Source organism: Urocitellus parryii, chromosome 5 (genome assembly GCF_045843805.1).
Source record: "Urocitellus parryii isolate mUroPar1 chromosome 5, mUroPar1.hap1, whole genome shotgun sequence".
Classification (NCBI taxonomy): Eukaryota; Metazoa; Chordata; class Mammalia; order Rodentia; family Sciuridae; genus Urocitellus; species Urocitellus parryii.
Window position 1 is genome coordinate 23388512 of NC_135535.1, and position 523799 is coordinate 23912310.

The 523799-nt window shown below is 36.8% G+C and overlaps 2 protein-coding genes across 4 annotated transcripts; both read right to left on the reverse strand.

The window, feature by feature from the left end:
- Positions 1-76968: 76968 nt before the first annotated feature.
- On the reverse strand, positions 76969-130197 carry Nedd1 (NEDD1 gamma-tubulin ring complex targeting factor). Of its 3 annotated transcripts, none has more exons than XM_026397827.2 (15): positions 130138-130197; positions 127762-127905; positions 124990-125084; positions 120067-120183; positions 114210-114350; positions 96837-97066; positions 95358-95559; positions 94806-95001; positions 91834-91962; positions 88996-89043; positions 87930-88132; positions 86899-87055; positions 85853-86009; positions 78654-78720; positions 76969-78240 (listed from the first exon to the last, which is right to left on the reverse strand). In XM_026397827.2, exons 2-15 carry the CDS (start codon positions 127895-127897, stop codon positions 78136-78138), a joined length of 1983 nt encoding a protein of 660 aa, XP_026253612.1. In that variant the 5' UTR covers positions 127898-127905; positions 130138-130197; the 3' UTR covers positions 76969-78135. The 3 variants fall into 3 exon arrangements, with proteins under 3 accessions (XP_026253612.1, XP_077654459.1, XP_026253617.1); XM_077798333.1 differs by lacking the exon at positions 130138-130197 and adding an exon at positions 129728-129831; XM_026397832.2 differs by lacking the exons at positions 124990-125084; positions 127762-127905; positions 130138-130197 and adding an exon at positions 125198-125223.
- Positions 130198-152228: 22031 nt separating this feature from the next.
- On the reverse strand, positions 152229-463519 carry Cfap54 (cilia and flagella associated protein 54). The gene is made up of 69 exons (XM_077799225.1): positions 463191-463519; positions 456429-456534; positions 454170-454313; positions 452302-452473; positions 448334-448392; positions 441798-441941; positions 439929-440042; positions 439705-439806; positions 435279-435477; positions 432277-432458; positions 432024-432189; positions 431009-431094; positions 429341-429475; positions 428143-428293; positions 419140-419216; positions 413542-413670; positions 413046-413172; positions 410940-411026; positions 410730-410851; positions 401413-401589; positions 397282-397374; positions 396860-397045; positions 387714-387850; positions 384457-384604; positions 382532-382687; positions 379660-379782; positions 370800-370928; positions 369019-369133; positions 367241-367330; positions 366503-366629; positions 361436-361550; positions 360982-361082; positions 356381-356611; positions 354130-354272; positions 351648-351823; positions 349884-350111; positions 342518-342741; positions 342278-342413; positions 338072-338180; positions 330097-330249; positions 328200-328394; positions 325281-325368; positions 324782-324991; positions 321753-321819; positions 318975-319157; positions 316124-316210; positions 303195-303317; positions 298889-298942; positions 290171-290387; positions 279627-279706; positions 277734-277903; positions 264302-264407; positions 262262-262406; positions 261119-261276; positions 260770-260949; positions 260537-260663; positions 252385-252540; positions 250576-250681; positions 249586-249679; positions 244572-244670; positions 243750-243891; positions 221417-221590; positions 218903-219126; positions 213812-213982; positions 208927-209033; positions 205423-205564; positions 195962-196036; positions 163613-163746; positions 152229-152314 (listed from the first exon to the last, which is right to left on the reverse strand). Exons 1-68 carry the CDS (start codon positions 463517-463519, stop codon positions 163627-163629), a joined length of 9528 nt encoding a protein of 3175 aa, XP_077655351.1. The 3' UTR covers positions 152229-152314; positions 163613-163626.
- Between the last annotated feature and the right edge of the window lie 60280 nt (positions 463520-523799).

Here is a 523799-nt window from a genome sequence, read left to right on the forward strand (position 1 = left end):
TTTGTGGTCTTCTGTGCTTGCCTGCTCGAGTTTCTCTAGGGCAGTAGATCCCAATGCTAAGGGAAGATGAGAACCACCTGCAGAAGCTAATCCATCCCAGCTACTAATGATAAGAGATTAAGAGCTTGGAACCCTCAGGATGCAACTTACAGCACAGCCACACACAAAAATCACCTCGGGAGCCCACGTGACTTCCAGCTTCACTGGAGGCTAATAACTTTTCAAGACTTCAGAAAGCTAATTATTGGCCATTCTGCTCCCAAGAAAATGAAAGACAGCCTGGTGTAGTAAAAAGAAGAGGGGCTTGGAAATCAGAAAACTCATTTAGCTTCCTGACACTGCACAAATAAATAAATTAACGATCCTTCCTGGGCTTCGCTTTGCAAGTCTACAAAATGAGAATATTTATAACTCCTGGCTTATAGGTTTATGGTATAATTGGAGAATACCTTGTCAGGGATAATTACTGTTCACTGTGTTTACTGCATGCCAGGCTCTCTGCTGAAGCCTCCTGTACCATCATCACACTGAATCTTAGGTGTTAAGTGTTGTATCCATGGTGGACCCATTAACTGACATGCTCAAGTTCCCACGCTGGGAGAATCCAGATTTTCAGCCTCGATCCATCCAATTCCAACTTTTTAACTCCATTACTAGATATGTGTCCTTTCTGAGCCTGAATTTCCTCCTGTGTAAACTCCCCACAGTAGTACTAAGTATGACATTGCAGAACATTTCGCACACGGTCTAGAACTTACTCAGAGGTCTTCATACCTCTTACCCTACTACCACCACTGCCTTCCATGAAGCCTTCTTTTGTTGTTTAATGTTTTTAATATTTATTCCTTACTTGTAGTTGGACACAATACCTTTATTTATTTATTTTTATGTGGTGCTGAGATCGAACCCAGGCCCCCGCATTTGCTAGGCAAGCGCTATAGCGCTAAGCCACAACCCCAGCCCTATTGTTTAAATTTCCTATCTTATGAAGGTCATCACCATCTATCCAGTTGTCCAAGACACACTCCAGACAGAGTGACTTTCTAACAAAAATGATTGCTGAGGTTTCCTACCCAAAGCTCTTGATGGTTACCTATGCCCTTCAAAGTCAAGTCTAAACTCCTTAGCAGGAGTTTAGGTGAGGTGAGGCCCAGCCCTATGTAGCCTGATTTGCTCTTTCCAGCATCTCTAGGCCCACCTCTCGACATACTGACAGACACAAAAACTACAGAAAGAAAGAGAAAAGAAAAACTTGTCTTGTATAAGAAACATTCTTTTTTTTTTTTTCTTTTTCTTCTTGCAGTACCTGGGATTGAACCCAGGGGCACCCTACCACTGGACTACATCCCCAGCTCTTATTATCTGTCATTTTGAGACAAGGTCTTTCTGAGGTACTGAGGCTGGCCTTGAACTTACCATCCTCCTGCCTCAACTTTCCAAGACATTAGGATTACAGCATGTGCTACCAGCCCCACTAAGAGCCATTCTGTTGATATAAAGATAATGATTACTGTTATTCTCCATGTATTAATTTCTCTATCTACATTACCTTCTTAGCCCTCACAGCCCAAGCTATATCCTTTCAGGACCTCAAAAGACAAATGTCTTTCATATGTCCCTTACTTGATCACAGGCCCAAAGAGGTCACAGAATTTACAAAAGAATCCCTCCCAATCCTGGTTCCACACTAACTGATTTCAGCAAAGAAGCCAATCCCCAACTCCTAAAGCATTTATTCTCTCAAAGCTACAGGTCCAGGACTAAAAAAACCTCAGCCACACCTGAGGGAAGCAGGTGGGTCTTAGCCTTGGTGGCATGTCAGCCAGTGCATGCCAGGTAAACGTGGCTTAGAACCTTCACCTCTGTTTAGGAGAAACTGCCCATCAGTTTTGTAGGCAAGCTCTTCATTGATCATATCTGATTTAAAAAAAAACTGCACTAGACAAATTGTGTCCTCTCTCAAAGGAAACAGCACTGATTTCCTGCAAAGCTGAGAAATTCTCTTGGGGGCTGGGGTGGTGGCTCCGTGGTACAGTGCTCGCCTGGCATTTGTGAGGCACTGGGTTCAAACCTCAGCACCACATAAAAATAAAGGTCTATCAACAACTAAAAATAAAATAAAATAAAAAAGAAATTCTCTTCCCATCCAGTATATTCAACACCATCTAAAACTCCTTGTCCTCTTCAGCTCTGTGCTCCTCAATGGGCTCTGCCTGGTGACACAGTCTCCACTTCCTCTTCAACTCCCCAGAACAAATATCATAATCCTGGGACTCGGGACTGCTCTGAAATCATGAGGAGCTGCCTTTAGGGGAGCTGGTGCCTCAATTGCACACTTGTTTCAACTATAGAATCACCCTCTACAGGTTCTGAACTGAACCTTCTGAGGTTTGAGCCCCTGGCAGCCTGGTGACAACCAATACCTTTGCCACAGGCTCTCCAAGACAGTCTTTCCTAAGGTTTTGAATATTCCAAACAAAGAAGCGGCTCTGCATGCAGCATTGTGCGTAGTAGGAAGATCTGCTTTTGGAGTTTTACTTTCCTGTACCGTTTCTTTATCCCACTCAGGAAGGCCACATAGAATTCATAACAAGTTTAATTTATTAAGATGGCCTTTTCATCCCTAATACATGTAAGGCTAGTTTTTTTCTGCTGATACTGAATGTATCTTTTCCTTGTACCATCCCTTTAGTTTCTGGACAAGGCATCTGTTTCTCTAACATGCTCTTCTAAAAAGTCTTGTTCCCTATGGTGACAGAGATCTATGAAGCCTGTGAGCTCTGAGTCTGCCAATACACTGCTTTATTTAAACAAATCCTCTTCTTCTTAGTTTCCCTTCATTGAATAATACTAACCAGGATGTAAGTTCCCATTAGACCAACACCTAAACCAGACAGACTCTATCTATGAACATCCAAGCTGGCTTCCCATTAGTGTTTCTTCTCTCATGCCATCCTTACAGCTGACCCTGTATATTTCTTAGGAATATGAAATACTACCACCAAGTGATGATCTGAATGTATGTGTCCTTCCAAAATTAATATGTTGGGACTTAAACTCCAGTGTGATAGTATTAAAAGGTGGGGTCTTCAGGAAGTGATCAAATATTGAGGGCAAAGTCCTCACAAATGGGACCAGCAACCTTACAAAAGGACAGACAAGCCTCTTTCACCCTCTACCTCCTGCTATGTAAAGGAGCTGCATTTATCACCACCAGAGGAGGCAGCAACAAGGCACCATCTTGGAAACAGAAGCTGGACCCTCACCAAAATCAAACTCTGCCTGTGCCTTGATCTTAAATGTCTCAACCACTCTGGATCTGTGAGAAATATATTTCTGTTCTTATACACTACCCAGCCCCAGGTATTTTGTTATGGCAGTACAAACAAAGACATACCATATCACCTTAAAATTCATTCAGTATTCCCTTGAGTATTTTACACACATTTTCTTTGTCTCTCCTCAACTTTGTCTAGATTATCTGGAACCAATTGGTATAACTATCAACATTCTTGGGGGAGAAGAGAGTGAGTCAGATGATGAGTCAGATGATGTCACTCTGCTCAAAACCATTCACTGGCACCCCATTTCACTCAGAGTAAAAGTCAAAGTCCTTGCAATGACCTTGAAGGGCCTACACAGTCATCATTAGACTATGTAACTTTTAAAAAAGGACCACTTAATATTTTTCTGGATACTCTTTTGTTGGTTGCAGTTATTCCAGTTAACGCTAAGATTTGATTTCTTTTCTCCTGATTCCCCTTGAGCCCCAGCCACCTTTGTGGATATAATAGCAACTAAAACAACTCTAGACTTTATCTTTCCAGTTCTTCAGGTTAAACTATTTATTGTCATCCCTGACTTTCTTTCTTTCACATCTGACAACCAACCTGTCAAAATATATCCAGAAGCTGACCAGCCTCCACTGCCACCGTTCAATCCAAGCCACCTGCAGCTCTCTGCTGAGATTCTGCCACAGTCTCCAGACTCCCTGCTTCCTCTTTAATCAGAGTTTATTCCCAGATCAACAACTGGAAATACTCTGTTAAAACATGAGTCAGATGATGTCACTCTGCTCAAAACCATTCACTGGCACCCCATTTCACTCAGAATAAAAGTCAAAGTCCTTGCGATGACCTTGAAGGGCCTACACAGTATGGCCCCTAGTACCTCTCAGGTTATCTGCTCTTGACTTTTCTGCTCCCACTTCACAGGCTTCCTTGCTCCCCAAACCCATCACTCTCCTGTCTCAGCTGTTTGCTTTGACCGTTCCTTCTACTCATGATGCTCTTCCCTTTAAACCATGTAGCTCCGTCCCTCAATTCCTTCAAGTCTTATTCAAATATCACCTTCTCTCTCAGGTCTGCCTTGACCACCACCACCCCTCTCCTCCCAGAAACTCCTTTAACCTTGATATCTTTTATTCTCTACAGCACTCATCATTTTATAACACATTATATAATTTATTTTTAAATTATTTTTATTGTCTGATTTTCCTATTAAAACTTAAAAAACCACAGAGATAGAAATGTTTTCACTTTTTCTGTTTATACTATATTTCAATTACCCAAAATCAGGGCCTCATGCATAGGATGCATTCAAACATTTAATGAATGATTATTGAACAAATGCCTCCTTTTTTAGTACTTCCTTGAGGAGGAGGCCCATAAGAATAAAATTTGTTCTGACACTGATCAGCCTATCCCTAGCCTTGCATATATTATTGTGGTTCGTCCAAGAATAGCTCCGCTTTTCATTTAAGGGCTCTCTCTGTCCCTCCAGATAATCAGTCTAATTTCTTGGTTTTCATTCCTCTGCTGTCCCTATTCTGCTAGCAAGACTGAAGTATGTTTTCCAGACCATTCTAGGTCCTGCCTGGCTTCCTAAGCAAACCTGGCTTCTACAGATAGAGCTCTCCAGAGCTCTCCAGATACAAGGCTCTCAACTAGCTTTCTTGGCCCTTCAATCAGACTTTTTTTCTATTGAATTGTTTTTCTACTACAACACAAGAATCTGGCATATTCACTATACATTATAGGTAGTAGTGGTTTCTCTTCCTCCTCTTTCTCTCCTCCTCCTCCTCTTCTTTCTTCTTCTCCTCCTCCTCCTTCTTCCCTTCCTCCCTCCTCCACTCCCTCCCTCTCTCCCTCCCCCCGTTCTCATAAAATTTAAACCTCTTCATGGGTAAAGCCACCGTTTAAGTTCTGGAAGTCAAAATCTGTGGCCAGTGCTTATATAGTTTACAATCCAGAGTAAAACTCAGACCAAGTACTAGATATAATCCTTACAGGCTCATGGTCAAAGAAAATAACATCTAAGAAGTTAACACCTCTATGGCATGTCCTCTTGGCCTGAGTATCGTTAATCAAGGGTCAGTAATCTAGAGCAGTCCATCGTTTCTACCTGGAACAAATCATTAAAAGTCAATGCTTGAAAGGCAAAGGGAACTTGGTCACCTCTCAACCATTTGATGACGTCTCTGAAGATCTGGCTCAGAGACAGGACACATCCATACCAGAAAGGGGAAGAGATTGAGCCAGATGTAGCCAGGACCTCTCCCAAACTCTCCTCACCTTCTGTGGGGAGGAGTGAATAAGGTAGAAGCCAAGGCCAGGTGGAATATATGATAAATGTTCCTATACTGTAGGAGATGTCAGGAACGTTGAGTCAGTATTTTCATCTCTACCACATGAACAGACCAAGTTGGCTGCCTTAGATCATACTCCTGAGGCCTTAACATCACCATACTTCTCTGTATTCTTCTTTTGTTCTTCATACATACAGTATTTTTTAGTGTTCTCATTTTACACTAAACCACTACTAACACTGGGGCAGAGACCTTGTCCATTTGAGTGGCCAGAGCCTAATTCCAGAGTCTAGGACCATGCCTGACTCATATGGGCCACTTTATTAATATCTGTGAAATGAACAATTCAGCTCCAAACCATTTTATGCCAAATAAAGAAAATTGTGCTTATCTGACATATCCAGAGCTTGAGGCTGCCATACACAGTTTCATTGTAATTTTATTATTTGGAAGCTTAAATTAGCCCAATACTTATGGTGAGACCCCCTTCATTCTCTCTCTCTGAAGAGAGAGAGACATGGGCTGTGAGTCGGCAGGTGTTATAGTTAATAAAAGAAATCACTGAGTCCAATGAGGCATCTGAGTGTTTCTCTTCCTGATAATTGTATTGTTTCAGAATATTCCTAACTAACCATCAAAGATTCATTCACGCAAGGAAAAACTATATTTACAATTATCCCAAATACGCCTCCTGCAGTGCTCCAACTATTTCCCCAAAATAAAAGCTCTGTTCCTTTCTCCCATGAAGCGTGCACGCTCTTGAATCATAAAAACAGATTCCATCGCTGCTCAGCATTTGACTAATGGTTTCAGATTTCCAAACTGTGCTGTGGGATAAACTGTATACTTTAGTATGAGGTTTAAAGGGAACGTTTCCCAAGGAGCTTATGGGACAAAGTACACACAGTTGGACAATCAGATGAAGCTTCCAGGGAGTCATTTGATAAGTTGAATAAAGCTCACTGTAGAAAAATATAAGGGTCAAACTTTGATAAAAATGGCATGCACATTTCAGGCTTCTTCGCATCTCAGTCATGTCTTAGAAGACAGTCCCCTGCCTTCTAAGTATAGAATATATGAGTTCTGAAATGCTCTCTGCTGATACCTTCTCCTGGCCTATTGAATAAGTTCTTACAAATGGAGACTTTCCCAGGCCCAGCATGGCTCCTCCAGCTGCCATCCCCCTCCTTCCTTCCCTACCTGAATTCCTCCAGTCAGTGCACTCCTCTCCCCTTCTCCATGTGCACTGTTTGTGGATTTCCATGACCTGCCAAGAGCTACCATCTTCTCCTGGCATCTAATGAAAGGTACCAACCAATGTCCGAAGTCCTTGAAATCTCTGAATTTGACCACAAGGCAGAAACTCCTTGCCTCTCCTCCTCTATGGCTCCTCCATGGCTCCTCTTACCTTACCACATTCCCTTTAGTGACTCCAATCCCTCCCTAACCACCTCCATCCTTCTGTCTCCCAACTCTAACACGGCCAGTTGTGACACTTCCACTTGGAAATGGGCATCTCCAGCTGAACAGGAGCCAAAATGAACTCATGGTCATCCACCAACCTGTTCTTTTTCCTGAACCCCCAAATGGAAAGCCAAGAGCCTGACCTCCCTGTCTGAAATATCAGATCCAACTCTTCTCCTTCTGTTCAAATCCATGTTCTCTTCCTTATCCCTGCTGTCTGTATCCTAATCCGGGCCCTATTCTTCCATTCTGAAGTGTTGCAACAGCCTTTTAGCCGATTGCTTCTTCTCTCTAGCCTTGACAATGCTGCCAACAAAGTTATTAAAGATCTAAATCGGATTATGTCACCTTTGCTTAAAAATTCTTCTTTGACTCCCCAGCATCTACAGAATAAAAGCCAAGGACATTCGAAGGGCACTTACAGTCCATTCTGATTTGATCTCGATTCACCTTTCACCATTACTTGCCACCTATCCCCACCTCTGAATCTATATTTCAGCAATTTATAGCTGCTTATAGTTCCCTAAGCACACATAACCAGGAAGAATTTGCTTCATGGTACACTTGAGAAACATCACATTTCTTTATTTTTCTAGTTCAAATTAAAACTGCCTCAGTCTTTCTTTGCCAGAGTTGGTGGGAAATCTAGTCCCAGGGATTAGAGTTGTAGCCTTGGTTTACCGAGTTCTGTGAGAATCTCAGGACTCAGCCCAAGAAGAAGTCCTGTCCCCAGTCTGTAAACCTGTGACTGTCCCTGCTTATTTATATCATGCCTCTGTAATGCTTTCCATGGGGCTGGGGGTGGCAATAATAAGGGCATCTCTGTGCTGGCCGCTGTTCTCAGCAAGCTGCATCTATTAGTTTATATATTCTTCCAAGCAACTTTATGAGGCAGGGGCTAGAGGGGCAACAGGATATTGCCTCCCCATGCCACTTGGGCAAACAGATTATCTTGAGCCATAGCCAGTTGAGAAGAAGCAGATATTAGAAGAACTCTCTGCCCTCCCCCATTTGCCTAAAAGCAGGACATACATTCACAAAAGTGTCTCCTCTCATCACTCTCAGGAGGACAACAGTTAATCACCAGTTGGAGATGGCTTGTTGGCCTGGAGATGACACCTGAGGAAGCTACGTATCAAGCCTGCCTCACTGGCCTTTATCTACCCTTAGTTCCCACCTACTCTCCTACCCACCTTTTACTTTGTCTTGTCACTTCTCTAAAAATAGAATGTTCTATATTGAAGACGCCTGAGTTCCAAACCACCTCTTTGATTTACTTATTTCTGGGTACTCCCAGGAGTTCCATGTATAATGCACATGAGAATAAATTTGTTTTTCTCTTGTTAATCTGTTCTTTACACAGGGGCCCCAGCTAAGAACTTAGAAGGGTAAAAGGGAAATTATGTTTCCTCATCTATGTACTATTCTTTCCAGCCCCATTTTGAAGGTGGGGAAGCCAAGGCACAGAGGTTAAGTAACCTGGCCGGGGTGAGCAGCAAAGAGGGGCTTGACCTGCCAGCATCCCCAGCACTTCACAGTTTTTCATGGTGTGACTCTTTGTTGACTGATGGACTGGCCACAGAGGAACTCGGCCATTGCTCCTGAGACCACCAGTCTGATTGACACCTGCCGCAGTCCAGCTGCAGCAAAATAACCGGGGGTGGGGGGGGGGGGACGACGAACAACTTGTGTACATTGATACAGCAGGAGTGGGAGCCGTTTATTGTAGGACAGGAGGGGTATATATACATTACACACAGCTTATCTTAATTAACATAAACTAGATACAGCAGTCAACCAATAAGAAATCTCCACACTTAATGGCTCGCTGGCGCCACCTCACAAACCACTCCCCCTGGCAAAATGCCAGGCGCCATCCTGACTTGTTTACAGACTCCAACAGACACCTACATACAAGCATCCAAGTACCTCTTCCCTACCATGTGCTACCATCATATCCTGTGGCTAAGGAAATCCCCAAATCCCTGTCTCTTTCTCAAACTCTAAGAAGCCACTCACTCCTTTTGAGTCATTTCCCTTTATATTTCTAAGTATGAAGGCTGCACTCCCTCCCCTGGGAAAAACTCCCCTGGCTCCAAGGCATCTGGCTCCCTAGCTCTCTCTTCCCCCTTGGCCTCATGTCCCTTAACACACGGGCAAGGTCATATTTGAGGGACTTTACATTTGGCTCTTTGCTTAGCCTGAAACTCTTCCCTAAGACAGACCTTATATGATCAAGCCTGCTGTGCTCACTTAGGGCAAAAAGTAGGAAGTAGAGGATTCCTGCACCATGAAGAAACAGAAATGAACAACTCAGTAGCTTACACTGTTCTACAAATCCTGCTGTTCCCCCTACTCAGGATGGAAAGTCTATGAAGCTGCTGCTATTATTTATTATTATTATTATTATTATTATTATTATTATTATTATTATTATTATTTTAAATATGGCTCCTTAAAGAAGCTTCCTTCCTGCTTCCCATTCCTCTTCCGGGACTGAATCTCTACCTTGAACATCTTCTACTGATGAGCTTCCCACCACACACTGTAATGTCCTTAAGTAGGTTTTATTGTTGTCCTTCCTATAAGATTGAGGTCTGCAGAATTAGAAACTGGGTCTGACAAAACTCTACATCCCCAGTCCCCAGCAGCCACCTAGAAAAAAATGTTTGAAGACCCTAAATTGTTGGATAATCGAAGTGAACTGACCCAAGGTCTACACTCTACCCATCCTTATCTGACAACCTCTCCACCTTCACCAGCACCCCCTGGCTCCAAGCCACTGTCATTCTCTTCCTGGATTAGTAAAATGTCCTCCATGCCATCCACAGTGCTTCCAAATTTGTCACCTTACAGTTTGTTTTCAACCCAATAGCCGGGCTAATCCTCTTAAAACATAAAACAGATAACATCACTGAAAACCTTCCAATGGTTCCTTGCCTCCAATTGAAAGCCTTGCAATGGCCTGTGGGCTCCCTGTGATAGGCCCTCTCCCTCATCCCTACGGATCACCCAGCTGCCTTAACTTCTGTTGTTCTTTAAACACACCAGACATATATCCCCACCCCAGGGTTTGCACTTCCTGTTTCCTCAGCTTGGAACAATTTCCCCATATACCCTTGCAGCTCACTCAATCACCTCCTCCTTTGTTCAAGTAAGATCTCACAGAGACCTTCCCTATCATCCTATGTTAAATGCCTGGCTTTATTTTCCTTCATAGAATTTTTCACATCCTGTATAATACAATATACAGAATATGTGTATATGTGATAACACAGCATAATTTACTCACAGATCCTATTTCTTGCCTATCTTTTCTACTCAAAATGCAAGCTCTTTGAGGACCTGGCATAGTAGACACTCAGTAAGTCTGTGTTAAGAGACTGATTCTTAGAACAAAGGACATGATGTCTAGTCTCATCTCTGCTTCTAACAGAACAAGTCATGTATTATTAGATGCTTCAACTCTGAAATAAGGTTGGGCTAGAAGATTCCTTAATCAGAAATTTATAATAGAATAAGAAAGAAAAATCTAACATTTTTTTTCCACCTACTTTTGGCTTTTATGCTCTTTAAGGAAAAAGTAGTCATCCAATCATAATCTCAAAACATCTATTGATCCTTATACATAAGAATTAGCCTCTAAAAGAAATCCAATCCTTTCCTCTAATAGTAGCCTATAAGGAGACACACACACAAACATGAAAACATAACCCCCCACACATATGCACACTAAATTATGAAAGTATCACAAATATTTGTCACCAGAATTCCTATCCAAAGACTTTGGAATCTTTCTCAAGTTTCTGCAAACATCTATTCAACCTGAAATGTATCCAAAGAATTGTGCCCCATCCAGAGGCCTCGGGGTTGAATTCCCTTCCCAGCTTGGACTCTTGGGGTGTGTTTAGTCCCAGGTGCCTCTGAGAGGTTGCATGTGTCCTGTTCCCACACTTGCTAAGCTCCTGCACCAAGCTCTAGGCTGATTCTCACAGGCTCTAGCTGGCCAATGACAAAACTCCTCCAATTATGCAAATTTCCAGCTGGGGACAGCAATGTCTGTCCTTTAGAGACTCAGCTAGACCCTTGGTGAGATATAATAATGAATAAGACATTCTCCTTGCCTTCCAGGTGCTTACAGGCTAATGATACCTATAGAACTAATTAACTTCTAAGGGAAAAGGAGAACTCTCCAGTTGTCCCAGTTTTGCTCACATTCAAGTTAGACAAAGTCACACCAATTGCTTGTTGGTCTCTGTAAACGAATACCAAGGAGAATCCACTGCCAAATCAATACATTTTAATTGGAAGTGTTTATGAAACCCAGGAGAGTTCCCTAAATGTATTAATTGCTTCCCAAGGAAATATAAAATTCACAATTACGAAAGCCACAAAAATTAATACAATGACAGCTCTAAAGGATTGCTTTGTAAACTGTTGCTAAATGCATGAAAATAAACCAATTGACCTTTTAAAAGGTTTTTAAAAAACCCCCACAAAACTCTGAATGATCAGTATCCAAGAATTGTTTGCCTTGAGACTAACTTACTTAGGGTAGCATTGCAACTTATTTAAAAGAGATTTTATCAACTGTATCATTAATTTTAGAAAAGTTATTTCAACAAAAAAAGTGACTAAAAGGTTAGATGTGAATTATCCTCCCCTTCCTCCTACACCCACAGTGTATTAGTAAAGGTAGAAAAAATTCTCTATTAGTTTTAAATTTAGACTTTAAAAAGTTGGAGGTGAAAATAGCAATTATCTGTATCCTACAATTCTTTTTTTTCATTTAAAGTTTCTACTGAATTGCATCAGACAATAGACAGAAGAGCTGGTCTTCTGGTAAAATACCACACACACAGCTTTCAAAATTTGAAATCTCCTGTGGAATGAGTCTGCATTCAATAAACATTTCTGAGCAACTTCCATGTGGCTTTTGCAGTGTTAGACATTAAGAAACAAAGACAGAAAGACCCAGAACCAAGCCTCAGGGAGTACACAGGCTTAGGAGAACAGGGGTATTTGCTTTATCAATGTCAGGTACACTGGGAAGTGAGAGCCCAAGAAAAGGGACACTCAAGTGTCTGTCCACTAAGGATGAAGCAGCACAGCTGAATATAAAAGTGGATTAGACTTTATCAGGCAGTGAAGATGGGCTCACACACTCCAACAGAGGGACCATCATCAGTGAGAGGTACAAAGACCTGAAAAGGTGTGTCAGGGTCAGAAAATAGCGAGTAGCAGACTCTTTGATATGGGAATCAGTGGGACATGGAGCTGTATAAGTAAGCAGAGACCAGACAAAATTAATGATCAATGATTGAGCACATATTATGTTCCAGGCACAGCAATAGGTATTTTACATGGATTATTTGATCTCTCCAAATACTGTGAAGTGAGTACTATTATTATCCCAATTTCACAATTAAGGAGAATAAGGCTCAAAGAGGCTTTTATTAACTCAAGATCTGACAACTGGGCAATGGCTTTGAAACCATCATTGTTGAGGGCTCCTAAGCTTAATCACCTTTCAAACGATGAAGAATCTTGTACACTAAACATAGGAGTTGAGGAAGATCATTTAAGCACTGGGAAGCCACTGATAGATACCAAGCACAGGAGTGACATTGTTGGGTAAGTAAAAGGACAGCTCTGAGGGTCTGGAATAGAGATTTTTCAGTTTTGCAGGTTGTGGGAGCAGGAGGTGACTGGTAGGAAGAGGGAAGGGCACAAAGGTCAGTGTCCCAGTAGTGATGAGATGCATTGCTTAGGAAAAGAGAAAACAGAGGCCTGACTTGGGCTGTAGGAGTGGAGATGGAGTGAAAGAGGCAGATACACAAGATATTCAGGAGGTAGACTAAGAGAAGACTGGGCAATACTGATGGGCACTGGGTACAGAGCAGGTGCAGGGCAGTAAAAGGAATTCAATATTAGGAAGGAAATGTCTTTCCCACTCCTGATGTTTCCTTATATACACAAAAAGACATCAATTAATATAAAACTTTTCTCTGCCTTTTTACTTCAACCCTCCTGGAACTATAGCATTTTTTCCCCTCAGGTTGAGTTTGATAGAGAAAAAGGCATACCTTCTTCCTCTCTCAGGGGCAAGTTACCCTTAAGAAGGGTACATGTCCATGGAGCAAGGAATATAATAATTTGAGAAAATAATCTGAACAACCACAGACAACGAGTGCATGACCAGGAACATCTAGAAAGAAGACAAAAAGAGGCAACTGAAGGAGCATGAGTCACAAGTGTTGGGTGGTGCCCATGGTGGTGTGGGGTCATTTGGGGGTATACAGAAGCTTAGATGGTCCATGTGGCCAGTTCTGACAGCAGTTGTCCTGGACAAGAGGCCATGTATGGTTGCCTCACGGATGATCTTGGCCTGTGGTGGCTCCATCCATAGCATGTACAGACAGACCCTACTAAGGGTCCCAGCCCCATCAAAGCAGAGGGCCAGGTGATGAAGGGGTAATCCAGAAAGTGGGATGGTTAAAAAAAAAAAAAAAGACTTTGCTACTTTTAAGTGTTAAACAGCTGAGTTCCATGTAGATGGAAAAGCCCAGGAGAGTTTAGGTTTAAATTGTTAGTGTCTTATACGTAGGCAGTAAAAAAAAAAAGGGGGGGGTGGGGAAGAAAGAGGTTTCAAATGCATGGGATAAGAAAAACAAAACAAACTCTAATAAGACACAATGATAGTAGTTATCTCTATTACCAATTTTTATTCTTTGTCAGCAGGCACTAATACCTCAAGTAGCATTATTAAAGGGAGAAGACAGGTCATTGCGGTGTGTTCCCCCAGGCATGAGAAGTTCCCAGAGCCCAACCTCATGCTGGGATACTTCTCCCACAGAAATGATGCTTTGGGTCACAGGTTGTTTCAGACAACTGGCATCAGCTCTCCTATCCTCTCCTCTCCTCCCCTCCCCTCCCATCTCCTCCTCCTTGTCCACCACCTCCTCCCTCCTTCCTCCTCCCTCTTCCCTCCTCCTCCTCCTTCCAGATGCCACTGTGCCTTCGACAACTGTAAATACCATATCCAGGGAACACAATTTTGCCAGGGCTAGGAAACAACAGCCCAAACACTGGGATTTGCTTGTTTTCTAATCAGTGGTTTTGAATGTCCTTTTAATTCTTTAGATTCTTTACAAGATTTGCTTGTGGGGATTTGGAATTCTATCAGGACAACTTTCAAAGGATAGAAAGACTTCCTAATTCTGCCTAGATTCTACCTGGGCTGTGGTTCTTAGAAAATCCCCAAATATATCTAGAATCAAGAACAATTCTAAGACTGCTCAAAATAACAAATTGAGGAGAATGGATTATTGATTTAACTTTCCTTGAACTTCTAAGTCACCATAGCAAGATAATACAGTTTGGGACTTGAATTCTTTTGGATTTTATTGTCTGGAGATTTTCATTTCTCCCTAAACCATTTATAGGGAATGATCTTCAGTTTGGACACATCTTCAGTCTGTTGGAATCTGGGTTTTGAAGTATCATGATGCTGTCATTTAACTTCATTGCAGGACCTGGGCAACATGCCACCATAGTGCAATGGAAAAAGAGAGCAAGGGTCAATAGTTGGCTTTGGGAACCAAATGGCCTTGGAGCTACTTTAGTTGAGACTTGTCCAATCATTTTAGAGCCTTCTTAGTAAAGTTTTCACTGCCTACCTCTAGCTCCATGATGATCTTCAAAGAAGCAATGGAAGAAGGAGGTAGGAGCACGCCAGTCCACAGCTGCTCCTCCCTCCCCTGCACCTGAGACTGGCTCCAGTTAACAACGCTAGTGTTCTCACTCCAGAGGCATCTCTTTAGTGAAGGCCATCCATTACAATAACAAACTTGGTCTTGTTTTATCTCTTTATCCTTTGGCCTGAATACCACCTGAGAAAACAAGACTCTGAACCTTCTGGAGCATCAGTGTGTTTTAAAAGATCTTCACGTGACTCTAATGTATAGGTGGGGCTAAAAACCAATGAACTCTGTGACCTCTAAAGTACCTTCCAACTTAAAAAAAATAATAATAATACTGTGATCCTACCAACAGCTAGAGGAAATGACTTTGAGGCCCTTGGGACATCCTTTCTAGCAGCCCTGAGACTCAAATGCCTAGTGTGCAATCAACCTTCTAATGGGAAAAAAATACATAAGCTTCATGTGTTGGTCCCAAAGCTTGCCTCTTAGGGCTCCCCCACCGGGTCACTGCCACACAATCAATGGTGGAACTGTTCTTTACTGTAACTTGAGAGGGAAATAATCAGGAACATCCCAGCTACACCACAGCCTAATCACAATGACTGATATTTCTAGGGCTGTGTTCATCAAGCCTTTGTGTAGACAGACTCTTAAGGTCAGACTGATTCTAGAATGATTCTGCCTCCACAGTTGGAATCTTTTATAAACTGAAATTCTCCATTCAGCCTTCCCTCTTACCTAAGTGCAAAATCCCTCCTAATGGTAGCATCTGTTGTCTGCAGCAAACAGAGTTGATTACAGATGCTCTGAAAGGAATTTAAGTCCTTCCTCATGCTCCTGCAGAGGTGATGGTGTGATGGGAAGCAGTAACTCTTCTGATTAGGGAAAAAAAAAATCTTTGGCTAAATAGTGAATGCAATAATAAGATAAAAAGATATATTATTATATAAAATATTAATATTTGTTGGATTTTTATCTCTTTCTTCAGTGCTAAATACAGCCAATAACCATACATGTACTGTCTCTTACAGCTACCGAGCAGGTGTGCAGGTAACTGGTTACCAGGCAACGTACTGGCTGGGGATTAGAGCACACACTTGCATGGCCGTAACTCTGAATAATGCAGACCTTGTTAAGTGATACATTTTTCATTTTCTTAGTATCACATCAAGTTTTATACCACCTTTTTTTTCTCATTTAATCCGGGGAACATATTCCTATTAAGAACCTTGAAGAAATCTTACCATCGGATATTTCTTTTTTATTAAAAACAATGAAAAGAACAGATTCATTATATCTTATTCATCAAACTTGTTATTGACCTAAACATCTGTTCATTGTTTTGTTGTCGTGTTTAGAAAGAATAATTATCCAGCAGACCTTATAAGAAATGAATTCCAACATGCGGATGAACTTTACTAATGACTTGCTTTTATAGTTCCTCAAGGAAAAAGTTACCTATTCTCATAATCCTGTGTATTCTTTCAAAATGAAAAGGTCTTTGGTGGTTATTTTAGATCTTAGAGGGTTTTTTAAAACTACCTCTCAAAAGTCTTCTGATCCTTAATAAATATGATCAAAATCCATTTTAAAAGCTTAGAGCTCCTTAGTCCCCGAGTTTAGAAATTGTCTCTGTTCTTTTCCCTTATTTTCCTAATTTAAATCTTATCCTGCATTAAGAATGCTAAGCAGCAACTAGGAGACCTTTTGTGTATAGGAAAGTTCTCTGGTACTTATGATAGCATAAGTTTCCCCTTTTGTTTTAATGTGTGTGTGTGTGTGTGTGTGTGTGTGTGTGTCTGTGTGTGTCTGTGTGTCTGTGTTGAAGTGGGGGAGGAAAAGACTGACTAATCCAAAAGGACCCCTGATTCCCCATTTCTTTGGAAATGTTAAACAAGTAGATCTGCTTAGATTGCCTTTCTTTATATTCCACAGTAAAGCTCAGCATTTTGAAACCTATTTTGTGATTGTTAAATGATTTGCCTCCTGTAGAGAAGGTACTTGCAAATAGAAATGGTATATAAAATGATTTCAGTACAAGGAAACAAAGTAAATGTTCTCATCCTTAATTTTAAGCTTACCTATCCTTGATTTTTTTTAATTACAAAAATTAGCAAGTATGTTTTTCTGAATCTAAGAAAAAAAATGAAATTTTGTCTTAACCATAAATCTAGAGAAAAAAACATTCTCCCCCAGCACGTGGTACTGAGGTCTCAGTTACAAATACAGAGAAAGACCATGTTTCCCGCAGCCTTTGGGGTTCACGCAAGGCTGCAGACAATTGCCTGCCTCAGAGAATGGAGCAGTGGGGACTTGCTTCCGACCTGGTGGCTTATTGAAGCTCACACTGGCAATTTTATAAACTCTCCAACAGCTTGGTGTAACCGTGTCTATTATTTATGATTCCACATCTTCAAATTCATCTATGGTATACTTAACTCGAGCAGAACACTAAAAAATGGTAAAGTAGGCAACTTCAAACTTCTTAGGGACAGAGCTATGAAAGCTATTTCTGCTCCTCCTAGCTGCTCCTTTTCCTATAAAGGAAACACAATGTTTTCCATGCTGGGGTCGGATGAGGAGCCCATGTGTAATTTCTTGGAGTGAAATGGAAATTTCATTTATTTGGATATAAAATTTACAAGTTTGATACAGTGCTGACATCTAAAACAAATATCTGAACTCAGAACCTCTCAAAGACAGCAAAGTGAAATAACTGCATTGGTTTTTCAAGATGCTGCTGTAGGAGACATCGGCCACTATATTGGCACTTTCTCCACCACTGCTGCCCCTACCCACCCCACCACCCACCCTACCCCCATCTACCCTGCTGTTTCCTAACAGGGTTCTTGTCACTTTGTCTTGAAAAGGTCAGCAGAGTTAATTTAAATAAACTAAAGGTAATTATTTAGTTCAAATTCTACTCTAAGATTTTCCTGTTACAATGAAAAATATATTTTTGTCTACCTAGTTTTACTGTCTCTGACATTTCCAACAACATATCTATGTACAGTCTTCTTATAACTTAAGCTAATTTATCTCAAAATGGTAATGTCCTCAACAGTATCACTGCAACACAAATCATACTAAGAAGATACTCAACCTAAGAAAGTAGAACTTCTTGGGCTGGGGTTGTGGCTCAGCAGAAGAGTGCTCGCCTAGCATGTGTGAGGCCCCTGGGTTCCATCCTCAGCATCACATAAAAATAAAAGGTATTGTGTCCAAATACAACAAAAAAATAAATGTTTAAAAATAAATAAAAGAAAGAATTTCTTATCACAAAAATTTGTTTTGAGTCAAAACACAGATTTACACACATACATTCCTGCCTCCCTTTCAAAAGTATGTGCTCATAGAATCATTTAGTAATCATTCAATACAGACATAATGCAATATAGGTAGAAGTTTTAAACTAAAATTTTCTAAAGGCATCAATTGTCCATCTAGTATGGCTTGACTGGTAATACTCTTTAATCCAACAAGTATTTTTCTAAAACTGCCTAAAGTTGTCTCCATTTCTGAGTCAGGAAATAAAGCAAAAAGGGAAAAAAGATAGCCTATAAACCTGTTTACTGGGCTGGGGTTGTGGCTCAGAGGTAAAGCGTTTACCTAGCACGCGTGAGGCAGTGGGTTCGATCCTCAGCACCACATAAAGTAAAATAAAGACATTGTGTCCATCTAAAAAAAATTATATATATCTTATATTTACTTTTGTAATCTTTCCTATAGAAAACAACTTGTACTTCTGGGTTAAATCTTAGACTTATAAATTAGCAAATATTGCCTGGCCTGATTTTGCTATTAAAATGGGCTATCTACAATTGTTTTTTCCCCTTACAATGAGAAGACATTGGAATTTTAAATTTGTAAAATGTAAAAGAAGTCATAAACTGATATTTTACATCAATTTTTAAACAAATGAAAAAAACACAATGTTAGAATCAAAATGAATTAATAGCATCACTCTGTCAGTCTATTTGATCATATGAATTCCAGATTCTCCTCTTCCTGTGCCCCTGGAGCTGCCTGAAAGCCACAGTCACATTAGTTTCTTTGCTCTGTTCAGCAAAAATTAAAAAAAAAAAATGCCCAGTTTTGTCTTCAAATCTAAATTTATTCATAGAACCCTCCAATTCTAAACGTTGTGATCAACTTTTTTCTCCCCCCAAATGTAAATGCAATCTAAACATCATTCTCTGAGTGGACACCTAAATAATTACCTTTTCAGTTTATTGCATTTTCTTCTGTTGCTTGAATCTTTTCAGAAATAGGGTAGGCCAAAAATCATTACTGAGAGAAAATTTATTAGAACGTCTACCATGCCCACATTTAAAATGTCAGCTTCGTGATTCATTACTTCTTGTCAATTTGCCTATGCAACTGAATGGAGTAATTAACAAAGTCTGAATAATATTTTCCAGGGGTCTTTATGGGGTGGGAGTTTGGGGGCCAAGAGAGAAATGGGCCTGTGGTTGAGCCAGGTCAGGACTTAAGGGGAGATACCTTAACCAGCCCACAGAGTTGAACCTCTGATTTAGACAGGAATGCCCCCCAACACCCTCACCCCAAACAGGCCAGGAAGGGCTGGGTACTGACTTCCTCTTTGACTACTGAGGGAGAACAGGTTCCCTGAGAAACAGGTAAAGGGTGTCAGCATCCCTAATTGTATCCTTTGCCATCTACTACTAATAAATTCTCTGGTCTATTAGAATGTGTCCTTTCCATTACCAGCTAGAAGTTAGTTTCATATGTGGATAATTATGGATATGGATAAAGGCAATCAATGTTTATCAAGCAACATTCTTGTATCTGGTACTTTCTAAGCATTTTCTTATTCAACCTCCTTCACATCCATGAATGGTTGTATTCTTACCTACCTATTATACATGAGACATATAGAACTCAAAAAGGCCAAGAGATACCCTTTTGCAAGGAAACACAGTTGTGAAAAACTGGCTTGGGGATTCACATTTAGGTCATATTTCAAAGCCCCTGTTCTCTGTACATTGTCTTGGAGACTGGTAAGATCTAGATTTCCTCCCAAGCAGAGGAAATTTAATTTGGCATTGAATAGCGTCATCCGACTCTTACCTCTGAAAATAGTTTTGGCAGCTCCTCAAGTAACTGATTTGTATTTTGTTGCCTAACATTTATTTCTGTTTGATAACATTTCCAATATTTAAGCACACTGAAAATTTTGTTGATCTGCTGACATTTAAATTAGTTTTTGCATGCCTTTCCTTCCGACAATTTTAGGTCATTGAATTTCAGAACAGAGTCATGATTATAAAAAATAGCTTTCTCCAGATGTAAAAAGACTATTATACACAATTAAAAGGCCAGGGATTAAAGTTTGGAAACTATATATTTCTCAAGGTGGGTCCAACAGACTCCTGAATCAGGATCATCTTGGAAATTTGTTAAAGGCAGAATTTTGAACCCCATCCCAGAGTTATTGATCTTGGGTAAGAGACCATGTTCTCTATATTTTGAATATAAAAATTCACCACCATAGACAAAGCATTTGAAAGAAGTTATATTGTAAAGATCCAAACTGTGGAAGTTTTCATACCCCAAGAGTTTCAAAGAGTTACTGAGGTCTTAGATTTGAAGTGGACCTATATGAAATTAACTAGATTTCTCTGCACAAATATACCAATCATCTCATGGGAAAGAATAGCTTCATGTATGTCATTATTGACATGGCTAAGCAGATTAAGTCATCCATATCTTTATAACAACTGGCAAACTAACACATGCACAAAACTTCAGAGGGACCCCAGACCTAAGGCAACTGGTGCATATCTTCTTCCTCCTTTCTTCCTGCTCTACCCTTATCCCTATACCACTATATGTTATATGGCTGCTTTCCTCTCCCATATCTTCATGTTTCCTAATGATTATCCTCAAAACCTAATATGCTAGCATAATTTTGCCTTTATATATATGTAACATGTAAAGTTGTTCAGGCCCCTGTCAACTCTGCACCTACTTCTCTTCCCACATTTCTCTCATCTCACTTTGCAACAATGCTCAACTGTAATTGCCTGAGCACATAATCCTGACTCAGTACATCCTTCCTTGTGGCAAATTGACCTTCAACTCAGCATCTTCCTTGCCTGATGGAACTCAACTTATCTTCCAAGGATAATGCTGGAAGCCTCCCCTAATGCAGTCCTTCTGTGGGTAAAGTAAGGTGTTCTCATTACTGATCACCATCAGGATCATCCAAGGAACTTTTGATATAAATACAGCCCCTCCAGCTCTCACATGGTTAATGTTTGTGTGGTATATCTTTTTACATGCTTCTACTTCTAACTTCTTTGAATCTTAGAAACTAAAGTATGTTTCTTCAAGACAGCATACAGTTGAGTCTTGCTATTCATCCATTTAATCATATTTTTACTCCGCTCACATTTAATGGAATTATTGTCATGGGTAAATTATAATAATTGAGAGCTTTTATTAATATAGGTAGAATTAATCCCAGATAATGTGATTAATATATTTGCTTTTTGATTTTATACTTTTAAATTTTTGCTAAAAATATAAATACAGTTGAATTTATTTATTTTTAATATCCTTTACCCTTTTTTGATCCTATTTCTTCATTTACTGCCTTTTTCTGTATTAAATGTTTTTTGGTATACCACTATAATTCTCCTGTCAGATTTTTAGATACATTTTATGCTTTTTCTTAGGGTGTCCTATGGTTTACAGTATGCATCCCTAACCACAATATACTTCAGGTTAATACTGACATAATTTCAGTAACATATCAACTTAGCTTCAATACAGTTTCATTTCCTCCCCACTTTTTTGTGTGATTATTGTAAAATATATATCATTTCCTCCCCACTTTTTTGTGCGATTATTGTAAAATATATATCTGTACTGGATTCTAGCCTCTAGGTTAGATACTAACAAAGCTAAATTATAACATATCAGATCCTCAGTCAAAGAAGACAAAATGTAGAGGTCAGATATTGTCTTTCAATGCTTTTTGTGAAGAACAGCTATTTATTGGTCTAATATAGGAAAGTGTGGGTGGAAGTGAGTGATCAGTAGTAAGACAACAGTAGAGAAAGAAAACAGCGAGAAAAACTGATTCCAATCCCCGCCACCCCCCCCCCCAAAAAAACACTTTTATGACTTTATTCCTCTGAGTTCCAATTCCTTTCTAAAAAACCAAACATAAAGGATAAGGTAAGGGCATACAGAAACATTAGATACTGTGTTAAGTGTAAAAATGTACCAGGGGGCTGTGCTCCGTGGTACACTCCCTTAATTTCAGCAACTGAGGAGGATGAGGCAGAATGACTGCAAGTTCAAGGTCAGCCTAGGCAACTTAATAAAAATTTTCTACAAAAATGAAAAATAAAAAAAGAGTGGGGATGCAACCCAGTGGTAGAGCACACCTATCTACCTATGTGTAAGGCCCTTAGTTCGATTTCAACTAAAGGACCATAAGAAAGTCAAATGAAGACGATAACTGTGAGGATGAAGATGAGAGATGAGAAGAGGGTATCTTGCATCTTAGTGATGGAAAACAATAATGAAATGAAGGTGTAGGGAATAGTGATGAAGCTTTGGTGGGTAAAACTAGATACTATAATAAATAAACATGATATCTTGAGAGAGAAAAAAATTCCCTTTTATCTTAGGTAAATTTGAGTTGGATTTTCTTTAACTTACTATTGAGAGCTTTTATTAATATAGGTAGAAAATATGAGCTATTCTCAGGAAGCAGTCAAATTTGTATGGAATTGGGAAACACGGGGGAGGGTGTTAAGTGATAAGGCTGAGAACTCTAGATCCTAGTATTCTTTTAAATTTAGGTTAAGTATTCCGAGTTTAATAAAATTCTACTACTAAAACACAGAGAGGAAAAGTACTTTGCTGAGGTCACAAAGCTAGATAATAGTAAAACTAGGATTCAAGGCCATAGTTCTGTTCTAACGCTGCACTGTCTAATAATGGTAGCTAGTAGCCACATGTGGCTGTCAACATGTGAATTAATTTAAATGTAATTTAAAATTCAGTTCCTGAGCTAACATAAACATATTTCAAATAGTCAATGATTCTATGTATCTAGTGGGTAGAGTGTTGGACAGGGCAGATACAAAGTATTTCATTACCAAAGAAGATCCTATTGGACCACCCTTTCCTAGAGGATTTTTCTTTGTTGTGTGTGTGAAGGAGACAAAAAAGAAGCCTAGATTATAATTCGTATGAGTTATTGAACAGTATTTGGGCTAGAATCTCCACTTAGAAACCTGGTTTCCAATTTGTATGTATACAGAAAACAAACCAAAACACCTAATCCACAATCATTAGATTATGTTTCAAGTAGTAGACTTTCTCAGTGTTTCAGTAGTAGAATTGTTTTCTGTATACATACAAACTGAAAACCAAGTTTCTAAGTGGAGATTCTAGCCCAAATGCTGTTCAATAACTCATACGAATCATAATCTAGGCTTTTTTTGTGTGTCTTTCTCACCTCCACAACAGGGTATAAATAAAAAGAAACTTGATTAGAATCATAAGAAGAAAATTAATCAGAACTCTAAAAGATTTTCTTAAAATGCTTCTACTTCTAACAAACGCTGAATGTTTTCTCTGATATAAGGAGGTTGACTCATATTGGGGTAGGGAGGAAGAGCATGGGAGAAATAGATCAATTCTAGATAGGGAAGAGGGGTGAGAGGGAAAGGAGGTACAGGGGATTAGCAAGGATGGTGGAATGTGATGGACATCATTATCCAAAGTACATGTATAAAGACTTGAATTCGGTGTCAACATACTTTATATAGAGAGATACAAAAATTGTGGTACATATGTGTATTAAGAATTGTAATGCAAAAAAAATGCTTCCATTTCTGACAATACTAGGATGATTTTATGACTTCCAAATGTAAAAGAATGAGTGATAACAAAGGCTTTCTTTTTCTTCTGACCCTCTTCTCGGTAAGGGTGACCTGCACTTTGCTCTGTGCCTCTTGCCTTCTAATTCTGCTCTAAAGGTGAATCAATCCTTCCCTAAAATCTCCACTTTGGGAATTTCCAAAGAAACTGTACTGGGTCTCATTTTACTCTCGAGGCAATAAGATTATTTTTATGCAAATGCAGCAATGCACAAAACAAAGAACCTCCCATTACCATGCATTACATACAAAGAGAAATAAAATGAAATGCACACTAAGTACATACATGCCAAAGAGTAACTTTCACAAGACCTACTCATTTGTTAACAAGAATCTCCTGCTAACCATTTTTAATCTATTTAGATTTCCGGAATAACAATGTACTCTGACTCTGATCTTTACCCAGTTCAACAAAGTTACCTTTGCCCTCTCCAGAGCTTATGTGGCATGCTTCCATAGACAACCCTTAAACCTACATGTAAATTGATGCCCAATATTTAAAAAGAGAAGTACTATGCTCATTCTGCCTCCATCTCTAGAAGAAAGGATCAGAAAGACTTACACAGTGCTAAACTCCATTGCAAAAGATTTTTATACAATAATTCAGTTTTATTCAGCTCCAAGTCTTACCAAGATCAGATTCTCAAATAATTGGTTGTAAGGTGATGTAGGACATACCGAGTTCAGCTTTATTCCCTGCACTCCTGCCCTACAACCTGGGTAATCGAGGCAGATAACTGTACATGTTATCAAACCCCAGGTAAACAGATGTAGTTGGTAGGTTCCAAGATTTCTTTTATGTTCTCTTCCCCCTCCACACCAATACTGGTTTTGAAAGATCATAAAACCAAGCTGTCTCAATTGATTTATTGATTGCATAGTTGGTTTAATTACTGTTTTAGTCCAAAGTGAGATGCATGGTGAATTTCTGGTGTGAGGGAAGGACAAGGTATCACAGAGAGAATATGATTGCATATCACTGTTCTCGCCTTCCTCCCTCCATAAACATCTCAGGGTCATGGAAGGACCTTCTGACCTACAGAAGAGCCACTCCAGAATTCCTTTACTGTGACAGTTAATGAGCCTCCTCTCCAGAGGACAAACACAGCTGGCTGTTCCAGACTAAAGAAGATGTTCTTACCCTGATACAAAGGCAGAATAGCCCAGCTGTCATGAAAACTGGCCCCATGGAAAAGAATTCTCCACCAAAAAACCTATGATGCCCAACAACCTTCCAGCCCATAACAGGGAGGCCCACTAGTGGTACCTGGTCCCCTTCCAGGGCCAGGGTCCAGGCTCAATTCAAAAACAAAGTTCTTAAAGCTTATCTTTGCCATTCACCCATCCCCACTTCTTTGTGTGTGGCAGCCACCTATTCGCTCTAGATACCCAGGAACCTCATTCTGATGACATTTCTCCATGCTTCTCTTTGCAATAAAAAAAAAAAAAGTATCCGTCTTGCTTCTCTTTCCATCTAGGACCTGAATGACAGGTTCATTCACGGAGCCAGGACACTGATGGCTGGTAATTGTTCCATGTAGTCTCTCTTCCTAAATACCTGTCTATTCTTTTAAAAGAGCCTCTAATACCTCCACCAAAGAAATAAATAAAATAGAAATTCCAGATGGCCTGGCATGATTTGTTTGACAAGGGAGGAGGAAGAATGTCTATTCATGTCTCTCAAATCTTCCTTTATATACTCTACTATATAAGGGAATGGAACATCACTGTTTGGGGGTTTTTTCCCCCTATGCACCAACATCAAACTTACCTACTGTTGAGATTCTATGAGACTAAGGGCCTAGAGGAAGGCAAAGTGTAGAGACTAATCAGAAGCTCAAACAAAACAGTGGTGACTGCTGACATGCTATTGGCCCATATGTGCCCCACTAACTTCAGTTAAAGAATATAACTTTTAATCAGACTTTCTTAGAAATTGTCACACAGCAAAAATATCCCTCTTAACTACACAAAGGCAGAAGAACCTGTCAATGGGGTGTCGCAGGGAATTAAATGAGATGGTACCTGTTAAGGTAGCAAGCCTAAGGCCTGGCACATAGCAGCAAGCCCCCAAGTGCCCTTCATTCATCTGTATCCCCAACTTCATGATTTGTTTCTTATCTCAATCCCTTTTTATGTGAATCTGGATACTCATAAAAGATCGTGCTTTTCTCTTCTCCATAACCACTCACTCTCTCACTTGCACTATTTGGCCTGCCTCTTAAGACCAGCCCAGTCCCAGGGTTCTTCTCACAATGACCATGGCAACAGATGTGGGCATCCTCCTGTGAACTCACATTGGCCAACAAGAACCTCCAAGAGCAAACTGAGTCCTGCAAGCTGGTCTACCTGAAGCTTCCAGCTCAGTTGCTAGAGCAGGCTAAACAGATGAAACTGTCATATGACATTTGAGACTGCATATTTTTAGTGTGTTTATTTTTTTAAAAACATTTTTGCATTATAGAGTCTAAGTAACAATAACTAAAGTCAATGAGTGCTAATAATAAATTGGGCATGGTTCTAAGTACTATATATATATGAAAGGTAGGTAGGTAGGTAGATAGATAGATAGATAAGGTGCTATTATTCCCATTTTACAGAGAAGGAACTTGAGGCACAGAAAAGTTAGGCCATTTTTACAGATGATGCAGTATTACACTGCATAATTATTAAGAGCCATAATCATTAATCAATTCAATAGAAATCTGCAAAACATTGTTCTAAACATAAGGTTGAGTGTGCTGGGCTAGTGTGAGATCCTTAAGAGCATGGTATTTATTTTCATGGTAGACAGTCCATAAATGGGTGCTGATTGATTGACTAAATGAACAAGAAAGGCTTTTCAGAAGATTCAGGTCAACTGTAGAAAATCCAAGTAAAGACCACTCGTGGCAAGTAGAGATGATCTTCTAGCTCATATGTTCAAAGGCTAGATTTAACGTAATTATAGATAGGAACCAATAAGATCAAAGTATGAAGTCCAGGGTTTTCATTGAGGGTAATGATGGATTTAGATGGAGACAACAGGGCCTTCAAAGCTAGAAAGTGTGGTTAACACCATAGGCCACAGAAAAACCCCACAAATCCTTGAACAAGGGAATAATTTGAGAAAAGCATCATTTTAGAAAGACGAGTCTGGCTGGGTAAAAACCTGGAGGAGAGCACAGCAACCCAGGTGTGAGGTCAGGAGGGGACGAGCCTCAGTTTGCCAAATGACTGAGCTGGAAGGAAGAGGTACAGAAGCCAAAGCACAAAGAGAAATAACAATCCAACAATTACTAGGTGTCTTTATGTGCCTGGAACCGGCAAACGGTTAAAGAGAACAAATGAGACATATCCTTGGTGACTAATGACCAAGATGAAAAGAAAGTTGAGACAGCCCTGCCAAGATGGCACCCAGGCATTAGACAAGGGGACTGAGGAACAGAGGGAGAGATTCCAGTTCTAAACATGTAAATTGATGGAGCTACCACTCACATTTTTCTTCCTTCCCTTCAGAAGTATTTATGTCTCTGATGAGATTTTAAGCTTCTCCAGAAAAGGAGTCATATCGTTTCATATTTTCCAATATAGCTAGGACACGCTGGAACTAAACCAGCCAATGAATATCTATGATCAATTAAGTAAATATCATTACACTCAACAGAAACCTCTTGTTAAAATTATTACCATAACACCGTCTCCCTCTCTTCCCTCATTATCATTTTGTAGCGCTCCCCCTTTCCTCCATGCCTTCACAGTACCTCTCTACTCCTGGCGAGATGCTTCCTGCTGCTCCAGCCATCTGGCTCACTGTTGGTGAGCCTCGGAGACTCTACCGGTTCGGAAACATCACTTTTGTTATACTTTGGAAAAATTAACATAAAGAAAGAAGTGTATACTAAAGCTGGAAAGAGACTGAGGAAACACTGTGATAAATGTCAGGAGGGTATGTACGTTATTGGATCAGCGCCTGGGAGGGCTAAGAGCTCATATTCCATTGCTGACATGCCTGGATTGTTCTATCTATAAACGGACAATATTCAGGTATGATAAACCCTCACAAAGAAGCTATCACAGTATCGGACCAATGGAAAAAAACAAGATGGTTAGGAAGCAACTCCCCAGCACATCGTTTCCTAGGTGGCAAATAAACTACCAGAAAGACAGGTGCTATTAAAGCCATGCACTCCCCACTTGATAACAATATATAGACATGGATGGATAATACACAGAAAATGTATATTCCTCAGAACATTGCTGTCTACTGAAATGATCCCAGAAACAAAAGAAATGAGGACTAAAAAGCCCCTAAAGATGGGTTTAAGTTCTTTAACAAAATTCTGATGGACACTATCTACCTAGATCCTTGTGTTAAGGACTTGGGCTGTTCTGGACTTGTTAGGAATCAGCACTGTAACTGATAGCTGGGATCTAGCACAGGGAAGGGAAAGGTGACAATGGTAGGGGTGTAGGGGTGTGTGTGTGTATGTGTCTCCAAACTCCACCTTCTTAATCAGCATGAAGAGTTTCTAAAGGACTGAATGAGATTCAACTGCAATGCTTCTAGAGAATTCCAGTGAGTTAAATCTACACACATTTCCTGAGTCACTACTAGGTGCAGGGTACAATATTACAAAGGGAAGCCATGTGTGGAAGAAAAAGAATACCGAAGAAAAAAGAAAGAAAGAAAACAATCGAAAGACCTGTAAGTCTACTACAAGATAGCTCTATAACCTTGGACAGGACATTTCACCCTCTCACATGCTCTAGAGAGAAGGGATGTCCTTTCTCATACAAAATTCAATGTTTTGTTGTGTGGGTCTTTTAAAACTTTGTAATAGATATTATCTTGACCACAGAGGAAAAAGGTATAATCACATTAAAACACTTGGGTCATTTGGAGGTGATCTTCCTTGAAGAAGAAAGTGGGAGACATCTTGGTTTCAACCTGCCATCTACATATTGACATTCCTAGATCTTAGTTTTTGTCTCTTTATCTTTCTTATACAACATGCCATATTCATCCTCTTTCCTGCATGGCAGCCTCCAGAAATAGAAGTAATGTTGGCAGCAGTTAGAGATGATCCACTACTAGGTAGGGGCTAGGGGTGCTGACAGAGAAAGGGACACACATTCCCCTCTCAGATTTCCAATTTCATAGGTGAGAGTGATGGAGAGGAGAAAGAACTTGAGGAGGAAAGACTTTCAGCCAGCTTCTGAGGTGTCTGGGGAGCTAAATACAGCTGTCCACCTCCATATGTAAGTCTGAAGCTTGGGAAAAAAATCTGGGCCAGAGATACGATTCAGGAGTCATTGGTATATTGATGATAATTGATATAATGAGAATGGATTAGAGCAACCAGGCGAGAGGGTGCACAGAATGAGAAAAATACTTTGCTTAAGATGAAAAGAATGTCCAAATTTAACTGGTAAGCAGCAGGGGTCCCCTAAAGCAAACTAAGAAGGAATTGTCTGTAAAGTGTCATGACAACCGAGAGAGTAAGGTGTCCAGGAAGCCGACAGGACAGAGAGCTTGATGAGGGAGTGACAAGTGGCAGAAGGATCCAGAAAGGAGTGAGAAAGAAAAGCCCGATGCATTTGGTGATTAAAAGACATAGGGGCTCTCAGTGAGAACAACTCCAGCAGAATGGAGGAAGTGCATGCGCAGTGAAGTGGAGAAAATAGTATTTTATTGGGAGGGAGGGAGGCTGTGCGTTAGAGGGCGAGACAGGGAAGGGAAAGCTGAAGGCAGGTGTGATAAATTCTACATACTTGCTCTTTTCTATTGCCTGAAAATGGACAAAGGTGGGCTCCTTTTTTTTTTTTTTTATTTACTGGCATGAGTCTATCAAAGGTCGATTTCAACTGACTCACAGCTGGGAGAATTGACAGATCACACTAAGAAGAAAATAACTTGGTCTCTCAGACAGGGGGGGCCCTCTAAGCCCCATTCCCCTGGTCTGTGGTGTTACATCTGTCAGGTTTTAAAACAGTCATTCAGCCTCTTTGTTGATCCATTTCCTTAGCCGTGGAATGGGAAAATAATTCCCTTTTAATTGGATCCTGAAGTGCTCAGGGCCTTTCAGGCTGCCCAGGATTCCGCCGTGTTTAGAGACAATATACAAGCTCAGAAGTTTCCCAGCACTTTGCCCTAAGACTGAGAAAGCCACTTCTGTCTTCACATATAATCCACAACCCAAATGCTTAAGATATAAATTTCTTTTTGTGAGTTTATTGGGCTTCAGACGCGGAGCCGTCTCCCCGTGTCCTCCACAGGCAACTTCAAGTGGACAAGGGAGGACACGATCCAGAGAGTCCAGCTCTCGGCTCAGCCTTGGCTTCAGTCTGTTCATTTGTTCGAGCAGAAAAACTTTCTAAAACTAAATTCCTATGGCATAGGAGAAGGCCTCCAGTTTATTAGATCTGTGCAGGTTCATTGGAATTCTGTTGCTTTCCTCTTAAATTTCAGCCTCTACCAATTTGGCGTCCCCCAGGAGCTGTTGTAGGCAGCCATACATCCTCTCTTGTAAATAAGCCCCAACTGTCTGCTGGAAAATTCCACTTGCCTATGCAGCCATCTTGCACCTACCACCAAAGACATCAACCTCCCCCCGACACTGGCTCCTGCCCAGACTCTATTTCTGTCAGATGACATCATTCTCCCTATCACTCTGGCTGCAGTGTTTAGCACCACCTCTGTGCCCTCACTCTCCTTGGTCTCTTGTATCTGTTCCCCAAGTCAGAAAATTTTTCCATTGAAATGCTTGGCCCATCTGTGTCACCTAGCTTCCAGTTTCTGCACGCTTCCCAAGTGCCAGCAACCATGCTGAGAGCTTTACCAACTCACCTCGCCTACTCCTCATCATGACCCTTGGAAGAGGTGGATGGAATTTCTCCTCGTTCTGCCCAAGAGAAAAACTGTGCTTCAGATGACTAAATGGACTGTTGTGGACTCAATATTTATGGCCCCCACACATTCACATATTGAAACCCTAGCACCCAGTGTGACTATATTTGGAAATGGGTCTGTGAGGAGGTGATGAGGTTAAATGAGGTCATCAGGGTGTAGCCCTTGTCCAATAAGGTCGGTGCCCTTGTAACAAGAAATAGAGATGCCAGAGCTCATTTGCTCTACTATGTGAGAACACGGAAGGAAGGTGGCCCTCTGTAAGCATGAAGAGGGTCCTTACCAGGAAGATCAACTGGCACCTTCATCTTGGACTTAATCCAGCCCCCAAATTGTGAGGAAATCTATTTCTATTGTTTAAACCCAGACAATGGTGTTTCGTTATGGCAGCCCAAGCGGACTAAGACCAGGACTGCGTCCAACCTACTACCATGGGACACAGTTAGGATCCAAACCCAGGACAACTTCTCTCCAGAAAGCATGTCCTGAGCTACTGTACAGCACAGGCTTCCAGGCCAGCTCTTCCACCCAGGACCCGTGGCCTTGCAGGGGAAGCTCCATAACAGCTCCTCAGTGACCCCCTTGCTTCACGTCTTCCGTGGCCTCCTCCAGTTAACCTGTGCATGTCAGATTTATTTTTCTTAAATAGCACTCAGGTCCGAGCAGTCCTCTGATCAAAGCTCTCCATGGCTCCCTGCTGGCTATAAGATCAGGTTCAATCTCTCTAACGAGGCATCCAACTTCTTTTGAGTCTGTCTCTGGCCTTTTTATCCAGTCCCAACCCCCCTCACTGCCTATCCCTAAGGCATGCACTTCTGCTTATCAAAGTGTCGTATGTTATTTGTTGTGAGTTCCAGTGAGTGAAGGGCTATGTCAGTTTCATAGCTGTAGGACCAGTGTCTGGCACATAATAAGTGCTCAGTCAATAGTTGTTGAATGACTGAATGAACTGGCACATGTCTCTCACCTGGCTTGAATGTACTGTCAATCCATCCTTCCATCTGCAGCAATCAGGACTAAGCCCAGATCCACCTCAACTCCAGTGGCTTTTCCTCTACAGCCAACTTACCCCCCATGATCTTGCCCTCTCCAAGCCTCTCCTCAAGAACTTTCTATCTCTATAACTCACTTGACACATGTTATCTACCTGCATGAAACAACATGGTTACCCATGCTCAGGAATGTTCATCTCTGCATGGTCTGCAATAGCAAAACCATCAGTAACCACCTCTGGCAGAGGCTGCCCAATGGCTCTCCAAGTCTCCTCAATCCTTTCTTATTATACAAACTCTCATCTTTAGCTGGGCCTGTTGCTACCCAGGCAAAACAACAACAAAAGAAACACTTGTCTTATCCTACTTTGCAGCTAATTATGGCCTTCGGTCTAAACTTTGGTCAATGGAATGAAGTAGAAGGAAAACTGTGTGTACAATCTCTGGGAGGTGTCCTGAGAGGCATTGCTTTTCCTCTCCATTCTCAGTCCCACTGCCTGGAATTCAGATGTGATACTGTAACTCTAGCAACCATGATGGATCACAAGGATGAGGACACGACAGGGTAGTGAGCTGGAAAGAGCCTGGGTATTTGCCAGTGTCATGACACTGCCATTGAATCCTTGTGCTGCCTGCTTCTGGACCCCTCTTTCGAGAGAGAGGAATGTACCCCATTCTTGTTTGAAATCATTGCTATTTAGGCTTCTCCACTAACACAGCCAAGCTGGCACACACTGTGTGCAAATGCCCACCAATAAAGAAATCTGGGGGGGTGGAATGTTGATATGAAGATAAACGAACCAGCTCTATCTGCTCACCTACCTCTCTATTTGAGATAAAATGCATTATGATATTTTTAAGTAAAATGGGATCATGTATTACATGTATAATAATAAATGACAAAAAATTTTAATCATAATAATTGCTAATTTTTTTCTGTCCTATATAGCACTTGCCTCAAAAATCTTTCCAACTTATTGGGGTAGAGATAAAAACTTTCATTTGTGTATGTATCCACCACCCTCCCTAGACTATAACAGGTGCTAATATTTGATTGGCTAAAATTATGGAACTTTGTCAAACCCTGGCTATGTAGAGAAAACCATTGGTCAATGCAGGAGAAGGGGTGTGGACTTAAGAAAGTTGTTAAGGATAAGTGATGTCATTTTTTTATGTGTTACATTTTTAAAGTTTGCTCACTTTTTTATTATCAGACCTAATATAGGAGATTTTATATTCAATTAAATATTAACACCATCAACTTGTCTTCTATCCCCTATCCACCCTCCATCAAATTTAATTTACTATTAAGCTTAAAAAATAAGCTTAAAAAATAAGCATTTTTGAACTTTTAAAATGTGGGTGATAAAGATCAACATCAAGAGAAACAGAAGAAAGCAAAACACAGATATCAAAAGGAGTAAAATGGCACTTCTTTATAATACATGGTTCCAGAGACAAAATTAATATTCACGACACCTTTCCCAGGTTCAAACTTACTCCTACCCTATGTATTTAGAAGTTATGTTCCAGAAGACAAGATTCTTTTCATCAGCTGTGAAAATCCATCCTAAGTTCAAGGTCTTCACTAGAATGCTTTGTCTGGGGCTCATCTAGAGGTGTTACAGCATAGCATAGGAGTTTATTAGAAAGACCAGCTCTTGTTTATTTCATAATTATGCACTTGACATTTGGAAACTCCAGCTTGTTACTAATCGCTTAATTAGGCACCCCAAAGTTCATAAAAAATCATAGGTTTAACTTCAACTTAAAAGAGCCTTTAGCACCCTTTGCTCTAAAATTCGATCTCATCCCCTTTACGTGCAATTACAGCCCCAACAATGATTGCTAAAGATAATCGACCTCATTTAAAGGCAAGAAATCTAAACATGCAATGGCCCAACTTTTTTTTTTTTTAAATCTGTGTATCCACAGAAAGGAGGTGTGGAACAGATAAATCAATAATGGGGTGGAGGAACTTAATCATTGACTTTACTTTTAGCAAATCATTAAATAAAGCTTGCATTAATGGAGATTTACATAACTAGTCTGAATGGTGGGTGACCTTCAGGAAAACTGCTACTAAGACAAAGCTTTTGCATATTCCTTTAAGAGATGCTTGACAAGGGAATGATTCTCAGTAATATACCTTTATTATTGTAAGTTTCACTGAGATCACCAGGAATTTTTCTGAACTGTACATATATCTTAGCTAGAACCAACAGTAAATTTGATGAATTTGGGGAGTTTACAAACACACATATACACAACACCCAAAACAATTATGTCCGAGTGCAAACCAGAAAACATTATTTTCTCGTGAGCAGTCAATAATATTCAGAGAAAAATGAGGATGATTTTAATCGTGAAAGCACTTTTGATAACAAAGGCTACCATATAAAGATGGAATATTACTCCACATTAATATTTCCCAGAAATGAGTTTAAAACTCTGGTTTATCAATGTGCATCACCAAAAAGAGAGAATTCTGTGGTCAAAAGAACATGAAATAAAATGCCAACTACCTGCTCTCAAAGACCTTCAGGTTAGCATGTAACATGTTATAATCATATTAAAGGTTCTAAAAAAGGTCCCAAAATAAGGCAACCTTTGTAAATATAACCAGATTCTTTTTCCCCAAACTTATATTACCATTCCATTTTGAGAAATCATGCTCCAAATTAAGAGTCTAAGGAGGGATTTTTCACTTGGCATTATAGTTTTCAACTGAATGCATTTTATTATGAAGTTCTTCTACTGAATATTTGCTGTGGTTAAAGCACCCTAGGGAATAAGAGGTGAGTGAAGGAGGATCTTTGATCTCTAGAAGCTTACACTGGAATAGAAAATCTAACATGCAAACCCCAAGCTAAAATATATCATGGCAAGTGGTATGTGTAGGCCACAGGTGCCATAGTCAGGTTAAACAGGGAAGGTTTCAGAGCTGTGACATTTCAAACTGAATCTTAATGAATTGAATTTCATCTGGGAAGAAGTGGAGTTTGGAAATACAAGACACAATGATGAGGGGGCAGAAAAACTTGAGATGTACAGAGGGATGATGAATCCACTAATTGGCTTGGGCAGAGCTTTCAGGCAAGGGGCCTTTAGGCTAAACGCTGGAAAGTTTATCCGCAGTTTCAAAGCAGAGGACAGGTTATGAGGGTGCTGGGATTCAAGACTATGAAAGGTGGACTCTATGAGGCAGGCCGTGTATAGCACAGAAGGAATTGAGGGGTAACATGATTAAAGCTCTGCGGAACGGTTTGCCATGCAGCTCTTGGTAGAGACATGAAGTCGCCCCGGAGGGCTTTCATCCTATGCTGGATCACAGTAATATATAATTTAAGATCTTAAGCAAATTCATGTTTTGAAGGTTCATAAAGTGCACATTTTATCAGAAATGTTCACACCCAAGCAACCAAGAAACTAGAAAATTATGGTTTTGGAATAACAGAGAGGGTGATAAAATCTCCACTGCCTTTCATAAATCCAATGTGACGGCCACACAAATGAGTAACCATGAAATATCACCTTGGGCATTCCCACGCCCACCTGGGGTGGTGACCATGGAACGGTCCTGCTAAACCGAAGAGACCCGTTTCACCATGTTTCCTTGTATTGGTTACAGTAGGCTACCTCTCTCCCCACAAAGACACATGCTCTTAATAAGCTACATGGAGCAAGTATCACATGCAAGGAACCTGTGTGCCAACAACCCAGCACTGCTGAATACTTAAAGACCAAATAGAAAACCTGCAGCTTGATTTTTTAATCGTAGGGATTGCTGGCTTCAGAGAATGGTTTTGCTGCCATAATTGCTTTCACCTCTATCAGAGGAGTTTAGGTGACTAGCACAGAATTACGCTCCATGGGAGGTACAAAAGGTTGAACTGAGACATGGAGAACTTTTCAAATAATTATAATGAAATATAGGTAGTCTGTGTCCACAGGATGGCTCTCCTCCTACATGGGCTATTTTATTGGGAAATAAAATTATTTTAGCTTCGAAAAACTCTATGAAGTTTCAAAATATGGATCACAGAATCAAAGTCCTAATTAATTAAACTGGATGGTATAAACAGAGATGTTAATTTACCTAAGTAACTGAAGATCACTAAGATCACTTTTTTCCTCTTCATCCTTTCTGCTTAAAATCTTCCTGAAAAGAAGTTAATCCATATTCCTGCCTAATTGAGTGGATCATCTTTTTCCATGATTCCCAAAGAGACACACCAATGCTGGACCAACTATATCTGAGTCAGTGGCAAGCTCCTGAGAAATGCAGCCTGCTGCTGCCCCCACCTTCATGCTGCTTCTGATTCTATTTGGGTCTAAGTGAGGTTTCGGAGGTTTTTTTTCTTTTTTCTTAAGTCATCCATTTAATGTCTATGCATCTTAATCCAGGTCTTGGAAACCATTTATCCAGATGATAATTGTATGTTTCTTGTTGGAATCAAAACTCAGTCAGGACGAGGTAGATACCAAACCTCATTTCTTTTTCTTCCTGGGCACAGAGTTGTACTGCATGTCCTAGCCTCCAGGCGAGGGCCTCTGGCTGGGTCCTGGCCTTGGAAGGTGTACTTTGAAAGCTGTGTGCATTCAATTCTGGCCCCACCACCTTCCCAGGGAATCTTCCAGGTTGGCTGCTTTCCTTTGACCCTCAGGTTCCTGTGACTCAGGGAAAAACAGTGAGATCTAGAGGAACCCTGGGAACTAGGGAATCTTCCAGGTTGGCTGCTTTCCTTTGACCCTCAGGTTCCTGTGACTCAGGGAAAAACAGTGAGATCTAGAGGAACCCTGAGTGTGTGGAGCAGAACAAAAACCACCTGTGACCCCCACGGGATTGTGAGGTGCACAAAAATAAATTTATTGTGTTGAGGTCCTGAGATGCAAGGGATGATTTGTCAGCCATGCCCTCCCCCTGCGTCATACAACCCCCTTAACGTTTTAGTGAACTTTGCAACTGATTAAGCATAAAAAAAATCATAAAGAGATATATGCATATTTTAACATCTAACTACAAGGCACAGGACCATAGGCCATAGTTAACCTTTAAAAGAAATCCTGATATGAGCTTATTTTTCCGTGGCTTTCTCTTCCTCTAAAAGTAAAGTGGGGGTTGGGGAGAATCTGGCTAATTGAGAGCTTCAGGTGATAAGATTTCAATTTAATAAGCTTTTGTAACAGTAACAAATAAAAATGAAATACAGCAACTAATAAACCTGAATTTTCAAAGTCCAAATGGATACGATATAAAAGGCTGTGAAAATTTAAGACTTAATAGAATCACACAACCCAAAGAGTATTCAAAAGGTCATGATATTTATTTACTTTTGAAAAAATCTGTAGGAAGAAATTCTACCACTGAGCTCATCATTGTCATTACTTTGGAGGCGGTTTTACAGTATAATGTTAAGAGGGCAAGGTTAGGAGTCAGACAGAGCTGGTCTGAATCCCAACCCTTCTGCTTCCCAGCTGAGAAATCCTAAAATAAACTCTACAGCTGCACCTTCCTCATCTGCACCATGGTGATGAGGCTGCCAACTTCACTTGGGCTGTTCTGAGATTTCAGTGGACTCTAAGGCAATATGTAGCACATTGAAAATATCTGATATATGCTCAGATTGATTTTAACATAGAAGTTAGTTGCATCAGGACTTCCTTTTTAGGATAACCAGTTACTGACTACATATATAAGGAATATCTTGAGAACTTAGAGGCCATAACTAGCTCATTTATTCCCCCAAAAGATAAGCACGCTGGTGTTGGCTACACTTGAGATTCTGTATAGGTTTAACCTTGTCCTTGCAAAGCAACTAGCAAGCATTCTAATGTCTATGCATCTTAATCCTTTTTCTGCCCGTCATGAAGATGCCTGATCTTGAGTAAGGGTCACTGGTGTTCAAAGCCCTCCCTGTTCATGGGTGTTGAGCTAGGCTAACTGTCATGGTCCAATCTGAGCAAGCTTGAGCCTTGGTGCCCTTCAGATCATCACCCCATCTCCAAAATGCCTCTTGGACAAGAGCAGAGGTCACCTGTCAGGTGCATTGCCGGACCCTCCCTGGCTGGCTGGAGACAGTGGTGGGAGCCTTGCCACCTCTTCTGATAAGTCTCTGAGGAGATACAATGCCTTCCCCAGTTTTCTAAGTTTTAGTCTGAAAATTGAATTCAGGAACTTGTCAACTCTGACAGCTGAGCTTTAAAATTCAGTTCAAAGACAATCTGCTTGTACTTTATAAAAATCCATCTTCTGACTTCAGAGCAGTAGGATTTTTCAAAATCTTCACTAGGTAGGGAATGAAAAACTTTAGTTTTTCTTCTTTCCAATTAAATTTGGGGGGAAAATCATTGCAATTTTTTTTTTCCTCTTCCTATACCAGTTCTTCTCCCCTAAACTGCCTCTTTCAGCAAACGGAACTTAGTCCCACTTTTCAAAATGCAAGGCTGAGACTCATGTGGAATGAGGCCCCTTCTCATCAGTAAACAGTGAGGACGAAAATAGATTCAGAGGGGACTAATCACAAACCAACACTGTTCAAGTGACAGGATCCATGACATGGGAGATCTTAAAAATAATAATAAGCAGAGCCTATGAAAGAAATCACTCCATTCCCCAATGTTCCAAGAGTCTCCCCGGCACAGAGCCCTCGTCGTCGGAGGTTATATTGAGAGGTAAAATTACCAGGACTCAAAGGGATAGGTCAAAACCCTAAACATGGCAGGAAACCAAAGGTAAAACCACGATCCAGTGACAGATGGCAAAGGCCTGTCAATGCCGGGGAAATTACACGGTGAAGTTCGTTTCTGACATTTCATTCACACAAGAATAACAGGACCCTGAAGTTAAACAATGACATTCCGAAAGGAAACACCTCAGCGAATGACACTTCTTGCATAGTTCAGCCTCAGGGGCATACACCCAAACCAGAATCTCATATTGCTCAGGTATGGGGGGGCGGGGGGTGGGCAGTAAGGGAAGAAGGCAATGGGGGGAGACAGCAGAGCAGGGGAGAGGAAGGGGGCTGATGGCTAAGCAGAGGGAGGAGGGGGGAGAAGGGTGACAGTTCATTTCTGCTTCTTCCCGAAGGACTTGAGCCTTCACTTCATAGATTTTTTTTAAGTGACATTTGAAAGGTGCTGCAATCATCCATTCATTTGGGTTCTGTTTGGCCTTTAAATGTAATATTTCAACTGAGAGTTCAAGCTGGGGTGCGGAGGAGGGGGGCGATGAGACGTTTTCATGAAAAATAGCCATGCCAGATGCTTCCTATTGTCAAGAAGACCCTGTTGAAGGCAGGAAGCACTAAAATGAGCCACTCACCATTCAAGCGCAGGAGCACAAGCCCAACGCTGGCCTGCTCCATTCTTCCGAGCAGGAAGATATCAAAGGGAAGCAATACCGTGATTCCAAAAAAACCCAGTGTATTGTGTGTGTATGGTGGTGGGGGGAGGGTGTTTCCATTGTACCAACCCTGGAAATGAAAGAAAATGTGTAATGATTGAGAACTCAAGAAAAACAGAGCCATATTAAATTCCTAAGGCAAGCTCTTAAGTTTTACTTGCTAATTTCTGTCACTTTGCCTTCATTTCATGATCGTTAACTATTATTATTAAATTTAATCTCAGGGCTGTCACCGAGGTTGGTGGAAAATGGCTTCAACGATGCATTTTAATTATCACTGATATACTTTATTAGGAATCAAATCCTAAACTATAAAAGGAATCACAGCATAACAAAACACGGACGTACACACATCCCCTTACACCATCAAAAACTTCACTTTTCTTTTCTTTTGCTTTAGATAGTATGCAAAACTGCTTCCAATTCCAGGCAACACTGAATGGTCCAGCTCCCCCGCACCCAGCACACACAAAACTATTTCAAAAAGGTGATTAAAAACAATATCTTATTTTCCAACCCTCCTTCCCACTTAAAAAACATCAAGCTGAAGAGACTGAGTTTCCCCCTGTGAATCTCAGAAACACAAAACAGGATGTTTAATTTGTTTAAGTTTCCACAGCAATTTACCGGAGACAAAAATAAAATACCATGGCATTTTGCTGGCATCTTCAAAATAAAAGAAAAAAGAAATCTTCTCTTGGAAGCACAATGAACCTCATGAGATCTCAGACACGAATCGGCTATTTGTATGCTCACATATTTTTATGATTTTGTTCACTGAAGAACAGTTTAACATATTCCAACCCATGCACTTGGTGCAAGAGGAGCTTCCAACAAAACAGGTCTTTTTATGAGCAGCCCCCAAGGTCTCCAGCAGCTTGACAGACTCAAGCAACCACCCACGGTTCCCATTCCAGCCTCAGCAATCAAAAGACTCTGTTCACTGGATCGTTTTAGTTTGAGAAAAGTTTCTCCTGTTTAATGGAGTAGAGACCAACCTCAGCGACAGCACTGAGATTAAAAATCTTTAAAGGAAACTTCTATGCCTGTGCTGCTCTCTATACTTTCATTATTTTTAAATGAAGCTTGAAATAAGAAGAATGTGTTTTTTTTTAAAAAAAAAAAAAGACAAGAAATTATTTATCCACAGTCCCTGGTTTAGAGATTTGTGCGTCACAGTCCAAGGAGGTCAAAGGCAGGCATGGTTTAAAGGATGATAGTCACTTTTTTTTTTCACCTTAAACTTCAAAGTGTGCACTTGATCTGTTACCATTGATGACCTCTCATGCTAGAGAAGTTTTCATTTTCCTGGTTTTGAGGGAGAGCTCAGGCAATCTGTTGGTTTATCAATTCTCTTTTGCAATGGTAGCTTGGCTATGGTCCATGGAGGTCAGGACAAGAAACCTCAAACATATAGAGTTTTCTTTACAGTTTCTTACTCTACCCTGACGGTCCACCAGCAGCTAGATACTTAATAAGCATAAATGGGATTTATAAGGCACTACATATCAATAAACTGCCATTGACACAAGGTGTTGATAAACTGTCAACTATTCCCCACTGGAGTTCTTTGCAAGTAACAAAAAATTACTCTAACTCAAAGAGCAAAAGACTTTATCAAAAGGGAATAGCAGAGCTCACAGACTGATAAAAAAAAAAGACTGGAGATCCTGATAAAGAAAATGGTGGGAACCAAGAAAGGTTTGAGGAGGTCTAGTTAGCAGAAACAACTGGAAACTTGTAAACAGGCATTGCTACTGGAATAATGCATTGCAGTCATTTTTTTTTTTTAAGTTTGAAGTTTCAGACTCCAAAGAAAAAGTCTTTTTGGCTTAGATCAGGGTTTCTCAACCTCAGCATTACTGACTGACAATTTGGGCCAGATAATGGGGATGACAGGTGCTGCTGTCCTGTGCACTGTAGGGTGTTCGGCAGCACCTCTGACCTCTACGCATTAGGTGCCAGCAGCATTCCTGCTAGTCAAGTCAAAATGTGTCTAGATGTTTCCAAATGTCTCCTAGTAGGCAAAAATCACTCCCTAGTGAGCAGCACTGGCTTAGATTTGAACATAAAACAGCAAACTCATGGCTTAGGAAAGGCCAGGTGACTTGAGACTCAATCCTATAAGACAAAGAGAAGGTACCTAAGTTTCCAGAAAGGAAACTGGGTTTCTCTTTCCAAAAGATATGCTATGCATTTCAACATTAGTAAGCAGAAAAAACAAAGATTAAGTTTTGCAGTTCATGTATTCAGGGAACAAGGTTTTTAGAAAATGGAATTTAAGAAATTTTTGAAAACAGACTGTAGAAAAAGCAATCCATCAATATGCCATACTAGTCCTTCATAAAGCTCTGATGATGGGCATTAGTGTGCTGGAAAAGCACAGTCCTGATAAGGTAGTATTTTTCTATTTTTATTCAAATTCCCCATGTTTCCTTCTCTGCTTTTAAATCCTGTCAGATCTTTTTCCAACTCTGGGTATCTATAGACTCATGGTAATTGACATGGCTAATTTAAGGGAAACTGATTCCAAATCCCAAAGAACACCCATTGCATCTCTCTATTAATTAGTCATCTAACTCTGTTGGTTCCAACATGGTGCTAATGAGACCAAAGACATGAATCCAATCCTCATGCCATATGGGCTCGTTCAACAGCCAGCCTGGAGCCTCACTCCAGCCAGCCAACTGATAAATGTATATGGCTACTGGTGGGGAGGGGTGCAGAAGACTACAGATGTGTCCAGATGAGTCCAGATCTACCTCCCCCGGTACACTCTCCCAGGAAAGGGGCCGTTCTTGTATTCCCAAAGTGTCCAGAGCACAGACATAGAATGCATCTTTCCCCTTCCCCTCTCCAGCTCATACCTGCTCTCTTTACTTCCCTTCTCTTCTGCTCATTAACATTTCTTAAAAAGTGGAGTGCAGAAATTCATCTTCAATCTACACTGACGTTAAATTTCCTGATCCTACCATCAGTAGCAAGACTGGGCCTGTCTCTTCTTCCATTATTATTTCTGACAGCCCCACAGAAATCACTTAATATTCATTTTAGCCTCCTTTTTCAGACAGTCTTAAAAATCAATTTCAAAATTTTTCTTCTTGATCCTGTCATTTAGCACTGAAATGGCCCAAACTGATTACTTGGGACATTAATGTTTCTCCCTTCTCCCTCCAGGATGTCAGCTTCATTTTGTGAATCTGTTCTGGTCTGATTTAAGCTGGCTTTCATTTCAGGGTTGTTGTTTTTCACGGAGAAACATGATTTTTTTTTAAGCTATATTTGTAGAACAACTTTCAATTATCCTTTAAAAAAAAAACACAGCAGTAAAGAATAGGCAAAATAATTTGGCTAAGAGAAAAGTCAGATTTAATGGGCGCACAAAAGAAAAAAGAAAGGACTTAAAATTGCAATTCCTCTAAAATCTTCAAGAGTGCCACTTCAAAGCCTCTACTTCATAAACAGTAAATTAGTAACAGTAACATCGTCTTATTTATTATTAATAAAAAGCAGAAGCTAAAATAGTCCTTCATTGATAAGACACAGAAAGCTACAAGGAAGCCAAGAACAGGAAGAAAAAAGGTCTGAAAGGGAAGAAAAGGGACCGGCAGCTTTACATAAAGAAGAAATCCAGTCCTTTGTCTCTGCTGCTATTCTCTGAACGGTCTAGAGAGTTCCGTTCATGGTTATTGAGGCTGCCCTTCTTCCTTGCTACTGTTTTGCTTTATCAGGCTGTTTTTAATTCTCCCAAGTAGCATTATTAGAGAACTGGAGAAGTTGAAAACCACCAGGAGGACCAAGGAGGGCAGGGACTGAAGTAAATGAAAGGTCCCCAGATCACCATGCACCACAATGGTACAGTTCTGGCTTTCAGGTTCTAATGGCATTTCCTGCTCAGCCTGTGTTGTCTCTTCTTAGTGGGCAGAGGGTGGTTTTAAAAGTAAATAGACTGCTACAGACTGGACATTGAAAGAGCACTCTGGACTACCAGAACACTCTTCTAGCTTGATAACTGCCACTGATTTTTGCCCTAAGAATCACTCCGCTACATTTACAATTGCTCCAGCTCGTCGTTTATATTATCACAGTGTCCTGATGGGCCTCTCTCATGGTGACTGGCTTACCTGAAAAAGAAAATATCTGCTAAAACCATGAGGGGAACAAAAGCCATCAGGGTGAACTGTGAGACTGAAAACAATGAGATTTTTTTCTTATAGGATCAAAGAGTCAAAAACCATTCTTTCTGGGACTGTGGAACATCAAACATTGGGACTTAAAAGTGTCACCTTAGGACTTAACAAACACTAGAATGTGCACCCAGACCCAAACCACTTTCCAAGGCTGAAGATAAAGTGTCTAAACCCATCCACATCACAGCAAATGCAATCAAACATATTCTGAGAAGGCACGGTGTGGTCTAGGGATAGCACCCCCTCTATCTTTTCTGCCTGCCAAATGTGTGGCCTTTCTGGGGGAGCAAATGTCCTTCCAGTGCCACCAGGAGGCCCCTTACCACGCAACCCAATGGTACAGTTCTGGCTTTCAGGTTCTAATGGCATCAAGTCAGTCTACAACTACAGTGGACTCCAAACATCACATGTAACCAAGAGGAGCTATTGTTGACTGTGACTATGATTTGGACATTTATTGAATATCAATAATGCATTGCACTCCATCTGCAACACAGAATTGGATGCTGCTCCTGACAGGATTGATTCGTTAGTCTATGTAGATATACAGGCAACCAGGGGACGCCTTGACAAGAAGTTGGGGAAAACAGGAACTTTTTAGATTACTCATCTTTTTAATAAATGAATCATCTATAGAGACTGTGCTGTAGCTGTATGACAGGTCCTGAGGTAAGTCAGACAGTGAGAACTTATTCTCCAATAAGTTCTGCCAGACTTCAGGTAAAGCTGATAGAAGAACATCCTGACTTTTTGAAATTAGGTTGATATTCACTTTACCCAAGTTCCATTTATTTTTACTAAGGAATTAACTTCTCAATTCTTGCAAGTAGCATTGCTCTTTGAATGCATTTCTAATTGGATTGGAATTATAAACATTGTAAACCAGATTCAACAACCAAAGACAGAATATCTGAACCTCCCAGTGTCCTTAGTATAACAAACAGCACGCCTAAGTAATATGACCCTGGACTGGGATGACACACCCTTTATCTAATGATGCAAGGATTTCAACTTATTGGTCTTCATCTCACATTTCCTTAGGATGCATCAGCATTTGTAAGGCCATCTTTGATTCTACTAAAATAAGCAAAATAGTAGCTCACTGCAAAAATCACATGGCATTTTCATTGGCAGACAACTTTAGAGGTCACCTAATAAAGCCTTCCTGCATAGTCGGACACATCCCTGATGGCCTGTGCTTAAGCACATCCATTGATCAGAGATGACCGAGTCTCAAAGTTCTTGCATGTCCCTCCTTGCATACCAACTTCAGTGGTACAGAATCTCCTATTAAACTATTAACAAATGATATATGAATGGAGGCAAGAGTAAAAAGGAGAGCATATTCCAGCCATCTCTGTTCTACTGAAGCATTTGATTTCCAGACCCTCCCATTTCAGATATTCTCTGACTCTGCCCTCATTTGAATTCTTTCCATGACACACTATTCCCAGGTTTAGTCTCTATTTGAAAAGAATGATAGCACCAAAAATCCAAATATTTATGATAAATTCCATGTAAATCACCTATCAGATGACAACCACACATCCATTCACCTAAATCAGGGCATTTCATGAGCCTCATGGAGGAAAGTACTTCGAATTTCATGAATGTCTTAAAATTTCAAGAGTCTGCCATTCTCTAACTGGTCAACAATTCCAAAGGAGAACAACTCACTAACCACTATATGTGGAAGGTCATTTTGGTTTCATACATGGCTAGTTACTATAATGGCATAAAGAAAAAATATCTCAGACGTGGTTCTTTGCCATCAAAGATCTTCTATTGTCTCAATGGAGAGACAAGACTAATACACAGGCCAACAAATAAGCTAACCTCTAATTTTTTGAATCAAAATAGAAGAGGGTTAAATTTGTGGATTTGATACTTCAGTTCCATACCCATTAGCCCTGAATGGCTTATCTGGGGTTCAACTTGACTTCAGGGATATTCAAGCCCTCTCCTGATTCTTCCACATGTTTATCAACACCATTTCCTAAGCATGGTTTCTTACAGAACACTCCGTACTAATACTAATACTAATACTAATTTACAATTTCAATTTAGAAATGTTCCATTTTGGTGGCTGCTGTATCTCTTTTCCACTTCATAAGATGCAAACTTGAAAGTTCAACACTTCTAACACCTATCCTATATTATCAGAATTTTCCAGGCCAACATAGAAATAAGACTCCCAAACCTAAAATACTTTTTTGCCCCTTTTTCCCAAATAGATGTTAAGCAGTTTTAAATACTTAAGAACAGTCCCTTTCACACATTGTTGCCAGTTTCTTTGTTTGTAATGTTAACAACAAAAACAACAACAAAAAGTAACAGGAAAAGAATAGCCCAAAGTGAGCAGCAAGCAAAAGCTTACAAGAAAATACAGAAAAGAAATATATGTAAATCGCTTGCTGGAATCCTTATTTCTTCCTCTGCTTAAATTTCAGCCTTACACTATTCAATTTCACACTAAACACAGCAGAGATAGCTGAGACAAAGGAGGGAGAGAGTGAATCATTTAATGTACATTCTAGAAGAAAATAATGCCATTCTTTTCTGTGCAAATTCATGTCAACTTTCCCTCCTCTGCAGATAAATAAAAGCATTTTTAGATAAATAGTCACCATAAATTTTGATGTTGCAAATATAAATCCCTCCAATGTTTTGTGTAGCTTCAGGAGTAAAAAGCTTCCAAGGCATTTATTCCGAACATAATACCATACTCTATAAGAATATATTGAGAACTAAACCCAAAATAATATTTTATGGAAGATACGGCACATTTTACTTTTTTAGGAGACCCAAGACCTTGAATGCAATCTCTTGGGAATACAAAGTCAAGCATATAAACTTTTTAAAATGTGTTTTAAAAATTAAAGGGTGCTTCTTGACCATGTTTGTAGTTATTTTAAAAATTAAAATGTATTTATATATAATGCTAAATACTTGTGAGAATGTACTACCATAACATCTAAAGGAACATTAAAATAATTTATATAAAAATATTTAAGTTCCCATCCCAGGAATCACAATCACAGACTACAGAGCCCCTTACTCAAGAGCTTGGGCAAACTGAAGGAATTTAAAAAAAAAAAAAAAAAAAAATTTTTTTTTTTGAGACAGCTGTGCCCTCTGGAGGTAGCACTTGGGAATTAAGTAAATCTCCCCTAAACCAATAACAATGACTTTCCTAAGGAATTGAACGCACACTTGGAAATGCAAAGAGGACTTAGAAGTTTTCAGTCATGTTTCTTTGTGTGGAATCACTTTTCAATGAATACTAATTTGCAATTTCAATTTAGAAGTGTTCAAATGGGTGTGAAACATTTTGGTAGAAGGGATTAAACATTTGTGTTCAATACCTGGAATACAATGATTAGGAACACCTGAATGTTATGAGAGGGAATGGTGGTTCCCAAATATCCTTCAGACCCATAAGGAAGGGCAGGGTGGGTGACCTTGCTTCTTCCTATTACACTTCCCAGTGCTCTCCAAGAGAACAGAGCCAGCCAGCCAGCCGGCCTAGCAAATGCATTTGCCCTGTCGTTTTGGAAAAATTCATCACTTCTCCTTTATTTTTCTGACTTTCTATGCTTGATTCCTACTAAATGGAGATAAATTTCCCCATCAAGAGAAGATATTATTCCAGCGGGAAAACTGTAAGATGAGCATGTCTTTGTCGCAGTTTTAGAGACAGAAATGAATTAAGTTGGCCTGTGTGGAAGGAAGGAAGGAAGGAAGGAAGGAAGGAAGGAAGGAAGGAAGGAAGGAAGGAAGGAAGGAAGGAGGGAGGGAGGGAAGGAGGGAGGGAAGGAAAGGGGGAGGGAAGGAGGGAGGGAAGGAAGGAAAGAAGGGAGGGAAGGAGGGAGGGAAGGAAGGAAAGAAGGGAGGGGGGAGGGAAGCAAAGAAGGGAGGGAAGGAAGGAGGGAGGGAGGGAAGGAAGGAAGGAAGGAAGAGAGGGAAGGAAGGAAAGAAGGGAAGGGGGAAGGAAGAGGGAAGGAAGGAAAGAAGGGAGGGGGAGGGAAGGAAGGGAGGGGGAGGGAAGGAAGGGAGGGGGAGGGAAGGAAGGAAGGGAGGGAAGGAAGGAAGGAGGGAAGGAAGGAAGGAAGGAAGGAAGGAGAAAGAAAGGAAGGAAGGAAGGAAATAATTATGGGAGGAGGAGCAGAAAAAAAAAAAAAAATCAATCCCCAAACTTGGTCCTTAGTTGATATTAAAACCCAGCAAAGCTGCCACTTAGAGAGAATGAAAACATTCTAATTGCCTTTGCCCTGGTTGTGAGGGAATGTTGTTTGTGTCTTTTTAGAACAAAGTGAGTAAGAAACTAAAGAATTAAGTACTGGGAGAGTGAGAGGAAGGAGTGTAATTATCACGGGTCAGAATGACTCCAAGTATCAATGGGATGTGAGCTTGCGCAGATAGGGCCAGTGCTCCCTGCAGTGCCAGGGGAGACCAGCACAAAGAAGGTTCTCAAAGAAGGCAGCAAAGGCTTTCTCCATGAGTTTGGGCCACACCGGCATCTCAAGGTCTGGCCGCCCTAAGGCAACTCCACTCCCCAACCCCATTTCCTCCCTCCTTCCCCGATGGAAGTGGCCCGGTGTCATTAGAACCTAGAACCTTGACCTTGCCGGCCCCCCACTGCTTCTCCTGTCCCCTGGGGCCTTCTCCCAAAATGTGACCCTACCTCCGCTCCTTAAAGAGGCCGAGAGGCCTCCCTCCAAAAAAGAAGGCTCTCCTGCATCTCTGAAACTCACAGGTGACATCCAAGTCCCACTGAAGTAAGTGCTCAGCTCCCCGTTACGTGAAAGCAAACCCTTAAGGACAGGCGTGTGGTCAGGACGCTGGCAGGAACCTGGGGCTTCGGCTGCTCCTCCTGCAGGCCTCCTCCCTGGGAATTCAACCACAGGGGCGTCCGCTCCTGGGCCGTTGCGCCTCCACGCCGGCACCGATAGAGGGCGCCCGCGGCGAGCTTCGCCACCCTCAACCACGCACCTCCTTGGGCCTGGGACCAACCAGCTGGAGGAGCCATCAGCCTGATCCACTTCCGCATGTGGCACAAGCCAGGTAAAAGGCAGTGAGATCTAATGGATAGTTATCTCTCTTCCTTCCTAGAGGATGAGTTACCTACCTTGAGCCTAGGGTGCCTCATTTAAGGACATCCAGGTTGTAGTTGTCAGTTATGACCATGCATCCTTTCATTTATCTGTTCACTCACTGACAATAAATATTTCCTGCTGTGTTGGGAGTGCTATGGAGGGAGGCACTAGGGGTCTCCTGACAAAGCAGATCCAGCTGCTGCCCTTTTGGATGCGCCTTCGAATGGGACTCACCTGGTAGCTAGCTTTAAGGAGGCCCTGCGTGCTAGCCCAACTCCTAGCCCATGCTCAGCCTTTGGGAAATGCTGGTGCTTTTTAATCATTAAGTGCCAGTATGTCCATCAACTTTATCCTCTTTCTGCAAGGCAAGGGACTGTTTCATTCCTGGGTCCTCTAGAGCTGGGTATGGCCTTCTTTATATTAATAGTTCAACAAGAGTTCAATAAATGAAGGATTGAATTGAATAAATGCATGCCCTGAATCTCTAGGGGAGGATGGCATTGATAAAGGGGGAAGAACCCTACCACAGGTGAGGCAAATAACACTAGGGCTAGTTGACTGCCTTCTGGTAACCTCAAAGGTAATTTCTAGTAACCTCAAGGTAACCTTTCTTCTGGAAAAAGCTTTCATATTTGAGGGGCTGCCCACTTTTCAAAGAAAATGAAGCCTCTTCTGGCTAAAAAGCCCAGACCTACCCTCAGTTGAAAGTTTCCAGTGGCACTCTGAATGTCAACTGTCCCCTACCTCTTCTGAAGGTATATTTAGGGGAGCCCAGTGGTATCAGTGTCTAAAAAACTTTCCCTGGGGGTTCTCTCTCAAGAGAGCTAAACAGAGATGATTATTCACACTCGTGACTTGTAAAAACAGTCTTGGACAAATGAGAATGCTCAGCTTACTTTTAGGGACTTTAAGGTTTCAGCTCCTCAGAAAGCATCTGAACTAGGCAATCTGCTTCTCCATTCTACCTAGCACAGCTGAGGCTGGTTTTTTTTTTTTTTTGTTTTTTGTTTTTTTTTTTTTGTCTTTTTTGTTTTGTTTTGTTTTTTCCTTTTAAATGAATTTTAGAAGGATACATTAATCTTGCACTCCTATGTAACAAATCACCACAAGTTTACCAGCTGTCAGCATCACACCTGTATTATCTATCTCACCGTGTCTGTGCATGGGGCATCCATCAGGTTTCTGAGCCCTTTGCTCCAGATCTCACAAAGCAGTGCTAAAGTTGGCTGGTGGCATCATCTGGAGGCTGCACTTCAGAACTTTCTCAAATTACTGGCAGAATTCATTTCCTTGTGTTTGTATGACTGAGGACCTATTGTCTTCTAGCTGTTGACTGAGGACCTTTCTCAGCTCCTAAAGGCCACTCTCTGATCCTTTCAGCAGACCCTCTGACACTCCAATCTTTTTTAAAATGCAGCCCAACTTTTAATTAATTCAAAGCCCACTGGTTAGGAACCTAGTCATGGAAATGATCCCATCATGTTCATAGCATGCCATAGTCAGTTTGGGCTACTATTAAAAAAAAAAATACCACATTCTGGGTGACTTAAAAGAAAGTATTTTTCTCATGGTTTCGGAGGCTGGAAAGTTAGAAGATCAAACTAGCAGCCAGTTTCATTCCTGGTTTGCAGAGGAACACCTTTTTGCCATATTCTCACGGGGTAGAGGAAAAGATCATCTCTCTCGTGCCTTATCTTATAAGGATGCTAACCCCATTCATGAGGGCTCCATCCTCCTGAACTATTCACCTCCCAAAAGTTCTACCTCCCAACACATCACATTACAGACTGGAGCTTCAATATGTAATCAAGCATTAACCCATAGCAATGGGACATGTATATAAAGGGGTGAGACTCTTGCAGATCAACTTAGAATTCTGCCTAAGTCAAGAAAATATAAAGCTGTTGGAGAGTGCTCATTTATAGACATAAGGTTTCTGTTTAATATCTACAAAGGCCACAATGTCTCCGGAACCAAAAAGGACCCTTTTTCCTGATTTTGAGGCCTTAGTCTTCTCCAAACTTCTCATTTCCCTCTTTACCAATACAGAAATGGGAGAAAGAGCCATAACTGGAACTCAAAAGGATAAAAGGCATTGATTAAGGGCCAGAAGGAAGAAAGCCCACTGACCACCCCATGGTGCCTCTGGCAGGGCATGAAGCAGCAATTAAAGTGGAGGGGTCAGTAAGGAACACCTGGGTCAGGGCCCAGGTTTGCCACTTACCTGCAACCCTCATCAGGGTCTAGCTTCTGAATGTCCACTTCTGCATTAATAATCCCCAGGGTTGTTGCAAGCATTGGGTCTTACAATATGTAATACCTAACAGCACCTGTATGGCAAGAGTAAAATAACGGGGGAAAAACAAAACCCACCCAGAAAGCAGTTTAGAGAAGTTATTGTTTCACATGGTATCTACTGGGTCCCCGGCACCATGCAGGGAACTTTGGGGTGTACAGATGCCCATAAAGCATGACCTTGAGACTTACACCATTGAGCTGGAAAGACAAAGCCACTCACCCAGTGAAGACTTTCACAGAGGGATGGATTGTGAGCACAGAGTTCTCTTTCTCAGGAAGGTCTTTCCACCCAGAGCCTATGGGCACGTGGCCTCACAAGGTGTTCCTGGTGAGCTTGGGGGCCCTACTTTGCCTTGGTAGCTCATCTTTTCAGGTCCAGAACCCTCATGGTGACTAGATCTAAGGTACCAGAAGTATAGCACCAGGAGGAACTTGTCTGCAGGAGCCTCAATGAGTGACTCACAGCAGGCCATATATGCTCCTCTCGGAGTCAGGGGATGGCTCCATTCACATGGGCTGGGTAAGAGGAAAGGTCTGATGGGACTACCCCAGAGGGCCTGGTGGGACCAGCGATGGCCACCAGAGCTGTTTTCCTCCTACTGCTGCTGTAACAGACTGCCACAAAGCTAGCAGCTGAAAGCAACACAGATTTGTTGTTGTACAATTCTAAAGGATAGCAGTCTAAGTCAGTTTCACTGGGCTAGAATCAAGGTGTCCACAGTCCACCTACCTTCTGTGAGCTCATTCTTTGCTTTCTCCAGCATCTAAAGGCTGTCTGCCTGGCCCTGCTTCACTCTAACTCTACTTCCTTCAGCTCATCTTCTCTTACTTTTACATTCCCGCCTCCCTCTCAAAGACCCTTGTGGTTACATTGGGTTCACCTGGATAATCTAAAACACTCCTCCCACCTCCAGATCCTTAATCACATCTACAAAGTCCCTTTTGCAAGTATGATAACATAGTCACTGGTTTCAGGGATTAGACCTGGACATTCCAGGGACCCATTATTATGCTTATTACAGGTGACTCCTTCCCAGAGTTGGATACTTGTGAGCAAATTCCCTCTCCACAAAGGTTCAGAAAACAAAACAAAACACCTCTAACCATTGCCCAGATCACATTCAACACATTTTCATAGATATAATTTTGTTGAAGTTTTTATAAGAAAAAGGTGCCGGGCTCCAAACATCAGGAAAGAATAGCTGATGGTTAAAGTCTGCTTCCTAATGCCACTGATTGGGCACCGTTTAACAAGATTTGAAAACAGCACCTGTATTCTAACATTCTTCACTTCAGTGTTTGCAAACAACTGTGATCATCGCTAACACCTATGTTCCCCTACCCTGCTTTCTAACTATTCTCTAAATTGACTTGATACTGCATTTTTTTGACAGTTCAGTGACAGACACAAATTATTTCACTGTTACCATGGTAACCAAGGCATCTCAAAACAAGAAAAAAAAATTAAGATTAAAGTGAAAGGAGAAAGGAATAGTCCAAATTGGCATTAATGAGCCATTGTCCAGGTGAAATCGGTGCTAATTGTCCAGGCTTTGGGGGGTGCTTTAGTAGGGACCCTCAGTCAATCAGTCACCAGGGAAAGCCACCCAAGTGAGAATGCTGTCTCTTGCAAGAAGTTCAAAGTTTACAGAGCCTTCTACTCTCCCTTACTTATGCATCTCTTATTTGGATCGTCTCCTTTGTTTTTCATCTCCTCCTGCTTTTCCCCTTCTGAACACATTAGTTACTATGGAAACATTGGTGTGAATGTCAGAAGGCTCAGCTCGGAAATGCTTCATAAAGTCAATTTATAGAATGGTCTGACATTTATCTCATGTTTGGGAAATTTTTAAAGAATTTGTGATATTCATGACCACGGACAGGGGTGGGTGGTAAACACTGTGCTATATATGGATTTTAAAATTTGTTTTATATACACTGAGAAAACATCAGGTTTTGTCTTTTAGAGAGAGAGAATAGCAACAAAAACAGGAGTCTGGTTTGGGATTTGAAATTGGATTCATTTCCCCTCAGTTCAGGGAGGATATCCACCTTTTCAGTTTGTAGAGCTGACTAGAATCTCTTGTGTCAAAATAAATGCTTTTTGGAAAAATTATGGCTGGCTTATTCTTTCTAACTTTAACCTGACAATAAGACAAATGATATTACCCATAATAGTAGACACAGGGTAACAGGAAACAGAAATGTTAATGTCCATGCTGTAAAAATTCTTTTTTTACCAAGATGAATTTCAGAGTTATGAGTTACCCTGTGGAATAAAAATAATAGCTAATGATTCTACCACATCTATTATATGTCAGGCCCCCTTCTAAGGACATTATAGGTAGGGATTAATGTGATTCTCATGAGTGACTGGTGAGGTAAGGGCTTTCATTAAAAATTATTACACATGAGTAAACTGAGGCACAGAGTGGTCACGTAACTCATCCAAGTAAGAGGCAAAAGCAAGATTGAAACCAAAGAACTTCAGGTCCTGATCCTATGCTCCTAACCACCACGCACAATTCCTTCTCTGTGAAAGAGAAAAATCATACTAACCACATATCCAGAACCAGAGTTTTAAGTTCTCAGTTCTGAACTAAAAAGACAATGTAGGCATGGACTTTATTGCCTCTCCGAAGATATTACCCCAAACCTTAAGGCTTGTGCCACTGGGGTTGAAGATATGTGGATTCCTAATGATTACAGTGCAATGATGAGTACAGTTTAGAGTTAAATTGGGTTTTCAACTTGCAAGCTGCTATGTATTTATTTTGTACAAGAGAGTAAAAAAAATTTCCTATATTATCAGCAGGAAAGCTAGAAAGAGATGAAAAGATCTTGAAATTAACTCCACCGTACACCATCAGAACTTTACACAGAACACCCAAGGTCAGTCTGGGAAGCAGCATTTACTCTTTGCCACCCAGTGTTTGCCCATCTCCTCTGGCTGCAGCTCCCAGTTTTTGTATGAAAGCTAGACCTGCTCAGCTCATGTGCTTGACATGCTTGATCCCAGGATCAATCAGGTGGGCCAGAGCCAATCAGCACATTCCGTCCCCCATGACCTCTGTGATTGGCTTAAAGACAGCATGTGACCCAGTCAGAGCCAATGAAACTCCACAAGATGTTAGCTGGGAATGCTCTCACGGGAAGAGGATAGAAAACCTGACTGTGGAATGAGCTGTCTTAGTCATCCTCACCACCACACGGAGGTGGTCTAGAACTCACAGCTGCTACAAGGTACAGAGAGAGACTGAAACCTTGGCAACAAAAAGTATGTAAAAGATTAAGGGAAACCCGCTACATGGCATCACTGGAGCCCTGGACACAAGTGTTGTAAAATCTGTCAACCATTTCAGTTATTGACTCCATAAGTCACTACCGCCACAGTGACAAGGACTCCTCCTTCTCCTCCTCCTCCTCCTCCTCCTCCTCCTCCTCCTCCTCCCCCTCCCCCTCCCCCTCCTCCTCCTCCTCCCCCAGCACCCTAATGCTTCCACTTCTCCTCCTCATTTAAAAACATGCAAGCTGGCTTATAATAAACAGAAAAAGGTCCAATGGACACAACATGAAGCGATAAATGTATTTTAAGAACAGACACCACATCTTCCTCACCTTCTTGGTAAACTAGCAAATATGCCCTTAGTTAAGATTTTGAAATTAATAAACCTCTAAAATCCCAAAATCTCTTTGTAACTCATATGGTAGTAAAACAGATATGAACTGCATGGACATGAGTCTAACCATAGTGTTTACTTTTACCACTTGCTGTCAATATTTTGATGTTTTGTTCTAGAACATGTTTATGATTATAGGATGCTACACAGACCCTGTGAAAAGTGTCCAGCTGTGTAAGGTATACCAATTCCTAACATTATTAAATCAAAAAATTATAAATTCTGAAGCTTCAAAGGTTTTAGATAAAAGACTATGGACTTCTAGTCACATTATAAATTGAATGAATAAAATGATTGAATAAATAAGTACTTAATCTCTCAATAGGATGGATCCTGAGTTAGCTAATGACACTGTTTGAACCACAAGATGAAAGTATCCATCATACCAAAATTATATTGAAAGTAAAATTATGTTCACATGCCAGACAAGAGACATACATCAAATCAGACATCCGTTTGATAAACACCCAGAGTGAACAAATTCTAAAGTTCAGGACAAAAGCAAAAGAAATCAAGAATATCAAAGAAGAACTTTGAGAACAGAGGCTCTGGGAGAAGAAATCCTGCTGCCTGACTCTATGTCAAGCTACAACACACTACTGACTGCAGAACTCTAAAGCCTGAAACACTTAAGATGCTGAGTGCATGTGGCTATGACATTGACTGAGCCTTGAAATCCATGCTCCATGTCCATGAGGAGCTTATTCTGAGTTCTCATTACATACGTGTGTGTGTGTGTGTGTGTGTATTTCTGAGTTTTCATTATATATATATATATATATATATATATATATATATATATATATACTTTTAAAAAAAATTTCTTGTGTAACCAAGAAAACTGTCATTCTATGCAATGTTTGATGAAAGAATACTGGAAACTAATTAGACCTTATCCCAAAGTAGCAAACTTTTGAGTCATGACTCATCTATTTTCTTCTATCCCTTGCCTAAAACAGTAGCTAGTACACCATATGTAATTTCACATGTGCTTTATGAATAAGTGAAATAAATGCTACGTTCTGACACTTCTGCCATCTGACAACACTGATAAGTTGCCAATGGGACAACTGACGGGGGTGGGGGGGGGACTAAAGAAAGAAGAAACCCCTAGTGGTGAGGACCCACCAATGCAGAAAGAGCCTCCAGGAGCCCATCATGAGTTGTGGAAAAATCAAATTTAGGTCACTAATCCTCGATATGCCTTCTATCCCTATGATCACATGATTTTTCTGCATGCAAAGAAGAGAAAAGCTAAAAGGGTACAGATAGAAGTGTGTGTAAATTACTTAAAACACTGGCTAGTAGAGCATCAAGTAATTCCTAAAATTTGAAGAAGACTCTCCTGCAATTTGAAAGAGGGACACACACATGTGTGTGTGCACATGTCATATATATGATGGAGGGGTATCTCTTTCATATATATTAAAAAATCTGAGAAATATTGAGTCCTTGTCTCCCTATTAAGAAAATCTCCAATGCCCAAAGGCACCCAGCTGTAAGAACCCAGCTGGCTTTAAGGTCTCCTCTCTCCCTAGCCAAACCCAACATATTGACAAAATTTTCAATTTTTTCCCCACGACATTACTCAAATCCAACCTATCTTTTCCATGTTCATAGTTCTGGGGTCGGGATTGTGGATCAGCAGTAGAGCGCTCGCCTCACACGTGCAAGACCCTGGGTTCAATCCTCAGCACCACATAAACATAAATAGGTGAAATAAAGCTATTGTGTCCAACTAAAATAAAAAATAAATATTTTTTAAAAAATAGTTCTTAACTGCTCCCCCACTCCAGTTTCTTCTTCAATCTTCCTTGCACACAATGGCCAGATTAATTTTCCTAAAGAAAAGCACTGATCCCATCGCTCTGCCTGAAAGCCTTCAATAGTCCCCCTTTCCCTTCAACAGCATTTCACTCACTTCAGTGAAATGATACGGCATTTTCCTATCGTCTCTCTTACCTCTTAAGCCATCCCTTTTCAGCTTTGAAACTGAAGCACTGTCTTCTGCCTGTCCTTTAAAATGTTGGAATTCCTTCAACTTCCGTCATAGCCCCTCTTCTTTCTCTGTGCCATCTTTTTAGATGACCCCATTACAAAGCCTTCATTAACCACCAACCTGCTCTATGTCTCTCTGGACTTCTACCATGGATATTCCATGTTTTAGTCAGATTTTTTTTGCTGCCATGACTAAAAGACCCAACCAGCTCAGACCCAACTAGCATAATGGTAGCAGAGAAGGAAGAGTTAGGGGCTCACGGTTTCAGAGGTCTCAGTTCATGTGTGTCTGGCTCCATTCCTTGGGGCTGAAGATGAGGCCGGACATCATGGTAGAAGAGCGTGGTAAAGGGAAGCTGCTCACATGATGATCAGGAAGCAGAGAGAAAGAGAGACTCCACTCTCCATATACAAAATATATGCCCCAGAGCCATGCCCCCACTGAACAACTTCCTCTAGCCACAACTCACCTGCCTCCAGCTAGCTACCACTGAGTTAGTCCCACCAGGGATTAATTCACTAACTAGGGTAAGGCTATAACCCAATTATCTCTTGCATTGTCTCACACGTGAGCTTTTGGGGGTTACCACATCTAAACCATAACATTTCATATGAATGGGAGCTTATAATAAACAATCATTTGTGTCAGTTTTCACTTAGCATGATGTTTCTAAGGTCCCTCTGTGTTGGATGCATTTCATTCCCTTTTATGACTGGATGATACTCCATTGTACGGATACACCACATTTTACTTATTCATTCATCCGTTGACAAACACTTGGATTGTTTTCACCTTTGATCTACTGTGAATGCTGCTGTGAATATTGGTGTCCAAGTTTTTGCTTCAAAACCTGTTTCTAATAATGGGAAGTATATACCTATGAGACAAATTGCTAGGTATTTAAAAGTATTTCTATGTTTAAGTGATTGAGGAACTGTCACATTATTGTCCGCAGAGGACATAAAAATAACCATTTTACATTTCCACCAGCAATATGAGGATTCCAGTTTCTTTGTGTCCTTGTCAACACTTGTTCTCTTCTGCTTTTTGAATTCTGGCCATCTTGGTATATGTGAAGTGGTAGCTCAGTGTGTCTTGATGTGCACAGCTTAATGACCAAGGATATTGAGCACCTTTGTGTATGCTTGATAGCCAACCATATGTCTTCTATTGAAAAGCATCTTTTTCAATCCATTGCCCATTTTCAAATTGTCTTTTTGTTGTTGAGTTGACAGGGTTTTTTATATATTCTGGGCACTTAGGCTCTTTTCAGATATATTTGTAAGTACTTTCTCCTATTCTGTGGATTGTCCTTTCACGCTTCTGTTCTATAGACAAGTTTTTAACTTTGACAAAGTCCAAATTCTCTATTTTTTTTTTTTGATGTTGCTTATGCTTTTAGTGTTATATACAAGAAACCATCGATAACCCTAAGGTCATGAAGATTCACTCTGATGTTTTCTTCAAAGAGTTTTAAAGATTTAGTTCTTAAATTTATTTTTTTTTAATTTTTAATATTTATTTTTTATTTCTCGGTGGACACAACATCCTTGTTGGTATGTGGTGCTGAGGTTCGAACCCGGGCCGCACGCATGCCAGGCGAGCGCACTACCGCCTGAGCCACATCCCCAGCCCTTAAATTTTTTGATTTAAGTTCTTATTTTAAATGAGTTAATTTTTGTTTGTGATGTGAGACAAATGCCCAACTTTATTTGCATTTGCATTTCTACTTGTTACATCACCAAAGACCATCAAATGGTCTTGAGATGCTTGTCCCAAATCAGCTTACCAGAGATGTATGGGAAACCTCACTATGTCTTAGACTTTTCCTGTGAACTTGAGACCCTCTTTGCATCCAGTGGGCTGTTCAACCTCTCCACATCAACACTACCTAAGCAGATCTCATGGTCTCTAACTGTTCCAAATGTGTTCAGACCACGTTGTTCTGAGCATGACCATTTATCTAGCTATGGAAGAAAGACTCATCTCCCCTCTTCTACTCTCCACATCCAACTCCTGTCAACTAGATCTCCATAAAAAATATCTTGGATTTAATTCCCCCAAGCTCCTCTGCCATTCCTAGATCAAGTTACTTTAGTCTATTCCCACACTATTAAATAATTCTCCTAAATCAAGTCCCTCTGTCCATCCTTGCAGTCATTTATCTATTCTTCAATGACCTCTTTAAAAAAAAAACAAATAAAATCATTTCTCTTTCTCTCCCTTCCTTAAGCCCACTTTTCATAGAATTCTTCAATGTCCTCCCATTACTAGAGGATGAAGACCAAACTCACAATAATGTTGTACACAGCTCTACAGAGACAAATCCTGACCTTCACTCTAGATTGACCGTATACCACTCTTCACCCTTCATCAGGGTAACTACTCAACTTTCAATCATTCTTTAAGTCAATCTTCAAGTGATTTCTGCTAGATAAAATTTCCTTGCTAATTATTTTACATCACAGACTACACTTCTTTACTGAACTCTTCACAATTTCAAAGTATATCTGTGGGATTATATATGTCTGTTGCCCTCTAGATTCAAATATCAAAATCTTTAAATTTTACCCTAACGTATCCTAGATTCTCTATAATGTCACCTTTCTAGTCTTTTTTTTTTTTTTTTTTTTTGGTACTGGGATTGAAGCCAGGAGTGCTTTACCACTGAGCCACATCCCCAACCCTTTTTATTTCTTATTTTGAGGCAGGGTCTCCTTAAGTTTATAAAAGTTGCTGAGGCTGGCCTCAAACTTGTGATCCTCTGAGTAGCTGGAATTATACGAATGTACCCCATACCCAGATCCCTTTCTATTCTCATCCACAACTATTTTCCTTCACATTCCCATCCTTGTCCCTGATAAAACCCCCTGCACATTTCTCTTTGTAGTCTGTTGACATTGTTTACCTGTTTCCTCTTACTCTGTTTTTCTATAATTATTGTGCTAACACTCTAGCCCATTCTCATTCTTCCTTCATCATTTAGATTTAGTTTATAGAGGTCCGACTATACGGGGAGGACAGGTCTGGAGCTACAGAACACAGTAAACCTTGATTCCAAATATAAAGGAAGTATGAAAATAAGTCTATAAACAAATAGCTACAAGCACAGATCAAAGTTGATATGAAAATGACTCGAGATCTGAGAACAGAGAAGCCCAGTAATGTCAGCAGAGCTCTAAAAAAGATGTGTCCTTTTAGAAGGGCTTGGAAGATGAGTAAGAATGGGAATGGGGCTGGGCATGGTGGCACATGCCTGTAATCCCAGCAACGTGGAAGGCTGAGGCAGGAGGATCACAAGTTCAAAGCCAGCCTCAGCAACTCAGCGAGACCCTGTCTCTAAATAAAATATTAAAACAAGGGCTGGGGATGTGGCTCAGTGGTTAAGCACCCCTGGGTTCAACCCCCAGTACCAAAAAGAAAAAAGAATGGGAAAGGGGAGATTTACAGGCATAATGTAAGTCACAATGAAATATTGTCCCTGAACATGTTACAGAAGAGCAAGTGGTCCCAAGCCAAGTGTCTGGCACACAGACGTGGGCAGCAGGTGAGACTGAAAGGAGGGATGTCCCAACAGCCTATATCATTATCTCTTGGATACAACTGTCCTTCTCCCTCACACTGGAAGGAAGAATATAATTTCCCAATAACATACTAATGTACTGTAAGACAAAACAATGGAAACATAGCATAAAACTCTGTGGTGGATAGATCCTAGGGTGTCCTATGAATCCTGCACCCTGGTGTTCCTGCCTACCCTTGAGTTCGGGTAGAACCTATATCAATGTGACAAAAGTGAACTGATTTTGCTGATGTTATTAAGGTTTTAAATAAGTTGACTTTGACTAATTAAAATAGAGAGTATGCAGAGGGAAACTGACTTAAACAGAAAAATAAGGCAAGGACCCTCCCTGAAGCAAGAAACTCTCCTCACATGGTTGATGACATAACCTCGATCACAATGCAATCACAGAAGAATTCTGCCAACTTCCTGATCTACCTTGGAAATTAACTCTTCCCCCGTCAAACCTCCAGATGAGAATGCATCCCAGAACAATACCTGGATCACAACCCTGGGAGATCCTGAGCAGGGGATTCAGCTGTGCCATCCTATACTATTGAGCTAAAGAAACCATGATGCTAAACGTGAATGGATACTGCTAAGTTTTTGGTAATTGGTTATGTAGCCACAGGAAATGAATCTAGTGTTGACACTAGACGAGATATTTTTTACTGTTTTCCTTGCTGGCATGTCTTTTTTATGTATTTGCTCAAATGGCTTAAATATCTAACCCTTTAGATGCTTAACTGACAAAATACACCAGTTAGTACAAAATGGAAATGTTTCTAGCCAATTCACCAATAATGCAAAGTGACAGTAGAATGTTCCAACTTGACGCGTTCGTCTTCACAGAAGGATGTGTAACTTTTTGTGGGTTTTTGTTGTTGTTGTGGTTCAGATTCTTATTCTTAGCAGTTTCTTTAGCTCATAATGAACAAGTTGCTCTCAGATGAAGGGGGAAAAAAAACAGATGCAGAAACATATCAGCTTTGAGGATCAAAACACAGCCATAAAGAAACACATTTATTGCACAACATGTACTCACACATTAAACTGTCAACAGCCTGTTTGTGGCATACTGTGTTCCTCACTTCTGCTGTTGGAGTCTCTACCTTTGAATAAGTTTGTAATAGGGAGTTGATGATCTGGCATCAAATAAGTCGCTATTATAACCAATATGAATTTATATATAATAAAATAAAAGAATTGAGAGCTTTCATGATAATTGAAAGTAAAACCATTATGCTTCAAGTCCTATTCTTCATCTTGATAAAAAATAAATTTGTAAGTAGCATAAGTACATATATAACTTTTATAACACTTTTTTCATATAATATGCTAGACCTGATAAATATATATCATATAGTATAAGATTTTTTTTTAGTTGTAGACGAACACAATACTTTTTTTTTTTATATCATTTATTTATGTGGTGCTGAGATTAGAACCAAGTGCCTCACTCATGCTAGGCAAGCGCTCTACCACTGAGTCATAGCCCCAGTATAAGATAGTTTTTAGGAGCTCCATGCCTGTAATCCCAGCATCTCAGAAGTCCGAGGCAGGAGGATTGCAAGTTCAAAGCCAGCCTCAGCAACAGCGAGGCCCTAAGCAACTCACTGAGACTCTATCTCCAAATAAAATACAAAATAGGGCTGGAGATGTGGCTCAGTGGCCGAGTGCCCCTGAGTTCAATCTCTGGTTAAAAAAAAAAAAAGAAGAAGAAGAAGCTCCTATACAAAATCTAGCAAAGATATTAGAAACTTACATTGATTATGAAAAACGAAATAAAACACTAGAGAAAAGCTTGCAATAGCACATGAAAAAGGTAACCATCTCTGGCCAAAATAAAAAGATGGGTCAGTATTCAAAAATAAATTATGACAATTCACACCTATGGGTTACTAAAGGAGAGAAAAACTCAACAGACACTGGGAGCTGATATTCCTGTACATGTCATTAACTCTCATACATGCTGAAAACTGGGGTTAATGGGATAATTATTAAATGTCAGTCTTCTCAAGTCAGTAGCCCACCTAATGTTTAACGGGTAATTTCTAGATGCATTCCTGTTTAAATCCATTCTCTTTTACCAATCGTTTTACTGTCTTTTGCTCCAATCTTCTGCTGGTTCACTCAGCATATGGAGCTGAACAGAATCCCACGAGTGAGTTCTTCCATGCAATCCTAATGCTTTCAGCACAGAGGAGCTGACTCCTGTTCACTGAGTGACTAAAAATGAACACAAGGGATTGGCAGTGAGCCTCATCAGAGGAAACACCTCTTTTGAAGCACAGGCTGGAAAGGAATCTTTGGCAGACATTGCCCAAACCAGGGAATGGTGCCTTAGAATATAACCTACCACTAATCCGGGGAGAACCTCCCCCCAAAGTGGACCTTCCAGATCCAGGATATCCCACACACCCACCAGAATCATCTCATACCCACAATCAGAGGACAAATTTAAAAGGCTGGGCCTTTTAATGCACAGAATGAATGTCAGCCACATTTACCTTATAAAGCTGAAGAGGGTGATTGGCTGCATGTAAGAGTCTGGGTACCTTCTTGCAAGGAGGGTGAGGACAGAAGACTGTCATTCTCCTCATTCTATAACGAACAAGCAAACATCCCTCTGTTTACAGGATGAAGTCTGAACTCTTACCCCAGCTCATAACCCCTCCTTGATCCCTCCCCCCCTCATCAAGCCTCTCTGCATAGACTTCTTCATATGGCTCCGGTCCTAGCATTTACCCACTCATACACGGAGATGACTTCATTCTTTGTCAAAGTCAATAATTTTGTTATTTAAAGAGAGCTCAATAACTATAGCAATATTTAGACATCTAGATATTCTTCAGTTTCATTTGGCAAATAAAAGTATAGTGTGATGCTCATTTTTAAAATGAGAAAATGTTTTCTCATTTCACTAGTACTCAAATAATAGAGTAGGTATCTTTTGACATAAGATGTACTTCAAATAAATTTTGAAAAGTTCAATTTTGTCTGAATGCAAAAGGAAGCATAATTGATGTTTGACATGTTAATTTTAAGTGAGCTGATTGTCAGATTTCACTTGAATAAGGCCCACAATATCTGCATCGAGGATATGCTAACTATCTTCAACCATTATTGTCATTTTTCTATGTTCATAAATTAATTCTACTATTATAAAAGCTATTTCTTGACATGTGTGAAGGAGAAAGGATCACAGTTAATCAAATTTCAAGTTTATTTTGAATGCCACATATACCACATAGGGCTTAGTAATCTGTAACAGTCCTCACATGTGTTCATAGTGCCTCAATAATTGTTAGATTCACATGAGATGATATTGAACCTCTCCAGAGGTCAAAGCTTCATACAATACACTGCATATATCTAGAGACTCCAGAGATAGCCTGAGATAAGTGGTGGGGAGACAGGCCTGGAGAGACAAATCATCCTAATTCTGTACACATTGTAATACTGGGAAGAAAGGAATTTTGCTGATGCATAGAAGAGAAGCATGTTTGTCTTTACATCAAGGAAGAATGTCACACACAAAAAGGTGGCCTGTAAGAAGTGTTTATAGAATTTGATGGCTGGATGAAAACAGTGAAGGTGATGCCCAGAGCTGTGGAAAGGCACAGCAAACTCCAGAACATCAAGTGCAGGGTGTGTGGGATAGGAAATAAGTCTGCAAGGAAGGGTCAGAACACTGTGCTAAGGATCATGGCTGCTTCCTGTGGACAATGAGATTTTCCTTTTGGTAAAGACACAACTCATAGAGGTGTATACAATGGACAAGAACGAATAGAGGGTGAGAGGAAGCTAGCTAGGAGGGTCTTTCAAAAATCTCAGTAAAGCCTATTGAAGCTCGAAACCACAGCAGCTCAGAGAGAAGTGAGTCAAATTTTCGTGTGGCTGCACAATAAACTACCAAAAAAAAAATGTCAATGGCATGTAATGGTGAGACTGTCAGAGACCCCCATGAAAAGCAGCACCCCTTGAGATTAAGACAGGAAAGACTCTGAGGAGCAAGGAGACAGGCAGGCAGCCCCTGCAAAGGCCAACGCACCCCTGGGACCTTAACTTGAAGCTTAATAGCCATTAAACGCAGGGCCACAAACTTCCCCTGCCTCCCACCCTCACTCATGGCTCCATAGATGTTAAGAGCAGGACATGTGCCTTCCCTCCCTCTCACTTGCTCACTCTCAGTCTCATTGGCCTCAGGTGCATCTCCATCCAGGATCTCCTGGCCATGACTCTCCAAGGACAGACGACATAAAGGACAAAACTGTTGAGGAGTCACAAAACAGAAAATTCACAAACCCTTTACTTGTTGTTCACCTGATATGTGTTTTCTTCTACCCCCCCACCTCCCGCGGCCATCTATGTGTTCTTTCAACAGCAACAGCAGCTCATCCTCATCCCAGAGTGAAGATGTCTGTGCAGGAAACAGTGTCAATATGACAGATCTGACATTGGGCACCAGACATTTGACACTTTAACCTTCCCCAAGGTGAAAGTGCTCTGCCCAAAAAAACACCTTTCAGAATGCATCTAAAGCCAAGGAACATTCATAACCTCTAACTCACCCCTCTACCACCCTGACAAGTGAATAAAAGTTAGCTCCCTTCTTTGTTCAAGAGCCAGCTTGACACCGTCTTGGTTAGTGCTGTGTCTCCCTCTTGCTCAAGCAAAAAAGTCCCAATAAAGAGTCTTGCTCCTGTCACAGTTGTGCCTTTATCTGATTCTGGTTCTTCTGATGGGGATCATGAGAGCCCGCAGAGCCTTAACCTTATTCTCAGTTGAGCTGCATTAGGTTGGGTTTGACTGAGCACTTTGGCAGAGACACCTCTACCTCACATATTTCTCAATTTCTCATCTTCCTCTTGGGACTATCAGCTATCCCAGGGAGGATGTGTATGTGTATATGTGTGTGTGTGTGTGTGTGTGTGTGTTTAATGTCCATGTCAAAAGCACAAAGACAACTGTAAAAGACAAGATCTCTTAAACCTTAGACTTAGAACTGTAATGCCATCATTTTTGCTCTAGTGCCTAAAGCAAGCCACATCATCAAACCCAAAGTCATCAGACAAAAAAACAGACTCTGCCTCTTTAGTGGTAGAAGCTGCAAAGTCAACTGGCAAAGGAAAGATTGTAGACAATAATGCAATATATCACGTAGTCTGCCCTTGGGGTACAGTTATTCACATTCCTTCCATATGCACTATGGATGTGCCATCCCATCCAAGAATATACCAAAGCCACATCCATTCACAGCCTTACACTCAAAGTTCAGGGTCTTGTGAGCCTTATTAGGTACAGAGGTTTCTCATTGTAATGAGAAAAATGACTGCTCTTTGTTCACAGAACAATGAACAAAAACATGTACTTGCTGGTGCCCCCCCTACACACACACGGCTTACATAGAATGGTGTAGTAGGGAGAGGAAGATTGCAATAAAAATTCTCATTTAAGAATAGGAGGTTCGCAGCAGACATTGGCCCATAGCAGTTCTGAAATCCCACTGGCAAATGATGAATGAAGATTTCCTGGTTGGGCCTGAGTTCTGCTCATGCAGAGCACCTGCCCAGCCCATTCTTCTCCCTGCTTTTGACTCTTTCCTTTGAGATAGTCTTCATTTTTTCATCCTCCTCCTAAATTATTTTTAAATGGCCTTGGAAAATATGATATACTTGGCACCCAAGCAGCTTTTTCAGCCTGCTTCCTGCCTTAGAAAGTTGTGGGAAGACAGTTTTTGTTTTCATTTTCAAAAAGCCTCAATCTCTTATAGTCTCAGATGGCAGTGATTCTGCTCATTCAATTCTCTAAAACACTTTTGTGTATTTGATTCCACTGTATTTCACATACCAAAAGCCAAACATCAAACCTACAATTCTGTTCTAGAGTTAATGACTGGTAATAAGGGTATATTAGACTAATAATTACCAGTCATTAACTCTAGATCAGCTTCCAAGATGTCCTTTTAACCAATTGAGAATATCTGCTATAGGTTTTGTTTTTTTTTTGGTCTCAGGTATCTTTTATACTATTAAAAATCATTGAGGACTTCAAAAAGCTTACCTTAAAAAATTCTTGAAAGCCCAAGAATACACAAGTGCACATGTCATTAGATACCAGGTCAATGGTATAGTCATGTCAGTAACTTCTTAAAACTCCACTCTAGATTCATGAGAAAATAAGAGTGAAACAATGTCTTAGTACTATTACAAAAATAATTTGGTCTCACAGGCCCCCAAAGGATCATGGAAGTTCTCAGAGCTCACCAAGGTATATTTTGGGAATAATCAGTCTTATCTCTCTCCTTTCAGACATTCTAGCAATAGTTTCATAAGTAATTCCTTGATATTTACACAAATAACATAAATCTTAACATACTATCTCCTTATTTCTCTGTAATCTTTAAGGGTTTCATGCATCTAAGACAAGTATATTACACTTGACAACACATGAAGTAATTCTTTCTTTTTTGTACTGGGCATAGAAGCCAGGGGCACTTTAATACTTATCAACCCTAGTCTTTTCCTTTTTTGTCTTTTTTTTTTTTCAAACACAGATTCTCAGTAAATTTCAGAGGCTGCACTGGAACTTGTAATCCTCCTAACTCAGCCTACTGACCAGCTGGGATTACAGGCATGCACCACCATGCCCAGCCATAAAATAATTCTTTACTGGGAATATTTTATGATGCCATAGGATCCATGGATTTTTCAACATTAATTTTAGAGTAATTCTCTAAACATATATCCTGTCTCAGAAATAAACAGTGGCTAACTACAGTAACAACTTATTTGGAATTCTGTGACCTACAACTGCAAAACAATACATCTGAACATCAAGTAAGAAGCATACATCTGAAAAGAGTTTCAGGGACAAAAATTGCATGACTCACCAAGTAGTATGATTCTGACAGTACCCCCGGGATTTAACTGGAACCTCCATTCATTCTGCATTTCAGCCTTTCCCAGTGGTAGGGTTTGGACACAATGTGAATAAGTTAATTGCAGTTGTGTAATAAGAGTGGCATTTAGTAGAATTTCCAATAGAATCCTCAGTCCCGTCTGAGACTAGTTGCCCAGTCTCCTTGTCTTCTGAGCACTTAGCAGAATTGCCCACAATGCCCTATTTATAGCATTCCAGCTGTTTATATCTTCTCCTCCAAACTCTTCCAACCTTGGCCCATAATCCAGTTCCAAAGTCACCTCCATATTTTCGGGCATTAACAACCTGCTCCAGTACCAATTTTGTCTTAGTTCATTTTCTGTTGCTAGTAACACCGTATCACAGAGTGCATCAATTATAAAGAAAAGAGGTGTATTCAGCTCATAGTTCCGGAGGTTCCAGGACCCAAATTATTTCTGGCAGAGTCCCAAGGTAGCACAAGACATCGCAAGGTAAGATACTGGGAACACATGGGTACGTATGTCTCTGGTTGTTTCAGTCAGCTTTTTCACTGCTCTGACAAAAGTAACTGACAAGAACAATTAGAGAAGGAAATGTTTACTTGGAGCTCATAGTTTCAGAGGTCTCAGGCCATAGATAGCCAGCTCCATTCCTTGGGGCATGAGGTAAGGCTGAACATCATTGAGGAAAAATGTGGTGAAAGAAAGTGGCTCAGGACATGATGGTCAGAAAGGAGAGGGAGAGGGAGGGAGAAGGAAGAGAAGGAGGAGAGGGAGGGGGAGGGGGAGGGGGAGGGGGGAGGGGGAGGGGGAGGGAGAGAGAGAACACAGAGACAGACTCCCCTCTCAACAGACAAAATATATAATCCAAAGGCAGGCCCCCAATGACCCACATCCACCAGCCATACCCCACCTGCTTTCAATTATCACTCAGTTAATCCCTATCAGGAATTTAATGCACTGATTGGGTTAAGGCATTCATAACCCAATCATTTCACCTCTAAACCTTCTTGCATTGTTTCACTCAAGAGATTTTGGGGGCCACATCACATCTAAATCATAAAACCAGTCTCTTTTTATAAAACCACCAATATTTAATCATATGGACTCCACCCTGGGAATTTCATCTAATCCTAATACCCTCCAAAGGACCCATCTCTAAACAACATAAATTTCCATACTCTTAGTACTTCACATTGGAAATTAAACTCCAACACGAGTTTCAGAGGAGACAAACATTCAAACCATAGTGTCTTGTCCAGGGGAAGATAATAGCATCAAGAGACTCAATTTATTTCTATAACATTTCATAAAAATATTGAGAAGGTATGTTCCATATACATATACATATATATACATATATATGCGTCTGTGTGTGTGCATCTGTGTGTGTGTGTGTGTGTGTGTGTGTGTACATGTACAGAGAATAGGGAGAGGCAAAAGGGATGAAATTATTTAATTTTTAAAAAGGAAAGAACAAAGGAATCAAGAATAGATAAGAATTTCTGGTTTTGAAAAGGTCTAAATGACTTGTGGTAGACCAATGTTCATCTGAGAATAGAGAAATCAAATAAAAACATTGCTTGTTTATTGATCCATAACCAGGGAGGATTAGAGGATATGTGATTCCGGAGAAGAGAATCATGAAGAACTACTGATCTACAAGATTCTTTTTCCCTAGGAAATTTTCTAGTTATGATCACAGAAAGTTTTACCTAAATAACAAAAGAAATTGGAGCTTTTAGCATTTCTTAGCAACAGACAAAATTAAAGACTTAAGGAACCTCATATAAATCTCTGGTTTTTCCTCAGGACAGTATTTGGACTTTGAAGCTAAAGAGTTTTTTGCAGTTGATGCTGAGACAACAAACTCTAGCATGGCATTTAGGACCAACAGGTAGAGGGGACTCAGAGAACACACTAAGCTCCCACTGATGTCCTTGGATAGCTACAGAGAAAACAGTGGACCAGAGGCAGAAGGAGCCTCAGCAAAACCACAATCCAGACTTGACTCACCTTATTCCCTGGTTAGATTGAGGTGATAGATCTGCACTCTTTCTGCCTACATCTGCAGGTGAATCTACTCTGGGGAAAGAGCTTTATGAGCCTGTAATTTTATTATGCCTACTAAACTTTGTTTCTAGTAGAAGCTTAACCTTGATACCCAGATTTAACAAGTATATTCTAAAAAAGGAAAATTAACGGCCAATCTTTCTCATGAATAATCCAAAAGACTCGCAAAAAAAAAAAAAATGAGGCCTATTAAGGGTTCGAGAATGATTTAACATTTAACAATCAACATGAATCACTACATTCACAGATTTTAAAAAAGAAAACTGTATCTCAATAGATGCCTCAAGAGCAATTGATAAAACTCAGCAACCATTCATAATTAAAAAAAAAACTCTTAGTAAACTATAAATAGAAGAGAACTGAATAGCCAGTGTTTTTCTTCTATCAATTATTTAGAGGTGTGTCAAAGTCTCCCATACAATTTTGAACTTTGTTCTTTCTTAACATCTGTAATATTTGCTTTATATAATCCATGCTATGTTGTTAGATGCATGAAATATTAGAATTTTTATGTCTTCCTGGTGAGTGGAGCCTTTGCTTTAGTCAGTTTTTTGTTCTGGGGACCAAATACTTGACAAGAACATCTTAGGGGAGGAAGAGTTTATTTGGGGCTCACAGTTTCAAAGATCTCATTCCATAGATGCCAACTGTACAGCTCTGGACTCAAAGTGAGACAGCATATCATGGCAGAAGGGCCCAGTGGGGAAAAGCTTTTCAGTTCACGTCAGGGTCAACCGGGAGAGGAGGGGAGGGGAGGGGAGAGGAGGGGAGGGGAGGGGAGAGGAGGGGAGGGGAGAGGAGGGGAGGGGAGAGGAGGGGAGAGTAGGGGAGAGGAGGGGAGGGGAGAGGAGGGGAAGGGAGAGGAGGGGAGAGGAGGGGAGGGGAGGGGAGGGGAGAGGAGGGGAGAGGAGGGGAAGGGAGAGGAGGGGAGAGGAGGGGAGGGGAGAGGAGGGGAGGGGAGAGGAGGGGAGGGGAGAGGAGTGGGGAAGAGGAGGGGAGGAGAAGGGAAAGAAAGGAGATCAGAAGATCAGAGAAGATGTACCCTTCTAGGACATACCCCACCGTCCTATAGTAACCACCCAGAGAGACTACTCAACCGGGGATGAACTTATTATGGTTCTCATAATCTAAGCATTTTACTCCTGAATATTCATTTCTGCATTAACACAGGAGCTTCCAGGGGACATCTCACATTCCAACCACAACATTCCACCCCTGGTCCCTTAAAACTCATGTCTACCTCACAATGAAAATTGCATTTAGCTCATCTTCAAAAGCCCCATAGTCTAAGTTCAAGTCCAAGTTCAAAGTTTCCTCTGAGACCCAAGGCAAACTTTTGGCTGTGAACCTCTGTAAAAATAAAATGCAAGCTCTCTATATCCAATATGCAGTGGCTTAGAGTAAACATTCCCTTCCAAAAGGAGGAATGGGGCATAGGAAGAAGGGATGGGACCAAAGCAAGGTGGAAACCCAGTTGGGTAAACAAATCCCAGCCTCTGCACATAGCACAGGACACAGGACTGTAAGGGGTTATTCCAAAGGACTTGGGCAGCCCTGCCCCTTTGCTTTTGCCAGGTGCAGTGTGTATGAGCTCTCTCCTTTTGTCAGCAGTTTTTTCTCAGTGGACAGTCCACATTACTGGTAACTCTTAATTCCTGGGGTCTCAATTCCAGTCTTGGTTCACCTTCATATCTTCACACATCACTTTCTCAGGGACTGAAACTCTGCTCAACTTTGCCTGGACTCTCAGTGGAAGTGTCCATGACTCTCAACTCCAGCATTGTGCATTCCTGCAGAACCAGCACCACGTGGATGATGCCAGCTCACATAGTACCTGGGCCTTCTGGTATCATAGCTGCAGAAACTTCTGAGTGCCTGAGTGGCTCAACATAGTGAAACAACTTCCTAGGGTCCCAGTGCAAGCAGGGGACCCCATGATTTCTTCTCAATGGAATTTTCCCTTTAACATCCTTGAGCCTACAATAATTGTGGTCTTGCAAATTCCTGAGATGACCTCAAGGCATCTTTCCTATTATCTCTATGCAAAGCCCCTTTAGAGGCTGTAATCCCTCTCAAAAAAAAAGGGGGGGGGGCTTTCATAGTCCCTGTTTAACATGTACTTTTCTGTCCAAACTACAGGTTTTCAAATCCTTTAGCTCTTTCTTCTGGTCCCTGTTATCACAATAAATCTACCTAAAAGCTGCCTGCAATATGCATGCCATTGATGGAATGCTGTGCTGTCTTGAAACTTCCACCAGCATGTTAATTAGTCCATCATTTTTAAATTCAGCCTCACACCCAAAAAATCTTAAGTCATGGATAACCTATATTGAGTATATTTTGTACAGGGGTCAAACTTCCTACTTTGGCATGTGAACACTCAGTTTCCCTGTAAAAATAAGCTATTTAGATAATTGATCAAAGTATACAATTAATAATAGCATAGTTAACTTCTTATGGCTTTTATAGGCACTATTTTTTCTTAAGTTGTTAGATGAAACCATGCTTCAAGATCACAAGAAGGTCTAGCAGATAATGATTTATATATATATATATATATATATATATATATATATATATATAGAGAGAGAGAGAGAGAGAGAGAGAGAGAGCTAAAAAATGGTAAAGATCATAATTTGCTGAATACCATAACTAAATAAGTATAAGACCTCTTATCATCCTTTAATCAATATCATTATCTACAATGCTTGACATACAACAAATAAGAAAAATAGATTTGAGTAAAGCACTAGTTTTTCGCTTTTATTTCCCTGGCAATTTTGCCAAACCATACCTACATTTTACCTTTTGAAGAAATATTTAATGCTAGCAAAGTAAAACTCTATTTGATGGTTTCACTTTTCTTAGTAGAGATTGTTATTTATCAAAAAATTTGCACATTTATAAATGTTAACTATAGGAAAACTTATTAGCTCCCTATAGAACTTTGTGATTTTCTACATTCAAAACATTCAGTTTGGGCTGGAGATGTGACTCAGCGGTAGCGCGCTCGCCTGGCATGCGTGCGGCCCGGGTTCGATCCTCAGCACCACATACCAACAAAGATGTTGTGTCCGCCGAGAACTAAAAAATAAATATTAAAAATTCTCTCTCTCTCTCTCCTCTCACTCTCTTTAAAAAAAAAAAAAAAAAAAAACAACAAAAAAAAACATTCAGTTTATCAATAAATGTTTATTTATAAATGTATACTAGATTAGTGAAAAGCAATTTGAGATGGCTAAAAACTGATTAACCATAGAAATTATTAGATAAAAATTCTAAAATAAAATTTTAAATGAGTACAGATCTCAAACATAAAATCTATTCAAACTTTTAGAAACCAGGAAAAAAACTTTTTCATGATGATTAATCATATTTCTAGATCATAACCCACTGCTTTTTAAATTTACTCTAAAACAAAAGATTTGGGAATGTTTAATAAATGTGTTTACACATTCCATCTTCTTAGGTTTTCTGATGAATGATGATTAAAAGTGGACATGATCTGAACATAATCCTTATAGATTCAATGTTAATGACTCTCCTCTCACACACTAACAGTTATGAATTAAGCACATTGAGTGCTGAGTTGAAACCCAAATTATTCTTTCATTATATCTATATTTTGAAAAAGTATTAAGCATATTAAAGGTAGGAAAATCATTTCAACACTCTAATAATGTCATATTAAAAGTGGTCCATTTAGCCAGGCATGGTGATGGCTCGAGAGGCTGAGGCAGGAGAATTGCAAGTTCAAAGGCAGCCTAAGCAATTTAGCGAGACCCTGTCTCAAAATAAAAAATAAAAAGGGCTGGAGATGTAGCTCAGTGGTTAAGTGCAATCCCTGTAATCCCTGGTACAAAAACAAAAAAAGAAAAAGAAAAAAAAGAAGAGGTCCCTTTAGCAGTACAAAAGAAAAGAAAAAAGAAGCAGGTGTGGTATAGCATGCCTGTAACCCAAGTGACTTGGGAGGCTGAGAGACAGGAGGATCACAAGTTTGAGATAAGCCTCAACAACTTAGCAAGATCCTATCTAAAAAAGAAAGAAAGAAATTTTTTTGAAAAGCTGGGGATGTACCTTTTAAGAGCAATTGCCAGTATCAAAATCAACCAACCAACCAGATTGAGGTATAATTGACATAAACCACACACAATTAAAATATATAATTTGGAAAATATTGGCATGGACACTAGCATCATCATAATCAGTTTATGAATGTAGTCATCACCCACAAGTCTTCTTACCCTTTTCCCATTGTTTTCTAGGCAAACACTAACTGCTTTCTGTCACCATAGTTAAGTTAGCATTTTCTAGGATTGTACATAACTGGAACCACATGGTACTGGTTTATGCTACTCCATATAATTATTTTTTGATTCATCTGTGTTGCTGTACATATTATAGTTTATTCCCTTTATATAGCTGGATGGTATTCTATTTTAATACAATTTGTTTATCCGTTCCTCTGTTGACAAAATTTCAGTTATTTCAAGATGTTGGCTATTATAACTGGAACTGTTATGCCCATTCATGTACAAGTCTCATGTGTATACTTTCATTTTTCTTAAATATTTGGAGCAAAGGGTTAGGGTCTATGACAGTCATATGTTCAATGGTATAAGAAACAGTCAAAATGTTACTTAAAATGATTGTCCTATTTTATATTCAATTCCTGGAGTATTCCAGTTGCTCCATATCCACACCAACACATGATATAGTCAGTTTTTAAAGTTTTAACTACTTTAATAAGAGTGTAGTAGTATCTCATTGTGGAGTAGTCTGTATTTCCCTAAAGACAATGATTACAAGTATGTTTTCAAGCAAATATTTGCAGCCTTCGTAGCTTCTTCAGAGAAGTATCCATCTAAATCATTTAACCATTTCGAAGAGTTTTCTTATTCTTTTAAGATTCCTTTACACATTCTGGATAGAAGATCTTTTTAGATATGATTAAGCAACATTTTCTTAGTGCTCTGCCTTTTAATTTTTTTAAGAGTACCTTTTGAAGATCATATCTTAATTTGCTTAAGTTCAATTTACCCAAAGTCACAAACATTTTGTTTTATATTTTGTTCTGTGATTCATTTTGAGTTAATTTTTGTACATAATGCAAAGTATGAATCAGGATTTTTCAGTTTTGCATATGTCTTCATATATACCCACAAAATCTTTTGAAAAAGTCTTTCCTTTCTCTAGTGAATTACCTTTACATGTTTGTTCAAAATCAGTTGATTATATATAGGTGTATTTCTGGATTTTTACTATGCTAGATTAATGTATGTCACTGTATTCATGGTTTTTCATTGTCTTGATTAGCTATGGCTTGACAACAAACTTCAAAATTATGAAATGTAACCCCTCTATTGTGTTTTTAAAATTTTTCCGAGGTGGGGTGGTTATTCTAGGCTAATATTTCCAAAATTTAGAAGCAGCTTAACAAATTCTGCTACAAAAAAGTTCTGCTAAAATTCTTAATGTGATTCGGCTAAATACATACCAATGTGGAAAGAAGTCATTTAACAACATTGAGCCTTCCAATCCATTCACACGTATGTCTATTTGGTTTACTTTCAGCTGTTTTTGCAGAATTTAAAGTACAAGTCTTATCCTTTATCAAATTTATACTTGTGTCTCATTTTTATGTTCCTGAAAATGGCATTTTTTATGCATTTCTGCACTGATTGTTCCTAGCGTATAGAAATGCAATTGATTTTTGAATACGAATTTGTAGTCTATAGCATCATTAAATTTAGATTTTTTTTCTACATAAGATTTTCTAGAGTTAATATGTCATCTGTGAATAAACATTTTTTACTTCTTCCTTTGTAATCTGGATGCCTTTCATTTAATTTTCTTACCTACTCGTCCTGGCCAGAAACTCCACACCAATGTTTAACAGGAGACATTACATATCCTTACTTTGTCCCAGACCTTAGGCAAAAGCATTCCATTTTTTCACCAGACGTTTTTAGCCCAGCTGCTGATTTTTCATGGATGTCCCTTGTTAGATTGAAGACAAATGTATTTACTCCTAATTTGCAGTTTTTAATTAGGAATAAATTTTGGGTTTTGTCAAATGCTCTCTCTGAGACTATTATGTTTTCTCCAGGATACTTGAATACAGTGAATTATAATTTTCTAGAGCTGGCCCACATTTGTATCCTTGGTTATATGTATTATCTTTTTTACCCATCAGAAGATTCAAACTACTAAAATTGAGGTAGAACCTCTGCATCTGTGTTCATGGTAAGTATTGGTATGTAATTTTGTCATGCTGCTGCCTTATTTAGATATCAGGGTAATGCTGGTCTTGATGAGATAGAAATTATCCCTTTCTAATTCCTACAAGCATTTGTTGAGAACTGAGATGCTTTCTTTAAATATTTGAAAGAACTGCTGGGGATATAGCTCAGTTGGTAGAGTGCTTGCCTCACATGCACAAGGCCATGGGCTCAATCCCCAACACCCCACACACACACACAAAAAAAAAACAAAAAAACAAAAAAACTGCTCTAGTTGATTCTCTGAAATTTTGGCATCTTGTCTTCATTTGATTCAATATATTAACATTTCCTCTTTTTATATTTAAATTTTCATATTTAAACTGGGTTTTATTCACTATGTAGCTGGATTTTTTTAAACAGATTCAATCTGATTAAGAGTAAATAACAATTCACATTTAAAGTAACTATGGATATGGCTATTTAAATCTATCATCTTAGTATTTATTTTCCATTTTTTTCATCTATTTTTTGTTTCCCTTTTCTCTCCTTTTGGATTTTTTTTATGGCCACATTTTATCATCTTTGTTGGTTTATTTATTTTTTGTGGTTGCTTTAGGATTTACATCCTTATCACAGTCTACTTCAGGTAATATTTTTCTGCTTCAGTTAGTGGAAGAAACTTAGGAGTACTGTACTTTCTTTCTCATCCTCCCAACTTTGATGATCATGGTACAAGTTAACTTTACATACGTGAAACACAATATCTGATGTTTTTATTTTTTACTTAATCTATTATCTTTGAAATAAAATTTAAAACAAGGAAAAAGATTATTTGTTCACATATTTACTATTTTTTGGTGTTCTTCATTCCTTTGTGTAGCTGAAGATTTCTATGCGGTGTCATTTTCCAACTAAAGGCATTCTTTCATATTTCCTGTAGTTCATTCTGCTTGTGAAAAACCTCCCATCTTTTCTATGTCTTTTCATTTTTGGTTTTGAAAGCATTCTCTCTAAATATAGAATTCTAAATTGAAATTTTTCTTTTGGTACTTTAAAGATGACACTTCAGCTGGGCGCGGTGGCACACGCCTGTAATCCCAGTGGCTCAGGAGGCTGGGGCAGGAGGATCACAAGTTCAAAGCCAGCCTGGGCAAAAGCAAGGTGCTAAGCAACCCAGTGAGACCCTGTCTCTAAATAGAATACATAATAGGATTGGGGATATGGCTCAGTGCCTCCCAAGTTCAATCCTGGTACCAAAAAAAAAAAAAAAAAAAAGAAAAAGATGATGCTCCACTGTGACAGTCTGATTATCTTTGTTCTTTTGTGTCTTCAGCTTCTTTTAGGAATTTTCCCCTTATTGCTCGTTTTAAAGAATTTTTGGTATAGTTTTTTTTTTTTTCTTGTGTTTGTAGTTCACTGAACTTTTGTGGTCTCATTGTTAGCCCCACTCGGATCACTGTCTGGTAAAATTGCCTAATGTCCAATATCTGATAATTATTTTAGACATTTTGTCTTTTTTATTTTAATTTCCATTGGAAAGGTAAATCTAATCCCTATTATACCATTCTGGTCAGAGGCAAAAGTCCAATTTCAGATTTTCTTTTTTTTTTTTAAATAAAAAATTTTATTTTTTGTACTTAGCTTTTAAATCCATGACAAAAATGTTTCATCTATACACATAAAGTTACTAAAATTGTTTTATTTATTCCACCTTTCAATATACATTATGTGTACCTATATAAAAAGACAATAGGAAAATATTACAGATTTAAATACTACATGTAAGCAAAACACACTAATGTTTATGTCTTCTAAACCTGTTTTCTGGTGACATATAAGGAAACTTGTTACAAGTCATAATGCATTCATAATCTGCCAGGAAAAGATAACATTAACACACCTATATGTGTTGATACAATGTATTTGCTGAGCCATACTGGGAAAAAGTAATATTCCTGTTTTCATTTTTGGAAGTAATTATTAGCATATTTACACTTATTTCCCATTATTTTGGAAAACAATAAAGTTAGTAAGCTAAACTAGATTTTTAAAAAATTTTAGTATGTATCTTTATCTTAGAAGTCAAAATGTAGTAGTAGAGCTATATTCAAGGTATACAGTGTAACTCTTTGGGCAAGAGATAAGAACATGAACAAGTAGCCCTCCTCATCTTACACCTAAAATGGAGATCAGGGCAGGTAGATGCAAATGTCCAACTACTGCCAAAGGGGTGTGAATTCTTTTCACAATGAACCTTTATAAATAATTTTATGATAAAGCAAATAATATAAAAATATTATTCATATCACAGAAAGAATTAGAGAAAGTTAATGATACAAACTGCAGAACAAAATAATTCACACTTCTCTCTTGGGAGGAAAAGATGGCAATGATATTGTAATATTTAGTATTTAATATGAAATTTTCACTAGTTTAGTAATGGTGATTAAAACTTTTATAATTTTGCATATTAATAATTCATGAGAAAATCGGCACATATATGGTTCTTGTTGAGTCTCATACACCCTTAAAACTTTTCTCATAGGCAATGTTAAAAAATATCAACCAGAAGTACAAAGTTATCAGAAGTACTAACATAAATGCAAAAGATAAAATGCATCTGTACAATTCAAAATTTCAAAAAATTACCACATTTACAAGTAATAAATAATAGTCATACTTGATGTCATTAACAAAATAATTACTAGCCAACTGTGTTTTATTAGTCAATGGCATTTTCTCCATAAAAATAGAAGGTATATCAAACTTCTAAAACTACCCCAAAAAATCTGGAAGGCAATTTGTCAATCAAAAATATGTTTAAAAAAGGTAATTAAAAACATAACCTATTTTTATGCACAATTTTCTATGAAAAAGGGCACTTAGTGTATAGCTAAAGTTTTCAGAATAAAGATCCTGTTGACTTTCCTATTACACAAATGATATATTGTACAGTTTAAATATAAAAATATAAATATTTGTGACAGAAAACATGAAACAGTGGTTGGTGTAAAATTCCAACACCCTTTAACTTGAAAAATTTTTTTCTTCCCCTAGAGACCAAGAAAACAATACTGATTCTATGAAGTTCTGTGTTGCCAGAAACTCCTCAAATTATTAAACATTAACATATTCAGTGAAATTTTAAAAGTGAGCCCGTAGTCTTTTGTTTTCTTCTCGAAGTCTTTCAATTTCAGCCACTAAACCTTCATTCACTGAGTATCTTTCCAGCAAAGAGTGCATTTCATTCTAGAAAAAGGGGAAACGCTGTTTAGATTACTGGTGTTCCACAATTACTTGACAAGATATGTTTTATATACTTTCAGCTATCATTTCTCTCATATTCAATTAACTAGCTGAATGATTTTTTTTTACTTAATCACAAAGATCACTGGTGAAATTAATATGTTTAATAGATTTCTACTCACACATTTGGGAGGGTTTTTGCTTCTTAAAAGAAAAAAGAAAGTGCTGAAAAAGTGGCCTTAACTACCTACCACAGGTTAAAAAGGAGGTGAGCAGTTAAAATATTATTAAATATCTGAAACTCCCTATTTATTTATCTTAGCAACAAGATATGGCAAATAAGTAAAAATACACTGCTTTTTTTTTTAGCTCCACATAACTCTCAATTCATTTAAAACACAGTTTGCCATACATACCAGCTGCATATGAAACTGTTTTATCATCTCCACTTGCAAATTCACAATGTCCCTATGGCATGCTTCTCTAGGGAAGAATGTAAAATACATTAGAATTATAAGAGTTTAACCAATTCTAGTTCATTTAAGAAACTTGCTAAACTTTTTCATTGTCTCAAATTATTGAATGTTAATAATTATTTACAATAATAAAAATACTAATGCACCTAGCATTTATTTAACATATACTAGGCACTATTTCTTAAATTTCATAAGAACTTGTTTAATCTTCACAATGAGGAGAAATGACTTCTTCCACTTCACTAACAAAGTAAGTGAGCTAAAGACCAGTTATAACCTGTTCAAAAATCATACAACTAGCAAATAGTAGAGCAGGATGTAAACCCAGGCTGCCTACCTCTAGATCTCATACTGCACTACATTCCTTGATATGTATATAATCATTAAGGAAAGACACAGATTTATAGTTCAAGAAATACAGAAAACTCACTAGACTACAAATCATATAATAATCAATGAATGTGCTACTAAAAATTTTTAGTAGAAAGGGGCTATTCTGATGGACGTAACATGATTAACTCTGTAAGATGCAATTAATTCTTGTCTCCAAAAGAAAATCAGCAAGTATAATGGTAAAAGAAACACTCAGTCACCCACCATACAACTTAAAGCTAGAATATTATCAAATCATAGAAATATACTGGGTGCTCCTATCTGATGATATCACTTAACACTTAACAGAAATCCCAAGACAGAAGTTGTTATATTCCTGAATTTTGTTGTTCAAAGAAAGACTTTTCTTAAAAACTCCAATACTGGCTGGGCATGGTGGTGTATGCCTTTAATTTCAGTGGTTCTGGAGGCTAAGGTAGGAAGAGTGCAAATTCAAAGCCAGTCTCAGCAACTTAGCATTGTCCTAAACAACTTATTGAGACCCTGTCTCAAAATTAAAAATAAAAGAAGGCTTGAGATGTGGCTCAGTGGTTAAATGCCCTAGGTTCAATCCCTGGTACCAAAACAAAACAAAACACCATCCAATAATGAATAAGCTGAGAAAGAAATCAGAAAAACTATCCCATTCACAATAATCTCAACAACAACAAAAAGAATATTGGGAATAAACTAACTAAATCTAAACAATGAGGTGAAAGACCTCTACAATGAAAACTATAGAACACTGAAGAAAGAAGACTGGGGATGACCTTTGACCTTAGAAGATAGAAAGATCTCCCATGTTTTTGGATAATCAGAATTAATATTGTCAGGTCTGGGGATGTGGCTCAAGTGGTAGCATGCTTGCCTGGCATGCGTGCGGCCCGGGTTCGATCCTCAGCACCACATACAAACAAAGATGTTGTGTCCACCGAGAACTAAAAAAAAATAAATACTAAAAAATTCTCTCTCTCCCTCTCTTTAAAAAAAAAAAGAATTAATATTGTCAAAATGGTCACACTACCAAAGGGATTATACATATTCATTGCAATCCCTATCAAAATATCAATGACATTCTTCCCATAACTAGAAAAAATTGTAATTAAATTCATTTGGGAGTTTAGAATATAAGACTCAGAAGAGCTAAAGCAGTCCTGAGCAAGAATTATGCTGGAGGCATCACAATACCTGATCTCAAATTATACTACAGAGTTACAGTACTCTATAATACTGTAGCAAAAATCATATGCTCTTGGCATCAAACAGATACAAAGACCAAAGTAACAGAAGTCACAGAGACAAACAGATCCAGTCATTCAATATTTAATAAAGGTGCCAAAAGCATACATTGAAGAAAAGACAATCTTTTTACCAAATGGTACTGGGAAAACTGGATGTTCATATTTTGAATGGAATTAGATCCCTATTTCACCCTGCACAAAAAACAACCCAAAGGGGATCAAAGACCTAGGAATTAGACCAGAAATTTTGCAACTGCTAGAAGAAAACATAGGCTCAACACTACAACATATGGACACAGGCAATGACTTCTTCAAAAAGATCTCTAACACTCAAGAAATAAAGAATCAATAAGTGGGATGGCATCAAATTAAAAAGCTCTGCAAGGCAAAGGAAATAATTAAAAGCATGAAGAAAGAACCTACAGATCTTTGTCAGTTACTCCTCCAACAAGGGATTAATATCTAGAATATATCAAGAACCCCCCCTCAAAAAAAATCAACAAATGGGCAAAAGAACTAAACACATTTTTCAAAAGAAAAATTAGAAATAGCCAACAAATTTATGAAAAAATGTTCAACATGCCTAGCAATAAGGGAAATGCAAATCAAAACTACACTGAGATTTCATCTTACTCCAGTCAGAATGGCAATCATCAAAAATACAAATAATAATAAATCTGGCAAGGATGTGGGGAAAAGGTAAACTCACATATTGTGGTGGACTGCAAATCAGTACAACCGATCTGGAAAGCAATATGAAGATTCCTTTAAAAACTAGGAATGGAACCACCATCCGATCCAGCTATCCCACTACCTAGGTATTTATCCAAAGGAACTAAAATCAGCATATTATAGGGATACATCCACATCAATGTTTGTAGCAGCACAATTCATGATAGCCAAGCAGCCCAGGTGCCCTTCAACAGATGAATGGGTAAAGAAAATGTAGTGTTTATATACACAGTGGAGTTTTACTCAGCCATAAAGAAGAATGAGATCATAGAATATGCTGAGAAATAGATGGAACTGAAGAATGACAAGTGAAACACGGCAGATGTAAGATACGATCTGTAGTTAATGTTTTCAAAGTGATTGTTTTTGAGTATTAACAAAAAGGATACAATAATCTCTGCAGTCTTGAGAAGCTTACATTTAAGAAATATTGTTTTCTAAGTCCTCAGTATCTGTAAATCACTGATTTATACTGGTTATGCCCATTTTCCTGTCAAATGATACTTGAATTGTTTTCAAGTTTTTATTATTATTGTATTATTATAATCATGTGTACACCTCTCAATCCACATGCACCCGTATACACAGATGACATGTAACGGTATAAAGCTACGTGTATACTTGATCAGTGTTACAAAATCATGCAATTTGTTTTTCAAAGTGGCAGTATCAATGGATATGTTCATTATCAGTGTAACAGAATTCCTCTTGCTCTGTATCTTCACCAAGACTTGCAATATCTGAACTTTCACAATATTTTCGCATTTAATGGATGTGAAATGGTATCTCATTGCATTTTCTGTTTACTAATTGTGGGTTTAAACATTTTTCCTCATGTTTATGTCTTCTTATTTTTCATTTTTAAGAGTTCTACATATAATCTGATGCTTTTTTTGGTGATATGAGTATTCCAGATGCTAATCCCTCTGCTTTATTAGTGATATCTCCTAATTAGAGTTGTTATTTATACACTCAAATTTACTCAATTCTGCAAATTTTATAGGTAGTGCATTTCCTTATTTTTAATAATTTTCCTACTCTGAAGTTTTAAGATCTCTTAGAATATTTAAAATTTTGATTTTTACAATTCAACTTTTATTCTATACAGAATTGATTTTTAATTAGCAAAGGTATTCTTATACAACCAAATATTACAATCTATAGAATATTCCATGTTTTGGACACAGACCTGCAATGTTAATAATGTCATTTATCAAGTTTCCATAATCACATAGGTTTCTTTCTAACTATTTGCTTCTTGTGACCAATTTGTCCATGCTGTGCCAGTGTTATACTATTATCTTAATTTTATTTAATAACTAAGCTTATCCATCCATCAAATCAGTCCCCTCCAACTTTATTCTTCTTTGGGATAGTAGTCTTGGATCTTTTTTACTTCCATATATATACAATTTTGGAATCATTTCATCATCTCCCAAATAACCTAGCTGGGATTCTGACTGGGACTGCATTCCATCTATAGATCAAGTTAGATGAAATGTCATCTTCATAAAATCTTTCCATTTATTTGTAAATGCTTTGTAATTCACTTTAAAAATTCTTTTTAGTCAAAAAATCTTCACTATTTTTGTTTAGATTTATTCCCAAGTACCTTAAATTTTCTGTTGCAATTATATGGCATTTAAAATAATTTATATTTTCTGCTTTCAGTTACGATGAAAGTTGTATTAAAAACTAAAGATATCAGTTATGGTAGAATGCTTGCCTAGCAAGTACCTTATCAATCGATAAATTCATCATTGGTATCAGAGAACCATCAGCATAGCCAGGGCTTAAAGAGCCACATTCTTGCAAAGAAGGGAAGTCTACTAGGTAAGACCCACATTTACCTCTGCTTTTGTCTCTGGAATATGTGCTGATTCCACAATGTGGAAAAAGGCTGAGTGGCAGCATTCTTCTGAAGCTTGAGACAGTGTCACCAGTGTTGGAGTGTTAGAGTTTGGGACTACCAAGAAAGCCAATGTTAAAAAGTCCAAGAATCTGAAGAGGAGAAGCCTGCAGAAATTTCCCCTTTGGATATCTATCTACTGCCTCCTAAACAATGCCTGTACTGGGTTATGTGTCAGTAAACCAAACATAAAATAACAGCTGAAATGCAGAGAAGGAACTTTGGAAGCCTTGTGATGCTGGTGAAATAGGTTAAAGTTTAAGACCCACCTGAAAAGACAGGGTGAATACTCAGCAGATGTCCTGGAGGGGCAAAGACTAGAAATAAAGGCAAACTAGAATAAAGGAGTTCTCAAAAAAACTTAAAAAGTAGCTACAACAAGATCAAGGTGACCAGCTTGCCAAAACAAACTTAAATCTTTTTGAAAGACAACAAAGCAGCTGAACAGACTTCCACTTATATGTAAACTCTCAATTCTAATTATGAGAAGAAGCCTGATAACCTATAAAATCATACATTCTTAAATTGACCAAAGTTTAGAATAAAAAATATAAAAAAACTAATAGCAAAGAAATGATAAGGATACAAAGACCCAGCACCATTTTCAGCATCAATACAACAGTGGCTGGAGAAAGCTGCCTACAAAAGGGTAAAGAGAACCAGCTGAAATTTTTATACATTTTTAAAAAACAGGTGAAGCCTGGTATGGCAGTTTAGAATTCCAAGGAATCACAACTAAAAAGCCTGCATTTATTCGCTCACGTTCCCCTACATGCATTCACTGAGTGCTTGCGTAAAAAATTAGGGATAGGCAAGCAGCAGAGCTGAAAGACTCCCTAAGTTACAGATGTAAAGCACTTGCAAAGTCTTAGGGTGGAAGAGAATTGAGCATAACCCCTCTGAAGCACTCCAGGTCCTCATGGAGAATACCACAGCAGCCCACTACAGACCAGAGACACTGACTGAGAGTGAGTCCCTCAATACTGTTCCATCTGTGCTCTCAATAACTGGTGTAGCTGAATACACCTACTGAAGACTGAAAGCAGAACAGTTAACTGAAATCCTGAGCCACTCTGGGTACTAAGCCAGGATCAGACCAGAAGTGAAAGAAAAATCAACCCTTAGCAACACAGGGAGTTGGCAGGCTATAAAGCACAGATAATTCAGTCATCCCAGGGCTCAGATCCCCAGGCCTGCTGAAGGAATAGTCCTGAGCCCACTGCCCTCGAATCATACAAAACCATTGGTGAACCAACACTAAAATGCTTGTTGAATGAACAGATAATAAATAACATTACTTTCATGCTTAAAAACTTTGATGATCCCCCCTCTATTCCTACATGTTAAGGCTTTCATAACTACCTTTTCGGCCGCATCTCGTCATAGTACCGTCTCTCTGCAAGTATTCCTAAAATTTACAATTGTTTCTGTGCTCATACTGTTCCCACACACTTGAGTATAAAATAAAATCTCTTCAGTCATTCTTTTCTAAATTTGCCCCAGCAAATTGCTCCTTTTCTGTGTTTCCAACATCATTTTGTTCAGACAGTTCTGCTATTATGCCATAAATATTTATGTATTCCTGAAAAACCTCACAATCTTTAAAACTGTGTATTGAAAAGAATAGGACTTAGGAAAAAAGAATTGAGGTCCACCACTCAAAACTTATGCAACTTTGTCACAAAGCACTAACAAAAACAAATCTTAATAAAAATACTAGGACAGTTTTAAAAACATGGTCTAATAGATAAATATTGAATAAGACACTTTACCTTAAAAAAGTGATGGTTACTTAATGGAAGAGGATAGAATGCAGAAGGATTGGGGCTGTCAAGTTATAGAGGCAAGGACAAATGCTACCCCCTCAATCCCCACAATGGGGAATAACCACAAAATAAGTGCTTCTAACACAGACCATACAGCCACACCAAGTTAAGAGAAAGCCAGAGGAGATGGACATTGACAGGGGCTTCATTAAGCTGTTTTACATGTAATTTACTTTGGCTGCTATTATAACAATGAAATTTCCCAATTGTTTTGTCAACTCTGCCCGATTTACCAATCACAAAAGAACTAATTCACATAAAACACCTATCATAGAAGGATGTACTGTATCTATCCCAAATAAACTACAAGTTCTTTTTGGGTACAGAGTTCATTTTTGTATCTGGTACATAAACGAGGTATACTGTAAATGCCCAAATAATTTTTCTTTAAAATATACTTTTCTAATATTAAAAAATACATTTTAAAAATATTTTAAACATAAAAAAGAAATATTCACAAACAAAAACTGCACATCTCCAATATTCTTACTCATGATAATCCCAAGTAACTATAGACTAGAAGGGGAATGAGAAAGAAACCCCACAAATTCTAATAATTGAAAATGGCTTCCAAAAATACTGAAATAAGTAAAAGGAAGCAAAATTCTAAACCACATTCAAAGGATGAGATAGGCAAGAATAAGGAAATTTTTCTATATTACATATGTTATATTATTACATTCTGATGCATTCTATATAAAAATATTTAGAATTATTTTAAAAATAAAACACTTAACAGGTGATCTATAAGTAATGATATAAGAACTACACATGAGTTTACAAGAATCTGTTCACAATCTGAAGATTAAAAAAATCCAGAATGGCAGTCTGCGTGCTAGACTTCCCTGTCAAGCTGTCTAGGTAAATGGGCCTGTTCCTGGTTGATAGTCAATAAATGCAGTACAACTAGATCAACAAAACCTATCACGTTTTCTATAGTTTTATGTTCACAATAATTTAGATAAAATGTAGTAACCATTACTTATAGTTCTGGTTTTACACTAATAAAAATAAACAAACAAATGCAAGGTTTAGATAGAGTAATTTCTCAATTATTACCTAAAGTCATCCAATGTTTCCTGTATCATATTCTGAATGAAACGGATTTGAACAGATGTCAATGGTGCATTTGGTCGATTGTTTCCGATAGTATCAACTATTTTCTCTGAGAGTGAACTGGCAACTCCAGCAGTGACAGAGGATGCTATCTTTGGATCTAAAATAAAGAATGGAGAAAATATGAATAGTCAATTTGGACTAAGAGACATCAAACATTTCTAAATAAGATTTGGCATGAGAGAACTTGAAAAACTGGCAAAGAACAGTGTTCCTCTGATATTTAGAAAAATTCACTGTCTAGAATACAATTTTTAAAAATTTTATATGCCATTATTTCTAATAGTCATTTATCTATCTATAAACTGCCAACTGTCTAATGTAATAACATGACAAAGGAATTAATCTTGAAGAATCTCTGAACCATTTCTTCTAATAAAAGACGAACGAGACAAGCTATACCACAAACCAGATAAACCAAGATTATCAAAAACAAACAGAAGGAGGGTAGGAGTAAAGTAGTGCTATAGGCAAAGTCTTGGCATTTCAGCTAATGCAATACACCCACAGAAACCTTAAAGTAAAATACAGATAGTTATATAAAGAGTTGCTCCTATATGAAGAGTTCTTTTATACAGAATATTCTTAGAGGTGAACTTCAACTCTTTAAATTGCAATCAAGTTTTATGAGTCTGTGGCTTAAATTCTAAGAGAAAGATTTAAATATGAAGAAGAAAAACTACAATTTAGGTAGTTAACCATCCCTTTTCAAAGGGTCCTAAATTATAATTCTATCTGTACCATATTTAATAAAATCCTTACATATTAGATTGAAAATGAAATTCACACAAAAAGGGGAGGAAATCAATATTGCTGAACTTAATCATTCATATACATATGTCATTGTTTTCCAGACACTAGACAAGCCAATAAACTTTAAAGTCCTTGAATTTTTTTTAGTCTATGATCACTCTATCCTTTTTAAGTTAAATATTTGGAGGATTTTTCAATTTAACATTTTCAAACATTATGAAGTTTTATGTACTTACTTGGAGTTGAAGATCCATTAACTGGTGGTTCATATATGAACTGAGCTTCAAATTCTTTCTCTGGCTTTTCAAATTTCTCAAGATTTCTTGTTTGGTTAGACGATGGAGAATTATTTAGATTTCCAGTTTCAGTACCAGAAGAGATCAACTTTGCAAACTTTATATTTAAAACAAAATAATTTTTAATATACTTAATTTCTTGTTTTACCCATATTACTAATGAATTTTTTACCTATTTCTCCTACCACTCCCTCCCCCTTTTAACAGAAGATAGGGTTGGGGAAATGAAGGAAGAATACAAAGAGAAAAAATATTCTGGGACTAGCGGCAAAATAAATTAATTTTACAGATCAAAAACAATCTCTGCAATAACATCATAAGAAAAAAAACTAATTTACTAAGCATCTTCTGAACATAAAATGAAAATCATTGGCCAAAATTAAAAAAAAAAAATCCCCAAACTCTTATGAGACAGCCACACAAAAATATTAAAAAACAAATCAAAAGACGTATTTATTCCATAATTATCTTTTAATATTATTCTAAAAAATAAATGTGAAAACAAATAAACACATACTATACACCTAACTGACTTGGCCTTCCTATAACAGATTTTGAATGCTTACATAAGAAATTAATTCTATATTGGATACTGTATTTTTCGTAAAATGTAATAATGATTAATTTCATTCTTAGCACCATCAAATTTGCTCTAAAACTTGGAGCAAACGTCTTAACCACCAACTTGATGTCTTATGCTGCAATGGAAATATATTATTAAATTCAGGTAACAAGTGTTCTTACATAGACAGTACAGCAAATATTTACCTTAAGAAAAAATAGTATACATTTATATCTGCTGTTACCTTCAACACAGCCAAAGACAGATTTCAAAAATATTCTTTAGTTGTTAAAAAGCAAATATTATTCTACCTAGTAAGTGCACAGCACTCTCAATAATTAGGATATATCCTGGCAGCCACTCACTTTCTAGTAACAAAGTGACTTCAGTATCATTTTCAGGCACATACCTGTTTGAAGGAATCTTTAGGATCCTGTTTTCCTAGAAATGCTTTCTTAGACTCAGCTATCAGATCATGATTTTCATTTTCTTCTTTCCCCGGAGATCCCATAAAGACATTAAGAGGACTAGAATTCAATGCTGAAGTATTTAAAGTTACTGGATTTTTTCTTGGAGGAAACACTGAGTTCAGTTGTGGTAGAAAGTCAAAGCCTGAAGAAAAGGAGAACAAAAATGGTACATGATATCCTTTATCTTGGATACTTAAAATAAAGACTTAATAGAGTCAGAATAACATAGCCAAACACATAGGAACTTGAGTCAGAAGACTAGTTTCTCAGCTATTCCCCTTAACTGATGTATACTCTTAGGCACAAATTTAAAAATCTTAAACTTACTTCCTGATGTGTAAATGTGAAAGATGATCTCTCTCTCTCTCTCTCTTAAGAGTAGTGAGGCTTAAAAAATATTACATGTGAAAATACCTTGAAAACACAAGGAATGTTTTATTAGTTTTTGATAAATGAAGAGGGTTAATTTGGTATGTATCTGTGGCATGTATCTTAGTAGGCAGCCTCTAAGATGTGTCTTTTGACACCCATGCCCTTATGTATTCCTCTTTCTTTGAATATGAGTTAGACCTGTGAATTTTCTTCTAACAAAGAGAATATGGCAAAAATACTAGGATGCCACTTCCAAGATAAGGTTACAAATACTGTGACTTCTATCTTGGGTGCCTTCTCTCACTCTTTCACTCACCTATTCTGAGGAAAATAGCTGTTCTGTGGTCAGCTTTCCCAGAGAGATGCTTAACTGTCAATAATGTCTCTAGCCAAAAGCCATATGAATGAGCTTGAAAGCAGATTTTTGCCCAGTTGAGTTTTGAATTGAATACAGCTCTGGCTGATACCCTAATTGAAGCATCAAGAGAGATCTGAAGGCAAAATCATCTGTCAATCCACAGAAGTAATGTTTGTTCTGTTAAGCCTCAAAATGTTGGGGTGACTTGTTACACAGCAACAGATAATCCAATAGCATTTTAAATTTTCATGAAAATACTTCTAAATAGTTCTTACCATCTCCTTTGCCTACAGACTCATCAACTCCCTTGTTAACTTCACCATCTACAATAAAATAAAAAAGAATCAAATTTTAAAGTAGTGAAAAATAAGCCATAGCAACTTAAGACTTCCAATTCTTTCCCCAAGGAGTTCAGAGACTATCAATCTTAAGAAGGAGTGAATGAGGTTAAAGATTAAAGCTAGTACTTATTTAAACTTCCCTTTTCATTCTTCTAGCTTCTTGCATAGTACCAAATATGAAAATATAATTTTACGATATAGAATAATTTAATGAAACAGGAAAGAGCAGAATAAGCCCTGAAGTTGGTTATAGATATCTATGATCCCATTTGCCTATTTCTTTCACAGCTTTGTGACTTCAGGCAAGCTTACAATGCAATTAAACTCAATGGGATAACGCCTTGATCATCTTGTTTGGGGGCTCAACTGAAATAACACAAATATTGTGCAAGTACTACAATGTTATAAAAAACAAGGTTTTATTTTTATTTTAATGCAGAATGTGTGAGATTATTTCAATGCTATATTATTCATCGATTAAAAAAACACTCAATTTTAACAGATAAATAGAAAAATGGACAAGTCACTAAAAAATTCACCAGAAATTCAAATGACTATTATATTAGTGTTTCAGACTCAGTAACTGTATATAATATGCCCGCTACACACAATCTTATAAATTAATTTCCTCTTAAAAGAGAAATACTTTTATTTACAAGATGAAGAAATCAAGACAAAAACAGATTAAGTCTTTTCCTTAGAGAGCTGCATCCTTGAGATTAAAAGAAAAATCCCTCAACAATGAAAACTGTCAGCACTATATTTAGTAACCATGTTTTTCCATATTAATAACATAAAACTCTAAAAGAATTGAGGACATATGCCTCAAATTTTCATCACATTTTTAAAAAACAATAAAAAGTAATTAAAGGAAAAATTAACTTAATCATTTCTCTTAAAACTCATTTAAAAAATTTAATTTATAACTCTTGCAAAAAGCCCTTCCTACATTCTTCAATGCAAAAGGTGCTCTAAGCAGGTTTCAGAAGCCAAGTTACCCATCTCAGTGCTGATCCTAGAAAGCTTTCTCAATTCTAGCCACTCTTTCCTTAGTTTTTGGTGCTGGAGCTTGAACTCAGGGGCACTCAACCAATTAGCCATATCCCTTCAGTTGCTTAGCACTTTTGCTGAGGCTGTCTTTTTTTTTCTTTTGCTAAGGCTCCGAGATCCTCCTGCCCCAGCCAACCGAGCCACTGGGATTAGAGGAGTGCGCCACCTCACCAACTTCCTTCCCTTCTTTACTCTTTTTAACTATGTATTTTGATTTTCTCTTTATACTAAAAGGATCCTTCCTTTTTCATTAGGTGAAAGATAGGAGATTCTGACCCAGAAATTTAAGTGGATATTTTCTGACTAGGGTAAGGCAGAATAACCAATAATTCTATACAAATACACATGTTTATTCCTTCTGACTATGTAAACTTGGGAAAGACAACTTTAAAGTAAAAATGAAGTTGTAAAAATCCTAAGTGGATGTACCTCAAGAACCTAATACTGGGGTGGGCATTGTAACTCTGTGGTAGAACTCTTGCCTCACACCTGTGAGGCACTGGGCTCAATCCTCAGAATCACATTAAAAAAATAAATAAATAAAGATATCGTGTCCATCTACAACTAAAAAAACAAAAACCTGATATTTTGATTCTCTCTAGGCTTTCACTTCTATAAATAAAACTGTAAACCCACAAATCTTTGTAGGCTTCTCTGAATATTTTCTAAGGTAAATTTGTAGAAATGGAATTAGTAGGCCAAAAAATATGATTAATTTAACTCTTCCAAATTACCCTCTATTTACCCATATTATTGATTACTTTACTATAAATAGTAAGATGTTCCCACATTAGCATCTAAAGTACAGCACCTACAAATACATCAAAAGATGAACATTAGCACCTAAAAAGTACAGCTAAATACTGTCTTAGTTCCCACCTATCAAGCCAGCAAAGACTTAATGGTAATATTTTTAATATATATTATGTATACACACAAGCACAAAATATGGTACTTTCATACATAGCATAAATGAGGAGGTATTCTATCATATGGCCATATACTCTGTGAAAACATTTAACAAATATCAATTAAACACTAACAATCTAGGGCTAGGGTTGTAGCTCAGTGGTTGAGCACTCGCCTAGCATGTGCATGAGACCCTGGGTTTGATCCTCAGCACCACATAAAAATAAATAAATAAATAAAGTTCAATGTAGTTAAACTTCCTATTAAAAAAAAAAGAAAAAGAAACCCACTAACAATCCTAAATTTTTTAAACCAGGAAGATATATTTTGCATACCAAAACATCCAAAATTTTAGGGAGACATTTTGAAGTAGATACAAGTAAAAGACTGCCTATAAAGGTAAAACTTCCTTTAAGAAATTATTTTGGTTGGCTAGGGGTATACAGCTCAGTTGTATAGCACTGGTCTAGCATTCATAAAGCCCTGAGGTTTGATCCCCAGCACCACAGTAAAGAAAGAAATTTTTGTGGAAATTAAAATAAAATTTTAATTTGAGAACTATTTGCATAGTTACCATGTGAAAATTGCCAATAACTACTTTAGAATTATATTATCTGCAATATCAAAAAATATATTTTTATATATGATAGAGTATATATATAAAATATCAGAAAAATGTTGCCCAGGACAAGAGAAAATAAGCCAATTGGTCTTAATTAACTTGAGTATACAAAAACTATTACCCACATTTTAGGAGGAGAATGTAATGACCACCAGCAATAGAACGTGATCCACCCATCTGAATACACTTACCATCTCTGATAGGTGAGAACATGTCCCCTAAACTACTTTTCCCAGTATCATCAAAGCTGGAGAAATCTTGACTTTTTCCACTGTCAGTTTCCTTAGATAAAATATCTGTATTTATGCTTCGAGGAAAACCTTAGATGAATTAGATTAAAAAAAGTTGTCATTAAGTCTAATTAAACATTATCATAAGCCAAGTTGAAAAAATTATCAATATTACCCATTTTTTAGAAATTTACAACTGTGAGCATCCGTGAAAAAAAGTAGAATATGACAATAATTAAGCCAATCAGCACTTTCATGAATGAAGGGCTCCTCAAAAGCAAAAAGCTTATCTGTTCATACAGCAACACTTTATTTTAGCCATTTTAATAGAAAATGTCTGAAATAATTTATACACTTGGCTGCCCTCTGAACACAGCTTACTTTTGTTATGAACTCTTGGGTTCATCTACAAATGATGGAGGCAAAAAGTCTGGCAGGTGTGTAGTACAATGCCTAACAAACAAGATTCATTACACAACACTAAAGAGGTTGCAGCAGTTTATTTTCTCTGGCAGTATATAATGCAGGGACTTTGTAAGAGGAACTCTGTAGGATCAGTAGCTTCTTGCTCATTTCTGGGTTAAGGAATGAGTTCTTGAGATTTGAGAAGTTGGATGAAAATCTGGGAATGGTAGCACATTACTGTGCTATATTTTAAAGTGTTTTATTTAGCATCTCAGTCTCAAATGAAAACTGTAAACCCTAGGATAAAAACAAAGAATGGACTATTGTACATCCAAAAATGTCCATGTCTTGCTAATAGAATAAATTTTTCTAATAACTGCTAAAAAGCTGAAACATAACCAAATCATTTGAATATCACAACCACTGAAAAGTGTTTACCATAAGAGTTAAACTGTTATAAAGAGACATTTTCTCTCCTCCTTTCTAGGTCTAACTCCAGCCTGTAATAATATGCAAGCTTTAACATGCACAAATTAAATATTTTAAAAAAACAAGTTTGGTATCATATAAAAACAGTGCTAAAGCCTTAATTTTGACTTCTTAAACAAATGTTTTGTACTAAAAATGAGCACCAGAAACAAGTCTTCAGAGATTCTTTTTAATATCTAAATCAGGACAACTTTAGTAGAAGCAACAATAATTACACAAAGCATAAAATAATGAGAGTGATGGTGATGATCATGAAGATAACAGTATCAGCAATACCACCATCCGCTGTCTGCCTTGTGCCAGATACTTGTGATACATTTCTTCATTATTATCTCAATATATGGAGGGAACAAATAAAAGTCTGGCAGGTTAAGAAAGAGGTCTAAAGCTGTCCAGATAGGAAGTAATAGATCTGAGATTTAAGTCTAATTATTCTCAATGCTTCCCAGGGGGAAAAAATGTGTTTTTTTTGTGTGTGTATATAAAGATGTGTGTATGCGTGTGTGTGTGTGCATAAGTGTTTGAAGGAAAGAATGAGGAGGCCAATGTAACAAAACTTACAAAGTGTTGAATTTGCTAAAGAGTAAAAGCTCAGGAGTTATTTGAGTAATTTTAAAAACTTTCTGTAAATTAGCAATTATTTCAAAATAAAGTTAATAAATAAAAATCTTTAACTGTGGGGAGAGAGCAAACAATCATTTTGCCAGAAATTTTGTGTATTTGCCTACCATTATCATTCATCAGTGACCCAACAGACCCGTCTTTCATTTCCTAATTAATGTTGTCATCCTTAAATAAGAGACTCCTTATTAAAAACTAGATACATAACAGTGAGACTTGAGTTTAGAGTAAATGAGAGAACTTATTTTTAAAAAATATGAATCAAATTAATATGTTTCTAAAGAATTTTTTAACTTATTGGCAATTTTCATAATACAGTTAATTCTAACAAATTGGCTGACATTACTCAAAGTCATATTTCAAAAAGAACTTATTCTTTTAGGTAAATAGCAATGGTATTTGTCTCCAAGAGTCCTTAAATAAGCACCAAATTATTTTCTATACATAGTGACTATTCTACAAGGATGATATAGATATTCACAGGAAATTGATAGTAAATATACTTATTATTTTTTAAAAAAACTATTCCATACTATCAAGGTCAACAAATTAAAGTTTTGCTGCTACTTGGAAATATTAAAACTCCTACCCAGAAGATACCAAAAAATGATTTTTGTCAAACTACCTATCTTGAAAACTTAAAAATATATGAATAAATTGTGCATATTTCAAAACTAGTTTGCCATTAAGACTTTTAAAAGTACTGCAAATTGATGATATAGCCTAATACATTGAAAACAAAAAGATTTTCAGCAATATGGTCTATACTGGGAATAAGGGATGTTTTCTATTTTAAGAATGATGAAGCTTATTATAATATCTTCCCAAAGTCTACAGGAACTTTTGTATCAGAACCATCTCATCAATGATTATCAGAATAGAAGAAATCATTGATAAATAAAAAAATAAATGAATATGTTGCAATTTAACAAACTGCTAATGTATTGCTTAATATGTGCCAGGTACTATTGAGCACCTAAAAACATTAATTACAGCACCTTACTTTTCATTCTGAAATATAAAATAAAAGGAGTCATTAACAGCTTTTTTTAAACTATTCAGTCAAATTATAATGAACATCAAAGTTTCATATTCTCTATTGAAAACACAATGGAAAGTCACCCAGTGTTTGGTAACACTGAAGATGAATGATTTCTAAGTTGGCATCATTCCATTTTTTAAGATAATCACTATTTCCTACAATAGAAGTTTAAATGAATAGAATAAGTGCCTTTCATGAATTAAAAAAAAAAACACACTTATATCCAAAGTTAAAATTTTCATTTTTTCAATGACATCTACTGATAATTTTACCTAAATGCTCAAATGAATTTTGAGATAAACATTCTTAAAGAAAATGCTAATTAAATATATTTGGGGAAGAAAAAAACACCAAATTCTACATACATAACATTTACCTGCTTTGTCCTGAACAGCAACTGTTGCTTTCCCCACAGCTGTTGTCATGGGTTGCGGGAGAACTGTGGCAATGGAAGTGGCAGTTGCTTCTCTGACAATTCCAGAATTCTGAATTCCTCCACCAAAGGTGCTCACATTAATGGCTCGTTTATTCGCTGCTGTGACCTTATTTGAACAGCTTTTATTTAAACTTGACTAAAATGTAATGAAACATTTAAAGGGTCAGGTTACTAATATTTTCTACTATACGTTAATTAATATTTTATATTCTCTATTAGGTTAAAAACATTTTCTTCCCTTACATATCTTAAGCTTGGTGTTGGAGCTGAGTTTTCTTCTAAACCAATAAAAATACTTTTAAAATACTTTTAAAGAGGAGAAAATTAAGTACCCGCAAATTTTTAAAATTAAGTATCAGAGGGCTTTATGCTAAAGTTATTTAAAATACCGTCATATAATTATGAACCAATATACTGCATTTAATTGAAAAAAATTTACATATTTTGAGCTAGAATTTTTTAGTAAAATAAAAAATGCTGAAAATATCTCACCTTAGTAAGAGCAGTAGAGTACTGAAATGCTATACACTGCACAGATGTCTTGTGAGCACTGATGGTTTTAACTGGTGATTTCAACATCCTTAAATCATATTGATATATTTTCCCACGGGAAGATCCAATAGCCAAAGTGGCTCCATCTGGCATAAAATCGACTGCAGTCAGAGGAGTGTCGGCTACCAAAGTTTTCACTACCCTTTAGAAAAGGGAACAAAGTATATGCAGATATGTGTATGTGATATAAATGTTTACTAACCAAGTTAGAATTGGGTAAATAGCATACACATCCCAAACACTTGTTTAAAGTAGAATTTTAGAATCTGTCTTGAGACATTTCTAATAAAATGACATGTAAGTAACTGCTGAATGTTACATCCTATTTTTCTATTCACTTTCAATAAGTACAATCTACATCAACCAGAATGTAGAAAACAGCACCCTGAGTAATTATTATCTTGGAAGTGAATGTGACACAATTCCTATGTGCTACTTCACAAAAAGGGTTTCTAGCCTCAGGGTTGATGAAGGTCTAAGTAACCACTTTCCATTTACTGAACTGCTTAGGTCTCAAGAGGACCATGACCTTTCACAGGGAAGCAGCTGCTACTTTGTTCTCAGTTGTACACTTCTTGACCAAAAAGCTAAAAGGAACAGAGTCCATGTAGCTTGATCCTGAAGAAGCTAACACAGAAATATGGATTTTGATCTGCTGAAGCTGATCTCTTTGCCTGTGTGTCTAGTGTGAGAAGAATGGCTTGCTAACTCTTCTGAGAGTGAAAAAAGTAACAGTAAAAACTCTAGCATCCTAACAAGGCCCGACAGTGGGAACTTCCCATCAGGTATCTTGAATATAGCTCTAGCACTCTTGTAGCTGTTTTTTGTTTACGTAACTGATCCAGCACACCTATAACTGAAGAAAGAAGCAAAATGGGCCCAGATGTTTAGAAGATCATCTAGGGGGCCATAATCCTCCAGGGATATTTGACAATATTTGGAGAAAGTTTAGGCTGTCATGACTCTGGCAATGATAATAGGATTTAATAGGTAGAGGCCAGGGATACTGCAAAATATCCTACAATAATTGAAACAGCCCCCCACAACACAGAATTATCCAGTCCACAATGTCAATAGTTTAGGAAACTTTGATCTAGAAAATAAATTAATTTTAAAGCAAATTAATCATAATGCTTTAAAAATATGTATTTACAAAAAGAATAGTAAGTATGCTAAAGTAAAGACATGAAAATATTAAGATGTTATCCCTCAATATTTATATTTCAAAAATACCCTAAGTAATATCCATACCCCTATCAATTTTTTCTGCATGAAAAGAAAAAGAGCTTGATTTTACTAGCTATACATATTAAGTGTAAAAACATTAGATCCCCTGGACATTAGCCAGCAGTCTATGTTTGTTAATAAAATAACTTTTTTTTTTTAAACTAAAGTAAGATATGAGCACATCACACTTACTTCTTACTTGAAGTGTCATAGAGGATGATTCTTTTATCCAAGCCTATGGTTACAAACAGCAATTCATTGACAGGAGAAAAACAGATGCCTGAAGCTGGAGCTTTATGTGTACTATCAAAGTTATGATATGAACTCTGACTATTCACATCCCAGAGAGTTACTACTCCATTATCTGAAACACTGCCCAGTAGAGATTTCTTGAACAAGGAGTACTTCAAGTGCCGAACAGACTATAAAAATAAAAGAATAAGTTTTACATAATGGTAAGCGTTCATAAGAACATTTTATATAAGCTATAAATAATAGTCAACTACACATTTCACATGGGGTTTATGACTTCTCTAGTTTCAAGACTGACATATTTATACCACAACAATCACACTATTATTTTGGGGATGTAAAATGAACCCGAAACACGCAAATATTCTATTAATTGAATATCTGTCATGATTTTATCTCATATAGAGATTGCCTACATTAATCCATTAGGGTTAGAACATTCACCATAAATATTGGATTTGATCAGAGACAAATCATGAACAAGTATAAAGGAACACTGGGAGAGAATAAGCAATAATATTTCACATTTGTTTTCTATATATACTTTAGGTATCGGGGTATGTTTGAGTATGTGATAAACTGTCAACTTAACACCTGAAGCATAATAAGACATTAAACCCTAAAGGAGGAACTGGCAATGCTACAGACCTGAGATAAATTATATCCACTCTTTCAAAAGTATCAGCCTAAGAGCAATGCTGGCCATTTTCTAAACACTAATCCCTGAGGCAGTGAAAACATTCTCCATTTCCAGTTTTTAATGCACCAAAATAAATAAAGATACAGGATGGGTAAACAGGTCTTACATTACAACAGACTGAATTTACCTATTTTTCCAAAAAATGACACTCAAACTAATGATAATGCATCATAAGAATTAAGTACTTGACATTTAAGCTACTTTCCCCTGCAAATTTATAATCTATGTAATTCTACGATGTTTTTTTAAAAATAACAGGCATTTACCTTCCATAACAAAAAATGTTTAGGAATAACATAAAACAAACTCTAACTAAGGAAACAAAGTATTTTCTATCAAACATCTAGGGTAAGATAACTATTATGTTCACCCATTACATTTGGCTCTTTTTTACATATAGCTAAAGTACAAAAAGAAAGTATTGGTTTAAATATTTTTCATTTTTGTTGAGAAAAAGCATATACACTTGAATAGACAAATCCTTCCTCTGGTCTACATTCAAGAATAAACCACATGAATTTTGATTACATAAGACAGAATTCTTTAGTGGATTACAATTAATGGTTTAGACTCATGTGCCAACCTATCAAAACATAAGGCAAACATTAATTTTCAAGGATTTCCACAGCACTTTGAGTTCATATACTTATGATCCTCCACATGACCTAAATTTAGATGAAATGCACAAGCAGAAGTGAAAGAAAGAGAATTAACACCATAAAAACATAGATCTGGTGGATTCTCAAAATTTATAAAGTTCAAACTGATACTAGGATTTACCTAAAACCTTCTTAAAATATGGTTATCCAGAATCTGTCTGAGTATATCAGGGAACAAGGAGTTTACCACTTTATATAATAAAACATAAATAGTTAAAACATATTTCTTGACTCACAAAAGCTAAATTATATATATTGTTTCAAGTTCTTAAGATCAACATGGCAACTTATTAAGAAAAAAAGGCTACAGATAATCATAAATGTTATTCTCAGATAAACCTGGCTTTAGGTAGAGGTTCAGCCAAACTAGCCATAGGTAAATACTTAAATTCTCCAAACATCAATATTCTCATTTATAAAATATAAAAGACTTTTGTTTGCCTGTCAAGACTCTTTTGAGGATTAAATGGCATTTCTGCAGATTCAGATGGACAGTAGCTTTTACCACGTCTCATAGGTTCATAATACTTTGTTCACTGTTGCTCATATACCCATCATTTGATCAATTTTTAGACTTTTCTTTTTTCTTTCCTTATGGTGCCAGGAATCAAACCCAGGGCTTTGGGCTTATTAAGCAAGTAGAAAGCACAAACTCTGGGCTATGTCCCTAACCCTCCTGGGTTTCTTTCTTTTCCTTCCTTCTTTCTTTTCTTCCTTCCCTGCCCCCCCTTTCCTTCCTTCCTATCTTCTCTTTTCTCTCTCTGTTTTTAAAATTTTGAGACAGGTTCTGGTTAAGTAGTCAGCCCAGGCTGGCCTCAAAACTGCAATCCTCCTGCTTCAGTCTTCTGAGTACACCATTACACCCAGCTCCTACAAAGATTTTTTTAAAAAGATTCATAAGTAAGCACACCAACTTCTATAGATGTCTATTCTTTGATCCTGTATTAATATTAATAGGATAGCATTTCTGAACTTTCTACATCTATTATATCATCAGTCTTAACTTGTTAAGCACTTATTTTAAGATTATAACTATTTTAAGAAAAAAAAGTTCTACAAAAAAATCAACTGATATCAATAATATAATGCTGGACACTTAAGTTACCTCCATTTCCAAGTACCTGACTACTACAGTTTCTTAAAAAAAAAAAAAAAAAAAAAACAGCTAATTTGCAAAATAATTTGCATCTCATTGTTGTTCTTGCTTTAAAAGGTCCTGGTTGAAAAACAATATGACCATTTGACTCTCTCCTTTTGTGAACTGCCCATTAATACACTTTGCCTATTTTTACTGGGTTAAGATTTTTTAAAAGTACTAACTTACAAATCTTAGTATAAGGCCATAAACACTCTTAGAGGTTATAAATATTTTTCCCATTTCCTTTTAGTTTTACTGATGTTTGTTTCTTGCTTTCTATCATAGGTTTTAAATTTTTACATATTTAAATTTTCTGGACTTATCTCCCCTTATGACTTAGAAACAGAAAAGAAAATACATTCATGATATTTTCTTATTGTCTTAGTGTGTAGTATATATATTGCATGTGGACATATACATACACACATAAATATACATATGTAGTATCCCTTTTGACTCCTTCCCCTCCCCTTTCCTTGATTCCCAGGTCTTCTTTCAAAAGCACTAGCTGATAACCTCTTATCACCTGAGCTACTACATGTTTAACCCACTTCCACTCTCCATGGTTTCCTAGCAATCCTTCTTAGTATTGTAGCAACACCATCTTCAAAATGGAAATCTGAACAGATTTCTCTTCTGCTTCGAGAAAGATCTTAATTGGAGAATTCTGGGAAATAGTGATTATAATAGTGGCATTTCTTTAAACTCTTTTTAAATTCCACTATTCATATGTATGTGTGCAGAAAAGCAGACATGAGACTTCTTTAGCAAGTTCTGCTTTCAAGGTTGGTCCTTGGCTGGCATCTGGGAACTTGAATTTTGGGAGGTTCCCATTATACCTGATAGGAGTGGTTCGCTATGCCTAAATTATTTGTGCAAAAGATGACGTGTATGGATGAATACCTGCTTTCCTTCCAGGAGTCTGGAATTTTGGCATATATGAGTAGCCAGAGAGGCTGCATTAGAGGAAGGCTGCCAACCCAGAGGAACTCTGCCCTAAGGTACTGTCTGTTCTTTGGACCCACTCATCTACTCACAATGCATTTATTCTCTCATTAAGTGCCTATGGTCCCCACTTCTCTCATTTAAAGAAGGGTATATAAGCTTCTAAATAACCAGCTTCCAATAAAAACTTACTTGCAAGCTTTTCCTACATTTCATACAATGTCACAATTTTATGCTGGAAAAATTAAGCACATTATCTCTGTTGATGCTTAGAAAATGTTGAGGCTTGACACGCTCAGCACTTTGAACTAGAGAATCAGCCTCCGGATTCTCTGACCTCCCAACACCTACTCCAAACCCCTCCTACAAATCACTGGATCCTCTTTCTGGAATTACAGGGAATGGCTTTCTCTAAGTTCCCTTGCCTAAGGAGTTCATCCAGAAGGAATAAAATCATCCTGGAAATCTCATTAATCAGGGAAAATTATTCACAGAAGAAACTAAAGGTCATCACTATATATACTGGACAGACTTTCCATCCCTTCTGCGGATGTCATCTGAGAGACTGCCTTTGTTCACAGCACAATTTTCAACTTTCCATAACTCGTCTTAACCCCTTCCAAACCCAGAGGAACTCTGCCCTAGGAACTGTCTGTTCTTTGGACCCACTCCTCTCCCCACAATGCATTTATTCTCTCAGAAAGCCCTATGGTCCCCACTTCTCTCATTTAAAGAAGGGTATATAAGCTTCTAAATCTACTCAGTTATTGGGTACTCAGTTTTCATTCTTACCTCTCCTGTTATCGGATGTTTATTTCAGCAAATTCAATCTACTGAACCTTCAAAGGGCAGAAAGTGAAGCTACCTAGTGAGTTAACTTGTCCTCTGCAAATTGTCCTTTGTAAACTTGAGTTTTGTTTTCTTTCCCTAGCTTTTTAAATTCTAAATAAGACATTAAGAGCTTTTATTCCAGAAAAAGGAAACAAGGGAAACATTATCATAAGGCCTTCTCATCAATAATCTTTCTGCAGATATACACAAGCCAAAACATCTGATAACTGTCAGATAATATCAGAAAATAGACCACTGTAGGATTAGTGAATATTTTGGTGCCACCCATCTGTGGCTGAAGAAACACTTCCTTAAATTTCCTACATAAGCCCTTCACTTGCAGGTATGGTCCCTGGACAATGGTGATAGTACAGCCATCTTCCAATCAACCAGGCAGATTGTGGTAATAAGGTTCTTTCTATACCTCTGCTTTGCCCCTCAGCTACTTGGACTAACTGAGCTTTCATTGGGCCACCACCGACGAAGGTTTTGTGTGACAACATTCCCTCCACCCCTACATGTTGTTGGGGAGATGATTCTCGGAAGCTCACACTTAGTTTCCCGTGGACTTCCCCCATGTGCATTTTCTCTTTACTGATTTTGCTCTATATCCTTTCATTATAATAAATCATAGTTGTGTGATTATACACTGAGTCTTGTGAATTCTTCTACTGGGGTCTTAAAGGACCCCCACCCCCATACAGAATGTAAGGGGTATGTGCATGTGTCTGTGCTTAACAGACAGATAATAAAGTAGATAGAACTAAAATTCCATGTATATTTACAATAAAACTAGACAGTCATACATCTACATTAATTCCCCCCAAAACATGCTGGCAGGTCAATTAACAGCCATGAGGAGTCCTTCATGGTAGTGTCTATATTAAAAAAAAAAAAAAAAAAAACAGAGGGAAATAATGTGAAGTTTGAAACAGATCTGAAAACAAAGCCATACAGTATTTACAGAAAAGCGTGGTGGCAAATTTCAACTCTAACCAGTAATACCCATTATATTACCAGGTCTTTTCAGGTCTATGAAAGTTCTGAAGGGCTACAGCAGTTTAGACCTTGTGAATCCCCAAAATTATCAGCCAAAGTGCCTCCCTGTCACTGAGGAGACTGCTGGGAGCAGAAGTAAACCTGGGCAAGCTGAAGCAACAGAAAAAAAACAAAAGTTCACATTCAGTTGGAGAAATAGAACAAACCAGGGAACCCCAGAAAGCAAGCTAACACTTTTTTTTTTTTAAGAAACCTAGCTTAAAGGGAGCTCTGTGAAATTACATACCCTGAACCCCATCTCTGTCTAGAAGTTCAAGGAAACTAATTTCAGAGATACACTCCACATATAATTACTGTGAGAACAAAGAAAACAAGAAGACATTCTCAACTGATAGCCAAAAGGACAACAAAATGACACAAGACCCTTTAAAACATAAGTTAGCTAGAAAACTAAAAAATGAGATATAAGAACTTGAAAAAGAATTAAAATTTTTAAAATTCTCTTTAAAAATGAAGGCTAATTTAGAAGAAATACAAGAATGAACAAACATAACAGAGAATATCTAGAAGTAAAAAGAAATTTTTAAAAATCAAAAAGAATTTAGGAAAAAAAGACAACTGAAAATAAGCAAAGATATCCAACAACAACAATATGACAAAGATAGGGAAAAACAACAAATACAAAAGCTATAACTGAAGAAAATTTTCCTAAAATTCAAAAAAAGATATGAAACTACACATACTATATACGTAAGAATAGCAGCACAGAATGACCAGCTCCAGCACACGTTATAGTAAAATTAGTGGACTTCAAAGTGGGGGGACTCATATAGAGGAAAAAAAGTGATTTATAAAGAAAAAAATAAATTATTAAACATTTGAGATCAAATATAAGAGAATAACACACTTAAGCTCCCCTTGGAAAGAAAACGAAATACACTGAAAGAATTAGAACCTTGAAAGAAAGTCTGAAGCAGAAGAGATGTACTTATGGAAACAATATTAATATGGTGTCTGTTCTGATTATAAAAATTTGGAAAATATCTAAAGTAACAGAGGAATGTTTACGTAAACTGTTATACTAAACAATAAGATATCTATAATCATTAAAAATTGGTTGTGAAGACTAATATGAGCATTCACTAATGAGAAAAAGGCAGAAACAGGATTAGACAAAGAGAATGACTATAGAAGAAAACAAATAACTTCCCACTAAAAAAAAGTCTGGAAGACACAAATGGAATAAAATCAGTCATTAAGAGAAAAACATAGCCAGGCACTGTGGTGTACACTTATAATCCCAGTAACATGGAAGGCCAACAAGTTTGAGGCCAGCCTCAGTAACTTAGCAAAGCCCTAATTGACCACATGTCAATTATAAATTGTTCAAGAACATAATATATAGGCCAGGCAAGTACATACAAATACTAAAGAAATACAGCAATAAAATAAAGAACATGCTATGCAAACACTTCTATCCCAATGTAAATTACACTCATGTTTCCATATAAAACTTAAAGAGGACCGATATTAGATATAAAGCTTTGTAGTGAAATATTTTGAGTATAAACAATTCAGGTATAAACATATCAATTAACCAAATAAATCAAATTAGAATTTTTCTTTTCTTTTTGGCACTGCTGGGGATCAAACCCATGGTCTTGCATATATGCTCTCCCACGTTATATGCCCAGCCCTAAATTTACTCTGATAAAATAATAATTATTTTAAAAATTTAATTAGTACTTATTTGCATTTAATAGACTCTGTACTCAAATGGGTTATCTATACATAAAAAAGCAAAAAATACACTTGAAAAGTAAATGGATTTAACATATATTGTAATACATTTAAAATCTCACAGAATCTCATCCTGTTATATGTAAAGTTTTTTTTTTTTTTTAAATCCAAAGAATCAATAAAGTAGATCTACCTTTTTAACTGCTTTGGAAAATGCAACAATTTGAGAAAGACAACACAGGTTAACCTTTTTTCAAGCCTAAGCTGCTGAACTTGCCAAACACTGACACGCAATTATGGTCTAAGCAGTCAGTCAGCCCCATCATTTCTGTAAGGAGCAACAAGGTTCATTTTACCTTGCAGAAAGACACTGCATTCCACATAAAACTAATAGCTTCAATTCGGCCCAGACATTTCAAAGTAGAATTCTACATATATTCAGGCAATCTTCTTTCTGATATAAAATTCAGTCTGATGTAGATTCAGTGAAACTACAAGGACTTGTCATTTTTACCAAGAAACCAATCTGATAATTATCAAAGATTTCAAATCCTTGATTGTTCAAAGAAACAAAAGTATGTAAAATTTCAATTTAATCACAGAAATGTCCTACTATTTTTTTTAACAACTCAGATCCTATCTATAATAAAACTGAGCAATATAGAAGTTGGGCTCAGTAACAGTAATTTGAATTTTAAAAAGTCAATTTTTTACAAACTTTAAATTTTTATAAATACTTTTTAAATTTAAGAAACTGAAAAAGTTATTGGGATAGAGGAAGGTATAGAGTTCCAAACCAAAGGAATGAACAATCTATTGAATGAAATAATATCAGAAAATTTTCCAAATATGAAGAATGAATTGGAAAACCAAATTCAAGAGGCTTACAAGGACGCCAAATGTACAAAATCATAATAGATTTCCACACTGAGGCACGTAATAGTGAAAATGCCTAACATACATAAGGAGAGAATATTAAAAGCCAAAAGAGAAAGGAATCAGATTACATTGGAGGAAAACAATCAGATTATGTGCAGATTTTTCAAACCACACCCTGAAAGCTAGAAGATTGTGGAACAACATATATCAAGCTCTGAAAGAAAATGAATGCCAACCAAGAATCTTGTATCCAGCAAAATTAAACTTTAAATTCGATGATGAAATAAAAATCTTCCATGATAAACAAAAATTAAAAGAATTTACAGCTAGAAAACCTGCACTACAATCCTTGAGAAAATATTCCATGAAGAGGAAATGAAAAACAACAATGAAAATCAGCAGAAGGGAGGTATTACACTAAAGAAAAACTAATCAAAGGAGATACCAAGTTCAAGTTAAATAACAAAAATGGCTGGGAATACAAATCATGTCTCAATAATAACCCTGAATGTTAATGCCTAAACTCACCAAAAGACACAGGCTAGCAGATTGGATCAAAAAAAAAAAAAGATCCAACATATGCTGCCTCCAGGAGACTTATCTCATCTTGTAGGAAGACTTCCACAGACTGAAGGTGAAAGGTTGGGAAAAATCATACCACTCACACGGTCTGTGGAAGCAAGCAGGGGTTTCCATCCTCGTTATCAAATAAAGTAGACTTCAAGCTAAAGTTAATTAAAAGGGATAAAAGAAGGACATTTCATATTGCTCAAGGAAACCATACACAAATAAGACATAACAATTATAAATATAATATGCCCCAAACAATGGAGCAGCTATGTTCATCAAACAAATTCTTCTCAAGTTCAAGAGTGAAATTGACCACAACACAATAATTTTGTGTAACTTTAACACACCTCTTTCAGCACTGGATAGATCTTCCAAATAAAAGCTGAACAAAGAAACTATAGAACTCAATAATACAATCAATAACTTAAGACTTAACTGACATAATTCTATATTATATTATAGAATATTTCATCCTTCAACAAGCAAATATACTTTCTTCTCAGCAGCACATGGATCCTTCTATAAAACAGACCATATATTATGCCACAAAGAGACTCTTAACAAATAAAAAAAGTAAAAAAACCACCCTGCCTTCTATCCCATCATAATGGAATGAAATTAGAAACTAGAAATCAATGACAAAATTAAAAATAAAAACTACTTCAACACCTGGAGACTAAATAATAAGATATTAAAAGAACAATGGGTTGCAAAAGACATCAAGGAGGAGATTAAAAAATTCTTAGAGGTAAATGAGAACACTGATACAACATATCAAAATCTCTGGGACACTATGAAGGCAGTTCTAAGAGGAAAGTACATTGCATGGAGTTCATTCTAAAAAGAAGAAAAAGTCAACAAATAAATGACCTAACATTACATCTCAAAACCTTAGAAAAAGAAGAACAAATCAACACCAAAAGCACTAGAAGATAGAAAATAGTTAAAATCAGAGTTGTAATCAATGAAATTGAAACAACAGCAAAAAAAAAAAAAAAAAAAAAATTGAAAAAATTAACAAAACAAAATGTTAGTTCTTTGAAAAAAATAAATAAAATTAGGGGCTGGGGTTGTGGCTCAGCGATAGAGTGCTCGCCTAGCATGTGCGAGGCCCTGGGTTCGATCCTTAGCACCACATAAAAATAAATAAATAAAGGATTGTGTCCAACTAAAAAAAAAAAAAAAAAAAAGTTGAAAAAAAATAATAAAATTATCAAACCCTTAGCCATGCTAACAAAGAGAAGGAGAGAGAAAACTCAAATTAGTAAGATACGTGATAAAAAGGTAATATCACAACAAACACTACAGAAATACAGAAGATATTTAGAAATTATTTTGAAAACTTGTACTCCAATAAAATAGGAAATATTAAAGGCATCGACAAATTTCTAGAGTCATATGATTTGCCCAAATTCAATCAGGATGATATACACAGTTTAAACAGATCAATTTCAAGCAACAAAACAGAAGACACCATCAGAAGCCTACCAACCAAGAAAATCCCAGGACCAGATGGATACACAGCCGAGTTCTACAAGACCTTTAAAGAAGAACACCAATATTCTTCAAACGATTTCAGGAAATAGAAAAAAAGGCAGCAATTCCAAACTCATTCTATGAGGCCAATATTACGCTGATTCCAAAACCAGGCAAAGATACATTAAAAAAAAAACAAAAAAAAACCCTTCAGACCAATATCTCTAATGAACATAAATGTAAACACCTCAATAAAATTCTGGCAAATTGAACACAAAAACATATCAAAAAGACGGTGCCACCAGGATCAAGTGGGGTTCATCCAAGGTTGGTTCAACATACGGAAATCAATAAATGTAATTCATCACATCAATAGACTTAAAGATAAGAATCATATAATCATCTCGATAGATGCAGGAAAAGTATTCAATAAAATATAGCACCCCTTTATGTTCAAAACACTAGAAAAACTAGGGATAACGGAGCTGAATCAAGAAAACACTGTAGGTATTATTTCTGGTTACTTTTTATTACCTTTTACATTTAAATGAAATAAATAAAATAAGGTATTGTGTCTACCTATATCTAAAAAAATTTTTTTTTAAATCTGCTGTTCCCGACTTCTTCCCCAAAAGGTCAGGTTCCCTTGGAACTCTACTATTTACTATTTTCATAACATTTGTATTATCTGGTTAACTGTCCATTACTAATTGCTACTACTAAAATGCAAACTATGTCATATTCAAAGTCATATCCCCAGTATTTAGTCAGTACTTACAACATAATCAGCAAAGTGTTAAATTGTAAAATTCTACAGGGAAAAAAGCCATGTGTATGTTTTTTTTAATTTAATAATTTCATTTAAATGTAAAAGGTAATAAAAAGTAACAAGAAATAATACCTATAGTGTTTTCTTGATTCATTCTAAAAGGTAAAAATAAGAATAAAAGCAGCAAAAGATAAACAGAAGTTTCATCTAGTATATATAGGCTACAGAAATGGAAGATTGTGAATAATTTGATTGAATGACTTAAAAATGTCCAAAATAAGTAGTAAATTTTGCCCACATAAGCCAAGAACAATAAACACCACTTTAGTAAGAGAAAAGATAATTCTGCAAAGAAACTTTGCAATTCAAATCATGCTTTGTAGTGAAATGTGAATATTTCTTCCTGAATTTGGCAATGAAACAAGAACATCCACTATTACAAAGTCTATTCAACACTGTATTGGAAATTCTAGTCAATGCAATAAAGAAAAAGAAACAACATGTGTAAAGATAGGGAAGTAAGAAAATAACTGCTATTTACAGAAAGCATGCGAGTATAAAAACTGCAAAGTGTAAAAAAAAAATTACAAATTCTTCAAAAATAATCAAAACTGCCAAACTATTAAGTGAATTTAGCAGGATTCCTAGATAAAAGAGCAATATACGAATACTTACTAAAATTCTGTATCTCAGCCACAAAGAAGTGGCAAATAAAATTTAATAGTAAAAACAATTATACTGTACCATCAAAAAATCAAATAAATCTACCAAAACATCTCTAAGACTTCCTTCAGTGAAAACAAAACACTACTTAGAAAAATTAAGGAAGGTTTATATAAATGCCAAGTTAAACCATATTTATATTATGATCAAGAATTTTAAGATAGCTCTTCCTAAATTAGTCCACAGATCCAATATAATCCCAATCAAAATTCAAACACTTTTTTTTTATAGAAACAGACATGCTGAATCTAAAATTCAGATAGAAACGCAAAGGACCCAGAAATAGTCAAGCAAATTTAGAAGTATCAAGACATACCATAGAGCTACAATATCCAAAACAATGAGATTCTAGATTCATATAAGTCAGTCAACTAGATCAATAGAACAAATAGTGTCTAGAAACTAACATCTAATTACCAGTTTTGTAAGAAGGCATTACTGTAATTCATTGGCAATGGGTCAGTCTTTGCAATGAATAGTTCTATTGCAATTAGATATCTACAGGAAAAACAGAACCCTATTTTACACCATACACTATTTGAAACGGATAACAGACATAAATGAGAAAGCTAAAACAATAAAGCTTCTATGAGAAAACAAAGGACAGTGTCTTGATTTATTTTGTGCTGCTGTGACAGAATATCAGAGATCAGGTAATTTATAAAGCAAAGAAATTTATTATTCACAGTTCTAGAAGCTAGGAAGTTTAAGGACAAGGGCCTTCTTGCTGTATCATCCTATAGGGCCTTCTTACTGTATCATCCTATAGTAGAAGATGAAAGGGAAAGAGAATTTGTACAAGGAGTATGCAGAAAGGGAGAACAAAAAGGAAAGGGGGCCAAACTTACTCTTTTAATAGAAAGTTACTCTCCTAATAATGGCCTAAATCCATTCATAAGCCCAGAGTCTTCATGACTTAATCCCCTCTTAAAGGTCCCACCTCTCAACATTGTTAAAATAGTATCTTCCAAAGGTGGGGAAGGTAAGATTCTTCAAGAGGACACAAAAAAACAGCAACCATAAAAGACAAGAATAACAAACTAGACCCAATTAAATTTAAGAACGTCTGTCCATGGCGGGGTGTGTGCGTGTGTGTGTAGATATTATAAGAGTAAAAAGATAAACCACAGCTGGAAGAAAGAAATTAAAAAGAAAGACGTGAAAAGACAGACAACCCTTGTTCATAAGCAGGAAGAATTAATATTAAAATGGCCATATTACCTAAAGTGATCTACTGAGTCAATGCAATTCCCATCAAAATTCTGATGACATTCTACACGGAACTAGAAAATAACAATACTAAAATTCATAAGGAAGAACAAAAGACCTAGAATAGCTAAAACAATTCAGAGCAAAATGAACAATTCTGGAGGTATCACAGTACCTGATTTCAAATTATACTGCACAGCCATAGTAACAAAAACAGCATGGTACTGGCATGAACACACATAGATCAACAGAACAGAACAGAGGACGCAAAGACAAACCCACAAAGCAATAGTCATCTACTTCTTAACAAAGACACCAAAAAACACATTGGGGAAGACAGCCTTTTAGACAAATGGTGCTAGGAAAACTGGATATCCATATGTAGAAGAATGAAACTAGATCCCCATCTCCTACTCTATACAAAAGTGAACTCAAAATGTATGAAATACCTATGTGTAAGACCAGAAACTTTACAAGTGTTGGAAGTGAAATGTAGGATCAACACTTCAAAATAAAATTATAGGCAACAACTTCCTGAATATAACTCCTGTAGCTCAAGAAATAAGATGAAGAATCAGTAAATGGGATGCCATCAACTGAAAAAGCTTCTGCCCAGCCAAGGAAACAACAGAGTGAAGAGACAGCCCACAGAATGGCAGAAAAACTTTGCTAGCTACTCTTCCAACAAATGATTCATGTACAGAATATATAAAGAACTAAAAAAGCTCAACAGCAAAAAAACAAATAACCCATTTAATAAATGGACAAATGAACTAAACACTTGGCAAAAGAACGAGTAGAAATGGCCAATAATTACATGAAAAAGTTCAACTTCTTTGGCCATCAGAGAAATGTAAATCAAAACTACATAGAGGGGCTGGGGTTGTAGCTCAGTGGTAGAGCACTTACCTAGCAGGTGTCAGGCACTGGGTTCGAGCCTCAAACCACATTAAATAAATAAATAAATAAACAAATAAATAGATTGTGTCCATCTACAACTAAAAAAATTATTTTTCTTAAAAACTACATTGAGATTCCACTTCACTCCAGTCAGAATGACAAGCATAAATAACAATAAATGCAGTCAAGAATGGGTGGGGGGCGGTGGCTAGAGTTGTAACTCAGTGGTAAACTGTTCACTAGCATGTGTGAGGCACTGGGTTCAATCCTCAGCATCACATACTAATATAATAAAGGCACTGTGTCCACCTACAGCTAAAAAATAATAATAATTAAAAAAAGAATATAGGAACTCTTCTACATTTTGCTGAGAATGTAAATTAATATAGCCACTTTGGAAATTGGTATGGAGGTTTCTAAAAAACTAAACACTGAACCATGATCTACCTATACCACTCCTCAATATTTATGCAAAAGAATTGAAGTCAGCTTACTCTAGAAATACAGACATACTCGTGCTTATCACAACACAATTCACAATAGCCAAATTATAGAACCAGCCTAGGTATCTGCTGCTAAAAGGATAATGAAAATGTAGTATATGCACACAATGGAACTTTATCAAGCCATCAAGAAAACTGAAATTATGTCATCTGCAGGAAAAGGGATCCGTCTACAGAGGATCATGTTAACTGAAATAAGCCAGATTGAGAAGACAAATAAGTACAGTATGTCTTCTCTCATGTGGAAGCAAGAAGGGGGGGGAAAAAAAAGAAAAAAATGGATGTCATGAGAGTAAAATGGAGACCACGGGGGTCAAGGAAGAAGATAAGTGGGAAAGAGGAGAGGAGGGTAAGGGGAGATACTAGGGAGTGAAACTGATCAGATTATTTATATGCCTATATAAATATGCCACAATAAAACTCATCACTCTGTATAATTAATATGAGCCAATTAAATTAAGAAAATAGGATATGACTAAAGTACATCCAAAAATTGACAATCTGGAATAAGTACAAAATTATAAATGCATAAAACTCAAATAATCCAATGCAAAAGTAAACAAGTCTTCAACAGTCAGTTCACAAAGGAATATATATGAAAATGAGTTCAACGTAGAGAAATGCAAATCAAAGCCACATTATATACCACACACAACCATCAAAGTGGCAAAATTTAAGGTATACAACACAAACTATTAACAAAATTGTGGAATAACTAAATCTCATATGCACTGCTAGTAGAAGCGTAAAATGGCACAAGGTCTTCCTAAAACTTTTGGATAATTTTACATAAAATAAAATTATATGCCTACTCTACAACCAAGCAATTCTACTTCTGGGTATTTACCTATGAGAAACAAAGACATATGTCTAAACCAAGACTTGTACAAGAATATCAACAGTAACTTTCTGATAATAGTTAAAACTGGAAGCAACTGACACACCCATCTACTATGCACTGCATAAATAAATGAAGGCCCATTCAAACAGTATTAAAAGAGTGTGAACTACTAATTCATGCAACAAAGCAAACATGATTAAAAGAAACTAGGCACATGATTTATGAAACATGACTGGAAAACATAAGAGTCTTTGGTATGCTGCAAATAGTCTGTATCTTGATTTTGTTAGTATTTTTTTTGTTAGTATTTATACAGCTTTAAGTAAACATAAAAATTCATCAAGCTGTACACTCAAGATATACATACTTTATTACATGTATGTTATTTCTCAAATAAAAAAGCTAAAATCTTTCACATAAAAACAAGCCTCGTATCTTTAGGAATATTCCTCTATGTTTTGTTTTAATAAGAAAACTATACCAACACACAATAAAAACTAAACTATAAGAATAGACATAGTAGTACCTGATCTAATTTGATGCTACTAAAAAGCCAGTCCAAATTTCATAAATCTGCCATGCTTCTAATACAAAAAAGCAAAAAATTACTGTATTTCCTATGACATTTGATCACTGTATATTAATTTTTTCACAATAATTTCAAAATTTTTAAACTTAGACTTTGTTTTCATTATCAAAATACATACAAAACAACCACAAAAACAAAACACAATTTTTATGACAATACTAACATTATAAGAAACATGTCTGTAAAAAAAAATATCACATCCTCATCCATAAAATGAAGGAAATGAGATTATCTCCAAAAACTTATTTTTTAGTTCAGATATTTTCAATTAAACACTCTGATTAGTTTCCCTAAATCCTTCCAAAACAAAAGCCAAATCTTGTGTCTGGCATTCAAATCTTAACAACAATATTCATCTTTTCCCATACCAGTCCTATATTAAAGTCTATGTACTTTCCTTTCTCCTTGTTGTTATTTTCTCTATTATCAAACATCCTTTCCCAAAGTTCTATATCAGCCTACTACATCTCTTCCATCTCTAAATGAATTCATACATTCACATATTATATCCAGCATCTTTTTCATGTAATACATGAAGCTGGACAACAAAATAAAAACAGAGATACAAGCCATGGTTCCAACCATAATGTGGACATGTGAAAAGTTTATCTAGCCTAAATCAGCATCAAAAACCTGCCAAAAGGACAGATTATAATGCCTTAGCAAAAACAAAAATTAACCCAGCTTAATTTAACCCCTTTAATTTTCCTAATTTTATTCCCAGATAGCTTTCTCTCACCTGTTGTGAATCCAAGATTATTATAAACATGGTATTATGAGGTATTGATATATATCTCCTTCATTCCTAATAGAAACTTGAAAAATCTTTTTTCTGTACAATTTAAATATCCAATAAGTTTTCCTTAAACACTTAATATTATTCAAATAATGTTTAATAAACTGTTTTCCAAGAGTGACTAGCTCTCATAAATTTTGATTCTTTAACACATTTAAGAAAAAAGAAACTAAAACTCCATTGCCCTCTGCCTAAACACAACTATCCCATACCTACTGTTACAGTTTGGATGTGAAATGTCCCCTGAAGTGGCAATGCAGGCATATTCCAAGGTGAAATGATCAAATTTTGAGAGCTGTAACCTAACCACTGAACAGATTACTGGGTGGTGACTAGGCAAAGGGGGCATGGCTGGTGGAAGTAGGCTGGACCTTGGGAATTATATTTTGTCACTGGTTCATCCACTTGCTCTTGTGCACTCAACTCTCATTCTTTCTCTGCTTCCTGGCAGCCATGAGCTGAACCACTTTCCTCTACTATTTCCTTCAGCCACAATGTTCAACCTAACCTCAGGCCCACAGCAATATAGTCAACTGACTACAAACTGAGATCTCTCAAACCATAAGCCAAAATAATCTTTTCCTCCTCTAAGTAGTTGTTCTCAGATATTTTAGTCACAGCAACAAAAAACTGACTAATTCATCTATGCTATTTATGAACATAAGTATCTGTCTTGGAGCCGACAGCCTGAAGTATGCAATACTCTTATATAAGACATATATGCCATCAAAGATTAAAATCCATATTTAGGCTTAACCTACTAACGGCTAGTTGTATTTTATTAAATACAGTTATATTCTAGAAGTATGCAACTATTTAATTGCATAATCAAATTTGGGTAAGTACCCTAATCTATTATGTATTAAATAATTTTAACATTTTAAACATCACCATCAAAAACTATCTAGAAATGTTTTAAGCAAGCTAAATACAAATTTAAGACATATAAAAATGTTTTAAACATAAATTCATCATCTTATGTAAAATAATTTTAAAACCTATGTTATCAACTTCATTTTGAATAAACCCATATTGCCATACTATACCTGGTTACTACCATGGCCAAAAGGAGTACTAGATATATTAGTGGTTACACTATGCAAAATAATTTCACCACTAAGAGATCCAGAAGCAATGTAGCAATCATTCCAATTGTATGTTACACAAGTTACTTCATCTTTATGATCCTGAAATAGAGAAATCCAAGTAAGCGTAATGTTCTATACCATCCAACAGCCCATTTTCATAGTTTCATTACATTTGTCATGTTATCTTAATATTTTCCTGAAATAAGTTTAAAAAAAATTCAGATATGTAAGGAACTATAAATCAACACCAAGTCTTCCCAGGAAACAATATTTACCTTTCATAATATATTAATGGTCTAAGAACTCTGAAACAAGAGACAGTATAGAAGGGTAATTTTTAAATGCCTACCTTAAAGAATCATTCTCACTTACAAATAGTATTTATTCCAAGTTGACTATTAATTAGTATTACCAACTGAGAAGATGAAACATTTATATTAACATGTAAATGACACAGCAAATGCTGAGTGGTAGAGGCAAAGTGTCCAAAAAAAAAAAAAAAAAAAAGAAAGAAATGGGCTATTACTCTGAACTAGTTGACAGAAGATATAAAACTTGAGTTCAAATTTAAAGGGCTGGGAATATACAACAGTGGTAGAAAATCCCTGGATTAAATTCCCATCCCCTACCCTTGCCACATACACACAGAAGAATATAAAGGATAAGAGGCAAGTCAGGGGAATAGGAAAGAAACCAGACATTGAAAATGAAGAGAGGAAAAACAAATGAGCAATGAGCAAAGCACATTCTGAGAGATCACACAGCAGCTGCTTAAATTTGTTGAGTACCTACCCATGCTGGGAACTTTATGTGCTACTATTTAATCTTTAGGAAATCCCAAAAGGCAAGGTCATTTTACCCATTTATAGATAAAGTACATGAGGCAAACAAAGGTTAATAAATCCATGCAAGCTCATATAACAGCTAAATGACAGGACCAGGATTCAATTCCAGGTCAAACTCCAAAGCCTATCTTCTTCCCACTATGAGACTCCCTCTCAAATCCAAATGGCAATCCACTTTGATGAAATAAAGTGTAGGGTTTTAAACAAACTAAGTTCATAAGGACTACTTCCCAATAGCAAATTAAAGATGTTTAATAGGAAAATGAAAAAAAAAATCAACATTTACAGAATAATCTTAAACAGTTTTATGCCATAAGATAAACTGAATGTGGTACCTAATAATTAATGTCCTATTAAGAGTAGTTACACATCCCACATATATTACAAATTTATTACTTACATTACATATATTACATATTTTCAAATGATCCTTCAAGTATTTTCAGAAATTTACATTTTATTACCTTTCTAAATCAAAGAAACAATTGTCTGTGGGGGAAAGAAATGTCTGACAAGAAGAAAAAAAGGAATTACCACATTTTGTGCACTGTTCCCAATTGGGAAATTAAGAACATGGGAGTCCAATACAATTTCTATGACTTTGTCAAGGGGCAGTATCTTCCTAATTTCAGCAATGAAAAATAAGTCTTTCAGTAAACATTTACTCAGCATTACCCAAGTGCCAGAAATTGTTATACCAACAGGAATAAGTGAGGGATCCAAAGGCCAAAGATAAGATTTCCCACTATCACCACTTGCCATTCAAATACTACTTAATGAATGAGGGAACAAATCACTCTAGGAATTTCAAACAATAAGAAAAATGTATCTGGAGTAAATGGGAAATGATATAAAAGAAGATATAAAACTTGAGTTCAAACTTAAAGATTAAGAGTCTAGTGTCATGGTGCACACTTAAAATATCGGCTATTCAGGAGAATCATAAGCTCAAGGCCAGTCTAAAATGAGTTAGCCATTGCTAACTGTTCAGCAAAGGAAAAGTTCTTTAACTTCTCTCAGTTTGTCCATCTGTACACAGGAAAACACTACTTGCTTTGCAGTATTTGTTGGGTTTTTTTGTTTTTGTTTTTTGATACCAGGGATTGAACCCAGGGATACTTAACCACTGAGCCACATCCCCAGGCCTTTCTGTTTTTTGTTTTGAAATAGGGTCTTGCTAAGTTGCTGAGGCTGGCTCTTAACTCATGATCCTCATGTCCTGACCTCCTCGATCACTGGGATTAGTGGCCTTCTGGGCTATTAGGGTTACAGGTGCATGCCACTGCACAGAGCAGTATTTATTTTTTCTTGAAATTTTTATTGGCACATTATAGTTGTATATGTTGATGGGATTTGTTATTACATATTAATACAAACACATAAAAACATAATTTGGTCAGTATCAACCCCCAGCACTTCCCTCCTACCTCTGGGCTTCCAACCCCTTGGTCCCTTTCCACTACTGATGTCCCTTTGATTTTTAGGAGATCTACCCCACCTTTTTTCCTTTTTCCTCTCTAGCTTCCCCATGAGAGAAAACATGTAATCCTTGACCTTCTGGGTTTGACTTATTTCACTTATTATGATGGTCTCTAATTCCATCCATTTTCCTGCAACTGCTATAATTGCATTTTTTCTTTATAGCTGAATAAAACATATATAAAACATCTGTTGATGGACACCTGGGCTGGTTCTATAGTTTGGCTATTATGAATTGTGCTCCTAGAAACACAGATATGCACTATAGTAACATGACTTTAATTCTTCAGGAAAAATACTGAGAAGTAGTATAGCTGGGGCATATGGTGGTTCCATGCCTAGACTTTGAGAAACCTCCATACTGATTTCCACAGTGGTTGTAAAATTTACAGTCCCGCCAATAGTGTAAATGGATTCCTTTTTCTCCACATCCTCTCTAGCATATATTATTGTTTGCATTCTTGATAACTGATATTCTGACTGGTATGAGATGAACCTCAGTGTAATTCTGATTTCCATTTCCCTAATTGCTAATGATATTGAATATTTTTTCATGTATTTGTTGGCCATTTATATTTCTTCTTTTGAGAAGTGTATGTTTAATTAATTTGCCCATTAATTGGGTCATTTGATTTTTTTGGTGTAAAGTTTTTTGATCTCTTTATGTTCTAGATATTAATAATCTGTTAGAAGAGTAGCTAGAAAAGATATCCTCCCATTCAGTGTGTTATTTATCCACATTCCAAATCGTTTCCTTTGCAGAAGCCTTTTAATTTGACGCTATCTCATTTATTAACTTTTGGCATTATTTCCTGAGTTTTAGGGGTCTTACTGAGAAAATTGTTGACTGTGCCTAAAAACTGGAGCATGGACTTTATGTTTTCTTCTGGGAGTTGCATAGTTTCTGGTCAAATTCTGAGGTCTTTTTTTTTTTTTAAGAGAAAAAGAATTTTTTAATATTTATTTTAGTTATTGGCGGACACAACATCTTTGTATGTGGTGCTGAGGATCGAACACAGGCCGCACGCATGCCAGGCGAGCGCGCTACCGCTTGAGCCACATCCCCAGCCCCAAATTCTGAGGTCTTTGATCCACTTTGCGTTGATTTTTGTTCAGGGTGAGAGATAAGAAGGTAGCTTCATTCCAAATATGGATAATCAGTTGTCTTGGCACTATTTGTTAAAAAGGCTATCTTTCCTTCAATGGTTTTGGCACCTTTGTCAAGAATCAGATGACTCAGTGCGGGTTTGTCTCTGTGTCTTCTATTCTGTACCACTGGTCTGTGTGTCTGTTTTTTTTTTTTTTTTAATATTTATTTTTTAGGTGTAGATGGACACAACTTAATGCCTTTATTTTTATGTGTTCCTGAGAATCAAACCCGGGTCCTGCCCATGCTAGGCAAGTGCTCTAGTACTGAGCCACAATTCCAGTCCGTGTGTGCCTTCCATGCAGCTGTTGTTATTATTAGCTTTGTAGTATAATCTGAAGTCAGGTATTGTGATGCCTCCAGCATATTTTTTTTGGCTTAAAATTCTTTTTTGCTATTCTGGGTCTTTTAGTATTCCAAATAAATTTTGGGACTGTTTTTTCTAGTTCTGTGAAGACTGTCACTGGAATTTTGATGTGGATTGCATTGAATCTCTGAGTCACAACCCCAGCCCACTAAATGATTTTTGTCCTTAATTCTGTTGGTGTGATGAATTACATTTATTGATTCACATATATTAAACTCTTCTTGCATCTCTGGAATAAAACTAATTTGTTCGTGGTGTACAATCTTCTTAATGAGTTGTTGAAAACAATTTGCTAATATTTTATTAAGTATTTGCATCTAAGTTCATCAGAGATATCAGTCTGTAGTTTTTTTCCTTGACGTGTCCTTATTTGGTTTGGGCATGAGTGTGATATTGGCTTCATAGAATAAATCTGGTAGTGTTTTGTTCCTCTCTCAGAATAATTTGAGGAGTGCTGGCATTTGTTCTTCTTTAAAGGTTTGGTAGAATTCAGCTGAGAATCCATCTGGTCCTGGTCTTTTCTTTGTTGGAAGGCTTTTTATTACTGCACATATCTCATTACAAATTATTGGTTTTCTATGTCCTCTTGATTCAGTTTTGGCATATCATATTTGTCTAGAAATGTATCCATTTCTTCTAGGTTTTCCAATTTATTCGAGTGTAAGTTTTCAAAATAGGCCCTAATGATATGCTGGATTTCTAAGATGTCTGTGGTGATTTCTTCTTTTCATCTCTAATTTTATTAATTTGGTTTTTCTCCCATTTTCTTTTGGTTAGTTTGGCTAAGAGATTATCAATCTTGTTTTTCTTTTCAAAGAACCAACTTCAAATGACAGTATTTAAATAGCAGTAAGAGAATTAGATTTCAACTTAGCTAAGAGAAAACCATTCTTCAATATTATCACTTTTCTGGTAAGAATTAAGTCAATGACATTAAATCATAAAAAAAAAAGAAAAAAAAAAGGACTGGTAGTTGCTACAAAATAACCTGAAGGTAGAGGGATGAGAGTTGGTGAAGATAAGGATGAAACACTTTTTTTTTTTTTGGTACAGGGGATTTAATGGGATAACCACTGAGCCACATCCCCAGTTCTATTTTGTATTTAATTTAGAGACGGTCTCATTGAATTGCTTAGTGCCTCGCTTTTGCTGAGGCTGGCTTTGAACTTGCAATCCTCCTGCCTCAACCTCCTGAGCTGCTGATTATAAGGTATGCACCATTGAGCCCAGCTTAAAATGAAATACTCTTGAGCAAGAGTTGATGTCAGATGACAAGTATATGATTGACGGGTTAAAGGAAGTTCCTCCTGTGTGAGTACGCATATACATTAAATTTTTTCACATTAAAACTTTATTAAAAGTAAAAATTAAAAGTAACTTTAAAGATCAACTTCTAAAAAGCAAAAGACAAAACGAGTAAATATTATTACAAAAGTCATCATAATCATACTTTATTAAGAATACTTTTATTTTCTGAAACTGCAAAAATATAATAATTTTAAATAGATTTAAATAATTTTAAATGTTCAGATATTTAATAAGTATTTCATTATCAGCAACCTAATATACCACAAAACTAAAAAGCTAAATCCTCAACTCTGATGACTAAAATGATTGCCGTCATTCCAGAACCAGTTTTATCTTTCCAAAGTGCCTAAAAAAAAATCCCCAATAACAACAAACCATGTTTCAGGGGGAAAAAAGCTAAACAAAAAAAAGCAAACAAAGAAGTAGTTGAAACAAAAAAAAAAGCAAACAAAGAAGTAGTTGAAACAAATGCTAGCAATGTGCCCTAATATACATGGAGGCAAAAAGGACAAGGTTTTTTGGTTAACCAGCACTTTTACTTCCCCTGACAAAACTCACTTCAATTCTCAAGCATCTTAATTTTATCCTCAAGATTAAAAGTTTGGATAATTACTCTAAAACACATTGGGTGATACCCTTTCTGTAAAGATTTAAAAGAAAATTGCTTACCTTGAGAGACCGATGAACTCTTTTTGATTTTAAATCCCAAATATTAACGGTGCCATTTAAGCCTCCGCTTACCAAATACATAGATGTGGAATTTAAATCAACACATGTCTGATTTTGCTGTTTAAAAAAAAAAAAAAAGTTAATTTAACAGACCCCACAACTACCAAGTCTTATCCAGCACTTAGTAAGCATTCCATGGTAATAGTTACACTAAGAGTTTTCCTCTCATCATCTTTTATATGGATCCAACAGCTTGCAAGAATTTCTAGAAAACATCAAGGAAATTATATTAGCTGTCTCTTCCACTGAAAAGTGACAGCAGGGAAAGCTTAGGAAACAAGAAATCTGGGCCTCCCATCAGATTGCCCTTAATATTTTCTTTTAATAAAACCTATTGTCTTAGGGGCTGGAGTTGTGGCTCAAGTGGCAGATCACTCATGTAGCACAAGAAGGGCCCTGGGTTTGATCCTCAGCACCACATAAGAAAAATAAATTTAAAAATAAAGGCATTGTGTTTAACTACAACTAAAAATAAAAAAAAAAAATTAAAAAAATATTAAAAAAAAAAAACCACCCTATTCTCTCATCTCCACAGAGTATCCGAAATTAGAATCAATTCCCAGATTGGAAAATGGTAAAGAGTGAAGTTTTTAAAGAATTTTCTAGTTTACAATAGAAACAAATTACAAATGGAGAGGTTTTTTTTTTTCTGTTTTTTGGTTTTTTTAAAACAGGTCAATATACAAGCCCTAAATCTCCTAGCAAATCTCATCATACGGAGCCCAATTTTTAATCCTGTCATCAAAATCTGACCTCAGGGGCTGGAGATGTAGCTCAGTGGTAGAGTACTTGCCTAGCATGCTTGAGGACCTAGATTAAGTTCCCAGTATGGTAATAAAATAAAATAAAATAAAATAAACTGACTTTACATTCTTCCTCATCTCTGTAAGGATGCCATCCATTCCGTTTCTCAGGATAAAAATCCTGAACAATCCTTGATTCCTTGTTCTTTCTCCCTTCAATCCATTAATAGGTTCTATAAACTCCAAACAACTTTATTTATAGCTACTACTAGCACTAATCCAAAAATTGCCAAACGAAAACAGCAACATCCTATTTTCACTAGTTCTACTCCTGCTTCCATATATACCAAACTCCATAAAGCAGAGTGAACTTTAAAAAATACAAATCAAAGCATGCCTCTCTACTTGTTTAAAAATCTTCAATGGCTTCCAATCACACCTAGAATAAATTCCAAACCCATTAACCTAGCTTTCAGAGCCCTATTCATATGCTAGACAAGCACTCTACTTGTCTACTTCATCACCTACCATTTTCTTCCTTATCTACTAATTCTCCAGTCATATCAACTTTTATTTATTAAATTCACAACAATTCTGTATTTGCCTCAAGTCTTCATACTGCTACTCTCCTTGCCTAGAAAGCTAAGTTCACTGAACCTTGTCTGGATGGCTTTTTCTAGTCAAAAGATTTCAACTTAAGTGCTACCTTTTCAGGAAGCCTCCCTTAGCCACCTGGTATAAATTACTATCCCAATATCTTACATTAGTTCTTTGCAAAACATCTCACTAATACCTGGGTGTCCTTTGCTTGTAATTTATTGCCTATCTTCTACCATAATGCCAGGTTTTTTAGAGATCATCTCCACTTATAAAGTAAATGGCTAAGAAATACAGAGGTTACCAAGTTCTTCTCACAGTGAAAATCTATAAATATTCCTATCTAGTAGGTGCCATCAGTAACTGTGCTAATGCAATACAGCAAAATGATACATGTATGTTCCTATTTCACCTACAGAGGCACTATGTAGTTATATCAATTGTCCATATCTTCAGTTGGGTGCCATGAAAAAAAACAAAGAAATGAAATCCAAAAGAGGTATTTCACGACTTAAGTTCAAAGCTGAGTTATATAGGTTTAGGCAACTCACCTCATGTCGATGAGCCTATGTTTCATCTGAGAAATGGCAGGTAAGAACTACATCTACTATTTGTACCTTGACAGTCTATATATCCCAAGAACATCTTCTGCACAAGAGATTCTTAACAGGGTACAGAAAGTCTAGTTCCCGCACTCTAGTTAGACTAGCCAAAGTTTCTCCTAGTTTTTGACCAAGAATATCAACTAACATAACAGTGTAGCAGGATGCACATTACATTAGTGTTTTAGTACAGTTGCTATAATTCTCTTATAGGTACCATTCTAGGTATTGACTTTGGTCTAAAGAAACTAATAAAATTTAGAATCGGGTTGTCACTGCAAACCAGGACAATTTGCTAAGAATTACCAAAATAAACTTTAAATAGACAAAGGAGTTGGGGTTGTAGCTCAGGGGTAGAGTGCTTGTCTAGCATATGTTAGGCACTGGGTTTGATACTCAGCACCATATAAAAATAAATGTATCCATCAACAACTAAAAAATATTTTTAAAAAAGAAAATAGACAAAGATGATGTCCAGCAAAGACTGATATGTTAGAATGCCAAATTACACTTATTCTTAAGGGTTCAGAATAAAACCTACACTTATAGTTGGCTTACCCTGTTAATAGATTATCTTTTTATGTTAATATATTATTAATGTAATAAATAAACTTAAATAACTTAAAATAATTAATAGAAAATGTGTGGTTATTACAGGAATCCTGTAACCCCAAGACATAAGCCAACAACAGGCATAATTTTTAAAAAAATCTAAAAATTACAGCTGGTCAAATTTATAGATTACTTAGTAGCTTATAATACCCATTATAATTTTTTTCTTTTTCTCTTTTTTTTTCTATCCCCTTCCTATCCCCCTCCCCTCCCCTCCCACCTTTCTCTACCCCATCTACTGTTACCCATTATAATTTTATTAACAACATTCTGTCAACTTTAAAGAAGTAAAACGTGCACACACACGCGCGCGCGCAAAAAAAAAAATTTAGAAGTTCTACTCTAAAGGCAATTTTGAAATAAGTAGAATGGAATGTTATTCTCTCTAGCAGAAAAGATTTAAGATTTCAAATACCATGAGCAACAGGACTTGGATCCCACAAAAAACCAAGTTATCAACACATGAATACTTTACATGAAACTCATAAGAAAGACTATAGAATCGATGTTTGGAAAGTATTTTATAAGTAAATTAAGTAGATTCAAAATTAGAACTATAATGATTTCACTTTTACCTACTTGCATTATGTGATTTCTTAAACATGGGAAAGGTAACTAAGAATTACAGCAACTAATTTAAAATATTCACAAAATCCTTAGAACTGAGCCACACTTGTGCATATCATCTGTTGAGTTTATGCTTAGGAAGAAAAAATAGATTCACTGATTCTAAGGCATAATACATAAAAGAGTGAAAGAGTGTGAGAGTGTGAGAGTGTGTGTGTGTGTGTGTGTGTGTAAATAAAACAGAGGAAAATGTTTCAGCATTGACACTGACACTGATTCAATAAATGCTTACTGACCACCTCTGACAAAATCCAAAGATCCAAAGATGGTTTCTACCTACTCTTGAAGACTGCAGTCTACTGACTGACCAGGGACATTCTTGCCTCAATTTTACTTAATGTATTATGTCTCATCATCCTTACAGAGGACACCTGTAAAAGCTTAAATTGAGCAATTTTATAGGTATCTTATAAAATTTCATAGGTTCTTAATAGGGATCTATATATAGGACAATGAGACATAAATTAATTCTATTTGAATAGGCACAGTACCTCAAACTCCATTTCTACCCTTAGTAGACATTAGCTCTGCCCAAGCCTCCAACTGTGCATTGGAAGTGAGGTTCAGGCCAGTCCTATTAGATACCTGTAAGAGAGGATTGATAAAATTCTAATGTTCTATAGCACAGTAGGGTAACTAAGTTGAACACAATTGATAATTGTATATTTCAAAGTAGCTAGTACAGAATTTTTAATGTTACCAGCACAAAGAAATAATACATTTTCTGAGGTGATGAATATGCCAACCTAATTGATGCTTGTCAATGCATATTGCATATATGAACTGAAATATCAATTTATGCCATAAATACTTCCAGCTACAATGTGCTGATTAAAAACTTACTAAAAACTTTTTTTAAAAACTTATTAAAAATCTTGTCCTCTTTAAGTTGGCAGAGTTTTTATTCTTTTGTTCTGATGTTTTCATTCTAAGTAGGCTACCTTACCTATCTCAGTATATAAAATTATGATCATTTATAATGTTTTAGGGTCTACTACAAAAACTTTGAAACTTAAAAAAAAGTTACCAACTACTTTTTTTCAGACTTTACATTGTTTTAAAAAGAAACAGTTTTCAAGGAAAATGAGGAAGCCAATATTATTCTGAATCAGGGGGATTAACATAAAACAGGATAAAGAAACAATATGCAGTGAGTGCTCCATTTCATGTGCTATGGGACTAAAGTTCATTTTGACAAAGCCATCAGTTCAAGGAGATTGAGAGAAGCTCAGGCAGCCCCTCCCCCACCTAGTCAACTAAATCTGGCAGAGGGCTACCATCAGATGGGAGTCTTTAGCTGATGATCCTGAACCCAAGGTCAGTAAGAGTAGTTATATCATAAGGGTTCACATGGTCAGGACAACTTAGTGACTTAGGTGTGACATAGTCCTAAATCAAGCTTGAACAAAATCCTACCTACAGAGAAAAAAAACAGAGAAAGCAAGTATTAATTAATACAATCCAAGTCCTCAATTGCTCCTGTGGGATCCAGTATTATTTTATCTTAAACACATGTAAGCACATGTACTTCACCTTTAAGTGTTACTGTATTTAGTTTAGATTAAAAATAATGCTTTAAACTACTTTCATCTTAAGTTGCAAGTGCCACAGTAAATAAGCAACTGCTACACAAGTAGAACTATGATTCTAAACAAAGAGTTAAAAAACAAACAAAAACTTACCCCTTCGGCAAGCTCCAAAAGCGGAACAGGCTTACATTTGCAACTTGAAACAACTATTTTGTCACCACTGGAAGATGCTGTTACAAGAAAGTTATCTAAATGAAGAGTTATGGAGCAAACAATCCATGATCATCCATGGCACTAGATTATTATTTCAGAATGCAATCACACAAGCAAACACTAAGATAAGCACATAAATACAGCTTACACAGTAGCTTTCAAAATCAGCTCAAGTTACTAATTACAAATTCTCTTTACTACTCCTGCAAGAAAGAACTACCCCTTCTGGCTCTGCTATCACTTGAAAGCTATTTAACCCATGTGAAATTCTACTCCATTTTCGGGGTAGGCCAGAAGGACTAATTTTATCCTTCAAAAATGAGAGCATGACAAAGGCAGCATCAGCAAATAGCAAGTCAGCCTTTCTATCTATAAAAACTGCTCAAGATGCTTATTTATTAAACCAGTGTCTGGTAAGAATTTAAGCCAGAAAGTAAGTACCCTCGCAACTCTCCTAATTTTACAAAAAAAAAATGAATACTAATATTTTCTCAGAACTGGAATTCTTTTGATAGAATATTTCAGTCTGAAATATATTCAGAATGAATAGTACACTAACTGGCAAATATAAGTGAGTGTGGTTCAATAGCAACTATTAATGTAATGGAAGAATTTTAACTATTTTAAATTAAATATAATCTAAATTATTTTAATTTAAAATTATATTTATTTTACATAAATGGGTAGTAATAAGTAAACACAAAAAAGTAACTAAAATTTTTGAATATACTAATACAATCAAGAATAAAATTCAGACTTTTAGAGTCGTAACACATTTTAATATCAGCAGTTTAAATTTATGCTCTTTAACAAATAAAGTCTATGCAGAGAATCAAGGGAGAATGGCTAACTAGGCATTCAATCCTAACTGTACTACTTTTGGATAAGCTGCATAACATTCAGATTTTTTCTAGACCATATATTATAATATCATTCAAACAAAATCATTTCTACATAGGTACTACAACACTGAGAAAAATAAATCATTTCCCTTTCCCTGGCTTCTTCCTCTGTTTATTACTAATTTTGTCCTTAGAATATAAAAAAGAACTGAAAGAAGATACTGTGAAAGGGTAAGCTATATACTTTTCAAAGTTCTCTTATATTTTTAGAAGTCATGAGAAAATGAGGAATATTATTAAAGAACCAAAAGAGAAAACTAACCTCCCTGGCACCTTGCACTAATCCCATTTTTGGAATCTATGTTATGGGGACTCAAAAGTTGCTGAGTTCAACTATTCTTTATTCTTCAATAACCAACCTCCATGGAAGGAATCAAAATCTCATTAGGAAGACAAATAAATATATGAAGGCTTTCAGTGCAGATTCATGCACACAAGAAAACTATACTGAAATAAAACCAGTTTCCAAGCCAACCAACACAACCTCATAGCCACATCAATTTGTTGATATGTCATTTAGAAACATATCAGCAAATGCCAGCTCCCAGTAAAATTCCCTAGAACAAAAAGTAATAAATCTTATTAAAAATTACTTCTTTTCTCTTACACAATAACAGAAAAAAATAAGCTCTGAAAATAATGAAAATCTAAAAAGAGGGCAACCACTTCATTTACTTGCCTCTCTCTTCAAAACGTTTTCCCTACTATACATTGGAGAGTCCTTCAAAAACTAGTTACTTTACTATGAGTTTGATTAATAGAGCACCAAAGTAAATTTTACTACTGTAATGCAAAAATCAAGAAATGATGAAGAGGTACATTTAAATAGCTAAGAAAATTTGTCATATTTGTTATGTACTTGTAAGAACAAGCCTTAAACATAAAAAAATTCTAATATTTTTGTTCAAGGATAAGTCATATTTTAAAGTTTTAATATTTTTCTTTCATTAAGAAGTAAACATTAATACTTTGGTATTAATAAGATCATAAACAATTTGTTGTTTAAGAAACAGTGTAAACATCACAAAAAAAAAATAGTTCCTAGCATACCAATTCTATATTTTCATAAAAGGGTGTTAAGAATTAACAGCAGTGATTCTGAACTGGGGGTGATTCTGGCAATTCTGGAGACATTTTTGGTTGTCACCATTGTGGCTTTTGGCATGTAGTGGGTAGTTAGCAGGAAAGCTTCTAAACACCCTGCAATGTATAGAAAGTCCCCATGACAAATGTATAAGGCAGCCCAAAATGTCAATAGCGAGAGGTTGAGAAACATTAGTTTACGGGTGTAATTCCTTCATTCATTTTATCCACATTTAGGAGCTCACCAAGAAAAGAAGTCAAGCTATACAATTTTACTACTTCTGTTTGGGAAACGTTACTTTCATCATAGAAAGGGAGAGAAATACAAGTAGAATATCAGTAAGATGATGATACTCAACAATTTATTTCCTCCTCATTTTGTTTCTGTCTTCAAATTCTGTCATTAATTTCCAAATCAGATTCAAATAGTCAAATGCAGATGCAAAAACTCATTCCAAACTGCTGATAACACAATTAATTCTATGTTCTATTATCTAGATACTAATATTTTTTGAATGAGTAGGCTGCAACTCAACCTTTAAAAAAATAAAATCAACAGACAAAATCAAAATACATTTATATATAATTTTTAAAAACTACTATATTTTAGTCAATGGTAGCCATACTAAATATATTTTTCATTATGTGTAATATGCCAAAGTTTCATTGTTACTTATTGTTAAGCCCAATAAGGTGGTTACTTAAAAAAAAAAAAAAAAAAGGATACTATTGCTGCTCCAACACAATGAACTGATTCCATGTGGTGATGTGTGTGGGTTGAATTTATCCACCAGTGTCATGGATGATGCATCCCATATTTTAATATCATCTCCTGATGAAGCAAATCTGAGGTTTTCTTGCATGACTGCGCCTACAAAAAGTTTACAACATTATATTTAAACAGGATGGGGAGGAAAAAACCTGTTGAAATGAAACATCTAATCAAAAATGAACTGCTGTTTGTCCTTTTTTACTCTAGAGCACTTACCACAAAGTAGAAGCAGTGACCTTTCTAAAATATATATCACATACTCTTGATTGACCCTTCCAATTGTTCCCCAATAGCAATTACAATAAAATCCAACCTTCTTACCCTACCTTACATGACCTGGTTACTGGGTAACTCTCCTACCTCTCTTCCCCAAGGGCCACCAGACTCTGAACACAATGGCCTCCTGTCTCATACAACAAGACAAGGTCATTCTCACCTCAGTGTCTTTTCACTTGCTGCCCCATGGTCTTCTTCTCATCATTTAGGTCTCAGCTCAAGTGTCTCTGCTTCAGAAAGGTCTTCCCTGACCACTGTGGCTAAAGTGGTCCTTTAACACTTATCTTTCTTTACTCTGTATTCCATTGCCCAATTTCATTTCTTTTTCATGGCATTTACTACTATCTGAAATTCTTATTTGTTCTCATAATAAGGTCTGCCTTCCTATATCAGAATCTTGAAACATTCCTGGCATACAGTAGGTACTCAATACATAAGTGTTAAAAGCAACATCCTAATATTTTTTTAAAAATGTACCATAAACCTGTGTACTTGCAAGTCTGAATCCTGACATCCCAAGTTTTCCAAATAACTAAAATTTGTAATACCATCAAAAGAGATGCCACTTTATCCCTATACCAATTCTTGATCTATGATACCTTCACTTTTCTCATTTATTTACAGTATGCACTATTTAGAGGCACTACATAATTCTAACAAGGTGCTCTCACAACCAAAGGCAGTCTAGGATTCAGAGGCAAGGAAGTTGATCCAGGCAGATACTTTAAAGAACAGCAAGTACTATGAATGATGGGTAAGAAAAAAATATGCTCAAAAGTACATGTGAAAGAAAAAGAGCATAGAAGTACACTCCCAACACCTTACTGGTACCAAGGTGAACAAGTATTGCATAGCAATAGTCATATCATACGGGTCCCAAAGTCATCAGGAAAGCATCACATTTAGGTCTAATATACTCCAGTTCAAAGGACAAGTTAAAGGCAAAAATGAATTACAGGAATCTTTCAGTCTCAAAGACCAAAAAAAAATTAATATTTATTAAAAAGCTAACACTTTTAACACCAGAAAGATCCTCACATGTTTTGTTATGCTCTTTTCATCAAATAAACAGTGCTACTAAGAGTCACTGAAGTCACCTGTTGAAATGTACACATACAGTGTTTCGATTTGGTGTTTTAAACATATGTAACTTCTGCCCTGTTGGTTTCCTACTCAAGTAACAATGAGATGCTGGAAAGGTGATCTCTAAGCCTAGAAACACTCCTGAAAGATGTAGCCAGCTACCATAACCCTACCCAGTGCCCGATAGGCAATGTGGTGTAGTGGGTAGATTACTGAAGTCAAAGTTCAGAAAAAGATGGGTTTAAAGTGCTGCCCTAACTTAGGTGATGGTAACCTTGACAATCCTTAAATTTTTTCTTCTCTAAGTGGGAAACGGGACCATCTGCCTACCTATCACCCATTTCTGGGATCTGAGCACATTAAAGGGAGAAGCGCTACATCAGCTCTTCAAAGGGAGTCGCGTCCAAAGAGATCTGCCAGGGCACCAGGCATAAACCGGACACCAGGCCGGCCCAGTTTAGGGATGGCAGCTGCTCGCAACAAGTCAACAACACTCAGCTGAATAAAACTTCTCCAACTTTCCTCCACCAGGACGCACTCTACTTGCCAGAGCACGGCTCACCTGGGGTTATTGGTAAAACGCACTCCAGTGCCCGCCAAAAGAACCATAGGGAGGTTTACAAAACGGGAGACAGACTTGTGGGGAAGAGGCAAAACTTTCCGGAGGCTGCGCACCCCCTTCAGCCGCCGTCAAACTACCCTAGCGGGACCCGCTACTTCTCGGGACCAGGCGGAGCAGTCGGGGGCGGAGGTGCGTGACCCCGACCCGAGAATCCCGGGCCACTTCCCCGCCCGCCGGGCCCCGGCCGGGTAACCGCCTGGAGCGCAGGGCCGGCCGGAGCGCGCGGAACCCAAGCGTCCCTGGCGCCCCAACTCTGAAGTGGTTGAAAGGCGGCCGGGCGACAGGAAAGCGGTCGGACGTGACCCGCGTGATCGGGCTACCAGCTGACTCCGGGACCTCTGGGACCTCACCTCTCCGCAGCGGAACAACGGGGAGCCCAGGCGCAACCCGTTCAGCACTCGGCTTCCGGCTCCCGCCTGGACTTGTTAAACTTCGGCGGCCGGAAGTCCCGCCCCGGATTACGTCACGGGGTGAGGCACCGCCCCAAGCGGCGCTCCCGTGTGCAGGGCAAGACCTGGGCAGGGGCTCAGGCTGGAGCTGGTGCTGGGGGTCTACAATACAAGCCATCCCAGCCACGGGGCGGAAATTTGGGCCCGGGGCAACAACTTCCACGCCCCAGAGACAGCCGGCAAAATGCTTCATTTGTTCTCTGACTGCCAACTGTGTGCCAGGCACTGTGTTAGATAAATCTGGGAATAGATACAGTGATGGGTTTAGCCTGGGGTGGACAAGAGTACAATGAAGATTCTGGTCCCTGGCCTGGTGAAGCTCACAGTAATCCAGTACAGAATTACAATTATTAGTGAATAATTACAGACTTTAAAGGGAAAACTGTGACAGTTGATACAAAGGAAAGATACCAGATTATGAGACCTCATGATAAGGAAAATTAATATGGATGTAGGCTTATGAAAGATTCTATAAAGAGGGAACTATGTGGAACAGATAATACCACATAAATTTTGCTAAGAAGTAACCAAAAACCTAGGAGTCTGAGCTCGCCAACTTCAAAACCCAGGGTCTTTCACAACTTGCTGTGAGGTCAGGAATATCAAACACCATCTGGTTGGAGATTCTTTTGAAGGGAATGCCTCTCAGCATGGACGAGAGGGTTGCTGAGCTGAATTTTCAAATGCCCCTTTAGCTCTACTGACAATTTTTGCTGAGAGTACTTATAGGGCATTTCTTCCTCAAAGTGTCACTCTTTGATCACAACTACACACGGGATGGACATTGTTTGTAGACTAGGTACATAAGCCCCAGTTATTTGCATCCATATTGCAAGTAACTATAAACATTCCTTAAAAGTCCATTCTCCCACCCCCAGGAGAAATTGGAGTCCTGATAACGTTCTGGAGGCTGATGAGGAGGGACAAAGGATAAAGATAGCAAGCAGTGACTACCTTAATTGTATAAACTGCAATTCTTGAGATTATTAAATCTAATGTTGGCCGGGATGGGCACAAAATGTTGGGAACTGAGACAGTAGAATAATGGAGCTAGAGCAGGGGGAATTGGGGACAAATGGATAAAAAAAAAAAAAAAAAAAAAAAAACTCTGAAAATTGAAACCAGCAGGAAAATTGAGACTAGGCTATATGAAAAAGATGTCTGATATGATAAAATATAATAATGGATTATATATAGTTATTGGGCACTTTGCTAGGCACTATATAAGTATAGGTATGTATATAAAGTATAGATGTATGTATATTCAAATGTATAATTTCATCTTTCTAAAAGCACATGAAGTATGTACTATTATGGACATATGATGAAACAGATGTTAGGTAAACTTGCCCAAGATTACACAGTTAGTAAGTAATAGAGGCAGAAATTAAGCCCAGGACCCCCTAAGATTAAGAATACAAGGATGCCTATAAAGACTGTACTCCAAACCATTACACTATGTAGTCAAAAGTCAAAACAGGATGAAGGACATAGTAATAACTGCCACTCCTCCCTTCTTTCTGGTGCTATAGTCTCATCATACCTTAAATTAGTCGTAGAAAAGTCCCATTGTTCTTGTCACCATTTCTGTGTCCATTTGTTTTCTATTTATGTTCAACATTATTATGATCAGAGAACATGCTTTCTGAGATTTATACTTTTAAACTCTATTGAGACTATGTGGTTTTCAAATACATATTCTATGTGTATTTGAAAAGAATGTTTATCTTGTAAAGTTGGGAATACAGTGTTCTATGAATGTCAGTTAACAATATTCCTTGTGTAGTATAGAATACAAGCAATAGAAACCAAATGTTGGAAATCTTGGCAATATATAAATCACATAAACATATATCTTCCCAAATAGACATCAAGACATGAACAATTCCTAGAGATAAAGAGGAATATTTCATAATAATAAAATGGTAAATAACACAAGAAGCTATATCAGTTGTAAATGTGTGATCAACAACAGAATTTGGAAGTATATGAGGAATAAAATATCAGAACTAAAGGGGAAAATGTATATCCATAATCATTATTGGAAACATTAACAGAATTCTCTCAGTATTTGATAGAAAATCCCAGATAAGGAAAAAAATCATAAAGATGTGGACGATTTGGACACTACCAACTGTTGTAATTGACACAGAACACTGTACTCCCAACTATTACAAAATAAATTTTTTTCAAATATATATGGAATGTTTATGAAGATAAACTATATAATATCAATAGATTTTAAAAGAGTAAATATCACCAAGCATGTTTTCTGATCATAAAAGAATTGAACATATATAGAAATAAACAGAGTATCTGGAAAAGTTTTGAACATCTGAAAATTAAGCAACTTTACTTCTAAACAGCCCTGGGTCAAGAAGTAATCAAATCACACCACACACACACACAAAATGCAACATATAAATATTTATGTAGACAAAGATATAAAAAGAAAAAATATAGAAAAAGTTACAACAGTGCTTAAGAGAGAAATAATAAGCTTAAATGTTTTTATTGTGGAACAAAAGCAAGTTCTAAAATCAGTGATCTGTGCTGTGCTGTGCTGGGTGGTAAGGAATCCAGAAAAAGAAGAGCAAATTAAACACCGTAAAGATTTTTTTACTGTACAAAACAATGAAATTGAAAACAAATAAATAATAGAGAAATACTGATGAAACTGAATGCTGATTTTTTGAAATGATTAATAAAATCAATAAGCCTCTACCTAGGTGTATCCAGAAGAGAAAAATAAATTAGCAATATCCTGATTAAGACAGAGATCATCAATTCAGATCCAAAGAACATCATAAAAGATGATAAGGGAATACTCTGAACAACTCTATGTTGATAAATTTGGTGACTTAAATTAAATGGTCAAATACCTTGAAAGATACATATATTAAACCTGACAACAGAAGAGAAGGATATGTATATAAATTGAATTCATAATTAATAAAACTCAACCACAAAGAAAACCTTAGGATTAGACGCCTTCACTGTTGAATTCTGCCAAACCATAAGGAAGAAGTAACGCCAATCCAATGTAAATTTTGTCAGAAAAAAGGAGGAAGTGTTTCCTAAACACATTTTTTTTAAGACAGTATTACTCTGATAGTAAACCTAAACAAATATATTACAAGAAACAACTGTAGACACCTATCCCTAAAACATAAGACAAAACTCTGTTTTTTTTTTGTGTGTGTGTGTGTGTGTGTATTCAAATTGAATCCAGTACTATGTAAGAAGGACTACAACTCATGGCCAAGTAAGATTTATTCCAGAAATGCTGAGTAGATTTCACATTAAAAAATCAGTTAACTTAATTCACCATATTAAAACAATAAATGAAACAACATAAATAATTATATCAATGGATGAAACAAAAGTATTTCAGAAATGTGACATGCATCCATGATTAAAAATTCTCAGCAAACTAGGGAAAAGAGGAAGGAAACATCCTCAACTGGTCAAGGTCATCTATGAAAAGTCCATGGATAGCACCTTCATGGTGAAAACTGGGTTGTTTTCCTCCTAAGATTAAGAATACAAGGATGCCTAGAGTCACCACAGTATTTGACACTCTCCTGGAGGTCTTTGGTAGTGCAATAAGGCAAAAAAAAAAAAAAAATGAATAAAAAAACATACAGAATGGAGAGGAAGAAGTAAAACTCTGTTGACATACCATATGATTGTGTGCTGGAAAAATCACAAGGAATCCAGAAAGAAAACTCTTACAGCTAATAAATGAAATTAACAAGGTCTCCACAAAGTCAATACCCAAAAATAGAATAGTATTTTTATATGTAGTAACAATACACAATTGAAAAATTTCGGTTCCATTTCCAATAGCATCAAAGTTATGTGTGACTATTTCTAACTACACATAAATTTGAGAAAAATGTGTGTAATAAGTATACATTTAAAAAAACAGTACTGAGAGAAGTTAAAGACTAAGTAAATGGAAAGCTATGTCATAGTCATGATTGATTGTTGTTAGAATGTCCATTATTTTTCAAATTAAATCTGTACATTCTACTGAATCTCCCCCAAATTCCAGCAGACATAAAATAACAAAGCTAGTTCAAAATTTTATATTTTAATGTGAATCTCCTAACCAAACCAATATTTAATAAACAACAAAATCAGAGGACCTATATCTCGTATCAATCCAAATTCAATCCAAACTAACCCACAGTGACAGAAAGCAGAAGAGCTTTCTTGCTGAGTGCCTAGGTGTTATGGAAAGGATGGACTACAAAGGAGTCAAGGAAACAATGATAGTGATGCGAATGTGATTGATATTGGCAAAGGAAAATCTCAGTCTAACAGGTGAGCATTGGGCCTAAAGAGCAACTAGTCCATGTAGCAGATCCAAGGATTCCACAGAGATACAGTCAAGATAAACACACACACACACACACACACACACACACACACCTTGAATGTTTAATTATATTGAAAAGAGGTTTACAAAACTGGGGGAGAGAAGGGTAGGGCTTAATTCATGACTGAATCCATAGAAACCAGTCAAATAACCAAACAACAACTAAGCAAAAACCAACACCAGAGAAACAAAAAGTCCTGTGAATAGGAAAAAAAATGGTAATGGAAATCATAATTTACTACATACTTATTATGGTTTGGATATGTGGTGTCCCGCAAAGTTCATGTGTAAAACAATCAAGAAAGTTTAGAGGTGAGATGATCAGGTTATGAGAGCCTTAGCCTTATCACTAGATTAATCCATAGACATGGATTAACTGGGTGGTAACTGTAGACAAGTAGGGTATGCCTGGAGGAGGTGAGTCACTGGGAGCATGGCTTTGAGGCTTACCTTTTGTCCCTAAAGAGTAGAGTTTTCTGCTTCCTACTGCCTGTCCTGAGGGGCTTTTCTCTGCCATGTCCTTCTGTCATGATGTGCTGCCTCACCTTGGGCCCAGAGAGATGGAGTCAGCCAATCATGAACTGAACCTCTGAAACTATAAGCCCCAAATAAACTTTTCCTTTGCTAATCATTCTCATCAGGTCTTTTGGTCACTGGACAAAAAGACTAACTAAAACAATGTGTCTCTTTAAATAATATTCATCTAGTCATAAAAATGTACACATAAAATATTAATTTAATCAAAATTATGATACAGTTATCCTGGGTTGACAGGGAGATAAGAAGTGTGCATGTGTGTGAGTTGGATGGAGGAGGGTTCTGAAAGAACTGACTCCACGCCTTCTTTAGGAGTAAAGCCTAAAATTGGAGGGAAAAAAAATAGCTTGTCATCAGAGAGATGAAGATAAATACCAAAGGACATTACAGAGAAGTACATAAAACTACAGGGCTTAAAAATATACCAGTGTTTTTTTAAAAGCAGTCAATCACTCCTACACACCCACACCCACTTACCACTCCCCCACAGGCACATTTTTCCTATGCTCTGTCATGTTGTCATCATTGTTCTATCAACACACATTTGTAAAACTTCTAAGGTGCTGGTAGATGGGTACCGCAGTCACCAAGATGAACAACTATTTTAAATTCTTCTGGAGATCTCAGGCAGTGCCATAAAACAAGAAGAAAATAAAAATCATACAGAATGGAAAGGAAGAAGGAAGACTTTATTTGCAGATCATGTGATATGTATGCTGGGAAATCAAAAGGAATCCAGAAATGACATGTATTCAAGAAATACAGTAGCCACCCCACACACGTTCTACCCACCCCTTACCTGCAAGAGATACATTTCAAGATACCTTGTTAAGGTTTAGACATGAGGTATTCCACAAAAGCTCATTGTGAAACAATGCAGGAATGCCCAGAGGTAAAACGATTAGATAATGAGAGCTGTAATTATGGATTAATCCCTTTAGTGGATTTATAATTAGAAAAGACTAATGTATTTTATGGCAGCTATAAGCAGGTAGGGTGTGGCTGGAGGAAGTAGGTCACTGGGAGTGAGCCCTTGGAGATTATATATTTTATTCCTGGCTCCATATGCATGCTCTCTCTCTTTCTCTCTCTCTCTGCTTCCTGAGTGCTGTGAGCTGAGTAGCCTTCCTCCACCACACCCTTCGAGAATGATTTTCTGCCTTACATTGAGCTCAGAGCAATGGAGTTGTCCAACCATGACCTGAGCCTCAAAACTTCGAGCCCAAAATAAACATTTCCACCTCCAAGTTATTCTTGTTGAGTATTTGATCAAATTGACAAGAAGTGGACTAACACACCCCCAGTGGATGTCTGAAACTGTACATAGTATCAACCATTTAGTCTGGTTTTCTCTATACTTTTGTACATAAAATAAAACTGAATTTATAAATTAAGCACCATAAAAGATTAATAACAATAATAAAATAGAACAGATGTAACAACATACTATAATAAGTTATATGAATGTCTTTTCCTCTCTCAGAATATTTTCTTGTATTATACTCACCCATCTTGATAACGTGAAATGATCCTTAAACACCTTAAGAATGGCTTCTCTTTGGCATATTCACATCGCTAGCCTCACAACTCTTACACACGGAGACAATTATTAAGTAAAATAAGAATTGCTTGAACAGAAATACTGTGATACTATAACATCCAGTCTGGTAACTGAGACAACTATTAAGAGACTAACCAGTGGGTGGCATATACAGTGTGGATACACTGAACAAAGGGATGATTCATGCCCCAGGTCAGGATGGAGCAGTACAAAACAAGATTTCATCATGCTATTCAAAATCACACAAAATTTGAAATATATTCATTTCTAGAATTTTCCACTTAATATTTTCAGACCACAGCTGACCACAGGTAACTGAAAGTGTGGGAAATGAAAACACAGATAAAAGGATCTTCTGTGAAAATTTACAGGTACGGTCAGAGGTCCTATTAAGTGGACATGTGCATTCCTTTCCTCTTTCCCTCTTTCCTATACAGCTTCTACCGACCATAATTTAGGCAGCCTGCTGTTCCCCATGGTTCTTCCTTGCATGATTCTTCCCGTGTCTCCCTCTGGCATTTCATCCGGGTTTGTGCTGAAATATCCCCTCTTCAAAGATAATTTTCCCTGGACTACCTGTCTAAAATGTCCATTGTATTCCATCGCACTGTCTTTTCTTTACCTTCAAAGCACATGCCTGCTTGACATTCTACATTCATTTGCCAGTTGTATTTGCTTAGTTTCTTCACTGAAACGAAAGTGACACAAAAACAGGTTTTCTGTTCCATTTGTTTTCCACTGTATCCCCAGTGCTTAGAACAGTGCCTATTATAGAGTGGACTCAATACCTATTTGTTGAATGAGCAAACACATGAGTGAATGTCTCCAGTCCAGATCTCTCATCTGAATGCATCTTCTCTATCTTCCAAACATCCTCCCTTCCATAGCTCCTCAAGGTATTCCAAGTACTCAAATCAGATATTTGCAGGTCAGTTATTTAATTTCCCACCTCCTTCCCCCATACAACCAATCACTGGACCCCATCAATTCTATTGCAGATTATTTCCCAATCAGTCCACTTCTCCAGTTGCTATTGTTGTTATTTTGATTTGGATCATCCTCTATGTTTCATTGGATTGTTGAAACAACTTCCTCCTAATTTTCTTTACAAGTTTCAGGCTTTCATTCCTGTTATTATCCTCAAAACTCCTAACAATATTTGTCACAAAAATGAAAGTCTGATCACATGACTGACCTTCTTAAAGCCTTTGCCTTCAGAATAAAGTCCAATTCCCTTGCATGGCCCTGACGCTCATCACCACCACCTTGTGCTGACTTTTCCAAATCTTCTCTGGACACTACTGGGCTAGCCTTCCTGATTATAGATTCCATACACCATGCTGTCTAGAATTGCCTTTCCATTGTCTCTCCTTACATCTTCCCCTGCCTCTTTACCTGGCTCTGTCCAATTGATCAGAGGGTAAGGACCTGAGAAAATTCCCTTCCCTCCTGAGTGCTGCCACAGCATCCTAGGTCCATCCTGATGGATTTGAAATTACGAGTCTGCCTACTCACTGGCCTCTTGCACTGGACTTCAGGTTACAGGAACATAGAGCCTGCCTATGAAAAATAAGGCTTTGTGTCCCTCATTCCCAGCATGGTGTCTGACACAAGCGAGATATTTAATGAATGCTTGATGAATGAATGAATGCATGCATGAGTCTGTTTTTTAGAATCTGTTTTTAGAATTTAGCTGTAAAGTGGAAAATGGATTGCCAGTGGGGAGTCTAAAAACATGCAGACTGGTTAAGAGCTAATTGACATATTCCAGACAAGATGAAGAGGGGCTGGACTAAGGCAGAGGCAATGGGAATGGAAATAAGGAGTCAGAATCAAGAGACTTTTGTTCCAAAAAACAAAAGAGATTTTATGAGCAAATGCAATTGATTGAGCACTGTGTATTTTCTGAAGGATGGCTGTAGTGTTTTAAATTTAGACAAAGGGCTAGAAAGCCAGACATACCCCGTAAGAAGCAATCAATCAACAAACTTCATGAAAGTGAGAGGAGGTGATAGAAGTAGACAAAGCGGTTAGGGAGGCACACAGAGTTTCTGATATAGAAATAAAAAAAGAGTTTTAACTGCCAAAGATCAAGAGACTGACAGGAGAGTGAAGATTTCAGCACAGAGGACATAATAATAACTGGAAAACTTTGCTTTAGTCTCTAATGTAGTAATAAAAATTGAAGACAGTCTATAAATATTATACTGACTAAGCAGTTATGTATTATGCAAACTGTCTTCCATTTTGATAAAAAGATAGAAAAATAAACAAGCAAATTTCTATGATTTATTGGGGGGAAATAACTGACTTCCAGGGAAGGTCACAGGATCCATGCAGGTTCATTCTATTTGCATTTTCTATCTCTAAAGCCATAACATGATAGTGACCCCTAAGATGTCCCTGAAACATGTAAAGATACCATTATGACATCTGAACTATCAGAAGGAATGAACAACTATTTCCTAGAAGCTTACTATGTGTGGGTCACCATGGTTTATATACATCTGTCCACTTCCAGAAAAGAAAAAAGAAACAAGTTATTATAGCCTCCTAACTTACCCTGGGAAATTCTTTTTGAAGGCTATTTTCTTTTCAAATAATCAAAACTGTAAGAAGCTTTCTTTTCCTGAATAGATTATGAGTATATGTTGTAAAACATTTAATCAGTACAAAAAGGTCAAATTAAAAATAAATCTTTGCCCATCCCTGTTAGTGACTCACAATTTCCTCTCTCTAGGACAGTAGCTAAGCATAATTTCTTGTGCCTCCTTCCAGGAATATTCTGTATATAAGTACAATTTTACATAATGCATTCAAAGTCTGCTCCTTATACATTGAACACAAACATTCACTTACTCTGCATCTGTTCTCTGCTCTATTTTTTCGCTGAACAATATATAGTCAAGTGTTCCTCATCTTAGTACACATTGGCCTCATTCCCCCTTTTGTCCACATAATATTCTGCTCTGTAGACAAACATGGTTTATTTTGCAAAGGTGAATATTAAAAATTATTTTCCAGATATTCTTTATAGCTAAATCACACATGTAAGTAGAACTATATATACTAACACTGTTCAATAGTGACATAATATGAACAACAAATGTATTTTAAATGTTCTAGCAGCCACATTAAAAAAGTAAAAGAAACAAGTGAAAATAATTTTAAAATATATTTAACCTTTTATGTCCAAAATATTACCATATCAACAAGTACTCAATACAAAATAGTTAATAATGAGATAATTACTGTTCTTATTACTCATCTTTTTAACCAAGCTTTACTCCAAATGATTACTTGGGTTGTTTTAAAAATTCAAATTTATCCTTAAAAGATGTGGGTTTTTACCCTTTCAAACTCTGAGGCAATTTCAAAAGAGAAGTTTTAAGAATGTTTCATTCAGTAGCATCTCCACTGGGACAACTGCACAGCTTCCCAACGTGAACACCCTGGAAAATGTTCTGTTTTTATTTATTTTTGTAATAAGTTATCTTTATAAGCTTATCTCACACCCAAAACAAAGCTAAATTGCCATTAAGGAAAAGAAAATCTATCTTAATGTGCTGCTTTTAGGGATACCTCTTAATTCACATATTTGATTAATAAAGGCAGGCTACCAATGCAGTATCTGGAAAGGTTAGGGCCTGTTGATGCCACAGTTCCTCCTGTTCAGTAAAGAAAGACTTGGGTTCATTCTCCCTTTGGGAGCATGGGTGCAAGTTTTCCTGACCCTAGCTATCTTGACTTTCAGGTATCCTAGAATGAATAACCAGAGCCATTTTGAGATCAATTCTGTTCCTGGTTACAGTCTTCTTGCTCTTTGCTTGACCTCTAAATCTCTATTGTCCTGATTGTTATACCTTCAGCCTTCTGGATTTTCATGGTAATGCCTTTCTTCCTATGGAAAAAAAATCATTAAAATCCATGGCTTTATCATTGTAATGTTTTGAGCAACCAATAAAAAAATCTATGGCTTTAATAATATTTCTACTCTATTGGCTCTAAATCAGACATCCCATGGGCACCTCAAATCCAAAAGGGTTACAGTAAACACTGTTTTTAACACTAAATCTGCTCTTCCTACTACACCTTACTGTATTCTGTATAGTAACCAGTTGATCCAGCACCCATCCAAAAGACCGAACCAGAATCCTAATAATTATTGTCAGGGGCTTCCTCTCCTAGTCCATCCATTAGATAAAACCATATAGGTTTTACTTCCCAAGTATCCTTCAAATGAATTCCTACCTTCTGCCCTAACATAACTTCCCTTAGTTCAGACTATCATTTATTCTAGTCTGGGATTTCAGTGTTCTCTCCCAGTGAATCTTCTTTCCTCCATGTTTGTCCCATTCTGTGCTCCATATTATTGTGTTTTAGTTAACTTTTGCTTCTCTGTGACCAAAATACTCGACAAGAACAACTTCGTGGAGAAAAAGTTTATCTGGTGATCATGGCATCAGAGGTCTTAGTCCATAGATGGCTGGCTCCATTGCTCTGGGGCCAAGTGAGGTAGAACAATCATGGCAGAAGGATGTGGCAGAGGAGAGCGGCTAACCTCTTGGTGGCCAGGAAGCAGAGCCAGAAAAAGAAGGGCTATAGGAAAGAAGCAACTTTCCAGGTCACACCCCCAGTGACCCACCCAATTCAGCCCTGTTCCACCTGCCTACAGTGATCACCCAGTGGGTCCATTCAAACTAAGATGGACTGATTAGGTTACAGTTCTCACAATCCAATCATTTCACCTCCGAACATTCCTGTATTAACACTGAAGTTCTGGGACAACACCTCATATCTAAACCATAACATTGCCAGACAGATCTATAAAAATGAAATGTCACCATGTCACTCCTCTTCTGAACATGCTTCACTGGCCCCTCATCATTTTTTAGGATAAAGTTTCATACACTCATTCATTCAGTTGCTAAATCTTAAACACTTACCATGTCCCAAGCTGTGGTTGCTATAGTTGTGGAAAATAGGATAAAAGCATGGTTTCTAAAAAGCTTAAAAGAGCTACTAGCTTTATTTATTTGAAAATAGGTTTCAAGTTCTTTGAAAAAAGTCATGAAACAAGAGAGACTTTATTGAAATTTGCAGTGCAAAGACTATGATTCACTCTTTCTCATTCTACAGAAAAACAACCTCAAATAGATGACCTAAGAAGTCCCAACCTGAATTCTTTGTCTACTGCAGATCCTCTCTTGCTTTTTGCTCTTTTTTTTTTAACTGTGATGAAGCTTTTCAAAAGATTAAAGGAAGATTCCACCCCCAAAATGACTTTTTGCATTTCTTATAGCTTCTGAATGCTATTAGCATTCAAGGAGACTTAAACCCCATATCTCTGTACGTATGCAATGGAGAAAGCTTTGTTTGCCTGTATCCATAGAGGTAGACCTTTGGGTCAGACAGCTGTCCTGTGTTTTTTGAACACAGAGTGAGAGATGCTCTATATCCCTTATTTTCTAATAACTTGCCACAGCTCTGATGCAACACTCTGAGGTTATGGTGTTCAGCTGGTTTGGTGCATACTTCCTGTAATAAAGGGTGCATTTGAATAAAAACAGCTGATCTCATTTTAATCTTGAGAAAAGCTTGGAAACTACATTAGAAGGGACAATCGTTCACTTGATGGATTTTTTTTCTCTTTAACTTCCACAGAACTAGACAAACCTTTTTTTAAAATTTATTTTTTAGTTGTAGGTGAAAACAATATCTTTATTTTATTTTTATGTGGTGATGAGGATCAAACCCAATGCCTCATGCATTCTAGGCAAGCACTCTACCTCCGAGTCACAACCCCTGCCCTAGATGTACCTTTTATGAAGGAAAAAAAAAATGCTTTCTGGCTGTTAATTTGATGGCTGGAATTTTTTGCTCTGGTTCACCTGGACTTTCATCACCAATTTCAGCTTATGGACATAGGAGAGTTATCTCAGAGAAACCATTTTTGAAGACTGAGTAATAATGGTCTGAGGGTATCTCATGATGTTAAGGTATGTTATCAAGCAGATTGCAAAACAGGGAGAAAAGTGTTTGATATTATTCCCTTCCTTGCCAAAGTAAAGACCAGGAAAGTGCTTCTCAGGTGTTAGTAAAATTCTGTTTTTAATCTGAATGCTGGTAACCAGAAAGATTCGATTTCAATAAATTCATTAAGCTGTACACTTTGGATTTATGAAATTTTCTGTTTGTGTGTTAAACTTCACTAAGTTTAAAAAATAACTGCAATATCCCCTTCCCACCTGGATGATAAACAGATGGGTGTGCATACCCAAATGTATACACATAAATATACACAAGATTTCCATTCAGTCAAAGGGTTTATTTTCTAAAAACTCTTTTTCTGTTAGACTTTAAATTCAGTTTGTTTTTTATTAAACTCCAAATTTCTTGCTGATAGGTCAAATGTCTTATTTAGCTTGTACACTCTATTGGAGCTAACACATAAAAGATACTTCATAAATATATATTGAATGAATGAATATAAGAAATTATAAAAGATGATTCAAAACAGGACTAAGTTAAATTAGTATTCTCTACATTGTAAAATAGAATTATGTTCATAACTATCTTAGCCATTTTGGCCAGATTCTAGAGGCAGTTTGACTTCCATGATTCTAATAAGTATTAAAAATAATGTTTGGCCAGACCAGCCTACTCTTCCGAATTATTAGAAAAATGTTAGGAAGAGTAAAGTCTCTATTACCTATTGATTGTTTTTAATGGGTGGAGTAACTGCAGTACTCTAGGGTAACATGGTCATCTTCATCTAATTTTTTGCTGCTAAAACTGTATCCCACAGCTTGAGTAATTTATAAAGCAAAGAGGCTTATTTAGCTCATGGTTCTGGAGACTTGGCAGTCCAAGTATCTGCATGGCATCTGCTGAGAGTGTTCTTGGTGCTTCATAACATCACAAGGCATCACATGGCAAGAGACCCAGAGGGAGTTTGCTTAAAAAAAAAAAATCATTCCTATGATATCCCAAGGTTCTAACAGGGGTTCACTTGGTGCTTTGACTATATGCCTTGAGGCTTTGAAACTTACATGTTTTTTTCTTTTTCCCAAACTTCTTCTCCCTGATCTTCTTTTCCCTAATCTTTCTCCTCCCTCATCTTCTCCTTCCTAATCTCTCTTCCCTAATCTCATTTTCTATGAATCAATTCTATTAAAGCCCCCTGTTTCTGCTGATGGGCAGAATCGCGGCCTTTGGGACAGGAATCCCCAGTGTTTCTACTTTGCTAGCAAAGCAATAAACCTCCTTTTCCCTTTTTTATTGGATTGGCATTGGGGACAAGGACCAGGGAAGACTCTAATGACTCAATCATCTCCCAAAGGACACACCTCCTAATACCATTAACATATGACCTTGGAAAATCTTTAAATTATAGCTGAGCTTGTAAGAAAGAATAAGAAATCCCCAATCAAAAGAAAAGAGCATATGAGCTAGTACTGCAACTTCACTGGGTGAAGCTTTTGGTTTTGTTAACCTAAGGGCACAGATTTTAAGGCCTGGAGGCCTGGGGCTGCATAGGGTTACAAGTTGGGAGTTATGAGGTCCTTACATAAAGCTTAGACCTTTGAAAGACTGTGGTGGGCAGAACAATGGCTTCCTAAGGATATCCACATCCTCATGCCTGAAACCTGTTACTGTGTTACTACATGGACAAGCAGAAAACAAGGTTGCAGCTGAAATTACAGTTGCCAATCAGCTGACCAAAGAATAAGATGGTCATAGGTCATTCCTGTGGTCCCATGTCTTATGTAGGAGACCCTCCTAAAATGGAAGAGGAAGGCAGAAGGGGTCAGAGTCGGGAGATGTGAGAGAGACTTCACCCACCACTGCTGGTTTTGAAGGTGGGCTACCAGTAAAGGAATATGGGAATTAGGAAATTTTAAGAAATGGTCTCTCCACTAGAGCCTCCTAAAGAAACCAGGCCTGTAGGTATCTTGATTTTAGCCCAATGGGACATGTTTCAGACTTCTGACCCAGAGAACTAAGATAATATTGTTGTGTTGCTTCGCTTTTTCTTTTCTCTTTGGGTTGGTCTCTCTCCCTCCTTCCTCCTTCCTTTCCTGCCTCCCTGCTTGCTTCCTGGCTTCTTTCTTCCTTCACTTCCCTTCCTTTTCCCTTTCCACTTCCCTTTCTTTCTCTCAAACTAGTGTTGCTTCGATCGCCAGTAGTTTCTGGAAATTTATTACAACAGCAATAGAAAACTAATATAGACTTAATCCTTCATAGAACATTAGACTGAAAGAAAACTGCTCATTAGCACAGGTTAAAAAGAAGGACTCTTTTCTAGTTGCCCTGGGGCTCTAGGTAAAAAGTCTCCCCTGAGAATTTGTTACCAAGGCTCTGCCCTTTATCATTTGCAGGGGCTGGTTCTACCAAACTGAGGAATTACCAAAATAATTGCTCCCAGGGAGAGGTTCCTGGCAAATGTAAAATCCCCTCTGGAAAGACCTAACCTCAACCTAGGCCACAAAATTCTGATATAACAATGCTCAAAATGACAATCCAAGTAAACACACACACACACACACACACACACACACACACACACAGAGAGAGAGAGAGAGAGAGAGAGAGAGACGTGGGGGAAGGGGAGAGAATATGAATGAATCCAGCATAAATTGGATTGATCAGACATAACATAAATAAGCAGGATCAGTACCCCAATCATGCCTGAAAGTACTACAATATTACAGAGAAAGGAAAATACACATGCTTGAAATGAATAGCAACATAAAATAATCAGTATCATAAAATAAGATGTTGTGAGAGAAGAACAGGAGCTTTCATAAGAACCAAGTAGAAATTAAATATAACCTTTGAAATTTAAAATTCCATGGGTGGTTTAAACAGCTGTATTGACAGAGTCAAAATGAAAATTATCAAACAAAAAGATAAACCTGAAGACTCTTTACAGAATGTATCCTGGAGGAGGAGAAAGGATGGAAAAGATTAAGAAATGGAATAAATGAGAAGATCTAAAACAGGTTTGGTAAGAGGCCCCGAAGAAGGGAATAAGTAAGAGAGAAGCTGGAGTTAGGAAATTTATGGTACATGTCCTAGATCCATTTTCATCAGGGACCATGAAGAAAGCAAAATGATGTTCTTTCAACTCCCATTTGTAGCATGATTAAAGTAAATAAATGCACCATACATTGAATAATCATTGTCATATATTGCATAGTATATATTTATTCCCTGTCAAAGCATAATTTTTAAAAGTAAAAAGCATGAGACTTTAAAAATATAAAATAAATATGGGTCAAAGGATTTATTTAACTTATTAATTAAAGAAGGAACCTGCAAGATGCTCAGATTTCTTGAAAGAAAGTGTTCAAATAAGATAGGTAGGTTAGACATACAACTGATTGGCATCCTATAAGACAATAAATGAACACTTTTGAGTCATGGTCTTGTCATTTACATTATTTGGGGCAATATTTGTTATTATTTGTTATATTATTATAGAACAAGACCATTTTGATATCAGTTTTTTTTTCAAGATAACCTCTATTCTTAAAGAGATGGAAGGCTTCCTAATCAATAGTAAACTGAATGTCAAGCAAAGGTTGTTAGAGAATTAGACCATGCCCCTGTGATAACCATTTTTATGTGTCAACTTGACTAGGCCATGGTAAATCACCAGTCTAGATATTGGTGTGAAAGTATTTGTTAGATGATTTGAAGTAGACTTTGAGTAAAGCAGTTTACCCTCCATGATAAGGTGTGCTTTTTCCAATCATTGAAGATCTTTAAGAGAAAAAAAAAAATGAGGTCCCCATAGGAAGAGCCAATTTTGCCTCCACACTGCTCAAAAGTTTGAGCTGTAATATTCTTCTCTTCCTTAGGTCCCCAGACAGCCAACACATGCATCCTGCTCATTCTATTTCTCTAGAGAACCTCGACTAACATTCCCCCCACCCACTTAGGCAAGATAGACAATGCCCACTAATAACTGAAAGGAATCCATCAATAAACCCAGTAATCCATTTGCCTATTTCCAAGTTTTGGATAATTTTTCTATATACTCTATAAAGTTAGAAAGGCTTCCAATAAATTCCATTTAAATATTAATACCTGTCAATGCACAGAAATTAAAACAATTTAAAGATCTCATTTGACTTTAATTTTTATTCTAGAATCAGACAATACTTCATTCCATAAAATAGGATTACTATTCAGATAGGATGAACAGAAGAGCTTGGTTTTGTAGACTGAAAGTGGGTAAAAGAAAAGAAGAAACAAAGAACAAAAAGTAGTTTGGTCATTTCAAAGTGACTTTTCTTATAAGGAAGGGACAGGGAGCCAGCTCTAGGTCACTTCTTTTGTAAAAGAAAGAAATCAGAGTGAACTTCCTTATTATGCTGACTGAAACTAGCCTACATGGGAAATTTGGCTATTATCTCTCATTTCTCTGATTTGGTAACTTTAGCCCAAATGATTCCATTTTGATTTTTAGTCTACTCTGATAGGGTCTAGGATAATAGCTTAGTCTAAAAAAAAAAAAGTCCCTGTAACTGTATAATTTCATTTCTCTCCTTTTTTTCTTTCTTGTTGTACTACGGATTGAACTCAGGGCCTCACACGTTAGGCAAGTGTTCTGCCACTGAGCTAGAGCTACATCTCCAGAATCATCCTATAATTTTTACTCAACACATCAAAATTAGCCCTTCGTTGTGGCCTTTCCTATAGTAACTTTAAAGAGCATTAGTATACTTGTGTTGTAATAAGAAACAATTGGACTATTTAATTAAAAGGCCAATTTTAATAATGGCATTTTAATATAATATATTGATGATATATGATAAACTACTTTCATTCTATCACAAAATGAATGTACCACACCCTAGTGAACATGTGCAAAGATTGTTCCATTGTTTCTGCTCACTTTCAATCCAGCTCCCTACTGCAGACAGAGTGGTCTGAATTGCATGTCTGTCTTTGTCATTCCTTGGCTTCAAATTCTTCTGTGGTTTTACCCCCTTCCTTACAGAGGCCAACTGCATACTTAGTGAAAAGATGCACCTGTCTAGCCTCTTCTTTCACAAACCCTACACCACCACTCCAGGCTCGTTCCCCAATGGAGCCATGTCTTGAGAACTCCAGTGCAATGGACTGAGTGATTAGGTCTGCCTAAGGTGCTTATGTTGAGGTCCTAACCCCCAAGATTATGGTACTAGGAAGCAGGGCTCTGAGAAGGTGACTCGATATTGAGGATAAAGCCACACGATTGGAAAGAGTATCCTTAAAAAAAGAGACTCCAGAGAATACTAAGTCCTTTCCACACAGCTAAAACCAGGAAAGAGGCCTTTGCCAGATGTTGATTTGCAAGTGCCTTGATCTTGGACTTCCCAACCTCCAGAACTGTGAACAATAAATTTCTGTTATTTATAAGACATCCAGTTTATGGCATTTTGTTACAGCAGCTGGAACAGACTAAGATTAAAAGCTAAATTCCAATTTTTGCCTTAGGTCTCCAAGTATACAATTCTTTAAATCTAGAATATTATCCTCCATGCTTCCCAGGCAATTTCTTATTTCTCTATCTAGTATTAGTTTAAAAGTTGTCTTAGCTCAGGTTTCCTAGACAACAAAGCCTAAGGCAAGAAATCAGTGATGATTCTTTATGGAAGGGGCAGGCATATATAATCCAAGGGCAAGCAAGTGTGAAAAAAAAATATAAAACTGAATGAAGCAAGAAAGAATTTCAAATGTATTACCACACTGCCCTCAGCCTCATGATGTGCCTCAAAGAAGCACAAGTTTTCTCAGAAAATGTTGGGTATTAAGGACTTCTCAGGGTGACAGTACAGGTAATCAGTGTTTCAGAACAGGAGAAATAGAAGAGTGGAATCCAATTGTTCTGATGCCACCTAGCTTTTGTTTCCCATTGGTTGGTGAGTGCCAGGGAGTGTGGCAGAAGTCAGTGTGAGAGCATCTAAGGGATCCACATTTTGGAAGCTGCCACTCAGAGAACACAGGCAAGTTATAAGGACATGAGTTACAGGAGATTTCTACCCTTATTATCTCACCAATTTTCCTTCTGAGCTCCACAAATACAAGCCAGAGTGTTTTAGTTTGCTTTTTCATTGCTGTGACTAAAGGAGCCCACCAGAACAACTGTAAAGGAGGAAAAGTTTATTAGAGGGCTCACAGTGTCAGAGGTCTTAGTACAGAGAAGGCCCGCTCCATTCCTCAGGGCTCCAGATGAGGCAGAACATCATGGTGGAAGAGTGGGGCAGAGGGAAGCAGCCCACGTGATGATCAGAAAGCAGAGAGATACTCCACTCTGCAGATACAAAATATATACCCTACAGCCACGCCCCCACCCAGTGAACTACTTCCTCCAGCCCTCCCCCTCCAGTTACCACTCAGTTAATCCCATCAGGGACCAATTCACTGATTAGGTTAAGGCTGTAACCTAATTATTACTCCTCTGAACCTTCTTGCATTGTCTGATGAGAGCTTTTGGGGGACACCACATATAAACCACCACACAGAGAAATTCAGATGTGGCACGATGAAATAAGAACTGAGAAAACGGGCTTTGTCCTTTTCCTCACTGCAGGGTACAGGCTTCTTTGGAAGAGAGGGAGAGAAAAATCTTTTGAGTTGGATGCAATTTCTAAATTCTGATTTATTCTAGATTGGGTTTTAGAATACTTGAAAGTGAATCTCAACTCCCCAAATGGGACTTGTTCATATATTGAGAGGAACTGGAAAACAATATGAGGATCCTGGTAAGAAAATACCCACAGAAAGAAAGGGAGATTCAACACAGCTTGTCCAAAGGGAGCAGCTTGAGTGAATTGCCAGGATATAAACTACATCTTTTGGAGTATTCAAGGGACAAGGGAATAATGAGAAAAATAATTTAAACAAATGAAACATCTGTACAAATTCTATCCCTGTTGTCAGAATATAAATTTTTGTTTCATCAAAAAAAAAAAAATTTAGGGGCTGGGGTTATGGCTCAGCGGTAGAGCACTTGTCTCGCACATGCAAAGCCCTGGGTTCGATCCTCAGCACCATATATAAATAAATAAAATAAAGTTATTTAAAAAAAAAATTTAAAAATTATATATGTGGCTATTCCTGTTTTCTGCAAGAATTTTTTGGAATTGAATTTTTCAAAGTTGTATTTCTATAAGGTAATTTGGAATTTCAACCTTTCTCTTCTACCAGTCTCTGGAATCATTCAGCTGAAACAAAAGACTCAGATGGGATAACAGAGAAGCTGCTCCCCTCCACTTGCCTTCCTACCTCCCTAGACAGGCACTGGTTCTGTAGAATTCACAGGTATTTTAAAAATGTAACTGAAAGCAGCATCTCTAAATGGTCTGAAGTTTGTATGGCATAAACCAAACTCAAATTTAAAACCGTCCTGCCACAAAGTAACAGCTAAGCAAGCTAAAATTAAAAAAAAATGTTTTAATATGCAATAGTGGGTGAGCTACATGCTCAGTGAAGAGTAAACATGGATGTAATTTCATCCAGAAGAGCAGGATTCCTGTCACCTTCCCTTCCCCACCAGAGCATGCAGGTTGGTTTCTGCTGACACATGCCCTACGTCACTCTGACATCCTGGGACTGGAAGGTTTTTAGCATTTTTATATTCAGAGCTCCTGTGTTCTGAATCAGTTCAGGTTATGCATCATCTTTTCTCAGTCTCTTCTCTGACTCACCCTAGATGTGGACACTTTTTCTTGATTTCCCCCGCTTATGTCTGTCAATCAGGAGAGACAAGTGTATGGCAGAGGAAGGGTCTTATGTCTGTTGCTTCTCACCCTCTTCCCCTCTGTGTTCTTCCTTTTCCCATGTCTCCTTTTCATGGTCTCTCCAAGAAATTGATTTCCCTTTTCTGTGACTGCAAAACAGTTTGGGCCACTGTCTCCTGCTTGCTCATGGCTTCCATTTACCTATACTTCATGTATTCTGTCAACAGTGGACCATATTCTCCAACTCTCCAGTACAAAAAACTGTCAGCAGCTTTGGAGTTTCAACCTTTCTCTCCTACCAGCCTCATGAAATCATTCAGCTGAAACAAAAGACTCAGAGGTGGGATAATAGAGACGCTGCTCCCCTCCACCTGCCTTCCTAGCTCCCTAGACAGGTTGGTGGTGGGGCACAACATGTCCCATCATGCTTGGGGTGGGTCTCTAGGCAACCTCAAAGTGGGAAACAAACATTACACGTCTTTTTCTACTAAACTACCTCCCCCCACACAAACTTTTGAAAGCAGGTGCTGCTAAGGTTGATTCTGATTTTAAGTAACACCTTTTTGTCCTCTTCATTCCTCATCTGTCACATGAACTATGCCAGAACACATTTAATAAAGAGCTCTATTTTAATCATTAATTATGTTACCAATATACCAGTTGTATTGTATCCTAATGTAATTCACACTTGTGGATTTCAAAGAGCTTCCCCAGATTTAATTAATCTTAAGCTCTGCTAATGAAAAGCCTTGCTTCTACCCGGCACGAGTTTGGGTTTCTAATCTGTTCCTTAAGGTCACCTCATTTTTCTTGAAAATGTACATTTATAATTTAACACTGCAGATCGTTCACATTCCCTATTAAGCAATTATTTTGATTACTTCATTATCTTTCATTTTTCCCCTAGACTATTTAGGTTGGCTTCTGCCTACCACGAGCCAAGTGTAATTCCGACATTCTCTCCCGCTCCCTTTATTAGCATGATCTGCATTAGCAAGGGATTCATTTTCATTCCGAAGACTGAAAACAATTTCATTATCTGATAAAAATTATCTTCTCATACACTATAAGAAGCAATTCTCCTCATTTATGGTCTCATTAGGCATTTCATCTACCCAATACATCTTCTCAATACTTCTTTCCGGAAGTAATTGTCTTGTGACTCAACTATGGATATTTTGAACTAGGGAGTCTCCTTTTCACCTTCTTTTCCTCCTTCACTTTTTTTCTTTTCCTAATGTAAAAACTTCAATGTCTCCTCTGTGAACCTCGATATTTCCCTCTCTTCCTAAAACACTTCTTAGGCTTCATTCTAACATCTACACTGTTGTATTGTGAATTGTAAGTTTACATTTTCTGTTGCCCTTCCTGTTCTATGAGCATCTTAAGGGCTGGGCAGACATTTGGATCTTTTTGTCTTCAGAGCCTAGAATAATGTCGAGTACACAGCAATGCTTAAAAAATATGTACTGAGCAAATGAAGGACTAAATGCTCATATTTATCAGAATGTAGTTTTAATTTAGTCAAATGTTTATTCTTTTCAAAACACAGGAGAGAATCAGGAAGTTGAAGCAATTCACTAAAGAAAATAGATTAGTTGGACAAAATAAAAGCAAACTAAAGAAACTTACAAAAGCGTAAATAATAGCAAAAACTCAAAACAATATCTGGAGTATCTGCATACATCATAAGTAATCAGATGGGGTAAGATCCAAGTCTGAATGGGAACTTTCTGTGGAAGCAGTATATTGAATCATAACCATTTCTTCTCACCACATTTCCAAAGGCTCATAGATACTATTGAAAAATTCTTCAATCTGATGTCACACTTTTGATTGATTTCTCAGTTTTATTCATCCCTAGAGGAGGAAAAAAGAATAATAAGACTACTTCCTCATCTCACCACACACAGGTTAGAAATGTAAGCAACAGTGAAACACCATCTTGTAGCATTGGGTCAATTCCATGGGAATGACAATATGTCTCTGCCTGTTGTTGGGAGCTGGACCCATTTTAAGGAAGCCAGAATTCCTGGAAGGTTAGGATTGTGTCAAGTTCAAAATGCTACTATACCTTGAAATGTCAAGTAGGCAGGCAGCCAAAGGAATCTGGTGATAGGGGTGCAGTCTGGGTTAGAGATAAAACTTTGAGGATTTTGGCACATAAGTGGCACTGGATGGGGTTGTCTTGAGAGTGTGGAGAAGGGAAAAGAGAAAATATGCCAGGAAGGAGAGAGTTTTGTTTTTCTTTTTTTAACTCTGGTCAGATAATCTTTTAAATCAGGGATCAGCAAACTATGGCTTGTGGGTCAAATCTGGCTCACCACCTGATTCTGTTCAGACCTTGAGCTAAGAATGGCTTTACAATTTTTAAATGCTTTGCAGGAAATTCCAAAGAGTAGTATTTCATGACACATAAATTTTAAAATATGCAAATGGATGAAGTCTTCCCAGAACACAGTCATGTTTTTTGTTTGTTTGTTTGTTTACATATTGCCCATGGTTGTTTTCACACTATAATGAAATGAGCAATGCAGATGCAAAGCCCAAAGTATTTTCTATTTGGTCTTCTACAGAAAAAGTTTGCTAATCATGATGCTGTATAAAAATGTGAATCCTAGGACTGCTGTGCCCATTGTTGCTACCGTGAAGGGACCCTGCTTTGAAGGTGAAATGTCATAGGAAGAGGGTTGCTGAGAGGCTTGTGGAGATATGACTCTGAACCTAGGCAGTGAATTAAACCTGAAGTCCACCTTACCTCTGGATTTTTTTTTTAGTTATTTCAGTATATAAATTCCCTTCATTGTATAAGACAGAGTTAGGTTTTCTATCATCCCAAACCCAAAGATCTTAACTAATACAAAATCCTGGTATTATATCAGTCTTTTTCACCCATAATATACGGTCTTAGACTCAGATCTATTCCATAGCCTATGACAGTTCCAAAGCATACCAACATTTCTACAAATCCCCAAAGATGACATTCTCATTGTCCTTGCCCCACAAATACCATGTCAGTGATGCATACTGTCTATTTTTAACCCATTCTACTTCATCACTAGCTTCCCAAACATAAACACACACTTTAGAACTATCTTTTTATGTGTTTAGTAATATTTCTTAGGGTTCAAAGGATCACTGGAAGGGGCCATTTCATCCACTGTACAATCCCTTATCATCTCCTGGATATTCAATAGCCACTGTTTTCTTCTCTCTTTATTCTTTTATTCTTCTATTTCCAGGGCAAATGGATTCTTCTCTTTGCAGGATGAGTAACCGTCTTGGTTTGCCTGAAACTGCCCCAGTTTTTGGAATCCTGGTTTTCGCACTGTTAAGTTACATTTTCAAAGAAATGTCTCAGTTCTGAACAAACTGGGAACACTGGCAACCCTATCTCCTTATCTCAAATAATTTTACCTACTTCTGTGAACTATCAAAAATATCCCATATCTGTGGCTCAAGAGACCACCTGCTCCAATACACTTACCAAAGCATCGTCCCAATCAAGACAAAGATCTCCTTAAAGGGAATTACTGGACAGAAATTTAGAAAATAATATTTTACCATTAGACCAACACACTTAAGATTATCTTGTCTTAATGAATTAATGCTTTCGTCATTACAGAATGTCTCATTTCATTTCTGGAAGTATTCATGTTTTAAAATACACCTCCTCCTTTTATTTTCAAGATGTCAGTGTCTTCTATTTAAAATACATAACATCTCTGTTTTTAGTTAGAAGTTTTGGTACATTTATACCTAATATAATCAGTGATATGGTTGAATGTAAGCTGAGTATAAGTCATCTAGACTAACTTAGTTTTTCTTTCAGCACTTTTAAGAAAGTAATGATTTAGCTGGGGTTGTGGCTAAACAGTAGATCGCTCACCTAGCACTTGTGAGGCCCTGGGTTCACAATCCTCAGCATCACATAAAATTAAATAAATAAAGGTATTGTACCAACTACAAGTAAAAAAATAAATAAATGTATTTTTTTTAATTTAATGATCAATATTCAGCCTTAAACAATTATTTTAGTTCTGATTTTATAATTATTTGCACTGTTTTTTGGTCCAGAGTTCAAAATTGTTATTGGCACATGGTAGTTCTATAAAAGTCATTCTGTTACTACCAGGAGACAACTCTTACCATTACTAATTTAAAAACAAAACAAAACCCTCTGCTTTTACTAGGTAGAAATGACTTTCCCTGGAAGGCATATGTAATAATATAAGAATTTAATGATCAGAAGTGGTAAGTGCTACCGAGTTTCCAGTGTGTGCCAGCCATTGTTCTAGGCACTTTATCTGAACCAAAGTTACAAACAAGAAAACTGAAGTTTAGAAAAGAAACTTGCCCAAGTTCATGTGGGTGGCATGTCAGAGCTGGCTCTCTTAAACATCATGCTACTCTGCTATTCAAGTTTAGACTGGTTGTTTCATGAGGGAGAAAATTTACAGGGGATTTAAACTGGTGATAGAGAAACAAACTGAATAATTTCTCTGGTCTCTTTAAATTTATGAATCTATTACTCTATAAAAATTATAATCCCAAATTGGCTAAAAGTATTATTATGTCAAAAAATTATTTTTCCCTCAATCAGAAATCCAAAAACATGTACCAGTTTTTCCAATTATGCCCAACTCCTGCAGAATCATCTCTTCCTTCTGCTTTGAATTTGACTTCTGGCACCTCAAGCAGAACTCTGTGGTTACACGGGTTGCAGCAACACTAGTTGTATATTGTGTTCTTTCTGAATGCAGTGTCAGGACTGATCAACCAACTTACTTTGAGCAGTTCAAAGTATCAGCCTTTGAAGTCTTGACAAATAGCTGTTTGGTGTGTTTTTGCACGCTACCCCAAACATATCTGAAAAGTATTTTTGACCAGTGAAATTGCTCTAAGTAAAAGGCCACTGGGAAGTATTTTCCTTCATATAAAAATAAAACTGCTTTTAAGATCAATACAAAACATTTTTTTCCTTGACATCCTTCCTTTGCTACATGCCTCCCTGATTATTTTAAAATAATTAATCAGGAATGGATATTGTTTCACAAAGTTAAAACAAAGAACAAATCCTTGAAAAATTAGTCTGCAATTCTTGAAATGATCTGTGAGATGTGTTGCATTTCCCTGTAGGCTGTGCTAAAGATACAGTTTATTGACAGTGTGTTCTCATAAGGATTCAGAGGAAAACCTTTTTTGGAGGGGACGGATTAGCATCAGAATTAGGAATATCATTGCATCTTCTAAGTACGTCCCCAGTTTCTCCCTTGCACCACCGTCGATCTTATACATTAGATTTACTTGTCAACATGTGCTATAGGAGAGCAGACAGCCACTCTTAATGAGTGCAAACATGCAATGGCATCTTTAGAAAAATAAAATAAATAAAATAAAATCAAGGCAACTCTTGGCCCATATTACTTTCCTACCATTATTTGTTTTCTTTGCCTAATTTTCTTATCTGCTTTCACTTAATCCTTTCCTTGCATTGAATACATACTTCTAAGCTAAACTTTGACTCTCTTTTTGAGTATGTCTGATTATAAAAAGCTAAATGGTCCAGATTTGACTACCACAATGTTGAAAATAAGAACCATTGAACTATAAACAAAAACCATGAAGTAAATAAGAATCTTAAATTCAGAAAATATGTAAAAAGGGTCAATATCGTTGCTATCAAGGGATCTTGGAAATCAATTAGAAAAAGATGATCATACAAGTAAAAATTTGAGCACAGGTCCTGAAAAGGAATTAAAATAGGAAAAAAAACTGCAATGGCCCAGTAAAAAATTTGAAAATTGTTCAATTTTAGTAGTCGTCAAAAAAAAAGGCAAAACTAAATTTAATGAGAAAGTTCTGTACAAAATGGGAAGAAAAAGTTTTTTATTTCCTTGAAATCTGCCTATTTTGTTGCCTCACCTCAAGGAGGGGACAGATATATGATAAACATGATAAGAAAAAAGCATGAGTGTGTCGTGGAGGCACCAGAAGATATGATGAAGACAGGCTCTAAGCAGAGGAGATGCCTGGGCTGAGTGTGGAATGTGAGCTTTTTAAAAAAAATTAATTAATGAATAAAAATTATATTAATAAAAATTATACCATGTATGACATGGTGTTTTGAAACATGTATACATGGTGGAATGGCAAATTTAAGCTAATTAATATATGTATTATCTCACATTCTTTGTTTTTGTGGTGAGAACACTTAAAATCTACTCAGCAATTTTCAAAACGACAATACATTGTGATTAACTGTGGTCACCATAGTGCTAGAACACAATATTTCTCTTGAACTAATTCTTCCAATCAAACTGAAATTTTGTATACTTTCACCAACCTATCTCCTACCACCTCCCTTCCCTGATCCTGGTACCAACAGTCTACTCACTTCTACGTGTTCAACTTTTTTAGATTCCACATACAAGTGAGACTGTATGATGTCTGTCTTTCTATGTCTGGCTTATTTCACTTAACAATATCCTCCACCTCTACCCACATTGTCAGATGTGATAGAAGTTTCTGCTTTTTAAGGGCTGAATAGCATTCCATTGTTGATATGTACCTCACTGTTCTTTCTTTATTCATCAGTTGGTGGACACTTTAGTGGATTCTACATCCTGGTTGTCATGAACAATGATGCAATGAACATGGGAGTGCAGCTGTCTCTTCAACATACTGATTTCATATGCCCAGGATTGGGAATGGCATGCAAGTTCTCAAAGGAAGGGGCTGGCTGAGCACCATTCCTCATGTGTGAAATCCCTGGCACAGAGTGGGCATTTGGAAAATATTTTTTAAATAAAAAGAGAGAGAGAAGGAACATTTTCACCAAGAAGCAAAAACAGAGTAATGAATAAAATCTATTAAGTGAACAAAGTGTATCAAATGAACAAATGTAGGCTTGAATGAATGAGCTTCGTTTGTCAGGGAGACACTAATGTATCTATGAAAGAGAGATTAAATGACCGGCCTCCAAAGGACGAAATGGAGATTTGATTTTTTTCCCCCTTCTATGGATCATTACCATATACTTTATTACTAGGAAAAAGAATTCTGGACAATTCCTTTGGATCTAATTACATCCTGATTATTCTAACTGCATTTCATCCAAACCTCCAGGTCTAAACACTCCCAACTGGAGCATTTTCCTAGCCAATAAGTTTCTATGATACACTCAGGGAATGTGGATAGTTGCTTCAAATCTTGAGTCTGAACATTGTTTGAACACTGTTTGTTTTTTTTTTTTTCCTGGATAATGGGGAAGATAATTAGACACGCTATTGAAAATATATTTAAATGTTAACATCGGTGGACTTCTGGGTAAATTTTCTACTTTGTACCTTTCTATACTTTACAAATTCTCTACATTAATTCTGAATCACTGTTATAATGACCAGAAATCAGTCCAAGAAATTCTTGTGAATCTTGTGGGAGAGAATTAAATTAGGAAAGTTATGAAACTACTTAGAAATCTCTCAATTACTTAGAAATATACTGAGTTTTCACATCATGGACAATTTAAAGGGAGGGGGTTCAAGGTTGTTTGGACTTGGGCAGAATCTGGTTTTAGATTTGTTCCACTCTAAGCTGTTGAACACAAAATGTATAAATGTTACCTAAAATATCAAACAGGGGCAAGTGCAATTCACTTGCAATTACGTTTTGTATTGTTTCCAAAGTTCTAGTTGAAAACGTACTTCTTGTAATGAAATTCCTATGCCTCTTAACCCAGTTTTTTAACTAATTAATTTAATCATGAAGAAAACTGCTGTCACTAAAGCCTTCCTTTTAATCATGCCTGTGTTTATGACAAAAAAATATCTGTTGCCATGGAAATTTTAGTGTCAAAGTTGCAACTCTATAAATCTCCACTGAAGCAGAAAGCAAAAATAGAAAATGAATATTTGATAAAGAGAAACTTACTAATGTAATTTTTAAAATGTTAAAATTATAGATGGTAGGTGGATTTTACACGTGAACCTCATCTTACATAACAGGCAGTCTTGTAAAACAATCTGCATGTGTATAATTTTGGAAGATCAAATAATTTATTAAGTATAATGAGAAAAGTTATAATTGATAGGAATTCCGCAAGGAATCTGCCTTAATTTAATTAAACATTTAGTATGGCTGTACTATCTTATATTAAAAATTAATATATGCATAGATTGAGTTTTCTAAAATTGGGCATATGTATATAGTCTGATATCAGTTTCAAAATGATTATTAGTTGTCATTATAAACCCAAATAATGGAACCAGATGTGAACCATTCAGATGCAGTCATATAATGAGAACTGAATCATATTTCTCATTTAAGAGATGTTTACTGATTTGTGAGCCAATAACTGTACACAGTCAACAAAATGAGGAAGACATTTGTTTTTAATTTATGAAATATACCATGTATGCAAAAAAAGTAGACAAAATACAAAAAATTAAAAAAAAAAACCAACACACCCAGCTTAGGAAAGAGAAATTTTCAAACACAAGTGAAACTTCTTAGGCATTCTTCCTAGAGCTTGTTTCCCTTCTTCATCCAACAGGTGATCACAACCTGAACTTGGTGTCAGACATTAACTTGTGTTTAAAATACGTTTTGAGGATATATGCACACATTCATAAATATTATATTGTGTTATTCTGCCTGCTTGAAACTTTATATAAAGGCTATCTTCCTATGTATTCTTTGGCAACCCTTAATTTTGTTCTCTTGCTCAACCTGCCTTTGAAGATAATCCAGATTGATACACATCTCTTTAATTTATTTGCAGAGGCTTAGTATTCTATCACTCATTCATTTGTAACTTCAGGATAGTATTTTCCTGTATGACTATGACTGTGGCTAATTTATTTATTCTCCATCTGAGGGATATTTAGTAGGTTTTTAAATTTTATTTTTGCTATTATACTCAATGCATCAGTGACATTTTTACACACAAGGGGGTCCACAACAAGCATTTCAAACCTGAGAAAATGGCAGAGTAATTATGCAGCAGACTTTTGGGCTCACTGTTTACTCTCTAAACCATAGTTAGGGACTTTTTTCAAACTTATGCACACAGATAATATTAATAAATATATGAACAACATCTGTATATATTACAGATTGAAACTATCCTTGAGGGCATTATGTATTTTTCACTTAAGTTCCCAGCCTTTATGAACACTCTTAAATTAGACAAAATGATGTACTGGGCCTCAATCTGAACTAGTCAAAGGAATGTAGGGCAGACTCATATTTATGACACCCTTGAGCTAAGGGTAGAAAGCTGTGCTATGAAAATTAGAACAATAAGAAACTATGCCAAAGGGCACCGTTAGAGGTCAAATGAGTGGGGCATCCGGAAGTACTCTAGGAACTCAGGGGGAGGACATCCTCCTGCCCAGTCACTCAGAGTAACATGGAGGGATTTGCAATGCTATTGTCTGGAAGAAGAAAGGAAGGACAAGCAAACCAGAGGCAGAAACCAAGTTTCTTGTAAAGTGAACCATTTTATTCCAAAAATGTTCCATTTTTCTCCCCTGCAATTCAGTGAAGGAGAACAAGTCAGCTGGGCTGGGGAATGTGTAAAGCTCCCCGCATGAAGTGAACCGAGACCACTGCATTTAAGCCTCTGAATAGCTGGCAGGTGGTCAATTTCTAAAGCAATTGCTTGGAGATTGATAAGGAGCAAGATGTGGGAAGCACTTGGGTTTTATTACCTATCACTTAGCCACACTCTTCCCAGTCTTCTCTGCATCCCTCCTCCTTTTTTTTTTTTTTTTTTTTGCTTTTCTTTCCTTCCCTTTTCAGTTTGTCTTCTGTTATTCTCTGCTATAATTAAAACAAATAGAAAACACTGCAGGTGTGAACATGCTATAAAGCACTTGCAGATACTGTATATTGCATTTTTAAAAAGCAGCTGCAAACTTATTTGGTCTTAAAGAAAAAAGAAACCCCCCGAAAGACATTTTCATCTGGTAGATTTTGAATTTTCCTTTTGTTTGTACTTGAGCCCAGTTCATCATTTCCACAGCACCTTGCACAGAAAGTTCCAGCTTTAACTAGTGAGTGTTGCTCCTATTTTAGAAGAGACGGGGACTTTGTAGAATGATGTTAAAATGGGAAAACTGTGACTTCAGGGTCTGTTGCAGTTTTAGGCAGTATTTTTCTGAGACAAAAACAACACCCAATAATAACAGCATCTATGAATAACTGACACTGGTGAAAAAGTAAAAAATACACTGAAATGTTATATTATCTGCAATAGTTGGAAGGGACCTGCCTTTCCCCGAGGAAAACCGTATATTGGCTTAGATAGCATTGCTTCCCTCTACACCATCGTGTTTCTTGAGGCATCCGTTCAGGTCTGCAAGTCATTTTATAAAGTCTCTTTCTAGGGCAGGATAATAGGTGTTTCATTTTTAACTTGAGGCTCAGCTATGTCTTACTCTCCCTTGACTTACAAGTTTTCCAGAGCCATGGAATGGCTTAGCAATGAAGAACTCAGATTCTCCAGTCAAGATTTAAATCCTGGCTCCATCTTTAACTGACCATGATCACTGGGCTTTATGCTTCTGTTTTCCCCATCTGTAACATGGCCTCACTAATACTCTGTGCATCATGGTCACAATTCTTGGGAAAATACAGGGAGATAATGCATATGAGGTACTTACTAATACAGTGCTTTGCATGGTAACTGCTCCAGAAAGAGTGGGCAAAAGTGGTAGTGGTAATGATGGTGGAGCTATTTGCCATACCTTTACCTCCTTTTTTTAGACTCCATGTTGCCATATGGCCTAGGTCATTTTCTTCCATCCATCCATCCATCCATTCATTGAACAAGTATTATACTATATCATAGATCTCTATGAAGTGTCAGGCATTATTCTAGGCCTCTAGAAAATAGTACATGCATCCTAATAGTTACAATAAAGAAAAATGTGCCAGTCAGGATAGAATCCTGTAAACCCAGTGACTTAGGAAGCTGAGAAAGGAGGATTGCCACATTTAAGGCCAGGTCCAGCAACTTAGCAAGACCCTCAGCAACTTAATGAGACCTTGTCTTAATGCAAAATAAAAATAAACAATTTGGGAATATAGCTCAATGGAAATATGTTCCTGGATTAAATTCCCAGGACCACAAAAATTAATAAATAAGTATATAAAATTAAAATAACAAAAAATGTAAAGCATTCAACTAGTCAAGACTTAATAGTGATGAATAATGGAAGATGAGCATATATACCCTTGGGATGCTAACATTAGGTTGAAATTAATGGCCTTGGGTTTTAGTCATGTTATATTTCTACATGTGTATATTAAATTTATAGGTAATCTACAGCACCTTTCTTGCCCTTGGTGGCCAAATTTTGCATAAAAAATTTAACTCCATCTATTGAGAAATGCAGACCTTCAAAGTGTTCTCTAACCCAGCAGAGATCTCTCTCTCTCTCTCTCTCTCTCTCTCTCTCTCTCTCTCTCTCTTTCTCTCCATGTTGACCCTCCATGGAGGCCATTCCTTTCACTCAACCCCTTCTATAAATGTCAACTAGTGCCATGTACTTGTCTTTCCTCTCCTTAGTCAACTGTAATGGCACCCCATCAACCACTGATTCAGCCCCAAGTCTCCATTCAAGACCATCCTTAGAGTTCATCTCATTTTCCATGCTAACTGCATACACTGGCTAGGTAGTAGGCTAGAACTCTGCACATGCACCAAGTGCATTTCCACGTGTATACCTCTGCCCTCCTACAGTGCCCAATTCTAGAAAATTTCTATAGCAATTTTTCAACTACCCAAATTCTTCTGATCCTTAAATGTCTTGCCAAAAAGACTTATGTAGTTCTGTAGGACAATTCTAGTTTGGTTGCTTACATATATTGAAATTCTGTGGATGTCTATATTTAAAAAATTAGGGGCCAACTTAAGATTGATCCTTTTTTTTTACTTTTTATAATGTTTCATAAAAGGAAGGCATTTTTAAGGATTGGGGATATAGCTCAGAGGTTAAGCATCACTGAGTTCAATTTCTAGTACCAAATAAAGTAAAATAAACAAAAAAAATTTTAAAAGAAAAAAAATAAAGGTCCTTTTAACACCATTAGGAAGTAAGAAATTCATAATCTGAGAATAAAGAACAATATACTATTATATTATATTTATATTTAGAAAAATAGATTTACTTACTTTATTTACTTAGCCATGAGTAATCATTTATGGGCCAGCAACTGGACAGCATTCATGTTTAGCATTGTTAGATGCTAGACAGTCAGAAGTGCTCAGTCCTCCTCTACTTTGGCAGGGAAACGGCACTCCCAGGACTCTGACATTGCTACATTAGACACTATACTAAGCATCTCATTGCACCAAATCACTTACTTTGATACATACAATAGCCCTATGAGAAGGACGTTAATGTCCCCATTCTATAGATGAGAAAACAAAAGCCTAAGAGTTTAAATTAATTCTTTAAAGTAGCAAAGCTAGCTAGCAAATGGTGAAGTTACTTATTATCCAAACCCAGGTCTATGTGATTGCAGAGTCAGAGCACTAAGATGTGATCTCTCCGAAGTATAAAATATGGAAGGTCTAACTGGCTTCAGAGTTCTTTCCAAACCCAATAGACAAACTTCCAGAGTTGAATTGACCACCTGTTGGGGTTAATACATGGTTTCTCAACACTGGCACCACTGACATCTTGGGATGGGTAATTCTTGGTTATTGGAGGATGTTTAGCAGCACCCATATCCTCTACCCACTAGAGGCCAATACCATTCTTCCTCCAGTTATAACAACCCAGAACGTCTCCAGATACTGTCAAATGTCTTCGATGCAGAAAACTGCTCTCAGTTGAGAATTATTGGTTTAATCCGATCTTGTTGGATGGACATGTCTAAAGACAACCTCACATAAACTACCACAAACATTAGAATAGTTATGTCATGCACAAACATATTTTCTTTGGCTATCTCTGTAAGATAGTTTGAATAAATACTGGCATTGTCATTTAATTCAAATGCTATGTAAAGCATTCCTCAACACTATAGTTTATAAAAAAACCCTCTAGCTTATATAAGAAAATAATCTTGATAGTTGTAAGATAACAGTTCCAGAAACTTATTTCAAACTAAGAAAAATACTAATAAGATTCTTTCTAAAGTTACCCTGGAAAGGAAGGTCATGAAATAATCGACACTATCCAGTTGAAAAGGCTTCCTCCTGATATGATACAGCCATTAGCAAGATCGAAAAGTCTCTCAAGATTGAATATAGAAGGCAGCGAGATATCAAATGGTACCTGAAAAAAAAAAATAAAAGTGTTGTGAAGTACACTGTTTCAAACTGTTCACTGTATTCTCGAAATATCCAGATATACGTTTCACATAACAATTTTATATGAAAGTTAGCTACCTTTGTTGGTTAAAGTAAGGCACAAAGCTTCATACCTCTATAGTGCTGAAATCTCACAAAGTCATTCTATATCCTATTAGGATTTATAGATTAGCCTTCAAATTATCAGGTCCTTCCAAAAATGTAGACTGTTTATATAGTCTTGCTCATAGTTCCAAGCATAGGACTCTTGGCCCTGGTTCTTATTGAAATGCTTTCCCTCCTAACAGACTGGCTGTTGACACATCTCCCTCCCTCATTTTGAGCATAAGTCACACCACACTCAAGGGAGAAATACCAGTAAATTATATCTGGAGATCACTCTATCTGAAAGAGGCACTGAGTTGCCATGACTGAAAGTAACTACAGCCAAACTCATCCTAAGCAGGTTGAAAAACAAGAGAATAAAGACTGCTTCTCTTGTCATAGTGTTGGTTATTTGACTGGGGGAAGGACAGGGAAGAGAAGACAAAACTGATGGAAAGGAAATGAATGTTTACAAAGATCCACTTTGTACCAATATGTTTGTATCATGAATGAGTAAATGCTATATAGAATGGCCACAACGGGTTAGAGCTGTGGGCTTAAGTCACAGTAAGAAATTAGAGGACAAGTTTTACTAATTTCCTGTCTACTTATTAAATAAACCATTCATTCCTTTTATTCTCAAAGAAGCACAATGAACTTAAAAAAAAGTGGAGGCTGGTTTTTGTTAACTTTTTCTTCACTTAAAACAAATGTATCCCAATGATTTCTAGAACTTGAAACAATAAAGAGGCATTAAAAAGCTTAATATCATCTCCCCCTTCCTTTATCAATTCTGATATATAATCATTTTTTTCCTATGGCTTTTGTGTTTCTTTTTTAAACGGGATGACCACCTTTCCATTATTTTCTTCTTCATTAATGATATATAAGAGAACTCCCTTCTTAATTGATTCAGGGAACTACATGGAAGTTAAGAGTGCGCCTTCTAGAGTAAGACTGCCTGGTTCAAATTCAGACTTCATACACACCAGCTCTGCGAGGGGGTCAAGTATTTGATCTGCCTGAATCTTAATTTCATCATCCATGAAATAGAAATGATAATATTACTATACCATATTGTTTTTACAAGGATTGAATGAGTTCATACAAATAAATGGCACCTAGCATACTACAATGACTACTTGAGAAAAACGACATAATACTATTATTACTGAATCCATCCTTCTTTATGGGTATGCAACAGTTGGGCTGGCCAGCTCCTGATTTGTTCCATCATTCTCTGCAGAGCTCACTTCTGCTTTTTTGTACATGCTTGCCTATTTATAGATAGATAATCCCTGGATATAGTGGTTTTTTATTTCTGTATTACTGAGTCTCTGAAATTGTTTTGTTTAGTCAAGGGGTGTTTATCTTTTACATTTTAACATTTCTTTCTAGAATTACTTTCCAAATAAGTTATGGCAATTAACACTTCAACCAGAAATATGTGAGAATTTCCTCAAACCCAAGGTAGCATGTTATGGAATGTCAGAAACCCTCATTTTTGTTGTCACTTTTGCTATTTCATTATAATTTTTATTCAGTGAAAAGGGAACAATTTTGGGAATTAATTCTAATTGCTTTATTAATGCATTGGAACTACATATAGTAACCATGCTTATTTTGGTTGTATCTCATTGCTATTTAATTGCTCTGAACATTTGATCTATTTTATGTGATGAAAAATCTCATATCCAATTTAATAACATTGAGTAGATGGCTTCCAAAGAAGTGAACAAGGAAAAAAAATTGGTATTAAAAATATTTATATTTTCTTTAGAACGCTCTTTTGTTGCAGAACCCTTTCCATTAAGTAGAAATGGTTTTAAAAAAACAAGGTGGCCAAGTTAGTTTTATTTAATATTAGAGTTATCTTTATGACATAATTTATTTACTAGATACAAATAGAGCATTTTGGCTTTTGACCCTTTCATTGAACCTCTGTACACAGGTCACCATTGGTCAAAGCAGAAAGATTAACTGGTGAGTTTACTTATGGAAGCCACAGGCCAAAGTTTCACATTAGAAAGATAAAAGCAGTTGTCACCCAGAAGGCACTGATCCCTGTGTGTCCTCAGGAGAATACAAATTATTATAAAAATGTTAGGAGCCACCCTACCTTTCTAGACACCTAAGTGTTTTAAGCCCTTTGGAAGGTAAGTCTAGTACTTCATGTACTTATGCCTATGCTAGAACATAGTATTCTATATTTTTGTATTGATACACACAATTTTAAGGTAAATTTCTGATTGAAATAAATATATATGTGTGTGTGCATATGTATATATGCACACACACACACACACACATATATATATATATATATATATATATATATATATATATATTTCAAAATGAACATATTTATGAAACCATCACACAGATCAAGAAATAGTGAGACTTACCAGGTTACTGGGTATGCATGTGTTTACCCTTAAGACAACTGGACCATAGTTTTCAAACTCACACTCTCTATCAGCAATGTATGAAAGCTCTGCTTATTCCATATTTTTACAAACTTTGATAATTTCAGTTTAATATTTTGGCCATTCTGGTGTTTCGTATGCATTAAGAAACTCATTATGGTCAGGGAGTGGTGGCACACACCTGTAATCCCAGAAGCTCAGGAGGCTGAGTCAGGAGGATCGTAAGTTCAAAGCTAGCTTCAGCAACACCTAGGCACTAAGCAACTCAGTGAGACTCTGTCTCTAAATAAAATACAAATAGAGCTGGGGATGTGGCTCAGTGGTCGCGTGCTCCTGAGTTCAAGACCCAATATAACAAAACAAAACAAAACAGAAAAAGAAACTCATTATGTTTTAATGTCATGTCCTTGACAACTAATAACACCTTATTTATGGTATAGGTCTCTCCATGAAGTTCATATTTTTTATGGATACATATGGGAATTCTTAATATATTCTAGGAACTAATCCTTTATTCTCTCTCTCTCTCTCTCTCTCTCTCCCACACACACACACACACACACACACACACACACATGCTCCTACACTGTGGCTCACCATTTCACTTAAAGATAGTTTAAATACAGTCCAATTTATAGTCTTTATTCTAGGAATGGTAATTTTTTATGTGGGTCCTAATTATGAAATCCTTGCCATGACCAGGGTCATGAAGATAAAATCCTTTATGATATTCTCTGGAAGATTTATTGTTTTATCTTCTGCATGTGCTCCTATGATCAATTTGGAATTGATTTTGAATGCTCTATAAGGTTAAGGACTGAGGTGTGTTACTTTTCTATATAGATATTCACCTGACCCAGACTCATTTATTGAAAATGTTTTTCCTTCTGCACTGTATGGAAAAATCACTGTATATGTATGGGTTTCTTTCTGGACTCTCATTCTATTTATGTGTTTGTAGAATAGAGATTCTCTCTTTTTAGCCGCTGAACTCTATTCTGTTTATCTATACTTACTCCAGTTTCATTCTGTGTTCTTGCGGTTCTTTAATAAGACATAATAGCCAAAAGTTTAAGTCTGTCAGCTTTGTTCTTGTTCTAATGGTCTTTAAATTCTTTGTACACTTATGTAAATTACTGATACTTCTATAATTGATAGCTTTTTAAATTTCACTTCTAGTTGTGCTTATTCTAAATAGAAATAAAAATATATTTGTATTGATTGTACATATAGCAACTTCCTTGAATTTATTTATTCTAAGAGTTTATCTGAAACTTCTTTGAGTTTTTTGTGTCTATGAATAATGACAGTTTTATTTCTTCCTTTCTCACACCTGTACCTTAAAAAAGAAAGAAAGAAAGAAAACACCTGTACCTTTTTTGAAATTCCTCCATTTGTCTGGCTAAGAACTTCCATTAGAAGTAATGATAGATATCATTTACATATAATTAACTAACTTTTCAAACCAGGGGAAAGAGGAATGTTTATTTAATGAGTGGTATTGTAAAATTGCTACTATGGCTGCATCCTTACCTTTATTTATATCCTATATTATTTTTGTTACATTTACCTAGATTTTAAATAATTTTGCCACTATCACAAATGAAGTTTAAAAAGATTTTTTTTCATTTTAAATTATTTTCACTAGAATTAGGAAATCACCTAACCATGGTTAGGGCAGCGCTTGGTAAAATCAACATTTTATCAAATACTAAAATAAAAAAAAAATCACTATCCTCAAAATCATTAAGGCCAGTTTTTTACATGTTAACTTAGGTGAAAACACTGAATTTGTCTCACAGCCGAAGCACATCAATGTTATCAATATTAAAAGAAACTGAATGTTCATTTAAAGTGAGTCCACATAAATTTTACCAAGAGAACATACCCACCAGACCTGGAGACTGAATGACTTGCCCAAGATTCTTTAGCCAGTGAAGGTCAAGGTCAGGATCCATGCCAAGCACATCGACTCCTTAGAACACATTCTTCACCACTCTGCCGCACTGCCTCTCCCCCAGTACCCATCCCTCTCAGGTTCCTCCTGCCTTGTCTGTCCAGCATGGGCAAGTCCAAGACTCTTGCTCCATCCAGCCTCTCTCCCACTCCTAACCAATCCTTCTTCCTATGGGCTCAGCGTGTACCCTGGACACTCACATTTCCAGCTTCTGCTTTTGGAAATTTAAGGAAGGTTTAGGATTTTCTTCCATAGGAAATTTCTCAAATAAATTTAAGTTTCAGGTAAAATTATGAAACTTTCTTGCATTTAATAAAGAAAATATTGGCAATTACATAAATGTAGGCTTCTGTGCTTTGTTTTATTTTGTTTTTTTTATAATTAGTCTTGAATCCAGATTGTCCAGCAGAAGGTACCAAGGAATCCTGATTTCTTTTCTAAGGTTAGAAAAGTCTCCATGGAGGAAAAGGCACAGCACCTTTTGGCAAGTAACTATAAGTTCCTTTAACTAGGTTATACTTTAAGGAGCAATATTAAATAAATGATGATTTTGCCCTCTCAAGACCAAAATAGTAAAAAAAAGGGAAAGTGGGGTGGGGTGGGGTGGGGGAACCCATTGAAAAAGGGTTCATAGGGATTTTGAAAGCCATCAGCAAGAGCTAAAGGTTATTTGCCAATTCTATATTTTATATGAGTTTTTTCATGAAAACTAGATTCTATTGTCATAAAGATTTTATAACTTGTGTTCTGTTATTCCAATATTTTACCTCAATCTAAAGGAAAATTATATTGTCTTCAAAATATTTATGATTCTTCTCAACCCAGTGAGTTTTTATTAAGCACCTATTCTAAAACTTCTTCCTACTCCTTCCTACTCCTCTCAGGAGTGTCAGTTGCTTTTTTATTGATTTTTTTAAGTGGTAAATAACAACAACAACAACAACAAAAGTGGAGAGGGAGAACAAACTTCCACAAATCATTTAGGTTTGCTTATTCTTATACTGTGACTGGGAAGCAGGAGTTTGAACAACTCTTGAGTTTTGTGATATGGATGGATTTAACTCAGTCACCTTTTGAAAATCTTAAATCATAGAGCAAGAGACATGGGGAAAATTTTAATACCCTCAGGGTAAGAAACCAAATAGTATTTCCATCCAGCACTCTTACATATAAGTTTCTCTATCATGTTTTCTATCTCTTCTTAATATATCGCCTTTTCTGAAGCTAATGATTTATTGAATTTCTTCCCTAGACTGGGGAAAAACACACATTTCAAAGGAGAAAGGATAATATGATACTAGATTACTTAAGAACCAATATCATGAATGACTGGTGACCCATCTAATAGAAGTTTCACATGAGGGAGAACTAGATATATTTGGTTTCACTGTACTTTACACAATTATGAACATCCCTATGCCAGCAATAATCGATATTATTTCCCCCCTCTAACAGAAACAGCACTCAAAGCTTAGGAGGGTGAAAGGGCTTTTATACAACTCTACCAGACCACAGGAAATTTCACACTTTTCTGAGAATAAAATTATCTTTTCATCACTCTAATTTTGTGCTACTAAAACTTTAAATATGACAGAAAATATTTTTTTATATGAGATCAAGCAGTCATACTGGTGAGATGTAGAAATCTTTTAATATTAAATTTTAAAGAAATAATATTACTATAAAAAGCATTTTACAGAGAACAAGAAAATTGGAAATTAAAGACAAGATGTAGTGGAGGAAGCATTTGTGTAGGGAATTGGTTCAGGTGGCACATTGTCTAGTAGGAAAATAGACCCTTCTTAAATCAATAGGAAAATAGACCCTTCTTAAATGATCACTGTCACTAGCATTACCACCCTCACTTGACCATGACTGAGCTCTGCTGTGCATGGTGTTTCCTTTTAATAAAGGACAGAGTTCACCCTTTAATAAAGGACAATTTTTGCTCAAATGCATCATCTCATATGTGCAAAAAAACAGATAAACTCCAAACATATCAGCAACAGGAGGGCCCCTGTCTTTCTTCTCACCTTAACCTGAATGTTTCCAACAATAGCCTGTTTACTGAAATACATGAAGAGCACCTCCACGAGCCAAGTGTGCTGTGGGAGACCTATGGTCAGTGCAATGTATGCTCAGAAATCAATTTTACATTTTGTTCACTACTTAGAGTTGTGGTATAATAAAAGTTAATATTTGTCCTCATCCCTGAGTTCCTGGCACAGAGCTCCTAAAACACTTGGAATTTGCTGTCTTTTATATGCTAAGGATAGGAGAAGCAATTAAGTTCAATCAAAGCTAATGATGTAATCAATCATGCTTACATAAGGAAACCCCATAAAATCTCTGTTCTGGGTGTTGACAGGGTAGCAAAGGCCTGGAGGCTCTGGAAGGGTGACATACTCTGAGGGCGACTGGCAGGCCCTCACCCTTGCCCTATGCATCCCTTCCATCTGGTGTTCCCAAGTTATAGCCCTTATAGCAAAGTCATAATCATAAATAAAAGTGGTGTTTTTTTTGTTTGGTTTTTTTTTTTTTTTTTTTTTAGTTTTGTGAGTTGTTAAGGAAGGATCCGAGTTTGTATTTGACTGAGAGACACCTTGTTTGTTACATCTATTTGCATCAGGCACCTGAAGTGAAGGCAGTCTTGTGGAAATGAGCCCTTAACTTGATATTCCATTATATTCGGGGTAGTAAATGTCAATAAAATATTTGATAAAATATTTGGAGACCCAGTTGGTGTTGGAAAATCATAGAACTGTTTAGTATTAGGAAAACCCAAATGGCAGCCATACCTAGTATTGTTCTAGCTCAGCTAGAGAATGTCTCAGGGTCCTTGACCTTTTCTTCCTAGGCAACCATTTTGCACACATCATCATTCCCACCCCATCCACACCCAGTTAAAGCTCTCTACTTAATGCAAAGTGGTAGAGTTGATATAGGTATATAATTTTTCATAGAGAACTATTTAAGGATACAGAAGAGACTCTAATAGTGAAAGTTCAGGCTGTACATATCCTGGCTTATTCTGAGTGCTCAGGACTGAGGCCCAGAATAAGGCACCTTTGAAGTCTGACACAGCAATGTGTAGAAAGAACAGCTGCTTTCTCTCACTGGGAAGGCATTTTCCAAAGAGATGGAATTAGATGTAAGTTCAAGGCTTTTATAATCAAGGGTTATAAGGAAGAGTTAAAGGAAAAGTTTCCTTGGATAGAGAATTTAACAGAAACGCTTGTATCTGATATCTTGTCAAACTGAACGTCTATTCCTCATTCTTTGTGGAGATATATATTCTAATACAGTATTTAAATGTGATTGTATTCCATTTTTACATTATTACCTTTATTTTTCAGAGAATGACTTTAAAGCTTTGCATTTCGTGAGCAGCTTCGGGCTTGTCAACGGTTGACAGACACTTCTGTACTCTGGAAAAATAGTTTTTCCTGAGACAGGAAGAACTACGTTCATTGAGAACTGGATACAGGCTGGTGTCTTTGTTTTTTTAAGGGTTTTTTTTTTGTTTTTTCATTTGTAAATTAACTGTTATGGGGAGGTCAAAAGAAAAATGGGATTGAACTATAGGTCACACTGTATTAAGTATTTTTAGACTTGAGTGGGTGATATGTATATGTGATGTTTTCCTCTTACTTTTGCTTTAAAAATTAAACGTTAAGCCAGAAAGTATGTTTCAGAGTTACTTTAGATTTCTTTAATTCAAATATTTAAGGATTAATTGTGTGCTCGTACGTATTCATCACTAGTCTTCAGTTTTTAATTTTTTCAGTCCTTGTTGTAGTTTAGTTTCCTGATACTATAGTTTGGATCTTAAGTTCCTCCCACCCCCATGTGGTAAAGGCTTGGTCTTCAGAGAGATGCTACTGGGAGGTGGTGGAGCCTACAGGAGGTGGGTCCAGTAGGATGTTTTAGGTCATTGGGGGTGTGCCCTCAGAGAGTATTCCAGAGCCTCTTCCTCTTTTTTTTTTTTCTCCCTGACTCACAATGAGGTGTGTGGTTTTGCTCTACTGTAACTCCCAATATGTTGTGTTGCATCTTCACAGGTCCAGAAGTAAGGTGGTCAAAAAAATCATGGACTAGAACCTCCAAAACTGTGAACCCAAATAACCTTTTCACTTCATAAGTTTGTTTTCTGGTGTATTTGTTATAGTGATGGAAAGCTGACAAACCACACCTGGGAAGCAGATTCTAAGATGGAAATGAGTTTTCAAGAAGTTGATTAGGATTAGGGAATACCTCTGGGATTGATACCTGTGGAAAAGGAAAGGAAGCAAGATTAGGCTGAAGGAGAAGATGCACAGAAAGGCAATCACAGCAAAGGGTTCAGCTCAACCTTGCAGGGAGCTCTGAAGCTGGGATGGCCCTTCAGAGTTATCTTTAAATGTGGTGGTTGCGGGAGTCGTTCTTGTACCCCCATTTCAACCAGTAATTGGATGCAGTCTTTCCTGTAGGAAGAAGTCATAAACTTTAGATGAAAGAAATTCCTGGAGAGAGTTGAGAGCTTGAGGGCTATCAGCCAGCACATTCCCAGAGCTGGGAAAATAAGTTCTTCAGTCTTGAAAAGGAGGTGCAGATGGCTCAGTGTGGAGGCCACAGGGTTTTTAATTCAGTGGATAACTATAAGAACATTAAGTGGAGTGCCTGCAAGCTAGGCGAACCTGCAACCCATGGGCGGGTCAGGTCCAGCAACCTGCCGAGTGAGAGAACAGCTACTCGCGCCTGCAGGGAACGCGGACAGGACCCACAAGTAGGACAGGGCCGGCGGCTTGCTGAAGGGCAGGCCCGTCCCCTCCCCCAGTGTCTGCAAGGTAGGCGGGGCTGTGACCACTGGCAGATCGGGCCGAGCGGCCTGCTGAGGGGTGGAACCGGCCCCTCCCCCAGTGCCTGCAAGCTAAGTGAACCTTCGACCCATCAGGAGGTCAGGCCCAGCAACCTTCGGAGTGACAGAGGTGCCCCTCGTGCCTGCTGGGTAGGCGGACCTTTGACCGACCAGCAGAGCAGACCTAGGGCCTGCCAGCGTGGGAGACGGATCACACAAATTGGAGGAGGATCACAGCCACTACCTGCCCTGCAAGGTGATCTTTCAACCATACAAGAGCAATATAAATAAATAGAGGGAAAATTTCAAAAACACAACAGTTTCACCAAGCAGAAAGAAACGCCAGCAGCATGAAAAGACAAGGAAAGAAAGGACCACAGGCAATGCAGGTCAACTCAACTTTAGAAGAGGTAATAGGTGCAACAGATGGAATGTCAGATAGAGAGCTCAGGACATACATGCTTCAGATGATCTGGAGTCTCAAGGAAGACATGAGACAGCAAAATCAGATAATGAAAGACCACATTGACAAACAAATCCAGGAAGTAAAAGATCAATTTCACAGGGAGATAGAGGTAATAAAAAACAAACAAATAGAAATCCTAGAAATGCAGGAAACAATAAACCAACTTAAAAACTCAATTGAGAATACTACCAGCAGAGTAGATCACCTAGAAGAGAGAACATCAGACAATGAAGACAAAGTATTTCAACTGGAAAAGAACATAGACAGCTCAGCAAGTCTGCTAAGAAACCATGAGCAGAACATCCAAGAATTATGGGACAATATCAAAAGACCAAATTTAAGAGTCATTGGGATAAGGAAGGCACAGAGCTCCATACCAAAGGAATAAACAGTCTATTCAGTGAAATAATATGAGAAAACTTCCCAGACTTGAAGAATGAGACAGAATCCCAAATCCTAGAAGCCTACAGGACGCCGAATGTGCAAAATCATAAGAGATCCACACCTAGACACATTATAATGAAGATGTCCAACATACAGAATAAGGAGAGAATTTTAAAAGCTACAAGGGAAAGGAAGCAGATTACATTTAGGGGTAAACCAATCAGGATAACAGCTGATCTCTCAACACAGACTCTGAAAGCTAGAAGATCCTGGAATAACATATTTCAAACACTGAAAGAAAATGGGTTCCAACCAAGAATCGTGTATCCAGCGAAATTAAGCTTCAGGATAGAAGATGAAATTAAAACCTTCCACGATAAACAAAAGTTAAAAGAATTTGCAGCTAGAAAACCATCTCTTCAAAAAATCCTTGGCAAAACATTACAGGAAGAGGAAATGGAAAATAACATTGAAAACCAACAATGGGAGGTAGGACAGTAAAGGGGGGAAAGTAGTCAAAGAGGATAACAAATCAGGTTTAGTAACATCAATAAACAAATATGGATAGAAGAACAAACCATATCTCAATAATAACCCTAAATGTTAATGGCTTAAACTCACCAATTAAGAGACACAGGCTAGTAGAATGGATCATAAAACAAGACCCAACAATATGCTGCCTACAGGAGACGCATTTGATAGGAAAAGATATTCATAGACTGAAGGTGAAAGGTTGGGAAAAATCATACCACTCATATGGACTGCGGAAACAAGCAGGAGTGTCCATACTCATATCCAATAAAATAGATTTCAAGCCAAAGTTAATCAAAAGGGATAAAGAAGGACACTTCATACTGCTCAACGGAACCATACACCAACAAGACATAACAATCATAAATATATATGCCCCAAATAATGGTGCAGCTGTGTTCATCAAGCAAACTCTTCTCAAGTTCAAGAGTCTAATAGACCACCATACAATAATCATGGGAGACTTCAACTCACCTCTCTCACCACTCGACAGATCTACCAAACAAAAGTTAAATAAGGAAACTATAGAACTCAACAACACAATCAACAACCTAGACTTAATTGACATATATAGACTATACCACCCAACATCAAGTAGTTACACTTTTTTCTCAGCAGCACATGGAACCTTCTCAAAAATAGACCATATATTATGTCACAGGACAACTCTTAGACAATATAAAGGGGTAGAGATAATACCATGCATCTTATCTGATCATAATGGAATGAAACTGAAAATCAATGATAAAAGAAGGAAGGAAAAATCAAGCATCACTTGGAGAATGAACAATAGATTGCTGAATGATCAATGGGTTTTAGAAGACATAAAGGAGGAAATTAAAAACTTCCTAGAGTCAAATGAAAACACAGATACAACATATCGGAATCTATGGGACACATTGAAAGCAGTTCTAAGAGGAAAATTCATTACTTGGAATTCATTCCTCAAAAAAAGAAAAAACCAACAAATAAATGATCTCATACTTCATCTCAAAATCCTAGAAAAAGAAGAGCAAAACAATAGCAAAAGAAGTAGAAGGCAAGAAATAATTAAAATTAGAGCTGAAATTAATGAAATTGAAACAAAAGAAACAATTGAAAAAATTGACAAAACTAAAAGTTGGTTCTTTGAAAAAATAAATAAAATTGACAGACCCTTAGCCATGCTATCGAAGAGAAGAAGAGAGAGAACTCAAATTACCAGCCTACGGGATGAAAGAGGCAATATCACAACAGACACTTCAGAAATACAGAAGATAATCAGAAATTATTTTGAATCCTTATACTCCAATAAAATAGAAGATAGTGAAGGCATAGATAAATTCCTGAAGTCTTATGATCTGCCCAGATTGAGTCAGGAGGATATAGACAACCTAAACAGACCAATAACAATAGAGGAAATAGAAGAAACCATCAAAAGATTACCAACTAAGAAAAGCCCAGGACCAGATGGGTATACAGCAGAGTTTTACAAAACCTTTAAAGAGGAACTAACACCAATACTTTTCAAGCTATTTCAAGAAATAGAAAAAGAGGGAGAACTTCCAAATTCATTCTACGAAGCCAACATCACCCTGATTCCGAAACCAGACAAAGACACTTCAAAGAAGGAAAACTACAGACCAATATCTCTAATGAACCTTGACGCAAAAATCCTCAATAAAATTCTGGCAAATCGGATTCAAATACATATCAAAAAAATTATACACCATGATCAAGTAGGATTCATCCATGGGATGCAAGGCTGGTTCAATATACAGAAATCAATTAATGTTATTCACCACATCAATAGACTTAAAAATAAGAACCATATGATCATCTCGATAGATGCAGAAAAAGCATTCGACAAAGTACAGCATCCCTTTATGTTCAAAACTCTAGAAAAATTAGGGATAACTGGATCATACCTCAACATTGTAAAAGCAATCTATGATAAGCCACAGGCCAGCATCATTCTGAATGGAGAAAAATTGAAGGCATTCCCTCTAAGATCTGGTACAAGACAGGGATGCCCTCTCTCACCACTTCTGTTCAACATAGTCCTCGAAACACTGGCCAGAGCAATTAGACAGAAGAAAGAAATTAAAGGCATAAAAATAGGAAAAGAAGAACTTAAATTATCACTATTTGCAGATGATATGATTCTATACCTAGCAGACCCAAAAGTGTCTACAAAGAAGCTATTAGTGCTAATAAATGAATTCAGCAAAGTGGCAGGATATAAGATCAACATGCATAAATCAAAGGCATTCCTGTATATCAGTGACAAACCCTCTGAAACGGAAATGAGGACAACTACTCCATTCACAATATCCCCCCCAAAAATAAAATACTTGGGAATCAACCTAACAAAAGAGGTGAAAGATTTATACAATGAAAATTACAGAACCTTAAAGAAAGATATAGAAGAAGACCTCAGAAGATGGAAAAATATACCCTGCTCATGGATAGGCAGAACTAACATCATCAAAATGGCGATATTACCAAAAGTTCTCTATGAGTTCAATGCAATGCCAATCAAAATCCCAACAGCATTTCTTGTAGAAATAGATAAAAGAATCATGAAATTCATATGGAATAATAAAAGACCCAGAATAGCAAAAACAATACTAAGCAGGAAGTGTGAATCAGGCGGTATAGCGATACCAGACTTCAAACTATACTACAGAGCAATAGTAACAAAAACAGCATGGTACTGGTACCAAAACAGGAGGGTGGACCAATGGTACAGAATAGAGGACACAGTAACCAATCCACAAAACTACAACTATCTTATATTTGATAAAGGGGCTAAAAGCATGCAATGGAGGAAGGATAGCATCTTCAACAAATGGTGCTGGGAAAACTGGAAATTCATCTGCATCAAAATGAATCTGAATCCCTATCTCTCGCCATGCACAAAAGTTAACTCAAAATGGATCAAGGAGCTTGATATTAAATCAGAGACACGGCATCTGATAGAAGAAAAAGTTGGCTATGATCTACATACTGTGGGGTCGGGCTCCAAATTCCTCAATAGGACACCCATAGCGCAAGAGTTAACAACTAGAATCAACAAATGGGACTTACTCAAACTAAAAAGTTTTTTCTCAGCAAAAGAAACAATAAGAGAGATAAACAGGGAGCCTACATCCTGGGAACAAATCTTTACTCCACACACTTCAGATAGAGCCCTAATAACCAGAATATATAAAGAACTAAAAAAATTAGACAATAAGATAACAAATAACCCAATCAATAAATGGGCAAAGGACCTGAACAGACACTTCTCAGAGGAGGACATACAATCAATCAATAAGTACATGAAAAAATGCTCACCATCTCTAGCAGTCAGAGAAATGCAAATCAAAACCACCCTAAGATACCATCTCACTCCAGTAAGATTGGCAGCCATTAGGAAGTCAAACAACAATAAGTGCTGGAGAGGATGCGGGGAAAAGGGCACTCTTGTTCATTGCTGGTGGGACTGCAAATTGGTGCAGCCAATTTGGAAAGCAGTATGGAGATTTCTTGGAAAGCTGGGAATGGAACCACCATTTGACCCAGCTATTCCCCTTCTCGGTCTATTCCCTAAAGACCTAATAAGAGCATGCTACAGGGACACTGCTACATCGATGTTCATAGCAGCACAATTCACGATAGCAAGATTGTGGAATCAGCCTAGATGCCCTTCAATAGATGAATGGATAAAAAAAATGTGGCATTTATACACAATGGAGTATTACTCTGCATTAAAAAATGACAAAATCAGAGAATTTGGAGGGAAATGGATGGCATTAGAGCAGATTATGCTAAGTGAAGCTAGTCAATCTTTAAAAAACAAATACCAAATGACTCCTTTGATATAAGGGGAGTAAACAAGGACAGGGTAGGGACGAAGAGCTTGAGAGGAAGATTTACATTAACAGGGTTGAGAGGTGGGAGGGAAAGGAAGTGAGAAGGGAAATCGCATGGTAATGGAAGGCGATCCTCAGGGTTATACAAAATGACATATAAGAGGAAAGGAGGGGTAAGACAAGATAATACAAATGGAAGAAATGATTTACAGTAGAAGGGGTAGAGAGAGAAAAGGGGAGGGGAGGGGAGGGGAGGGGAGGGGGGATAGTAGAGAATAGGACAGACAGCAGAATACATCAGACACTAGAAAGGCAATATGTCAATCAATGGAAGGGTAACTGATGTGGTACAGCAATCTGTATACGGGGTAAAATTGGGAGTTCATAACCCACTTGAATCAAACTGTGAAATATGATGTATTAAGAACTATGTAATGTTTTGAATGACCAACAATTAAAAAAAAAAGAACATTAATTGGCAATATGGCAGCATGTGGCCAAAAGAGATTAAAGTAATAATCTAATTTTTATGCCAAATTTCTAGATGCCTCCCTACAAGGTTTTAGTAAAACAAACCTAATATGTTTTCAGTATCATTTCTATTAATCACCATATTTGAGTGCCCTTAGCAACATCCCCTTGCCCCCAGAGTGTGAGGAGATTTAGAGATTAAAGGAGAGTAGGAAGGAAATTCAGAAATAATGTCTCCTAGCAAGTATTTATCTTCCTATAAACTTAAATTTGGAAAAATTCAATAATTTCATATTTATTCTAACTTTACTTGAGAATTTCCTGCAGACTCTCTAGAACCCTCTGTAAAATTTCCAAAAGCAGAAGATGGAAAAGTGTGGTTGTCCAGGGTGCTGAACCTAATGGAAGTCGGGTGGGAGTTGGGAGAGAGGCTGCTTGGAGCAGGGGATTTTATGGGGAGCCTTGGACCTGCCAGTGATTGACAGACAAGGTAGGAAGGTATCTCAGAGAGTAGCTGGGTGCTAGGGGAGAAGCCGAGCCACAGAGTGGTTAGGAACATGTTCTGAGGAGCCAGTGTGCCTGGGCATGGATCCTGATCCTGACACTGACTAGCTGAGAGACAGACCTTGGGCAAAAGTCACTTAAGGTCTTCAGGCCTTAATTTCTAACATGCAAATATGGACAATAATCAATCTATGTTAACTACAACAGGAATCTGAAGTTACAGGCTTAACTTTCCTATTGCTGCTGTAACAAATTTTACCACAAACTTAGTAGTTTACAAAAACATAAATTCATGTCTTATAGTCCTGGAAGTTAAAAATCTGAAGTTGATTTAATTAGGTTAAACTCCAACGGGAGTGGCTGCCTGTATTTCTTTCTCATAGCCCCTTTCTCCATCTTAAAAGCTCATCATTCCAATCTCTGATTCCATTAGCTCATCCTCTTCTCTGCTTATCTTTTCAAATCTCCTCCTGAATCCCTCTTAGAAGGCCTTTTGATTCCATTTAGAGATCATCTGGATAATCCAGGATAATCCCCGCATCACAATATTCTTAATTTAATCACATCTGCATAGTGCCTTTGGTCATGCAAGGTAACAGGACTCCCCGGGAAGGCTATTTACTCAACCTATCATAATGTGTGAGTGAGATGCTTAGTCAAAGCCAATATCATATACTATCAGTTCAACAGAGGTTTTTGTAATTGAAGTTATTGTATTATTTCTATTTAAAAATTCATGGCATTTCTTCAAAGGCCTACTGTGCCACAAATTAGTAGAAGTCACTGAAATATATACTTGTTCTTCTGCAATGCTCCCTATCACATAATTGCATGTTAGGTTGACCAGCAGGATGTAAGCAGGATGGCTCTTAGAAACAGTCACCTGAATTCACTGTCTGAACTGGGACACACTTCAGAGTGAAAGGAGAGTATGTGAACCATTATTCTAAATCCACACATGTAAATTGTGACTGTGCCAACATATGAGGAAATAGGGTCACCCTACACAGAAATGTGTGGTGAAATCCTGCAGCCCTCTCTTCTGCATGGGTTTTCTTATGCAGCGCAGGTAGCACAGTTTTGAGTTGAAGGAAAGATGCCAAATCCTCATTAGACTGTGCATGAGAAAGAAAGAAATCTATACTGCCACTGAGATTTGGGGCTTGTTTTTTTTAGTGACCACAGCCTGCTCTGTCCTGACTAATGCTCTTGAATTCTGGCAACCTTGGTCTCACTGTATTTCTGAATAAGGGGAAATTCTATCAGAGTCTAACTGCACTTAAAGGTCAGGGCTTGCTCAGCAGCAAAGTTAGAGGAAGAAATGCTGTAGCTGGGTACCCTGTGGCTGGGTTCCTTCCTGCAGGGGCTCTGTGGCTCTGCCTGTGGGCTTTTGACCTGGGACACAAAAATGAAAATTCCAGAGTTCTAACAATACTTGGCATTTCTTGATGATTTTTTATGAGAGAGCTCACTGGGCTTAACTTCTAGCAACTAGGAACTGGAGGTTCTATTTTAGAGCAAAGGCTTTATAAAGAACTGAAGTTTGCGTTTTGTTCCGGGGACTTTGTTGCCTAGAATCAAAGCATGCTGGGCTTTGTCAGCTAGCAGCTCCCACTGCAGCAGCAAACCCGAGGGCAGACCTTATGTGCACAGTGTGGAAAGAAAACTTGCTCACGCTGACTTCTTTATTCCCGTCAGTACACACCACAAGCAGCTGCAAACCCCTTTTATAAGGCAGCCAGCACTGGCAATTTCTCCTAGAAAAGTCTCAGAGTGCAGTTCTCAGAGGCATGTCACACACGTTTATTCATTTCACTTTTTTTTTTTTTTTTAGCATTTCTCACTTGAACAATTAGCCTCTGTCAGTTGATAAAGGGATGTGAAGAAGAAAAGGGCAAGAAAAAGGGGAGGGAAGGAGCCAAGAGGAAGAAGGGAAGGGTAGCGGGCAGGAAGACTAGCAGAGTCACTGAGCACTGCATCAAGCACTTTTCTGTTGTGAAAAGGATATGCCTGTTTTCAGTTTTCATCGTGAGTTTTTTTGTTGTTCATCAAAAAACAGTTTAATGGCTCTTTATGAATTGTGCTGAATTGTTTAAAAAGTCCAATCCCCAAAAGGTTACATCCTGCATGATTCCTTTTATATAATATTCTTCAAATGACGGAAGTACAGAGATGGAAAACAGGCAGTTGCTAGGGGTTAAGGAGGAGGTGGGTGAGTGTGGCTAACAAAGGGCAACAGGGACCCTTGGGGTGGTGAACAAGTTTGTTATCCTGACGGTATCACTGTGAAGATACTGTGTGGTGTTGTACCATAGTTCTGCAAGATGTCGCCATTGGAGAAAAACGGGTAAAGGGTACACTGGATCTCTCTGTTTTCTCTCTCTCCCTCCTTCCTTTGCTATTCCCTCTTCCACTCGCTACATCTCCAGCCCTCCCTGGATTATTTTTATAACTGCATTGTGAATCTACTGTTAATGTAAAAAGCATGGTTGAAAAACAACACTAAAGATACATCTGTTAAATGGCCATTTACTCTTTGAAAAAATTAGCAAATACTTAAGAATGCTAAAGCCACTAATGAAGGGAGTTACTAATGTTCAAGTGAACAAATGATTCATTTCACTCTATTTTAAGGCTGGAAAAAATAAAGATGACCATGGTGTATGGAATGCCTACCATAGGCCTTGTGCTATACCAAATGTGTTAAATATGGTTTCTAATGTAGTCCCATATGGGAGTAGTTGTCACCAATTTACAGATAAGGAATGGAAGCCTAGAGAAATAGAGTAACTTGCTCATAGTCTCATAACCAACAGGTGATAGAACCAAAAATGAAACTAGGTTTTTATCCACTAGATACATTGCGTCCCAGACCTTTCTTAGCATCTAATTGACCTGAAGTCTTTTAGGATTCCTAACTTGTCCATAAGGGCAGAATTAGAACTAGAACTAGAAGTTGTGCCAGGTGTCTTGCCACCACACTATGCTGCCATGTGTGGTTGAGGAAAGACCTTGATGGCATTACCACCTATGATACAGGCAGAATAACTGCAAAAATCTCAAAATAATTAGTGTCCAAAGTAAAAAAGGTAAATGATATGAATTTACACCTGCTTCTGCTTTGTGTGTCTACTTAAATGTAAACAACATTTGTCAAGAGAATTCCCAAAGGTTTTCCAATTGATTTAGCTCTATGAGGGAAAAATCAAATGCTCTCCTAAAATGATAATATAATTTCACTGTTAAGGTTTGTTTTTTTTTAATCAAGGCAAATAATTTAGAAAACTGAATGAAAGACATGAAACTGAACATTTAACCCACGTCTTAACAAAATAGAGAAGAATGAACAGATTTGCTAATGATACCCCTTGTCTCTCACCTCCTTCTGAGTTCTACAAAGTGACTAACCTCCAGGAAACTCCCTTCTAGATGGCTGTGCAGTTGTATCCAAAATGACACCCGGCTTGGTTAATCAAGGAGTGCACACACTTCTCATTACTTTTATAGCAAAAACATAATATCAGGATATCTTGTTTTAAATTTCATCCAAGCATCATTATACCCCCAAACTGCACATCGGATGAAAGTGGGGCTGGTACTTCAAGCACAGATAATACAAAGGCTCTCAGCTGCTTGATGAACGAGAGTATATTTCACCCTGACACTGTTGCCGGCAAATCTCTGAGAGATGAGCATTTTGGAAATGCTATAAACAGCTTAGCCTTTTCTTAGCATTTTGAAGAGCACATTAATAGCCTGGCCTTTTCTTAAGGGCTTTCTTTTTCCCTTAGCCAAATTTGACAGTTAGAAGTGAACAGTGAGTGGATGGCATCAAAGTCGGGGCTGTGTTTTAGAAGCAGTGTGGAACTGATGTCATCTGGCATTGTCTTCAAAAGAATATAAGAATATTAAGTGGATGGCTCATGAACTTACATACAAAGGATACTCTTCACTTGAGAACGGAATGATAATGTCTCCCAGAAGAAAGATATAATTCTAGATGCCCATAAAATCTATTCAGACAGCTCTTAGTTGGTACAAAAAGAAAAAAAAAAGGAAAAGAAAATGTACAACTCTTAACTAAAAGAAGTTACATTAATATGTATTTTTAAATACTTAGTAAATACCCGCTATGGAATACATGGAAACTTGTGCTCTGTGCTGTAAGTAACAGTTTAGAGGGTATCAGCAAAAAGAGACCAGAAGGCATGCAGTAAGAAAATAAAACTAGCCAAAGGAAGTTAAATAGCTTAGCACGACCCTCTAGGATTTAGCATCCTTAGAAAACAGAAGGAAGCTGTCCTACATAAATAGGGGCATGTTCAACCCCATACCACAGCCAGAAAGACTTCATAGGTTATTTCAGAGTATCCTTTGAGAATCCACCTAGTTTATTCCCACCCTGTGAGCATAAACGTACTCAGCAACTCCATGACTATTACCTAATATATTTAGGAAAGATTGCTAACTAATTTAAAAAATAGCTTAAGTAGATCCCTTTGGAGAAGCCCCTGCTCAGAGGAGGAATAGGCCCAGAAATTGGGACTCACTGGATGCTGTCGCAGACTGAATTTTCCTCAAATGATTGCAACAGCAGCTCCTAGCCCACATTCCTTTCTTACAATTTGACTTTGATACTTTCCACCCCAAAGGAGAGAGTCTATGTCCTATCTTGAATCTGGGTGGATCTGAGACAAGTAGGGAAGTTGTTATGGAATTTTTGATGCTAAGGTATAAAAAATGACGGAAATTTGCTGGTTCTCTTCGGAGGCTCAATCTTGACAACTCAGCCACCGTGTTGTGAAGAGGCCCAACTAACCACAGAGAGAGGTCTCATGTCCTGTTCTGGCCCACAGCCACACTGTGGTCCCAGCACCCAACTGACAGCCAACATCAAGTACCATCCAAATGAGCTTTCAGTGATGCCAGCCACTAGCCATTCAATTATCCCAATCTTCAAGTCTTCCTAACCAATGCCCCAGATACCATGCAGCAGAGACAAGCTGCCCTACTATGCTCTTCCCAACATGTGACCCACAGAATCTTAGAGCCTGACAAAACTATAGTCATTTTATGCCAATAAGTTTGGGGTGCTTTATTACGCAAGGTTAGCAATTGGAACTGATGACCATGGGAACACGTGATTAGAAGTGATGTGTATAGCCATACCTAGCACTTGAATTACTCCAGCCTTCTGTGACTGTACCCGGAGGCTTCACTGTAGGCATTTATATTCTTCCACTATAGCCGCATACTAGGGGAACAAGTCTATTTACAGGATTTCCTTTCAAGTGAACTCAAGCAGCTTTAGATGATAGTAATGGTAACTATATTGCTTAGTCTGTGTCAGGCACCGTTCTCAGAATTTTACATGAGTTAATTCACTTAATCCACATAATGACCCCATGTGAGAGTGGTCAGAATTCAAAATGGAGTCACTTGTGTCAAACTCAACAAAATAAATAAGACCAAGAAGGTTGTGAGGGAGGGAATCTCATGCACATACGCCTGACAACAAGAATTATCACAAAAGCCTCTGACAGAACCATAACCTGGCACAAAGGCTACCACAGCCTTACACAGTAAATATATCTTCGAGGAAAGTTGTCCAGCAATGGCCTGGTCACCCTTGGGCCAACACTACCTTTGTTAATGATCCTTGGAACCAAGCATTTTTGTTTAAAAACAAATGATTTTGCCTTTAAAAATCCCCTGTTGCCGTAAACTCCTTGATAGGCCCATTCATACTCTCAGTGAAATGTTCATTACTGAATAAATTTATTGATCCTCTGAGAATTTCTGTTTGTTATTTAGTCAACATCTATGAAATGAAATATTTTTATTCCCATTCTACAGTAGGGAAACTCAAGTATTTGGGTTAAACAACTTGCCTAAGGTTATACAACTCAAAACACAGCAGAGCTGGGCTGAGATTTGGAGCCAGGCAACGTGTCCCTCTGCCTATCCATCAATGACCACATCTACAACATCATAAACCCTGACTCTAACTCTCCCTCGGGAACCCATTATAAATCTAGTCCCCCACCTGCGTGGCCAAGAGGCCCCATACTGAAAAGTCTGGGCAGGGCTGGCTTCAGGATAATGATAGTGGTCAAAAAGAGGCTCTGGAGTTGGCCACTTTTGACTGTGACAGGTACAGTTCTGTGACTTTGGGCAGGTCTTTTAAACACTCTGACCTCGTTCACCCTCCATCTTCATGCAAAATGATCATCCATTTTAACAACACAAGCCTTCTCAGTATGTAAGCAATAGTCCAAATCCTCGTTCTGGATCGTCAGCTCCTCCAGGCAAGAACTCTGTCTTTGCCATCACCAATTCCTCCATTGAGTCCAACCCAGAGCCTGGCACTCAGTTGCAGCTTGTGTAAATGGAGCTAGGAGTTTTTTGTTTGATTTTTAAACATTTCACTTTATTTTTCTCTGCATCCAGGGCTTCTAGGATTTATTCCATTCTCTCCATCCAAGTAATCAAAACCAAAAATTCAAAAAGTGCTCCTTGAGAAAAATCACAACCACTGAGCTAACTGCCAGGGGTGAGATTTTTACTTTTTGTTCCTTTTGTCAAGAGTCTTTCTAATAAGAGGAAAATACTTCCATGAATGTCCTTGGTCATGTTTGTATTTTCCCAAGGGTACTCTTATCATTTTGCAATCATTTTTCCAAGCAATTAGAACTTTTAACCATGGGTCACTAGCTTAATTTCAAAGAGGGAATCAGTGAATCCCTCTAAAAACATACCAAAGCTCATCACCTTCAGAGCTGTGGCGAGGCTGCCAGGGGAACCCAGGAGTGGTGCTCGGTTCTCAGGCCTCTTTCCCCACCGTGGACTGTAATTGCTTTTGTGGTTGTCTGTGTCCTGCACTAAACCACAGCTCTCTTGAAGGCAGAGACTGGCTTTTACTTTTTTTTTTTTTTATTGGTCGTTCATAACATTACATAGTTCTTAATACATCATATTACACAGTTTGATTCAAGTGGATTATGAACTCCCGCTTTTACCCCGTATACAGATTGCTGTATCACATCAGTTTCCCTTCCATTGATTGACATATTGCCTTTCTAGTGTCTGATGTATTCTGCTGTCTGTCCTATTCTCTACTATCCCCCCTCCCCTCCCCTCCCCTCCCCTTTTCTCTCTCTACCCCATCTACTGTAAATCATTTCTTCCATTTGTATTAACTTGTCTTACTCCTCCTTTCCTCTTATATGATATTTTGTATAACCCTGAGGATCGCCTTCCATTTCCATGCAATTTCCCTTCTCACTCCCTTTCCCTCCCACCTCTCATCCCTGTTTAATGTAAATCTTCTTCTCAAGCTCTTCGTCCCTACCCTGTCCTTGTTTACTCCCCTTATATCAAAGGAGTCATTTGGTATTTGTTTTTTAAAGATTGACTAGCTTCACTTAGCATAATCTGCTCTAATGCCATCCATTTCCCTCCAAATTCTATGATTTTGTCATTTTTTAATGCAGAATAATACTCCATAGTATATAAATGCCACATTTTTTTTATCCATTCATCTATTGAAGGGCATCTAGGCTGGTTCCACAGTCTTGCTATCGTGAATTGAGCTGCTATGAACATCGATGTAGCAGTGTCCCTGTAGCATGCTCTTGTTAGGGCTTTAGGGAATAGACCGAGAAGGGGAATAGCTGGGTCAAATGGTGGTTCCATTCCCAGCTTTCCAAGAAATCTCCATACTGCTTTCCAGATTGGCTGCACCAATTTGCAGTCCCACCAGCAATGAACAAGAGTGCCTTTTTCCCCGCATCCTCTCCAGCACTTATTGTTGTTTGACTTCCTAATGGCTGCCAGTCTTACTGGAGTGAGATGGTATCTTAGGGTAGTTTTGATTTGCATTTCTCTGACTGCTAGCGATGGTGAGCATTTTTTCATGTACTTGTTGATTGATTGTATGTCCTCCTCTGAGAAGTGTCTGTTCAGGTCCTTGGCCCATTTATTGATTGGGTTATTTGTTATCTTATTTATGTTCAAAACTCTAGAAAAATTAGGGATAACTGGATCATACCTCAACATTGTAAAAGCAATCTATGATAAGCCACAGGCCAGCATCATTCTGAATGGAGAAAAATTGAAGGCATTCCCTCTAAGATCTGGTACAAGACAGGGATGCCCTCTCTCACCACTTCTGTTCAACATAGTCCTCGAAACACTAGCCAGAGCAATTAGGCAGACGAAAGAAATTAAAGGCATAAAAATAGGAAAAGAAGAACTTAAATTATCACTATTTGCAGATGATATGATTCTATACCTAGCAGATCCAAAAGGGTCTACAAAGATGCTATTAGAGCTAATAAATGAATTCAGCAAAGTGGCAGGATATAAGATCAACACGCATAAATCTAAGGCATTCCTGTATATCAGCGACAAATCCTCTGAAACGGAAATGAGGACAACTACTCCATTCACAATATCCCCCCAAAAAATAAAATACTTGGGAATCAACCTAACAAAAGAGGTGAAAGACTTATACAATGAAAATTACAGAACCCTAAAGAAAGACATAGAAGAAGACCTTAGAAGATGGAAAAATATACCCTGCTCATGGATAGGCAGAACTAACATCATCAAAATGGCGATATTACCAAAAGTCCTATATAAGTTCAATGCAATGCCAATCAAAATCCCAACAGCATATCTTGTAGAAATTGATAAAACAATCATGAAATTCATATGGAATAATAAAAGACCCAGAATAGCAAAAACAATACTAAGCAGGAAGTGTGAATCAGGTGGTATAGCGATACCAGACTTCAAACTATACTACAGAGCAATAGTAACAAAAACAGCATGGTACTGGTACCAAAACAGGAGGGTGGACCAATGGTACAGAATAGAGGACACAGTAACCAATCCACAAAACTACAACTATCTTATTTTTGATAAAGGGGCTAAAAGCATGCAATGGAGGAAGGATAGCATCTTTAACAAATGGTGCTGGGAAAACTGGAAATCCATTTGCACCAAAATGAATCTGAATCCCTTTCTCTCGCCAAGCACAAAAGTTAACTCAAAATGGATCAAGGAGCTTGATATTAAATCAGAGACACGGCATTTGATAGAAGAAAAAGTTGGTTATGATCTACACGCTGTGGGATCGGGCTCCAAATTCCTCAATAGGACACCCAAAGCGCTAGAATTAACAAATAGAATCAACAAATGGGACTTACTCAAACTAAAAAGTTTTTTCTCAGCAAAAGAAACAATAAGAGAGATAAACAGGGAGCCTACATCCTGGGAACAAATCTTTACTCCACACACTTCAGATAGAGCCCTAATAACCAGAATATACAAAGAACTCAAAAAATGGCTTTTACTTTTGCCAAAGCCTCACACAGTGACTGGTCCAGAGGAGGCACTTCACAAATGTTTACTGTACCAATGACTAAAACTGATGGCCCCAAAGTCACTGATAATGGCAGAACTAGAGCAGCAATCCAGGGCTATCTCTGGAAGATGTATCATGAGCTATTCATTCATTTAATATTTTTTTGAACACCTGCTGGGAACCAGACTTGGGAAAAAGCATTGAGAATAAAAATACAATATGACTCAATCTTATGTAAGATCCAATCAGTACTAGTAGAGGAGAGAAGAGTGGAAGTACATCGCCATAACACATTTTGATCAACTACTATTGAGTGCATAGAATATAAGCCAAGGGCTTAAAAGAAAAGTAATGAAAAAGTGGTGATCTGAGTTAGGTTAATACAAGTTAAGATGCACTATCGTCCATTTTTTTTTTTTTTTTTTTTTTTTTTTTTTTTTTTAGTGAGAGAGGAGAGAGAGAGAGAGAGAGAGAGAGAATTTTTAATATTTATTTTTTAGTTCTCGGCAGACACAACATCTTTGTTGGTATGTGGTGCTGAGGATCGAACCCGGGCCGCACGCATGCCAGGCAAGCGCGCTACCGCTGAGCCACATCTCCAGCCCCGCACTATCGTCCATTTCTATGTGATACCCAGCATAATATAAGGGGCTGGTGTGGTGAGGCAACTGCTTCAGCTAACATGCAGGACTGATAAGAGGTCAGAAGAGATAATAAGGTATAGGTAGTGATGTGATGGAATCCATACATTAGCCGTAAAGATGCAAATAACTTAATAAACTGAGGGATGTTAATATAGTGGAATGGTAATTTACTCACTAGCAAATGATCGATGTCAACAACTTATCATAAAAATATAAAAAATGATATTTAAATAAACAATAGGGATGGGGATGTGGCTCAATAACAGAACAGTTAGTTATCCAGCCATGTGAGGTCCTGGGTTTGACTCACAGCACCATAAATAAACAAACAAACAATAAATCATGAGCACACTAAATTCAGCCATGTAAAAAGGAATGTACATTAGTAAAGCACATACTAACATGCACTTCACTAGAATTTAACTATCATTATGGATTTTTAGGTTAAATTTACATATTTTAAAGAAACATTGCACAAACTAATTTATGTTCAATAGGAGCTACAGAAATAATGGCAGACATCAGGCTGAGATGCTTTCTGAGACTTGAGGCATTTCTATTTATTATGAGACAAATTCATAGCTATTATAATCCACCACAGTCTCCTGCATGCCATTGACTGTCTCACTAGAACTCTGACTTTCCAGGTACCTCTGTTTCCTTCTTGCATTTGCCTAATAAAATAATTTGCTTCTATTGGCATTTTTCATTCCTATATCAAAAAGACAAGTGCTGCTTGAGAAAAATCACAAGCCAAGAAGGCTAGTATCGTCACAAACATGACTTTTAAATCTCAATGTGGCCCTCAATCTTCTATTTGTCCTGGGACAGCTTCCTTACCCATGGCCCTGGATGATGATGATATTCAAGATTTCACCTTTCTCTCAGACAACTGTGCTCTCCAGCTTCCTGTCCCACTCTACTTAGTTGGGAAAATTAAAACCACTGGCTGAACTTCCCCAACTTCTCCTCTTCTTATGCAATTACCTGTATCCCTCTCCACCTTGAGATGCCACCTAAAGGCCTACAGGAGGAAGTTTTGTTTTGTTTTGTTTTTGCTTCAAGTGTCCCCTCACTTGTGCTATACAAATCTGTCTGTTCCCTGGCCCCTCCTTATGGCTCTGCTTCACCCTTGGTCCCTACAGGCATCCTTTATGCCCCCTAATTCTTTTCCCAACCACCCCTGCTCTTCAGTTCTGTGGCTCATTCTGGCAATTTCCCTATATTCCTCATTTTCTTTTCCCATGCTCTCAACTCTTCTTAAAGATCAGTCTACTCTAGCGACCTTTTCTTTCTCATCTCACTTTCTCACATCTCACTCCTCAATTCCCAGGAGCACCTGCTTCCACTATTCTATTTCAGGCGTTGCCTTGTCACTCTTTTTTTTTGTACTGGGGATTGAACCCAAGGGTGCTCTACCACTGAGCCACATCCCCAGCTCCTTTTATTTTTCATTTAGAGATAGGGTCTCTCTGAGTTGCTTAGAGACTCAAGAAGTTGCTAAGACTGGCTTTGAACTCTCAATCCTCCTGCCTCAGCCTTCCAAGCCCCTGGGATTACAGGCTTGCACCACCACACCTAGCTGCTTCCACTAGTCTAGTAAGTCATTCCCTGGATGGGTGTTAGTTAAAAATGCAGATCTGGAGATGGGGGCAAAGAGCACTGGAAGAGTACTAGCCTCACATGCACAAGATCCTGAGTTTGAGCCCCAGTTACACACACACACACACACACACACACACACACACACAATAACAGTGTGGGTCCTGAATTTAGGTGGACCTGGATTTGACTCCTGCCTCTTCCACTTATAAGTTCTAAGACCTGAGCATGCTACTTAATTTTCCTGTTCATCAATTTCTCATCTCAACAGTAGGAATAGTGATGGTAACCCACTTCAAAGGGTTCTTATGATATTAAGTGATATAATGTATACAAACACTTAATGATGTCTGCACATGCCATGTGCTCAATAAATATTTATTATTATTATTACTATTAGTAGTAGCATTTGCATTTCAATCACTATTATCACACTGTTAGATACTATTCTAGGTCAAGCTAAAAATCCTAAACTAAAAAAATAAACAAAAACAAAAACAAAAAAACCCACAACCACTAAACTTGGTATAACCAAGAAGAACTATTTTTCAGTTTCTGTATATAATCTCTTTGATCTCTTGATCTAAGATAACCTTTTCCATCTTTAAAGCAGGATCTACTCCTAGGAACCTACCTCTTCTCCATTCTAGTCTATTCAAATCATATACACTCATACATTAATCATTAATCTGTTCAATTTATAATACTTTTACACATGTATGTGTGAAATTGATAAGGCAAATTGATTTGTATCATGTGTACTAATGAAAATACTTAATTTAGCTGGCAATAGGAACTTTAATCTGTGTTTCCTTTGCAGCTACAAAAGTATCTATACCAATGTACTATAGGCAGCAGATAGTCAATAATTATGATGGACAGGTAGTTGTTTAAAGGACTTAATCACAGTAAGAAGAGAGAATATATTTAGCATCATGTTTGAATCCTACCTGACATCTTGGGAAATGCAATAATTCAAACCTACGCAGGCAATTAAAGGAATGCTTTTTATTGCTGCTTGACCAGAAATCATACCTAATGGTCTCTGATACACTGTGATTAATTACTAAGATGGTTAGTATGGGACATTCATTCCCTTCCTTCATGTCCCTGCTATTCTCAGTCTCTTTATGTCACAAGCCATGCATAGCAATATTTATTTTAATTAGGAAGAGGTAATACAAGCAAAGGTAATTTGTAATAGGTATGTTCAGTAAGGAACCAAATTGCACAGCAAGATCTCATACTGGTGACAAAAAGACCTCCACTAAAGCATGTAATTTTGCCTAACAATTTATTTCTTGGGACAAATTCATAAATGCCCAAGTCCTGTCCCAGCACTATTAGGTAAATCTTGCTCTCAGAAGAAATACAGGAGGAGGTTCAAGTGATAGGTACCCTTTCTTGGATCCTTCACCACTGAGATCCCATGTTGGGATCTTGACCTAATCCCTAAGATAGAATAATAATTTTACATTATGGGAAAAGAAAATTATTTCCGTTTTTTATTCTACCTTTAATGTTTTTCAAAACGAATTTGGCTACTAAAAATCTGATTGAAATTAGTCCACAAGGATGAAGCACACAGGGAAGGTAGAGTCATGGTGGAGATGATGATGATAATGACAGTGATGCTTAAATACTTCCTAAACATTTCATTGTAAGCCCTATGACAAAATATTTAACTATATTATCCAACTTAGTCCCCACAATTGTGAGAGCTTCATATTATGACCTATGAAAAACACCCTGAAGCTTAGAGAAATTAAATAATTTGCCCAAGGTCATACCACAAATGACACTCAAGTCTGGGTTTTCAACCCAAGTGTCAGAAACCAAATCCACTGACATCAGTCATCATAAATCTTATGATTAACAATTTTTTGTGACCTATTGCTAACCATGGGTTGTCTAAAATTAGATTTAGGCTTGGTTTTACTACGTCTGACAGAGTAAGTCTAAATATTTCCATAATAAAAATTAAGCTCCCCATCTAAAAAATGGGAAAGGGCCATGAATAGTCAATTGAATTTTCTAAAAGCAAAGATCAAATTACAGATATTTAAAACTCAAAGAAATTCAATTTGATTCAAGAAACAGTAACAGTGAGGTTGGTATACATGGTACCGTGAGAGTTCAGGGATGGAGGGAGCAGTGTCACTGTCCCCACAAGCTAAAAGTCTAACAATAAAAAAGGGCAGAGATTGTTGATAGCTCTTACTTCAAAGTCCCTTTGAGAAGGAGACATGTTCAGGAGAACACCCTATCTAAGCTGTGGCTCCATTCCCTGATACTCTCTATCAGAGAGGCCTACAAACTTTATAAAATCCCAGAAAAGAAATAATTTAGGCTTTGTAGACCACACACTCTGTTATGGTTTAGATATGAGATGTCCCCTGAAAGCTCACGTGTGAAACAATGCAGGAATGGTCAGAGGTGAAATGATCAGATTATAGAAGCTAAACCTCATCACTGGATTAATCCACTTGTTGGATTAATCATCTGAAAGGACTCCTGTACTGGGTGGCAACTATAGGCAAGTAGGGGTGGCTGGAGGAAGTAGGCCTTTGGAATTTATATTTTGTCCCTTGGTGCCTCTCCTGTCTCTCGACTCTCTAGCTGCCATGACCTGAGTGGCTTCCCTCCACCACAACATTCTGCCATGATGTTTTGCCTCACCTCAGACTCCAGAGTGGAGTCAGCCGACCATGGAATGGGACCTCAGAAATTGTGAGCCCAAATTAAATTTTTCCTCCTCTAAGCTCTTCGTGTCAGGCATTTTGGTCAGGGTGATGAAAAGCTGATTAATACGTGGTGGTCTCTACCCATCTCTGCTGTTATACTAAAAACCTAGCTATGTACCACAAGTGAAAAAACAGGCAAGACTATTCCAATAAAGCACCATTTTAAAAAACAAACAGTGGCCCAGATGCAGTTCACAGGCTATAATTTGCCAGTCCCTCCTCTTGTATATTGCTTTATTTTATTTTTTTCCTTTTAAGCACTTGACAAAATTTGAAACTTTCTTGCTTATTAATTGCTAAGCATTTCCCTCCACAAAAATGGCAATTCCTTGAGAGCAGGACTCTTATTGCTTATCACAGCTGGCTTTCCAGTGCATAGGAGGGATTTCCTGGCATGCAGACTGTTCACTCTAAATATTTGTTACATAAGTTAATGAGCAAATACCACTTCACAAAGAAAAGATACAGATTTACAATGAACATGTAAAATGTATTTGGCCTTATTAAAAATAAGAATAAAATAATGACATGCTACTTTTCACTTTTCAGAATTAATAACTGTATAGAGAAGGAGAAGAGGGAGGTAAGGTCTAGTGTAAATAAACGTGTTTGTAAACTGGTCCTCTCATCTACTACAGAGAGCAGAGAAAATTGGTGCAACATTTCTGGAGGGCCATTTGCAATCATATATATATATATATATATATATATATATATATATATATATACACTAATTCATAATTCAAAAAGGACAAAGGATTGAATAGATATTTCCCCAGAAAAGACATACAAATGACTAAAAATCATATTTAAAGCTTCTCAACATCATTAGTCCCTAAAGAAATGCAAAACAAAATCACAACAAGATACCACTTCACACCCATTAGGATAGTTTTTATTAAAATAAAAGAAAAGAAAAGAACAATACTTGATGAGAATATGGAGAAATTGGAATTCTTGTGCATTGTTAATAGAAGTATAAAATTATATAGCTGCTATGGGAAACAGTTTGGGTGTTCCTCAAAAAATTAATACCATGGGGATCCAGCTACTTCACTTCTAGGAATATACCCTAAATAATTAAAAACTAGAACTCCAATAAATACTTGCATAACCATGTTCATAAAAAACTTATTTACAATAGCCAAAATGTGAAAACAACCCAAATATCCATTAATGGATGAACTGATAAACAAATGTTGTATATAGACATAGAGGAATATTATTTAGCCTTTAAAAATGTATAGGGTTAGGAAGGACAGCAGAATGAAAAAGACATTATTACCTTATGTACATACATGACTGCATGATCAATGTGATTATACAACACGTACAATCAGAAAAATGAGAAATTATACTCCATATATGTATGACAAAAAAATAAAGAATGAGGGTTGGAGTGGTGGCTTAGTGGTAGAGCACTTGTCTAGCATGTGTGAGGTACTGGGTTTGATTCTCAGCACCACATATAAATAAATACAATAAAGGTCCATTGACAACTAAATAACATTTAAAAAAATAATGATAATTTTTTTAAAAAAGCAATAAAATACTGATACATGTTACAACATGGGTAACTTTGAAACATTATGCCTCACAAAGTAAGCCAGATATAAAATAAATATATTATATGACTCCATTTATATGCAGTACCTAGAGTAGACAAATTCAGAGAGATGGAAAGTAGAATAGGGGTTATCAGGAGCTGGGAGGGGTTATCAGGAGCTGGTCAAAATTATTTTTATAGGTATATTTTATAATAAATATGTATACATACTTTTTACTCTAAAATTCAATTCCTAAAAATGACCTCTGAGGATATAACATAGAATGGAACAAATATGTATGTATTAGAATCCCCAAATCTCTTTATTCATCAATAATAGTGCCTGACACAACAAATATATAATAGAGACTATTACAAAGGCTTTTTTTCCCACATAAATATACCTCCATGGCATTATTATTCAAGGAACAAAAGCAAGTTACAGAAAGCATGATCTCATTGATAGAAAAATTCTAAAGTTCATCTCTGAAGGGAGAACATTCTAGATATTTCCAAAGTGCTAATAGGGATTATGATCCAAATGGCAGATTTCAAGTGATTTTAAAATGATCTACTACATAATTTTCTGTACTAACTGAACTTTTTTTCCACAAAGAATATTCTTAACCAAAGTAATATGCTATTGTGAACTCATTTTTTCACATTAATTAAGGAAGGTGAGACCCTTGGTACTTGCAATTAGATGTTTTTTGTGTTGTCATTTCCATAGCAATAATACTACTTGTAAATAACCAGATACAATTTGAAAGATACATACCTCAGTTAATGGTGTTGGCTCTCTGTCACTCAAAAACAGAGCTGATATTTCAGAGCAGCATTCAATAATCATGTTCTAGAAACAAGAAGAAGGCAATATAGTGAGGTTGGTATTACTGGTCAAATACTGCACATTTAATGATAAACGATTAGTTTCCTTTGTCTTGTTTTGCATCTCTGGACCCTAGTTCCCAAGATGAGAAAAAGAGGATCAGAATCACCATTTCTTAAATCATCTGGGTTATTTGAAAGGATACAGGATGGTCACAAAATATAAGATCTGCAATTAATCGTGAACAATACATTATTTTAGGATTCTTTCTCTGTAATTCACAGTTAAGATTCATGTCACAGAGTAATAACAAGCAAATAATTCACACCAAACTAAGATTTTAGAAAATCACTTTTCTTCTGAGAAGAGAGTCCTGGACTCAATCCCTAGGAGGGATTTAAGCAGAAAAGAATAACTGGGAGTGGGAAAGAAATAGGAAAAGAAAATGGAAGAGCATGCCTACACTGCCTGTTGAGGACACTGCCATGGCCCCACTGAATGTATATACCAGGCAGCCAGTGGGCCAGATGTGGCATGGTTTGTCTAGAGGAGGAAACAGATGACAGAGAGAACTTTGTTGCCTGAGGGCCCCAGTGCAGCCTTGGCTCCTGAGTCTCCAGCTCCATTTTCTGTGAGGCCCCCTGTGCCCTGTTTCCAGTCGCTGGCTCTGCACAGGCTTACTTATTGCATGCTGACAAGTTTGTGCCTCCTCCCTCATTTATTTTGCTTGAGCTAGTGTTGTTTTCTTTATGTACAACTAAAGGAGCGGTGGCTACAAATTGTCAGAGATAAGCCATGCCAACCTCACAATGTTGCTAGCATCCAGCCTGACAGAAGCAACAAGTTATTTTTTATGATAGAATTAATATATGCATGTACTAGCATCCAGAATATCACAATGATAAAAGTATTTTCCTGTTTAAATTATAACTGAGCAATGCTGGTTAAAACCTTAAAATAAAGAACCAAACAACAACAGACCTTACAGCCCAAAACCAGGTTATGGGCAAGCTTTAGTAAATGAATACATATGGAAAAGATCCAATTTTAAAATTACAAAACTATAATTCCACTTTAACAACTATTCAAGATATTATAGTAGGTCAGTGGGACACAAAGATGAAGAAAGACAGCCCACTCATATAAAATTTACAATTATTAAAAAAAATAGATTTATACATATCGAAGTTAAATATCAAGTCAAATATGATCAGATCATATCAGTTGTGACATGTTATAGACAGAAAGGTAGGATACTATTGCATACTAAGCAATTCTTAGTATGAGGAATGAGGAAGGCTTCCTGGAAGAGGTTTGTATGAACTAAAAGAGTAGGAGGCTCTCCTGTGGGATCCATGGTCCCCCAGCGGGAGAGAGCCATGATGCAAAGAGCTTTGAGGTAGCACAGGAATCAGAAATGGTCCTTTCTAGTGTGGCATGGTGGCACATACCTGGAATCCCAATGGCTCAGGACAGTGAGGCAGGATGTTTGCAAGTTCAAAACAAATCAGTGAGGCCCTAAGCAACTTAGTGAGATCCTGTCTCAAAAAAACCAAAACAAAAAAAATGAGCTGAGAATGTGGCTCAGTGGTTAAGCAACACTGGGTTTAATCCCTGATAACAAAAAAAAAAAAAAAAAAGGAAGAAATGTTCCTTTCTGTAGACCTGTACAGGAAGCAAAGCAGTAAGCTTGGTGACAAATAACTGGAGAGGTCAGTTTATAACAGGTCACATAGGAGTGAGGAAAGGAAGTGGACCGAGGGAATAGTGAAAGAGATTGACTTATAAATGTAATTCAGACTACAGTTTAAAGGTGAACTGGCCAAAAGAAGACAAGGGAAAGAGAAATCAGCTATAAGGCTGCTCAGTCTGTCTGGGAAGCAAGTGATGTTCACCCAGGATTGTGAGTGAAAAGAGGCCTGGTTTGTGGGGCTAAAAGATGGAGGGCAGGCAGGAGGCCCAGCCCTGATCAGGTACATCAGGATGTGGAGCCTTCTGGGCTCCCAGTCCACTTTACCAGACAGAGGGGAAGTACATCCACTCCTATGTGCCTCCAATTTTTCTGTATTTTTATGTCTCTAATTGAGTTCTTAGGACTGGTTAAAGTGTGTTTTCTCTATATATAAAAATTTCAATAACATCCATGATGGGTTATTGTCATGATTTTTGTCAAGAGCCTATCAAGCAAAATGACACTGTCTATATCATTAATCATTATTTCACATAACAGATGAAGATAGCAGTATTACCTGATAAATGCCTTCCACTGCCTGTCTCAACATTTATCAAACAGAAATTTTGTCTCCACAACATTCTATTACTCTGGCATCATTTGAAGTAAACCACATACACATACTGTAAAATTGGCTGATCTGAGGTTGGGCTGTGAGTACCTCCCATGACCTCACTACCGCAGAAGTGAAGACAGGAAAAGCACAGAATGCAATCCTAACCAGAAAGTGGCTGGAGGCGTGCTGAGGTTGGTGGGGGAGCAGGGAGGGTGCAGACGGACCTTTGCTCAGTCCTCAATACTGTGAGACTGTGGATGTGGAGTGTCCCCCACAAGCTCATGTGGTAAGGACTGCCCACCACAGTGGTGCTGTTGGGAATGGTGGAAACTTGAAGAGACGGGTCCCAGTTGGAGGAAACAGGTCACTGGGGAGTGCTTTTGAAGGGGTTTATTTTTCCCCATGCCCCTTGCATGGTCAAAATATGCTCTTTCTCTCTTCCTATTTCTTTCTCTCTCTCTGCTTCCCATGAGGTAAGCACATTTGCTCCCCATGCACTTCTGACCATGTTTCCTCACCACGAATTCACAGCAATGGGGTTAAGCAACTATGGACTGATATCTCTGACACTGTTTAGCCAAAATAAATCTTTCCACCTTTTAGGTTTATTTATGTCAGGCATGGGGGATGTCCTTCTGAATGACTTGGACATATTAAATCCAGTTCTTGGGATGAGCTGAAATCCTCATAATTTTTTACATGTAATAGGAAAGAAACTTCCCACTTTTTTTTTTCAAGCTTTCAAACTCTGGCTTCCCTCATTACTCCTTCATATACCAATATGGCTGTTTTAGCAAATTGTAGGGGTAGATAGTGGGATGCCCTTCCAGGTGAGATGCTGCCCCTGCCTCCTCCTAACCCCCAGACCTCAGCTTGACTTTCCACAGTTCTTTTCTAGAGAACAAAGTTCCTTCACTATTCACTCAACATCTGTGGACTGCCTCCAACATGCCATGGAGTGGTAACAAGATATTAACCAGACACAAAGAGAGTTTTAAGGAGCTCTTGGTCTAGTGAGAGGAACAGGGGAGACAGACTCCTCCAGCACTATGTGGTGTGGGCAGAGAGGAAGCAGCACTTATTCCATGGATCTCCCCAGGCCCACCTACCACTACATTCCCCCTACTCTTCTTCCACAATAGATATCATACTGTCTCCTGAATATAAGATTCCGCTCTGTGACTTCATAACTAATCTCTTGCTCTATTCTCAGTCTGGAATGAGTTTCTCTACAGGTATCCAACTAGAAGTTTCACAAATAACTACTGAAGAAGCACTAGGTATCTATGATACAAAGATCAATAAGATATCTAAGCAAAAGGAATTCACAGTCAAGAGAGAAGAAGAGCTGTATAAATGGCTAATTACTAAAGCAATACAGCAAGGACATAGGATATTTTGGGATAAGAGGAAAAGTGACTTTCTTTTCAGTCTATAGGAGTTATTATAGAATGCCATTTGAGCTATTTAATAGTACATTATCTTGCTTAGCTTTCTCTACACACACACACACATGCACACACACACAATCTATGTAAATAAGATTTTAAAAATAATAAATTGGAATAGTTTTCATCAACAGCCATACCAGTGAAAAAGAAGGATTACAGAAACCTTGCCCTTCTGTATAGTATAGAACCTGCATCATGGAGAAGTCAGTCAGAAAGTTGGACTACATAATAAAGACCTAAGTGAGAGCAGGAAGAAGATAAGAAACAAAATGCTGCACACTAGCTGGAGGAAGAGTGTTAGGAGTTTAAGCCAGTGTTAGGGTTGCTGTGGATGTCGGGAGATACCAGAGCCGGTGCTACAGTTTGGATAGGGCATCACTATGTCCCCCAGAGGTTCATGTGATTCAAGGCTGGATCCCCAGAGTGGCAGCCCTGGGAGATGTTGTGGACCTCTAAGAGGTAGGGTCTAGTAATAGGTCCTTAGGTCATGAGGGGGAGCATGATCTCAGTAATAGTTCTCTGTAACCCCTAGAATTCTCTTGAGAGGGACGTTATAAAAGGATCAAGCCTAGCCCATCTAGCTCTCCCTCTACTTCCCAGTTCAAGATGTGATCTTCGGTTGTTGTTATACCATCTGCCATCTACACTGGGCCCCTCACCAGAGTCAGAGTCTGAACTTTGAATCACTAAAATAGTGAGCTTAATAAACCTCTTTTCTTCCTAGGTAGCATATGTCAGTAATTTCATTACAGTTGCAAATGCTAGCTAAAACAGCTGAGAAAAAACTGAAAGTAGTTTTGCTATGTGTTATTAAAAATTCACCCTAGCTTTTTCACTGTTGTGACTAAAAGACCTGACAAGAACAATTTTAGAAGAGGAGAAGTTTATTTGGGGGCTCAGAGTTTCAGAGGTTGTAGTCCACAAATAGCCAGCTTGATTCTTCAGGGCCTGCAGCAAGGCAGAACATCACGGTGTAAGGGTATGATGAAGGGAAGCAGCTCAAGCCATCACACCAGGAAGGAGACAGAAGAGAGCTCAGCTCTCCAAATATGTACCCCAGAGGCACACCCCCAAAGACCTACCTCCTCCAGCCATACCCTACCTGCCTTCAGTTATTACTTAGTTAATCCCTATAGGGGATTAATTCACCAATTGGGTTAAGGCTTTCATAATCCAATCATTCCATATGAAAATCTTGTATTGTCTCACACATGAGGTTTTGAGGGATACCTAATATCTAAACTATAATACCCCTAAATGTTCTTATGAGAAATTCTGAAAGATATAGAACGTTTCCAGTGATTTTCAACATCACACTTCAAATGTCACTTTGCTGAGAAGGCTAGCAGGTGGTTGGAATCATTATGAATGACCACTGGGTACTATATATGGCCACATTCATACAATGTTTAAGCTTCTCCATTTGTATTCATTCCTGAATGTCTTCACATCCCCAGGCCTAGAACACTTTTTCACATAATGGTTTCTCAGAAAGAATTTGATAATTGAAGCCCATGTTCAATTATATTTTTCTATATGCTTTTATAGGACTTTGATTTTTCAAATATGACTATATACTAATTTTAATTGCCTTGTACCATCCAAGTATACCTTAAATATTTGCCAAATTAATCATAGGTGATCTGGAAAACTTGTATTCAGCTTCCTATATCAGTATACTATCGTTCCAAATAAGGATTTGCATCTTTCATATACTTTTAAAAGTCTGGTATGCTCTGAACATGCCCTTGAGCTCTCTAAAAGATTAAAATAACTCAGTCATTCTGAGCCAATGTTGTTCATTTCAGAAGGGTACACAGGTTTTCAAGCAAGAAGTGATTGGAAGACCTGTTCTGTAGCTCTCGCTCCTAATTTTAACTTAAATTAATATCTATATTCTAAAGTTCTTGGCTTATTTTAGAAAAGAAAAAAGGAGGGAGTGAGAAAGAATGTGATTTACTATCCCACATATCGTCCAAAGGCACATTTTTGGACTCTTATAGTCCATAACCCACCAACAATATATATTGTAATAGAAATAAATATATCAGATTATAGCAGTTATGAAATCCTATCCAATTCCAGACCAGAAACAATCTCGTCAAGTGTTCTAGTTAACTTCTAATTAGCTCCAAGTGAAGGTTGTCATGACAATGAATGACCAAATTTAGTCAATGAGATTTATTTGCTATAACCCAGAATCTAGCTTCCCTCCCCCCTCCCCCGCCCCCGTGCTGGTTAGTATTATGGGAAAAAAGGAAAAAGAAAAAGTTTAGTTTACTTCCATTTCTCAACTTTCAAATGCTGTGAGCTAATTTGCTTATCAATTCACCCAAACAAATATTAGTATTTCTTCCATCTGGTGATGTTCTTTCATACAGAGATAAGAACAGGGACACATGTAAAATGCCCTATTTTAAAGATAAGGTAACACTTTCAAGGTGCATAAAACAAATTTAAAAATTAAGAAGCGAGCATCAAATTTGAAAGAAATTTGTTCTACTCCAGGGTTGATGTACTGGCACTTACCATTCAGACCTGGAAATGAAAGCAAGCCACAAATCTTCACCAAGTCAAGGCAGGTCCTCTGGAGTCCTGCTTGTGCTTACATTCAAACACCACTCTCTCCTTGTCCCTATTTATTCCTGATTTGTTTATATTCACAGACAACCTCCTGACTTAGATACTTGGCTCTTTGTTATGAATTCAATACCTACATCATGGACATTCTGGTGACTCTCATTCCACCCAAAGAACTCATCTTTCCACTTCACAGCAGTATTTGAGCACAAAGATTATGTATTTTAGAGATGAAGGGAAATTATTCCTGGAAAGGATAACTGAATGGACCTTAGATAGTAAAATTGAGTGGTACAGTACATTCTAGAATCTCTACTCTTATGGATGCTCATTCTCCTGTCTCAGTCAATCTAAGTTGAAAAGACAAATGAGTTTGGGTTAAAACTGTAAAGGAGTGGATTTAGTGACATTTTCAGCAGAGAATATTCTAGACTATGGCTCAAAGATAGCAATCTGATAGGTTTTTTCTGTTACTGAAAAACTGATTATTAGTGTTCTAGAAAAGAATTGTTTAAATTAAAAGTTGAATTCTTGAAAATAGATATGAAACACAACATACACTTTATTTAAAAAAAAAACTACATGTACAAAATCTCTTGAGTTTGAGATAGTCTGATCTATTGGAGGACTTATTTTAGGGACTCAGGATAGTATATCAGTAAGCATCTTAATTCATATTGCAACATCTGAGGACACTGAAAAAGATATACAACCAAAATTCTAAGACATCTGTTCTATGATAAATGTAGGCACAGAGCACAGAAGACACAAATGCTGGGAGCTGGCATTTTGTAAAGGCTAACTATACTTGCCTGATAGATTCTCTTACATCTGGACTGGGTGCCTTTGTAATAATGAAAATCATATTCATTCACTCTGTTGGTAAATTAAGACTGAAAATGCCAGCAAGAATACTCTGAAAATTGAGAAAGTTGCCAACTTTTATGCCTTCGCATAATAAAAGTACATGGATAGATACATAAGAAAACAAAGAGCCACATCAAGAATATTTTTTAAGAATTAAAAATGTTTTGTTACTGGTAACCAATGAAATATTAACCTAACCAAAAATTACTTAAGAAAAGTTGTACAAGACCCAAAATAAAGGGAAAATCCTAAAATCTTTCAGATTAAAAAAAAAAAAAAAAGAGGGATGAGACCCAAATTGTTGGGTACTCAACCAGGAAAGCAGCAAAGAGAGGTTCAGAATCAAAGTCACAGCTGGCACTGAGAGCAGCCAGCCTTCAACTGGACAGAGAGGATGGAAGGTTCCAGGAGGAAAATGGGATCAGGACATCATATGATCAGTATGAACCCCTGAGAAAAATTTATGGATAAACACAAGAAAACTCATGTAAATGAAATATAAAAGCCAAGTCAAGAAAGGAAAAGAAAACACAGCATGCTAATCTGACTCAGCTGTGAACATTATTACAGGATCATAATCAACACTAATATCAACTAAATTTTGTGATTTGACTATATTAAGATGGGAAGGGAAAAGGAAATTTGGGAGAACATAATTAGCTAAATCTGTATATAACAGAAAATCAATAGATGATATCCAAAAACTTGACACCTGAAGAACCGTTTTTGTGTTTGTCATTAGTGCTACTCAGCAGTATTTCCGACTGTCAGACTTCCATGCTGGTAGAGGGATTGTTGGTTTCACATGTGACTTACTTGGCAAACAAAATGTTAGTGGAAGCGACATGACGGAAACTCAGAGCCAATATGACTTGCCCCCTTTCTTCCCTCCTGCCTCGGTGACTGCGATGTTGCACATGATGGTATGTCGCCAGCCTCGATGCTGACATGTGGAGACATGGAGCAGGCAACTCACTGCTCATAAGTGACACTGCATATTATTTATAGATTTGGAAACAAATAAAAGAGACAGCTTAAAGAGCTAAAAATTGTCTTTGCAGAGCAGGATGGTGAAGCAAGGAGAAGATGGATAGGAGATCACTCCTTTTTGTTTTAGGTCCTTTAGATCTATTTTGTCTTCTTAAAAAAAAGTCTACATTCACTACAAAGTATATATCTTGAGAAATTAAATTAATATGCAAATAGAAATTTAAAGAACCAATGATTAGATTACAATATGTGTTCTCTACCCTTACTCCCTAGAGAATAAAGGATTTCCATCCCACTCTGAAAGAAGAAGGAATACTTCAATTGCTTTGGGGCCATTACTAATTTTCCTCAGGAGACAGGAATGATTTAACTGATGGGTGAGTCACCAACAGAGCATGGTAGACTCAACCTCTTCTGGGCAATCTTTCTTTATGTATGTGGGAGCACGCTACCTGCAGGAATATTATTTTCTGTTCCCACGTGCAGTAAGCTTGGTAGGGAGCTGAGGGGGGAGGGGAAGACCGTGTGGTTACACGTATGTGCTAGGTGACTGTGCATAGGTGGGCAAGTCTGGATAATTTGGTAGTAAAATATTGATAAGCTCATTTGACCACAGATTGAAAGACACGTTTGTTAATCAGCTTTATCAGTAATGACATTGATATTTTGAATCTCCATATATCCATATCTTGTGCCCCATTTCAGAACTCAAGAGGGGGAGAGAAGAAATGATCCCCTCCTCCGGAACAAACACTGGTCAGCACAGAAAACACTCAGATTATCAAGGGATTAATCACCCCTCTACCACTTCTTTGGTGAAAAAAAAAAAACATGTGCATAAAAAATGTCTGAAAGCATATATGCTTCTCTGTACTTTCTAGTTCTTATTCACACACTTGGGGATATAAATATTTAAATAACAGAATGAAAAAAGCTAGAAAGCATTGTCTCTTGGGATTCATAGTCATATCTAAACAGTCTCTGGATGGGCTTCTTTCATTCGCTATCAATATTCTTGTAATCAGTATGCTTAGAAGAGCTCTGAAGGAAACAGTGGCAAAAAGTTGGGTCACATCTGGTACTAGCAGTAAAGAAAACAGAGGGCAGAAGAATCTCAAGTTCAAGTTTAGTTACATAGTTCTGTTCTGACAAATTAAAATATAACTTAAATAATTATGCATAATGACACCCATCCTGCAACAAAAATGCTTCTTTCTATGGTTTAATAACTTACTTCTATATCTTTACCAATTGGTTTCTCTTCTGTTTCATCCATTTTATATATATCCTCATTTGCAGTATTTTCAGGAGTTGCTGGCAATGATAGTTCAGCTATTTGTGCAAGATTAGAAAGTTTCTCATGAACTGAAATAACCCTAAAAATGACAAACATATGAGTATTTTATTTGAAAAGAAAGGCATTTTTAATTTTTGAACCAATAAAATGTATAAAGAAGGCCCTTATTTATTTAACAGCTAGATTTCTAACATCCCCAGACATTATTCCATCACTCCTTCATTCAAGCAACATGAGCAGAGACACTCCCTAACTCTCACAATGTTCATGGTCTACCTACGTACTCAGGTTGATACATATTACAAAACATCAAGGGCACAATGAGAAAAAGGTACACACCCAAATTATTCCTAAAGGTGAAAAAAAGAGAATAAATATCTACATGGGCAATAAACAAAAGATTTATTCCTAAATAAATCTTAATGCCAGGCTATGTTAGGTTAGCTGACCTGAAGGTATAACAGTAATGACAAGTTGGCAATGACTTGAAAAGGCCAATGGATGAGCTCACAACTCTTCAGAGTACTGTACACATCTGTGTGTGTGTGTGTGTGTGTGTGTGTGTGTGTGTGTGCGCACACAGAATGTGGGTGGGGGAGAGGGAAGAAAAATCAAGAAAGAAGGAAAAGCAAGAACCAAAGAGGAGGTAGAGAACACAGTGGCGGTGATGATGAATATGGAAAACTCCAGGGGCCCTGGACCAGTGAATAGAGGATGCTCTGAGAGCAAAGGTGGACAGAGGAGGGGAGGCTGAAGGAAGTAGGCTTGCAGCTTAATAAGGCAAACAGTGACCTGCGTGGCCCCCGGCGTCCTCTACACCACAGACACAGCAAGAATGTGCATGCATTTGTGATCTGAAGATGAAGACAAATTACTATGGAAACCAATAATCCAGAAAGCAAGAGTACACACAAGAATGTCAATTCTCCAGTCTCCACAGCACTCTCATCTGCAGGAAGGTGTAATAATACTTGATTACCCTAATGATGGTTCTCAACAATAAAAAAGAGTTTTTAAAGTAACTTTAATTATCTATGAAGATTTTCATTTATACAGAATGTTTTATAAACTTTTCTATTAGAAAGGCAAGAATTAAAATATAACACTGTTGTTAAAAGTTTGTTTGAAAAATTTTCCCATTAAAAAAAGGGTCATCTCCAATAATTCTGGAAACGCTGCCTGATACACTGGAAAGGGAACAGAACTAGGACTTCTGGGACTTGGTGAGTTCCACTTGGTTCCATCACACACCAGCCACAGGACCTCAAGTAGGTCACTTAACCTCTCCGACCCTAAGAGTCCATCTACTGCAAAATGAAAATAATAAAATCTACTTTATCTAACTCTTAGGGCTTTTGTGAGGAGAAAATAAGTAACTATGTATTCTTAACCATAAAAAAAACACATAAAGGAAAAATAATACTCTAAAACACCATTCTTCATTCTAATACCTAGAGAAAGAATTCTTATTTCTCTTCCAAAAATAGCATAAGTCTGGGTGTAGCTCAATGGTAGAGTGCTTGCCTGTCAAGCTGGATTGTTTCAGCTCTGAAAAAAAAAATGTTTGAGCCAAACTTCCTAATTTTGTTGCTTAGCTATACTGAAGGTCAGGACCCAGCAGGAAGTAGAAAGATGGATGGCAGGAAGATAAAGGCAGAGACAGTGCACAGAGAACTTGTTCTTGGTCACAACAGCATAATCATCACTGAGAACTACACAGCAACCTTTATGTGAGTTTATTGAAAACACTATTTTTTCTTTGTTGTTGTAAGAAAAACACCACCAATTTTAAAATACTTTTTCTTTATGAGAACTTAAATAGGAGATGGGAAGATGGGCAACAAAACAAGAATATTCTTTGGCCCATTTGTTTTGAGCCTAATTTACTGCTACTTTGCCTGACAAAGGATGGATAAGTCCTATCTTGACCCTCATCAGAACAGAAGGAATACTAGCCTCAGAGAGAGAGGAACAGTCTATTTTCAGAGTTCCAGCAAAGGACAGGTGAGATGAAAGATCATCAGGCACCATCCTGTGTGATGGCCTCAGTGACAGAGGTTTGTACCTATTTTGGCAACCCTACTATTGACCACAAACACACTGAAATTAAGGATATTTTAGAACAAATAAAAAGCCACCTATGAGTTTGATGACTTTCTCCTCTACAGAAATTGTATTTTTATCTGAAAAAAAAAAATCTTACAATGTTCTTGGATTTGTAAGAAGTGCAAAATTTCCTAATTTTGATGCTTAGTAATGCTGGTATTTGACCTGTGCCTAGGTTTTCTGCCATTCTGGAAGAAACAAAGAAAGAAAGGAAAAAATATTTTAAAATTGGTGGTGTTTTTCTCACAACAACAAAGAAAAAAATAGTGTTTTCAATAAACTCACATAAAGGGAGGGAGGGAGGGAAGGAGGAAGGAAGGAAGGAAGGAAGGAAGGAAGGAAGGAAGGAAGGAAGGAAGGAAGGAAGGAAGGAAGGAAATTGAAAGCCTGCCAGTCTTAAAACAACTCTTGTTTTATTCTCTTTCATGGGGAGACCAAGAGGTTCTTCAAAATGAAAACCATGGAGCAGGAACAGGACTCCAGGGAGAGACAGAGAAGCAGCAGTTCTCTGTTCAGCAAGCTCTGGCTTAATGCCTGGCTAGGCACAGAGCTGACCCTGGCAGGCATGGGTACTAGTGTTCTCAGCTTCCCAAAACATGATCATCCTTCATCTGGCTTGAGCCTATCAATAGTGCAAAAGCTAGGCAGAGCAGATAGTATCACTCCCAGCTTGCACTGGAGGAACAGGGGCTGAGGTCACCGAACTTTGAATAACAGAGTTAAAAATAAACTAGCTAAGTAATGAAAACCTTTTTAAGAATTAAGAAACAAAAATGTATTAAAATGGAATAGAAGAAGAGAGAAAGCAAGCACAAAAAATATCAGAGATCATTCCTATTTGATGAAGAAGAATCCATGTGGCTGAAGCATAGATTTTGAACAATATAAAATGGTACTGAGTTTAGAGGGAAATGTGAGATCAGGGAGCTGGTGGGGCTGTAACACAGTTATTTTCTAAACACATCAAAGTTATAGGCAAAATACAGCACAGACAATGTCCTTGTGCTTGGCCATCTCTGAAGTGTCATGAACTGTCGTTCCCCCAAATGCCCAAGGTGTTGTTATTATTAGTTTTGTTTCCATTTTTCTGGTGAGAAAACTGAGGCACAGAGAGGTTAGGTAAGTTGTTTAGGATTGTGCTGGCAGTAAGGGGTACAACTGGCATTTGAACAAACCACTGAAATATAGTACTCCTCAACATAAAAGATTCTCCCAAAAATTTCTTGTGAAAGGTCTTCAATGCTTCGCATTGTACATTACTGAAACAGCCTATACTTAAAGAGAAATATCAGCAAAGAGGATTCAGAGAATTGAACATGATCTGGGTTTACTTGCCTGTTCAGTGGAATCCAGAAAGAGTCAACAAATATGTTGCCACAACTGGAAAGTTTAATATCTGAACTCTTCAAGAGCTTTGTGTTGTATGCACACAATAATAAAACCTGTAAGAAAAATAATATGATACAATGACATCAAAAGCAACATCAGGGGCTGGGGTTGTGGCTTAGCAATAGAGTCCCACCTAGCACATGTGAGGCGCTGGGTTCGATTGTCAGCACCACTTAAAAGTAAATAAATAAAATAAAGGTATTATGTACAACTACAGCTAAAAAAATATTTTTAAAAAGTAACATCAAAGTTATACTTTGCCTCAATAAATTCAGCATCAGCCCTCAAAGTAATGTCACATCACTTTAAAAAGTTTTTCTTTAGAAAAGCAAAAAGAGGATTTTTCCCCAAAATTTAGTTCAGAGAAATGATATGAACAAGAACTGTACACAGGTCATAGATGAAAAAGAATACTATTTGGAATAGTAAATTATTTTTGAAAAGTGACATTTCATACTGTAAGTTTAAATTTCAGCATTTGAAGGCCCGCTGTAGTAATACTACACCAGAACCTGGTGGATCTCCATTTGATTTCTTCTTACTCCTCAGTGTGGACCTATGATGTTCCCCTCCTCTCCTCTCCATTCATTCAACCCACTCACAACTTTCCAGGACCCACCTCTAAGATGAGACTTCTCTTAATTACTCGCATTCTAGTAATTTCTCTGTTGTTTGCATTCTGATAATTTTTAGAGTAAGGCCCATACAATATGGCATGGAGTCATAGAATTTGAGATTCACAGAACCATAGAGATGATCTGGCCAAATTCCCTCATTTTAGATATAATAAAGTTAAAGCCCAAGCCTGGATATCAAAACTGACTAATTAAGCACAATGTTATTTATCTCTGCTTCCTTGAAAAAACAAACTAAAATAAGAGTAAAGGGAATTTTTTTAAGCACCAAGGACAGAAAGAAGAAGAGAGGAGGCGAAACAGACAATGTTAGCAGCATTCTGATGGAAGAAAACACTTGGAAAACTCAGCAGAGAGGAAAAGCTGTGTCTTAAGTGACTTGAGGAATTGCCAACAGGAAGCATGACCTAAAACTGAAAAGGCTCCTGGACTGGAGGTGTAGGCACCTTAGAAGGCAGGAGTGGGTAGGACTGCAAACAGGAGCATTGGACAAATGCTTCCCCGCCCTTCTCAGAGCCCACAGAGCCAGGAGATCCCCCATCCCCTTGCCACCTCTCTCTTGGATGAAATTCTTCCATTTTGCTCTCTGCTGATATTAAGTCATGAGGATCTATGCTCAGGGACATTGGGGCAGGGGTTAGGTGCTGGAGTGAAAATATTGGAATTAATGTATTCCGAATGCACGATATCCCCTTACTCCATCACAGCCTCTTCCCAGAATGTAGGTAACAAAGCAGGTGTCCAAGAAAATTCTCTGTGGGGGAAATTGACCAGTTAAAGAGAAAAGACCCACAGATGCTGACATTTCTGCAAACTTAAGTGAAACTGCTGGCTCCATCTGCAGATATCCTCCAATGAGGCCCATAAATCAGGAAGCCTGACCCCAGACGCTCCTCAGTGCCTCACTTCAAACACCTACAGTCAGTCAAGAGTTCAGAGCAGGAAATGAAAGGCAGATGCCAAAACCAACAGAGGAAAGGAACTGGAAGGATCAGATACAACACAGAGAGCAGAAGAAAGCTTCAATGGAACCGTAATTAGTACCTGCAGGGAAAAGGACAGACCTGCGTCCATGAAGTAGGAACACATGCTATTAAAATAGAACCACTGGAAAACAAGTAAGCACTTTAAAAATTAAAAAATTAACATAACAACTAAATAATCAGTAAAATATTTGAAACATAAACTTGAACCTCATCTCCTCCAAAGTGAAACCTAAATTTGAAATCATAGATAATAGGGGAGAAAAGATTAGCAAACTAAATACTTGGTCCAATAGGTTCAATAGTCAAGAAGACACAGAGACATCAGAGGCAAGGAAATCGTCAAAGAAAAAAATCTCTATGAACTGAAGTACACTACTTTCCAGATTGAAAAGGGCATCCTAAAAATCCAGCAGAATGGATTGAAGACCTAAGTCAAAGCACACTGTGGAATCCCAATACACAGGGAATAGAAGAAAGAGCCGGGAACTTCCAGCATCACATATGAAGACCTAGGATCTCACTGCTGGGCACATTTCTAAAGGAAATAAAATCAGTATGTCAAAGAGATATCTACTCTCTAATACTTACCACAGCAATGTTCACAATAGCCGAGATATGGACACAACCAAGTGTCCATCAAACAGGTGAATGGGTAAAGAAATATATTCATAAGAGAATACAATTCAGCAATAAAAAAACAAAGAATAAAATTCTGTCATTGGTGATAATGTGGATGAACCTGGAGGACAATGTTAAGTGAAACAGGGGGGACAGAGAAAGACAAGGGCTTAATGATGTCATGGGCTTCACAGAGTGAAGATTCCAGAACATAGTACACTCTGTTCAAGTTCTCACTAGTATTATCATCTTGTGAGCCTCATGAGCTTCAACCAGTTATTCAACACCAAACACTACACTGAGGTCCTAAAACGATGAGTAGATGAATGCACAAATACACCCATATTTATATCATCCAATAAATTTCATTCAGTATTCTTCCCAAAATAGGATTTGGTGTCTGAGAAGATCTAGTTCCTCTAAGCCAACATTTTTCAATTTTTTTTCCTGAATTTTATGACAGCAACTATCTTCCATTATGAACAATTCATACATACTTTCTGTTAAGCAAGGGAAAATGTATCCAAACTAAGAGATGGGAACACAGAATATTCTGCATCTTTTCTTGTGGCTTGCAAAAATCACTGTTTAAACTAGAATTTGTTGGAACCTGGCTTCTCATCTATGTTTGACCCCAGTTTGTGCGCTCTTGCTAATTTTCAAACTTGATTATTGAGGGCAAACCTTGCTTATCTAATTATATGCAGATGTAGTCTTTACATTTGACTCTTCCACATTGTTTCTGAAAGCAGCATGCGGACGTCATAGCCCATCCTGCCCTTGCCTGAGATGTACATTGCCGTGGCACGCAACAAATTCATTCCCGGTCACTGCAGGTGAATTTGGGTTGGCATGAAATAACTACACCGAGACAGAGAAAATACCTTTTTCTTGGGATTCTTTAGAGACGGCCCCTCTGCTCCAGCTCCCACAAGGGAGGCAGAAAAAAAGAGAGGGAGGATGTCCTGAAGCCCCTTTTAATTGAGGGGAAGACACTGGAGAAAGTTCCACCCCAATGAGGGGGGTCAGGTTTCAGGAGGTTGAGTCATGATGTCTTATGATCAGCAGATTGACTGACATCTTGGAAGGCCACACCCATCTCAGGTGCTGAGAGGATCATCAGCAGAGGGAGTGAAAAGGACACAGACGTCACCAGCGCAAACAGAGAGGCAACCTCAGCCCGTCCACTCGCGTACTCATGCTCCCGTGGCTGGCGCACCACAGTCCGTGATGTTTTTCTGACCTTATGAAATGGACTTCATGCCCTATTTCTTATTCTTTTAAACTTGTTGCTTAGGTAAACATTCTGTTTCTCAACTAGGTAACCCTTCTTTTTCCTGGCTTTTTTGATAGCAAGTAAATAAATTCTGACTTACGATGAAATTTTATTTTTAAAACATAGATTATGAAGCAAAATATTCAGAATACAATATTTTTTACCTACCGTATGTGAGGCATTCTGATATGTTTTTCCTTGTGTTTCATTTTCTTTATGCTACTCATGAGCCAGTATATTGATTCCTTGAGCTATTAGTCTTTTTGGAACCACAATTTGGAAACTGCTTTAGTAAATTTATCTAAAAGATATTATAGATTCATTGTTCATTATTTTTAAAACATATATGGAATATCTGTCCAGGACAGGCCTCTGTGGGGTGGGAAGGACAGCACACACTGTTCTCCATATCCACTTCTGCATTCACAGGTTGAAAGTATTTAGGGAAAAAAAAATTGTATCCAAACTGAATTTCACAGATTTCATCTTTTCTTGTCATTATTCCCTAAACAACACAGTATAATAACTATTTTTATATCATTTACATTGTATTAGGTATTATAAGTAAACTAGAGGTGATCTAAAATACAGGGAAGAACATAAATAGGTTATATGCCAATGCAACAAAATTTCATGAGAGACTTGCGCATCTGTGGATTTTGATATCCTTAGAGAATCCTAGAACCAATCCCCAGAAGATACTGAGGGATAACTGAATTTTAAAAATTAGGAAATAACTTCAAATAAATCTGGGAAATGATACTTTAAAGTTTCTCTTTTCATCTGTATAAAAAGAAATATATAATTGGCTGAGAGTTAGTAGCAGGTTTCCAGCCTAAGGAAGCAGGATGAAGGGGCCAGTGTGAGAAGAGAGAGAGGCCCAGGAGGCCTTAGGATTTGACAGAGGTCATATGAGTCAGGAGCTGCAGGAGCTACCAGAGGCACAGCTAGAGGGGACAACACTGGTGCTCTGGGAAGTGCAATAGAAGACCAATACGGATGGAGAAAAGCAAATAAAAATGCTGAACAGGGGAAAAGTATATGGCAAACATCTTATGGGAAAAAGCCTGAGGCTCTTCTTAGAAAAAGTAGCAATCAAAGGAATTCTATAGTGGAAGGTTCCCCTGCAAAAGGCTATATTGACCAACTGTTCCATTTTTAAAAGCTTGACCCATTTTCAAGAATCTCCTAGAATCTTAACCACTATTCAATTGCCAATAGTTCAGGGACTGACACTTGCTGCTGTTTAAGTTGAAATGGTCTGGTTAAACTTTATATCTAAGCAGAAGACTTAGCTTTGTCATTATATTACATACCATAGGTTCTCCTTCCTTTGGAGGTCTTTCCAGGGGAGGAATGTACCACTGAAAGCAAAGTTCTTTGTTTACAGTTGGAACTACCATTTCTGATGACGTAACGTCCACAGAAGATGTACTGGAAAGAAGTTTTGAAGAAAAGATAGACTGCAGGGAACTGTCATGATATATCTAGGGAACAACAACGACAACAACAAAATTCATGTTAGTTTAACTGCTTATAGTGAATTCATTCAATATTTAAAGAAAATTAATTGATCGTATTGGAAAATTCTGAGAATTTTCTCATCTTGTTTTACAAAGGTAATCTTTAAACTATCTCTAGATCACTATAGATTCTGCTATAATAAAAATATGCTTTAAAACCCAGCAGACTTGACAAATTTCTTCCACTTAGTGAATTTTGAGAGGAATGATCTGGAGGGGAAAATACCCATGCCACCTTCTCAAGTTCATCACTGTTTCTAAGAAACATCTTCTATATTGTCTTTGGTTTATTCATTGGTGAATACACTGAGAGTGTGGCTATAATTTATTATCTATTTTCCAGTCACAGTGCCATATACAAAACAAGACACAATTTTTGCTCTGAAAGGTGAAAACTCATGGCCCTCATTCCCTCTTTCAATGAATGTAGCTGATTTATAAGTTCAAGTCTTTGGTGAATCTGGGCCCAAATTCTTTTATAGAAATTGGTCATTAAGTCAAGAGTCTTCAAGAAATCTCAGTGTGTAGAATGCAAATTCATAAATTATTTAATTGTCCAAGGCAGCTAAGAAAACAAAGCATGGTGGCTGTGTATCAACAAAAAGACAGGCTAGCCAGAGAGATAATAACAGTGCTAACAGTATCTTCAGTATAAAAAGGACCAACAATGGAGGGAAAACCATTTTCAAGATCGACTTCATGTCATTCCCAGGATCACAGCACAGTAGCTGAGAAGCAATGCCTCCGTTGCCCTATTTCTGACATCAAAGGTTTGAGGACTGAGTGGAACATGTCAGTGCCAGAAACAAATGCTTGGTGTTTCTATAAGGTTTTGTCCTTCCCATTATTTCTTAACCTATTCAGGATACAATGCAAGTCCTCAAAATAAAATAAAAAGAGAAAGACAGTGACCTTTCAAGTTGCCTACTGATAAAAGAAAAAAGATGTTTTGACTGCAAGGTAATATTAAGTGTGAAAACTTTTCAAAAATGTCTACAGGCTATCATAAAAGCTATGATACTTTAAAGCATAACCAACATTAAAAAATAAGCAAGATTGTGAGGGTTAAATAGACCCTCAAAGTTGCATAATTAAGACTAATGCCATGTCAGACAATTCACAAAAACAAAACAAAAGAAACAAACAAACAAAACAGGTAAATAATTCAAAAAAATAATTTCTCCCATTTTCCCATAACTGAGTAACTCTCAGAGATTCTGACAATGATTTGAGCAAATAATTCATATTTCATCACTAGCTAAGTATAAAAGAATAAGAACCAAATACCTTTACTTTGATATATGCAGTATCTTGTACCATGATGGGCTAATAACAGGAAATTGTAATAGAAGTCAATATCAAAACAGGTATATAGGTTTCCATTATCTTTAAAGTACTGTAATATCTTATATAATTAATGTGATTGATTATATAAGCCAATTGAAGACTTATACACTAAGTACTTTTTATATGCTTTCTCTGTTCTTTGAAAAGAATGAAAGGACGGACCTACCTAGTGAACCCTAGGTTGCCACAGTCCTATAAACTACGAACTGCTTTGCACTAGTCATATATTTGACCTTGTACAGACTGTTGCTGGCACACATAGCATTAGCATAAGTAGCTCAGTATCATGTACAGTTCTAAACAGGTCTTTTTAGTGGAATTTTCAATGAAATTGGCTTGGCTTTGTTTTCCCCTCACAAAGCTCCAATAGACATCACGACATGGAGATTCACACAACTGATGAGCACAACACATAGCAATGATTGTTTGGGAAAAGGCATCTACTTCTTGCAAGAAAAGCAGGTTGAAGTATCAAATTGTGGGAAGAGTTTGATTGAAATAGCCTCGTGAGTGATTAAAGCCTCAAAAATGTTATTATAAAAATCAGCCAAGCTTGGCATTCATATAAAAAAAAATCCAAAAAGGCTTTATGCTCGTTAGCTGTCTACCCTAGTGAAACAAACACATGATTAGGTACCTCGCACCTGTCAGGCAAGTGACAGTGATCTCTAGAGCTGATTATCCTGGGAGAGTGTTACACTAATTATATCAAAAAAGAGCAAACAGGGTGAACACTCTTTGATAACACTGTTGCCATTAGAAATGTCTCATGTATTTACAAGATATTCAAAGTCGTACCTTTGGAGCATCATCCTTGGGAACCGGGTAATAGTAAGTTGCCCTTAATGCTAAAATACCTTGCAGAGCTCCTTTCAGAGCACATATGAAGAAGTCACACATATTAGTTTCCAAAGTTTTCTTCAATAACCACAAGAACAGATCCATTAAAACTACTTTCATAGCCTTCCCTATTCTCTGTCCCCTACTTTAAAACAACAGAGGTGTCTGGGAAATATCGCAGCAATCCTCAAAGAGAACCTCAGTTCCCGGGGAAGGGGATGTGGGTTCAGAATGGGAATCTGGTGTTACATAGATGGAAACAATTTCATCCCACATCCACTGATTCCTTCCTTTTGGGTGGGGTGGGGGTAGAGACATCAACATTAGATTCCCAGCCTGTCTACTTCCTCACTCACTCCTCTCCCTAGGGGATATTTATTTGATTGGTAATTTAGGAAAAGTGAATCTTTACTGGGAGTGAACACTCTCTGTTCCTTCATACAACAGATTTTTGAGGGGCCTGTGTCCACACGAAATGGCCTATAATCACCCAATAATATATGACTGGATGGATAAATCTTCCTACTTTGGTATTCATTACTTGGAAGTAATGAATTCACCAGTAGTATATAAACTTCATCCTATAATGTCAACTTCATGACCATAAGGTAGGTATTTTTAAGTCTTGATCCATCTTATTCTTTTCTCTTATTTGTCAAATGATTTAGAATCTGGGCAAGAAGGTGGGTGCTGAGTATCAAGCATGGCACAAAAGTCTAGAATCCAGGAAGGACAGGAAAGTCCTTTGGAAAATCTTCCCATGTGATCCCAAGACATTGCTCTGGGGACAACTCCATAATCCCTTGGGAATCACTTCTTTAACTGAATTCTTAAAAATTCCTTAAAGAGTTTTACCACAACTTTCTTCAACTCACAACTTATTAACTAAATCATCTGACTCTCTTGAGTAGAAGGGCAGGAATGACCAAAAGAATGATTTTTAAAACTTTTTATTATTATCTACCCAAAACGTAAGGTTGCTATATTGTAGTAGAATAAAATGAACGAAGGCTCTCACTCTGGAATGAGCCAAATTTTTCAGATCACTGCTCCGGGACAGTTTGCATCAGAAACATAGACATGTCTGGTATAGGAAAGTCTATAATTGTAAACATAAAGAGTTAGGTGGGGGCTGGGGTTCTGGCTCAGTGGTATAGCACTTGCCTAACATGTATGAGGCACTGGGTTTGATTCTCAGCACCACATATAAATAAACAGATAAAATAAAGGTCCATGGACAACTAAAAGCATGTTTTTGGTTTTTTTTTTTTTTAAAGAGCTAGATGGTGAAAGTTGAAGTAGAAAGAGTTCGAAATAAAGAAGAATTTTTCTGGTTTTGAAAGTATTCTGCAAAAGTAAATCAATTTGTTCATTTTACAAATATGTAATAGAAATGTCATGTCCACTTGGGTTTTTCTGCTTGAATCTCAAACTGAGTCTACAAAGCAGAACTTTGTAGAACTTTGCTGGTCATCCTGCCTCCCTCAGAGCTACTGATGGTGTCGTCATGTTCCAGTGAGCAGAAGTTCTAATGGCAGAATAATTTCTGCCAGTCCATCTTATTTGCTTTCCATATCCAAAGGCTCATCAAATTGTTGTGGAGGTGGTTTCCAACTTTACTGAAACAATTGTCTTTTATAGCTATCTTTTCCTTTCCATTGTGATCACAAGCTTCATTTCTCTATCATCTCTTTCTTAGATGAGTCCTTTTCCTCTATTCTTTGCCTCCTATATACTAACATGTTTTAATTTTCACATTCTTTCTGACACTTTTTTCCTAAAAAAAAAAAAGCATCTCTGAAATAACTTAATTTTTTTTGGTCTAATTTTATGTCTTTCTCTTCTCCCATATCAAGACTATGTACAGGGACTATGTCTTCTCCATCCTTTGTTTATATCAACTACGATTTGCTCTGGTGTATTGTATTATGTTTGTTGAATACTAAATTTTAGGCACATATTCCTATTTTTAAACACAACCCTTTACTTTTTTAGCCTCTGATATTCCAGCAATTTTGATTGCTTATTCAAATATTCAAATCACTATTATTTAAGACCCTAGGTGTGTCAATTAAAAAAACTTCACTCATATTCCCCTTTTTATATCTTTTCAACAGGTTGGTTGTTTTTGTTTTGCTTTTGTGGTACTGGGGATTGAACCCAGGGTCTCATGCATACTAGTCAGGTGATCTACCACCGAGCTAATTTAATAACTTTCCAAAGGTAAAAAAATCTTCTTTTACCTTATTTAAAATTTCTACCTCTATTTTCTATTTGCATTCACAACTGTAAAAAGTACACACCCTGAATTTTTATTATATATTTAAAACAAAGGTACAGAAATGAAGTATAAATTAGAAACTTTGACTAGAGAGGGGTGATATTGAAATTTGTGTCACTTCTTGGCAAAATGGCTGCCTGAGAGATGTTTTGTGCAGGAATGTAGAAAAGTCTGAGAGAAATTCAAGGTTTATGAAAACAAGAAGACAGAACATTTGAAATGTGAACTGTCCTGAAAATCTAGCCTGTATGTTTCACCTACCTAAATAGTAAAAGAAAAATGAGCATTCCCTAAAACTCTGAGGGAAATGGAGATCTCTGTGCCAATACAGGGGTTCATGCACTTCCTTCAGACTTGTGAGGACGAATTCTAAGAAGTTTTAAATACCGTAGAGATTTAATGTTTTAACAACTTACCTTGGCTATTGTGTCATATAGGACTCTCTCTGCAAGATGTGGTTTTTCCAATCCTAGAAAAAGTTCTTTTGGGAATTCATCAATACAAGACGACGAATATAGCTGTAAGTGCTTTTTAAGAAAAAAATGCATTTCTTTTTCACGTAAAATCAGTTCGGAGTTGTAAAGGGATGTGAGAAGCGTATCATCTGGCAAGGAAATTCCAGATACTGGCTTTGCAGATGCTTAAGGAAGAAAAATACTTGAATTAGACTCCCGCTAGGTAACAGAATGTCTTGATGTTGCTGGTTTGTGTGCTAACCACTGCTCTGTATATCTCTGACAGTCAGGGACCATCAAGGTGACAAAAAGGCAGATAGATGCCTTCCCAAGGCCCTAACTCTTAGTCTATTACCCATTGAAAGTATTATATGGGTTTCCCCTACCCTACCCATTCTCCCAAGCAATCTATTGACCACAGAGACAAGGTGCCTCATAAAAGCCAGGGTGCCTTTGCCACAATGTCTCCAAGAATAGATTAGATGTGAGAATGAAACTGTTGGGAGCCCCCCAAAAGGACAGAGGTCAAGCAACCTCCTGGGCCCTTTACCTGCTATTGATTGAAAGTGCCCTATAGGATTTCATTCGCCCACACACTTTGCTCCCTCAGCAGCTGCAACAGCCTCAAACCAGTATGTTTGCACAAGAAAAAGAACATCTTCTGACACTGCACCCATAACCAGTGGAGAAACTCCCAGGATATGGCCCACCCTGCAACCCCACACAAGAATGAAAGCTTGCCCCATTTCTTATGTCCAGGGACCAGCCTGGTAGTGCTGTTCCCTTTCTCCTCCAGGTGAACCCCCACCCCAGTTAAAGCCTGGGCCGCTTGTTCCACTCACTTGGCTTGGTTTCATTTCTATTATCACCAAATCAGAAACTCTCCTCTCAGGCATCATCCCCACGCCAGCGAGGCACTGCCAATCATCTTCCTGATTTTAGAGCTAATCCACTAATGGAGTTACTTTTTTTGTCAAAGGCAGGAAAGAAAATTTCAGAGGCACATGGGATATCACTTCCAGTGTTGAGTAATAATAATAGTACCATGTATTCTGTCTACCTGTCTTTTGGGGGATTCCCCCCAAACAGACCCCAAAGCAAGATTTTAGGTTCAGGTGATTTATTTGAAAAGTGATCTCAAGGAGCATAAGTGGAGGAATGGGCAAACTGGGTCAGGGGGAACCATGAGCTAATAAAGGTGAGTAAATGAATGGGCTACAGCTATGGGCAACGAGGATTCGATCCTCCTGAGACCTCTTGAAAAACCAAGGAGATTTAGTCCCAGTAAGAGACAGAAGCCCAACTGTTTGTCTAGCCATTCCCGACCTCATTAGTTGAAAGTTATCCTAGGTATGTGGACTGCCTGACACCTCCAAGCTGTCCTGGAGTTTCCAAGAAAACCCAGTGCAGAAGCAGTGAGGGTGTTTGACATGGGACATGTCCACAGGTGAATCAGAGGCTAGCTAGGTTGCTGCAGGGCAGGGTGTCACCAGAGCTGGCTGTACTGCCTGGTGTCCACCTCCTTCCTCTCTGTACTTCCACTGCTCTAGGCCCCATCATGATGAAATTTTTAGCCCTGACACCTTTCTGAGCACTTGCTTATCCCACTGCTAACTCCTGATACCTGAGTCGGTCACTCTGTAATTCAGCCTATTTTCCCTGCTGACTTCCCCACTGCTGGACCTTAGAGTGGGTCAAACTGTCTTTTCTGTTTGTGCTCAGCAACACTGTGTCACTGACGCCATAGGCACAGATAATCCATGATAATGTACATTCTTACAAAACCACAAGAGGGACTGATAGGAAGCAGACTTTACCAGTCTTTCTAGATATTCTGTAAACAGTCATTTAAAAAAGAAAACTCAACAAGAACAGCAACGCTCCACAGGGTTAAATAGCCCATCTTAAGCTATGCATTTCTTCTCTTTTTCATACTGGATACTGGAATACTGGTTTCTCTAAAGGCAAACTTTTATCCTATTTATTTCATAAGTTGTCACATTGTGATCACTGTTTCCAAACCATCTTGAGCCATGGACCAACCACTCTAGCATTCTTGGAAAGCATCAGGATGTTTCTATATCATAGTGAAATAAAATATATAAAATTTCTAAGGAAACCAATTACATTGAAATACTTTCTACCGAAAGGCCCATGAATTCCAGATTAAGTACCCCTGAAATTTTTATCTTCTGACAAGAGATTACTCGTGCCAGGTAGCCAGGCATGGTGATACATGCTTATAATCTCAGCTACTCAGGAGGGGAGGCTGAGGTGGGAGGATCTCAAGTTCAATGCAGTCCTGACAGGAAGGAAGGAAGGAAGGAAGGAAGGAAGGAAGGAAGGAAGGAAGGGAGGGAGGGAGGGAGGGAGGAAGGGAGGAAGGGAGGAGGAATTTCATAGTTCTAAATAACAAATAGGACCTAAATAGGAACCAGAAAGGAATATGTTCTTTTTTAACACATTGAAACCTACCTAGCAATTTGTTCATGTTATTGATTCTTTGTAGATGTATATAGTAGCGCAGGAGAAGGACCCATGTAATTTCTACTTTGGTCTGAATCTTTGTTCTAGCATCTGTGTTGTCAGAGATGTCATTATTTTGGTGCAAAACTGCACAGCAATTCTGGAAGGCAACTTCATAGTTATCTGAAAGTAAAAAAAAATTTTTAAAATAATACAATGTTATACTTTTCTTGAAAACAACCATATGCAGAAAAAAATGCAGAACTTATAAGGGAAGGACTGACACATGAGCATATGTTCAATGAAGAAACTTTTGTGTCTCAAAGATTTCACATACAATGTTAACTGACAAATCACAGACTGAGAAAAGATAATAAGAACACATATGAATTATTTGTCTCTATATCAAAATATCTAAGAAAAATGTTCAGTAATCAAATTTCAATAGGCTAGTCTCTCTCTCTCTCTCTCTCTCTCTCTCATACACACACACACACACACACACACACACACACACATTTAACAAGTAATTCATAGAAAAATAAACCCAAATGACAAAATAATTTAGCCTCACTAAAAATCAAGGTCATGCAAATTAGGATGAAATGCCATTTCACATAGACATTAAAATATGAAAATAATAATATTAGTTATAATTTGAAGAAACTAGAATATTCAGATACAATTATGATTGCAGCCTTTGGGGAAAACAATTTGGTAGGCTCTCATAAAACTTAAAACACATATATGTACAAAGTCTTGCTCAAATATTGCCGCAGCCCAGCTGGCTGGGCAAAATAGCTGGGGGGGGTGACGAGCAACTTGTGTAGATTGATACAGCAGGAGTAGGAGCCGTTTATTGTAGGACAGGAGGGGTATATATACATTCCACACAGCTTATCTTAATTAACATAAACTAGATACAGCAGTCAACCAATAAGGAATTTCCAACTTAATGGCTCACTGGCGTTACTTCACAAACCACTCCCTCTGGCAAAATGCCAGGCGCCATCCTGACTTGTTTACAGACCCTAACAGAAGATGTTTATGGGAGTTTTATAGTTTCAAACAACTCAAGTCAATTCATTTGATTTCATTTATGAGGAGGAATGAATCAGATCTATAAGGAAGAAAATAGAAGAGTAGAGTCTCATTTCAAATCCCAGCAGTATTTCTCAGCAAAATATGAACTTGAATCTCTCTGTGCTTTGGTCCTCTCTGAGCTTTTGATTTTTCTGAGTCTATTCTTTAAAATGGGCATGTTGCAAGTGGTTATAGAGAGAATTTGAAGACATACAATGAGTTAAAAAAAACAGGTCCCAGAGACATTTAAAATATGATACCATTTACTGAATTTTTTCCCTCTCTTGCTCTGTAAATATGTATAGCTCACAGTTGTCCTTTACCATTTAAATGTGGATATTATGTATCCTATAATGTATTGTTAATTTTATCTTTTGGGGACTTTTTTGGGAGAGAAATTGCATGCATTTATCTTTTTCCATTAAAATTTATTCAGGATCATGAATATAGCTATAATTCATTGACAATTTTTCATTACCATATATTATTCCTTTAAATGAATATATTGTAATTTATTTATCTATTCTAATGTTGATGTACATAGGGGTTCTTTCTGAATTTTTTTTTGTTTTTGTCTTTGTTATTATGAACAAGGCTGCTATGAATATGTGAGTACATATTATCTAAGTACACAAATTACCTTAAAGTGGAAGTAATGAGGTAGTTCTTTTTCAGGTGTTTTTTTAATCAATCTTGGCTTTTGCTTTTCTATATAAAGTTTAGTATAAGATTGTTAAATTACACAAAATAAAACTTGATGAATTGTTACTGCAACTACATTTTTTAAAAATATTTTTTAGTTGTAGATGGACACAATACCTTTATTTTATTTATTTATTTTTATGTGGTGCTGAGGAGGGTACCCAGTGCCTCACATGTGCCAGGGAAGGGCTCTACCACTGAGCTACAACCCCAGCTCCAAAACTAAATTGTTTATAAATCATTTTTAGAAAACGTACTTGGCATGTTACCAATATTGAGTGTTCTTATATACCTTTGTTTTCTGAATTTTTTTCAACAAAATTTTGTAATTTTTTGTTGTATAACTTTTGTTAGATTTATCTTTTGATGTTTTACATATTTTATAGTGAATATAATATCTTTTTTAAATGTATTGCCTGTTTAAAATTTATAGAAATAAAATTTTACACCGATTGATTCTTACTGTCTGTAGTTTTGGGGAATTAGCTGTGTCAATATGTCATAGCTAATGACAGATTTTTTTCTTGCCTATTACTTATTTTGTAAAATTTCTTTTCCCTTTAATACTGTGCAAGGCAGGAATTCCAGAACAATTTTGAACCAAAGTGGTGATAATATTTTTTGCTCCTGCTTTTAAAGGGGACAGTGTTCGCATTTGAATATTGAGTATAAATGCAGTAGGTTTTTTCCTCATTTATAACTTTTTCAAATTAAGTAAATTTACTTTAATTCCTAGTTTTAGACTCATGAATGATTGAATTTTATTAAATTTTTGTGCATTTATTTGAGAGGATGAATATTTTTCTCTTCTAATCAGTTAATGTAGTGATTTAGTTTAATAGATCTTCTAATACTAAATCATATTTGCATTTCTGAAAGTAATCCAATTTGACATGTTGTATCTTTTAATGAGCTGCTTATTTTCACCATACATTTACATTATCAAAACTGAAATTCCTGCGAGGTGCGGTGGCACATGCCTGTAATCCCAGCAGTTTGGGAGGCTGAGGCAGGAAGATCGAGAGTTCAAAGCCAACCCCAGCAAAAGCAAGGTGCTAGGCAACTCAGTGAGACCCTGTCTCTAAATAAAATACAAAATAGGACTGGGTATGTGATATTTCCTGCACAACCACTCTTTTGACTTCAAAATTTTTATACTTACAGCACCAAATTTAGTACCCCTATTTTTATATATCAACATTGTTCTAAAAGCTCTCTTTCTAGTTCCACCAAATATAAATAATCTCTTGATGTCATACTTTGTGATCTAAAAGTATCTACTCCCTTCCTTTTCCTTGCTAGCCTGTTTTCAAAGTTGATAACATTGAAGATCTGTTCTGTCTCCATAAAGAATCCTTCCTTATTTTACCTCTAAGTTGAAAATCAATAAATACTTAAAATTATTATAACTTCATAAGGATTGTTGACTTCCTTAAGACAAAATTTCTTTCACGAAGGGTAAATGCTGCAATCTTGTGACCCACAAAGGATGAATTTCTTAGCATAAAGATCAAATCGATTGTTTTTACTCATACCAGTCTCAAAATCATGTCATATTCTAATTCACTTCATGTTTGGGCCATGGATTCTTAAAGAACATTCTCCATTATAATTTCTGGATGTCTTTTTTACTCCCTTGTGGAGGAAAGTAATATTGTATTCTTTACCATATTCTTAATATGATAATATCTAGCTTTTTAGTTATTTTTTCTGCTGCCTCAAATCCATCCATGCTGCTTCAAGACATTCCTGACCTCACAAACTTGCCAACCTACTTTGTGCAGATGTATTTCCAGTTTGCTGCACAGTTGGAAGCCCTGAGGTCCTGCCTTTCCTTCCCTCCCGCCCTCCTTCCTGTTGCTTCCTTTCTTCATGTGCAACTTTGTACACTGGGGGTGCATTCTCAAGTATGTGCACCCATAAATGTGCACCAAAAGTAAACGATTTGCATTCTTACAAAACCCTCATACTTGACTCAAGATTTAGTTAAATATATGATTTCACTAGAAACTCATCTTCCCCTAAAACTTCAAGGACCTTGCTCTCCTGCTTTCTAGCACCAATCATTGATGGCAAGAAGCCTGATGCCAACAAATGCTCATTCCTTTCCAGTGGACCTGAATTTCCTCCCTCTGGAATATATTCCATCAACTCTTCTTATTATTTGTGGTGATTTAATATTTCATTTGGAGTCCAGGTCTAGGTTCTTTCTTATTTATGCTGCTTTGAAAATGGTAAGACCTTTCAACTTGAAGAATCATTTCTCCCTTTAGTCTTGGCAAGGACTGTGATGACTGCTTCCTAACTTCTCCCGTGCCTATATCATGAATGCCTATTAATTAAATGTTGAAACGTCTTTTTATTGAGTTTCTCTCAGTCTCTTCCCCTCCCCTCCCCAGTCCCCCACTTCTCTGATCCTATGTTAAGTGGGCACTTGATTTATGATGGACATAACCTTTAGTGATGTAAAGAAAGGAGTTCATTTCAATATAGGGTTTTGGGTTTAAAAAAAATACCTTGGAGAGTTTCTGAGCTACATACTAAAATATGCACACCCCATGACCAGGAATCCCACTCCTTGGCATGTACATAAAAATGCACACATCTGTGTTTCCCGTGTCCTGTACGAGTATGTTCATAGAGGCATTATTCATTACAGCCCCAAATGTGCAGCAATATTAGGATGGATAATAAGCTGTATATTACATCCACAAAGAGGATAATCTTACAAACAAAACACCGAACAAAAATAGCCAAACAATAGAATATGGACTGTACTATTTCATTTTTACAAAATTCATAAATTGGCCAAACTAATCTGCCTGTCAGAAATCAGAAGAAAGCGAGGTTGCTAGAGGCCAGAGAGGGGCATGGTATAGACCTCCTGGATGTTGGTCTTGTTCTATTTATGGATCCAGGGTTGGTTTGACGGGCATTTCCTTGGAAATTGTTCATGAAATTTTTATCTGCATGATTTGTGTTCCTTTCTGTATTTATATTAAAAGAGTGAAACATTTATTTTTAAAAAAAAAACCACTAGTTTGTGGTGACTTCTAGTTTGAAAATGTTCATGTAATAATGGCAAAACCTCTTTTCCTCCTGGAAATCACTCCTAAACAACAAAGAAAATAAGTAACAAAAACAGAAATTCTACTTTCAGTAAAATCAGGGAAGAGCTAAAATCCTAAACCACAAAATGTTTGGAGCCATGCCCAAAGTCGTTGTCCTCGAGAGTAAAAAGGAGGAGGCGGATGACAAAAGAGAGGTGTTCATCTCAGAAAGAAACAGCAGAGTATACTTGATGATGACCTGCACATTTTTTAATATTATTATGCAGCCAACAAGCTGGAATCAACTGCTCACAGTTTAAAGAAAAAGGAAATAAACATTATAAATGTAACATATGTAATAATCCAAAAAAATTATTTGTTACAGCTTTTCAAATAATGGAAAAGCCAGTGGAGTATCATGTAGAGTAAGTTAGAGAAATTCCCTCAGCTAGAGAAATTCCCTCAAAAACCTAGATACTAATAAAACATTGTACCCGTGGTGTTGCCAAATGTTCATCCTGAGGTCTAAGACCTATGTGTTCTGGGTGCAGTAATCACCACCAGGTCAAAATCCAAAGAACTCACAGCACTTTCCAATAATAAAAACACCTGGATTAAAGATGTTGTTGCAGACTCAGGACTCAGTTCATAATTTGTCTGCAGAATTATACTTTGCCTTACAAATGGCTCAAATTTACAGATGTGGCTGGACTTAAAAGTTTTTCTCATATATGTCTAAAGTATTAGCACCAACTATCCCAAGAGGACCTCCTTTCATGTGAATGATCCACGATAATGCAAAAAAAAAAATACTCAACATGCTGAAGAGTTTTTCTGAATTTAGTGGTTTACCCTGGAACAATTGTGCTGCCATTTGCACTGAGGGCAAAGGCAGACATTAGTCATACTAGTAACTTGGCAGGAACCTCGGGAGGTGGTAGCGCCTAATTGTACTAGTGATCTTGGCATTCTTCATGTCAAATGAATAAATTAATTAAAATGCTAGTTTCACTTAAGAATACTACTGATGAAGCAGTGAAAGTTATTAACTATCCACACTGCTGATGTTGTTTGTGATAAATGGGACGTGCATACAAAGCACTTCTGTGGCATACTGAAATATAAAGGCTGTCTCCAGGAAAAGCACTTAGTGACTGCTGGAGGTGAAATCTGAATGCGTTCCTTCTTTCCCTCACAAAATGCCATTTTGACTTGAAAGAATAACTGACAAGACAAACTAAGTGCTTTAAGACTTAGGTGGGGGGCAAACATTTTCTCAAAAATGAAAGAAGCAAGCATGACTTGAAGGAAAATAATGAACGATGTTTGCTACCAATGATAAAATTCAAGTTTTCAAGTGGAAAGTTTGAATTTTGGAAAACTTATATTTACTACCATGAATTTTCCAGTACTTAGACTTTTCTGATTGGAATGATGGTGATATTCAATTTTTTTTGAGTTTTAAATATTGCCCAAGGAAATGTACTGACATTTAGAAGTTCCACATAACTCAAGGAACCAAAAATTTCCAAATGTCTAATATATAATGTTACAAAATAATGTATGAGTAAAAGAGTTACTCAAACTTCAAAGATAGACTAAAGTATTTTTTTACAAAAACTTCACTAATATGGTTTCAGAGTCTACACTTGCGTTTAAGAAACTAACTCTGATGGAGATCTAATATGGTCTCCAAAAAGAATATCCATCATCATGTAAAGAGGCTTTTGAAATGCTTCTCATTTCTAACTACATACTGTGTGCAGCTGGATTTTCTTTACTTATTTCAGCCAAAATTATATGGCAACAGAGTGACTACAGAAGTAGGTATAGGAGTTCAACTACCTTTTATTTAGCGAGACATTACAGAGATTTGTAATGTGCTAACTTATAATAGGTTTATTATGATTTATTTTAACTTAATTAACTTTATTTTTCAGTTTTAATTTCTAATATGACATTATCTTTTCCACAGTAATAGATCTGTCTAAAATTTTCACCATTACTTAGGTAAATTATGTTTTCTAGAAAGTTATAAATTTTATAGCTTTTCTAATTTACTTGCTTAGAGTTGTGCAAGAATCCCTAATATTTTAATGTGTCAATATCAGGGACTACTTTATTAATATTTATCATTTGTGAGGGGTTTTTGCTATAATTAATTTTTCTCAAAGAGGTGACAAATATTTTAATATTTTCCCCCATTACAACTTTTGAGTTTTGTTTCCTAATGTCCCTCTCTTCAAAGAAACATATAAAACATACATACTTACATATAACATATATACATACATTGTAAAATTATACAAAATAATAACATCAAGTATTCCATTTCTCCCATATTAATAAATTAAAATTGATTGAAATCACCTGTTATGAGAAAAATACTGTTGAGTTTTATAACAAAAGAAAATCCAACTTTATATTCTATAAAATAAACATGTAAACTAAAATTATTTAGAACAGTTGAAAATAAAAGGATGGGAGTATGTATGATAGAAAAATGTAAACCAAAAGAAAGAAGTATTTATGAACCTAGTTATCAAAGTAAAATTCTACCCCCAAAGTAAAACAAAGATAGGACATTTATAATGCTACCGGGTGCAATTGACAATAAAGATATAATTTTCAGGATGCACCTCACGCAATAGAGTATCAACAGTAAGAAAACAAAAACTAAAGCTATAGGAGAAGCCAGAGAATTATATTCATAGTAGAAGAACTTTACTTTCTCCAGAGAGTGTCAAACTATATAACCCATGGGTTAAATCTAGACCATGCATGTTCTTGTAAGACCCATGAGCTAAGAATAGTTTACATATTTTTTAATGGTTGAAAAATATGTAAATAAGTAATACTATTTTGTGATACATGAAATTCATATGCCAGTGTCCACAAGTAAAGTCTTAATGGAATGCAGCTACACTCATTCATTATGTTTTATCTAGGGCTCCTCTCAGGCTACACAGAGCTGATCACTTGCAACAGAGAACAAAACGCTAAAATATTTACCACATGATCCTTTATGGAAAACAGCTTCTGATTCAAACCATGTTCATGAAAGACCAAGTGAAGAATATTATTTAAGGATAATCAAATAAATATGGTTACATAAATAACTTTTGTACATTAAAATAACATCTAATAGAAATGTAATAAAAAATTGACACCACTAATAAAAAGATAAAATATCTAAAAACAAACCTAACATGAAAATATAAGATCTATTTCAAGAAAATGTTAAAATACTACTGAAAATTTGAATTAAAAAATATAAAGGATACATAATACTTTGTTAAGATAATTCAATAAAATAAAATATAAGCTATTTATAGGTTAATATCTAAATGTAATACAACTCTACAACTCCAATAAAAATATAAGAAGATTTTTTTTTAATTTATTTTTTTAATGTTGGTTGTTCAAAACATTACATAGTTCTTGATGTATCATATTTCACATTTTGATTCAAGCGGGTTATGAGCTCCCATTTTACCCCGTATACAGCTTGCAGAATCACATCAGTTACACTTCATTGCTTTACATATTGATAAACTCATGTCTGTTGTATTCTGCTGCTTTTCCTATCCTCTACTATCCCCCCTCCCCTCCCCTCCCCTCCCCTCTTCTCTCTCTACCCCCACTACTGTAATTCATTCCTCCCCCTTGTACTGTTTTTCCCTTTCCCCTCACTTCCTCTTGTATGTAATTTTGTATAACCCTGAGGGTCTCCTTCCATTTCCATGCAATTTCCCTTCTCTCTCCCTTTCCCTCCCACCTCTCATCCTTGTTTAATGTTGGTCTTCTTCTCCTGCTCTTCTTCCCTAGTCTGTTCTTAGTTACTCTCCTTATATCAAAGGAGACATTTGGCATTTGTTTTTTAGGGCTTGGCTAGCTTCGCTTAGCATAATCTGCTCTAATGCCATCCATTTCCCACCAAATTCTATGATTTTGTCATTTTTTACTGCAGAGTAATACTCCATTGTGTATAAATGCCACATTTTTTTTATCCATTCATCTATTGAAGGGCATCTAGGTTGATTCCACAGTCTTGCTATTGTGAATTGTGCTGCAATGAACATCGATGTAGCAGTGTCCCTGTAGCATGCTCTTTTTAGGTCTTTAGGGAATAGACCGAGAAGGGGAACGGCTGGGTCAAATGGTGGTTCCATTCCCAGCTTTCCAAGAAATCTCTATACTGCTTTCCAAATTGGCTGCACCAATATGCAGTCCCACCAACAATGTACAAGTGTACCCTTTTCCCCACAACCTCGCCAGCACTTATTGTTGTTCGACTTCATAATGGCTGCCAATCTTACTGGAGTGAGATGATATCTTAGGGTGGTTTTGATTTGCATTTCTCTGACTGCTAGAGATGGTGAGCATTTTTTCATGTATTTATTGATTGATTGTATGTCCTCCTCTGAGAAGTGTCTATTCAAGTCCTTGGCCCATTTGTTGATTGGGTTATTTGTTATCTTATTGTCTAATTTTCTGAGTTCTTTATATATTCTGGATATTAGGGCTCTATCTGAAGTGTGAGGAGTAAAGATTTGTTCCCATGATGTAGGCTCCCTATTTACCTCTCTTATTGTTTCTTTTGCTGAGAAAAAACTTTTTAGTTTGAGTAAGTCCCATTTGTTGATTCTAGATGTTAACTATTGTGCTATGGGTGTCCTATTGAGGAATTTGGAGCCCGACCCCACAGCATGTAGGTCGTAGCCAACTTTTTCTTCTATCAGATGCCGTGTCTCTGATTTGATATCAAGCTCCTTGATCCATTTTGAGTTAACTTTTGTGCTTGGCGAGAGAAAGGGATTCAGATTCATTTTGTTGCATATGGATTTCCAGTTTTCCCAGCACCATTTGTTGAAGATGCTATCCTTCCTCCATTGCATGCTTTTAGCCCCTTTATCAAATATAAGATAGTTGTAACTTTGTGGATTAGTCTCTGTGTCCTCTATTCTGTACCATTGGTCCACCCGCCTGTTTTGGTACCAGTACCATGCTGTTTTTGTTACTATTGCTCTGTAGTATAGTTTGAGATCTGGAATCGCTATACCACCTGATTCACACTTCCTGCTTAGTATTGTTTTTGCTATTCTGGGTCTTTTATTCTTCCATATGAATTTCATGATTGCTTTCTCCATTTCTACAAGAAATGATGTTGGGATTTTGATTGGCATTGCATTAAACCTATAGAGAACTTTTGGTAATATCGCCATTTTGATGATGTTAGTTCTGCCTATCCATGAACAGGGTATGTTTTTCCATCTTCTAAGGTCTTCTTCAATTTCTCTTTTTAGGGTTCTGTAGTTTTCATTGTATAAGTCTTTCACCTCTTTTGTTAGGTTGATTCCCAAGTATTTTATTCTTTTTGAGGATATTGTGAACGGCGTGGTTGTCCTCGTTTCCATTTCAGAGGACTTGTCGCTGATATACAGGAATGCCTTTGATTTATGCATGTTGATTTTATAACCTGCCACTTTGCTGAATTCATTTATTATCTCTAATAGTTTCTTTGTAGACCCTTTTGGGTCTGCTAGGTATAGAATCATGTCATCTGCAAATAGTGATAATTTAAGTTCTTCTTTTCCTATTTTTATGCCTTTAATTTCTTTCGTCTGTCTAATTGCTCTGGCCAGTGTTTCGAGAACTATGTTGAACAGAAGTGGTGAAAGAGGGCATCCCTGTCTTGTTCCAGATCTTAGAGGGAATGCCTTCAATTTTTCTCCATTCAGAATGATGCTAGCCTGAGGCTTAGCATAAATTGCTTTTACAATGTTGAGGTATATTCCTGTTATCCCTAGTTTTTCAAGAGTTTTGAACATAAAGGGATGCTGTACTTTGTCGAATGCTTTTTCCGCATCTATCGAGATGATCATATGGTTCTTATTTTTAAGTCTATTGATGTGGTGAATAACATTTATTGATTTCCTTATATTGAACCAACCTTGCATACCAGGGATGAATCCTACTTGATCATGGTGCACAATTTTTTTGATATGTTTTTGTATCCGATTCGCCAGAATTTTATTGAGGAGTTTTGCATCTAGGTTCATTAGAGATATTGGTCTGTAGTTTTCTTTCTTTGAAGTGTCTTTGTCTGGTTTCGGAATCAGGGTGATTTTAGCCTCGTAGAATGAATTTGGTAGTTCTCCCTCTTTTTCTATTTCCTGAAATAGCTTGAAAAGTATTGGTATTAGTTCCTCTTTAAAGGTTTTGTAAAACTCTGCTGTATACCCGTCCGGTCCTGGGCTTTTCTTAGATGGTAATCTTTTGATGGTTTCTTCTATTTCCTCAATTGATATTGGTCTGTTTAGGTTGTCTATATCCTCCTGACTCAATCTGGGCAGATTATATGACTTAAGAAATTTATCGATGCCTTCACTATCTTCTATTTTATTGGAGTATAAGGATTCAAAATAATTTCTGATTATCTTCTGTATTTCTGAAGTGTCTGTTGTGATATTGCCTCTTTCATCCCGTATGCTAGTAATTTGAGTTCTCTCTCTTCTTCTCTTCGTTAGCATGGCTAAGGGTCTGTCAATTTTATTTATTTTTTCAAAGAACCAACTTTTAGTTTTGTCAATTTTTTCAATTGTTTCTTTTGTTTCAATTTCATTAATTTCAGCTCTGATTTTAATTATTTCTTGTCTTCTACTTCTTTTGCTGTTGTTTTGCTCTTCTTTTTCTAGGATTTTGAGATGAAGTATGAGATCATTTATTTGTTGGTTTTTTCTTTTTTTAGGAATGCACTCCAAGCAATGAATTTTCCTCTTAGAACTGCTTTCAATGTGTCCCATAGATTCCGATATGTTGTGTCTGTGTTTTCATTTAACTCTTAAGAATTTTTTAATTTCCTCCTTGATGTCTTCTAAAACCCATTGATCATTCAGTAACCTATTGTTCATTCTCCAAGTGATGCATGATTTTTCCTTCCTTCTTTTATCGTTGATTTTCAGTTTCATTCCATTGTGATCAGATAAGATGCATGGTATTATCTCTACTCCTTTATATTGACTAAGAGTTTCCCTGTGACATAATATATGATCTATTTTTGAGAAGGATCCATGTGCTGCTGAGAAAAAAGTGTAGCTGCTTGATGTTGGGTGGTATATTCTATATGTGTCAATTAAGTCTAGGTTGTTAATTGTATTATTGAGTTCTATAGTTTCCTTATTCAGCTTTTGTTTGGAAGATCTGTCCAGTGGTGAGAGAGGTGTGTTAAAGTCTCCCATGATTATTGTATGGTGGTCTATTAGATTCTTGAACTTGAGAAGAGTTTGCTTGATGAACATAGCAGCCCCGTTGTTTGGGGCTTATATATTTATGATTGTTATGTCTTGTTGGTGTATGGTTCCCTTGAGCAGTATGTAGTGTCCCTCTTTATCCCTTTTGATTAACTTTGGCTTGAAATCTATTTTATTTGATATGAGTATGGACACTCCTGCTTGTTTCCGCAGTCCATATGAGTGATATGATTTTTCCCAACCTTTCACCTTCAGTCTATGTATATCTTTTTCTATCAAATGCGTCTCCTGCAGGCAGCATATTGTTGGGTCTTGTTTTGTGATCCATTCTACTAGCCTGTGTCTCTTAATTGGTGAGTTTAAGCCATTAACATTTAGGGTTATTATTGAGATATGGTTTGTTCTTCCAGCCATAGTTTGTTTATTAATGCTATTAAACCTGATTTGTTTTCCTCTTTGATTATTTTCCCCCCTTTACTGTCCTACCTCCCACTGTTGGTTTTCATTGTTGTTTTCCATTTCCTCTTCCTGTAGTGTTTTGCCAAGGATTTTTTGAAGAGATGGTTTTCTAGCTGCAAATTCTTTTAACTTTTGTTTGTCGTGGAATGTTTTAATTTCATCTTCCATCCTGAAGCTTAATTTCGCGGGATACCCGATTCTTGGTTGGAACCCATTTTCTTTTAGCGTTTGAAATATGTTATTCCAGGATCTTCTAGCTTTTAGAGTCTGTGTTGAGAGATCAGCTGTTATCCTGATTGGTTTACCCCTAAATGTAATCTGCTTCCTTTCCCTTGTAGCTTTTAAAATTCTCTCCTTATTCTGTATGTTTGACATCTTCATTATAATGTGTCTAGGTGTGGATCTCTTATGATTTTGCACGTTCGGCGTCCTGTAGGCTTCTAAGATTTGGGGTTCTGTCTCATTCTTCAAGTCTGGGAAGTTTTCTCGTATTATTTCACTGAACAGATTGTTTATTCCTTTGGTTTGGAGCTCTGTGCCTTCCTGTATCCCAATGACTCTTAAGTTTGGTCTTTTGATATTATCCCATAGTTCTTGAATGTTCTGCTCATAGTTTCTTAGTAGACTTGCTGAGCTATCTATGTTCTTTTCAAGTTGAAATACTCTGTCTTCATTGTCTGATGTTCTATCTTCTAAGTGATCCACTCTGCTGGTAGTATTCTCAATTGAGTTTTTAAGTTGGTTTATTGTTTCCTGCATTTCTAGGATTTCTATTTGTTTGTTTTTTATTACCTCTATCTCCCTGTGAAATTGATCTTTTACTTCCTGGATTTGTTTGTCAATGTGATCTTTCATTGTCTGATTTTGCTGTCTCATGTCTTCCTTGAGACTCCAGATCATCTGAAGCATGTATGTCCTGAGCTCTCTATCTGACATTCCATCTGTTGCAGCTATTACCTCTTCTAAAGTTGAGTTGACCTGCATTGCCTGTGGTCCTTTCTTTCCTTGTCATTTCATACTGCTGGCGTTTCTTTCTGCTTGGTGAAATTGTTGTGTCTTTGATATTTTCCCTCTATTTATTTATATTGCTCTTGTATAGTTGAAAAATCACCCTTGCAGGGCAGGTAGTGGCTGTGATCCTCCCTCCAATTAGTGTGATCCGTCTACCATGCTGGCAGGCCCTAGGTCTGCTCTGCTGGACGGTCAAAGGTCCGCCTACCCAGCAGGCGCCAGGGGCACCTGTGTCACTCTGTAGGTTGCTGGGCCTAACCTCCCGATGGGTTGCAGGTTCGCCTAGCTTGCAGGCACTGGGGGAGGGGCCGGTTCTGCCCCTCAGCAGGCTTTGGGCCCGCTCTGCTGGTGTTCACAGTCCCGCCTACCTTGCAGACACTGGGGGAGGGGACGGGCCTGGCCCTCAGCCGGCCGCTGGACCTGTCCTAGTGGGTCCGGTCCGAGTTCCCCGCAGGCGCGTGTAGCTGCTCTGTCACTTGGCTGGTTGCTGGGCCTGACCCGCCCGCCCGTGGCTTGCAGGTTCTCCTAGCTTGCAGGCACTGGGGGAGGGGCCGGTTCCGCCCCTCAGCAGGCTTTGGGCCCGCTCTGCTGGTGTTCACAGTCCCGCCTACCTTGCAGACACTGGGGGAGGGGACGGGCCTGGCCCTCAGCCGTCTGCCGGACCTGTCCTAGTGGGTCCAGTCCGCGTTCCCCGCAGGCGCGTGTAGCTGCTCTGTTACTAGGCTGGTTGCTGGGCCTGACCCGCCCGCCCGTCAAGAAGATTTTTTTTAAATAAACAAGTTGCTTCCAGACTTTTTAAAAAGAGCCATAAAAGCCAATTTTGGAAAAAAGAATAGGGTGGGGATTTACCCTAATCCATATTAAATTTATTCTTATAAGACCGTAATAATTGAAAGAATATAGTATTAAAGCTTGAACAGATTAATAGGAACTAAAAGAAAAGTACAGAAATAGGGTATTCACCTGGGAATACTAATTTAGTATCCATTTGACACACTTTTCGTATTCCAAATAGACTTCCATAAATTATTGAAAAAATCTGAGTAGGAAGGACCTTTCAACTGACAATCCAGAAGCTATCAAAGAACACATTAATAATTTTCTGTTATGTAGAAAGAAAAAGTTTCTTCATAGGACAGAAGTATCACTAAAAAGATTAAATAACAACTGATAAATTAGAAAAATTCATGTGAAAATAACATCAAGTTAACATGTTGAGTTCCATAATAAAGGGCCTCTACAAAAAAGAAGAGAAAAATCTCAAGATGGGCAAAAATTATGAGCAGAGTTCACAGAAAGGATACTCAATCTTCATCCTAGTAAGAGATGCATAATTAAAACTAAACCTTTTTTTCTCCCATCATGTAAAAAAATGTTTTAAAAGTGTCCACAATGTGCTTGTGTCAGCAAGGGTGTTGGGAAATAAAACACCTCCTATTAATTGGTGACAGAAGTACAAACTGGCATACTATTATTAGAAAACTTTTGGTAAAATTTGTGAAATTGACCTATAAAATGACCCTTTGACCTAGAGATTTCACTTATGGAAATTGACCAGTAGATACACCAGTCTATATACACAATGATATGTATAAATGTAATATATATATATATATATATATATATATATATATATATTATATATACATGTGATATATATGTAATAGATGTATATGCAATAATAGAGGAATGAAAACTAAATATCAAAAGAAAACTAATTAATTATGCTATGACTATATCAAGGAATGTTATACAACCAAAAAATCTATGTATTGATAAGAAAAAAATACCAAGATATATTCATATTAAGTTAAAGGAAAAAAGGAAAGAGAAGCAATATTGTATACAGTTATACTGCTATTTGTACTTTAAAGGAAAAAAAATATAACAATGTATTCATGTATATACCAGATTGATTTACTCAACATCTCATCTCCAAGTACTTTCCTAAACTGAAGATATCATTTTTAAAAAATCACATTTCCAAGATTTGATGACTACAGTGCGTTCAGAAAAGACTTGAACTTGGAACTGGGTTAAATGATGAGACAAGAATGGATGCATCTCTGGTGGGTATGGATTTCGGCAGAGGTGATATGATTCTTGAGCCTACAGCTACAGCAGGAGCTTCCTATGTTGTAGGCAAATTCCTGACTCTACAACTTCCTTTATAAAACAAAACAGCAGCTCCTTTGGTGACTTAGTCACTTCTGGACTCTTAGCTAAGAATGTTTCTTTAGCTTTCCCAGTGACTCTGAAAGTCCTTTAATCAGTCTCTGTTTGAATGAACTGGAGTGGATCTGACCTCTACATGGGAACTCTGACAGTTCAGATGAGCATGAAATAATGGTGACGGGGAACACAAGGAACTGATTGTGGAAGGCAGATGAGGTCCCGTAAAGATGTTTGCTTCCTGTCCCCAGAACCTGTTACTATGTTAGGTTATAGGACAAAGGAGAATTAAAATTGCCAAATTAAATTAAGGCTGCCTATCAATTGTCATTGAGATGGGGATATTATCCTGGGTTATCTAGGTGGGCCCAGTGTCATCACAGGGATCTTCTATGTGGAAGCTGGAGGCAGAAGAGTAAGAATGTCAGAGAGATTTGGAGATTCTACTTGTCTGGCTTGAAAGATGGAGGAAAAGAGAGAGAGAGAGAGAGAGAGAGAGAGAGAGAGAGAGAGAGAGATTGATTGAGATTTCAGGTGGCCTTTAGGAGCCAAAAAATGCAAGGAAATAGGTTCTAGCCTACAGCCTGCCAGGAAAGTAGCCCTGTACATACTTCTACTAGCCCATTGAGGCTCATTTTGGACATATGACCTCCAAAATTATAATAAATTTCAGTCATTTTAAGGCATGAATTTGTTGTGGATTGTCACCACAGGTACAGGAGACTGACACAGGTAATACTGCTTCTGGGGAGAACTGAGTCAGGTACAGAGAAGGTGGAGAGAAGCCTCTCCACACCCTTTATCTCTTTTGTGTTTTGATTCTTGAGAATAAATGTCATCTGTTCTTTAATGCTCCAGAGAAAACTTAAGACCAATTCACTTTGAGTTCCTTATACAAAAGGTGCTTTTTCTACTGAATTATTTCAATTATTTTCTTTTTCTTTATGGACCCAAAGTATCACCAGAATTTCTCCAGATACAATCTGAGCAATAATCATCTTCAGAAGAACTGGGTATGGTAGAGGGGAAGTCCCTGTTGACCTGAGGAGTATACAGTAGTTTCCCGTCTGCCTCAGCCAGAGTTCCCTGGGTCTCCCCAGTTCTGAGCTGGTATTTCTGCTGATTTCCCTACACCATTCAAGTGGTATAAATTTTGGCCTTTTAACCTAAAGTGGGTTTCCAATTTCTTCCAAGTGGCTTCTTTTCATCCTTGATAGTAAACATTTGACATGACCCCTACGTCTACTCAGGCTAATAGGCAAGGTATTTCTATGCAGTTAGCTGAGTTCTGACTGCCCCCCTTTGTAGGGCCTTTTTTCCAGGACTCTTCCATGGACAGGTATTAAAGTCTCAGCCCTCACTGTCAGTCCTAATTCTAATTCTTCTTCATTGAGGGCTTTAGGTTCAGCACCTACTTACAAATCCACCATTTTACTTTGTAAACTTGGAATTTCCCTATTCTGGCTTTAGGCTCAGCTACAAATTAAAACAATTTCTCTTCCCTTTTATCTAGCATGGCTGTTATGTTTTGGTTGGAATGAGCAGAAGCATCTTCTATGTCATTTCAGTCGAATCCACCCAACAGGCTGACAAGAAGCATCAATTCTTCTCTTTGATTTCCTTGCATTTTCTAATCACACCCAACATAATGATCAATGTCACAGTCTTCAGAATTGGATAGACAAGGGTTTGTATTGGCAATTAAATATCGTTCAAGTTACATAACTTCTCTGAGCCCCTTGTCTCATTTATAGATGTGCATAATGACACTCTTAGAGGATTTCCCTAAAGAATAAGTGAAATCAAGCAAGAAATCACCCTCAAAGAGCACTAGATGCTATTCATCCCAGTACCTCTTGCATTCTGGCTTTCTACTGTTGTGTCAGTCATTGACTGCTGAGGCCCTACTAAGGGGTCAAAAACCCTGATATGTTTCTTTTTATTCCCCAAAGGAAAAATCTTCCTCTCCATCTTCAGGATAGCATTCCATTGCCCTCACTTGAAATTATTTTCTCACAAGTGCCATTGTTGTTTCTTGTTTTGTATGGGTGACTCTGCCTGGAATGAAGAAAAGTTGCTTCATACTTAGTTCAAGGAAATTGCTAAGAATGTGCATGCATTCTTTTCCTTGGTCATTGCACTATCTCTTCTTGGATTTAAGGGATGGATGTGGATATCTCTGAGTGGAATTTCTAGGACTTTTGCAGACATTGGATTGAGAAGCTCTGTTTTGATGAGGCTGGATCTAATCAGAACTGAATAGTTTCACCTATGATACTCTGAACTGATATAGTATACACACATACACCCACACATACACACATGCTATTAACATCACAACTGCTAGCACAGGTGATTTTCCTTCATCCCCACATAAAAGTGATGTAATTATTTGGGATTTAATTAATTTATCACTCTAGTTGCCTGTTACTATGGGGAACTGTATCTTAGGGGAATAGAAAAATGGGAGGTATCAGAGGCATTGAGCCCATGTCTCTGAACCAGGGGCAAGTGGTAAAGGAGAAATAAATCATAATTTTTAAGGTTAGATTTGCTCTATTTCAAGAGACAAAACACATATTAAGGGTCAATAGTGATTCTCAGTTCCACTCCATATATCTGTTTGTATTCTGACAATAGGTTCGCCAACATTAATTTTTAGCATGACATGCATTTATATTTTTCTGTGAATTGTGTGTATTTAGTTGCAAGAGGTTGCATCTGAGACCTCCAATCCAAAATGCAGAATTTAATAATTTTTATCCCAGATGAATTTTTTAGTAAGGCCACAAGAAAACCAAGACAAAAGAATTGTTTATACTTGAATATAACTGCAAAGTAGGCATCTGATAAATTTTTTTTTGCAATGAATCTAAATATGGTCTCATACTTCCAGAGATCATTTCACAGTCTCTGTTTTTCTAAGACAATGTAAAGAATACTTGAAAATTGGACCAGTGAATCACTGGATTCTTTTATTGTTCTACAGATTACTTTCAGGTTCTGGCTAGATGATATACAGTCCATTCTCCACATATGACTAGTCTATTGTGTCATCATGCTTCTGGTCATGAATTTCTCTGCTGAAAATGTTTGCTTCCCTTCCTGTTGTAGTTTAGATATGTGGTGTCCCCCAAAAGCTCATGTGTGAGAGAATGCAAGAAATTTCAGAGATGAAATGATTAGGTTGTGAGAGCCTTAACTTAATCAGTGCATTTTTCAACTGGTAGGGATTAACTGGGTGGTAACTGTAGGCAGGTAGACTGTGGATGAAGAAGGGGGGTCACTGAGGGTAAGCCTTTAGGGTTTATGTTTTGTCTATGGTTTAGAGGGGTCTATCCTTCCTGCCTGTCATGTTCTGAGCTTCTTTTCTCCACTACACCTTTCTGCCATGATATTCTGCTGCAGCTCAGCACAGAGCAAAGGAGTAGGCCACCTATGGGCTGAGACCTCCAAAACCGGGAGCCCAAAATAAACTATTCCTCCTCTAAAATTTTTTCTAGTCAGGTCTTTTGGTCATAGCAATGAAAAAGCTGACTAAACACCTCATTTCTGGTACTTCATGTCAATTTACATCTGCCCCACAATCCACTTCTCCTAGAAAACTATGTTTCTAAGGAACTCTCTTCATGCCATCCGGCCTGTGTCCAATCTCCTCAAAGGCATATGTTAATTCTGCCTTCACTAAGATGGTCCTCTTGAGAGATGAATTTATGTGACTTCAATGTGTACTCATGTTCTAATTGTCCATGACCAGAAGCTCATGGAAGGCAAGACCCTGCCTCCTTGATGTGTTTTCTGACTCCTTCCCTCTTGACCAAAGCATCTAGTACAGGACTGGGGTTATATATAGCTTAGTGGGACAGTATGTGGGTAGTAAGCATGAGTCCCTGATTTCACTCCCCAGGATCAAAAAAGACAAAGAAAAAAGCAAGCAAGAAAAAAAAAGAAAGAAAGAAATATCTGATCCAGTAGATGCAGTACTTTGTAAAGAGTAACAATGAATTTGTTCACCACCTCATGTATAGATCAATGCTAATATTGTTTAAAGCTAAGATTGGTGAGAAGGTTTATTCTGGATGATAATTTATGTTAATGCCAAGAAAATTAAACAAGTTTTGTTTGTTGTTGTTAAGAGATTCTCCCCGCTGGCAATTCATTATGATATGAACTCCACTGACATCTGTGTATCTGTGGCCATCAGGTGGGAATTCAGAACCTCCATCCAACCCAAACACTGAAGAGAGGAAAGCCATCAACATGCATTAATTATCAGCCTGCCAGGAAAAGACTGGAGGGCAAAATTATTATTCTTTAGGCAAGGCAAAATGCAAAATAGATTTGACTTTAACATTTCATAATTTCATAGTTTAAATAGTAAAGTAGTGGTAATGGTACAAAATGGAAATGGGGGAAAATATGGAATATGCTAGGAAAGCCACTAAAATGGAACAAGAAAGCATAATTTCTAGTATTAAACTGAGATGAAGATTACTCAGCTGAATCAGCTACCATCATTTGGTTTAAAGGATGCCATTCTCCGTGGTGTGCCCATAGATGACATCGTTAATTGATCATGGCAGCACCTTTTTCCTGACTTTCCATGCAGAGGTTCAGAATTCTGCTCAGGCAGCCACTAGTCATAGACTAAACTCATCATGTTTGGTGGTTAGATCATCATTCAGTAACCATTCACACCCTTCTCCTTGCTCTACAAGCAGAGTATATTTCCCTCCCTCTTTCATATCGGACTTGACCACATGACTTACTATACCAATAGGAAAGGATAGGAATAGAGGTCAATGTTCCTGAGTGATTTGGCTCGTGGCTCTTTGGCCCTGGCATGTGCCATGAGAAGAGCATGCTCCAGGCGGCCACTGTCTCTTTAGCTTGGGCCTCACAACAACTGTACATGAAGTCCACCTGAGCCCGACTGCAGGCTGCAGCAGAACATTTGAGTATACGAATCAATTCTTCTTGTTGACAGTCACTGAGTTTAGGATCCATCTTAGATGAGACTTATTTTTTTATCTCTGTCCTAAAAACTGGTAGAGCAGAAGAAAATGACTAGAATACAGTAGATACATCTTCCAGGATTAATAAAGAGCTGTTATGAAGAATAAATAGCTATGGAGGAAGCTTAGAGGCATTGTCTTAAAAGTTTAGTTTAAAAATTGCCCCGTCTCCCAATAAGGCTGCAAGAAATTAAAAGATTTGACAGAACAAGGATTCCAATTGAGATCTCTTGATTATGAATACTGTATTCTTTTTGTAACAAAACAATAAATGTGTGATTATGAGAGATGCACCGGGAACCTGGGAGAGATGAGCTTCCAGGCAGTGTCAAGCAAAAAAGGTCATGACCAGTTCCTCCTGGTTGCAGGGCGGCTCTGCACCAGATCAATGGCTTTATCTCTAGAGAACCCAAGTGTGGGGACTCTAAGGAAGAGCGAGCACTCCATGTGAAGTTAGATGATGGCCCAGAAACCTGATGAAATAAAATGCTACCAGGCATAAAGGAAACACAAATATAAAAACGAAGCCTTACTATAAAAAGTCTATCTGATGGTTTGACCTCAGGCAATTCCTAGGTTGAAAAACAGTCCTAGTCCCCTGTTCTTCAGAGAAGAGTTTAGGAAGGGGGAAATTTCAGATGTTAACTCTTCAGTGGAGGTTGACCCTTTGGCCAAGTAAACTGTCACTTACAGATGTGGTTTCAGAAGGTTTGGAAGGCCACTGCCACCCCCTCAGGTTAAAGGGAAAAATCTTCATCTCCTTTGGCTCAATGCTCAGCTCATGCCAAACAAAATCAGGTATTAATGTTACAGAAAAGTCCATCTCAAAGCTAGACTTTAGCACCTTAGTTCTTAGCACTTATTCAAGTGCTTAGCACACAAGAAGCCCTTAATGAATATTTTTTGAAGGAGTGAGTGGACAAACATGTAAATGAATGATATATATTTATGTTATTGCTGATCTAACTTAGAGATATATATTAGAGTTTACAAAATAACAAGGAAGTCAAAAAGAAGCAAAAATAAAAATAGTAGTTAGGTCAAGTTTAAATTCTGCTAACCTCTCATTCACTAATTCACTTAACAACTATTAACACTGGATGCCCGCTCTGTGCAAGCAACTGTATAATTTGTTGTAGATGGTAACTAAACATCAGGAAGCTGATGATAATTAATGAATGAAGGAGATCAAACACATCCTTGAATGTATACGTAAATGTGAAATATCTAAGGAAAAGAATAATGAGTCACGTGAGAGTGAGAGTGAACATGCATTTTAGATAGAGGATCGGGGAAGGCCCTTCAAGCAAACATTCCCCAAAGGTCCCCCTTGACATGTGAACTGTAAAATAAGCAAATATTAAGAAATACCACTTTTTCACAGAGCCATCCAAGTTGAGTGACTTGTGCACAGGTGCAATGAACAAATCGCCCTCTCTTTTGGCAGCTGGCCCTAGGACCCCTACCCATCCCGGGAGGCTCCTCAAACCATGATCCTTATAAGCTAAAAGCCAACAAAACACAATTAAGTTTTCAGAACTTGTTTACATATTACATATATCAGGTTTTTATAAAATATGTAGACATTCAAACATACCAAGCAAATAATCTGTGTATGAAGACAAAATGTCCACAGTGGCAAACTCTGGGATATTTGGCAATACCATTTGATTGACTTCGTCAGTTCTAGCATTCTTCTTTCCAATAAGTAGGTTAATTGCTAGCACAGCTTCACTGACCTACAATTAATACATAAATTAGAATTCACAAAGATAAGTTTTCTGATTCATATATCATCCAATAGGTAAATGCTATGGATTGAATGTGTCCCCCTAAGTTCATGTGCATTGGAAACTAGATCCCCAATGTGGCGGTATTAGGAGGTAGGACGTTTAGGAGGAGATTAGGCCATGAGAGCTCTGCCCTCATGAATGGATCAATGCAGCAATCATCTGAGTGGGTTGTCCTCTCTCTCTGGCTTTTCTGCCTTCCACCATGGGATGATGTAGCAAGAAAGCCCTTGAAAGATGCTGGTCCCTTAATCTTGGACTTCCCTGCCTTCAGAACTATGAGTCAGTAAATTTCTGTTTATTGTAAATTAACAGTCAAATAAACAATTTAATTAATGTATAAGTACTTTATACAATCTACCTCACCTGCCTACGGAATATATTTGCCAACATGACAGTATGCATATATGTGTATGCACCAATATTTTCATTAAAGAAAAATTACAACATAGATTAAAAACACTATACACTATAGAGTATTTCTAATCTTTCCAAATAAGCATAATTGACACAAATCCCAAAGAATGTGAAAATTTCTTTTCTCTTAGATACATTGTGCTGCCTTAATAGCAAATAGGAGAATAACAATATGATGGTAATAAGAAAAATTAAATAAGAATCACACCAACCTGTGCCGCAGCCCTTATTGCAATCCAGACCAGTGAATTGTATATTTCTATTATATCTATTGTTGATTCCTTAATAGAACTATGCCTTCTGAAAAGAAGCTAAAAACATTAAAAATGTTTTATGAAATATAAATACATCATAAAGTTTCTTGATAAATCTCATCATCTAAAGATGACATTTTGGTTGAATTAACTATATAACCATTAAAAATAATAATGTATCTATAAAAGATATTAAAATCTATTAAGGAAAGAAAAAAAATTACAAAATTGCACACACACACATATTCCCTGTACATATAAGCTGAGAAAATTATTAACAATGATTATTCCAACTTTTAAGTTTGATTAAATTAATTTTACAATTTTTCTAATTTTTTTATAATGAACTTGCATTGTTTGTGTAATATACAAATAAAAATTTCACTTTAAGTAAAATCAAATGATGTTTTAATAGAGGGTCTGTAGATTGAGGTACACTGTGGGTAAATGTGCCAGAAATGGGAATGTTACTCATAAGTTTTTGATAAGTATGTGCTATAATTTTCTAACCAGGAAAATGTTAAAAGGGCACTATTATAAAGTTCCATAGACTATCAAAAAAGAAGCAATGAATGGGAACATTTTTTACTATGGGTATATATCTATATAACTGTCTATACACACATACACCCTCTTTCAGGTTCATACACACACACACACAAACACATATATTTAAAAAAAAAAAAAAAGGCAATGGCTACTATGGCTCTAAGCAGTGAGCACAAGGTGTTAATGGGGCTATGTAATCAAGTGTTGGGCTTAGAGGAGGAAGGTAGCACACAGATCTTCCTGTGGGAGATCAAGCAATACAGCCCTGTTCCAAGATAAGCAGACCCTAAACACTAGCTGAGTGGAACTACTTACACTCTGGGGTAGCAACTGCCAGCTTACTGGCTATATAAACTTGAACAATTTGCCTACTTAATTCTGGAAACAAGACTAATAGGCATGAAACAAAGAATACAGAATAACACTAAATAACTATAATGTGAGGACAATTAGGGACCCAGGCAATTTGAAAAGGAACAAAAAAAAAAAAAAGGCCCTTCTTACTTGAGAGGAAAGCTTCAATAAGGAGGTTGGGCTTGAGCTAAGGCTGGAAAAACTGGACTGGGAAAGAATGTGGTGGGCATTTTTTAGATGGATAGGGGTCAGCTCACATAAATATGACAGAAAAAGGGAAAAAAACAAGTAGTTTGGAAAGGAAGTAAAGTGTCTTTGCAGAAGACATGTTCTTATTTATAGAAAATTCTAGTACACACACATAACAATAGAATCAAGGTCACAAGATATGAAATGCAACAATACACACAAGACAACTATATTTCTATATTCTATACACTAGCTATAAACAATCTGAAAATGAAAATCCTAAAAAGTCCATTCATAATAGAAGTAAACTTAATAAACATGTATAAGACTTTGTGCTAAAAAGTAAAACCCATGTTCAGAGAAATTAAATAAGTTCTAAATAAATGAAGAGACAATTCATATTCATGAATTAGAAGAGTTAATAGACTCAACACAAAAGAAAACAAAGAAAGATCCTAAAGATCCTATTTGTTTTGTTGTTTTGCAGAAATCGATAAGCAGATCCTAAAATGTGTATGAAAATGCACAGGACTCAAATTAACTAAGACAATTTTGAAAAGGAAAAACATAATTAGTTGGAGGACATGCACTCTCCAATTTAAAAACTTACTAAAAGCTACAGTAACAAAGGCAGTGAATAACCCCATAAAGGTAGATCAATGCAACTTTAAGGTAGACTTAGAGATCTTAGATGTGCCGCCAAAAGCACAATCAGCTAAAGAAAAATAAAGATAAATCTAACCTCATTAAAACTAAAAACTTTTATGTCTCCAAAAGCACTATTAGCTATATGAAAATACAAGCCACCATCTGGGAGAAAATATTTTGCAAATCATGTATTGATAAAAGACTTTTATCTAGAAAAAAGATACGCCCTTGACAACTCAATGATAAAAAAGACAAATGACCCAAATGTAAAAAATGGGCAAAGGATCTGAAATAGACGCTTCTCCAAAGAAGACAGCAAATTGACAATAAGCACATAAAAGGATCTCAGCATCATTAGCCATAGGGACAAAACCATAGAGATACCACCTCATACCCACCAGGATGGCACCATCACAAAGGTGAATAAAAAGTGTTACCAGGGGTATAGAGAAATGGAAGCCCTTATACTCTGCTGGTAGGAATGCCAAATGGGGCAGTCACTTTGGAAAATGATCTGAAAGATCATGAAATGGCTAAATCTATAGCTTCCATCTGATCCAACAATTCCACTCTTAGATATATACCAAGAGAACAGAAAGAGTATCTCCATGCTGAAAGGTGAAGATAAAGTCAAAGCAACATTAAGCCTAACAGACAAAAAATAAATAAATAAAACAATTCAAGTGTCCACCAACTGTCAAATTGATACGAAAACAGTCTCTCTATATAATAGAATACTATTGACAGTAAAAAGGAATAAACTTGTTACAAGCTATACATGGGTGAACCTCAAAAACATTACATGAGGTGAAAGAAGCAGGCACAAAACACAATACCTTGTAGGATTCCATTTATAGTAAATGTCTGTGAAAGGCAAATAGTTTTGTGGTTGTATGGGGCTGGGGTAGGAGAAGGATTGACTGCAAATGGGCACAAGGGATCATTTTGGGGATGGTGGAGATGTTCTAAAACTGGATGGGGATAACAGCTGTGCAACCCTGTAAACTGGAGTCCTAAAATAGGTTAGTTTCATGGATGGAAATTGTATGTCAATTAAGTCTTTTTTAAAAGTATGCATGCTGATCTCTCTGAACTATTTTTCTCCCACTTAACTACTTGGAAAATTCCACTCATTCTTCAAAAATTCATCTCATCTTGGAAGCCTTCTCCAGCATTCCCCCAAAGCAGAATTACATTGCCCGACTTTGCCACCTTGACATATTGTGTTTACAGTCCTTATCACATTGCAGTACAATTTTGCCTCTTCCTTGCCAGATTCTGTGCTCCTTGGGGAAAGACAGCAATGTGCCTGACATATGAAGACCTCAATAAGTGTTTGGTTGACAAATGAATAAATGAATATTGCAGAACTAGTAAATTCAACCTAACAGATAATTATTAAACACATACTATGTAAAAAATACTTTTAGAAAGAATGTAGATGTTTGGCTGAAATTATATAACAAGAGATAATAGTTTCATTTCTTGAGTGTTTATTGTGTGCAAGGCAATTAACCTTGTTTATTCTCCTGACCTCTCTAAGAGGCACATGCCATCCATCATCTCTATTTCAGAGGTGAAGAAACCAGGAATGGAAAGGCCCCAATCACATGGGGGGTATGTCAGGAAGCTAGGGTTCAGACCCCAAACTGCATGATATGGACAATTCACAAAAGTGAAAAAACAATGTTTCTTAAGGATTCATAGTGTTGTCTTTATTTGGACAAATTTCAAATGCTTTATTTCAATGGTCTTGTATGTCTGAATGAAATGTTTCTATTTGTTTTTGGCTGTCTTCTGTGCTTCATGAGACTTGCTAAAATGTTTATTCTGTGTCAAGATATATAGAAAATAATAATAATATTATATGGAATCACTACTCTTTTCATTCAAATCCTAACTTATTTATGCTCTTAATTTTAAGAACTTCTCTAGTATGGGCTAAAAAATGTGGTATGTTATTATCATACCATCATATTAATTTGTATTGCCACTTGCTATGGAAACAAAATATTTATTCTCTTACTGGAAATAAACATGTTTATCATACCACAAAAGTAACTTTTTCTAGTATGTAATTATTTTAATTTAAAAAAATAGGTGCCATCCACATAAGGCAACTACCATATAAATAATTCAACTGAGAGTCTACCTGCCTAAAGGTTTTAAATCATGTTTATGCTGTCCCCAAAATTAGAGACTTGATACCAACATTTTCTGCAAAGATCTCTTTGGGGAGTCAAGTGATTATTAAGTAAGGATGATCCTCTATTGAAATTTAAAAAGTAAAATGACTGAGCTCATACACCTCAAAGCTGCCTGGGTTGACTCCTTCCTCTAGGATCTCCCTCAGTCTAGACCCTTAATACTCAAGTGTAGCCCAAGACCACCAGCATCAGTATTACCTGGGAGTTTGTTAGAAACACCAAACCTCAGGCCTCATCTCTGACTTCCTGAATCAGAATCTGCATTTTCCTAAGACTTTCAAAGATGTTTCCATACCTTAGTTTGCGAGAATACTGCTTTAGGTGACACATTCCTTGGCAATTCTTTGCAGGGCTCCCTCCTTATCCATCCAATCCCACCTGGGACATCACATCTTCTGGCCACATTTATTTACAACCCCACAAACCCAAGTTATTTTCTAACCCTAAATTTCACTCCCTAAGTCACTCTCCCTGTCCCTCTTCCTCCCTTGGTCCCTCCCAGCCTCCTCCCTCTGACTGTCTTCCTTCACTGGCTCTGTCTGTTTCATGAGTGGCAAGCTGCATGAGGGAGGGACTGGACTCATCTAGAGCACTGTTTTGTCACCTTCCTCTAGAACAGTCCTGGGGCCACAGTAGGTGCTCATAGGTACTTGACGAGTGAATGAACGAATGACTCTAGAGGTTAGCTGCTTATAGGCTGTGTTGGTAGTGAAAACCTTACTTGTCTGTTTCGTTAGCCAATATATCATCTCCTGCAATATTCTGATCCGTACTAATGACTGGCTGCTTTAGAGTATCTACATGTATAACATTTTCACAAGCAAAAACATCTAAATTAAATCAATTTCCAGAACCCTACATAAAATGTCCAAAGAGACATATAAATACAAATGTGACTATAAAGTAATGAATTAATTTCTCTAAGTCACACAGGAAAATGCCTCATTATTTCAACAGCACAGTGTTACTAAAATAGCAAGACAAAAGGCAATTAACTTATGATTTCTAAAACAATTGACTATTACCTTGAGTGCTAATGGTGTTGCTGAACTCTTTCTCTTTGGCTTCTTCAGATACAAATACCATAAGGCCAGTTCGAGGTAGGAATCTCTTATCAATCTAAAATGATATAACACTGTACTTATTAAATATCTTTACCACTGATAATCTCTTTTCATCAATTTGCTACCATTTTCTGTGCTCATTAAAGGTATATATTGGCAAAAATAGCATCCGTCTCAAACTCACACCCTCTTTTCATAGATTTGGCCACAGATACTAGAATCTTTGTCTCTGATATTGAAAGCCTTAGAAGAGAGCTGGGCATTCTAGCTTGAACAGTGCTGGCAACACTCCATGCTATGACTGCTCTGAAGCCCAGCATCAAGACCTTTCTGGAATATTCCAGCACACAAGGTACTAAAGAAGGGATGGTCAGGATAAGATTACCTGCCTTGAAAACCAGCCCTGCACCTTACACTAATTAAAATTAAAAGCAATGGTGAAGTATGGATTAGGTCTGTCAGTGGGGCTACAGAGATCAATGCTATTCTAGGAATGGTGGCTAACCTCAATCTTGTGATGATTTTTATACAGGATTAAGTTGACCAGTCCTAATGTTGATGATCAGAGTGGATATCCACACAATCCCTTCAAGATACAGTATCATCTGAGGGAGGATCTTCTGGCTGGAAATCAATAGTCCAGAGGAAACCCCTTTTACTCCCACAATCCCAAGGCTGACAGGAGATTTGTGTAGAAATGATTAAATAGTTCGCTGGGCCATTATGACAATGGGCACCATCTACTGTTAATGTTGATGAGGCCTTGGGTCAAAGCCAAGGGCAAAATGCTTGAAAATCATGTCAGTAAACCTGAAGGACAGATGGATCCCACTGTACTAGCCCTGCCATGAAGAGGCCAATCATTCATTCCCATTTTGAATATCAAATGTCCTACTGGAACATGGAGCTCAAACCAATACAAACATTGCTACAACAAAGCTAGGTTTTTACCCTGAGTTTTGATCATTTTTCAAGCTGAGTTGTATAGCTTCATATAAACTCTCAAGTTGCAAAGTTGGAGATTTCTCTTCCATCATTATTTGACGTTCTATTTTGCCTAGAAGAAGAAAAAGATAAACAATAATATTTTTCCACCTTTTCTATCATTTTGAACTTAAAGACAAACATTTCATGATAGAAATTCACAAAACTGGATATGCTGTTCTCTTGTCTATCTGTCGTTTGTTGCTGAATGATAAGCCAGTGGTGGAAGACCTGTTGCTTCTTTCTCTAAGAGTCTCAGGCTTCTAGAATCTTCAGTCAGCAATACCGATTCAAGGTGCCTTTGGCTTCTTCAACACGACTGGCCTTACCATGTTATTTTTCTGTTTCCTTGCTTAGTTTTCTCACTTCTCCTATAGCTCATGTTTCCATTCTCTCTCTGCTTTCCCCTTTTCCCTATTTCAAAAATATCATAGAAAACAGAAGTAAAAAGCTGCATTCTGATACACGGTAGCATTATGCACAACAGCCAACACACAGGATAAACCTGAGTCCTCACTGAATGGATGAAGGGGTAGAGAAAGTGTGGTGTATATACACAATGGAATGCTATTCACCATCAGACAAGAAGGAAATTCTGTCATATGCAACCATACAAGTGATCCTGGGACATTGTGCATGGTGACCATAATTAATAAGACTGTATCATATATATGAAAATTGAAGAAAGCAAATCTTTAAATGCTATCACAACAACAACAGCAAAAAATAAGTATATGAGGTGATGAATATGTAAATGAGTTGATTTAATCATTCCATCATGTGTACATATATCAAAACACCTCCAAAATATACATAATATTTTTGCCAATCAAAAATGAATTTAATTTTTTTCCAAGTAATCACAAGCTTAATGGAAAAAAAATCCTAAAAATTCAAATGCTTGAAAATCCTCTATGATTCTAGTACCCACCCCCATTGCCCTCATGGTGATCCCCGTCATTCAAATGTAGGCCCTAAGTGAGCACCTCTGTAGCAAAGAGGGCAGGACAGGGAGATCTTGTAGTCACTATTGGCAAGAGTCACACTTTTCATGGGGAAAAGGCACAGAGCTGGCCAGCACTGAGTTCACATCTGGGCACTATCATTTAGTAGCTGCTAACTTTGGGAAATTTACTTAACCAGACTATACCTTGTTTTCCTCATTTGTCAACCAGGATTAGACATGCCTAACTCATAGAGGTTGTAAGAATTAGCAATGTAAGATGTGAAACATTGACAATACTACTAGATGGTTGGCATCTAGTAGATGATCAGTAAATTATAGCAACCATCACCCTTTGTTTTTCTCCTTAAGAGGCCCCAATAAAATTATATGCATTTTACATAAATTGATATTGTATATAAGTTGTAAGTATAGGTATGTGATAGCTATTTAATTTCAATTCTCTTACTTATGGAAATTAATACAAAATGTTTAGCTGGGTAATAAAATAATATAGGAAAAATATTTTCCAAGAATCATTTAAGTAATATTATCTATAGCCACATAGTTGATACTGATATTTCGTAGTCAAACATGAAACTGTATAAGAAGGGTCAATTAAAATTATACAAGAAACCAAACAGAAATTCTTTCTTTCTAGAAATAAACAAGTAGTGCTCTTTTATCTAAAACTGAGTTTGGCAGGGGTGTCAAGTTGCTTTTGACATTACCAAGGCCTTGGTAAAAAAATGTAAAGTTTATAGTCAAGAATGCTGTTGTTAAGAAAAATATTTTACAAACTTTATATAGTTCTGACCCCAAATATGTCTTACCTTTCTGAAAGAGGATTTCAGCTTCTACTTCATTTTCCTCCATAGCCGTTATCTTACAGAGCCTCAGTGCAACATCAAAAAGATGAAGGGCAGGTAACCACTTTGAGGAGTCCTTCTTTTTATTACTGTTATATACCTGTTTGGCTAGAGTATGTCCTAAAAGGAAAACAAGTGGGTGGGGGCAAAACAATAAAATACACAGTGGTCATAGCAAGCCTCCACTTTACCATTCTTCTCTCACAGTCATGGGGTATTTGTTAACAACTCTGGTGGTCTTCATGGTTTTTAGGATCCAAGACATAGTTTAAGGAAAAAGAATACCCAATATTTCAATGAATGGCCATAATTACACCTTACTTAAATTTCCAACTTATTATTGTTTTTCCCCAACTTATTATCTTGTTTTTAAAATGAGAGATGATATCTCAAGTCTCTTTTAGTTCTAAAATTTCATGATGCTCTATAAAACAACTTTTATATTTCTGAGATGAGGTCATTATTAGAGAAACATCTGGGAGTTTTATGTTGCTCCCATCAAAATTTGCATACATTGCTAGATATTGGTTTTCTATTAAGTACTACAGTGGTTGCTTGCTATTCTATGCCATATATGTATGTATGTATGTATGTATGTATTGTCATCCCAACAAGTGTCCCTGCTACACTTATATGGGACCATCATCACTTAACATAATAAAGGGTTGGTGGAAGGAACAAACATTTCTTTAACCTATGTGGCCTCAAAATCAGACAGACATTAATGCACCAAATATTTTCTGTATTTTTAAGCACTGGATAAAAATGATCAAAATGAATAATAGATTAAGGTTAATTAACTGCTTTCCACATGCCAGGTACCATCTCATGTACTTAGCCTGTATTATCCCTATGATCCTTGCAGCTCTGAGTAGGGACCATCATCATACTAACTTAACAGAGGGCACAGCAGTGGTTCAAAAATACTTAACTTGCCCACAGTCACGTGGCTAGTAAAGAGCAGAGCCATAATTGTGTGTGGCAAGGAAAATACAAGGTTCTGTGGTGGCAGGTTAGGGAGCCCTGGCTTACTGGGGAAAGTTGTCCAGGCTGATGACTGATGAGCACCCTGCTTTTGGTAATTTTAGAGTAGAAAGTGGCTGGGGAAAAGAGTAGAAGAAAACGGGGTGGGGGTACTACTTTGGAGAATAGTTGAATAAATACAAGAAAGGAGCATGAACAGAAGGGCAGCATAGGATGCACAGTACAGATGCTTGATTCCAGCTGAAGTGCTGGGTCCTGGCCAGTCACTGGAGCTACCATGTCATTTGAGGCTTTGAACCTCCATGCTTCTGGGTCTTAAGTGTCTTTCTCAGAAACAGTGAGGTAACAGAACTAGAAAATACCTGCGATCCTGTTGGGTTTGGAAATTTTTTCGATTCCAAGAAGCCAAAAAGTTCTTTTTCAAAAAAAGAATAGTACTTTTTGTAAATTTTTAGTTCAAGGAATATGCTATATTGATGGCAAGATGGAAGAAAAATTCCTTTTTCCTTACACCCCCTAAAGAGAAGTTACTAAGCCCTTACTCTGGACCAGGCAGGATGGTGCAGAGTATTGATATACAACGATACTTCATTCTCTTTTAGAGAACCAGTTGCCATCTCTGCCTTCAAAGAGCCTATTATTTAGTTATTTAGAAATTATTGATTTTCTCTCTCCTTACCAGCTAAATAATAGGTTCTTTGAAGGCAGAGATGGCAACTGGTTCCCAATTACATCACCACTCCCCAGTATTATTCTTGCACATAAGTGGTCCTCAGCAAATGGTGGTGGATTGAAACAATGAAATTTAAGTGACTTTTATTTGCTACTTAAACAAGTAATCCACTTTTTCATCTCAAAGAAAGCTCAAGTTAAGGTAATTAATGGGAAAATAATCTTAAATAATCATGATGCTTATTCTTGTTTTCTAAAAATAAACTCAAAATGTTATTTTCCATTTTCAGAAAGAAAAAAAAATTTAAGTGGCTTTATTCTTGTGATGCAATCTATATTATAAAGAATAACTGTCAAGAAAGCAAGTCTCAGATGATTTTGTGCCTCATAATATTGAAGTGTTCCTTTTTCCAGTAAACATCAACTCTGTGAAAAAGAAGTTGTGAAACTAACATTGTTTTGACAGAAAGTCTGCTTTTGGTTTTGTTTTTAAAGTCTGTATTTAATATAATATACCAGAAAGCAAGCTGTTCAGCTTCAAATGAATCTAAAAAGCAGCAACAGTATTGTCATTGAGTGGTGACACATCTTCAAGATTAGTAAGTCAGAAAAGTAGAAAATACATTTGATTTTACACAATCTGTACTTAAAGCTCATGTGGAAATCAAATTTCCTGATAATATAACAAATTTGCAGATTAGAAAGGCATAAAAATAGGTCTCATTGGATCTTTGAACTGGAAGGAATTTGAGAGTCCAACTAAATCAAGCTAGCTTCATAAATGAAGACTTTTAATAAAATAAAGTAATTTGCATTAGATAATTAAATTCATATCTGATAATCATCATAATAATGATCAATATTGATCATGAAAGGGAGAGAGTGGGAAGGTTCTGAACAGATGATTGCGTGAGTGTACCCTTACTGGCCTCCCTTTCACTATCTAATCCAACCATCCCTTGACCTCTCCTGACCAAGCAGCTGCTGGGGCAGGAGGCAGATGGGTCCTAGAAGGCGATGGCGAGAACAGGCAGAGTTGGTGCCCAATTTTGTGCATTCTGTACTAGACAAATGCTGTGAAACAGAGGCACAAATCAGAGACAGCATCCTGGAGAGAGCTTGAGACAATGTCTGAGAGATCCAGAGAAGGCCAGCTCTGAATGGCTGCCTTCTTGGCTTTCCCAGGAACTCTGAGGGACCTAAGTGCTCCCCACTCCTGAGCATCCTCCTGGTGCCTCAGGAGGGAATTACACTCTGGAGGCTGGTAGAGGAAGAACTAGCTATTTTGATGGCGATCTGCAGCATTACCCCTGCTGAAGTTAATCCACTAGCTGGACCTTGACCACAATTAAGTAGACAAAATAAGACATCCAAGCAAAAAAGATAACCAGCAGCCAGCAAGAGGAAGAACAAATATAACCACCAGAAAAGCATTAGAGAATAGAAAGATTCAGTCAGTGAAATAAAATTGATTGTAAATAGGATGAAAAGTTAAAGCAAGAAAAAAAATACAGCATTTGTAGAGATATAAAGGTATCAGATGATTTTGAAAAGACAGTCATTGATGACATCTCAGTTAATGATACAGAAGATCAGATAGAAATTTAAGTGACTTTTATTTGCTACTTACAACAAGTAATCCACTTTTTCATCTCATAAGAAAACTCAAGTTAATTTATGGGAAAATAATCTTAAATAATCATGATGCTTATATCATGATGGTATAAGTAGCTCATATCATGATGGTATAAATAAACAGAAATTCTGCAAGATGATAGACTTGGAAGACAGATCTAAACTCGACATACAAATATTAATATTCAACACTCAGTAGTGCCTACTATGGTCTAGGTACTGGGGTAGGCATCTTTCTTATTTAGTCACCTATGCAATAGAGCCATTATTGTTCCCTGCTATGATCTGAATGTTTGTGTTCCCCATTCATATGTTGAAACCTAATTCCCACAATGATGGTATTAAGAAGTCAGGACTTCAGCAGGTAGTTAAGTTGTAAAAATGGAACCCTCGTGAAAGGAATTAATGCCCTTATAAAAAGGGGCTTCAGGAAAGCTGTTTGCCCCTTTTACAATGTAAGGACCAATAAAAGGCACCATTTATAAAGCAGAGAAAGCCCTCATCAGCTCCCAATTCTTAATCTTAGATTTCTAGCCTTCAGAATGGTGAGCAATAAATTTCTCTTATTTATAAATTTCCCAGTCTAGGGTATTTTGTTATAACAACTTTAATTGACCAAGACATTCCCTATTTTAAAAATAAGAAGACTAAGGAGAAGAAATCACATGCTGGAGATTTTTACCTAAGCAGGCTGGCTCCAGCTCTCAATAGTAGCTGAAGAAGAAACTTTGAACAGAGAACTTGCCTATGCAGTGATTAAGCAAGAAGAAAATTTCCCAGAGCTTGAAAGAGACTTTCCTGCAGATTGAAAGGGCTCACTGTGCTCTAGGGCAGAGAAGGAAGATCCATATACTCAGACATGTGCTGGTAAATTTCCAGAACTATGAGAAAGGGAAAATCTTACAAGTTTTTTGACAGAAAGAGCAAATTTCTTACCAAACGAAAAGAAAAATTAGACTGACATTGAAGTTCTCATTTGCAACATTTGAAGCTAGAAATGGTGGAATAACATCCATCAAATCTTAGAGAAAAGGCCATACCCCAAGATTCTGACACTGAGCTGAGACAGCACATCATTCACCTGTCAGAGCACAGAAGAGCCTTTGCCGAGAACCAGAATTCAGAGAGTATAGCAGCTGGTTATCCCATTGGGGGAAAGAATTAGAGAATAGAAAGATTCAATGAACAATCCATGAAGCAGGACACAGGCTGGAAGAGAAGATGAATGAAGACGAGGTGGAAGGGAGAAGCAGCAGCACTTGCCCAACGGTCGGATGACTAACATGGATATTATTATTAAAAAGAAAGAGTTCAAAGGGAAAAAAATAAAGTTATTGGCATCAAAAGGCACTAAACCATCTCAGTAAAATCTAGGAGTTGTAGAGAGTGGGAAAGAAGGAGAAAATTTTCTATCGATCTTCTCTAGAAGGTGAGATTAAAGTAGGGACATAGCATTCACCCTAAGATCCCACCAAGATGGGGATGGGCCTGGAGGGAAGCAGGTCAGAGTCCCCAGAGGCTGGAGGCAGCCAGAGCTGGGTAAGATAGAAGGGACCCACAGGCTTGAGTCTGAGGACTGGGAAAAGAAAAGTACAAAAGAGGTCTAAAGTAATAATAGAAAGAAAGGAAATGATGAAAACCACTTGATCAAACTGACAGATAAGGAAACTGCAGTCAAGTAAGTAGAAAAGATAAATTAAAACGTAAAGAATAATAACAACAGTAATATCTTTTACTGCATGACTGCTCTATGCCAGGCACTGTTTAATACTTTATCTCATTTACTTCAAATATGTAGGGTAAATGGCCTTGTTCCCACTTCACAGATAAGACACTGGTGTCCAAGAGCTTAAATAAGTTGTAAGATCAGACAACTAAGGAGTAATGACAAAATCCAAGCTAAGCCCTCCAGATTCCAAACCCTCATCTAGCCAGCTTGCTCTGCACTCTCCACCTGTGCTTTTCTGTTTCTGTTAACCTTCATTTTGCATCACTCTTCACTAATTTATTTTCTTTAAATATTTGAAAAGGCTCTAATATTCTACTATGTGTGAAAAATGGTGCTAGATGCTAAAGGCTTGATTTTTATTAGGTTTTTATCTTCACCAATGAATACTTCCTGGACAATCTTTTTCTGTCACAAAAGTTATATGTGTTCCTTGTGGAAGATTTAAAGAGGAGAGTTAAGCAAAAAGAAGAAAATAAACATTATCTATAATCACACTAGCCAATGAAAGGTTTATTGGTGTAAATCTTTTTTGTCATTGTTTTCCTGTGGTATCATGACATGAAATGCATTTTGTACTTTTGTTTTTGTACATTTTTTCAATGTAGTAAACATCTTTCCATCGTATAAAAATTTCTGCAAATTCTTTATTAGTGATTGCACAGTAGTCCCCTAGAGGAAATAAGTCCAAAAGCACCATTATTGATCGATTAGTTGTTTGATTGATTGATTTCAGGCACTGTGCTATCAGGAGGACAAAACAAAACTGTCGCCTTAAGAAGTCTTGTTATAGTTTGAATATGAGGTGTCCCCTAAAGTTCCTGTGTTAATGTGGGAATATTCAGAGGTGAATGATTAGATTTTGAGAGCTGTAATATAATCAGTTCTTCCTAGTTTGAACTGTTTGGGTGGTAACTATAGGCAGTTGGAGCATGGCTGGGGGAAGTGGGTCACAGGGGACATGTCCTAGAAGGGTTCATCTGCCCAGCCACCCCTTCCCTTTTCATCTCTCCTCTCTCTGCTCCCTGGCTACCATGAGCTGAGTAGCTTTCTTCCACCATGCCCTTCTGTCATGATGCTCTGCCTCACCTTGGGTCCAGAGCCATGGAACCTGGCTGACCGGGGAATGAACTTTGGAAAGCTAGAATAAATTAATAATCCTAAAATAAACTTTTCCTCTTCTAAGTTGTTCTTATCAGGTACTTTGGTCACAGTGATGAAAGGCTAACACAAGTTTACAATAAAATGGAGTCTTCAAGCAAGGACACTGGCCTCAATAACCAATCTGATGAGTGCTACAATAAGAATAGCCAATTAGCAGGGAAGTGAGACCCATAACCCAGTCTTGAGGGTCAGGAAAAGATTTCCAGAGGATGCAATGCTTAGAGGAGTTCTGAAGGATAAACAGAGTTAAATGAAATGTATCTACATGTGTGCAAGAGCCACAGAAGGACATGAGAGTGGAGTTTCTGGGGAAGACTGTTCCAAATGGAGACAATAGCTAGTGCAAAGGTCTAAAGCAAGCATACGCCTGGAGTGGTGCGGTGCGACTAGAGTGTTGAAGAGGTGAACAGGTAGCCCAGGACCACATCATAAGGAGTCCTTGAAACAAAAATAAATGGAGAGTGTTTATTTAAAGGGAGAAACTATGTAAACAGAACTTACAAAGGTAATGAAGGGATCAGAGAGGGAGGAGAAAAACTGGCCCAGGGCAGTGCCTAATGGTTAGGATAGCAGTTTCAGGAAGTTGTGAGCCATGTCAGCAGGCAGTATCAAATGCTCCTCCGTCCATAGGGGCAAGGTCAGAAAATCACACCTTGGAGTTATGACTGATTTAACTCTCTGTGGCCTCATCAAGTGTGGGTTTTCTGGTCTGGATCGAGAATGGAGTGAGATAAAGAGCGAATGGGAGGTGAGGAAAGGGGAAGGAGGAAACAGAATTCATTCTTGAGGAGTCCAGCTGGCAGTGGATGTTGGAGGGAGAGAGAGACTTAGGGTAGATTTGTAACCGTTACTGTACTTGTTGTTGTTTTCTTTTTTAAATTAATGTAAGAGTAGAACATATTTACAAATCTATAGTGTGAGAAAAGGACACAGTGAGTAAGGACAGTGGAAGACGTAAGAGAGGGTTAAAAATGCTGGAGCAGGACCCCGGGAAGGATAGAGGAGCTGGGGAGCTGAGCAAAGTCAAGAGGTTTTGAGAAGAGGGAAGCTGCTCCCCTGGCACAGGAGTGAGGCAGAAGGAGGTGGCAGCTATGACCACACCGAGCGGAGTGTCTCCCAACAGGCTCAGCATGCAGATAACTGGAAACCATACCACCCACCTGGCATTTAGAATACTGTTATCAGCAAATCTACTATCTGAGGTGCCAGCTAATGTATTATGAAGAGACATAGATGCTGTGCCTTCAAGACACCTTATTATTATCATTATTTTAATAAAAATAAGAAGACTTTTGACAATTCCCAAATTTATAAGGCATAAGTTCATTTCCTAAAATTTTACAAACAAGTTATCAGAGCTCAGAGAAGAGGAATATCACCTTCGTTAATATATTTGTTAAAGCTGTTTTCTTAGTTCATTGACATTTGTTAAGCATTTTTAAAGATAGAGCTACTTAAAAGCATCCTAAAAGACATAATGCATTTTACATATTACATATTTACATATTTTACACTAACAAAAATAGTGTTATTGAAGAAATGTGTTTTGTATTTTCTGTTTGTATGATTTTTCAAAATAAATATTCTGAAATACATAGTAATTCTAAAGTAGACTACATGGGTATAATTTCAATCCAAATGATTGATTAACTAGATAAAATGCAATAGTCCAAAGCAATTAGTTAGGCATGTTATAATTACTGTAATCACCTTCATACTCTAATCATATATAAAGATTAAATACATCACTGAGTCTGACATGTGGTAAGTGATCAAAATTGTTAAATAAATGAAGCCAGAGTGTTCATAAACACTACTCCTTTTAAATGCACTCATATGATAGCTTACCTGAAAATAACTTGAAATGTTATATCTGTTACACACAATACTCACAAACATTCAGATTTAAACATGTATATATTTAAATGTTCTTACCAATTCTCATTTTTATTTTGGCCAGTAACATAACATGAGGAAGATAGATATTTTTCAAAGGTTGTAATAGATTTTTATATTCAGTGTTTGATAAATGCAAGTCAATTGTTTCCCCAAAAGTTAGCATCTATGAAAGAAATATTATAATGAACAATTAGTTAATGTAGTTTGGAATAAGAAAAAAAGACAAAAGGTAAACTTCTACATCTTGTGGGACACACAAACATTCTCACCTGTTCAATAATAATGTTGTGAGCCTGGGTCAAAAATTGTAACTTGTCTGATTTTGAATAGGGAGATTCCTTGAATTTCTCAGCTTTTGTTAAGTCATCCAGTAGAACAAGGCTTTTCGCCAGAGTTAACAAAGATCGAGGAGAAAGAAATTCTTTTCCTTCAAGCAAATGTATTATATCCTATTAAAATAAAAATATTCCATTTGCTAGTACTTTTTCTAATTCACCTAAACAGAACTGGCCCTGTTGCTTGGTATGCATTCAGTACCTAATGGAATTTAAAATTCTCTCCTTTTATTCTAACTGGAATCCTTCCTAAATATAAATATGCACAAGGTTTTCTTCTTACCTGAAGGTCTGTGATGATGTCTGCCTTTAAATGCTTTTCTTGCAGGCCAAGGATTACAGCTTGCATCAAGAATTCAGCCTGTAGTTCTAAGTCCTCTGCACTTTTTGCTTCCACGTATAATTCACGGATGAGGCTCAAACAATCTGTCAAATCGTTCTCTAAGATAAATAAGTGTGGCTATTTAAAATGCAGTGAGAAAATAAGAAAGCATATATGTATAACATCTGCAATGCTCATCACAGTAATATTGCATAAGGTCAAAGAACAAGAGGATATTAAGATGGAAAACAGACTCTACAGGAAATGCAGAAAAAAAATTGGTGTAATTTGGGGCAAAGTACTTTAGGATATTCCAGTTCTATGAAGTAACAATAATATTACATGAAATAACTTAAACTTGAGAGAGAGACATGAGTGAATAGAGAGGTATACAAATAGATAATTATTACTCACTGCAAGTACTACCATTTATATGTGCCAGGCTATATTATCTAAGATTAAATTTAGCCCATTTAATTCTGACACTCGTATGAAGTGGATATAATTATCTTCATTTTACAGAGCAGGACACTGAGGCACACAAAGACTGAAAGAGTTGGCTGAGAAAGACTTGGTGAGGAAGTGGTAGATCTAGCATCTGAACCCAAATTTGATGGCTCCTAGACTGGTGTTCCTCACCCCTGTACTTAGCCACTTTCCAAGATGACAAATCTCTCTGCTGTTTTGCACTGTGGTAATATATATGCCATAATATTGGAAAATATTATTTTAAATTAATACCAGATTTTTAAATTCTGGAAAGAGATCAAGCTAGAAAGTTAGAAAATGCTATATATATCAGCAAGGTGGCACATGCCTTTAATCCCAGCAACTCCGGAGGCTGAGGCAGGAGGATCAAAAGTACCAGGCCAGGCTCCACAATTCAGCAAGGCCCTCAGCAAAATTTAGCAAGATGCTTACTCAAAATAAAAAGTACTAGGGATGTGGTTCAGTGGTTAAGTGACCCTGGGTTCAATCCCTGGTACAAAAAAAAAAAAAAAAGTGAATGTTATAGCAAAAGATATCCCAATATATTACTGCTCCTTCATCTGTATAAAATTACATTTTGTGGAAACATTGATTAAGAAAATAGTACATTAGTACCTTTCACAATTCCAATGCCTCGAATTTGTGAGACAAAAGCAGTCACCAGTGCTAAGCGGCACCTCAACCACAGATGAATGTTGAAATATTCTCGAGCATTCAGGGAAACAGGGTCCAAAAACTCATCATCTTTATTTTCTGAGGTCTAAACAATATTAAAATAATGGTTATCTTCTCATTTCATAAAGATGAAGTTCTAACCTAAGGCCAAATGTAAGCTAAGCATCCAATATCATTTCATAGTATTCAGTTTTTAAATTTAGAAATTATTTTGTATATCTATAAAATATAAAAATTATATTGTCAGCAGTTTCTATGTCATCAAAAGTTTTTTAAACACCATTTTAAGGGCTGAAAAATAATAAATAAACATTCCCTAATATTTATTGAGCACTTATTATGTGTCAGGCATTGTGCTACATGCTTTATACACAATATCTTATTTAATTTTTCTAACAGCCAAAGAGGGGTTATTGCTATTTCTGTTTTACAGTTGGGAGAACGGAGAGCTAGAAAGGTTAACTAACTTGCTTAACCTAGGTGGGACTCAATGCTGGTAGGACTCAACTCACTGTGTGTTTTCCTGGGTTTCAAATCCAGTCTTAACCGTCTGTGTTGCATTGCTTTGTGTGGCTCTCATTCCAAGAATGTATTATAACTGATTTACCATCTGTGTTATTATACTTTAAAAGAGGTGATGGGTGCCCATAGCTACTGGGAAGGAAGCGCAGAGGAAGCTTGTTTTGGGGGAAGTCAATCATAGACTATCAGGGAAATTTAACCCCCCAGTCCTTTGTTCTAGAATTTCCTGCCAGGGATCGTGTCCAACCAATTGGCACTACTGGCTATCGGGAAGCTGCTAATGGGACTTGAAGGGGGCTAGAATATGGACAGTCAGGTGGGATGTACAGGAAAAGAAAGGTGAGTTATTCCTGAGAACAAGAGTAAGCGGTGAACAGAGGCCACGCAGGCAGGATGGTGATTAGAATGGGCCAAGTACTCAAAAAATCTAGTATTTAGAAGAGAAATACAGAAAACAATGTTCATCAATAAAACTTAATCTTTAAGTGCTTTTATTTCATGTTCCTAATGAAAAGCCAATTCTCCTTCAACTTAATCAAGGTTTTTCAATCTTGATGCTTTGATATTTGAAGCCAGATAATTGCTGGGGTGGCAGGGGGCTCTCCTGTACATTATAGGATATTTAAGCAGCATGTCTGGCCTCTACCCAACTGATGCCCATAGCACCCCCCCTCTAGTTGTGACAACCAAAATGTCTCCATGCATTGCCAACTCTCCCCTGGGATGTAAAATCACCTCCAGTTGATAACCATTGTTCTAAGACAATTTTTAGAATTAGATTGCTTTTTAATATGGTTAGTGCTTTTAATATAGCTAGAAATGAGTCTTTATTTAGTATAATTAGCTTTGCTAATTTGTAATGATGCTGCATATTAGCTATTTTATTAGTAATTCTTGAAATAATGTGCAAGAATTCCATGTAATGAATCTTAATATTTTAATCCTAATCAACCCTATATTGTTAAATTATATGCTCTTATCAAAGTCTAATCATAGAATTTATGCACAGTTCTCAAATACATTGGAAATCTAAAATATGGAGTACGCTATGAGGAATCCAAAGGAAGAAAAAGTACAGGTATTTTACTGGTCATGCCCAGATAATAAACTCAAAAGCAGAACAGACAGTAAGTCTCGTAAGACAACTTTATGTGTAGTAAGAGCATATCTAAACATTACAACGATCTATCTTGATGGAACTTTAGAGACTATTATATCCAATTCCATCCCTTCGTAAATAAAACTACAAAAATTCTCAAATTTTAAGAGATTTTCTCAAGGTATTCCTGTGAATAAGTACAATAAATGGGACCTAAACTCAGGTATTTTTATTCTGAATTCAGTGTTCTTTTTGTACTTTACTCCTTGGCTTCACCCAAATAATTAGACAATCTCCTAGCATGCCAATAGTCATTATGCAGTAAGTATTATAAGGAGAAGTGTAATATTCATACATACAGAAGTGCCTGGAGAAAGGGGCTTCTCTGCATCATCTTTCGTTACATTCTTTTTAAAAAGTTTTGAATCTTGCAGAAGTTTAAGTGTGGAATATACTATTGCAGCACTAAAACACAGAATATATTTTAAATGTTATTAGAATAATTGTAGCATTTTTATGTTATTTCTTAAGTTTAGTTTCACACACACAAAAAAAACCCTTCCCACACCCCCACCCACCCTCAAAAGGGGATCAGATATTCCTTGTACATGCCCTTTTAGCACCTTGGTTTGCTTTATGTGGTGTTTTTATCACACAATTTAATCCTCTGGACATATCTCTACAGCTCATTTGTTTCATTTCCTTTAGAAACTTGTCATCTAATACAGTGACTGGGATATAACAGAAACTAAAAATAGGGTTTTTTGTTTTGGTTTTGTGTTTTGGTAGGGAGTTACTGGGGATTGAACTCAGGGACACTCAACCACTGAGCCACATTCCCAGCCAAAATATTGTATTTTATTTAGAGACAGGGTCTCACTGAAATGTTTAGTGCCTCACTGCTGCTGAGGCTAGCTTTGGCCTCATGATCCTCCTGCCTCAGCCTTCCAAGCCACTGGGATCATAGGCATGCACCACCATGCCTGTCTAAAAATAGGTTTTTGTCCCCACATTTCTTATTGGTGCACTGCACTTGTACATAATGGTGGGATTTGTTGTTATATATTCATACTACAAACAGTTTTTAAAATAAAAATGAGTAAATAGAAGAATGTATGAATGCATGCTTTTAAGATCTAAAACAAAATTTATTGACATTTTTTAAAATGAACAAAATATATTTTATATGCATTAGAATGTGGTTCTCCAGATTTACTCAATTCTATATAGTTGGAAACTCTTAAACTAAAGTATTGCTTGATCAATGTTTAGCAGTGCCAGAAATTAAATGTACTAAACTAACAGATGCCAAGAGAGAGGGATTTTTACTTCCTATTGCTCCATACATACATAAACCATTGCATCCTCCTCCCCTGTATAAACCTATACTTCACATCACATTTTTTTTCAAAATATCTTACATATTAAGCTGCCTTCTTTTAAAAATCTATTCCAAAACAAAACTCAAAATACAGAACAACAGGGAGATCCAACATGGCGGCGGGCGTGGAGAGATCAAGTCTCTGACCTCTTCGGCTGCGCGGGCATAGGGAGTCGTAAACTGTCTAAATGTTGTTTTCTCAGGATCACTAGGCAATGCTGAGCTGACGTGGATCTGGGGCAAACAGTTTGGGCCTCTCAGAACACACACCGAGCCCGGATCGGCTGCATTCAAGCTCCGGTTCGCCTACTTCTCTTGACTCAGCACTAACGATCCAGCTGAAATAACTGGTCGGCCCTTTCTGAACTTACGGAGGTAAAAGCCAACCGAGCCTTCATAGGCAGTGGCCACAGGATTGAAACGGGGCTTTGGAGAGACAGTGAGGATCCACCCGTTGCATTGGTCACCTGGCAAAGGGAACGAACGGTCACCATTTGCATGGGATACCACCATGGCAGAGAACTGACGTCACCAGCAGAGGAGATAACTTCACTGAAACCAGCGGTGACAGGTGTGTAATCCCCTAGCCATTCCTCTCCACACAGCGGGGAAACCTTAAGGGCCCCTCCCAGCTCTCCCATGAGCGAGATAGCCAGACCGAGGGAAGCAGGAGTGGCGCGGGACTCCCGGCTGCCGCTCCTACCAGTGCTGACAACTGAGGTCTCTTGCACCAGCTACTGGGGGCGTGGCTAGTGGAGGGCAAGCAAATTCGCTGGGGGTTCTCAGCCCCAAGTTCTACAAACTTAGGGTCTAAGGGAGGCAAACAGGGAGAGTGTGCCCAGGTGTTCATGAAAACAGGGCTCCCAGGAGCAGCAGACCTGGCGTGTAGCCAGTATTGTGGTGAGCGTCACAGGTGAGTGGGGCCTGGCTTGAGGAAACACAAGAGAAGGCCCCAGACATTCAGGATTGGAGACCCGCCAACTCTGGGAGGAAGAGCTGCTGCACAGTGATTGGTTCCCACCTATTGAGAGGAGAAGCTTGGCCCAATGGGCACAGCTCCACCTACTGGAAGAGAAGTTAATCGAACTCTATGACTGCATTTATTATTATTATTATTTTTTAATTTGTGGTTTTTTTCTTTCATTTTCATTTTTTTGTTGTTGTTGTTCTTTAACTTTTTTAATGTTTTCAATTTTTTAAATTTTTTATTTTATTATTATTATTATTTTTGAAAATTTTTTAATTTTCATTTTTTATCATTATTTTTTTAAAAAAATTTTCTCTTTCTTTTCTATTTTTTTTCTCTTTTGTCTTTTCATTTCTTTTCAATTTTCTTATTCCCCCTTCATCGAATTCTATCTGCTTACTCTCATTCTCTTTAATGACTTCTTCCCTTCCCTTCTAATACCTTTTCTCCCAAGCATCAAATAAATTTATAGGAGTAAACAGTAACTCAGCAGTCAAACAGAACAAGAAGTAACATGAGCAGCATGAAAAAGCAAGGAAGAAAAGGAGTACAAACAATGCAGGACAGCCTAAATATTCAGGAGGACCTAGAGCCATCAGAAAAATAAATGGTCATATAAGGAACTCAAGGAATACCTTAGACAGATGGAATGGAACCTTAAAGAGGATACGAGACAGCAAATTCAAACAGTGAAAGAATACATTGAAAATGAATTACATAAACAGATAGAAGAAGTTAAGCATCTTTATCAGCAGATAGAGATTATAAAAAAATCAAACAATAATTCTAGAAATGAAAGAAACTATAAACCAAATTAAAAACTCAAATGAGAGTATCACTAACAGAGTGGAGCAAGTAGAAGCCAGAATGTCAGATAATGAAGGCAAAATATTTCATCTTGAAAAGAGTCTAGCCAACTCAGAAAGGCTGGTTAAAAATTACGAGAAAAACATCCAAGAGATATGGGATAACATAAAAAAACAAATTTAAGAGTCATCGGGATAGAGGAAGGAACAGAGATTCAAACCAAGGGAATGAGTAACCTGCTGAATGAAATAATTACAGAAAACTTTCCAGAAATAAAAAAGGAAACGAATATACAAATTGTAGATGCATACAGGACACCGAGCACACAAAATCACAGTAGACCAAAGCCAAGACACATTGTTATGAAGATATCCAATACACAAAACAAAGACAAAATATTAAAAGCTACAAGAGAAAGGAGGCAGATTACATTCAGGGGTAAACCAATAAGGCTAACAACAGATTTTTCATCACAGACGCTGAAAGCAAGAAGATCCTGGAACAACGTATTTCAAACACTGAAAGACAATGGATGCCAACCAAGAATTCTGTATCCAGCAAAATTAAGCTTCAGGTATGACAACGAAATAAAAATCTTTCATGATAAACAAAAGCTAAAAGAATTTGCAGCCAGAAAACCAGCATTCCAAAGCGTCTTGAGCAAAACACTACACGAGGAAGAAATGAAAAACAATAACCAAAACCATCAGTGGGAAGTGCCTTGGTAAAGACAGAGGACGGGGGGAAAGCTAATCAAGGAGAAACAAACTAAATTAGAAAAAAAAAAGATAAATAATCAAACATGGCAGGAAGTACAAACCATATATCAATAGTAAATCTAAACATTAATGGCTTAAACTCTCCAATAAAGCGACATAGGCTGGTAACATGGATTAAAAAAAACAAATCCAACAATATGCTGCCTCTAGGAGACACAACTGATTGGAAAAGACATACACAGGCTCAAGGTGAAAGGTTGGGAAAATATATACCACGCACACGGTCCTCGTAGGCAAGCAGGGTTGGCCATCCTCATATCGAATAAAATCGACTTCAAGACTAAGTTAATCAAAAGGGATAAGGAAGGACATTATATACTGTTAAAAGGAACTATTCACCAACAAGACATAACAATTATCAATATTTATGCACCAAATAATGGTTCTGCGAAGTTCATAAAACAAATTCTCCTCAAGTTCAAGAATCAAATAGACCACAACACAATAATTATGGGTGACTTCAACACACATCTCTCACCATTGGACAGATCCTCCAAACAAAAGTTGAATAAAGAAACTGTAGAACTCAATATCACAGTCAATAACCTAGACTTAACTGACATATATAGAATATATCAACCATCATCAAGTGGATATACTTTTTTCTCAGCAGCACATGGATCCTTCTCAAAAATAGACCATATATTATGCCATAGGGCAACCCTCAGTAAATATAAAGGGGTGGAGATAATACCATGCATTTTATCTGATCATAATGGAATGAAACTGGAAATCAATGATAAAAGAAGGAAGGAAAAATCCTACATCACATGGAAAATGAACAGTATGTTACTGAATGATCAATGGGTTACAGAAGACATAAAGGAGGAAATCAAAAAATTCTTAGAGATAAATGAAAATACAGACACAACATATCGGAATCTATGGGACACAATGAAAGCAGTTTTAAGAGGGAAATTCATCGCCTGGAGGTCATTCCTCAAAAAAAGGAAAAACCAACAAATAAATGAGCTCACACTTCATCTCAAAGCCCTAGAAAAGGAAGAGCAAAACAACAGCAAATGTAGCAGAAGGCAATAAAAAATTAAAATCAGAGTGGAAATCAACGAAATTGAAACAAAAGAAACTATTGAAAAAATTAACAAAATTAAAAGTTGGTTCTTTGAAAAAATAAATAAGATTGACAGACCCTTAGCCATGCTAACGAAGAGAAGAAGAGAGAGAACTCAAATTACTAACATACGGGATGAAAAAGGCAATATCACAACAGATGCTACAGAAATACAGAAGACAATTAGAAATTATTTTGAAAACCTATATTCCAATAAAACAGAAGATAGTGAAGACATCGATAAATTTCTTAAGTCATATGATTTGCCCAGACTGAGTCAGGAGGATACACACAATTTGAACAGACCAATATCAATGGATGAAATAGAAGAAGCAATCAAAAGACTACCAACCAAGAAAAGCCCAGGACCGGATGGGTATACAGCGGAGTTTTACAAAACCTTTAAAGAAGAATTAATACCAATACTTTTCAAGTTATTTCAGGAAATAGAAAAAGAGGCAGCTCTGCCAAATTCATTCTATGAGGACAACATCACCCTGATTCTGAAACCAGACAAAGACACTTCAAAGAAAGAAAACTACAGACCAATATCTCTAATGAACCTAGATGCAAAACTCCTCAATAAAATTCTGGTGAATCGGATACAAAGGCACATCAAAAAAAAAATTGTCCACCATGATCAAGTAGGATTCATCCCTGGGATGCAAGGATGGTTCAATATACGGAAATCAATAAATGTTATTCACCACATCAATAGACTCAAAGATAAGAACCATATGATCATCTCGATAGACGCAGAAAAAGCATTCGACAAAGTACAGCATCCCTTTATGTTCAAGACATTAGAAAAAACTAGGGATAACAGGAACATTGTAAAAGCAATTTATGCTAAGCCTCAGGCTAGCATCATTCTGAATGGAGAAAAATTGAAGGCATTCCCTCTAAAATCTGGAACAAGACAGGGATGCCCTCTTTCACCACTTCTGTTCAACATAGTTCTCGAAACACTGGCCAGAGCAATTAGACAGACGAAAGAAATTAAAGGCATAAAAATAGGAAAAGAAGAACTTAAATTATCACTATTTGCAGATGACATGATTCTATACCTAGCAGACCCAAAAGGGTCTACAAAGAAACTATTAGAGATAATAAATGAATTCAGAAAAGTGGCAGGTTATAAAATCAACACGCATAAATCAAAGGCATTCCTGTATATCAGCAACAAATCCTCTGAAATGGAAACGAGGACAACCACGCCGTTCACAATATCCTCAAAAAGAATAAAATACTTGGGAATCAACCTAACAAAAGAGGTGAAAGACTTATACAATGAAAACTACAGAACCCTAAAAAGAGAAATTGAAGAAGACCTTAGAAGATGGAAAAACATACCCTGTTCATGGATAGGCAGAACTAACATCATCAAAATGGTGATATTATCAAAAGTTCTCTATAGGTTTAATGCAATGCCAATCAAAATCCCAACGTCATTTCTTGTAGAAATGGAGAAAGCAATCATGAAATTCATATGGAAGAATAAAAGACCCAGAATAGCAAAAACAATACTAAGCAGGAAGTGTGAATCAGGTGGTATAGCGATTCCAGATCTCAAACTATACTACAGAGCAATAGTAACAAAAACAGCATGGTACTGGTACCAAAACAGGCGGGTGGACCAATGGTACAGAATAGAGGACACAGAGACTAATCCACAAAGTTACAACTATCTTATATTTGATAAAGGGGCTAAAAGCATGCAATGGAGGAAGGATAGCATCTTCAACAAATGGTGTTGGGAAAACTGGAAATCCATATGCAACAAAATGAAACTGAATCCCCTCCTCTCACCATGCACAAAAGTTAACTCAAAATGGATCAAGGAGCTTGATATCAAATCAGAGACTCTGCGTCTGATAGAAGAAAAAGTTGGCTCTGATCTACATATTGTGGGGTCGGGCTCCAAATTCCTTAATAGGACACCCATAGCTCAAGAGTTAATAACAAGAATCAACAAATGGGACTTACTTAAACTAAAACGTTTTTCTCAGCAAGAGAAAGAATAAGAGAGGTAAATAGGGAGCCTACATCCTGGGAACAAATTTTTACTCCTCACACTTCAGATAGAGCCCTAATACCCAGAGTATAAAAGAACTCAAAACATTAGACAATAAGATAACAAATAACCCAATCAACAAATGGGCCAAGGACCTGAACAGACACTTCTCAGAGGAGGATATACAATCAATCAACAAGTACATGAAAAAATGCTCACCATCTCTAGCAGTCAGAGAAATGCAAATCAAAACCACCCTAAGATACCATCTCACTCCAGTAAGATTGGCAGCCATTATGAAGTCAAACAACAACAAGTGCTGGCGAGGATGTGGGGAAAAGGGTACTCTTGTACACTGCTGGTTGGACTGCAAATTGGTGTGGCTAATTTGGAAAGCAGTATGGAGATTCCTGGGAAAGCTGGGAATGGAACCACCATTTGACCCAGCTATTGCCCTTCTTGGACTATTCCCTGAAGACCTTAAAAGAGCGTACTACAGGGATACTGCCACATCGATGTTCATAGCAGCACAATTCACAATTGCTAGATTGTGGAACCAACCCAGATGCCCTTCAATAGATGAATGGATAAAAAAAATGTGGCATTTATACACCATGGAGTATTACGCAGCACTAAAAAATGACAAAATGATGGAATTTACAGGGAAATGGATGGCACTAGAGCAGATTATGCTTAGTGAAGCTAGCCAATCCCTAAAAAACAAATATCAAATGTCTTCTTTGATATAATGAGAGCAACTAATAACAGAGCAGGAAGAAAACAGAGACATGAGGTGGGAGGGAAAGGGAGAGAAAAGGGAAATTGCATGGAAATGGAGGGAGACCCTCATTGTTATACAAAATTACATATAAAAGGTTGTGAGGGGAATGGGAAAATAAACAAGGAGAGAAATGAATTACAGTAGATGGGGTAGAGAGAGAAGATGGGAGGGGAGGGGAGGGAGGATAGTAGAGGATAGGAAAGGTAGCAGAATACAACAGTCACTAATAGGGCATTATGTAAAAATGTGGATGTGTAACTGATGTGATTCTGCAATCTGTATTTGGGGTAAAAATGGGAGTTCATAACCCACTTGAATCTAATGTATAAAATACAATATGTCAAGAGCTTTGTAATGTTTTGAACAACCAATAAAAAAAGAAAAAAAAAAGAAAATGCAAAACAAGGGCAGAATTGTGATATGCCACAACATGGATGAACCTCAGACTTACTATGCTGACTGAAAGAAACAAAAAGGTCCCATATTAGATGATTCCATTTATATTAAATTCCATAATAGGAAAATATAGAGACAGAAGGAAGTTGGGTAGCACCAGAAGCTGGGGGAAGGAAGAATATGAATAACTGCTCATGGGCATGGATTTCCTTTTGGGGCAACAAAAATTTTTTCAAAACTAGATAGAGATGGAAGTACACTAGTTAGGGAAGGAGTATGTGGTACTGAATTGTTTGCTTTAAAATGGTTAATTATGTTATGCGATTTCAATCCCATAAAGCCATAAAGTGAAAAGCAGTGGTGAGTAGGGTGCTTTACCAACAGTAACATTTACAATAAACTTATTATCACATTGTTGCAGGTCAGGTGAATGAAGTACTTGCAATCATGTATGTGGAACCCACCATATATCAGAGACCACAAATCAGAAAGAATGCTTACTTAATAAATTATACTTGCATAATTGATAAAAAATACAGAACAACATGTGTGGTTGGAGAAGCTCATTGCAGTATTATTTGTAACAGAAAAAAATTGGGCAAATCCCCACAGTGACTCTGTTCATGGGGGCTTGGGTGTGTGTCGTCAGGCCTGTGCCCGCCTCCCCTACAAGAACAGTAACTGGAAGACGCAGCACACCAGCTGGGGGCAGGGTGCTTTACCTGGAGTTGACCAGGGCATCGCGAACCTCAAGGTCAGCAGAGTCAAGCTGTCCTTCCTCCATGCTCTTTACCTCTTCTCTTTTACCAGGAAGAGGTGATTTCGTATCACAGGGGACTAAAGAGGAGCAGACACTTTCTCCTCTATTCATAGTTTGCTGCCATCCCTCTTATCTCTGCGGCTCTGCCCAGATCTCTCTGTCTTTCCACATTGTTCTATCTTGAGACTCTACCCATCCCAGAGAAAGGCAAATCAAGTCCACATCCCAGAGTCACACTGAAGAGTGAAGCAAACTCTTCTGATGCCTGTTCTGATGAATGAGGAGTGTCAGCCCCATCAGCCTGGGGAGGACCTGCCTTTCTGGAGGGATGTCATATGGGTTTCATTTCCTTCCTTGTCTCTAGTGCCTGTCAGCCTAGCTTGTATCACGTAGTTTTTACATTTACTCATTTGAATCAATAGATTGCTTGATTTTAAAAAATTGGGTAAAAATCCAAATGGACAAAATATTCATGATTCCCTACTTGGTATCCCCAATTTGGATTTTTAGCAGACAGTCACATTTAACAGGTGTTATGAGGTAAATTCAGTCCCTCCAAAAAAGCATGCTGATATTCTGATTCTTAGTACCTCAAAATGTATTTTGATCTTCAAAGTGTAAGGTGAATAATTTAGTACTTACTATTTCATTACCTATTTCTTCCATATCTGTATAGTTACTATAATCTGATATCTTACCCCTAGATCATTATTATCACCTTTGTATTCTCTCAGCTTTGAGGGCAATCAGTTTTGACCCTTGCACTTAGCAAACATCATCTAGACTGAGCACAAATTCATTTGCAATGCCCATCACTAGTCATTTTTACAGAACAAATTCCTGAGCTCTTAATCATGAGATGTATCTCTTTTATTGGCTGCAGTACTTCTTTAAGTCCCCATACAGTCTCAGGGCACCGACCCAGGATTTTGCACAGTGAACCCTTCTGTCTTCATGGATCCTCATGTTTTACAATGGAATATGAAAGAAGAAACTATCAGGAAATATTTTCCTAGTGGTATCTATAGATGGAAATCTGTACTTTAAAGATTTGTTTATTGTTTTATCTTTACTTTGTAAGAGAATGAATATCCTTCCATGTGTTTATATACTAGTTATAATTTCTCTTTTGGATGAAGGATTTTATAGTAGTTGATCATTTAGAAACAGTGTTTTTTATCAATCTATCACCAACTATATTTAAAAATGATATGAACTATTTGACATATTTACTGCAGGTACAGATTTATTTTGCTATGTACTGCAGTTGTAAACTTTTTTGTCAAATTAATAAAAATTAAAATATGTTACAAATCAAATCAGTTGACACCTTATAGTCAGCTCTAGCTTTAGAAAGGATATATATCCTTCTAGAGATTCAATTGTTTCATTACATTTTTCTGCTTCTAACAAAACAAAAACCTAACTAAAAATTCCTCTTGGATAAACCAACTTTTTAAGACCTTGTCACTGAACATGCAGAGTTCAAATCTACCTTTGCCATGTATTAGCTCTGTGATGCTGGGCACTCCCATTATCAATCCTTTCATCTACAAAACAGGAATGATGATAACAGAAATGCATACCCTTTAAATCCAATGACTGTAAGGGTTAAATCATTTCATTATTTTTCATTTGCTAAAAATATGTATTAAATATTTTAATATTAAAAATATTAAATATTTTTTAATATATTTCTTCCTGTGCCAGGGACACAGGATAGAAATCTAGGGTCAGTGAATATAGCAATAAATAATACAGATGCAATTCCCTGTCCCTGTGGAGCTGACAGTCTACTGAAAGCAGAGCGTGCTCAGTAAATAGGAGCACTGGACAAACGGACTTGCGCATGGTGGGTGCTACCATGATCATCAGGCCAGGGGTGGAGGGAGGAGATTAAACTGATTTTTCTTTGTAAATTGTTAACCAGCATAACTTAGCTGTCTAGGAACTATCAAATTTTAAACTCCCAGGATTTTGGTAAATCATTAAAATGGCTTGCAATATTTGTAGAATATTCTCTAAGGTATTGTGATGGTATCATTTTATTTAAAAGGTATCCTTTTATTTAAAATAAAACTAAACAAGCCAGAAAATAACAACCAACATAACTCAGATTCTGTGCATATACAGATAAGAAGTTGCCTCTCTTCTTACTCTGCTAAGGCTACACGTATTTCTAAAGCACCTGTACTGGGTAGCTTCACAGGCTAGCACATCATGGCTACTAGCAGCCTCTGGATGAAGCAAATTGTGCCTATTCCATTCTTCTGATTCTGAAACCCAAATTCTGATTTCAAGACAAATGAGGAATAAGATTTATCATCTTGCTAACCCAAAAACTTGAATAAAATATAGGGTTTACCAGTCGGTTGCAATCTATTTGGTACGATGTAGTTGTTACCTTAGTCTGTTTTCTGTTTTTATAATGGAATACACAAGACTGGGTAACTTACAAAGAGTACAGGTGTTATTAGCGCATAGTTCTGGAGGCTGGGAAGACCAAGGGCATGGCTCCGTCATCCGATGAGGACCTTCTTGCTGCATTGTAACAGCAGTGGTCATCACATGGTGAGAAAGAGCAAGCTTGCTCTCTCTGGTCTCTCTATTTTCATTAAAGCATTAACGCCCTCATTAGGGCTCCATCTAATCCCAAATAGTTCCAAAAGGCCCTACCTCCAAATACTGTTATATATTCCTTTGGGGATGAAGTTTCCAAACATAAATTCTGGGGGATAAACATTCAAACTACAGCAGTTGCTTGGTTTGGAAATATTTTACTTTCTCCTCTCCTGCTAGACAGAAAGTACAGAAGGACTGTCCCCTACCAACAATCTAAAATCCCAAAGGGAGGAAGCTTCATTCTGACAAAACTGCAAGGGTCAAGTTATTTTCCATTCAGACAATAAATTAAATACAAAAATAGGAAGAAACACTTAGTAATAAAAAATGGGATTTTGAAAGTGAGAGAAGTAGAAATACGGTGTGAATAACTTTGATCTCATATATTTCTTATTAACATTCATGACAAAAACGGTCAGTTTGTTCTCATAAAATCCATGCAGCTCACTCTACCTGTCACCCCAGGGAATATGCCTTTCTATTTCCTTGACACATAATTTTATTAGAAGTATCAGAAAATGTCAAGCTAACCATCATTTGGAAAAGGGACTGTCCAAGACTCTCAGCAGTGCCCAAACAGAAGCTTGTGGGGGGTAAAGTTCACGCAAGAAAAACTCATTCATCTTGACAGTAGGCTTCCCCCAAATGACAACTCTGCTCTAAAAAGGCAATAACATCCAAGTTTTTGCAGGTTTTGTCCCAAGGGCCAGGTTCATATATTTAAAAGAGGAGTGATTCTGATATACTAGCATATTATTTGCATACGTCTATGTGGTTTTCAAATTAAAGTTCTATTATGACAATCCTTTCTGTGGATATTTTGTAACTTTTAGTTTCTCATTTCTTTATTATTCCCCAAACCCCCACCAGCAACAACAACAACAGCAAAAACTCAGACCTTCCAAACTAAAGGGGCGAATTATACACAGAGAGCTTCTGGAAGAATAAAGGTAAATGACAAAAAATACTTACTAGGGCTTCTGTTGCTCTGAGATAATTTTGTAGAAAATCATATATTAAATCTACCTTCTTCCTCCAAACTTCAGTGGGGAAAATTGTTATTATTTTATTCTATAATAGCTAACGCCTATTTTGCCATCAATAAACTACCATTGTACCCTTAAAGATTGCTGTAAATGTGATAATACTGTAAACCAGCTTGCCTCAAGCTTTATCTCAGCATCCCTTTAAACCCGTAAAAATTCCTAAGAACCCCTAAAGAGTGCCATGAACATTCACTATATCAGAAATTAAACTGACAAATTTTTAACTTCTTTAATATTTAATTCACTTTCAAATAAAAATAATGAGCCTTTTGCATATTAACAATAATGAGCCTTTTGCATATTAACATAAGTAATAAATTGTAATACAAAGCAACTATTTTCCCCCCAAAAAAATTAGTGTTCTCTTTAATGTTTAGATGAACAAGAGACAATCTACATTTATATCCCATTATACAACTGGTCAGTGACATGCTGTTTTAAGTATATAAAGAAGATGAGGCCTAACGTAAATAGTTGTTAGAAATGGAAGGAGAATGGAAGCCCCTTCAAATAACTGTCAATATTTCCCTTTGATACTATACCAAAATGTGTCAAATGACAGTTTTGTAAAAATTTGTTGCTATATAGAATCTAATACCGTATATCAATGAACTTTTCCTTCATTACATTAAAATATATTGGTCTATCTTGATAACTGGAATTTTGTATCATTGTGTACTGGTCCTTTGGAAAATATCAGCTCCCTGAGTTATGGAGACACACAAATGTATAAATATTTCAATACACTATTAAAAATTAGTTTTGTTAATGTTATTACTAATCTTATCAGAGAAATAAACACTGGTAAACTATAAACTTCATAATGGCAAACATAAATTGTCCAAAATTCTCATTTTCCTATAAATTTCAAATGTTATCATGGGTAACAAACACTATAAGTTCTGCTCATTTTGCTCATTCTTAAGAAAATGTCTGCCAAATACCCAAGTCTAAATAAGCACAGTCTGTGCATTGTTTTTTCAAACAAGATGGTATTCCATGAAAAGAGCATCTTCTTCAATTCTCAACTCAACCATGTGCCCTACCTTAAGACCACCATCAGTTTTGTTACACAGCAGAAATGCCTACGTGGCATCCTGGTTTTCTAGAGGAGGAAACAGCTTTTCAAATGTGTGCCTTTTCTATGTATGAGGAGACTGACTCACCTGTATGCTGCCCGGTGTCTCTGCAGGGCAATTGCTGCCAGATGAAGACGGGCTTCCACCACAATCTCCAACTCAGCAGCACAACAATGAGACAGGTCCTTGTGGCCTGGATGCTCCACCTCGGACACAAGGAAGTTTAGCCTCTCTTCAGCTTCCATCAGTAAAACCGTCTAAAGAATAAACACCACACAATCACATGTTCAGAAATAATGTCTCATTCTTATCAAATATTTTATGTGTGAAAAGCAACAATGAATGGAAAACTAAACGGAAATCTGTACATAATCATCAGATAAGAGAACTCAATAAAAAGGAAAAAGACAACAGAAATTTAAAAAGTAAGAGCAAGAGGAAGGACAATAGCTATCCTTTACTGTATGGATAGCCAATGCTCATTATTAACAACGATTCTAGAAAGTTCTGAAAAGTTTTCCATAAACACTGATTAATAAAAACTAAACTATTGCTCTCAGGGAAAATAGAGAAATGAACTCCTAGAAGCCTCTGGGCATAACCCTTTCATCAACTGCTCAATATCTTACGTTGTTTACATGTGTATTCATAGTTAAGGACACATTTAATATATACATATAGTTGATTCATTAACCAGGGACTCACAACAAATATCACTATAATTCAGGTCTAGTTGACATGCATATTTTCTCTGTAAGGCACTGCATAGCTTTCTTGCACTTAGAAACATTAGACAGCACTTCAACATTATGCTTGAAGGATATTTTAAATAGTAAAATTATCAATCCCCCCAAAAAAACCATGAAAAACATGATTCAATTAAGCATACCTAATGCAAAAATCTGAAATCTAAAATACTCTGAAATCCAAAACTTTTTGAGCACTGACATGACACAGGAAATATTTTACTTTTTGGAGCATTTCAGATTTTGGATTTTCAGATCAGGGATGTCCAACTAGTGAAGTCTAAAGTGTAGAAAAGGACATTTATTGATAGTATGAGAACTGAAAAGATAAGTCAGAGAATCACCCTGTTCAACTCAGTTGGGCAACTCTAATTTTTCTATGCTCTGGGTATGTCCACAGATAATTTTAAAAAGTGCCAAGAGTACTGATTTGGGGAATATACAAAAATTTACCAGATAGACAATGTAACAACAGGACAAATTGTATTCCAACTTCAACTGTGATAATGTGAAGACAATGAGATTTTACAGTAGATAATCAGTAGTTAAATATCACTCTGACATGGCAGAAAATTTTTTTAATAATCAATTTTTTAAGCAACAGGTCTCTAAAACCTTGTTTGTACCAAACAGTAAATATCATATATAATAATATATAACAATACTAGGGTAATACATATATAATATAAGGACAATTTACTAACATGATTAAGAACATAGGACAAAAAAATCGATAGGTCCTACTCTCAGATCTGTATTTGATTATTTGCATAACATTAGTGAATTTCATAAACTAAGTCTCAGTTTTCTCATGATTCATCACAGAATAGTTAAAAAATTAAGACCTATAACATGGAGTTGTGAAAATTAAATAATCATGAAAAATGCCTGTTATATAGTAAGTATTGAATAAATGGTAGCTGCTGCTTCTGCTACTATTGTCATCATTACGATGAGGAAATGAGAAACAGGGCATGGAATACTCACATCCCATCAAACAATAAATCAGATTTTCTGTATCATCTTAATTAGGTTGCACAGCAAAGCCTGAAACCTCTGGGCATATACTTTTCTCTTGAGGAGTACATACTGTCCTAGCCCCCACCTATCCTTATGCAAGAAAAGATACCTGATCTCCCAAGGGCAAACACCACCCCGAGAGTGGGCCTGTTCAAGCCCAAATGTATGCATTTGATAACTGCTTCCCTATGATTTGAAAAAAAATCAGACTTACCTTTAGCATGTTAAGAGTGAACTCATCTTTAAATTTTGTAAGCTGATACAATGAGCCTCCATCATCCTTTATATATAGCTCTACAAAGACATGATATTTTGGAAATACTAAGGAAATATGTGGTTACTTTAAATATTAATTGCAGTTTTTAAAGTCCATCATTCCTGAGAAACTATCTATAGATTTAATATAAAAATAATCACAGTAATCATTAGATTTTGTTTATTGTGACAATTAACATTGTAGATGTTATAACAGGAACTATTTGGTTTAATGCTGTATATTATTCGTATTGGTTGTTTTTATTATTTATCTTCCCCTAAATCGCCAGGTTCTGGAAACCTTCAAGGACACAGGGTAAAAATTCTACTGACCAAGATCCATACTGTTAGATTGGTAGACACAGAACATAAAAAAGCAAGGGAAAAAAATCACCCCAAACAAACCAAGATACATCAATAACAAAATCCATCAACACCACAATGTAAGAAATATCAGAGAAGGAGTTTAGAATGTACATAGTTCAACTTATCTGCAAGGTAAAGGATGATATAAGAAGTGAAATCACAGAGAAAATACAGGAGGGGAAAGGTCATTCTAATAAAGAATAGAGATTCTGGAAAAAGTCAAGTAGAAATCCTGGAAATGAAAGAATCAATAAACCAAATTAAAAATTCAATGAAAAGTATCACCAAGAGAATAGACCACTTGGAATACAGAGTTTCAAGCAAAGAAGACAAAATATATAATCTTGAAAATAAAATTTATCATGGAGAAAAGATGTTGAACAAATATCCCATCTTTTTTTGAAATATTAACAGGGATTTGAATTTTCTAGTACTGGAATTGATTTTAAAGGTAGGTATTTCATGCTGTGGCTATTTGGCTCCCTGCAGATTTCCTTATATTCCTCTGTTTACCATGAAAAAGATAGGGAGACACAGCTATGGAGAAATTATTTCTAAGCTAATCACTGTTTTTCAATAAAATAACAGTTGGGCTCCAAAGTACTGTAATGAAGTTTCAGAATACTGAATTACTGTGAAATAAATTTTTAAGAATTATAAAAAAAGAGAGACCTTGAACAGACATCCAAGAAATACAGGATAACCAGAAAAGACCAAATTTAAGATTTATCAGAATAGATGAAGGCTCAGAGACACAAACCAAAGGAATGCACAATCTTTTCTTCAAGAAATAATATAAGCAAATTTCCAAAACAAAAGAATGAAATGAAAAACTAAATACAGGAAGTTTACAGGACCCCAAATATACAAAATTACAACAGACCTACACCAAGGCACATTATTATGAAAATGCCTAACAAAAAATAGAATAAGGATAGAATTTTAAAAGCTACTAGAGAAAAATGACAGGTTACATTTAGAGGGAAACCAATCCAGATCTCATCTGGTTTCTTAACACAAATCCTCAAAGCTAGGAGATCTGGGAATAATATATCCCAATCTCTGAAAGAAAATTAATGCTGACCAAGAATACTATACCCAGAAAATTAAGCTTTAAAATTTACAATGAAATAAAAACCTTCCATGATAAATCAAAGTGGAAAGAATGTACAACTAGAAAGCATGTACTACAAATCATTCTCAATAAATGTTTGACAAGAAGAAATAAAAAATAAAAGTGAAAGCCAGCAAAGGAAGAACTATAATAGAATAGACAATCAAAGGAGAAACTAACTCAAATTGAAAACAAGAAGTAAATCAAAATGATAGGGAATAAAAATCATTTCTTAATAATGACATTGAATATAAATGGCCTAAATTCATTAATCAAAAGACATAGACTGGTGGGCTGCGGATATAACCCAGTTGGTAGAGTGCTTGCCTTGCATGCACAAGGCCCTGCCATCAATTCCCAGCACCATTTAAAAAAAAAAAAGACATAGACTGGCAGATTGGATTAAAAAACAAAAGTCAACACTATGGGTGTTCCCAAAAAACTCACTTTATAGGAAAAGAATTCCACAGACTAAAGGTAAAAGGATGGAGAAAAAAAGTATCATTCACATGAATCTCATAAACATGCAGGGGTTTCTATCCTCATCAGATAAAGAACAATTCAAGCCAAAGTTAATCAGAAGGGACCAAGAAGTACATTCAATGTTGTTTATGGGAATTATACATCTAAAAGACATATCAATAATTAATATTTATGCACCAAACAATGGAGCATCTACATACATCAAACAAACCCTTCTCAATTTCAAAAATCAAATAGACTGCAACCCAATAATACTGGGTGATTTAACATGACTCTATCACCACTGGATAAATCATCCAAACAAAAATTTAAAAAAGAAGCTATAGAACTAAATTGTACTATTAAAAATTTAGATTTAACATACATAGATAATATTTCATCCATCTTGACTAAATACACTTTCTTCTCAGCAGCACACAGACCTTTGACTAAAATAGACCATATCTTAGGCCACATGGCAATTCTTAGTAAATACAAAAAAAAATAGAGAAAATATTTTGCATTCTATCAGATTGTAATGGAAATTAGGATAAATGGCTGGGGTTGTGGCTCAGTGGTAGAGTACTTGCCGAGCATGCATGGGCACTGGGTTCAGTCCTCAGCACCACATAAATGTAAAATAAAAAGAAAGATCTTGTGTCCACCTAAAACTAAAAAAAAATTTAAAAAAGAAAAGAAATCAGGATAAAATAAAAAATAGAAGCCACTCTAATACCTGGAGACTAAATAATATGTTTTTTAATGATTAATGGATAGTAGAAGAACTCGGTGGTAAAATAAAAAAAAATACTTAGGGGTAAATGAGAATAGCAATACAACATATTAAAATCTCTGGGACATTATGAAGGCAGTACTAAGAGGAAAGTTCATTGCATGGAGTTCTTTCCTTAAAAGAAGAAAAAGTCAACAAATAAATGACCTAACATTATATCTCAAAGCCCTAGAGAAAGAAGATCAATGCTAACAGCAATAGAAGACAAGAAGTAATTAAAATCAGAGCTGAAATTAACGAAATTAAAACAACAACAACAAAAAAAAACAGTCAAAGAACTTATGAAACAAAAAGTTGGTTCTTTGAAAATAAATAAAATTGATAAATAGCCAAGCTAATGAAGAGGGAGAGAAAATTCATATTACTAAATCTGGTGATGAAAAAGAAAAATATCACAATGGATACTACTGAAATACAGATATAATCAGAAACTATTTTGAAAATTTATACTTTAATAAAATAAAAAATCTTAAAGACATCAACAAATTTCTAGATACATATGTCCTACCCAAATTAAATCAGAAAGACATAGAAAAATTAAACATATCATTTTCAAGCAATGAAACAGAAGACACCATCAAAAGGCTACCAATAGAGAAAAGCGCAGGACCAAACAGAATCTCAGCTGAGTTCTACCAGACATTCAAACAACTACTAACACCAATCCTCCTCACATTAGTCCATGAAATAAAAAAGGAGGGAACTCTTCTAAATTCAATGAAGCTAGTATCACCCAGATACCAAAAGCAGACAAAGATATATAAAAGAAAGAAAACTTCAGATCAATATCCCTAATGAATATATATATTCATAGTAAAAATACTGTCAAAAACATACAAAAACATATTAAAAAGATAGTGCACCATGATCAAGTGGGGTCCATCCTAGGAATGCAAGATTGTTTCAACAGAGAAATCAATAAATATAATTCATCACATCAATAAAGACAAGAATGGCATGATTACGTCAACAGATGCACAAAAAGCATTTGACAAAATACAGCACCCATTCATGTTCAAACACTAGAAAAACTACCTCAACATTGTAAAAGCTATATATGCTAAATCCAAGACCAACATCATTTTAAATGAAGAAAATTTGAAAGCATTCCCTCTAAAAGCTACAAGAAGACAGGGTGCCCTGTTTCACCACTTCTATTCAACATAGTCCTTGAACGTCTAGCCAGAACAATTATACAGAAAAAAGAAATTAAAGGGATACAAATAGGAAAAGAAGAACTCAAACTCTCCCTATTTGCAATGACATGATTCTATATTTAGAAGACCAAAAAAAAAAATTCAACCAGAATTTCTAGAACTAATAAATAAATTCAGCTAAGTAGCATGATATAAAATTAATACCGTAAATCAATGGCATTCCTATACATTAGTTATGAATTAGCTGAAAGAGATATTATGAAAACTTTCCCATTCACAATACCCTCAAAAAATAAAATAAAATACTTGGGAGTCAATATAACAAAAAAAGTAAAAGACCTCTAAAATTAAAACTACAGAACACTAAAGAAAGAAATTAAAGAAGACCTTAGAAGATGGAAAGATCTCCTATGTTATCAGATAGAATTAATATTTTCAAAATAGCCATACTACCAAAAGCATTATACAGGTTTAATGCAATTCCTATTAAAATTCCCATGATGTGCTTCACAGAAATAGAAAAAGCAGGGCTTGGGTTGTAGCTCAGTGGTAGACTGCTTGCCTAGTATGTGTGAGGCACTGGGTTCAATCCTCAGCACCACATAAAAATAAATAAAAATATTGTGTCCATCTACAACTAAAAATATTAAAAAAGAAATAGAGAGAGCAATCATGAAATTCATTTGGAAAAATAAGAGGCCCAGAATAGTCAAAGAAATCCTTAGTGAAAAACTTGTGAGGCATCACAATAATAGACCTTAAATTATTCTACTGAGCTATAGTAACAAAAATGGCATGGTATTGACACTAAAACAGACAAGAAAAGCAATGATGCAGAATAGAAGACACAGAAACAAATTCACATAAATACAGCTATCTCACATTAGATGAAGACACCATAAACATATATTGGAGAAAAAATAGACTCTTCAACAAATGGTGCTGGGGAAACTGGAAATCCATATATAGCAAAATGAAATTAAAATGCTCTCTGTCACCCTGCAGAAAACTCAAATTGTATCAAAGACCTAGGCATTAGACAAGAGATCCTGCACCTATTAGAAGAAAAGAGATCCAACTCTCCCTCATGTCAGCTTAGGAACCAAATTCCTCAACAAGACACCTAAAGCACAAGAAATAAAATCAGGAATCAATAAATGGATGCTATCAAACTAAAAAACTTCTTCACAGCAAAGAAAACAAACAATTTGCAATAGCTAAGCTATGGGAGCAACCTAGGTGGCCTTCAACAGTTGAATGGATAAAGAAAATGTGGTATATATACACAATGGAATATTACTCAGCCATAAAGAAGAATGAAATCATTGCATTTGCTGGTAAGTGGATGGAAATGGAGACTATCATGCTAAGTGAAACAAGTCAATCCCCCCAAATCAAAGTCTATGTGGATGCTAACACACAATAAGGGGGTGGAGGAAAGTATAGAAGTCCACTGAATTAGACAAAGGGGAATGAAGGGAAGGGAGGAGGGATGGGAATAGAAACAGTAGAATGAATGGGACATAACCTTCCTATGTTTGTATATGAATATACAACCAGTGTAGCTCCACATCATGTACAACCACAAAAATGGGAAATTATATTCCAGGCCTGTATGTCAAAATACACTCTACTGTCATGCATATATACAAAAATAATAAAAACAACTGGGACTCTTCTGGAAGACCCTAATAAAACTTTCATCCCAGGGTGATTGTATGCATGGCCAAGGCAGCACACCCTCAGAGCACTATCAGAGGTTTAACAGTGTGGGAGGAAATAACACTTCACTAAAATAATCTAGTCAGTCACTAAATAAAAAAGTACATAAAACAGCAAGCCCTAAGGAGAGGGGGAGAGGATACCTGGAATTGATACAATATATTATATATATAATGTCCAGTTTCCAACAAAAAGTATAAAATAAAAAAGGTAAAGAACAGGAAAATATGATCCATACACCAATAAAAGCAAGCAACTGAAACTTTTTGACAGAGCCAACCAGATATTGGATTTAGTAGACTGAGACTTCAATGTAGCAAAGAACTAGAAGAAACCATGGAAGGCATGATGATAATGTTGCATCCAATAAAAACATCGATAAGGAGAAATTTTTAAAAAACCTAATTGGAAATGACAGAGTTAAAATGTATTGAAAAACTAAATTGAAATCAAAATTGAATTGAAACTGAAAAAGCAAAAGGGGTTCAACAGTAAATTTGGCTGACAAAAGAGACAATGAGTAAATTTGATCAATAACAGAAAAAGAATGAAGAAAAATGAACACAATGAAATGTGAAATGCGGGACGTTATTAATACATCAAATATGCATAATGTAAGTACCAAGAGAGAGGAGGAAGAAAGGAAGGGGGGATATTTAAAGAAAAAATAATGAAAAATGCATCAAGTTTATTTAAAAAAAAACATTAACTTATATATCCAGGATGCTAAACAAACTTCAAGTAGGATAAACACAAAAGGAGCCACAAATAGACCATCCTAGTAAACATTCTCAAAGCCAAAGAAAAGAAGAAAATCTTACAGAAGTAAAATATAAAAATGTCTTGTCACTTTTGAACAAACTCCAATAAGATTAACTGTTAACTTCTCATCAGAAATAATGAAATCAAGAAGACGGTGGAATGACATATTCAAAGTACCCCCAAAAATCTCTCAAACAAGAACCCATACCCAGAAAAGTTATCTTTCAAAAATGAAGGCAAAATGAACTCCCCAAGTAAAAATAAACTGAGAGAATATTTGCTAACACACTACCTTAGACAAAAGACAAAATGTAGTTTTTCAGAGTAATAGCAAGAAAACATAGATGATAATTCAAATCCATGTGAAAAAGCAAAGGACACTAATAATGGTAATTACATTATGAAAAACAGCCCAAGTATATATTTCTTCTTCTCTATACTGAATTAACTCATTTGTATAAAATGATATGTATATAATGTATTGTTAAATATATATAATTTATTTACCAATAATAGCACAGAACAAGTGGATGGGAGCAAAGGTGGACTGGACTAAGGAAATATTCCAGAGGGTAACCTGAACTCAGAGGAGCAAATGAAGAGGACCAGAAATGATTGTGAGAATTAATTTGACAAAAATTATAAGCATATATTTGCTCTGCTATCTTCTTCAGCTTCCTTAAAAGTCATAAAATTATATAAAGTGTTAATTGTAAAAATATATTGTTGAGGGCTGGGGATGTGGCTCAAGCGGTCGCCTGGCATGCATGTGGCCCGGGTTCGATCCTCAGCACCACATACAAACAAAGATGTTGTATCTGCCGATAACTAAAGAATAAATATTAAAAAAATTCTCTCTCTCTCTCTCTCTCTCTCTCTCTTAAAAAAATATATATAGTTGATTCTGAAAACACAGACTGAAAGTGAATAAATGATAAAAGATATGCCATGCAAGTGGTAACCAAAGGAGAAGAGAAGTGGCAATGCTTATATTAGATGAAACATACTTTAAATAAAAAATTCCCACAGGAGACAAGGTCATTATGAAATAATAAAGTGTCAATGCATCAAGAGGATACAACAATTTTAAAACATGTGCACCTAACTTTGAAGTACTTAAATACATACAGCAGATATTATTGGAATTAAAGGGAGAAATAGAAGCAATACAATAAATAAGGAGACCTCAATATCCAACTTCCAAAAATGGACGGATCATCCAGGTAGAAAATCAATAAGAAAACAATATACTTAAATGACATCGTAAACCAAATGGGTCTAATAGACACGTACAGAACATTGTATTCAACAGTTAAAAGAATACATGTTCTTTTTTAAGTGCACAAAAACATTCACCATGATAAAGAATACATTAGGACACAAAACAAGTCTTAAGAAATTAAAGAGGACTGAAATTATATCAACTACCTTTTCCAATCACAACAGTATGAAATTAGAAATAAATAACAGAAGAAGATATGGAAAATTTCCAAACATGTAGAAACTAAAGAACACTCCTGAACAACCAATGAGTCAAATAAGAAACCAAAAGGAAAAATATCTTGAAACAAATAGGAATGTAAATACAACATAACAAAACATATAGAATGCAGCAAAAGCAGTTTATAAGAGGAAGGTTTATAGTAATAAAAACCTATGTTAAGAAAAACAAAAGAGCATAAATACAACTAATGTTATACTTTAAGAAAGTAGAAAAAGAAGAACAAACTAAGCTGAAGGTTAGTGGAAGAAAGGGAATACTTTACAGAGATTAGAGCAGAAATAAATAAAATAGGGACTAGAAGAACATAGAACAATAAAACTAAGAGACCATTTTATAAAAAGATAAAATCAATAGGTCTTTAGTTAGGCTAAGAAAAGAAGACTCAAACTTACAAATAAAAAAGGAATACATTATAATCAATACCCTGGAACTACAAAGAATTATAAGAAATTATTATTAACAAATTGATAACACAGAATAAAATGGATGAGTTCCTAGAAATATGAAGCTTACCAAAGCTGAATCATTAAGAAATAGGAAATCTGAATAAATTAATAATGAGTAAGGACATTAAATCGGTAATAATAATAAAAACTCATGGAAGAAAAGTTCAGGGACTGATATTTTACTGGTGAATTTTACCAAACATTGAAAAAAGAGTTAATGCAAATCCTTCTCAAAGTCTTCCAAAGATGGAAGAGGAGGGAACACTTCCAAACTCCTCATACAAGACAAGAATTACCCTGATAGCAAAGGCCGACAAGGATACTACCAGACAAGAAAACTACAGGCTAACATAATATCCCTGATGCAAATATTCTCAGCAAAATACTAGCAGACCAAATTCAAAAGCACATTAAAATCGTCATTTATCATGACCAAGTAGGATTTATACCTTGCATTCAAGGATGGTTTGACATACATACATCAATAAATGTGATATACTACATTAATGAAATGAAAGATAAAAACCATATGAGCATTTCAACTGATGCAGAGAAAGCACTTGATGAAATTCAACATCTTTCATGATAAAAACTCTCAACAAACTAGGTATAGAAGAAATGTCTCTCAACATGATAAAGACTGTATGTGTCAAGCCCACAGCTAACATCATATTCAGTGGTAAAAATGGAAGATTTCTAAGATACAGGCAAAACAAGGATGCCCACTTTACTACTTCTACTCAACACAGTACTGGAAGTCACAGCCAGTACAATCACGTAAGAAAAAGAAGAAGGAAAAAAAAAAAGACACCCACCAATACCCAGTTGAAAAGGAACAAGTAAATGTAAAATGTAGAAGACATGATCTTATATACAGAAAACCCTAAAGATACACACATACACACACACAAAAAAAAAACCTGATAGAACTAACACATGAATTCAGTAAAGTTTCAGAATTCAAAATATCAATATACAAAATCAATCACATGTCTATATGCTAACAGCTTTCTAAAAAAAAATCAGTACCATTTTCAATAGCTTCAAAAATAAAATAAAATACTTAGGAATAAATTTAAATAAGGAAATTAAAGATTTGTACACTAAAAACTATAAAATATTAATGAAAGAAGTTGAAGAAGACACAAATGGAAAGATACTACATATTCACAGATTGGAGGAACTAATATTGTTAAGATGTCCATATTACCCTAAGTGATCTGAAGATTCAATGTAATCTTATCACAATTGCAATGACATTATTCACAGAAAAAAATAACCTTAAAATTTATATGGAACCACAAAAGACCCCAAATAGTCAAAGTAATCATGAGCAAAAAGAAAAAACTTTTTTTTTTACTTTTGAAGTCTATAAAAGGAATTAAATCACAAGTAGGATTTATTCCAAGAATGCAAGCTTGGTTAAACATACAAGATCAATTAATGTAACATACCATATCAATAAAATTTAAAAAAACAAGTAAATAATCACCTCAGCAGATAGAGATAAATCACTTAATAAAATATGATGCTCTTATGATAAAATCATTCAACAAAATAAAAGTAAAAGTTCCTCAGCCAAATAAAGAATATCTATTTTAAAAATCCATAGTTATCATAATACTGAATGGTAGAAAAGATCCATTTTTAAAATGGCCCCTAATACAATTGAAAAATGACCCATAAATCCTATTCATGGATATCTACCACAAATAAATATACACTGTGTCCTATGGATATGCAGCAATGCAGCATTATTCCTAGAAACAAAATACAAGAGCATCAATAGGGCAATGGTTGAATAAATCATGTGACATTCAAAGACAAGAATACTACACATTCACTACAGTGGACCAAAGCCAAAGCAATTGTCTCTGAGAGGCTTCAGTGGAGGTTTTTCTCCATGTGGAATGCAAGATGCAGAAAACCGTATATAAAATATTCTATAAATAAATGATAAAATCTGTTATGTACATGCTTATTTATATAAAAGTATTGATATATATGAATGGAAATAACATATGCACATACCTAGAAATATGTACATTATATGAGCTTAGGGTAAAATATGAAAGAATATATTCTAGATTATTCATATGGATTAGTCGGGGTGGAGTAGGGTGTTGTTGGGGAAAGGAAGAAAAAGAGAAATAACAATAAATAAAACAAATGATTACCTTTCAAGTTAGAGAGAGTTGGTTTGTTCCTCTCAAAGCTACCATGGTTAGCTCCCTGGTAGAAAGCTTTCAGTGAATTTTCTGGTACAGAATTTATTGTTGCAGCCACACTTATGAAAAAGTGTGCCTTAACCATATAAAATTTATTTAGAAGATGCTGTTGGCCAATCATAACCAGAACTACAGGCGAGCCTCTATTTATTAATTCGTCAAGTGCCTAAAAAATGGAAAAAGTAGGCAGGAGTAAGTCAGTAAAATTCTAAAAGTTATTATTCGTTTCCTTCCCCAATTGCATTCTCCATTTTGTGCTGGAGGAAAGAATATAGGAAAAGATAGGAGATTCCATAAGTGGCAGTTATTATGGTTAAGATTTTCAATATTTGAAACATTTGTATTATTTTTACTGGTGCATGATAATTATATGTAATAGTCGGATTGTGTCATATTCATACATGTACGTAATATAATTTGATCAGTTTTGTTCCATAGTACATCTCCCTGCTCTCATCTCCCTAACAGTTTCTCTTAAATTTTCACGAGATCCCCTTTTTCTCTTTAGCTTCCACATATTAGAGAAAACATATAATCCTTTACTTTCTGAGTCTGGCTTATTTTATATAACATTATGCTCTCAATTCCATCCATTTTCCTATAAATGACATAATTTTGCTCTTCTGTAGGCTGAATAAATTTCCATCATGTACACATGTCACATTTTCTTTAACCATTCATCCGTGGATAGGCACCCCAGCTGGTTCCATAACTTGGCTATTGTTAATTACACTCATCAGTATATAGGTATCTCTGTAGTATGCTGAGGTCAATTCTTTTGTATAAATACTGAGGAATGATATAGGTGGGTTATATGGTGGTTTCATTCTTCGTTTTTTCAGAAACCTCCATATTGATTTCCATAGTGGTTGTACTAATTTTAATTCCTATTAAGAGTATATAAAAGTTCCTTTTTCCCGTATCCTCACCAGCATTTATTGTCATTAGCACTCTTGATAACTACCATTCTAACTGGAATGAAATGAAGTCTCAGTGTAGCTTTGATTTGTACTTTCTCAATGGCTAAATATGTTGAACATTTTCTTCATAAAACTGAAAGCTGTTTGTACTACTTCTTTTGAGAAATGTCTGCTTAGTTCATTTGACCATTTATTGATTGAATTATTTGGGAGTTTTTGTTAGTTTAATTGTTTTGTGTTATTTTGGTTTTTGGTGTTAAGTTTTTTAAGTTCTTCCTATATTCTGAATATTAATCCTCTGTCAGAAGACTAGCTGGCAAAGATTTTTTTCCCATTCTGCAGGCTCTCTCTTCATGCAATGGTCTCCTTCGCTGTGCAGCTTTTTAACTTGATTCCATCCCATTTATTTATTCTTGTTATTATTTCCTGAGATTTAAGAGTCCTGTTGAATTTTTCCTGCACATTTATGTTGGAGTGTTTCCCTGGGATTTTCTTCTAGCAGTTGAAAAGTTTCCAGTTTTATTTCTAGGTCTTTGTGTTCACTTTTGTGCAGGATGAGAGACAGAAATCCAGTTTCAGTCTTTCACATATGGATATCCAGTTTTTCCAGCACTAACTGTTAAAAAAGCTATCTTTTGTCCAATTTATGTTTTTGGTGTCTTTGTCAAGGATCAGATCACTGTACCTGAGGGCATTTGTCTCTGTGTCTCTGTTCTGTTCCATAGGTTCATACATTTGTTTTTATGCCAGTACCATGCTGTCTTTGTTTCTATGACTCTGGAGTGTAATTTGAAATCAGATATTGCAAAGCCTCCTGCATTGCTCTTATTGCTCAGATTTGTTTTGGTTATTCTGTCTTTTGTTTTTCCACATGAATTTTAGGACTGCTTCTAGTTCTGTGAAGAATTTTATTAGTATATTCATTGCTTTGAATTTGCAGGTCACTTTGGTAATACAGCCATATTAATTCTGCCTATCCATGAACATGGGAGGTCTTTCCATCTTCTAGTGTCTTCTATTTCCCTTTTCTGCAATTTCACTATAGAGATCTTTTACCTCTTGGGTTAGATTTATTGTACGTATTTTATCTTAGTATTTTTGAGCTATTGTTAAATAAAATTGTTTTTCTGATTTCCATTTTTTAAATTTTTTTCTGATTTCTTTCTCAGTGGATTTATTATTAATATATAAAAAGGTATTGATTTTGTATGCTGACTTTTGTATAATGCTACTTTGCTGAATTTATCAGTTCTATAAGTCTTACAGTACAGTTTTTGGAATCTTCTAAATATAAAATCCTATCATTTGAAAACAGTGATAATTTGATTTCTTTCTTTCCTATTTGTATCCCTTTTATTTCCTTCCCTTGTTTAATTTCTCTGACTAAAATTTCAAGTGCTATGTTAAATAGAAGTAGTGAGAATGGACATCTTATTTGGTTCCTAATTGGAGAAGAAATTCTTTCAGTATTTTGTCATTCAATATGATAATTGGCTTTGTGTTTGTTGTATATAGTTTTTGTGATATTGAGGTAAGTCTTTCTGTCCTCACATTCTTCAAGGTTATCATCATGAATGGGTGCTGAATTTTGCCAAAGGCCTTTTCTGCATCTATTGAAATGGTCATGTGGTTTTTATTCTTGATTCAATTTATGTGGTGTATTACAATTATTGATTTGTGCATGTTGAGCTATCCTTGAATCCCTGGAGAAAAATCAACTTGATAATAGTGTATAATATGTAATACATTGTTGAATTTGTTTTATTAGGGATTTCTACATCTTCATCAAGGGTAGTGGTCTGTAGTACCCCTCCTCCCCTTGATATGTCTATACCTGGTTTAGGTATTGGGATGATACTGGCTCCAAAGAATGAGTTAGAAATATTCTCTATATTTCATGGAATATTTTGAGAAGTATTGGCATTAGTTCTTTAAAAGTCTGTAGTTGTGAATCTATCTAATTCTGGTTTTTCTTTGTTTAAAGGCTTTTAATTACTGCTTTAATCTCATTGCTTGATATTGGTCTATCTTAGTTTTCTATATCCTCTTGGTTCAATTTTGGTAGGTCATAGGTTTGTTTAGAAAGGTATAAATTTTTTTGAGAATTTTCCAATATTGGAATATAAGTTTTCAAAATAGTGAGCTATTGGATATGTGGTGTCTGTTGTGATCTCCTTTTGTCTCTAAGTTTATTAACTTGACTCTTCTCTCTCTTTTGGTTAGTTTGGCTAAGGTTTTATTGATCTTGTTTATCCATTCAAAAAACTGTTTCACTGACAGTTTGCAGGGTTTTAAATTCTCTATTTCATTAATTTTGGCTCTAATCTTTATGGCTTCTTCTACTTATTTTGGGATTTGTTTGTTCTTGTTTTCCCAAGACTTTAAGATACATCATTAGGGTATCTATTCGGTATCTTTCTGAGTTTTTAATGAAGGCACTCACATCTTAGAACCACCTTCACTGCAACACAGAGATTCCCATATACTGTATATCTATTCTAATTTTATCCTAAGAATTTTTTAATTTTTCCTCTATTTCTCCTATGACCCACTCTTCATTCAAAAGTGTATTGTTCAATCTCCATGGATTTATATAGTTTTTATTGCTTTTTATTTCTAATTTCATTTCACTGAGATCTGATAAGATGTAAGAAATTATATCAATTTTTTTGTATTTTCTTTTTTTATTAGTTGCTCAAACAATACAATGATCTTGACATATCATACATTTGATTCAAATAGGGTATGAATTCTCATTTTTCCACATGTACAGACTTCAGGATCACATTGGTTATACATCCATGTGTATATATACAGCAATCCTAGTGTCAGTTGTATTACAATGTTTTTTTTGTATTTTCTAAGAATTGTTTTGTGGCTTAAAAAATAAAAAGATCTATTTTGAATAAGGTTTCATGAACAGCTGAAAAGAAAGTGTATTCAGCTTCTGTTAGATGAAATATTCTGTAGACATCTATTAAGTTCATAGTAAGTTGTAAATCTGTAGATGTACTATCTTTGCTGATTTTATATTTGGATGACCTATCAACTATATGTTGCCTAAAAGAAACACATGTCACAGGCAAAGACATCTGCTGGCAGCAAGTGAGAGAGATGTACTGAAATCACCCAATATTGTTTCATTGGGACCCAACTAAGCCTTTATGTCAAATAGTATTTATTTTCTGTAATTATGTACACCAACATTTGGGGCAAAAACATTTATTATCATTATATTTTCCCATTGGATTGTTCCCTTTACTAGTAAGCAATAACCTTCTTTGTGGCTAATTTGGGCTTGAAGTCTTTTTTGTTGTTGTTGTTGGATATAAAAGTAACTATTCCTATTTGCTTTTTGAGTTCCATTTCCATGGAATATCATTTTCCACTCTTTTACTTGCCGCCTGCAGATGTCTTTGCCTATGATATGTTTCTTTTAGGCAACATATAGTTGAGTCTTCTTTTTTAATCCAATATCCCCACCTATGTCTTTTAATTATAGAATTGAGACAATTTACATTTGTCATAATTATAAAGAGGTGTTTATTACTTCTTGCCATTTTTATTTATTCCTAATAAATAATCCTAATTCTCATTTGCTTATCTACTCTTCTAATGAGATCTATTCTTTCATAAGCACTCTGTCATTTCCCACCAATTTCTGATCTCTGTCTCATGGGCTAGCCCTGACATATAATAGGGGTGAACTTAATCCTTGGAGTGAGAGAAAGGATACCTCATCGAAATAGATAAACTGCACAAAAGTCATCATCTATGCACAAAGACCATTCTGTTTTAGTGTAAGTAAATTAAAGACTCTTGGACAGAAATGAATGAATAGACAAGCAGTCTCCCTTCCCAGCTTAGAATCCATGGTCAATCATACTCCTCCTTGTATATACCATTAACCCTTGCCCCTCTCCCTCACGCACAACACACCTGCCTGGTAATCATAGGCACAACCCTGAAATCAAACTTTAAGTCATCTTAGGGTCTGCGATTGAAGAAGACCTGAGAAGATCACACAAACTCACAAGTGGCCCTACTTTAAGTACTCATCCCAAACCTCAGTGCTGCCTAGTAATCACTCTAAATTTTGCCAGTCTACTCATTGTCCTTATCTCCCATACAATCATTTCAATGCCTTTCTCTCCTCCAAATTCTAATCCTTTCTTCCTTCTCCTTCTCCCAGCTAATGATCTTTGCCTTCTCCATTAAAATGAGAAAACTGAAGTGGAGTAGATCATCCAAACCCCATTGCTCCAACTATTTCACCTACCTAAGCATCTACTCGTCAGAGTTCCACTTTCCTTCCCTCTGCCTAAAGCTTTTGCTCCCACTTAGACGGTCAGACCTGTCCCCATTGACCCTCTCAGTCATTCTCTTCTGTATCCCTCATTCACTCCTGCATCACAAATGTTTCCGGCACAGACATTCCTATCAGCACATAGCCATGCTATTGTCTCCTTCGCCAAAAAAAACAAAACCCTTTATAACCTACTTTCCTTCTCAAGTTACTCCCCTAATTCCCTGCTACTCTTCACGGAAATCCTCTTAAGAATTGTCAATATTCTACATGACTGGTGTAACTCCACATCATGCACAACCACAAGAATGGGAAGTTACACTCCATGTGTGTATAGCATGTCAAAATACATTATACCGTCATGTATGACTAAAATGAACAAATACATTTTTTTAAAAAAGGAATTGACAATATTCTAATTTCTATCATTTAATTTGCTTTTAAACTCACTCCATCTCTACATTCAAACCCTTTGGTCAAGATTACCAATGCCTACATTTGGCTAAATCCAATGTTCAATTCTAGTCCTCATATATATGCTATTTCTAATCTGTTATTTTATGTGCACATTAAACTGTAATATCATCATCTGTAAGTTGCATTCTAATTTCAAAGATGTTAAATGTGAAAAAAAATCACATTTAAGACTGAGTGATTTATGATACTTAATTTTATACTATTTATCATCTCCCTCCTTCTCAAGTGCTTTTTTCTCTTACATTTTGGGCTACTACACTCCTTTTACTTCCCTCATATCCTACTAGCCACTACTTTTCATTCTTCTTTGGTGGTTCCTTCTCTTATCCTGTACCTCTTAATACTGTAATCTCTCAGAACTCAGTCCTCACTCTCCCCTTAGATGATCTTAATCAGGCACCTGGTTTTATTTCATCTAAAGGCTGATGAAATCATGAGCTCTTTACTCTAGGTCCAATCTCCCTTCTGGAATCAAAATTCACAATATAAACAACCAACAACTCCTCCACTTAGATGTCTAAGACGTATCTCAAACTCCTATGTCTAAAACTATATTCCTACTCTCCCCTCCTAACCATCCCCTACACACAAGCTTCACAAGGACTGAGGATGGGTCTATTTTGATGACTGGTGAGTTTAAACTATTTTCAGAATCAGAACAGTACCTGCCACACAGTGGGATCAACAGATAAACCGAAGCTGTCCACACCTCTGCTCAAAGCCCTTCCAGTGGCTTTCCATTTTTCTTATATAAGACTAAGTTACAATGTCCCTATAAGGCCTTTCTTAATTTTACCTCTCTGACTTTATGTCCTATGGCTCCCCACCACAGCTGTAGACACTGGGCTCAAGGTATCTCTCACCAAGATAGACAGGGCCTTTGCACTTGCTATTCCCTCTTTCTAGATTGTTCTTTCTCTGGATTGCATATGACTTACCCCTTTACCTGTTTGGGGAATGCTCACACAAGTCACCTTAGTGAAGACTAAACTGATAACCCCATTTAAAATTAAAATATTCACTCTACCCCATGCTCCCAACCCCTTTCACCTACTTCTGGGTTTATTTTTCCCAAGCAAGGTTCTCCTACTTGCAAAATATATACTTTACTTGTTTATAATGTTTACTTATATGTTATGTTTATTCCTATTCCTGTGTGTTACTATAAGCTCCAGGAGGACTGAGATTTGTCTGGAGTGCTGACTGATACATTTGATTGACATCATTAATCTGTGCCTTGCATACAACAGGCTCTTCATAGATATTTTTGGAGTTAATATAAAAGGAGCTACCTATTCTAAAAAAGAGGGAAACTATTTGCCTTATGTAAGTATAGTAATTAATATTGCTTGGGAAAGTTTGAAGCAACCGTGGCAGTGGGGATGTTTGTTGTTATTGTTCATTCTCTTTTCTGAATCTTTTCAAAAGAGTTGAAATTGATGCATTCAGAAAAGCAGCACATGGAACAGCCACTGAGCCTGTCTTTCTGCCAAGCTGTTGCATTAGGAAAATGGTTGACCCTTTCTTTCTAAAGGAGAAATTTCAGATGGACTAGGGGTGAGGAGAGAGGACATTCTCTTCTCTTTTCCTATCATAGCAAGCAGTGATTTAATGAGCCTTGACAATTACACACAAACACTTGAGGATCAAAGGAAGATTAATTAGTAATGCTATTTAACACCCCTTTCTCTCCCTCTATGCAGAAAATACAAAGTGTAATCTGAAGAGTCTTAAGTGGGCCAACAGTACTGTTTTAATTAATTAGCTATTAGAAATCGGGTTTCCATTATACTGTCAGTCTCTTTTTGTATAAAAAGAAACGATCAGACAGACATTCTTTTTATACCAAAAACTGCTCCTAGAGGCACTGTTTTTAGGATAGTCTGGCATTTATGATTGAAAAGTCATAAATACTCTTAAACCCCCCAAGGTCTTGGAGCACTAAAATAAGTTAAGAATATGTATTTACATCTTCCTAATATCAGTTCTTTCATTTCAGGCAACTTCCTTATAAATTAAAATTAAATTTTAAGCAAAAATATTGAATCATACAAAGCATAATTAAAAGTAGACTTTGTGTAATAAACAATAATAGGAAAAAATTAAGTTTACATTTAATAAAAGGTAGACCTATTTCTATTAAAATTATGGAAGAGGAAAAAATAATTTTGAGGAAGTATCTCTCAAGTTATTTAATTTTAAAAAACCACCTTATTTAAAATAGGATACTGTTTCATAGGATTTAAATAATAAATAAACCTATATGTAATCCCTGTCCATGTTAACTGTAGACTCCTTCCCCATCTCTAATATCTTGTAATCATAGTTGTGATACAGCACTCTGTCCCAGCATTTTCTAGGGCACAGACTACCAATATCCCTAGAATTTTTTAAATGATTATTTGAAGATATTTAAATGCTACTAGGATATCAAATGCTTAAAATTCCAATCATTCAATTATTGACTACCCTAAATGTATTTAGATGGGCAGTCTCATTTTCTTCATGTGGAAAAATATTGGAAAAATCAGAGGAGCAACTTAATGAAAATGCCAAATGAAAACTATGCCAAACCATTGGCTGACAGACTAGGAACTGGCAACAAACTGGGCCATTTCAAAATAGAACCCTTTTCTTACAATCAGAGTTACCTGGTAGGTAACCAAATAAATATTAAAGTTAGAGATAATTACCATGGCTAGATGAGCAAATTCAATACACATCTTTATGAAAAACAGGAGCAGTAACAGTTATCTGCTAGAACAGTTTGATCCAATCCTACCTCTGGCTTCTGGATGTTGAGATACAACTCCACTATTAGAAATAGGAAAGCATATTATATACAAGATTTCCCAAACCAAAGATTATACTTACTGGATAGTTGAAATGACTCAAAAATTATCAGCACTAAAAAAAATTATCCATGCTACATAGCCAATGTTTAGAAAACATTATTATCCTTACCTGTATGTTTTCTTTGTTGGTAAGAGGTTTTCCTGAATCAAATGACTGAAACAACTGTCAAAAAAGCAAAATATTAACAGTAGGAACCAGATTATTTGAATATTCTTTTCAATGAAACTATTAATGTGTACCATTTTTATTGTAAAAGTAATATATGCTCTATTCATAAAAGATTAATATAAAAAATAAAGTAAAAATCATACATAAGTCAATTTCCTTTGTGAGGTCAGTGTTAATATTTTTGTCTTCTCTACCAATTTATTTTTAATAAATTTTTTAAAATTATATATGGATTTGAATTTCATTTTCACTAAGTATTACATCATAATTTATTCTGATACCATTATTTATAACTTCGGTCTGATAGGAAATACTTGCCTATGAATGTAGCCCTGATAACCTCTTGCCCACTGTTAGACACCTAAGGGGGCTGCTTCCCACCATCTCTCCACAAATCAGCCTTAGCTTAAATAACACTGGTGAGTGACCATTTTGTCTGTATTTCTGACTATTGCCTCTGTATACATTCCTGAAAGCAGGATTTCTGGGTCAAAATATAGGAATATATTGGAAAACAGAAATGGGCTGGCCCAATTTACGTTCCCTCACATATTGTGTAGAAATTCAAAATTCTAACAGCATTGAGGATTATCACTTAACACTGTCTTTCCCAGCTTGAGGTAAAACTGTAAGACTATTCAGAATGACTATTTTTGTGGTACTTTTGCTTGTTTTGTGAATAATTTATTAATACATTTAGCTATAAATTTAATGGTGCATCAAGGAAGTGATTCATTTGCCAGAAGAGATTGTTGTATCCTGGAGTAGAATAAGGCCCTCTTGGAATAGAAAGCCCTTTGTAAAAGATGTCCATTAAGAGAAGCCAATACTGACATCCTTGCATATCAGCTCGGTCACCAGGAAGTCACCAAAAGCTTCCATAAAGGGTCTGCCTCCACATGGTTGGTGTACTACCTCTTTGCCTGAGGTAATTCTATGGTCATAAGAATGTTCAAGAGAGGCTAGTGGTACAGGGTAGAACCCTTATCATTGAGGAATAAGAGACTTGTTCTATCCCAGTTGCCCATGGCAGGGACCTTCTTTTCAATGCTCTCTGGAAGTAACTTTCCCACCTCTCTGGTGTAACTTTCCCATTCACTCACCATACACCCTGGAATTGCCTCCCAATACATTATTTGCTTCCAAATCTCTGTCTCACAATCTGCTTTTGAGAGACTCCCAAACCAATACATCATATATAGCTTTCATTGGAGGAAAATATTAGTGTTTTTAAAAATCCTTTTTTTTTTGAAGATACATTTTGCTGCCTAGAATACATTGAAAAGTTAGTAACTGAATGTGGTGATGGTGATATCTCTGGTGATATAAATTGAAAAGAGTTCATAGTGGGACCTTAGATTTGGTGATAAGAGCAGAATCTCAATATAAATATAATGTTAAAATATAGAATTTTTAAAGGACTATGAAAAGTCCAATAGTAATCCATAAATTTTTTTTCAGTTACTTCCTTTACAAGTGAAACTTAATTCATTAATCCCTTCTTTAAATAACTGGCCTGCAGCCTAATAACATTGGCACCTATTTTAATTATAAACCCTGAAAGCATTTCCTCTTTTAATTACACTTTTTAAATTCCCAATTGAAGCTGGAAAGCTGCAAATTAACTTTGAGAATACAAAATTTGAAGTCAGAATCTATTGGGAGATAATTCGCCCACACAGTTATCTTATGAAGCTTGTGGATAAAAATGAAGTCTGGAATTTACATGTAAAAATTAGTTCCAGACTTTTTGATTGTTTATTTGGGTGAAAACTGTGGCCATTGAAAATTCTCATTTCTCATTATTCTACCCAATTGGTTTCTTTCCTTCTCATCTTCTAAATGTGGATGACCTAAAGTTCAGTTTTCTCTTTTCTAGATTTCTCTGTCTGCCTGGGATCCTAGCTGATTGCACCTAGTTCTATGGTTTTAAATCTCTATGTTAATGCTTCCATTAACATCCCTGCAACCCCAACCTCTCCCCTGGATTACAGTCTCTGCCTCTATATATGCTACATCACAACCTGGTTATCTACTATGGATCTCATATTTACCATGTTCAATTCCTGCCAGGAGCAGCATTCCCCTTCTCGGTATATGAAAACTTCTTCCTACCAGTTGTTCAAGTTGAACATTCTGCAGTAACTTTGACTTAAGTCTCTTACATCCCAAATCTAAACCTTCATCAGCAAATGCTGTCAGCTCTATCTTCACAATACACCCAGAACAGAACCACTGCTCACTCCCTCCACCACTATTACTCCAAATATTATCATATCTCAACCAAATTGCTTGCATCAGCCTTCTCATTGGTTTCCCTATTTATACCTTGCTTTCTCACAGTTTATTTCACAAAAAGCAAACAAAGTAGTTCATTTATATTTAATTCCTATCATGTCATGTCTCTGCTCAAAACCCTTGTCAGTCTCGGTTTCCCATGGGGTAGAGAGTAAATTCCAGTCCTGACTGAGCTTCAGGAGGTTTTACATAACCTGGCTCCTGGGTTCTACCCTCCTCTTCTCTTTCCTGAATTCTCATTTGGCCTTGTTGTTTTCCCTCAACCACATCTTGCAAGCATCCTTCTCAGAGCCTTTGCCTTTATAGTTCCTCCCACTTGGGAGGCTGTTCCCACAGATCTTTCCATGTTCACTTTCCTCAAAACCTGGTTATTAGAGACCGGCCTGAATAAAACAGCAACCTGAGCTGCCCTGGTTACTAGTTCCCCTCAGTTCAGCTGGATTGACCCTCATACCTCCACCTGACTTATACTTATGTGCTAAATATGTTTATTATTTGTCTCCCCCCTGGACTATGAGATCCATTTGTTCTTTACTGCTCCATCCCCAGTCTAGAAAAATACCTATATTCAGTAAGCACTTGAGAAACATTACACGTGAGTTAAAATATAATTTTAATAGCAAAATACAAACCATTTGTATTAGGGAAAGACTGTTGATTAAGATTCAAACAAGAAAATACTACTAACTTAATCCAGGCAAGAAGATGAATTCATTTATACAACAAAAAATGAAGGAAATAACCAACTAACTCCTCTCCTGATGGATAGGAAGGTAGTAGATAAACAAACAGGTAGACAAACACATACATATCCACACACATACATACCATGTATGCCATATAACACATAGATATTCCTTATATGTATAGATATAGATATATAGATGTTTATTTATTTACTTATTTTTTGCAGTGCTGGGGATTGAACCCATGGCTTCATGCATGCCAGGCAAGTGCTCTAACACTAAGTTACACCCCGTCCCTATAATAATAAATTACAATGTTGTAGCAGTCACATGGAATAAAAAGAAGTACATTTTAGGGGAATATGCCGATGTAATAGACACAATATGCAAAATATAATGTCAGCTTATGCAACTGATTTCCAAGTCTTACAGATAATTCCCCCAGGTTCTTTTAGGTCCTCTAAATTCAAATCACACCAGAATGTATTATGTCTGTCAGTCTCACTCCTCACACATATGGTTTCCCTCAGGCAAAGGGACTTTCTACCCTGCCTCTCACCCATTTCCTTTATTCTTGGCTCACATGGATCCAAGCATCTGCCTACAGCATCTGATTCCCAGATCACCATGAAGACCAAAGCAGAGGAAAATAATAACTCAATCTGATTTAATTTCTGCTTTCATCATGAACTCTAGTACTTGTTTTCAAGAATTCTCCAGTTATCTAGTTTATAAATACAAATCAAGTGATCCAGGTAAAACTGTCTCCTAAAACCAAACATTCTAGGCAAAATGGAGAAGAATGTTCATTCCCCACAGAACTCAGAAGAAATCTGAACAAAATATTCTCAATTCTTTGATGTGATGTTTATCAACCAAAAAGGTCCAAACAAGTTATAAGGAGAGATTATTTTGAGTAAGAATATTAACCAGAAATTATAGGATTAGGCTAAAAGACCTAAAATGTGTTGGCTGATGTGTCTAAAGAAATGGCTTATAATAACTATAATAAAAAGCAATATTCACTGTCCCTGTGCCAGAGTTCCATTGCAAAAATTTACTACAGAACCTTGCTGTATCCCTCATGACACTGTGCTATTCCAGACAGATGAAAACTCATAAAATCTGATATTAGCTGTAACCAGATTTAACAAAGCAGTGTGGAGTACTGGAGACATGTAAATACACTGTTGTTGGAATATTTCCTAGATTTTAGAATTATAACCTTCGAAGACAAAGAACAGTTCAAATTAGTAAGTTACCTTAATTTTTCCAGTAGCTTTTAAACCAGAAGGCACTGGGCAAGGCATATTTTTCCCATAAAATATCAGGGTTAACTCATAAAAGGCCTCAGAAAAGAAGTGCAAATCTGTTAGGACTTCTATCTGTAAAGAAAAAAAGAAGATTTTAAGTTAAATAGTTTGTTTCACTTACAAAATAAAAACTTTAGAGAAAAATAACCAACTCTGAGATCCAAAATTTCTGCTTAGTGACAGTAAAGTATTATGAATTAATGTTTACTAGCTAGGGAGTGGATGGATCTTCACATGTCTGTACATATGCCATTTTACATGTGCGATGAACCCACAAGCTAACGAACAGGAACAGGAAGGTGTTGGAAACAGTGGGCAGTTATCAGAGGTTGCTTACTTCATCAGAGGCAAACACACAGAAATAATATAGCCATGGAAAAGTCTTAAAAGTAATTCTGTTCCCATGGTAAATTGTGGCTTAAAAGAAAAACAAAGCTAAAACTCTCCTGATGTTTTCTGGAGAAAGTAAAAAAAAACCAGGAGACTAACTCCACAACATATCAATATAGAGACAACTACTAATTTTCTTATCCATAATTAATAGCTTAACATTAATTGATCACTATGCATGTTACATGGCTTATTTTGAATATAAACCAGCAGGACTACTGGGAAATGATATAAAGAAAAGATCAAATTCAAATTCATGTGTTCATTCAACATGTTTATAGGGCACTTCTTAAACAGTAAGCACTCTTGGAGGTTCCACACCTTTGGATGCACATTTAGGTAAAGGTAGGTGATACATGAAGACACAATATGAGGAAGCATGGAGTCTGACAAAGCGCTACTTTTGAGACTAGGATCAGGAAGAACAACTGTGAGAGGGAGCCATTCAAGAGAAGAGATGGTAATGACATAAGCCACAAAGTCTTATGAGAATTTGCCAAGAGGGTCCTGAGAATAAAGGTCATGTGATGGGAGCAGTTTTGTATCCTAGAGTGTTCCAAGAACAGCCTGTGTGGCTGGAACTCAGCAATTGAGGGGAAGAGGGTGGGAAGGTGGGTATGACAGTAGATATGACAGTCATATAGAACCTGTAGGTCCCAGGAGGAACTCTCTTTCCTATGGGGTAAGAAGTTAGTAGAGGCTTTGGAACACAGCCTTAACCTGACTGGTATTTTGAAAACATCCAGAGACTTTGGAGAGAATAGAGAATGAAAGGATAAAATGTGCTCACAGGGAATAAAATGCAAAGTTGGAAAAAGATAAACACACACACACACACAATTTATGTTATGTATATGCATATATATATATATTTCTATTATATATTTTAAATATAAAGCGAAAAAAATAAATTTATCCTTAGCATTTCAATCTATCTTACTCTCTGTTTTCCTTTCACTACTAGTTTAGGAATCTCAAGAGTATATAATAGGAAATAGGTAAGTTAGGGGAAAATTGGTTATACAAATAAAGCCTGAAAGGCCAGGAGAACATTAATGGGAAAGAGGAAGTTGCTTGTTTATTGAGTTCTAACTGTGTCATCTTTCCTAAGACACCTTAATCTCTAACCTCCCCAGAGCCACCTAGCACCAAAGTAGACATTCAGAGAGACATGGAAACCCTTTCAGGTTTCTAGATGGCCATTTTTTCTCATTATTCCTATAAGAAAACCCTTCCCAGGATCTGTGTGTGGGTTAGTCTCCTCTGGTCTTGACTCTAAGAGTCTGTGCATGGACATCTGTCAAGGCTATCTCTGGTTGCAGTTTATCATACCAATCTGACTGTTTAGAAAAGCAATGCTGTTAAAAATAGACATAATATTTCCAGAAGTGACCAATGCCATGAACACAAACAAGCCAGAATAGACAAAAAGAACTGGCTATATAAATCAACCCTTCACTCACACAAATACAGAACTCTCAGTACCCTTCCTAGGAATGTTTAATATGTGCAGAAGAATAAATCTATGATGAGGTCGACAGATCCAGAGTGAAGCCAGACCAGTTGATCGTCAAGAAGTTTTACAGCTTCCCCTGAAAGAGACTAGTACACACAGAAACTGAACAGAATGATGGATTACTGGGTACATTGTCAGAAAGCATCATTGTTTGCTGTTTCCTGATTGACTTCTCTTTCTTACCACTCACTGACCGCAGTTTGCTTCAGAAAGGTCCAACAAACTTTGCTCAGACAGGCTCTTATTTCTTTCTCTGTGAGATCTATCAGTAGTTGCTCTTTTATATTGCATCTGTTATTGCAGCTGTCAAACCCCTAATTCAGTTTTTCAATCCTAATAAGCCAGTAAGATCTACTTCTGTCTCATCCTCCTCCCAACACTGTCACCAGATACAAGGATGATGTCATTCTCCTGATCAAAATTCTAGAATCCCCCATCCAACCCAAAGCTGCAGAAGACAGTCCACAGTTCTTCACTGATTTTTATTTTTTATTTTGTTTTTAAAAATTTGGTTTTTAGTTGTAGTTGAACACAATACCTTTATTTACTTTTAGGTGGTGCTGATATCGAACCCAGGGCCTTGCATGTGCTAGGCAAGCACTGAGCCACAACCCCAGCCCACAACCCCACAACCCCACCCCACAACCCCAGCCCCCTTCACTGACTACTCCTGAATGAAAACAGCTGCCACATGCTAACAAACTGCAGTGGTTTGAATGTGATCTCCAATTGTTCATGTAGTAAAACTTAAGTCTCTGAATTCATATATTGATGATATTTGGGGTGAGGCCATTAGGAGGTGATTAAGATTACATGATATCATGAGGATGGGGTCCTCGTAATTTTATTAGTTGCTTATAAGGAGAGGAAGGGAGATCTGAATCTATGCCTGCTGATCTCTCACCACATGATACATTCTGCCATGTTAAAATGCAGCAAGAAGGCCCTCAACAGATGCAGCCCCTGGATCCTGGTCTTCCCAGCCTTCAGAACTCTGAAAAATAGATGTATTTTCTTCATAAATTACCCAATCTCAGATCTACTGTTGAAGCAACAGAAAAAAAAAAAAAGACTAAGACAATAAACAAAAGTCATCTAACCAAAAAGTCTGTTCTGAATTCTGACTTTCAGGGCCCCCCGGGTCTCCTCCTGATGCTATTAACGGCCACTGCAACCCCACCATGCTGCCTTCCTCTTAACCACAGACCAGAATATACCTGTTACCTAATTCTGACTCCACATTTCCCCCATTTCTCTCACTGCACAACCTCCCCATTATGTCTTCACAGTCTGGAATTCAAGCCGGGTCCCTGGTTTTCTCCATACCGTGGCGCTCTGGTGTTTCTCATATTACCTTCTGCAACCTCCTTGGTCAGAACCTCCACTTCAGCGTGACTGAACCATCGCTGCCCCCTAAGTAAGTCCATACTTTTTCACCTCTGTATCTTTCACACTGTTTTCTGCTGAGAACATTCCCTTCCTCCTCTCTCCCACTCAGTTGTAGGCTTTCCAAGTCTAAATTCTTATCTTCTTATTGAAATCTCAAGGCTAAAAGCCATTTTTCCCTCTTTAAAACTCTTGGAGACAAAGCTCAATAAGTTAATTTGCAAATGATAAAGTGACAAGTACATATATATGTGACTTGTGTATATGTCCCATCTCTCTTCCCGGTTCTCAAAGCAAGGAAGGACCATAAGTGACGTTTCTTGGACTCAAGTTACTCACATGGTGCTTTTAAATAGGAAGTACTCAGTAAAGGTTGTTTTAGAATTAAATCAATGAACATTTATTAAGTATTTTCTAGGTTAGCTCCACTAACACTAAATAGAATGTACACAGCAGATATTTTATAGATGTCTGCAAATTTTAAATTCAATCCAATAATTAATGACTGAATATCAAGAAAGTGAATTTATTTCTCAAGTTAGTGTAGGAAATTAAAAAATAAATAAGATACAGCCATAGCCTTAAGAACTTTGCAATCTTAAAGAGACTACTGTTGAGAGACTGGGAAAGTTATATGCAGTTTTAAGAAATGTGTTTTTGAAATTCAAAAGCAAGAGAGTTCATAAGAATCAATAACTCAGAGAAGGTGATCCAGAAATTTTCACGGTCAACAATGAATTATTTATTCTTGAGGTTAAAATATATCAGTAGCACCAAAAGTCCTCTTAGGAATTGCTTTATTTATAATTGGAGGACAATAGACTTTTCTCAGAGGCCCAAAGGGTCTGAATGAGAGAGTAGTCCAGGGGGAAAGCTAAGCTTTCCTCATTAAAAAACAGGAGGGATGCAGGAAAAAAAATGAAGGGTACTTCCAAAAAAGGAAGAAGAGGTGTGCTGGAATATAGTGCTGGAGGCCACTCACTCCTAATTGCAAGAGCTGATTATGTGTCTTCAGTGACGCCTTGTGGGTAATTTGAAGACAGCCATAGTGGGTGCATTCACAAAATGGAAGAAAACTGAAAAATACAAATCAGCTTTAAAAAAGAGCTCACATGAATCATTTCCCAGCATACACCTGATTATGCCACAGGAAGAGAGGCAAAAGCATAAAATGATGGCCAAGAAGTATTTTAAGCTCAAGAATGCCAAATATTCTATTTTAAATTATTTGTACTTCAATTTTCCTGTTTTCCCAAAATTCAATAAAGTGCACAAAAGAAACAAAGGTCCTAGGTAAATATGTTATGTGTGTTTATGCATGAGTACAACAGTATGTGTGTACGTGTGTGTGTGTGTGTGTGTGTAGAAAAATGAATGGGGTTGAATTCCATTTAAGAGTTAAGGAGAGATCCAAGATGGCGGAATAGAGGAGGTCCTGTTTCTGGCTGCTCTGTGGAATTAACCAAGAAAACAGTCAGGTGGCATCTCAACAAAGTCTCACCTAGACGGAATACAACATCTCAGAGCGAGCGACAGGACCCCTATACAGCGGATTTTCACAGAAACCACCAGAGCTGCCACCACCTGCACAGAAATCAGAGCTTCTTATTCCAGTAAGACTCCGGACTCCAGACCCAAAGCCTGCAGTTCTAGCGCACACATGGCTCTCAAGCAATGGAGCAGAACCACCTAATCAGCTGTGCTCCACTCCCATGCAGGTCACATGGCTGCAATCTGGCCCCAGCACAAGGCCATCCCAGCTCCCCACACCTCACCAGACACCCCTGCGCTGCAAGCAGACTGACTCCATCTTGGAAAACCTTTCTCACCATGTTTTGTTGGGCGTGGCTATCGGCACAGACCATTTGAACAGGTACCTGGTTTCCACCTTCCTCCCCCCCGCCCCCACCCAGCTGAGATTACTGGGCACAGTGACCACCCAGCACAAAACCGCTCTCAGCTGAAAGGGAACAGTGTGACCAGGGCACCGCCCACCTGGCGCAAGTGAAGGGCCAGAGGTCCCGCAGTTGGGTCCTGATAAGCAAAACAGGGGAGGGGTCTAAAAACCTGAAGCAAATTAGAGAGGCCAGGATTGATCGGGAAAGCTCCAGGCAGGAGAGCGGGCTCAAGTCTTCTCACCCTGGTTACCTACACCACCTGGTTACCTACACAATACGTAGGTCAGAGACTCCAGCTTAAAACAACTCCACCTACTGGAAGAGAAGAGAAGAAGGAAGGAAACGGAATTCTAAGAGGTTTTTTTGTTGTTCCCTCCCGCCCCAGTATTATCCTTCTTCTTTCTCTTCTACCCTTCTATCCTCTGGTTCTCACAGCTTCAATATATGTGAAACCAAGAACTTCACATGAAATAGAACTTTGAGAACTGAGTCACCTGAATAATATGATATAGAGAATTGCATAAGGCCTCCCCTTTTTAAAAATGTTTTTATTCTTTTTTTTCTTTCTTCTCTCTTTTTTCTCTTTCTTTCTTTATTTCCTTCCCTTTTTCTCTTCTTCTCTTTCGTCTTCTTTCACTCTCCAAATTTTACTATTTTAACATCCTATAATTTTCTAAATACATATGTGTGTTTTGTTTTTTTTGTACTCTACTGTCCTCCCATGTACTTGTCTACCCTAAATTACTTCCTCTCTATTCCCCTGCTACTAACACTCTTCATTAGAGTTCTCCTTCAAATTTCCTAGGTTATATTAACCCCATACCCTCACATCTTTCCCTCTTACCATAGCATCCTATGCCCGACCCCCAGTTCACTGTCCACCACCAGAAACTGTGCACCTTTTATAAAACTACTGATTATATTTTAAATAATAATTGAATCCAACATTTCTGGACATTGAGATTAACTATAAATGTCTTAATATCAATAATTTGTTCATAGGTGATATACTGTTGATATTAAGCTCTGTTAACATTGTCCTTCCCCACAAAGGAGGGATCTTGGAACCATACAAGAGCAATACAAATCTATAGGGTAAAAATAATAATACTCCAGTCCAACAGAGCTGAAAAGAAAGAAATGTGAGAAACATGAAGAGATAAGGGAAGAAAGTACCACATACAATTCAAGACAACACATCATTAGAAGAATTGACAGCTATTGCAGAAAGAATGACAGGGAAAGATTTCAGGATATACATGATTAAAATGCTTTGGGATCTCAAAGAAGACATTAGAAAATACATACAGGCAGTGAAAGATCACTTTGAAAATGAGTTACATAAACAAATACAAGAAGGAAAAGATCACCTCAACAGGGAGAGAGAGGTTATACAAAAAACAAACAAACACACACACACACACACACAGAGAGAAACCCTTGAAATGAAAGAAATAATAAACCAAAAAATCAAATGAGAGCATCACCAACAGAGTAGACCACTTAGAAGATAGGACATCAGACAATGAAGATAAAGTATATCATCTTGAAAAGAATGTAGATAGCACAGTGAAAATGATAAGAAACCATGAGCAGAACATCCAAGAAATATGGGATAGCATAACAAGACCAAATATAAGAGTTATTAGGAGAGAGGAAGGCACAGACGTCCAAACCAAGGAGTGAGCAATCTTTTCAATGAAACAATATCAGAAAACTTTCCAGACATGAATAATGAAACAGAAATCCAAATCCAAGAAGCCTATAGGATTCCAAATGTGCAAAATCACAACAGATCCACACCAAGATACATTATAATGAAAATGCCCAACATGCAGAAAAAGGAGAAAATTTTAAAAGCCACAAGAGAAAGGAATCAGATTACATATAGGGGTAAATCAATTAGGACAATCGCAGATTTTTCAACACAGACCCTGAAAGCTAGAAGATCCTGGAACAACATATTTCAAGCTCTGAAAGATAATGGGTGCCAACCAAGAATCTTGTATCCAGCAAAATTAAGCTTCAAATTTGAAGATGAAATAAAAATCTTCCATGATAAACAAAACTTAAAAGAATTTATAGCTAGAAAACCAGCACTACAAAACATCCTTGGCAAAATAGGTCATGAAGAGGAAACGAAAAATAATTAAAATCAGCAAAGGAAATAGTACACTAAAGGAAAAAACTAATCAAAGAAGAAAACCAAATCAAGTTAAATAACAAAAATAAATAAATATGTCTGGAAACACAAACCATTTTCAATAGAAACCCTAAACGTTAATGGCTTAAATTCACCAATCAAAAGTCATAGGCTAGCAGATTGAATTGAAAAAAAAAAAAAGATTCAACAATATGTTGCCTATAGGAGACTCATCTGTTAGGAAAAGATATACACAGACTGAAGGTGAAAGGTTGGGAAAAATCATACCACTCACATGGACTATGGAAACAAGCAGGGGTTTCCATACTCATATCAAATAAAGTAGACTTCAAGTCAAAGTTAATTAAAAGGGATAAGGATGGACATTACATACTGCTCAAGGGAACCATATACCAACAAGACATAACAATCATAAATACATATGCCCCAAACAATTGTGCAGCTAAGTTCATCAAACAAACTCTTCTCAAGTTCAAGAGTCAAATTGACCACAACACAATTATTATAGGTGACTTTAACACATTTCTCCCACCACTGGATAGATCTTCCAAACAAAAAAAAAAAAGTTGAATAAAGAAACTATAGAGCTCAATAACACAATTAATAACTTAGACTTAAGTGACATATATAGAATATTTCAACCAGCATCAAGCAGATACACTTTCTTCTCAGCAGCACATGGATCCTTCTCTAAAATAGACAATATACTATGCCACAAAGCAACTCTTAGCAAATACAAAAAAGTAGAGATACTATCATGTATTTTATCAGATCATAATGGGATGAAATTGGAAATCAACAACAAAATAAAAAATAAAAATTTCTGCATCAAATGGAGACTGAACAATATGCTACTGGATGAACAATGGGTTACAGAAGACATCAAGGAGGAGAGTAGAAAATTCTTAAAGGTAAATGAGAACACAAACACAACATATCGAAATCTTTGGGACACTATGAAAGCAGTACTAAGAAAAATTCATTGCATGGAGTTCATTCCTTAAAAGAAAAAAAAAAGTCAACTAATAAATGACCTTACATTACATCTCAAAGCCCTAGTAAAAGAAATCAGCAGCAAAAGCAGTAGAAGGTAAGAAATAATTAAAATTAGAGCAGAAATCAATGAAATCAAAACAAAAGAAATAATTGAAAAAAATTGACAAAACTAAAAGTTAGTAACTTTGAAAAAATAAATAAAATTGACAGACCCTCAACCATGCTAAAGAAGAGAATGAGAGAGAGTACTCAAATTACTAGCATATGAGATGAAAAAGACAATATCACAACAGACACTACAGAAATACAGAGGATAATTAGAAATTATTTTGAAAACTTATACTCCAATAAAATAGAAGACATTGAAGGCATCAACAAATTTCTTCAGTCATACAATCTGCCCAGGTTGAGTCAGGATGAATACACAGCCAAGTTCTACAAGACCTTTAAGAAGGACTAATACCAATACTCTTCAATTTATTTCAGGAAATAGAAAAAGAGTGAGCACTTCCAAACTCATACTATAAGGCCAATATCACCCTGATTCCAAAACCAGACAAAGATATTTCAAAGAAAGAAAACTTCAGACCAATATGTCTAATGAACATAGATGCAAAAATTCTCAATAAAATTCTGGCAAATCAAATATAAAAACATATCAAAAAGATTATGTACCATGATCAAGTGGATTCATCCCAGGGATGCAAAGTTGGTTCAACATACGAAAATCAATAAATGTAATTCATCACATCAACAGAATTAAAGATAAGAATCAATTGATCATCTCGATAGATGCAGAAAAAGCATTTGACAAAATACAGCACCTCTTTATGTTCAAAACACTAGAAAAACTAGGGATAACAGGAAAATATCTCAACATTGTAAAGGCTATCTATGCTAAGCCTCAGGCCAACATCATTCTTAATGGAGAAAAACTGAAGGCATTCCCTCTAAAATCTGGAACAAGACAGGGATGCCCTCTTTCACCACTTCTATTCAATATAGTTCTTGAAACACTGGCCAGAGCAATTAGACAGAAATTAAAAGGAATATGTATAGGAAAAGAAGAAATTAAATTAGCTCTATTTGCTGATGATATGATTCTATACCTAGAAGACCCAAAAAACTCCACCAGAAAAGTTCTAGAACTAGTGCATGAATTCAGCAAAGTAGCAGGATATAAAATCAACACTCATAAATCAAAGGCATTTCTGTTTATCAGTGACAAAGCCTCTGAGAAGGAAATGAGGAAAACTATCCCATTCACAATATCCTCAAAAAAATAAGATACTTGGGAATCAACTTAACAAAAGAGGTGAACAATCTATACAATGAAAACTACAGAACCCTAAAGAAAGAAGTCAAACAAGACCCTGGAAGATGGAAGGATCTACCTTGCTCTTGGATAGGCAGAATTAATATTATCAAAATGACCATACTACCAAATTTTTGTACTATACAGATTTAATGCAATTCTAATCAAAATCCCAATGGCATTCCTCATAGAAATAGAAAAAGCAATCATGAAATTCATCTGGAAAAATAAGAGACCCAGAATAGCTAAAGCAATCCTAAGCAGGAAGAGAGAAACAGGTGGTATTGCTATACCAGACTTCAAACTATACTACAGAGCAACAGTAACAAAAACAGCATGGTATTGGCACCAAAACAGGCCGGTAGACCAATGGTACAGAATAGAGGACACAGAGACCAACCCACAAAATTATAATTATCTTATATTAGACAAAGGTGCCAAAAACATGCCCTGGAGAAAAGATAGCATGTTCAACAAATGGTGCTGGGAAAACTGGAAATCCATATGTAACAAAATGAAATTAAACCATATCTCTCACCATGAGCAAAACTTAACTCAAAATGGATCAAGGACCTAGGAATTAAACCAGAGACTCTGCATCTAATAGAAGAAAAAGTAGGCCCTAATCTTTTTTTAAAAAAAGAAATATTTATTTTTTTAGGTGTAGATGAACACAACACAATGCCTTTATTTATTTATTTATTTATTTTTATGTGGTGCTGAGGATTGAACCCGGCTCACACCTGTGCTAGGCGAGCGCTCTACCGCTAAGCCACAATCCCAGACCGGCCCTATTCTTCATCATGTGGGATTAGGCCCTAACTTCCTTAATAAGACTCCTATAACACAAAAATTAAAACCAGGAATCAATAAATGGGATGGAATCAAACTAAAACGTTTTTTTCTCAGCAAAAGAAACAATCTGTGAGGTGAACAGAGAGCCTAAATTCTGAGAGCAAATCTTTATCCCTCACAAATCAGATAGAGCATTTATCTCTAGGATATATAAAGTACTCACCAAAATATAAACACCAAAATATAAATAACCCAATTAATAAATGAGCCAAGGACATGAACAGACACTTCTCAGAAGAGGATATACAATCAGTCAAAAAATTTATGAAAAAATGTTCATCATCTCTAGCAATCAGAGAAATTCAAATCAAAACTACTCTAAGATTTCATCTCACTCCAGTCAGAATGGCAGCTATTATGAAGACAAACAACAATAAGTGTTGGCAACGATGTGGAGGAAAAGGTACAGTCATACACTGCTGGTGGGACTGCAAATTGGTGCAGTCAATTTGGAAAGCAGTATGGAGATTCCTTGGAAATCTGGAATGGAACCACCTTTTGACCCAGCTATCCCTCTCCTTGTACTATGCCCAAAGGACTTAAAATCAGCATACTACAGGGACATAGCCACATCAATGTTTATAGCAGCACAATTCACAATAGCTAAACTGTGGAATCAACCTAGATGCCCTTCAGTGGATGAATGGATTAAAAAATGTGACATATATACACAATGGAATTTTACTCACCATTAAAAAAGAACAAAACCATGGCATTTTCAGGTAAATGGATGGTGTTGGGGAAGATAATACTAAGTGAAGTCAGCCAATCCCTAAAAAACAAATGATGAATGTTTTCTCTGATAGAAGGAGGTTGACTCATATTGGGGTAGGGAGGGAGAGCACTGGAGGAATAGATGAATTCTAGACAGGGAAGAGGGGTGGGAGGGAAGGGGAGGGGGCAGGGGATTAGTAAGGATGGTGGAATGTGATGGACATCATTACACAAAGTACATGGATGAAGACTTGAATTGGGTGTCATCATACTTTATATACAAACAGAGATTTTAAAAATGTGGTATATATGTGTATTAAGAATTGTAATGCAAAAAAAAAAGAATAGAGTTAGATTAGGTAGAGGGAAGTGAAAGGAGGGGAAGGCAGGGGATGTGGGGATAAGAAAGATAGTAGAATGAAACAGACATTATTACTGTATGTATGTATGTGACTGTATGACCAAAATGATTCTAAAATATGCATATGCTGCAGTCTGGCTGGGCACAAAATCACGAGCCACTCACAGCTTTGTAGATTCAAACAGCAATTCTTTATTCCCAAACTCACACCGGCCCTCTACAAACACGTTCTGGGAAAAATCCACGTACTCCACCAGGCTCCAATCAGCAGGATACGCCCTATTCCCGGCAGGGTACACCTTAAACCTGGAACCGCCCTAAACCCAAGGAGTGGGATACTCCCTAAAACCTGATCCACCCTAAACCCGGATCCCCCCTGGTCCTTGAGCAAGGTCACCTTACTCAAGCATACATGCAATGTCACTGCAAATGACCTGAGTTTAAGACAAGCCCATTTCCACAATGGAGAGTCCTTCCTCTAAGCAACATGGGGTAGGCTGACAAGAAAATTTCAATGCGTCATTCCTACTTGGCAATGGCTCTCAGCATGCATACTCAGAAAAAATGAGAAATTATATCCCACCTATGTATGACATATCAAAGTATATAAGTGCATTCTACTGTCATGTATAACTAATTAAAACAAATATAAAATTAATTTTAAAAATTTTAAAAATTAGAGTTGAGGAGGTAAAGAACAGGGAGCAAATCTGTTGGATGTTCAGTGATCCACATGCAAAACGAACAACCAAAGTGGAAGCTTTCAGGAAAGTGGGTACAGAGAATGAGATGTCTGAGGTTCCCTTCCACATGGGGTTCAAGCTGACAGCACATGAATCTCAAAGGCAGAGAAACTTCACTGACTTCTGGGTTATAGAATTAATTCTCTGGTCTTATTAAGTCAATTGCCTGTGCACTGAAAAATCCTAATATACCACAATATACATAAAGATCCTTAGGAATAAATTAACAGAAACCAGAACACTGGCTTGTTTGCTCTGAACCAGGAAGCCAATCTTGCAGTAGTGGTGATTTGCAAATTCCTGGTGTTAGTTGAGTATTGTTTCTAGAAGTAGCTGTTCCTCACTCCACTGTGGCCCAAGCATAAAATGATCAAAACCTTTTTAACTGGCTATTTCTTATACTTGATTACAATGATGTGTAAGTTATTTTTATAAATATACCACAAAATTATTATCAGCTTATTATGATGAGTATTAGAGTCAAATTAATGCATAACAGTACTCATAATAGTTACAGGATATCAAATGTTGATGACATACCTTGAGGAGTCTCGCTTCTAGATTTCTGACAATGTCTTGGCAAATTCCAGAAACAAAATATTGGTACAATGCAAGGAGAGGCAGAACCTGCCAGGGGAAAAACACCCAGTTTCAAATATATTTCATCAAGTTAGTAACCTAGTAATCAAATTTATCCAAACATTTAGCTAGGCATGGTGGTGCACACCTCTAATCCCAGCAATTTGGGAGGGTGAAACAGGAGAATGGCAAGTTGGAGTCAGTCTCACCAGTTTAGCAAGACCCTGTCTCAAATAAAAAATAAAACAAGCTGTGGATGTGACTCAGTGTAGTGCAACCCTGGGTTCAATCTCCAGGATCACAAAAATAAAAATTAGCTGAATATTAAATATAGGATATGTTATTACAAAGTATTCATTGAGTTTCCATGCTAGCAAACTAAATCATTTGGCATAAGTAAAGAAATCTGGCTAGCAAATGCCTTATTAATTTCAGGGACTTATAGTTCCTTGTAGATGCCATTTGGTATCCCAAAATGAGGCTTCATGTCTCTTTAAGCATGGAAAAATTAAAATCCAATTAATTATTTTCCTTGAAAAAACTAACATAAACGAAGCCTGTGGAAAATTTCTACCAAATGAGCTATCAAATAAATGTAAAATTTAAAGCAAAAGAACTCACATTCATGTCCCCTAACTAGTTCTTACTTATTCATATCAGTGTCAGCCACTTTGTGTTTTCAATTAGTAATTTTTTCATTGGTAAAAACAAGTTTAAAACATGTCCATTATGTGCTAGGTACTATTGAGTGAGAAAAAAATCTAACAAGTTCCAGCCTTTACATAGCATGTATTCTACTGATTAAAACCCAGCCTTCCTCTTCACATAATATTTTAAGTTTTCTAGAATCAAATCAAAAGCTCAATTGTTTTTGAGGTCTCATGGCTCTAAGTGAAGGCTAATAAACAATCGACACTTCAATTAACTCAACCACTATCCATCCAGAGATAAGACAGTTTTGCTTGGCCATTGGAACAGCCCCTGGTCTCAGTTCAAATCTGAAGTTCTGTTCCTGTAGCTGTAGCCTGACCGGCCAAAGGGAGATGAAATAAGAATTGAGAGCCCCATTGTTTAGTAAAGTTATTTCCCATCTTCTGCAGCTCTGGGTCCCACAGCAAATGTTATATTTGAAAGAAGTCTCCTTAGCCACTTGGCTGCTTCTGGAGAAGGTCAATAAGTAGAAACAGTTACTTTTTATAAATTTAGCTGAGGAACCTCTAATGGTAGGTCAATTGGTGACTGCTAACAGCAACAACTATTTTAGAAATTTTTTTAATATTTATTTTTTAATTATAGGTAGACACAACACCTTTATTTTATTTTTATATAGGATATGTTATTACAAAGTATTCATTGAGTTTCCATGCTAGCAAACTAAACCATTTGGCATAAGTAAAGAAATCTGGCTAGCAGTGTCTCACACATGCTAGGCAAGCACTCAACTTTGAGCTACAACCCCAGCCCTTAGCAACAACTTTTTAAAAAGGACAAGAACTAGTCTTAAATGACTTCAAACATAATGCAATCTATTTTTCTACAATTATGCATTACAAACATAACACAGAACCTTTTTCTACAATTAATGTTGCACAAAACATTAAGACCTTGTGATTACCTTTGAGATTTAGGGTTTTTTTTTTTTTTTTTTACTTTAGTGAGAAATAAAACACACAATTTTATTACTGAAAGTTGCTCAATTATTCAGGGGAAAAAAACATTCTCAATTTCTTAAGCTTTATAGGGGGAAAACAAGTCTCATTTATCTTCCAATGCAGTGATATGTATTATATATGAATGAGTAGGCAGCTAAAGGTTACCCAGGGGATAAGATCATTTTCTGAATCTAGAAATGAATCCCTTTACCAGGAAGAGAAGCACCATTTTATTATTATTTTTAATAGATATTTTCATCCCAAATCTGCCCAGCATTAAAAGCATTGATAAATTGAAGAGATGCTTTTAACACCTCTTCATTTTAATACCTGGTTTTATAATTTAACAACACATTTCAGGGGCAATAAATATTTTTAATATAAAGAGGGAGTTGAATTTAAAAGAATAATATGCCAAGAGAATAGAAAATAATACATGAAAAACAGTATGAAAGTTATGAAATAAAGGAAAATAGTAAATGGAGAAGGAAAAGATGTCAAGAAGCAAACATAGGGGGAAAGAGAGACAAAAATAAAAGTATAAGAGGAAGAGAGAAAAGAGCTTAAAAAAAGAAAATAGATATGAGGACCAATAAAACACACCAAATTGTTTTTAAATGCAACCAACTTTATCTTTTATACTGTGATTTCTTTCCCCAGGAGAGGAGAGCTATATTTGGATTTTGGGGTTTCCTAGGACATTAGGAATTTTCTACTTTTTATCTCACCATTATAGTGGATTGTTCTCTTTGATGTACCCTTGACAGAGAAAAGACATGAGACACAAGAAACGTATTTCAATATGGAAGTACACTCATAGTTTGGGTATTGATAAGAACTAAACAACTTAATGCTGTAAGTTACTAGTGCACTACACTCCTATGTTTGATGTATCTACCAATGACACAGTCTAGTCAATTTCACCATGTCTTAAGAATAAAAGAAGTGAAGTAATAGAATAAAAAGGGAACAAAATACAATGCAAACAATGTTAAAGAAAGACTGTTAATTAATATATTTTATTTGTAAGTATAGATAAGAATCCTAAATATAAAAGTTAAGTAAGAATTTAAGAGCACTAGCGAAACTTGAAAAGTAGAAAGTAAGTGGGGAAATATGCCAAAGTGAATTAAAAGTTGTTGGTTTCACAAATTACTCACCATTAGATTTTGCTTAGCATAGTGCAGTTCACGTATGATGTAATACAAGCTTGCAACTACAGAGCAGATATCAGCCCTGTGTCTATCGGAGAAGAGTTCAATGCCTGGGAGAAGCTGAGTGATTTCATACTGAGCATAACAACGTTCAGCTTTAGGATGTGGAAGTGTGGTTCGAAGCAAACCCTGAAAATGATATACAGTAAAATAAAAAGCTATAAATTGCACTTGCAATGATGAAACCAAAAAATAAGTACATGCTATCACGTCCTAAAGTGCTTAGCACATGTCTAACATACTATACTCCATAATAAACAGTAATTATATTATTATAATTATTAATATTACTGTAATATTAATTATTATTGCTTTTTTATTAGTTATTCAAAACATTACATAGTTCTTGACATATCATATTTCATACATTTGATTCAAGTGGGTTATGAACTCCCATTTTTTCCCCGGTATACAGATTGCAGAATCACATCGGTTACACATCCACGTTTTTACATACTGCCATACTAGTGTCTGTTGTATTCTGCTGTCTTTCCTATCCTCTACTATCCTATTATTGCTTTTATCAGGCAAGATGGGCTTTTAAAATTCCATCGTAGTTGTATATTTATTATTTTCAAAGAAATTACCATTACGTAAAGTATTTAGTGAGAGTCAATTTGTGTTGGACTTTTCTAATAATTTTTTTATAAACATTATTTCACTTAATGCTCATCTAACCCACTCTTAGAAGGAAGAATCGCCATCTCAGAAGTTATATAATTGTGGTATAATCAGTCACCTTATCTGAGGTCACACAGCTAATGATTGCAGAAAAGAGATTTAAAGTCATGTCTGTATAACCCAAAAATCTATATCAGGATTATAAATTGAGAAAATAACAACTTGAAGTCTAAATTAAGGACAGGTAATTCCAAACTTTCAACTGCAATAAATATAAAGATAATCTGGTTAATGTGACACTATCTCTTGGTAACTTACATGATCAACATTGTACTAGATTCTGGGAAAATAAGATGAATACTTTTGTGGTTTAGATGTGAAGTGTCCCCCAAAAGTTGATCTGTGAAACATGCAAGAAGTTCAGAGAGGAAATGATTGGGTTACAAGAGCCTTAACCCAATCAGTGAATTAACACTTGATGGGATTAAGTGAGTGGTGACTGAAGGCAAGTGGGTGTGGCTGAAAGAAGTGGGGCACTGGAGAAGGGGTGTCTTTGGGGTAAGTATTTTGTATTTGGCAAGTGGAGTATCTCTCTGCTTCCTGATCATCATGTGAGTTGCTTCCCTCTACATTTTTAAGCCATTGATATCCTGCCTTACCATGAGATATGGAACCTGCAGTCTATGGACTCTTAACTAAAATTATAAAATACAATGCTAGCTTTATATACAAATTTTCCATTCACAGACATAATAGATTACATCATTATTTTTAAAACTTTGATATTTTATTATTTACATGTACTAGAATATAAAAATATTAATCTCATTTGGTTTTCTGCAGTGATGAAGTGAATATTGTTGTAACTACAGATCTCTGAAACTGTGAGCCCCCAAATAAACTTCTCCTCCTCTACAATTGTGCTGGTCATGTCTTTTAGTCATAGCAGCAAACAAAGTTGACTAAAACAAATACCTAAAACCCAATTTTACATTTAGAAGTATTTCTTTGATTATCTTAACTAATTCTCTTTTTGATGATGAATGCACTATAAATTTTTAAAAGAATTTTAATCAGATTGCTTATTAAGATCCTATTCAAAAATACTAGGTAGTTGTTGAAATTTTTAATTTCACAAATTTGCTTTAAAAATCTTAAAAAGAATGAGCAGACTTTTAAAATTAATCCCACCAGCTGCTTTTTATTTTTAGGTATAGCATTACTAATGTAGCAATATTTAATGTCCAAGTTAAACAAAAAACTGAACATTTTTTAAAATCACATATTTGCTAAAACATAAGGAGCATTATCTTCAAAAACAAGGAATATGAGAAAGTAAAACTGAGATATAAGGAGTCTGGGTTAGATCATCATTATTCCCTTCCCACTCTTGCCTTCTTCCCTCTTCCCTTTGAAGCACAGCAGAAGGTATTTGGAATATGAAAAAATTGCAAAGCCTGTCCTTATATTCAAAGGAGCTTTTCCCAAAGAACTTATCTATCCAGATTTCAGATGAAGCCTCCTCTGATACACATAACAAGGGTTATCTGTCCATCTGCCAAAGTAAACAGAACCTTTAGCAGACTGCAAAGGCCCCTGGCTGCATCCCTGAATCTCAGAATGTCTTGTATTTCAGATAAAAGCTCCTTTCTTCTTCAGTGAAGTCAAACCAAAATCCTGAGACACACAAGCACTCCTCTTCTAGTCTTCAACTTATTACTTGCTTTTTAGATGACATATTTTACATGGTGCAACCCAACAAAACTTAATTTAAAGTTGAGGTAACTTAAGGCAACCATTTGAAGTCAAACAGACTGGCTTCACATGGGCCAACTAGTAACTTGATCTTACCAACAACAGGAGACGCAGTTTCCCTATCTGTAAAACTCCTTCTGTTAAAGGAGAAAAATGGTGAATGTTCAAGGGGAATGTGCCACCAGAGGAGATGGGCTTAGCCAGCAAAGGAGAAATGGGCTTGTGACATTTAATCACAGTTCATGCTATTTTCCTACCTGTGAGCTTTACGAAATTTAATAACAAAAACACTTCTTTTTTTTTTCTAGAATAGTCATGCTATTGTAAAAAACACACATCAAGTGTTACCTGAAAGAGTAATGCAGAAAAAATGCAGCAGCTGATTCTCTTGTTAACGTTCAGGGTTATAATAAATCTAAGTGAGAATAAGAAAAACCAATTAGTAGACAATTTTCCAAAATATTTTGATATAAATATATGTCTTTAGACATATATCTAGGACACAGAAAATAAAAGAAAAAATAAACATAAAGAAATATGAAGAAGAAATGGAAAATTAGCCATAATCTTACCCCCTAAACATGATTTCTGGTAACAGTTTGGTTAGTTTCCTTCTAGATTTTTCTATACATGGCTATATAAAGGGAAACATAAATACTTGCATATTAAGACTAAAATTGTAAAATATAATGCTAGCTTTATATACAAATTTTCCATTCACAGACATAATAGATTACATCATTATTTTTAAAACTTTGATATTTTATTATTTACATGTACTAGAATATAAAAATATTAATCTCATTTAGTTTTCTCCAGTGATGAAGTGAATATTGTTGTAGCTACATTTTTGAGCATGTATCCTTCTAATTCCGCTGGATAAATTCTTCAGAGTGGAATTTGGGGGTAGAAAATGAAGTAACAATTAAGATTTTTAATGAGTATAGTTAAATAACCATAATTAGTTATAACCATAATGAATATGACTGTTAAACCCCAAATATTGCAACAACATATATTCTCACTAGCCATTTATTATAGAGCCTCTCACACTCAGCCCCTCTGCCAAAAATTAAGATAATATTTCCATTTACTATTGTCCCTTTTGATGCCCCTACGAACATTGTGAGTTTCCTTTACATGGGTCTTGAAATATGCATTTGCAGCTGTAAACCGTGTTGCCTGCTCCTGAATCTTACTTAGAAAAAACCCATCAGCCTCATTGTATTAATAACGTTGTTCCTCTGACCTCGGCTTCTCTGTGTAGATATTTGATTTTGCGGTGAGAAGAGTTCAGTTCAGTTCACTCAGAGTCTGGGAGAAGAGCTCAAGGACCCCTGCCCTTCCCTGTGGACTCAGGTTTTTGGAAGCCAGACCTCCAGCTGGGTAAACAGGAAACAGCTTTCTTTTGGGTTGAAATCACTAGGTGATAACTTCAGACACAGAGCTGAGGTGCCTCTGGCAAGAAAGCCAGAGCTGTTCATTTCCAAGTTGTGACCTTCCTCCCTTGGCTTTTCTAGTCCCAACCACCAACCTCTACTGTCATAAGTGGTGTGTGTGTGTGTGTCTGTCTAAGGATAAATTCCTTTTCAGGAGCACAAAAAAAAAAAATCAAACTTGATTGAAGTTTAAAAGATCTTTCATGGGTAATGCCTTTAAAGTGGCAATTTCTTATTTCCCCTGCCTAAAGATACTACTCTTTTGAAAATAGGAAAAAAACTAACTTGGAGAAGTTATTGTTTCAGTTTGCTCAGAGGCTCAAAATAGAATGCAGGTTTTTGGCCACCACGCCCTCTAGGTGAGCGAAAGAAAAAACTGGAGAGGTATACTTCTACTGTTTCTTTAATTTTTACATTTCTCTCATTATCCAAATATTCAAGGTATTTGTGTGTGGTAACTATTCAGCATTGTGATCATCGACATTCACATACATTATTCATGACATCCTGAACAATGGGCCTTAATAAAATCCATGTCTTATGCTCTAGAACCTGTGAATGTGTCACTTTACGTGGCAGAAAAGACTTTGCAGATGTGATTGAATTAAGGACCTTGAGATGGCACAACCATCCTGGATTTTATTCAGGTAGATCAGAGTCAGAGAAGGAGATGTAGGGTGTGGAAGTGGAGGTCCTAGAGAGCCAAAAGGCAAGAGGGTGAGAGCAAAAGAGAAAGATGGAGGGCGGCTGGTCTTAAGGATAGATGGGGCTTTGGCTGTGGAATGCAGAAGAACCCAAAGCTGGAAAAGGCCAGGAAACAGATTGTTCCCTGGAGCCTCCAGAGGAAGCACATCCCCCACTGATGCCTTGATTTTAATACTTCTGAACTTCATAACTGTAAGATAATAAATTTGGGTACATGCTGGGGGTGTAGCTCAGCAGTAGCGCTAGCCCAGCTTGTGTGAGGCCCTGGGTTCCACCCCAGCACAGCAAAACAACAAAACCATTTTGTTTTAAGTCACTAAGTTTGTAGCAATTTGTCACAGCAGGGATAGGAAACTAATCCTACTGCATTATGGGCTAAACTGTATCCCCTCACAATTTGTGTATAGACATCTTAACCCCTCAGTAACCTCAGAATGTAATTGTACTTGGAGATAGGGTCTCCAAAAAGGTACTTGAGTTAAAAAGAGGCATATGAATGGACCTTGACCTAATATGATTGGCGTCTGCATAAGAAAAAGAGATTAGGACACAGACCAGTACAGAGGAGAGGCCATAGGAGGACACGGTGAGAAAATGGCCCTTTACAAGCGAAGGAAAGAGGCCTCAGAGGAAACCAATCAGCCAAAATCTTGATCTCAGATGTCCAGACTCCAGAACTCTGAGATGATACATTTCTGGTGCTTATGCCCAGTCTGTGATACTTTGTTATGGCAAGCCAAGCACACTGTTAGCATGTGTCATGTAATTTTCACCATCACCATTTATAGATGAGGACACTGAGGCTGAGAAAGAATGAGTGACATGCTAAGGGTTTCAATAATACTCTTGACCCTTCCCACATTAGCCAACCTCCATCATTATTCTTGCCTCCATGCCAACTATTCCTTCTCTCACTTCTTCAACAGGTAGTCAATGAATGCCAGACACATGGGATACCTCCATGAATAAAGCAAAGACCTAGCTATGCTGATGTGGTGCTCCTACATTAGAGCTGGGAGGTGTGGGGGTGGAAGTGGAGGTCCTAGAGAGCTAAAAAGCAAGAGGGTGAGAGAAAAAGAGAAAGATGGAGAAGATGGTAAAAAACAATAAACATCACCAATGAGTAATCCGTATCACCCTGCATGGTGGGGATATAACTTTCCAAGAAGATAGCACGTGTGGGTATTACACAAAGGGTAGTTAGGATGTGGGTCATTCCATCCTCATACTCACTGAGCTATCTTTGCGGATATGACTGCACCTTGAAGACACCCCCAAATGCCAACTTTTGATAGAAATTCCTCACTGTAGTCTTTGAAGGTCTGAGGTGAACAACTGTTGGGGGCACTGGTGGAGGAGGGAACAAATTCTTTCCATGTATGTAGCACATCTGGTTTTCTGAATATATCATCAAGAGCTTGACACCAACACTTAAAAGCAGCCCTAGAACAACAACAAAAAAGCATCAAGTGGTATGTTTTCTGAGACTGGTCTTCAAGCCCACTTTCCAAAAAGAAAAGTAAATAGGGTGGAAAAATATTCAATGAAGACATTAGAAAATAAATCTATACCATCCATTGCTCATAACGGTTTCTCTCAAGTAGCATTTGATACTATAAAATGAAGCATGGTACAACTAAAATTTATGAAAGACAATATTTTTTCCTAATTATTAAAATATTTTGCAAACAAAAAAAGTTAGCCCTTGTCCTATTAACTCCTAAAAATCTACCTTTTCTTTTCTGCAAAGATGAGAAGATTTCCAAGTGTATGCAGTGCCTGAACTTTAAGACTTCTTTGATTGCTGGCATGGAGAACATCTGTATTTTTAATCAAGTAAAAGAACAAATGTCAGTTGCAAGAGAAATATTTCCTTTTTATTTGCAAGAATATTTTAAACTGAATTACTCCTTAACCGTGTAGATTGCAGAAAGAAAGCTTCAAGTTAATAGTGCCTTCAAATGTCACACTATATTTATATACCCAGAGAGAGCAAACCATGTTTTATTTGAACACATAGGAACAGGAGGTTGGGATGAAGTCAGACAGAGAAAGGCACAGATACTTGGGGATGATGGGGATGACTGGAGCACATTTTTCTTGAGAAGGTAAACTGGGAGCCTGAGGACAGAGGTCGGGTCTGATTCTGGAGGCCTCTGATGGCCAGGTGCTGAATTGTGGAGGTTGCCCTATAGCAACTGGGGAGGCCCAAAGAGTTTGCTTTGAGCAAAGATGTGACAAGATCATAGCAAAGCAGAATTTTTTCTTTTACCTAAATCCAGAAAATATATCTTCAATATCATGCAAATTTGTTTGTTTTTTAATAAATGCGTGCATTCAGGAAGCTAGGAGGCCAACCAACATGGCAGTGGTTCCTCATGAGGCAGTACTTACTGTCTTGGAGGGCATTTTAAAAATTAAAGGAAGGGTTTTGTTAGTTGTCACATTGGTGCATTTTCTGGTATTTTATAGGTAAGGACCAGAGATTCTGAATGGCCTATAATACACAGAAACTTCATTGCAGTAAAAAAAAAAAAAAAAAAAAAAAAGTGCAAAATATATTTAAAATTAACTTGGTCTGATATCTAACCTAATTTTACACATAAAAGAGTATTTTTGCATGATTTTAAACATCCTCAATTTTCCAGAAATACAACCAATGTAGAACTTTGTTTTGTTCAGAATGTTATCAAGACTTATTTGCCATTTTAGAAAATCATATCACCTAACTTAATAATGCTAATAATACTTAAGTCACCAATACAACACACCTGTGTCAGTTTATCCGTAGCTGTCATATCATGGTGATTGCACATAGAGGACAGAAGCATCTGACCACCTCTTCACACCTTCTAATGCCTGAGCATTTATATGCTAACACAGGAGTTCTTTTATTATAAAGTGATTTTGTTTAATTTATCCTTTACTTTATGAGGCAGGAGGCAAGATATAAAAATAGGTATAAAGGAGACTAATGGGGTAGAGAAAAGCAACTGTCACTTGAAACCTAAAAATCTTCAAGAGCACCACACCTATAATCACAGCTACTCAGAAGGCTGAGGTAGAAGGATCACAAATTAAGGACAGCCTCAGCAACTTTACAAGTCCCTGTCTCAAAATTAAAAATCTCGGGAGACACTCAGTAGTACAGCACTTCTGGGTTCAATCCCCAGTACCATAAAATAAAAAAATAAATAAAATCAGTAGCTCCTTGAATACCCTCACCCCAAACCTATTTTCCTCAAAGCCTGAAATCTTGCAAATCTAGATGATTAATGCCTACATACATTGGTAGCTTACACAATATACTTTTCTTTAGACTAAATAAAACTAAGAGAAAATATTGTTAGATACTTGGGATATGGGCACATTTGACACATTATCTGCTGACTGGATGACATCAAACATAGAGATCCTAAAGAGAATCAGACCTCTGTGACCCACCCTGTGCTCCAGGAGTAAGAGAATAGAGCTCATCAGGCTAAAGTTATCCCCATGCACTTCTCATGATCAATATTTACAAAGTTCACTTTAAAAGAAGTGTCCAACACTCTGACTTGAGCCCTGGTCATTTTCAGAGGACATCTCATATGGTCTCATTACACCCTTGAGCATTAAACATTGAACTATGGTTATTCCCCTTCAGAATCAATTTATTTCTCTACCCAAAACTTCATCTGTCTAATCCCCTTTCATTCATGTTGTTGATATTCTGTCAAACCTTGTATCAAAATACTACAGGTGTTATGAACTACAGATATACTAAATAGTTAATAATCAGAATCAGGGAGAGTTTATTAAAATGGCTTTTAAAACAGATTTAAAAAGAAGATCCCAAGACCCCAGATTCATGTCTTACTTTCCATACCTACACTCTTTCCTTTGAGAGTGTGTCCTGCTCTGTTGATGCATGCCTGAATCAGCATTGCTCTCATGAATAAATCTTTGTTTGTGTCTTTTTTATACATCCTGAAATTCCTTTCTGCAGCCTAAGTCAAGAACCTGCAAGGGTACAGTTGAGGTCCTCTTTCTCCTTTCTGGGAGACTACTATAACCCCTAACTGGTGATACTTAAAGCCCCATAAAGATTTTGTTGTTGTTTTGTTTGATTGGGTTTGTTGTTGTTGTTGTTGTTGTTATTGTTGTTGTTAGAAATGTATATGTAGGAAGAATGTGATAAATATAAATTTTACTTCAGTAAAATATAAGGGGAAAGAGAATCATAAAACATCAACTGATGTTTTGTCCAAAAAGGGCAAATTGGGTCTACAATATAGGTTGAGAATATATTACTGAATTTGTAGAAAAGCCAAAAAAGGAAAATAAACTCATCTGAGACCAAGAAAAAGCATATATAAGGGCCCCTTCCCCACAAGGTGTTCACAGTTGCTATTAAAGAGGGATGGGCAGAAGGATGGCTTAGAATCTCACAAGGATGACAACCAGGCTGGGGAAGTAGGTCACAAGAGGAGACTGAAAGTGTCTTCTGTATTCAGACTGTTGTGTCACAGCCTATGATAGTGTGATAAATCGACTCTATGTTCAAGATCTTTCGCGCTACTTCCAAGGGTAATGTCTCAGGACCAGATGCAATCTCCCTATTAATTCAGAAGGCCATATAGAAAATGCATACACAATGGGTTAGCCTTACCAATACTTTGGTGATAAGAAGAAATTACCAATCCCAGCTGTGAATAGGGAAGTTTGCTTTTCTCCACTGAACTAAAAACTCTGAAGTGCTCCTGAGAAAGATTAGGAGGTGTTGACATGTGCATCTCTTCTGTTCCCAGACAAAATTCCACCTTCCCAGGCATGAGTTTTAAATTGTTGATTCCTGTTCTATCTCCTAAATTTGTGAAAACAAAATTTAAAATGGTGAAAGGAAGGAAACAGATGGGGAGGGAAAGGGTAGAAGAAACTGAAAGGGAAGAAAAGATTTTGCATACACATGGGAATTATTCGAAGTTTGAGGGACACTTTTTCCCTAAACTTGGTATCCAGGATCATCTTTTAAAGACACCCCGGTGTGGGAGGATGGGCTCTATACCCTTGTTATTTCATAAAGAGAACTACAAAGGGCCAGTCAACCAGAAAGTTAATGTTGAGATCATGCTTTGGGGAATTGGGGGAAGTTATACAGTATGAGTTCGCCTTTTTTTTAACAGCTTCAGACAGTAAGATGTTCATTTGCCCCTGGGGCAGAAACCTTTGAGATAGAGTCAACTCTTGCATAGTTCTGGCCTAAGAAAGAAAAAAAAAAATGGGGGGAAAAAACCCTCTCTCTTTTTAAGATCAGAAAACACACAGGGAAAAGCAGAGGAAAAAAAAAATATGTCAGGGAAATAGTCAAAGTAGCAGAGAGAGAAGCTAATATGGATTTTGAAGTCCACAGCCTGAAGACTGGGGATAAACTACTGAGAATATTTTAGTACCAGGTGAGATTCAGGGTGAATTAACAGAATCATTTTTAGGAATGAATTTCCTTTTTCACTCTATGCCTTACCCATTGTTAATGTATAGAGTAACTGAAAGGAGGTAAAGGAAATCTGGAGGGCTAGTTGAACATAATGTGAGTCTGCAGACAATACCTCCAAAAATTTTTAAATACTTTTAAAAGGAATGCTCTTGGGAGGTTAAGGGCTGGCCAAAAATATAATAAGCAAATCAGTAAAAATAAATAAATAAATAGATAGATAGATAAAACTCTGTTCGTGGTTGTAAAAACAACTGACCAAATTTCTAAAAGGTAAGTTCAGTGGAAATTAGCATCTTATTTAAGGGGTGTAAATTAAATCTATTTTAATTGCTTCAGAATATAATTACTGTGAGTTTATTCTCATTACTTGGATAAATTTGAGCAGCAAAGGGCATAAATATAAGACAAAGTTTTAAAGTCTTAAAATAACCTAAGTACAGATAGTTCAGGATTTTTTTTTCTCAGTCTAAATTTTACACTGTTCTTTGAGTTTACCACTTACCCACTCAAAGCCCTGCCTTGATTGAATTCACAAATTGATAAATGTTGATAAGGAAGAAAATGAGTAAACGTAATATAACCAATAATAGTGAATATCTGGTTCTAAGCTAAAAGAAAACTCTAAGATGAAAATTTATGGGATTAGTAAGAGGTCTTAATGGCGCTTATTTTAAAATGCACCCATTTCTTTGAAATGGGTGAAGTGGTCCTTGGTAAAAGGTTCTAGTTAACTCAGTATGCCTTACCCATCCACTAATGGAAGCAGAACATGAGCACAGTCCTAGACCTGCAAAGGCAACTGTGAGGACAACAATGTACAGCATCAGACAATTAATGAATATTATTTCCACATGTTTTCCAGGGAGTTGGCTAGTTTCTCAGAAAGCATAAAAGCAGGTGAGTGAGAAATTGTCATAGTGCGAATGAAGTGTAGAAGGAAAGGATCTTACCAGATCCTTTAGACAAGGGGAAGACAGGGAAAGGCAGCCAGGGTTGGGATGTCAGTGGGGAAGGGGTCTGCAGGATGGTGGCCCTACACAAACAGATCCAGGGACATGAAACCACCAATTACCTTGTGTCTGCGCCAGAAATAATGAAAGTAACTTTCTGCTGTGTCGGATTGATCTGTTATGGTATTTGGATTTTTCCAGGGTCTCTCTAAAGCATCTCAAAGTGTCTGTCACATCCACGGGCACACAGATGATCTGTTTGGCTCTGTTATACTCTGGAAGGAAAAAGAAGGGGACGCTGGGGATGAAACACGGCACAGAGCCAACTAGAAGCAAAGAAGGCTCTGATTTCTTGGTCCCAACCTGAAGCTGCTAAATTCAAAGTCCCCAGATCAGCAACATTCAGGTCATTTTTTTTTTCTCTTGGTATCTTTGAAAGTTCTTTTTTTAAAAAGAAACTTAGGAAAGTTCTGATTCTTATGAAATGCAAATAACTTTAGATCTTGTCAATTTCCTTATGAAGCCTCCTACTTTTTCTTTCGCTGATCATAAAAAATGAAATAATCTACTCCTTTTTTAGCAAACTTCTTCAAAGCAAAGGTACCTTGGGAAAGAGACTAAAGGAGGAAACAAAGAATCCTAGAGACAGGCAACTGCTCTCTGAAGGGAAGGGAAAGACAGGTTCCTAAGACTTGAGGGTGCAAAGGAAAAGGTGCATGGGGGCGGTGGGTGGGTCCGGAACCAACCAGCAGCCTTGAAAAGTTCCAGGAAGAGGAGATGGTGGGTTGCTGAGAGGTTTCTGGGGAGCGAGGGGTGATCCTGGGAATTAGACTCCAGGTTTGCAGCATACACCAAGAAGAAGGAGAGAAAGGAATTGCCAGTTTCAGAATTAGAATAACAAAGAACACGTGGAAGGTGTCCAAGTGGAAGGTGTCCAAATGGAAGGTCTCTTAGGCCAAAGAAAGAGGTCTGTTTTTCTGTTTTTCAAATTGTAAGCAATCACAAGATTGGATTTTTGTCTTTTTTCCTTAGAGAAAGAAGATTTAAAAGCATCTTAGCTCAGGCTGCTGTAAATGCATTACCATAGACCACACAGTATATGAACAATAAAAAATTGCTTTTCACAGATCTGGAGGCTGGAAGTCTTAGACTAAGGTGCCAACATGGCTAGGTTCTGGCGAAGTCTCTCTCCCTTGTTTGCAGCTGGTTTCCTTTTCACTGTGCCTCTTTCACATAGCAGAAAGGGGGCTAGAGAGAGCATTAATCCCCCATCTGTGAGGACTCCACCCTCATGACCTAATCACTACCCAAGTCCCTGCATCCTAACAACACATCACATTGGTTAGGATTTCAACATCTGAATTTTGAGGAGCCATAGATATTCAGCCCCCAGCAGGGAGCAACAGGAAAGTAGGAAGACTGGAAACTCTCACATATTAATGAGACAATTACTTTCTCCAGCTTTAAACACTGTTTTAACACACATGTGAAGCATCTAGTATAGTGCCCGCCATGGAGTAAACACTCAATAGATAGAGGCTCACATTATAACTGTCAGTCACTTTTTTTTTTCTTTTTTGGAACCAGGGATTGAACTCAGGGGCACTCGACCACTGAGCTACATCCCCAGCTCTATTTTGTATTTTATTTAGAGACAGAGTCTCACTGAGTTGCTTAATGCCTCACTTTTGCTGATGTTAGCTTTGTACTCGTGATCCTCCAGTCTCAGCTTCCCAAGGCACTGGGATTACAGGTATGAACCACCGCGCCCAGCATAGTCATATCTTTTAAAAATATAGTCATGTGCCACATAATGACGTTTTGATTATTGACAGCTCATGTATGTGATGATGGTCCCACAAGATTATATCACCTACTGACTCATAGCCATGTTAGTTTGTGTAAGCACACTCTGGCATTCATATAACAATGAGGTTGTGCAGTGGCATATTTCTTCTTGCCATTGAGCTTGACTGCATATATTGAGCACTTTGAAGTACCAGACACCACGGCAGGCACTGAGGAAACACAAGCAGACACAATAGACATGGCCCCTGCTGCTCTCACAAAGCTTACATTCTAGAATAAAACCTGGAAATATGATTTATAATAAAAATAGTCTGTGGAGTGGCCATTCCAGTATAAAACACAAAGTCCTGTAAATTATCCTGAATTAAAAGAATCATTCAATGTTCAGAAAAATTGGCAGGTCAGGATGGAAACACAGATTTCTTTAGACATGAGTCAGTGAGGTATTGGTATGTTTAGTATCATGTTTCTAAGACGAAGTCTGTTCTACCTGTGGCTGTGAATGAATCCCTGTGACGTCTTAGAAAGAGGAACTGGATTAATAAAAAAATCTTCCAAGTGGAATTTTTATCCCTTTGCAAGAAAATTTCTGGGTGAAATTTTAATGGAAATGATGCATGAGGGGTAAGAAAGAGACGTGTATTAACAGTTAATAATTTTGGTTCCCTAACCAGTTTAGCCTGCTCAATTATTATGAGTAAAAGCAAATCACGCCTGGGGTCTGTTTTGGCTGGTTGGATGATTATTATACCCAGAGAAAACAATCAAGTTACAGTCCTTCACTGGCTATCAGTGTTGTACCATAATAACACAAAGCTGCCAGGAAGTTCTGATAATCGTAGTAGTTGATATCGTCCTTTGCTGTGTTTTCTTGGAAGATTGTTTGCCTTGGCATTATAAAGCTTTATCATCTTTAAAAAACACCGATTAAGTGAAAAAAAATAAAAATAAAAATAGTCTGGAGAAAATTGTCCAGCTGTCTCTGTATCAAATATCTGCCTATAACTCTTCTTCTTTTTTTTTTCTAAACTATCTTTCCGTTTTTTCAAGCCCTAGCATATCTTTTCTCTTGAAGCCTAATTAGGGTTCTGTCAGGGGTGGTATAAAGCAAAGAGGAAGCATCAGAAGTTCAGAACTTCTTTCTGAAAACACCAATGGACAGAAAATTCAAGAAGCTATTCCAAAGGTACTAGTAGTAGCACCTTCACAGTTTGGAACAGGTAAGGAGGACCAGCACAAGATGGAAAAGGAAGGAATTATTATGTTTTACATTGTACCAATGTAGAAACAAAAGTTGAAATGCCAATGATTCCTCGGGGCTGGGCCAACCAGGGTGGGAACCCAGGGAGTGGTCTGAAATTTGGGGCTGCTTTCTACACACTTGGTCATTTCCACGATCAAAGGCCTTAATAAAACACACCTGACAAACAGTTGAAAATTTCAACAGACCTGAGGACTGAATGATCCTTTCAGAGAACTTAAATACTGATAAGGTCAAAACTCAAGAAAGAGACTCCAGGTGGAATGCAAAAACAGTTACAATAAAAGGCATATCCAGGTTTATCTACCCTGTGGAGCTTAACAAGCAGGAAAGTTACTCATCCATACAGGAATAATCTATAAAACGTGGTACTCTCACTTCTCCAAATCCTACGGAGACGATACCAAATTACATATGCATTATTAAATAGTTGAAGGGAGAATAGGATGCTGTTAAATAATGAGAACACCAAATGTTCCTAGCCACTGGGGCATTACAATATCTGCCGTGAAGAATTGAATGTATCAAGCATTACCACCAAATGCTGTTATGACAAAAGAAAATCTATGAGGTTCTAAAGCAGCGAGCTGGTGTGGAAATCACCATGAGTATAGTCAGTCTTTTAAAAGAATTGCATACACATCACGGTGACATACATAAGACCCAACACACTTATAAATATGTTAATGATCTGAGCTTAGTATATTGAGAAAAATTCAGCATCCCAATAATTTGCTAAATAAACTCAAAAGCACAGGCCAAAAGATGTTTCCAGTTACAGAGGTCCTAGAGTCTTATAAAGAGCTATAAGTTGGAAGCCAAGTTTTTAACTGTTCAATGTAAAATGTATAATTAGTATACAGGGTCATCTGAACATTACTCTGCTATTACAATAAGTCAGAATAAAGTGCCTGCCCCATATGACCACTGAAATACATCAAATTACTTCTTGAATGCTATAAATTTAGAGAAGATTCTAACTGAAAGGAGCAATGACAAATGGACTTGGTAGCTCAGAGGATCACTAGTGAGTGGAGCAATTAGACAGACCAGAATTCAAATTACAGACCCAGTTTATTTTTCTCATCTGCAACACGAGCAAAATAATACCTACCTCCCAAGACTGTAAAAATTATAGAATCTAAATATAGTTCCAGCTTGATATTATATTGCCCTTACAATATTTCACATTCTTCTCTCTTCGAATGTTTCTGCCCTAATCAGAACACACACAGGCTATACTTCATCCACAGTTGAGAATAACTCAAAGGATGACTGTATACTGACTGCACCTACCTTCCCTTCTGTCCCACCTCCACACCCTGCCTGACCAAATGTAGCTCTAACAAGAAGCAAGCAAAGCTTTGCTGACCAGTGCATCCATCATCAGTTAAAAAAAAAAAAAAAAAAGCCCTGGTGCACAGGATAGAATTTTGCTAGGTATATTTCTCTTATTCCTTTGCTGCTAGTCACCATTTTGATAACAACCATTTTGATGCATTTACTCACATTAGTTGCAATCCTCTCCAGGATGGAAAGGATAAAAAATAATTATATATTTGAGGAAGGACCCAAAAGCAGGGGAACTCCTGGGATTTTACAGACAAAATCAAGACAAGGAGAACACAGCCAGCATCACACTCTATCATTAAAACTAGTCACACAGGACTGACCACAAGAAGGTGGTCCTCCCCTTGGTAATATGATTGATCACTGGCAGTAAAACCTACAGAGTTTATGGTTACCAACTGCACTCCACTCCACTCTACATAGCTCTCTGATCCTTCTCCCTTCCCTTCTATTTTCCTTAATGGCCAGTCTCCTTTTTTTAATATTCAAAACCTCCCACCTAGCAACCTTGGCTATGTTCTCAAGCTCCTGCTTCATTAAGAAAATTCCCAGTTCCCATGAGAATACCTTCAACCTCTACCCTTACTACCTACAAACCTTCTTGCATCAGGCTTATTCTCTCATCCTTCCTCTCTGCCCTCAGGGGAGCATCCCATCCTTCTGTTTGCATCCCGTTTCCTTCCTTGTTTCTCCTCAGAGTCCTAGCTCTATCAAAAATCTTCCACTTTCTAAGCTCACCCTCTCTACTGGCTCTTTCCATTTAGTGTTTAAATAAGCTCCTTCTCTTCCATGAAAAATACAAAGCACAGCCTCCCGGACCCTCTGAGCTCTGCATTTTCTTCCAGCTTCTCTTCTCTCTCTTTGGTTCTCACTCTTACTGATGAAGACATTCAAACTGTCTCAGTGACCAAAACAATGATCCTTGCCCTCATACAGCTTACACGTTAACAGGAGAAACAGACTAGTGACCAATAAATACAACAAAAAATCCTTAATTAAACAGTATGATGCTACGGGAGGGGAAAGAAGAGCGCAAAGGGAATTGGCAGGAAGTAGGCAGGGTGAAGTTTCAAATAGAATGGTCAAGTTGGGCTTTGTTGAAAAAGGAGATGAACACAAGGAGTGAAAGGAGAGAGGGGTTTATATATAATCAGACATCTGGGTGTTGGGGAGAGCATTCAGGAAGGGGAAACAGCTCAAGCAAGGTGGGGGTGCCCCAGCAAAAAGGCAAGTGACAATGACCACCCATTTGCCCAATACAATAAGACTGTCAGTCCCCATCTGACACAACCTCTCTGCCTGCCGACTGCTTCCTCCTCCTTAAAGCTCTCCCTTGCCTTGGCCTTGTCTCTATCACTCTCTTCTGGTTTATTTCTCAGTCCATGTCCCCAGCTCTCTCACATACTGCTCTTCTTGTTTGCTCCCATGACCGGCATTGATTCTCTTCACGTATGCTCTGCCTCTTCATTCTGAGTATAGAGTCAGGACATGCTTCCCTACCCCTTTGAGTTGGAGTGTAGCCATGCAACTTTGGGTAATGAAATGTCAGCAGACATGACATGTGTCACTTTCTAGTAGCAGCTCTAAGAGCCAATGCATGATTTTTCTTGTCTGAAAAACAGAAACAATAAACCCATCTCATTAGTTGGCTATAAGCTAATATTCACAAAGCCTTTGTAAGTGTGCCTGATGTGCAGTGCCTGACTGTGATTCTTTTATTGGGATGGTTATAATAAATAATAAGAGAATCCATGTAAAGCCCTTACCATCAAACACACGTGTGGTTGGGTGAGGCTGTGCCCAGAAGCACTCACTACTGCCTCTCAGTGGAGCTCCCTGGGAGGGCAACGTCAGAGTTCTGTTTCCTGACTGGGAAGCAACTGTTCAGGCCACGTCAAGGTGGACATGGCCTCATCATGGGCAGCTCCCAGTTCTCAACCTCACTGAACACAGTAGCATGAGCCAGAGATAGTCTTGCCCTTGTGTAAAAGCTATGAGACTTGGGGCTATTTGTTAGGGCTCTCTAGCCCCAGCCTACTTTGATTGACAGCTTCCTCACTGTTGGTGTTGCTCAGGTCTACACTCCACATAACCCACTCTGGGTGACCTCATCAAAGTCCCTGACTTCAACCACCATCAAGATATTGATAACTTAAATACAGATGTCCAATTCAACTCTCCTCCACAGGCCCCATCAATGTAACCAACCACATCCTGGAGAGCTCTGCTCAGTTATCATCCAGGCAAACGGGATGCTCCAAAGTAGCTTTTCTCTGCCTGCAGTTTCCCTATCTAAGCAAAGGCATCTCCAGTCTAGCCCCCAAGCCAGAGAGCAAGACAACTGGAACTCCTCCCTCCTGATCCATCCCCCATACCCAGTCAGTACAGGACACAGGCCTGGGGTCTCCCTCCCCCTTTCTTTAATTTCTGTTCTCCTCTCTACTCTGTCCAATTCTAGGCCATTATAATGTCCACTTGAATACACAAGTTAAGCGTGGCCAATCTCCTACTTCCACATAGCCTTTCAGTTGATTTTCCACATTACTGCCAACCCTTTTAAGAATGGGAATATGAACATTTCACTTTCCTTCTTTAAATCCTTTTAACTTGTTCCCCTCAACTCTCCAGACAAATCTGCATCTCTTTATCTGGCTCTCTAAGACACTTTATCTCCTAATTCCTGCCAACATTTCTAACCTCAGCTTTCTGCCTTTTTGCAGTCTCTCAAAAGCAGATACTAACTGTTCACTATTATTGCCGTAGCAGCAGCAGGAATAATATCACAGAACTATCACTCTCTATATCACCTCTGGTTTATTTATGTGCTTTAATTCTTCTTTAATAACTCTAAACTCCTAGATAACACATACATCTCTGTATCTTTAGTACCTAGTACAGCACTTAACACATAGTAGATACTCAGGAAATATTTGCTAAACAACTGAATGGCTGGCTGGCTGATTCAATAAATGAATGAATGAATGAGTGAATGAATGACTACACATATTCACATGGACATCTATAAAATAAGAGGTAAAGTGAAAAAATCCTAACACTTCAAAGACTTACATTTTCTTCCAAAGCCAGAAACAGAAGACACATAAAAAATACAATACAGAGCAAGCGTCGTTTCCATTTCACCTTACTCTATAGATTCATTCCTACAAGTTGCACTGCCAAAAACATTCTGCAAGGGCTTATCAGCTAAGCACAAATAAGGCATGATGTCCCCAAATCTTCTGTGCTCTAGTTAAAAGACCAAGAACTGAACAGATTTAAGCCAGCAGAACAACCTATATTGACCATGGCAAAGGAAATTATGGAAGTCAAGACAGAACAAAGCAAACAGAAAAAGGTCAAATAGCAAGAGTTCCCCAGTGAGACAAAAACAGCAGAAAATGTGCAAGACAGCTTTTTTCCATCTCTTTTAGCCCCATCAATCTCCTTTTTCTTTTGTTTCTCTAGCTTACAAAAAAAGGTCAAACTTTTAAAAAAGTGCTTTAATTTCCCTGACATTTATAGCAATATAAAATGGTAAATATCAAATGGATTTTTTTTCAAATAAACTAGCAAAAGAGATTCTTACAGATATCCTAATTACGGAATATCTGACATGGGGAAGAATGGCAAACCCTGATTTAAAGAAAACACAGATTCAAGCTAAAATTGATTCTAACCTGAATAGATAATCACTTGTAGGAAATTTGTACCATCCCCTATATCTATTGTCTTACTGATTGAAGGATCAATCTTGAGCTGCTTTCCAATGAAATTTCGGCAGGTAATCTTTAAGAAGAAGGGAAAAAAATATGAATTAATCAAGTACTCATATTTAAAAATGTGGCTTACTTGAAATGTTTATCTCATTTTTCACTTGTCAAAATAAAGAGACACAAAACAATACTACAAAGAAAAGTTGATAGAATAGCATTCATTCATGAGAATTTCGGGGAGAAATGTGGCTGCATAATTTTTCATATTTCTTTTGTACAGCACAGCTGGAAGCAGAATATTAGGCAAATTATGTGGAGCAATTAGAGTATGATTTTATGATATTTTATAAATTTACTAGTCTAAATATATCTACTATTATGTAAGTTGAAATATATTTAAAATATCAGCTGCTATTCCAATAGCATATTTTTCTAGTCTACTCATAATTAATGCAATTTTAACTTTCCAGATGAAAATTAACTTCCTCTGTATTGTTATTATTATTTTTTTGAGTTGTAGATGGACATATACCTTTATTTTATTTATTTATTTTATCTGGTGCTGAGAATTGAATCCCATGCCTCACACATGCTAAGCAAGTGCTCTACCACTGAGCCACAACCCTAGCCCCTCCTTTGTATTATTTTGACAATTTATTTTCTGACAGATATTTGAGTTCTCAAATTTAAAAATCTGCAACATGTAATTTTTAGACAGAATGGAATTCTTTTAATGAATCTTGAATTTATTCTTCTATTTTTTCACTCCCATCCTGTCAGCTAACCTATCACTCAAAATACATCCCTCTTTGAACCCCAGTCTAATGTCCCTTGTGTGTATTTCCATAATGAGATGCAAACATTCCAGTAAATGCAAATGACTTCCCACAGTCTAATAAGGACATGTAGGACCTGGTTCTCCCCACCTTTCCACCTTCACTAAACAGATCTTTATTGAACACTTATTACGTGCCAAACACTGTTCTAAGCTAAAGGGATGAGATAGAAAAAAACAAAATGAACAGAAATTCCTAGTCTTAAGAAACTTATTCTGGTGGGAGAAGAGAGGAAACAAACAAGAGGGTGAAACACATTGTATAGCATTTTAAAGAGTTATAACTTCTATTGAGAGAAATGGAGAAAAACAGCATATTATTTTCAAGACAGGGGTAAGAAAAGGCCTCAAAAGAGAAGGGAACATTCAGCAAAGACTGGAAAACAGTGAGGGGGGAATCAACCTGGAAATCTGGAGAGGGGCATTTCAAAGGGATGAGAGCAAATGCAAAGACCCTGAGGCAGGCATATCTTAAAGAGCAGTGCAGGGAAGTGATAGGAAACGAGTTACTACAAATCACAGAGGGAGAAATTATGTAAGACAGTTATATTAAGGCCATGGTAAAGCTTGTCACTTACTCTGAGTCAGATAGTAAGCCGCCATAGAAGAGCAAGCCAAAGTGTGACTTGCCTGACTTGGGTTTTTAAAAGGTTATTCTGTCTGCTGCATTCCTAGAGGTAGTGGTATAAGGTAATGAGAAAGTCACTGCATTAACCCAAGCAAATATAACAAGGAGCTGGGCACGAGGGCACATGCCTGTAATCCCAGTGGTTCTGAAGACTGGAGGCAGGAGGATAGCAAGTTCAAAGCCAGTCTCAGCAATTTAGTGAGGCCCTAAGCAACCTATGAAGCTCTGTCTCAAAAATAAAAAGGGCTGAGGATGTGGCTCAGTTGTAAGCGCCCCTTGGCTTAATTCCACACATATGACAATAATTAGATCAGAGGAGTAGTAGTAGAGATAGCAAATAGTCCTATTCTGACTGTATTTTGAGGGCAGCAGATTTGAAAACCAATTTGCGGTGGGATGTGAAAGCAAGAGAGAAGTCAGGGAGTCTCCAAGGCATCTCACTGAGCATCTAGGACGGGTAATCACCAACTGGGGAAGACTTGGCAGAACAGGTTTGTTTGAGATGTGCTAAATTTAAGAAGTGTATTAAACATCTAAGAGATGCTCTTGATACTCAGGTAGTGTGATGGGTTGGGTGGGGGTACTTTTTTACCATATTTTTTATTGCTGCATTATAGTTTTACATAATGGTGGGATTTGTTATTACATATTCTTGCATGCATGCAATATAACAATATAATATGGCCAATATCACCCCCTGGCATTCCCCGTTCCCTCCCTTCCTGCCTCCCTCTGGTTCCTTTCCTCTATTCTACTGATCTCCCTGATTTCATGAGACCCCCCACACACACACTCACTTTTCTTTTCCTTTTTCTTCTTTAGCTTCCACATATAAGAGAAAACATGACTGCTGACCTTCTACGTTTGGCTTATTTCACTTAACATAATGTTCTCAAGTTCTATCCATTTTCCTGAAAATGCCATAATCTGACAGTTGTTTTGTGGATCAAATAGTTAGAGCTAAACTATGAGGGGAAAGTAAGGGAGGCATCCTTTTTGTAACATATCTGCACCTCATCCCAGTTCTTCAATCAAATACCTAGGTGCTCTGTAAAGGGATTTGGCAGATTCTAAAATCCCTCATTAACTGGCTTTACATTAGGGAGATTATCCTTGGTGGGCCTGGCTTAATCCAATCAGCCCTTGACAAGCCAGCCATTACCAGGACTCCAAATAACAAACATGAATGGGGCCTATGACTGCTCTACCCTCACAGACTATCTGTGAATAACAGCATCTGTCCATGCCTCCTGTTCATGCCTGCTCTATGGATTTTGGACCTGCTTAGCCAATCCCTACAATCATATAAGCCAATCCCATATAATAAATCCAGAGAGACATATACTAGTTCTGATTTACTAGTTCTGCTTCTGTGGTTGAAACTTTTTGATAAAGGCACTTAAGACATATCATTATAAAATTCAGAAGAAAGATCTGGAGTTGCAATGTGATTTCAATAGTTATCATCATAAAAATGTACTTAAAGCCACAGGTGGAACTAACTTTCTGAGAGAGAGTGTGGATAGAGAAGACAGGAGGTCAGAGAACAGTCTTGGGCACATTACATTAAGACATAGAGAAGAAGAGGAAGCAGTAACAAAGCCGACCTACAAGGGGCAACCCTTCTTTTGGCCCTATTATCTGCTCCATCCCAGCTAGCAAGTCTCCTTCCGTCCCATCTCAGGGCCTTGTTCTTCCCTGGGGCTGCAAGGATCCTTCTCTAGATCTTTGCATGGCTGGCTCCTTCCCATTAAATGTCACCATGTGGAAGGCGTCTTATTGATCACCCTTGCTTCAGTTTCCACCCCTAACCCCAGCCAATCTCTATCCCATTGACCTATGTTATTTTCTTCAGAGAATTTAGAATGATCATAGATCTGCTTAGCTGCCTGCATGTTATTATCTGGCCCCATCCCTACTCCTCTGAAATTAAACTCCATGAAGCAGGAACTCAGACTGTATTCTCCGCTCCATAGAATATGCAAAAGGCAAGGCTTCCAGTGGGCCAGAAGGAAACTGTGAGGAGCAGAAAATGGAGTCCTTGCTGGGGGAAGGCCACAGCCCAAGCCCACAGACAGCTGTGGACATGGAGGACAAGGTTCCAGTCCCACATATACCATGGCCTCTGAGCAGGACACACACTGTACACCTGTATGCACTGGTTCTGATTAGGTAGTCAATACCTATTTGTTAAATTTAGTTAAACAATCAACTTATCTCTTTCCTCCATCTGATTCCAACTGTACCATGATTTCCACTGGCCTTGGGTATTTTCTGCATTTACCCATTCCTCCATTAAAAAAAATACATATACTAAAAATTACATTTTATGATTATATTGGTTTAAGTAGAAAAATACTAATAGTAGATAATTAAAACATTTTCTTTGACCTTAGTGTTACTTTTTTCTTATTTTTAAAGAAATCAAAAAAAGAATTTTTAGTAGGCCCCTAAAAATATCATGAGCACTGTCCCATTGTGCCTAACAAAAAGTCAGCCCTGACCGGAATATAAGCTTCTCATGAACAAGAACTTAATTTCTGTTTACCTGGAAAATACTGATACCTGGCAGATTTTCAATAACATTTGTTGATTTTAATAATAAATGCCTAAGTGAAAATAAAATTTATCTGATTCCTAAATCTGTCTTTTATGTAAGTACTAATTTTAAAAATCACAACTGTAGGAATAATAGGGCAGAACTTACCTTCTCTCCATACTCGGCCTCATACCTTGCACAAGCTTGCTGGGTAATATCTGGGCCCTTGAACTTCTGTATTCTCAGAAGCAATTGGCGCTGTGCATATACCAGAAGTGGTGTCACCTGCTCTGTGTACCTCTCACTAGACAGAAGTAAAGAATACATTAAAAAGCAAACGTTAGTTAAAAAGACTTTTACTCTAATGCACTCTTTTTTTTTTTTTGCCCATATAGTAGTAGTACGTACTGTGAAATTATGTTGAATTGAATGGCAAGTGATACTAGTGTTTCCCATTTTTCCACTTGATATAAAACTTCCAGAGATTTTAATACAAAGTCATGGATCCATTTCAAATCAACCACATTTACATCATCCAAAGGATGCTCAAAAGAAAGGCTAGAACCACCATTATCATGTTTAATATTCCCATAACAGCTTGGAACAATGAACTCTCCTTTGTCTTCAATGAACTGCAAGTAGAAAATCATAATAATAATAAAGAAAAAATAAAAAGGGCTAAGGATGTAGCTCAGTGATTGAATACTCCCAAGTTTAATCCCCACTAACAGGAAAAAAAATAATAAACTGCAAGTAACATATTGGAAAAAAATGTGTCATTTCATATTTTACTACATTTTTTTCTGAGAAATTAAATTGATAATATAACATGAAAAAGAACTGAATAGAAAATTTTAAATGTTCCTTTTATTCAAATAAAAGCTTGATAATTTGAATTGGTAGTAATGTCCAATATGCTGTAATATGAAAAATGTGCTATATTTGTGTTGTTCAATATAGTTCCAATCTAGCCACTAGACCCGTGTCTACTGAACTATTGAAATGTGATTTTTTTTTTAATTTTACTTGATTTTAAATATTTCCAACTTAAATTTAAATAGTATCGCTAATGTTTCCTATGTTAGACAACATAGTTTGAGGTCTGTACTTCTTAGTATACAGTCAGCATCCACTTAAGTAAGGATATTAAACCAATAGGGTAAAGCTTCAGGAAAATTAAGTTTTAATAATAAATAATAAGGTAAAAATGAACAATAAAGTTTTGTGCATTAACTTGCAAAATGTTATATATAATTCTTTGATGTAAAGGTCAAACCTATAAAAAACTAAATCTTCTAGAAGGCACTCTTTTTGTCTGAAATAATATTGTAGTTAAAATAGTTACTATTTTAACTACAATATTATGTTCATTTCCCATGAGTCCCTGATGTATTTGTGCATTTCTCTGAAAACTCTTTAGGCAAAGAAAGCAAAGCTTCTTAAATCAGGTTAAGGGCCAGGAAATAACTCCAAATGGTTGAATAAATTAAGTCCAAGTATTCCTATCCCAGTGACACCATTAAGAGGAACCCAGGCACAGGAGAGGAAAAGTAGCAAAAAAAACAATAATAGTAAAACTCTTATACAAGTTTCATTAGATATATTCTTAGATACCTGAAATTTTGGATGATATTATAAATGGCATTATTTTAAAATTTTTATTTTCAAATTGTTTTCTGCTAGTATACAGAAGTACATTTACTTTTATATATTGAACTTATATCCTACTATGTTATTTATTAGTTCTAATAGTTACTTTGTAGAGTCCTGGGAAGTTAGAGTTCTCTATGTTAAAAAAACATATATCATATACACAAATAAAGTATTTTTATTTATTTATTTCTGATCTATGTTTCTTTTGTTTGTTTAGTTTGTCTTATTGCACTGGCCAGGATCTCTAACATGAGGTTTGATAAAAGTGAAATAAGCAGACATTCCTTGCTCTGTTCAAAAATCTTAGGGAGAAACGTGGAATATCTCACTATTAACCATGATGTTATCTGTAGATACTCTTTATCAGGTGGCAAAAGATATTTTCTATTCCTAGTTTTCTGAGAATTTTTAATTTTTTTTTATTAATGCATACTGAGTTTTCGAAATGCTTTTACTGTATTTATTTCAATAGTCATATTATTTTTTCCTTTATCTTGTTAAAATATGGTAAATTACTTTATTTTTAAATATTAACTTTACATTTCCAGAATACACCCTACTTTATCATCATTTGCATATTTTGATATTTGTATATATTATATCATTATTTGCATACTTCATATATTATGGTGAATGGTCTGCTAACATTTAATTAAGGAGTTTTTGCCTGTTCATGAGGAATATTAATTCATATTTTTCTTGTTTATGTATCTGTCAAGGTTAAGCTGGCTTTATATTGAATAAAATCTGGTGTAAGATTTATTTTTTCTTCCATGTATTTTTGTTGAAATTTCTCCAGGAAAATATCCTGAGTCTGGAGTTTTCCTTATGTGAAGGTTTCTGATTTTGAATTTAATTTCTTGTTAATATATTTAGGTAGTTCATATTTTTTATTTCTTCTTGTGCAAGATTTGTTAAGTTGTGCTCTCCAATAAATGTGTCCATTTCATCTAACTTGTCAACTTCATTAGTAAAAATTAATCTAATATTCCTTTTTCTTTTAATATCCATAGTGTCTATCATTATATTCCTCTTTTATTACTGATAACAATAATTTATGCTTTCTCATTTTTTGTTCTTGGGAGTATTCCACCTTTAATAATCTTTTCAAATGATTCATTTTGACCTTATTAATTATCTCCAAGTTTCTTTTTGTTTTGCTTGATATCTAATTGCTTTCTGTTCTTATCATTTTCTTCATTTCTTCTTATGTCCTTTCTTCTTTTTACTTACTTTGGAGTTAATTTGCTTTTCTTTTTCTAGCTCCTATAAATGGGCACTTAGATAACTGAGGTTATCACTTCCTTATTTCTATAAAGCTATAAAGGCACTGCCTTATTTGAATCTCACAAACTTTGATATACTATCATCAGTTTAAAATATTTTCTAATTTCCCTTGGTTTGTTTCCCCCTTTGGGTTATTTAGAAGTGCAGTATTTAATTTCCTAATATTTGGAGATTTTTCTTCCTATATATGTGGCAATCTACTTATAATTTAATTCTGTGGTGGTCAACAAAGATTTCAGTCTTTTAGCTTTTATTAAGACTTATTGTTTTGGGCTCTGCATAATGATCCAATTTGATGAATACACAAAGACACTGTGCTATTTCCATTCTATGTGGATATATTGCACTTCAATTATGACCTTATCCAGAATCAGTGTCATAATACTGCCTTCTGTTCAACCACGAGTCTCAGGGTCACTTGCTCTTCTAACTCAGCTATAAAATCACGTGTTCATTACACCTTCAGGGTGGAAAACTCACTAAATAACTCATAGAACTCACCTGAAGCACTACACTATGATTACAGCTTTATTATAAAGCATACAACTCAGGAACAGTGACATGAGAAGATACACAGGACGAGATCTGGGAGGGTCTGAGATGCAGAGCTTCTAAACACTCTCCCCCACGGAATCAGGCCATGCTATCATGCTGTTGCATCAATGTGTTCAACTACCAGGAAGCTCTTGAAGCTCTGGGTGTCCAGAATGTATTTTCAATATCTATTATTAGAAGAATTTCCAGAGAGCAGAACATACAGGTTTTTGTAGAATACTGTGCAACTCTTTGTGTAAATGTATATTTTGTCTAACTAAGGAACATTACTCTTACCTAGCCCTGTAAAACCAAAACCTGTTGATAAAATTCAAACAAAAGTAAAGGTTATGGAATTAACATATTACAACCAAGTTGTTATAACTGAACCTGCTTCATGTGAACTGGTTGCATCTTTTTTATCTGATTTTATTAAAAGAATAGACATTGTATCTGACTGGAAAATGTCTCCTATACCTAGTATTGTAAATTAAAAGGCATGGAAATCCACCCTTCTAAGGAATATCAACTGGGCATTCTAAATGGGAACAAGTAAAAACTTCCCAAGTCTACACAGTGGACAGCAGGATCTGGTTTGGACAAACTCTCTGGTGTATACTATGTGGACTATGGCTTATGGCAAAAGCCTATGATCACTTCCCAGCCACAACTGCTGGGACTTTTCACTACAGAATTTGCTTTCAAGGAGCAGTTACTACCTTGCTATCTCTGTGGCTAAAGCACATGAAAAAATCTTGAAACCTGAAACACCCATGACATCTTTTATGATGTCAAAAATAGCACTCAAATTTGGACAGCAGTGCCCAAAAGAGCTCCATAATAAGACAGAAATACCTGGAGAAGGCAGGAAGAGACACTCATAAACAGGGAGCTTCTTTTCCCTTAGGACTAACCCTGGAACTGTGTTAGCAATGATTGGATTCTATCTTCACTTGAACAGTGCCCTACAAATGGCTCTTGACTGACCAACAAAGAGCTGCTTGGTGTGTAGATGGTAGTTTTAAGGTGAACAGACAATAACCATTGGGAAGGATGTCCCTCTAATGCTCAGTAGGCAGACCTGCATGTTGAATACCTGAGTAGTGGTAAATTCCCCTGAGTGTGAGTTCTTACTGACTCATAGGCAGTGACCAAATGAGTTTGCTTTTTCCTACATTCTCAGACCTATTTTAAGAAAAACAACAAAAATTAGGATTTCTGATAGGCTGTAAAAATATTTCACACCAAAGAAAATGTAAAACCAAGACAAATTCAAAATTGGAGGTACTCCAACAAAACTAGGCATCACAATATATCTAGCCTTTACCATAGCAATCTGAGATTATTACCAAATCAAGATTAAAATTGCCAAGTCTTTTTTTTTAAAGAGAGAGGGAGAGAGAGAGTGGGAGGGGAGAGAATTTGTTTTAATATTTATTTTTTAGGATTTTTTTCGATGGACACAACATCTTTGTTTGTATGTGGTGCTGAGGATCGAACCCGGGCCGCACGCATGCCAGGTGAGCGTGCTACTGCTTGAGCCACATCCCCAGCCCCTAAAATTGCCAAGTTTTACCTTTGAATTTCCTGGTATTAAGACCAATTTTAGATTATTTTTTTGAAATGTTAAAGAAAATCTATAAAATTATTTCAGCAAATAGAATTTTATTCGGTGCATACATATTTATGATGGGCATGTTTAAAATCCTTGCTTTTAGCTTTTTTGAAATATGTAGTATATGAGTGTTGTCTATAGTCACCTTTCTGTGCAATACAAGTATTATTGCACAGACATTATTTCTCCTAACTTTTAGTACCCCATTGACCTTATCTGCTTCTTTTCCCTCCTTTCCCAAGCTGAGGAAACCATCATTCTACACTCAACTTTTATGAGATCAACTTTCTAGATTCCACATGTGAGTGAGAATGTATGGCTTCTGATCTTCTGTGCCTAGATTATTTCACTTAACATAATGTGCTTCAGTTCTATCAATGTTGTCACAGATGACTGAAATTTCATCTTTGTATGGCTGAATCCATTGTATATATGTACCACATTTCCTTTCTCCATTTATCAGCTGGTGAACACCTAGGTTTTTTCCATTTCTTGGCTATTATAAATAGTGCTACAATATTGAAAATACTTCCAGCATAAAAATGCTGAACGAATTCATCCAAAGTTTCAAGTCCATATCAGTAGATATTATCTCAAAAGTAATGTATTGTGCTATATTCTCTAATATCATATGGTCAACCCTATTATCTTAATGCTCTTCATTGGCAAGAGAAATTAAAGAAGCTGGGATCAAGTTCAATATGTTGCTATTTACTTTGAATTCTAAGTTGTGCTTGCATCCTAAAAATTAAAATGAGCTGCAGTATGAATGAGAATATAAATTAGGTTGATGTTACCATATACTAAAAATAAAATACTAAAAATGAGAGAATGAAGAGACTTTGCTAGCTGAAAATATAAGTTGGTTGCAATGATGCATGCTTATAATTCTAGTTACACAGAAGGTTGAGGGAAAAGCATCCTAAGTTCAGGGCCAGCCTGAGTAACTTAAGGAAACTCTGTTTCAAAATAAAGTAAAAAGGGATGGGGATGTCATTCAGTAATAGAGTGCTTGCCTATTGTGTGGGAGGCCCTGGGTTTGAAAAGAAAAAAATGAAAAGAAAAATGGGGAAAAATAGAGATCAGTAATGGTATATTTTAACCTTTTGTTAAAACTCCAATTGTAAATAACTTTTGAATAGTGCTACAATAAACATGGGAGTGCAGATGTCTCTTTGATACACTGATTTTATTTCCTTTGGATATATATATAGTAGTTGGATTGCTGGATCATATGGTGATTACATGGTGGTTAATTCTTGAGGTACCTCCAAACGTTTTATATACTATTGAGTTGCTTGAGTTTCATATAATTCTTATCAGACATACAGTTTGCAAATATTTTCTCCCACTTCATAGGTTCTTTTAACTCTGCTTTTTATTTCCTTTGCTTTGCAGAAGCTTTTTGGTTTGATAGAATCCCATTTCTCTATTTTTGTTTTTGTTTCTTGTACTTTTAAGGGGTCTTATAAAAAATATGCTTGCCTATTCCAGTGTCACCTTTTTCTTACATTTTATTCTACATTTTCACATTTGCTGTTTTCATAGTATATCTTTTTCCATACTTTTATTTTCAATCTGTTTCTTGCTATTCAGAGTACTTCACCTATAGATAAGAACATATTTCTTTCTTTTTTATCTGTCAGATAATCTCTGCCTTTTAATTGGGGTGTTTAGCCACTTTGTATTTGTTATTGATAGTATTGAATTAGTTTTAATATTTGCTATTTGTTTTCCATTTGTTGCATGTGTTTTTGATTCCTTGGCTCCTTCTTTCTTTCTTTTTAATATTTATTTCTTTTAGTTGTACATAATGCCTTTATTTTTATTTATTTATTTTTATGTGGTGCTGAGAATCGAACCCAGGGCCTCCCACTTGCTAGGCAAGCACTCTATTGCTGAGCCACAACCCCAGCCCTCCTTCTTTCTTTTAAGTTCATTAACTATTACTTAGTCTTGCTTTTTACTTTATGGACTTTTTACCTATATCTCTTCTGGGTAGTTACTCTGAAGATCATTGCATGTATCCTTAACTGATCACATTTTGCATAATATCATACCACTTTATATGAAGTATGCAAAATTTAAATATTAATTTTATTTACCCTCTCTGTCTTTTTTGCTATTGTTGTTATATATTTTGCTCCTGAAACATCATAAACCTCACAGCTCAATGTGTTTATATACTTATTAATTCTCAATACATTTTGGTTATCTCTTATATATTCGCATTGTTTCTATTTTATTTCCGTAATTTAAAACACAGTGTGCTAGACTCTTTAAAACTGCAAATTCTAATGGACCTGGAATAACAAAACAGGAACAGGTAAAGCAGTGGAAAAGGTCAACTAATGAGCAATGTTATCTCTCATGGAATCCATTTCCTTTCTATCTGTCAAAAGATTTATATATTGATTAAATACAGTAAGATTAGTTTATGTAGGAGCTAGAGCTCAGTTAATGTTACTTTCCCTTCCCTTCAAACAAACAGAATTTTTAAGCTAAAATATTTTTCATTGATATTAATTCAAGTTATTGTGAGCAAAATAATACTGAGAAGCAATGAAATACAGACAAATCAATGGGAACTCAAGAAAAATATCAATTTGGATTATAAAAAACTGCATGGCAAAAGATATTTTAAATTGAAAATACAATTTTAAAAAATTTCCCAAATGCTCTTACCTTTACAGAATCAATATTTTGTAGATGTATTAACATGTCAATAAGTAATTCTGCTCCCAAATAGAATGGTAAAACTGAGATACAGAGGAAAGCATCCTGGCTAACAGGAAATGTTTTATAAAGATCTACTGCCTGTTTAAGAAGTATTTGCAGCTCCTGAGTAAAGTTCCAAAAGGCCCGACAGCAGTTCTGAAGCAGAGTCCAATAGCCACCACGATGAGCAAGAACCTAAGACAAACACAATGTCCAAAAGACTCTAAAGTTTCAAAAGTTATAGTCCTCTGAAAAACTTTACCTTTCTACAAATCTTACATGTCAAAAATAACTAAGTGCATTTGTTATGTGCTTCTCATATGCTAGATACTGTGATAAGATATTTGTATGCACTACCTGGTTTAGTTCTCACAATTCCTAAAATAGGTTTACACTAGTACTCTACACAATGAGGAAATAGAAGCATGGGGGTTACTTGCCTAGTCATGAATCTACTAAGTGTGGAAGGAGGAGATGCATGTGAATGGACTGAATCCAAAAATCCCATTGTTCTAGGATCTGGGAATAAAGAAGTAGAGCAAGGGTAACTGGATCTCCCCTTATGTTTCCTAAACTTATTAGAGAAGACCAACTAGAAAAGTAGACAAAATATTATTTCAGGGAATAATATGCTTTATAAAGAGAAGTAGGTAGGGACCTGCTAAGATGCGAGAGGACATGTTACTTGAGACAAGGTGGTCAGGAAAGAGGTCCTCTATGAGGAAGTGTGATATTTGAGAGGGGACCTGAATGGTGAGTTGAACAAGTCACAAGTCACATGAAGGTTATACTGGTAGGGCTTTTATTGGTAGGAGGAGAGTATTTGAGGCTCTGGGAACAGCAAGCACCAAGGATGGAGGGTGAAAATAAGGACTAAAGATAAAAAAAGTTTAATGTCATTGTTCAGAACCATGAAGGCAGGAGTATGCTAAATAAGAGCAGAAATAAGAAGAAGTGAGTTATACAAGGTGAGCAGGGCTTGGCTCTTTGAAGGCCCTGAAGTTTGTGGAAAGGAAGATAAAATTTGATGCTCATGGTCAAAGGGAAATGATTTGGGTTTACTTTGCATTTTGTAAAATCACTCTCCACTCCATAGAGAATATGGAAACTTCAGTGTTCTTTCCTTGACTAGACAGGAAAGAGTCCCTTCACCTCTTGGAAGGTTTGAAGCATATACTCTTCATGCTATGATGAAAAGCAAGCTGTTTTTTTATAACTAGTAATTCTGATTCTGAGTTTAACAATTTATCACACAATATTTAAAAGGAAGAAAAGAGAAGACACAAGGGAACAGAAGAAGGAGGTTGGGGTAGGGGCAAGACTTTCTATAGCCTAGAAAGACCTTCCTTTGTTCTAGAGAAAAGAAAGAGGGCTATGGTACTCCCCAGAGAGAAGCCTATGGCATCACAAGAGGATCTCAGGTCTCACCTGTGCATGAAACCAGTGGAGAGGTGTATACACAGCCCCAGGAACTTCATGAAGGCCACCTAGGCTGTGGGTGGATGGGCAACACATGACTAAAGGAACATACTTTCTCTTCCTGACAATTTGACAGTGCGTAAGACTTCAGTGCCTTAGCAGGCAAACCTCAAAAGTTGCTTAGGAGGAAGAGGTCTCATCAAAGCTAAAATTATGTATATTATATAAATAAATACAATATATCTTACTGGCCTGAATTTATAAGCTACAATTTATACCCACTACCTTAGTAAATGAAAAGGATCACATTACCATGGCTCTCCTGCAATATAAAAAGATTCTCATAAAAGAATCCAGTTCCAAATGTGCTCGGTCCTTTTCTCTGACACTAAGAGCTGATTGAGAGTCCAATTCATAAACTGGTTGTGTCTTGGACATATTATCTTCACTAGCTTTGGAATTCACAAATGTAGAAAATTCTTCAGCATCTATAGTGCAAAAATAAAATATGATTTAAAACATAGACATCAGTTCTGGAAAACACAGTAGGAAATAAGCATCAAATAAGTAATTCGAGGAAATAAATGCTTGTTAAACTTGAAAAAATGATGGGACTGGCCAGGACAAAAAAGAACCAGGGGAAATTTCCAGAGCAGAAAGTTCTTAGGTTTTAAAGAATGGGATAAGTTGGAAAAATACAGAGAACAATAATTCAGGCAAAGATGAGGATAAAGGGAACAGAGGTAGAAATGAACTATGTTTTAGAAGGAAAATGATAGGATCCCACTGTTTGTTAAATTCCAAGCAGGCCATCTCCAGGACACATACACTAGCAAGTGAGTAGCAGCTCCCTGAGTTTGGGAGTGCAGCAACTCAGCCCACTAGTGCAGGATCAAAACAGGAACACTGCTTCTGCCACAAACCTTCTCTTCCAATCTGCACTATATAATGTCTTTTTTTAATTTTTTAGTGGTAGTTAGACACAATACCTTTATTTATGTATATGTGGTGCTGAGGTCGAACCCAGGGCCTTGCACATGTCAGGCAAGTGCTCTATCGCTGAGCCACAACCCCAGCCCCACTAGATAATGTCTTAATAGCAAAATATCTTGACAATTTCATGGTGGGTTGTAGGCAGGGTGCCAGTTTAAAAACAAACAAACAAAACAAAACAAAAAAGCTCAGGAAGCTACATATATTATCTATATACAAAACTCATATTCCATATTATGGGATTTATTTTCAAATATTTCAATACACACATTATATGTACAGGTACCAGTTAAAACTAAGCTGCACCCTTGAAGCAACTAGAAAGTATGCCAAGTACCTCAACATGAGTAGACACTACTTGGACAGTTAACTAGCATACCAAGGACCCCAATCAGCAATAAGCTGCATTGCACTTGAAATGCCATTGTGAAAAAATCTATGTAAATGGTTTATAAAAGAAAAAAATTACTAGAAATAACTTTTGACAGTGTCTCATGCCTGTAATCTCATACCTGTAATCATGAGGCAGGAGGATCGCTAGTGAAAAGCCAGCATCAGCAACTTAGCAAGGCCCTAAGCAACTTAGCAAGACTTGTCTCAAAATAAAATATAAAGGCAGGGGTTGTGACTCAGTGGTAGAGCACTCGCCTTGCACATGTGATGCCCTGGGTTCAATCCTCGGCACCACATAAAAATAAATAAATAAAATAAAGGTATTATGTCCAACTACAACTAAAAAATAAATATTAAAAAAATAAAATGTAATATAAAAAGTGCTGGTGATGTGGCTCAGTGGCTAAGCACCCCTGGGTTTAATCCCTGGTGCCAAAACAAGAAAAAAGAAAAGAATTAACTTTTGTTTGTGAAATGGCTAGTAAATAAGTTAGATTATTGGTTAGGAATAGTGTGTAGGCTTGCTCTAGTATCTGTGCAAGAAAGTGATAAAAATGTCACTTAAATTTGGCAGACAATAGTCACCAGTACAGCACGCAGATCTAAAGACCTGTTCACCAGTATGTCTCCACCTCTCAGAGCCCTGACACCTGAGCAGAAAACAACGTTTCATGGTCCTGCCATCAGAATACTGTCACATTCATCTGAGAGTGAGCTTTCACAGAAAGTGCTAGTTGGAGATCCTAGGGCAGCATGCACTACCTTGAGCACAAAATCAGCTATTATGACCATTTTTGTGTTTACTTATATCAGTGTGTCTGTTGGAATTTGTTTAGAAAGTTATTTCCACTAAAATACTATACCTGATAGCAAGTCTTCATCTATCTTCAACCACCAAAGCCTACCTATGCTTAACAAAAGAACATTACATTTATTGAATAGTCAAACTGCTTTAGGTTGTAATAATAAATAGGTATGTCCAGGTATATATGGTGATACCATAAAATGCAAAACTTTTCTCTTTTTTTTTTATTTTTTGGTACCAGGGATTGAATCCAAGAGTGCATAACCACTGAGACACACCCCTAGTCCCTTTTTACAGTTTATTTAGAGATAGGCTCTTGTTAAGTTGCTGAGGATGGGCTTTGAACTAGCAATACTCCTGCATCAGCTTCCTGATCCACTGGGATTACAGGTGTGCACCACCACACCTAGCTAAAATATAGAATTTTTTAACAGAGCAAACAAAATGTCCTATTAAAATATCAACTGAACTAAATTGCTGGGGTTTTGGAAAATTTAACAACTGAACTAAATTTAACAACTGAACTAAATTGCTGGGTTTTTGGAATCTGGCATGTACACAACTATAGAGTCATTCAATAGTAAGTCAACATATTTATTTTACCTGATGGTAAGTTGGCCTTTCTTCTTTTAGCTGTAAGTAGGAAATCAAGCATTGTTTTATAATTTTCCAGAGTCAGTTTTGCCGTTGGCAATACTGTTCCTGAATTATACAGTGAGAACATATTAGGATCACATGATCGGAAACTGCAAAGGGAAAAAAATCACATTAAGAAACAATTTAAGCAACATGGAATGAAATCTGTCAAATAAAATCTATTTTTACCTTTTAAATATTTTGAGTGCTCTCATATTTTATATCATAAAATATTTTAACACTTAACAAAAATCAAACATTTTACCATTTCATTTTTAAAATTATACAATATAATCTTGACATTGGGAATTTTAACATCATTATCTATTTCCCTAAAAGTGCCGTTAAAGATGGAGATGAAAGATCTACACTCTATGAGTGCTGAAACAATAATTTTTGTCACCTTAAAGCCACCTAATTTTAACACAATTCAGTGAAGAGGCCTACTATATAGAGCAGAGTGTTCATAACCACTGTTATTTCTTTTTAAAAATAAAATTTAAACAGTAAATGAACACACTACCAGTGAAACACCACATCATATATAACCACAAGATTGGTATTCTAATTAGAATAAGTTATACTCCATGTATGTATGTCACAATACACTCTACCGTCATGTATATCTAAAAAGAACAAATTAAAAAGGATTGTAAAAAATAAAATAAAATGTACAATTGAGTAATTAATTTAACACTGAGTATACATTAACAGCTTTAATAAAATGAAAGTTATCAGCAAGTTACTCTGACACAAATTTGATCTTTGTGTTATTGTACCATCAAGTGATCATGGTTAAATGGTGATTGGAAGCTCCAAGATTTCTCCATGTCCACAGAATAGTAAGGAAGCCAATCCTTTCCCTGGCCTGGCCCCAAGAATAGGTCACTTAGTGAGTTAACTGCTTCTTGAATGCAGATCTGGTCCACATAGGAAAGGGATCTATCCACAGATGTTTTTGTGATTTTTAACCAAAATACTGGAGAAACTGACACCAGAATCAAGTTCACTGTGAATTTCGACCTACATTTTTTTCTTCATTGAATTATTGAAATAAATACCCTCTTAATTCATATCCCTGTCTTCAGTCTTTCCTCTCTCCAATCTATTTGATATATTGCTGCCAAAGAAATTTTTTATGACAGTCCTGTTCAAAAACCCTCAATAATCTCTTTGTGTATATAAAGTAAAACTCAGATTTATCAGAAATGGAAAATTCTCCATGATCTGGTACCCACTTACTTCTCTAATTACTGCACACCACTCCTCTCATATGCCCTAGATTCTAATCAGACTATTTGGACACATCCTATGTGTCCTACCCAGACTCTGACCTTCGCTCTTCCAACTATCACCTCTGCACATCCTCACAACTATCCACCATCTGCACACTTCTAAACCTGCTTATCCAACAAGACCAGGACTGCTTGTCCCTTCCATGAAACCTTTGCTGTTAGGTCCAGCTAGAGTAAAGCCTATTATAACAAAGACTTCATATGTACTTGACATTCTACCATTGATTGCAATTATTGAGAATGTTTATGATAACTCTACCAACTCTAACTTTTGCATCCTATTCATCTTTGTATGTTCATTGCACCTAACTCAGTGCTTTGTAGCTAACAGGTAATCAACAAGTTGTTTTTTTTTTTAATGAATGATTGACTCTGTATCACCTTTCTAATGGTGTTACATATCTATCTTCAATTTTTATCTTCCTTGTTATATATCTATCTTCAATTTTTATCTTCCTTGTTACATATCTATCTTCAATTTTTATCTTTCACAGCGCTTAGCTGAAGACATTCAATTAGAGCTCAGAAATGTCTGTTGAAATAGCTATAGAAAAGCTTACATCATATGAGAAAATAAGATCTCTATTTATAGAGGCTTCAAATATACCTCTAAATGAAATCAAGATCTGTTTAGTGTCTGCTAATACATACACTTATAATACAATTCATGCTAAATTTCTCTTGGAATTAGCCTTGCCCTGAAAACTATACCAACAAACAAATTCAAGATATATGCAAATTAGCACAGCACCTGTTTGACAGAATAGATTCTGAGATTTAAAAAAAAATGTAAGAAATGCACCAATGGCCAGTATCAAGATATTCTGTAAGCCTATTGTTATAAATATTGAAGGCTTGAATATAGAAACACAATCCATGTTCATGAGACTAAAAAAGTACAACTGACTGATAACATACTATACCTGACCATTGTGTGTGAAATGCCAGGTTTCGTCTTCGTGCACTCTCCTAGCTTTTGTAAAAGCAGGTTGTAGCATGTGATTGCCAGATACAGGTTCATCTGAGCTCTCCAGGGCATCTCTTCAAGAACTATTTGATGAAACCTTTTTCTTTTAATATAATCTAATATTAGAGGATTCATGTGAATCATCAGGTATCGTTGTGCTATTTTTCTAACATCAGGTCTCTTATTTCTGCCAAGGGAGAAAGCAGCTTTGGAATTATACAAAAACTTCCAAACCCTTAATAAAGAATAATGATTCCAATTTGTACAAAATACATCAAGAAGTCACTTGACTGCCCTTATGCAAAAGTTTCTGGCTTATTTATCATTTGCTCAGTGGTAAAAATGTGAAATACGGTAGAAAGGAAGGCACAGAGATAAACACTAGGGACAAAGAGACCACAGAGTGCCTTCAACTCCCTGCCTCCCCCCCCGCCATGTTTCAGCTCAACCAGAGCTTTTCTTTCATAACCAAATGCCCACTGGGATAAGACAAATAAATTATGATATAATGTTCACATTCATCAACTAACTTCAATATTAAATGAGAAAATCACTTCTCTGTATTGGTCTTTAAGGAAAAACAATTGAGCAAATTTTTGTCTAACACTAGACTTGCAGAGGAACTAAAATATCAGACAAATATAGATTAAATAACTTCATATATGCACATTCAATATGCTCCAGAAAAAAATTCAATTTTTAACCAGTAGTTAAAAAGTAATTCCTATCAAAACTCAAAGTAGCCTAACTACTTTTTTTTAGAGTAGTTATGCAGAGCATAACCTCATTTCTTCAAAACACTTTTATCCATTTATTTGGTACCATGGGTAGAGTTGCTCCCTCACTGGCCTGAACCATTCTACCTGATTTATATTAGAGAAGGGAGAGAAGAAAAAGAAGAAGAAAAACAGATGCCAACAGGTAAGTTCAAGTACTCTGCTCTCTTACACAGATAGCATTCTGAATCTGAAGATTAAAGGAATTAGAAGATAAAGAGGAGAGAGGAAAGGCAGGCAGGCAGGAAGGCAGACACGCACTTGCAGCAGAGATGCAGCCATGTGAAGAAGAAAGGATGCAGAGAAGCTTCCTTTGGGCAAGCATGTTTTACATTACCCCTCAGTTCTAAGTGTTTGGGATTTTGTTGATTACTTCCTTTTAATTCCAGGTTTCTGGTGCTTTTTGTTGTGCTTTGCTTTTTTTTTTTTTTTTAGTGATATGCTAATGGTTTCCCAACAAAGATGAATTGTTTTAATAAGTATTGTGAAAATTAAAAATACCATTTCCAAAATAAAGATTACTCATGTCCTTATATGAGGAGGCCAATCTCCTCAAAATCCTAAGATGAGCTGAGACAATTAGCTGCATCTTTCCCACCACTGAGGGTGAGCTAGTTCAGGGAATGGGTGAGGAGACAGGCTTCCTGCAGGTATCTTGGCACAGAACTGACAGACTCCAGGGAGCTTGGCTGGGAACTAACTGTCAGCCCACAGAGAATGCAGAATGTTTCTCCTTCTATCACCTGACATTTCTTAACATTTAGGAGATTCCAACAACTGGATCTATCACTATGGGGATGGTCATCTAAGTCCTACAAATTGCAGAGAACTAAACCCATACTCACACACACAAACACCCATGCACGCGCATGCATAAAAACTGCTGTAATCTCAATAAGGTCATTGGATTATACTAACATCAATTTCTTAGTTGTGACACTGTATTAAAGTTATATAGTTACCCTTACAAACTAAGTGAAGGAGAGATGGGGTAAATTTCTTAATAACTAGGTATTATCTGAAAATAATAAGTATTTTTAAATGCATGTTACAATAAGTAAGTTCATTATCACAAATTATTTAATATTGAGGTCTTAGTCTACATGTTAGACAAGAGAAAAAAGAGGCTTGAGTTTTAGAAAGAAATAAGCAAAACTTTCATTATCTGTTCACAGCATGACAGTCCACACAAAAACCTGTATCTATGAATAAATTATCAAGTTGTTTAGTGGGTATGCATCGAAGTTCTATTATTACTATACAAAGACTAGGAGAATTCAAAATGTAATTTTAAAACACTGTATATACTAATTTCACAAAAACACTCCTTGATGTAGCTGGCAAAAGATGTTTAATACCTTTAGGGGGAAATCATAGAAATGTAAATTTATTAAAAGGAATTATAATACCTAAGACCGTGGTCTATCTATTAGTAGATAGACTCAATATTGAGATTGAGACTAAAATTACAATATTGAGATAGGCTCAAAAAAAAAAAAAAAACAACTTCCTAAACCAGTGTATCTATTCAATTCTATCCTTATCAAAATCACAATAGAATTTTGTAATATTTGACAAGCCATCCTATTTTGTAAAAGATTATCCAAGATTTACATGAAGGAAAAGAACAAGCTAGAGAGACTTTCTATCATACAGCAAGATTTAATTTAAAGCCAATGTAATTATGATGGTGTGATATTAACTTAAAAGTAGATAACTAGAGTAACAGAACAGAAAAGAGAGCTCCAAGCTATCTACATGAATACTTGCTAAAGGACAAAGTTGATAGTGACAACAGAATAGAATACTCAATAAACACAGACATTTATAATATGTCATAATATAAATAAAGAGAATGAAGGAATTATCAAGAAAATAATAGGCAAATGCAAACAAAAGAATAGTAGAAGGGGCTCTATTAATATCTCTGTGGTGCGAATTAAGATTAAAATCACTAAACAGTAAAAGACATTATATAAATGAAGGTGAGATGTATAAAGAATTATAAGAATCATAAATACATATTCATAGAAATAGCAGCTGAACATTTTGCCATGGTAAGTTTGATAATCAGAACATTAGGTCACGGATATAGCCACAATGGCACATTGTATGGCAGTTCCTCGAAAATAAAAAATACAAATGCCACATTGTTGTTGTTTGAATCTTTCATATTCCCCCCAAAGCTCATGTGTAGATAATGCAGGAATGATCAAAGGTGAATGACTGGATTATGAGAGCTGTGGCCTTGTCAGTGGATTAATTCATTTGTTGGATTGATGTCTGAATGGACTACTGGCTGGTAACTGTTGGCAAACTGGGCATGGCTAAGGAGAGTGGTCACCAGAAGCACAGCCTAGACTGTTATCTGTCCATGGCGCCTCTCTCTTTCTGCCTCCTCCCCCACCTCCCTTGATCTCCCTCCACTGGTTGCCATGAGCTGAGAAGCTTTCCTGCCATGAGTCAGTGAATCATGGATTACTCCTCTGAAACTAGGAGTTCAAACTAAAGTCTTCCTCCTCTAGGTTGTTCATGTCAAATATTTTGGTCCCAGCAACAAAAATGCTGATTAACATGTGATCTTGCAATCTCACTAACTAACTAACTAACTAACTAACTAATCTCACTCACTAACTAACTAACTCCAAAGAAATGAAGTTATTATATTAAAAAGATACCTGCACTCTCATATTTATTGCAGCACTATTCATAATAGCCAAGATAGAGAATCAACCTACATGTCCATCCATGCACGAATAGATAAAGAAAATGTGGTACATATATACAGTGGAATATTATTCAGCCATTTAACAATAATGAAATCTTGTCATTTGTGATATCATGGATGGAATTGTAGTACATTAAGTTAAATTAAATAAGCTAGACCCAGAAAGACAAAATCTGCATGTTCTCACTTATTTGAGGAAGCTGGGGGGGGAAACGTTGATCTCAAAGGAGAGAGTATAACTGTGGTTACTAGAGACTCCAAGTGTATGAGAGAGGAAAAATACAGAGAAAGGGATTGAACAATAGATCCCAAAATACAACTAGATAGGAGGAATTGGATTAAGTGTTCTATATAATACAATAGGATAACAATAGTCTATGATAATTTATGATATGTTTCAAAATAACTAAAGGTTCCCAGTACAGAAATGATAAATGTTTGAGATGTAAATGTATTTCACTGATTTGGTCATTATACAATACAACTAGATAGGAGGAATTGGATTAAGTGTTTGATATAACACAATAGGATAATAGTAGTCTATGATAATTTATGATATGTTTTAAAATAACTAAAAGTTCCCAGTACAGAAATGATAAATGTTTGAGATATAAATACTAGTTTCACTGATATGGTCATCATACATTGTATACATGTATTGAATTACTGTACTGTTACCCCATAAATATGTAAAATTTTATGTGTCAGTTAAAATTTAAAAAAAAAATTATCAGGTCCTCTGATAATTAAAAGTAATTTATATTTGATCTCCTGACCCCACATCTACATTATTGCTGCCACCAATTATTCATAGCCAATTACTCTATAATATATCATCTGTTTCATTTACTTTATAAAATTTATAGTAAAATTTTAAACTGTCTTATTTACTTGTGTGTTTACTTGACTACTATGTATTTTTCATTAAAGTAAGCACCTTGAGGACAGTGATTTTATTGTTTGGTTCACCAGTGTATCCTTAGTACCCAAAATTATGCCCAACTCAGAGCAAAATCAAATAAACATTTATTGAATTAATTAATTAGTTAATACCTTTCGTTTTCTGGAATTTCCAAAATATTTGGATTTTTTGAATAAAAATCTCTTAGAGTTTCCTTTTTAATGTTTCTTTTCCTTGATGATACATCTGTATTCTTAAGGAAATAATAAACATGTTACATATTAAATTTAAACTTTGAACACAAAAGAATAATTTATTCATACTTTAATGATTATATCTTGACATTGAAACAGGGTGGTTTCATTATATCTTTCAATTAAAATTACTATCAAAATTAACAAAAGTACTCCAATAGAAATGTTATTATAAAAATATCTAAATGATAACTGAATAATTTACAATGTAGTATGGAATTATAAAATTATGCTTGTTGGTATTTCTGTCTCATATTATAATAAGTTAAAATATAGTTAATCATCTTTAGATATGTAATCTCTTAATTAGTTTCATCAATTAATTAAAATTCACAACTCAAAAGAAACTTACTCTTCCAATCTCTAGTACTACAGCTTTAAACTTCTTTGAAGGTACATTTGCCTTTTTATAAGCAAAATTGTCCCTATATTTTATTCTTCTTTGTCCAATTAGGGATTCATTCCTCCTAATACAAAAAAAAAAAAAGACAGTCAGTCAAAAAGCTCTTTAAAAATTTGCAAAATTACCCCAAAGTAATAAATATTTAAAGCATGTTGTTATTAAAATTATTCAAGAAGGTTATCCCAAACTGCTTGTGTCCCATGCATAATTAGACAGTGATCTCTGTTCGTCAAGAATAAATGGCCTCTCAAAAGAGGAAAATGTAAATACATGCAATGAGACCTGATGTGTCTATAAGAAAAGGAAGAGTGGAAAGCACAATGTGGTAGAACGGAATTGGACTGAAAATAAAGTAACATGGACACTTCTCTTTATAACTGAGACAAAAATGTGACCACAGACAAACTATCAGTGTTCCAAAAGATTTCAATATTTTTTTGTTCCATCCTGTGCAAGTTCCCAGCCACTATCACTTTCTAAATACCAACAGAAGTTAAGCATTTCAGATAGCTGTTGGACTTTCTCCCATCCCCAAGCATCTACAGGAGTTCTTAAGCTTATTTTCTCCAGTGGATTCCACTCTCCAACTACTGTTAAGTCTCTCATTATACTTCTATTGATACTAACATTCCTGAAATTTATATATTTTTATGGAAGTTCTCTTCCTTTTGCAAGTACTTGCCAGGTACAGCATCCTTCCATAACATGATAAATGGGATCCCAAAACTTAAACTGAATAAAAGGTGGAGACACATCAATACAAAGTTATTAAATGACTGGATGGGTCTGAATAGCTAGTTCAAGGGGTTGAAATATAGTGTATGATCCAATTCCATCTTGGTCCTGGTAGAAGCTGGCCTCTCGACTTTAATTTTTATGAAGATGGTTATGGATCCTGTGATTGATTGGAACTCCAGTCCAGTTGCAGAAATCCCATGAATCTCCCAGTTAGTTCACATCCATTCTGGAAAATGTTTTAGAATGCTTGGACCAATGATTACCGAGAATTTAGGTACTCATCCTCTGCAACTTCATCCTAATACTGGTTGTCTGCCATTTACCAACCACATCTCTTTTTTATGTCCTCCCTCTCCCACACCACTGAATACTTGATGGTTGTTATGTTATTCCAGAAAGAAATGAGAAAGAGGGGAGGTTAAAGGTGCATACATTTAGGCTACAGTCTTACCAACCAGCTCTACATCTACCACCATGCCCCCAGCCCATGTTCTGCTACCTTCATCCATTGAGGACATCAAATGATATTCCTTGACCTCTTCACAGCTCTGTGGAGTTCTGACTGATAGCTTTTTGAATTGTTTATGGTGTTTTGATAAGTTGTATTTTGCAACTTTCATGTAATCACACTAGTGATCTTTTATTTCATGGCTTATCGATTGTTTTGATTACTTATATTAATACTATTTCTAACAAAAAAGTCTCAGTGGCTCTCTGCCTATTATTTCACAAGCACAACTCTGTTACACTTTATCTGACAGTACAAATCCTCCTTCTTTGTTCACTTTTCAAATAATTTTCATTATTCCAACCCATTCTAGATTCTTCTGCTTGGAATTTTATTGGAATTGCATCAAACCAACGAGTTAATTTGAAGATAACAGGAATCTTTAAATTTTCAGCAATATTCTGTCTGCCAACCAAGTAATGTACTATCTCTTCACTTATTCAAGTCTTTTTAATAATTATTATGTTTTAGTAGAGATGTTTGGTCTCCTTTATGTTAGTGTAAGTACCTTCATAATTCCTGATAAAGTTAAGCATGTACTCCTTAGAAATGAGATCATTTTTCTATTACACCTTCTAGTTGTTATAGGAAAGCTATTGATTTTTGCACCTAAACATCTCATAAAATTCTATTATTAGTTGTAACGGTTTTCTATTAATTATCCTGAAGCCAAAAAAATAATTATTTGCAAACAATAACTTCACTGTGGAATTCAATCTACAACATTTTTTTAACACCCTGTGATGTGATAATCATGAAAGTACTAATTCTAATTTCTATTTTTTAACATACTTGCAATAACTTTAAAACCAGTGTCAAATGACAGAAAGAATAATACATTTCCATGTTACAGAGCATATTTTAACAGAAATCATTCTTCTAGACGTACAGCGTTACCATAGATTAGGTATAAAGAAGTGATGGAAGGGAATGGGATGGGATTTGGGGATAGGAAAGATAGTAGAATGAAACAGACATTATTACTTTATGTATATATGTGACTACATGACCAATATAATTCTGCAACATGTACACTCAGAAAATAGAGAAATTATATCCCATCTATGTATGATATGTCAAAGTGCATAAATGCATTTTACTGTCATGTATAACCAATTTTTAAAAATTAATTAAAAAATTTCTTCTAATCCTAATTTGCCAGAAACCATTGTTGAATTTCACCATGTTACTTTTTAGCATCTCCTAGAGGCTCCTTGTTTACCAGTGATAATTATATTTGCAAATTTCCTACTCTATTTGCACTGAGAATAAAATCTACATTTTCACTACTCAACTTACATGCTAGTCTTTTATTTTGGACTTTTGCTTCTAAATACTACCAGGTAAGATTGTTTCATTGTTTTCTGTTTTCTATCCTCTTTTTATAAAGCTCTGTTATCAGAGCCTGCTGGACTCAATTTAATAGAAAACTTAATACCCATGTTTTGAAATAGCTTTATGTGAAAAAAATTATTCATATCTTTAAAATACAAAAGAATTACCCTAAAATATTTTGAAGTAGCCAAAAATGTTTACTGTTTCACTCAATTCTGACACATTTTTTCCAAATAATCATCACTTTTGACTAGATTTTTAAATTTATTAATATTAAATTGTACATACTATTATCATTTTCATTTAGCCACTTTCAAATTTACATTTATTTTCTCCTTGGATTATTTGTTTTTCTCTTAGTCTTAATATGCTGCCAAGATATTTACTTAATACATTCATATTCTTAAAGAAACAGCTTTAGCAGTTATCAACTGGACTGTCTTAAAACCAATTTATAATTAATTTCAATTTTTAAATTTTTTCATTCTCTTAGATTTGTTTTATTGCATATCTAATTTCTCTTGTTTGGGATTAAACCCAAATAAGCTAGACAAGTGTAATACCACTTAAGCTACATCCCTAGTCCCTCTAGTTTCTTGACTTTGACAAAAGTTCACTTATTTTTATTCTTGCTTTTTAATAGAAGTTTCCAAAGCTGAAGAATTGTCTCTGTCTTTGGGTGCATTTGATACTAAGGGTTTCTCATTTTGAGGGTGCTTCAAAGTGTTTAGTCTCCATTGGCTAAACATATTAAATTAATCTTATTAATTATATTATGTATATCTTCTATGTCTTTCCTACTTTAGGGCAGGTGAATCACAAACTCAAGGCCAACCCACTCACCTTAGAGAGACCCTACCACAAAATAAAATAAAAAGGAATGGGATGTAGCTCAATGACAGAGTGCTTAGCATTCATGAGACCCTGGGTTCAATCACAGCACTACCACCACCTCCAAATAAAGAGGATTATTCTTTCAATATTACCAGAATAACTGATAAACTGGGGAAAACTGAAGTTAATTCAAGTCCCCATACCAAAATAAATTTTATACATATTACAGAATTGAACTTAAATCATGAAATTTGGAAAAATGAAGTTGCATATTTTTTCATATTGAAAAAGACAGAAAATTTCTGTGTACTAGAACTTGTTAGGCATATAAATAGATAGTAGTATATCTTTATACTACTATCCAATGTGGAAATCAAGGTGTTGCATCCGCACCTCTTCCTATATTCCCTGACTTGGTGAAGAACAACCTAAAACATTGGCTCAGCTTTGACAATTGAAATCATTACCTTTGTTTCAAACTCAGTTATACTGCTCCATCTCCATCCTCTGGTCTTTTATTATGCTACTGTTCAATGCTTCTAAGCCACTTAGTCTGTTTTCCCTTTTGGAATATCTATAATTATTAGGTTGGACCTTCCACATTCAGCCTTTCAAATTTCCCAAATTTTCCATTTTCACATTGAAAATGTCTTCTGATTTCCTTTGGTATCAACAGTATTATTTGAAACTTCTAAATGCCTAATTTTGATTACATCTTTTTTAATTGAATGGAACTCTCCAGATCTGTCCCATTCTCTGATTACCGTGGCTTGTTTCATTTCACAGAAGCAATTTCCTCTTTAATCTCTTGGTCTAATTATATTTCTGTGTGTTTTTAAATAAACGATTCTCCTCTCTTTTGCTGCCATTTTCAAAACAGTTTTCATGTTATTGATATTTACTTTTTTGTGTTTTTTTGTGGTTTTTTTGGCTGTACTGGGCATAGAACCCAGGGCTTGCACATGCTAGGAAGGAGCTCTACCATTGAGCTATATCCCCACTGATGTTTATATTAATTGAAATGGGATGAACAGATCTATTCCCAGTTGTGAAAGAGAAGCCCACTTGTGAAGAAGACACATTGGATTTATTTGACATCTCTCGTAATTGGCATGAGACATGATCATTTTCTTTGGGAACAAAGACAATCATTCAGCCTTAGAGAATGAGAAGGACAGCCTAAAGCTATCTATTGAGGAGCTTCTCATTCACACACACAAATGGAAGCCCCAAAGAATGGCTCTTCTCATTATGATAGAGGCATTAGAAGCACATGATAAACAACCAAAACTGGACTCTAACCCTTATGTGAAAGGGAGCTGATAGATAGACAGATGCTATTATCCCTCCTAACCAAATAGCAAAAGACAATCTATTTCCTGCCTGAAATCTGAACATGGTCTAGTCTCATTTCTTAGTGAAGTTGTATAAATATTTTTACATTTAGTCATTATTTAAATGCACACACACAAATCTTCACTCTCTCCCATGTGGTAACTACATACACTACCCTTTTTCATCTACCCCATGTATTTGAAAGGGACAATGCTGCTCATGTTTTTGGAAGTTGTTTCCATGCATAAAACTGATATTACAAATACCTTTTCAAGAAGTCAAGGACAGGAATTGTTATCTCCAACAAAAGGGAAAATTTTTCATCATTCAGGCATTTAAGCATAACTTGCGTAAAAAATTCCAGGAATCTAGGTCTGTGCTTAAATTTCATAACTATAAAAACAAGAAGTTTGCATATAGTTACCAATACACTTAGTTATTAGCATTGAAAGTTTACATTTTAATACTAGATTAATGTGATGTGAGCTATTGTTTTTTCTAAGATCAACTAATCCTTTACAGTCTATGTTTAATTTATTTTCCAAAAATCTCAGTGCTGAGAAAGATTTCATTAAAGTCATTTCTAATGTACCACTAACTGCAGAAAAAAAAATACTGATAAGTGTCAAAACCAGTTGTCGTAATTTTTACTATATTTTACTCCAAATTTAAGCAATAATGTTGCTCTCTTCATAGATGAACATTAAAAAAATCACTGGTGCATTTTCTTCAATGCCCTCATTTTTGTAAGTTTCGTAATAACTGTTCACTACCAAAATAAGCCATCATGAAGGTAGTCTTTCTAATCTTTAAATAAGTTACCCATTTAAGTCTCTTTATTACTTGGCAATCAAGATACTTCATTATTCATGAACAGATAAGAACCCCAAAAAGTCTGCCTAGAACAGATGAAGTCTTTATATAAACAACAGACACAAAATCTACAGAATAACAACTTTCAGTGGGAAGTCAAGTGAGCAGCACACAAACATCAGGTCACCTACCTTCTTTCACAGCACCTTTCACTGACCAATTTAAAACCACAGGGTAAAGAAATATAGGGTCTTCTGCTCCTGAGAGTTCAGCCGCAACATCTAAGGTTTAAGAAAATTAATAAGTTGTAGTTCTGTTTAACATGAACAACCAAAAATAAAAAAATTCTTTGGAGGGGATGGAAAAATAGGAAATACTCAAATATTCCTTCTAAATTGTGTCTTAAATATCAATTATAGCATTAAATTTTGAAAAGAATCCAATGATTTTCAATTATTTCATTATTTTTTTTCCAAAAAGTTAAAGGTTCACCACCAAAACCTAACAATTATATTAATTCCATTGTAATAAAATTATCTTTAAATGACAGTAAAGTACCACATAGGTACTAGAGCCAGACTGGGTTCAAACTCTAACCCTGACACTCTTGAATTGTGAGACCTTGGGAGGTAATTTAGTTTCTCTTTACTTAAGTTTCCTTATCTTTAAAATGTGGCTAATAACAATACTTTCCTTAAATGATTGTTATATATGGGATAGGCTGAGTTTTAAAGTGAATAAAAATACTTAAAATAGTGGCTAGTACACAGCAAACTGTATACAAAACTTATTTTTATCATTGGTGTTGTTAGTGAACTGTTTACTTAGTAATCTCACATTGTGTTTCTCATTAAAATATTTCTGTTGGTATCTGAAAATTAGTTCATGTTTCTAAAACATTTTCTAATTTAAGGAATTATATTTTTTAGGTACAACGAGATAATTAGTTTTTCCAAAACTTGGTTTACTAATTATGGAAATAATAAGCCACTGGGTTCAATTTATAAATTCAGCTTGAAACAGGCATGGAGTATATGGAAAGAGATAGGGAAACAATTCAGGTAATTCAGAAACAGTATGACCACCAAAGTACAACTAAGGCACCCAGTAAGATAGTTGAGGGAGGGACATGCAGTTCTACAGATATAGTCCATTCCCAGAAGACCTTGGGTCCAAACAAGGAGCCTCACACGTGGGAGAAATTTGGGTACTCTCTTGTTCCTTTAGAATATTATATATATATATACTATATTATATATACTAACCAACATCGGAAACTAAATCAGTTTCCCAGGCAGATTTCCAAACTGCAAACTCCTAAATACTAATTGTTCCATTAACACATTAATCTATGTTGAAATTACTACAGTACAAAGACCCAAAATTAATCTCTCTCTCTTTCTGCTCTAGTAGGCCAAGGTTCAAGCCACTTACCATCCCTCACACTACCCCATCCTTTCTCAATTGCATCTTTGCTCTCAGTAATTCTCAATTTTGTGCCATCCTACCCCTACCCCCACCACACCGCCAATGCTTTTGACATTTGCCTCTTGGTTGGTTGTCACAACCAGGGGTTTGGTGTGTTATGCTTCTATGAGTAGAGGCTGAGGATACTGACCAACATTCTACAATGCCTAGGACAGTCCCCCACTACAAAGAACCAATGGGCCCAAAATGGCAATAGTGTCAAGGTTTAGAAAACCTGTTACGGAGTCAGAAGACATGGGCTCAAGTCCAAGCCAGCTACAGAACTCTGAATAAGTCACTTAATATTCATTAGCCACATCTGTAAAAGGCAGTTAACAATCCCATATTAATAAGGCATTGTTAGGATTAACAACATAATGTAAAGGCACTGTGTAAACCTTATTGGGTTTACCTGACACTAATCTCATTTTAAGCCCTTTAACAAAATATTTTCCCAGTTTAAGAAAATTGCTGCATAGACATATACAAAAGAGAATTTTACATTGTTTTATCAGTTTGAGTAGGTGTGTCTCCAACAAGTTCAATTGTTCATTTAATTTTTCAGGCAACAATATCTGTTGTGGCTTCTTAGTTTTTACAGATTTCTTAGACGAACCCTAGAAATATTGATTAAATGTCAGAATGCTATAAAAACTGTCATTCTCAAATAACTTTCTTCAAATTATTCCTTCATATTTGGTAGGCAAAACTAAGATATACATGATTAAACAATACCAATTAGTAATTAATAATAACAGATATTATGTTCTAACTAAAAGCCAGACACTGTACCAAGAGTTTCATAGAAAGTAGTCAAAGCTCTTTTCTTAAAGCAGATGAAGATATGTCTCTAAAAGTCTTTTCAAAAGAAAATCCCTAGGCCGTGTATTCATATATGAACATAGGAAAGTTATATCTGATTCATTCTACTGTATTTCCCCATCCTAGGCCACCCTCAGGAATGTATCCCTTTATTCGTTTTTTCTCAGATGGAGCTTCTTTACAACTAACCTAATTGCCTTTGATACTCTGCCTTTCACTGAAGTATAATGGGATCTGTAATTAGTGGATTAAGAACTGGCCTGTCTATACTCAACTCCCCATCATGTTTTCTCTGTCTCAGCCTATGAACTGACCTGTCTCTCTCTCTCTCCTATTCCCAAACATCTTCCAAGCCTTTTTAGGTTTAAAGGGAACTTGAATGGCTCTAATGATTTCAGACTCCTTACAACTGTCCCAACAACCCTACTCAGAGGGAAACATAACAACCTTCCACTGGATCAAGAGAGTGGTGCAAGGTCCTGCCCCACAGTAATGTAAAATGAGAGTCTTGAGTTAAAGCCTGGACAATTTAAAGGGGCTAGCTGAATGGACTCTCAGTAAACACTGGGTGAAAGACTCCAATTGCCAACAGCTTAGTCAAAACTCTCTCTAGATCAAACAATGCCATCACTACCACCAACACCACCACAAGAGTGGTGCATTAGAATTTTAAAAGTCTCCCAGTAATGGAGTGGTGCTTTGTGGAGCTTTTTTGGCTAACAAATGCTGACTTAAAAAGTAATCAAGTAATCAGATAACACTTTCTTGTTTTTATCTCAAAATATAATGGAGATAGAAATGGGCATAATCTCAAACAGGGCTGGAGGCAAGTATCTCGAACCAAGTAACAAGGGGCTTCAAGTAATTCCTCGCGTGCCTCAGCAACCCAAAATATCAAGTAACATTTCAAAACTTGATCTATAAAAACATTTAACACACATATTTCAAATAAAGGCAATAAAGCATAAGCTCTTACAAGAACCATGCTTAGGAAGCACATATTAAAAATTAGTCTCAAAAATTAGCAGTCTCATATAGAAGAGAATTCAGATATTGCAATGAGTTTCAGAAATCTACTTTGAACACAAGCTAAAAAGCTCAGATGTGTATTCACTATATTCAGTGACCCACCCAGAATGTAATCTTAGATTCAAAAGGGCTTTTAGTCTAATGTCCAGCTAGGTGTAGGAAGTTCAGTCATCACCTAACTGATGGCCGGTATTGTAATAGTGACCATTCGGCACACTAACATAGATGCTCCCTTTATTTTCTTGACCACAACTCAAAAACAAAGAAACAACAACAAACAGAAAAAGAAACTCCTACCTATATTACTTTTCTTCTATGTGAATATGACAAATCAAAAATAGATAATTTTCTAATATGTTTAATGATACTAAAAGAGACCTCCAAAGACCCCATTAAATACATGTGTAAAAATGAAAACCAAAAACCAATTACCTCATCTGGTATTTCTTCTGGATCATTCTTACCAAATAGTGACCTGCATTCTGTTGTGATGTCCAACATCTTTTTTCCATAATTTATAACCATTGCTGCCATATCATATTCCTTCCATGAACGTAGAATCTAATTAAAAGTAAGTATTAGTTATCTCTGTTGGATGCTTTTGGTCTGACTTCAGTGTGATGCATCATCTTTCAAAAATTTGAAGTCCTATAAGTTTGGGGGTCTAAGAACCTCCCTGTTTTTGTTAAGGAAACTGGAAGTTTCCCTCCAGATTCTATTTCCCTAGAATTCAATGTGCACTATTTTAAATGAACTAATAACAGGATCTCATCAATAATGAATTCCCCATCTCTCTGGGTCAGATGGTCACATGCCCTTTGGTACAGTAACTATTTAAAAAAATGCTATGTTGACACATTTTTGAAAACATATAAGCATCACCTCTTATTTTGAATTGCTCTTTGTTAGAAATGGCACAAAGACTGACCTTGTGGTATCTTAAGGCCATTTATGTCAATCAATGATTTCTAAGAGGACTGGGCTAGAGATAAGTTGGTTTGGGCAGATTCTCCAAGGATACTAGGGGAAGTTTACACTGTGATCAAAGAGGGAAAGGCCTACCCTCTCATTCTCATTTGCATTTCCTAGTTCCAGTGGTTATTCTCTGGCCTTCTCCTACTCTGGCCCTACCTCAATTACCTCCTTTTGTTTTAATCTTACTAAATGTGGAGCCAAATATATGTCTGACACCACACTTCAGGACTTCATGCTTTCCTACCTTGTCATTAAGCCTGGGCTCTAGTATCAACTCCAAGAAAGCTTCCCTGCCAGTAATCTGGTTTGTATATATCCTGTTGTGCTCATGAGTCTGAGAAAGAGGACACATTAATCGTGAGCCTGTGGGGTAACTTAAAAAAGTATAAATAAGTTTGCATGAACTTGCTAGGTGTAGAGTAAGTTAGTACTTAAGTAACAACTGTTACTTCTTATGCAGGGAAGGGATATATAAAGCTGTCAAAAAATAATGAGGGGTTGTCTAGACCTGATGGGACCTACCTATTGTTAAGAAATTTAAATATCTCTGCAGAACCAGGACAATGTGAAAAACTAACGGTGACTGTGGAACAGACTGTGGGAAGGAAAATGGTGAAATAAATTTTAAAAAGCTAGATGGGGTTATATCTTACAGTACCTTGAATGCTTGGCACACTGGTCCAATCTCATTTAAAGGAAATATGAGAGGGGGCAAGTTTTGTTACTAGAAAAGGAGCTAGTAAATTTTGCTCTCCACTCTACTTAATTTTGCTTTCTGATACAGTTATAACCTGAGCCTAGAAAGAAACTGCATAACCTTTTCCCTTATTTCTATATGCTTGTAGAAAATAGTAAATGATAAGGGGTTTTTCCCAATGATGAGTAATATAATGGAATAATTGTATTCAGCATACCAAGTGATGGACAGAAATCAAAAGAATACCAGATGTTTAATGCCCCAAAACTTTAAAACAATGAAACATTTAAGATGATAAACCTCAGAATTGGCCCTTTATTTGGAATTCTGGTGACTTTTTTAGAAGAAAAAAAAAACATTGCTGTTTAAAGAAAAAAGATTGAGCCACGTGAAAATATAACCAATTTTTTTTAAAACAGAGCAATGAAAAGAAGCAGAGCTGTTTGACTAACTGCCCTTTATAAGCTCTAAGAGAAGATCTATTATTGTTAACAGCTAATAAACACCTGAAATCTGGGACTCAGGAGCAAGCCAGGATTCTGGAACTGCAGGCCAGGTCAAAAGGAGCTTCTAGAATGGCAACACTGAACATATCAACTTCGGACTAATCCAGTTCAAGTAATAATCCACTGACATTAATTGATTCTTTTTTTTAATGTTCAAACCACATTTAGGGTCTTCCCTAATAACATCACTTGAATTTCAGGGATTCCGCAAGTGAGGGAAGAAGCAGGCAGGGTCTTGGATGGCAAGTAGAAGGTGCACAGGGTCATTCCCAACACCCCTCTGTACTAAAATCTGTCCAAGGCTAAGAGAGGCAGTATGTGAACTCAAACATGGTCTGGAATCCTATTTCCACTAAGCTGGTAATCTCCGCTGTCTTCATCAGGGAGTGCCTAAGCCCTTCATTTCTCCTCAAATCTCTAGAACTCACAACTAGTGTCTACCTCCTCACTGTCAGAAAATGACTGCTTCCTTTCCCTGCTCCTCTCCACCAGTATTCAAATGTTTTGAGTACTCAGATAAGTAGAATTGGCTGGTTGGTTGGTTGGGTTTTAGTAGAAAAAGTGCAACTGGCAAGTGGTAAGCTGGCTTGGAAAAATTTCTCCTTTCTTCAAGAAACATGTCATAGCCCCTGTTAGTTATATAAATGTTCAGTGAGTAGCCATGTCCAATGTCCTAGAAGGAGAGAGCAACCTGGCCCTTCTGTATTTGAAAGAGACACCCCCACCACACCCCCATTTCCTTTATGGGAGAGCCTGGCAGGGAAGGTCAAGCAGATGAAGATATTCTAAAGAAGAGTAACCCTGGAAGGAGTGCTCTGGGCCCAGTACAACACTAATTGATATGCAAGTGTAATTGCAGCAGTGGAAAAGGAGAGGGGTGCTTTCTGGGGTGCTTTCTGACAATGAAAGAACTGACATAGCAGGAAGATTGTCAAGGCTAGGAAAGAAATAGGAATGGCAGAACAGCTTGGGACTAATCAAACTCTCCAGTTCTTCACCCTACCTAGAGTTTGGAAACACTTATTTTTCTATATTTTGGCCCCTTGTACTACATGCACCCTTGAGATTCTTAAATAACCCTCTTCCCTTCTCATTCCACATACTGTCCCGGGGTGACAACATCTATTTGTACTGAATATGCTAGTGACCTCCTTATCTTTATACATATTTGGCCTCTCCTGTACTCCAGGCCTACTGGACACTTCTTTGGACATCCTGTAAACCTCAAAATTCAGTCTGTTCAAAACTCACTATCTTCTCCCCTTTACCACACAAAGTACTCTCATCCAGGATCAACAAAAAATTGTTATTTATGCCCAAGTGCCCAGGCAAGGTAGCTGGATATTACAGTTGACCTTTCCCTCTGCCTCCTCTACACCCTATGTTTGATAGGTGTCTAGCTTCTCAATTCTATTTCATAAGTTAACTCTTGAATCCTTTCCATTTTCTCTACCTCCCACTTTTCCACACTAGTTTAGTTTATCATTTCTCCTTTTCAAACTATCCCCTGACTCAGGTCTTATCGCTCTCTAATTGGTAGCTATTGTTCAAATAGAATAATTCCTTTTTTCCTAAAATGCACACCTAATTACATTATTTCTGGGTTTAAAACCCTTCAATGGCTCCTGTCTACCTCAGAAGATGGCCCTTCATCTGTTCTACCGTTTAAGGCAACTTGAATATTTAATCATATAATTCTGTATCTGTCACTTATTTTTCTATATATCTATATGCCTATATAGATATAGATATATATATCATCCTATATTTGTCACAGATTTTAAGCTCCACTTACTGTGTCTTGCCATAAAAATGTTTTAACTATCAGGTAATTAGTTATCTGTGTTTTTCTGTATATTATTCTGAGCCTTGTTGAAGAAGGTGTCCCCTGATTCCAAGGTCATACAAATGTTTTTGAAAGCATCTGGACCTTATTTGTGCTGAGGCAGAGCTCTGGCTTTTTTTACTTTCAGAGGAATAGTCAGTTACATCAACACCTTCCATTAAATCAACTATTATAATAAACCATTATTTCCTCAAAGAATCAAATTGCTAACTTTGTCATATATTAATTTCTTCTGTAGATTTGGAGCTATTCCTGTATCCTCTAATCCCTTCCACTGAACTATCTGCCCACTCTTCTGTTAATGCCATTTTTTTTTTATTAAAATGGCCTTATGGTAAATTTTAATATCTATTGAGAACTTTTAAATTATTCTAATAAGTTCCAGAGAAACCCTATTGGGATTTTGATTAGAGCTGCATTAAATTTAAATGTTATTTTAGGAAGGATTTACATTTCTATGACAGTAAATCTTCCTCTTCGGGAACTTGGTATGGCCTGCCATATGTTCAGATCTTATTTTATATCCTTTGATAAGACTTCACAGTTCTTTTATTTAGGTTCTTTGACACTTTGTTAAGTTTCAAATATCATGTATTGTAAGTTTCTCCATTCTAACTACTAGTAGTGGGGAAAAACTATCAGTTTATAAATGTTTCACATATAATCATTTGACACACTGTCTTTATAATTCTAATCATTTTTGCTAGTTTCTCCTGGGTTTTTGAGACCTTCATAATTATAAATAAATGAGGCTTTCTTTCTTAATATCATATCTTCATCTGTTGCATAAGAGAGAACCTCTGAATATACTAAATCTCACTTAAAAGTCAGCATCTCTTTTCTATGCCTGATTTTTAAGAAAATGACTTCAGAAATTTGCCATTTAATATGATATTTGCTATAAAATTTGGGTAAATGTCTTTATCATTGTTCAACAGCTTCCTTCTATTCCTAACTTATTAGAAATTTTATTAGAAAAGGTTGCTAAGTATTATTAAATGCCTCTGTGGCATTTTTCATATAATCTTATTGTTCTCCTTCTTTAATTTGCTGTTATAAAAAATGAGTTTTGTTTTAATTCAGACTTGTTTTCTTTTTCTTTTCTTGCTTTCTTTTTTTTCTTGCAGCCCTAGGAATCAAACCTAGGGCTAGCCTTGATCTTTAGTACTTAACAATGAGACAGCCCTCACACTGACAAATGACAAGATGCCATCCAGGAGCAGGGAAGGGTACATGACAGATTTGAAAGACACTATCCAATGCCTTTATTTGTCCTGATAAATGTTTGGGGACCTTAATTCTTACTTTGTCTGATATGAAAATTGCCATTTTCCTCCTTTATTTTTGTTTGCATTTGCTCAGTGCCTTTGTCTATCCATTTATCAATCAACATCTGTCACTTTGTTTTATGCAAGTTTCTTCAAGTGATAAACATTAGAGCCTGAATTTCTAGCCCGTCTGGCAATCACTGTCTTCTAAGACCACTCACACTTAGTGAACCGGATAATACACTTCTATTGATTCCACCAAAAATACTATCTCCTTTTCCCTTTTCTTACTTTTACCTAATCATCAGTTTTCCTCTCTCCCATTTTTTCATGTTCTTGTTTCCTCTCTCTGATTCTTCCCTGTTCTTTTTTTTTCTCCCTATCAATTTGGAACTCCTACTAGGCTTTAAAGCTCTGCTCAGGGTAACATGTTCCCAATAATCTTTAAATGTGTGTGTGTATGCGCACGTGCGCAAGTGTGTGTACACACACACATATATATTCTATCAAAGAAAATAACAGTTTTATGTTATATGTGTTTTTATGTAAAAATAAGTTCATACAACTGTAGTCCACAAATCCACCTGCTCACATATGCCCCCATCCCGAACAGGATGCAAGTTTTAGTCTAGGTTATAAATAAGTTTTCCCTTCAAGGATGACTCTACTCTTTGAAGAATCCCTACTTAGCATTTATATTACAAAGTGCTAGTCATGTCATTATTGTCTATTTAATTTTAATAATACATACATTGCAAGATTCAATGCTCTCATTATTCCTCTCTTTTTTGTCTTTCCCTATCTTGGGATTTCTGTTCTGATTCAATTGTCATTTGATAGAGTATTTCCCCAAGTGTTTTCCTCAGATAAGTACCAGGGCAGAAGACTTCAAATACTTGCACTTCTGAAAATGTTTACTTTTGCCCTGACAAATGAATGATATCTTTCCTGGTTATTAATATTTGAACCTTAGTGTTCTTCCCTCAGGACTCTACCAATGTTGTTTTGGTGTTTTAACTTCTAGAGTTGCTGATAAAAAGTTTGAAGATAAATGATTTTCTTTCCATCGCAAATAATCTGTTCTTTGGGTCTCAAACTTTAAATTTGTCTTTTCTCTTTGAAGTCAGAAATTTCACCAACATCTCTCTGCCTGGGATTCAAGAAGCCTATTACCTCCATTTGTTTCTTTTTCTACCCCCAGACTCCTGTTATTTTCATGTAATGACTTCTAGATCTGTACTCTAAATTTATTTACCATCTCTGGGTAATTCTGCTCTACATTGTGAGGTATTTCTTGAGCTTCCAGATTTGATTTGAGAAATTTCATTGTCATATTTTCAGGTGTTTAATATTTCAAACATGTATCAGATTTATTAAATTACATTTTTATTTTAGGAGGGGGTGTTTAGTTGGTTGGTTGGTTGGTTGGTTGGTTTTGGACCATCTCACTGCTTCCCCTTAAAAGTTTTGTTTTTTTATCTCACCCCCCCACACACACACACACCAAGTCATCTCTAATCTTTTTCCAACATGGTTAAGAGTAAATAACACAATCATTTGGAAGTTTGGCTTGTTCTTCCTCCATCAAGGTACTAAGTCCCCTTCAATGAATTATTACTTTTCTCTCCTGCTAATGGCTACATCCTCTTAGCATTTGCAGAGACCAGGTCATGGAGGTCTCTCCAGTGGTAAACTGGTGGACAAGGAAAGGAATATTATTTTCTGCTCTTGAAGTCAGGCCATAAACAGCCAGCAAATAATAACTTCTTTGCTGAGGCAGAGTGTAGAAGCTTGTCTGTTGCCAGACCTCCATAAAGGCAAACTTCCTAAAGTGTTGTACCAAATCAGCCCACCTCTGTAGTATTCTTCCAAATTTCTAACAAATCAGAAAGGTCCTACGGACACCACATAAGATGAGCAGGCAGATGTGGATGCTCTTCTTTGAGGATATCCATTGGATTCTGTCAGTAAGGCTTCAAGGGATCACACAATGATGATGGTCTTTGAGTCAAACAATGAGGATAAAGAAATCTACCTCCCTGCCTCTGGTTTCTTGGTTCTTTCTTGTTTCCAAGGCAAATGAGGTCCTATAAAATGCCCTTCCCTAGATAACCTGGCCTAAGACAGCCCCCAGGCTTCACCAAGGGGCCCACTCAGGCTGCTCTAATGTCCTGAAAAAGAAATTCAAAAGAAGTCAGGGATCTGTGCTTAAGCTGCCATCTATCAGAATTCCTCCATTTCTTTACATAAAAATAAATAAACAGCTTTCCCTAAAAATTAAGCTACAGTAACTCTTCTCTAGTAACTCTTCTCATTAACTGAAAGCTACAATAAAAATAGTTAACTATTTCAACTATTTTCACACATATTTGCAAAAAAAGGCAAAATGTATATGTGAGACAAAGAGTTCTAGGCACACCTATGGATGTACAAGCTTCTTTCAAAAGCTCTCAGGTCAACAGGTTGGAAATCAATGCTCCACCACTGGTCTACCCCATTTAGACTACTATTATTTATAGGCTAAAATTGGCCTTGAGTCTCCGTGTATATTTGCTCACATAATTCTTCCTGCCCTCTGCCTACAAAGCTGTTTCTCTGCCATCTGTTTTAGTTCTACCCTTCCTCTTATGTAGGGTCGTCACATCTAAAGTAACCCAGCCCCATAAACCTCTCTCCCTTAACCGCTTTTCTATTTTAAAGCTTCATGGAATTATATTTTATATGTGTATGTGTTTTCTGCCTCCCCCACTAAATTATAAGCTCTGTGAGATAGCTTTGATTTGTTGTTTTTTATTTGGTTTTAACAATTTAAAAAAAAAATTTATACAGTTGTAGATGGACAGCATGCCTTTACTTAATTTATTTTTTAATGTGGTACTGAGGATCAAACCCAGTACATTCCTCACACATGCTAGGCAAGTGCTCTGCCACTGAGCTACAGCCCCAGCCCTTGTTTTAACAAATTTTAATGCCTACAGGTAAGTCTGACTTAGAACCCAACAAATCTAGCCTTACATCCAACAAAATCACAATTTTTTTTTATATCCACATGGTCTCAATAGGCATTTGAGTTTGTAATTCTTGCTTAATGCATGTCTAAGTCTCATTTCCTAGGTGTTCCGTCCTTGGTAATCTTTCTGTCTCCCTGTTCTGTGTCACCACCAACCATTCATTATGCAAGCTAAAAATCTGGTATCATCTATGATTTATTCTCTTTCAGCTATTATGAGGCTCTCCTCTAATTTTGGGGGCATATGTCATATATTTGTGACATGAAGAAATGAAATAAAGATGAAAAATGAGCTTATATTCTAACCACACTTTTGCCTGCATCTTTTCTCCTGCTTAGATCTCCAGATAGACAGATCTCCAGATAGATAGATAGATAGATAGATACATAGATACATACATACATACATACATCTTCCTTGATATAGACTGAATTCGCCTCTTTTCAGGTCAGGGTGCTGCACATCAATCCCATAATCATCCTTAGACTCTACCTACTCTGCCTTTCCTTCCGGTCTACTTCATGACATTATCATACCCCTCATTTACTGATTAATCCTTTAATCAAAACCATGCTACAAAATCTCCAGATAACTTCTGAGTCCCAATGCCCTAACCCAACTCCTGGGCTCAAATGCCACAGGTCTGCCTGCAGGTGCCTCTGAGATCACAAGCTGAGAAGATGATGTGCAGGCTGACTGCAGTAAAAATAAGTATGTAATTAATGCTTTAGGGTTTTGAAACATATTCTATGTGACTATATTTATCACCTAAAAATATATGAAAGCTATTTCAGTAACATCAAGTTTTTGTTTGTGAAGTGCCACAATTTTGTCAAAAAGTTCAACAACAGATAATTCCTTTTGATCTAAAAATGCTTTGGTAATGCTATTTTTAAGTGTTCTAATTAATGTGATTAAAAGTAGTTTGACTTTATAAATCATTACTGGTCCTAAATTCTGTAACACTAGACAAAGAATGAGATAAATACCTTTGTTACATAGTAGATACAACAAGCTATCATGTGCTGTATACTTTCAAAACTCGAAATATTTTTCTTCAAGTGGACAACATTCAGAACTCCTTGCAAAACCACTAAGCACTTTATCAAGATCTAAAAAACATAAGCACAATGATTTTTGTGTTAAAATATCATCCTTACCCATTACACAATTTCATATTCAAATCATGAGTCTTAAGCCATAAAATTTTGTTACCAATAATTATTTACTATTTATTATGCATAAAAGAATGTGTATATATTCAATTTTCAGATGAGCCAATTACCTAAAATAACTTGAAAGATAGTGGAGAGTACAGAATAGGCATGCAAGTAACTATAAAACAAAGCATATTTTGACAAGTATTATAGAAGGTAAAGGCTGAGTGTCACGTGTATGTAAGAAACTAATGATCACATTCAGGCTTAGGAGGACCTTAAAAAACCATATAGAGGATTATGTGGTATATTAAATATTATACAGTGATTCCAGGAGCTTGAAATGCAGTTTTCTTGAGAATTAAAACCATTCATGCCCCCCCAAAATCAATTGATATTGATGTTTACTTCCTATTCTCCTTGTTTCATATTATACAATCTTGAATTTGATCAAGAGCTAGATGATTAAGTTTAGCTTTCAATAGTGCTACACACTTCTGAACAATGTTAGCATCAGAAAAGTAGAGCTGAGATGGCAGCCATCTATTCATCATTCAGATTATTCCAAAGGACAAATTAATACATGGGTACTAGTTCTTTTGAAGCATATTAATTGCTTTCAGCTACTATTCCAATGGCAAGTATTTTTAACTTTTTAAATTCCTACTCTCCATGATCACCCTCTGCCACCACACCACTCCATATCCCCAAATTATGCTAACACCCTTGTGGTTTCCCCCACAGCTTCTATAATTAGTATATAATAATAATAATAATAATAATAATAATAATAATAATATACACTCACACATCATCATACACAGAAGGAAGGTTGTTATTATTTTACAAAATGGGATTTATGCACACTTTTCTGAACTCTGCATGACTCCTCCAACTCTGTACTGTGAACAGTCACTCCAAGTCTCCAGAGACAATGCTTAGGCATTGCTGCTAATGTGCATCACTTCATTTATTCAGCCCTTTCCCAGAATCTCACATTGTACACTTTTACAGCTGATGTTTAATATCTGGCACTTGTCACTTGTCCTTGTACCTGACTTTTTTTTTTTTTTGCCATGACCAAGAATACCCCAGCAAATACCCAGGTACCAACTCTAAGTAGCAACTTCATGAGCACCAGCTTTGAGGCAATGCCCACAGAGGATGAGGCACCACCCTCCAGGACACAGTGCATACTCAAATCAATGACCACTGTGTGCACTGTGTCCCCAGTAGGTAGATCATGTGGATCCAGGCACAAGGGGTGGAACAAGGCAGAGCAATTTGCCAACTAGGAATTTTATCCTAGGGGATAAAGAACATATGATAATATTGCTTTGTCAGATAAATATATTTTTTATTTTATTAAAATTTTATTCTATGAGATAAATTATTAGTAGAAGAATTACAGTCAGGTATATTTGTTTTTAATTTTGTTTAAAATTGATTTAATTTAATTAAAATTAAAGTTGCTTTATCAAAAACCAAAAGCTTATAATAATTCACATTTCCCTCATCAATGAATGAGAATGCCTTTATCATATATTTTCACCAGTAGGAGTTACAGATCTTATTATATTGTTAATTTAATATGCACTACTAAGAATATTCACAGTTTGAGCTTCTTTTCATGTTTCCCAGCCACTTGGATTTGCTCTCTTAAGAACTGCCTATTCGTATCATATGCCCAATTTTTTATTAGGAATTTGTCAGTTACCCTTAATCAGCTTTGGATATCTGTTTCCCAAATCTATAGGTTTTCTACAATCTTTTTATGGTCCCTTTTGTCACACATGTTTCTTGTTGTTTCTAGAAATTCAGTTAGAAAGGCCCTCTACCCCACAAACCCTAGACTGCACATGATCACCTCTTGGGATTTTTTCCCCTAAGTATTTTTGCTTTATTTTGCATAGAAGTCTTTAGTACATCTAGACTTTCTTAAAAGTCTAAATTTATGCTTAAAAGCATAAATAGAAGTCAAACTCCATTTTCATTCAAATGAATATTTAGATGTTTCATTGCCATTTATTAAAACGTCCATTCTCTTCCCATTGAATAGGAATGCCAACTTAACCAGTAAACTTGCAAAAAGAACTTCCAGCTTTAGATAAAATCACAGGCCCAGCCAACACCTTAATTTCAGACTGATGAGATCAGAAACATACAGCCCAGCTAAACTGTATTCATTCTCCCTGCCCACAGAAACAATGAGAGAGTATTCGGATGTCTTTTTAAGTCACTAGGTTGATGGTTATTTGCTCAGAAGCACATTCAACTAACATAATTCCCTCTGCTAGATCTCATCAATCCTTTGTCCTCCTCCATTACCACATATGCTTCTAAGGTTATTCACAATATTTTCCCTTTGATGATGGTTTTAATCACATGCTTTGGATGTATACTATTGTTTCTAAAATTAGAAGAACATGAAAATTGAATAAATAACTTTAAAAACTAAGAAAAGTTTATTGCCAATATTTAACTACAGATAGCAAAGCTGAATATTTTCAGAGAAACACATGTTATGTCCCTATTTATGTTTGCCCAGACATAATTTATTAGAATGTTTTTCAGTTAACTGCTGAAATTTTATAATACTTTTTCTTGACCTATTTGTACTTATAGGAGACACACGGCTTTTCTTTTCCAAAATGAGTTGCCTATATAAAATTATCCTTATATAGGATTGGGAGGATACCCTTACCTGTACAACAGGTACCAAAACAATATTGTGATATATTATAGGAGCAAGGAGGCCATAACACTGAGTCACAGCTTGAAGTACATAACTGGAATCATTCAAAAAGATGCTAAGTTCCAATGCCACTAATATTCTCTCACATTCAGTCAGTCTAGCAACCTGTAAAGAAAAGGGCTTTGTTACTCAAACTGAGCTTGAAGTGCTTAACTATTTTCTTAAAGAGGAAGGGTAAGAAATGTGATCCTTGTGGCTTATAACCAGTAACATGAAGAAAATCTAAATTCAGAAACAATTCTAATTCTCCAAGAACACTACATGTAAATAATACAATCTTATCTCAAACTTCAGAATTTTTTTGTAAAACAATACAAGTACCACTAATAACAAAAAGGAACCAAACATTTTGTATTGGTGCGATAAAATCTTGGCTATATTTTAATATTAGAAAAAATCTAGCTTTCAAAACCATAAATTATAACAAATAATAATGAAAATATTACATCTCTATAACATTGTCCCAACTTGATAAACAAGATTTCAATTTCCCTTTTTGATTTGTGAGAAAATGGTAAATTTTTAGTAAAGCAAACTAATCTTCATTATACTTCTGCTACTTATGCTTTTACTACTTAAATTAAAATGATAGTAAACTATGCAATTAGCATTTTAAGATTATTGTAACTTAAAAAGAATAGGAATCCTTCCTTCTCCTTTCCTTTCCTGGGGAAAGATTTCATTATTTTCCTGCATATACATAATACATTATGTACAAAGGAAGCTGTATGATTGGTAGCCAAAAATTTCCATACAACTAGTTTTTGCTAGAATGGTAGTTTAGCATTCTGGAATTCACTGAAGCACTGTAAAATTCTCTTTATTTTCAGACTGGATATGATGAAAGAAGAAACAGAAAGCAATGTGTTAGGTACAAGTTAATGGTTGTGAGTAATTGGACTCTACAGGATAGTGAACTTGTCTTCAGCAAAAGGTCATGTTTTTTTTTTAACTCTCACATCACCAGAAACAAGCACACACTCATGGAACAATTTACTAGGTAACTAATTACAAGAGGAAATAGAGGTACAAAAAAAAACTAAAAAAATAAACAAACAACCCAGATGGCAAAAACATCTATAGTTAAGGTTGGTTTAAAGAAAAGGGAGGGCTGGGGTTGTGACTCAGTGGTAGAGCACTTGCCTAGCACATGTGAGGCACTGGGTTTGATCCTCAGCACTGCATATAAATAAATGAATGAAATAAAAGTCTATCAACATCTAAAAAAAATAAAATAAATTTTAAAAAGGGCCAGAACAGAGACAACTTCAGACTAGAATTTTAAAAATTAATGTAGGATCATTAGTAAAAGTAAGAGCATTTCAGGGTTGCAGATGTATGTAGAGCAATGATCATAACACCCCTGAAAAATCTATCATAGGAGATAAGTTGAAATCCTGCCTCTGCAAAAGGAATGCAATATTATAATTAAAGAGAATATGGCATTGATTGATATATGACAGCATGAAACTATGTCCAAGTTTTATTATAAAAAGTATTTGAAAAGAAAGTTGCAGAACAGCAAGTTGATCAAATCCTATTTTTTGTAAATAATAGGTTTATCCATGCATATTTTTTAAAAATTCAAGAAACCACATGAAATGAAATCATAGTATTCTTACAAGTGGTAGAATTACACTGAGTTTCACTTTACACATTATACAGTTTTGAATTATGAAATACATACTACTTTTGTACACAGAGGAAAAGAAACATGATAAACTGAAAAGAAGAGAAAAAAAACATAAACTCGGGTCCATAAAAACTTATGTGGAAAAATCAGATTAAAGTGACACACCCATACAAGGGTGTCTCATTACATTCACAAGACAGGACACACAATCCCACACTTTTAGTCACTTTAACTCACTTACTTGCTGAGCAGGGAAAACCTCACTGCCTTTGATATTATCACAGAAAAGATTTTCTTCTTTAATTTTAATGTCACTTGTGACAAAGATATTTCTAAGAAAAAGGTATAAAAGGATTGAAGAAGTCTCTGCCAAAATATCTGAATATAATCTGCAGAAGAAATAAATGATGTTACAGGTAGAAATATAAAATGATCTATTTAGCACAAGAACTTGCCTTTTTTATTTTTTTTATTGTTGGTTGTTCAAAACATTACATAGTTCTTGATATATCATATTTCACACTTTGATTCAAGTGGGTTATGAACTCCCATTTTTACCCCGTATACAGATTGCAGAATCACATCAGTTACACTTCCATTGATTTACATATTGACATACTCATGTCTGTTGTATTCTGCTGCCTTTCCTATCCTCTACTATCCCCCCGAACTTGCCTTTTTAGATTCATTTGTTCTCTATATCAACACAATGATCCCACCAGCAACAAACATGCATGGAGTAGCTATTCTTCTACAGCTGCTTAAATTAAAATTAAAAACTATCCTTAACAACAAGTTCACAACTAAGAGAATTAAGCTGTGGAAATATTACACCACAGCTACATAAAAATGACTATTAGCAAAGTTTTCTGATTTTTTTTAATATACACAGTTATTTTCTATCAGTCTAACACAATTACTGTAGGTAAGGTTAGAAAACAGGGTCATTGATAGCAAACTCAGTTATGGTTAAAGACAGAGAATCTTAATAAGTCTGAGTTTATATCTAATTCTCTTTTCTAAATTACAGTCAACAGTGCCAACCACTGGTAAAGCAGTGAAATCTGCAGTTTTCCTTCTTTGTTTTCAGTATTCTTCTATCGACCTTAGGATTTGTTAGTAACAAAGCTCCTCTCTTAAGCTTTGGGTCCATCGACTCTCTATACTCCCATCCCCTCAAAATAGGAAGGGATCCAACATTAGTTAATTCATACATGAAGATGATCCCCACCATGTTGAACTCTAGAACTTGACTTTGCCTAGAGAACTTCAGTTCCCTTGTCCTTGCAACTTGAACTAAACCATCTCATCATCCTCATGATGAAATTCAGAAACTTATCAGTGCAATTGGTCCCACCTATCTCTTCCTGGCTCCATTTTCTTCTTTCTCCAGCTCAGACTATGTGCAGTCTTTTCAAGAGTGACCTTTCTAGCACCTTAAGTTCAGCTACCCCTTGATTTCACCCAATAATCAATTTGCCTGCTGTCACTCAAAGAGGTGTCACTGCCCACTTTTTCTATCCCTGCCACAAGTCAATTATTTATTCACTTTTTTTTTTTTTTTTTTTTTTTTTGCTCATTCTTTCATTCTCTGAAAGCCTATGATATACAAGACACTGTTCTGGGCCTTGGGGTATAAAGATGAATCAAACAGGCCCTTAATCATTAAAGAGCTGGGCTTCACTACAAATTCATGGCACATTAGCACTTCTTAGCAACTCTTCCATTTATTCCAATTGTGTCTTTGTTCACATTCTACAGCCCCTGCTGCACATCCCAGGTGCTCTTCTATCCTGCAGGCTCTGCCACTACAGTGCCACTACAGTGCATTTATTTGTATCTTCATTTTCTCCCTTTTTATGGGCTCCCTACCCTCCACATTCCAAAATTATTCCCTTAAGTCTGTCTTTCCTCTCAAGCTTCTGCCTACTTCCCTCTTGTCTTCACCACCCAACTCCACATAAGTGGCCTTATCTTGTTGTGATTTTTCATTTTCATTTATTCCTTAGCCAATTAACAAATGGTCTCTGGCCCATCATGCTACAGATATGGCTCTCTTGACTCCACCAGTGGCCTCCTAATGGCCAACTCTAAATGCCTCTTGTTAGTCTTCATCCTAGTCAACCTCTCTGGACCATTTTTTTGAGCCTGACCTCGAATCAGCATCTGATATGACGGGCCAGTCCCTCTGGTGATGCTCTCATTTCCCTTGGCAACACATTTTCCTGAACTTTAATTCCCTGGGCAGCTCCCTTTCAATATTCTCCCTTGATTCCATCTCTTGTTTCTGCTCCTTAAATGTAAGCAGTACCCACAGTTGGAGCCTACCTTCTATCTTTTCTGCTAAACAGTCATTCGTGGGGAGATATTTTTCTCATTTTGAATGAGATCATTTCAATGATGATCTCCATGGACAATTTTCAAATCTCTACCTCTAGCCTTGACTACCTCTTGAGGTGTCAACACTAAACAAATACATCCACTGGCATCTCGTATTCACAAAGTGATCTTTCTGGAAAACCAAACTCAAAACATCCCCAAATTCATTATTTTCCTCTAAACATTTGTTCTACCTCTCACATCCCCTTAGTAAATGGCTTCCCAGTGCCTTGACACTAAAAATTTTGCTCCAGGAACCCAGTAACATAAAACCTAAGCCCTGTGTCTTTCTCCTCTAAAATACCTTCAAGGCCTTCCCCATGGTACCCAGCACCCTTGTTCATGTTAAATAAGACTATATTTGTGTAATTGAAATTAATTATATTTTTAATGTAAATAAGCATTATCGATTGTTTCAACCATCATTTGCATTTTTTATCTCATTGAAGTAAAAGATTTTTTCTTCTTATTAAAGAAATCTCAGGCATTAACAAAAAGATGAGAGAGAGTCTGGGTTTTAAATTTGCTGGTAAGACAACCTGAAATTATACTAATGCTTATTTTTGAGACTACTCTTAAATTTTATTCCTTTAAGGAAAAAAGACAATAAAGCCAAGTCAAAAGACAGCCTGCCATATTATATGGCTTCCACCAGACTATTTATATTTGCTGATGTTCTAATCCTGGGAGCCTCTTCAAGCAAAGGAAAAGCCTTCAGATTACAATAGTCCACCCATCAGACCCTCACCTTCAGCCCAATCTGACCTTGACCTGTTATGAAAGTCTTCAGGGAGTATTTGTGTTTTCTGGCATAACTGATACTACTCCAATTAGCATTTGATATTTTTATTCCATAACCTTCATCCACGTGCTTTCATGTAATTTTTTTGTTTATGGGGTGTGTGTGTGTGTGTGTGTGTGTGAGAGAGAAAGAGAGAGAGAGAGAGGGAGATTCTAGCGAGGAAGTTTCTAGCAAGGACTCAAGATCCTGGAATGTATGCCCTTATTATAATTCTGATTAGAAATATTTTACACGGACTATCTTAACAAGAAATTGAAAATAAATTAATTCAAAGCTTCAGTAAGCAAATTAATATCTTAAAATAATATTTTAATTACCTTCTCTGTGTAATAGTCATTACATTTCTCAAACAAATAGAGGATTGTTCATCCTGGAGTGGTGAGGCAACAAAATAATCCCAAACTGGTGAGAAAACTTTCTTAGCCAACTCATAGTTATCAACCTGATAGGCAACCTACAACACAAAGCACATTGTCTCATGCAATATTTTTATTTAAGAAATGCATATTTTAGAAAAGAAGTCTCCTAAGTTCTTATTGCATGTTAATTTCATCTATAGTTATTCACATTTGCTGTTCTGTTCAGCAGTGCCATAGTGAGGGAACACTGGGCACTGGCAAGGGAGACAGACACATTTTGAAATCTCTTTTATTTCCAAATTGCATGGAAATTTGAAACTCTGTAAGGATGTTTCGAATCCTCATAAGCAAAACAAAGATCACTCCTGAGCCAAATTAATTTCATTTTCATCTATCTCGGCAGTGCACTCCATTTATTATAGATACTGTTATAATGAACAATCTGTTCCAAGAGAAACAATCAGATTTCCCGAACCCAATATATGAAATATACTTCATTCTTTTCTGCTTCTGACTGACACTTTCAGAGCTTTTGTGCACAAAGAATTCAACACTGAAAAGAGTAAAGAATAAAATAGAAATGCTTTCCAAGAAGTCGTGATACCTTTTAAGTTTAACAAATTTAACATTAGACAAAATAAATTATTTTATTGGTGAAGCCTAGAGGCTCAGAAGAAAAAAAGATAATCATCAACTTACCTATTTCTTTTAGTATGATATATTTCTTTAAGGATATTTCTACAAAGTATTCTCCTTAAATATATGTGTAAAAGTACAAAATCTTACCAAATGATTTATGTGCTGCTTCAATCCTTTATGGAAACAGGTAAGAGACAAAGTATAAATAAATTCATTGAAGTAAGCATCTAAATGACTCATTACTAGAATATGTTCCACTTAAGGACCAGAACTTTCCTAATCTGTCAAATGGTTACTCATATAATCAACCAGCCAATATCTTTTATGAAGTTTCTTTCTGAGCTAAGCACTGAATGAGTAGATTCCTCACAGCTCAGGAACGGTTTCATAGTCTATGAAACTGGAATCAGGTAAAAGACTTAAATCACATGAAATCATAGAAAGACTACAAAGGATATCGTAAGTGTTGTGGAGGCTTTAGAAAAGCAGAAGACTCCAAGGAGCAGGCAGAGATAAGATTTAGACTATCACAGCTTAGACAGAATCCGTGAGGAATCTGTATTGGAAATGACCACAGAGTATTTAAGAGAAACTGGAAGGATAGATCAGACTTTAAAGAAAAAATGGGCAATATGATGGACAAGTTAAAAACAGGACATGATTTCTACCAAAAAGCCCTGAAGCCAAGACAGAACATTCTCAAAAGTCAAATCTGGTCTAAGTGTATGTACTGTTTCATTGACTCCTCCTTACAGCTCTATGAATTGGACTCTATTACCATATCTATTTTGTAGATGAGGAAATTGGGAAACTGAGAAGTTGAATATTTGTACAAAGCCTGAATGTTGGTAAAAGTAGAGAAACCAAGTCTTAGAGGGGCAAATGAGTCACTTCTTGAGGTTGCATCTATCAGATAAGAGTTGGACTAAGTAGTCACTAACATACCATCTAATTATAGGATTTACCATGGAAAAGAATAGAAGATGGTATGTAGGAAGGTTGTTGAGTTAATAATTACCTCTCTTCCCTCAGTACCTCATAAACAAATAAATAAATAGAGGTTAAATTTTAAAATAATAATAATAACAATATCTGTTCAATTAATGAACATTGCCAAACCAGAAAAGATGCCATGGTAAAAACTAAGGTTTATAAATTCTGGATGCTTTGTGGGGTTTTAATAGAGTTTCATGATACAAGTATGTTCATGGATGGTTAACCTGGTAGTGAGGTGCAGAATAAATCTGGAGAGGGGGTGTGAAATTAAATGGAGCAAGCACTACTAAAGAGTAATACAATAATTAAGTTTGTAGCTACCTCCTCTTGACACTCTTGACACATAACTTTCAGCTGGCTTCCAGAACTCCACACTCCTAGTTTTCCTTTCATTTCAAAGGCCACAATCCTTTTCAGTTGCTTTGTCTAGTTCCTCCTCTTTTCCCCACCCTCCTTGTGTTGATACCTCCCAGGGCTCATTCAGTCTTTGCACTTCTCTTCTCTTTTCCTCTTCTGACTCATTCCTTAGTGATGTCATCTAGTCTTTTTAATTCTCACATAACTATCCTCAAATCCTTCTCCTGCTCAGATCTCTCTCCTAAACTCCAGATTCATACAATTTATCCTCAGCATGCCCCAAACTAAACTTCTGATCCCCCACTGCCCAAAATCTATACCATTCACAACTTTCTCCAACTCTGTTGATATCAACTCTATCCCTCCCATTAGTCAGCTATTATCTTAGAGTCATCTTTTATTTTTCTCTTTATATTTTTTTCCATCAGGAACTCTGGTTAACCCGTTTTCCAAAACATACTTAGGATCTGACCACTTCTCACCCATCGACTACTGTCACACTGGCCAAGCCACCTACATCTCTCATTGAATTACAGCAAGAGATAGTGTTTCCCCTTCACCCTTTATGGTCTATTCCCAATTCAGCAGCTATGGTGAACCTTTAAGAAGTCATATTATGCCACATCACTACTCAAAACCATCCAATGACTGCCTATTTCAGTAAAAGTAAAAGCCAAGGTCCTCATAATGTTGCCCACACACCTCTGATCTTTCCGACCAATCTCCAGCCATTTTGGCCTCCTTGCTTTATTAGACACAACAGTACACTTCTGAAAATCTAGGGACTTTTGCTCCATTCCTTTTGTAGAACCACTGCTTCCAAGTCTCTGCTCAAGTCTCAACATCCTTGATCATCCTATTTAATATTTCAACCTACCTTCCATTCTTCCACTTCACATTTCCAAATCCCCCTACCATACTCTACTTATTTTTTCCCAAAGTATTTATCATCTTCTGACATACTAGATAATCTTCTTACTGACTGTGTTAGTTATTTACTACCTAGCTCTTACCATTACATTTTTCTCACCTTGCTGAGAACAGCAGTACTCAAATATGATCCCTGGACCATCAGCATATCACCTAGATCTTGTTAGAAATGCAAAATCCTCAGGCCCCAATCCAAACCTAGTAAATCATGAACTCTGATGGGGGAACCCAGAAACCTGTTTAAACAGCATTCCAGATCATTTGGTTGAACAGTCAAGTTTTGGAATCACGAACCTGTAATCAAGTTTGGAGAGTAAGCACTCAACAAATATTGTGTCAATTTTTAAAGTCCTTTCCTGATAGTTTCTATCTCCCCATAAAGGGGGACATTCAGCAACTTCACTATACTGTAACATGGTTTACTGGCTCAGAGTGAGTGCCTGACTCAAGCTGAGCATCTCATAGGCCCCTGCAAGGCCAAATGGACCTGCAAGCAAAGTTTGGTTCTGATACCAAGGCCAATATATTCTAACAGCCAGGTGAATTTGAGAGAAAGTTTACCACTTACACAGGGACTCTTGGGAAGAGGTGAGTAGGCATTAGCAGGTATGGACTGGCTTGGGCAGAGCAAAGAGAGTGGTTGGGCCTTTAGAGGGGCTAGGAGTAGGACTTGGGAAGACCATGCTGGCTGGCAGTTTAAACTTCCCTGGCACTGGAGGAGAAGGTGAGAGATCATAGGCTCCCTTATCAAACTATCCAGATGGAGTACTAAGGGAAAAGAGAGGGATAAGGTTAAAAATAAGCCAGTGGGTAAATATCAGAAATGAGGTTAGACACTTCATTACATGGAAGGACCAATTAGACTATTTCCCAGGAATGTGGAATTAAGATTACAGGAGCCAGCTAGTTGATCTCTAAAGCTGAAATGGAAGGAAATACAAAAATTCAGGAACCGCCATTTTTCCTCCAAAGATAAAGTATTAAAGAGAGCCAATTTCCAGAAAAGAGTAAAAAGAATGCAGATATACAGAGAGAACCAAAAGTAAAAGACCTAGAGCTGGCTGGACCACAGAGCCTTCCCACTACCTCGATGCATAACCCTAGGTAAGACTGGTCCCTTACCTACAATCAGGATCTTAGCTGAAATCATAAGTCACAATTATCTAAACAAGGGTTACTGATGTGGCAAGGAGATGGGTAAAAACCACATTTCATAGAAAGGAGAGATGACATCTAGCATAGTACCTGGCATAAAATAGACACTGAATAATTAACCAACAAACAGATGAGCAGAGAGAATGATAATACTTAGAGAATAAGAGACAAAAGAACTGAAATTTATTAAATAGGAGATGATTATCTTTTTACCCATTATTCTACTATTTTCAAGTTTAAAGTTATCGTCCAAAGGCAGACCTTTGTTAATCAAAGAGTTCTAATAAATTCATCTATAAAGTGGGCAAAATGTATGAACTCCATTTCCCTTGTTCCTGTCACTACCATGACTGCTGACAAAGCCTTCATGTCACATCATCAAACTCTCACCAGTACTGATCAGGAAGACCTGCTAACCAGCACCAGCCCAGGTAGCACAGAATAAAAGAAAAACCATAGGGAAAGAGGTACAGAGAGTAGTGGTGAGGGGAAGGAGCCAAACAGTAGACAGGGAGCAGAAAGAGGGTCACTTAAAAATCGACGGCAAAGATGAAGGCTCTGAAAGAACTGGCACATGTTAGATGTCCGATATTTGACTTCCTGAAACCTGAACAGAGTCGTAGAAAAACATGAGCTGGTTCAAGTGTCAGGCTGACCATCTGCTGCCTGAGCAACTTTGGGAAAGCACCTTACCCTCCCTGAAATATCCTTTCTAGAACACAGTGGGATCAGCAAAGAAAAAGGATTAAATTTATCTCAGTTTCCTCAACTATAAAGTGAAAGCAATCACATCACTTCACAGACTTACTGTAATGAATGAAATAATAAATTTTTAAGTTTTATTTTTTTCTAATTAACAAGTGTATATATTTATAGGATAGAATATGATGCTTTGTTTAACAAACATATACATGGTAGAATGATCAAATGTCTATCACCTCAAATATTTATCATTTCTTCGTGGTGAGGACATTAAAATTTTCTCTTTTAGCTCTTCTGAAGTACACAGTATCTTATTATTAGCCTTAGTCACTGTATTGTGCAAGAGCATTAAAACTTACTCCTATTTGAGAAAAATAAGAAATGTTTTATAAAGGGGGAGTGAGGATCCCATGAACATAGAAGGGAGAATAGTAGAGGGAGGGGGAATGGAAAAGGGGAGGAACAGAATGAAATGACCAAATGATGCTGTGCACAGATATGACTATATCACAATGAATTCAACTTTTAGGTATAGCACCAATTAAAGAATAAATTAATGGAAAGAAGACTAACAAAGTAAAAGAAATGGACTAGGAAAAGGAGCGGGAAGAGGGAAGATAGGTAGTGCTAGGGATTGAAATGCAGCAAATTATATTACATGAATTTATGAATAAGTCAAAATGAACCCCACAATTATGTATAACTATAATGCACTAATAAAAGCATTAAAAATAATAAAAATTAAGATCACTAGTGGGGGAGGACTTATTTCTAACTGTAACTATACTATACTCATTGACCCTGTCTCCCCTTTCTCTGACTACTCCAAACGCTTGGCTCTGATAACTACTTCCATTCTACTCTCTCCTTCTATGAGCTCAATGATTTTATATTTCATATATAAGTGAGATCATATATTTTTTTATCCTCTTATGACTAGCTTATGGTTTGTTTCACTTACAGTCCTCTAGGTCCATCCACAGAATTTCCTGGTTTTTAAGCCTGAACAGTTTTTCACTGTCTGTGTTATCATCAGAGAAATGCAAATTAAAACCACAATGAGATTTCACCTCACACCTGTTAGACTGACTATTATCAAAAAGATGAAAGATATCGAGTGTTGGCAAGGACGTGGAAAAAAAGGAAACCTTTATAACACTGTTTGTGGTATTGTAAATTAGTAGAGTCATTTGGAAAACACTATGGAAGGTCCTCAGAAAACTAAAATTAAATAAACAGTCCTAATACTGAACACAGAAGGGAGAATAATACTAATACTGAACAGATACCCAAAGAAACTAAAATCAGTATGCCAAAAAGATGTCTGCATTCCCATGTTCACAATGGCCAAGATATGGAATCTACCTAAGTGTTCATCAACAACAAATGGAATAATGAATTTTAAAATGCCATTTCCTTATCTCAAAAAGCCATTGTTTCCCCTCACTATTTGATTTATAGTTCAATAGTTTATCCATTTTACAAACAGGAAAAACAGGATGAAATAATTTGCCTAAAATCATAATCTCTAAAGTCAAGACTAGAATACTTTCCACAGATTTCTAGTTTTCAATATAAAATATAATATTTTCACATCATCTAGCCATTCTCTACTTAAAGAAGAAAAATAAAAAGAAATGATGCCAAAAAGAGAAGAGAAATATTCACACAAAGAACCTAATTCAAAAAATTTCCTAAAAAAAATTTCAGGTAGACTAAATTACTAGCTTCTGTGTTAATGGAAAACCTGTCATAGATAAACCTTGACTTTATTAATGTTTATAGGATAATGTCGAATAAAAGTACAAACTAAAATTTCAAAAGTTAAATTAATCATAGGCATCTAGTAAAATTTCTCTGCATTTTACTTCAAAATATTTATGATAATATGTTTTAAAGAAGAGAACTGTCCTGAAACTAAAAACTAACCACTTTGATGAAAATTAGATTGCCCTTCTAACAGAAAGGCATGTGAAGCTAGAGTTTAAAAGCTTAAACTTAAGTTATAAATTAAGGTGGTTTAATAAGTGAGAAAGTTTTGCTTCAGCCACTTAACATTATGAGAGAGGATGCCCATAAACTGTCGTGAATGAACTATAGAACTGCAAATATAGTATCAATAAAGAAACACAGGTCATTACTTCATGACACTTCTCATTATCCCAGCAGTATAGCTTGGACTTTTATTAACTTTCAATGAGAGTTCTGCCAAATGGAGCCCAAGAGTCAAACCACTCCCTGGAGAAAAATTAGGCCTTGATGAAATATTCAGTTCCTCACAATAACTCCATCACTGCAAATTAGGGGACATATTAAATTCCAAAGAAATCAAAATACCAGAAAACCATGAGCCAATATGACATGCTAAACCAATGGTAGACAATTCCTAGCAATTTCCTCAATTTAATTTTCTGTGAAAAATATGATAATATAAAATGCCAGTGAGATCTAAGCTTATCGCACTAATCAACTATTAGGAGGAAAAATGTCACCATAGAATATGATAAAATTTTAGAATAGCCATCAGCTCTACAGCCAACAATAGGCTTAAAATTAGAGGCTTGAGACCTAGGTCAATGAGTCACTCTAGTGTGCTTTTCACTGGTGACATGTTTTAAGTCAGCTTTGCATTGCAGTGACCAAAATACCTGACAAGAACAACTTAGAAGAGGAAAAGTTTATTTTGGGCTCACAGTGTCAGAGGTTCAATGCATGGTCTTCTGACTCCATTGCTCTAGGCCTAAGGTGAAGCAGAGCATCCTGGTGGAAGAGTGTCACAGAGGAAAGCTGCTCAGATCATGACCAAAAAAAAAAAAAAGCAGAAAGAGGGAGAGAAAGCAAGAGAGGATCCAGGGACAACATATAGTACCCAATGGCATGCCCCTAGTGACCTACTTCCTCCAGCCTCCCCCACCTGCCTGTAGTTACCACCCTGAAGCCCACTCAAATTATTAATCCATCAAATGTATTAATCTACTAATGAGGTTACAGCTCTCATAATCTCATTATTTCACCTCTGAACATTTCTGCATTGCCTAACAAATGAGCTTCTGGGGGGACAACTTACATCCAAACCACAATATCAGACAACAGTTACTTCAGCAAAAACATTAATTTATAAGTATATCCATAACTAAAAACAAGAATGGAATTTATTCAGTGTTTACTGTATGATAAATTCTATAGTTAAACATATAAGATACATATAATATGCATTTATTATTGATACATTATGATACTTTAAAATGATATTCATTTATATATGATATTCATTTAATACTTATAATGCCTCTGAGAGGTACTATGATTATTCCCACTTCACAGATGATAACTACTTGCTTAGTATCACATGGTTATTGTGAGGAGCTGTTATTGGAATTCAGGTCTGTCTGCCTTTATTGATTTAGAAAATTCTCTTTTATGAATTTGTCCTAAGAAAGTAATCATGGATGCAAGTAAAGGTTGATATTCAATGATATGTATCAAAACTTTTTAATAATAGTAAAAACCTGAAAATATCTAAATGTTCAGCCACAATTACTAAATAAACTATGAGACATCTATAAGATTCAATACCATGGAGTTATTTAAAAATATTCTTGAAGAATATTCTCAAGGAATGAAAAAGTGTCAATTATATATGAAATGAAAATATCAGGTTGTAAAATAACATGCATCCTATGATTTAAATTGCATATTATACATAAATTCATATACTTGTGCATATACATGTGCACTTATATATTTATATATATAAATATATAAGTGCACATGTAGATAATAGATAGATGGACAGGTAAATTGACACCTCAAAATGAAAGGATGTCTCTGGATCAGGGTTTCTCAACCCTGGCATTACTCACATTTTGTGCTGGATAATGTATGCTATGGAAGGCTGTCTCCTGCATTGTAGGCTGCTGAGCATCCCCAGCCTCTAGATGCCAGTAGCATCCCACTAGGTTGTGGCAACCCAAAATGTCTCCAGACATTGACAAAATTGCCCCAAAGTCAGAGCTGTCACTCTGGATAATAACAGATAATATATATTTTCCTATACATTCATCTCAGTATTTTCCAACATTTCTAAAATTATTATGTATTACATTTGCAAGCCAGGGGGAAAATGTTATTGTAAAGAAGTAAACTCGCTAATAGGAAAAAGAATGATTCATATTTTATATGACTAACCTGCAATCATGGAAAATATGAATTAGAGGAGCTTTAGAATATCTGCTGTGATTTTTCTTCCATCATAAATTACTTAGTAAGTACTTAACAGAGAAACCATAGTGGGAAAAAAAAAACTTAGCAGAAATCTCTTCTACCTGTGTCAGGTACATCCGAGCAGTAACAGCAGAAAGAGGTGGATAAACCAAAATTGGTTTAGTTGTCTCCCCAATAGCATCCCCAACAAGCTTCCCATTAGAAGAATAAGCAGCAACCGCAAATATATATTTTTCATTAGTTTCCAAACCTTTCACTTCAAAAATGCTTTTACCATCAGCTGGAATCTATTAACAAAAACATATTTCAAGTTATACATGGAAAATCAAAATACTGTGACTTTTAAAATGTAATTAGGTCAAACTTATAAATAAAAAAAAACATTTTTTCACTGTTGGATTTTAGTTATGATCCGAGTTGAAATTAGAATAAATTCATTGAAATAATGACTTCACATGGGGAAAAAAAACTATTGTCATTAGTGAGACTTTGGTAAGATTTCTTGACATTTAATACAACATACCGCTTCTCCTGAATTTGGGAGATGGTTGTTATTGAGCCTCACTTTCCCATAGCTTCCTTGTGCTTTACAACCCAAAATGCAGTACCAGGCCACCTGCCAAGGAGACAGATAAGCCCATCACTTGCAGTCTGTTTAAAAGACATTTAACTTCTTTTATCTCAATGTAAGCAAAAGGAATACTTTTATAAATAAAAATGTAACTATTCAAATTTTAAAATATGACATAGCCTTATGAATATTCTTAGGTTCAATCTTATGAAAGTAAAGACAAATTTAGGGCTAGCTTAGCTGGGATAATAAAGACTAAAATATTATAATAATAATTATTATTATTAATGACATTATTTTAACTGACATTAATTACACAGTTCCTATGTGCTAAGCATCACTAGGAAATTGACACATACTTTCTAATATTCATAGCATCCCTATGAGATGGCATGACTATTGCCATAAAAATGGGAATGTGTTAAATAATTTTGTCCTAGATCAGATAGTAGCAGAAGGTGACCCCAAAGATAACTTAATCTTGATGGACCTGAGTTATGAACTAATGAAAAAAAAATATCAACACTGAAATGATTTGCATATTTTATATAACAACATATGACAAAAAAGCAAGTTAAAAAAATAATCAAGTTACCCAATTAGTGTATTCAAAATAAAATGTAAATATATATATATATGAAAAAATCTGGAAGAAAATGCTCCTAAATAAAGATAGTGGTGGAGTTTGAGTAACTTTTTTCATGACCTTACTTTGATAATTTTTAAATACAGTGCTAAACCAAACACAAAGTACAAATCACAGACACAACCAAATTTAAACTTGATTAAATAGTTAGACTATGGCCCTTCTGCCAAGATGCTGAGATAATCGGAGTACATTATTGGAATGAACTATGTTCTCACTGCAGAGAAAAAGGGAACAAGTTGACACCTGAAAGAGTGATATTATGAATAAGACATACTGTTGCGGGTCATTTGGGTACTACTGTAGCCTTCCCTTTTTCCCAGAAGTAATTTCTAAACTGCAGGGAAGCTGGAAAGAAGGGAAAATATAATTGTCTCTAAAAAATAAAAAACAAATACCTTTGACACCCTATGTCTGCTTCTCCTTCCTCCAAGTCAAAAGAAAAATCCTAAGAAGGGAGTTGGGGGTAGGGGGAACAGGGAGTCTAATCTATACAGTGGGTCCCAATTCTGTGTACCAGAATTACTTCTTTAAAAACAAACAAACAAAAAAAAAAAAAAACCAGTTTGTACAGAATCAACTGTTTTTTAAATTGCAGATATCCAAGTCTGCCTGGCTTCAGTGAATTAGAATTTCCGTTACAATTGTCTGACCCCTTGTGCTTTAAAGGAAATTTCTCAGGTGATGATATATACAACTAATTAAAGAGCACTATTCAAAGGCAGGAGAACTGTAAGGAAGAAAGTACACTGAAGGAACCCGGAAGATGGAGGTCAGGAGAAAAAAAGTCAGATGAATCTCACCAGAAAATTGGAATAGACTTCCCTTGATTTCCCATGCAAAAGACCACCACTTTTAATAGGGTTTTTTTTTAAAAAAAAAAAAAAAAGAAAGAAAGAAAGAAAAGAAAAGAAAGAAAGACTCTGTTATATGACTTAAACAGTTATTGTTCTAAGTTATACCATGTAAAACAGAATCTGCAGGATAAAACTCTCTCTAAAAGCATTTTTACAAGCAGATTTTATGTTTTTATTTTGTTCCACTGATGGAAACACCTTAGTTTGTGTAACTCTAAGAAGAATGTATAATTAGAATCTACATCAGAATAGAGACATCATGAACCAATCACTAACTTTGGAAGGAAGATTTCATAAATAATATAAATGGCATTAGCATTTTTAACTATAAAAACAGATTTTAATGAAATGAATGTCTGAACATGAGGTTTAGATAAGACAAAAGATGGCTGAATCTGCACACCAGCAGACTTATCCAGGCCCACGGCACCACCTAGTGCTGATGAGCAGGCAATTGTAGGTGATCTTGCGAGGAACAGCTCTCCTGATCTGTCCTTTACATCAACTTCACATAAAGGGTCAACTGACAAATACAGGCACTGCAGGCTAAATATGGGACTCTTGTATCTTCCTACTTCCAAGCATTGTAAAACAAACTAGCCGCTAGTTTAAAATATGCAACAAATAAGATTTTGGTTACATAAGCCAAGATACTTGAAAACAAAAGTAAACCATCCATTCTTCATTCTGTACTTATTTTCCCAAATCAGTGAAGTTCTACTCTTCCACAGATTATCAAAAATATCCAAGTTGAACTTTAAAACTGCTAGCAATAAAAGTAATGCATTTAAAAAAACAAAAAACAAACAAACAAAAAAAAAAGTAATGCATTTATTATGGCACAATTAGATATAAAATGAATGTTACTTTTAGACCCACAATCAAATATCACTATGAGTGCTACTTTTAGTTCTACAATCCCAAAACACTATTATTTTTAATTTACCACTAGTACCTCAAAGAATGAAACAGCACTTCATCCATGTTTAACTTTATACTTCAATTACCTCACACAGAATTTGACAGATTTTAGACAAATCTAAACAGAATGTCATGAAGATTATCACAAACTAATGTCATCAATTGTTAGGAGCCACAGCAAAAATATTGATACAGGCACCTTTGGATTTTATTGACTGCCAGCCAGCAATTCACATTCATATGGTATTTGGACTCATGCTGTCTAGCTGGGCCCATTTTCAGGACTCAGGTTACTCATGTCACTCTTGTAATGGGAGAGTTCCCATTGGTTGAGAAAGGATGGTAGGAGGGTGTTCCGGGGGAAGGGGAAACCCCCCCCCCCCCCTCAGGTAGAACACACACGTGGCGGACCCACCTGTTAGGGGACGCACACGGCCTCTCTCTAAATAAAACTTTGTCTCAGTTTGACTGGCTTGTGTTTTTGTGCCCAACCGGGTTGCAAGATTGCAAGCCCGTGTGCACTGACAGCTCAGCAGGGGATCGCTCAGCAGGGGTGCCGCAGGCAGTGCTCGGCAGCAGGAGCGGGACTCAGCCGGCCCGGGGCCGGGCAGTTTGCGGCAATCAATCACAACTCCACTAATTGCTTTGATAAACTTTATTATATATGTTCAACAAAAGTAGTGGAGAGACATCAGTTGATATGACAAAACCATTTTATATTATCTCATTTTATTTTCACAGAAAACACTTTGCAAAGGAAAAATATTTTCAGAAAATGTATTTCACCTCCCTAAAGTCATATTGATAGTAAGAAGGGAAGCCAGAATTTTCAACCTAAATCTATTTAACTTCAAAGTTTTGCATACAAAACATGCTAACAAGAATCAGAGGTAAAGCTCTATTTTTGCATACATCATCAAAGAACATGTTGTTAATCATCCAAAAGAAAAAAATGCAAAATTTTAAATATAAATTAAGTGGAACCAAATTCTTGTTAGAATTTCAAGTTTTAGTCACATTTAGGCCAAGTTCCAAGACACCAGGGATGGGAGAGAAGACTCATCCTAGAAAATACATGAAGATTTATGATTTATGACATGGCTGAAATTGTTACTTGTTTACATTAAATGAATCCACATTTACTTGGAAGAACTTTGGGCAGATTCACCATCTCAAAATTTCTACACTCTGCTGCCTCATCTCCACTGCTGACTGTGAAAATAACTTCTACTTCTACTCTCTTCAAATGTCTGATTCTACTTAAGAAAAGGACTTCATCTTGAGCATATAACCGTATCATGGTGACAAAGATACCTAGAGAGAATTGCTTCTTTATTGTTTCTCTTTACCATATATTTGGAGACAGCATGGGTATATAGAACACATGAACCTTAGAAGCATATATATCTTAATCATTGGATGATTTTTGCATAATTAGAAAATGACTACTAAGTTAGGCTAAGCATGATCACCAATACCATCAATAGAATAAAAGGGAAATGTCATTAAAAATACTCTATGTAAGACATACTAATCCAGAGTTCAGTGCCTATAAATAAGACAAATTGGGTCCTAAAAACAATAATAGTATGAATCATTATAATCATAAAAGTATTTATGTTGCTTTTCATGAGGCAGAGATCATAATGGGCACCATACCTTAACATCAGAAATAAATGGAGTAGGTTTCAGTGTCACAGAACAATGTGTTCGGGATAACAGAAGAGGGGGAGGAGGGATCCTGGTCTTCTTTCTTTTTAAGCCTTCCAAACATTTCTGATATGAATATAGGGCATTTTGTTCTGCTTCAACTTTCTCAATTAAAGAATATGCTTCCTATAATGAAGTGTGGAAACAGGAAAACACATTTCAAGAGATTGAACCTCCTTTATATTTGCAGAAGACTGGTTACATTAAACAACATTATCTCTCTATATGCAATCATTTTATATACATATACATATAATTATGCAGAATTAGAAAATGGTTACTAAATAATGCTAAACATGACCACCATATGTCTAAATGTATTATCATAAGTTAATATGAGGCATTTATTTTTAAATCAAACCCTGAATATCACAATCATATTTCCCCAAAGCATATTTATACATCTAAATGTATTATCATAAGTTAATATGAGGCATTTTATTTTAAAATCAAACTCTGAATATCACAATCATATTTCATTATGCTTAAGAAGTTCATAACACAATCATATACATTTATACTGACTAATGCACTTTGAGGTATGACTCTTAGGTAATGAAACTATTGAAACATGAAGTTTGTGATGTGAACATTAAGAGTTTCCTAGATACCAGAAAAATGAAGAAAAAATAGACAAAAATACTTATTCTGTAAACCTGAAAGAAAAGCAATCACTTTTTTCAAAGGTTATACACAGATAACATATAAAACAAAAGAGAACATAAAAATAAGATCTAAATAATACTTCAAAGGTAAGGTTAAAAAGATTCATCAGTGATATTTAAATTTCCTAATAATACTTAGTACATCAGAACTCCTAAGCTAATAGTTAAAATAATTTATAATGAATAATATTTTAGTCTTGATAGTCCCAGGTAAACTTGCTCTACTAGTTTTTACTTTTCTAAGATATTTAAACATTTTTAACAATAATTACTGATTTTTTATAAACATGATAAACTAGGAAAGTATTCTCTCTAGAATCATTAAAATATTAATTTAGTTAATGTCAAAATATCATAAAAGTCCAAATAAAGCACTCTTGGTGCAAATAGTGAAACACTAAAAGAATTATCAATAAAATTAAGAAGGACACTATTCCCATTTTATTCTAGAAGTTCTATCCAATTTAACAAAACACAAAAGAAGAGACCCTAGAAATGAGAAGGCAGTATGTCTGTCTATCAAATTTGAAGTATATTTCACTCTGATACAAAAACCTGTGCTGTTTCCTCTACAGCAGACATGTTGAGTTAAAATTTTCCAATTGGAAATCTTAACCTCAAACTCAAAAGAATGGATGAGACTAGAGATAGGATTTGGGTGTGCTTCAAGCAAAGGAAAACAAAAGATATTCTATTTTGAGCATTTTGTTAATATGTCTTCAATTGCATCACAGGCTATAAAGATCAGGTAGCATAACAGGTAAAATCAGATTAAGGAAAAATTATGCAACTACAGGGAAGGAGATCAATACCTTGAAAATCTGGAGACACGTCCTTTCTCTGGATTATGTTTGGAGCCTAGAAAATAAACCAGCATTGCTGGCCCACATGCCCTGATGTTATCTCACCCTGCTTTCAACCCCATCTCAATTTACTGGTTACCTGCCCTGGGGTACCCACATATTATCCCAAAATTGTGTTAGGGAGCTCCTGCTCCAGTGAGCCAGCTATACATGATCATCTTCCAACTTGACTCTAGCATCTTCTTTCTATGCCTATGAGCCCCAAAAGGATCAAAACCTGCTTATGTTCTCTGTCATGGGCTGTCACACAGACATTTCTCAGACTGGCTATTGATCAGTATCATCACTAGAATTAAAAATTTTAAGATGGTTTATTTCTAACTCAAAATTAAAATCTCCAGGGTAGGGCTTGAGCATTTGTCTGATTAACGGATGCCAAGGATACGTCTAATCAACCCCTGCTCTTCTTGCCCTTCAGTGACTCCTCCAGTACTTGATGCATAAATTACAAACCTTTCTATTGGCCTTTCATTCCAATCATGATCATATTTATTTTCTAGCCTTATCTCCTTTTCTTTCTGTTTCCTTCCCTCTCTCCTACCTCCCTCTCTATCAAACCTAACCTCTGAAGCCACAAAAGAAAAAACTTCACTCATCCACTGAGAACACTACACTTTTTCATGCTTCTGAGAAATTCCGTCTTCCTAGAGGTTCTTACAACTTCTTCTCTGCTTCAAGACCCACTTGAACATCATCTGACACTTCTAAGACAGCACCATGTACTTAGGTATTCCAAGTTCTTCGCTCTTTATTTTAGCAGATATTTACAATATGTAACTTGTATGTATGACTGTCCACAGCCTCTAAACAATAAGTGTCTTATTGGAAGAGGCACTGCTTTATTTACCTCTTTGGGTTCAATCAATGTGTTCTGAATGAAAAACATACTAAATTATAACAGAAGAGGAGATAGAAGAGATTATCTTTTTATGATGTATTTAAACTAGCATGATTAAAATGTTCTCATTGAGTCTTGATCCATTTTAACTTAAGACCTCCTACTCAGATTCCATGACCTGATTTGAAACAGGTTAGCAAAAAAGCATTAAATTTTTAATAAAAGGTCATGAAATAAAAGTTGAAAACACGGCCCTTGGTTTTGGTAAATTAGATAAATTCTATACTAGAACTCAAGACCAACCCTAATGCCAAGTAAAAATTAGAATTCAAAATTAGAGTCAAAAACTGACCTGTTAATTAGATTTCATTAGTAAGAAAATGATTGCGGATTTCTTAAGGGGATTCTCCAATTAGAAACAAGTAAGTAGCATGGGGAAGTGGGAATCAAGAAAAAAAAATTCCCTTGTAACCAGCTACCCTCAATTTTGAGACAGTGTCATCAATAAGGATATGAACGTTGTTTGCAACAACTAATGTATTATAATGGCAAAATCTAGATAACCATTCCCTCTTCAGAGACTAAGAAGTAGATTTCCATGGCATCACACAATGGAAAAGAACTCAAACCTCACTTTCCCTTGTCTAGCACAAATTGGGAAATTACAAGGGCTCACTAACTTGAAAGAAGAAATAATCCTTTTTTGTATCCAGAGAAAGGTTCATCCAAGGAACTTCAGTAGGAAGGGACTTCTACAACTCACAAGGGGAATAAGTTCTGAGTGTTCTTTCAATGATGATATGTGCTGCAGTGTGCCCTGCAAAAACAATCAGGTCCAAAGCATCTCTATCTGGATGTAAATTTCTCTGCCTACAGCTTCCATTAAAGAAAACAAGACCTGCCTCTCTTCACAAGCTACCCAGTGCTGACGAAGACAGGTTGACATTAAATACATTTGACACAAGCTTGACACCCACAGTGCAGCCAAACACTAATGGAAAGATGTAATGCAATCTTGAGGGCATGATTAAGACATATGTAAACAGCTATCACAGGACTGGAATGATAAAGTGCCCCATTTACTCCTATTGAGCAGACCTCCCTGAGGTATAGTGTGGTTTCTCAACATGATGATGTACATGGCAGAAGAAGAAGAAAAGTAGATTAAGTCATGTCCAAGAACCCTGGGAAGGAATATCGCTGAGATTAAAATAGGCAATTTATAAGATAAACCTAAGAGAAAACAAAGAAAGAAAAGTGTAGTCTCATAAAGAGAAATATCTAAAGCAACACATAATAGTTCAAAAAGAATGTTTCAGAGTGCTGAAAGTGAAAGTAGTAATAATAATAAAGGCTAACTTATTGACTGCTGACTCTGTACCAAAAGCTAAGCATTTTAAATGTAACATTTCATTGAATCTTCCCAAGAACCCCCACTTTACAGATAAAGGAATTAAATCAGAGCATCAATAATTTGACTTAGGTCACACAGCTAATCAGCAGCTGAAGCAGAACTCTATTCCAAGACTTTATACTCCTGTCTTGTCTCAAAACAAAGCTAAGTTTAAAAAAAATATGGAAAGGCAACCTAGATGAAGTTTCCCACGCAGGACCTTTAAAACACTTGAAAGAAAAACAAAAATACATAGCATGCTAAATAATGTGTAACTATGCTAACACATAAATATGCTAAAATATTCTGTCTGTAGTTGAAACCTGGGGGTCAAAACATGACCTCATAGGAGGAGAGGAGCCAGAATGAGAAAGACTTGGCTCTTTTATAAGGAAGATTTCAGCATGGTACAATTAAGAGGTGAGAAGATGTCTGAAATCATATATATATATTCTCCTCCTTCCCCCCCCCAAAAAAAATAGAATTGACTTAAATGCTACAAAATCGAAAAGAAATAACTAAATCCATTTGCTTCTAGCATAGTCAATAGAGTGATATTTAGGGGACACCAACATGTAAATTTGAAAAATATTAAGTCCGGGAGTTATGGGCTTCATCATTAGTTCAGGTTCCAAAATGGGACTACATAATTATATTGTGTAATTTGTATCAATTACAAAAATAATAATAATCATCTGCAAAACATAATAGCCCTTTGCTTAGAGTTGAGATGCTATTACTGGAATCTGGAAGTGTTAAACTCATCACAACTGCAGATTCATTTACATTCCAACAAATAGCTTTAGGAGAAAGCTAGATGCAACAATTGGGGGTTTTTGCAGCAGAAACAACAGGAGAATCGGGTCTGGACCAAAGCATTCCTGACAGGTAGAGGACCTACTGAACGTAGTCACTATGTGATCAGGACACACATATTGGGAAGAATGACTTGACAAAGTTTCATTCCCTAAACAAGACAAACAAACTTCTTTTCCTCGGTAATCATTTTCTACTGAGGTGTGCAAACTAAAGTTTTAGTCTTTTCATCCCAGTACTGAAGATCTGGACTCCTAGGACATGTCAATCATGTCAATCTGGCCCTACTGGCATCACTGGTCTTCCTCTTGAGGACTAGGGTTCCTCATTACAGAAAGTCCTCAAGGTAATGTTTGGATGCAGTACAGAAAACTAGAGAATGGAATGCTGCCCTGGAAACCTTAGCCCTTAGATTGAGGGACATTCCTGTCTCTTTCCATTGAGAAATTTCTTCTGTAAAGGTGCTAGAAGTCCGGCTGGTGGACTCTGGTGGACTGGGTGCAACAACAGAAGCCACAGGATGAAGCAGATAAAATGGACTTCCATAAGTCAAACAATGAAGACAGAAATATAGGAAACAATAAATCTCCAAATCAAGAAAAAAGCCAGTCATCTCATTTGGAAGGTTAATAAGTTATTACCAAAGGTTTGTCCCTCATTCATGGTAAAAAGTTGGTCCACTTTTAATTGATTTGAAATAAAACAGACACCTGATGGGATTATCTGGCCCACAAGGATAGGAAACTTTTGAAAAACTGAGACAAAGTATGAATTATTTAAGAATTCAGAAAGAGACCCGAGTTTTTTATACCTTTTTATGGTACCAGGTGACGCATCAATTACTGATTTGGGGACAATTTTATTACAAGAGCATGATAATGCAAAACATTCTGTAATATACCCAGCGAAAAATGAATGTCAAGGGAAAGAAGTTTATTTGTCTTCTTTAAAGAAAGAAAGTTTGGCAATTATTTGAGCCATAGCATCATTGTTTAGGAGAGTACCCTGAGGACTGATCATTAAGCCTTAACACTTGGATAAAACTGCCACTGAGGAGCAGAGGTGGCTACAGACGGTTACAGGACATTGAAATAAATATTCAGCATGCCTCCACTTGGTGAAAATCCTTGCAGAGGATCCCTCATAAAAAGCAGAACCTCTAAACACATCTCATGAGTCTATCCTAATAAGATACAATACTCACAATTTTTCTTAAGTTAAAATAGTTTCATTTAAGAAGCAGAAGGAAAAGATATGCCCTGGAAACTTGAGATTTCCCATCTCTCCAGGATGCCCCCAGCCTCAGTGAGAGGAAGGAGTGCATTATGGCAATATAAAAACAAGACTGAGTCATAAAAAAAAAGGAAGGGGAAAATCCCAGAGGTTTTACTCTCCTCGGGATCCAAGAGCCCAGGGATTGGTACTGGGAGAATTTCTAACAGAAAAATAAGGTTTATTTTCCATAGAAATAGAACTGAAGCATCAAAGTCCTCCAAGCATATGATCTTAGAAACACCTGCTGAAAAAAAAAAAAAGGATGGGAACATACCCCAGAAGATCATTGTCCCCTTGGCCTTGTCAGTTCGGACTACCCAATACTGCCAAAACTCTATCTTTCAAATGTTAGAAATTCAAATTTAAAGAAGCTCTTCCCTAATACTGCCAAGGACAGATTTCTCCCACCTTAAACAGTGGCAGCATCTGTTCATCTACAGCCCTTGGCCTGATGTAAAAGACTTGTCATGACTCATCTCTACTTTCTCTCTGGTCTCATATACATGATGAGCCTCTCCCCCACCTTCCTCCTACCCCTGCTGCTTCTAAGCCAGGTACTCTGAACAACCCGCAGAATGGCAAGTGCTCTCTGCCCTTGGTACCCTTGGGCCCTTTGGACACATTTTTCTCTCTGCCTGGAATATCCTTTCTGCTCTCCTCTTTCTCTGGCTACTTGGTATTCTTTCAGTCCTCAGCTTTATTTAATACCATGTCTTTCTATATTCACCTTTGTGTCACCTGTCTTTCAGGATTCAATGTCACCTGAGCTCTCCTGGAGGTTTCTTTCAACACCCCCACTGTTGAGTTAGGTACTCCCCTGAATTCTCCTAGCACTCCTGCAATTAAAGCTCCTATACAACGGACCCACAATCATCTATTTACTTATCTATATTTCCACATTCTGGATTTATCTATAAATAAATTTCAGGGACCACAAAGAGCAGGTGGGGACCAGAAAAGTGGGACCACAAAAAATAAGCAAATTCATCAATATTTGTTGAATAAATAAAGGATTTCTTGTTTGTTTTTATCTCTTGTACTCAGCAAAATACCAGACACATAGTGAACTTTCAATAAATATTTGCTCAATGAATCCCAGGCACTCAGAATTATTTGTTGGATGGATAAATTGATGGACAGATGACCGAAAGTATTACATAGAGACATCTTAAATTCCAATATTCTACTTGTTAATCTCAAACATTTACCCTTCCGGCTGTCTCACACCCTCATTTCCTAGCCCCTGATTTGTTCTCATAGAGATATCGAGTCTTTTGATATTTCCACAGTTACCTTGATGGTGTTACTTTGTTCCCCATTCAATCTGCACTCATTTCTTCTTTTCATACCATGAACATTTAATCCCTACCTTCATTCAAAAAAAAATCCTGCAGAAGTCTTCGCTGTCATAAACATTCTGATTCACTTCTACTAAAACACCACTTCAGGATAATGTCATATCTCTGTGAGTATGGGGCTCTTGCTCTCCAACCTCAGCAAGAACTTCGTGATGCTGGACAGTCCTTTTTCTTGGTGGGAGCTCATCTATTCTTCCCCACTCTCCAATCATCTTCACACTCCCCATTCCAACTGCCCCACCACCTCTATTTCTGGCAGATACCTACGCCTCCTACTTTATCAAATTAATGTGATAAGAAAGCATCAACTTGGGCTGAGGTTGTGGCTCAGTGTAGAGTACTCACCTGGCATATGCAAGGAACTGGGTTCAATCCTCAGCACCACATAAAAAATGAATAAATAAAGGTATTGTGTCCATCTACAACTAAAAGTATTTAAAAAAAAAGAAAGCATCAACCAACTCCCTACTTCATGCCTACAAACTTTTTATATCTGTCAGTTGCTCCTTCCCTGCTGTATCAAAGCATGAGGGGTTTGCCCTGCAGCCCACCCTCAACTGAAGATGGTCCCCTTTATCTGTGCTTTCAATCTCATTCTCTTCCCTCTCCTGTAGGACTTTACCTCATACATTAACTTCATATGTTAACTTTTCATATCTTCAATTTCTCTCTTTGTTCTGGCTTTTCATCATTAGCATAGTAATATACTAATTTTTTCTCTTAAACCCCTCCTAACTCTGTATCCCCCTCCTAGCTTTAGCTTTTCTTTCCTTCCCTTATCAGCAAGTTACTTGTAGCATGACTCTCTGTCTTCTTCCTATGACATTCACATTTGGATTTTAAATATCCAAAGGTCCATGTGTTAAAAGCTTGGTCCCCAGCCCATGGTGCTGCTGGGAGGTAGCGGAACCTTTAGTAGACATGGCTTAGTAACGGGAAGTCAGGTCGTGGCCCTCAAAGGGGATTTTGGGATCCTGGCCTCTCCTTGCTCTTGCTTCCCAGCTACCATGAAGTGAACAGGTTGTTTCTGCGATACACTACCATCATGTTGTACTGCCTCGACACAGGCCCAAATGCAACTGGGCCAAATGACCATGAACCAAAATAAACTTTTCCTCCTTTCAAGTTGTTTATCTCAGGCACTTTGTCACAGCAATGGAAAAGCTAAGTAACACAGCCAGTGCAAACTTTTACAGATCATACATAGAGGCAAAATAACTTGAAATGTGATTGTCATCAGGAAATTAAACTAATATCAACATTTAATAAACCTGCAAGAAGACAGAAGAATTTCCAGGCCAGAGTGAAACACAATTAAAGGAATCAACAAGTGTCAGACACATTTTAGTATGCACAAGGCCCTGGTTTAATTGCCAGCACTCAAAAAAATAAATAAACAGCAACAACAAACAGTATCAATAAGAAATGAGAGGATCTATTGTTATGTATATCTAAAAAGAACAAACTTTTAAAAATTAAAAGACTGGAATGTAAATTTTCAGTATCCATCTGAGAGAGAAGGTACTTTAGCCAAAGGACTTTTCGCATTTTAATTCCATGGTAAGAAATGCACTAGGCTGGCACAGTGTTGTGTCAACATTGTAATTTCCCTCACTGTGACTCCTGATTTTATTTGGCTTCCCATACAGCTTGTTCCTATAGAAAGAGAATCTCGTATTTTAAGAAAGTTCAAGACAAGAGGAATAGAACAGTACCCCTGCTTAGAACAGACTACATATAGTTAATAATGGAATATAAGAGCAACAAATTTTTTTGGCAGGGGGGTACCAGGGATTGAACTCAGGGGCATGCAACCACTGAGCCACATCCCTAGCCCTGTTTTGTATTTTATTTAGAGACAGGGTCTCACTGAGTTGCTTGGTGCCTCACTGTTGCTGAGGTTAGCTTTGAACTCATGATTTTCCTGCCTCGGTCTCCCAAGCTGCTGGGATTACAGGTGTGTACCACCACGCCTGGCTGTCACAAATTATTTTTAAGAAAGAGAAATAAATGTAACATAAATTGTACATCAGTAATAAAGAAATGAAATATTATTACCATCAAAAATTTCTGTGAAGTTGTACAGGTTTCATCTTTCTCATATAATACAAGAGCTTTCTGCATTAAGTAAATTGCTTTGGATAGTTTGTTCTTCTTTATTTTATTCATTACACTTAATTCTGCAAAAGCAAACATTTTACCAAAGGGAAAGATGAAAATTATTATTCAAATTCTTCTGGAAATACAGGTTATCCCCATCTTAATTACCTGTAAAACAATCATCACTTCTGGATTGTTTTTGCTTTTCTGAACCTTTGGCAGAAATGTTTTTGCTCGCAGTTGGAATCTGCAAAACTGAAGAAGACCTTCATTACAACCAGATTTGTGTCCAAGACAGGAAATAGTTTTAAAACATTAAAGAGTAAGTATCTCTTCGTAAAATTATTGCTTCCTCTATTATATCTTTTTTAATCAATAGATAAAAAAATTAAATATATTTACTATGATACAGTTTTTTGTCAGATCATCTTTTATTTGCCACGGTATACCTCAGGACATAGAATTTCCAAATTGTAAAAGGATTTCATTTCTTTAACTTCACCTTAAATAAATCATTGAGAAGGTGAACTTTTATTCACTTTATCTTTTGCATAAAATATAGATAGCAAGTCCTGATACGAATCAGCCTTTCTAGAGAAACTGTTTTATCTTGGTCCCTGCAAGAGCTCCGAGTACCCAGGAAGACCAAATGCTGCTCAACTGAAACACAATTGGTTGCCAGTTTGTTAATCTTGGTGTATAACTGGGACTGACCATCATGGTGGTCCAGAAAAGAAAGGAACCCAGATGAGGGAGAAAAGGATGAAGCTATGCTATCCCAAGGAGATAGAAACCATTGGCTTGATTCTTGATTTTCATATCCAATCCTCAAGAGACCTGGTAATATCTTCTTTCTGTCTTTCTGTCCTTGGAAGGTATTTCTGGGTGCCTATAATGACCTTACAATAACTCCCTTTCATAGAGTTTTAATTATTTGTGCTAATTCATATGCATCACCCTGGGGTGGTGACTGATGAAAAGATGGCAAAAGACAGCATTAAAGAATATAAGGTTTCTTTAATGGCAAAGAATAAGGAAACTTACTTGCATGGGGATAGCAATGCAAAACAGAAAGTAATGCACCATTCTCTCAGTACCTCGGGTTTTATAAGTGCTAATTAAGCTCTCCTGATTATAATCTTTGGTGATAAGGAGAACAGGATTTTAAGAAAACTGAATGCCAGACTCAGATGTCATATTTAATAACATGGTCATATATCGGCAACCACTGTGAAGTTCTTGAATCAGAATGATATAAACAGTACTTAGGGAACATCAATCTGGCAGTAGCATACTTAAGTGAAGAAAGACAAGAGAAACAAAGTGCTAATCTGTGCTAAGGTGGTAGTTCAATAAAGCAGAGGAAAATTCAAGAAGCCCAGAGACATTGCAAAAATTAACGAGTAATTCCATTTAAAATTTAACTCAGTTCTACCATCAATATTTTTAAATGGTTTCTGATTTTTTTCTTAAAAAAATGGCTTTCAAAGACTTATGGACGACAGAGAATATACTATTTAGCCATAACTCCATGAGTAATAAGACCCAATTTCTGCACAAATGAAGATAATACTAAATGAGAATGGGGGCTTTTGTTGTTGTTGTTGTTGCTGCTGCTAGGGATTGAACCCAAGACCTTGTGCATGCAAAGCAAGCACTCTGAGCTATACCTCCAGTCCTAAGCTATATCTCCAGCCTGGGCTTGTTTCTTAAAGGAAACCTGACACAATGATTTTAGACATATTTTGAAATATATTTCCTAACTAAATTTTTTCAGCCCAAAGAATGTTCAAGATTATTATTTTAAGTAACCTCAATTATGTATTAGGCAAACATAATCAAGTTTTCAATTTTATGATGACACAGAGATATTTAACTATTATTTGTTTCTCTTAATACCCAGTAGGTCATATGGGAAACAGTTTTTAAAATCACATAAATGTTTAAAATAAGATGTGAAAGGAAGAAAAAAATAAAAGGATGAAAACAAGGATTTTGGTAGGCACAAAATAATTGTTTTCTTGACTGAATTTTTAAAAATGCTAATAATTTCCTATAACTCTAGGAAGTATAAGTATACTTTTTAAAGAAGTTAACTGATTTGATGTACAAAGTGCAAAGCAATGGAAAATACAGATATTAATCTGAGAAATGAGAAAATATAATCAAATTTATCTAGAAAACAAGAACTCAGTTACACATTTAACTGATTCTATAATTGAACTTGGCTGAAAAACTGATTTAGTTTAAGTTCTTTGCTTTGATGACTACTACCTTGCAATTGGTCGAGAAGTACAACAGCTATCCGGTGCTGAGCTTGAATTAGTTCAAGATGCAAATCCATTATGAAAGTATTTGCTGTGATTGGTTTGTAAGAATTTCCATCTACCTCTGGGGCATACTTTGGTCCAGCAAAGTTGAAGTAGAAATAAAAATAAATACAGTTATCAAAACATCCAAACAATAGCCATGTCCTATTATCACTCAAGTTATCATCTTACTCATAGCCATCAAATTCTGCTCACTTCTTAACCCCAAGCACGTGGCTCACATGCCAATAAATACGCTCCTAGAATTCATCAGAGTGATCTTCATCGACATATCCAAAGACTACTTGCTCTTCTTAATTTCTTCTGGGAACCGAGGAATATATTTCTGTCCCATGAAAGGAAAACTACCACATGCTTATTAAAACCTACTTGTAAGGAAGGTCAGTCCTCTTCCACCTTAAGTAAAACTTCAACCCAATATAAGATTTTTCCATTCCTACCTTGACATAGCAGTGGTCAATTACTGGTGATCCGCTTGGCAAAGTAGTTAAAACACAATTAAAATTCATCACACCAATTACTTTGTCAAGAAGTTCATAAGCAAAAAACAATTGTTCCACAGGACTTTTCTAAAATAATTTTACAAACAAAAAAGAGAGAAAACTTCAGCAAAAGTCATGTAAAATTTCTAAACTCTCTAACAATAATCAAAACCAAACAATAGAAAATTATTTAACAGAATTTAAATAGTCTAACATCAGCAATGCCATGTCCCTTTACTGAATGTCTTTATCTTAGACTGAATGTCAAGTAGTAGCAATGAACATGAAAATAAAAAAGATATTTTCATCATTTTTCCAAGCATAAGTTAAACTTTTCACAAATATGTATAACTTCTATTTGTTGTTTTCAATCTGATTTGTTGATTTTGAAACCTGTACAAAAATGCACAGGTAAATTTTAAAATAGGACTCACATACTTAGTTGTTTTCACATACTTAATTTGAAAACTCACATAGTTGTTTTCACATACTTAATTTGAAAAAATATATATATTATTTTTGAAATCTCAGAATCCCAGAACTAAACGTTTAGACATATAAGAGTCCCTCAAATCCAGCATCTAAGCCATGATTTTCAAAAAGTAAATATCCTTTAAATGTAACTATTCTCACAGAGAAACAAATATAGAGAATAATATAAAGAACAGGCAGCCTTATCTGAGTTTTCAAATTCTCCACATTTTTCCAAAATTTTTTTTAGAAAACAAAGCATAAACATATATGCATAAAATAGAAATGCCCTATATAACTGTCCACAAAGCTATTTCTCTTTTCTGCCTCTAGAGGTAGCCATTGACCATGAATTGGTTTTACCATCCTTTTTCGCATGCTTTTAAACTTTCTCCATGAATGTGTTCTTAACAATATGCAAAACTACTGTGCATAATTTTTAATTCTCTCTTATAAAATTCTGTAGACTGCTTTTTTCTCTCAACCATATGTTGTTGAAAGTTACTCAGGTCGGTGTATGTAATTCAGAGGGTCAGGTAGAGTTTGGTTGTGAACACAGAAGCACTCCAGGTATTTTAAGCAGAAGGATATTTAATGTGCAGAATTAGAGCTATCCATCACCACTGGAAGGCATGGGAGAGGAAGGATCAAGAAAGCTGCCAGTGACAATCTGACTTCATGCAATTCTCAAGGGTTCCTCAGAAGCCTCTGTGAATTTAAGACTCTGGGAGATAGCTGACAACAACCTCAAGCTTCTACTGCACTGAAAGCAGGTGAATTCCAAGGACTTGCTGGGTATTGCTGGTAAATTCACACCTCCCATCTGCCAATGCACAATGAGAACAATATCTATCTATCTCTATCTCTCTCTCTCTCTCTCTCTCTCTCTCTCTCTCTCTCTCTCTCCTCTTTTGCTTACAAATTCATTGAAAGACCAATAACCTAAAACACATGGAAATGAGATGCTGGGAATATAGTTCCAGGCTTCCCCGCTATAATTCAAAGGTTACTATAGAGGGGTCCACAATGATACCAAGCTGACTCTAATTCAAGGCCACTCTAGCCATTCATTCCTATAGCTACAATGAACTGGTGTTACCGTGAAGAGTATGCCACAATTTATTCCCTCATCTGATGAAGGACATTTAGATTGCTACTACTAAATATACTGCAATGTCTTGCATGTAGCTGTGCATAAAGACAAAATTAATACTTCCCTTATAGTCTTTATATCTTTTTTTCTGTTTTCTCTTTTATTCATCTAAAATTTCCAGGACATGTTGAACAGAAGAATGACAGATATCCTAATGTGGTTACATCGGTTTTAATTATTGTTAAATTAAAGGGACTGCCTTTAATGTTTTACTCTAGGCATGACATTCACTGAGGTCTGTGGATGACACTTTGTATAGGATAGGGAAGCCTTCTTCTATTCCTAACTGCCAAAAAGAGTCCTTTTTCAAAAGGATGGCTGTGGAATTTTGTCAAATGAAGCTGCACCTCTTCACCTAGTGATGTGGTCATATTTCTCTCCTTTAATCTGTTAATGTTAATATTGCATTATAGATCCTCCTGTGTCAAGTCATCCTTGCATTTCCTGGAATAAACACAATTTGACTGTATTTAACCATTCACAATATATATCTCCACTAAAGAATCACAAGCTTAGGGAGGTTCCGGAGTAATCCAAGTAGTATAAATTCAAACAGCAAACCTCCTGGAGGACAGACCCAAGATTATAAATCAATTAAGGAGAGAGATTTTCTCCCATGCACTTCTCAGGACCCAAATTAAGTAAACTCTCTGTATAAACAGACAGTTTTTTCTTTTTTTTTTTTTTTCTAACAGACCCTTTCCTAGAATGCAGTCTTATAGGTTCTAGCTTTATGTGAGGGTCTCAGTGCCAAGCCCATCAGTCAGGTGCCCAAGCCTCATCTCCTACCCCTGGACGGCCAGTAAACATCTCGGCTTCCTTAGCAGTATGCCCAGCAACCCACTGCAGCTCCCACTTCTGAGCTTACCGTTCTGGTTTTCAGCTCACTATTTCAGCTTTCAATTTTGGCCCCTAGCATTTACCTTACTTTCTTGTGAGCTCTGAAATGTGCCTAAGAGATATTCGTCCAATGTTGTCCAAAATTCTAGGTGTTTTCTAGCAGAAGGACTTTTAAGTCATCTAGGTTGATATTTGACCAGAAACAGACATCTCTAAGGATTCCTTTTTAAAACTGAAAAATTTCAAAGACCACACACACCCACATATCATCATTATCACGACTACTTCATTATCAACACAGCTAAAATTTAATTAAAATGTGCTTTACACAGACTAATCCTTTAATTGCCATAGCCCTATAAAATATACACTCTAGTTATCATAATCTTAAAATCCATTTGTTGAAGAAACAGATGCTGTGCATTCAATAAAACTATAAAATAGTTTCATGTTATATAATTGGGTACTGTTGGGACAGTACCCAATCTATTTTTTCACACTGTAACTTATACTTATGCAAGATATAGAACTTATTACCCTACAGACTCTGCTAGGTAAGCATATGGATTTTGGATTCTCCTTATGATAAATACTTAGTCTTGTTTCCCCACTTGGTTCCCCAAGGTGGGTCTGAGAATCCCACATTGAGATTTAGTGTACCACATGAGACATAAAAGAAACCATGATCAGCTACCATATACCAGATACTGGTTTCCACAATGTTACCAATATCTCCTTTAAACAAGATAACAACCCAATAGTAATAGGGACTATTAATAATTTTACAAATGAGGACATATTAACAGATTAAATCATTTATACAAGGTCATGTAGTCAATATCAGTCAAGATTCAACTCCAGGTCTAACACTCTTAGGTCACACCAATGAATCACTTCTACCACATCTACCATACTCCAGTAGAGCTAAGCAGGCTGTGCACTGCACAACTTTAGGACCTACCATTCAAACTGCTGTCATCACAGACTTATACTTTTATTTAGACAATTTCTTAGCAGATGGCAAGGAATAATCTTGAGAAGAGGATACGTGTTTCTAATTTAAATAATAATAGCAATAGTTCATTAATGGTCTGTTTCTTTGTTCTAAGAAACCCACTTCATTTAGAGGCTTTAACTGCCAGAACATTTCTATCTCAAGCCAAAATCTAGCACTTATGACTTCCACTAGGATTCCTATTCCTGCCCCAAGGAATAAATAGAGAGAATGAGAGTCAGCCTCAGAGAATAAGGGCCATTCCACAAAGTCACTGATTCTCAAACTCTAGCGTCCTTAAGAATCTACATAAGGAACTTTAAGAACTCCACATCCATAATTCTGGTGGAATGTGTCTGGAGTGAGAAGCAGGAAGCTGTATGCTTGGCGAGCACAAGAAGTGATCCCTAAAAAACCCTGTCAAACAGCTATGAGGTCTCCTCCACCTGCTATGCAGGACAGTCTCTTTCCAATTTGAGATTTCTCAAATCCAAGAGCAATATAGAATAAAGAACTGAAACTTAGAAGATGCACATTCATTTGAAAAAGTAAATTCAGAATGAACCCCTCCCCTTTTCTTCCTATATGTTCATAATGATAACTGGATTAGCACCTAATCCCTTAGGACTTTATGTACTGTAACAAGTATGGCAGAAATGTAGCTGAAACAACACTTTTTAAATGATCACTTGTTCTTATATTTCAAAGGGCTGCTACAAATAAAGGTGACAGGAGCAGGTAGTATATTATTAAAGACACTTAAAGTTATGTATTTCTATGCATTAGAAAAATAAATTATCCTGAAGACTTCTTTTTAATCAAGAGGCAATGCAGCACAGGGGCTAAATGCCGGGACTATGAGGGCAAAACATCTAAGTCAAATCTCCAACCCTTACCATGTGACTGAACAAGTTGGATGTGGTGAAAATGAACACCACTAGCACATGAATCTACTTGGGTGGATCTCAAAAAATACAATGCTGAGTAAAAAGCAAGCTGAACAGGAATACACACGGTATGACATTAATTACACAAATTTTAAAACAAGCAAACAATACTCCATACTGACTCAGAACACACACATAGGTAATAAAAGTGGTAAAATGCCTGAAATTTATAACCAGATATAAGTAGATATTCCACAATGAGAAAAGGGGTTTTATGCTCAAATAATGGAATACATGGTACTTTATATTTCTTTGGAAAAACACATTGCTCATAAACAAATCAATTCCTCTGAGAAATTTCCCAGCAAAGAATTCTACTGTGTTCAATCCAAAGCCACTCAAGGTCCATGATCATGGTATCATTTTCTGATACACAACACCAGCATCACACAGGACAGAGTTTGCTAATGTTCCAGATTTTGCCAATAAATAAGGGAATATAATGAATGTAGGTAGTGGGTATGGGAATAAGAATGATAGAAGAATGAATCAGATATTATTACCCTATGTGCATATATGATCACATGACCTCTGTAATCCTACATCGTCTACAACCTGAAGAATGAGAAGTTATACTCCATTTATGTATGTTGTGTCCAAATGCACTTACTGTCATGTATAAATAATTAGAACAAGTAAAAAATAAGTGAATATAGATGTAGATATATATCAGTCCCCAGAACCCCATTCAGATCTATAGGACAACACAATGCATGATGTACAGAAGTAATTCAAATACTGTAAGAAAAAGAATAATAAAGAAGAGGAATAGCTACTCATCCCCCACTCCTTTCTCCTCTTAAGTAATTGCTCACTGAGAACTTCCCAAGGGCCACAGCTATTCTAAGTGCACTGTGATCAGGTAATAACTCATTCTACCTGTCAAAGGCATTTGCTGAGTAGGCCATCCCCTCTCTATAAATCTATGAATCATAACACATTCAACTATAAATCTTTTTAAGATGTTTAACTAGCTTATGTTTTTAAATGATTGGATTTTTTCTAGAGTAAAAACAAAAGGTAGAAAAATGATCCTGTAATGCATACAGAAACCATAAATTCTCAAGTTTTAAACATTTAAAATTACTTCTACAACAAACTACTGTGATTTAGTTCTATTTAACTATATTCTCTACAATGTGTTGTAATACCTTTAATATTGGAAGAACTTCCTTGATTCTTTTTGGAGTCCCAGGGAATATCTTAATCTCTGTTTTTAAAGGTACATCTGGGAAAAAAAGAAAAGAAAGAATAAAACAAGGAAAAGAGAGAGGAGAGAGTAAGAGAGGAGAAGAAGAAACAAAGGGGAAGAAGGAAGGATCAGAGAAAAGGGGACATATAGCAAGAAATCGTAATCATAATAAATTCTATTAATTGCTTATCTTTTTAATTATAATGATCTTAGAAATGATTCAATACTTTAGAATATGACAGAATACTAATTTGCTCCTCTTGTGTGATTACATTTTTTTCTGTATATGAAGCCAGCTAAAAGTGTCTGGCAGAGCCAGGTGCAATGGTGCCCCTGTAATCCCAGCACTTGGGGCGGTGGGGACGTTTAAGGCAGGGATGACTTAAATCCATGAATTCGAGGCCAGCCTGGGCAACCCAGTGAGTTCTCATCTCAAAAAGAAAAAAAAAGTCTCATTGTAATACAATAAACTAAATAAGAATCTTGTTTATCAAGAAAACAATATCATGGTAGACATTGGTCTTCTTAAACCTACTATAAAGTCTAGTTTAAAATACTCAGAACAGAATAGTATAGAAGCCATATAAATTTAGACAAATATCAGAGAAGACTAGTTTGAATTAGAGGGATATGAATCATAAATATTTATATGACAATGTTGATTTTATAATTTTAAAATGTATTTAATAATTCAAACTAAACAATGTATTACTTAAAAATCTAATAGATGTCTTAAAGCAGACTATCGTAAGTAATATAGAAGAATGGCTTGTACTTTAAGTTCAATGTGCCAATAAGATGATGAGAATAACATTCTTAGAAAAATTATAAGAATTTATATATCTAGCCCACATTACATCAACATATTAGTTCCCAAATTTATAAAAAGGATTTCATGCTCCAAAATCTACTAGTTCTTTAGAGGTGAAACATTGTAACAAAGAATTAATACCTGAGATTATATTTTGCCCATTTAAAATTAACAGAATAAGATAATAGTCTTCTAAAAGTAACTAGTAAACAAAACAATTAAGTAAGAAATGGGTTTTTTAAGTATTTTTTAGTATTTCAGTTTTATCTCAGATGATAAACATCAATGAAGCACAAGGCTGACATGCCTAGTTTCCCCTAACACAAGTTATCCTGTGCTCTGATTTATGCTTGTCTATTTATATTTAAATGTGTATCAGTTAATAATCTCATCTTTCATTCATTCATTCATTCATTTTAAAAAACCCATTTCTTACTTAATTGTATTGTTTTGTTTACTTCTAATAATAGAGAATCTAGAAAACGTCTCCTTGCTGGAAATAAAAACTAGACAATATTTTTTTATCTGAAAACTAAGAAGACAAACTCAGGCAAGGATCCTGGAAAGGGATGAGGACCCAGATCCTCGCAGGGAGCCAGGGTAGAATGGCAGGAGAGCGGCCTTTCCCGCTGAGGCTTCTGGCCCTTCTGAAGAAGGAAGGTGCGAAGCTGAGGGGTGATTTGTCAGCCTTCAGAGGCTGAGGCAACAGGGAATTAGGACAGGAGAGAACAGAAAAGGAGACAAAATAGAGAAGGACATGATTCATTGCACTGATCTCATGAACTCCCCGCTTCAGGGAAGGTGGTGGGGGCCAAGAACATAACCACAACCCAACGATGCTCCCCCTTCAAGAAGCATTTGCTCCCTGGAGAAGTGGGAGAGGAGAACACAGGAAAGGGGATGAAAGGGAAGAGAGAAAGAAAATAAAGATTAAGATAGGAGGAAGAGGGGGATCCAACATGGCGGCCGGCGAGGAAGCAGCGACTCCAACGTCTCCACTTTAACGGGATATGAAAGACTCATCGAAACAGCTGCAGCCTAGCTACGGAGGAACTTCTAGCATAACTTCCTTAAGAGGAGAGCTGCCGTGAACTGGTAGGTTTACTCGAAGTGACAGGTTGCCCCAGAGAAGTGGATCTTGGAAGGCCACGCGGGCACAGAGGTCTAGTCCCCCAACCATCAGCCGCTCCGGCAGGCGGCTCCCCCTGGAGGCCTAGCTCTCGCCCTGGGAGATGCGGCCCCACCCGCCCGCTTCCTAACCAGGCGGCCACAGCTACTCAGCGATAAAGGTGCCCACATGGCGGGTGCAGAAGTTAAGTCCTGCAGACGCCAGCCACCTTTGCAACCCCCGGGAACCCTGAGTGGCTTGGCCCGCCCCGCCCGAACCGGCAGTCATCCGCCATACGGGCTCCCCCGGGAGGCCTAGCTCTCGCCCTGGGAGAAGCGGCCCCACCCGCCCGGTTTCTAACCAGGTGGCCTCAGCTACCTGGAGATAAAGGTGCCCCCGTGGCGGGTGCAGAAGTTAAGTCCTGCAGACGCCAGCCACCTTTGCAACCCGCGGGATCCCTGAGCGGCTTGGCCCGCCCCGCCCGAACCGGCAGTCCTCCGCCATACGGGCTCCCCCGGGAGGCCTAGCTCTCGCCCTGGGAAAAGCGGCCCCACCCGCCCGGTTCCTAACCAGGCAGCCACAGCTACTCGGCAATAAAGGTGCCCACGTGGCGGGTGCAGAAGTTAAGTCCTGCAGACGCCAGCCGCCTTTGCAACCCGCGGGAACCCTGAGCGGCTTGGCCCGCCCCGCCTGAACCGGCGGCGGGTGCAGAAGTTAAGTCCTGCAGACGCCAACCGCCTTTGCAACCAGCGGGATCCCTGAGCGGCTTGGCCCGCCCTGCCCGAACCGGCGGCGGGTGCAGAAGTTAAGTCCTGCAGACGCCAACCGCCTTTGCAACCAGCGGGATCCCTGAGCGGCTTGGCCCGCCCCGCCTGAACCGGCAGTCCTCCGCCATCCGGGCTCCCCCGGGAGGCCCAGCTCTCGCCCTGGGAGAAGCGGCCCCACCCGCCCGGGTCCCAACCACGCGACCGCAGCTACTCGGCGATAAAGGTGCCCCCGCAGCGGGTGCAGGAGTTAAGTCCTGCTGATACCAGCCGCGTTTGCAAGCCGCCGGCACCCAGTGCGGCTTGGCCCGCCCCGCCTGAACCGGCAGTCGGCCTCCACCATCCGGGCTCCCCCGGGAGGCCTAGCTCTCGCTCCGGGAGCAGCCCCCTGCAAGCTAGGCGAACCTTCGACCCATCGGGAGGTTAGGCCCAGCAACCTGCGGAGTGATAGAGGTGCCCCTCGTGCCTGCTGGGTAGGCGGACCTTTGACCGACCAGCAGAGCAGACCTAGGGCCTGCCAGCGTGGTAGACGGATCACACCAATTGGAGGAGGATCACAGCCACTACATGCCCTGCAAGGGTGATTATTCAACTATACAAGAGCAATATAAATAAATAGAGGGAAAATTTCAAAACACAACAGTTTCACCAAGCAGAAAGAAACGCCAGCAGTATGAAAAGACAAGGAAAGAAAGGACCACAGGCAATGCAGGTCAACTCAACTTTAGAAGAGGTAATAGGTGCAACAGATGGAATGTCAGATAGAGAGATCAGGATATACATGCTTCAGATGATCTGGAGTCTCAAGGAAGACATGAGACAGCAAAATCAGATAATGAAAGATCACATTGACAAACAAATCCAGGAAGTAAAAGATCAATTTCACAGGGAGATAGAGGAAATAAAAAACAAATAGAAATACTAGAAATGCAGGAAAAAATAAACCAACTTAAAAACTCAATTGAGAATACTACCAGCAGAGTAGATCACTTAGAAGAGAGAACATCAGACAATGAAGACAAAGTATTTCAACTGGAAAAGAACATAGACAGCTCAGCAAGTCTGCTAAGAAACCATGAACAGAACATCCAAGAAATATGGGACAATATCAAAAGACCAAATTTAAGAGTCATTGGGATACAGGAAGGCACAGAGCTCCAAACCAGAGGAATACACAGCCTATTCAATGAAATAATACGAGAAAACTTCCCAGACTTGAAGAATGAGACAGAATCCCAAATCCTAGAAGCCTACAGGACGCCGAATGTACAAAACCATAAGAGATCCACACCTAGACACATTATAGTGAAGATGTCCAACATACAGAATAAGGAAAGAATTTTAAAAGCTACAAGGGAAAGGAAGCAGATTACATTTAGGGGTAAACCAATCAGGATAACAGCTGATCTCTCAACACAGACTCTGAAAGCTAGAAGATCCTGGAATAACATATTTCAAACACTGAAAGAAAATGGGTTCCAACCAAGAATCGTGTATCCGGCAAAATTAAGCTTCAGGTTAGAAGATGAAATTAAAACCTTCCATGATAAACAAAAGTTAAAAGAATTCGCAGCTAGAAAACCATCTCTTCAAAAAATCCTTGGCAAAACATTGCAGGAAGAGGAAATGGAAAATAACATTGAAAACCAACAATGGGAGGTAGGACAGTAAAGGGGGGAAAGTAGTCAAAGAGGATAACAAATCAGGTTTAGTAACATCAACAAACAAATATGGATAGAAGTACAAACCATATCTCAATAATAACCCTAAATGTCAATGGCTTAAACTCACCAATTAAGAGACACAGGCTAGTAGAATGGATCACAAAACAAGACCCAACAATATGCTGTCTACAGGAGACGCATCTGATAGAAAAAGATATCCATAGACTGAAGGTGAAAGGTTGGGAAAAATCATACCACTCATATGGACAGCGGAAACAAGCAGGCGTGTCCATACTCATATCTAATAAAATAGATTTCAAGCCAAAGCTAATCAAAAGGGATAAAGAAGGACACTTCATACTGCTCAAGGGAACCATAAACCAACAAGACATAACAATCATAAATATATATGCCCCAAATAATGGTGCAGCGGTGTTCATCAAGCAAACTCTTCTCAAGTTCAAGAGTCTGATAGACCACCATACAATCATCATGGGAGACTTCAACACACCTCTCTCACCACTGGACAGATCTTCCAAACAAAAGTTAAACAAGGAAACTATAGAACTCAACAACACAATTAATAACCTAGACTTAATTGACATATATAGACTTTACCACCCAACATCAAGTAGTTACACTTTTTTTTCAGCAGCACATGGAACCTTCTCAAAAATAGACCATATATTATGTCACAGGGCAACTCTTAGACAATATAAAGGGGTAGAGATAATACCATGCATCTTATCTGATCATAATGGAATGAAACTGAAAATCAATGATAAAAGAAGAAAGGAAAAATCAAGCATCACTTGGAGAATGAACAACAGGTTGCTGAGTGACATATGGGTTATTGAAGACATCAAGGAGGAAATTAAAAAATTCCTAGAGTTAAATGAAAACACGGACACAACATATCGGAATCTATGGGACACATTGAAAGCAGTCCTAAGAGGAAAATTCATTGCTTGGAGTTCATTCCTCAAAAAAAGAAAAAACCAACAAATAAATGATCTCATACTTCATCTCAAAATCCTAGAAAAAGAGGAGCAAAACAACAGCAAAAGAAGTAGAAGGCAAGAAATAATCAAAATCAGAGCTGAAATTAATGAAATTGAAACAAAAGAAACAATTGAAAAAATTGACAAAACTAAAAGCTGGTTCTTTGAAAAAATAAATAAAACTGACAGACCCTTAGCCATGCTAACGAAGAGAAGAAGAGAGAGAACCCAGATTACTAGCATACGGGATGAAAAAGGCAATATCACAACAGACACTTCAGAAATACAGAAGATAATCAGAGACTATTTTGAAGCCTTATACTCCAATAAAATAGAAGATAGTGAAGGCATAGATAAATTCCTTAAGTCTTACGATCTGCCCAGATTGAACCAGGAGGATATAGACAACCTAAACAGACCAATAACAATAGAAGAAATAGAAGAAACCATCAAAAGACTACCAACTAAGAAAAGCCCAGGACCGGATGAGTATACAGCAGAGTTTTACAAAACCTTTAAAGAGGAACTAACACCAATACTTTTCAAGCTATTTCAGGAAATAGAAAAAGAGGGAGAACTTCCAAATTCATTCTACGAGGCCAACATCACCCTGATTCCGAAACCAGACAAAGACACTTCAAAGAAAGAAAACTACAGACCAATATCTCTAATGAACCTTGACGCAAAAATTCTCAATAAAATTCTGGCGAACCGGATTCAAATACATATCAAAAAAATTATACACCATGATCAAGTAGGATTCATCCATGGGATGCAAGGCTGGTTCAATATACGGAAATCAATAAATGTTATCCACCACATCAATAGACTAAAAAATAAGAACCATATGATAGTCTCGATAGACGCAGAAAAAGCATTCGACAAAGTACAGCATCCCTTTATGTTCAAAACTCTAGAAAAATTAGGGATAACAGGATCATACCTCAACATTGTAAAAGCAATATATGATAAGCCACAGGCCAGCATCATTCTGAATGGAGAAAAATTGAAGGCATTCCCTCTAAGATCTGGTACAAGACAGGGATGCCCTCTCTCACCACTTCTGTTCAACATAGTCCTCGAAACACTGGCAAGAGCAATTAGACAGACGAAAGAAATTAAAGGGATAAAAATTGGAAAAGAAGAACTTAAATTATCACTATTTGCAGATGATATGATTCTATACCTAGCAGACCCAAAAGGGTCTACAGAGAAGCTATTAGAGCTAATAAATGAATTCAGCAAAGTGGCAGGATATAAGATCAACACGCATAAATCAAAGGCATTCCTGTATATCAGCGACAAATCCTCTGAAACGGAAATGAGGACAACTACTCCATTCACAATATCCCCCCAAAAAATAAAATACTTGGGAATCAACCTAACAAAAGAGGTGAAAGATTTATACAATGAAAATTACAAAACCCTAAAGAAAGACATAGAAGAAGACCTTAGAAGATGGAAAAATATACCCTGCTCATGGATAGGCAGATCCAACATCATCAAAATGGCGATATTACCAAAAGTTCTCTATAAGTTCAATGCAATGCCAATCAAAATCCCAGCTGCATTTCTTGTAGAAATAGATAAAAGAATCATGAAATTCATATGGAATAATAAAAGACCCAGAATAGCAAAAACAATACTAAGCAGGAAGTGTGAATCAGGCGGTATAGCGATACCAGACTTCAAACTATACTACAGAGCAATAGTAACGAAAACAGCATGGTACTGGTACCAAAACAGGCGGGTGGACCAATGGTACAGAATAGAGGACACAGTAACCAATCCACAAAACTACAACTATCTTATATTTGATAAAGGGGCTAAAAGCATGCAATGGAGGAAGGATAGCATCTTCAACAAATGGTGCTGGGAAAACTGGAAATCCATTTGCATCAAAATGAATCTGAATCCCTATCTCTCGCCTTGCACAAAAGTTAACTCAAAATGGATCAAGGAGCTTGATATTAAATCAGAGACACGGCATCTGATAGAAGAAAAAGTTGGTTATGATCTACATACTGTGGGAGCAGGCTCCAAATTCCTCAATAGGACACCCATAGCGCAAGAGTTAACAACTAGAATCAACAAATGGGACTTACTCAAACTAAAAAGTTTTTTCTCAGCAAAAGAAACAATAAGAGAGATAAACAGGGAGCCTACATCCTGGGAACAAATCTTTACTCCACACACTTCAGATAGAGCCCTAATAACCAGAATATATAAAGAACTCAAAAAATTAGACAATAAGACAACAAGTAACCCAATCAATAAATGGGCAAAGGACCTGAACAGACACTTCTCAGAAGAGGACATACAATCAATCAATAAGTACATGAAAAAATGCTCACCATCACTAGCAGTCAGAGAAATGCAAATCAAAACTACCCTAAGATACCATCTCACTCCAGTAAGATTGGCAGCCATTAGGAAGTCAAACAACAATAAGTGCTGGAGAGGATGTGGGGAAAAGGGCACTCTTGTTCATTGCTGGTGGGACTGCAAATTGGTGCAGCCAATTTGGAAAGCAGTATGGAGATTTCTTGGAAAGCTGGGAATGGAACCACCATTTGACCCAGCTATTCCCCTTCTCGGTCTATTCCATAAAGACCTAATAAGAGCATGCTACAGGGACACTGCTACATCGATGTTCATAGCAGCACAATTCATGATAGCAAGATTGTGGAATCAGCCTAGATGTTCTTCAATAGATGAATGGATTTAAAAAATGTGGCATTTATACACAATGGAGTATTACTCTGCATTTAAAAATGACAAAATCATAGAATTTGGAGGGAAATGGATGGCATTAGAGCAGATTATGCTAAGTGAAGCTAGTCAATCTTTAAAAAAACAAATACCAAATGACTCCTCTGATATAAGGGGAGGAAACAAGGACAGGGTAGGGACGAAGAGCTTGAGACGAAAATTTTCATTAACAGGGTTGAGAGGTGGGAGGGAAAGGAAACGAGAAGGGGAATCGCATGGAAATGGAAGGCGATCCTCAGGGTTATACAAAATGACATATAAGAGGAAAGGAGGGGTAAGACAAGATAATTCAAATGGAAGAAGTGATTTACAGTAGAAGGGGTAGAGAGAGAAAAGGGGAGGGGAGGGGAGGGGAGGGGGGATAATAGAAAATAGGACAGACAGCAGAATACATCAGACACTAGAAAGGCAATATGTCAATCAATGGAAGGGTAACTGATGTGATACAGCAATCTGTATACGGGATAAAATTGGGAGTTCATAACTCATTTGAATCAAACTGTGAAATATGATGTATGAGGAACTATGTAATGTTTTGAACGACCAACAATAAAAAAAAAAAAGATAGGAGGAAGAAGAGGAGGTGGTGATTAGGGATGGAGAAGGGAAAGAAATGGGTGAGGAGAAAGCACAAAGGGATGTGTCTGCCACTGAACCAGGGAGCATTACCTTTTCTTTATATGCACTTGATTTAATTTACATCATTCCCTATCTCAGATGATAAACATCAATGAAGCACAATGCTGACATGCCTAGTTTCCCCTAACCCAAGTTATCCTGTGCTCTGATTTATGCTTGTCTCTTTATGTTTAAATGTGAGTAAGTTTCATTCAGTATTTTACCTGGATATTTTTTAAATTTTCTTCTTGGGCTTCCTAAAAACTCTAATATTTCACTTAATCGTAATGTGACCTCTGCCACCACTGCAATGTCAATGTCTTCCAATTTATAGTTGTGAATCACTTCATTTATCTGCCACAGAAGATAAAACCACTAAAAAGAGAAAATACAGAGCAAAACTTATTAAAATAGATTACATTGTAGAATTAGACATTTTTCAAAACTTAGTACTTCTTTAAAATCACCAAGTTCTAAGTATGAAGAAACATTATACAAGCCTCCTTATTAATACTTCCTAATTATAAATAATATAGTGATACTAAAACATAATATCTAATAATAAACCCATATAAATTGATAAAGAAGATTCACACACAGAGCTCTAATGGCAAATTTATGATCTGTTATTTTTATACATCATAAAATGTTATCTATATCCTCAAAATTCTTATTCTCCCTTTAAAGCAAAATTTGATCAAGATCAAAGGCCATCAAATTAGTGGGGTTAGATAAGCAGGTGTTTCAGGTTCCACTCTTGATGCCTTAGAAATCAACTTTCACGCCTATATCCCCAGCTGAGCATATAAAACCAATCATCACACTTTGGAACCTAAAATGATAAAGCAACATTTATGCACCCACATCATTACTTGAAAGAGCACATAATTTAAAAAAAGAAAAAACACATCTACGTATCTTCATGTAGCTAATCTTAGGAGACTCAGAATCACTAGAGCTAAAATATTTATTACCAGAATATCTTCTCTTAAATTTCCAGTTTATAATATTCAAATGTTCAACCCTGTTCTTACCACAAAATAAACAGCACTATTAAACAGTCCAAAAATATGATTGCAGGAAGAAAACATGAAACTACTTACTTATTTGTATTTTCTATTATTCATCTTCTTACTAATTTGTCCAATCTCCTGTGACCTTCGACATACTATATTTATTCCTCCCTTTAAAACTGAAATACTAGCCCACTCCTCAAAACAATATCAGGGCAGAGGTTCAGGAAAACACATTAAAGGAAAGGCTCATTCATCACTACAAAGAATATCTTTGCAACACCATCCATCTGCAAATGATTATAGTTATTAGGGGCATAAATAGGGAAATTCTAGATTTGAAGTATATATTGAAACTTGAATTAACAATAACAAAAAAAACATCTGAAGGGAAACAAAAAAGAAATACCTTATTACTGTGGATTTTCTGGGTGAATTTTTTATAGTCGTTTCTGGACATACTGATCTTCTGAATTCCTAATTTGCATTTCTGCCATAGGAACATTATCATGTCCACAACGATTTCTTTATCAGGCTGAACATCCTGAAAACAAAAGTGATGAAGTAAATGAACAAGGATGATAAGCTGTATGTATAAAAAATTACAGTGTGCCAGGTGACACTCCTCAAGCTTTATCTATATACTGACTCATTTAACCTCATACCAACCCAATAAGCTGAGTGCCGTTACTATCTACCTCACAAATGAGCAAACTGAAACACAGGAGATGAAATTGCCAGAAATAATAAGCAGACCAAAGGATCCTCACTCTTAACCAAGGCTTATTCTGTCTCTCTAAAAAGTCCCAAACACTATAGGCAAGTATGAAAATCAATAAGTTCCATCCAATTTTGAAACTTTTCTCTTTTTCAGAATCTTGTATTCAGATAATAAAGTATTGGTGAGGAGGATAGTAATTTGAGAGGGAAAGGTGTTGGGTAAAGGATATAGTAGACAAGGTATGGGAGAACTTCATACCAGGTATGAAGTTCAAGAGCAATCCAGAACTAGTATGCTTCTTGGCAAATCAAAGTTACTAAATTCTTTTCAAAAGAAAACCAAAGTTGCTCAGTATATGAAGTTCATGATTTAAAACTACCAAACTCTGAGCTCTTCTGAGGCAGCTTTAGGATTTAATTTGATATATATCACACTGCAGTACAATGCTTGGGAACATAAAAGTTAGAACATCAATAAATGTTTACTGAATTTAATTGAGCTGAACTAAGACATAATTATTTTAAAATGGACAGATGAAAGTCCCTTACCCTTTCAAACCTTAATTGTTATTTTTTGTTAAGTTCTCCCACTATACATTTGGCTGAAAATTACATTTTCAGCCAAATGCTTTCCTTTCAAAAATTAAGTACTTGCCACATGTTATAACACATTCTAATAAACCCAGAAGAAATGGGAAATACTTTAACAGCAGAACTTCTTATATCCCTTACTCAGTTTCACTTCCCTGGGCAAAAGCTTAGTATAATGCTCGGTAATGGTGGGTCTCAAATATAATTGTATATCAAATCAAACTTTCAAACAAAATTCCATCAGAATCTCAATATTATATACAGAATTAGTAAAAACAGGTTAGGGTGCTGCTGCTCAAATTTGGGCTTCTGAGGAACTTCAGAGAAGCCCTGGGGACCCCTGGAATTCAGATGGAAAACTAGTTGTACTAGTTGTACATGAGCATTCATAGCCATGTATAGACCATTTCTAAATGCAGACCATCATGCGAAAACAACTCCTAGCAATAACCAGGCTTTCATCAGGGGCTAAAGAGCCCCTTCTCACCAAGCATATTAGCTCTCCCTTTAATTTAACCACTGCCCCATTTCTTTCATCATTACAAACACAGCTGGCCTTGGGATTTCCCAACAAGAAACAGAGTAACACCCAAAATCTTCATTTTCAATAATGAAAAGAAACTTAAAATTACAAACCATGATCTAACTCAAGAATTAAATAATACATAACTTTAGGTACAAATCCTGTGATATTTTAAACCTGGTCTTAAGTTAGGCATAATCTTGTTCCACATTATTAAGTTATTCAAAAGAGATAATAATTCACCTGGGGAGAGTTACAGACACAGACATACAGGACAGCTGCCAAATGAAAAATATCTTCTGAATATCCATAATTCCGCACATAAGAATCTGCATTCAAAAAGACAAAGAAAACAAAAAGTCAATCATAAAACTTCAAATGCCAAAGACAGAGAAACACAGAAATCCTCCAAAAAAAAAAAAAAATGACCCAAATGATATCTGGGCAAACACCATGTCAATAATTTAAATGCTTCTATATCAAAATGAATCGAAGCAGATCTAACCCAATTCAAATAACTATTACTAGTATTAAACCACTATATGTAAGCCAACTATATGTTACACTATATGTAAGTCCAAAGAGAAATTGAAGAGGCTTACAATATTAAAGTACATGTAAAATGGGCAGCTGAAAGAAAAATGATAAGAATATCTATTCAGAAACCACTAGAAGAAAAAGTGCCTCATGACTTGATCCAAATGATTTACTGCAACTGAGCAGCCATGCAATGCCTTAAGAGCAAGGGAAAATATGAACAATGAAATTAAGTAATTCTCATTGGTCTAAAAATTAGATCAGGATTTCAATTACATTAACAACAACTTTTAAGTTATTTAAATTCTACAATGGAAAGTGCTACAAGCTGGAGAGAGGGGAGACCAGACTTGCCCTTACTAAAGTGAACCAGTTCTTTTGTCCTTTGATGCAAAGCCCTGCTGGCCTCTCACTGCAGCAAGTCAGCAGCTAAGAACCTCGTTCACCTTGTCAAAACTGTCACCAGAATGGCATCACCAGGTATCCACCTATTTCTCTGATCTCCGACACCTATCTACTCCCAAACTCCACCACTTCCACCGGTGCCCTCCAAACACATACGCCCACTGGCCATTCCTTCCATTGCTAAGTACACCCTTTCCTCAGGGGCTTTGGACCTCCTGTTCCCTCTGCCTTGAACATTCTTTCTCTCAATTCACCTAGAAAGAGCATCTTTTATCCAATAAAACTAAATTTTTCAAAAAGGTAAATAATGACTCACCATGTGAAACTACATGCTTTAAATAAATTTGAGCTGACTCTCCTTCTTTATAACTGTCCAAAGGAAGTATCAAACCTTTGTTTTTCTTTAGGTTGATTAGTGGTTCGATTGCAATTAGAAGAGTTAAATCCTTCTCTGCTTTCTTTGACTGTGGATCATCCTGCCTCTTAGAGAAGTACATCCCACAAGTTAAACAATAATCCAATGTCATTTTAACAAAACAAAAACAAATGAATGGTTCTGCATATATTACCTGGAGAAAATAAATAAGCTGCATAGCTAAAGATTCAAATAAACCCCATTCTTCATAAGTAAATGCTAATTTTATAAACTTTACAGCAGCATCCAGAGAAATAACGTTTGTTCTTTCTATCATAAGCTCCGTAAGAGGTGTGTTGGGAAAACCAATCGTTCCACTTGGACCAATACTTGAAACTAGAAAAGGAAAGAGAGAGGTTTGAAAAAGCATCTTTGCAAAGAAATGTTGGCTAAACATTAGCTATCAGACACTGCCAAGCACTAGGAAACAATGTGAAGGAAAGGACACAATCCCTACCTTCACTGAGTTACACTCAAGAGGCACAAACAAGAAATCTAAGTGGGCAAAAACAGGCTGCTGCGGGGACAAACAGGAAGAGCAACCGACACAGGCTCGGCCAAGGAAATCTACCCAGAGATGCACGGAGAGGCAAACAGAATTAACAATAGTGGACTCGATAACTGGGCAGCTAAGTGTGGACTGGAAACTCAAGAAAGAGATCTTTAATTGGAATATATAACTTGTAGAGTCACAATTACACATTCATCATAAATGGCAGGATCCACTGTAGGCACTGAATAGCTGCAGAAGAAACGTCAAAATTTGAGAGAAGAGCAGAGGGAGAAATGGCACAAAGGGAAGTGGTTAGTGGGAAAAGAGCACTGTAACAAAACTACCAAGAGTGAAGAGGAAAAGCGACCCTTGAATAAGCAATGAGTTTGTCCAGGACATTCTCTGTGGGGTGTGAGGGACAGAAGTTTTCTGATACATAAATTTCAAGAAAAGAATTTAAAACAGTGAAAATAGCCAATTCCTTTAATAAATCTAACTGTACCAAGGAGAAAACTTATAGTAAGGAAGCTTGAAGGAGGAAGTGAGATAAGGTGATTGCCTGGAAGGAAATAACTGTCAGACAGAGAGGAAGAGGAGGAGGAACCGCCCTTCCTTGGAAAGGAAGATGCAGAGGGGGCAATCATTAGGGTTTGAGTGAAGGGAGTCAAGGAAATTCTCACCAAGAACTTGATTTTTTTTAAGAAATAAGCCCTAAACTGGCACCAGAGGCTCTCTGCCTTCAGATGAGTGCACAGGCATAACACACACACACACACACACACACACACACATCCCACACACATACAACCACACAGAGGCACATGTCATACCACAGATGCACCACACATAAACACAATCTCCACCAACATCACACATGCAATTATATATATATATACACTCATGCCACACCACACACACACAATGCACAATGTACACACGCCACATACAAATGACAGAATACATACACACCACTCACAACCACACTCAGAATTATGCCATATCACACAAAACACATACACAAACCATGCATTACACACATGCCACATCACACACAGCACACACAACACACATACGCATGACACATTCCACACACATGCATGCCAAATACACTACACACACCAACACAACACATTCTGCACACATACCACACACATATCTGCACACCCCACACCAACACACACATACACACCATGCCACATACACATATTCATACTACACACCACATACAAACCATACCAACACACCAACACACCTACATTACACACACCACACCAGACACACACACACACACCACATGCATGCCACAGGCATGCCAACACCACGAACACACATATTGCACACACATATACACCATATGTATATACCACATAATTCAACACACACTATATGCACACCATATACACACTAATGAAATTTGTAGACACCTGGTAAAATTGATGAAATAAGGGAGAAAGCAAACAGACCAAGGTCAGGAATGAAAAAGAGGACACCACTGCAGAGCTACAGAAATCAGGATCATAATGAGGTATTATGACTCTGACAAAAATTGTAAGATAGTGGTTAAAATATAAAATTTTCAAGCGATAAATGGTATAAGATACCATTTATCAAACTGGTAAAAGATTTAGAAAAAGAATGAAAATGAAAGCTGAATAATTTCATATTTATAAAAGAAATTGAATCCATAGTTAAAAACTTCCACAAAGGGAATTCCAAGTCCAGATGATTTTACCAGTAAATTCAACCAACATTTGAGAAGAAATAACATCAATCCAGCACAAACTCTTCCACATAATAAAGGAAGAGAGCACAGTTCTCAACTCACTTTATGAGACCAACATGTTCTTGAGAGTCAAACCTAAAAATAACATCATAAGAAATGAAAATCTCTCTCTTGAACAAAGAAGCAAAAATGAAGTAAACACTAGCAAACAAAGCAAGCAATATATAAAAAAGTCAAATCCTCACTTAGAAATTAGATCTATTCCAAAAATACAAGGTAGCTAAAAATTAGACATTCAATGCAATTCACCATATTAACAGAAATAAAAGAGAAAGCCCTTTGGTCAACACAGTGAATCTTGATAAATACAGAAAAGACTTTTGATAAAATTCAACAACTTCAGGATAACAATCAAACAAAAAAAAAAAGACACTTGGAAAACCACAAATAAAAGAAACTTCTTTGATCTGAAAAGGCTCTCTATAAAAATTCTTTAGCAAATATCTTTACATCTTTTTTTTTTTCAGTGCTGGGGATTAAACCCAGGGCTTTACGCATGCTAGGCATGTGCTCTACCACTAAGCTACACCTCAAGTCCCAAGCAAATATTTTAACTAATGGCCAAATGCTGGAAATGTTCCACCTAAGATCAAAAGTGAGACAAGGATGACTGAAGACACCACATCTTTCCCATGTGTTCACTGAAGATCCTAACCAGTGCAGGAGTCAAGACATGAAAGAAAAAAGAAGTTAAAAGATTAAAAATTGGAAAAAAGGAAATAATTTTATTATTCGAATTATCAATTGATTAAAGCAAGGCTCCTGAATTCAAGGTCAATATATAAAATGCATAAATTCTTTATCAGTTTCTCATAACTATCATGTTAAAATTTTTGTTAATCACTGCTACCATAAAATAGTATCTTAATATCTTGTTTACTTATTAAAAGTTCTTTCCCAGCTATAAACAGTTCTGAGACAACATCACGAAGTTCCACTTCATCAGATACAACTGGACCAGTTTGTAATATTCGCCTGTTTGGATCAGAAAGAGCCTCCAAGACAGCCAGAAAGCGGGATGCGGAGTTATCAAACATTTCATCTAACAGCCGGTCTGTGATGGTACGTGGCCACGGCAACTGGAATTAAAAAAATATGCAGTCCATTGTACAAGGCAAACAAAATAATGTTCATTTATCTAACGCTGAAAGAAAGAGGTTAGTTTAACAGTGCAATGGCTGCTTCTAGGGTTTCCATTTTTTGAGATGTCACTCAACTCCATTTAAGTTTATGTCATGCTGCTATTACATCAAGACTTTGCCGTTTGTTTCTATGTTTGTGTTTCCAAGGTTGTTTATTTTGGTCTTTTTATTAAGGCAGCCTCATCTCCATACACTTTGTGGTACCTTAATTACAGCCTTAAGGGACCAATACGCAAATTTCGGTGGCCTAACTATGACTTGGGTGCTTTTCTTAGATTCAAGACCAAATCTCCAGACATGCCATAGATCTGGGTAGGGCACTGTTTCTAAGCACTGCAGGAAATTCTAATGTAGAATGTCTCAAACTCAGATTTGAAACAATGATTCACATTACTAGACTTGTGGTAGTTAACTTAAGGAAGAGCTGATCAGCTGTGTTCTCATAAGCTAGTGACTAGGCCTGAGTTCCCAGCCACTCTGCTCTGTACTGCCTTGGATGGCTTCACCGCCTGCAGATAGCCCACCTCCACACTTTATTTTATCTGACAAATGGCCTGTTCTCTGCATTTAGGTTGCCTGGAAGTTAAGACCAGTAGCTCTAGTTGGCATTTCTAGAATCCATATTCTAAAAACCATATTTTTCATAATTCTCTTGGGGGGGGGGATTGTTGTTTATTTATTTTGTTTTTGTTTTTTCCTCTTCTTGAGGCTTTGGACTATTTCCCCCCAAACATCAGCTTCTTAGCTTCAGCTTCTCTAAAAACTCAATAAAACTTGACCTCCATGCTTTGCCCTTTCTTTCCTTATAAACAAAGGAAAGGGCTTCTTCTAAGATTTGTATTGTAGATTAAAGCAGAGCTTTCAAGTATATATATTCAAAAAGCACAATGAACTTTCTAATAGTTAGAAGTATTCAAAATGAAACCATAGTTTTTCACCAGTTGGTGAAAAGAATGAATTTGTTCACAAAAATATAATAGAAAATAAGCAAAATTAGGAATAGAACATTTATCAGAACTATAGACAAATACGAAGTAAAATATTTTAAAATATAAATACTTATAATATCTATAAAAATGTAAATATAAAATATAAAGCTGAAGCAATAAAAATAAAGGATTGTCAAGTATGACAAATTAAATATGAATTTCTATAAAAATAATAAGTTAATGAGTCCATTCAAATATATCTTAGAGTAAAATATCTAGTAGATCAATAGATTGAAAGAAATCATTAAAAAAGGAGATAAAAAGAGTAAACACATTTGTAAGAGAAAGGATCAAAGAAATAAGGTTAAAATGACAAGCCATTCAATTGTATAACTGAATTATCAAAACACATTTAAATTTGCTAACTGATTTAATAAAAAATTTCCAATAAGTAATATCAAAATAATAATACCTTGCAATAAAATTGGTACATGCAGGTTACCACTTTGAAAATAAGAGTACCCATATTTGAAACACTTTGGCACTATATGCCAAGAGAAATAAAAATATTTGTATGCCTTGATTCAGAAATTCTACATTTTTAATTTTATCCATAGGAAATAAAAGAAAGAAAAAATAGCATTCCTGAAGATGTGAGTTACATCAATATTTATAATAATAAAAAATGGAAATAACTAAAATAATAGCAGTAAAAATAGACAATTTGGGTTACAATCTACTGCTTAGGATATATATTATACAACCTTTCAAAATGTTAGAACGGATGAGAGTCTAAATAACACAACCCACATAGTCCATTCCACCTCTAAATGCTGTGGTCTCCGTGAATCTACTCCATGAGATATACTATGCTAATTCTCCAACATACTACACCTCCTCCAGTTGAAATCCACTTCTTGTCCCCAACCAACTTTGCTTACTTTGGCCTCAAAACTATGATCATGCTCTGCTTCTTTACTCAGAATGTTCTCTTCTCCTTTTCCAAGACCATTCAAAAAGCCAAGACTGTGACTTAGTCTTTTCAGCATTGCACTATACTTAAAAACACAGGTATCCAATACATGATGGTTGAATGCATGAATGAATAATAAATAAACAAGCATAATAGTTAATATTTACTGAAGACCTACTGTGTGCAGGAAAAACTTTGTATAAGTCATTTAATCCCCACCACCATTATTTTCTTCATAAAACTTTTCACAAGATATAATTTTGTTTATTTATTATATAGTTTCTCCACTAAATGTAATCTCACCTATCTTGCTCACATAGCAGACATTTTTAAATTTTTTATTGAATGAATCACTAAATATTTCATCTTTAGGAGTCTGAATTAGTAGTTCTTCAAAAAAAATTTTGAAAGTCAAAATAATTTATTGTGAGAAAAGAAATTAATTACAAATAGAAGTGTTCTCAAAAATAGATGTAAGGTATATTGAAATTTCTTTATTTTGTGGAAACATAATAAAATAATTTTATACTTATAAAAATAGGACATTCTGTAATACATGTCAAGGTAATATGACATTATTTTAAAAAGGGCTAATCTCTGTTAGCTAATCTGTCAAAACTACCCACTAAACAATTATAATTGTTTTCTAAAGAAAACATAGCACCAGAATTTCTCATACCACAATCATCTTGAAGGAAACCAGGAATAAATGAGCCTTTAATGTAATTTAAATGGAATTTTATACATTTTTCTTTGAAAGTATATTTATTTTGCTATCAGGATGACTGCAAGTAAGTCATGACAATCTTGATGACAATATTGAATTTTGGTTTGCAGAGAGGAAAAAAAATGCTGATAAGGAAAAGAAATTACACCCTATCCTCTCACAAAAACAACAGCATTATTATTTAACAATACCAGCAGTTCATTCAAGGCATCTATGATTTGTTATCACTGTCACCAGTTACATGCCATTGATCAGTATGGAACAGGATTTTAAAGGAATATATGATATGTACTTCTAGGCTGGGTATTCATAGACACACTAAAATTGCATTCAAACAGTACCATGATCAAGTATCACTACTTAATTATCATGATTTCTTTAAAAGAACAAGAAGAATTTTTTTCTAAATGTCATAAGAACTGAGGAGAAATAGCCCAGTTCTTAGAGCAGTGAGACAATACTGGACTGAGACGCAGATTTTCGTTGTAGTTCTGCCAGCAGTTAGCGTGAAGTTGAGCCAGTAATTTAAATATTCCAAGCTTCATTTTAATCATCCGTAGCAGAAAAGAGCTGAATTAGGTGATTTCCCAAGTCCCCTCCAGGTTCTGAGACTCAGTAACTCTTCTCTTGAAAACTACTCATCTTCTTCCCCCTCACTTTCATTTTCAGTCCCTACAGAGAGTTGGTGGCCATATAGGACAATAAGGGACAACTTCCAAGATACACCAAACTGGACCTTGAATCATATGGAGCTCAGAAAGGCAAAGGGGGGGCAGGGACCCCCACAAGGCATAACTTTATCTCACTCCCTCCCCTGTGATAGTCCCTAGTGCTATTTGCCAAAGATACACGTTTTTGGTAGGGGCTGTGTGACTAGTTGTGACATGAAAGAAAAGGCTCAAGTCACTTCCCTGCAGAGCATCATGACCCAGGCAGGATCTTCCAGAGCTCCCTTCCAGATCAACAATTTTCTAAATAAGTGCTGCTGCTCAGCCTGGCTCTGAGCAGCTGCCAGAAGTTCAGAGCCCTGATACCTCTACCAGTATCAGGCTCCAGTGGGAAATCACCTGTTTTAAGCCACCTAAGGTGCGAGGCCTGTTTTCTGCTGCAGTATAACCTAGTTCCTGAACGCTCCCAAAGGAAAACCCCAAAGTGATTAGAATGGGTGCCTCTTCCTTCTGTCTTCAAAGCACACTAAACCAACACTAAGCAGTCAAAGCAAGGGCCCATGCAGACCAAGTCAGAAGCCTGCTCATTTGCAAGACCCTGTTCATTCACACCTTTCCCAGGCGCTCCCTTACCCTCTCAACTTAACATTGCAAAACCAGGATTGTGCTAAGGAACGAAAAACTTTTTAGAGAAAGGAAGACAGTGAAGCCATATCTAAGGTGGGAAAACATTCTTCTCACTATTTGCCTATTGGTGCAGAGAATCTAGGGCAGGATTTAATCACTGATGACTATTAGAAAATACAGAATAATAATACAAATGCACTGCAAAAAGAGTCTTAAATAGAGAAGAATTTTTAGACTTACACTTTGAGCTTCCTTTAGATTAAGTCTTATCTTTGGTCTAAAGATAGTTTTGACTTTTCTTCTAGATTCAAATACTCCTCTTTTGAAGATCATCACCGCCATCTGCCTCCAACAGAAGAATATATATGAAGTAACCACGGAACACATTTCTTCACGACTAATATTAAGTACCTAATCAACTGTGAAGTGCAGTAAATTTCTTTTATTTCGTGAAATTTTTATACCTTTATTGTAGCCTCTCTAAAATATCTTTTGGATTCATCCTGTGATTGTGAAGAACTCATTAATTCCAGTTGCCTTAACTCATCAATTTTAGCTAATCCACGCCGAGCAAATGCCTGTGCGCAATGAAAATAAATTCAGTTCATAATAAGTTAGAACACAGTGATTAAAAATGTATGAAGATAATATGTTTTGTCATCCTAGACACTTGATTTAATCTGTGAATTAAACTGCAGGCTGCTGCTGACTCCTGGTAATACAGTAGCTATCCAGTCTATCATTTTCTTTAAGTACCACTAAACTCTACAGGTCTAAAGTTATAAACTTTCACACAGGCTAGATTTATGAATCATGAAGTTCAAAAAAAGTAAGGAAAGCTAAAATAAAGGTAGGATAGTACCTTTAGATTGTCATTTTCTTGGCATTACTTACACACACACACACACACACACACACAAAACCATCCTCAGGTTCTCTTCTCAAATCCTAACCTTCCTATTATAACATACTGTATAATCTATTCAATTGTTCACACTGTCCACTATATTGTGAGGTCCTTAAAGGTCTCATTCATTTTGCACCCCAATACCCAGGATACAGGGAGTATTGAATAAATATCTGAGGAAGGGAAGGTGGGAAGAAGGCAGTCTTATCTAATCATGTCACCAATTTATAATTCTCTAGAGATAATCACAAGAGTTTAAAAGAGATGTTAGAGTTCAATAAAAAGCATTCATGCCAATTATTTTAACATTTCTTTGCAATATTTTATTCATAATTTATGATTTTTAATGAAGATGCTTCCAGACCAACTGCATATTTACATGCATGGAGGGTTAAATTCTCCAATTAGCAAGAATCCCAGCAGCTATCAAATGATCAAAACTCCACAAATGTTTCATTCCCTGATAGAACAAAATGTGCCACCCCTGGTATACTAAAGATAACTATCCATGTATGGTGAATAGTTTCTAGAATGTATCCTGGGCTATAAAAGTTCCCCATGAGGGTTGAATTAGTCTATTCTTCTGCCCTGAGGCCACTGCCTTCCAACACTTCAGAATTAGTCCAGGTGGGAAAAACTAATGTAAAGAAACCTTCAGTTAGGCCAGATGATTTATTTGTGGTTGTGAACAGAATACAAGCAGGTATTTGTGCAGCTCTGAGGGCTGTGTCCTGCACAAGACTCCCACACCAAGCTATTGAATAAAGACTGAGAGCTCCCCCGTACCCTTTTGGCCCAGAGGCAGGGGTGCCTGTTTCCAGTTTTCACCAAGATCTGGCCCAGTGACCAACTCAATACCAAATACTATAGAAAAATTGACCTCCCTCCCCCCATGGTGCTGGGGACGGAACTCACAGCCTCAAGAGTGCTAAGCATGCACTCCACCACTGAGCTATACCCCCTTTTTACTGTACACAGAGATACTGCAGGAGCCAATGGAAGCCCTTGCTGAGGTAAGTTGTATTTCAAGTACAAAGAAAGAAAAAAAGACAGAATGTAATAACAGCGGCTGGAAGCAGAGGAGACGCAATGTAAAACAGGTGGTACCGAATACAAAGCTAAACAGGAAAGGGCTTACATGTGTGAACAAAAGGAGGAAAGAAAGATACTAGAAATTATTTTCAGAAGACAAGTGAAGAGGGTGGAAGTTAATTGAGCATAAAGGAAAGAGCAGAAAGTACAGCAGGAAATCAACAGCATGGAACGGCCACGCAGACTGCTTCAAATAAAGGCTGGAACTGAGGCCCTGGCTTCATTTCAAGTCTTTGGTTGTTTTTGTCTTGTTTTCTTGAGGGCATCCCAAAGAAGAAAATGCCAAATAAGCTGTATTTCAAATGTCAGAACCACCAGAATTTAAGTCACCTACCTCCCCATGGACACCCCCTTGGCAGTCATAGTAGCACTGGCAGACAGCGGTGTAAAGGGTGGCTCTCCATGTCAAGTACCTGACAGACAGGAGCGAGACCGAGGACTCCATACACATGCTGGCCCACAGCAGGTATTCCAAGGCCTGGGAAACAAAGGGCACAATTGAATTTATGGCCATTTTAATGATGATTCTGCTGAATATCACCAAATTCTAAGTCGTGAGCAGAAGGTGCTGATGACTTAAACCAAAAAATACCATTAACAGTGAGTCAAGAGAAAACCAATATTAATAATTCAGAGAACTCAGGATCTCAAGGTAGCCATTTTGGAACATGTTTCTTAGCTCCTAAACTCAACCTGTGAGTCCAGTTCATTTTTATTAAAATGAATCAAGAGCCAACATTAGTCCAGGAGTTCCCTCCAAGGATACAATTGTTATTGGCTGGCCTGGAACCAGGATCTTATTCTAGTATAGGAAGGTAAAGAAAATAGGAAAAGCTGGGATCCAGCGATGCTTAGGAGAAACAAAAATTAAGATCAAATAAATCTGGGTTCCAGTCCCAATTTTACCTCTCCTGATCACAACACAGCAGAGCTATTATAGAGAAGAGATGAATACATACTAGTATGGTATTTGGCATGTTGCAAGCATTCTGCTTATTACCAACATAATTATTTCAAAGGTACAATTTGAAACATAATGGTGGGAGAACGATCACAAGGCTACTGCTCTGTCCATAGAACATACATAACAGCTTCTGATGCTCTTCTAGCTGAATGGCTTTTCCCTACAAGTCCACTGGTTAATTCTTCCTTGACAAATTCTTCCCACAAACGCTTGATAGGGAAACACTATGACTGTGATCTTTACCCTTTCTTCAAAAAGATTCCAAAAGCTCAAAGGTTTACTGGATTACATTATTTTTCACTTGATTTACTATAAGAAAGGAAATGTGGTTTCTGCTCCACATATTATTATAAGAAATATTACTGGGGTAAAAATAAGAATCTGTTGAGTTAAATGTGTCAGAATCTCAAATTCTAAATTCTATCCATGAATATTTCAGCCCTCACTAAGTAGGTGACGACCTGTCTCCCTGGACTCTTAGGATACCCCCTGTGTTTACATATTATATGTATACATATTATCCACATAAATTTCTATGCACATATGTACAGGTTAATTATCTCTGATCCAAAATGCTGGGAGCAGAATTGCTTTGGATTTTGGATATCTTCTCATTTTGGAATATTTGCATTATAATAATGAAATATTTGGGAGATGGGACCCAAGACTAAACACGAAACTTATTTATGTTTCATATACACTTTACATGCATAGTCTGAAGGTAATTTCACACATTATATTTAGTGCATCTAAATATATTTGACCCATCACATGAGATCAGATATGAAGTTTTCCACTTGTGGCATCCTGTTGGTGCTCAGAAGTTTTAGATTTAGAAGGATTTTGGATTTTCAGATTAGGGATGTTTATCTGAATCACACATCATATCCAATTGCATTAACATTACATGTGTGACTCCAAAATTAAACTATGATCTCTTTGAGAACTGGAACAGTGCCTTATTTATTTTTATATCAGCAGTACCTGGAATATGGCCAGGTACATAGCAGATATTCTCAAGTATTATTAAATGAATTCCATAAACAACCTCGAAGTCAACAGAACCAGTCACAGGAGAGCTGACAAGTATCCTGGATTCTTGAATAATGATAATAAATTTGTATAACAGAATAAAGCCTCTCTTCCAAAAACCAAGTAGATCTTCAGTAGTTGAGAAAATATTTTTAAAAAATATATCTGTAGTGGGTCAATGACCTACCTTGAAAAGATAAATCATTAACATCCCTCAGCTTCACATACATAAAGCAAAACTACCAGCTTGGCAGGATTGTTTCGTAGTTAAGAGTAAACTTAAAAACACCAATAATATTTAGACCCCACTATCATCTTTGAGGCCTCAAAGACAGGGTCTATAATGTATACACAAGTAGCTCAGCAGAAATCCAAGGGAAAGAAGGCTGAAAAGGCAGAATTCCCCACAGTCTGGGCAGTTTTAATTCCAAAGGAAAGAAACTGTTGGAAACAGATCAGAGTTTGACAACAAATTATAATATTCTTTGCTCTTCCCTGGAATCTCACTAACATGTAAATTCACTTAGGAAAGGACCTTGTCTGTCTTGTTCACTACTGTAGCCCCTGCCCCTTGTACTTTAGCTAGTAGATAACAGATAGGTAGTAGTTGTTTGTTAACTGATCAACGAACCTACATTGAAAAGTTTCAGTTCATGATGCTAAATGTGGAGTCAACCATAGATTCAAAGAGATGAAAGTCATTCTATACCTCTCTCCCACCAACATCGCCCCACAACTCCCTTTCCTGAGAGCTCCTGTGTCCAATAACAAGGAACCCACCACATGGTGGCAGAAGACAGTTTTCAAAATGAAAAGTACTACCATAAATTAAAAGAAAATTCACCTTCATAAACCTCCAGTTATGACTTCAGGAACAATCCCAAATAATCCAAGACCTAACTGCCAAAGTACAGCCTTCCGAGAATCTGCAAACACCTAAGCAACCTGCTCTGTCCTCCAGATCTCTCTCCAGGATAAATTCCTGAATATTTCCAGACCTCCCTTCTCCAACGTAGTTAGTCTTCGGGAGCTTCGCTCCAGGTATTCAATGCCCACTTTTAAGGGCATGGCTAGACCACAGGATGGTAAAAAGATTCAGCCCTGATTCTGGACACTATACTCTGGTAAGTCAGCCTGAGTTTACCATGAACTGATGAAAAATTCACAGTCCTCACACCTCTTGAACTTTTTCACATCTACTGTTCCCTCACTGCCCCTATTTGGATTTTTGCATTTGAATCATTGTGGCTGGGGTTGGAGGTATAAGATTAAGCCATGTATAAATTACCCCCTACAAATTCACATGTCTTTCCAAAATCCCTCAAAGCTCCTGGTATTAGAAATTTCACATTTCAAAATAAAAATAGCTTCAGCTAACAGTTGTTCATATTGTATTCGGATTTGTCTTTAGAATAAGAATTAAAGAAAATCACAGATTTTCATGCCAGAAGGAACTTTAAATTTAATCTAATCCGATTCCAAAAGGCTAAACTGCTTCTAAGCAAGCAACTGGAATTGAGGACTTTGAAGTCCCAAGTGCAACATTCTTTCCACTACACAGAGCAGCTGTGACAAAGGGGAGAAGCTCGCCAAAAACTACTTGGAGTCCTAAAAACTCTTTCAAGTTTGAAGATTGAAAGTCATTTCCCAAAATAGGCTGGGTGCAGTAGTGCATGCCTATCATCCCAGTGGCTCCGGAGGCTGAGGCAGGAGGATCACGAGTTCAAAGCCAGCCTCAGCAACGGTGAGACACTAGGCAACTTGGTAAGATCCTGTCTCTAAATAAAATACAATATAGGGCTGGGATGTAGCTCAGTGGTCCAGTGCTCCTGGGTTCAATCCCTGGTACCCAAAAAGAAACTAATTTCTCAAAATGACTTAATTTGTGGCATTTTTTTCTTATCCCTAAAAGCTAGAAATAATTATTTCTATTAATAGAAATAATTGAGATACATAAAGACTATTCTCTGTATACAAAAAAAAAACCTTTAAAACCCAAGTTATATTCACATCCCAAACTTGAAACCAAGCAAGAGCATGTTTTGGTTATCAGTAAGGGAAAACACACACATACACACACACACTCACACACGTACCTATCAATCAGGTTAGCCACAAGATGGCACTGCAGCCTTACTTATATCAATTTATATTTTAGGAAAATGAGAGTGAAGCAATTTCAAAGTTGATTTGGAGTTTGTGCAACGGTGTGTGGAATAACTTGACAATTACTGTTCAAGCCAAATACTTCACCAAACTATTTCAGTTTTATAGTAAAATGAAACAGAAATAAAGAGGGTTTTTTTTAAGAATGAAATGATTCTATGTATTCTTTAATGTTTGCCAAGTACATATACAGTTTGTTTTAAATGCCAGAAGAGAATCAAGATTGTTCTATAAACAAAAGCAAAGTTGTCATATGTATTTATGGTAAAGGGTTTCATTAAAATAAAATCCCTATATTCTTTAAGCTTACATTGGTGCCCTGCCTCAGCACTAAATTGAGTTTCAACTGGGGAAAAGCCCCTGTGTTAGTCCAAGTCTTCAGGATCACTTTGAGAATTGAGGGTAATATTTAAAAAGAAAATCAACCTCCCAAACAGTTACCCCACTTAAGCAGGTAAATCTAATGGAAAGGATTGTGACAGGATTCAATTTAGCAAACAGATATGCATTATTTGAAAGGTGATGAATGCTAGTACAGTGTGACATTGGTTCTGGCCTCAGCACCCCTCTAACTAGATGTGTGACCTTGAACAAATTAAGCTTTCCATTAAATTAAGATGGAGGTAATAACAGCTCCTTTCTCAAAGTGGCATCTGAGGATTAGATAATGTATGCAAGTGCTCAGTAGCATACCAGATGGTGATGATGGTGGTAGTGGTGGAAGTGGTGACAGTGCCCACCGAATCTTAGACTGTGGTATTACTATGAAGGCAAAGCCTTCACACAGTATCTGGAATGGAGTATGGACTTGGTAATAACAGAGGGTAACCATAATGCCTAGATATATAAATGGAAGTTTAAATTGCTTTAAGTTTAAATTGCTAAGAATAGCCTGGTTTGTTTTTCATCTATTTTAGGCTATAAAAGACTTGAACTCTAAAGTCACTACAGAGTTAGTGTCCCTGAGACCAGGAGGTCTCTGATGTAGTGGAACCTCACAGGGTTTGACTCCATTAAGTGGGCCCATTAAAGCCCATTTATAGATTAGTATCCAGTTATCAGAGAAAACATTCAGCCTTTGGTTTTGCTGTCATGTATAACTGATTAGAACAAAAAAAAATTTTAAAAAAAATTAAAGCCCATTTATAGTTTCAGCCCAGGAATCAATTTAGCAACCAGGGTTTGGAAATTTCTGGGTGAAAAGTATTAATTTCCTTGAAACCTTCTGTATTGAACAAACTGAAAGAATTTCATCCTGACCTTCAACTACCAACTGTACAGTCACTCCCCACCCCAAAATTCTTGCATGTCTCACTTTCCCCACTCCCATCCTACAAGACTGGAACCATACGCCTGACCTCCTCCACTTATTTTTTCAGACACAATCAAGTTACATGAGAGAGAGAGGAAATGTCTTACATAGGTTATAAATAAGAAATTATTTTAAGATGATTTCACATTAAGTTAAAATTCTCTCAACATTAATAAGTACAAACACTAACAGTCAAATGTTGGCACAGATATCTCTGCCCCTTCAAAGTTTTGGCAAGCAAACACCAGAGCAGACCAAACTATGATGGCTTCTGTGAAGCAGTATTTGTTGCTACAGCAAGTGCAACAGAAGTGTACAAATTCTTTTTAGGAACTCAACTGGAACTAAACGTGGAATTGCTCAAATAATCTGTAGGCCAAATTTATATTATACTGAGGGACAGTATTCCCTCAGTTTAATTCATACTCAAAATGCTGGCCCAGAGTTTGTTCAAGTGACGTCTAAGTTCTTCTCAACTCAAGGAACAAAACGGAAAGAGAACATACCATTCGTGTTATCTATTGAGCATGCAAATATCTTGCTTCCATTTTTGTTTTTTTTAAGTGTTGTTGACTTTTAAGATACTTGTCTGTTTTGAAGAATTAAGGGGAAAAAAGGTATCTCTCCTGTGTGTTAGAATATTCAGGATAAGCTTTCACAAGCAATAAGGGAAAATAAAGTAGTAATGTTTCAGACGCCAACAGCAGCTCCAGCAGGGTCTCCATGGGAGTATATTCACCCTTCTTGGCCTACATTCCAAATGACTAGAAAATGAATGCAGAAAATATATATGTCTCCTGCCGACGAAAGTGCACCAACATTTCAGGGAAATCAACAGAAATGTCAGCAACTTCCTCAAGCTAAAACTGAGCACTGAGGACTGGTAAGTGAGAAACTTATTATAAAATTAAGTCTCCTTGCCCTCCTTTAGGTTTTTGTTCACTCAAGTAGCATGTGGGCTATAAGTAAAGTCCAAGAACCGTATAATATAAATAGAGTAGCCATAGTTTATCATCTAAACCAGGACACTTATGAGATTGAACAGAGTGCTATTAATAATTACTTCAGGACTAGCATAAATAGGACTGTCCCAAGGAAGCCCAAGGGGATGGTCTCCTTGTTCAGTATCAAGTATGACAAGTTAAACTGTCTAACAGCCATGGAGACACTGGAGAATACCTATCAATTTTAGGAATGACCTTTCTTTTCATGAATACTCTATTGTCCACATTTTTACATGATTAATATTAAAGTAAAACAAAGACCAATAAACCATATAACATATGTATTCACTAAATTATATTAATTCTTTGTTTTATATTCAATATATGGTATAGTGAAAGCCTTAAGAAAAATAGGAAGTAAAGGGAAAATACTTTGTTAGGACATTTCATACCTTGGAGGACTGACCTACGATCATCAGTTTCCTGCAAATGGTGTAAATATAAATGGTGCCTAGGTGGAAAAAAAATAATGTTAACTTATTTTATACTCAAATAATGGAAATTGTATATTATAACTTCTGTGGTTTAATAAGTCTGTAGTCCCCAAAAGAAACAATCTCATGAGAAAGTCTAAAACTGTAGAGTTAATAATCATCATAATTTTCCTTGTCACTTGTAGACAAAAATCATTTAAAAATAACTAATATGGCCATACTTAAAATATCTCAACACGGGAATCTTTTAGTCTCATTTTTGAAGGCAATTCAGATTTTGAAATATACTAAACAAAAGAATAGTAGCATAAATAATGTAGACTGTGCTTTTATTAATTCATATGAAATGTTACTGTTTCCCCTGGTTTCCTTATGATTGAAAAACTAAAGATTTATCTCCAAATAAAATTAGAATGCATATTTAATCAAATGGCACAATACTCAACAAGGGAACTCATAATAATTTAAAAGTCATATAACAGTTTATATTATATTCATTTGCAGTCTCACAGACATTTATCCCATTCTAAAAATATGTCTTATAAACAGGCTAATGAAAAATATCATTTCATTAAAGTATGATTTTATATCAGACCACCAAGAGAGAAGGCTGGTGCAGGGTTGGAAGGAGTGGGGGACATCACCATACATTCTTCTGTACATCAAAGCCAAAGATGCTATAAACATGCCCAAAAGATGGCAACATGTTTAAAAAGGCATGCAGTTATGACAAGTAGTCTAAATATTTTCCAAAAAAAAATGATCTAAAATTCATAACCATCAACATTCAACCATTAGGAATCCTATGTTCATGTTTAAATTTTAAAAACTTCTGAGAAAACAGCATCTGCTCCAAAACATATTCCTTGATTAAAATATACCTGTAAGTAGAACAAACGTTATTTAATCAAATCAGCAGCAAATATGCTGAATATAATCTAAAATACTTATAATATCTTAAACATCATAGAAAATGCAACTGGTCCTTAACATTCCAGGACTCAGAAACAAAATGTGGCTGTGCCCATGATAGGTATTTATTTATTTTACCTAAGCCCCCCTAGGAAAGAAACTACATGGCTATTAACAGCTCAAGCCCAAAATGATTATCTCAATGTGGTTTTATTGACCAATAATTTTAATTTTTCTAAGGGAAGAGCTCTCCAGACTCCATGCCCACAACCCAACCAGCTCAGCCCAAGGTCAGCCATTCTATTTTTAATCTTTAAAAATAAAACTGCATTAATTGTTTTTCTTTCTAGGGGGGAAAAAAAGCCATCATGTAAGGCTAGGCACAGGAAACATATGCCTCCCCTCAAAACATGTGATTCAGGTGTAAGCCAGGAGACTGAATAAACACGAGAAACTGGGGAACTTAAGGAGCTTGCCCTCCAAGAATGACAAGGGCCCTCTGTATCCCCAGCCTCATGGCTGCTAACTATAACTGAGTCCTTCTTTAATAATTCAGGATCTTGGCCTTGCTCGCAAATTCTCACTTCAGAAGCCAAAGAAGTAAGTGGTATAGGATAGAAAAGAGACCAAACTTTATGATCTCAGGGTATCTCTGGAAGTTGGTTTTGTTTTGTTCTGTTTTATTTTGCACCAAATCCCTAAAATGAGTTATTGCCTGATCCTGTGACTCCTTTTCACCAAAAATGGTCACCATGAAAATAATCTGAGTCTAAATTAGTTGGATTCAGGTTAGTTGAAAAGTAAGATATTATCCAATATTCGTACCCTTCCTCAAATTTCATAAACAATCAGGATTGGTTAAATATCTTAAGAAATCAAGGCTATGTATATATAATAGTTGATTAGAAGTAAATGGAGGGCTGGGGATGTGGCTCAAGCGGTAGCGCACTCGCCTGGCATGTGTGCAGCCCAGGTTCAATCCTCAGCACCACATACCAACAAAGATGTTGTGTCTGCCGAAAACTAAAAAATAAAAGTTAAAAATTCTCTCTCTCTCTCTCTCTCTCTCTCTCTCTCTCTCTCTCTCTAAAAAAAAAAAGAAGTAAATGGAGTAACTTGTCTCAGTAAAAAGGTTATCAAAATGTGTCTGACCTTTTCAATTAAACATATTTTTGACTACTTGAATTCTAAATTGTCAAAACTTTAAGGTCTATGCACTTGCTAATCCCCAAGCTGGAATAGCCTTTCCCCAAATATCAAGTAATTTACTCCCCAAATTCCTTCAGGCCTTCAACTATTACCTGGAGAGACCTCCCCTGACCATGCTATTTAAAATTGTAGGCCAGCCCCCAGTCACCTCTCTTACCTTTATTTTTCTCTATCGTACGATCACCATCTAACACTATTTAGTTTTGATTTATCATTTCCCTGCAGTAGAAGCAAGCATAGGAATGGAGCTTTCATCTGTTGTCCCCTCCTGTGTCCCCAGCACAAAAGACAATGCCTGGTTTATGGGAGGTACTCAGTAAATTTCAGATGAATACATTAAAACAGGGACAGTAGTGAGTACAAATAAAAGCAGTATGTCTATCTCCCAAAACCCCAGCAATCACACTCATGGGCATAGATCCCAAAAGACTCTTCACATGGGTCTATAAAAGGACAAGTGCAAGGTATTCATTCAGAATTATTTGTGGTAGGGCAAACCAGGTGCCCATCCCGAGGGGTGTATGAATACCTGGAATACAATTCAACAGGGAGAATTCACAAATTAGATTTACATGTAGGAATCTGGATAGATTCTAAAACCATACTGGGCAAAACTGAGGAAACAGAATAGTCTAGGCCGCAATACTACATGTGTAAATAAAAATCACACTAAGGAAAGAATATAGAAGATACAGAAATCATTTAATCTTCTAGTAAAAGGCTTTCAGGGATTTGTTTACTTGTGTCTGATCTGATCTTAAAAGGACTAAAGATAGGGATTCATGCTGCCTACCTCTCCAGCAGGCCAATGATAGGGCTTCTCACCACCTTTTGAGTGCTGGATCGCTGTTCCCGCTCCTTGGTCCCTGCCAAGATCTGAGTAATTTGGGTAGAGAGATGGCAGCGGCAAACAAGAGAACCATTGATCCTCTGGAGGATGATTAGGCACAAAAACTTAATAATCACTGGGCCAAAAAAAATCTGATCCAAGTTGGCCTCATCTCTGGGAGCAAATGTGAAGTTTAATTTCAATCAAAATGTCAAAACATGATTTGGAATGGGTGAGGAAGGAAGAGGCTCTGAGATATACTTTCAGTTGCCATGGGATGAGGGAAAATCCAATATATTTTCTTCAGAGTTATTTTGCCTTGGTCTTACACACATCGAACACACTGTCACTGTTATTTTTCATTCAGTAATACATTATCCAACAACACACACACACACACACACACACACGCAATTCAGAGAACAATATATAGTAAGTGACCCAATGTAACTTTAGAGAAAAACAAATGTTACTTTTTTATAGCTAAGAAGTGATTCTTTACACACAAATGTAATATACATATTTGGGGGGAGGGTCTCAGAGCTCCTCACTAATAAACAATTAGGGGAAGAAGTTGCTTCACAGAAAGCCAAATCTACTAGCCAAGGTCTGTGAGCAGAAGACCAATAAAGGATGATGGTTACAATCACTCAAACCTGCTGTAACCACTTGATCTCTCCTCTACTTAGATCTTACACTTGCCTATTTATTAACTGTGGTCCCTGCTTTTGATATACACAAAACTGATTATCCCCTCAGTCTCTGACCCTTCCTTCAGTGGGAAACCTAAAATCATGTATTAAAAGTCCCTATTTATGAGGATAGACTAAATGTAATACAAATGATTTTAAAAACCTACCACCATCATGTCATGAAATGCATGTTTTAAATCACAAGGCAATAAGTTACTATCAAACCTGGCATTTAAATAGCTTTCTGAGAGAATCAATGGAAAATAAAACAGATTGGCACATACCATTGAAGATAATCCAACAAAGGTGCTCTTGTGGCAGAGCTACCTCCATGATAAGCCTTAAGGAGAACAAGATAGACAGACACTGGCTCACAGATTCTTTATTCTGCAGGTTGACATCAGCATCACAGAGCAGCTGGTAATTGCAAATATTTTTGGCACTCAAAGCATGAAACTGAAATATATGGAAAAATATAAATAAGAATATGAATAAGGTTTACACAACCCAGGAAAGCATTTCTCAAAATATAAAAAAACTAATACAGAAACAATTAGGCTTAATTAGTTTAATATATTAGTATAGAAATATAAATTCCTTTAAAACCTCCATTTACTTAAGCTTTCCTTAGTCAAATCAAAAAGGAAAAAGCACAAAATATTTATTATCAAGAATATGGAATTAGGGCCGGCGCTATAACTCAGTGATAGAGCGCTCGCCTCACACAGGTGAGCCACTGGATTCCATCCTCAGTATCACATAAAATAAATGAACAAATATTGTGTCCATCTACAACTAAAAAAAATTTTTAAAAAATAGAATCAAATCAATTTCTGTAAACTCACCCAATGTCATTATAACCTATCAATGCAGACACGATTGTCACCATTCACAGGATCCATCCAGCAAATGTTGATTGTGCGCTTGTTTGCCACACTCTGCTACAAGAGGGACTCAAGAGGAGAAAGAAGAGCCCCTGCTCTCGGCAGAGGAAAAGTGTTTCAGGCACACCCAACATTAGGGATGCTTAAAGAAACTACTATGATCACTGAATTCAATGTCTTTTGTGAGTTTTGATAAAAAGATTTACGAAAAGAGATGAGACTATGGGGGTGGTGAATTCTATGTCATTCCAAAGAATTTGGACTTTAGCCCAAGGGCAAAGTCAAAAGCAGTGAAATAAAGTGATTCCATTTATCCTTTAGAAATTAATTCTGACAAGTGTGAAAATGAATTGCAGAGAGAGGGAGTGAGAGCTACATATAAAGGGAGGCTAGGGGAAACTTTTGCTTTCAGTTCTCCTCCCAAAGAGGTGCTACCCTACATTGCCCAGTACTCTCATCTGTATGCCTTACTGTACAGCCAAACGGAACAATTCAGTGGTTCCCCAACACACCTTGAGAACTTGTTATTAGTCAGCCACACCCTGTTTTTAAGGTTTTAAATAGTCATCAAATTTGGAATAACATAGATTTGGAATCAGACTTGATCAAACACCAAACTTGCCCATTGCTTTGAGTGGGTTTGGCTGGCTTCTTAATCTCTGATAAACTTTCTAAATTTCTAATAAGTTTCTTCATCTGCAAAAAAATTTTTAAAAAATGCCCAGTAGTTCTACCTTTTAGTATTGTAATGAGACTGCAAGATGGTAATTGACACATGCATTTACAATACCTAGCACACCATAATTGCTCAACTGGTGGATTAATAATAGCAGTTAACATAATAATATTGGTATAATAAAAATAAAGTATACAACTATATATCATAAGATCTACATTTGAGTTCAAGAACCACTTTTTTATACTAACTATGTGATAGGCTTTATTTTTCTCTTCTGTAAAATAGGGTAAGGATCAAGTATGTTTCCCAAGACACTTTGTTAACTAAAAGTACTCTACAAATAGAGTTATAAAAACAATAAGTGTCTGGTAGATGAATGAATGATTATACTGACACAATCTCTAAGGTATCATTAACAAAGTTTAATGAGTTCACTTTCTCATCCAGCCTGGAAAGCATTTATTAAGCACCTTATAGCACATGGCCAGATGCCATACTAAGTGAAATGAAATTAGAGGCTGCCAACTAAACTAATAATTACAAAATTAATCATAAAATGTGAGTATTTTAGCTGTTTCTTTCATCTTACTGTAAGTGCAGCAGTTTTATCTCCAAAGCCTTTTGGAAAAAAGACAGTTTTGAATTGTCTCGCATCTGCTTTATCCTCATCAAAATTGGTACAAAACTGCTGAAGATATCTTCCATAGCACTGCCAAAGAGCCAGTTTGTATTCCTAAAGCAAAAAAGAGGACTTGATTAAAGTTCAAAAATATCATTTTAAGATTAACATTCATATTATTCTTAAGAGTATAAATGTTAATTATCACTATCACTACTTTTACTACCATCACCATCGCCCAAGCACTGCACTGTGCCACTTGTATGTTATTATCTCATTTAATTCTGCTAACAAGCCAACTGTGACATGGGACCATCAAGATCACAGAGATGAGAATACTTACTTTGTGTATGGTAAAATCTGCATACACTCGAAATCCAGTATCACCAGACAGTAGTAACCCACACACACTGAGAAGGAGATAAGAAGCCTTAACATCCTAGTAAAGCTGGAGAGAGGGAGGGGTGAACGCTGCATCAGGACAGATGTGCTTCCCTTCTGTCACCCATGGAGCAGAAATGTCCTGGGAGTTCCTAGCAGGGAAGGTGAGCAGTGCTCTAAGGACGAATTTGTTATGGTCCTTCCTCAGTTTCGTCGCCTGCTTCTGTGCCTTGGGAAAAGCAACTGCCCTGGATGTGAACTGCCTGTCCATCTACCTAACCCCTTGGGAGGCATCCATGGCCAAACACTGTTCTGTTTATATTCCTGTTAATTTGGTTGTTATTTGCTCCCTAATTCTGAATCTTTCCCATTCTAACTTTATTCAGATAGTAAATTCAAATACATTTAAAATAAGAGTATTCCACAAGATGATCTTTATTAAAATTAAAATAATCTATACAATTCAAGTTCATTTTCAGGATTATAAAGACCTTCAGTGGCCAACTCTCCCATCAGTGAAAAGTAGATAAAACATTTTCTTTGTTCCTTTTATTTAACAATGCCTTCTCTTCTCTAGGCCTTTCTGTCAGAGACATTGAATCCTTAGCTTCTTTCAACCCTAACCAACTTGTTTTATCAACTTCTGACATGCATCTTCCTCATCTCTCCACAAATACCCTCTCCACCTTCCTTTACACCCCTTAAACAACCCCAACTATGCCACATATCACAGCTTCTGAGAAGTTCAGCTGTGAAGATGGAGGTGGACTCCCTTCTAATTCTTATCAAAACTGTTATTTCACTTCACATGAATATAGTTTACAAATAGAATCTTACCTAGATGGGTTTGTTGTTGTTTGCTTGTTTTATAGTTTTCCAAACCCTGTATTTGCAAGTTTCTAACACCATGGTCCATTAACATGGGACTAAGATTATCTCTGACTTAGGCAGAGGAAAACAGATATTAGTTCTTTATTATGAAAGTTCTTCCACATCTTATCCTGTGTTTGGTGAATTTGCCTCCCAGACCAAAAGGATTGAAGTTATGAAAATATAAATGGAGGAAGAAAGTTGACAAACCGAAGATTGAGAAAACTGAACTGTCCATATTGGGCCCCTTCTAGATAAAATAACTCTTAGTCTAACTCTTCATATAATTTAGAATAATCTGGACCTATGCCAGAGCTTAAGGAGAAAATTCACATTATGATTAACTAAGAACCCAGCCATAGCATGGTCCTATCAAATCAAGTCCACAGGTCCACAGCATTCCAAGATCCAGGCATTCATATGAAACTAAAAATAGGGCACAAACTCAGTTTGGAATAAAATACTGAGCAGAAAATAGGGCATGTATGGAATGACAGCTATAATCACATACAGCAAAACATCCAAATGCTCAGTCATTTAAACAGGACACTGGGCAACATAACAGCAAGGCCAGTAGCTATGAAGGCTGTCCCCTGGGCAAGGCCAGTATGTGGAAAAACAACAGGAAGTGGTGTCTGGGCTCCTTTGTATAAGGTGGAACATGATGACTCAGCACTTCCTGTTGTGCACCTACCACACCCTCTGTTAGACCGGCTAAGCTCCTTCCCATCCCCAGCCAGGCTCCTGTCCTTTCAGGAACCTCTTGTCCCTGGAGAATTTTAACTACACAATTAAAAAGCAAACACATTTTTTTGTTGTTGTTGTTGTTGTTGTTCTGGGCCTCACTAAAATCTTCATGTATTCACATATTTTTTTCCCTAAGGAAAAAAAATCATGTATAATAGGAATGGTATTATATCAAGTAATAATTAGCCAAATAAGTTTCATCTGGGCTCTTTTTCCTCCAGCGGCACTTACTTTCATTTGACAAAGGCTATCTCCAACCTTCAGAAGCTTTTCGTTGTAATAGTCATCTGGCAGCCGGGGGGCGTATTTGGTCCAGATATTAAACAAAGAGGTGGCACTGTAAAAATCATAAAATAAAACAACATCTTCAAAGTCAGCTGGAAACCTCAATTAATTAGTAAGCAATTCCTAAAACTTGCCTTGTGCTAAGTGTTTCCAATGTGTCTGTTAATAATAAATATATGGTTAAAATTATTGCTTTCTATGTGCCAGACATTGATCAAAGCTCTTTGTATGCATTTTTTATACACTTTATTTTAGAGCAGTTTTAGGTTTACAGCAAAATTGAAAATACAGATTTCCCACATACCTTCTGCCCCCACATATGCACAGCATCGCCCCCCATCAACATCCACCACCAGACTGGTACCATTTGTTACAAATGATGAGCCAATATTGACACATCATTATCACCCCAAATCCACCGATTATGTATTCAACATTATCATAGAAAGCAGTTTTACCACCCTAAAAATCCAGCGCTCCCCCTATCTCTGCCTCCCTTCCCCTTTATCTTTACTGTCTCCATAGTTTTCCCTTTTCCTGAATGTCATCCATATGTAGCTTTTTCAGAGTGACTTCTTTCATTTTGTGATGTGCATCTAAGTTTCCTCCATGTCTTTTCATGGCTTGATAACTCATTTCTTTTTAGCACTAATATTTGTTATTTTTTTATTTGTTTTATTTTTGCACTCACTTTCTAAAGGATAGCTTGGTTGTTATGAGTTTTGGCAATTTTGAATAATATTGTTAAAAACATCCATGTGCAGGTTTTTATATGGACATAGTTTCCAAATCCTTTGGGTAAATACCAAGTGGCATACATAATTTCTAGACCACAGGGTAAGAGTACGTATAACCCTATATGCAACTGCCAAATTGTCTCTCACAGTGTTGCCTGTTTTTCATTCCCACCAGCAACCAATTCGTTGTTCCACATCTCCACATTGTTGCCAGCATCTGATGTTGTCAGTGTTCTGGATTTTAGTTTTTCTGATAGGTATGTAGGATATCTCATTATTATTTTAATTTGTACTTCTCTGATTGATAAGACATAGACAATCTATTTGTATGTTTATTTGCCATCTGCATATCTTTTTTGGTGAGGTGTCTGTTAGGGTCTTTGATCCACTTTTAAAAACAGGTTGGTTTTATTTTTCTTCTTGTTGAGTTTTAAGAATCTGTTGTATATTGTGGATAATAGTCTTGTATCAGATATGTCTTTTGTAAATATATTCTCCAGTTTATGAAATATCTTTTTATTCATTTGTTTGTTTGTTTGTATTGGGGGTCGAACCCAGGGGCAATCCACCACTGAGCCACATTCCCAGCCCTTTTTTGTATTTAGAGACAAGGTCTCACCAAGTTGCTTAGGGCCCCACTAAGTTGCTGAGGCTGGCTTTGAACTCACAATCCTCCTGCCTCAGCTTCTTGAGCCACTGTGATTACAGGCATGTGCCACTGTGCCGGCTCTTTTTATTCTCTTTACAGTGTCTTTCATAGAACAGAATTTTTTAATTTTAATGAAGTCTAAATTATGAATTCTTTCTTTCATGGATTGTGCTTTTGGTGTTGTATAAGAAGTCATCACCAAACCCAAGGTCATCTAGATTTTCTTCTATTATCTTCTAGGAATTTTATAGTCTTGAATCTTACATTAAGTCATATGATCCATTTTGATTTAATTTTGTGAAGGCTATAAGGCCTGTGTCTAGATTCATTTTTTAGCATGTGGTTGTCTAATTTTTCTGGCAACGTTTATTACAAAGACTATTTTTCTTCTCCATTGTATTGCTTTAACCCCTTTGTCAAAGATCAGCTGACTATTTATTTCTGGGCTTATGTATTCTGTCCCATTTTTAATTTGTCTATTCTTTCACCAATATCACACTTGACTACCACAGCTGTATATAAATCCTGAGATGGTGTGGTATCAGTCCTCCAATTTGTTCTTCTCTTTCAATATTGTCTTGGCTATTCTTTTGCCTACATGCTTTCCCCCCCCCACAATTCATCTTCACAACCCCAAGATGAGAAATAAACCTAAGAGAGGAAATAATAATAACCCTGAGGACAAGGACCTCAATGACATGTTCATCTGCTCAGCCACAGTATAGTAAATGACTAGTACATGTTGAAAGAATGACTAATTAGGGAAATTTTTCTTGTTCTCATTTTATTCTCTTCTACAAAGAGCTAAGGGCTCCAATATCCAGTCAATCCATTTCAGGTTATGCATCCTTCCACCAAATGAAACCAAAACAAAGCATACAGTATTCTCAAAATGGTTTCCAGTCAGAGTTAAAAGGATAGCAGATCATTGTTTATTTTATTAATTCATTTAGTTAGCATTTATTCCTTCCCTCTCTCTTGGAATTTATAAATGTCTCTAGGAACAATCCAAATTTCCTTTAACATATCATAAATTTCCAGAAAACTGAATGTTGTGGGCTGAAAGTTTATGTCCTCCAAACCCAAATTCATACCCTAATCCCCAGTGTGGTTATATTTGGAGAAGGGCCAATTAAGGTTAAATGAGGTCATGAGAGTAGAACCCTACACTAATGGGATTAATGCCCTTATAGGAAGAGAAACCATTTTGCAATGCATGTACTTGATTCTGTTCCTCACCATGTATTCTAACAAGACTTTCAGCATCAAGCAATTCTTGGTCAAGAAACAAAAGCAAAATCATCCCTCAATGAATTCTGATAAAAACTGGTAATAAAATCAGGTACAACGCCAAGAAGAGACGTCGGTGAGGAACCATGCTGTCTATAAAAAATTACACATGAAATGGCTCACACATTTATGCTATATCAAGATCATGATCATCTTTTCAGATCAAGCTGAAAATGTCACCACATCTGGACAGTTGGGCATATTTAACTGGAATCTGGCCTTTCTTCAGCTATGAAGGTGCTGTAATACTGGTTTCAGTATCTAAAGGAAGCAGGTAGGGGAATCTAGACTCTCTCCATGCTGTCTCAGAGGAAAGGCCATGTGATGGCAAAGTAGCCTTCCACAAGCCAAGAAAAAAGCCCTTACCAGAAATCTGGGACTTCTTGCCTCCAGAACTATAAGAAAATAAATTTCCCTTGCTTAGGCCAAGCGGTCTATGGTATTTTTGTTATGGTAGCCTGATCTAACTAATATAGACAGGACTCTAAACTTAGGGACTAAAGAACAATCTGATAGTCATGATGTCCATGCTGGGATATTAATGAAACAATCTCTACAGAAACCTGTCAATTCATTCATTTGGGTAATTAAATGATACTAATTGGGTCATTGAGTGAAGAACACAAAGCACTCCTGCCTTTATAAACTGCTTAATAATACTTTGGGGTAGAAAAATATATGTGTGTACCAGTAATAAATGATCATGCCAAATAAATAATGTGACAGATATAAACCATAGAAGTTTTAAAAGGGAAAGATATTTTGTTTGTTCATTTTTAACCTTTTGTACTTGGATTTGCTGCTTCATGAAATGCCTCAGGCTTAGAATAAATATAATGAATTCAAATATATAACCAGTCAAATATATAACCAGCTAGAATTCTTAAATTATGTGGATGAAATAGTTAATGCTTCCAAACCTTCCAGATGAGAAGTTTTGTTCTGATGATGACTAGGTTTGTTATTCATAAAAGAAAAAAGCAGCTTTATCAAATTAATCAAGGTTATATAATAGGAAAAAGATTTTTTTAGTGACTCTTTAAGTTCAGGCTGAGGCTACTCATTAATAATGGCTTACATAATGATTAAACAAAATATAAAACACACTGTAGAATATATATCATTTAAAAAGACAATATATTAAAGACTTTGCATTGCTGATTAGTTATAGCTGTTACTGGGTATTTAGATTGTTCTAAAATTGAAAACTGCAACTGTATAAACAGAATACCTAAATTTTATCTCCTTATAACAAAAATATATTTTTTAAATGTTCACACAAATATTTAATGACATTGCTGTTATAATCAGAATTTATATTTTAATGCTTAAAAACATTCTTATAAGAAACAAGTTTTGATTTTTAAAATAGTTGTCCGGGGCACAGGCGGGACCCGGGTTCGATTCCCAAGTCACCAGGGAACTTACATTCTGGGAGGGCAATACACAAGAAAACAAATAGATTTAAAGATATATATGTATATTGAGTATGTAGTGTGCCCTTCTTGGTCAATTCTGGGTTCTCATCTTCCTTGGCCCACCAGCAGGATTTGCCACAGTGATCATTGAAAACTTTCTCTCCCTTGCTAGAAGTATGCCATACACATTCTGGTTTTCCTCCTACCTCCTGGGCCACTCACCGCTGGCTTCTTTACAATCCTACTTGTCAGTGTAGGAATATCCCAGGGCTCAGTGTTTCACTCTCCTCTTCTGCGTGTAGATTGTCTCCCTTAGCTATTCCATCAGGTGTTTACAATTGAATATCAATAATAAGTTGATAAATCCCAAATGTGTATCTACTCTGACTTCCAAATTCAAAAGTCCATCTACCTAATAATAGCTCTGCCTGAATGTTGAGTTACATCTCAATGTATCTAAACTTAAATTCCTTCATCTACCTCCCTTCTACCTGAAACCTGCACTTCCACAATCACAATCCCATCCCACTTCCTTCACACTTGTGATTCTCTTTGTGTGGACTACTCTTTGCATAGAAATCTTCATCAACTGCTCCCACATGTCCTCATTTTTCTAAAAAGTCACTTTTACTGACTTTCCCTAACCACGGGCCAAGTCATCCCATTTTAAGTTACAATACTTATCCAATATCCTCCATCCCCATTCCCTGCTCTATTTTTCTCTCTAGCATTTATCTCCTAATAAAATGCATTTACAATAGTTCTCCTTATCCTCAGGGAATACATCCAAAGACACCAGTGTGTGCATGAAACCACACATAGTACGAAGTTCTATATTTGTGATAGTTTTTTCTTATACATACATAGCCATGATAGTCTTACTTATAAATTAGGCACAGTAAGAGATTAAAATAAGCTTGGTGAGGTGGTGCACACCTGTAATCCCAGTACCCCAGGAGGCTGAGGTAGGAGGATCACGAGTTCAAAGCCAGCTTCAGCAAAAGTGAAGTGCTAGGCAACTCAGTGAGACCCTTTTTCTAAAATAAAAATAAAAAATAGGTCAGGGGATGTGGCTCAGTGGTCAAGTGCCCCTGAGTTCAATCTCCAGTACCAAAAAAAGAGAGAGAGAGAGATGAAAATAATAACTAATAATAAAACAATTACAATATACTATATCAAAGTTATATGACTGTGCTTGCTCTCTCTCAAAATGTCTTATTGTAGATATTAATAACCTCAGCATACAATTATTTTCTTTCCTTATTGAGAACTTTTACCTTCTCACTTAAAGAAAGCACTTTATGGCTCTCTTTGGCATATCTGAATTGCCAGCATTTCGACTTTGGGACCATTATTAAGTAAAATAAGGGTTACTTGAATGCAAGTACTATGATACCACAGCAGTTGATCTGATAATCTAGACTGCTACTAACTAATGGGCAGGTGGTTGCTACAGTATGGATATTACTGAATAAATGGATGAATCACATCCCAGTTGGTACAGAGCAGATGGTGTGATATTTCATCACAGTATTCCTGAAGATGTGCATTTAAAATGTATACATTGTTTATTTCTAGAATTTTCCATTTAATATTTTCAGGTAATGGTTGACGACTGAAACTACAAAGCAAAACCATATATAAGGGAGACTAATGTACTTCCACATTTTTTAGTGGATAGCTGTACTCACAAAAATATGTGCTCCATGAGGTAAGGGATTTTTATATCATGTTAACTTGATGTTTTCCTAGTTTCTAGAAAGGCACCTGATAGGTGCTCAATAAATAGTTAATTAGATGCATAAATGAATAATAAACATATTCTTTATATTAAATAAAAATAAACTTTATATTAATTAAATAAACTATTTCTTTATATTAAATGCATAAACAAAAAAATGCAAGTTAAACCATTCACTATTCTGGTAGTTGCTACTTGTCTACATCTGTGACTGTTCTTTTTGCAATGTATTTGGCCAAGAAAGATGGTAACATAAACAGGAAAGAATCTTAAAAACAGGTAGTTTTCAGTTCACAGAAATAACACGGTGATAGAATCCAAGAAAAAAAAAAAAAGGCAAACAGATGTGCAGATGAGTCACAAAGTCTACGAAAAAAAAAAATCTCTGTGATTCTAATAGTAACATAAAAAGGGAATAAAAATGCATGTGTTCCCAGGATGACTGACTTCGTGCTTCATGATATTAAGAACTTCTTCGAGAACCTAAGCCACCTCAAAGTTATTCCTTTATCTTTGTATACAAAATTGTTCACCCACTAAATCAAAAGTTGTGACACCCCTGCGTCCAAAAAAAAAAAAAAAAAAAAAAAAGTATTAGCCTAGAGGAGCCATCAAGGGACACTCAGAAAAAGAACAAATGGTGAGTTAGGAAACATTTCCGTGTTGATTTTTATTTTGACCTGAGCAGGAAGCCAACATACACGTAACCAAGATTTCAGGTTGTCATGGCGACGAATCTCCACTTCTGCAACTTTGTTTCTCTCTCCTGGGCCCTCTGGTCAGGCCCGGCGTCCACCTCGCTGACCGGGCTCTAGGGGCCACCACCTGCCTTCAAGGGCATCACCTCCTCCCCAGCGCCCGGCCTCCGCTTACCAACGCCGATGGAATTCGTGCTTCTCTTCCGCCGTCGTGGCTAAAACCTGCTTTTTCTTCATAAAGCCTAACAACTCCCGAATTTCCTTCTCGAAAGAGGCGAGGAGCGGGTTTTTAGCGTCCAACGGCCCATAAAACGCGGCGATGGGCAACGGGTCCTCGGGAGTGGCTAGTTGAGGCTGCGGGCTCGGGGAGCTCGCCTTCGACTCCCGGGGCGACTCTGAAATTGCAGTCGAAGTCAGGGGTGTGGTCGATGGCAGTTCTTGGGGCGACGTGGATGTGGCAGACGTGCCCGACAGAGGGCTAGAGCTGGGGCCCTGCGCCGCCATATTGACGCGACCCCGGCCGGCCGGCGGTGTGGACACACGCGGTTGCCTGGCGACGGTCTCGAGGCCACCAAGCATCCCGCGCGCACTCCGGGAAACACAGCGTCCCCTGGAGGACAGAGGAATAAAGAACTGGATCCAGAAAGGAGTGATGCTCTGAAGGTTATTTTGCACCGCTGTCTGAGCTGAGAATAGAAAGAAACTTTGGAACAGAGAGCCAGCGAATATGACAGCTGAATTTTTACCATCACGAATCCAGACTGTACTTCTTTTTTCATTTTAACCACTTAATAACAATAGTGGGTGATGGTGAAGCTGCTCATAATGATGATATGACATACATTAGTATGTCAGACGTTGTTGTTATAAGCATATGAAACACAAACAATATCACATTTCATTTAACCATCATGATAACTTTGCCATTAAGATTCTGTTAATACCTCCACTCCACAGTTTAGGAAATCAAAGATGAGGAAGGTTAAATTATTTGACCAAGGTCAGAGGAAAACCATAGCGTCAGAGATCAGGTCCTCATCTTGTGACTCCAAAGCCTGTGCTCAGAATGAATGAACATTGATGACTCCCCAAAATGAAGCTTATTAATATAATTGAAATGATGAAACCCTCTGACAAGAAGTTTAAGAATCAAGAACCTGTAATTGATCCATTCTCTTCCCTTTACATCTAAAACTGTGGAAATGATGATTTGCCTCTAATAATAATTTATTTATTATCATTTCACCCTTATCCTAATTATCACTATATTGCAAATTAATATATATTTTATACAACCTAACTATTTAACAAATTTATACTAATGATCTGAAGTGATAACTCTCAAAATACTTTTGCATTGTATGAAGTGATCTTAGGAAACTTTCACTTTTAATGGGGAAACTACAGACCTCAGGGTAAATAATTGGTGGCAAAGGAAGTTATTCTTTCCCCACATATTATGGGCAACAGTGACAGTCAAATTTTAAAGTTTCAATTTCAACTAATAGGGAACCTGCTTTTCTTATAAGTTATGCAATGCCAAAAATTATATTATAGAAGAACCACAATTATTTGGTAGCTTGGGGGGGAGCAGGCATTTAATGCTAAAAGTTGTTATCAGTTCTTTCACACTTAGAAATAAAGAAAAACAGTGACCCTAACACCCTGGGAGCCTGATTTCCCATTCAAGATTAAGAAGCTTATTAGACCACAGCCTGATTTCTTCCAGCTCTGACCTCATTTCTTGCAAGCTCTGTGGGCCTGTACTAATTTGTAAGACTAGCATGATATGTCATGTGTACTGTACCCTAATATTCTTTGAAGTAAGATTACAGTGATTTTGCTCTTTGAGGCAGGTAATAATTATGGCCAGAGAACCTTTGTGGCAAGCAGTGAAATGCAAGAATGCCTCATTATCAGAGTCTGTTTCTCCAGTCAAGGTGTAGATATCATCCTTTGATTGGCAAAGATTTTACTCTGTCTCTAGATGAGCAGTAAAAATTTTAAGACTTTAAACAACTTATGCTTAGGGAGAAAATCATCTTTGGGACCTTTACAAAACAAATGATAGACTTTAAAAAAATCAACTTGGTAAATTATCTTATTTCTCATATTTCCCTTGTTTTTACAGAGCATACTTGTCCTCTTCAGATCAAAAGCCGGTGTAATTTGCCACTGGTAACTAACGCTCATATTGATGAAAGTGGAACAGCAAGGTTCAATTAAATTAAAGTGGTCAGAGAGTAGAAAATAAAATAAATAAATAAAAATCAGATAAAGTAGGATTCCCTACCCCACCCCATCTGACTGATCTCACAAATAACCTTTCTCATAATGCAAAACATTTCAAAGTCACTGAAAAAAGAAAATGTAACAAATTAAATTCAGATACTTGAACTATGAAACATTGCATCTTAGTCATCTTTCTCCTGGGGCATACTTCAGTCAACAATGCTTAACTTGCAGTAGTTTTTGGAAGCTTGTCTGAATATTTAAATGGGTCTTGTATTCTGAATCATCATCATAGTAAGATGGAAGTCTCCATTTTGTTCAATTTAAATTATATTTGAGGCATTTTAAAAACATTTTAGAGATGTTATCTTTCTTATAATGAGATGCAACCATTATAATATCTTTACTGTTTCCTTGTCAGTTTGCTTTATTCTTTTCACAGTAATGAAAGAATGGAGCTATGCAACCACCGTGTCTGACAGGGCTAAGTAATGTAAATAGCTTCCTTATAAATAATGTAAATTGCTGTTTCTTATAATTAGTGCCTTTGCAAGCTGCAGGGATCCTTTTTGCCCATTCAAAATTCTTTTTCATTTAAAGTTACACTTAGAGAAATAATAAATACTTTATATTAGTAGTTCAGTTGTTAATCACTTAGGCTGTCTCAAATAGATATATATGGTGTTTTAAAAAAAAAAGCTCAAAAATCTTCTTTTTCCACCTCTTAATATGTAGGCTTTCAAAACTTTTTTCATTCATTCATTTAACTACAACTATTTCTTTAGTGTGTCCATACAATGCATTAGATGAGCCCACACATTCCCTACAAGAAGCAAATGACACATACAACAACCAACCATGATTTGAAGGCATGCTATATATGTGCTGTGATAAAGGTTTAAAATATTATGGAAGTCTCAAGATGAAGCTTGTTAACTGGACAGAGAACAAAGGATTATAGAGGAGACCATGTTTTAGCCCTGCACTGTAACTGCCCCTCAGTAACAGAAAGACCCTGGCAACAGGGACTTGCCTATGACTATGGTAACCTAGCACCCAAGCCCAGTGCCTGGCACAGAGTACTACCAAATAAATCTTTGTCGGAATGAGTGAATGAATTTTTTTTTTTAAATGAAGAACATTCACCAAGATATCTCTGTCTGAGAGAAAAGCCTGAGCAAGATACAAAATCATAAACATTTACAGCAAATTTAAGTAGTCTTGTGTGGTGAGCCACTGATTGAAATACATCAAGAGGCACAAGATGAGGTAGAAAAAGAAATATGATCAAACACAGTGGGTAGTTGGGAGACATGCTCAAAACTGTGACTTGATTTTGTATTCAGTGGAGCTCCTTGGTTAGAAAAACATACAGGTAGTTCCCAACCTATGAAGGTTTGACTTAACAATTTTTCAACTTTACAATGTTGGGAAAGCATACCCATTCAACCATTTCTGTTTCCTACTTTCAATACAGTATTCAATAAATTACATGAGATACTCAACACCTTATTAGAAAATGGACTTTGCACTGGATGACTTTGCCCAACTACAGGCTAATGTTAAGCACTCTGCACACATTTAAGACAGGCTAGGCTAAACTGTGATGTTTGGTAGATTAGGTGTATTAAATGCATTTTTAACTTGTGATTTTTTTAACATACAATGGGTTTATCAAGATATAACTCCATCAGAAGTTAAGGTGGATATAACTCCATCAGAAGTATAAGGTGGAGATTAAAAGCCCAAATTTGGGGGCCAAAAGGTATAATTTGTATCTTTAGTTCTTCAAAGTTACTTAAATTCACTATGCCTTGTTTTCTTCATCTATAAAATGGGGGGGTGAAATAATAGTACTTTCTACCTCATATTTCTATGTTGTTTAGAATCAAATGATAAGATGTGTAAAACCCATAAAATATTGCCTGGCACATTGGAAGTGCTATGTAACGTTTGCTAGTTATGATTATTTACTTGGGAACCAATTTATATTTTATATATTTTAGAAAGGAAATTATGGCAAAATGAAAGATAGATTGGAATGATGAAGATTATATTCCATCTCAGCTACACAGATCATTACAATAATTATATACAATTAACAGGCAGAAGTAGCCAACTAAAACCATTATAAAAACTGAGGTGGAATCAGTAGGAAGCCAAATCCTAATCAATAAACCAAAGGGAAAGTTAGAGAATAATAGGTAATTTTATATATAAAATTTTATATATACATATATGCACATACATATATAAAACATACATATATACATAAAATTTTATACATACATATATATGACATAGCATAGCACATAATTATAAAAATAATAAAAGAAATTCTAACAGAATGTTTCAGTGGTTCTGAAGAAGAGGCTTCCTTAAAACCTATAAAAGTAAAAGATGTAAAGGGAAATACTGATTAATATACTGAGATAAACTCTTACAAGGATAAAAGATAATAAAAGTGGAATAACAGGCCACACATTAAGAAAAGATATTTGTGCCAGGCATGGTGATGCATGTCTATAATCCCTGTAATCAGGTGGCTAAGGCAGGAGGATCACAAGTTTAAAGGCAGCCTTAGTTACTTAGTGAGTCCCTAAGCAACTTAGTGAGATCCTGTCTCAAAATAAAAAATAAAAATGGATAGGGATGTGGATCAATGGGTAAGCACTGATGAGTTCAAACACCACCACCTCTACCAAATATATATATATATATATATATATATATATATATATATATATAGAGAGAGAGAGAGAGAGAGAGAGAGAGAGAGAGAGAGAAATGCACAACCTACTGTGTGTGCACTATGTTGACAAATATCAATTCTAAATCTCAATTGATGGAAAGACCAGATTAAGATTTTTCTTGGGTAAATTTAACAGATTTACTTATTACAAGATACCAATGGAAGTCATTGTAATCTGGATACATAACAAAGAGATCATCAAAGAAGTTCAGGATGTAGCTTCCAAAACCAAAAATCCTCACCAATGATATCTACCTGTGAATGGTGATACCTCTGCATCTTTCAAATCTCTGATGCTTATACAAGTATCTGTGATTCCTCTTGGGTGCCATATGGCTTCTAATTTAACACTTCAGTATGGACAGTTTCAGATTCCTACACTTGGCCTTTCTACCCTAATAGTTCAAATTCCAGGCCTTTCAGATCCAGTGTTACAGGGCTGGGGCTAGAGCTCAGTGGTAAAGCACTCACCTAGCAAGTGCAAGGCTCTGGGTTCTATCCTCAGCACCACAGAAAAATAAATAAATAAATAAAATAAAGGTATTATGTCCAACGACTGAAAAAAATAAATATTTTTTTTTAAAAAAATCCAGTATTAAGATTCTGCTAAATATCGTTCCAACTTCAATTAAACTAAACTATGGATAACAGAAGACTACTGTATTCAGGATACACTCCTACACATATTCCCCTCAGCTTCAGTCAATGCCTATTAGTTGGATCCTGCGATTCCTTTGGCATGTGGTCTATTTCTTCTCAGAACAGAGCTTGTAATTTCCTGCTCAAACTTGTGCTAAAAAACTGACTTTGCTTTTTACCAGGAGGCAATGCAATATGTTGGGGGCATATTTTCAGGAAAGCAAGCCTCATCTTGAAAGGCACCTGCTTCAGATTAGGTCATTGTATGTTTCCCTAGGCAAGCAGAAAGTGGTTTTCTCTGGCAAGTTGGTTAAAGAACTAAGTCTTCCAGCCTGGAAGGCTCAGAGGAATTTAAGAAATCAAAATTCTTAGGGTCATGTATATAAATGTCTCCACTTCAGGTCTCTGATCCCTACCCTTGGAATACCTGCAATATAATTTGATCCTGGGCCTGGTTTTCAGCAAAGTCTACCCTGCAGGTGCCCCAAGCTGTAATAGAAGCACTTCTGTCTTTCAAAGCATACCTCAAATTGCCAACTAACTGCCCTAAGACAATTGAGCCTCTGTTGCATTCAGGTAGGTGGGCAATTCACGTATAAATTCTCATTCTTGAGTATCTACTTTTTATCCCTCACTGCTGTTATGTTAACCTGTGTTTCCTTAAAAAAAAAAAAAAAAAAAAAAAACAGAAATTGAGGCAAAGGCTTAAAGAGCTAGCATTTCATTTGGTAATATAATTCCTGTGAAACAAGAATAAAGGAGACAGGAATGGATGGAAAGGAAATAGAGTGCTGGCCAGTGAATCATGAAGACACACAGCCAGTGGCTCAGTTCTATGGGATATCCCCTACCAGGTTGCAGAGATTTCTAAATGTCATATCTTAGAGTAATCCATAAGAGGGAGCTATGGGAGAAAATGTGCCTGTTGTCTCCTCAGTGTCAAGAGTTCCCTCTGTACTTCCATCATGGATCATGGGCCCCTTCAGCAACTTTCAGGAATCCCAATTATCACACCTCATGATGCAGTTTTATCCTAGCTCAAAAGTGGTGGAAAGAACTAGAATACCAGACAGTGGCCTCAGGCAGTGGAAGCAAGCAGGCCATCCTGGTGGCAATTATAACAGTAGGTGCTGGAATTTGTGGAAAGCCCAGTAGATAAGTCATGAAATCCAGGGCAGTACTCAATGTGTGTTCCATATACAACCCCCCAAACACACTTTGATGCTAATGCCAGCAAAACTCTGAGGAAAACAGAGCAGTGAAAAAGAAGGAGCTTGGATTCGTTACACGGTGAAGCCACAATACCCATTCTGAACCACTCACACCCTAATCAGTTTGTGACAGAAAATAAATTTCCTTCTTGTTTGAAGCACTAATATTGGAGGTCTTTGTAGAGGCAGACAAACCTATTTTCTAAATACTATACCATCTAACTCAGAAATTTCATTTCTTGAAATCAACTTTACAAAATCATATCACATATGCATAAGGGTGACTATTCAGATATTTAAAGAACACATAGCAAATGTTATTGCTAATATTAAATGTGTATAATAGTAAAGCATTAGAAACAATCTAACTTACATCAATGAATGTACAGATAAATTATTTTATCTATAAAATTAAATACTAGTTAGCATCCTAAAGTAATGTACTGGATCTTTATATTTTGCATGAAAAGATTTTTTTAAGTAAAAGTCTTTTTAAGACTTTTCTGAATAAAAATTGCCAAATGTCGTGAACAATATGCTAATATTTATCTATAAGAAAGTAAGGCACCTGCTTCAGATTAGGTCATTGTATCACAAAGTGATACTCTAATATTTAGCTCACCAGGGACAAAATATAAATCCCAAATGCATGTCCCCACAGTGACCTACTTCCTTCAGCCACACCCTACCTACCTACAGTTACCACCTAGTTAATCCCTATTAGGGGATTAATGCACTAATTATGTTAAGGCTTTCACAACCTAATCATTTCATCTCTGAACTTTCTTGCATTGTTTCACACATGAGCTTTTGGGGGACACCTCATATCTAAACCATAACAGTGGCACTCATCAATTCCACTCACATTTTGTTTTCTAAAGCAACTCAAATGGAAATATAAGCCTCCTACAGAGAGAAGCATTGGCGATATCTTGAACAATAATATAACTTACAAGCATACCTTGAATTTGACAGAATTCAAACACACATCCTTCTCCCAACCTATTCTTCTCTTTCTTTCTCTCTCAGTAAATAATAAATGCCACTAGTGGAGGCTTCAGAATTTTCATACAAGAAGAGTTTTGGTGTGGTAATAGATAAGAAGGAAGAGCTCAGAGATATGTTTTGAAGCTGCATCTTCTAGGCATGCACTGTTTTCTTTCAGATTGTGTGGTCATTTAAGTTGGCTTGATGGAGCTGATTGAAATTATAAAGTGGCTTAAGTCCCCTCAGCTCACTCCCTTGACCTTTCCCCTGAATACCACAATTGCAGTCACTCAAGCAAGAAACAGTGGTATCTTTGAGTCTTCCCTCCCCATTTTCAGTCCCAGTCTCTAGATCTGTACTGTCCTGTATGACTGTCACTAGCTACATGAGACTATCAAGCACTCGAATGGCTAGTCCATATCAACTAGTCTGTATGACAGTCTCAATGTGGACTACAAGTAACCAGTTTGCATTGAGGTATGCTATAATTGTAAAATACACAACAAATTTAAAGGACTTTTTACCAAAAGTATATAAAATAATTATTTAAAAACCATTTTCACATCGATGACATTTTTAAAATTACAACATTTTGCATACATTGGATTAAATAAAACAAAGTGAATTCTAGTTGCTTATTATTACTTGGTTATGTGGATAAGTAGACATTTTTTAATTACACATGTGACTTTCATTCTTGGCTGGCATGACATTTTTTTGGACAACACTACTGTGAGCTGTCTTCTTTTCATCTCCACAGTGCCAGTATTAGCATGGCCCTTCAATCTCAATGAGATTTCTGCAAAAGCCTCCTAACTAATCTTTCTGCTCCAGTTTGGCCTTTCTCCAATCCATTCTTTACAGCATTCAGAATGACCTTTCAAAATGCAAATCAAATCATACTAACTCAACCAGTTTTTTAACTTTTCACAGGAATCCATGGCCCTTAATTGTGTAATTTTATATATAAAGCTCCCCCTGATGGTCCAGAACCCTGATTTCAACATGGCATCCTCCTAGCCCTGAGAATATACAACACTTTCTAAGGGTATGGGCATACCTAGTTTTAAGAGAGTCAATGTCCAAATCCTCCACTTTGATGTTTTCAACAAATTTCTCTGCCTTCAATGTACCTACAAAGTTTTTCCTCTCTTCTCCTTTTACCATTGCTCTTATTCTCTTGACAAAACAGAAGCATCTGGAATCTTACTACAAGGCACTGATGGAACAATTAAACAATTCCTTTAAACAAACCACCTAATAGCCTTCTTACCCATTGTATGATATATTGCCAACACAATATTCACAACATGCTAAATACTTATTCTTAAGTATGCAAGAAAATACGGGGTTTCTGGAAGTATATTCAGGGGTAAAATTAACAGGTAAATTTGAAAAACCACGATCTAGCTCATCTTTCAGGACACCTTACCTATACCACCACCACCAGCAGCACCCCCCAGAATACACACACTTTCCTAGTTCCAGCTTTATTTAGAGATCCAGTTCAGCAGCTATCTAAACTTGGGATTCTTAGAACATGCCCCCTCATTCTTCCCTCAGCTAATCATTTCCTACAACCCCTGCTTGTTCAGTGACATCATCAGAAAAGGTTACTTTCCCATTTTTCGCTGTGCAGGGGCTTCATTCCTATTATGTGATCTCTGACTTTCACTAAACTTTATTAAATGAACTTTAAGGAAGATGCGAGTAATTTTTATCTGTTTGGTTCTCATTACCATAGAAGTATTCTTTGCCAAGATTTCTCTCTTTTCAGTTGTCAAAAAGTTTTTCCTCCTAAATTTGCATTATTATTTTTAAATGTTTCTGAACATGTAGTTTCCAGCACAGTTTTTTAAATGCAAAATATCAAAATTTATTAAGCTCATGTAACAAGAAAGCAGATATGCATATCTTGTGTTGTTTAGATTGATCGCTGCTGCGGTGTTGATTCTCTCATCATATACTCTCACCAAATTCACTGTCAAGGTCACTATGGAAATGGTCACAGGGAGTACAGGAGAGTGGTTGAGGATGTGGGCTCCCGAAGTAAATCACCAGCCCAAGAAATTTAAACTATAAGAAAGGAATAAAAAATAACAAAAGAGTGTAAAAAATTAATAAATACAATTTATTTCCTTCTCCTCTTAAATTTTCTGAACTATGTTTGACCTTTGAAGCAAAAAATTACAACATTGTTTGACATGGTCTTTAATGTACATAGAGGAACTATTTAAAATAATTATTTTATAAGTGGGAAAGGTAAAAACCATACAGAGAAATAAGGTTTCTACATTTTATGTGATCTGGTAAAACCTTAGCACAATTAGATAGTAACAAATTACATATACATAATTTAGCACCTAGACCAATCACTAAAAAACTATACCATTAGATACACTCAAACACTCTAGCTAAATCAAAATGGAATTCTAAAAAAAAAAAAAAATGCATAGTCCATAGGAAAACAGGGAGAAAAACAGACAAACAAAAATTAATAAAGAAAGTTAAAAAAAATGACAAGCTTAAACCCTAAAATATCAATAATTACATGAAATGTAGATGGTTTAAATACACCAACTAAAAGTCAGCAATTTGTAAAGTAGGGGAAAAGAGAAAAAAAAGAGATCTAGTTATATATTGTCTACAAGAAATTCATTTTAAATATAATGATACTATTAGTTTGAAAATAAAAGGATGAATAATAAATGCCAAGAAAATATTAATCAAGGGCTGGGGATGTGGCTCAAGCGGGAACACGCTCATCTGGCATGCGCAGGGCGCTGGGTTCAATCCTCAGCCCCACATAAAAATAAAAAATAAAGATGTTGTGTCCACCAAAAACTGAAAAATAAATATTTAAAAAAATTAATCAAAAGAAATAACAAGTGGCTATATTGATTTCACATAAAATGAATTGCAAGCTAGGCACAGTGATGAGCTACTGTATTCCCAGGTACTCAGCAGGCTGAGACAGGAAGATCACTTGAGCCAGAAATTCAAGCCCAGCCAGAAAAATGGAGCAAGACCTCATCAGTACATGTATGATTGCACAACTGGTGTGACACTACTTCATGTACAACCAGAGAAGTGAAAAATTCTGCTCCATTTGTGTACAATCAATAGAAGAGCTTTCTACTGTCATGTATAACTTATTAGAACTAATTTAAAAAGAGAGAGAGAAAAAACGAAAGAAGAGGGAGGAGGAGGTAGAAGGAGGAGATTTCAGAATATTCAATACAAAAAAAAATTACTGGGGATACAAAGGTACATTACATAATGACAAAGAGTCATTCTACCAGAGTAATTGTAAATCACCAAACAACCGAGCTGCAAAATAGTTGAAGAAAAACTTATAGAACTAAAAAGATAAATATCTGGGCATGATGGTGCATGCCTAGAATCCCAGTGACCTGGGAGACTGAGACAGGAAGATCACAAGTTCATTCAAGGCCAACCTGAGCAACTTAGACATTGTCTCAGAATTTAAAATTTTTAAAAGGGCTGGGAATGCAGCTTGGTGGTAAAGTGACCCTGGGTTCAATCCACAGTACCATATAAATAAATAAATAAATAAATAAATAAATAAATAAATAAATAAATTTTTAAAAAGATAGACAAAATAATCAATTGATCAATCAATAAAAAAGACAAATCCACAGTTATAGGCAGTCACTTAAATACCCCTCTCTCAATTGATAGATCAACTTAACAGAAAATATTCGAGTTATGGAAAAACTCAACAATACCATGAACCAAAAGGATCTAATTGATGTGTGTAAAATGCACCTTTTTTTTTTCTTGAGTATCCACACAACATATATCAGGATAGATCATATCCTGAGCCATAAACATCAAGAAATTTAAAAGAATTAAAATTATACAGTGTTCTCTGACCAAAATGAACTCAAACTGGATATGAATAGGAGAAATAATAGAAAATGTCCAAACTCTTGGAAACTGAACAACACATGCTGAATAAGCCATCCGTCAAAGAGGAAGCCTCAAATGAAATAAAAATATACATGAACTAAATGAAAGTGAAAACCCAGCACAGCAAAACTTGTGAGATTCAGGCAAAGCACTGTCGACACGTTAGATTTATAACACTAAATGCTTACATTTAAAAAGGAAAAGTACCAAATCAATAATCCAAATTCCCACATCAAAAAAGAAGAGGAAAAAAATCAAAACAAAAATGCATGCAGAAGAAAAGAAAGAACAACTGCTCTTATCAATAAAATTTAAATAACTGGTTGGACTTTCCTAATACATAAGTATAAATTTAAACATATTTTGTCGGGATTAATCCTCCCAACAAAATAAATAAATTGATACATGAAAAATGTGTACACAGTGCCTACAACAAAGCAAGTACTCAACAATGCTAACTTTTATTACTTGTTTTGTATTGTTTTATTACTTGTTAACAAAATATTTGAGTAAGAACAATTGGAGGAGCATCCAGTTGTTGCCCCAATTATTCTCTCTCTCAAAAAAAATTTTTTTTAAAGAAAAATATAAAAGACCAATTGTTAAGGCAATGAATTTAAATTTTCCAAAATATTTAGTTTGGGAGTTCTGTAAACCCACAGAAAAATCTTAAATTTCTGTTTATCTACTATAATGTATGTGTTAACTTTGTGTCACTGTGTCCAAAATACCTGGCAAGAACAACTTAGAGGAGAAAAGATTCATCTGGGCTCATGTTTTCAGAGGATTTAGTCCATGGTGGGCTAACTCCATTGCAGGAACATCAAGGTGGAAAGGTGAGGCACTGGAAAACTGCTCAGTTCATGGAAATTGGAAAGCAGAGAGTTGGGGGAAGGAAGGGGCCAGAGACAGATATAGTCTCCAAGCCATGTTCCCAGTGGCCTACTTCCTCCAGCTGAAGCCAGATTTAAAATTAGGTCGTCAGTGTAGTTAGGTAAATCGGGTCTAATATCCAGTGAGATCTAAAATGGAGGCCATGCAGAGAATGAATTCCCGGAAAAGTTGAGCAACTCTTGAAAAGTTAATGAAGTCCAAGAAACAGCCCCCAACAGATTTAAAGATAGCCCAGAAATGTTAATGAACAGTCCCAGCAGACTTGAAGGTGCTGTCTCAGATTACTGCCCAGATTACTTCTTTGGCCCACCTGTGTCCCACCCCTGGGGCCTTCCCACCTACATGCCATCACTGAAAAAACTATAAAAAGGGGAAACAACCGCACTTTCACGGATTCCACCTCTTGGGTCCCCTTCTTCTTCCGGGAGAAGTCTTTTCTGCTGTCCTTTAATAAACTTCTAATTTCTACTCTGACCTTGCGTCGGCGCGCTTCTCTGGTGTTATTCTTCAACATTGGGGAAGCAAGGACTGGTCACCGGTCAACAGCGGTAACACAGCCATGCCCCACCTGCCTATTGTTTTACCATCTCCCAGCAAATCCATTCACATTATTAATCTATCAACTGGATCAATCCACAGATAAGGTCAGAGCCCTCGTAATCCAATCTTCACTGCTGAATTTAGCTGCATTGTCATGAGCTTTTTGAGGGACGTTCCAGAACCCAACCATAACAGTGTATTTTTAATTCTTATCTCAATACAAGCCCTTTTGATTCTATTATGAGCATAATACTAAAATCACCAGGTGCCCTGTCAACAAAAGTACCCTCTCCCCCTTTTTTAAATTTCTCAACTTCCTACCCCATGTAGTTTTTTTTTGTTTGGTTTGGTTTGGTTTTGGTTTTGGTTTTGGTTTTTTCATCATCTCACTGGGTGTAAAGTCAGAAACAATAAAAAATTGATAGAATTTGATAGTGAGGTCAGGACCGCTTGTGTGTGTTAATTATTGAAGCCAAATGCTTAAAGCAATGTCTGATATTTAGTTATTACTTCATAAATACTTAATGAAAAAAAATAGGTGATAAGTGTGGAAGGTGAAGGAAAAGTTGGAAATGAATCTGTTTTTGAGGTTGAGAGCCTAAAATAATATTAATGATATTAATAATCGACATTAGAGTTTTAAGAGATGACTTGAGGAGCTTGCTATACAACTTTGAGTGCTTAGCCAATGCATGTAAACCTCATCTACTCCAGAACAGTTCCTCACTCACATAGTTTGAACTATGTGAGTTCACCACACAAGGACTTGACCTTGCTGAGCCAATCAGATTCTTTCTCCAGGGGAATCTGAAACAGATTTGCTAGATAATGAAACTGAATAAATGGAAAGTTGGTCGATTTTTGCCAAGAACTTGAGAAAGCTGGTTTAGAGGGAGAAAAGCAAGTTGTGTCAGAAAAGGCAGAGACTGAAGAGAGAATTGCCTATGTTAATAAGGAGTTTTCAGATCTTGATTCTAATCCCTTCCAGGGGTCCAGCTGTCTTCCTACCTTGATTTTTGGATGTCCTAATAAGAAATTCACCATTTGAATGGCACTAGAGCAGATTATGCTAAGTAAAGCTAGCCAATCCCTAAAAAAACAAATGCCAAATGTCTTCTTTGATATAAGGAGAGCAACTAAGAACAGAGCAGGGAGGAAGAGCATGAGAAGAAGATTAACATTAAACAGGGATGAGAGGTGGGAGGGAAAGGGAGAGAGAAGGGAAATTGCATGGAAATGGAAGGAGACCCCCATCGTTATACAAAACTACATATAAGAGGAAGTGAGGGGAAAGGGAAAAAAAGAAACTAGGGAGAGAAATGAACTACAGTAGATGGAGTAGAGAGAGAAGATGGGAGGGGGGATAGTAGAGGATAGGAAAGGCAGCAGAATACAACAGACACTAGTATGGCAGTATGTAAAAACGTGAATGTATAACCGATGTGATTCTGCAATCTGTATACGGGGTAAAAATGCGAGTTCATAACCCACTTGAATCAAATGTATGAAATATGATATGTCAAGAGCTATGTAATGTTTTGAACAACTAATAATAAAAAAATAAAAATAAAAAAAAGAAATTCACCATTTGAGACAGAATGACAAGTAATTAGATTTGTTTTTCTGATGCTCTGAGCCAAAAATCCTTGATGAGACAGAGAAAGATCACTGATACATTTGGGGATATGTTAAATCTGATTTCCTTTTCTTCTTCAGAAATATTTTGATCATAGCTTTATAATATTCTATTATGTATTGAATACATTTCTAAGACTTTTTCTTCCTGTCCTTTCAGGCGATAACTGATATTACAAGTTGGGGTGGAGAGGGTTATACCTCAATGTCAGAAGAGAAAGTATCCTTACTTCCCAAATCTCAGAGCTACATTATAGTGTCCATCCCTTTATAGGGAATAGACTAAAAGAAGAAAGAGCTATAAACAGGGGTATGATCATCCAAGAAAAACACTGTAGACAGAGTGTTTTTCTCTTCTACATCTGTCCACACACATGATGTTATTCTCTTGGAGTATCAGGGGGGAAAATGGAACAGAAAACTATGCAGAGAAATTTGAATGCAGAATATTATACAAGCAGTGAAATGCATGTCATTTTCTAATTGCTTCAACACCTCCTCACAACACCTTAAAAAAAAAGTCTGCAAATTTCAAGCCACCTCTTTGCAAATTGATTTCTTAATGTCACTAGGCTCCCCGTTCACAGCCCACGCTCTCTCAGTTGCTAAGTGCATTGGATTGTCACAGTATGTTCCAGAGGCTCTGGATTTCTCTCAAATGTGAATGATGTGCTTTTAACTGAAAGCAAAATCCTTGTTTTTCAAATACAATATTCTGTAAAAACAAAAAAAAGAGTACTTATTAGGTTTCAATCATTTGAAATTAAAACTGATTTTCAAAGCAAGGGAAAGCTTTATAAGCACTAAAATTCAATATTATCTTACAACTTGGAATTCAAAGATGATTTATAGATTAGTTTTGTATTATTAGCTTCATCTCATTTGGAAAAAAATCATGATATGCCACTAAACACTTTTTTACATGCACTGATAACTTCTTTTGATAAGATATATTACAAAAAGCTTTGAATTTTCTAACTCAATAACATAAATAAAATTACAGGCAAAAGTTTAAGACAGGTGGTGAAAAGAAGTGGGAAACTATGGCAAGAAATACATAAAAACATGTACATTTAATGGGTGTATATATGAATTTAACAAATATTTACTGAGGGTGATCAGTTAGGTATAAGTTGCAGTCCACAGACTTCAAAAATTTAGGGTCTAATAGAAGAGATTGGCCATTAATCCATCCAACAAGCGTTTATCAAGTATTTGCCATAGAAAAGATGCTTTGTTGGGTACTAAATCTTAATTTTTGCATGTAGCACTGGCTCACTGAACACATGTCATGAAGCTTATGAACTTTTACTTTAAAATTTCACTGTCTTTTAATAAGTATATGTTTTTTGAAAAAGCTCAAACCATACAGAAACAAAAGGTGAAAACTCTCCATAACTACCACCAGGTGGGGTAACCAACATTACATTTCAAGGTACCTTTTCACACTAACATAAGCACATACAAAAAAATAACTAAAAGCAAAGATTGTATCATACTGTGTACAAACTCAGTATAGCATAATGCTTGAGGGCATTGGCTTTAAACATTACTGCTTTGATTCTAGTCCCTAGGAAGTAACACGAATTATATGTATCTTAGCTAAGGTAATAGATACGTCTCTAAACCTTGTCACTTAAGACAATGAAGAGTTTATTTCTTATGCACCTCACATGTCCATTCAAGAGTTCTTGGTTAGGGTGACCTCCAGAAGATCATTCTAGAAGCCAAGCATTTCCATTCAGAGATGCTGGCATTTTCTTAGCTTCCGTAAAGCTATGTTGTCTTCTTTATACAGATTCTAAACATTTGTTTATTCCTCTGTATTTTATGTTTTTTGATGTATTGTGGCTATCATCCTTTTCCGACTATGTTTTCTATTTCATCAATTTTTGCACATAGACAGACTATCAGCTTTTGTAAGTTTGACTTCTCTCATCTTACAGAATCTTGTTATTACCATGGGCTTGTTGGTTCTATTTCTTGCACTATTTATAGCCAGTAATGACAGCTTTTTCTCCTTTCCTAAGATTGATAGCTCTTTATTCTTTCCACTATTATTGCATTAGTTAGGATCTTGAAAATAATATTAAAAATAGCAGTGATAGTTTTCCTTTCCCTGTTCTTCCATTTAAATAAAATCTCTTAAGTAATTAACCATTAAATATAATGTTTCATAGTGATTTATGATAAGTGTGTTTTATTGAGTTATGGAAATCTTCTATTACTGCACTTTAGAAATGTATGGGGTTTTTTTTTACATGCTGTTAAATCAAAGTAGATTCCAAATAAATGCTTTCCCTCTCACTGTTTAGATAATTTACTGTTTTCTTTACTGTGTAGTATATTCAGCCAGTAGTTGTGGTGCAAGCCTATAATCCCAATAGCTCAGGTTCCTGAGGCAGGGGAATCACAAGTTCAAAGACAGCCTCAGCATCTTAGCGAATACCTAAGCAACTCAGTGAGACTTTGTCTCTAAATAAAATACAAAATAAGGCCAGGGATGTAGCTCGGTAGTTAAGTGCCCCTGGGTTCAATCCCTGGCACCAATAAATAAATAAATAAATAAATAAATAAATAAATAAAACACATTAATATTTTCTAACTCAATAATATAAATAAAATTATATTTTATTTTAATAAAATATATGATATTGATGTATACTAGATATTTTAATATGTTGGCATTTTATATACACTCTCCTCAGTCATGGTATCTATCCCTTATGTATAGCATCATTGTTATTATTTAATATCTTTGTTATTGTTAATATATTGTTATTTAATGTTTTCACACCATTTTCATAGAAAAGATTGGTTAATAGGCATGCTGTATGTATGCTAATCTGCACACAATATTTGCTTAGTATTCTTAGCAGGAATATTCTATTCAACAATTCCATCTTTTTTTATGTTTTACAAAGTTCAATATGATAGCTCTTCCCTGAAAGATTAAAAAACCTACTTAAAAATCACATAAGGACAGTGTATTATGGTTATTGAACTGTTGAATTATTCAAGTTTTCTACCCCTTCTTGAATTTGAAGAGTTCGGATTTTATTTATTTTTCCAAAGCTTTCTTTTTAAATTTTTACATAATATTCTCTTTTAATTTTTTTAAGTTTCTCTCAAATCTGTAGCTTTGTGTCCTTGCACATTTGAATACTACTTATTTAAATCTTTTCTCTCTTTCCCTGATTGGGTAAGCCAACATTTGTTTATTTGAACAGGCAATATAAAAAAAAAAAAATCAGCTAGGCCTGGGGATGTAGTTCAGTGGTGGAGTGCTTGCCTAGCATGTGTGAGGCCCTGCGCTCAATCTCCAGTACTGCAAAAATAAAAAATTTCAAAAATCAGCTTTTATCCCAAAAGTACAAACAGTGTGGGAAAACAGGAGAAATCATGTATTCATTTTTATTCCTTTCAGGTTCACATGTTAATACATTGCTTTAAATTTGTGTTTTAGCCAGTTTTATGCCACTGTGACTAAAGGACAAAAACAACTTAGAGGAAGAAAAGTTTATTTTGGCTCACAGAAGTTCAGGCCATGGTGGTCAGCGCCATATCTCTGGACCCTATGTGAGGCAAAACATCGTGGCGGAAGGGAATGGCAGAGGGAAGCAGCTCAGGATATGACAGCCAGGAATCAGAGAGCTCGGCTGGCCAAGGACAGAATGTAAACCCCAGTAGCATACTTCTTTAACACTGAGTGTAGTGTTGGGTTCTTTGTCTCATGAATTCAAAGAGTGAAATTCATGACACAAAGGGTCAGAGCAAAGTAACAGGATTTATTAGAGTAATAGTAAGCAGGCAGGGCTCCCAAAGGGTAGATGGTTGCCAAAGGTGTCTGTTGTCTAGGGGTTTATATTATAAGGTTAGATGAGAGTAAGGTGACCTTGAAAACCATAGGCTAGAGATTTTAAAAACAGTGGAGTCCAGTTGTACCAGGGCACCTGGTGTTCATACACCTTGCCCAATCAGATTAACGCATTGCTCTTTGTGCTTTTTTTGGAGAGGGTCTGAGCCCTGGGTCACAGATGTTTCAATATCAGTTTTTGTTTTTGTTTTTAATTTAAGCTCACATTGTAGCCCTTGTCCATCGCAGGCTATGGAACCAGGGTCTCTCAGGTGAATTGGGCTGAATTCACACAGACACAGAAAATACCTTTTTCTTGGGGAGGTTCAGTCAGGATGGCTTCTCTGCCTCCAGCTGAGAGCTCCCACAAGGTGGGGGGAGGGCAAGGTAAAAACACTGGAGGCTGATGGAAGAGGGAGAGGGCACGTTCTGAACCCTATTTATTGAGGGGAGCCTTCAATAGAACATTCCATCCAAAAAAAGTAAAGAGTAGTATTACAAAGGAACAAGAAGGCAGCCCACTCCCATTAGGTACACCCACTCCCAGAGCCCTGCTCCCCTGCTGAGCGGAGATGGGATTCACCTGCTTCTGCGTGGAGGAGAAACCAGTCTATGAACCTCCACTGCTCAAGGCTAAGGGTGCTCAACTCCTATATGGCAGCTCCTGACATGTGGTCTCTCTGCTGTTACACCGAAATCTGACCTTGGTGGAGCTGAATTTCCTATCTGCCTACCCCTGCTCTTTTTCCTACCTCACTTCTTCCAACCACACCCTATCTGTCTACTGTCACCACCCAGTTAATCCATTGAAGAGGATTCATCCACTCATTAGGTCATCTCTCTCTCTCTCTCTCTCTCTCTCTCTCTCTCTCTCCTTAGTTATACATGGGCACAATATCTTTATTTTGTTTATTTATTTTTATGTGGTGTTGAGGATCAAACCCAGTGCCTCACATATGCAAGGAAAGTGCTCTGTGGCTGAGCCACAACCCCAGCCCTAGGTCACAGCTCTCAGAATCTCATCATTTCACCTCTGAACATTCCTGCATTGCCTCATACATGAGCTTTTGGGGGACAGCTCATATCTAAACCATAACAAATTTAGTTGCTTCAATTAAAAGGATATCTGGAAGTCAAAGAAGAATATCAACTACACCGCCTGATGTTTATCCTGTTGGCATAAATTTATCCTGTGTGCCTGACAGTGTGTTCTGCAAGTTCAGGTCTGTGAATTGTTCTGTCTTCCAAATACTTATTTTCTGTCTGCTTTCTCTGTCAGTTTCTGGGAGAGGTGTGTTTTAAAGTTTTCCACCATGACTATGATTACTTCAAATTCTCTTTTTAACAGTTTTTGTTTCATAGATTTTAATGCTATATTGTTGAGATGATACTGCTTTTTGATTATCATATCATTTTTAATGGATTTTTTTATCAACTAAAATTTTTTCTCTGTTTTGTCGATACTTTTGCATTGGGAGCAGCATTTTAAAATGTAATTCTAACACTGGCTAGTGGATTAGTCTAGGACATGAAAAGCCCACCAATATTTGAATGTCAGGCTTTCCAAAACCTCATACAAGATCAGATTTGACTGTTGGGGGAGATTGTGCCTTATGAGCTGTCCCTTGCAGGCAAACTGGAAATTCACTTTTTTTTCCATGAGATCTCTAGTTCAGTTTATCATTAACTCATAAATTCTGAACTCATTCGATAATTCAACTCCTATTTCTCTGAGTTGTACTAGAAGTGACAGACACACTGACGTTACTGTAAGATTATCAAATTCAATTTTTTTATTCTTCTTGTGGTTGCTATTATCTACTTTTCATTTTTATGTTTGAACCTAATATGTCAAAAATATAAAAGTAAATTTTGTGATGAATTTTCTGAACAGACTTATTAAACAAGGAAAAAGTCATTTTGAGGTCCTTAGTATGAGATCATTTATTCAATATCAAGAATGATGATATAAACCAACATAGACAAAGAGCTAAGCATAAGAGATGTATCATTTTCTCAACTAGTAGTAAAGAAAGTGATTTTACTAAAGAGAAGTTCAGATGAACAAGATAAAATAATTGAGGCAGAAATTATAGTAAGCCATGCACAGCAGCACATGCCGGTAATTTCAGGACCCCAGGAGGCTGAGGCAGGAGGATTGCAAGTTCAAAGCCAGCCTCAGTAAAAATGAGGTGCTAAGCAACTGAGTGAGACCCTGTCTCTAAATAAAATACAAAATAGGTCTGGGGATGTGGCTCAGTGGTCAAGTGCCCCTGAGTTCAATCCCCAATACCCCCTCAAAAAAAAAAAAAAAGTTATAATGACATTCCACAACATGGATTAGCATCATTTTCAGCTTATACATCCTAGTTGAAGTACCCTATTGAAGAGAAGAACAATGTGCTATTAAAAAAAAAAAGAACCTGTAAAATATTTATGTCTTTAAGTGTCAATGCTGCCATAAAAGAAAAACATTACTTTAGGACAGAAAAAGAAATTCCAGTTTAGAATGGAGAAGTATTATGAGACATGCCATGAATGTCTTTTGAAATGGGTTTCATCCCATGAAGGATTCTATTCTTGGACATGGATTTTCTAAATACCCTTCCAGTTTGGCAACAAGTGGAACCCTCATGTGTAGTGCTGAAGAAGGGAGAAAAAAGGGATGACAATGCTCTTTTTTGTCAGTGGACAACATTTTAAAAAGTTGTTGGTCACAGCATAATCCTAAAGACTAGAAAAGCAAGTTATGCCATGAAATATCAGTACTGTATGTTTTAATGAATCAAATTTCAAGAGTAGTTCTCAAAGTTGTCAACTTGATGCCAGTTACACTGACTCATAATGATAATGTGGAGTCTGTTTTCTCATCAATGGATGTTCAATGAACAACAGAATTAACAAGTTATATATGACCATTGAAGAACCTAGGTTATATAAGTAGAACATAGATTGTTAGTTCAGGAAATTTTATAAGCAAATTCTAACGAAGAATTATTAAGAAGAACCAAAGGAAATATACTTAAAAGAAGAGGTATGTAATGGAGATAATTATAACTCATTTCAGATAAAAGTAAACACTTGTTAGCATAAGTATGTCCCATCCAATATTTTTCTTTTATTCCATGTACATATGCATATGTAATTAGAAATAATTAAAATTTAACTGTGAGTCCTTTATTTTGATTTACTCAATCTGGTAAACTTAAGGAAGAGCCAATTATTTTTTTAATTTCCCAGAACTTAGTTTGCTTCTTTAAAAAATGGCAGCCTCTTCTTGTTTCATAGATTTAATAAATTCATATGGATTTCTCTGTTTCCTGTATTTATGTGGTTTCCTCATAGGAAATTTCTTGTTTCTAGAGGGTGGTACCATTCTTTCATGCTGCTGGTTTTCCTTAAGTGTTTTAGACTTCTTGCTTAGCTATTTACACTTACAATTTCACATTTAGATTGACCTAGTTGGTAGCGGCAGTGTTTCAATTTGTGAAATTCTTGGTTTTCTTGGCAAGGGGTGCAGTTCCTGGAAAGGGAGAGAGACCGGCCCAGCAGGCTTCTTTGTTGCTCTCTACCTTTATGACCAGGGGAAATCATGTCCTGGTTTGCCTACAACAGTCACAGGTTACCCCTCTTGTCCTGGCATAATTACTAATAGTGCTTACTTACTTTCAGTCAAAAGTGTCCCAGTTCAGCAAATGAATTACATTTTCATCTTTCTTATGACTGACAGAAGTTAGCTGCAATGGTGTCTCATTTCTCTCTGGTCCCAGTACCCACCTTGGCAGTGTTAGTCAGTAAATATCCCAGTTATTTTATACTTTTTTTTAATTTATAGATGGACACAATACCTTTATTTTATTTATTTGTTTTTATGTGGTGCTGAGGATCGAACCCTGTGCCTTACAAGTGCTAGGCAAGTACGCTATACCACTGAGGCACAACCCCAGCCCTACCCCAGTTAAACAGCACAACTCATAGCTTTAACCTGAGGGCAAATGCTCCAGCAGGCACCCACAGAATAAAAGACTGATTGGGTTACTCCATGGCACAGTAATTAATTATCCTACTGGCTGCCTGCCTCTGCTTCTATTGCCTAAGATCTTAGGTTTCTTTATCAGAGGTCATCAGAGCTATTATCTTTCACCCAAATAGGATTGTAGATTTTTTTAATCCCTGTATGTGTTATCATCCATGCCTTAACCTATCTGCTTTAATATTAATCTTATAATATTAATCTTATAATTGCACCTATAATGCCACCTGTGAAAACAATAATTATAAGTACGAGCTGAAAGCCCCATTCAAAGGTCTTGACTTGTATTAATCTTCACAGCGACACTATGAGATGGTTTCTATTATCTCCATTTTCCAGATATGGAAATTGAGGCACAGAGGAGGTAAGTAGCTTACACTAAAACTGGAAGACCAAAGGGAGTAAGCAACTTACCAGAACACAGCTCATATTCTTAACACCATCTAAAGCCCTCATGATAGACAGCTCTTTTCCTGGCTTTCCAGAGCTGCTTGGGGCTCATCGCTTCTTTATTACTTCTGTCATTTCTGTGGGATTGTGGAGAGGAAGGAGCCATGAGCTGGGTTAACTGATATGAACCAGAAGCTTATTAAACTGTCCCCCCCCTCCAAAAAAAAAAAAAAAAAACCTGAGGGTTCTGCTGAATTGAAGAGGATTCTGTCTAAATGATTGCTTATATCATGCAGTCAGTCACAACCTATTAGCCAACCCTCACTTATATGCACAGTCACACAGTACTTCTCAATGCTTTGTCAGTCTAGAAAGCTGGATGGCAGGAAAGATGTCATGGAAATTTCTACATGGCCCCTAAACATACCCTGTAGGTCCATTACAGGCCATTCCAGTTTCACAATACCTCATTCCTTTGCAGTTGGAAACTTCAGATCATATTATTTTGTCAGAAAAAGGCAGCTGTCACTGAGGCTAATTCCAACATTTTGCAAATAAGAAAAGGAATTCCAAAGAGATCAAGAGATTTACCCACCTCTCACAGCTAATTAATGTAATTAGCAATAAGGCCAGATCACCACACAGTGTCCTAACAAACCCAGTGTTCTCTTTATTCTGTCTCATTGCCTCTTTACTTAGTTGCTTTGAAAACAGAAAGGGGGCATCAGCAGAGTTGTGTTATTGTATGTCTAGAAATGATTTTTAGTGTAGAATCTATCTAAATGCTCTGGATTCATACTTTTGAAAAAATAACTATTTCAATTTTAAAGGAAACCTTTAATAATTGATGGCTGGATCAGGCATGGCGGTCTACGTTACTTTCCCAGTTTTCTCCCCACTGTGGTTTACTGGTGCTTCAGTAAACCATGCTTCTTTTTAACCCCCCCCTCCACATAGCATCAACTCTTACCCCTTCAAATAGATTACATTTTCATCTCAATTGATTTACCTGCTGAGAGCAAGACCTGGAGGCCAGTGCCTGGTGAAATAATCCACATCGCTCCCTGGGTCCAATAAAGGCTTCCAATAAAAGTTCCACATTAAGGCTAATGAATTAAGGCTAACGAATGTTGAAAAGTAAAAGTTTTTCTTTTTTGTTTTGTCTTGTTTTTCCTGATAGTGATTTTGCTTTCTGGGGTACAAATACATTCTAGAAATTGTAACATTCCAAGAGTTAAAAAAAAAGGGGGGGTATGAAGAAAAAGAGGAAGGACTAGGACATATTTCATAACTTGTCAAGAGAGAACTTTCACATTCTAAATAAATAAAGATGATTTTCTTGTCCATGAACAAATGGAGATGTGTATGCATTTTAAGAAGCTGATAAATTTTTATCATCCATTCCATTAAGAGGGAAAAAAATAGGTATTGATGCTCGATAATCTCTATTTAGCAGGATTAAATTCAAAAACAGTCCATTGCTTGTAAATCCTAAATTCAGGATAAAAAGCAATAATTCTTGCTAATTAATACCTCTATCTTCTCTCCTTGATTGTTTCCAATTAAAAAAAAAAGTAACAAGGCTGGAAAATCCATTATTCCTTCTCCAGCTCTAACAGGCCTCCAGGACATCCAGATATCCCTCAGCAGAAGCACTTTCTTGGAATTTGCAAATCCCCCCATCCAGCCCCACCCGCAGTGGCCTGCTGCTGGCCTCTTGCTACTGAGCTCTCCAGCAGTTCCTGCTTCTTAGAAGCACCAGAGCAACATCCTACTTACACTCCTCCCACTCCTAGCTAAAACAACACCTTTACCTGTTTTATTTTCTTCATAACTATAAACGAAAATTTTGATACAAAAGTTATGTCATTTGTTTACCTATTTGCTGTCTGTCAGCTCTCCTTAGAAAGGATGGTGCTTCTCTGTTCTACTTCAAGTGTAACTTCAGCTCAAGAACAATACCTGACACCTAGAAGGTGCTTAAAAACATTTATTGAATAAACAATTCTAATTGGCTCCATTGAAGCTTCAAAGCATCCTGGACTGTGGAATATCCAAGCTTTTCCTTTCCCTTCAATATCAGCTAGCCACTCTCATACCTTGACCACCACCTCATCATTACCTGGAAATGCCCACCCCCACCCAAATGTTAAATCCCATAGGAATTTGCTCCAGAAATTTATGCCTTTCTTGTCTCTTTGGTCTCTTCTCCACTGTCTTATTCCCAATAGCTCAGGAATCTCCAATCACAACACAAATGTTCTACCAATGCTCATGGTTTCTCTCTCACTTCCCTCTATGGCTGAATTTAGTATTTAGTGAAAGACTAGTTGATATCACTAGCTCGATGTCACCAGCTCCCACGCTTTCAGCCCAGGCATTCTGCTTCCATTCCCATCATCTACCAAAACCATCTTTGCCAAGGTTACCACCCCATAATCCTATCATTCATATATATATATATATATATATATATATATATTTTTTTTTTTTTTTTTAAGAAAAAAACAAGGTAGGGGGAGGAAGAAAAGAAAAGAAAGAAGAAAATCTAATTGATCAACCATTTTGGAGAGCACCTAGTGATACTGGTAAAGTTGAAAGTATGAATTACCAATCCCTAGAAAAGCTGTCCTACATGAGCACAAGAAGACATGCACATGAATGTTTGTCACAGCATTGTTTACGATAGTAGAAATGTGGAATCACCTATATGTTCAGCGTGGTAGAAACTTGCACATGTTCCTTAAACTTCATCTTCCCCTTCTTAGTAATAGAACAACCAAATTTTAGGTATGTGGTCACATTGAATAAAGATTCCTTCTCCCACTCTACTTTATAGCTGTGATAATATGATTAAGTTTTAGCCAATGGATTTAAGCAAAATGGAAGAACGAAGCTTCTTCCCTTTCTCCCTTGTACTGTGGTTGTGGAAATGTGTTAACTAGAGTGGAGCAGCTGCCCTGAACTCCAAAGTGACTTGGTACATAAAGGCCCATGCATGGTAGAGCAACAGGATGGAGGAGGCTGGGTCCTTGAAGCTGGGATGTTCCACATCATCCCTGGGAAACTACCTTTGGGTTTATACAGAAGAGGAAGGAAATTTTCCTATTTTGTTCAAGACCCTGTTATTTTGGTTGTGTTGGGGGCATCTTTAGCCAAATGCCATCTTAACAGTCAAAACAATGTATTCACAAAATGGACTCCAGGCAGCAATACCTGGACAATCACACAAGAGAAGCCCATCAAGATTATATTGCAGAATGATATGTATAAAATTGTACCATTTATTTAAAATACAAAATAATACCTAGTTTATGAATTTATACATACTTACATAAAAATACAAAACATATGACTATGATTCATAATCTAGTTCATGATAACAGTATCCTTAGAGGAAGGCCTTTTCTGATTCAACATTGATTAACCAGCTACATTACTGATTATCTTATCAGGCAGAATGGTCAAAACCAAACCAATTAAGAGCCACTCAGTTTAATCTGTCAAGTGCTTTCAAGGCTGATCTGTCACCCATGCAGTCCCTCTGATAAACCACAGCCACTGAAATAAAACGTTACTTTTCAGTATCTGAGTCACTCTTGAATGACAAGAGGTGAGACAAGCTGTTTCTGGGACATGACTTTGTGTAAAAAAAAAAAAAGCCAAGGAGAATATTCTGTCAAACTTCAATGGGAGGAGAAGGCATGAGAAGTAGCCTTAGCCAAGTAGCTGCTGTGGATTGACCACAATTTATTCATATTCTCCCATTCACCAAATAGTTCCTGAGTATAATCTGAGTTACACTGAAGAATATTAATCCTCCAAATTAATGTAAATGAAACAAGGGCTGGCTACATTATTTTTTACATGTAGAAGACATTTGAATTTGAGATAAAGGGGGAAATCAACAAATTAGTCATTTCAACTTTTCTAATAATGGTAAAAACAAGAGTTTTGAAACAGACCAGCAGTTCATGGTCAATTTTCCTGCTTTCAGGATTCTCGTATCATGAATTTAGAGAATAAAATCCAGAGTCCAGGATGAGTGAGAATAGGATTTATTGAATAGCAACAGGAACTCAATTCTTGCATTTCAACAGGAGATCCAAGAGCAGACTTTCTCCATCCAACTGTGCTAGTCTAGGGGTGTCCATGACACTTGGATCATTACATTGGTCCAAATTTATGCTAATCAAGGTTTGAAAGAAGTACCAATGATATTGGTTTAAACTTATGCTAATTAGAGTTTGGAAATATACTAATGGCTATTGGTCAACTCTCAAGTCCTGACTTCCATTCAAGTCTGCCCCATTTCCATTCTTTCATTGCCAATCAGGAAGCAGGAGGTTGAAATCATGGGATGGAGCTGCCACGCTGCTTGGGGTGGAATTATGTAGCAGGCTTCAGTAAGGTACCCAACCTGGCAGCTGAAGGATGACTGGTCCGAGTGCTTTGGCTCAACTTGGTGCTGCTTCCACCCTAGGCCCACCACAACTGAAATGCTTGCCCTCAAGCGCAAACTCACCTGGGCTGCCATTCTGCTGCTCGGCTACCGCTTCTCAGCAGGGACCCGTAGGCCAGCTGCATGGCCTGACAGCTGGGGAGTCATGTCAATGGTGAGAATAATAACTCCATTTATTGAACTCTTGACATGGGCTTACACAAGTTGTATACATTCATTTATTTAAGATAATTTTCACAGCAATCCTGTATTATAAATTTAAAACCCGAGAAATAGCTGGTGATCACATAGGTAGAAAGTGCTAAACTGGAATCTGTTTAAAGAGTTGTCTGAATCTGAAGTCTAAATTCTTGAATTTTACACTTGATCATTTCACATCACTAACAAGATTTCCTTTCAAGGCCTAATCCCATGAATAGGTAAACTAAATGGTTGATGACATGGTGCAATTAAAAGTCAATGAAGAGTTCATTTGTCCTCAAACATCTCATTCTGTAGTGTTGCTAACATCTTATGTCACTTTTTGGCTTAAATCCTTTCCCCATAATACCAGTAAAATTTGCCCCTTAGGGCAGTTAAGACCTTTACCTATAGATTAACAAATTAAGCTATAATTTAAAAGCAATCTGTTAAAACCAGATTCCCAAAGGAATGAGATCCTGGTTACATACATGCCAGTGGGTAATGTAAAAGTCTTTGGAAAATCACATACTCTCAGGAGGAAAGCTGGGAAAGGGGACCTGAGCCGTGAAATAATAACAAAAATGTTCTGCCTGCTTGCGGATCTGGTGATCTTAACCCAAATGGAATGTTCAAATTTGAGGAAATCTTGAAGATCATCTATCTCAATCCCATTCATCACCACATCTGCCAAAATTACCCTTTGCCAAAAAGGAAGCTTAGCTCCAAAGAGATTCCCCCATTTCTCTATAATTGTGTGGATACGTTTTGGTGGTGCTAAAATAAAATCATAAGCCTTTTAACTCCAAGGTCACGTCTCTCTTCTGAAAGTTGGGGAGGTCATATCAAAAATGTCTTTGCCTATGCCAATGTCTTGAAGTGGTTTCACCATGTTTTCTTCTAGTTGTTTCATGGTTTCAGGTCTTTAACCAATTTAGCTCAGTGATTCATTTTGAGTTGATTTTTAAAATACAGGGTGAAAGACAAGGGCCAAGTTTCAATCTTCTGCATATGGAATTCCAATTTTCCTAGCACTGTTTATTGAAGAGGCTGTCCTATGTATGTTTTTGGTGCCTTTGTTGAGAATAATTGGCTATCAATGTGTGGGTTTATTTCTGAGATTCCTATTATGTTCCATTGTTCTATATGTTTATATTATGCCAGTACTGTGCTGTTTGGGTTACTATGGCTCTGTAGTACATCTTCAAATCAGGTATTGCGATGTCTCCAGATTTGTTCTTTTTGTTCACAATTGCTTTGGTCTCAAGGGGTCTTTTGTGCTTCCGTGTGAATTTTAGAATTTCTTTCATTTATCCTCTTTTTCCTCCTTTTAGTTCTGTGAAGAATGTCATTGATATTTTGATGGGGATTTCATTGAATCTGTAAATTGCTTTAGGTAGTATGGATTTTTAAACAATAATATTAGTGGTCTTCTAATGGAGAACAATATTAAGATTGCTCAGAAAAAAAAAACTAAAAATAGATCTATCGAAGGATCCAGGTATATATCCACTTCTGGATATATATATCCAAAGGAAATGAAATCAGCATACTAAAGAGATTCCTGCATGATCATATTTATTGGGGAAAGCACTATTTTCAATAGCTAAGCTATATCATCAACCTAGATACCCATCAATGAGTGAATGGATAACACACACACACACACACACACACACAAACACACATATACACGGGTGTTGGAATATTGTTCATCTATAATGAAGACTAAAATCATGTCATTTGCACCAAAATGGATGGACTGAAAGACATTAAGTTGAATGAAATATGTCAGCTCCCAAGACAAGTACTTCCTACCATGTGTTCTCTCTCTCATATATAGAAGTTAAAAATAATTGACTTGAATATATAATAATGATTACTGGAGTTTGAGAGGGGGCAGAGAATGAGGATAGATGAAGGATGCTGGATTTGATCAGTGCACGATATATGCCTGTTTTGAAATATTATACTAAACCCCATTAATATGTACAATTAATGCATGTTAGTAAAAATAATAATAATAAGATACAAGTTAGGGAGAAAATTCCCCAAAGCAGAAGATAAATAACAGAGAAAGAAAGAAAAAATTGAATTTGATTCATAATTTTAAGCAACAGGAGCCTACACATCCACTGACTGTCTTTATCTGGGTTTGGGGGGGAGGCAGGGAAAAGACAGGGAAGTGAGGAGATGGCTGATTGGATTCCAGGAAAATTCTACCTCTGTTTGGAAAAAGTCTGTTCAAATTACTGAAAGGGCTACAGCTCTGACTTCTCCTTCTTCCTTCCTTCAAGCCCAGAGCTGATCAGATGAGGAAACAGGGGCAGCTTTGATAATGAGAGGGGAGGCTGCTGAATGGAGCTGGAGGGTTCATTCACCTTCCCAGTTTCCAGCCTAGCCTACCTCCACCCCAAACATCTGACTAAGGAGAGTTCCAAGCTCTACTGTTATGAAGCCCACCCTTTCTGAATAGATCATATCTTTGAGCCAAAATGAAATATGCTGTGGTTCTCACCCACTGTTCCTAGTAATGCCCTGGGAGCCACTCCTAATAGGTCATATCCCCCCTCTAAGTATGTAATAATTCTTCACGTATGCGATGAGTCAAGTATAAGAATAAAAACACAATGGGTGCTGACCACGTGCCAGGCTCTATTCAAAGCACTTTTTTAAAAAACTCACTTAACTTGCACAAGTCTAAGTACTCTTATCATTGGTCCCATTTTACATAGGAGAAAACTGAGGCATAGAGAGGTTAAGAAACTTACCCTGTCCTTACTGTAAGTTGATATTTCAAACTAGGACCTGAGATATTCACTCATTTATTGTGCTACACTAGCTTCTCTTCTCTACTTCTTGCTCTCCCTTCAGCCACTCCCTCTCTGACATGACCCACCATTGTTTAACCCTTTTCTCTGACTCATATCCCAGTTATCCCTGGTGCTTGTCCATGTGATAGACTAAGTTCACTGGCAGGCAGACACAGAGGCAGTTAATAATATGCAGGAGGTTTCTGCAGGAGCACCCTGCAGAAAAGTCAATACCCGTGAAGGGTGAACAGGACCGAGGGAGGGGGACAGAGCAGATCTAAGATACAATCACAATTTTTGTAGGCCTATTGCCATATCCTAAAATATTCACAGATTACTCTGAAATTGTAAAATACATTCAATTGACTGAATATATAAGATCAGCTGAAATTTTACAACATTAAATTAATCACATGGCCTATATGTGTCCCAAATGTTACTGAGGCAAAATCACCCAGAGCCCATTATTAAAATGGGACATAATGGTGTCTGTGAGTAATAATAATAGAAACCAGTTGACTGATTGGGTATAATAATTTGTAAATAAAATTTTAAAAAATTTGGACATATTCATCTCCTGCAATTTATCTTTAAGAACAAGAGGTGTGTTGTTCTTGTGTTAAAGTCTAGAGTCCCTGATAAGGATTATTAGGCCCCTTTATTCATGTACAAGTTCTTTTTGTTTGTTAGTTTAGTAATGTTTCTGCTGGGTTGAGCCATCAAGTTGTTTTAAGAGCTCCACAGTATAAGTCTGCTAAGTAATAGATAATTAGGCCCTAGGGGAAAAAAAAAGGGAGAATTCTGCAGCCCCCACAAATCTGTTACTTGTCAGATGCCTATTACAGCGGCTGCTCCTAATGCTTTTAAAGTGAAACCTTGAATTCTTACCTCATTTATTTTCACAATCTGTTTATCCACTGTGCATATTCCAAAGCTGCATACATTTGTGTTCTTGTTTTTATCACATTATCAATTTCCACAACCACAATTATCACTTAGCTGGAGGGGTTTCTGCAATATCAACATTAAAAATCATACAAATGTATGAAAGGGAAATTGATGAGAGTATTATTTTAATAATAAGTACAAAGTACTGAAATTAGGGAAAATTTCAAAGGGAAATTAAAAACAAGTAAGTTAAAAAAACAGGAAATAGAATGTGATGAGGAAGAATGGTCCATCTGCTAAATGAATATGCTCTCATTCAGTGTGGATTCCAATACAGTATTGTTATACCACATTGTTAAGTTTACACTGAGAAGATCTGATTTAAGTGGCAGCTCCCATTTTCAAGTTGAATCACTTCTACAAAGTAAGCCAGCAAGACTCTACTAATATTTTTCAGTAGCCATGGAACCTCTCTCTGAAACTCAGCAAAATGCAAACTACCTGTTAGGACACCAAACATAACTTCTTGCTCTTTGAAATAGTCCAAGCTTCTTTTCCCTAAACTAATTAGATTCCCTTATTAACTTTGCATAAGTGTTCTCCATGGAAACAGTTCCTCACTCATCATACTGAGTCAGGAGCAAAGTAACTCGGCTGCTGAGTATAACAATTAGAATTATCAGTAGGATATTTTTCCCCATTGAACTAATGAATTTGATGGAGGTCAAAGGAGAATTAAAAGCTTATCAAGTAAGCTATGCTATAAGGGTAGTTTTCCCATGAATCAACCCGATATTTCCTGTAAGAATTACATAATATGTGTTGCTCAAATTGCCAAAAGTCTTTATCTTGCCTGCGATGTAAAGCTGAGCTGTAAGGGAGAAACTTGGTGAAGAGAAGGGTAAGCTGAGGCCCTGGACCAACTTTGAGCTGTAAAGGGAAATTGACTAATCTTAGAAATTTGTTTTTCCTTCCTTGTCCACGGCTTGATCCAACTGGAGGAAACCAACTGGCATTTCATGATTTTCCTTTACAATAAGCTTGGAGCAAGCTGCAGAGGAAACCAGGCAGGTCAGAGCAGAAAGGAAACTGCCTAGCACCTTCGTCAGTTTCCTGTTGCATCTGACTGATAGCAGAAAAAAGAGGATGTGATGTTATGCTACTGGGGTTTGATTCCAAGATGCAGCTGATAAATGCCTCCATTCAGTGGCTAGTGAGCTACAGTTTTCTACTAACCAAATCTAGGCTCAAAATTTAAAGTCAGCGTCTTAAGAATCCCTTAATGACCCAGACCTCTAACACTGTATAAGATATGAAGAACCGAAAGTTAAAAATTTGTCTTATAAATAGCCCCCTGATGATCTATAAAGTTCCAGAAATATACTGAATCTGTTTCCAGGGAAATTAGCTCCTTCAGACTTTGGTTGGCTTATCATAGACATTTCCGTGGGGGAAAATGACTTTTGATTTAGTTGAGGGTTAGGAGTGTGTTGGAGACGTTTTATTAGATTCTCTTTCCCAAATAGTCTTATCAGGGCATTAAGCCGCTCTACTCAAAAATTTTAATGACTTTCCCTTGATTAAAGAAGAAAATTCTAGTTTCTTTACAAATAATTTGAAAGTTTTGCACAACATAGGCCTTACCTACATTACAGATGTGTCTTACACTACCCTATTCTCTCTACACATGGAATCCCAAGCTTAAAGAGCTTGGTCTTAAGCCAGGTATTATCTTCAATGTACTCAGCATTTCTATTTTTCTCTCCAAGTTGTGTCCATAATTCTAATCCAGTTCAAGTTGCTGCTTCTCCATCAAGTCTTCCTCAACTACAAAGAAATTGCACAAACAATAAATGGTATTTATTGTCTCTACCTCTCATTGAACCACTAATCACTTGACTGATGGAACATATCTCATGCTGTTTTGTTGTGCAATACTGATTCTTAATTCTTGTGTTCCTATTTAAGTTTGCATGTTTTTGTAGTAAATTCAGGAGGAAGATTACATATTATATATTCTGTGTATGCCTGCACATCATCCAGAATAGTGTCTTCAATTCAGTAATACATATTTTATATCAATTTAATGAAAGCACAATGTATTAAACAGGAAAAAACACAACCAAGTATAAACTTAAATGGAGTAGAATGAGTTAGCACTATAATAAGATAATCATTGGTTTGGGGGATTTAAATAGGATAGGTTCTTACAGGCTCAGATTTGTAATCTTATAGAAAATATCTTGACTGTTTCAACCAACCAATCAACCAACCTATCAAACAAAAGCAAACAAAACCCATTTTGAGTTTGAGTGATAATGATGTAGGTTCATTGGCTATAAGCAATGTACCACTCTGATGCAGGATGTTAATGGTGGGATTTTGTGCAGGGGAGGAGGTATACAGGAAATCTCTGAACAGTCTGCTCAATTTTGCTGTGAACTTACTGCTGTAAATTTTAAAAAAATATATTAAAACAACAACAAATTAAAAGTCTGAGCACCTACTATATTGAACCCATTTATGTACCATATGAGATTGCTTGGCAATGTCTGGTTCCACTGCCTATCCTCAGCCCCTTGATGTGTCTTTGCCATTGTGGCTGTGCAGAAAGATGAGCTCCGTGTGCAGTATTACCTGACAAGGAAGGTCCAGGTAATACTCAGTAGATGTATGTTGCCTATATTCCCCCCCCCCCCAGTGCTGTGAATGGAATCCAGGACCTCTTACATGCTAAGTATGTGTTCTACTATTGAGCTGCACTCCCAGTCCTTATGCACAGGCTGGAATTGACTCCTGGAGGCTCTACTCTCACCAAAGCTGCCTGGAGTAGAACTCAAAGCAGTAGACTTTAACCAAGGAGAAATGAGAGACTGGGAAGATCCAACAGATCCATTGTTCTTCAATCCTATCCCTGGACTATTCTCAAATATGCTGTTTTCCAAATGGTGGGCTGTGTTTTGTTGTGAAGTTAGGGCCAGCAATGCAACATACCTCCTTGTATTTTCTCTCCTTCCTTTCTCCCTTTGTCTATTTATAATTCTTAGTTCCCTGGGATTGTCCTCCTTTCTGAAATGATGGCTATATAAACTCAGCCTCTATTTTCCAGGTAATCTGAATGCCTAGCAAATGCCAGATGCTGTGCTTAGTATTAGGGAAAAGGCAGAGTGTTCTACAATTACAAATGCTCTTTTGTATTTTGTTTTGTTTCATGTGGTTCTAAATAGTAAAAGCACAAAAGGGAAAAATAGTGGAAACCGCCCTCCCACCCATGTGCCCCTGGTACCCCAGGCTTCCTACATCCCCCCTCCCATTAATATAGCTTGGAAATTATTTCACATTGGTACATTAAAAAGTTTTACAACATTTTTGGCTCATACTGTTCCATTGTGGGGGTGTGTCCTAACTTATTTACTCATTTTATTATTGATGAAACTTTAGGTTGTTTCACTCCATTTTTATTGCAAATAATAGAGAATGAATAATGTATCTATAGGATTTTTAAAATTTTTATTTTCTTTATATTTACATTTTTGCAGTGCTAGGGATTGAACCCAGGGCCTTATGCATGCTAGGATAAGCAAGTATTCTACCACCAAGCTACAACCTCAAACCTACATAGGACAAATTTCTAGAAATTATATTGCTGGGTTAAAGAATATGAAGGTCTGCAGAACACTTGTTATTACGTTTCCTCAACATCACAGTATGTTAACAAAATTTTTGCTTTCTGCCTGTTTGGCTAGTGAAAATGGTATCTCAGCATATATTTAAGTTGTGCTTCTCTTATTGAGTGACATTAAATGTAATATCTGATGTTTGAGAGTCATTTGTTTTTCCTTTTCAGTGAACTGCTTGTTTTTGTAGAAATCTTCACCAAGGAAACAGTCATTGGAGCCTCTATTTTTACAATCCTATGCACCATGTTTCAAAGAAAATTAAATGAGGGCATTAACACAACTCTCACTATCTTTGCTTGAAATACTGCAATTTATATCATTTCAAGTTGCAAAGTCTGGTCCTCACACTCAACAAGTTCACAGTCTGGCAAGAAAAGAAAGACAGTGGGGAGAAGGGAGAAAATCAGGCAGACAAGGAGCCAGCTGATGCCCTAAGAGCTTGACACACTTAATGAAGGCTGACGTTGGTACCCAAAGGTTCAAGGCCCTGAAGGATAAGATGGACCAAACAGAGCAGCAGAGATTGCCCTTAATATGCAAAAGAAAATCATAAGTAAAAACTATGGATGTCCAAGATCTTTTTTCTATGAGTAATGACTGATCCAACAGGGAGGGCATATTGTGTGTGTGTGTGTGTGTGTGTGTGTGTGTGTGTGTGTGGCGTGCATACACAAGCAAGGGTATGAAAGATGGGCAGAATGAGAGATGAGGTCACCCTTTAATTAAAAGCTGTTTTTCCTTCAGGTTCTCCACTGAGCTCACATTTTCCTATAAATTTTATACAACATACATGAAAAACCTGGCATAAATATGAATGGGATGATATATAAATAACTTATTTTAGGAAAAACAGAGGGAGATGCCCATCAGGTCAGAGGGAGTTGGTCCCTTTTAGTCACAATCCCTCTTGTTCCTCTCAACAAATGAAAAATAAATCCCAGGGTATGAAGGCTAATGAGTATGTTTGTAAGGACAAAGCAGCACAGCATAGGGGTGGAACAAAGCAGAAACTTCTTTGAGAATAAGGAAATGTCTATCGCTTTTATATTTATGGTAATTAGAACTATTGGAATAAAGAACAATGAAAGTGTAGATGCGAAGAGAGGTCAGTGAGTGAGATTAGCTACATTACAGAAATCTAATGATACTCAGTTTCTAAACGCCCAGCAGATTTTACTAATGAATACTCCAGAGCTGTAAGCATTTAAAAAAAAAAATCTGCTTGGCTTTAACAAGAAAAGATACATGATAATTATTTTTTCAAAGAGACCTTGCCAAGGTTTATCCATGCCAAAACGCTGAGGGAAATTTTAATGTGAAATGAACCACAGAAAAGAGATGATAATGAGAGAGGCTTACAAAGGCTCTGTCATCTGCAGAGAAGTTGGCATTCTCTATTCTTCTTTCAGCTCCTCCTCAAACTGTTCTTGCCTAATCCTTGATGTTTATATTATCCACCCCCTTAAAATCCAACACTTGACAGACTCCAGGGGTAAAAACAAGAACTGAATTCTCAGGTCTTTACATATAAGGGAAAACTAGCAACAGGGGTTCAAATGACCTCACTAATATCCTACAGCATCGTTCAGTCTTGCCCTGTGATCTCGGCAATAGCTACGTCCAGTCAATTGTTCTTCGGTTCTGTGTTTTATGGTCCTGGGATCAAACCCAGGGTTTTCGGCATGCTGGGCAAAGCACTCTCACTGAGCTATACATCCAGCCCAATTGTTCTTTTGTAATGACCGTCTTTACAGTGACGCAGGATAAATCATACCAAGAATTTCCCAATGAAGTAGGAGGGAAGGCAGGAGATGGATGCACTGAGGTTGGGGTTCCAAGAACTGGTGGAGAGGTGATCATGTGGGGTGGGACAAGGTGCTGCACTGGGAGTCCATAGCAAATACTCTGAAACTGCTAACTCAATTGTCTTTCCCCTACTTGCTAGCTGAGCAATCCCCAACTCTGTTCAGGAGCACATACCAAGCACATGGGATGAGTGATGGTGGATCTAAACCCATCTTGGCAAACTGTGGGGAGCCATTCTCACACGTGACTGGGCAACTCCCGGTTTGGGTGTGAGGCGCTCTGGCTAAACTGTGTTGGAGCTTTCCTGACCCTCTCCTGGTGCGAGAGCCTGTCCTTGTGGGGGTGTGACTTGACCACTGACCCTGGGGCCAATCACTGACCCTGACCTTGGAGTCCTGCCCCCCTCAAACCTTCATTGGATGGAATTCTCCCCTGAATTTCTTGTTCCCCAATAAAAGGCCACTCCCTGGAGTGCTCTCTCTCTCTGTCCTGCTAGCCCTGAGTAATCCTTGCTGCCCTACAGGGTGAGGTGGGAGCCAGAGGGGGAGCCCTCTGGGACCTGGTCATAGAAAAAGGACCTCTTTAATGAAACCAGTGCGCTGGTCACATGGTGGAAGCAAACCCATTCTCCTTTGCCAGCAACTGGTAAAGAATCAGGCATGCGGCCCATGTAAGGGGAAACTGCCCAGTAAGAAGTTGGTTTAGGATCTGTTGGGAAGATTTTATTCTCTGATGAAAGAAAAGGAGGAGAAAACCCTTTTGTGTTCCCTGATTCCAACTTGCATGCCTTTGCCTGACGGGTTTTCCTTGAGAAGGTGACAGCTATCTGATATTTGCAAGGGGAGAAACTGCTGACTCACTGAGGAAGAGAGTGGAATCTGCCTTCTCTGTAATGTTGCATGACCCAACCAAGCTTGGAGGCAGGCTTCTGGTTGAGTGAAACTGATATTCTTACAGTCTTAGGCCATTGTTTGTTAGGTTTTTGTTGTTGTTGTTGTTGTTGCTGCTGCTGTTGTTTCTTGTAGCTGGTAGAAAAAAAAAATTCTATCCACAGTAGAAACCAAATCAGTAAACAGGGCAGTAGTAGCAGGTAAAGTCCAAAGGGTGGATGGAACACTAAGTAGAAGGGGCCAGGAAACATCAGAATGTCAGAATGCAGTGTGAGAAACAGGTTGGGAACATTAAGTTGCTGGGAGTATACTTGTTGAGCTTTGGAGGCCTCATCATGCTTCTAGCTATGTGTGACAGGGCATTACTGCCTGTATAAAGATTCAGTGTCAGACCAGACATTTCTGAAATCCACACTTTTTTTTTTTTTAATCATATACCACATTTTGGCCCTGATCCTTGTGGCCTTGTGCTTACAATCTTTCTTAATTGACCTTCTATCTCAAGTATTTCCATCATCTGACCCACCCTAGACATGGTAGCTACATAAATCGCCAGTCTCAGCACTTCTGCACTTTGAAACCTTTGATGGTTTTCCATTTTAAAGGTCCAGCTTCTCTCGTCTTCTTTTTAAAATTTTTTTTATTCTAATTTGTTATATATGACAGCAGAATGCATTATAATTCATATTACAATATAGAGCAAATTTTTTCATATCTCTGGTTGTATACAAAGTATATTCACACCATTCGTGTCTTCATACATGTACTTAGGGTGATGATGTCTGTCTCATTCCAGCATCTTTTTTACCCACATGCCCCCTCTCTTTACCTCCCTCCCCTTTGCCCTTTCTAGATTTAGTCTATTCCTTCCACGCTCCCCCTCCCAACCCCATTATGAATCAGCCTCCTTATATCAGATAAACCATTCGGCATTTGTTTTTTGAGGATTGGCTGATTTCACTTAGCATGATATTCTCCAACTCCATCCATTTATCTGAAAATGCCATGATTTTATTCTCTTTTATTGCTGAGTAATATTCCATTGTATATATACCACATTTTCTTTATTCATTCATCTACTGAAGGGCATCTAGGTTGGTTCCACAGTTTAGCTATTGTGAATTGTGCTGCAATAAACACTGATGTGGCTGTGTCCTGAAGTATGCTGTTTCTAAGTATTTGGGGCATAGTCCAAGGAGAGGGACAGCTGGGTCAAATGGTGGTTCCATTCCCAGATTTCTAAGGAATCTCCATACTGCTGTCTATATTGGCTGCATCAATTTGCAGGGCCACCAGCAAACATCCCACCAGCACGTACGAGTATGCATTTTTCCTCACATCTTCGCCAACACTTACTGTTGTTTGTATTCTTAATAGCTGCCATTCTTGACACTGATAGACATCTCTACACTATACTGTAAGGACAGTTCTATGTTATAACTTTTTGTTTCACACATGTTATGGTTTAGATGCAAAGTGTCCCCCAAATACTCATGTGTGAGACAATGTAAGAAGCTTTAGAGGTGAAATGATTGGGTTAACCTTAACCTAATCAGTGAATTAATACCCTGATAGGGATTAGCTGAGTGATAACTGAAAGCAGGTGGGTGTGGCTAGAGGAGGTGGTCTTTGGGGCCTGCCTTTGGGATTTATATTTTGTAGTGAAGAGAGCTCTCTCTCACTCTCTGCTTCCTCGTGCCATGTCCCCAGCTGCTTTCCTCTACTACACGCTTTCACCATGATGTTCTTGAGCTCCGTGGCATGGAGCCAGCCATCTGTGGACTGAGACCATGAGCCTCAAAATAAACTTTTCCTCCTCTGTGTTACTCTTGTCAGGTCTTTTAGTTACAGCAGTGAGAAAGCTGACTAAAACAACATAGTTCTTAGAATACCTTATATACAATAATTTTCGATAACCCTTTAGTCATATACATGTTGGGTTTTTAAAAATCTTACTTTTTACATTGTGCCTTAAGATTTTAGAAGAAATAGTACTGACAGGTGACTAGATATATAACTATATCCATTGACTAAATACATGAATCATTTTAAGTAGTCATTTTAATTATTAAATAATTATCTTTCTCATAAATTATGTCTAGATTAACAGGTTGTTAGTCACCTATTGTTTGTATAGTCTTATGACTTTATGGTGATATTTATGGTAATTAAATTTATTCACTAAATGTTTATTAGAAATGCCTTTATTTTAATTTTAGTAAATTTTCAAATTGGGGTAATGACGATTCTTTGAATCACTATTTGTTATAATTATTTTTTAAAACAAGAATTTTAGCTGACTCTGTTTTTATTATTACAGCACTAAATTTTGAAAAATTCCCCAAACAGAACCAGCTTCCTGGCTCCTAGCATTATTATTTCACACTTTGACCATTTCGATAACCCAGTTGGTATTTTTCTTTTTTATGTTGTCAATTCCGTGTTGGGGAGAGAGGCTTGTGGGAAGCTGGTGGTGGCAGTTGGGCTCTGAGGGTTTTTCCTGAGGAGCTGTTTTGTTTGGCGTGTGTGGTTCTAAAAATAAAGTTAGTTTCTTTTGACAAGTGGCTCCTGAATTGTGCCCAGCCAGACTGCGGCATTTGGTGGCCCGTACAGGGAACGAACCCGAGACCTTGGCGTTATCAGCACGTTATCAGTGATGGACGTCACACACTTGCCAGAATTTGGAAAATTAAAATATTTGCATGTTACAGTTGATACTTGTTCTGGATTTTTGATGGGCTCCCTTCATGCCAGAGAAAAAACTAAAGATGTTATAGCTCATTGCTTACAAAATTTTGCCACTGTGGGAGTTCCAAAACAGTTAAAAACAGATAATGCCCCTGGTTATACTTCTACCTCTTTTAAACAATTTTGCTCATCATTTGGCATTACTCATATAACAAGAATCCCATACAATCCACAGGGACAAGGCATAGTTGAAAGAGCTCATCAAACTATTAAAATGTACTTATTAAAGCAAAAATAAGGAATTGGGAAGGGGTATATATATTCCCCAAAGATAAACTTAAAATAACCCTTTTTACTCTAAACTTTTAAAATTTGGGTTCATCAGGACTTAGTGCTGCGGAAAGGCATATGTGTCCAAAAAATGTGCATAAGCCCAAGGTACTTTGGAAGGATATTCTAACAGGACAATGGAAAGGTCCTGACCCAGTAATTGTCTGGAGTCAGGGGTCTGTTTGTGTGTTTCCACAGGGAGAACAGCAGCCGATTTGGATTCCAGAGAGATTAACCAAGGTCCTGACCCAGTGATTGTCTGGAGTCAGGGGCCTGTTTGTGTGTTTCCACAGGGAGAACAGCAGTCAATTTGGATTCCAGAGAGATTAACTAAAGTAATTTCTACAGACCAAAAAGAAGATGATTTAGCTCAAATCCATAACAGCTGATATCCAAAACTCCAGTTTGGCTATCCTTACATCTCTGACAGAACCAGGATGCTTTTTTCAATATCTATTTTATTATTGCCCTTTCCCACATCATGAAGTTCTATTTTGTTTTTTGAGCTCATACAGACCTAGGTTAATGTTTTGCTGATCAGTTCTATTTTTTGACTATAGAGTTTTTAAACATTGCAATGGAGATTTCACCTGTAAAAAGTTATAAGGCCTTTACTATTATGTTATGTGTTGTATGTATTATATTATGTGTGCACACTTGTGTTTTGTAGTATATGTTTGAATGTACGTATGTCCATATATCATATATGATGAGCGCTCATGAAAAAATGGATCCAAATATTTTTTTTATTCAAGTGATTTAAATGGTTTAATTTAAATTGGGTAAACAACTGTTGAGGATTGTTTTAATATGTGAACAAAAAAGGAGGTTAACAGATCTGTTTGTTTACTTTCACCTTTCCTTTTCATTATATTTAATAATTCTCTTCAAGATAATGTAAATTGTTAAGAAAATTGTTTTCTTTTAGTGCCTTCTGGAATGTTACATAATTTTTTCTTTAGCCATTATTGCCAGAATTCCTATCTTCATCCCAGTGCCGGTGAAGACAAAGATAAAACCAATCTACAGCTTCTGCAATAGCCATCACTGAACTGCTTGCAGAACTTGCCTGGACTATGTATCACCTGTATGCATTGTGAACTATCTGTTGGTGCAGCGACTTGTGGTAGTGTTGGGGTATTTTTGCTGATGATGTCATCGGTGGTACAATTTTTCAAAAGGAGCCATCAATTGGCTTGGTGTATCTTCCTCCCTTCTGCTTGTCATGATCGTTCAGCTAAAATTTGGGGGCCAACAGAGGTGAGGCAAAGAACCTCACCCCCCCACTGGTACAAAGACCTCTCCACAGGTGTGGCTGTATACTGGACCGGTAGTCAGTGATGGGTAAGATCCAATTGCAATGGTACCAACCTAAGACAGGAGGCTGATGCCTTGAGGTCAGCTCATCCAATAACGGGTAAGTACCATATGTAGTATTGGACAACCTAAGGCAGGCACGGTCCCTAAGCCACATGCTTGTTGTTTAAACAGAGAGGGGGAGATGTTGAGAGCCACAGCCAAAGGGGCCCCAGCAAACTTCCAGCTGCCACCACCGGCTTCTCCCCACAAGCCTCTCTCCCCAACACCAGCCTCTCCCCACCTCCCACAATCCTCCTGCTCTTGAGGCCGATTGGTTGAGTCACATGGGCGGAGCCAAAAAAGTCCCCCAATAAGCAGCTCCGTGGTCTGAAAGGGCAAGGAAACAGCCCAATGAGCATCACCACAGAGGAGCCAATCAGCTAGATGTTGCTGGGGCCGCTGTGAGCCAATCATCAGCTGGCAGTCTGAAAGGGCGGGAAACAGCTCAATGAGCATCTCCAATGAGCATCACCACAGAGGAGCCAATCAGCTAGATGTTGCTGGGGCCGCTGGGAGCCAATCATCAGCCGGAAGCTGGAAGTTTGCTGGCAGCTGGAAGTTTGCTGGGGCCCCTTCGGCTGTGGCTCTCAACAACTTTGCTTTTATCATTCTATCTAGAATGTTCTGTTTTCCCTTAACTGATGCTTAAACATTCTTCAAAGCTAAGTTCTGGTCTCATGTATTATGTGAGCCCTTTCCTGAATGACCACTGCAGTCCACTGTGGTTTCTCTTGCTTTGGGGGCCCATTTGCACTTTTTGTCTGTATCACTCATTAGGTATCTTTTGCCTTGTACTGTTGGTCTTCTTTATAAATATACCTGTGCCCCAGATATTTCCAAGGACTCCTCTTGTCTTTAATATTTAATAAAATAAACAAAGCTTCTACTGCACATCACTTTTCTTTCCTAAAAAGAAAACTTGAATTTACTAAGTCTGTCACCTCTTGCTCTTAAACTCCACACTAAATTCAGTTCCTGACTGTCTTTCACCATCTTGCCTCCTACATTTGCTATCTTCTCCAACACTGCTTTTTTCCCAAAAAAAGGATATAACCTTGTCTCCACCATTCCTTAAAGTACCATTAATACAGTGATGAAGCCATACCAATGTTTGTAGCAGCTCAATTCACAATAGCTAAGCTATGGAACCAACTTAGGTGCCCTTGGACAGATGAATGGATAAAGAAAATGCAGTACATACACATGCTGGAATATTACTCAGCCATGAAGAAGAATGAGATTATGACATTTGCTGCTAAATGGATGGAAATGGAGACTATCATGTTAAGTGAAATAAGCCAAATGCAAAAACCAAAGGCCAAATGTTCTCTTTGATATGCAGATGCTAACTCACAATAAGAGGTTGGAGAGAATAAAAGTTCATTGGATTAGACAAAGGGAAGGGAGAGGGTATGGGAATAGGAAAGAGAATAGAATAAATTGGACATAACTTTCCTATGTTTGTATGTGAATACACCACCAGTGAAACTCTACATCATGTACAACCTCAAGAATGGGATCTTAATTAGAATATGTTATAACCATATAGGTCAAAATATTCTCTACTATCATGTATACCTAAAAAAACAAATGTAAAACATGTATAATTTTAAAATGTATAGTTTTAATCTATACACTAGAACAAGTATCCCAATTGAGAATATATAATTCAGGGATTAGGGGAAAAAAGTACCATAAACACAAGGCCTTCACATATAATGGACTTTTTCTAAGTATTTGCAAATAACAAGAAAAGTGAATTTACAATAGAAAATGACTAAAATTTCTATATCACACTTAGAGTCATGACCAATTATTGAGCGCTTAATATGTTGCCAGATCCTTTGCCAAGCATTTTATATGCATTATTTCACTTTATATTCAAAAGATTCTTACACCCACTACCATACAGCTGGTAAGTTAGGGAGCTATGATTCAAATCCAAGTCTTTTTGACTCCAGAGTCTGCAATACTCATTGCTGTTTCTAAAGAGATCTTGAATCCCAGGATCTCCAAGTCTGCTTTCTCTAAATGTCAGAGATCATCTCCCAGAATTCTATGGAGAACAATTCCCCTTTTTACTCAATTTCTCCCAACTGTCTTCCAGCTCTCCTCTCTACCACTTCATTCCCCAAAGGCCCACTTAAGGAGTTTTCCTAAAGAATTATTCCCAGAGATTAAATGTTAAAGATCAGGTCAAACTGTGTGAATCTGAATGTCAGTTCCATGTCTTCCTAGCTGCATAACCCTTGAGAAGTTTCCTAATTTTTCTAAGGTTCATCTTCATCTGTCAAATAGGAATAATAATGGAGGGATTATTATAAAGATTGAATAATGTCATCATCCACACAAGACTTCAAAACAAGTGCCTAACCCTTGTAAGCATTTAAGAAAAAAAAATGGTGATTGGAAGTAAGGAAGGTAGGAAGCAAGGGAACATTTTATTCCACATGCTGGTAGCTCATAGGATGGAAAATCCAGCTCAATAACTAGGCAGAGAAAAGTTAAGGACTGGGGTGGGCTTGAGGATCCAGATAGCAAGAAGAATGTGATCTTCTTTAGTCTTTTTTGTTCCTCTACTCAAGATTCAAATTCCTGGGAGCAAGCATTTGATTGGTCTAGCTCGGTCATGTGTCTACCTCCTTGGGCTGCTGACACAACACTTTGGTTAATGAGGCAGCCAGATTGCCTCCAATAGTGCCCCAAAACAAACATAGAATACTGTCACCAGAGAAGGAATAAAGTGAAAACAAGCAACTTAACTACATTGGTTTTTCTACATTTATTTTACTATGTTTATAGGACAAGGATTTATGCCTTATCAACAACATGCCCACTATCCTAATTGAACCATTATCAATATTCAAGGTTTGTTAGTTTTCTTATTCAGGTTGACTTGTAACACTAATCATTTGTATTTTTATGGTTCAGTCCAAAAGAAAACATGTGTTCTTTTTTTTTTTTAAGCTTAGGAAGTCTGTCAATGATAATTATGAAAAAAATATGTCAAAGCTGTTTTTGAAGTGGGGGAAGCAGACTGTGAGGTTGTTAACCAAAAAATACCAACATCAAAGGAAAACAGTGGAGGAAAGAACAGACAATTGAGGACCACATTGTTCAGATTTCAGCTCTAGAGAATGAAGTAAAAAGGGAAAGGAAGGGGTTTGAGGGTGTACCTCAGTGGTAGAGCACTTGCCTAGCATGTGTGAGGCACTGGGTTCAATTCTCAACACCACATATAAATAAAATTTTTTAAAAAGGTCTATTGACAACTAAAAAAAAATTTTTTAAAGGGAAAGGAAGAATTGGTAGGAAAACATATCAATGGTCTAATTGGGTCTTTTTGTCTAATCTTCAGGAGAAGTACTCTTGACCTCAAGCATGGCCCCAAAGAAGATTGTTCATTGCCACTGTAGGCAAAGAATATAATTGTGTCTATTTTTCCTTATGAATATATTTTTTCTTGCAAATTCATTCCTATTATCAAAGTCACCACTGCTACCACACAGCCTGTCTTCCAGCAGCTTAGTCTTGCTTCATTCCTTTCTGTGAAGTCACAGCACGAGTCAGCTTCCTCAAGCATTATTTTGGCTTCATGCCTTTCAAATCATACTTAAGCTCCTGGTCCAGATGTGAGAGCAATCTGGCTGAGACATCTGTCACCTCTTTGTTCGTCAGTACTGACTCTTCTGAGCTGACTGATGAGGCAGATGCCCCTCTTCCTTCCTCACGGCACCATGTGTGCCGTTCCCCACGATGCTGCATACGTGGAAGTACTGGCAAGCAAGCAAGAAGAGAAACCATCACCATGAGCAAGACTGTCTAAGGAAAGTGGAGTGCAAGGAGGAGGGGTCCTGGGAGCTAGTGTTAGGGTACACTAACGTTGAATGGCCAAGAGGTAGAGGGTGAGCTTGAGAGGAAAGAAGCCAGGAAAGGAAGAGGAATACCAGGAAAAATGTAGCATCATGGAAGCTAAAGTAAGAGAGGGTCTCAAAAAATAAAATAAAATACAAAGACATCTTAAGCAACATGTGACATTATGCAAACAATGGCATGCTATTCAGTCTTTAAAAAGAAGGATGGTCAGGTGTGGTGGCACATGACTGGAATAGCAGCTACTCAGGAAGCTGAGACAGGAGGATGGCAAGTTTGAGGTCAGCCTGGGCAACTTAAAATTTAACTCAAAGTAAAATTTTTAAAAACGGGTAGAGAATTAACTCAGTGCTAGAGTGCTTGTCTAATATATATAAGGCCCTAGATCCCATAACAGTACCAAAAAAAAAAAAAAAAAAAGGAAGGAAAATTCTAACACGTTACAATATGGATGGACCTTGAGGCCTGAAGACATTATGCTACATGAAATAAGTCACAAAAGGACAAATATCATACGATTCTACTTATATGAAGTACGTAGAGTGAGTAAACTCATAGTCAGGAAGAGGAATCATGGTTTCCTGTGGGAGTGGAGTGGTTCTTGCTTCCTGGGTGCAGAGGTTCAGTTTTACAGGGTGAAAGAAGTGCTATGTGTGAATGGTGGTGACAGTAGTTTACAGTAAGGTGAACGCCCTCAATGCCACTGAATTGTACACGCACAGGTAGTTGAGAGGGCAAATTGGATGTTATGTAAATTTTATCACCATTAACAATAACAACCAAGAAAAGTAGAGAGGTGGACAGAGTCAGCCTCAGCTGAAAGGTCAGCTTCAAGGGAACTTAAGGAGTCCCTTGGGTTCAGTGTCCTAGAGACTGCTGGTAGTGAGTGTGAGAGGGACCCTGTCTATATACTGGGTGACTTCGATAGTCACACATAAGCATCCATGCAGATTTTATGGCTCGTAAATGACTTTCAGTAAAAGTGAGTCATGATAGATTCACGCATCTCTGGTTCCATGCCTAACCTCTTCCTCCTGTCCCTGTCCTGGATGTGCTTTCCATTCCCCTGGTGTTCTCTCTCTGACTCCAAAACATAGTTCACTGGTTTTTATCTGAAGTTTAACAGGACTTAAATGTGCTGTGTCCCTATTCCCCCCTCTGCCAACCTGTTTCTCTTCCCTGCTTCTAGTCACTAAGCACTTCCCTCCTCCAAGGCCTTTACCTAGATTAAATCCATATGGCTTCTAAAATTCTTACTTCCTACTGTCTACACCTCCCTTATCACTAATAATTTTTTTCTTGTAAATAATAGTAAGACGCCATTTGTCACTTATTCAACAATTACTAAGGAATTGAATGTTCCGTAAGCATTGATAACAATTACTAAGGAATTGAATGTTCCATAAGCCTCCACTACAAATCTGGTATTATTAGTTGCTAGAGATAAAATATCTGTCTCAAATAGCTCAAAGTCCACTGAGAATTTATTTTCTGGGCTTTGGACAGAGAAATTTTTGCTTGAGGTTAAATTTAAAAATGCAAGTGACAAGAGAAAAAAAATACCTATCTCTCTACAGAAACACAATTACTTTGGGAGAAAATATATCCTACAATTTCAGTAGAAACTCCTTCCCACTGCTGTTAATAATTAAGTATGGTAGATATAGTACAAAATCACCTGACCTTGTTGTATACCTACAGAGTAACTTTTACAAACAAAACTTTCCAGCACCAGCACTCAGTTCCCCTACACATATTCTGTTTTCTAATAAAAATGAATTACCACCAGGAATAGTGGTGCACACTATAATCCAGTGGCTTGGGAGGCCGAGGCAGGAGGATTGCAAGTTAAAAGCCAGCTTCAGTAACTTTGCCAGGCTCTAAGCAACTTAGCAAGATTCTGTCTCTAAATAAAATATAAAATGTGACAAGGATGTGACTGAGGGGTGAAGCACCCCTGGGTTCAATCCCTGGTACCAAACCAAACCAAACAAACCTGAATTACCTTATTTTACCATTTCTAAAATGCAACCATGATTGTAAGAAACGCCATCAATTAAAGAACATTTTGGGGCATAAATGAAACAACCATAGTACATTCAGATAGCGATTATAAGACACATAACAATTATGGCAATTTGGAAATGTCAAGATGGAAGTGGGGAACATGAAGGTGAAGTGTACATCTCACATTCAAAGATTCACTGCATTTGTTGCTTTCAGAAAATGCTTTGCGCAGGGCAGTGGTGCAGGACTCTAATTCTGGCGGCTCAGGAAGCTGAGGCAGGAGGATCATGAGTTCAAAGCCAACCTCAGCAATGACGAGGTGCCAATCAACTCAGTGAGACCCTGTCTCTAAATAAAATACAAAATAGGGATGGGGATGTGGCTCAATGGCCAAGGGCTCCTGAGTTTAATCCCTGGACAACAAACAACAACAACAACAACAAAAAAAAAAAAACTAGAAAATTCTTTGCATTTATTGGGCTCCAAACATTTGCTTATGCCTTTCCTTCTTTTTGGGGTATCTTTCTTTTCCCTAGCTCCACCTGCAACCTACCCAGCTTTTAAGGATTCCTTCCTCTTATGAAACTTTTCCTGATCCTCCCAAGCAAGTATGATCTTTTATTGATTCATCCATTCATTCAACAAATATGCATCAAATGCCTACTGTGTGTTGGGTGCTGTTCTAGACTTTGAGGATAACACGGCAGACACCACAGGCAGACATATAGCAGTTGTAACAAATGCTGTGATGAAACAGATACCATGATAGAGAATTATAGAAAGGTGGTCAGGAAAGATCTCTACCAGGAAGTTAAGTAGGAACTGAAAACTGAAGGGAGAGGAAGTTATGCATGGAGAGGACAAAAAGCACATTCCAAGCACAGGGGGAAGCATGTGCAGAAGCCATTGAGCTTGTTTGAGAAAAAAGACTTCTTTTGAAATTTTAGAGCATTTTATGTCTTCCTTTGGAATTTATACTAGTGTTCCTTACCATAGTAGTTTTTTTTTTAACCCTACCTTGCTGATCAATAAGTTCTCGAAGGCAAGAATTAAGACTAATTCATCTGTTTTCTTAGGCATACCTTGCACAAAGCAGATGTTCAATAACTATTTTTTGCAGTCCATAAGACTATAACTTGGGGCCATTATATAATAGTCTCATTATATAATTTTTTAAAAATTCAGCTACGGTTTAATTGTATAGTTTGTGTTTTAACCAAACGTTGCTATATCAGTCTATAAAATTCATTACAGCATTTGCTGTAAAATAGTATTAAAAACATTATTTAATACATCATCCACCGTACCCTCCTTAGTTCCTTTTGAAATTCAACACTAGGAAAAATTTTACTTCTGAATCGGTTTGCTTCTTTCCTTCTGAACCCAACATTTTTATAATAGATTGTGTTTCACCTTATGTTATAGGTTTTAGAAAACTCAAACTCAATTTAACTTGAACTGCTAAAGTCACATGTTCATCTATGTGGTTATAATATTTGTGTGTGCGGGTTTTTTTTTTGTATTTGTTTGTTTTGGTTTAGGTTTTTTTTTTTTTTTTTGGAGGGGGGTACCAGGGATTGAATTCTGGGGCACTCAACCACTGAACCACAACCCGACCTATTTTTGTATTTTATTTAGAGACAGGATCTCACTGAGTTGCTTAGCACCTCACTGAGGCTGGCTTTGAACTTGCAATCCTCCTGTCTCAACCTCTCAAACCACTGGGTGTACTTATTCTTAGTAGAATCTTAGTAGAATCTAGTTGCTGAGACTGGCTTTGAACTCCAATCCTTCTGTCCCAGCCTCTTGCTGGGATTTCAGGCGTGAGTCACCGAAACTGGCATATTTGTGTTTTTCTTTTTCCTAGAGCCTGACTTTTGTCTTTATAAATCATGGTTGGCTAAACTCTGTGCTAAGTGCTTTAAATGAGTTATCTCATTTAATCTGCAAAACAATCCTGACTTTTACAGATTACAAAAAAAAAAAAAAAAAAAAAGTAAGGCTAGGGGTTGGAGTTATGGCTCAGCGGTAGAGCGCTCGCCTTGCATGTGCAAGGCTCTGGGTTCGATCCTCAGCACCACATAAAAATAAATAAATAAAGTTATCCTGTACAACTACAAAAAATAAAGAAATATTTTTTTTTAAAAAAAGTAAGGCTTAGGATAAAGTCAAACAGATAGCAAGTACCAGTGCTTGGGTTGAACCCAGGCAGTCTGATTCACAATACTATATTTTAGTGTCTTATCATATGGGGTGTTATAGTCATTTAAAATAACTCAGGAAGAAGAGGAGAAAACTATATATTTCTACTTATAAGTACATTTGCATATTTACATAAAATGATTTAAATTAAAATGTAAAACAATACACAGTGGAGGTGAGTGACCTATCTCACACAACATTCTAATTGGTGGTCATTATGAAATATATCATGAATCTTCTAAACCTTTGATTATTGAATATAGATGAATGGGACTTAAATTATAGAATACTTCTAAATGTCATTTTAATGCATAATTCAATCTAGAATATAAGCGATTTTATTTAAAAGTTTCATCAGAATATAAGATTGGATAAAGACTCCTTTAAATTTTCAAGTTAAAATCGTGGCCCAGCCTTTGCAGTGATTTTCAAAGAGAGAGTTCCCAGCTGCATTGCAGTAAAATTCCTTAGATAATATATGTCATGTTTTAATATAAGATTGGCTCCCAAGTGGGAATTTGATCATGGATTCCTGGCTCTCTCAGACATTCAAGTTGAGCTCATCGGAACAATTTTACATGGTTTAACACTTAAATAACTCTGCATTCTCTGTCAGTCAAGATTGGTTTTACATTTTTATAGAGACGATTTGTAGAGAGAAGGAAATTATTGGAGCATATTCCCAAGGCAAATGCTAATTTCTAGGATGGTGTTCAAGACTATCTTTCTTCACTTATGGCAGGAGTTTACACTCATACCAGTTAGAAAACAGGGATATTAATATATTGAGAACTGAAAATTTTTTCCAGCAATATTTATTTCCCTGCACCAAAGCTAGAGGCAAGAAAGCTCAGCAGGAGAAACTGTTTCAGGAGCAAACAAAGCCACAGAAAGAAATCCTCTCAGGGTATTCTAACTCCTTTAGCAGGAGAAATAGCTTTTCATTTCAAGAAGAACAGGTGTGCCCCCCCCACCCCTGCCCCAGGAAAACAAAAACAAACAAACAAAACCCTGCAGAATCACCTTGCTGAGCCAACACATAACTGGAAAATGACAAAAGCCAGATTATTAAAATACAATTCAGGAGGAAGTCAGAATATAGCATAGTATAGTAGTCTGGTTTATCTGCCACTAAGATTACCTGATAATATCATTAGGGGATTAGAGAGGGGAAGGAGTTGTTGGCAACTGATAAGAAAATTTAGCTCTTCTCTCTTTCATTTTGGAACGGATTAATAGAGAAAGCACAAATTGACTGCAGCATATTATCAGAATGGTCAGAAATGAAATGAAAGACATCAAGCATAGTCAAGAGCAATGGGAAAAATATGCTTTCCAAAGATAAGAAAATGAAGGCACGAGACTGGTGCAAAAAGACTGAAGAGGCATAGGGAACCGAAAGACGTGCATGAGTCAGCACCACCAAGGGCTGCACAATTCGGGCATGTGCTTGTCCAAACAAAGGTTTGCTGTGCAGGAACTGCAAGATGACTGTTCTGCCCATTGTCCAACTCTGGGTTGTTGATGGGATGGGAGCGAGGGGAAAAGTAGATCAGATCTGTTCGAGTATTGCTCCCATAGTGCACTTTTAGCAAATTGCTGGATGTTTCAAGTCTGCTGAATGTTTACAGTCAACTCGGTAAGTGTTTCAGAACCTCATTCCTTATTTTATCATTCAACAGGCATTTACTGGATGCCCACTAATGGCAAGACACTGTGCTGGGCTGGGAGGATACAGAGATGACTAACACAAGCAATTCAGAAAAGGAAGGGCTGCAATCAGGTCTCAGAAAAATGGTCTCTACTGGTCAAACTCCTAAAAGCCTGTTTTGACATGAGAAAGATTTAACAGTTTATAATGCAAAATTTTAAGGACTTGGATTGCGATTTGGGGATTCCATTCCTAGTAAATATTCAAGAGAGAAACTAAACCACAGCTTACAAGATTCTTTGTGAATACAGACCTTTAAATCAAAGGGAGTCAGATTTGTTTGAAACATGGTACTTTCCCCAAAGATAATTGTATTCATTTCTCCTTAAATTATTTCCATTCTATCCCCAATATCCCATGTTTACCTTTCTGCTAAGAATTCTGCCTTCTTTGCTTATTCTTATTTTCTCACCTATGCCTCTGATCCTTTTATACTAATCATAGTTAAGAGCACGGGCTTTGGAGCAAAGGAGACATTGGTTTAAACTTCAGCTCAGCCACTAACAGTGCAACATTGGGTAACTGAGCTTTAAATTGCTCGTTTGTAAAATGATGGCAATAGTAGTACCTGTCTCTCAGTGTTATTAGAAAGATTAAGTGGGATAATACATGTTAAACAGCACCCCCCCACCCCCGGTTAAATGTAACTAACGTAAGTATTGTGCTCTCACATCCAGGTGACCTGATCTTTTTGACTCCTGCTTGTCTCACTTTGTCCAACATCGTTTCATTTTAATATGTAATCCATTTTACTCTAAAAATAATGTAGCAGCATTATTAAAAAGTCAGAGTTAAAATGTTTCAAAACCATTTTCTTTTAGTAAGCCCCTTTTGGGAATCCCAAAGGCCCCAAATTATTTGAAAGGGTGAAGAGTTTCTTCTTCAAGTTAAAACTCCAGTTGCAAACAAAACTTTGACACTATGGTATATATGCAGAGTTTGGCAATGCATCTGGTTTTTCTGCTTTGATGAAGAAAGAATCTCAGTATGTCACTATGAGTCACAGCTTTCTACACCTAGTTGTATAGGGCATTAAAATTCCTGCCAATAAAATTCATGCCAATAGTCCCAAAGGAGTTTGCCTAAAGAGGCAGAAGTCATCGATTTCTCCAGACTCCAGACTTTGACTCATGGCATTTAAAAAGATTTTGGTCAAGAAATGAAAGCGGTATATGAAGTTATTCACAGGAATTCACTCCTGCAATAATTTCACAGGGAAAAGTTATTTGTGATTTGTTTTACTGGATCATATGAATAAAGTAAAGCTTTTTTCAGCATAAGATCCTGAAGTTCTGAAGTTGCCATTTTGGAGAGAGAGAGAGAGAGAGAGAGAGAGAGAGAGAGAGAGAGAGAGAGAGAGAGAGAGAGGCAGACACAGACATGAGCTCTTTTGGCTAAGTTGCCATTGTGGGAGATGAGGTTGGGAAAAGACAAATAGCATAAACCTTTCCCACGCTGGAAGAGATTTTCCTGGCTCCATTCAAGAGTGATGAAACATGTCAATTTCTCATGAGACAGAAATCTACCGACACCTGCAAACACTGCAAAATGCCTTCAAAGGTTAATTAAACTAGTTTGACCTTAAATCAGGAATGGGCATTTTAACCATTTTCTCATGAATATATGTACAGCATTAACGATGCAGAGTTTGCAGAAATGACCAAATGTGTAGACATGAAGACAGAAGAAATGATGCAACTGTATCAGTTTCTAGAAAGCATGGTGGTGCACGCCTGTAATTCCAGTGACTCAGGAGGCTGAGGCAGGAGGATCCCAAGTGCAAGGGCAACTGCAGCAACTTAGTGAGGCACTCACCAACTTAGCAAGACCCTGTCTCAAAATAAAAAAATTAAAATTAAAATTAAATAAAAATAAAAATAAAAGGGAGTCCTAGAGAAATCCACACTTCTAGATTTAGCCTATTTGCTATAGTAATCTTCTGGGCTTTCCTTCACTTGTTGCTATCAGAATTAAAAGCCAAAATTGGTAGGCTAACACAAATGACAAACATATTAACATGTAAGATTCCATTATAATTTCTTCTCATCAAACTAAATAATGGCAGTCTCAATGTTGAAATTCATTTTGTGGGAAGAACTTTGATTTTGTTTTTTTTTTCATATTTGAATATTTTGGGTTCATTTCAAATTACTTCATTTATGAGAGCAAATAAGAATGAGGGAAATTTATTCTAAGTTTTTTTTTTCTCCTATAGAAAGTAAACCAAGTTCTAATGTAGTAAAATAAAGCATGTGCCAAATTTGGGGAGGGGGATGTTTAGGTGCATTTTTATGAGACAATGATCCTTATCTCTCATCAGATCAAAAGAACTGAATGACATTTTTTTTTCAAAATCGCTATGAATCATTGATCTAATATGACTACATAAATGATGAATAAACAGAGACTCTGAAACATGAAATATTTGCCTAAAATCAGACAACTTTTAAGCGTTAAGACTGGAATTCGAATGAGTTCTTTTGATGTAAGGCGACTATACCATGTAGCCATTGTATTTCCTCAGTGGTCATCCCATAGTCATATAAGAAAGTTCTGTGAAACCAAACCAAAACAAACAGAAAACAATTACGCAACCATAAAATTTCTGTAAAAATGAAGTCTTTTGTTTCAAACTTGTGACTATCAGATCTTACCAATCTCAACTACCCACCTGTCTAGACCTGTGCTGATTGTCAGCTGCTTTGAAAATCCATCTGCCACCTATCCATTCCATCTCTATCCTGCTTGTTTTTCCTCTTTGATGACAAATGTCCCAGTTTCAAATCCACTTGCAGATTGAAGCATCTTCAATAACCAACACTTGCCTTTACTGAGTGTACTGCTAATCTCTAAACCAAGTCCTGGCTTTTCCTGCTGTGTCATTTCATCATTGCCTGAACTCTGTGTATAATACCTTACAGGAGAATTTGGCAAGTTCTTGTGGCCTTATGCCAAAATGGACCCCTTGCCTTAAAAAGAAACAAACAAAAATAAGAACACTAACTTAAAGCTTTTTCAAGTATATAAAAGTCACATTTTCACACTGAATTTACTTAATTGTATTTATTATAAACAACAAAAAAAATTGTTTGGAGTTGAATAATTTTTCTTCAGTTGCTAACCCAAACAACAAAACAGAGTTGGAATTTTGCCTCAAAGTCCGTAGTTCTGGTTTGCCATCTTGGAGGTGAGGTAAAGGCCATCTGAATTAAGTCTGTTATTGGTATATGAACAAATGGACTCTCTGTAAGTAGGAACCCCTTAGTGTGCAACAGCAGAGGGTGTAATCAAGACAGATGATTAGAATGAATAGACTAAAGTGGAAGTCTTACATAGGAAGTCAGAATATTCAGGGGAAATGGTAGTAGGGACAGCAGCAGTCTGGGCAGACTTAGTACTATGCTCTGGGTCTGGAATGTCTTCCCAGAAGCCCACGTGTTACAGTCTTGGTCCCCATCCCATGACACTGTTAGGAGGTGAGGCCTAGTAGGAGGTCTTCTGGTTACTGGGGGCAGGCCCTTGGAGAGGATGGTGGGATGCAGCCCATCCTCTCTCCCTTTCATTCCTGGCCATGAGGTAAATGGGTTTCCTGTCTTGCCTTGATGTACTAGGTTGCTTCAGGTCCAAAGCAAAAATGTTAATCAGTCATGGAAGCAAACCTCCAAAACCGTGAGTCAAAATAAATTTTTGTTCTTACAAGTTTATTATCTCTTCATTATTTTGTTACAGCAATGGAAAGCTGTTTAATAATGTACTCAGCTTGCCTGAAAACATGGGGGTATTCTTCATTGATGAATAGGAATTAAATGAACTATATGGTAGTTGACAGGATAGAAACCCAACCAAGTGAGGCACTCTTCCGTCCAGCAACTCCCAGGCATACTTCGATGAAGACTTTGCAGAGAGGCGAGGAGGGTCCATGAAACACAGATTACAGACTATCAGCAGCTGACAAATAGTATCATCATGAAGACTCTGGCAAAAGCAATAGGTGTTGATAACATTGATACAAATCTACCTGTACACTATTAAAGTATGTGTAAAATTGAAATAAAAGCTGGAAAGTAATACTCCAAAATCATAAAAAGTTATTGTGTTGTAGTTGTGGCATTACAGATGATTTTCTTTTACTTCTTTTAAATATCTTTTGTAACATCATTGCATAATATTGTATAATTTTGAAAGTGTTTACTTAAAAAATGGCAAAGGGAGTAGAAAAAAACTAAGTCAACACTTGATATTCTATAAGAAAAATAGAAAATTGTTTAAAACCAAATAAAATTTTTCTTCCATTCTTCCTCTGTCATCTTTTCAAAGTCTGTATTCAAGCTTCTGATATTCCAATTCATTCCAATTTAAATAAAACAGCTCACTCCCTGTGGGCTCAATTATGGTACAGGTTGAGTGTGTTGTATTTTTCTGGCTTGGTGTCACTCGTGTGAGCCATCCAGACTTGCCTGAATCTGAGTTGGAAGTATGTGACCTGTGGAAAAAATCTGAGCCATCCAGTTCATAAAACAGCAGAGACGTGAGTCAGATACACAAGGAAAGACAGGATTTCTCAGGTGAACAACTCAAAAAACTGAGAAGCCGAACTTAGTGAGGCTGTTTTAGATAGAAGAAATTGGGAACTCAACTGAAGGAGGAGGAATAGAATATGTCACATTTAATGAGTTTACAACATAAATAAAACTAAATTTATTTCTGAAGATGTAAGATAAAGTTTTATAGTATGTTTGTATTGTGAAATAAAATACTTTTTCTAATAAAAGTTTAGTAGGATACTTAATCTTATTGTACATAAACACCAGACCCAAATGTTATGTGTCTCTACAATCATGTTACTAATACTTTTTAAAATAAGGGTATACGGAGTAACCAAATGCCTATTTTAATTTTTTAGTTTCCAAAATATTGCCAGGCAGTCAAGATTCATGAAGAATGGCATACTCCCCCTGAACATTTTGGCAAAGGACTAGAAACTCTAGATGGCCTTATTCTATTTTATTTTTTATTATCTGTTTATCAAACCACTAACATGAAGAGAGGCACCTGTGCCTTATATCAAAAACAGCAAATAGATTTGCTGTTTTCTAAAACTGGATTACTATTAACCACTGAATTAATGTTAAAAAAAATAACTGACATTTGAATAAATTCATTAAAAAAACTATAAAAGGGATAAAAATAGGCTGCCACCTTGCAAACCCCAGCTCTGTGCTAGGATATTTGGTCAAACATATTGTGCATGCCAGAAGGCCAGGGTTCATGGGTTCACCATTTAAGGTACTTGTGTTTGCTCTAACACTCAACACCTGATTCCTAATTAGTTGCTAATAAGTACTTGTTGACTTCGTTTTATGTGAGCAGTATAGCCTGCTTTGGTTTCCTACTCTCCCCACTTCTCCCAGCCAGAAGACCTCTTTTCTCTGAGCAGCATATTCAAACTTTCATCTTAAGCATTTAGCTCTTTCTGAGCTCCAACCAGACCTTCTGCCCTGTTACACATTAAGTCCTGCAGGCCAGAATTTTTTTTCAATCTTTACAGTGTCTGATACATGGTAGGCACAAGATACAAATTGGTAGAAAAAAAGAATTAATGAAATGGTAATTAGAAAGTAATATGATATTTGAGTAACTTCTATTTCCCAGTCCTAAAATTGTTTGAGCATCTCTGATTGAATATATTGAGATGGATAGTTCTATTTGTAAATGCAAGGTATAGAAAGCAGATAAATAAGAAACTGTGCTCATGTGATCTGTTCCCTTTATAGGAAATCTTTGCAGAACAATAACTACATATTTTTTTCTATTCAGAATAGCTATCATGGGCCCTCCTAATATTACTCTTATGATGGATAATATGTGAAAATATAAACATCTATCTTCTTGTCTAATTGGGGCTGCTACTCATCGGGGGGGGGAGTTTATTTTTTGTCTATTTCTTTTTTCTAAATATTGTAGTGCCTCCCCATAGAAGACAGATTATTTCTCTTGAGCATTATAAATTCAGGCCTCTGCCTTCCTACATGCATTTCCATCACAGTATTTTTCCATGACTTTTATAGTCATGATGTGCGAGCGTGGAAGGAAGAATAGTAACATTTATTCTTTGCCTGTTGGGTGCCAAATACTGTGTTAGGCAGTTTTATATTTGGTAACTTGCTGAATCCTCACAAAAGGCTCTATTAGATATGCCCATTTTACATATGAAGAAACTGAAGCTAAAGATTTAACTCTTCCTGAAGGTCTTAAGGCAAATAGTGGAGCCAAGATTCAAACTAAGGTTCATTTCACTTTGAATTCTATAGACTTTGTTGTCTATCTTTGTGAACATTTGTGAAAAATAAACACAACCTGGAATATTTTATTCCCTCATGCCTAGAAGGGGATAGAAAGTAGTAAAGTAGTAAAGGAATGAAGTCTGATACACAGAGAGGCACCAATGACCATAACAATAGATCTCTATATAACAATGTGAATGATCCAGACATATAATGTCTTCTTCCTTTCTTCCTTTTGGCACTGGAGATTGAACCCAGTGATGCTTTTCAGCGGAGCTACATCCCCAGCCCTTTTTAATTTTTATTTTGAGACAGGGTCTCATTAAATTACCAGGCTGGTCTTGAACTTGTGATCTCCTGACTCAGTCTCCCAAGTAGACCTTAGGATTACCGTGTGCACCACCATGCCCAGCTATAATACCTTTAAAAAAAAACAGACTACATCATCAAAATTTGTCAATATAAGGAAATTATCTTTTAAACAAGAGAAACAGGCTGGGGTTGTGGCTCAGTGGTAAGTACTTGCCTAGCACATGTGAGGCACTCCCGGGGTTCGATCCTCAGCACCACAGAAAAAATAAATGAATAGAATAAAGTATGGTGTTCATCGACAACTAAAAATATATTTTAAAAAAGAAAAATAAACAAGAAAAGCAGTCTTTGTAAAATGTATTTTCATTCTAGGTGTATGAAAGGTTAATACTGAAATATTTAGCCCTTCTGATGTTTTCTAATCAAACTAGAATTTAAGGATAGTTATTATGAATTCTAGAAAACAATTTTAATTGTGATCTAACTAATAGCTTTAGGGATCAGGGTGCCCAGAGAAACAGGATGTTCTACCAACTGCAAACTTCTTGCCTAGAAGAAAAGCACTATTAATTGCACGTGTGTTCTACATTTCAGCTCAGAAGTATAAAAAGCGAAAATATTTGTTACATAAATATATAAGATGAACAAGATTTTGAACTTTATTTCCACATAGAGGAGGTAAAGGGAGAAGGGAACTGGCATTTATTGCATACTGTAATCTGTTTTAATAGGATATCCTGGATTTACCAGGTCAATGTCTTACACAGGGTCAAGTAGGGTTCATGTGTGCCTCACATACAATTGCCCACTGCTGTGTACGCTCGTCGGCCTCATGGAGAGAAATAGGTCAATAAAAACACAATTTTATTTTCAGCTCATATTAACCTCTTCATTAATCCTGAGGCTAGAAATTACCTATGGATTAAGTAGTATGGCTTCTATACAGATATAATTAGAGAAAACCTGCATTTTCAACACTGTTGGAAAACTCAGGCTTATACAGTCAGATCTGATGATCGTTTCAAATGCCATTTTATAGAACAGTATTTTGGATCACTTTCTCTCTCTTTTTAAAGCAATATTTAGGTATGATTACATAAAATAAACTGAACATGATTACAGTGTTCAGTTTGATAGGTTTCACGTTGGGTGTACACCCATGAATCCATCACAATATAGACACTTATCAACCCTCATGAGTATCCTCATGCTCCTTGGTAATTCTTCCATCCCCCAGATCCAGGCAACTACTGATAAATAGTCTTCATCACTACAGAGTAGTTTGCATTTCCTATAATTTTACAAAACTGTAACCATGTATATTCTGGTTTTGGTCTGACTTCTTTCACTTAGCATAATTATTTTGGTATTCATTCATGTCATTGCATATATCAGTAATTCAATTCTTTTTATTACTAGTAGTATCACAAATTACTTGGTTTTCTACTTATCCCTTCACTGGTCCATCTTTGTAGTTTGTCCTGTTCTCTTTATCACAATTATTTTAATTTACAATTTCTGATTGTACCCTTTATCTACCCAGGGGTAGAGGACACTGTAGTTTTTGACTGCTCTGCATTTCTTCCTTTTTACCTCTGTTAATAGCACCCTCCTGTCCTTTTGATATTTGCATCTTCCCCATTCCACCTGGTCTAGTGCAACCCTCCTGAAGTAGGTAAACACATGACCTAGGTGGGGCAATCAGAGTCCTTCTTTGGAATTTCAAATGGACCTTCCTTCTCTTGGATTAGGAATTATTTTAGTCAGTTTTTCAAATTGTTGTGACAAAATACCTGACCTAATAAATTTAAAAATAAGAAAGGTTTATTTTGGCTCACAGTTTCAGAGGCTTTAGACCACACTCACTTAGTCCTCCTGTTCTGGGCCCGTACATCATGGGGGAAACACATAGCAAAGGAGGCCTGTTAACCTCAGGGAAGCTAGGAAGCAAAAAGAGAGAGGAATATCCTCTTCAAGGGCATGCTTACAATGACCTACCTTCCTTCTCAGGCTCCATCTCTTAAAGATTCCTACCTCCCAGTACCACACCAGATTGACAACCAAGCCTTTAACGCAAAAGGCTTTAGGGGATATTTAACTAACCATTGCAAGGACTATGAGCTAATTAGAACCAATGTTTGTGTTACTGGAGAAATTGCTTTCTCTTTTCTTTGGGACTGATATCTGGAAGTACAGA

Bases quoted from the DNA above. Each gene is read 5' to 3' on its own strand.
- Nedd1 (XM_026397827.2), bottom strand. From the start codon at position 127,897: ATGCAAGAAAACCTCAGATTTGCTTCATCAGGAGATGATATTAAAATA. The intron at 91,963-94,805 runs GTAAATGTTATG...AATTCATCTAAG, and splicing joins TGCTGTTCAGGACAAAGCAG to GTTTTCCTCGAAGCATAAAT. The intron at 89,044-91,833 runs GTAAGTGTATTC...ATTTTATTGTAG, and splicing joins GTTCTCACCTATCAGAGATG to ATGGTGAAGTTAACAAGGGA.
- Cfap54 (XM_077799225.1), bottom strand. From the start codon at position 463,519: ATGGCGGCGCAGGGCCCCAGCTCTAGCCCTCTGTCGGGCACGTCTGCC. The intron at 456,535-463,190 runs GTAAGCGGAGGC...TGATTTTTACAG, and splicing joins CACGAATTCCATCGGCGTTG to TGCCACCTCTTTGTTTAATA. The intron at 419,217-428,142 runs GTAAAATACTGA...TTTTTTTCCCAG, and splicing joins AAAATTTAAAAAATATCCAG to ATGTACCTTTAAAAACAGAG.